The 576,716-nt window shown below is 40.5% G+C and overlaps 7 protein-coding genes and 7 long non-coding RNA genes across 37 annotated transcripts; 7 read left to right on the forward strand and 7 right to left on the reverse strand.

Moving 5' to 3' along the window:
- The first annotated feature begins 206 nt into the window (after positions 1-206).
- On the forward strand, positions 207-162,657 carry MAPRE2 (microtubule associated protein RP/EB family member 2). 5 transcript variants are annotated; one of them, XM_003914295.5, is made up of 8 exons: positions 207-510; positions 28,006-28,067; positions 88,509-88,636; positions 115,834-115,979; positions 120,374-120,587; positions 145,782-145,921; positions 150,944-151,102; positions 159,485-162,657. In XM_003914295.5, the coding sequence occupies exons 3-8, from the start codon at positions 88,516-88,518 to the stop codon at positions 159,557-159,559; spliced, it is 855 nt and encodes a 284-aa protein (XP_003914344.1). In that variant the 5' UTR covers positions 207-510; positions 28,006-28,067; positions 88,509-88,515; the 3' UTR covers positions 159,560-162,657. The 5 variants fall into 5 exon arrangements, with proteins under 5 accessions (XP_003914344.1, XP_003914345.1, XP_003914343.1 ...); XM_003914296.4 differs by lacking the exon at positions 207-510 and adding an exon at positions 1,687-1,977; XM_003914294.4 differs by lacking the exons at positions 207-510; positions 28,006-28,067 and adding an exon at positions 59,536-59,832.
- LOC103879667 lies at positions 161,142-247,295 on the reverse strand. Of its 6 annotated transcripts, none has more exons than XR_001897329.3 (6): positions 247,243-247,295; positions 246,647-246,732; positions 225,667-225,776; positions 222,189-222,259; positions 205,156-205,302; positions 173,864-175,481 (listed from the first exon to the last, which is right to left on the reverse strand). It is a non-coding gene; the product is annotated as an uncharacterized LOC103879667 (long non-coding RNA). The 6 variants fall into 6 exon arrangements; XR_001897327.3 differs by having other exon boundaries at positions 205,156-205,305; XR_002518674.2 differs by lacking the exons at positions 173,864-175,481; positions 225,667-225,776 and adding an exon at positions 161,142-163,403 and having other exon boundaries at positions 205,156-205,305.
- Positions 247,296-247,316: 21 nt separating this feature from the next.
- Positions 247,317-255,619, reverse strand: LOC116271463. 2 transcript variants are annotated; one of them, XR_004180050.1, is made up of 3 exons: positions 255,552-255,619; positions 249,463-249,554; positions 247,317-247,357 (listed from the first exon to the last, which is right to left on the reverse strand). It is a non-coding gene; the product is annotated as an uncharacterized LOC116271463 (long non-coding RNA). The 2 variants fall into 2 exon arrangements; XR_004180051.1 differs by lacking the exon at positions 255,552-255,619 and adding an exon at positions 255,151-255,190.
- ZNF397 (zinc finger protein 397) lies at positions 254,034-264,719 on the forward strand. 3 transcript variants are annotated; one of them, XM_031658781.1, is made up of 4 exons: positions 254,034-254,093; positions 257,046-257,540; positions 257,800-257,941; positions 260,178-264,719. In XM_031658781.1, the coding sequence occupies exons 2-4, from the start codon at positions 257,127-257,129 to the stop codon at positions 261,221-261,223; spliced, it is 1,602 nt and encodes a 533-aa protein (XP_031514641.1). In that variant the 5' UTR covers positions 254,034-254,093; positions 257,046-257,126; the 3' UTR covers positions 261,224-264,719. The 3 variants fall into 3 exon arrangements, with proteins under 3 accessions (XP_031514641.1, XP_031514642.1, XP_031514643.1); XM_031658782.1 differs by lacking the exon at positions 254,034-254,093 and adding an exon at positions 255,675-255,772; XM_031658783.1 differs by lacking the exon at positions 254,034-254,093 and adding an exon at positions 255,718-256,349.
- A 6,980-nt stretch (positions 264,720-271,699) lies between these two features.
- On the reverse strand, positions 271,700-306,978 carry ZSCAN30 (zinc finger and SCAN domain containing 30). 4 transcript variants are annotated; one of them, XM_021930084.2, is made up of 4 exons: positions 306,812-306,978; positions 284,539-285,049; positions 284,111-284,216; positions 271,700-275,031 (listed from the first exon to the last, which is right to left on the reverse strand). In XM_021930084.2, the coding sequence occupies exons 2-4, from the start codon at positions 284,944-284,946 to the stop codon at positions 274,100-274,102; spliced, it is 1,446 nt and encodes a 481-aa protein (XP_021785776.1). In that variant the 5' UTR covers positions 284,947-285,049; positions 306,812-306,978; the 3' UTR covers positions 271,700-274,099. The 4 variants fall into 4 exon arrangements, with proteins under 4 accessions (XP_021785776.1, XP_017807153.1, XP_003914348.1 ...); XM_017951664.3 differs by having other exon boundaries at positions 284,111-284,249; positions 306,859-306,977; XM_003914299.5 differs by having other exon boundaries at positions 284,111-284,249; positions 306,812-306,975.
- Positions 289,307-328,058, forward strand: LOC101008249 (zinc finger protein 271). 3 transcript variants are annotated; one of them, XM_031658780.1, is made up of 4 exons: positions 289,307-289,418; positions 289,528-290,380; positions 301,711-301,801; positions 323,775-328,055. In XM_031658780.1, exons 3-4 carry the CDS (start codon positions 301,780-301,782, stop codon positions 325,583-325,585), a joined length of 1,833 nt encoding a protein of 610 aa, XP_031514640.1. In that variant the 5' UTR covers positions 289,307-289,418; positions 289,528-290,380; positions 301,711-301,779; the 3' UTR covers positions 325,586-328,055. The 3 variants fall into 3 exon arrangements, with proteins under 3 accessions (XP_031514640.1, XP_003914350.2, XP_031514639.1); XM_003914301.5 differs by lacking the exons at positions 289,307-289,418; positions 289,528-290,380; positions 301,711-301,801 and adding exons at positions 307,008-307,119; positions 307,753-307,975; XM_031658779.1 differs by lacking the exons at positions 289,307-289,418; positions 289,528-290,380; positions 301,711-301,801 and adding exons at positions 307,126-307,431; positions 307,753-307,975 and having other exon boundaries at positions 323,775-328,058.
- LOC116271464 lies at positions 301,811-302,961 on the forward strand. The gene is made up of 2 exons (XR_004180052.1): positions 301,811-301,899; positions 302,599-302,961. It is a non-coding gene; the product is annotated as an uncharacterized LOC116271464 (long non-coding RNA).
- A 21,941-nt stretch (positions 328,059-349,999) lies between the features above and the next one.
- Positions 350,000-362,243, reverse strand: ZNF24 (zinc finger protein 24). 4 transcript variants are annotated; one of them, XM_017951667.3, is made up of 5 exons: positions 362,052-362,243; positions 361,449-361,501; positions 358,031-358,533; positions 357,630-357,777; positions 350,000-355,568 (listed from the first exon to the last, which is right to left on the reverse strand). In XM_017951667.3, exons 3-5 carry the CDS (start codon positions 358,448-358,450, stop codon positions 355,030-355,032), a joined length of 1,107 nt encoding a protein of 368 aa, XP_017807156.1. In that variant the 5' UTR covers positions 358,451-358,533; positions 361,449-361,501; positions 362,052-362,243; the 3' UTR covers positions 350,000-355,029. The 4 variants fall into 4 exon arrangements, with proteins under 4 accessions (XP_017807156.1, XP_003914351.1, XP_009190867.1 ...); XM_021930085.2 differs by lacking the exons at positions 361,449-361,501; positions 362,052-362,243 and adding exons at positions 356,299-356,352; positions 361,152-361,406 and having other exon boundaries at positions 355,457-355,568; XM_003914302.3 differs by lacking the exons at positions 361,449-361,501; positions 362,052-362,243 and adding an exon at positions 361,152-361,406.
- An 8-nt stretch (positions 362,244-362,251) lies between these two features.
- Positions 362,252-363,416, forward strand: LOC103879670. 2 transcript variants are annotated; one of them, XR_002518677.2, is made up of 2 exons: positions 362,252-362,544; positions 363,189-363,416. It is a non-coding gene; the product is annotated as an uncharacterized LOC103879670 (long non-coding RNA). The 2 variants fall into 2 exon arrangements; XR_640402.3 differs by lacking the exon at positions 363,189-363,416 and adding an exon at positions 362,617-362,731.
- Positions 363,417-369,498: 6,082 nt separating this feature from the next.
- Positions 369,499-379,635, reverse strand: ZNF396 (zinc finger protein 396). Its single transcript, XM_031658785.1, is given in 6 exon segments — positions 369,499-373,853; positions 374,750-374,858; positions 374,860-375,095; positions 378,533-378,695; positions 378,971-379,086; positions 379,089-379,635. Coding segments are annotated over 6 exon segments (1,041 nt in total). The 5' UTR covers positions 379,387-379,635; the 3' UTR covers positions 369,499-373,734.
- A 2,046-nt stretch (positions 379,636-381,681) lies between these two features.
- On the forward strand, positions 381,682-476,818 carry LOC116271465. Its single transcript, XR_004180053.1, has 2 exons — positions 381,682-381,791; positions 474,521-476,818. It is a non-coding gene; the product is annotated as an uncharacterized LOC116271465 (long non-coding RNA).
- On the forward strand, positions 382,258-441,075 carry LOC110741794. Its single transcript, XR_002518680.2, has 3 exons — positions 382,258-382,669; positions 418,294-418,381; positions 440,684-441,075. It is a non-coding gene; the product is annotated as an uncharacterized LOC110741794 (long non-coding RNA).
- Positions 440,425-448,523, reverse strand: LOC108583072. 2 transcript variants are annotated; one of them, XR_001897336.2, is made up of 4 exons: positions 448,289-448,523; positions 445,025-445,154; positions 442,282-442,373; positions 440,425-440,831 (listed from the first exon to the last, which is right to left on the reverse strand). It is a non-coding gene; the product is annotated as an uncharacterized LOC108583072 (long non-coding RNA). The 2 variants fall into 2 exon arrangements; XR_002518679.2 differs by lacking the exon at positions 448,289-448,523 and having other exon boundaries at positions 445,025-446,628.
- On the reverse strand, positions 466,230-495,340 carry INO80C (INO80 complex subunit C). 2 transcript variants are annotated; one of them, XM_003914304.5, is made up of 7 exons: positions 494,875-495,340; positions 486,462-486,515; positions 484,519-484,572; positions 477,266-477,376; positions 476,113-476,224; positions 475,092-475,159; positions 466,232-466,632 (listed from the first exon to the last, which is right to left on the reverse strand). In XM_003914304.5, the coding sequence occupies exons 1-7, from the start codon at positions 495,028-495,030 to the stop codon at positions 466,501-466,503; spliced, it is 687 nt and encodes a 228-aa protein (XP_003914353.1). In that variant the 5' UTR covers positions 495,031-495,340; the 3' UTR covers positions 466,232-466,500. The 2 variants fall into 2 exon arrangements, with proteins under 2 accessions (XP_009190868.1, XP_003914353.1); XM_009192604.3 differs by lacking the exons at positions 484,519-484,572; positions 486,462-486,515 and having other exon boundaries at positions 466,230-466,632.
- Positions 495,341-576,716: the final 81,376 nt, after the last annotated feature.

The following is a 576,716-nucleotide window of genomic DNA, read 5'->3' on the forward strand; positions in this document are numbered from 1 at the left end:
AATCTTGCTCCAGGTAGAAGTACAAACACTTGGTGTAAAAAGCAGATGCTCCCCGGTTGGTGTGCAAGCCCCCGTTTGCAGGTACTTAATTCAGGGTGTGGCAGCGCCTTTTCAAGCCCCCTCTGCAAGCCGCGCCTCCTCCCTCTCGAGGCCTCCTCCCTCTCGAGTGGGGTCAAACTACTTAGTTTGTTTCACCCGCTGGCACTTTCTTCCCTGTCACGAATTCATCCTGTCTTCCTTTGGCCTGAGACAGCGTCTTCAGGCGGGTCGGCTCGGACCTGCCCAGCGGGGCGCCCACCTGCACCAGCACCCGCACCCGCACCCGCACCCGCACCCGCGGGAAGGGGCGGCGCTGGCCGGGCTCTCTCGGGTGGACTCGCGGAGCGGCGGCGGCGGTGGCACACTGCGAGTCACGTGCGACAGAGGGGGCGGAGCGCTGCCGGCCGGGTGGGTGGAGAAAACAAAGCCCCCAGCTGTCAGCAGAGGAAGGAGGCGACAGCGCCGGAGCAGGTGAGTCAAGTGCATTTAAAGCTGTACCGCCCTGGCTCACCCCGACACCCCCTGCCCTGGAGCAGTCCCTCCCAGGCCAGGGGCTGGCCGCCCCTCCTCCTGCCGCTGAGTTCTGCAGCCCACGGGGCTCCGAGCAAGCGGAACAGGGGGTCCAGAGTCCAGCAAGAAGTTGTGCAGGGGTCGGCTAGGCGGTCTCGGTGTGCACCCCGCCGCGCTGCCGCGTGTAGCATCTCTGGTTCGGGGCCCCAGCTCTGTGCACCCCAGAAAAGGGGAGGGAGGGAGTTGGGGCTGCCACGCTGGCAGAAGCGAAGTGGACTGGTTCTAAGGGGTGAGGCTGGGGCTGTCCAGGGTAGGAAGACGGCGTTGGTGAAGGAGGGGGGCTCGTGATTGCGCGACCGCGGCGCAAGATCCTCCAGGCTCTAGCTGGGGAGCCGGGACTGAGAGAGCTGGGGGCGCTGGCAGAGGCTGCGCGCTTGGGGGCAGATCAGGAAGTGTAGCGCGCTAGCGTTCGCCCGCCTGGGAGCATCCCCCGGACCCCAGGCACTTCCCCTTCGGCAGCCACTACTCTCCCACTCCGACACCGGCCACCATCCGCGCTCCCGGGACTCAGGAGCCGGGTGGGCGCAAAAGGAAGCGGGTTGTTATTCTGCGCTCAAGCGGCTCTTCTGCAGGGAGCACGGGAGCGCAGGGCGAGGGCTACTCAGCGACTTCGCACTCCGCTCAGTGGGAAATTCTTCGGTCTACACTTAGAAGGGCTATGCCGAAGCCAGAAATCCCACAAAGAGCCGGGAGAGGGGTGGACGCGGAAAGCCGTCCCCTCTGAACCTGGGGTGCTCGATAAAGCTGACTTTCAGACCCCAAAAGGGCTAGTGGGTTTGGTCACTCCTCCAGTGACTTCGTCAATCCAGTGCCGAGGGCAGAGCCGTCACCTCGGAGAAGGGGCGCTGCAGCCATTTGATCAGGAGAAGCCTTTGTCTTAACCCCCAGGCCCCTCCTGCTAGTCCTCGCAGGGTCAGTAGCGCGGGGAGTAATTAATATTCCGAACGTTAGCCGTTCCTTCACCTCCGCACCAGCCAACACTGCTGTCCCCTCCCTGAGTGTCTTCTCTATCACTTGCTCACATCTCCTTTTCCAAAAAAAAAAAAAAAGAAGAACAAAAGGAAAATAGTGCAGACCGGCTAGGCAGGAAGAGGTCACTAAAAACACTATCGTGCTGTCAATGTAGAATCAAGGGTTAAGCGCTCAAACCCGCGCCAGCGCGCACCGAAACGGAAGAACTTCCTTGATTAGCATAGTATCGACCTTGGGGCCGCGCTGCGAGGCGGAGGTTCGGTCCCAGCTGGGGTGAAGTGTGCAGACCGGTCGCGATTGTGGTCAGACGCAGCACCTACTTCTAATCTGAGGACCCGCAATTTACACCTTTGCTGAACAGGACACTGTGGAATGAAACAGAACAGAGATCAAAAGGTAATCTGAAGAATGGCAACATTTCCCCTGCTTCTCTTGAACGCTAAATTTGGCCAAATTTTTATCAAGCAAAAGGGGTATGGTTCTTGGTTAGCCTGTGTCCCCTCTGGAAATGAAATGCTTCCTTACTTTGCTTTCGTTCTTTTCTGCCAAACTGATTAAAGACATCAGTTAGGGGTAAGATAAGAGGTCTGGGAGCTCACCAAGTGATTGGTAGATAAGCTTAACTGGTAAATTTTTCTTGTGTGGGTCTCTATCAAAGCACTGGTTCTAAAATTTTGCTGCATATGGAATCACCTGGGGAGCTTTGAGAACTCCTGATGTCCTGATCACATCCCAAACTATTTAAATCAGGTTGTTTGGGAGTGAGAAATAGGCATAGTATTTAAAAGCAAAAACAAACAACTCCAGGTGACTTCATTGTGCAGCCGAGTTGGGAAAACTCTATAGCAAAGGAAGAGTTCAGTGGCCAGCAGCAAGCAGCAGGCATTGCAAGACAAGATGCCACTTTAACTACTTGGGTGGGTGAGAGAAAAGACGCTGAAACTGGAGTGCCGATGACTAACACCCTGGGGTGGGGAGCTGTGATCTAGCAGCCTAGCTGGTGGTGACACCTACCACATCATTTTTCCCTTGCCTGGCTAGGGTCTGATTGGAAAGATCGAAGCTTACTTCAATGCCTGGTTTCTGCACTGTTGTTAAGGGAGACGGATAGAAACTTCCATTCCTGTGATGACTCATGTGTAGCAGGCAGTAGGGAAACCCAGCAGAAACATACTCCAGCAGCCTGGTGAGTCAGCAGGCTGCACAGTGATCCCAGTGAATAGGAAGTAATTACAGCGAGTAGTTTGTTGACAGGCACAAACTCCACTCCTTTGAAAGCACATTTTAATATCTGATCAGGATCTACTAGCTTGCAGGAGCCACTCCCTTTAAGTACCCCATTCTGCCTGTTTCATATAATGCCCTCTTCTGTTAGAAGGGGAAACACAAAGCTAACTAGACATCCTGTAACTTCCTTGGTGGGAAGCATATTAAAAAAAACTGTTGGGAAAGTGTAAACTGGTTTGGGTTATTTCAGTTATGTGAAGTAGGATGAATATGTAACACATAACTTTTGCATACAAAAAAGTCAAATATTACTTAATTATACATCCAGGAGTGGATTAAAGGATCTATTTAAATAGAAATGGTTAGACTTAACATTTTACATAAAACCTCCTATTGGCTATTAACCAAAGGTTTCTTGCCTTTAAAAAAAAGTCATCCCAAAAGAACGACTCCAGGATAACCTGTTATTTCTGGTTCTTTGCATCTTTAAACAGGTTATCTTAGAGTCGTCAAAAAACAAACTTTCTTTTTCTTCTTTCAGTTTTAATACCAATAAATAAAAATAGTGAAGACATTATTTTTAATGTCACTGTCACCCTCTGTACTGTTGTCTAAATGCTTTCTTCCCCATCCTGAATTTCCTTTTCTTTTTTTTTTTTTTTTTTTGAGACGGAGTCTCACTCTGTTGCCCAGGCCGGCACAATTTTGGCTCACTGCAACCTCTGCCTCTGGGTTCAAGTGATTCTCCTGCCTCAGCCTCCTGAGTAGCTGGGATTACAGGCACACACCGTCATGCCCAGCTAATTTTTATATTTTTACAGAGATGGGGGTTTGCCATGTTGGCCAGGCTGGTCTTGAACTCCTGACCTGAGGTGATCCACCTGCCTTGGCCTTCCAACGTTCTGGGATTACAGGCGTGAGCCACGGCACCGGCCCTCAATTTCTTTAAGGAGGAACAACGGTGTCTTGCACACAGCAAGCACTCAATATTGTTGGCCATTGAAGTTCATCTGAACCTCTCTTATAGCATCTATTGTAGCTTGCTTGGTATTCTATTTTCTTGTGGGGGCCTTAATGTCTGTAGCCCCCAAAGCAGGCGCACAGACTTTGTGAGTTACTGATACTGCTTGTTCGTACTGAAGAGTATCAAAAGATGGGGAGAACACTGAAAACCAAAGCGTCCTGAGTACATTCAGTTTGTTGTTTTCCAAGACAGACATTCCGGATATATAAAAGCCGAAGTCCTGTTACAATTCTTTCTTGTTATGATAGCTCATTGGTTCACTTACATTTTATACCCAACAATTTAGCATTTTGAGCATAACTAATAATTATTATCACATTTAACCACACTCTGATGGGCCAAAGAATCACTTCACAAAATTTCACTCTACTTATTATTGTGAAAAACCACATATGAATTTAATGAGCTAGGAGAGACATTATAGAATAGATTGACAGTTAAATAGCTTTTATTTTCACCTGTGTATTGCCCATTGAACTAGCATAAGTACATTTAAATCACCAGCATATTAAAAGTAAGAAGTTGGATGTATTTTGTGATAAGTACAACCAAAACTATATGTTAATAAGAATTTCCAAAGGCCAAAATGATATAAATGCATTCATTCTCACTTCTGTGTAGCTTAGAAAAAGAACTGGAGAGGCACTTCTGAAATGTCAACACCTTTTTGGGAGGCATAAGAGATAAAGTAATTTAGAAAAACAGAACTAACTTTGAGAGGCCAAGGCGGGTGGATCACCTGAGGTCAGGAGTTCAAGACCAGCCTGGCCAAACATGGTGAAATCCCGTCTCTACTAAAAAATATGAAAATTAGCTAGGCATGGTGGCACACTCCTGTAGTCCCAGCTACTCGGGAGGCTGAGATGAGAGGATCACTTGAACCTGGGGAGGCAGCAGAAGTTGCAGTGATCCAAGACTGTACCACCGCACTCCAGCCTGAGGGACAGAGGGAGAGGCCATCTAGAAAAAAAAAGAAAAAAAAAAAAAGACTAATCAGGTTACTTCATATTAGTGAGAAATTGTTTCTCAGAGTATGATATATACCTACCTCTGTAATATTTACAAGTAGGCTAAAAGGGGTAGAGTAGGAGAAAGTGTGTCATCTCAATTTTATAAGCTCTAAAGTGTTTGAGAACAGACGAGAACCACCCAGTCTTATTACCTTAAATTTATACAGCCCTCTGGTCTTATTAACATATCAGAGCTTAAACATAATTGGGTAAATGGTATTCCCAGGTGCCAAATTGCGCAAGTGAATCCAACAAGTTAGGTGATCCCGGCAATGCCAAGGCATTGACTCCTGGATTATTGACTCCTTTTCCAGTGTTTATTGCATCATATAGGTTTTGATGCCGTCTTGCCTTGAGGCTTTGGCTACACAAGACTGGTTTGAATTAACTCCTTCCTCAAAAAGTAGAAACTACTCTACTCACATACATCATTCTCTCAGCGACTTTATTCTTTCTTTTTTTTTTTTTTTTTTTTTTTTTTTGAGCCGGAGTCTTGCTCTGTCACCCAGCCTGGAGTGCAGTGGCGCCATCTCAGCTCACTGCAAGCTCCACCTCCCGGGTTCACTCCATTCTCCTGCCTCAGCTTCCCGAGTAGCTGGGACTACAAGCACCTGCCACCACACCTGGCTAATTTTTTGTATTTTTAGTGAAACGGGGTTTTACTATGTTAGCCAGGATGGTCTCAATCTCCTGACCTCGTGATCCACCTGTCTCAGCCTCCCAAAGTGCTGGGATTACAGGTGTGAGCCACCACGCCCAGCCAACTTTATTCTTAAGTAATTAACCTTTGGAATTAACCAACCCCAAACATTTTGAGCCATCTTTAGCTTTTTATCTAGGTAACCATAATAATAAGTTCTTCAAATCTTTTTCCAAGTCATAGAAGTGTAAACTTTACTAGAGACCCTTACAGATTAGTTCCACCACCCATAGAAATCTTAAATGCCTGGTGCCTCTTCACTAAGGAGTCCTCCAATTTATGCTTGACTGTCTCCCTCAAAGCACATTCCCATCTCTCCTTGCAGCATTCACCTATTGGAGGCCACAAAGAATACATCCAACCCTATATAATTCAACTGCAACCATCTTAAACATTGAAAGAGAATTTATACTCTTTAATCTGAGATAATAAAAAGTCTGGCTTTGGTATTTCAAACCTCTTCATTTCACAAAATTTTTGTTCCAAATTTGCAAGATTTGAGAAGTATCCAAAATTATGTTTCTTACACCAGAGCTTTATCGAATATAATTAATTGGTAAATTTGCTTCCAATAAACCTAATCTAGTAATCTATCACTTCTAAAATCACTGACAAACTTCATACAATTACATTAAGCTGTGTTGAGATGAAACTCACAACTCCATCTGTTTCTAGGATCAGCAAACTGTGACCCATTGTTTGTTTTGTATGACCTTGAAGCCAAGATGGGTTTTTATATTTTTTCAGTCATGGAAAAATATTCAAAGAAGAAAATACTTGAGGACACTTGAAAATTATATAAAATTCAAATCTCTGTGTCCAAAATAAAGTTTCATTGGACTGCAGCCACACTTATTTGTTGACATCTTGTCTATGGCTGTGGCAGCATGGAATTGTTGAACCAGACTGTATGCCCACAAAACCTAGAATATTGACAGCAAAACTGCAGACCTCTGATTTACCCCAGTTTAACATACTTCAAATTTTAAATAAAAATTTCTTCACTTAAAGCCTTAGTTTTTTTTGTTTTTGTTTTTGTTTCCCTTAGAGAAGGTTAAGAAAAAAGGAGTTATCCACTATAGGTCAACTAATCACTAAAAATAAAAGACAGTTTATTTTCATATTCTTCTTGTGTACGTACTTTGCAAAAAGCAGTATATTTCTAAATATATGAATTTTAGTGATATGGTCAACCGTATAACTTCTGAATCCAAAAAGCCCAAATAGTGCAATACTAACTAGTAATCATTTCCAGAGCTCTAGAAGATGTGAAAGCATGTCCTTAAGAGCCATCCCAGTGTGAACACTTCCCTTAACTCTTTAGCCAATGTTTTTCCAACCTATGAGGGCCTTCATATGCTTGTTTTAGTATATTAAGACATAATTTGGAAATTTATTCAGATTTAGAAATTTTTATTGACTGTCACTTCAAACACTTAACATGATGTGGAAACTTGCTGTTTTTGGAAATAGCACTACTATTTTCCTTTTCATTTAATTACATTTATTTTATTTTGAGACAGAGTCTCATTCTGTGGCCCAGGCTAGAGTGCAATGGTGCGATCTCAGCTCACTGCAACCTCCACCTCCCAGGTTCAAGTGATTCTCATGCCTCAGCCTCCCAAGTAGTTGGGATTAGAGGCACACGCCACCATATCTAGCTAATTTTTATACTTTTAGTAGAGATGAGGTTTCACCATGTTGGCCAGGTTGGTCTCGAACTCCTGACCTCAAGTGATCCACCTGCTTCAGCCCCCTTAAGTGCTGGGATTACAGGCATGAGCCACAGTGCCTGGCCTGGAAATAGCACTACTTTTCTAAAACATACATTTAATGTAAATTGCTTGCTACTTGTAATGGCAAGGATCACTAAATCCTAAAAAGATATACACATGGTTACTAACACTGCTAAAGTTGACATTATGCTGTGGACAATTTTGTTTAAAATTTCCAAATTAAAAAGTAGACCAGATTATAATCCAGAAATTCCAAATTCATCTTAAATTATTTCCAGTCTGCTCAAAGCTGGAAAGATTACTATTAAGATTCTAGAAAGGATATTAACTACATTGATGGGAAGGAGTCTCAATTTTTTATTTTAAGTGTTGCTTGTCATAAAACTTCCTTCAGCTAAAAGAACTTCCTCCTTTTGATGAATTGTTAATGTCACAGAATGGGAGTTTGCGATGAGTTTCACTTAGATAATAGAGCAACTTGAAGGGTTGTATATAACGGGTGTTCTCTTCACCCCTTCCAGAATCAGCTGCAATTTGTAGACTGAAAAGACAAAGGGATTCCTTTTTCACCAAATCAAACAACACATTATACTTAATGTAAGTTTTGAGGTACCTAACATCAGCTAAATTATTTCTAAAAACAAAAAATTGTGTGTATTTAATCCCATCCTAAGACTATTGATAGTAATGGCATGTTAGGTCACTGACTTCCACGTTAACCCCTAGTGCTTCTGATGGGGGAAAGGAGGAAAGGGATGGCTGGAGATTGATGTGTAACTCCCATGCTGACGGGGTAAGGAACCAATCCAAGTGAAATTAACTGCCCTTCCTTATCATAATCTAGATTCACATTTTAATAATATATTATTTAATATATACATTATATATTGTATATTTTAATATATAATATGATATATTTAATATATGAGATATAATATATATTAAATATATAACATAATATATTTTTATATATAATATATTATATATTATATATAAATTATTATATATTTGTTTACTACCTTGTTGAAATCCTTAATAAGCTGTCTCTTTTAACCCCCTAGAAGAGAGGTAAAATATCTTCCAGGTATGAAATATATAGCCTGTTCTATACACATAGCATTAATAGTTCTCTCCAAATTAATTTCTAAATTTAGAAAAGAATTAGACTTACTATATTTTTACTACAGCAGGGACTTCATAATTATCAATTGCTTAAACAGAGGCAAAACATCCAACAGTGTTCTGCTAACAGGCAAACCTTGGCCCCAACTTACTATAAACATCATGGCAGGAATGACTATCGGTATTTGAAGTAGGTAGGAGGTGGGTAAATACACAAGAAAAGGCACCTAGAAATGAGTAGATGCCTTTGTTTTGCTGAAGTACCCGAAACTATTTACTGCACATCATACATAAAAATGAAATCAGAGGATTAGCTTGCCCCTTTAAAAGCTGGTAAAGGCTTTCAAAAACTGTTAAGAGATGACAGGGCCTGAAACCACCTTGTACATTCCTTCCTTCTTTCAAAGATCGTCTTAAATCTGATCAACTTAACAGCATTTGATATTAAGAAGGAAAACCTTTCATGATTCTTACCAAGAAACTACTGTCTTAGCTTTCCCACTGAGCTGCTTCAGCTCTCCATAAAGTGGAAAAAAAGAGAGACCTGAGAAGGAAGACCTTGCTGGTTTTGCTCCACCTGGTTCTTCCCGGGAAAGAAGCTATTGATATAAGTAAGACTCTTCGGTAGTTTCACTTCCAGCTTGCCCTCTGTTGTGATTTTTTTAAAAGTGTGGTCTCCTGGGCACAGATCGCCTAAAAGGAGCGTCCACAAATTATCAGCCGTAATAACCACGTGTGTGATGTAGTATTGGCAAATCCAGAAGCAATTCCCTCTACAGTTGAAATGTTTAGGGAACATGGTCAGTGGGTCTGTTAATTCTCCATCCCAGCACCTGGCCTTCAGCACGTCAAGATAAATTAGAATTTGGAGGTATGCTTTTCTCTAGGGTTGCAAGGTAAAATACAGGATAACCAGTTAAATTTGATTTTAGATAAGATTTGTTTTAATGTATCTGAATTTGAATTAACTGAGCATTTCATTTTTTTGTTATTTGGTTTTTAATTTTTATTTTTGCTAAATTCAGCAATCCTACTTTTATGATACAATAGATTTCAAAATGACTAGCTTTCCTGGTCTGTAAAAGAGCTGAGGTTATATTTATGAGTTAATGAATTAAAAATGTCTTAGCTGCCTTCACCTGCTAAAGGAAAAAAGCCATTAACTGAAGTTTTTTTGCGCAATGCACTAAATTGAGAGGAAATAAAAAGTAAAACAAGAATTAGAAAATTAGCAATCTTTTTTATTTTGTAAGATATTTTAAAGTACTTTCTATTCTTTCACCAATTTTTTAATAGAATAAAAACTTCAGTAGGTATATTGTTAGTTCAAGTAGGGCTAACGTGAGCAATCCATCAACGATGTCAACAGTATGTTCCTAATCAAAATGAGATTCCAAGTGATTGCAATGATGCCTTGCTACCCAGATGAGGCATCAGCATCACCTGGGAGTGTCTTAAATGCAGCATTTGAGGCTCCATTCCAGACTTCCTCAATCAGAATCTTAACATTAACAAACAAACACAGGTGAATCATATGCGTGTTGAAGTTTGAGAAGCCCTGAACTAGAGGATTCACTTTTCCCACACATTAAATTGGTATTTTTGTTTGATACCTTGTTGAATAATCCTTAATAAGCTGTCTTTTTTCACTCCCTAGAAGATAGATAAAGTATCTTCCAGGTATGAAACCATTGTATTTCTATTTTGTTCATATAAAATTCCTTAATGGCCATTTACAGTATTATGAATCAACTTGAAAAAATAATTTTTTCTTGAGACAGAGTCTCTCTCTGTTGCCCAGGCTGGAGTGCAGTGGTACAATCATCATTCATTGCAGCCTCCACCTCTTGGGCTCAAGTGATCCTCCCACCTCAGCCTCTTGAGTAGCTGGGACTATAGCCACATGCTGCCATGCCCAGCTAATTTTTGTATTTTTTGTAGAGACGGGGTTTTACCATGTTGCCCAGGCTGGTCTTGAACTCCTGAGGACAAACAATCCACCCACCTCGGCCTCCCAAAGTGTTGGGGTTACAGGCATGAGCCACCGCACCTGGCCTATAAGTCAACTTTTTCAAAGACTCTCATGGAATAAATGAACAGCCTAATATGTAATTCTGGATTGTCCTTGATTATTAACCTGTAAATTAGGTGGATCACAATTCCTGGCACTCAGATCACCAGCAAATCTCTTTTGTTTTTCATTTTATTATTGTAACTTACAGAACAGTATTTATATACCAATACCACATATTCATATACTTGTATCCCCAGATTCCTCTAAAACTGGACAAAAGGAGATTCAGTTGGGTCTATGGGAGATTCCAAACTATTCTTGTGAAATTTAAAGTTTTTTAAAGTAACAAAAAGAGTCCATAGATAATTCTTTTTGAGTTCTAAAACCTAACTTCTTTATGCCTGCTTTCCTGTCTTTTAGAAGTTGTAGTATTATATCATGGAATGAATTCTGAAATTGGAACAAGAATGCCAAGTAGCTTGAGTTTTAAAACTAGTTCTGCTGCTAACTGGGTGACTTTAGAGATGTTATTAATATCCTTCATCAACATCCTTCAAATTGAGTTTTTTCATCTGTCAGAGAAAGCGAAGTCTGACAAGAGTTACGAGATCAGATAATGTTTGTGTACAGCTTTATGACTGTAGGATGTACAGTGATGTCCTAAGACTTGTTTAATGATCTGCTTCATGTAGGGCTGGCAGTTGACTATTATAGGATGTGGTTTCCTTCAACATGCCTGATTTGGAAGAAGGGTGATGTTCATTTAACTGTTCCATCTACACACTGGGAACGAAGCCACAGAGCATGTATCTTACATGTAGCTGCTGGCTATATATGTCCACATCAGCCACACACTCCCTTCTGCTCTCCGAACCTTAAAGTTCTCATGGCTGGGGAACAGTGATGTGCTCCAGGGTACCAAGCAATGGATTCCTCAGTAGACATTGCTCTGTGAAATCAAAAGACAAGTTTTGTTTTGTTTTGTTTTTTTCTTCTAGAATTCTGTGTAATCTTGCCTGCACTCTTTCTCAGCAAATGATTATTACTACATTATTACATAATTGTGATTAGTTATTAAGTAGTTTTTTATCTTATCCAATCATACAACCCCAAATTGGAAGAGCCTGCATGGTCATTTTCTTAAAACATCCCAGGGTGGAATTTCCCCCACTAGCACACAAAGGAGAAATCTATTTATCCTTTTGTTGTTTTAATAAATAAATATACATTCATTAGTGAGAGTTCAAACCAAAAAGCACGGGTGTGGGAGGAAGTACTCCTAATGTTAACCACCCTTATGCAACTATTGCAAAAACTATTTTTATTATTGTGTAAAGTTCTTCTTGTCTGTATTTACATTCAACAATATCTTACATAAAACATTTCCTTAGCATTTTTAATGTTCCCTTTGTCCAACTTAATGTCTCTAGCTTTGGGGTCTTTGCCTGTGCCTTCTCTCACTCTTCTGTCTTGGATGTGTTAGTTGATTCAAGCTTGAACTTTGTCTTATCTCAGGTTCTTGGTATGCAAAATGTGTGGTTCACCTGTGTGTGGTGGCTCATGCCTATAATCCAGCACTTTGGAAGGCTGAGGCAGGAGGATTTATTGAGGTTAGAAGTTCAAGACCTGCCTGGGCAGCGTAGCAAGACTCTATGATTACCAAAAAATTTTCAAAAAATTGCCAGGCATGGTGCCATGCTTATAGTCCCAGATGCTTGGAAGGCTGAGGCAGGAGGATCACTTGAGCCCTTGAGTTCAAGGCTTCAGGGAGCTATGATCACACCACTGCACTACAGCTCGGGAAACAGAGCGAGACATTCTCTCTCTCTCTTTTTTTTTTAATTGTGGTCCACTGACCAGTGGCATCAGCATCACCTAGGAGCATCTCATAAATGCAGAACCTCAGGGTCTTCCCCAGACATCCTCATTCAGAATCTGCATTTTAGGAGGATCCCCAGGTAATCTATTGTTTGGCATTAATATTTGAGAAACATTGATATGGAAAGCCTTTCCTAACCTCCTAACCATGGCCTCCACCCATCTCAATGGAGTGAGTTAGGTGACCCATATTTGGTTTGCTTTTCATTCTCCCTGCATGTCAACCCATTGAAGATTGCAATTAACTTGTATTCATCTCCATATCCCCAGATTCTAGTACAGTGCTTGACACAAGATTTTAACTTTGGGAATTGTTTCATTTTCCAATACAATGATTTGTAGATGAAGAATTGCAATGAGAATCTTCTTGTGCACTCAGAGAGGGTGCTCTCCACCATGGGACTGCAGTTTGTTAGAGGGTGCCCTTTCGTTGCAGTCTTTTTTTTAAAAAACAGGCTTGGTGGGGAATGCTTCTCTCTGAATAACTTCTGGAAGTCCACTGCCAAAACTTTATTTCTTCTGCTTTGTTAAATACTAATACCTCTGGGAGGAATGACATTTGAGGCTTGGTGTGAGAGTTGACCAGTTGGCAGGTTTTGGTAAGGGTTTAGGAGGAAGAGAATGCTTATCTGACAGGAGAGGATAAGGAGCACTAGGAAAGATATATGGTGGACTGTTGGAGAATTGATTTCTAACTCTGACAGGTGTTGGGATATTTTTATCTGGAATCTTAATGTAGGTCATTTTTTTTTTTCATTTAGAAAAACCAACATTTCTTATCTAAAAATCTCAGATGTGACTTTTTTCTCCAATCCTGACTCTCATCTATGATAAATTTCATCTAGCACTACATTCAATGTAAACCACTGATGCCCTAGGGAATTTTTTTAGATGTTTGTTTTAAAATTTTAGACAGTCAAAAGCACGGTACTTCTACACTGCTGTTTCTAAGTTATATTAAGGTTTATCAGGCTGGGCATGGTTGCTCATGTCTGTAATCCCAACACTTTGGCAGGACAAGGCAGGAAGATTGCTTGAGGCCAGAAATTCAAGGCCAGCCTGGACGATATACTGAGACTTCATCTCTATAAAAAGAAACACAAAAAAACATTAAGCAATAACTGAACTCTAGGGAGCTTTCACTGTATCCATGGATCCCTTGGTCTTTTCATTGTGGAAGGAATGTTTTGTGAACTTGGGGACAGATAATGTGATGGAGGGAGAATCAGCTCCTGAGCCTCTGCTTTTTGTTTTTCAACTTCTATTTTAGATTCAGGAGGGCACATGCAGATTTGTTACAACGATACGTTGCAGGATGCTGAGGTTTGGGGTACAATTGAACACATCACCCTGGTAATGAGCGTAGTATCCAACAGGTAGTTTTTCAACCCTTGTCCACTTCCTCCTCCCTCTTTCCTCCCCTCTTCTTCCTCTTCTCTCTCTCTCTCCCAGTTACCTTTTATAATCCCCAGTGTCCATTGTTCCCATCTTTACATCTATGTATACCTAATGTTTAGCTCCCACTTCTAAGTGAGAGTATGCATTATTTGGTTTTCTGTTTCTGTGTTCGTTCACTGAGCCTGTTTTGAGTAACAGGAGAGACTGATTAGAGCTTTGGAACCAAGTTGTGCTCAGAAACAAGAAACGTCTGTCCTACAGAACTATTATTTGCTTTATTTGAAAGGAACAAGAGGCTCCTGGTACTGCTTACCAACAGCTCTCACAATTAGCCACACAGACTGCAAGACTAAAAGGAGTATAATTCCAGAATGTGTGGCCTTTTTTCTCCTCTTGGGAGTCTACTTCTATATTATACTTACCCATCACCATGGACACAGCTCCAGGCGAGTTGTGAATTGGGGTTAGGTTCATCTCTTTTGTGGAAGAGTATATCAGGCTTTCTGGAATCTCTTATCTGAGTGTCTGTGATGATACTATTCATGGTAATTTGCCCAGACCTGGGACCTTGGGTGGGGTTTGTTAAGAGTCATCTGGCACCTTTAGAGTATAACTTGTTGAGCAATCTGACGCAGGTAAGCCACGTGGGATAGGTAAAACAATCGTTGTGTACTGTGCTCTATAACATCAAGTCATATTTTGAGTCATATTTTCCCTTGGGGTTTGTGGCCCATCCCAGTGGGAAGAGATTTTTAACACTATATTATTGTGAGGCCTAGTGGTGTTTTAAGTGTTGCTATTGGAATCTGAAAGCTGTGTGAATTTTTTTTTGCTTTTTATATTTCGGGTTTTCTTTTAATGTTAAAGAATGATTTTTAGCCCTAAGCTTTGTTACCACCCTGTTAATAATTTTGTGTGACTTTGGTTGAGCAACTTTTGAACGCTGATTTCTCTAGCTGAAAAATTATGTAAATGTTGTTACTCATCATGAGTAGAAGCTCTAGAGATTAAAAAATTAAAACAGCAAAAGTATTACAGACAAGTAAAATTCGAGAAATGATAAAGTGGAGGCAGCAATAGCTACCAAAATATTCAAAAGAAAACGTGAAGTAAGACAAAGAATGGTTGTTTCTAACTACCCCTCTTAGTTCAAAGTCTGTGCAATGATCTTCACTCAAAACTTTTGCAAGTTGGACACGATATCATTCTTATTGTACTTTATTATATGAACAATAAGTCAATTTGAACTGATTGTCAAGGGACCTAGTTCTTGCCTCAGCTGTGTTTAAAGTACAATCTAAGCCAACTCAATTCACTTTTGTGACCTCCGGTATCACAATAAAATGAAAACATCCTACATAACTTTACCCATCCTCTCTCCACAAAATATCCCAGTGCTTTGAAAGGTGCTTGTTAATTCATTTTCTTATAATAAAATATAATAGAAAATAGAGTGGGAACTATATATTTTTTCCTTTGGGGAATCCATAAATTACATTTTAAACATGAGGAAAATATGCAGTTTTGATAGTCCATTAGCACACTGAATTCTTTAAATTGGAATAGGCAGATGCAGTGATAAGTTTAAACATCCATTTAACATATGGAGAATGCCATTATAGCTGTTCAAAATACGAAAGCAGTGTGATTTCCGGCAGATCAGACACATTTTAAAAAGCACCCACTCAGAAAACTTCCTGAGCTCACGTTTCCCTGTGCATGTGGTTTTTAGTGTTGGGTTGCCTCTCCCTCGGTTGGCCTAGGCTGACAAATAAAGAATCCATATATCACATCTCATTAGAGATAAGGGAAGACATGGAAAAAGCAGAACCACTGATGGAGTACAGGAGTGAGTTGAATTGTGCTGCCTCAAAATACAGGTCAAGACACTAAGGCCTGAATCTTGTGAGTTTGTGCTACTGCACAATTACTAACACTGATTTATTTATAAATGAATGAATGAGTGAGACAGGATCTCACTCTGTTGCTCAGATTGGAGTGCAGTGATACAGACATAGCGCACTGCAGCTTCAAACTCCTGGGCTCAGGTGACCCAAATAACTGTCAATATAGGTGTACACCACCATTCCCAGCTATTATTATTATTATTATTATTTTACTTTTAACAGAGACAAGGTCATGTTTTGTTGCCCGGGATGGTCTAGATCTCCTTGGCTCAAGGGATTTTCCTGCCTCTGCCTTCCAAAGTGTTGGGATTACAGGCGAGAGCCATTGTGCCTGGCCTGGGCACCGATACAGCACCTGCCTGAGGCACCAAAGCATGCAAGAACAAGAAGAAAATAGACTTAAAACACCAGGAGTGAACCAACTATAACAACCTTTTATTTGAGCCTAATCAAAGGGACTTCCCCTTTTTAAGAGTGTAGTTGAGTCATGCTAGTGAGTATAGAAAGACTATACATCAACAGTTGTGAACAGAAGTGGGAATCATTTCTTCTCTTATGGCCCTGGCACCTAAAAATTAATGCCAAATGATGCCCAAAGGGGGGTCTGTGATGAGCAAAGCCTTTTCCTGATTGGGCCGTGGTGTTACTGTACTCTGGACCAGAGGTACAGCTCCATGACACTTTCTCACTCCTGAGGGGAACAAATGAAGCTAGTTGTGTTCCACCCATCTTGAATGTCTGGCATAATTAGAGGGTTGACAGAGAGGGTCTCACAAAATCAGTACATAACTCTTGAAATATATGCCCTTCATTATTTATGCCAAATAGCAAATTAAATAAATCATAGTGTTTTAGAGCTGAGAGCAACCTTGGAGATCATCTCATTTAATCCATTTTATAGATGAAAAACTGAGGCATGGATTTTTTTTTTACTAAAACCACTCGTAATTGCAAAGTTTTAAAAGTTTATAGCACATCATTTAGTTTTGACAGTGTTTTGCGGATCATCTGAGCTGCTTCCTGGCTCTCCAGCACATTGTACTAACTGGGAGGATGGGGAGACATTTGCTATCCCCATGGGGAATGAAAAAGGAAACCATGTGGGATGGGGAGGAGCAAGAAAGAAGAAAAACCAGCTTCTCTAGGCTCCAAAAAATTTGAGGGAGATAAAGATATTAAGCACTGTGTTAGATGAAGTGATAGCTACAAAACATGTAATCCGTACAACAATCTTATGAGCACTATTCAACCTTAAGCTAACAGAAGAAGTCTCAGCTGTGGTCAAAAGATAGTTTTGTTTTTTTGGTTTCTGTTTTTTGCTTTTTTTTTTTTTTTTTTCTTCTTTTCCTAGGCTGCCAACCTTAGAGAGATGGTGGTCAAACTGGGGCTTGCCAACGTCATGTATCACAGAAGAGGCAGCAGAAAAGGCCTTGGCAGGGCCAGAAAGGCTAGAGAAGGTCCTGTTCCAAGGATTCCTTGGGGCCCTTTTCATCGAGGCCACATCCACACCATCCCTCAAGATAGGTATTCCCTCCTATTCTGTTTAAGCTGTTAGTTTTCCCTAGATTTCATTCTATTTTAGTATTTTATATCCCTATAATCAGGCCCAAGGAGAAATGTTCAAATTCAATAATAATAATGATAAATTTAATAAGTATTTTCCATGTACATAGAAATTTATAGTTGCTAAAGAATTTTTATATGTAGCAGCAGCTCTTTAAGGAGCTGTACTTTACAGAAAACTGTAAAAACTGGGTCCCAGAGTGTAAGTGGCATGCCCAAAGTCACATAAATGGGAAAACCTCAAACCCAGGGAATGATATCCCAAGTCCCAATGCTCTTTATACCAGGCAGCTTTACAAATGATAGTTGGATTCTCAGGGTAGCCCTCAAAGATTCCTTTAACCCATAAAGGTATTAAATTATACCAGTATCTTAACCTCTAACCAACTCATATTTCCGTGGAAACATGCATAGGGTTTTAAAAACTTAGTTAAATACATTTTCTGGACACATCTCCCTGTAGATGAGGACTCCTGATATTCTAGCATCGGTGGCCACTTATTTTCCCTCAGTTTGAAAATGCAAGTGCACCAAGAGAGGAATGTTACTATAAAGTGTAGGCAATCTCAAAAGTCATTTTGAGCCTGATACTTTTAGGCAAAATAATGGTCCCAGTACAGTATACAGTTGTGGAAACAAGTAATGCAAAGTTTTTAAGTTTTTTAGCTTATTGTTTGCTATTCACGGAATTTGGAAGGACATCCAAGCATCTTGCTATCTCTCAAGCACGCTGGATATATGTGTGGCAGCTTCAGCTGATCCAATTGTCTACACAAAAAAATAACAGTGCCCTCATTGAGGGTGCCCATTTAACAAGATCCAGAGACAGCCATCTCGGTCCGCAGAGAAAAAAAACAACAAATTTTTGTTAAAACATTCTCTAATGCATTTGCACAAACTAGTTAATCAATTAAATACATATTATCTTCAAAAGGGGAGAACTTCCCTAAGAACCTGGAATTCTGGGTGAATATGTCACCACTGGGGGCTAGGAATAAATATGGGAAGGAGGAGAAAGAAAAAAGTGGTGTGCACCAAGGATGGACTTCACATCCTTAGTTTTGTTTGTTTGGTGGTTAAGGTCTAAGCTATATGTTTGTGTCCATTGTTTGGTAGTAAGGTCTAAGCTATACATTAGTTTGTCTCAGTTGGGATCATGTGAGTGAGTGGCTCCTTTACCAAGTGCATGTTAATCTGCCACCATAGCAGATTTTGGAAGGAGCCTGAAGCACAGAGAGTGTGTGTGCCTTGCAACTCAAGGTGTGGTCTCTAGACCAGCAGCACCACCTAGAAGATTTTAGAAAGGCAGATTCTCACACCCCTCAACCCCTAGACGTACTGAATCATAACCTGCATTGTAACAAAATTCCCAGGTGATTCATAAGTCAGGAAAGCACTGTCACAGATGAACCTGATAGTTAAAATGCTTGTTTTCCTCTAATTTTCAGAATGAGAAAAACAAATGATCTTCAAACTCTATATGCTCCTGAAGAAAACAGCAGTCAGAAATTTTTCCACTCCTGCTGTCAATATCATTGCATTCACAGCCCTGTGATATGATTATTTTATGTCTATTACCTCGGTGGTCCCCAACCTTTTTGGCACCAGGGACCAGTTTTGTGGAAGACAGTTTTTCCATAGACTAGGGGTGGGGTGGAGGATGGAGGATGGCTTCGGGATGAAACTGTTCCACCTCAGATCATCAAGCATTAGATTCTCATAAGGAGCACGCAACCTAGATCCCTTACGTGCACAGTTCACAGTAGGGTTTGCGCTCCTATGAAAATCTAATGCTGCAGCTGATCTGACAGGAGGCAGAGCTTAGGTGGTTACCCAGCTACACTTTAAGTCCTGGGTGGCTGTTCTGTGTCTTGTTCACCCTTAGAATCCCAGCACCCAACATGGTACTTGGAATCTAATAGGTGTGTATGGTGGTACTCAAGAGTCCCAGCTTCAAAGTACGACAAACATGGGTTGGAAGCCTCAGTTCATGCATCTGTGAGATGGGATAAAGAATAACACCTCTTATAGGCTTATTGGGAGGAGTAAATGAACTGATGCATGTGGCATAGCAGAGCACCTGGTGTGTGGTAGCTACTCATAAGTGGCTAATATGTTGAACAAATGAAAGAATAGAAACCTTGTATACAAAGTCTTCAGCGGTCTAAAATGTGGTGCTCTGTTGCTTCAAATATATGAAACTGGATTTAAAAATAGTATGCAAAGGAAGCCTGATAAGCATAGGAAAGAAGTAGAATAGATCCATGAGAAAAGCCTGTGATTTGGAATCACAAGACCCGTGTTTGGGTTTCAACTCTCTCCTTTACTAGCTGTGTGATCTCATGCAAGAAACAAGCTTCCTGAGCCTCAGTTTCTTCACCTAAAGGATGGGGTTAATAATCCTCTTCGTTTCATGGCATTATGCTTTAAAAAAGGGGGTGGGAGGTTTACAACTTGCAACATTCATTCATTATTCATTTTTGTATCTCTTATTTATTTTTGTATCCTCCTTATTCATTTTTGTATCCCTACCTCTCCTGACAAATAGCAATGGTCAATAATGCCTGTTTGCTCGAATGGATTACAGCATGAACTCTGAAGGGGAATGAAAACTGGATATTGCAATGGCTTGTGGCCTCCAAAGGTTAACTTTTATGGACAAAATCTCATTCCATAGCATTAGGGGATCCTAAAGGATTTCTTAGCATCCTTAGGGGATGGAAAGGCTCCTTGTGAGTGGGGAGGAGGAGTGAGGAAGACGATTTTTAAAAACTTTGAGAAGCACAATTAGAGCTTTGACTCTTCAACTTGGTACCACACAAGAGCTCTTCAGGAAAAAGCATAAGGAGGGAAAAGCAGCTAACTAAAAGGCAAGCAGAGTGAACCTCTAGAAGAAGTAATAAAAGAATTACCATTTCAGCTGGGCGTGGTGGCTCACACCTGTAATCCCAGCACTTTGGGAGGTTGAGTCGGGTGGATACCCTGAGGTCAAGAGTTCGAGACTAGCCTGGCCAACATGGTGAAATATGGGCATAGTGGTGGGCACCTGTAATCCCAGCTATTTGGGAGGCTGAGGCAGAATAATCTCTTGAACCCAGAAGGCTGAGGTTGCAGTGAGCTGAGATCACACCACTGCACTCCAGGCTGGGCTGCAAGAATGAGACTCCGTCTCAAACAAATAAACAACCAAAACGAATTACACTTTCAAGATCTGGGTGATGTGATATATATAAAATAATTTTGCAAAACTAAGAGCTATAAACAAGTACAATTACTAAAGGAAAAGCCTTTAAGAAATATTTTCAAGTTCTATATGTTACCTGGATTTATTTCCATTAATACATTGATTTCCCCAGTAGTTATTTTATCCCTGACGGTGTAACTGGGGTATCTGCTCCACAACTTCACTGGGATATTTCCCAGTTGAGTGGAATTTAGCATGATTTTTTTTCTATCAAGGAATTCAGTTATTGATGTGGCCCCCAAACCTTTTGAAAGTAGATTCCTTTGTAAGGCAGACCCCATAGCAGGGACCCCAAGAGCAGGGCTGTTTGTTGTTATATCAGCATCTTGGAGTCTTCACATTGGCTCAAACAGGAAACTGATGCACAGAGGCTATGCAAACATTCCTACAGGTCTCTACAAATCCCATTCACTCACTTTTACCAGCTTTTTTTTTTTTTTTTTTTTTTTTTTTTTTTTTTTTTTTTTTTGAGGCAGGAGTCTCACTCTGTGTGAGCCTGAGTGCAATGGCACAATCTTGGCTCACTGCAAGCTCCACCTCAGGTTCATGCCATTCTCCTGCCTCAGCCTCCCGAGTAGCTGGGACTACAGGTGCCCGCCACCACACCTGGCTTCAATTTTTTTGTATTTTGGTAGAGGCGAGGGGTTTCACTGTGTTGGCAGCCTGGATGAGGTGCCAGATCTCCTGACCTCGTGATCCGCCCACCTCACGGCCTCCCAAAGTGCTTAACTGGGATTACAGAGTGAGAGCCTCACGCCCTGGCCTAATTTTTGTGACCCCATTAGAGATGGGTTTCATCATGTGTTGGTGAGCTAGTCTCGAACTCTTGACCTCAGGGGATCCGCCCAACTTGGCCTCCCTAAGTGCTGGGATTACAGGCGTGAGCCACTAAGACTGGCCGAAGTTGCAATTCTTTTTTTTTTTTTTTTTTTTTAAGACAGAGTCTCACTCTGGACTTGGCCAAAAATGTTAAAATATAATTTGAAAAGATTTCCACAGAGCACAATACAGCACAAAAGGTCACAGCAGCCCTTGATACCCAATGTCTTTTCAGCCCTTTTGCTATTGTCAAAGTCTTACTTAGATTTCACATGTAACCCTTAGTATGTTACTGTGTTCCTTCTTTGCATGGTCAAAGGAGTTACAGACTATAAAGACAGCAAGCATGGAAAGCAGGGCTTTAGTTTCCACTGTGACCCAGACACTAAACTTGAACCCTGGGCTCTGAAATTGAACCTGAAATCGAACCTCTCTCTGTGCTAATTTGCCATGTAACATGCATTCTGCCACGTAACATGCATTCTGCCACATTTCATCATCAATTGCACACATGAGGAGAGGAGCTATTCTATGCTTATGACTTTATTTTCAAAAATATCTGATTAAAAATGGATAAAAGGATAAGTGAAAATAATGTAATTATAAAAGCACTTTACAGAACTATAATATATGTGTTGTTTCTCATATATGTAGTTTTGTCTCATGTAATTTTTTTGAAAGAATTTTACTTTTGTACATTGAGCACTATAAATATTCTATTCTAAAATAGAAAGGGCAATCTTAAAAAATATTTTAATTCTGATTCACATAGAAAGTAGCAGATGGATAAATGATGATTCCAAGAAGAAAGGGCTAGGCTACATTTATATGAAAAGAAGTGAATTTTTATTTTATTGTAGCTATCATTTTAGGTATTTTCTGGGGATTATCTTTTATTTTTATAGAAACCTAAATCATATTGACCATCAGTTTATGACATCATTACTATTCTTAATATATACCACCAAAATCCATTTAGCAGTGAGCTATAATTTTTTTGAAGTCCTTAAATATACAATATGGGTCATTTGGTAGTTTGTCTTTCTTAAGGAGAAGAATGAATTGTACCAGACTTAACCCAAGATTCAGTGTAATCTGACCTCCTTTACTTGCCAGACACGCTCGTTTGGTTTTTGGTTTCCCTGATGTGTGCTCAGCTCTGTGCTTCCTGGCAGTCTTGCCCTGGGGGATTTGCACAGGAGAGGGGAGGGAGTCTAGGCCTCCCCTCTGCTGCCGCTAGAGAAGGCCCTGAGCCCAACCCAAGACCACTAATTGAGGCAGTGCATGGAGGCAGGGCTTTCTGAAAGATTAATATCTAGTAAGCTCCACCTCAGGATTAATGGCCTGTGACCTTCTGCTAATGCTGCAAGCTGCTTTATTCCTAGAAAGCTATGGACCTCCCACACTAAAGAATGTGATCTACAACTGAAGGCATTCAATATGTCAAAGTGGCCATGGGGAGTTTGGAATTCAGAATGCAGCTTATTCTGGAGATCCAAAGACAGCTTACTAAACTCCCTAGAGGAAAATTTGGGCTCAGGCCCCAGTACTGTTCTCTTCTTGGAAAAGCTGTGAACAGTTGGGGAGGTGGTAATGCTGTTTCTTTGTGAGGAGGATGCTTTAGCCTTGTGTTGACCAGAAGCCTCATTGGTTAAGCACATAGCAATGAAGAAAGAATGAAATCTTCTTTCAATGGCATGGCATTACTTGAAATATTTTTACAAACATGTTTTTCATTCTGATGTATCTTTCATGTTCCTGTAGTTTTTGTGGCCAGACATGAAAGTAGCAGTCTTTGCCAGAGGATGGGGGGACTCCCCAGCTAGGATAGAGGTTCCGCTGCTGTGCCTTGGACATGGGATGCTGGAATTCTGGATTTGTTTGTCAAAGAAAGAGGATTTGACATTTCTAGAGGATGGGGAAAATGGACCTTTGTAGAAACAGAGAATGTGCTTTGTTAAAGAGTCATGACTCTTATCCTAACAAAGATATTTGGTCTTTTCAATGAAAACAAAACCAACAAACAAGCAGAGCCATAAGCCAGAGAAAGCAGCTGGCTTATGGCTGCTCAGGGCCCAGAATGGCGAAAGGATAAAGGTCAATGTGATCTTTCCAAACATGAAGGGGGACTTGGCAAGTTCCTCTGTGTGTTGGCGATTAAAGTTCTGTCGTTATTTAGTGTATGGTCCAGTTTAGAATACAGAACACCTGCCTTGTCATCCATAAAATAGTACCACAAAGGATAAAATTCTACTCCATACAGGTACCTGTAGTCTCAGTGACTTGAGATCGATCCGGAGGCAGGTGGATCGCTTGAGCCCAGGAGGTCAAGGGTGCAGTACATGGGGATTGTGCCTGTGAATAGCCTCTTGTACTCTAGCTTGGGCATCACTGCAAGACCCCATTTGTAAAAATAAATGTTAAATATTCCATTTCTACGCAAATAAGATGTGGACATTTTGTAAGATTTTGAAAATTCCTAGATAGTGTGAACTTAAGGGTATGAAAGATCCGTTAAAAAATACAGGATGTATTGGCTGGATGCCATGGCTCACACTTGTAATCTCAGCACTTTAGGATACCAAGGCAGGCAGCCTCACTTGAGGCCAAGAGTTCAAGATCAACCTGGCCAACGTGGCAAAACCACATCACTACTAAAAAATACAAAAATTAGTCTGGTGTGGTGGCACATGCCTGTAATCCCAGCTTCTCGGGAGGTTAAGGCACGAGAATCGCTTGAACCCAGGAGACGGAAGTGGCAGTCAGCAGAGATGGAGCCACTGCACTACAGCCTGGGTGACAGAGCAAGACTCTGTCTCAAAAAAAAAAAAGATACATGATGTATCAAGCTGCTATTTCAAACTCACTTCTGGTTTTGAATATGTGTATTATGAATTTTAGTGGATTGAGAAAGTACATGAGGGAGAAAGGGGAATAACAGCAAAGAAAATTCCAACATAGGCAAGATTGGATAGCAAAACACTGGCAGTGGTTTCTGAATGCTAAGTTAGTGGGTGAGTTATTTTTTTTCTTGGATCTGTGCAAAATGGAGCAAACTCCTGATCCAGCTTGCCCACTGCTTTGGGGCTTTTGCTTTTCTTTGAAAAGGTAAGAAAATAAAACTGAGGTATCTTGCTCAATTCTAGTTCCTGTCCAAATACCTGATTTTAAAAATATATATATTTTGAGATAACTGTACCTTAAGATGTAGTTGTAAGAAATAATATAGAGAGATCCCATATATTCTTTATCCAATCTGCCGTGGTAGCATCTTGCAAACTTATAGCACAATGTCACAACCAGAATATGATGTCCATGCAATCAAGGTTCAGAACATTTCCATCACCACAAAAACATTTGTGTTGCCTTTTATAATCATACTCATTTCCCTCCAGCCCTCACCCTCTCCTCTTAGATTAGGCAACCACTAATCTGTGCTCCATTTCTTTCCCATTTTAAAAATGTTAGATAAATGGACTTATGCCGTATATAGCTTTTGGGGACTTTCTTTTTTCACGCAACCTAATTCTCTGGAGATTCATTCCGGTTGTTACTTTCTGTCAATAGTTGGTTCCTTCTTATTGCTGGGTAGTGTTCTGAAGTTTGGATGTAGCACAGTTTGTTTAACCATTAACCTGTTGAAAGATATCTGGGTGGTTTCCAGTTTGGGGCTACTAAGTATAAAGCTGCTATACACAAGTTTTCATTTCTCTGGGGTATATGCCAAAGTGAGCAATTGCTGGGTGATATGGTAGTTGCATGTTTAACTTTTAAAACTACAAAACTGTTTTCCACAGTAGCTCTACCATTTTACATTCTCACAAGCAATATATGAGTGATCTAGTTTCTTCAAACCCTCGCCAACATTTGGTGTTGTCGCTATTTTTTATTTTAGCCATTCTGATAGGTATGTTGTGATGTCTCATGTAGTTTTAATTTTCTTTTATCTATAGGCTCATAATGTTGCATATCATTTAATATTATTTGCTCTCTATATATCTATATCCTCTTCAGTTAAATGTCTGTTCATATCTTTTTCCCATTTTCCAACTAAGTTGGTTATTTGGTTGCATTTTGAGAGTTCTTTATTTTAGACACTAGTTCTTTGTCAGATATTGGGCTTGCAAATATTTTCTCCTAGTTTATATCTTGTATTTATATCCTCTTCACATGGGCAAAAGTTTTTAACTTTGATGAAGTCCAATTTACCAATGTTTCCTCTTACAGCTTGTGTTTTTGGTGTCAAGGTTGAGAACACTTTGCCAGCCCCAGTCCTAAAGATTTTCTCCTGCTTTTTGTTTTTTCTACGAGTTTTGTAGTCTTACATTTTACATTTATGCCATGATCCATTTTGAGTTTGTTTTTATGTAAAATGTGAGACTTGCAGACACTAAGAGCTCTACTCCTGCCAAACACAACAGGAGCAAGCTTTGCCTCACTCCTATCCCCACTAGCAAAGGCTGCATGGGAAGGCTAGACCTCTATCCTTGCAAGACTGGGCCTTCTTGAGCACCTACCATATGCTAGGTCCTGGACTTATGATGGTGGAGTGAAAGCTCTCCAGGTATTTCTAATCTACGTCAAATGACTGCTATTAAGGTATTTTAGTGTGGACACACAGATGAAAGAGAAAGGAGATAGTTACTGGTCTGCCAGACTCAATTAAAAATCTATCCCTTTCTAGCTGCATGATACTGGGCAAATTGCCCCACTACTCTGAGCCTCAGTTTCTTCATTTACAATAAGACGGTTTTGAGGATTAAATTAGATAAAATATGTGAAATGACTGGTGCATAAGGTTTTCAATAAATAATGTCATTCTTCTCCAAACTGATCCATTGTGGATGCTGAAAAATTAGCAACCGACCATTGTCAGAAAATAGAAACAGACCAGTTGTATACAGACAATTCTGAATTTTCTAAGGGCTAATTATCTGCTTTATAGATAAACTAGAAACCTTACGTTCCTGCTCCGTAGCTTGGTGGCCAGTGGCTTGCACAGCTACTAGGTACAATTAAATAAAGTAGATAAATGAAAACTTCATTCTGATTCAGTTCAAATTTCTGGAAAATTGAAGGACTTAAGAATAGAAACTGACATGGATGGGAACCCATATTGTTAAAATCTGAATTTTAGGTTTATCAACTATCATTAAATTATAGAAAGATATAAAGTAATCATAAAATTAAATTCTGCTGCAAAATATGTAAGGAAATTCAACTTATTGTATCTGAAGGAAAAAACTTAGATTGTAGTCAATATACCTAAATTTAGTTATTGACACTATTTAGGTACACTATTCATGTTAAGTTTTCTGATTTTTAAACAAGCCCAAGTTTATTAATTATTTTTGAAATCCTTCACTGAGTAGTATAACAATTCAGCTGTCACCTTTACTTTTATTCTCTTGACACTTGCCATTTTGTTCTTTGCCTTTTTTTAACCATCTCCTTTTTCCCTTAGAGAAAAACTATAAAATACCTACCTTCTCCCTTTTAATAAAAAAAAAAAAAAATTCTAACAGCAGCATCTCCAGAACTATGTCTGGGGATAATCACATCGTGTTGGATCTATCACAAATATTTTATTTTTACACAATTGATTTTAAGCTAAATAAACACCTAAGTCATTTCTGAAATGGTCATAGAAAACACAGAAGAGCAATGTAGGGCTTAGGTGGAAAGTGGGGAAGAGAGTTAAGGCTTACACGTATATGCATGTCAGGTGATTTATAGCAGCATTCCACTGAACCATAGCAACCTTCTCCGTAACCATTCATTCCCCAAACACTGGACTCTCAAAGCAAACTCAAAGCTCATGCATTTCTCAGCCTCCAGAATTGGATTTGTCCCTCATCAGTTTCCTGTCTTACTGCCTCATTTAGTCAAAGCATGTTTTGAAAATAAATAGCTAATTCATATAAAGAAAGTAAATTGGCCGGGCACGGTGGTTTATGCCTGTAATCCCAGCACTTTGGAAGGCCAAGGCGGGCAGATCACGAGGTCAGGAGATCCAGACCATCCTGGCTAACACACGGTGAAAATCCGTCTCTACTAAAAATACAAAAAAATTAGCCGGGCGTGGTGTCAGGCGCCTGTAGTCCCAGCTACTCGGGAGGCGGAGGCAGGAGAATGGCATAAACCCGGGAGGCGCAGCTTGCAGCGAGCCGAGATCGCGCCACTGCACTCCAGCCTGGGCGATGGAGCGAGACTGAGTCTCAAAAAGGAAAGTAAATTACTAAATTACTGCTTATTGATACGTACACTTTTAAAGTCGTTTATAATGCTTATCCTGTCGAAATTAAAAATCTTTTTGACTAGAAAAAGCCTGTGTTGATACTAGATATAAAACCTGGATAAACCTAAGTTTGGGGAATTCAGTACTTTAATTGATGTTGGTATTTGATACCCCACTAGAGGCACTGCTTCTTGGGGTTATCTGCCAACATGATTCCCATCACATCAGACTATCAGGCAAGGGGAAAAACAAAAGAAAAATTATTTTCATAGGAGTGACATTATACTAAGTTTTTATCAACTATTAATCAATGTGAGAATTGATCTAATAATAGAGATTGAGAGTATAATTCTATTATGTGGCTGACTTAATCTCTTTCATATGGTAAGATCGATTGACTTTTGGATATTTGGCGTGTATTTTTTCTTTAATTTTTTTCTATTGCTGGCCACACCCACTGAACTAAATTATAACTCTTTGCTTCCGTATTTTCATGATATTAAATGCTTGCACTCTCTTTTTCCTTCCATTTTTACTATCCCAGTGTCCTGTTTCCCAGAGGAACAGTTCATTTCCACAGACAGGGAGAAAGCCTGGATGCTCAAGGTAAGGTTTATATAAATTATGTTGCATGACTCCTTACTCAAAAATCAATTTAAAGTGAGTAGTAATATTGTCCTTGTAACAAATTTATTTTCAAAATTCCAGTATACAATTAAAACCAATATTTGAGTAAATACACTCTTTTAAAATACTATTTTTTCAAGCCAAATTCCATTTCCCAAGGGTACGAAGGGCTAATTAATTGCTATTAGCAATTCCTCTAAAAATGGTCTAGCCAATTAATTAAAGTTTGATTTTGAAAAATCTTATGATAGGTGGGGACGGTAGAATATCAAGATATGGTCAAAATGAACTCATGACATCGCTATTTATGAATAAATGATTTTTATTTGGTATGTTAAGAATCAAGGAAGCCACTCTGTTGGCTTTGAGAGGCAGAAAGAGAGAGAGAATGAGAGCATGCGAGCATGCTTGTGACAGAGATGAGGAACCTAGAAAGCCTCATTTTTTTCAGTTTGGGATTTGTTTTTGAGATGCAATCATTTTGACCTTCAGTTATTTCCAACTAGTACTCCAAGTCTCTCTAAGTAATGCCTTCAAGAGTCATCTCCAGGAGCCCTTGGAACAAAGGAACAATTAACGGAAATTCCACCAGATGGCAATATTTGGAAAGCCATTCAGAGAGGTCTCAAAGCTACAAGCTGTTATTGTTCACACAGAATAGTCTCACAAAGTGTGGTGTGACATCCTATATTTCATCAAAGGTGCTCAAACATCTTTTATTTTACTCCTATTTCTCTACAGCATCAAACATTTTTACTTAAAAAAAAACAGTGTGGGGGGCGTATTAGTTTTCTTCTTTTTACAAGAATTCTGGAATGATAAAATTAGAAACCTCATTCTTAAACAGTGATTCTCCAAACAGTAATGGTGAATATTAAAAGCTCAAATCAATGAATAATATACCACATTTGTTTTGGGGCCTCATTGTAATAAATGCTATGACTGGTGGTCATTTTTTAAATATTTGCAAAGAGAAACTGAAATTCTTCTACTTAAAGGACAATAGCATTTTAAGAAGTTGTCTTGATATTAAAATTTGCAGGTATAAAATTCACTGTATTGACTTGGAATAATTAGTTTTTTTAGTGTGGATGAATAGATGTTTTCCCCTTTTACTCTAGTGAAGGTGGAAATATGGAGCACTTTTGTAGGCTGAGGTGGGCGGATCATCTGAGGTCAGGAGTTCAAGACCACTCTGGTCAATATGGCAAAACCTTGTCTCTACTGAAAATATAAAAATTAGCTGGGCGTTGTGGCACATGCCTGTAGTCCCAGCTACTCGGGTGGCTGAGGCGCGAGCATCACTTGAACCCAGGAGGCAGAGGTTACAGTGAGCCAAGATCGCACCACTGCACTCCAGCTTGGGTGACAGAGCGTGACTCCGTCTCAAACAAACAAAGTGGAGATATGGTACCCTGCATGGTGCCCCAACAGCTGGAATATTCGGGGGCCAGAACAGGCTCTAGAGCAGAGTTGGGACAGGGGTCAGTGGAAAGGTACCTGAGGGCATTAGAAATAGGAAGAACCAGGAAGAGAAACCGTAGAAGCTTTCTGTGTCTGCAGCCACAGATCATGAGTGCCCTTTGAAAACTGATCTTGTACTGCTAGCCCTTACAGCAGATGGTCCATATGTGGGGTCTGTCTGGGACAGTCCTGATTCAATTCTGTATTCCTGGAAAATAGCCTAGGTAGCACCCCCTTTCACCCTCCAAACATTTCATTTTGGATGATAAATTATATGATCATCCTATCTTGCAGGGTGGTGAAGAGAAAGTAATAAGAAAAGGTGGCCCATTACCTAAATAGGGTGTCGCTTTATAAATCTCCTTATATATGGGGGTATGGGACAAACGTGTATTTAAAGAGCCAAATTGTAAATATTTTTGCCTTGCTGGTCATATAAGTGTTAGTCACAACTGTTCAACTCATTGTAGTGTGAAAATAGCCAAAGATAATACATAAAGAAATGGCCTTGTCCAGGCGCCGTGGCTCACGCCTGTAATCCCAGCACTTTGGAAGGCCGATGTGGGCGGATCACAAGGTCAGGAGATTGAGACCATCCTGGCTAACATGGTGAAACCCCGTCTCTACTAAAAATACAAAAAAAATTAGCTGGGCGTGGTGGCAGGAGCCTGTAGTCCAGCTACTCGGAAGGCTGAGGCAGGGAGGTGGCGTGGGAGAGCTGAGTCAAGATTGCACCACTGCACTGTCTCGGTGGGCAGGCAGACTCGGTCTCAAAAAAAAAAAGCCCTGGCTGTGTTCGGTAAAGCTATTTACAAAAAAAAAAAAAAAAAAAAATGGACTACACTTGGCCTGTAGACCATTATTTACACATCCCTGATAGATAACAGAAATGGGTTAAGGTGGTCGGAAATGGCAAAGAACCAAAGGAGACGTATCAGTGATCTCCTCACTCCTCTATATCCCTTCTGGGTTGCACCCTCCTTTATTTATCCCTTTCAGGGCAGTACAGTTGTTATGGTGTATAGGTTTGAGCTGGGTTTGCACCACCGTTTTTCGTGTCCGTCAAACCTCCATATCCATGGATTCCAAATATGCAACCAAAAGTGAACTGAAAATACAGTATTCATAATATGTGAAACCCATGGACAGCCAGCTTTTCATATCGCTTGATTCAGTGGGCCAATTGGGGGACTTGAGCATGAATGGATTCTTGTGGGGGAAGGAAGGTTCTGAAACCAATCCCCTAGGGAAAGCTGTATTGATCATTTCCTCGAGTGAGTGATCCTATCTGCTATTAAGTGGTTCCTGAGATTCCTTTACTGGGTGTCACTTCTTGTTTCTCATCCAAATCTGTTCCTGCACCACCCACAACATGCTTGTACTTTATACCTCATGATGTATAAGACTCAGGTATCTTATCTGAGTCTTATAATAAGAAAATGAGATGTACCATAGGAGAAATACAGTTATAATATAACGGGAGTTTGGGGAGGGGGAGGTAGAGATGACATCTGAGCTGAGCCATGAGGGTCAGTTGGTTTGGAATACTCAGGGATCGTGAGGTTAGCTATCAATTCCATAAACATGTATTGATCACCAACTCTATGCCAAGTATTATGGTAAAAGCTAGGTATATAGAGGTGACCAAGGCAGAGCTCTTAAAGCATACTATCTAATGGAGTAAAGAATCTTTTTTTAAAAAATCAGTATAAGGGTGGTAAGCAGGCTAGTTTGCCTGGCAGAGGATTCACAGGGTTAGGGATGAATGCTGGTTTCCTCTGGAATGAAACTTTTCCATGGCTTCTTTTTTGAAAGGCATAGCCTTCATCATCAGTTATTGTGTCAGAATCTGTGGGACACCTGCTTCTGGAGGTTTGAAGGTTTTGAAGTTTCTTGTAATTGCACTTGTACTGACCAACATTCTAATTAAAGTTGGCCTGCACTGACAGGCCCCCCAGTGAGTACATTTACTGGGAATGCACAGAGGATAGGCCTGGGATCAGTAAGACCTACAACTTGGCCCTCACCAGATGGTGATGGAAGTAAATCACTAAGAATTGTAGGTTTCATTTGTGTTTTGTCTTTAAAACAGCTGGAAGGAACCTCATTGATAATCTAATCCAAAATCTCGTTTTACAGATGAACGTTCTTAAGTGAGGAGAGGTTGAGTGACTTTTCTAGGGTTAGACAGTGGCATTACCACAGCACCAGAACCTTCGCTTCTGATTCTTCTTGTTCTATGGTCACTTCTTTAATTAGCCCTGCCTCATCTATACCATAGAGGTAGTAAGAATTAGGACTAGATTAACCTAAGCATCCCTTGTATACATAAAAGCAATCAGATAATTTTTACCTATCTCATACCACAGTAAAAAAATTTTTAATTTATAATGTTTAACTAAAATTTTATTTAGGCCAGATATGGTGGATCATGACTGTAATCCCAACACTTTTGGAGTCTGACGCTGGAGGATCACTTGAGGCCAGGGGTTCAAGACCAGCCTGGGCAATATAGCGAGACCTCATGTCTCTACAAAGAAAAAAAGTAAAAAGTAAAAACAATTAGCCAGTGTGGTGGCACATGTCTGTAGTTGCAGCTATTCAGAAGGCTGAAGCAGGCAGATCCTTTGAATCCAAGAGTTCAAGGCTAAAGTGAGCCATGATCTTACCACTTGTGAGCTGGACAAATAGCTTGACCTCACTAAGCTCCATTTTCGTCTTCAAAGTAGAGATATAATACATGTTGTTTGTTGTAGGAATAATTAGAGGTAACATAATTGTTGGGTGCATAATGGACACTGAGAAAATATTGAAATATTGATTTTCTTTCCCCTTCCCTCCTAGAGCTACAGGTTCTTCATGGGGTTCCTCTTGTTTATTAATCAAGTTGCCTTATAAGACTTCTGAGAATTAAATGATGGAATGAGGGTACATTTATAAACTGTGATGCAGAGATTAACAGTCTCATTTCTGAATTTTACTTAACTAGGCTTAATTAGAGGTTTAGAGGATTTTCTTTATGGTTCCTTTTCCTCCATTTCTTCAGTAGCTTATCTTACATGTTCTACGGATGTGTTGGTAAGACTTAAACATTCACTCATTTTCTCTGTGTTTTATCTTAAATATTGTGTCAAATAAATATACAGAGGTAGACGATTAGATAAAGAAAATATGGCTAAATATTAACAATTGCTAAATATAGCTGGTGGGTATGAAGGTCTGTTATACTATTATAAGATGTTTTTTACTTTTCTGGATGTTTGAAATGTCTCAAGCAAATTTTTTTAAAAGCATTATGTATCAAGTATTAATTAAGCTTCTAGGCTTCTGCCACGGCTCCATCACTGTTCGGAGGCAGAGGGTAGATTTTACGTGAGACAGTCAGGGTTCTCAGCCCTGATGGAGATATGGCCCACTGGAATGTTAATGAAATAGGCAGTTCCATTCCAGAGTGCTGAGTGCTGTGATGGGTGAAGTACAGGTTGCCTTGGGAGTCCTCAGCAGCAACAGCTAAGCCAGAACTGGTGTGCAGAGGTCAGACAAGGCTTCCAAGTTCAGTGGCATCTCATCTGAGACCCGAAGGAAAAGGAAGAACTAGCCCAGTGTTGGGGAGAGGGGACTTCAGAGAAAGGGAAATTGTTTGGGAAGAAAGAGGAGCAGCTTCAAAGATCTGGAGGGAAAATAAGAGAAGCATTTGGCGTATTAATGAAATTGAAAGAAGTTCAGTAATGAGCTGGAGCATTGAGGGAATAGCGACAGGTAAGACTGGACAGATAGACAGATCAGGAAGGGCCTTGCCAGGCTAAAGAAGAACCCTGGGTTGTATTGTAAGAGATGTTGAAGTCCTTTAAGCGTAGAAGTAAAACTACCTGTTTTATGTCTTAGAATGGTCACTCTGATGGCTGTGTAAAGGAAAGATCAGGAAGGGACCTGATTAGAGAGACCAGGTGGAAGATGATTAGCATCTGGCTATAGTGGTGACAGCTGGGGTAGAGGTTAATGGGTGGATTTAAGTACAATTTAGGTGGCAAAAAAAAAGTGGAAAAAAACCACTGTTACTTTTGCACCAACCTATAGAAAGGATTGGGGAAGGAAGACGTCAAGGAGTTATTCATTCATCCAGCAAATGCATATTGAGTGCTTACTATGTGTTAAATGCTGTTTCAGTACTGTGAAGAAAAGTAAAGAAAGGGCGACAGGAATAGCGCCTGAGGAGGTGCTATTTTATGTAGGGGGAAGTAATGGAGAGGGATTTTCTAGAGGAGAACACATTGATCTTTAAGGACCCTCTTAAGGGATGGCAAAGTGAGAAGTAGTCACCTAAAGATCTTGGGGTACAGTGAGATCCCTGGGAGCTCCATAAGTGGCAGTGCTGTGGTTGGCAGAAGATAGTGCCCAGTGTCTGGCATGAGTAAGTGGGGACTTTGGTGAGTGTTATTTACTGAGACAGGACACACTGTAAATGTGAGGACAAGAAACAGAAGCTCAGTATTGCTCATGTTGAGCTTAGGGTGTCTGTGACATTAAAAAAAATATGGATATAGATATCTTTATATATATATGGATTTGAGACCTGAACCTTAGAAGAAAAAGAAATGAATTACAGCTTTGAGAGTCACCAGCATGTAAGCAGTAAGCCACAAGTATAGATAAAATTGCCCGAGAGAGTATAGAATGAGAAAGAGAGGCCAGAGTAGAACCTTGAAAATCACCAATAATTAAAAAGTAGATTAAGAGAAAGAGAGAGAACACCTGTGTTCACAGCAGCAGCATTCACAGTCGCCAAAGGTGGAAACAACCCAAGTGTCCATTGAGAGATGAATGGATAAACAAAATGGGGTATATACATACAATGGAATATTGCTCAGCCATAGATAGGAAATTCTGACTCATGCTACAACATGGGTGAATCTTGAGGCCAATGCATTAAGTGAAAGACACCAGTCACAAAAAGACAAATATTGTATGATTCCACTTATGTGAGCTATCTAGAGTAGTCAAATTCATGGAGACAGAAAGTGGAATGGTGGTTGCCAGGGGCTGAGAGGAGGGGGAAATAGAGAGTTAGTGTTTAATAGCAATAGAGTTTCAGTTTAGCGGAATGAAAACATTCTGGAGAATGATAGTGGTGATGGTTGAACAAGAATGTTAATATATGTAATGCCACCAAACTGTACATTTAAAAATTGTTAAACTGGTAAAATTTTGTTGTATGCATTTTACCACAATTTGAAAGTGAGAGAGATGAAGATTAGCCAGAATCACAGGAGAAAGACCAGTTGAGTATGCTATCATGGAAGCCAAGGGAAAATACTATTTCAAGAATGAGCAGGGTCGGGACACCCAAATGCCCATAAAACTTATATAAAATAATAAAAACTAAAAATGCCTATTGCTTTAGCAACAAAGAGGTTGTTAGTGATCTTGGCGAGAATAATTTCAATGGCATGATCAGAATGGGAGCTAGATGCAAGAAGTTGAGGAGTGAGGGAGAAATTGAGAAAGTGGAAAGGGCAGGTTTAGATAACCCTTAAGATACTGACTATAAAGATGGAGATAGAAATCAGGATCTGTGGGGAAGAACTGTTGATTTAAGGTAGAAGAGACCTGAGTGATTTAAACGCTGCCTGGAGGGAGCCAGTGGGCAGGGCCTAGGAGAAGCTGGTAGAAAATTATAAACCAGAGCTTTTTAATTTTATTAATTGACAAATAGTACTTGTACATATTCATGGGGTACATAGCAATGTTTTGATCTGTGTAATGTAAATAATTATATCAGGGTACTCAACATATCCATCATGTCAAACGTTTATCATTTCTTTCTGTTAGGAACATTTAATGTTTTCATTCTAGCTATTTGAAACTACATGTTATTGTCAACAATAGTCAACCTACAGTGGTAGAGGACACTAGAATCTATTCCTCCTATCTAGCTGTAATTTTGTATCCTTTAACAAATCTCTCTATCCTCTCCTTCCCCCTACCCTTGCCAGCCTCTAGTATCCTCTCTTCTACTTTTTACTTCTATGAAATCCCGTGTATTAGTGAGAATATGCAGTGTTGAACTTTCTGTTCCTGGTTTATGTCACTTAATATAATGACCATCCATGCGGCTGTGAAAGACAGGATTTTTTTTTCTTTTTCATGGCATTGTGTGCATATACTACATTTTCTTTATTCATTCATCTGTTATTGGACATCTAGGTTGATTTAATATCTTGACTATTGTAAACAATGCCTCAATAAACATGGGGGTGCAGAGGTCTCTTTGACGTAATGATTTACTTTCTGATTTAAATATACCAGGGCTTTGAGAAGGCGGGAGGCAAGGGGGGAGGACATAGCCCTTTATTGCAACAAGCAAGAATCCAAATAAGATGGCTGTCCTTTGGGTAAATATGTAGGTTTGGGAACAGAAAAGTTAAATTCTGGTCTAATGGTTTCAATACCTTCTGTAAAGTCAGATGCAAGGCCATCTGCTGAGGGAGGTGAAGATGGTAGGGTCAGAGATATAAGGACACTGAAAAAGTATTGAAACATCTGGTTTATGAATAATGACGGAATCCAAACTAGGGAAACAGCAGGGTGATTTAGAAGCCTTGAGACCCACTGGGTTTGGAGGCCATCAGTTGATTGTTGTGCTGGTCTTCTAGGCAGGGTGATATTTTTTTCTTTTTAGTCCCAGCAGGTCTCGGCAGTCTATATGAGGCATATATACCTGGCAGATAAAAATTAAAAATTGTATAAAAGCTTTTCTTTGGGGAAACATGAAAATTGATCATGAGAGTAATAAATCTATTTTTAAATGGACTAATGCTTTACTTCTTTCTCTTTAAAATTTGTAAGAGCCAAATGACTGGGTTAAGAGTTCCAAATTGTTTGGTTTATAATGAGTTTGTTATTGGTACAGAGATTGTAATTAACTCTCCAGAGACCTCTGTTGACTACAGAGATTATTGGGAACCAACCTTAGTTATCAATTGATCATTGATCTGAGTGAAACTTTGAACAACTTACTGAGTAGTTTGATGGTGTTACAGTCCACCCTCACAAACTTGTATTCCCTTTAAGGGTACTGTGGTCCCAGGGACAAGCACTGTGTTGCATATAGAAATACAACTGCCCTCTGCTTAGTGCATCTTTATCATGTTGTACATTGCCATAGATTTTTGCCTTTTGCATAGAGTACCAGGATCTAGTTAAGTAATAGTCATTTTTGCTAGCAAAAATGTCACTAAAATTGCTCTGAGGTTGACATGTCTTATCAAAATGTTCTGTACAAGTAGGCTGTGGTATGTGGAAAGAATGCTACTGCTGTCTCACAGGTCAGTGCCTGGAATGTTTGTATATATTGAGACCCCTAATCAAGAAATGTGTTTCCTCTACCCCACTTCACTTTCTGACTTTACTTTCCTGGCCAGAGAGTCACTAAAAAGAACAAGTCCTGCCATTAACAAGTTGGTGATAGCCTAGGGATTCTGGATCTGGTGAAGGTGAGTACAGGGGAAGGAGCAAGGCCTGTAAACAATCCACCAAGCCAAGGTGGATTCACCTTCATTTCTACCTAAACTGTGTAATACCTGAACACCAGACCCCTGTATACAGAGGGAAAATATGTGGGAGCATAAACTTTATTTGATGCCTACTGTGTACCAGATACTCTGCTAGCAACTTATCCTCATATGTTCTACATGAAACTTTGTTGATGCTTTTTACAAATGAGGACATTTTTTCAGAGAGGTTACTGACTTGTTCAACACATATAGCTAGTAAGTGGTAGAGCCAAGATTAGGACCCAAGTGGGTGTGAATGCAAATTTGTTATCTACCCTAATAAATCACGTTTTATTTTCCTTATAGTCCTCATTCACATAATTTTACACAGTTGGTGGGTGTGTGTAGGGGTGGCAGTGGGGGGTGTGCGTATGTGCGTGTGTGCGTGCGTGTGTGTGTGTGTGTGTGTGTGTATTTTTGCCTTTAAGCCCTGGTTGGGAAGAATTTTTTCCTTTCTACAGTTGTCAGACCATGAACAAAAATTCAGAACAAACCCCAATAAATTGCGGAAACACTAAAATCAAATGCCATTTTTTACATTTCTACTTTTATTTTAGATTCATGGGGTACACGTGCAGGTTTATTACCTGGGTATATTGCATGATGCTGACATTTGGGGTATAACTGATCGGGCCACTTGGGTACTAAGCAAAGTACCCATTAGCTTTTCAACCCTTGCCCCCTTCCTTCTGCACTCTAGTAGTCCCCGGTTTCTATTGTTACCATCTTTATGTCCATAAGTACCCAATGTTCACTTCCCACTTATGAGAATATGTGGTATTGGTTTTCTATATCTGTGTTAATTTGCCCAGGATAATCGCCTCCAGCTGCATCTCTGTTGCTGTAAGGGACATGATTTCATTCATTTTTATGGCTGCACAGTATTTTATGGTATATATGTACCACATTTTCTTTACCCAATCCACTGTGGATAGACTCGTAGGTAGATTCCATGTCTTTGCTGTTGTAAATAGTGCTGCAATGAAGGTACAAGTGTATGTGTCTTTTTGGTAGAATGATTTATTTTCCTTTGATATGTATACATATCTCCAGTGATGGGATAGCTGGGTTGAATGGTAGTTCTGTTTAAATTCTTTGAGAAATCTACAGACTGCTTTCACAGTGGCTGAACTAATTTACATTCCCACCAACTATGTATAAGCATTCCCTTTTCTCGATGTCCTTGTCAGCATCTGCTGTTCGTTAACATTTTAATAATATCTATTTTGATTGGTGTGAGAGGGCATCTGTGGTTTTGATTTGCATTTCTCTAATTAGTGATGTGGAGTATTTTTCATAAGTTTGTTTGCCACTTGTATGTCTTCTTTTAAGCAGTGTCTATTCATGTTTTTGCCCATTTTTTGATGAGGTTATTTGTTTTTTGCTTGTTCCGTTGTTTAAGTTCCTCATAGACTCTGGATATTAGACCTTGTTGGATGCATAGTTTGTCAATATTTTCTCCCATGCTGTAGCTTATCTGTTTACTTGTTGATAGTTTCAATTTCTTCCAGATTCAATCTTGGGAGACTGTGTATTTCCAGGAATTTATCCATTTCCTCTAGATTTTCTAGGTTGTGTGCATAGAGATGTTCATAATGGCCTCTGAGGATCTTTTGTATTTCTCTGGGATCAGTTGTAATGTCACGTTTGTCACTTCCAATTGTACTTATTTTGATCTTCTCTCTTTTTTTCTGTGTTAATATAGCTAACAGCTATTGATCTTGTTTATCTTTTCAAAGAACCACCTTTGGGTTTCACTGATTCTTTATATAGATTTTTTGGTCTCAATTTTATTCAGTTCTGCTAGATTTTAATTATTTATTTTCTTCTGCTAGCTTTGGGGTTTGTTCTTGCTTCTCTGCTTCCCTTTGGTATGATGAAGGTCTTTCTTTTTGAGGTAGGCATTTAGCACTATAAACTTTCCTCCTAACACTGCATGTGCTGGATCCCAGAGATTTTGGTATGTTGCATGTCTGTTTTCATTTATTTCAAAGAAATTTTTAGAATTTTTTTTATTTCTGCCTTAATTTTGTTGTTTACCCAAAAGTTATTATGGAGCAAGTTGTTTAACTTCCATGTTATGTACCTTTGAAGAGTCTTCTTGGTATTGATTTCTATTTTTATTCCACTGTGGTCCAACAGTATGTTTGGTATGATTTTGATTTTCTTTTAATTTATTGAGACACTTTATGGCTGAGCATGTGGTTGATATTGGAGTATGTTCCATGCGCAGAGGAGCAGAATGTATATTCTGTGGTTGATGAGTGGAGTATTCTGTAGATGTCTATTAGGTCCAATTGTTGAATTTGAGTCCAGAATTTCTTTGTCAATTGTGTATTCCGTGGTTGATGGAGTATTCTGTAGATGTCTATTAGGTCAAAGTGTTGAATTTGAGTCCGGAATTTGTCAGTTTTCTGCCTCAATGATCTATCTAATGCTGTCGGTGAGATGTTAAAGTCCCCCACTATTATCATGTGGCTGGTTTTATACAGTTGTAACCAGGCCTTGTCATATTTTATTTTCTTCTTTTTTACTTTATGTCATAAGCAGTTTTCCATGATACAGTACATATTCATGACTGTAGATATGTTTTAATGTCTGTCAAATAGTCTGTAGAGCTGACCATTATTTATCCAACTTGCCATTGTTTGCCGTGTGGAGTCTGTTTCAAAATTAACTTTGGTGTGCCTGAAACTTATAGATCATAACTGGTTAAATAATACTCTGAGTGGCAATTTCATACCTATGTGTCCACATATCCCTGTGAATATAACATGTTTTCTATTATAGCATGGAATTCCTGATTGGATATTACCTCAGATTTTTTTTTTTTTTTTTTTTTTTTTTGAGACGGAGTCTCGCTCTATAGCCCAGGCTGGAGTGCAGTGGCCGGATCTCAGCTCACTGCAAGCTCCGCCTCCCAGGTTTACGCCATTCTCCTGTCTCAGCCTCCCGAGTAGCTGGGACTACAGGCGCCCACCACCTCGCCCGGCTAGTTTTTTGTATTTTTTAGTAGAGACGGGGTTTCACTGTGTTAGCCAGGATGGTCTTGATCTCCTGACCTCGTGATCCGCCCGTCTCGGCCTCCCAAAGTGCTGGGATTACAGGCTTGAGCCACCGCGCCCGGCCTACCTCAGATTTTTAAAATGTTTTTCACATGTATAATTTTTGCTTTCCAAATAATAATATCCTTAAGAACAGTGGATGAGGAATTCTAGTTTACTTATCTCCCCAGACATTAGATACTTAATACATGCTTCTGAGTTCTGTGTAGTCTATCAAATCAGCTCAGCCTCAGGTTGCCTGGCTACTTGTACTGTGGATGACACAGATTTTCAGCACCCCTTACCTCAAATATCATTCTGCTTAAAATGTGTGCATGACGTGTTTGTCTCTGTTCTAAAATTAGCCGTGCTTCAGTCTTCAAGAAAGCAATTCAGATGAATCATAGATTATCAGGATAATATCAAACTACAGAAGGAAAAATGAATAATACAGGTCAAGATAAGCCCCAGAGTGCCTCCCTAAAGAACTCAATTCCAGGCCAGGAGGATATTTTATTCTCCAGCTGGACTCTAAATCCTACTTTGGATGCTGATTTGTTATTCTGTTCTGATTTTTCAAGGCAATCACTATGCTTTATATTTGCTTGGTAGTTTCTCTCATGGAATTCTCTAACTTTGTTTTTGCCCTTGGTGAGTGCAATGTTCAAACTATGTGAGGTAATGCCATTCATGCAACATTACTTCGGTTTATAATCTGGCCTGAACCATTTGCACCCTCTTTTAGTGAGTACTTAGCTTACAGAAAAGCTTTCCTTGGCTTGTCAAAAAAAAACAAAAACAAAAACAAAAACGGAGTGAGTGCTTAGAACATTTGTGTACTGACATTATTGCCTCTGACCAGAAGCGATCTATTTCTGTAAAGGTGTCTTTGAATGAGACTGTCTAACCACTCTTGCCTCCTACTCAAGAAAACATATCCCCTCAATTATAAAATAAAAATTTCCTAGCTCAAGAACACTACTTTATTTAAAAGGCTGTGTCCATAAATTTGATATTTTCATTGTATAGTGAGACATAAAAGCATGAAGCATTTGCTTTTAAAATTTCATTTAGGTAAAATGATTTTAGATTATATAGTAAAAATGGCAGAGAAGAAAATTCTGGTTGGAAAAATTGTCATTGCTGGCACAAGAAACAGAATTATTATCTGGATGGAACTCAATACGTATTTTTAACTGATACAGAATTAGGGGTATCCTGGAATGTTCAAAAAGACTTCAGAAGATGTGGTCTTTGAGCCGAGCCTACCTGTGTAAAATGGTAGATGAAAGGAAAAGGGACATTCCGGGCAAGAAATGAAATGTAGGCCATCTCAAGGGGGCAGAGAGAACCTGATACTTTAGTGTGAATAACAGAGGATTAAGGAAGAAAGATAAACTAGGGTCAAACTGTGCAGAGTCCCAAATACCAGACCATTATTTAAGCTTTATATTTTAGACAATGAGGAAAATATTGAACATGATGCAAGTATATTCTAGAAAAATTAGTGAGTTTTAACATAGCAGTCTAAATACAGTTTTGCTCCCATCTTTCTAGCTCTTCAACTGAAATAACAAAATTTAAAAAGGAGAGCAAATCTATGACACTTATGGAAACATGAATGGGGACCAGAAATGGACAAAGTACTGGAAGACGGAAAGGGCACAGGATTAGATTGCCAGCTAAATAAGAGCAAAAATTGAAAAAAAATAAAGTAGCTTAAATTTAGATGACGTAATTCAGAGAATAGAAGAAAAAAATTAACAAATATCCTTAAACAGACAAAATGTATTGCATCCGTTAAACATCACTGTCCCACTCCTCCCAGAAAAAAACAGTTGCTATGAGTAAAAGGTGGTCAGAAAGTACAAGAACTTTGACAAATTAAAAATATAATTATATCAAAACTCAATTGAACTTAGTGTGGCTAAGAATATCACAGGGTATAAAGCAAAAGATGAAAAGACAGAAAATACTAGAAAAATATTAGAGAAATAGAAGAGTGATCTAAATGGTCCAGCATTCTTTATGAAGAGTGTTAAGAAGACATTGAAGACAAAGAAGGGGAATGAGGATTCATATTAAAAGAGGCTACTGAATGTTGACCACAATGAATTAAAAAACCCAAACCTAGGTCCACCCTCATGAAATTTAAGAATAAAAGAGATCTTAGAGCTTGAGGGTCAGAGAGAAGAGTGATTACGTACAGAAGAGTGATCACCTGCATGTTACAGACATCAATATGCAATTCTGGAGGCTCAGAAACAGTGGAACCATGCTTTCAAAGTTGTCAGGGAAGTGATTTTGGACATTCCAACTATCAATAAAACATAAAAACAAATAGATAACTTCTAACATGAAAAGATTTGAAAACTTTACCTCTCTGTATCTCTCAAAAAATAATTTCTAGACGGACTCCAGCAAAGTAAAAGAGAAAAAATAAAGAATAACATAACATCTAAAAAACTATGGAACTAATGAAAGAATCTAATTACAAGATGTATAAGAAATACCAGGATGCTAGCAGGGATATCAAAGTAATTTGTTCAAATTAGTAAGTTTCATGAAGAATGTTTTGAAGAAAAACCCAGATTCTATGGCTTATACTTAGACGTAGAATCTGAGTATTTTTTATCATAAGATAATGGCATATGCTTCTTCTGTCAATAAAAAAGTAGTTAAAAGCTCTAGGAAAAAAATGTATGTTAAGATTCAAGTTTGATCTTAAACTGAATCATGCTTTTGAACAATAAATGGCATGTGAAAAAGAATCCATTTGACTTTGATGTTTTTATTGGAATATTCTTTGGGTTGCAAGATTTAATGAGAGGATTATATTGCCTTCTCTATGGAGGTAATACCACTTGATTCTGGAGAGGATAAGAAATTATATAATCTTAAATCCTCTTTACTAGATTTCAAGCTTAGAAGCAATCTGTAGTCAAAACAGGGAAGATAACCATAGTCACAGAACATAATAATGTAGATGCTAGTCATTTTTATAAAGAAAACACAATCAGAAAACCATACTAATTAAAAGTAGGAAAGGCTGCAAGAAAACATAATAGAGAGTCAGTAGGTACTGTGCCTTGAAATCAGCCAAGAAATATAATTTTAAGAATTTTACTTAAAGGTTGTAAAAGTAACCACTAGAATAATTAAAACTATTACCAATAAAATTCAGAGGGGAGGTGAGCAGTAATTAAAATGTTGTGTAATAGAAACACTCTAAATTTCTTTTATAATGCAAAATAGATACTATGTTGATAAGAATAGAATATACCTGAATTTTCAGAGTGACAATCACAAGCTCAGAAAAACTAAAAACAGAAATAACTTTAAAAACATTTACTCTTTAAAATGGGATTGGGTAAAGGCAAAGGATAATAGTTAAGAAAGATGTTTACTTTTCATATTATACATTCTGTTCCTCAATTTTTAACATGTGTCTGTCTTATTAAAAATATAAATTGTTGGCCGGGCACGGTGGCTCACGCCTGTAATCCCAGCACTTTGGGAGGCCGAGGTGGGCGGATCACGAGGTCAGGAGATGGAGACCATCCTGGCGAACACTGTGAAACCCCGTCTCTACTAAAAATACAAAAAAAATTAGCCGGGTGTGGTGGCGGATACCTACAGTCCCAGCTACTTGGGAGGCTGAGGCAGGAGAATGGCGTGAACCTGTGGGGCGGAGCTTGCAGTGAGTGGAGATTGCGCCACTGCACTCCAGCCTGGGCGACAAAGTGAGACTCCGTATCAAAAAAAAAAAAAATATATATATATATAAATTGTTTACATATAGTAATGGATTGGAAGGAAGGGGAATAGAAGTAGATTCTTGGAAGTTATTGCGCTTATCTACATTTCAAGTAATATGAACATGTTGGAAATGAAAGATTGAGAGAGGCAGTTGGAGAAGAATTGGTAAGATTCGGTGGTTGAGTAGATACTCTGAAGAGGACAGGTTAAAAAAAGAAGATGAAGCAAAGATGAATAATATTTTTAGATTCATTAAAGAGGTCATTGAAACTGAAGCCACTGACTAAATGATGCCCAGGATGATATTTTAATTTTTTTTATTTACTGATGCCTTGCTGTTTTTCACTGCGTACTATGTCTCCAGGATAGCTGACAAATCAAAATATAACCATTTTACTATATTGTCAAATATGTACCATAATAAGAATATGATAACCTAAATTTGTTTTTTATTTAATCACAAATGTCAAATATACTACAATAAAGAACCACTGTAGGGCACAGTAAAAAATAATTTTTTGGTCATAATGTTCCTATAAACACTGTTGATGCTTCAGGCTAACAGTGTCTGCTGGCTCTATCAGATACCTTTCAATGATTTGGTTTGTAGCAGGGGGAAAGTACCCAAGTGTTGTTGCATTAGAAGCACTCAGAGTTCTGGGGCTATCTTGTTCTGGTACCATAAACTGGGATTTTTAGCAACATTCAGGTCTTCATCCTCATTCCTAAAGGTTTTTAAACTCCTAACTTGAAACTAGGAGGAATAGACATTTTCTCCAGTCCCTCTGTAAATGATGAACTCTGTGTCCCTCTCCCTTTTATTCTCACCCTGACAGCATCCTTTACTCGTGAAATATCTTTTGCAATATTTGCTGAAAGCCTTTTGACTATAAATGCTGTTTTCTTCAGACTGAAGTAGAACAAAGCATTTTGTACAAATGAACCTATTTCGGTTCTGTTGATAACAATATAACTTGCTTTTCTTCAGTGAATGGAGAAGAGAATCTGAAGATGAATAAAATTTACTAAGAGTATCTGCAGATCAGGATCTGAAAGTTCATTTAACCTTCATTTCTCATTTTGGAGAAAATTATAATCATGCAAAAAATTTGGTCTTACATTTGCCTGGCTGATATTCAAGAGGAATTTAGAAATAGACCTTTTCAGTAAATTTAGTATCGTCCTTTATATCACAGACAATGTTAAGGATGGCAACATCTCTCATTGTTATGGGACATTCTCTTTTGTCAGATAAACTAGTGTTAACCTCTGAGGGGACTGATTCTTTAATTCATTGCTGCTTGTTTTTTTTTTTCCCCATGTGGTGAATAGCTATTAATACTATGATGAATTTGCTTGGAGGGTGAGTGGGGAAAATATAAAAAATACAGATGAACTATACATTTTAGAATTACATAATTGGGAAATGCTAGAGGGTTATTCCGAAGTCTTTTTAGTGAAATCCTGCTTCTCACCTTGATTAGTACTAGCAAAGCCATATTTCTACTCTTGATCCAATGTGTCCTTCATAGAGTATTTGTACAAAGCATGACATAAGCATGGATTTGCAGCTGTTTCATAACCACTGTGAAGTTTCTTGGCTGTGCTCCACGGCACTGTGTCCAAGTTTCAGGAACTCTTCTCGAGTACTGTGAATGTGGAAGGAGGCCACTTGTGGAATGATTTACTTTACCCAGAGTTGAGTGTTTTGCGTGCAGAATGTGAAGCTGCTGTTCAGCTGGTTGTGTCCAAATGGAAGTGACTGGCCAAAGAAACTTTTGTTGGAGCTTGTCATCCAGCCTCAAAACTTACCCTCTGTGGAACTTGGCATGTTCTAACCATCAATAGGAAATAGCAATGCTATAAGTCTTCATTTCTTCCAGCCAATAATCCCCTCTGAATTTTTTAGCTGATATTTTAATGAGCTTAAGACATTGTGATTCTGACTTTAATGATGTACTCGGATTATAATTAAAGCGGTTATAAAGATGAGACAGTTGTGGCTGAATGTTCCCAGCTTTATGTCCTCTTCACCCTGAGAGGACAGGGACTCAGAGGTAGCAGCTCAGATACTGTTAACATTTACATTTACATCATCAGAATTCATTTCACTAAATGGCTATCTTCTCCGTAGCTTTTTAATAAAGCAAGCTGAAGTTATTTTCAAACAGCTTAGAAGTCTAGCAGTTCCACTGAACACAGTTCAATGGAGTAATCAGACATAGTAATAGATTCTTCCAAGAGCATTTATGAAGGATTCCAAATAGGAATGTTTACAGGTTCTTCTCTTTGTTTACCAAGTACAGAGGAAGCTTTGCTTATGCTGATACCAGGTGGCAACACCAACATTCCAGGTTAGGCCGAAACCAAATGCAATCTTACTCTTTCTATACCCGGTGAGGGGATACGTTTCTAAAGGTAGTTAGGTTTTATAGTGCCAAAAGAAAAACTTAGAATTTTTGTCTTGAAATGATAGGGAACCACTGAAGACTTCCAAAAATGAAAAGAGGGAAGATAGAGCTGGTGGTGAGATGTGAACTGATTGTGAAGCAAGGAAACCTCTCCAGAGAGACTCATGAGGTAGGTGTGAGGAAGGAGTGTGTCTGAAGCAGGGTGTGAGCAGCAGGAGAGGAATGGGCGGGACATACGTGTTCCCCTGTGAAATGAACAGGTATGATGTCTCAATCAGACAGATGGATAGACAGGGAAAAACATTCTGAGGATGCAAAACCAAGTGCTGGCTATGAGTTCAGCTCAAGCAGGAGATCTGGAGAGGGAGCCAAGTAGGAGAGAAGCTTCCTCATTAAAGGTACTGTGTGTTGTCTAAACAAATAGCCACAACCTAATTTCTGTGCATGCCTCTGACCTGCTTATTCAGGAAGTGAGAGAATACAGTGATGAATATAGACACCACACCACAGTCTCACATTTTTACAAGGTGCTTCTGGAAACCTGAATGGAGATTTGACTTTTTTTTTTTTTTTTAGTTGCTTCCATGGCAACCCTCCCCATGGAAAATAGGCACAGTCTGCAGAGGCCTGTTCTTTTCTGTTGATGTTTGTCACTACCACATGGGGTCAGGTTTGTTCTTTCTCCCTCCCCAAAAATCTTTACTAGCTCTGCGGAAAAATTGCTGTTGCCCTAAACACTTTACCTGCATCTGCACCCAGCTGTTCCTGTGCCAATGTGACTAGGGACCTTCTGTGTGGCTTTGGCATCCCTCAGGGTTCCACATATAAAGCAGAGGACAGGTTCCCTCTACTCTCAAATTCCCATGCCAACTTGGGGCATGGCTGGGGATAGGAGAGCAGGCAGAGTCCCTCTTCAAGGACACTCACCAACTCCTAACCCAACATCTCTAACCAGTCATGTAGTCTTGTGGCTTATAGTATGAACTTTAGGTTCTGAGTCTTTGAAAGATCTTAAGCTTTTGATAGTTGAAAATCAGACTCTGAGTCTCATAAATTTTCTTTGGGTTTTTTTTCTCTGCCATGGGCTTACAAGTTGATTTTGAAACTTGGAACTTGAACACTGATTCTTTTCTTTCTCTCTTGCATTCCTGCCCCATGCTGAGAACTCACGGAGTAAAGAAGATTCAGCAGGTGTGTGGGGCAGGTTTTCTAAAGTGGGTTACTACAATCTCTCCCATCCCACCAGTTTTTCTTGCAGTGTGAGATTGACGTTCCTCCTAGTTAGGTTACCAGTGGTGTTGATAGCCCTTCCTCTTGAATCTGGGTGGAACTTTGTGGCAGCCCTGACTGGCAAAATACAATGGAAGTGATGCTCTGTGACTTCCAAGACTAGGTTTTAAAACTGCCATGCCCTTCTGCCTGCTCATTAGGGATGATTGTGCTAGAAACCCAGCCACCATGCTGTGAGGAGCCCAGGCCTCATGGGGAAGCCTTGCATAGGTGTTCCAGCCAGAGTCCCAGCTGAGGCCCCAACTAAAAGGCAACATCAGCCACCAGTCATGAGACTGAGGAAACCTTTGTGATGACTTCAGTAGTCAGTTATCTTCCAACCACAGCTACATGAGAGATCATGGGTGACAACCACCTAGCCAAGCCCAGTCAACCTCCAGAATTACAAGAGATAATAATAAAATGATTGTTGGTATTTTAATCCACCAAGTTTGGAGTCACAATAGAGAACCAACAGGGTTTTCCTGTTATCTGTTAATGCATAACAGCCTGCCCCAAAACTTATTAACTTAAAATAACCATTTGTCATACATTATGGTTTTGTGGACCAGGAATTCAGGAAGGTCTTCGCTAGGTGGTTCCTTTCTAATCCATATATCCATATAGAGTCAGCTGTGGTGGGTGAAGATGCAGGAGCCTTGGTACTCTTGGTGGTCTCTCCTCTCTTCCCCTCCCTCTCCATGGGTCCCATCCTCTGGGCCTCTCTACCTGGTTGGTACTTCCTCCAGTGTAGCTGGACTTCTCACAGGGCAGCTGACCTGCCTTCTCACAGGGCAGCATGGTAGTTCCAGGGTAGCTGAACTTCTCACAGGGCAGCTGACCTTTAAGAGACTAAGGCAAAAGCTGCCTGTCATTGTAAGGTCTAGGTCAAGAACTGGTTGGCATCATTTCTACCAAAATCTATTGATCAAAGCTGCCATAGTGATTCAAAGGGAGGAGAAATAAATCCAACCTCTAGAATGGAAGAGTAAGAAAAAATTATGACCACAGGGGACAAGGCAGGAAGCTAGGTTTATATTTCAAAATGTTACCTAGCAAATCTTATTATACCTGTTTTATGGGTGAAGAAGCTGAAGCTAGAGGAGTTAAGTAATTTGGCCAAGGTACACAACTTGTAAGCACCTGGATTCAAATCCAAAGCGTATTCATCGAAACCATGAACTCGGAATTTTGCTATTCTTCTGTGTAAAATATAGTAAATATATAGTGTATACTATATTTTCTTAATTCCTAAGTACTACCTTTTATAAGGAAGATACCATCCCTCAACCCCCCAAAAACATACACATTACAGTTCTAATTTTAGAAAAATCTAGAGAACTATTCTAAATGACCTGATTTGGGTCAGAGGCCTTTCTCTGAATCAATCCTCAGGGTCTAGAGGATGGAATAATTATATTTGGCAAGCTCTGCTACAACCACAGGGTTTGAAGAAATAATTTCCCAAAAGAGGGAGGAGCAAACAAAATAATATTCATTGTACATACTCTTTATACTACATGCCATTATTTCTCATTCATGATTTCATTGCATCATTGAAGGCAGATAGGATCTGCCCCAACGAGACTGGAATTGTGGGCTGGTGGGAATGGTGTGAAGACAGGCTGTGTAGAGAAGTTCATTCCAAGCATTGATTCTAGATCTATCAGCTAACTATTAACTCATTATGTCTCACATATTAAGACTAAGACCTCTGGTTTTCCTAGGGGTCTGATTCCTTTATGTAGAAGTTAAATGGAGTCTTCTTAAAGAAGGCCCATTATGTTTTCATGTGCTACACTATGCAATTGGACCCTTCGTTTCCACTTTCTGTACATGTTGAGTCAATGTCAATTGAGAACAGGAAGATGCTTGGTGTCTAAGCACTTGAGGAAACAAAACATAAGCTCTAATTAAAACATTTCTGATGGAAACTTAGTCTTACTTCATGATTTCCAGTTGCATTTTTTTCCTAATGAAATAAGCTGCTTTAATTTTCTTTTAAAAAATTTTATTTGGATGAGGTCAGAAAATGAAGAATTTCTCTTCCATTACTCACACTGCTTTCCAGCTGCCGGCCTCATGTTCCCTTGACACGCTCTGGAGGAGCCATCCACAAGCCATAGCACTGCCGTGGTACACATCAGACTTGACAGAAAAGTTCCAGGCTCAGGAAGACACTTCCTTCCAATGTCCTTGGTTGCCACTTGATGGCCTGGGTTCTGAGTAGCTCTGGAGGTCCCTGGCACCTGATGGAATGACCATTTCCCCACTTTCTCCTGACTTCCTTTGTATTTATATAAAGGAGTTGCCACTCAGCTTGCACTCTTTAATATCAAAGTCAGAAATAAAGCCCAGTGAGTTAGTTGATTTTTAAGAATCTAAGGAAATCTTCTCTGGGAAGCTTCTGAATTGTCTGCAAGATTATTTATTTGTTAGCAGTACTTGGAGTCTCTTCATTTCTCTTGATACCCAACTGAGCCCAAGATGCCTTTTAATCCCTTTTAGCTGTCCTACCCAGTCACTTCAAAAGGATACATTTTATTTTAAGATGGAAATAAAATAGAGAAAGGAAATAGAGGAATTTCATGAAATTGGACATAGACACATTTTAACGAGAGCACTCAAATAGACATGTCTGTAGCTGGATGGTTGAATTATAACAGTCTTGGCATAGTGAAAATGAAAGCAGATTGTAGCTTTGAATACAAATACCAAAAAAATGCCTGCGGTTTCCTTTCCCTCCAGAAGGTATCAAAGAAATGGACATTGCTAGCTGAGGCTTACTGAGAAATAAAATAGCTAATCACTATAAATAAGGATAAGAAAATTATTTTTTTCTCTATCAATCGCATATACTGCTAACCCCAAATTCTAGCATTTCTTCCTCCCTCCCCTCCTTTTTTTTTCTTAACCATAATTTACAGCTCCTCTCCCTCCATTTCTTCCGATCTCTCACTCTTATGGATACTGCTATCCTGTACAGCCTCCCATCCCTGGGTCCTTTTTATTCTCTCTGTCTCTCAGCCCTGGTATGGTTTTATTTCCTTGCTCCCTACATGGAAGTGCTGTTTTATGGCAGCAGTCTCTTACCTCTGCAACCATCTACTATCTCATCCCTGCCACTCCCCACCCTGGATTCTGCATTCTTCCTTCCAGGTTAATCAGACCTTAGTGGAAGGTAGACTGAGCTAGGGAAGAAGAATGACATGTTTGACATCTGGCAAGTGTGTTTGTGCTCAGCTCTGCCATTTCCTGTCTGGTTATCTGGCTAAGTTATTGAACTAGTTACCTCCTGTGACAAATGGGACTTAGAATAGCCCCTTTCTTGTGAGAATAAAATACCTCCTCATTGTTAAGCATAGCACTTGGCCCATAAAAAGTATTCAAATATTAGGTGTTGCTTTTAATGTGACTAGAGAATATCCCCACATCGCTGTTGCCACTGCTAACACTCCTGCAAATGCCTGGTTTCCAACTTTGGTTTTAAGCCAAGTTCTTTACAACAGACTTTCAAAGCCCTGCACATTCTGGTTTCTCTGTGATCTTTCTGACTTTATCTTCTACAGCTCTCTCTCCCATCCCCAGAATACACACACATTCACAGTCACTGTGCTGCATACATGTGACCTGACTTTCTTCATGTTTCTTGAACAAATCATGCTCCTACCTCAGGCCCTTTGCACTTTCTGTTGGCTTTCCCTGAAATATTCTTCTGATATCACAGGTCTGTGTCCCTTACCTCTCTCAGGTCATCGATTAAAGATTACCTTCTCAGGAATGTCTACCCTGGTCACCCCATTTAAAATTATGACACCCTTCCTCTGTAGTCCATGTCCTCCTTCCTTGCTTTAATTGTCTCTATAGCATTTGCCACCATCTGACACACTATATATTTTACTTTTGTATTGTCTGTCTCCTGACCCTACCACATACACTTGCTCATACACTCAAGTGTAAGTTCAGGGAATTTTGTCTACAAATTTCTGCATCTCTGATGCCTAGAATTATTCCTAGCACATAGTAAGTGCTCAATAAAATTTGCAGAATGGATGATTGAGGCCTAATTCAAATATTACTATCTTAGTGAAGCTTTTCTAGTATCCCCAGGCCTGGTTACTTTCTTTTCTATATTCCTAATACTTAATACACTTTTCTATTATAACTTGTATCAGATTGTATTTTTGTGGGAAACATATTTAAAGCTCTTAAATCTAGCCAGATGGTATAATTCAAAAGCACATTTTTATTTAATAGGCTGAAGCTTCACATTGTACAGATTTGATTGAATGATTACAGAAATCATAATGATCTGAGTGTTTTTAAATTGCATTCACATTATATTCTATGAGTTATTCTACAAAATTAAATCCAAGCTTGCGAAAATCTAAGAAAAAGCAAATTAGAAATAAATTCCAACACAGAGAAATCTTATCTCATGCAATGGCGTGTTCTGTGTTTTAACATCATAGATACCTTGCTATTTTGCCAGCAAGTAGGAGACTTTAAAATTCTGCCTTTTGAGCATGAATAATCTGCAAAGACAAGTAATCTCAAAAGTCAATTCTAGAGGAGCATACCTGTGCCTGTTGGTTTTGAAGACGGCTTTCTTCATCTGGAGGAAAATATTATTCACCAATTTTTCTTAAATAAAATGCTATTACTTAAGGCCAGGAGGTATTTGCATGTCATGGAAATCTCACCAGATCCAGAAGAACTAATAAAATCTTCCTATGCCTCTGGGTTAAAGGTAGTGAGGAAGAACCAGTCTCAAATACATTTCTGTGCCACCAGTGCAATTTCAGTGCCAGTACCATTGGCCGGCCAATCATATACTTTTTCACTGCTGTCGTTTTGGGTGTGAAGCATATATTTCAGCCATTGATAACTACTGTACCTGCCATTCCCTACTGGAAAATATCTTAAAATATACACATGGGGGAAATGGCTTGTCTCGAACCAGCAGAGGTGACTGCTAAGTGGAATCTTCTGTCTGTATTTGAGGTGATAATGATCTAAGGAAGCCCCGATCTAAGGTGATGTGACAGCTGTGAATGCCTTTGACAGCAGTGATTATCAACTTCAGCGAACACATTTTTAACCTGAAAAAAGGCATTCGTGATGAGTAGGTGTTTCTGGGATTGAATCAAGATTAACATTCATTCCTGTCTAGTGAATTCATATCTTCTCTGCTATCATGGTTTAGAATTTTTCAAATCCAAGGCAATGCAAAAATCCCTGTTCTAGATGAACCATATGTGTTGGAGAAGTGGAGGGATGATGATTTCTGTCAATACAGAATTATTCGTGCTCTCTGGCCTAAGTTCTAAGAGAAACATGATTGTGCTATAAGCTAGGGACTCAAAATAAAAATTCGAGTTAATGCCGGGGTTCAGTCTTCCTCGATTGCACCTGTGTGCTGGGACCTCTTGCTGATTTTTCTTTTTCTTTCTTTTTTTTTTTTTTTTTTTTGGCTCCCTGTTCTCATGCTTCTGGCTCTGTATCCTCCGGGTCCATTTTAGAAATCTAGTTCTACAAACAGGCACTTTAAACATTTGTTTGTTTGTTTGTTTGCTTGCTTTTTATTTTTGGTGGATCTAGACCTCAAGAGGGGCCCAAAAGTAGGATCAATTCATTTGATGCTTAACAGTTGGTCATTAATTAACACATCCTTCCTGTATTGCTGGGAGCTTTTTAGTACAAATACTTGCTGATTCCCATTAGTTGCAGATACGTTAGATACACCCCTGATTTAGTATATCTCTTCCTGGAATATCTTGCTTCAGTCATAAAATTCATGTTTTTATGAAAAATTGCAGTGCCTCCTACCTGTTAAAAGATTTCATTATTTTATTCAGTAGTTATTGATGTGTCTGACCTGAAACCCAGCCTTTTAAAAACATCTTTAGGCCGGGCGCGGTGGCTCAAGCCTGTAATCCCAGCACTTTGGGAGGCCGAGGTGGGTGGATCACGAGGTCAGGAGATCGAGACCATCCTGGCTAACACGGTGAAACCCCGTCTCTACTAAAAATACAAAAAAAACTAGCTGGGCGAGGTGGCAGGCGCCTGTAGTCCCAGCTACTCCGGAGGCTGAGGCAGGAGAATGGCACAAAACCCGGGAGGCGGAGCTTGCAGTGAGCTGAGATCCGGCCACTGCACTCCAGCCCGGGCTACAGAGCAAGACTCCGTCTCAAAAAAAAAAAAAAAAAAAAATCTTTAAAAACATCTTATCAAATCTAGTAAACATATCTTTTTCCTTATCTGATTCATACTCTCTGTGAATGACCTTAGGGACCTCTCCCTCCTTTGTGAGACCTGCTTCTCCTTTGGGCCCACTGAAATCACTCTTTCCTGTGATTTGCCCTACTAGGTAAAACCCTTCACGGTCTCTTTCTGCAGGTTTCTCTTTTATCATCAGCCTTTAAAGAGTTTCATCTCAGGTCTTCTCTTTCTCCCTGAATGAGAGAACTCACAGCTGTAATGACCTCCTGTTATATAACTTCCTCCAAATAATATGTATCTCCAAGTCAAACACATCTCATCACATTAAGACCTATATATTCCCTTATTCAACAAATACTTAGTGAACACCCACACTACATGCTAGTATTGACCACTAGCATGTTCTAGAGGTACTTCTCTGTGTCCAAAACACATTATGAGAACCTTTCTTCCAAAAGAACAATTTAACCTGTATTCCTTAGCTTGATAAATGGTACCATTATCTACTTGGCCACCCAAGTCATACACTTGGGATTCATTTGAGATGTCTCTTCCTCCTTCATTATCCACTCTTAACTCCTACCAACGATTGCATCCACATCCAATTAGTCACCAAATCCTGAGTTATATCCTATGAATTTTATAACCCCTTGCCTCTGTCTTAGTTTAGGTCTTCAAAATGAGTCAAAGAGTGATGAAGACCTAAACTGCTTCTTCAGTATATCCACGATACTACTGTCAGCATCAGACTTTTTTGTTATGATGCAAGTGTCACCATAAATTTCCCTTCTTACAGCACTTTGTGGTTCCAGGTCACCTTCAGAATTAAGATCAAGCTCCTTCGCTTGGCCATAAGACCTTTCTGCACCTTCATCCTTGCCCCATCTCCTGCCACTGTGTTCTCTGTCCATACTAAACAGCCTGCTGTTTCCCAGAGATGTTATAACCTTTCCTACCTCTGCATGTAGGAATAGTTGCTTGAAAAGCCCTTTATCTTCCCTCTACACTGCCATTCCTCTTTTAAATGACAATATAGCCTAATGGATAAGCCTGTGAACTTTTGCTTCAAACAAAATAAGCTAAGAAAACCTAATATCCAATCCTGAATGAGTTGCTTCTCACTGAACTTAATGTTTTCTCATTAGGGTTGTTGTGAGAATCAAATCAGATTACATTTGTTGAATAAATGAATTCATTATATATTCATTGAGTGCCTACTATCTGCCAGGTCCTGTTCCAGGAACTGCAGATAGAGCAGTGAACAAAACTCCTGAAGCCTTTGCTCTAAGGGATCTCACATTCTGTCTGGTGCATAGAAAATGAACTGTAAAGAAAAAGGTTCCTATTATTACTCATCCAATATTTTAGGTGTACTTTTCAGACTTACTTCCAAGTTTCCATTCTGACTTAGGTGCTCACCTTCAATGGTCCCATCCTACCCTATGCGGTACCATTGCTATAGCACTTGTGTTGAAATCATAATTGACAGTTATTTTTACCCTTGCTCACCTACAACACTGGTAGTTCCTTGAAGTGAAAGCCTGAGACTTTTCTTTTTCACCAGCTCCTAGTATACAAGGAGGTCCGTTTTAAGTTTCAAATAGATGAATGAATGTTTTAGGATATGCCTAACATATTACTTAAAAATTACATTTGCCACTAAAGAGCATTTGTTATATAGCCACTGGGGTAAGTGCTTTAAATAAGTTATATAATTTAATCTCCATACAGCAGCACTATGGAGAAACCAGCATTATTACCCTACTTTATCAATGAGGAAACTAAATGTTAGAGATACAAAGTAACTTGCCAAGGTCATAGAACCTGGATCTGGTGAAGTCAAGCCCAGGACCCAGGACCCCTCTTTAATGCTGATGATTGGTGACAGGAGTTATTTTCCAATAGGCAGTTGGTGGTGAAGGGCAATGGTCAGCACATGCTTTATTTTAGATATACCTGTGCACATAAGACAAAACCTGAATCCACAGTCATATGTACAAACACATTTTAGCTTAGTCTTTTTTTCCCCCTCTTAGGATGACCTGACTAATTCTCCCTACCCTGCTGGGTAGTGGGGAACCAGAAATAGTGTTAAACTTACTAGTTCACAGTATTACAGCCTCTTCCATTGTAGACCATCTTTGGATGGATGGTCTAAATCATCTCTTGGGTGACTATTCAGTCTCTATATATCTTTCCTTTCCCTGGCCCCTCTGCAAGATGGTGTCTGTAGGAATAGGTGAGTGGGGCTTATAGGAACACAAGAGGGTGGGAGAGTAGGGGCCTCCTGGTCTCACGCTGGTTCTTGGGCTTGTAATATCTGAGTCTGCTGAGGAGTCACTGGTCTGATCTCATCTATGGGCATTCTGCTGGTGGTCTATGCTGACCGCTACAGCTGTAGTATCTCTCTCTCTACAGGTGTGGGCCTGACCCTGTGTAGATTCCTCAGAGCTGGCTATTTCTCCTATTTGGGCTCTGCCTTCAATGTTCCATTCTGTGGACCCACTTAAATGTCACTTTACCTCTGCCGTAAAGGCACTCCCTCCTGACACCCTCTACCCCCACCACCATCACAAACTCAGCCCTCTGATAGCAACATCTGCTCCACTTCCTGATTATCCCCTTATAGGACAGACAGAAACTTCTAGATACCTTCTACATTGCATGCTAGCAAAAGAAGAGTCTGAGAGTGAAATTTAAGCCTACCCTCTCCTTAGTCATACTAAGCCACAGATTTTAGTCTTTACTGTGATGAGGCTACACCTTGCTTGGTGTTGGGGAGACCCTCTTTATGGTAGTGGTTTCCTAGAGTATCAAAAGGGAAATGATGCAAAAGGAAGTTCCTTAGGTTTAGGCTTTGCCTTCAGCCTATCCAATGTCTCCCTTCTAGGATTTGAGCCCAGAGACCTGGAGCTGGGAGGCCCTGCCTTGTCCTCCCTTCACCCATTCTTTCTACCCTTAGTTGGGGCTGGAAAGGGTGAGTTCTTCCCTCAACCTTCCTGCATTTTCTGTACTTTCCCTATATCATACCATTCTGCTTCCCAAAGTGGAATTTGCTCTCCCTTTTCCCTAGGGCTCAGCTGGAAAATGGCTGCCAGGTAACCTGATTTATGAGGAGAGGAACGAAAACACATCTGTTTAATATTTTCAAATTATTACCCCTGTTACCCCTGCATCTCAGAGGGTAATCACTGGTCTCTGGAGTTCTGTGGGTCCCTTTATAGTAGTGTGGCTCAGAGCAGTCTTAGAGGAAGATTTACAGGGCCCTTGGGGCCCTTCACCTGACTCACAGCCCCTCCCTTTTTAGACCATCAGCCCAAATTCTTGGCCATCATCCCATCCCTTCCTTCATGAGCAGACTAGAAACAAAGTGGGTGTGTTCTCTCCACAGAATTAGTTAGTATGATCAATGAACTATGCATTCAAATTCTGACAAATTTAGTCCCCACAATGACACAAATTATGTTTTACATATTACTTAAATATGGGATCATGGAAAAGTGATCTGTACTAAAGAACCCAGATTGAGAGCATACTCTGAGGACATTAAATATTTGATTTGTAGACTGTGCCTTTCAATTTCAGACTGCCCCCCCCAAAAGGGGAAGTTTTGTGAAAGGGAGCAAATTAGTAAGGAAATTGACAGCAGCAGGTCAAGTAACAGAAACAGTAAGAGGAAGCATGGGTCTTTGCAAGAATGACTACACTGTCATGCCCCTTTAGCTCATAGTGCAATGTGAAGCTTGGTGTGTATCTTTGGTACTTAGATATTCATCTGTGTACCTTGTAAGTCTTAGCTCAGAATTGGATCTGATTGTATAAGAAAAAAAATCTTATGTAAAGTGAGATGTGGATGAAGGAATCAACTTGTGCACTGTGGACTAACTGGAGAAGCAAAAGATAAAATTATTAAAATAATAGCCCAAGAGGAAAGTATAAAATAGAAAGGAAAAAAGTAGGGCCCCTTGTTTGAGATTATCGTTACCATCTGGGTTGTAAAACATTTGATTCTAATTCCAGAAACTTGATACCAGAAATAACTTATTATCAGGGACATATGCTGAAGAATTGTCAGGAATGACAAAGTATTTACTTGTTTTTAATATCTGTATCACAAAATGATAAAGCTGATAAACCATACAATGATATGGAGTGAGTCATAGCTTAATACTTTCTGACACATATATTTATGCTGTATCTTTTACACCCCAATTCTTCTTCCCTTTTCACCCTATAAAAGGTCAGAGACCACTGCTGATAAGCAGAGAATCCTTCAAAGTCTCTCCTGGCTGGGCGTGGTGGCTCATACCTGTAATCCTAGCACTTTGGGAGGCCAAGGTGGGTGGACTGCCTAAGCTCAGGAGTTCGAGACCAGCTTGGGCAACACAGTGAAACCTTGTCTCCACTAAAATACAAAAATTAGCTGTGTGTGGTGGTGTGCACCTGTAATCCCAGCTACTTGGGAGGCTGAGGAGGGAGAACTGCTAGAACCCAAGAGGCAGAGGTTGCAGTGAGCTGAGATTGCGCCACTGCACTCCAGCCTGGGCGACAGAGCGAGACTCCGCCTCTAAAAAATAATAATAATAAAAAATCTCCTCTCCTCTGTGGAGGACAGCATTGAACATATGCAGGGTCTTTTGAGTTTATAATCTAACCCGTAGACTGCACAGTGCTAGCAATTCTGTTCACAGTTATCTTTTCACAACAGTCATCTTGGAAGTACTTGATTCTTACCTTGATTTATAATATTTATTGAGCTCATATTACAGATCATTAGTGTCCAGTCACATGTCACTTGGACGCTTCAGTTCACCTCCTAGCTGTGTGACCTTAAGCAATTTACTTAATCTTACTAGTTTACTCATCTTTAAAATGGGAATAATAATAGTATTTGTCACATAGCCAATATATTTGAAAACTGCATTGCAAGGATATAGAACAGCTTGAATGTTAAGCACTTTCAAATACTAAATGAGGTGATCACTTGTGTAATTCAAATGGAAATAGAATAAATGGCAACGAATTAATGATCTGTATCAGGAGGCAGCATAAAGAATTTGAATTGGAGGGTTTTGGGTAACTGTGATGTTCTAAAATGGTGGTTATCTTTTTTTAACAGAAAACCCCTCTTTGGGATTCCTTTGTACAGATGATCTCTTAATTTGCCATCTTTAATCCTCACATTATTAAAGGCTACATTGATTAGAAGGAAATACAGCTTCCTTGTAGGTTTTTGCTTTTTGGCTTGTTTTTGGGGAGATGGTTGCTGCTATTTGGAGAAAGGGAGAAAGGCAGAAATGTTAACCTCTTAGTCTGATACCTTTTCTACAAGCTGGCCACCACGTCCTTTTTAGGTTTTTCTGAAACCTGACCAAGTTTAATTGTCATGGCATAAAAACTTGGTATTGAAGGAGTTAAAGGGTCTCCTACACCCCTTCGCATGAATCGTTCTTTTGTGTACACAGCTGCAGTTGGAGCACGGGTCGGAAAGGAAATGGTTAGAGGAAGAGCTGGTTTTCAGACAAGGCGAGTCTGCGAGGGGGGCTGCAGGGTGGCCTGGGGTTTTACATGCCAGATGTAGGCCTACCCCGGTGCCTGCCTGGAGCTGCTGGCGTGGTCACGCCGCGGCCCTGTGCGAATTGAGGCGAGGTGATGAGTTAGCGGGTTGCCATGGCGACAGGCCGGCCACGTGACCAGGGTGCTGCTGCCGGCGCTCTGACGTCAGCTGCCAGAGGGCGGGGCCGCAGGAGGGCGGGGCGCGAGCGGGAGCTGGGAGAAGGCAGTGAGCGAGCAGGCGGCAGGCACGGTCCGTGCGGAGCAGGCAAGCGAGCGGGAAGACGCAGCTACCTTCCTCACCAGCCAGCCCACAGCGGTTTGTTCCCTTTCTCGGGAGTGCGCCAATGCCTGGGCCGACCCAAACCCTGTCCCCAAATGGCGAGAACAATAACGACATCATCCAGGATAATAACGGGACCATCATTCCTTTCCGGAAGCACACAGTGCGCGGGGAGCGTTCCTACAGGTAATGGGGCTGGCACGAGAGCAGCGCCGGGGACCGCGGTGAGGGCGCGCGGAAATCCAGCCCGTTATATAATGGAGCAGACACTGCCTGCGACCCCTGCTGCAGGCATACATTTGTGAAGGCGGTTGTGATTATTTGGTATCTGTTTCCATGTGTCATGTTGGGTTTGCATTGAGGCTCCGCGACTGCAGATGGAAAGCATTTTGTGAATAGGTTTGCTGCCTGCAAGGGGTCTCCCTCCATCTCTTTCCTTCCACACTGATAAAAATGCATGCTGTTTTCCCCCCGCTGTCCAAAGGGAGACAGGCAGTAGCACTTCCTTTCCTCCTTCCCTTTTAGATTTTAAAGGAGCCATTAGGTAGCTGTGCCAAAAGGCAGAAAACGGGAGGATGGGGAGAAAAACGTTTGCGCTTAACCTGGAGAGTGTGCAGGAAAGATGGAATCCTCTAGATTAAGCTGCAGTCTGTGATGTTAAACCGCCAGATTGATGGAGCTTTGTAAGAATTCTGCTCGCTGATTGGTGCAGGGATTGACAGCAGAGGTCACAGTGTCAGACATTCACCAAAATTTTCTCCATAGAATCCTAGGTTTGTTAGAAAGAGACTAGACTGTAAAGGACTTGCAAAAAACTGGGCGCTGTTTTGCATTTTCTAAGGAGTTTATGGCCACCGCTTGGGTGGGGAGCCTTTCCTTCTTATTTACAGTAGGAAGGTAATTCCTCGTATTTTACTGAGGTCTGTTTTGAGGATGGGACTGATCTTGGTCATTGTATTGTGAGCCTTTTGATTAATGAGTTGGCCTGTACAGTTGGCATCATTTTTACATTAACATATCTGGCAATATGTTCTAGTAGATAAGCTCATTAAAATTGTTTGCATTGTTTGATAAGGATAACAATGTAATGGAGAATGCAGCTAGAGTCTTATGCAGCTCAAGGCCAGACTTGAAGGGAGACTGATAGCTTCAGTCATATTTCCTCTGAAGTTCTTTTGTACTGGGGTAGTTATTTTTAAATGTTACCTTGATAAACGCTAACAATGCTTTTGCTTTGAGGCAGAGCACACATACCTCTAAAGCGCATCCTCTCAGCTAATGAGCAACAGGAAATAACTCTTTTTTTCCTTTTTAGAGCCGTCATCTAAACATTTAGATGGCATTATGGGTAGAATATTGTGTGTATAAATGTTGCATATCACAAAATAGGACCAGAAAGTACCCTACTTCCTTTCTCTTTGGCCAAAGAAATGCACTATTTGTTGACTCAAAAAAAAAAAAAAAAAATTATAAGCAACCTTTGCCCTGTCATCTCTGGCAGTTATATAAATACTTGAAGTTAATTTTGGCTGTGCCCATGAGGTCACCAAAATCTCATGCCTTATGGTTCCAGCTAATGTGTTGACATGGCATTCTTACAGATTTCAAGTGCTTGTTATTCTCTTAATGTAAATCAAAATTGGTCCACAACTTCTGGGGCTCTCCTTTCGAAGACCCTGTGATTGGAAATTTGGGCCTCTGCTCTTCTTACTCCTCCACCTTTTTCCTCCGTGACCATCCCAAAGCCTAAAAATAGAATTTAAAAACAAAAAACTTGAAGCGATTTTAAATCTCACTTGTTTGAACTGTTTTTTTTTATAGAAAATAAATTTGAAGCCTTTATTTTCTAGATGATTTAATCCCTGCTGTGTAGGTAGCAGTTGCTTTTAAGACAGAGTTCGAATTTTACCCCATGGGCCAAAGGAAGTTGCCTGGTTGGGTTTTATTACTCATGTAAACTAACTTGAAATGGCAATGGAAAATCATTTGACAGAAAGGTTAAATGTTACGTTTTGTTGACAGATTATTGCTTTAAAATGAAATTTTATTTACCTCTTTAATTCAACCCAAGCTATTATTTGCATTTCCTAAATTATTTCCAGTTTGCTTTCTGAGTCCCTATAATGGTGTTCAAAATTATGTAAAAACAAAACTGAATTTTAATAAAGATCTTACTGAACAAATTCTTAAGTCACTAAGAGCATCACTGCATTTGTATTTGATATAATAGGATTACTGGATGATATAGTGAGAGGTGTCATAGACTAAATGAAAAAGGAAGCCTCTCAAATTGCATTTGTCTTGTGTTATACAAAGGGTGCACATGGAGTCAGACACATACGATGTTTTCCTTCGTCTGTTTTTCTTTCAAAGTGGATGTCCAGTGTAATAATTACCACTTATTTTTTTGGAGGGGCATAGGAAAAGGAAAAATGTGATACATTTTTCTATCCAGGAAACATTCCATCATTATTTTGGCATCCCAAGACTGGAATAATATAGCCATTTAATTGCTGAGGAAACTTGGAAGGCAATTTGAAAGTGTGAGTAGAGAGTTAACCAAATAAAAGTTTTGCCTTGGCTATAGGTTTGGTATAGCCGTCAACAATGAAGGTATGCCTGGAAGTTCTGGGTGGAGTCCCTTATGGTGGGGTGGGGTTGAGTGAGCCCAGTTCCCTGGCAAGATCAGAGGGAATCTCTCCCTGGATCCTTTACTGACTCCTAGGTAGGTCCCCCACAGGTCCTTTCTCTTAGGCTTTTCTTTTCTTTCTTTTTTTTTTTTTTTGAGAGAATTTTGCTCTTGTTGCCCAGGTTGGCGTGCAATGGCTCAATCTCTGCCCACTTGCAACCTTGACCTCCCAGGTTCAAGAGATTCTCCTGCCTCAGCCTCATGAGTAGCTGGGATTACAGGCATGTGCCACCACGCCCGGCTAATTTTGTATTTTTGGTAGAGACGGGGTTTCACCATGTTGGTCAGGCTGGTCTCCAACTCCTGGCCTCAAGCGATCCACCCGCCTTGGCCTCCGAAAGTGCTGGGATTACGGGTGTGAGCCACCGTGCCCAGCCTTAGGCTTTATTTTCTACCTTTGCCTGTTACATATAAAAATATCTAGCCCCCGTTCTTAGAGGATATTATGAGGCTAAACTCAATATTTAAAACAAATAATTTCCTTCAAAAGCTATGTAAACATAAGAATACTGTTGTTACTGAAAAAGGGCTCTTGGACAAGAACGTCTCACCTTGCTGGCAGCACAGGTGAGAGGAGGAGCGAACACCTAGAGGATAGGGTGGCTTCCCTGAGAATTGTTAATGGGCAAGCAGTCATTCTTTGGAGGAGGAGACATTACTGTTATAGCATTTGCACCATATTGTTCGTAAGTAAGTCAAATTTGGTTCCTGACCCACGTCTCTTAATCCAGGTATCCGACAGTGTAAACAAAACCTATTTTCACAGCATGGAACAGAATGGGCAGCAACTCATTAGTGAAACTAGTGTGCACCTTGATTAGAAAAGCAAGTTTCCTTTAGAAAATTACCCCTGGATTAGTCATTCCAATTGAAAAAAGTACAAAAATGGCTTTGCAGAGTTGTAGAGACATGTTTTCACTCCTGTGTGATCTTCTCAGCCTCAGCTCCCTCACTGTGTTTATGAATGCTAGAAATCTATATGTTTGAAGAGCTGCTTAAAAAATAAATGTGGTGTGGGCCATCCGAGGTGACACTGTTTAATTCACAGAGTGAATGAGTCGTGCTCTGGATCTCCCTGGAGAGGATACTCCCTATAGCTCTGTTTCATGCAGATGCTAGTCGGAAATGAGATTTATTAACTGGCTCTCTGCCCACTGCATCTTTGTTTGTATACTCCAGGCTTTTAAGAATGAATGTATAAGTCTAGAGGACTGTTTCCACATGGGGGTTTTGAGCATGCGACTACAGTAGCACATGTTTCTGAATACTTAAAAAAAAAAATTACTTGGCCCCAGGAAATGGATTGTAAAGTAAAGCAAAACCAAAATGTAAGCCTAAAGCATTGGCTGTAACATCCAGCTTTGCCAGTTTTAAAAAACATACTGTTGTTAAGGAAAACAGAGAAATATCGTAATATTGTGCCGGTGTGTGTGGTTTTTTGTGCACATGTGTGTATAAAAGAGTTGTGAAAGTGTGTTCCATTCAGTAGAGGCTATTGTAATATGGCTCGCTTTTATCAGAACATAGGCTTCACATCGCATTCCCCAAAACAGTAGTTATAGATGGCAAAAGTCTTGGTTCATGTCTTTATTATGTATTTGTTAGTATCATCTAGGTTTAATACTGTCAAAGGAGGTTTTCAAAAATAAAGATTTTTGTCCTTATTATGTTTCTTAGTGTTTGTAAAAATCAGAAGATTACTTGATGCTTTAGTACGTGCCCAACTCTGGAACTTCTTTTACAGATTTTCAGAGCTTCTGTTAATGGGATGGTCTTCTGGGTGCTCTTGCTTTGGGGAGAGGCTCTTAGAGCAGAGCTGTGAGATTGTCTTCTGAAATTCGGAAGGTTGATTTCCTTATGCAGCATCTTTTCTTTATAGGGACATCTTGAAGCTGCAGTGAATAATTCTATTAATTGGAACGGGAAATTTGGGACTAATTTAAATATTCTGTTTGGTTTAGAGAATTAATTAATTGGACGAATATTTGAAAGTCTGCTCTGGCCAAGGTCTGTGCTAGATGCCCCTTGAAGGATCTTGAGTCCTAGTAAAGTCAGATGGAAAACAGCTCATTTTGTAACAGACTTACAGTGTTGTTGGTATTTTGCTTAGTCTGATAGCGAAAGTGGTTTGCATTTCCTGAACCCCCAGTGACCCAAAGGGGGAAGAAAGTTTCTCTGAAGGCCAGTATGCTGTAGGAAGCTAAAAGACACTGTGAGAAACCAAAAAATTTGCTGAAAAGAATGTAGGCTTTAGGATCAGGCAGAATTTTCATTGGCCTGGCCAGGTGTGTTGGGCAGTGGTAGAGAATAAAAGCATTGAAAAGCAGGCAGGGTAGTTGAAACTTGGAAATAAGAAGCTACTGAAAGTTTATTGACTGAAGATAGTGTAATGAAAACAGATGCCTACTGCAGTGGATCTTCAGTTTTGAAATGAGAGCTGAAGAGACAACGGGGTCCACCAATGCCCCACTGTGTGGGTCTAGAATCGCTAGAAAATACTTAATGCCATGTGAGAGCTTGAGCCCCCTAATGTGCAAAGATCAGGACAAGGTAGATGTTCTCTGGCTTGCGATGTCTTTCCTTGAGTAGAAGCAATGAATGCAGCTTTGTTCCATAATGAGACTGGTACTTAGCTCAGACAGTGGCTTTTATATTTGCGGATGCCCACTTCATAGCTATCAGTCTAACTTTTAGGAGTGGCAAGTGTGGAGAGTTTCCACTATTCTGATCTTCCTAAACAATGAACCAGGTTTCTGGTTCATTATGAAGCATCTTCCCTTGGCATTTAATGCCGTAAAAAGTACAGATATGGCTGAAGAAACTGCTCAGAACACTCCCTATGACTTTGGGGCCAATTCCTCTGACAGTTAGAAGGTTATCACCTTGGTGGCAGACTCCGGAGTGGATGAAATTTACCCTAAATAGTGTGTGTGTGTTTACTACTTCTTTTAGTCTATTTCACTTTAAAGGACAAATTGATTTTCTTCTCTCCTGTGAGAAGTGTCTTTTTTCTACGGTGAATTAAGTTAGAATATATATCTAAGAATAGTTTTGTTCTTCCTGACTTCAGGCCATCTTTCAGGCATCTGCCTCTGTAATGGTACACTGAGTATGTCAAACTTAGCCAATATCTGAAGCACTATTCCAACAGCCCTTTTTCTTTCTGATACTCCACACACGTCCCATTGGTATCATACAAACCTTGTTTCTTAGCTCGTTTTAAAATTTTGATTGTTTATCTTAGTGTTTCTGGCCCTTGGTCTTTATTATTAGATTGAGAGAATTCTCTCAAAGTGGAAACCTACAATTCACAGAGGCAAAAAATTATGCAACATTTGCCTTATAGCATAAATCAAAGAAATTTCTCCTAAATATGTTTTTATAAAATGCCTCCCCAAAGATGGTCATTTACTTTAATGAGAATAAATCATTAGCAAGGTAAAGACTGAACAGAGTTTTATAGGCCACCAATAAATAATTTCTTAGTAGGTTACCAAAAAAAAAAAAAAAAACCACTGTGTTTTCAGTGTCAGGTCTCCCCAGGTGAATTAAGATTTTACTCACTTGAACCAGGACAGAGTTTCTTAAAGAATTATTGTCTTTTCTAAAGGAGCAGAAGTTTGTGATAAATACATGAAATGATCAAGTTGACAGCAGCTTTGAGTGATGGTGTCGTCTAATGCTAATCTAGTTAAGAAAATATGGCAAAAACTCAAGCTTTCTGTGATTTCTAGGCCTCTCTTGGTTCCAGCAGGTAAAATGACCATGCCGGAAGAGTCTGATTTTAGCAATGACTTTGGAACAGAAAGAGGACATGGCAAGAGGTTTAACTGGCTCACAGTTCTGCAGGCTGTATAGGAAGCATGGCACCAGCATCTGCTCAGCTTCCGGGGCGGCCTCAGGGAGCTTTCTCTCATGGCAGAAGGCGGAGCTGGAGCAGGCATGTCGTATGGCCAGAGCAGAAGCAAGAGAGAGGGAGTGGAGGGGGAGGTGCCACACACTTTTAAACAACCAGCTCATGTGAGAAGTCACTCAGTGTCATGAGGACAGCATCAAGCTATGAGGTACCTGACCCCATGACCCAGACACCTCCTACCAGGCCCCATCTCCAACACTGGGGATTACAGTTCAACACAAGATGTAGAGGGGACAACATCCAAACTATATCATATATTTATATAATATTAACACATATACTATATATATGTGTGTCTGTGTGTATTTATACATACATACACTATAGAAAGTATATATACACATACACTTTTAGAAAGTATAATTATATGTGTAATATATAGTATTAACACATATATTACATATACATATACTATATTCACACATATATAGTAGTAGCAAATATGTATTATGTGTGTGTGTATACTACATACATATAATATATATGCTATTAACATATTTGTGTGTATATGTTTATAGTATATGTATTAATACTATACATACACTATACACTATACTATATGTATATACTATTATATATAGTGTATGTATAGTATATGTGTTAATACTGTGTCTAACACAGCAATGGTGAGAACTGGGCATTTATAGTATGTGTTTATATATATCTAATGTGTATGTAACACATAGATATGTATATATAATTATACTTTCTAAAATTATACTTCCTAAAGGCATTTTGGCTATCCATAAAAATTTATACAGCAGAAAATACACATTTTTATAGAAATTCAAATTTTAATTGCGCACAGAATCGATCATGAAATTTAGGGCCAGTGTTTGTTGTTGCATACAACTAAAAAGACAGTGCTATTGATAGGAGACACCCTTTGGATTTCTGCGATCCTATTTCATTTTTCATAGAAGTAACACTTGTTTTTGTTTTGTTTTGCTTTAAAGACATTAATTTTTTGTTCTTTATTTAGTGTCAGCCTACCCTGGCAAAGCCCTAGGAGGTAATTTGTCAAAAACGCCAGAGGTACTGACATCTCTGGGAGGCTTTCCTATGTTCACAGCTATTCTGTGATTATGAACAGTGGTATCCCTCATTGAAAGGCCCTCTGTGATTCCCTGTGAGGTCTTCATTGGTGCTGTGCAAATCAGGAGAAGGTGAGGCTAAGTGGGCTCCTTCCCGCACTCCCTCACACCATCTATTTCCTTTTTATCATTTTGGAATGCCAGAAAGTGTTTTCAGGTTCTAATAATGTCATTTTTAAAATCCTCACTCTTGGGTTTTACACAATTATTGTTACATTAAAGTTAAGCCAAAATCCTTCTTTTAGCAGACTTACCAAATTCCTTTAATGTGCCAACCTTCCTCTATGCTGGGCCCTTGGAATACAGAGATAAATACTGCACAGCCCTCCCTTGATAAGAGCCTCCAGGGGCCTGGACAGCGGGCAAAAGTGCCTGGTGGGAGGGATGTGAGATGGAGAGGTTTCCACACCTGACCCCAGAGTATACACAGGGTGCGTGTTTTGTTTTTTGCTGAGGTGTGGCTGTCATTGGTTCAGAAGTCTTCCTGATAACTTGTCTGAATAAAAGGTAATGTTGTGATTATTGTGTTGATACTTGGGAAGGGCAAAATTATCACTCCTATAATTTTCAAAAGCTTTCAGAAATGGAGCGTGTAAGTAAAAATGAGTGTGTACCCTACTATGACCTCTATATTTGTCTTACGAACATAGCCTTGAGGCACAAGCTTGGGCACTGTTGAGTGTTTTTTGTGGCAGGAAGTTCATTTCTCTTTTTCAAAAAGTCACTTGAAAAGTAAGAGGCTTATTTATCTGTTTTGCTCCTCCAATTTTTATATTTGTATTGGTTATCATTAGATTAAAAATACTTCAGTATACTATTACATAAAAAGTGAAAATGAGATCATATATTCATACTTCATTCGTGGAAAAACTGAAAGGAAATAAACTAATAATGTTAAGAACTGGGAAGATTAATCACTGTGTACTTTTCTATGTTTTTTTTTCCCTAAACTGAAACTAAATGCATTACCTCATCAATCAGTGATGTTTCAGTTAACCCTTTAATAGCATAGATTTTTAAAATTAAATAAGTTTCAGTTTGAACTTAATGAGGTTTACATGTTGAAATATGTTAGGAAACATCTCACAGATATTCATGGACTTGCTGAAGTCACATGGATGACAGTAAAGATTTGTCTAATGCAAGTACCATTCTTACATTAAACATCAGTAGTCACAAATGAAATGTGCACCTATAGCATCTGCCTCATTTAGCCCTTTCAGGTTTCACACATAGCAATCCATAGTGCAGATTTTGTTTCATTTTCTCCAGAGTACATTGAAGCTGCCTGTGTGTTTTGTGATGCATCCAGCCTGTTTAGTATGCTCTGTGAATCTTACACTAACTGCAAAATAATACTCTCTGAGGATTATTTTAAAATACCCTCTTTCATTTTTGTTTTCTTCTCATTTATCAGGCTCCTGCCATTTATCAAGTACGGCAAGGGGCCCTGAAACTGAGATTGCAGGTAATTGCCAATTTTTTGGCCACTCTGAGTGCAGTCCTCTGTCCTCCTCCAACTCAGCCTAACCTCCCACCTTAGGGAACTTAATTGGGCAATATCTGGCCTTCTTGTGACCCCTGCGTGTGATGACGGCCAGGAAACAAGCCATCTGCATTCACCATGCATTTCTGTTTCAGCCCCCTCATCCAGGAGTCTGGGTGAAGACTGAGAGAACCCCCAGGGAGACTGACCAATTAAGAAAAAACAAGGAAGAACAAAGCTTTGAATATATTATCCTCCGTATAGGGACCTGCTCACTGTCAGCAACTCTGAAATAAAAAAACTTGTGGAACTTACGAGCTGAATGTCTCTGCTAGAAAAGGAGGAAGCAGAAGGCAGGGTCATTGGGAGATGGAGTGTGATGGGAAGTGAGTGCAGCATGGAGGAGGGTGAGGGTTTCTTGGGGTGAACATGCCAGCCCCTAGAGAGAGTTTAGTTCTCTGCCTCCCTACCCCCACCCCATCTCTCTGCCTCTCTTTTCAAGGGCAGAATAAACCTTCCCTTCAACACTTGTCCAAGGACAGAAGAAAATGAAGAGCTCTGTGTTAGCCTAGGCAGGGGCCTGGCAGCAGAAGGGAAAGGGGACCAATAAGTCTCTCCCAAGTCCCTTAATGGGGCCTGGAATACACAGTAAATTTTTAAGTTTGGCTTTGGGAAGCCAATTTGGGAAGCCAAATTGATAAGTTTGGGTTTGGGAAGCCAATTTCTTTCCCCCTGAAATTTTTGACAGGCAGATAGCATTGTCATAGCAATGACTTTAAGATGTCAGCATGTACCTATTTCCAGCCTGTACGGTAAGTGTGTCACTGCTACCTCAACTCCAGTTCAAAATTTGGTCTGTACCGAAAAGGGAGCCTGGATCGTCCCCTACCTCCTTTCCTAACCCCCAGGAGGACAGTTGGGGTCCTCAAAGTACACAGCCAGGAAGTTGCTTGAAGAAGCAGTTAAGTATAGTGGGCAAAGCTTGGCTCTGGTGTGAGACTTTTATTTTCTGTCCCAACTCCATCCCTTTCTAGGGCAAAATTTTTTTAGCCTCTCTAAGCCTCATTTTCTTACTGTGCATATGGAAATAATAGTAGCACCAACTTCCCAGGGTTCTTATGCAGATTAAATGAGTTACAGAACGTAAGGTGTGCCAAACGGTGCCTGGTGCAAAGTAAATGCCTCAAAGAATGTTAGCTAGTAGTATTGCTTGCAGCTTAAATCTACTCTTTTACCCTGTATTGATAAAAATCTATAATCTTTTTGTTCTAAGGACCCTGTACAATACCTTGCACATAGCAGATGTTCATTAAAAGTTCAAACTGAACCTGGAAAGAAGTCAAACAAATTATACTATAGTCTTTTATTCCCCCTCATCAACTTTATTAAGAATGTATGTACAATAAACTGCAGCCATTTAAAGTGTCTGAGTCAGAGTTTTGGCAGTGTGTCCACCCTGAAGCCATCACCACAGTCAAGATGCGGAACATTTCTATCACCCCCAAAAGACTCCTTGTACCCTTTGCAGTCCAAATCTTCTCTGCCCACAGCCCCAGGAGCCAGTGATCTGCTTTCTGTCACCACAGATGAGATGACCTTTTATATAAATGGGATCACAGAGAATGCACTCATTAGTGTCTGACTACTTTGACTCAGCACAGTGATTTTAAGATTCATCCATATGGGGTGTCTCAGCAGTTCATCACTCTTGATTGCTGAGTAGTATTTCATGGTATAGCTATACCATGTTTTGTTTACTCACCGATTGATGAACATTTATGTTGTTTCCACTTTTTAGAAATTATGAAGAAAGCTTCTACGAATGTTGTTATACAAGTCTTTGTGGAGGCGTTTTCATTTCTCTGGGGAAAATACCTAGGAGTGGAGTGATTGGGTCACATGGCTGGTGTTTAACTTTTTGAGAAACCGTTTGGTAAACAGTTGTCCAAAACGGTTGTACCATTTTACATTCCTAGCATCCCAGTATGAGAGTTCCGATTGTTTCACATCTTTGGCAACACTTACTATCAGTCTCTGAAATGTTGGCCATCCTTATGGATGTATAGTGGTATCTCGTTGAGATTGTAATTTCTGTTTTCATGATGACTAATAATGAGTATCTTTTCATGTGCTTATTGGCCATTTGTGTGTCTTCTGTAGTAAAGTGTTCAAATCTTTTTCCATTTAAAAAAATAGTTTATCTTTTTAAATAGAATTATAAACATATTCTGGATAATAATACAGTCTTAAACTGTATTTTAATATGTACAGGTCTTATATTCTTAAATTGAATATAAAGCCCCCCCCCCCCCCCCCCCCACACAAAAGACCTAGTCTTTGTTCACAATGACTTTTATAGCAATTAGGTAGATGGTCCGTCTCTCAGTAAGTATATATTAAATGAGTCTATTTAGGCCAGGCACTGTGGCTCACGCCTGTAATCCCAGCACTTTGGGAGGCCGAGATGGGCAGATCACTTGAGGTCAGGAGTTTGAGACCAGCCTGGCAAATATGGTGAAACCCCATCTCTACTAAAAATACAAAAAATAGCTGGGCGTGGTGGCGCTTGCCTTTAATCCCAGCTACTTTTGAGGTTGAGGCAGGAGAATCACTTGAACCCAGGAGGTGGAGGTTGCAGTGAGCTGAGGTCATGCCATTGCACTCCAGGCTAGGCAACGGAGCGAGACTCCATCTCATAAAAAATGAATAAATAAATAAATAAGAGTATTTAATGTGTAAAGAGAGGGTAAAATAGTAACAGAATAATTATTTTAGCTGAGAAAAAAAAAAACAACCACTGAATCTACCTTAGAAGTTTTATATGAGCGTGTTAGGTTTGGTAGGTAGTCTTGGTAGATAGGAGATGCTCTTCTAGTTCTGTGGAGAAGAGCCCTATAATTAAGATATTCTTTTGTTTGTATTGTGTATCCCCTTCTTGCTAGATTCTGCAATTAAATTTAAGAGGAAAATGTTCATAGAAAAACTTTTTTCTTTAATTGTAACAAGGATACCTACTGTATGTTCTCACTTACAAGTGGCAGCTAAATGATGAGAACTAATGAACACAAGAGAACAACAGGCATTGGGGTCTACTTGAGAGGGGAAGGTGGGAGGAGAGAGAGGAGCAGAAAAAAACAGCTCATGGGTACTGGGCTTAATACCCGGGTGATGAAATAATCTGCACAGCAAACCCCCATGACGTGAGTTTACCTATGTAACAAACCTTCACATGTACCCCCAAACCTAAAATAAACGTTTAAAAAGCTAAATAAAAAGAAGGAGGAGAGATAAATGTAACAAGGAGCCATTTGCATGCTTCCAAAATTTTGCCAAGAATAGCCAAAGCACTGGATGCGCCCCTTTTAAAGAATTTTGTGGTGAAGATCCCCAACCTTGACCTCGTTCCATTCCCATTCCATCTAATTTGGCAGTTTTGTTGTTTGGTTCCTGACTTCTCTAACTCCCTAAGAAGAAATTGTCTCAAGTAAAATTTAGAGCCTGGGAAACAAAAGCTTAGTAAGGTCATAGGTTTGCCTAAAAGGATCGACTGAGGCACCTTGTTTTGGAGAAGATGAGGATCCTTGGCTCCCAGAATCTGTTCAGAAATCTTTCCAGCTAAAAGCCAGTTTCTTAACTACATATGTTTCAAAATCCAAAAATACAAAATAGAAGTTTACTAATGATTTCACAAATGTCCTAGGCCTACTACTAGGTTTCGTGGGTGCCGCTTATTTCATTGGACATGTATTCATTTTATTGCCAAAAGCTTCAGACCGAATTTCAGGTGAGTCGCTGCCTCCATGGTGGCGGTAGTCAGATGATTTCTCTGTGTTCTGGTTGGAACTGAGCAGACCACAGCCACTCAAGGATCCCTTGAGAGCTGCGAGTGTTCTTTTTGCTTTGAGGATGTGCCGTGAATGGAAGCCAAATACTAATAGACAGGACATCCTGTGATTCCCTTAGTTTACGATGGCCGAGGATGTTTGGGATTTTTTTTTTTCTTTTTTTTTAATAAGATGATTACTTGCTTTTTTTCCTGTTAACAAGGGAGCCCAGATGATGATGTCCATTTGGCTTTTAGGACTCTAACTAGCAAACAACTAAGCCCCTGCAAAATCACATGAAGACATTGGAAAATCTTTTTATGTAAGACAGAGATGATTTGGTCATAGTTCGCAATGAAGTGACCGTCAGTTCTGTTGGCTTGAAATAATAATGAACCAAAGAGGGGAAATGACCAAAGTAGAGGTGGAAATTAAGCATGTTAAAATAAAATTCTGAAATCTAGTATACTGTGGTACACCTGTACACTTAAGTATTATGCAAATATTACATGTGAAGAAAATATGAAAAAAGTTCACAAATATAAAAATGTTAACAGAAGCAAGATGATTATTACAAATGTGTATATGGATTATATTAGTTTTCCAGGGCTCCCATAACAAATTACCACAAACCAGGTGGTTTAAAATTGGTCCTCTCACAGTTGTGATGTGGGAGGCTAGAAGTGTAAAATCAAGGTGTTAGTAAGGTCGTGCTCCCTCCAAGAGCTTTGGGAGACCCTTCCTTGTCTCTTCCGGCTTCTGTTGGCCCCTGTGTGCTCCTTGGCTCGCAGCTTCGTCACGCCCATCTCTGCCTTTCATTATCACGTGGCCTTCTTCATCTGTGCTTTTTACATGGTCGTCTTTTAAGGAACCAGTCATTGGATTGAGGGCCCATCCTAATCCAATATATCCTCACCTTAACTAATTATATCTGCAAAGACCTTTCTCCAAAAAAGTCATAATCTGAGGTTCCAGGTGGATATGAATCTTATGGGGGACACTATTCAGTTCTGTGTGTGTGTGTGTATACATATGAACCCATTTTTATAAATGACTGTATGTGTGAAACACATACACATGTGTACCCTCCACCAGACACACATAAAAGATGTTTAGGGCCAGACGTGGTGTCTCACACCTGTAATCCCAGCACTTTGGGAGGCTGAGGTGGGCGGATCACAAGGTCAGGAGTTCGAGACCAGCCAGCCTGGCCAACATGGTGAAACCTCGTTTCTACTAAGAATACAAAAATTAGCTGAGTGTGGTGGCATGAGCCTGTAATCCTAGCTACTGGGGAGCCTGGGGCAGGAGAATTGCTTAAACCCAGGAGGCAGAAGTGGCAGTGAGCTGAGATCATGCAACTGCACTCCAGCCTGGGTGACAGAGCAAGACTCTGTAAAAAAATGGTGTTTAGGAAGATATGAATATGAGTGTTATAACTGGGTGATGGAACAGTAGAAATTTTAAATTTTATTTTTTATCTGTATTTTCTGCATTAGTGAAAATGGACAGATTTTTTAATAGAAAAATCTGGCCTTTTGAATAAACAGTAGCACTTTGACATCTTAAAAAATTGTAGATTTTTATTTTTACTAGTATCCTACTTTAAGTTTGTTGTTCCTTTGCCCCATCAAACTTTAAGGAAATATTTTAACTTTAACTTTAAATAATTAATCCTTTGTAGCATATATACATATATAAATATATATAATGAATCCATTAATGTATTTGTGATATTAAATGTTTATTATGCTTATTATTATAACAATAACTAAAGCTGAAATAATGCAAAGTAAAATAGGTCTTTGAGACATTGAATCAACCAGTGTGATTGTCAGGTTTTTGGTTTAGGTTTGGAAAGCCAAAAAAAGAAAATAAAATTTATAATTCTCAGTTGCTGAACTCAAACCTTTTTTTCTTTAAAAATGTTTTCAAAGTCTAAATTAACCCTAGGAACCTAGAAACTCGGTATGGAATCAGGATGGGGAGGCATTTTACCAAATTTTAAAATTTCATCTGTTCAAATTGGCTGAAACACTGGGTAACTTTTAACACATGTATCTACTCTAGAACTGACTTCATCCACTGACCCTTCTTAGTTAGACATTTTTGCCTATAGTAACATCTCTAGTTATTTAGTCAAAAGGTTTACTAGGTCTTGTGGTCATTTCCTTTTTCTTAATTATCTTTGAATGCTTGTTAACTAATTGTTACTGTTCTGTCTTTATCCCAAGTTTAACAAAACATTCTCAATTCAATAGTGACCTCATCCCTAACATTTGTTGAACTACTGCAGTATACTGTATTAAAAATTTTGTCCTTTGCTCCCGTAAGTCCTCATAGCATAGCACTGCAGAATCTAAAGAGGAGACTGCAGTTCAAAAAGCTTCCCTGCTTCCACTGTCCTTCCCAAACCCATGGTCTTACCATGTATCTGCCCCTCCGATTTTTTTTTTTTTTTTTGGAGACAGAGTTTCACTCTTGTTGCCCATGCTGCTGTGCAATGACACGATATCGGCTCGCTGCAGCCTCCACCCCTTCCCCCACTCTGGTTCAGGTGATTCTCCTGCCTTAGTCTCCTGAGTAACTGGGGTTACAGGCGCATGCCAACACGTCTGGCTAATTTTTGTATTTTTAGTAGAGATGGGGTTTCTCCGCGATGGCCAGGCTGGTCTCAAACTCCTGACCTCAGGTGATCCATCTGCCTCAGCCTCCTAAAGCGCTAGGATTACAGGCATGAGCCACCACGCCCTCTGTTATTTCTATACCTGATTTGGTTTGAACATGGCACAATTTTTATCTACTTTTTACTGGCATGCTCAGTTTCTATACTTCCCTTTGAAAATTGTAGTGATATTACACTGATGCTAGAAATGTAACTTTACTTTTGACCTGTGACAAGGTAGTAGAGAAGGAAAGCAGAGATACTGCAAGGAGTGTGTGTGTGTGTGTGTGTGTGTGTGTGTCTAAACTGATTTTTGTCAGGGGCTGCTAGGTACTTCTAATGCAAAAGTCTGTCAGTTCATTCTTCATTCCAGTAAATAAATAGAGATGTTTAATGATTAAAAAAATTCTTCTGTTCCATATACAATATATACAATAATGGTATCTGGTTGCCCAAATGAGAGTACCAGAAGAACAGGGAAGGGAAAAGAAGGATGAACTCTGATCCTGGGGTGGAATTTTAAGAAGATATGAGGAAATCCATTCTCTGGCTGAAATGAGAGAATCATTTCACATGGGAAAAGAAGTTTTGGGGACAATGCACTAGGGAGCTGGTAGTGAAATAATGCTGCTAGTTTTGGTAGTATTTCCCCACTGCTCCACCAACTTACCGTTTATCTTAGCTCAGCTGTAGCAATGACCAAAATTTCCATTTGCTACTTCCTCATAAAGTGCAGGAGGGAGCCTGTCTTGTATGTAATTCGCAGTTTCTTCTCTGGGGTTGGAGCATGGGTTTGATGTAGAAGCAGATGAGTACCTTGCCAACTGAACCCAAAGAGGTAAGTTTAATGTTGTGCTATTTCCCAATTTGAAGTTTTCAATTTTGATTCTGTGCCAGAGTCTACTGTGGAAATAATTAAGAGGAGTAGATAAGCACAAATATGGCTGAGGGCATAAGGATGTCTTTTGGAGTCAGATTCACTGGAATATTTTTTGCCACTGGCCTGTACTTCCCTCAACCTGTTAATAGGCTTAATTTTATTGTTACTTCATTTTCCATTTTCATTTCAAAATGTTCTCATGAGTTTAAAACTCAATTTTACCATAATGTATATACAGACCTTTGGACAGGCACCAATCTCTAAGAGTAGAACAGTGAGAGGTTTGCTTATTTTTTTTTTTAGAAATAGATTTTTCTAAACACATAGTCAAGATACCAATCTGAAGTCTTTCATTAGCTTTGAAAAAATTATAAGCAGTATAATGTACATGGTCTCTGTCCATTTTGACTAATTTACCACAAAAAGCCAATTGAGAGACTTGAACTCCAAATCTGTAGTGACTAGAAATGTGCGATGTGATGATTCCTACGATATTAACATAGCGTATATGTTATAGCTGGCAGCTTTGCCAGCCAAAAAATCATTCCCAGCGATAAACTGAGGAACTAGCCACCCAAATCTCTACATTTTGAGCTTTTCTTCACAGAACTTAAAATCATCTTGGTTAAAGTGAAAATGTAAAATGAGGTCTTGGTAGAATTTAAAAAGACAAAATGGCTTTCTTAAAGACAAATTGTGTCCTCGCTTGGAATTCTTTTTTCTTCCTGCTTAATCTCATGACATAAACATGAGAGCAAGGAGAGTCTTAATTAAAAGCAAGAATCCTAGAATTCGTCCTAGGTCCAAATCCCTGCTCTGCCACTTAATAATTGTGACAAGTCACTAAACCTCTGAGTCTGTATCTTTTCCTACATAACATAAAAGCAGCAGCGATCCCATGGCATTGTTGCAAAGATTAAATGAGAAAATTCCTGTGTTACTCTTTCATTAGGCATGTGGAAAGTTTTCAATAAATATTAGTTATTGTAACTTGTAATCTAGTTCCCCTGCTTTACTAGTGAAGAAAAGGAGAGCCCAAAGTGTTGAGACACATGTGCCCATTTATCCAACTGGTTGATAGTTTTGGAACTAGAAGCTGGTGACCTTGATGCCTAGAACAGAGCTCTCATTAAGCTGCAGTGCAGCTAGGGAGCTTTTGGTATGTGTGTTCTAGACATTTCTCTACTCACCTTAAAAAAAAAAATACATAGAAGACAGGGTCCTTTAGTTCACTCAGCCCCAGTCTGTTCCTAGCCATCTCACATAGCACTAGGGGCATGTATTGATAATTGCCTTTTGTATGATTTGGGGCACCTTTGTTTGCATTCATTCAGCATTTATTTATTGTGTACTTACTGTGTGCCACACACAGTTCCAGACACAGGAGATACAGCTGTAAACAAAACATATTCTGTGAAGTTTCTGCCTTCATACAGCTTCTATCCTGGGGGCAAGAGGAGTGGACAGATGGTAAACAAACAAGATAATTACCAATGGTGTTAGTATCACCCAGGGCAGAGTAGAAAGATGTGGGAGTAACTGGAAGCGGCCACTTCAGAGGTGGGCATGGAGGGCTCACTGGGGAGTTGACATTTGAGCCGAACCTGAAGCATGAGATGCAGCCTACCCTGCCAAGTGCCGGAACGAGCTGCTCTTCCGTTGCATAAGGTCTTGAGCCCCAGTTATCCCTAAGGATGAAACTTGAGGCTGTGGTCTGTCATTTGTTTCTTATTATGAGAAGGTTTAGAAAAAACAGACACCGAAGTACCTGAGAAGGAACTAGCACCACCAAGAGTACAAGAGAGCTCAGAACCAGGAGGTGGGGACCACTCCTACAAAATGTGTGCACCACAGGACTTTGCCTAGTGGCAGCATGATGGCCGCATACACTTCTGCTATATCACATGCACCTCATTTTATGCAGTGGACTAACAATGGAGCATGACCGCCCACTATGGTACCAGCAGCACCCATGTCCTGAAAGGTTGACCCAGGGCCCTGCTGGTTGGGGGCAGTGTGGGCATGACTGGAAATGACTTGGGATCATGGGAGAGAGCTAAGGTCAGGGTAAGAGGGAAGGAGGCCAAGTAGGGCTGGGAAAGTAAACAGAAGGCATATGGTCAAGAAGGAGTGGATATGCTGGGAGCTGAGTTGGCGGGGGAGGGGGTGCTGAGAAAATTTGGTGCCCTGAGGAGACCAGCCAAGCCCTGTGGCATGGGAATGAGCTCTGGGTCATTGAAATTATTTTCAGAGCATGGACAAAGCCACCCACTGCTAGAAACAGATGGACATTTAGGCAAATGTAATCAGCTGCATTTCTAACCATATGAAGAAGCGTATGTCTATGTGGGGCAGGGAGGGCTTAGCCTTTTACTCTCTCATTGTACATGTCAAGTTTCATTCATATCCATGGACATTATGAATGCCACAAAGAACTTTTTTAGAATTCCTAAATTTCATCATACCCTGGGTAAGAGCCAAATTTCCAAGTCATTTCAGGGCTGTAGCTATTGACTTGTTAAGTCTGAGTTTAGAAAACAAAACAAAAATCCACCCGTATATGCTGTTTTAAAAGTTTGTCTTTTGTTGTTTAGTTACCTTAGGGTGGCTAGCCAAACTGAGCTTTGTATGCAAGGAGCTGCCTAATGAATAGTAGTGGATGAGGTTAATGCAGATAAATAACAATGAGGCTGTTAAAAATGGAGTTGATTTTCAAGGTGACTCATGGAATGTCCTATTGTAGGCAGTTGGAGATACCTGCCTTTTAATGATATTGTTTTTTTTTTAACTGTATGTAGAATGCTTGGTGATATGGCAAGAAAGAGCTTAATCTCCGTGTTTTGAAAAGTAATCTTCATGGTAAAAGGGATGGGCACCCTGAAACAGAGTATTATTTTTCTGTTCATTCTCTCTCAGAGGTGGCAGTTATTAGCTGGCATAGGAGTTCTGATTGTCAGACTAAATGGAACTTTGTACGCACATTTAAAGCATTATCATTAAACAGTGACTGATAATGAAGAGCACATTCATATTGGAATGATAGGCCTCCTGGAAAAGCCTGCAGTAGAGAGCAGGCACCTCAACCCTGATAAAACTCACATTTATCTCATCTTCCTCTAAACAGCATAGTTTTCAACATTCTTACACTGGTTTTCTTCACTAGTTCAAGACCATCAATGTCTAATTTTGAGGAAAAAAAATAGTATATTTCAGTGTCTATATTTTAATGAAGTATGTGTATGTTGTCATTATGGACAGTGTCCTGATGTTTCTCCATCATCCTTGTGTGAAGTCAGTTCCGCACTCACACCCCTGCCACATGGAGAGGCCTGGCCGCAGGGAGGGTCTGTGCCTGGAGGAGTTGGTCTTGCATTGTCTGTCTAATCCCATCACAGTCATAGAGAAAAAATAAAATATGTGCAGGTCTGCCCACAGCAGCTGTGTATGCTATTACCTGGAGACAATAAATGACTTCTTAAATTCCCATTGCAGCCCTAGGATCCATGCATATGGCAGTTAGTCCACAAGTTAAACAGAAGCTTTACTACCCAGTTTTAGGCAAAACTCCACAGTTCCTGTAATCTCTCTCCAGGAGATTTTATCCTGTCAAGGTTTTTCTTTCAAAGACACCCTCTTTGACTCCCTCTTTGCTCCATCCTGATCTCCCTCCTCAAACAAATACTTTCTCTCTGCCCCACATTGCAGGTCACAAATAAAGAGAAAGTGATGAATCTAGAATGATCTGGTGATATTCTTTCCCTGGGTGAAATGTTTAAATCCTGCCTCTCGAGGTATTGAGCCTAGAGAATGAATTATGCGCAGATGAAAAGCAGGATGTTTCTGGTTCAGGAGACACATTTACACCGTCCCTCCCTGTGGAAGCCAGTTCATTATTAGGGGAGGCTGTGGGAGATTTAATGTCAGCCTTTTGTGGTGAGGACGCTGGGAAGGAGGCACACAGGCAGGATCTGTGTCATGACAAGGCTTTTCAGAGGAAAAGACGTTTGAGGGGATGTCTGTGATGAGACTGAATTTCTTCATTCCCTTCCGGAGGATAACATATATTCTAATGCAGAAGTAGTCTTTGAGAAAAACTTTTGAGGTTTCTTCCTTTGGCTAAGTATTTAATCTGTTGGCATGAATGTACAGTTTGCAGGTTATTTTAGAAAGATGCCACTTCTAAGAGAAGAAAATATTGATGATTGATCAATCTCTTTTAAAATTCTTATAATATTTGCAGATACTTAGAAATGTTTACAAAACGGCTATTTCTGTTAGAATAACACAAAATTCTTCTAAGTAAAAAGCCTTCTTTACAAGTGCATTTGAAATAATGCACCTCACTTTACCTGGTATGTTGGAACAGGCCAACTTTGACAATCTTAAAACCTTTAACCAGGGAACAACTTTGTGAAATGAGAATTGACAGTGTGGCCTTGACCTGGACCAAGCAAAAGTCCAATGACTGGCAAAGAAAGGCATTCTTTTGGATCACAGGTCCTTCTCCCCTGTTGGCATGTGTAGAAACATTTTGAAAGGATCTCAGACACCTGGTTAGTTGGACTTAATTTCCAAAGAAGCATCGATATTTCTAACCATTACCTTAATAAACCACTTTGGTTATAAGAAATTCAGAAATCATTATATGCTCAAGCCCAAAGAAATGCGTTTCTTAGGTGAAAGAAAAATACACTTTTTCTTTGTATCTCTCTTGTAGTCTGCTCATTGTTTCGTTTGCATGAAACTGGGTGAAGAGTGCACTGCATGTATTTACCCTAAACTGTTGGTAGTGGCTTACTTTCCCCAGTGATGGGAGAACATGTTGAAAATAGAGATTGTTATGAGAGAAAAGAAAGACAGTTACACATATCACACATATGAGTATGGTTGTCACTGTCACACGTGTGAACAGAGTACATTGGTATGCGGTGGGTTGAACTTTCAGAACATTTTATATTGAACATGAAGTTTCCAGTTGAATGTGGACTCCTTCAAGGAGTGACATAAAGAAGGTAACTTTAAAAAAAAGAAGAAGAAGGTAGCTTAAATCCAAAAGGCCCTTTAAAGGCTCAGCCTCCAAGTGGGTTTGGTGTAAGAAAATCCAGGCCAAATAGGGTCTCCTTACGGAGCAGCAGATAGCAGTCAACCACTTATGAAAGGTGTTCTTCTGCAGATGAGCATGCCTAAATTTGGGAAGTTTGATGAACGCAGACTTTAGATGATATAAAAATGAAAAAATCAGGCTGGGTACTGTGGCTAACACCTGTAATCCCAGCACTTTAAGAGCCCAAGTCAGAAGGATTGCTTTTTGAGCCCAGGAGTTCAAGATTAGCCTGTGCAACATTGTAAGACCCCTGTCTCTACAAAAAAATGAAAAGTAAGCCGGGAGTGGTGGCACATGCCTGTAGTCCCAGCTACTTGAGAGGCTAAGAGGATCGCTTTAGCCCAGGAGATTGAGCCTGCTGTGAGCTGTGATGGCACCACTGCACTCCAGCCTAGACAGCAGAGTGAGACCCTGTCTCTTTAAAAAATTTTAAAAAATAATACTAAATAAATACATAAATAAATAAATAAATAAATAAATCTGTCCAGTGTGGTGGTTCACACCTGTGGTCCTGGCTACTCAGGGATGCTGATACAGTAGGATTGCGTGAGCCCAGGAGGCAGAGGTTGTTGTGAGCCAAGATCTCACCACTGCATTCCAGCCTGGACTGCACTCCAGCCTGAACAACAGAGCAAAACCTCGTCTCAAAAAAAAAAAATCAGAATAAGTTCCACGTTAAACCCTTTTCCTTATAGCCACACATGCCAAATGGGACCAGAACCAGATCCTGGGACAACAATTGGCCTATCACTAACCCCGCTGGAAAAAATATACATATATGTGTATATACTGTTTTGTCCTCCAAAATAAGGGATCGATGAAAGTGCGAAAAGAGAAGATGAGGACAGGCAGCCCCCTCCCCTGAAGTATATGGCTGATAGTGTGTTTGCAAGGGGTGGGGCAGGACAGAGAGACAAAATGAATTACCTAAGAAGAAATTATTTCAGTTAACACTCGTAATGCTAGCTAGGACAATTTATATATTTGCTTAATTTGGAAGAGCCACTTCTCTGGAATAATTCACAAATCTTGCCAAATTTGTTCTTGGACAAAATTGTTGAATATTTTGTAGTTAAATTTTAGGTGCTGAACTGGTAAAGGTGGTAGAATTCATAGTTTCCTCAGTAGGCTAACTCAGGTCTCATTGACTCACGTAAAACTCCATTTGTTTTAGTAAGCAGAAATGCAGTGTCTAATGTGTCTGATTCAATCACTACTGCAGAGCATAACATTGCTGTACCTCTCCACCCAACACCACCGCCAAATACTGAATAAAGGATGAAACTGAGCAAAATCTACACATTGGCCCTTAGCTGGAGGCTGTCCTTTTTCTAAAGTCGTGTGTATCAGTGTTCACTATCCACAGACAAGCTAGAATCGTGACTTTGCCTGATAGAGGTCTGAAGGAATTTGTGTGTGTGTGTGTGTGTGTTTTTCTCTCTCTTTTTGCAAAACAAAACAAAAAACCAGCTGGGTGCAGTAGCTCACACCTGTAATCCCAGCACTTTGGGAGGCCGAGGCGGGCAGATTGCCTGAGGTCAGGAGTTCCAGACCAGTCTGGAGAACATGGTGAAACCCCGTCTCTACTAAAACATACCAAAAAAATTAGCTGGGCATGGTGGCACGTGCCTGCAATCCCAGCTATTTGAGAGGCTGAGGCAGGGGAATTGCTTGAACCAGGGAGGTGGAGGTTGCAGTGAGCTGAGATCGTGCCACTGCACTCCAGCCTGGGCGACAGAGCGAGACTGTCTCAAAAAAAAAAAAAAAACCACTTATTCCCACCTTCCCAGAAAGACATTCTAACATTCATGTAACAAGTGTATAAATATATTGTGATTATTAGTTTATTTTCAAGTAGGGGCAATAAATGCAAATTTGTTTTAAAATAAAATTTAAATACAATATTAAAGTATGGTGACCCAAGGACTGCAGTGCTAGGAAAGTGTTCCTCCCTTATCTCCTACTTGCTGTGGTGTTGCACTGACCAGATGTTTTTTTTTGTTTTTGTTTTTGTTTTGTTTTGAGATGGAGTCTCACTCTATCACCCAGGCTGGAGTGCAGTAACCCAATCTCAACTCACTGCAACCTCTGCCTCCTGGGTTCAAGCGATTCTGCTGCCTCAGCCTCCCTAGTAGCTGAGACTACAGGCGCACGCCACCACACCCAGCTAATTTTTATATTTTTAGTAGAGACGGGGTTTTGCCATGTTGGCCAGGCTGGTCTCGAACTCCTGACCTCAGGTGATCCACCCACCTTGGCCTCCAAAAGTGCTGGATACCAGGCATGAGCCACCGTGCCCGGCTTGCACTGACCAGATCTTAAACAACAGTGATCTGGCTGAGATTCCAATTGAAGGCCACAGAGTGGGAGACAGTGCTTTGACTTTCTCCTTTGCAAGGACGGGACAGAGAGATGCTCGTGTCCCAGAGGCCATATGGCAAGTCACCTAAGAATAAAATGTTGTTTCCATGTAACAGATATGCTGAAGATCCAAACATGAGAATAAACCCTGCACAGTGAGTTGTTCCTTGTTCTGTAATAATTAGTATAACCTTACCATTCATAACCATTTATCTTTCTTGACTGAGTCTTTGGGAAGTACTCCATGAATTAAAAATTAGCCTTTTGAATTGTATAATTCCTACCTTCCTTAGGATGTTGATGTAATTGGTAATATCCTTAAGGACTAGCAGTCCTGGATTGAAGTTTGTGTCCACGTTTGTGGCTAAGGGAAGAGTATGATTCCTGCCCTGCTTTCCTCCCAGGATTCTTCCAAGGGTCAATAGAACCGCTTTATCTGTAAAAAGATATAAAATTTCCTTGTGTTATCCACGCAGCATTTCTGCAGACTAGGTAGGGACAAGTACTTTTACCTTTATATTGTCATATAGATTGAGACCCCAGAAATCATAATGAAATCTTAGGATTTTAGAATGTATCCACCTAGGGACTAGAACAATTTAGTACTCTCTCACCTGAGTTTAACATTTGGAAAAAATATATAAATGTTCTTATGTGAATGTTTTAGCCACTTGTATCATTTAGGTTTGACTATATGGAAAGCACACCTGTAGAAAAAGCAGGAGCTGAAAGAATTGGGAAGACAAAAGGGTGAATGGTAGTGCAGGAGTACAATCCTTTTTCCACTTTGGCTGACACTTGACTTGTGGGAGGTTCAGGACGGTTTCCCTTCCAGGGAAAGTGAGTCCAGACTAAGAACTCTCAGGCCTGAAATCAGAAGAGCTGGCTTGTTTAGACTGGGGGCAAACAATGGGAGCAAAGACAGCCACAGAGTGAAGTGGGTTTAGAAGTACCTTGCTGTAATTTGGAAAGGGGAAGATCGATTATAAGAATATTCTCATCAGCAGGGATGTTAAATAGAAATTAACTATATTGATTTCATTGCCATTAATTTGAAATAGGTATTTAAGTCTACTCACTTAATGTGTTGTTATTTTTATTTCTCACCTTCACTGGTTCATTTAATCTGTCTTCTAAACCAGTTATCCCACAAGTCCCTTAACACATGGTGGCCCCTGCCGCAGGGCTTGTGGGGACTACAGCTGTGCTGGCTAGCGAGCGGGTATGGTGGAGATTTGAGTGATGTGCCTGGTACCTAAGTACCCAGAATTGGTGCTGTTTTCATTGTTTACCTGATCATCTTAATGAACTACTTGAAGACAGATAGTGCCTTGACTTGCCTTTGTGAGCTGAATGTCTGTTTACATTATGAAAGGACAATTGTTGTCCTTAAGTGAATGTTATCAACAAAGACTTGGAGGAAAGTGTGATTTATTGACAAACTGCAGCAAATGACTTGCTTCCTTGTTCATATGGATTTTTAAAAAGATGTCATTACTCTTCTACCTGTACTTCTGTTGTATATTACTTTCTCTTATGTAGCCACAGAACGTTTTTACTCACTTGCGTATGGGTTATTTTTCTAAAACAGGTCTGTTTGTGTCTTCTCTGCTTTGCATTTAGATTTTTTTTTAATCATCTGGATTAAAAATTTCATCTCAATTTGGTTTGGTGCCATCTAGCATAACCCTGGGCCTCGACACCATATCCTCCCTCAGTACATTGCCTGGTAATGCAGAAGCTTTCCATTACTGCCTGAAGAAGAAACCGCTAGAAAAGCCCATCAGCTGCCAAAAGTTATGCCAGTATATTGTAATTTCATCAGTCCAAAATATTTTAAATTTTGAATTATTTACCCTTACTAAGATTATACATAATTTGCATAGGTGATTTTAAAAATTGACTAGATTTAAAAAGCAAATGGTTTTGTTTAATAAATGATAGACTAAAGAAAACAGTGGAAAGTTATTAACCAAAAGGTAAAAAACCTTTAATAATGGTGTAGAAAGCAGTAATTATGGTCACACTATCTGAGATTCCAATGCTGTGAGATTTTTCAGATCTTTACAAGAAAACAATTTAGAGATAAGGGTGCTCCTGGGAATGGAGAGATAGATATTTATTTTTACTTATTTCTAGATAAAACCTTCGTTTAGCACTTTAAGGTAGAAAGCAGATTTTTATTGCTTTCGTGAGCATAAATAGGAACTCCAAGCACAACTATTTCATAAAATATAGATTTTTGTCTAAAACCTATATACTATAGATTTTGCTATTATATCTAGTCATGTTTAAAAATATTACTTCTGTATCTCTAAATACCATTTTTCACTAAAAGGAATCAGGAATGCTTGAAGAAATTACTGGTTTTAGATCTGAGGCAAGAAATATATAAGTTGGGCTTGGAACATATTGTCATATTGGAAAAGAAGAAGGTTATCAAAGACCACTAAGACTGTGTCAAAAGAACTGAGAAGCCAGCTTGAATAAGCTCTTGCAAGCTTTTATCAATAAAGGTATAATTGCAATGGATTGAAACATGTCAAATATGTTTAAGTCCGTGGATTCATAATTATACTTCAAAATATAAGAACAAAAACTTGGTTGGTCATGTTTGGGGAATATTAGGGAACTACTCATCACTTTGAAAACTGGCAAATAGAGAAAAAGAGTTAGGCACCTCTCCTGCCTTTCCTCGATGACCTGTATCTCAGGGTACCTCAGAGGGAATTTCTCTTTGTAGAATTATTCCAGCTAATAAATCAAGAATGAATAATAGAATATCACTTTGAAGTTTTAGTGAATTATTGGATCTAGGCAAATATCAGAGCTAACAATATCATGGAAGCGGGCAGTCAGAAATTATAGTTATATGCCTTCTGATGGAAGTTCAAAAATGCCATGAAATAGTCTGTGTGATGTAATTGTCATATACTGGCATAACCTTTGGCAGCTGATGGGCTTTTCTATTGGTTTCTTCTTCAGGCAGTAATGGAAAGCTTTTGCATTACCAGGCAGTGTATTGATGGCAGATTAGGTGTCAAAGCTCAGAGTTGTGCTAGATGGCATCAAATCCCCATCCCATTAGAACTTGAACAAGATCAAGGCTCTAGATGGAATTATCAGTCTATAGGGATGCAGAGGACAGAGGAACATTTTAAACCACAGCAGTGTGATACAATGAGAAAAATCCAGAATGTGGAAACTCCAGACAACCCAGTTCCTTCAACAACTTTTTTTTTTAATTGCAAGGAAAGATTAGAAATAGAGAAGAAACTTAATAAAGAAATTTAAAGAACATATCAAAGAATCATAATGTATGAACCTTGTATGAATCCAGATTCAAGCAATTTGAAGTTAAATTGGAATTATTATATATTGAAATGCATATTTGATGGAAGTAATTTCATTTTTAGGTGTGATAATATTGTGCTTTTTAAAAAAATTATTTTTCAGAGACACACTGAAACACTTATAGGTGAAATTATGTGATGATTGGCACTTACTCCAAAATAATCTGGCTTGTAGGCTAGGATGGGGTTGACATAAGGGGAGTTGATAGGAGTATAAATCAAACAAGATGGTCAAGTATTGATAATTCTTGAATCCAAGGGGTAAACCTAACTGGTTTTTTATTCTCTTTTCTCCCCTTTTGCATGTATTTGAAAGTTTCCAAAATAGAAATTAATACATAGCTATAATATATGCATATACATATATATAATATATCAATATGTATATATTCCACAAACTAGGTAAAATTGCAAATTTTCATCCAGGTTTAAATATTTTTTTTAAATTATACTTTAAGTTCTAGGTTACATGTGCACAACGTGCAGGTTTGTTACATATGTATACATGTGCCATGTTGGCATGCTGCACCCATCAACTCATCAGCACCCATCAACTCGTCATTTATATCAGGTATAACTCCCAGTGCCATCCCTCCCCACTCCCCACAATAGGCCCCGGTGTGTGATGTTCCCCTTCCCATGTCCAAGTGATCTCATTGTTCAGTTCCCACCTATGAGTGAGAACATGCGGTGTTTGGTTTTCTGTTCTTGCGATAGTTTGCTGAGAATGATGGTTTCCAGCTGCATCCATGTCCCTACAAAGGACACTAACTCATCCTTTTTTATGGCTGCATAGTATTCCATGGTGTATATGTGCCACATTTTCTTAATCCAGTCTGTCACTGATGGACATTTGGGTTGATTCCAAGTCTTTGCTATTGTGAATAGTGCCACAATAAACATACGTGTGCATGTGTCTTTATAGCAGCATGATTTATAATCCTTTGGGTATATACCCACTAATGGGATGGCTGGGTCATATGGTATTTCTAGTTCTAGATCCTTGAGGAAAATTTTCATCCAGGTTTAAATATTTTAAAAATAATCCTTTGTCACTACATACCTACTAGAATGGCCAAACCGCAAAACACTGACGTTTCCAAGTCTTTGTAGTGAGTGCTATGAAATAATGTATGAAGCTAACAGATTACTCTGGTGTATACTGCCACAAACGAGGTAACTTTTTAATATCACGCCTAGACCTACAGTCAAAAGGGAGACTCTAAATTGTGTTATAAATTAGGAATCTCAGAACCTGAAAAACATTTTATTTAATTGGAGAGATATAAAATGGTACTGCATGAAAAATATGTGAAATTTAATAATTTTAATGCAAATATGTAAAATAGAAAAAGAAGCTAAAGGGCTTAGCCAGAGCAGGACTTTTACGTCCCTGGAGTCCTGCCAGGATCTTGACCTTGAATAGGTATCTTTTGTGTTTCTGAGTTAATTTCCTTGTTGGTAAATAAACTTCTTTGGTTTTTTTCTAGTTGGGGAATGGCAGTCAATGTGTATTCTACCTCGATAACCCAAGAGACTATGAGCAGACATGACATCATTGCATGGGTTAATGACATAGTATCTTTAAACTACACAAAAGTGGAACAGCTTTGTTCAGGTAAGACATATTCTTTTAAGTGTTTACCTAAATGTTTACAGTCTGTCATGTGGAATGTGATTTTCTGAACCACAGCTGCTGTATTTTGGGTAGGAAAAGGTATATATTCTATTGGCAAGTAATCAAAGGGGGAAAAACTCAGATATAACTAAAGGACATATTGGGAAAAGTGTTTATGAGCATCCGGGAGCACAAGCAGAGCCACACGGACACGTATTGGAAAGATCTCTTGTTTGAGCTTTGTAATGCCTCTCACTGGCTCCTAGCCTCTTCTCTGTCATCCCGTCTGCCATCACACTTGCCTCCTGAAAACACCAGTTGGTTCTTACAACACTCCTCCTTTAAAACCTCCAGGGCTCCACATTGTCCTCATACAGGGTAAACTTCAAACTCTCTTCGTAGACTAATGAAGTCCTTATTAGTCTCCATTCCACCCTCCACATCTCTCTCCCTTATACCTCAGACCCACAAAATAATCTTTGTTCCCTAAAGACTCTTTCCCTTGTGTATCCCATAGCTTTTTTCATGGTTCCTTTGCTGAGGTCTTTCCCATTCTTTTCATTGGTGGGAAAATCTTGCTAACACTTTAAAATCTGGCTCACCTGCCACCTGCTCTGGGAAGCATTTCCCAGCCTCCCAGGCTCCGTGGTGTTCCCGAAACACTGTGCTCATCCTACAGAATGACACTTGCCACGCCGTGTTAGGATGTCTAACTCCTCCTAGCCCTGAAGGTGCTGAGAATCCCTGAGGACAGGACTGCATTTTGTTCTTTGGTGAATGCCTGTAGTTGCTTCTACTCGGTATGAGGTAGGTCTGCAAGGAATATATATTGAGTTAAACTTGTTTAAAAAATAATAATATTTGACTTCATTGAGAAAATAGGAGGATGTTTTAAAAAGCGTGCTGCTAGGCCGGGTGTTGGTGACTTACGCCTGTAATCCTAGCACTTTGGGAGGCCAAAATGGAAGGATCACTTGAGCCCAGAGTTCGAGGCTGTGGTGAGCTGTGACTGTGCCACTGCACAACAGCCTAGGTGACACAGTGAGACCCTGTCTCCAAAACAAAACAAAAAATATGCTGTTAGTAAATTAATCCATTCTTAGGTCTGAGTATTTATGAAAGAAATAAGCAGTCCTTCTTTGGAAACAGGGAATATTTCCTTCCAGTAAACAAATAGATAAGAGATTTCTTCTTTCCCTTTGGCTTCAACGTGAAAATGGTATTAGAAAATAGAAAATACCACTGAAATGTATTTGTGTGAAATTTCATGAGTCAGAATAGATATGAAGAAGTCAACATTGCTGTTTTTCCCAGAGGGTCAAGTAAAAAGATTTTATACAGTGCAGTTAGAATTTCAAAAGCCCCCAGTAGTCACTTTCAGATGTTGTCTGAGTCCAACGCCCACCAGTGTAAATATTCTCACTTCACCAGGTCTGGATTTAATCAGAATACTCCTAGAGAACTAACTTTGACTATGATTGACATCTCTTTCCCTGTGATCATTTTTCCCACGAGGAAGACGGTAAGGTTGGCCAGAACTTAGGCGTTGCCTCACCCACAAATCTATGCGTAGGTCTCAGACATGAAGTCTTGTGATTTATGAGGTCAGTAGTGGGTGCTAGCTAACCACTCCTTTGCCCTTCAATACAAGATGGAGAAAAGCTGACTTAGACTATGATGGTTATGTACCAGGCATATATATTGTTGATCTACTGAAGTGTCTCTAAAAGTTACTTTCGGAAACAACTTGTATTGCAGCTTATGCAACTTCAGATCTCTACATACCCAAATATTACTGTGCTGTACTTGCTGTGCATTCTTGAGCTCTCTAACATTTTATTTTTAACTTGCTGCCGAAAAAGAAACCAAAAACAGTTTCTGTTATTAGCAATCACTTTGTTGATAACGCATACCCCTTTGTATTGTAATTGTGAAATTGTCTATTTCTTCATGATGCCTAACGCATGGCTTTCCCTCAGAAATACTCATTTTGGAGATGAGTGAACTGCGATTTGCAACTGCTAAGGGGCAAAGACAAAAATGTGTATCTTACCCACAAAGTGGGTATGTGTGCATTTGGATAAGGGAAACAAGGTTGGTTATCAAGAAAAAGAGACATAGGAAGGAAGGGGATAAGGAAAAGGCTCCCAGAGAAAATCCCCAGGCATGAGTCTTAAATATTAAAGGAAACCATGAGGAACTTCCTATGCTGAAATACACTTGGAGAGTTTTTGGTAGCAAATGAAATAAGAGTAAATTGTAATTTTTAGATTCTGTAGTAAATGTATTTATAAGCAATATGCATAATCTTTGCAGATCTTTAAAATTTCTCATAAAGCAAATTCAACAAAATTTTAAGGGACGTTTGTAAAGGATTCATATATGGTTATCTTAAAGCATTTACAGCTTTTGTAGCTGCACTGCCATCAAGTGTGGCTTGATTTACAAACACAAAAAACCTGTAGAAGCAATTTTGATCACTATTTAACAGATACACATAATTACCATTAGAATAACTTACTGGTTGCCTAAAATTACAAGATTGATGGTTCAGAAGAATGAAGTAGATTTAAAGTTTCCTTTCTGCTCTGAAATATGTTTCTTGCTAGAAGAAAAAAAAAAAAAAGGAAGTTAATCTCCGTAATGGAGAGACAGGTCTTTTATTTTAGGTAGCAGTTTTCTCAAGGTATAAACTATAGACTCTGTGCTTTTATAATTTCCTGGGGAACCGCTGAAAGAAAGCAGATGACCTTCTAAATCAGTACCTCTGAGTGTAGCCTAGAAATCTGAGTTTAACAAGTACAAGTTTAAGTACTTCTGTGCCGCAGCCTAGAGCTTGCAGTACATTTTACCCTAAACCAATAAAAATGAGGTTAAATTATCCAAAACGTCCTTGGAAGTTTCCTTGTTTATAATTTAATCTGAGACTTTTGTCTTTAGCATTTAGCAGGAGGAAGCTATCTTTCTGTTTATTTATTTATGAAATTATTTATTTATACCCTTCGTTGTTCTAGAAAATATTTAAGGCAGCTAAGACAGTGCTATTAGGATAGGAACAAAGCCAAGTATTGTTGACTTAAGTGACTTATATTCCTCATACTTATGAGTAGTCAGATTTCTTAGGTAATATTTTTCTTCAATGTTTATTTTAATTTTTTTAGTTTACTGTGTGGGATTTTATTTTTGCAGTATGCCCAGGAAAAACATACACGAAATACTTTCTCATATTTAAAATGATTTAAAATTTCAACATCATTTCTTACTCTCTTTCCTGAAGACTTATGCTCCAATCCTGGTGGTTCCCAGTTTGAATTTCTTTCCTATTGCATTATTTCCTATTTCTGTTTTTAAAATTTTCCAGCTAAGAGATCTCCCTCCAGCTCGATATTAAAACTAACACCAGCTTTTCCTTAATTCATGAAGAGCTAAAAGATTGCCTCACATTGGTGTTGTGTTTTACTGAGTATTTTCTGCCTTTATGTAACATCTAATTTGTTTCCATGTAGGCATTTTTAAAAGCTTTTTAAAGGAAAGATGGTGTGAGAAAGTAGGACCCTTGGAAATATGTTTGTAGTAAGTTACAAAACAATGAAAGTGACTCACTGTTATCTCCTGTTTTTTTATCCTAAGAATATAACCTCATGAAAATTTTCTTTGAACCTCAAATCTGGGTCATATAATTATATGCATATCTGGTTTTCATTTATTTCTTGTGACAAACAACTTTTAAGTTTCAAGTACAAATGTGAGCTGTGTAAATGGAGAGTGGGCTATTAATGAATGTGAATACTACCCATAATAATTCAGCAATCTGTTGCTCACCTAAATCTATTTTGAAATGAATAATTGCAGATTTTCCATGGTGGAGTGAGAAGGTTGAACCACATGTAATATCAGATTGGTTCAGCTTATAAATATTTTATATTTTAATTCAATTGCTTTATAAAAGTTATAGGGCTTTGTGGGGGGTAATAGGGAATTTTTTTTATGTGTGTTAGTACTAGCTTAAACTAATTTACTAAATCTTTTATAAGGTAGTGATGAGGGTGAATGGACAGCATGGTGCTAAAAATCTCTAAAAGCTTTAGCAACTTTAGATACCTTAGTGGAGGTGATAGAAAAGAGGCGACTTAGAGGGGAAGAAAAGGAAATGGGGAGGGAGAAGTAGCATGGAGTGGGGGAAAGTGCGTCTTTTACTTCTTTTCCTCTCCCTCACTCCTCACCTCAAACCTCCTTTGAGACTTCTTTGTGACATTAATTTTCTGTGCCCTGATCTTCTGCCTTAGGCTAGAGCTAAGCAGCAAAGTCACTGGGTCTATTGCTGGGTCATCCTTGCTGCTTGGCAGACTGAGTACCTCCCTTGACTCCCATCCTCACAAGGCTGGTGCAGCCTGCCCTTTTCTCCCTGTGCACCTTCCCTCCCTCATCCCCACCCCTCCACTAGCTGAGCAGACACTTGCGTTGCGGCAAATGCTAGATACAGTCTTCATGTAGGGCTGGCACTGCCTGGACTGTCACTATATCCTGGACTGTCACTGTCTGTCACTGAGAGCTGTTATTTTCCTGAACATTTTAGTATTTTAATAAAATGTCATTTGAATTAAACCATTTTTAGATGGAAAATTGAGATATTTTCTTGACTTGCTTTAAAAACATGAAAGAGAAAATGATCAGGATTTGATTCAGTTTCAATTTGTGCTTCACTAGATTGGTGCAAGCTTTGTCTTGGATCAAGTCACTGGTATTTTGTTCTTCCAGGAGAGCTTCTGAATTTGGCAAATGATATTGCAGTCACATTTGCAGTTCTGGTTACGGGATGGCTGTGTGGAAGGAGCTGGTATTTAGAGTACACTCCGGGATTCACACAGGTGTAGCCATCAGATGGCCCTGGTGTAGGTCCCAGGACCTACCCTGATGGCCATCATTCCTGAGCCCAGCAGAGTGTTCTTTGTGACCATTTTTGGCCGCAGATTTGTGCCTGTTAAACAGGTTGATCCCAGCCTCATGTGTTGTCCCTGTGCCTCCTCTCCTCCATCCACAGAGACCTCTGTCAGGACAGGTTACTGATGAAATCAGCTCCGAGTCTAAATTTAGTAGGGCTTCTCTTACTGGCTGTCTGGTATTGAAACCAAGTAAGGATATTCTGTCAGTGTCTGTAAGCGTAAGAGTTTACTTAGCTTTATAAAATCATTGTTATTTGCTGTAAGAAAGTTAGATTATATTACTATCGTTAGGGAGATAATTGTAATATAATGAAATATTATTCATATTTGTGATACATTACATAGAGTCTTTTTGGGTTTTTTGATGAAGTTTTTTTCTCGAATTATTTGACTTGTGCTAATTTTAAAAGTTTATATGGTCTCAGCATATCAACTAATTGGAGAAGAAGGGGACAAAAAAAGTTGGATAATGGTGGGGAGGGGTCGAGCCTCATGTTCAGTTGCTCCAGGCGTAATATATGGTAATATACTCTATTGTCTCCACTAGTGCACTGGTTGAAAGGGAGTTTATTTTTGGAGCAGGATAGATAATACAGTAGGTTTTTTCCCCCTCAGAATTTGTTGATTTGTGTCTTGACACTTTGCTACTGAAGATAAACAGAAATTGATGTTTCTATTTTTCTTGGGGCTTTTTGTTTACTGTCTTTTGTAATGCTAAATACCATGATGGTGAAAAGTGTGTATGCATTCACCTTCATTTACTAGATTGCTCTATAATTTTTTTTTTTACACCTATGGATGATATATCTTTGAAAGCAACCAGCCACATCTTCGTTTATGTCCTTACTGCATTCAATTCTGATAATCAATTTAGTTTTATTTAACAGGCATATTTTGAGCCTTTCTTTGGGGTAGGCCCTGGAGACCCAGTGATAAATGAGACATAGTCATTGCCCTCAAAGAGCTCAGTACAGCAGAGTACTGTCTTACAAAAGACCAGAGACCACACTGTGGTAAGTGCTGGTTTGCAAGTGCTTTGAGCATACAAAGAAGGAAGTAAATGAAGGTAGGTAGGGACATAGGGAGTCAGTAGAGAGATTTACTCAGATCCTTTGGGAGTGGCTGGGTGCTTCTGGATGACTTAGAATGGTCATCGTTTGGGGAACACCTCAGAAATGCCCTCCTCCCTCTTGAGTCACATGGGGTGACAAGTGTGTATGTGGGATAATGTGTGGGGTACTTAGTTTCATCTACCCTGACAGACTTCCCAGGCTAGGGTGGCCTTTGTCTTATGACACAGGGACTCTAGTCAGTAAAATGCATGTGCTTTAGTAGGTACAGCCCTTAAGTACATGAAGCATATTGTCATCTCTAAAGAAATATAAAGGATTTTCTTGATGATCTCATCACATGAGTATGTGAGAATTGTTTTTATTCTACTTGTTTGAAGGAACTAGGCATGCATGTGGGATATTCTCAGGAAACCATAGAATCAGCCACTTATTTGGGAGGAATGCACCAGATCCTTTTTAAATATAAAGCCAAACCTCAGTGATAACTGCTTGGGTCTGTAATGGATAGATGTCATGTGACTGCATTAGTATTTATCACAGGAACAGACCTACAGATACATCCCTACATCCTATTGCCCATTTCTGCTGGAGCCTCTCCTGGTTAGTGACAAACACCATAAATGAGGGGAAATTAGAAAAACAGGCCTAGGGAACAATAGATCACCTGGAATGCCATTATTTTATTGAAGACTAACAATATATATACTGAAAAAAAAATGAAGGAACATGTGATCACAATTTATATAGTGCCTTAACAGGAATAAGCAAATCAGTGACATATTAGAAACAGGATTAATAATTGCCTCTGAGAAGTCTCAATAAATTCTCTCTCTCTGTCTCTCTCTCTGTCTCACACACACACATACTCTCTCTCTCACACTCCCACACACACACACACACACACACACACACACACACAGAGAGAGAGAGAGAATTTGTACAAAGCAATACCCTTTGTGGAAATCTCATATTTTTTTTCCCATATGTGGGAAAATTCCCAGATGTCTAGTTGAGTGCAGTCTTCGAGGTTCTTACTGAGTGTATCAATAATTCACAAACACTATTGTATCTACCCTACTATAGTAAGACCCTGCTGAGGTCTTACTGCCCCAAAACCATGAATAGGTAGGTGGTTATGAGGCTAGAGATGAAAACTGTTGTACCAAGGGATGGGTCATCCAAAGAAATCTAAGTTGGATACAGTTGATGAGAGTGATACTGACCGTAGTACTAAGGAGTCTCTAAAGCCTCATCATTGATTTCATTAACTTCGGTGGCTGGAGCCCTAACTCCATAGCCCCAGGGATCTTGGCAAAGGTTGTGAGAAACCTTGCTGGAGTCCAAGGACATGACAGGTTTTAAGACTCATTTATAATTCATAATTCTAATTACAGAAACCTTTAGAGCCCTTTCTCTTCTGATTTTGTCTCTGTTATATGATAAGTTGCTTTCTTTTAAAGTACATAATGATGTGCTTATTTTGAAATCTTTCACCAAGATCAGTAAAAACCAGTATCTTAACAAGAAAAAGATTTATCTTTCAACATATTGAAAGTAATTTTAATTTTTTAAAAATCCTGTCAATCACTTTATATGATGGATATGTTCCTTATAAAATATTATTTTGTATTTACTGTGCTACTTTTTCTTTTTCTTTTCTCCCTTTCAGTTTAAATTATCTAAAGACTTTAACAGGAAGAGTGTAAATTTGGGGAAAAATAGTCATTTCCTTTTATAAATGAATTTATGATTACTTAAGCACCTCATATGTTTATCTGAGGAAAGACTTAAGAATTAGAGAAACCCTCAAATGTTTTTCCACAGATAAACTGGAGGATCTTAGGAATGTGTTCATACCCTTTCTTGCCTGGTAGGAAGCCAAGGACCTCATTTTATTCTTTGGTTCCTTGTCCTTTGAATCTAAAACATGCATTTTGGAGATTCATGTTTTGTATCTGAAACAGTCCAATTCAAACCCATTCGTTTTTATAACTCTAATTATTTTAACTAGTTACATACTATATAGTTTTATACATTAGAGGTATAATGATGTCATAATGCCTCGGCTTTTGTTTCTCTCTCTCTGCCATTTTCAGTGTGTTTTTATATGTATTATTTCTTTGAATTCATATAACAACCCCATGAGGAAGAATAGGAATATTTTATTCCTATTTTATGAGGCTAAAAGCTCCAAGAAGCCATGTTCACAGCTGATAATGAGAATTGAGGTGTCCTTGGATCATAGCCCAGCACTCTCATGCTATATGTGTGGCAGCTGTGGATGCAACGAAGGGTTCACTGTGTGTTTGCCCATGTGGATGTGTTTCTGATTGTTTCCATATCCATTTAGCAGAAGTCCTTTAAGCATCTCCTCTAGGAAAAGAAGAAACATCTTTATCTCCATCCTTTACATTCTACTTGAAGAAATTAGACATATCTGGTAATTCTACTAATGATAAGGCTGTGTCCCAATGGTATCATCAAGAACTTTCTTACCAAAAGTAACGAGACAGAGACATTTGCTCCTAGTCTTATGAAATTCTTCCTTCTCCACCTACTCCAAGTAGAGTGGGGAAAGAGCCGCCTGTCCTCTCTGAATGTTTTCCTTGTTCCTTTTCTTCCTTAAACTTATTTCCCTCCAAGCAAGATAAGGTGGCTCTGAAATTTTGCCACCTGCCATGGAGGAACTTTACATCTCTCTCAGAATAATTCTTGGCCAGTGAAACAGCAACCAGGATGATGCCTCCTTAGACATTTGCACGTGCACATCTCTGCACTGTCTACATTTGAATCCCAAGAATATGGTCCTTTCCTTATTTTTATCCGAGGCTAGCTTTTGAGCAAGCTTGTACCTGAGAGGACTGCACATCCTTATTTCCTCCTTTCTATGCTATCGAGGAAATTACAACATCTCCTAGGATAATTTTCTTACAAGCTTCGTCCCCACAAAGGATTTACTTACCAAGTTATCACTGTTTTCCATGTATTTAATCCAGTTCAATAAACCTGTATTACAGTAGCCATGCTAAGAGGCTCCCTCAGTACTTCTTCAACCCCTTCTTTGATATGAAAAGTTGATGGTTTCTTAGTCTTATGTAAAAGGACTTACTAATGCAACATTCAAGAGTAGACACCGATTTCCCAGCCAGCTGTATCCCCTCCTTCCCATGTCTTGTTTCCCAACGCCAGCCGGATTGCAGCTCCTGAACTTGTTCCATAGAGACTTTCTAGATCTGCCAGTGGGTATGGTGGCAGACACTGTGCTAGTAAAGTAAAAAGATGAATTGAACACCATCCGCAGTCTTAAAGATTTACTCACCAGTCAGCCAGGAGAGATAACTCATTAAAATGCAAGTAAAATCCCTATTCGATTTCTGTATCCAGTATAGTGAAACAATTCTGTGTTGGAAACAGGAAAGCTTCATAGAGGAAGTGATGTTTTGACTAAGCTTTTAAGAATGAGAAGTTATTCAAGTATAAAAGAAGACAAAAGGACATTTTAGACAAAAAGTTTGATCAAGGCAGAAAGAAGTTGCAGTGTTTTGTGCATGTACATTGCATGTGTAAGACGTCTGTAACATATATTAAAATTCAAGGCAGCAAAAGAGGGACAGTAATGCTTTAAGTAATAAGTGCTGTATTCAAAGAAAGGAAAGATTATTTCCATCTAGAAAAGCTTTTTGTCTTACCCTTGTTTGGGTCTTTGGCCAAACAGTCATTCAAATTTAATGGATGGTCAATAAATATTTATGAAGTTGAATTGAATTGAAATGCTATTCAAACTAGGATTTTAATATGGATAGGATTCAGACAGAGAAGAAGATGGTGATTTTGAGGAAAGTTACCATTTAGATATCATTTGGATGTTCTGCACATTGCTTTATTTATTCCTGCATTCAGCAGACATTTATTGAGTACCTACAGTGTGTCAGGTGGTGAATTAGGATTGGAGGATACACCCCTATACAAAAAACAACACAGATCATATCCAGTTAGGACCTATCCCTTCATTACCAAAGTTCTCCTTGACAGCTCTATTCAGAGAGAGCAAGTTCCTTTTTCTCAACTTACCTGAGTATGAAGCAAAGGCAGAGAAAGTCCCCCAGAGAAAGGTAGACGTCTAGCCTGTCCCGCCATCATTCAGTGTAGGACACTAATGGGCAGTCTGTACATGGCAACATCTGAAATATTAGCAGGCATCTGGTTTCTACACAGTTAAGATAATCAAGCCAAACATCTCCAAATTCTCCTGCTCTTCAAAAGAAAACTTTTTTTCTAACCAGTTTTTTTCTGAATTGTGTTTTTAAATTTCTAGTTTCTCCGACATGTAGACAGTATTAAAAAGGAGTGTCAGAAATCACTGTCAAATGTTTGGGCATGTCAGAATTGCATACCTGGAAACAGAATAATGAAATTGCTTGGCAACTCGTAAAGTCACCATCGTTTTTCAGATTGGGTTCTTTTTCCACCCTGAAACCATTACGTAATTCTGACAAATAGCAAATTACCTCTTTGTCCCCTCCCTCCCAAGGGTGTGTTCTTACCCAAATATTTAATACTCACAAGCTTTTTATGACCAAATTATTTGACATGAGAAGCATATAAATGTGAAACTAATGCCAGTCCTGTTTCCTGCAGTTTCTCTTCGCATTCTGTGTGAGGAGGATCGTTCTCCATTTTCATTTCTTCTAGATTACATTTCTGTGACAGCTCATGGAAGAACTCTAGAAAACTGTGGAAGGAGCTAAATTTTAATGAAAACATGTACATCAACTTTAAAATTGCACAGAATGGTGTTAAAATCCACTATTTAAAAAACGCACAGAAATCCTTTCTTGCCTCTTTTCTTTCCAAAACTTATTCCGTTCTTTTATTTCTACTGTGGTCATATGATTGAATCCCTGAAGTAAATACTGTATATTCTTCATACTGATTTGGGATCCTTCTAATACTAGAGTGTACCTAGAAAGCAAAGTATATTTTGGGATTAACCTGGGAAATATAAAGAAAGCAACTCACAAAGAACAATGTTCTGTTAGGTATCACAGTCTGCATGAATGTTATGTGGTGCCTGAATGTGAGTTCCTCTGTAATTGCTGGAGGCTTCCTTTGGTGCCACACCTGGCCTTCTGGGCTTTCTCTGGACAGGACTTTTCTCAGGGAGCTGCGGGGGAAGGAGCACCCTCCTCTGGAAAGTGGTAATAGGGGATATTATTGGTGTAGGTGAAAGCTAGTGGACTGGATTGGGGAGAGTGGCCATACGTATGGAGTTCTCACCTGCAAGTCTTGGGGAGAGGGTGAAATGGCTGAGATCTGGGGAAGAATCCAGGGATAGTGACCTCAGCCACAAAATGAGCAGCTTGAGAAAGTGGCACGTTGTGTAGACGTGGACTGTGGGTTTGCGCTGGTCCACTCATACCAGTGTATTTTACCTTATACTAAAAGCCTCTCTGGGGGCTACCATACATAGAGTTCATGTAGTGGCCTGGCCTGTATAACTGTTGATAGTATGATATGGGTAATGGTTCTGTAGAAATTCTCTGAGAAAGTGGGGAAAGTGATCAGCTTTAGGTTTCTTACTTGTAATTTAATTTGACCTAAAAGTACAAATGGTCTGAAAATTAGAACTTAAAAGTGGCATTCTCTGAAGACGTTTGTGTCCAGAAATCAGCATTGGTTTGCCTACCAAATTAGTTAAGCTGCTTCTTTTCCTGGCGTTTAAAGCCTTGAGCAGTCTAGCTGCATTCCACCTTTCCAACATTTATCCCCACAGCCTCCCTACCCATAACCTACATTTCCTCAAACACACCTTTCACTTATATGCCCTGATTCCCCTGTCTTTGCTTAGAGTATCTCCTTTGAAATTCATATCAAATGCCACTTTCCCCTATTCTTCCTGGTCACCTTCAACAAAATGTGAGCTCTCTCTCTTTTCAATGTTCAAACCTTTACAAAGCCTTAGGCTCATTGAGTACTTGTTTTAAGTCTTCAGCATTAGGAGTTAAGCTCCCTGAGGACTGAAGTGATCATGCAAGTTTGGCTTGACTTTTTCTGTTTGATAATGCTGATTACTCTTTGTTGGTTTTTTATTGGGCAGACTTTGAACTAACTGTATGGCCTAGATACTAATATTTATGTCGGCCATACAGTTTAGCACTTATAGTTGTTTTGTATTTTTGCTGTTTTTCCATGTGTGTTTCTCCAGACTCTCAAGACTAAGTCACTTGGTTCTTATTAAGACTAAGGTCATATTCCTCAATAAGTATTTGCTGGTTTGTTTTACATTGTTAAATAAACAAAGTGACATCTCTCCATGCCACCTACAGATGGGCATTTCTTTAGAGGTGACCCGTAACTACAAAAATTAGATAAGATCTCATATCTTTTCAGAGTCTTACCTTCTACTCAAGCTCTTCTTAAGTCTTACTTAAATTTAACTCTTACCTTAAATTTGACCGTACATACTTAATCAATACTTTAAAAAAAACACACCTTTTTGTCCATTAAAATAGAAAGGTAATACAAGTGTGTGAGAATACGTGAGTGCACATGTGAAGAAGCTGTATCGCATGATATTACAGCTTTATGAAAGTTTCTGTTTTCATGACCCTAATGAGAAAACTGACTTCTTCAGAATGGGTTTCATATATAACTTTCGAACTTGTTTTTCATTTGTAATAAAGGCTTTTTATGTCCCCTTTGCTCCTCTATCTGGAATGCCAAATTCTAACTTTAGCTCCACTCTCAGACGCTAGCCTTTGAAACATCTCACTGCCAGTTTCAGTATCAGCCTCTGTGGAAGCCAGTGACATTTTGTTCTGCACACCATTCCTGCCCTGTGCTCCCAGTGCCTCTCCTACTTCTTCCTTCTTGACTTGTCTGGAGAAGCCAAATCATATTTTACCAAGCCAGACACCTTTTTTTGGTAGAATTTGATGAGCACATTATCCTACAAGAAATCACTGGTGTTAGAATCTAGCTATGAAACCGAGCACTGGCCCCTGGACCATTAATCAGCAGATGAAAAGCAATCTTTGAAACCAATGAGATACTTTACTTGCCAGTTTAAACATTCTTTCAGTTGTCTGAATCTTTTTCTGTATCATTAAGACACGTTTGAAGTTTTGTATTTTTTTCTTAAAGCTTTAAACTACCAGTTTATCTTTACAAGTTATAGGGTCATTATGATTTCGTTGAATAAAACAGCTGTAAATAGTCCAGTTCCACTTCAGTTTTCTTTTCAATGTTCTAGTTTTCAAAACAGATTTATAAGAGTTAATTTCTTTGTAAGTTGTTTTTGCAAATACCATTATCAGCTCCCTTGTGTGTATTGTATATTTCAATCTGTTATAATCTCTATTTTTCTAAAATTTACTTCTTAATAAAAATATTGATACCTAAATCTTAAGGGCTATTTGGTATATAGGTTTTTACTCCACTGACATTTCCTTTTGAAAGATAGAAGAAAATATTCTCTATTCTTTCATGATGTTTCTATGAAGAAGCACTTTTAAAATCAATTTGTTACAGTAATATTAATACCTAATCAATTTACTCTACAGCAGGCCTAACATTTAATGTAGTTCTGCAGGCTTCTTAATAAAATTCAGATTTAAACATAACATTACTTTTTGGTGAAACCCTGTCTCTACTAAAAATACAAAAAGTATTATTGGTTCTTGTTGAAAGCAGGTTATAAACAGAGGATACTGGCACCTTTAACTGCAGTTTGGTGCAGCCTTATAAGATTCTTAAGAAGGTTTTAAGATGATGTCAATTAATGAAAAACTGAGGGCATTTATCAGATAAAAGACCACATGGTTTGACAAGGCCTTTTAATTTATCTGCTGATACTCTTAAAAATCTACCTCTCTGCCTGAATAATCATTGCTAGCTTATTTCTTTTCCTGTACAAGAAAAGAGATGAAAATGTCATTTGACAGTTTATTCTGTGTGTTCAAGGGAAAAGATGGGGTGCTTTTCAGCACTCTCTTCAGTTCACCTAAGCCACCGCTGTGTCTGCAGGAGTCGAAATCTTCCTGCTGGCTATTACTCCTTTTCCTCTACATGGGATCAGTTTGAAAGCTGCTTGTCTTTGGACTTATTTGCAATAGGAATAAAAAGTTTCTGGCAATGCCAGGTAGTGGAGAGAAGCAGGAAGCTCATCTGAGGACCATGGGAATTCAAAGGAGCAATCTCGGTTGAAACCAGATTTCTGAACTCTTGATCTTTATTTTTGCATTTGTGGCTCAGGGCAGGTGAGGTAAACAGTGTCCAAAGTTCCCCTTAACAGAGTGAAATAATACTGTGGTAGCTGGAGCTATCAAGCTACTCCTCCTCATGCCAGGAATGTGAAGGATGGCTATGAAAACAACAAAAAGCCACTACTAATTTAATCAGATTTTTGTTAGATTAGAACCATACACTTGAACTTTGGGATTTTAAATTCCTTTAAAATGTTAATCTTTCAAAGCATTATTTCACAATTGCCGTTAAACTCCTTACACCATGTATTTCTGTAGGTAGAGAGATTTCTACGACGTGCTGGAAATATGTAACCTTGTATTTTGCAGCCTCACTTTCTTCTTTAGTAAAGCCCTGATTTCCCAAAAGGGAGTGCTTCCTTCAGCACGAGGTTTGGGCTTAGGTAATAGTTGCAGTTCTGCAGGAACATCATTTCAAGGAATGATGAGCTGAATGCCAAAATAAAGCTGGGATGATTTTATGATTATTGTGTATGAAGGAGATTTTTCATTGCTAATATTCAACTGTTGGACAGAAAATATGGCTATGTTACTGAGTTTGTAAATGTCAGGATCCCAAAGAAAAGTACATGGAAGATAGAGTCACCAGAACAGAATCTGGAAAGAGTGTGTGTGCCCCCAGGAATATTCCACCAGAGGCGGCAGTGTTATTAGTAAGTCTCCTCTTACGTTAACTATGACAAGCGCCAGTGATGGCTAGAAGCAAGAGCGCTGGCAAACATTTTAGTCATATGAAGATGAGCATCATTGTCTCCTAATTAGCAGAAATATCAAGTATCCCTTAAAAGAGAACTTGGTGACAGACTGAGAATTAGAAAATCATCTAATTTTAGAACTCAGAGATCAGGCCAACACTGACGTTTTGCAGATAAGAATACTGTAGGCTTAGCAGGGTGTGATGAAATGTCACAGTTCATTCAAGATGGGAAGGTTCAGATCCAAAGGCCAACATAGTTTTCTCTTCCCGCCTCCCATTCTTTGTTGATATTAGCTTGAGATAGTACGCTTTTTTACAAATCATTTACCTGTAATGATTCAGATCATGAAGAGTGTGATCACATGGATGTGTCCAGTTAATTGAGGTTGTTGTGCTTTTCTTCTATCCCTTCATTAGTACCAAATAAGATTATGGAAAGTGAAAAGTTGTAACTAAATCCCTCAGTGATATAGGCATCTCTGTAGATAGTTCCTTGGCCTGTGAGGAAGTCAGATGGGCAATTTGAGTGGCTGTTTGTGGCGGAACCCCGTCTGGCTTGATGTGTTTTCCACAGATTGTGTTGCATTTCTGGAAAAATGCTGTGAGACTTTTTTTGACAGCAGTAAGATATATACATACATGTACATATGAGATTCATATATAGATATGTGTCTCAAATATATGGGCGATCAATAAGATTATATATAGAGATGATGTTTATTTTTATATACACATTGTATATATGTAAAATGAAATTCTTATGAGTATATATACTGAAATGGAAAGTCGTGACATTGGAGCAGATTAATGATCTATCAAGCCCAAGATTCTACTGTAAGTAGGAAAGATATAGCTGATACTCCTAACACCAGTCCAAAAAATTTATGTTCTCTTGCATTTTCCTTTTAGAATCTATCTATAAAAATTTCTAAAACTTGATCTATAAAAATTTCCAAACGCTCTTTGAACCTTTTAATTTTTACATATAATTTCCTAAAAGCAGCATAGAAAAAAGGAATGTTTTTCTTAAAAAAAAAAAAAAAAAAATTGAAGTTCAGATCAGAATTTAAATTCCACTCTGCAGTTTCTTAGCTGGGTGACTTTCCGAGCCTTGTTCCCATACCTGTAAAACATGGGAATGAGAATAAAAATCCTTACCTCTTAAGGATACTATGGGATTCAGAATGTTTAACATACATATGAAAGCACTAACAGATTTTACACAAATGTGGGTGTTTTTATGTCTTACATTTCTTGCATAATATATTCCATAAATTTATTATTAGGGTAATATTTCCTCTTATCTTAAAATTTCCACTTTAAAAATGTTCCTTTTTTCTGATATTACCCTATGGTTGAAGTCCTAGGATCTGGTGAAAGTGAGATTGTCTTATGCTTTTCATGATTTTATAGAGTTAAATCATACACTCCTGAATCCTTTGAGTATGAATGTTCATTTTTGAGCTCTGCCATCTTCGTACAGCCTCCCAGCTGTTCATTTTTTATTCCTGTCCCCACACTTGTCAGCTTCATTATGTCACTTTTGATGTATAACAACTGAAACCAATCTTAGGGCTGTAGGGGTACAGACAGTGTAGAAAGAATCGTTTTTTTATTCCCCCCTACTTATTTCCAGATCATTTCAGAATCTTGTAGACCTTCATAACTGCAGCAGCACCTTGAGCTTATGGGCTCAATATCCCATCATAATTAACCTCTTGGTAAGCACAACATCCTACAATTTGGGTTGTGTTACTTGAACGTGTTACCCTATGCTTAGCCTTTTAAAGCTTATCTTTTACTTTTCTGCAGACTTGGTCTCTCAGGTGATTCTTATTTTATTTGAGTGGCTTTAAATTTTTTTATTTATACCTCATCAATTCTTAAAAGAATTTTTAGCAACTCTTCTCATAATATCTCTTTGGGGAGTTTGGCAACATAAGAATTTTACTGTTTACCAGCCCTTGTTGTGGTTCAACTACTATGCAGATCTTCATTCATTAGCCAGATACTTATTGAAACCCACTTATGCCAGGTACTGTATTAAGTGTTTAGATACATAAGGGACCAAGACAAATAAGGCACAAGTATTCTTGAAACCTATATTGCAGTGAGGGAAAAAATAAGACACAAACTCTCTTAGTGTGTTTTAGGCTGCTATAACAGAATACTTCAAACTGGGTAATTTATAATGAACAGATATTTATTGTCTTCTGCTTCTGGAGGCTAAGAAGTCCAAGCTCAGGGGACCAGCATCTGGCAAGGGTCCTCATGCTGCATCATTCCACGGCAGAAATGCAAGAGAGAATAGGGGAGAGAACAGGAGCCAAATTTTCCCTTTTATAATGAATCGGCTTTCCCAAGAATGGCATTCATCCATTCAGGAGGGCCGAGCCCTCATGGACTGCTTACCTCTTAGTGGTCCCACCACCTCTTAATACCATCACAATGGCAAATAAACTTCAACATGCATTTTGGAGGGGATGTTAATGAGTTAATACAATGCCAACATAAGAGTTAATAAAATAAAACAGGATGAGGTGAAAAAGAGTGACTAGAAGGCTACTTCATATGGCATGGTAAGGGAGGACCTCTCTGAGGAGATGACATATAAGCCTTCATCTGAATGTCACAAAGGTCACCATGTGAAGTTCTAGATGAAACTGTGTGTAAAGGTCCTAATTCAGGAGCAAATCTAAAGTGTTCTAGGAACAGCAAGGAAGCCAGCATGAAGGGAGCTTCCTAAAAGGAAGTTAGACAAGGGAGAAATAGACAGAGGCCTGATAACAGGGTATTTTAAGCCAGGGAAAGAATTTGGATTTTATGATGGTTTCATAGAAAACCACTGTGATATTCTTAGCAGGAGAGGGATGTGATCTGAATAATGGTAACCTTGACATAATGAGATAAAAGTGGGTTTATTCAAAATGTACATCACATTATTGCAAGGGTAGTTAAATGGCACAAAAGTCTGTATATCTGTTGATGAGGAACATTCTGATTTGTGGCTGAGTAAGACTTCCAGGACACTGGCAATGATTCCTGAATTTTCCAGTTTGTTGACTGGAAACATTAATTTTATCTGATTAAAGAAGAAAAGAAGAAAATACAGAATTTCAAGAGCAAGAGAGGTGGTCAACAAGACCAGATACTATTAAGAGGTTGAGTAAGATACAGAAAGAAAAACAGTTGTTTGATTTGATAGCAGAGAAGCTTTTGATAACCTTGACCAGAACATGGTGAGATTGGAAGACAATTGAATTTGTACTAAATTGAATTGGATGTCAGATGAAACAATGAAAACAGGGACAATTTGAAGTTTTACTGTGAAGAGGAGGAGATAAATGGTACAATAGCTCAAGGATGATGTGGGATCAAGAAGCTTTGGTTTTATTTTGTCAAAGTTGAATGATACTGGAGGGATTTAGGAATAACACATATGCAGGAAGAATTTTGCATTGCAGGAGAGAATGAGGATAGCAGCAGGAATGACTCAATGAGTAAGAGGAGAGTTGACCTTTAATAGTAACTATGCAGCTTCTGAAAGAAAGTGTAGGTGTAAATCGTCATGACCTTGGATTATGCAGTGGTTTTTGGTTTTAACAACAAAAGCACAAGTAACAAAAGAATAGCTAAATTGGATTTTATTAAAATATAAAACATTTGTGCTTCAAATGATACCATCAAGAAAGTGAAAAAACAGTCCACAGAATGGGAGAAAATATTTACGAATCATAGATCTGATGAGGAAATTATATCTAGAATATAGATTCTTACAACTCAACAAAAAAGCAACCCAATTAATAAATAAGCAAAGCATGTGCTTAGACATTCCTCCAAAGAAGATATACAAATGACTAAAAAGCACAAAGGAAAGATGCTCTATGTCATTAGTCATTAGGGAAATCAAAGCAAAACCACAGTGACATACCACTTCACATCCATTAGAGTGGTTAGAATCAAAATGACTGACAAGTGATGACGAAGATGTGGAGCTCTCGTCTGTTGCTGGTAGAAATATAAAATAGTACACCTGCTTTGGAAAACAGTTTGATAGTTTTCCAAATTGTTAAACAGAGGTACCACATGACCCAGCAATTCCACTCCTAGGTATATTGCCAAGAGAATTGAAGACATTTCCATGCAAAAATTTGTACACAACTGTTCATAGCATCATTATTCAAAATAGTCCAAAAGTAAAAACAATCTAGATGTTCATTAATGAATGGATCAGTAAAATGTGGTAATTCATAAAATGGAATATTATTTGCTGTAAAGAAAGAAAGAAAGTTCTGATACATGGAACAACATGGATAAACCTTGAGATTTTGCTGAATGAAAGAAACCAGACACAAAGGCTGCATGTTACATGATTCCATTTATATGAACTGTCCAGAATAGTCAGATCCATATAGATTAGTGGTTGCCAGGGCCTGGAGGGAGGAGAGATCATAGAGAGCGACTGCTAATGAGTAAGAAGGGTTTTTTGGGGCAGTAATAAATATCTTCTGGAATTAAATAGTGGTGATAGATGTACAATTCTGCAAGTATGTTAAAAACCACTGAATTTCACATTTCAAAAGGTTGAACTTTAGGGTATATGAATTGTATTCTGGCTTTACTAGGATAAGATCTGAAACACGACAAGGATGTCCTTTTTAACCACTTCTATTCAACATTGTTCTGAAAGTTCTAGCCAGAGTGATTAGACAGGGGAAAGAAATGAAAGGCATCCAAATTAGAAAGGAAGAACTCAGGGCCGGGCAGGGTGTCTCACACCTGTAATCCCAGCAGTTGGGGAGTCCAGGGCAGGCAGATCACCTGAGGTCAGGAGTTTGAGACCAGCCTGGCCAACATGGTGAAACCCTGTCTCTACTAAAAATACAAAAATTAGCCAGGCATGGTGGTGGTTGCCTGTAGTCCCAGCTGCTCGGGAGGCTGAGGCAGGAGAATCGCTTTAGCCTGGGAGGCAGAGGTTGCAGTGAGCCAAGATCCTACCACTGCACTCCAGCCTGGGGGAGACAGTCTCAAAAAAAAAAAAAAAAAGGAAGTCAAATTGTTTGCAGACAGCATGATTACATATTTATATCCCTAAAAACTCAATTTAAAAAAACTGTTAGAACTAATCAACAAATTTTAGCGTTTCTATATGCTGATAGCAAACTATCTGAAAAAGAAATTAAGAAAAACAGTCCCACTTACAATCACTACCAAAAAAGTGAGACACCTGGGAATAAACTTAGCCAAGGAGGTGAAAGATTTATACAATGGGAACATATAAAATATTGATGAAAGAAATTGAAGAGGACATAAATAAATGGAAAGCCATGCCATGTTTATGGATTGGAAAAATCAATATTGTTAAAAAGTCCATACGGGTTGAGCATCTCTAATCCAAAAATCACAATGCTTCAAAATCTGAAATTGTTTTAGTTCTGACATACCACAAGTGAAAAATTCACACCTAATCTCATGTGACAGGTCACAGGCAAAATGCATTCAAACTTATTTTATGTACAAAATTATTAAAAATACTGTATAGGCCGGGCGCGGTGGCTCAAGCCTCTAATCCCAGCACTTTGGGAGGCCGAGACGGGCGGATCACGAGGTCAGGAGATCGAGACCATCCTGGCTGACACGGTGAAACCCCGTCTCTACTAAAAAAAATACAAAAAACTAGCCGGGCGAGGTGGCAGGCGCCTGTAGTCCCAGCTACTCGGGAGGCTGAGGCAGGAGAATGGCGTGAACCCGGGAGGCGGAGCTTGCAGTGAGCTGAGATCTGGCCACTGCACTCCAGCCTGGGCGGCAGAGCGAGACTCCGTCTCAAAAAAAAAAAAAAAAAAATACTGTATAAAATTACCTTCAGGGTATGTGTATAAGGTGTATATGAAGCATAAACGAATTTCATGTTTAGACTTGGGTCCTGTCTCCTAGATATCTCATTATGTGTTTGCAGATATTCCCAAATCTTAAAATATCTGAAATCTGAAAACACTTCTAGTCCAAAGCATTTTGGATAAGGTGTACTTAACCTATACTACCCAAAGCCATCTATAGATCCAATGCAAATTCCTACAAAAATACCAATGGCATTCTTCACAGAAATAGAAAAAGGTAATTTTAAAGTTCACATGGAACCACAAAAGACCCCGAATAGCCAAAACAATACTGAACAAAAGAACAATGCTGGAGGCGACTGCAGCAGACGGGTGGGCTCCTTTGACTCCACTTTGCCTCCTTGTCAATGAGTGGGCTATCCTGCTCTCCCATGGCATCTGTATTAAAAAAAAAAAAAAAAAAAAAAATACTGCAGGTATCACATCGCCTGACTTCAAAATACACTACAAAGCTATAGTAGCCAAAATAGCATCATACTGGCCTGTTGTATTAGCCTATTCTTGCATTGCTGTAAAGAAATGTCTGAAACTGGGTAATGTATTAATGTTAAGAAAAGAGGCTTAATTGGCTCACAATTCTGCAGGCTATACAGGAAGCATATTGGCTTCTGCTTCTGGGGAGGCCTCAGCAAGCTTCCAGTCATGGCAGAAGGCAAAGGGAAAGCAGGCACATCTTATGTGGCTGGAGCAGGAGCAAGAGAGGGATGGGGGAGTTGCTTCACACTTGCTACACACATTTTAAACAACCAGATTACAGGAGAACTCACTACTTACTCACTATCATAAGAACAGCACTGAGGGAATGGTGCTAAACCATTCGTGAGAAACTGTCCCCGTGACCCAGTCACCTCCCACCAGGCCCCACCTCCAAAATTGGGGATTGCAATTGAACATGAGATGTGGGTGGGGACACGGATCCAAACCATATCACCTGAAAATAGATATGTAGAACAATCCAACAGAATAGAGCACACAGAACGGTGCCAGGAACATAGGGAAAGGATAGTCTCTTCATAAATGATGCCAAGAAACCTGGCTATCCATGTGCAGAAGCATTAAACTAGATCCCTATCTCTTACCACATACAAAAATCAACTCAAAATGGGCTAAAGACTTAAGTGAAATACCTAAAATGATAAAACTACTGGAAGAAAACATAGGGGAAATACTTCATGACATTTCTGGGCAAAGATTTTTTGGGTAAGACCTTAAAAGCACAGCTGACAAAAGCAAAAATAGACAAATAGGAGTATATCGAACAAGAAAACTCCTTCACAGCAAAGGAAACAATCAGCAGAGTGAAAAGACAAACTACAGAATGGGAGAAAATACGTGCAAACTATTCATCTGACAAGGGGCTAATACAAGGAACTCAAACAACTCAGTAGAAAAAAGAACGAAATAAAAAATGGGTGAAAGACTTGGTTAGACATTTCTCAAAAGAAAACATACAAATGGCCACAGGGATAGGAGAAGATGTTCAACATCACTAATCATCAAGGAAATACAATGGGAACTGCAGTGAGACATCACCTCATCCCGATGATTAGAATGGCTATTATCAAAAAGAGGCCAGGCGCAATGGCTCATGCCTGTAATCCCAGCACTTTGGGAGGCTGAGGTGGGCAGATCACTTGAGGTCAGTAGTTCAAGACTAGCCTGGCTAACATGGTGAAACCCCATCTCTTCTACAAATACAATAATTACCTGGGCATGGTGTCAGGTGCTAGTCCCAGCTATTTGGGAGGTTAAGGCATGAGAATCACCTGAACCTGGGAGGTGGACGTTGCAGTGAGCTGAGATCATACCACTGCACTGCAGCCTGGGAGACAGAGGAAGACCCTGTCTCAAAAAAAAAAAAAAGGAATGACTATTATCAAAAAGACCAAAAAAAAAAAAAAAATGTTGGCATGGATATGGAGAAAGGAGGACTCTGATACACTGTTGGTAGAAATGTGAATTAGTACAGCCATTATAAAAAACAATATGGAAGGTCCCCAAAACATTAAAAACAGAACTACCATATGATCCAGCAATCCCACAACTGGATATGTAGCCAAAGGAAATTAAATCAGTATGCCCAAGAGATATCTGCACTCATGTTTATTGTAGCACTGTTAACAATAACCAAGAAATGGAATCAACCTTAATGTCCATCAGTGTGATGAATGGATTTTTAAAAAGTGATATAAATACACAATGAAATATTGTTTAGTCACATAAAAAAATGAAATCTTGTCATTTGTGGCCACGTGGATGAACGTGGAAGATGTTGTGTTCTGTGAAATAAGCCAGGCACAAGAAGACAAATACTGCATGATCTTCCCCATGTGGAATCTAAAAGAGTTGATCTCATAGAAATAGAGAGTAGAATAATGATTTCCAGAGACTGGAAAGGGGAAAGGGGAGGGAGGAATGGAGAGAGATTGGTCAGTGGGTACAAAGTTACAGTTAGGTAGGAGGAATAAGCTCTGGCATTCTATTAGACAGTATGGTGACTATGGGTAACAATACTGTGTTGTGTATTTCGTATCCCCCTTGCCCTCAAATCCCAGGAGTGTACCCTATTTAGAGCCAGCATCTCCCTGACTTGTGTTGACCTTTCTCAAGACAAGAGTTTTTCAAATCATAGCATTATTTGTAATTGAGAAAAATTGGAAAACAAGCACAAGGTTAAATAAGCAATGGTGAAATACCAAATAAAATATTTTGCAGCCACTTGGGAAAAAAAATAGCGATTTTGAATGTTCTCACCACAAAGAAATGATAAATGTATGAGGTGATGGATATGCCAAATACCCTGATTTGATCATTGCACAATGTATATATGCATTAAAACATCACACGTGTACCCCATAATATGTATAATTATTTATCAAAAACAAAATACAGATTAATAAGCTACCTATTTTTTTGAAAGCTATTATTTTTATATGCCGTGAATAACAAATTCAAAAATATAATGAAAAGAATAAATGGCATGATAAAATTTAGGAAAATTTTGAGAGTAAGAGGAGGGGAAATTATTCTATAGATAGTAATACATGTTATAGAATTTTAAATAAGAATGTGGAACTGCCATGGAAACAGAAAAGGCAATTTAAAGTCTAGAAAGGGCCGGGCGCAGTGGCTCACACTTGTAATCCCAGCACTTTGGGAGGCTGAAGAGGGCTGATCACGAGGTCAGGAGATTGAGACCATGGTGAAACCCCGTCTCTACTAAAAATTCAAAAAATTCGCCAGGCACAGTGGTGGGCACCTGTAGTCCCAGCTACTCGGGAGGCTAAGGCAGGAGAATGGCCTGAACCCGGGAGGCGGAGCTTGCAGTGAGCTGAGATCACGCCACTGCACTCCAGCCTGGGTGACAGCGAGACTCCGTCTCAAAAAAAAAAAAAAAAGTCTAGAAAGAGATCTAGGTACATGTATTAGGAAGGCAATATATAGTACAAATAGTGCTTCTCATTGGTGGGGAAAGAATAGATTACCTATTAAGTTGTGATGTTCAACACCTACTAACTTTATCAGTTAGTGGTTTAGGTTGAAAATAACAGAAGTTAATCCTGGCAGGCTTAGGTAGAAAAAAATGTTGGGTAGCTCAGAGTCAATGGAAAGCCGAGCTCAGAAGATGGACAGGAACCAAAGGATGCTAAGGAGCTGGGAACACAGCCTTTCTTGTGTCACAAGAATTGGATGGCACTGTGCTGCTTTTGCTGCTCAGGACTCTGGACCCCACCACTCTGCCACCACAACTAAACTCTAATGGTCCCTGTGTGTTTATATCATTCCCTCAACTCAGAGACTGAGGCAGGATTCAAACACAGAGCCTAGGTCATGGGCCTGCATCCTTATCGCTCTGAGGGAAAGGGTAGCCTGCCCACTTTCAGCTTCTATGGTGGGGGGCAGGGCACGATAGCATCTCCCCAGGTAGTAGGTGTCCAAATCCTGGGGAGCCAAAAATGACAGATTTCCACCATTTGGAATGACTAAAATTAGAACCATACTTTATATCATAGACAAAAATAAATTCCACATGGATTCAGAATTTAAATGTAAAACTTGAGACCATAAAAGTACTTGACGGAAATATGCATGAATATTTATGTATTCTTGGTTCAAGAAAGTTGATAAGCAAGATAGAAAAATAAGAAAGCCATTAAAAATATTGATAGAGCATATTAAATGATGCAGAAAGAGAATTACGGTCTGTTGAGTTTCAGAAAGTTTACGTTAAAAAATGGGTATAATGTGATTACATTTTTAAAATAGGATCACATTTTTAAGAAAACACACACACACGCATGCATGCACACGCACACACACACACACACACACACACACACACACACACTCCCGAGAGGATTAGAATGGCATATACCAGAATATTTTGAGTGGTTATTTCTGGATGAAGACGCTAGAGATGATTTTTCCTTCCTTCCCTCACTATATGGAAGAGTTTCTTTTGTTTTTTGTTTTTTGTTTTCCAAAAGCTGTTATTTCTTTTTAAATCTGAAATGTGAGGGATTTGATTGGTTGGTTTGTAAGAGTATATAGTATCTAGGTCTCCATAGATACATTTTATGCTAAACTCTACAAAAGTGAAAATAACTTCAAAGACCAGGTAATGAGGCAGTTGTGTTTCAACAATCCCATCCGTTTAAAAATAATGTTAAAGTGGCAATTGGAATTTGCTCCATCTGGTGGCCCTTCAAAAGAAAGAACTGGATAGTGGGTGATGACTCAGAGAATACCTCCAGATCATGATGTTTCTCTTACCTCCCCCAGTGTCTTTTTTTTTCCTTTGGTTTGTTTTATTTTGTCTTCTTTTTAAGAGAACCCATCTGCTTGACTAGGAACTTACTAGTTAGTATTCAGGGTATGTTATCTAAAGGGAAGCCAGATGCAGAGACTCTGGAGATATTTGTTATGGCCTATGTTTCACCACTTTATGCTCTTACCTACAAAATAGGAGTTGTCCCAACATTTCCTGTTTTAACAACCCTTCGATTCCTGATGTCTTGTTCTCTCTTATCTCAGATTCCTGTCTCAGTAAAGGATGCCTAACCTTTATTTCTCATAAGAGACAGAGCAGGTCTTCCTTCCTAAAGTGAGTCACCCAAGTAAAGGACTGGCTCTTCATGGAAGCCTTGATGGTGTAAAGGATGAGGAGAGACACTTCATGTTGCAGGAAGACTGATCATGGGCACATCATAGAAATAGACCAAGAGGTCTGGAGATAGCAAAGAAAGAATGAACCTAAAAATGGTGGCTTGTTCCTATTCTTGCCTCTTGGTTTTCTTTCTTATGAAAGAAAAAGAATCATTCTGACTTCCAATTTGTTTTCCTAAATGCCATTAGCCTGTACTAGTAAGAAGATATGCATCAGTAAACACAGCTTGCCAGAATTTCCCAGTCGTAGTGGTCATGTTGAAGAGCTCTTCATATATTTTTTTAAAAGTCCCCTTTTTCTACGATCATTTCCTCAGGGGGCTCATTGGACATTTCTGTCGTGTTTCTTAGTCATAAAGAGCATGACTCTGAACTTCATAACTTTCAGTATCCATGTCTTCATACTTCATGTTAATATGGAAACCCCACTGCTCTAAACTGGAATTAAATTGGTATTAATTTGGCTTGTAACAAAATTTACCGATTAAATGTACCAATTTAATACTTAATAAGTATAAGTAATAATAGTTAATAAGTATAATAATAAGTATAAGTAGTAATAAGTAATGTTTAATACTTAATAAGTATAAGTAATACTTAATACTTACATTGATATTAATTGGCTTGTAGTTTTCACCTGTGGAAACAGTTTGAGCATATGTGTATTTTTTGAGCTACACATTTCATGAGAACTTTCGTAGTTCTCTCATGTTTACATTTTCCTCTCTTTTTCCTCTTTAGTTTATTTTGACGACTTGGAGCAGGTGATAGCCAGGTGGAAGAAAATGTATATTTCTTTTCTCTGGTAGAAGCTAGGAAGAACTCCTCTTACACTGGTTTCCTTGGCTTTATAGTGTGAGGTTCTGTTTGTTGGTTGTGGAAGCTGGTGATATTCTGATGCATGCAGTACAATACACGGAGTTCAGGGTTGGGAAGTGGCAGGTGCTGCGTTGTTGAGGAAGTCCCTTCCCTCTGGCACTCAGCTCCTGTGGACAAGGAAATATAAGCGCATTGGTAGGAAGGACACACACAGCCAGGAGGACTCTGCTCTGAGTGATGATGGCACCTGTAAGCACAATCCCCTTCCAGCCTAGCAGTCCTCTACCACATCTGGGTACAGTGAGACTCACTCCGGTACTGTTCTTGTTTCTTTCCAGGAGCGGCCTATTGCCAATTCATGGACATGCTCTTCCCTGGCTGCATTAGTTTGAAGAAAGTAAAATTTCAAGCAAAGCTGGAACATGAGTATATTCACAATTTTAAACTTCTGCAAGCATCATTTAAGCGAATGAACGTTGATAAGGTAGGAGACTTGTACCTCCATAAAATGTGTTGTTGTTTCTTAACATTGTTTTTGTGCATAGATGCAAAAGTCCAGGAGCGTACCGATGGGATATATCTTGATATCTCAACCGTAGGCGGGGGTCTGTACCTAGCATAAAGCATCACCCTAAGTTCTTGTATTTTTATGAGGTTTTCATTTCAGATTTTCTAAACTTGTAGCCAGGAAACTAAAAACTAACAGGGCTCACAAATGTTAAAGTGTTATTAGTTATATTTAGCATTGCAGATGAGAAACTTTTATGTTCGCCAGATGCCACTGTGGTTCTTTGTATTTTGTTCCTTCAGAGAAACATCGTGTCATGGCAGAAACAGCATGGGTTTGAATCCCGGCTTCATGACTTGAGCAAGCTATTTAAATTCTGAGTCTCAGTTTACCCATCTGTACAATGGGACTAAAAACCCCTTATTCATGGTTATGAAGTTGACATGAGAGACAGTGTCCAGTATAGTGTGTGCGCTCAGATTCTCAGTGTCCATAATTTGCCCTTTTTTCTCCCATGAATTATTATACTTTTGTCCTGGAGTGGTACAAATGGCCTGGAGTACTTTTTCTCTCAGTAAGGGATTATTGCTAAAACTCAGTCTCTTTCTGCATGTTTACTGCTATTTAAATACATACTCAAACGATGTTCCTTATTTAGGAGATATCTCTGAGCATGAATGAGCTTGGAAAGAAATGAATTTTGAATAAGGGGAAAGAGATAAACCAGCAGGGGAGAAATGGAAAACTGTTCTTTGCATAAACAGGGGTAATGAATAGGCTACGGAAATGAAAAATAAAATACCAGATTATAAAAGATAGAGATTAAAGGGAAGTTTGATAAACTATGTATTTTGTAAGCTAAGGCAATTAATATCTTCTTAATGACATTCTTATCAATATAGTAAGAAAATCCTGACTTCTCATTTTCTTGGAATTTTTATTTCAAAACATACATTCTCTTTAACATTGTAGCCCTTTGGATTATTTCCAACTTTATGTCCTTTGTCATGGTTAATTTCCAATTAGCTCTTTCCATACCTATTTAAAACTAGGGATGTGTAGGTTCTCCTTACTTTTATAATACCTCTTGTGTCTTTTTTATTCATTTCTCTATACATGCTTCTAGATTAGAAAGAAAAGAAACACCTTTTCATATGTTTATTGATGGAACTTGTTATACATCAAATTAGTGGGTTCCATATCGCTCTAGAAGTATGTACACACAGAATGGATGAGCAGTTGTTAAGAATGTTGAAGAAAAAAATTATTGCAGTGGAAGGAGACTGGCCATGACGGCCTTTGTTAGCCTCTCTAGCTTTAGTATGCAGTGATTTGATCCAAAAGTCCTGTGAGAAACAGCATTAAGTACCCTCATTCATGTGTGTCATAGCCTGATGGCATGATGGAAAGTTCTGTGCTTTTGCCTGCCACCTCGGATTTTGAACTTTTGCCCCTGAAGCTTACTTGTTGATAGGGAATGCAAAATTAGGTCAACAGAAGTAAATGCCTTCTTTTCACAGCTAATATACCACCAGTGTCTAAAACTATTTTTAAATTTTCTTGTCTGGCAATAGACAAAATATAGTATTTGTTAGTTAAAAGCTTTTTATGCTCTAAAAAGTTGATTTCTAACAATCAATATCAGCATAAACAAAAATTTTAAACTCAGAAGACATAAAAGTGATTAAATAATACAATTAAAAGCCAGTTAAGGCTGAGAGCAGTGGCTCACACCTATAATCCCAACACTCTGGGAGGCCAAGGTGGGAGGATCACTTGAGGCCAGGAGTTCCAGACCAGCCTGGTCAACATTGCGAGACCCCATCTCTACGAATTTTTTTTTTAATTGCCAGGTGCAGTGGCACATACCTGTAGACTCAGCTACTCAGGAGGCTGAGGCAGGAGGATCTCTTGAACCTACGAGTTAGAGGCTGCAGTGAGGTATGATCGCACCACTGCACTCTAGCCTGGGCAGCAGAGTGAGACTCTGTCTCTGAAATAAAAAAATAAAAATTTTAAAGCAATTGAGTGCACATGTGGCAGGAATTCCTCCTTGTAAGCAGACTTCACTGAAGTTTGGGGGAAGTGAGAGAAGAGCAACATACCACCACCAAAGTCTAATTACCGGAAGAATGTTCATGAAAAATATGGTCTCTTCCAAAAGATTGCTTCTCTTTCTTTTGCTCTGTACTTGGTTTAGTTTCTATTTTAGCTACATAAAAAACATTTTTGCAAAATTTATTGCTAATTATTTAGTTTAATGCATGCTTCAGTTGCTTTTTTCTTCCCACTTTTCATTGATATGTAAGGTCTTTCTACATTTTCTAAAGCTAATTATTTAGTTTAATGCATGCTTCAGTTGCTTTTTTCTTCCAAGTTTTCGTTGATATGTAAGGTCTTTCTACGTTTTCTAATGTGGTCCTATTGATACATTTTAAGATGTCAATGATACATAGCTCCCATAGTGGCAAAGTCTTATTCAGAGTTTAATTTCTATAGCTTCCATTCATATTATCACACAGCAAAGCTGTGAGCTGTGTGCTTGTCTGAATCACATGCTCACACACTCACACACTCACACACACAATCTCACACTCTAGCTTTGTAACTGTCTCGTGATTCACATTCAGCTAGTATTCCCACCCGAAGATGTAAAAGGTAAGAATTCAGTGATAATATAATTCACTTAGCTAGATACCTTTCCATTTTCTTTAAAAAAAAAATAGCGAATTACACCAGTCAGAATGGCCATTACTAAAAAGTCAAAAAACAGATGCTGATGAGGTTGTAGAGAAAAGGAAATGCTTATACACCATTGGTAGGAGTGTAAATTAGTTCATTGTGGAAAGCAATGTGGCGATTCCTCAAAGAGCTAAAAACAACTACCATTTGACCCAGCAATCCCATTATTGGGTATATACCCAAAGGAATAGAAATTGTTCTACCATAAAGGCGTATGCATGTGAGTGTTCACTGCAGCACTATTCACAATAACAAAGACGCGGAATCAACCTAAATGCCCATCACTGACAGATTGGATAAATAAAATGTGACACATATACACCATGGAATACTATGAAGACATAAAAAGTATCTGTTTTTATTGATTTAAATCTTATTCATCTGCACTCTCTAGTAACTATAATCTTTATATGAGTTTATCTCAACACAACTGGGCTACATATTACAAAGAAATTTAAAAAGTTTATCGGCCAGGCACGGTGGCTCACGCCTGTAATCCCAGCACTTTGGGAGGCCGAGGCGGGTGGATCACCTGAGGTCAGGAGTTCAAGTCCAGCCTGGCCAACATGTGACACCCCGTCTCTACTAATAAACAAAAATTAATCCCAGCTACTTGGGAGGCTGAAGCAGGAGAATTGCTTGAAACCAGGAGGTGGAGATTGCAGTGAGCCGAGATCGCACCATTGCAGTCCATCCTAGGCGACAAGAGTGAAACTCCATCTCAAAAATAAATAAAATAAAATAAAAAGATAAAAAGCTTATCAGTCTTGAAATAGCACAACATCCCAGGCTTCTGTTTTTCCGGAGAGATGCTTTGATGATAAATGTATTATGAGTGGGACCAGCCCCTCTTGACAACTGAGAATATTCCTTTTGTCTGGCTTGTTCAGAATTATTAAATATTCCAAGAAAACCGACAGTGATGTTTTGGTTTAGTTCTTTTTTTTTTAGTTTTCAATTTTTGTGTGTACATAGTAGGTGTATAGATTTATTATGGGGTACCTGAGGCATTTTGCATGCAATGTGAAAGAAGCACATCATGGAGAATCGGTTATCCATTCCCTCAAGCATTTATCCTTTGAGTTACAAACAATCCAAGTACACTCTTTAAGTTATTTTAAAATGTACAATTAAGTTGTTATTGCCTATAGTCACCCTGCTGTGCTATCAAATAGGTTTTATTCATTCTTTCTAACTTTTTTGTACCCAATCACCATCCCCAACTCCCCCTTTCCAGCCACTGGTAACCATCCTACTCTCCATGCCTATGAATTCACTTGTTTTGATTTTTAGATCCCACAAATTAGCGAAAACATGTGATGTTTGTATTTCTGTGCCTGGCTTATTTCATTTAGCATAATGATCTCCAGTTCCATCCATGTTGTTGCAAATTACTGAGTCTCATTCTTTTTATGGCTGAATAGTACGCCATTGTGTATATGTACCACATTTTCTTTATCCATTCATCTGTTGATGGACACTTAGGTTGCTTCCAAATCTCAGCTATTATAAACAGTGCTGCCATAAACTTACAAGCGCACGTATCTTTTTGAGATACTGTTTTCCTTTCTTTTGGGTATGTACCCGAACATGAGATTTGTAACTCACATAGTGATTTTTTATTGCAGGTAATTCCAGTGGAGAAGCTAGTGAAAGGACGTTTCCAGGACAACCTGGATTTTATTCAATGGTTTAAGAAATTCTATGATGCTAACTACGATGGGAAGGAGTATGATCCTGTAGAGGCACGACAAGGGCAAGATGCAATTCCTCCGCCTGACCCTGGCGAACAGATCTTCAACCTGCCAAAAAAATCTCACCATGCAAACTCCCCCACAGCAGGTATTGTCACCATGAGATTGCAGGAGTTGCTTTTATCTTAGAGAATGGCTCAGACCCTTCTGTGCTTTACCATGTGTTTCTGATTGATTCTTCCCAGCCGTCAATATTTTAATGCCTTTGGATGGTTTCTACTGTTGTCTGTTTCACCACATTTATCTTCCTGTGACCCATTTGTCATTAGTCTAACCATCTTCATTTAAACTATTAAAAAGGCAGAGCTATTTGCATTATATCACTGAAGGTGGTAGTGAAAATAATACTCCCAGGATAGATTTCTTTTTCCTTTTAGTTTTTCAAGAAATTTCAAGTAGCCTGTTTAGATTTTGACTGAAGTATTTTTACTGCTTAATTGCTGACAGTACAGAGCAGAATATGAACTGAACTATGTTGTTAAATACGGATCATCATCTCTAACCCTTCATGAACTGTACATCCTATCTCCTCTGTAGGCAGTGGCAATTTTTAGGTAGTAACATTCAGCAATACCCTATTTATCCAGCTTTGTCCAAAAGTGAAGTCGTTGAGGAAAAATACCTGGAACACTAAAACTTTAAAAACTTCTGTGGACAAAAAAAAAAAAAAACTTTCTAAAATATATTATAAACATCCTTGCCATAAATAGCAGGCTTTACCAAGCAGAATGTGTTCTTATAAAATTGGGTCATTATTATAAACACGAGTTGGGTACTGCACAATTAAACATTAAATCATCTAAAATCATGTTTCCATCTCAGTTGTGGAACCCAGTGTTCCAACTTGTTAAATCAGTAACCTTAATTTTGTAAATAAAACAGATTTCTTATTTATGCCCAAACTGCAATCAGAATGGAGTACAAATGGTTAACAGGACCACATAGGTGATAATAGCTTTGAAATCACAGTTTTGCTCACTGTTAAGCAGCATTTTTATCATCTTATTTCTGGATTTATGGCTGTATTCCAGCTGGACTGAAACCATTGGAAAACTGACATGACTTTTTGAAATGTTTTTAATATTTAAAAATAAATATTTTAAAAATATTTTTAAGGATAACAGATGAATACTTATACTCACTAGTATGAATTAGATGAATTCTTCATCTGCATTAAAATAGTACTCATGTAGATGAAGAGAAATGAACAACTCTGGAAGAGTTGTTAGGAGGCAAAATAGACTGGATGTTGGTAATGGCTGAATACTGGGATAAAAGAGAAGGAGATGTTAAACATGGCGTCTTACACAACTGGAAGGATTTGGGATTTTGTTCAAGAAGTGCTGAAAGAGAACCAGATTTGGGAAGAAATCTTGAGTTTGTTTTGAACACACTACGTTTGAGATTCATTTGTGACATCTAAGAGAAGATCAACATAGGCAATTTTTGTGTTGGGGGTGGTGCACATGTGTGTCTGGAGCTCAAAGGAGTTATAAGCTAAAGAGAAACATTTGCGATTCTTCCATATATTGATGTAATGGATGCTGGAAGCGAATACTGAGTGATAAAGAGTGCCTTGAGAAACTTGGGCATTTACTGATTGAATAGAAGAGGAAGGGCTTGCATAGGAAGCAGGGAAGGTGCCAGAAAGAATGAAGGAAACTAGGAAGTGATGTGTCAGGGAAGCAGAAGGTAGGGAGCATAATGGTCAACAATGTCAACATCTGTTGAGAAGTCAAGTTAAATGAGGCCTGAAAGAGTTTATTAGATTTCTCAATTTGAATGATTTCTCCATTCAGTAGAATGGTAGAGCCAGGAATGGCTTGAAGACAAAGTTGGAGGAAGGAAATTGAGACAGTGGAAAGATCTGACTTTGGAGCCATAATGGGTGAGCCTATATAGAATAAAGAAAACTAAGCACAGATCTTTGGAAATACATACATTTAAGGGGGAGGAGGAAGAAGAGGAAGCTGCAAAAAAGATGAACATCAGGAAGAAAACCAGGAGAGCTCAGCATCAGAGAACAAAAACAGTAGGAAATTTGTAGACAGAGGGGTCAACAACAGTGCCAAATATTAATTGTGGCGATATCAAATAGGATGAAGCCTGAAAAATAGGCCAAAGTCTGACTCCTAGGAGGTGATTAATAGTCCTTCAGAGAATTGGTCCATTAAAATACTGAGGGCATAGGCCTAGATTGCAGCAATTTAACAAGGGCTTGTGGAATTGGAGACAGTAAGAGTATATTCAACCTTTAACAAATGTGTCAGGAAAAAAAATGGGGGAAAATAAACACATTTGGTTTGTGTAGGGAAAAGAGTGATAGCAGCTTCAGGAAATAAGATTGGAAGGAAAATGGTATTCTTTTTCAACTGTTCTTGTTTGCTTTTAGGATAAGGCAATATAAACAGGTTTGTAAGATGGGAGACATGTCTGTGGAGAAGGAATCATTGAAAATAGGAAAAAGAGGGGAAACTGGAGTATGACGCTAAAGCCGAAGGGAAAAGATGAGATGTCAAGGGCATAGATAGAGGGTTAGAAAAGAAAAGAGAGGATATTTATTTTCTTAGAGCCAAAGTGATAGGAGAGGCTGTAAAAATTAAGCCACAAAGATTTTGGGAAGCAAACCTTGATGGCAGTTCAGATTGGCCTTCAAGTTTTGTCAGCAGTTTTCATCAGTCTAGGAGCTGGAGTGGACGAAAGGGGGATGCTGTGCCCTCTCCAGAGTCTGGGATTCAGGAAGCATGTGGGGTGGGAGGAAATAAAGGTAAGAAAATCAAGGGTGTCTGATATTTCTCATCTTAATGTCATTCTCTACAGTTGTGAGTGATGAATAGCTTGGACTCAAAACTCAACTGCCATTTTTTCAAGTTTTCTGTGGTGAGATTGGACAGACCTCAGAATATTTTCTTCCACAATCATAACCTGTCCTTAATTTTTTACCCATTGGCACCAATACTCCTCCACACCCAGACAGCCTGTTACTGTGCTGCCTTGGCCTCGTTTTCTAGAAATTCCCTCATCTGTCTTTCACAAAAGCCACAGAGAAACGTGCGCCATTTTGATAGAATGTCCATGAACCTGAAAGAGAAATATATATTTTCTAGAGCTTAACCTCTTGGGTGATAATGCTCAGGAAACCCATTAAAGTCAACAGATAATAAATTTTATTTTTAATGTTCTCGAAGGCAGTAATTTCCTGAGACCATGTTCCTGATACCTTGACCATGTTTACATTATTGGCATTAATCAGGGAGAAATGATATTAGAAGTCAAACAGCCATTCCCTTTTTAATAAAATATGCTCTCGTTTTTGGGCATCGTGGGGTAGTAAGACTATACTGGGGATATATCACATATAGAGTGTTGTTATTAAAAGCCATGATAGGAGAAAGGCTCCTATAAATGCATTAAGACCTCATTTTTTCTAGAAGTCATATATCCAGTTATTGGGAATACAGCCGAGATAATGTAAGCCAAAATGTCTTCTAAGAGTCAGAATAAGTGTTGTAAAATCGTGCTGTAAAATGTGTGCACTTCAATCTTCATTCATGAGAGTTTCTGAGGTACTTACTCAGGGTGTGTTTGCTCTTTCTTAATTTAGACATAATTGTAATGAAGATGGGGATGTGGTTTCTTAGCACATAGCTCATTAGGGCAAGGAATATACAGGTATCAATAGAAAGTACAAACCTCAGTTAAAAAAAAAAAAAACTTAGCAAAACCTTACTAAAGAGCCTAGTAGTATCCTGGGATCTGTATTACAAGATCAAATCGTTCCATTGCCTCTCAGTAGTCTTTAGTATATGTATGACACCAGCAGGCAGTGATCAATACTCTCATAGGTCCCTTACACTTCTTAGAATTGTCATAATTCTCTGAATATTGACCCTGATTTATTTCCCTCATGAACTCTATTTTTACATTATCCAAACTGGCGCCCCCGCTTCTGGTAGTCACTCAAAGCCATTCTCTTTATACACAGTCTGCTTTTGTTCATCTGAAATTTAGAGCAAATGAACGGTGACGGTCAGCAGTCTGGAAAATTCACGTATCTGTATCACATTTATCTCACAGTGTTGCCAGGTCACTAACATATAGCAGTAATTTTGTTCCCACCTCTAAGCCTTGGTCATTTCTTAATTATCTGCATTAGTGTACATAAGCAGTGGCTGGTATAATTGAAAACAGGTGATGGTCCTTAATTTTTTTTTATTTTGAGTTTGGAATACTTGATTTATTTTTTTAGTGGATTTATCTCTCCCCCAAAATTTCCTCAGGCCAATATTAAAATTAGCTTGCGTGTCCTAACTATTATATAGTAAGAGCAGTAAGTGGCAGCTCCCAAACATTTTGTATGACAGAGGGACCAGATTAGAGTGGAAAAAGTGATCCTGGAGTAGATTGTCACCATTATGATAATTAAGAAAGGACTTAGTCTACATTAGCAAGAAAAAAAAAATGTGCTTTTACATCGTACAGACTACTTACATAAGCATGCAGCAGAGATTGCTATGTATAAAATAGATATATTCTAAATACTTAGTGCATCTTGTTTTTGTAGGAACATGCTAGATTTTTCAACCATTTTGATACAGAGAAAAGCTTTTCTTTATGATTCAGAGAAGCCTTAGAATAGTTTGGCTGTGGCTTCTCTGTGCGTCGTTGGGGACTTTACTGTAACAAGCTTACTGCATAAGCAGAGGCTGTCACCTAAGGGCAAATGGCTGCTTGGTAAGTTTTATTGTCTACATTCTGAGGAGTTGCATCTTGAATTGGTTTTAATATACCAACCAGGGACATGTATTAAAATACACATTTTCATAATGATAGATATGTAAGTACATGCATCATTGTGACTCATGATGTTTGTAAATTTATTGCTATGAGCCATATCTGCAACTCAAGATAACTGTTGGTGCGGATTGGTTTTTATGTGTGAACACTTACTAAACATAAAAGGAAATTCAAAGTTATGTAGTTACTATAGCAACGACAGCTTAGACACATTGCAGATTCACATACATTCATGTATTTAAATCAAACGCCCATATATAAATATAGTGTGATAGATTTAGAGTTGCTATGGAAATTGAGTTTGAGCTTTCTGCTTTCCTTAGGGACTTCAGTGTTTCAGCCTTAAAATCAGATTAATAGGAATGCTAGAAAAGTGGTTCCAAAAGGAAGCAACCTAAGTAGAATAGAATAAAGTATCTGAACAATCGTAATTAAATCCCTAAATGTAGATTTGAATAAATCCTAAAGTGTTTTTCAAGAACATTGTTGACTATTTGAATATTCTCACAATTACCCTTAATGTTGAGTTTTCTAAGGCTGTTTGTATGACTGTAAAATGTAATCATGTTTATTCATTTATTTATTTAGCAATGTATGAGCATTTGTTGAGCACCTGTCATCTAAGTACTCATCACCTCTCACCTTCTTTTGGGAAATAAGAATTGCTTTACTTTGTTGGGGTTTTTGTTTGTTTGTTTTGCTTTTTAAGAGAGGCAGTAAAAATAGCGGTAAGAGGTGGTTTTTATCCTTGTCCTGATCTTGGCTTTATGGCCCAGAATATAGTCTTTTTTGGTCAATGACCACATGCACTTGAAAAGAATGTGTATTCTGCAGTAGTTGGTTTGATAGTGTTTTAGAAATATTAATTAGATCAAGGTGTTTGATAGTATTAGTCAGATCTCCTATGTGTGTTTTTTCCTTACCTAATAAGTTACACTGTCAGAGTAAACAGATCTGTGTTTTATGGATTTTTTTGTTGTCCTGTTCTAACATTTGCTGCAGTCTGTTGAATTTTCATGCATTGATCATGGAATTGTCTATTTTTCCCTTTAATTCTCTCCATTTTTGTTTCTTGTATTTTAGTACTCTATTACTAGATGTATACATATTTGTGAGTGTTAAGTCATCCTGTTAAATTGACCTTTTTTGTCTTTTTTTCTTCTAAAAAAATGGGATACATGTGCAGAATGTACAGGTTTGTTACATAGGTATATGTGTGCCATGATGGTTTGCTGCACCTATTGACCAGTCCTCTAAGTTCCCTTCCCTCACCCACAACACCCAAACAGGCTCCAGTGTGTGATATTCCCCTCCCTCTGTCCATGTGTTCTCATTGTTCAACTTCCACTTATGAGTGAGAACATGCAGTGGTTGGTTTTCTGTTCCTGTGTTAGTTTGCTGAGGAAGATGGCTTCCAGCTTCATCCACATCCCTGCAAAGGACATGATCTCATTCCTTTTTATGGCTGCGTAGTGTACCATGGTATATATGTACCACCTTTTCTTTATCTAGTCTGTCATTGATGGACATTTGGGTTAGTTCCATGTCTTTGCTATTGTAAATAGTGCTGCAATAAACACACGTATGCATGTGTTTTTATAGTAGAATGATTTATATTCCTTTAGGTATATACTCAGTAATGGGATTGCTGGGTCCAATGGTATTTCTGGTTCTAGATCCTTCAGGAATCACCATAGTGTCCTCCACAATGGTTGAACTAATTTTCATTTCCACAAACAGTGTAAAAACATTCCTGTTTCTCCACAGCCTCGCCAGCATCTATTGTTTCCTGATTTTTTAATAATCACCATTCTGACTGGTGTGAGATGGCATCTCATTGTGGTTTTGATTTGCATTTCTCTAATGATCAGTGATGTTGAGCTTTTTTTTTTTTTCATATGTTTGTTGGCTGCATAAATGTCTTATTTTGAGAAGTGTCTGTTCATATTCTTTGCCCACTTTTTGATGGTTTTTTTTTTCTTGTAAATATGTTTAAGTTCCTTGTAAATTCTGAATATGAGACCTTTGTCAGATGGGTAGATTGCAAAAATGTTCTCCCATTCTGTAGGTTGCCTGTTCACTCTGATGATAGATTCTTTTGCTCTGAAGAAGCTCTTTAGTTTAATTAGATCCCATTTGTCAATTTTGGCTTTTGTTGCAATTGCTTTTGGCATTTTTGTCATGTAGTCTTTGCCCATGCCTGTGTCCTGAATGGTATTGCCTAGGTTTTCTTTTAGGGTTTTTATGGTTTTGGGTTTTACATTTAAGTCTTTAATCCATCTTGAGTTAATTTTTGTATAAGGTGTAAGGAAGGGGTTCAGTTTCAGTTTTCTGCATATGGCTAGCCAGTTTTCCCAGTACCATTTACTGAATAGGAGATCCTTTCCCCATTGCCTGTTTTTGTCAGGTTTGTCAAAGATCAGATGATTGTAGTTGTGTGGTGTTATTTCTGAGGTCTGCTCCATTGGTCTATATGTCTGTTTTGTTACCAGTACCATGTTGTTTTGGTTACTGTAACCTTGTAGTATAGTTTGAAGTCAGGTAGTGTGATGCCTCCAGCATTGTTCTTTTTGCTTAGAACTGTCTTGGCTATACAGGGTCTTCTTTGATTCCATATGAAATTTAAAATAGTTTTTTTTCTAATTCTGTGAAGAATGGCAGTGGTAGTTTGATGGAAATAGCTTTGAATCTATAAATTACTTTGAGCAGTATGGCCTTTTTATTGTGTGAAGTGTTCCTCTTTATCTTTGATAATATTCTGTGTCTTGAAATCTATTTTATCTGACATTAATCTAGCTACTCTAGCTTTTTTATGCTTACTATTGCATGGCATAATCTTTCTCCATGATAATTTAAATTTCTACCTGTCTTTGTCTTTATATTTAAAGTGCAACAGCATGTAATCAGGTCTGCTTTTTTATTCATTCTGATAATCTCTACTGTTTAATTGGAGTGTCCAGTCCATTTACATTTCATATAATCATGTAATTATTGATTTGGTTGGATTTAGATCTACCACATTGTTTTCTGTTTGTCCCCTCTGTTTCTTGTTTTGTTGTTTCTCCCTTCCTGTCATCTTCCGGATTTTTAAAATATTTTTTAGGATTCTATTTTAATTTACTTACCATCTTTCAGACTACACCTCTTTGCACTTATTTTTTAGGTGTTGCTCTAAGGATTACATATATATTCTTGTTTTTTCACACTATCCTTAAAATTAATACTGTATACCTTTATGTAAAATGTGGAAACCTTGCAACCACCCCCCCATTGTTCTTTGTTATAGTTGTCATATGTATTACATTTATATACATTATGAACCTCACAAGATAATGTTACAACTTTTGCTTTAAACCTACACTATCTAATACACGTTGGCTTTTGAACACTTGAAATGTGCTTGTTCATCATTAAAATGTGCTGTGTGTATAAAATGCATGCTGAATTTAGAAGACTCAGTGTGAGAAACAGAATGTAAAACATCTAATAATTTTTGTATTGATTACATATAGAAATTATATTTCATATATGTTGTATATATTTTGCATATGTTAAAATCATTGGAGTTTTTTTACCTTTTTGATGTGGCTACTAGAAAATTTATGTGGTTCACATATTTCTATTAGACAGTTATGCTTTAAACAGTCATATCTGTTGTAAAGAAATTACGGGAAAAGTTGTTTGTTTCATATTTTTACTATTTTCAATGTTCTTCATTTCTGAACACCCAAGTTCCCTACCCGCTTCGTTTCTCTTTAGCGTGAAGGCCTTTTGTTGGGATTTCTTATATTGCAGGTCCAGTGGCAAAAATTATTTTAGATTTTTCTTTTTCTGTAAATGTCTTTTTTTTAACCTTCATTCTTAAAGAATATTTTCACTTGATAAAGGATTCAAGCTGGGTTTTGTTTTTCCTTTTGTTTTATTTTTTGCCTGTAAGCACTTTAAAGATGTTATTCCACTGCATGTGGCCTCCAAAGATAAGAAGTGCATACTCATTCTACCCTGTATGCAATACATAGTTTTTCTCTAAGTGCAGTCAAAATTTTCTCCTTATCTTTGGTTTTCAGTAGTGTGACTATGATGTGCCTAATTATGGTTCTCTTTGAATTTATCTTGTTTTGGAGTTCATTATGCTTCCTGAATCTGTGAGTTTATGTCTTTGGGAAGATTCCAAGCATTATTTTTTCAAATTTTTTTTCAGTTCCATTCTTTCTCCTATCCTTCTGGGACTTCATTTATCCATATGTTAGAGCTTTTGAAATTATACCACAAGTCCCTGAGGCACAGTTGATTTTCTTCCCAGTACTTATTTTCTCTCTTCTTTAGATTAGATGGTTTATGTTGATGTAAATTCAAGTTTACCCTCTCTTTCCTCTGTCATCTTCATTCTACTGTTGTAGAAGTCTTCATTTTTAAATTTCAGCTATTGTATTTTTCTGTTTACTTTTTTTTCTTTCTCTGCTGAGTTAGCCTATCTTTTCATTCATTAGGAGCCTATTTCCTTTACTTGACTAAGCAGGCTTATGGTAGGTGCTTTGAAAGTTTTTGTCTGCTAATTCCATTATTCTGGCCATCTCACAATTGACATCTGTTGATTTTATTTTTCTTTGAGAATATATCACATTTTCCTGGCCCTTTATATGTCAAATAATTTTGGGTTATGTCTTAGTTATTGTGAATTTTAATGCTCTGAAGACTGGATTTTGTTATATTGCTGCAAAGAAGGTTGATGTTTGTGAGTTAACAGGCACTTAACTCAATTAGAGTCCAAGGGAAAAATACTCAGAAAGTTAACTCCCATTCAAGGGGATCTAACCTTAGCCTCAAGCCTGTGCCTTTATGTAAGACTTCCTTTTCCTTGTTACTGCAAAGATGCACTAAATCTTCATTTACCTTTTTGAGAAACTCCTTAATTTAACCACAAATGTTGGTCTTTCCCTAAAACCATTATTTACTCTAAGAAATTAACTCTAGGACAGTCTATGATGCCTTTTGACTTCCCAGAGCCCTGTAGGGTGGGTACAGTTACCTTTCTTGTCCCTTGATGGTCTCGCCGTCAAGATGAGTCATGCCTGTTTATTCTTACAGTTTGCCAGTAGATGCCTGCTTGATACTGCTATTTTACAGTCCCCAGTCACTTACCCACATACTCTCCTACCCAAGTCCCTTACATATGTCTTTAAGGATCAAATATTAATTTTAGAAATCATGTAATAATACAAGGAAGAGATGCATTTTTCTTACTAGCCCCATAATTAGCAAGACTTCTCTTCAAATAGATGTTAGTACTTCTCATTATTATGCAGAACACTGTTTCTTTCTTTTCTTCTTTTCTTTTTCTTTTTTCCTTTTTTTTTTTTTTAAATTGAGTCTCACTCTTGTTGCCCAGACTGGAATGCAATAATGCAACCTCCGCCTCCCGCATTCAATCAGCGATTCTCCTGTCTCAGCCTCCTGAGTAGCTGGGATTATAGGCATGCACCACCACACTCGGCTAATTTTGTATTTTTAGTAAAGACAGGATTTCTCCATGTTGGTCAGGCTGGTTTCAAACTCTCAACCTCAGGTGATCCACCCGCCTCGGCCTCCCAAAGTGCTGGGATTACAGGCGTGAGCCACCACGCCCGGCGGAACACTGTTTCTTTTACCCAACCCCTACCCCATATTAGCATTGCATCCTTTTGACCTGTTCATATTAAGAAACTATTCCACTGCTAAGCTGCATACCATTTAATGGCTACTCCCTTAGCTACATTAAGACTTGGAAAAAATAGAAATATTCTAATGGCTCAACTAATTAAATTCTTATAGAAGATCCCCTACTCCTTGGAAGAAGAGAGGTAGCAGTGGTTTTGTTCTTCTGGTTACATATGTAAGATGTGTAAAAGACACTGCTAGACATTGAGATACTTTCCTCCTCAAAGAAGAACTGAAACTGCATTTCCCTACATTTTAGTCTGTTCAGGCTGCTGTAACAAAATGTCATAAACTAGGTAGCCTTGTATAAACAACCGAAATGTATTTCTCACAGTTCTGGGGACTGGGAAGTCCAAGACCAGGGCACCAGCAGATTCAGGGTCTGGTGAGAGCCCTGTCCACATACATGGTGCCTTCTGTTTCCTCAGATGGTTAAAGAGGCAAAGCCCCTTAGGCCTGTTTTATAAGGGCATCGATCTCATAGAGATCATGATCCATTAGACCTCCCAAAGACCCCACCTTCTTAGTACTACTGTGTTGGGGATTAGGTTTCAATGTATAGATCTGAGGGGGACACAGACATTCAGACCATAGCACCTACCTCTTATGATGATAAAAACCACAGCATAAAATATGAGCAGTGCCCTGCCTTGCCAGTACACTGAATATTTCCAAGTTTAAAATATTGAGCAGAGAGAAGAGCAGAAAATTATGAAGAATTTTGGAGTTTCAAATGGGAATCTGCTGGCAGTGTCTGTAGAAAAGCCCAAGGGCTTCTTCCTAGGAAGAGCCGTACATTTTTCATTGCCATCCTAATTTCTTTGCTTACTGAGATAGAATTTTTGACAGATGATTTACTAATTCAATTTGCAATTTTTAATTATTTTGGCTTTCTGGGTCAAAGTATGTACATTTAAAAAAAACTAGAGTGTTTTAAAGTTTAGAGATCAAAACCTACAGAATGTGATGGTACTATTACTATGCAACTCAAATCTGAATCTTAATATGAATAGAATTTTTCATGAAAGTTAAGGAAAATGAAAACATTTAAAATGTAGGAGAAGGCCAGGCATGGTGGCTCATGCCTGCAGTCACAGCTTTTTGGGAGGCCAAGGTGGGAGGATTGCTTGAGCTCAGGAGTTTGAGACCAGCCTGGGCAACATGGCAAAACCCCGTCTCTACAAAAATTACAAAAATTAGCCAGGCATGGTGGCACACACCTGTAGTCCCAGCTACTCAGGAGGCTAAGGTGGGAGGATCACTTGAGCCTGGGGCTCAAGGCTGCAGTGAGCCATGTTCATGCCACTACACTCCAACCTGGGCAACAAAGTGGAACTCTGTCTCAAAAAAATAAAATATAGAAGGAGTCATCAGTAATATTAGCAAATATTTATTGAGCACATATTAAGTGTCAGCTATTATCCTAAGAACTTAATATGTATTCAGCAATTCTAAAAGACAGATCATATTATTACCCTCCACTTTAAAGTTGAGGAAACTGAGGCATGGAGAGGTTTAGTAACTTGCCAGGGTCACACACTAGAAGGAGAGGACTTAAGATTTAAGGCCTGACTCTGTGATTCCAGAACCCATGCGCATTCATCATTATATTATATTGTGTCTCTCATATGTCATGGATGTGGTCTTGTTTTCTCCTCTTACCTCCTCCCCACACTATACTGAACCACAGTAAATTTCACAACCAAATTCAAATTACATGGTATATGGAGGATATAAAAAGCTCTGCAATGTTACTTAGGCTTGAGACGACAGAACACATGCTGTTCTATTGAGATGACATTTATTTTTTTATCGTGATTTTTCAAAAGTTCAAAAACATTTCCTTTCATCCTTCCAGTAAGTTCTAGGGTGAGAGAGAGTTACTATACTGTAGAGTTACTGTCTACATTTATAGATGCAGGAAATGTTAAAACCATTTGTTCCAGGCCTCCTATTAGCTCAAAAGCAGAAGTGTATATAAAGCCAAGAATATTGAGCCCTAGATTAGTAGAATTAGTAGAATTACTAATCTCTGTTTTCTTAATCCTTCAAGTCCATTAGCTCTCCATGTGAATGCTCTGGGTGATTTGAAAGTGAAGACACCATTGGCATGTATTTGGGCACGTAGAGTCTGTTCCTTCGCACAGGGCTCTGCAGAGGAGGGCGAGGGTCTCCATTGTTGTCCTCCCTGCACTGGCAGACCATCCTAGCCCTTTTCAAAACAGCACTGGGTCATTAATCTTATATAGCTGTTCCTGATATGTGTTGAAATATTAATTCTGTAACTAAACCCCATGTCCTCATCTGATGGATCATTCTTTTACTCTCCATAGGTATAATATCAGATTTTACTTCCAGCCTAACTGTAAACCTCGCCAGACCACACAAGACAGTGACTTAGCATTCATTCTTAGTTTCCACAAGCAGAATGTCATAGATTGTCTGTGAACCTATTTTTTTTTTTTGAGACGGAGTCTCACTCTGTCGCCCAGGCTGGAGTGCAGTGGCCAGATCTCAGCTCACTGCAAGCTCCGCCTCCCAGGTTTACGCTATTCTTCTGCCTCAGCCTCCCAACTGGGACTACAGGCACCCGCCACCTCGCCCGGCTAGTTTTTGTATTTTTTAGTGGAGACGGGGTTTCACCGTGTTAGCCAGGATGGTCTCGATCTCCTGACCTCGTGATCCGCCCATCTCGGCCTCCCAAAGTGCTGGGATTACAGGCTTGAGCCACCGGGCCCGGCCCCCTATTTTTCTTTATTATTGATACCTTTTTTGTTACTTAGTATATTGGGCAGGAATCGAAAACAGCTTTGACTTGTAGAATTTTCTAGAATCCCTTTGAATTGGGTGAACTACACTATAACTCAACTCTGTCTTGTTCAATCATTGTTCCCCCATTGCCTGGCCCGTAGAAGGTCCTCATGTAATTATTGAGTTGATGAGTTTAAGCCGAATCTTTGCAGCGTTCGTCTGGATCAAGGAAGATGTAGTACTCAGTCAACACATGGCTGTTTTTGAAGTGCTCTCGAGTCATAGCCATTACCTGAGAAGCCTCTTACACTGTAACTTAGAAAGTATGCTAGTACACTATGCAGTAGCTCAGAAAATGTTTCCTTTTGAAATTTTATTTCAATAGTTTTTGGGGTACAGGTGGTTTTTGGTTATATGGATAAGTCCTTGTATGGAGATTTGGGTGCACCCATCACCTGAGCAGTATACACTGTACCCAATATGTAGTCTTTTCTCCCACACTCTTCACCAACCTTCCCCACCCCCGAGTCCCCAAAGTCTATCGTATCACTCTTATGCCTTTGCATCCTCATAGCTTAGCTCCCACTTAGAAGTGAGAACATGCACTATTTGATTTTTCATTCCTGAGTTATTTCACTTAGAATAATGGCCTCCAGCTCCATCCAAGTTGCTGCAAAAGATATTATTTCATTCCTTTTTATGGCTGAGTAGCATTCTATGATGTATGTTACCACATTCTCTTTATCCACTCGTTGGTTGATGGGCACTTAGGTTGGTTCCATATCTTTGCTATTGTGAATTGTGCTGCTGTAAACATGTGTGTGCATGTGTCTTTTTCATATAATTACTTCTAGAAAATGTTTCTTAACAGTTCCTACTTCTTGGATTCCTTACCCTTTTTGTGAAAGCTTTACCTGAATTCTCATTCTTTTTTACTAATTGATCTAGTCTGTCAACAGATGTTTGATGATGCACTGTAAGAGATTCTGGAGATACACAGTGATTCTAACAAGACCCCTGTTTTCAAGGAGATTACATCCTAGTGGGAAAAGTTGACAATAAATAGGCAATAATAATAAAGGGAGGCGAGTTCCCTCAGCATGTGTAGGAAGAACACCTGGGCTAGTCTTAAACATCTTCTATAAAGGTTTCTGAAATAAGTGAAGTTCAAGCAAAACTTAATGAATAAGTAGATGTTAGCCAAATGGAGGTGTGTTGAAGAGCATTCCAGGCAGAAAGACAAGGATGCTGAAGTCAAAAGAATGTGCTCCATTCAGTAAAGTGCATGTTGTTCGGTGTGGATGTTGAGCTATGAGACTGCAGAGGGAAGCGGGGCTCTTCTTATTGCTAAAAAAATAAAATCACAAACTTAGCAGCTTAAAATAACACTTATGCATTATTTTATAGATTCTAAAGTCCAGGCATATCTTAGCTGGGGTCTCTGTTTTAGGATCTCACCAGACTATAATCCAGGTATCCACTGGGGTGGTGGTCTCATCAAAGGCTCAACTGGGGAAAGATTTGTTTCCAAGCCCCCTCAAGTTGTTGACAGTTTTCTTGAGGCTGCAGGACCAAGGCTTCAGTTTCTTGCTGAAAGCACCCTCAGTTCCTAGAGGCCACTTGCACCTCCTTACCTTATGGGCTTTTCCAACAAAGATGCTTACTTCATGGCAACTACTTCTTCAGGGGAATAGGGGAGGTCTCTCTGGCGTGTTTGCCAGCAAGATGGTCATGTAGTAACATAATGGTGAGAGTAACTCCCATTACCTTTGCCATGTTCTGTGGGTTAGAGTCAGGTCACGGGTCTTACATACACTCAAGGGGAGGCTGTTATACAAAAACATGAATACCAGGAGGTGGAGATTATTAGGGTAAGGAGATTACTGTAGGATTTGTTTGTCACACCGAGATTACACTTTATAGTAGGGAGTCATGGAAAAGTTTAAGCAGAAGCGTGCTTTGTATTATAGAAAACACATTAGAGAGGGCACAGTTAGAATCTCGTACACCAGCTAAGAGGCTTTGCCGCAAACCACATGGGAGAAGACAGTGGCCTTAATGAAGGCAGTAGCCATGTGGGTGATGGAGACCCTAAGATGATACAGTCAGCAAAATTGGATGATTAATGGGATATGGGAAGTAAAGAAGAGGAGGAAATCAGGGATAAATGTTACACACATTTCTGACTTAGTAGTCGGTTGGTAGAAGCAGAGATACCTGGACCAGGAGCCTGGTGAGCATGGGGCTCACCTCGGAATTCTCCCTTCCCTGAGCTCCAGCCTGCCCTGTGGCCTCAGATCATGTCTGTCTTAGCAGGAGAGTCTGGATAAGATGGTGTTAATGGAGCACAGCAGACTGGCCACCATCAGATAAACAACTACAAGCACTGGTCTTGCTAGTTGTCAGTCAGTAGGGGCTCTGGCTGGAGTCTAAAGGACATATTATAAACTTAGTACTTACGTTCTTCCAAAATAACCATCCTAGTGTATAAACTTTTTGGTAAATGAGTACTGCATACCAGGAGTGCAGTAGCACCCTCGATGTCATTGTTGTGGTAATGTCTGTGTGTCATCTGCCCAGTGGGCTGGCTCAGTGTGCTGGGCTCCGTCACCATCTTCCCCTGTTACTGCAGTGAACAGGCTGCATTATTATATGTATATCTAATATATATATTAGATATATTATTATATAATATATCTAAATTATTGTTGGGATGGGGTGAGTGAGCCTTACCATTTCTATTGCTCTGAGAATGATCGAAGAATAATATTTTAAATGAAGATAGTGATTGGATTTGATACCTAATGTGTTTCAAAGGACACTTAATTTTTTTTACCAAGATGTGAGGTGTGAAAGGCCCTCCCCTTGGAATCAGTAGTTTATCGAAAGAAATAGATAGCATGTTGAAATAACTATTTAAAAGATAGAATTTTTAATACTTGAGCCATTGTAAGATGCAGAACACTTTCCTGCATTTTTCCCCCTATGAAAAATTCTCTGAAACCAGAGTGACTCAAGCAGAGCCTGGAAAATACTGGAGAATCACATGATGGCTAAAAATAAGCACATCATCTCTAGCAGGGACAGTAAGCAGGGCAGAAGTAACTCGGTATGTGAAGGCTCACACTCACTGGACATGCTCAGGAAAGTCAGGCCCTCTGTCCTTGGCAGGGGCAGGCTTTGAGACCACCGGTCAGCGAAGAGAGGTCCTCAGGAGCTGGTCATTCCGTGCTGCAGTACCCATGCCCTCGGCAGGCCCCCGACCTGCAGTGCGCCTCACTCGTACGCTCTCCCAGGGGCAGAGCCATTTATTTTACACTGTAATGACCCCTAAACAGTGGATTGGGAGGGAAACAGGCTGACTCATAGCTCTTGTTACTGCCCATTTTCTCTTAAGCCCTCCCCTTGGAATCAATAGCACATGCCATTGATCACAGAATGTCTTTTTGTTGCTGTTAACATTGCAAAACGTGTATTTTGTGAAATTGCTGGACATTTGGTGACTGTTCTGTAGGATATAGAATAGGGTTTCCTAAACTATACCATTGCAGGTACTTTACCAAAAGCACAACGAATCTTGTCTTAGGCACTCGCTGCTCATACCCAGGGAAATTACTGCAGTAGCCCCCTAGCTGGCCTTTCTGCATCTCCCCTCAGCCTCCCTGGTCTGTTCTCAACACAGCAGGCAGAGTGAGCCATTTGAAAGCAAAGCTAGATCATGTCACTCTGTTCAGCATCCTGCACTGGCTTCCCTTTTCCCCTGCGAGGTCCTTTTTGACCTGCCCTTCCAGTACATGTCTGACCTTCTGTCTACCTGCAGTATCCCATTCTCACCCTGCCCTACCCACCTGACCTGGCTCCTGAGTGGGGAAGGCAGGGCCTTTGCACCCCCATTCGGCATTTCCTCTGCCTGGCCTGCTCTGCTCCTGGCTGTCCAGACGGCCACCTTCCTCTCCTGCCTCAGGTCTTGGCTCAGGTCTCACACTCACTGTGAGAGACCTTGAAGAAGGAAGGGTTACTCCTGCAGCTAGCATGTTCCCTGCAGGGATCCTGGAAGTTGTGACTATGGAGTTTGCTACAAGAGCTATTGGCTTCTGTGAAGAATGAGTTTGAGCCACAGTGACCCCACACAGGAGGTTCTCGCCTCCTGTGTCTGTGCCAGACTGCTGCGGGACTCCCAGCAAGAGGGGCACCTGGCACTGCCCTGCTAGTGCTTGCTGTTCTGACCTCTGTTCTTCTGGGTGGCCTTGGTGTGAGTGTGGCCCGTGAAAGTACCATGGGTCTGAGTTGAAAAACTGAAACTGGAGGAAGAACCGTAGTGGATGCTTAGGCCTTCCATGAAATTCCTATTGCTACTCGCCCACCCCCAACCCAGCTCTCTCTACCCAACCCTGCTCTGATTTTCTCTTGTTCATAGCACTTATTTTCTAGTTTATTCTGTCACTTACTAATTTATGTTATTGTTTATTGTCTAGTTCCCCTGTTAGAATGTTAATTTCACAAGGACAAGCATCTTTTGTGTTTCATTCATTGTTTGATCTCAACTGCCTGTTAGCTTTCTCAGGTGCGTAATAGGGTTATGGCTCAATAACAGTTTGCACAAATGAACGAATTAGGATAATTTAGAAGAAGCACAGACGAAGATAGATAGGGAGTGCATGGAATGGACGGAATCTATGCCTTGGAGCCCATCGGTGGGTTATGGGTTAATCACATTTTTTGGTTCTAAAAGTGAATTTGTTGAAGCTGAGCATATTTACATGATGCAGTTGTGCATCTTTATACAATAGTTGTTCACTGTGTAAAAACTGGGTTAATCAATTTTTGTAAAACTGTTCTTTAAATAAACATGAGCCTTATTTTCTTAGTATTTCAGCTGTTTTATTTTAGTAGTATCTAGAAATGGGAAACAAGTGTACTTTTGCATCATTAGTTGAATCAGGTCTCATTTGCTGAGTAATAATAGTAATGTAAGCTACCATTTATTGAGCACATACTATGTGCCAGACCCTTGTGTAATCATTTTCCATGTGTTAAGTCATGTACCCCTCCCAACTCTGGGAAGTTGGCACTGCTCTTCCTTTCTTAAATGTAAAGCAAGCAAGGTGGCCACAAAGCTACACCAGTCAGGAAGTAGTGGAGCTGAGACCCCTAGGAAGGCTCTCTGGCTGCTGAGCCCCTACTCTTGACCACTGCACTCACTCCCTCCCTAGAGGCAGGTGAAGGATGTCCAATTCCTTACCAGGTCTTCATTCCCACGAGATTGGCGTGGCTCGTGCCTGCTGTGTGGAGCTGCCCCTAGCTGCTCAAGGAGGACTGCCCACTCTTAAGAGCCTCCACTGAAAAGGAAGAGCTGCAAACCTGACCACTGGCTGCATTGGTCAGAACAGAAGCTGTAAACTGCCAATTTCAGAATTAAAAAACCAACCTCCTAATGATCTCATGAATCAGGGCATCCCAGAACCCTGTTAAAGTTTCATTTGGCCTGAACTCTGTCCACTGAGATGTTTTTTTGCCCTAAACTCACAGCAAATTACAGAATCTACAAAGTGAAAGTATGGAGGCAGTTTTGAAGGAAAGACCAGGTCAATGTAACTTGAATTTGCAGTAATCAGAATTCTGTAGGGACTGGCAATCCTTTTGCAGTATGAGGGCTCTGATGTCAGTTCAGTTTCCGAGGAAGTCCTCTTCCTGTGGAATTCACCCTCCTCATCAGTCTAGCCCACACCCTTTCTCCAGCAATGACATTACTTTTTTTTTAACCAAGCTCATTATCTGTTAAAAAATATAATCTCCTTGTCAAAGTGCGGGGGATAATAAAGTAATATCAGATCCATCCACAATGAATCAGTACAGATGCAGTGTATCTTCTGCCATAGTTATTCAGCTCTGGGTTTTCTTCATTTGAGTGAGAAGGGCTGGGGGATGGTTTGGGAGGGGAAAGGGCTCTCAAAGTAGAGAAAAATTGGGAATGACCATAACCAGAAGAGTGGTGGCCGCCTGCATGTGTGTGTGCACACGCTCATGTTTTTAATGTCTCTGTGGTTCTTGTCAACAGTATTAATGTCATATTTTTAGCTCCTCTGTTTATGATTTTGGCAAAAGGAATAATATGGCAGATTATGTGAAAAGAATTTCTAAATTCCAGCAGAGTCTTGGCCATGAAGGATAAAGCCAAGTCCAGTGCTTTGATTTGCTTCATCCTTCTGAATCCATTGGGCCTCATATGCCCAACATGTTGCAGCATTTTCCATAAACATTAAGCAAGCTACTAGTTATTGACATTAGACACGGCAACGCCCAGGCTTCACTGAGGCAGTGAATCCGACCACTCCGAATTGTTTTACAACTATGGTTAAAATGTCTTAGAATCATATTTATACCCCCAAATCCTAAAGGCATTAATTAAGACACAACTGCTCAAAGACTAGCATTGTAAATCATGTCCAGTGAGCAAATTCAGAGAATTACAGGGACTTGGACAGAATTGATGCTTATTTTCCTCTGCTTCTAAGATTCCTTTTTATTTTGAAAGGTAAAATTAGGGAGGTAGAAAAGCTTGAGGGCAAAATGGTTACTTGCAAACAGGGCCACCACTCATTATGTTCTCAGGACATCATCAAATGCAGCTTGAAAAAAAATTGAAATATTTGAATCAGCTGCAAGAAAAAAAAAATCTATATCTGTATTACAGCCAAAGTAGGTGCACTCTCTAAAAGCTATTATGTAAATGTTTTCCACATAAGCATCCTTGAGCCAAGAGGCCTGGGAAAGGTACAGAAGTCAAATCACTGATGGAGTGGGGCATTCTGGGAAGCAAGAAGATAGCTTTTGAGGACTTCAGTATCTAAAACCAAGATTGGATGCTATCAGAGACATGTTGGGAGCGGTTTACGAGATTGGAATGCAGATGGTAGCTCACATAAAAGTCTTGTATCAGTGTTAACTTTATGACATTGATAACTGTGCAGTTTTGTGAGAACATTCTTGTTATATTGCTCAGGTAAGGGGGAAGGAGTATCTGGCAGCCCCAGAAACTTTAGAGTGTGGTTGTTAGAAGACAGCGAGACCTAGACAGCAAATAAACAAAAACAACTTCTTAACTCTAAAGAGTTGTGCTATATGTTAGGATATTGTCTATTATTTATTCTGAAAAGGAAAACATGAAATCATTGAATATAATGAGGACAAAAGGTTTCATTTTTATTTTTATACATTTAGTATTTCTTAATCATGTGACAGCTGCGAGGGGTAAATTACTTCCATTTCAAATTGCAGCTTGTGATGATTTAATGAGCCCACTTTACATTTATTTGAAAACGAGCTTTTAGTTTAACTGTTAATTATGGGGTTTTTGTTGTTGTTGTTGTTGTTGTTTACCCAAACCTCGGAAGATAACTAAACTCTTTCCCATGCCTTTCCCGTTCTTTAATTTCTTCACATTTATTCATCTGAAGGTAAAAATGTAGTTAAGTAGGCCTGATTTCACATATCCTCATGCATCATTTATTTTCCTCTGTTATCAGTTTTTCTCCAAACAGTAGAATTTCAAGATCCCTCTCATTTTAAATATCAAATACTAATTACTTAAGTGATTGATTATTAAATGTTTAGAATTTTTTCCATTTCTTCCTTCACTCAGCCTGCACTGTGTCCCCGTTAGCAGGCTTAAGGGTGGGGCAGAAGCGGTTCTTCCTTCCCACGTGTGTGTAGGTGGTGGAGCAGCAGAGGTTGCCAAGCCTGATTTTCATCACCTGCACCTCTCTCATCTCAAAGGGATCCAGGAGGTGCACATGCTGTGTGCCAGTGGGAGAGCCCTGGGGCCCTAGGCCACCACCTGACCTTTGCCTGATTTGTGAACACAGATGCCATTTTAGGGCTGAACCACAGCTTGGCGAGTCCAAGCCACACAGGCAGGTTGAAGTTGGGCTCTGTTAACAGCAAGGGATAGTTCCTCAAGGGAAGAAAACAAAACAAAGCAAAACCTGTTTCCCCAAGTGACTGTGTGTGGCTAGAATGGGGAGAGCATCAGTAACTGCAGCAGCTGCACCCTCCCTCCCTGCCATGAGCCGTGCTGAGCGCCTCCCGCAGTCGGGGATTCTCCCTGCGTGTCTCCTCACTGCGCTCCTGGCCAGTGTCCTCTGCTTCTTCATAGTTGCTCTTCCCTGATCATGTGGCTTTGCCCTGGGGTTTGGCTTGCCACAGCCCCTTCTACATCTTATCAAACATTTCAGTTTTTTTTTTTTTTCAAGCTCTATTTGATGATATCCTGAGAATATAATTAGTGGTAGCCCTGTATTATAAGCAGTCAGCTTCGGTTTCTTCCATCACTTTTTTCTTTTTAAATTGACATCAGACTGGATAAGGCCAGATACCAGAACATGAGTGTGTCTGATGATCCTAGCTCAGTTATTGCAACCACTTTGTTGTTGCTGACCTGCCTATGAAAGACTGCCAGGGTAGGTGGGTCATCACATGCTATCTAGGGAAGCCCCCTCTGCAAGGTTGTGTCCCTCAGGAAGGGCCAGTGAGCATGACACAGGCTTGGACAGCCCAGCACAGACCACTCAGAATTAAGCATATACTGACTGACTGAGTTTACTCCACCTCTCCTGATTCTGTGTAGGTAAGGAGCCTAAGTAATTTACAGAAGGTAATCTTGAGAGGAAACCAAGGAGGAGCTCTCTTTCTGGGAGGCTGATGGTTTTTATTTGGTTTCCTTCTTGTCTTGCTGGTTCTTTGTGTCTGTGAGTTTGACATTGGCATCAGCTCCTCAAGCTTCCCCCAGTGTCCTTACCCTGAAGAGATGCCTCTGCTAGGTCTTATAGAATGAATTATAAAAACTATTATTGAATGTCTCTGGGTTAGGCACTGTGATTGGTGGTGAGAGCATAAGGTGACTAAAACAGATAAAACTCCTATGTCCTGGCGTTTCCGCTTGTGGGAGAAGTAGGCATTAAAGAAATAGCTGTACCACAACAGTGGAAAGTGTTCAGGGCACTTTGGCCTTCCAGACAAAGTGACATCTGAGCTGAGACTGGAAGGGTGGTAGACCTGCTTGCTCAGAGGAGGTAGGGGACAGGAAGGAGGCAGAGGGAATACAGCCTGAATTGCATGGTGTATTAGTTCTTACAGTGCCATAAAGAACTGCCCAAGACGGGATAATTTATAAAGAAAAGAGGTTTAATTGACTCACAGTTTCTCAGGGCTGGGGAGGCCTCAGAAAACTTAAAATCATGGCTGAAGGAGAAGCAAACATGTCCCTCTTCACACGGCAGCAGGAAGGAGGAAGTGCCAAGCAAAGAGGGAACAAGCACCTTATAAAACCATCAGATCTCGTGAGAACTCACTCACTATCATGAGAACAACATGGAGGTAACTGCCCCTCACGCTTCAATTACCTGCCACAGGCTCCCTCCCACAACATGTGGGGATTATGGGAACACTACAATTCAAGATGAGATTTGGATGCAGACACAGCCAACCCATATCACATGGGATGGTCATGGAGTCGTAGAACCCTGGCTTATTCCTGAGAACACTGAAGGTGCCACACCGGGAATTCTTAGATAGCTGTTGCTCATGTGAAAACTCAGCTGGAGAACAAAGACTGCATCTTAGGCATTTTTAGGGGCCTCCAGTGCATGGCCCATGGCAGGCACTTACTAAGTGTAATAAGTGTGTGTAAGGGGTGTTGATCATAGGCAGTCTTCGCACTGCTTTCTGTTAGACTTCCTTTATATTAAAATATGAGGTATTGCTTATAAAAAGATCTGAACGAACTTGATATTTCCGAGCTCTCTCCCCACCTGTTAGGCTGGTGGCTGCCTCAGAGAAGGCTCTTTGCCAGATCAGGTGTCCTCACCCTGCCTCCCCTACCTGCTCGTCTACATTGTTTTCTTCACCCAGTTGGTTTGCCTTTGGGTTAAAGAACTTGGTCAGCAGGACATGGAAGGTAGTGTTCCAGGAGTGTTTTATATGGGCTTCAACAGAGATGAAGAAGGTTCCTCACGGCCATATACCAGGCACAAATAAAGCAAAACGTCAGCCCTCTAGAATCCTTGGGAAGCTCTTCTGCACAGGTGAGGTTTCCAGGGATCTGCAGATTTACCCTGAGAAATTCAAACTATTTTAAGTGTTTCCCAATTTAACCATTCTCATTTTAAAGTATATTAGGCACCTCCCTGTGTTTTTAAAGAAGTTTATTTAAAAAAAATTTTTTTTAACAGAAAGGCCTGTATTTTAAAGGCTGTCATGCTGTCAGTGTTTCTAGAGGGTGTGACTTGCATCCGGAGCTAATGACCCCAGGCACCTGAAGACACAAATACAAGTTTTATGGTCTTCCTGTTTTCTACTTTGTAATTAGGATGTTGGTTGAAACTTGTAACTGCTGTCACATACCTGTCTTTATAACCCTTCGGCTCTTGCTAATCTGTTGATACTAATAAACTGTGAAGTTGGAAATAAACTGTAAAATTGGAAACCATATCACTAAAAGTTTTATTTGCTTGTTTATATAGTTAAACTTTTGCTCTTTAACCAAATACATGTTCGGTTGAGCATTGTGCTATGCACTGGGGTTACAAAGATGAATAAGATGTGTTTCTTGCTGTAAACAAGAGCAGGGGTTGGGGTATTAGGCCAGTGGGAGCACAGAGAAGGAGCACCTATACCAGACTGAAGGGATGGTGAAAAACAGAGATGCCACTTCACAGGGACTGTGTTCAGAGGAAAAGGGAATGGGCAGGCCCCCAGTAGTGGCTTGGAATTTCATAATCCATGAAGTACATTGCGTATACATTGGGACTTCTATTTTGGCCGCAGAGGCCATTCTTGTGTCTGTGCGTTGTTCTAGGTAGTGAGAGTCTGCTGTGAGCTGAGCTCCAAATAGGTGAGGTCTTACCTGAAACCAATGGTTTTTCATTTTTCCACTTTATAACATTGTTAGTGATGCTAAATGAATCACTTGCTTAAGGTGCTGACCCTCAGATCTCCCCATGGTAAGGGTGTATTTTTCCCTTTAGAGTAACACATGTAAATATCTTGTTCCCCAAAACCCTCTCACCTAAAGTTTACATGTCCAATGATGAGCCCTTTCTGAATCGCTTATTAGTTACGGATGTCACAAAATTGTGATTTATTTTCTAGTTCCAGCATTTCTTGTACATTTACTGACTGCCAGTGTTCCTTAAAAAGGATTGAAAAGATCTTTATATTCTTTTCTCTTCCCTCTCCCTCTCCCTTTCTTCCAGCCCATCTCTCTTTCAGTCATTGTAGATTAATAGATTTTATTATCCAGTGCATTACAATAAATGAAGCTATTGTTCTTCCTAATATTCAAACTGTCCCAAGTGTGACTGGTGGGGAGCCCCTTCGAGCTCTTGATATTAATCCTGGAGCACCTCCTTGTTTTTTGACACAAGATATCCTCAGCTTACCCTGAACATTCCCTGCCCCATCCCTAGAATCAGCCATTTCTCAAGAAGCCCTTTTATTGCAGAATAACCTGTAGAAACCAAGGTTTGGGCATCAGGAGTGCCCGCTGCTATGGAAATGTCATTGCTCTTAGGCATTTTAGTGGCTAAAGCTGGGAAATGTTTTAAAAGAGAAAAAAATACATTTGTATTGATATTTCTTCTGAAGTATTAATCGGTTTTAAGATCTTTTCTCTTGTTTGTTAGAAATTCAATTAGGGTGATACTTTTAAGCTTATCTAAAAACCTTTCCTCTTAAAAATCTTAAAATTTGTTCTCTTACTCTTACATCTCCAGAGGCAGAAGGGACAATGGCATTAACCTCATGTTACTTTAGGAAAAAAAACAGCACTCACAAAGGTGAGATAAATTGCCCAAAACAACCATACTTTTAACTGTGTACACTCCTGCTGAAATATTTGTACTCCTTCTGTATGGGAAGGGATCACTGGAGGTGTCTCTTATATGTTATAGTAAGCTTCTTTTATATCATTCATTTTCTATATATCTAAAACACATTTTTAATATTACCAGTATTTATCATTTATTCTGATTGCTTTCAGGTGCAGCTAAATCAAGTCCAGCAGCTAAACCAGGATCCACACCTTCTCGACCCTCATCAGCCAAAAGGGCTTCTTCCAGCGGCTCAGCATCCAGATCTGATAAAGATTTAGAAACGCAGGTCATACAGCTTAATGAACAGGTAATGCATCAGCTCTGGCCACACCTCTAGGAGCAGTGACATATGTAAGAGGTAGGGGGCCTAGGATCCCCTAGGACTGGGGTAAGGGAGGGAAGGTAAGGAGGAATCCTTGGTTTCAAGTAAGAAAGAATATAAAGATTGTTCGGGAAGACAAAATCAGTAGCCCATGATGAATAAAAAGTGTTAGTCACAAATCTCAAAGTTGTACATTAAGATGGGGCAGATGGCTTAGCCTTGCTGCAGACTTCAGGTCACCTTCCCCTCCCCTGTCCCTCAGGGCTGTCATGAGCTCCGGCTAGACCATAGTCCATCCTGCCCACCTCTGACCATTCTAGATAGTGCTGCATTGCATTAGGGTGAGTCTGTCTCCCTCCCTCTCTTTTTAAAGGCTGAGTCAGTGTTAGTCTGTCTCCCTCCCCTTCTCTTTTTTCCCTCCTTCCTTCCTTTCTTCAGCTATTAGTAGTTGAGCTCATTCTATATGAAAGATATTACGCTTAATGCTGGTAGAATGATAGTGGTAAAATAGATACCTTTCCTTCCGTCATAGAACTTGTAGATAGCAATTGCACACAGTAGGTTATTACACGAGCTAAACAAAAAACCTGATTACTTCCCACAATGGCAGAAGTTGGATGCTGCAGGAGCACCGAACCCAATATTTGGGGGATCTGAAAGGCCACAATTGTGTTTTAAGTAGAAGAGCTTTCCTTTTAATTTAGCATTCCTCACAGTTATGGTAAAATCTAGCTAGCTCCACTGTCTTTGAAATTTTCATTATAAAATCTTAGGTACTTCTCATCTTTCCTAAGATTATATGTAGCTTAAAAGTAATAAAAGCAACGGGTAGTGGAGGGCCCATACAGGAGAGCCTTTTATCCTGGCTACCCTGCCGCTATGAGAGGAGCCTTTACTCCAGGGCCCCAGGCTGTTCCCAGCCACTCACTGGGCCAGTCGTGGTGATTAATCTTATTCTTGATGAGCCAGCAAGAGTTTAGAAACAGCTTTTGTGATAATTGTATATTTGTAATCAAGAATCTAGTTTAATGAAGGCAGTTTCTTAGCTAGGGTGTTTCTTTACAATTCTGATCACTTTATGGAAAAAGGTGTAAAAACTTAAGCCATCCAGCAGGTAGGACTTGGATTTGGAAACTGGAATGTTCTAATTACCTGCTGATTCTCAGTTTGAGTCCTGTTTCCAATAATGACTTCTTCTCAATTAAAAGGCAGTAAGGACAGTCATAAAGAGCCTTGGGCCACATGTCTCAGGCTCCAAGAAAATCAGAGTAGACCTAAAGGCTGTAATGCCTTGGACCTAAATCTCTGTGATGCCTTGGACCTAAAGTTGGTCCTCCCATATCCATGGGTTACCACATCTACAGATTCAAGCAACCAAGTATTGCAAATATTCAAAATAAAAAATAGCGATACAAACATAAAAACTAATACAAATTAAAAACAATACAACATAACTATTTACATAGTATTAGGTATTATAAGTAATGTAGAGATAATTTAAAGTATACGGGAGTATGTGCGTAGGTTATATGCAAATATGATATCATCTTACATTGTCGTATATCAGGGACTTTAGTATCCATGGGTTTTTGTATCTGAGGGACAATCTGGAATCAATTCCTCTCAGATACCAAGGCACAACTGTAGAACTCTTTTTCCTTAAGGAACCCAAATTCTTTTGGTATCTTTCTTATCTTGTGTTTCTTCATGACTCCTCCCTCTCTTCCCCGTCTACCACACCCAGTGTCCCACCTCTTCAGCCCAAAGTATGACCATGTGGAAACCTTGAGGTTCTCTCCCCCTTACAGCCTGACCCAGCCAGCCCCACTTCCTCTCCTTGGGGCTGGCTCTAGGCTCCCGTTAGCTCTCCAGATCACACACACAGCCCATCCCCAGGGAACTCAGACCTCTAAAATGCCTCCACTAAACCATCCTACCATCCACAATGCCACTCAGAGAACCGAGTGAGAAGAGAGAGGAATGGTCCAGTGCCACCTTCCTGTTATAATCCCTTCATTGCTTCCAAAAGGCCTCACTCCCCATTTCTGCCCCCTGACACCTTCACACCGAGGAGTGTGCCTCCCCCTGTCTGTCCCTCAGAAGGAAGACACACCCTGCGAGTCCTTCAACCAATATTACTGAGCACTTACTCCAAATTTCTATCCATGGTTAACTGTTGCCGTTCCCTCCTTTTTCTGTCTTGGAGCCAACAGGATGCCCCCCGAGTCTGGGAGGGGGCCCCACAGGCATCATGGTGTTGGAACAAAGAACACTCAGGTGAGGAGAGGCTGAGGGGAGACCCTGATGCTGAAGGGTGAAGCACAGTCTTCCTTGAGAAAGGGACGAGTGCCATAAACTTGGAGGATTCTCATTTGCTTGGCCTCTTGCATTTTCTCAGGCAATTTCCCATGATGCACTAAAGCAGTAATACTATGCTAGCCCAGTCCCATGAGAGAAATGAATCAAAAGACATACAGTAGGAAAAGCCATAAACAATATAATTAGGGACTTGTTCTGGATAGTGGGTTAGCCAACCAGAAGTGGGTTGGAGTCAATGGATTAGCCAACTGGAAGTAGGTTGGTCATTGCTCAGGGAGCGCAGGTGAGGCCGGAGATGGGTGTCGGTTAGCCCAGGCAGAGACTATAGCCATCACTGATACAGCAAGGCCTGCAGGAACCTGCAGTCTGTGGCCACACTGGGAGGAGTTGGAAGAATCATAAGAAGAGAGCTGCTTCTCCTTTTGTAAGATCCATCTCCAGCATCTCCTTCATCGCTTAAGCATCTGCCACAACACAAGAGGGATGAGGCTGGCATTGGTCTTTGTGAGTGGGACTATGACAGCGGAGTTTTGCTTGCCAATTGATTTTCATCATATAGGTTAGCTAGCGTTGGTTTTTACGAGGGAATGTTGGTAGTGGCAGCTGTTACCTAATGCATGTGGAATATCACTGAAGCCTGATTTGCACTAAAGGTTTGTCTGGAAAAGCCTCAGCTATTTGTTCAGTGTGCAGAACAAAGCCCTAGAGGGCCAGACAGACCTAGTTTTCGTGGGTGGGATGTGTCCTTGCCTGGTACAGGGGGCTGAGGGGTGGTGACACACCTAAGCTGCCACAGATCATCTGCTGGCACTAGCACAGGATTGAGATGGATTTTGTGTCCAAACCTGGGGAGAGGTTGGTTTGTTTTAAAGCAGGAAAGGATTTCTAGAATAAGAGTTTTCTTTTTTCTGGAATTTAAGCTGGTCACCTTCACTTTTTTTTTTTTTTTTTTTTTTTTTTACATCTTACAAATGTGCAAGCTATAGTATTAATAGAAATGAGTTAAAAGCAAACTGGTTCTCCACTGCTTTGCAAGCAGCCACCTGGGGGCGCCAGTGAGGGTAACCCTGAATCTACAGGATGGATATGGTTTGCCAGGTGCGCAGGAAGAGGATGGACGCTGCATGATCTGTGTGTGTTTGAATGAATCAGTAATTCCACATGGATAAAGCATACACAAAGGCCCAGAATTATTAGAAGGAGAGAGTAGGACATTTTGCATTCCAAATGTAATTTTTTGAAATTCTATTAGGGGCGATTTTTAAGATAATGACAGAGAGATTTTACCTAAGGAGGGCCATGAAAGATTTAATTTACCACCTGAAGCATATACCCTACATAAAAATAAACAAAGGGTTTAAGCAAATGGAGATCCTCAGAGACCAGGAACAGGGTAATAGTTTGGGCCTGAGTGTAGCTGCTGTGCCTGGTAGACCGAGATTTGAAGCCAGATCTAGTCACAACCCCATCAGGGTTTCTTTAGCTCTGGGTGTCCGAGTTCTTGGACCCTCTTTTGACCACTGCCTCCTCCCTTCACTTGGACTGTTCTGTAGCCACCCTGAGAAGCTGCACATCCCTGGAAACTCTGTGAACCAAGATTGAGAGGAAGAAAGAAGGAATGAGGGTTACTGTGGTGAGGGAACAGGCCTTCCTTGCCCTCCTGCCTTCCCAGTGACGTACCCAAAGCCCGAACTAGAGAAATTGAGACAGATCCACTCAGCCAGGCTTTCGGTCTCACCCAGTTTTCCTTGTGTCGCGAAGCCCCGCTTTCTCCCTGGAGAGCGTTTGTCTCATGTGGCTCAGTATCATTTGTGAAAGGGTCTACAGCGAAGGGCGGCTTCCATGCAAGTGATCTAAGGGAGGGAGAGTCCTCAACATAAATCTAAATAGCCGTGCTTACAGCCTCTCTCTTCTGCTGCTCTTTCCTCCTCCCATTCTCCATTTCCTGCAGAAGATGAGCAAGTATTTCAGTCTGTTCAGGCTGCTAGAGCAGAGTACTGTACACAGGGTGGCTTACAAACAACAGACATTTACTTATCACAATTCTGGAGACTGGGATGTCCAAGATCAAGGCGCCAGCAGATTCAGCATCTGCTTGAGGCCCCATTCTTCATAGATGGCACCTTCTCGTTGTCTTCACATGCTGAAAGGATGAATGAGCTCACTTGGGCCTCTTATCAGGACATTCATCCTATTCATAAGGGCTCTACCCCCATGACAGCCACCTCCCAAAGGCCCCACCTCCTGACATCATCACCTTGGGTGTTAGGATTTCAACATACACATTTTGAGGAGATACAAACTTTCAGGCCACAGTAACAAGTTAGAGGAAAGAGGTGTTCCAGCCTATGTTAGCAGCAGACGAAAGCTCACTCCCAGCCTGCGTGGAACCGCACAGGCAGAAGGGCCCACTCTGTCCCTGGTTAATAAACGCCATTTGCCTGAAGGGAATGATCAGAGTGCTGTGGAGAATTGGACGTTTTGGCCCAGGGTCAAGCTCCAGACAGCAGTCCTGTTGTTTCTCCCTCAGACTTACACATCGGTTATTTCTGTCGCTCTCTGTCTCTCTCTGTCTCTCTCCTTCTCTCCCCCTCTCTCTCTGTTTTGAGTTTTATTTACAGGAATTGCTGGTCACTTCTTATACTATATTTTGGGTGGTTTTTTTTCTTCACTCTCACTCCATTGCAGGTACATTCATTAAAACTTGCCCTCGAAGGCGTGGAAAAGGAAAGGGATTTCTACTTTGGGAAGTTGAGAGAGATCGAGCTGCTCTGCCAAGAACACGGGCAGGAAAATGATGACCTCGTGCAGCGACTAATGGACGTCCTGTATGCTTCAGAAGAACACGTGAGTGTGAGGAGCACGTGACTCCTGTGTTCTAAAATGACTCTCTTGGTCAAAGCACAGTAGATCGACACGCCTTAGAACACGTCCTCAGGACCTCAGTGAGAATTACCACTCAGCTGAGTGCGTTTGATAGTCCCAAAGGAATAAACCTCATTATCATCATGATCCATTGACCCATGCCTATGGGACAGGCAGTCATACATTAATCTGGGAAGAGATGGGTGGGGTGGGGAAGGCTTGGACAGAAAAATATGCTTATGCAGCCAAACTCCAAGTGGTCTGCAGTTCTCTGAGCAAATGAGCATTAAGAATTTGTATATGGATTCCTCCTCCTTCATGCAAATTCGGAGTGTAGTTAAAGGAGAAAATAATCTAGATGCTTTTCCCATCCCCAGAAGGCCCATAACTGACTGTTTTTACTTCGTGGCTAGTTGTCTTGGTTACTCATTGCCAGGACGGACCAGAGCTGTGGGACAGCCACATGCACACCTCCTTTTTGGGGAGGACCTGCCACCAGAGTTGCTGTTCACAAGTGCTGATGGAGACCCAGGATGTGGCTGTGTCAGGGTGATGAAAAGCAGATGTGAGAAACGGGGGAGGAATAAGAATCTAAGAAGCAAGGAGAGGAAGGGGGCAGGATGCATGGCAGAGACTGAGGCAAGGCACCCCGGGTCTGCCAGGGGCAGGAGAGAGAGGCCCAGCAGCCAGAGGCGGGGGTGGGAGCCCGATGTGGCTTCACCTTCCACTGAGCCAAGTTGAGGGGTTGGGGTGTCCAGCTTCTTTCATGTCAGGCTGATGCTAGTGGAAGCGTCCCAGTCTCTGGGCTGGAGGCCTGTGATGTTCTGAGGGCCTCCCGTGGAATTGTATGTGTTAATATCTCTATAGGACGTAGCAAGCCATCAGCATGTTTGCTTTCTTATTCCAGCTGAATCCCAGGCAAATGTTTACTCCATTTATGCCTCAAAATACTAGCACTGAAATTCTCCTAAACTATAAGACGCACTGTATCTGTGGTTTGGAAGCTCTCTACCACTTTTTTTTTTCGTTTCTTCCAAATATTTTGGTTTAAATTATTTCTTGGTTATCAATAGCTCAGAATTTGAAGCCCCGAGAATCCACCTGGTTTCCATGATGGCGTCATAAAATACGGTTCTCAGTATTTTCAGATCTGATGGAAGAAACCAGAGACTGATTTGTAGTGTGTCTGCAGCTGCCACAGCGTCACATATATGATGTCCTGTGTGTACAGAGTGCTTGCCCTCTGTAAGCACTAGATGGACTATGGTTATTCTCTTCACAAGCTTGTTTGAGGCTAAATCAGCTGAGGTCTCCACAGCACCGTGAGGCTGAGCGAATGGCGCTGCTGTCTGCAGTAATGCCTGCTAGTGGGAATAAGGCCAGCATGCAGGATCGAATCTTCTTCCCAACCCTGCACTTCAAACGAGGGAAACCCTGAGTCTAACCTCATGCCAGATTTTGTCCCAAGAGGGAGTCCATGTGCAGGAGCACTGTCTGACAGTGAGCTCCAAATGAAGTGTTGGAGAGGTCCACTGAATTCCCGGCTAAGGATAGGTGGACAGCCTCAGGCAAGAGCTCTTGCCTCCTGGGTGTGATTTCCAGGGGGTCTACCTAGATGACCATACTCAGTTTCTGTTCCGCCATACCCGTCACCACCCGACCCCCACACACACACATCCCAGCACCACCTTGCCACCATCTGGATTGAGAGAGCAATTCCTGCAATGTAAGTGCAACTAAAATGCAGGCATCCCAAGAAGAAATAACACTTTAGGCCAGGTGCGGTGGCTCACACCTGTAATCCCAGCACTTTGGGAGGCCGAGGTGGGCAGATCATGAGGTCAGGAGATCGAGACCACGGTGAAACCCCATCTCTACTAAAAATACAAAAAATTAGCCAGGCACGGTAGCGGGCGCCTGTAGTCCCAGCTACTCGGAAGGCTGAGGCAGGAGAATGGCATGAACCCGGGAGGCGTAGCTTGCAGTGAGCTGAGATCGCGCCACTGCACTCCAGCCTGGGTGACAGAGCCAGACTCTGTCCGCCCCCCCCCCCCCCCCAAAAAAAGAAGAAATAACACTGTAAGGCCTCACCATTCATTAAGACTGAATAATAAGTTTAGCATACACCTCTTCTTCTGAGGCACCTGGGTTGGGGTTTGAGGTAGAAGGGCCTAGGGCTTGATGTGTATTAGCTTATTAGCTCCTGTAATTCTCTAGAGAGCCCTGTTAGGATTGTTAGCTATTGTTGTCATCCCATTGTACAGATGAGGGAAACTAAGGCAGCAGAGAGGTTGAATAATTTTCCCAAGTCTATTCCGTTATTCCAGAATAATTCTATTCCAGAATAATTTCCATTTGAACCCTGAAATCTGAATCCTGAGTTTATGTTCTCCCTTCTCCAAGTCTGAGCCACCTTTTAAATGGTATTATGACAGTAGTAATGGCTAATACCGATTGAGCATTTAGTATGTGCTAGGGATTGTATTCATGTCCTACATAGATTTCTGATCTTAACCACATCCCTGTGAGGTGAGTAGTTACTTATCTACATTTTATAGTTGAAATTACTTACCCAATGGCCCATGGTTAATAAGCTCCAGCACTAGGATTTGAACCCAGACTTATCTAACTCAGAGGCTAAAATCATAAGGACTATGTTACCTCCCTCGCCGAGTATTGGTTGCCATGGAGCAGGGAGGAAATGAACATAGTACCAATTGGGGAAAGCCTCAACATTGACTGTCTACTTGACAGTCTTCAGTTGAACACACGGAAAGTTTCCAAATTTTTACCTGGGTTTTCTCTAAATAACTCCCCTTATCTCGTTTTATTGATTTGCACTTTCAAAAGCCTAGTTGTGGCCTCTTTTTCTGGGCATTCATCTGATTTTAAATCAGCATCCATGAAGAACTTCAGTTTTCTTCTAGCCAGTTTGTAACTTTTTTAAACCCACTTTGTTGTATCTCTGGCACTGCGCTGACATCATCAAATAGATTTAAGGGAAGGAAGAGAGAGGGAAAGAGACAGAGGCATTGCCCTGTAAGTATATGCTGGGGAGTACCCAAAATTCAAGAGGAGAATTACTCAGAGTAACCAGGCAGTTGAATCTGGCAGAGAAAACAGCCTGAACATAAATTGCATGTGTGGGTTACCAGAGCAAGATGTTCCAGTGCAGTTGCTGGCTTAATTTTTCTAGTTCCAGGATATTTCTATCGCAACTTTGTGTCTGTAAAACCCCAAAAGAGACACATCAGGCTCTACTGAGTTTGTTTTCTACAGAGAGTAAGCCGTTTGATCTGGAATATGCCAGGTGTCCTTGTCTGGAACGTGACAAGACCCATTTTTTTAAACCTTGGTTTTTATGCAGAAAGAAAAGGAAGACTGCAGTGGGCCTGGACGCCGTGCTAGGTGCTTTCCATATCCTGTGCATGCCTGACTCTGCCAAGAGGTTCAGGAGCAGCTAGATACTCTCCTTTCTGCCCCCCAGCACTCCACCTCCCGTAGGTCCAAGAAATCATCTGAGATATCTTAAAGCCTCCAAGCATTTTCGTTTCTCCCTGAGAATGTGGAATCTGGTTTCTCTGGAACCACGCAGAAGCACAGAGCCAGTCCTACTCTGGGGGAGTGTGCCTTCCTAAAGCTGTGCCCTCGCCTACCTTCCCCTATGTCTATGGTCTGTAAAAGCATCAGTTTTGAAAAGAATGTGCTTAGTGGTTATGATGCCACCATACAGCACTGCCCCCGTCTCTGGGAATCCTGCTTTTGCCCCACTGTGCTTTCCCCTGACATTGTGTCCTGTTTTCTGGCCAGCCCCACACTTGGGTGATGGATAGATTTGCACCCATGTGCAGGGATGATGTGCATGGATGATGTGCATGGCATCTGGGAGGAAGTGCCAGCACTTTGTTCATGATGCTGTTGGTACAGCTGTGTGTACAGAACTGAGATGGCACAGATGCCTGGTTGTCTGCCTTTCCCAGAGCCCTCCTACAGATAGAAGGCCAGGTTGTAGCACGTGCTGTTCAGCTGAACATAGATGGACATGCTTTGCTTTGACATTTGAGGTAGGAGGATTTGCTGGGGAGATCTCTTCCCCTGAGTGATTACTTAACACTTTTATTTGGTGATGATTGGCCTCTGATTCTTATATTTAAGCCATCCCAGAATATGATGTGTGGAAGATGTGAAAATCCAGGTGGGAGTTTTGAGTAGAAAATAACAGAGGTGGTTCAATTCCCAGTTGTAGAAACCTAATGGAAGTTTCCAGAGCAGATACTTATTCTCATTATGTTTTCCCCTGATACTTAGCTTGGAGCCACAGGAGTCTGGGCTGAGGCATTGGCTACCTGCTCCCTGTGGATTCTGTCAGCTGAAGGGCACCAGCTTATGAACAGTGACTTGTTTCCTGCGGGGACAGGCTATGCTTCTGTCACTGGAGGTCCTCTTGTCACTGGGCTAAGTGTTGGCTATAGAAAAGACCCAACCCCACCTCAGAGGAGCTCCCAGTCCCAGTAAGGGTGACAGACAGGGACATGACTAACTGGAATATGTGTCAGATGATGACAAATGTGATCATGGAGACATAAATAAACTTGCGTGGGGAGCAGATAAAAGCTGCCTGGAGGACCACACAGAGACTTCACAGCAAAGTTGGCATTTGTGTTGGATGTTACAGGGCGACTGGGAACATCAACAGCTATAGAGCTAAGGTAGGGAGAAACTGCATGAGCAAAGCAGAGAAGACAGCCCGGCAGCCACAGCTGGCATGGTGGCAGGAGACGGCTGCAGGGTGCTGCCTCCCACAGCTAGGAAGCCAGGAGCCGTTGGAGCTTCCTGATGGGCCTTCCTCTCTCCTTTGCCCCCGTTTTCCTCCCACAGTGGCCAAGAGCCTTCTTCAATACTGTCTTCCAGTTTGCCTCTCTATCTAATGATTATAAGGAAACTAAAGAATGATAGTCTTCTTACAGTCACTCACAGCTAAACGGAAAGATGTGAATAGATCGATGTGCACATAGTAGAATTATTAAGTGATGCTCTGGTGCATTAGTCTCATATTTGGTATAGGTTTTGCCTGGCCTCCTACTTAGACATGGGTTTAAGTTCTTCATTCTTGTGTGAGGCATAGAAAAAGATTGTTTTTTCCCGTGAGCCTGCAGTAGCATTGTGTGGGCTGTGAGCGCTCAGCTGTGATTTGTAACACCTCAGAATTACAGATGTGTTCTGCCAGACTCTCAGACTGCCTTAACTTGCACGCCAAGCATGAGCAATCCATTGATAAATTGGGAGCTTTGCTGGTATTTCCCAGTGAGAGCTGTCTGGGGTCCACAGTTCCTGCAGATGCATGACATCACAGAGGGGTCCTGTGACTGAGACTTAAGCTGGGTTTGCATGAGGAGCAGCTGCCCTGGGCATCTGGAAGCCTCAGAGCCATAGACAAGGCCAGCAAAACTGCCGTCTTGTTAGATGTGTTTGGAAAGGAGGCCTAGCCTAGTGGCTTCCTGGCCCTCTAGTTTGTTACAGGCTCAATGATTACTTGAATCTAGGTCTTTCAACTTTAACTCCATTAGCCCACAATAAACTCCTGGTTGTGACGTGAGCAAACGACAATTTCTGCAAAATGTAAAACAGATCCTCATTTCTGAAATCTTTTCAGCAGTCTAACATGCACAGAAACAATTATATAAAGAAAAGCATACTTGAGACCAACTGAAGTTTGAGCAATACAATATGGAAGACACCACACTCACGCTCAAGAGTTAGGATGCCGAATAAAACAGCATACCTCACCGCGGGGGGCTCAGAGCCTGGCTGGAGAGACAGATGTGTAACCAGCCACCCAGCAGGAACACGCAGGACTGTGGTGCGCCCTCCCACCGAAGCAGAAACCGAGGATAGGAAGCTTGGGGAGGGAAGCCATTAACTCGGAGGTGCAGGCAGCGAGAGAGGCTTCAGGGAGGAGTGACTTTTTCGTAATTTAGAGGAGTATGTGGCAGGACAGACAGCTGGGAGTTCCCAGCCCACCATTCCTGTCAAACTCCCGTGAATGTTAGTTTCATTCTTCTCCCCTGGATGAGAGGAGAGCGCTGGCTTAGGAAGGCCAGTCACGGTCTCTTGTCCTGCGCTGGTCCAGGAAGAAGTTCTCTCCTGCTCCCCTGAGCGTGTACGGCCACGCTGTCGGTGAGGCAATGACTCTGAGCTGAGAGGACCCGCCTCACATGTGCCAGGCAGAGGGCAAAGCATTGTGCAGAGGAAGTGCCAACAGCATAGCTGCTGTGATGCCTAGCGGTCTGGGGTCGATCCGGCAGAAGGGGAGTAAAGAGGGGATCAGGGCTCTGAGATCTCCCCGAGGTCAAAGAGCACCTGCAATTAAAGAATTCAGGAGTGCAAGGGTCAGGAAGACACATGATGTGATCAGAGAGAGCAAGAGGTTGGGCCTAACATTGCAGAGGTGGAGGCAGTTCTAGGTGGTGAACACAGGGTGGCCATGGGGTAGGGAGAGCTCACATTTGCTGAGTAAGGGGCCTGTCGGCACAGTAAGAGACAATGCCAGATTTTATCCCAAGTTTTCAGCACAATGTCACTGTCTACTGTTGGTTGTCACAGAAACGGTTACTTTTTTAAAAAATTACTTGCACTTCTAGAATATATTCCAGAGTTTTCCCACTAAGAAATAATAACCACAGCTCACACATTTCTGTTTACCATGTGCCAAACACTCTTCTAGGCACTTTACCTATTTTAACTCATTAACTCCTCTATTGGATTCGAGGAGTCCTTTGATTCATTGATTAATGAAATGCATTGAAAATGCTCCTACATGGATACTCTTATCCCCAACTTTACAGATGAGGAAACTGGGCCCAGAGCAGTTAAGTTCTAGGCCCAAACCCACACAGCCTGTAAATAACAGAGCTGGGATGTGAACTTGAGTCCATGTTGTAACCTTAACATTCTACTTACTGGCTCTCAGAAAGCAAGTGGCTTATGACCTTGGCTGATAGTCTGATAGTCTCAGTCATTCATTCTTGAATCCACTGCGATTTGTTCCTCTCAACACAACATGGACTGAGTCTTACATAAGAAAGATGTGGCACCAAGAATCCTATCCCTGACTTCAGTAACCTCAGCATCCAGTGGATGGGGCCAAAAGGGTCAAGACAAGATTCCAAATCAGTGTCATAGCAGAGGAAGAAAAGAAATGCTGCAGGAGAAGAGAGAAGCGCTGATCTGGAGAGATGATCATGCCGTATTTGAATTGGCTAAAGATGGGTCTGTCCTAAGCTCCAGGGAAGAGGGGCCCGACAGACAGGGAAGGGCTTGGGCAGTTCAGTGCTCAGGAGTCAGCATGCCAGGTGTGGGAGGCATGTGCACTTCTGTATGTCCCAGCACATGCTCCAGACTGCGTCACAGAAGCTGTGTGCCCTTGCTGAGGGAACAGGGAACTCCTCTGATTAGCCATGCTCCGTCAGCTTGGGTGAAAAACAGCAAATATTTTGTGTGAGTTCAGAAAATGAATGAATGCACAGATATGGCTGACTGAGGCCAGCGCTCCCTGGAGTTGGTGTTCATGACGTGCTTTACTGGGTTAGGCAAAGGAATAAATAGGGCTGTTTATTTCTAAACAGTGGGAAGAGCAACTCACCTATCTGATTCTCAGTTAAGTCAAAAGGGCCCCAAGCAGTCTTAGTAGACGTCCCAAAGTCCTTGAGCTAAAGCTCCTGAGCTCCCTCGTTGGGGGGGGCCTCCTTGCCTGGGGCAACCCATGAAATGTGCCTGCTGTCCTTTCCTTAGCCTGGGAGCCTCTAACACTGCTACTCTAGTGTCTAAGCCTACATCAGGTTAGTAACACAACAAAGGGTCTCCTTCAGGCAGACACTACGAAGCGAGGGAGGGACTAGGAAATGGAGCAAAAGCCCACATCCCTATCCATTAGTGAGGAGCGACACCCCACCCCCAACATACCACAGAGGCCAGGGGTGCTGCTTTTGTATTACAGCAGCTTAACTCATGGTTGTCATGATGCTCTAGGGTCACTGTTTGGTTTACTCTTTTACAAAGGTTAGGAAAGTATGCCATGTATTCGATGAAGATTTCCTTCGGAAACAAAATAGTTGGGTGCCTAAAGCCTGATGACTCTGCTTTCTAGAATGATCTGTTTTTTGATCGCATGGAGAAGCTAAGGCGTCCCTGCACGTGTATTGGCCACCAGAAGCTGGGAGACATTTGCATGGCGAGTTGTGTCTGACTAAGCCTGGTGCCCTCCACAGCCTTGAGACACCATGCTGGCAGTGGCAGTGGGCTGGGACGCTGCAGGGCCCCATTCCCAGTCAATTATCTCAGCTGACACTTCTCCCTTGCCCACAGGAGGGCCACACAGAAGAGCCGGAAGCAGAGGAGCAAGCCCACGAACAGCAGCCCCCACAGCAGGAAGAGTACTGACCCGCCCCAGCTGCTCTTGACACTTCCATTGTGCGTGGGAACGTTTCTTCTGGAGAATTGGAACATGTGTGGCCCCAAGCTCAACAGAAACCAGTTGTTCCCAATCTGCCATTACCATCAACGCACTGTTGCATATGCCAGCCACTGCGCTTGGTTCCCATTTTCTTTGCCAAGGTGTATTAGCAGACGGCCCTCTGGCCGCCTACCCGAGAGATCATAGGGTCACATACATCCAACTTCACCACTTGGCTGCTTGAGATTGGTTCTGCTCTTTTCTTCATTTCTTTCCAGAACAACTCTTTCCCACCCCAACACCACTGCCACCACCCCTCTTTTTATCCTGGTGTGAAACAATGGTAATTTGATATATGGTATTTATATTGGCATTTTTCAACCCAGTGTCACTAGATGTCACACACATTTGTGGTGCTTTGATGTTTGCAAGTCTAACCTCTGAACATAAATTTGGTCAAATGATTGGAACAAAGGGAAACAGATACTTGATATGAAAGCCATAATGACGGTGACTTGTGTCATGGGGGAAAACATAAGGTCAGTTTCTCCCTCTACTCACAATACTAAAGGGAAAAAATGGATTCAAAGCTAGGATTTCAGGGCCCAGCAGTGTTCCTCCATCAGCATGTTAGACAACTACACAGTATGTTGTTAGTTTTGAAAGACATTCACTCAAGGAAAACACCATCTCAACTTTGCCCTGTCACCATGTCCTTTGCCCCCCATGTAGCCCATTTCCCAGGTTATGCTGTTTTGTTTCTCAGGGTCCTCTTTGGTGGGCAGCCACTCTCCCCGAGATGTTGCCATCAGATTTCTGCAGTCCAAAGAGGGTCTGGTTAGGTACAGGTCTTCCTGCCTCATTCCTCTTCCTCTTTGTGTAGGTTTCAGCCACAAAACTGTCATTCACTCTAGGGGATCCCTACTAAAGGGTAACTTCAGGTGTGCAGCCCTGAGCTCCAAGGCCCTGCACCATGCCACACACGTGCTGTAAGGCTAGAAGTGAAGACCTTATTAATAGCATAATTGCAAGGGAGAATCATGGTTCTCCAGTCTGGAGTAGACACTGGAATAACAGCACAGAAAAATCTATGACTCCAGTATCTTCTAGAATAAAGAATTTTCCCTCTTTAACACAAGGGCCCTTCTTGTCATTGACCTTAGCTAAACCATGGCAATTCATAAATAGAGGAAACATTAATGAATTAAAAGCATTCCTTATTTTTTTAACTAATATTTGCACATTTTCTTAGTCTCTTTCCAAGTCTTTGCCTCTTTTATTTCTTTATTTTTATTTTTTCCTTTGACAGATGGTATCCCTTCCTGGATCATTCATTTCACCTTGGTTTCTAACTTTAGGTTTACTTTCACTTGTTATTTGACTTAGCAGGTGCAACAAAAACAAGAAACAAATGTGCCCACCCCACTTTCCGCTTAACTGAAAAGCTTAAAATAAATTTCTGAATTATGTATCCTGAAGCTTTGAAATTTCTTTATTAATTGATGAAATATGAATTCTAAATTCTAGCATTGAAGCTTTTCACCAAAAGAAGTCTCTCCAAAATAAATCTTTTACAGCAAAGTGATATTTATTGAGTTATATGGAAAAGATGGCTTGTATTTTTGAGATTATTACAACACACTGTGCAGACTTGGACAGATGTTCTGTGGTGTTTGGTTTCCCTTTCTTCTCTCTCCTGCTCACTCTGCATTATAGCGGCAGCTTATTTCTCTAAGGCTGGACAGCCTGGCTCTCGGCAGTGACGTCCTCCCACACCTGGTCACAAGTAGTAGTGGCATGTGCTATACACAGCATCATGCTTAACAGCGTGTTGCCCTTCTGAGCCTGTTGTACTCACTGATCTCTTTAAAAAAAAAAAAAAAAAGCTCTTGTAAAAGGTCACAATAACTCTATGCAGCTGATACTGCAGTGGTTCCTAGGCCATTCTTCATCTGCTCTGGACATCTCAGTCATACCCAGTGCTCGGTGGATCATGACCAAACCCCTGTCATGTGGATGCGCATGAATGGGTAGCAGGGAGTCGGGATCCTGCTTTCTCCAGCAACCCCTTACTGCTGTATAGCTTGCATAAGCCTCCCTGGTGACTCTTGCAGGAACCACTCCATTGTCCTCCAGCTCCCCAGCCTTCTCAGTTATCAACATGCTGGCCAGATCTCTTAGCCTGCAAAGAGAACTTTCCCCAGTCACTATAGTCCATTCTCCTTCCCGAAGGCTTGGGGCAGACCATTCGTTTATTTACAGAAGAGCTATACAGTCTTCTTTCTGGCCCCATCTTAAACGTCTTCTGCCGTGCTGCATCCCAGATGATGTCTCAGATGCTTTGGGGAATCTTTAACAGCTGAATTTGAGTCGGTCTTCTTAGGCTGCACCTCCAGCCTCTGCGCAGACCCCCACTCATTTCCCATGGATGGTGGGACCCCATCATTCTCTCATCTCGGCGTTCAGGGCACGCTTTCCTTGGCGGCCCCTGGTCACATGTCATCAGGCTGGGCGGGAAGTGTCCCTGGGTGCGTGCTCCACTTCTCCCTCTCAGGAAGCCCAGTTTCATCCTTAGTCCCCTCTCATGCCCACTGTCGGCTGGTTATAGCACTTCCACTGCTGCTGTCAGATAGGAAGTGATCGAAGCAGGGGGCAAAGAGAAAGTCCATGTTTGTTCTAAGCAGAAAAGCAGGAAAAAAAAAAAAAAGAAAAACACCTGTTGACCTGAGAGAAGTAAATTCCAGAAGGGAACCAAGAACTCTTCCCTTCCCTGGTGAGTATTTCCATTATTCCGTTAAGGTTTAATATGCATTCAGATTACTTTTACTAAATAGTACACCATAAAGCTTTTGTTATATATTAAATGTAAACTGAAAGGAATGTAAACATATGTATTGTTAATTATAAATATAGATAAGTAATGACATAATAGATGAAAAAGTCTTATTCAGATGTATCACATTCATTTTACATTACCCACCTATTGTCGCATGGTAGAATAGTTTTTTGTCTCTGAATATGTGAATAACTTGACTTGCATTGATCTTTTTACATATTTAATAAAAAAAAAGTATATGTTAAAATCTGCCTGGAGTTACAGATTCTTACATTTTTATGCTGAAGATTCCCTTTTCAGTCAGCATGCGAATAGCAATAGATTTGTGTGGATTTACACATCTACCCACATTTTATTATGATTTACACGGGGAGGTGTCTTTGTTCTTATTGATGGCAAATGTTGTTAACAGGAGTTACAGACTCATATTTGATCTCAAATGTAGCAGCTATAATACCTTTAAAAAACTTTGCCAAAAAAAAAAAAAAAAGAGAAAACATTCCCTTGGGAAACATCCCCCATGCAAGCAAACATAATCGTAGGTCCTGCAGGTCCGGCCTACTCCATCTGGACGAGACAGTGCTGGGCAAATAGGAAACAGAGAGAAGCAGGCAGGTGTGCCTAAGTACAGCTTTGTGGCAGAATGACCTGCTTGACAAAAGCCCTTTGAGTAAGTGTTTGTTGACGTTAAACGGCAATGATTTATCGACATGAGCTATAACCATAATAACAATTTCACAGATACAGGAAGAGGTGAAAAGAGAAATGTATTTCAACTGGCCTAGTAATCACCTGTGGAGACTGCAGAGCAGGTCACAGTGGGATGCAGACGTTACCCTGGAGCCTGCAGGTTACTGGACTTCAGCTAATACCCTTTTCACCCTGAAGGGTGCCAGCCTTCCCTACGCTGCTTCCAAGCACCACCTAGAGGCCAGTTTGGTTTCTCTAATGTCCTTTGGCCGCTATTTTCCAGTCGCTTGCCTTTAGGCACATTTCTATTAAAATAAGTGGGAAAATAACAGAAGGCAAAGATGTTACCCCTCTTCTCCATCTACATTCATTTCCTCCCAAGGTACACTTGTGACAGAAGTTTGTGAGCCATGACCTGGGTTTGAAATCTCATGCTCAAAGTACACGTGTGTTTCCCATTTAATCCACCAACTCTGGGGTTTTAAACACTTGATCTTATACTTAGACATTTGTGCACAGACAAAAATACATGTGATTCAGCTTAAAAAATATACACTGGTGGACTCTAGTAAATCTGTCACTGATGGTTCAAAGGTGGTGAAATAATATGCTTGTTCTACGTTATTAAATCTGACATCATCTCTCAAAATTTGTTGCTTCTGGTACTATGAGTAGGCTCAAGTTCAGAGACACCCCTTCCCAAGAAAAGTTAATGGAATTCCACTGGATTTGAGTTATAAAATGCCAGTTCTCTAAAACACAGACAGACAACTTAGTTTCTGACTTTATTCCTTTTAACTGCTAGAACACAACTATGATCATTAATTAAGGCTACTATCACTCGTAATAACTTTTACTGACCCAGTTTCTCAGCACTGAGGCAATGTTGCCAAACAGCACAAATGATGGATAAAAACATATCTCTGGATGTCTAATAGCTCCTGTCTTGCTGAACTAGGAACTCATAAAAGATGTTTTCCACTCATTAGAGGAGTCCTGGCTTTACTTGCCTAAAGAAAAGCAAAGCTAAGGAGAAAATCCATTGATTCCTGGAGGACCCTCACGTGGCACCGGGACTTTGGATCACAAGACTGCCCCATGGGCAGACCCCCCAACTCTGAGCCGGACCCCATGTTTTGTATAGATTAGGGGTACACAGAAGGTGCATTTACTGAGGCTGTGCTTCTGTTTTGGGTTTACAAATGTAATCAAAATGGAAAGCCCAGCTGAAGTTAATTTGTTGGATGCCTTTTTCTCTCAATTCACTGGGAAAAAAATGTTAAACTTTTTAGCTTCCAAGTTTTAATTTCTAAAACAGGTTTCTTGTGGTATTTTGCAACTATTTTATCATCAAACCTGGGAATAAATTGTTTTTAAAGGGTAATGATATATTAATGTACCTTTGAATTTATGATTCTCAGTAGGAAACTAGCCCAAGACCTAAATGTTTTCTTTTCTAGAGAATAAAAAAGTTAAGTACATGTTTCCTTCTGTGTAGCTAACATCCTCATATTTTCACACTACGGTATTTCTTTAGGTCTTGAAGGTTATCCACATAAAATAAAAAAATTTTAAGATATGTTTAGTAAAACGTTTTTGTCAAATCTGAGAGCTTAAATGAAACTTTGGAAATTAAAAAGTAATGAAAAGGTTTCATAAATGTGTTCGGAACTTACTACTATGATGCTGTCTTCTAATCTGATATATTTATTATGCAGATGAAACATGAGCTTCTAATGGAACAGTTTGTCTTCCAGCTTGAACTTTTAGAAAAAGACCACAGAAAACCAGGCCAAATGTTAGTCTCCCATACACTAAGTTATGTCAAGATAGGCTCAGAGGCCATCCTGTCCTGCAAACTAAGACATTGTCCAGTCACCTGAGCTTAAAAGAAAATACAGAGAAGGAAAATGTGAATTTTACCCCAGAACTTTTTTTTTTAATATTTTACTTTAAGTTCTGGGATACATGTGCAGAACGTGCAGGTTTGTTACATAAGTATGCATGTGTCATGGTGGTTTACTGCACCCATCAACTCTTCATCTAGATTTTAAGCCCCACATGCATTAGGTATTTGTTCTAATGCTCTCCCTCCCCTTGACCCCCACCCTCCAACAGGCCCCGGTGTGTGTTCCCCTCCCTGTGTCCATGTGTTCTCATTGTTCAGCTCCCACTTTTGAGTGAGAACATGTGTTTGGTTTTTTGTTCCTGCGTTAGTTTGCTGAGGTTGATGGCTTCCAGCTTCATCCATGTCCCCGCAAAGGACATGATCTCATTCTCTTTTATGGCTGCTTAATATTCCATGGTGTGTATGTACCACATTTTCTTTATTCATTTTCATTGATGGGCACGGTTTGATTCCATGTCTTTGCTATTGTAAATAGTGCTGCAATAAACATACGTGTGCACGTGTCTTTATAATAGAATGATTATATTCCAATGGGTATATACCAAGTAATGGGATTGTTTGGTCAAATGCTCTTTTTGGTTCTAGATCTCTAAGGAATCACCACACTATCCTGCACAATGGTTGAACTAATTTACACTCCCACCAGCAGTGAAAAAGCATTCCTACTTCACAGCCTCGCCAGCATCTGTTGTTTCCTTGACTTTTTAATAATCACCATTCTGACTGGCATGAGATGGTATCTCCTTGTGGTTTTGATTTGCATTTCTCTAAGGATCAGTGATGATGAGTTTTTTTTCCATGTTTGTTGGCCACATAAATGTCTTCTTTTGAGAATTGTCTGTTCATATCCTTTGCCCACTTTTTTTTTTTTTTTTTCCTGAGATGGAGTTTCGCTCTTGTTGCCCAGGCTGGAGTGCCATGGCGCAATCTCAGCTCACTGCAGCCTCCACCTCCTGGGTTCAGGCGATTCTCCTGCCTCAGCCTCCTAAGTAGCTGGGATTATGGGCACGTGCCACCACACCCAGATAATTTTTGTATTTTTAGTAGACACAGGATTTGTCATGTTGGCCAGGCTGTTCTCAAAACTCCTGACCTTAGGTGATCCTCCTGCCTCAGCCTCCCAAAGTGCTGGGATTACTTTTTGATGGTTTTTTGTTTTGTTTTGTTTTTGTAAATTTAAGTTCCTTGTAGATTCAGATATTAGACCTTTGTCAGATGGGTAGATTGCAAAATTTTTCTCCCATTCTGTAGGTTGCCTGTTCACTCTGATGCTAGTTTCTTTTGCTGTACAGAAACTCTTTAGTTTAATTAGATCCCATTTGTCAATTTTGGCTTTTGTTGCAATTGCTTTTGGTGTTTTTGTCATGAAGTCTTTGCCCATGCCTATGTCCTGAATGGTATTGCTTAGGTTTTCTTCTAGGGTTTTTATGGTTTTGGGTTTTACATTTAAGTCTTTAATCCATCTTGAGTTAATTTTTGTATAAGGTGTAAGGAAGGTGTCCAGTTTCAGTTTTCTGCATATGGCTAGCCAGTTTTCCCAGCACCGTTTATTAAATAGGGAATCCTTTCCCCATTGCTTGTTTTTGTCTGGTTTGTCAAAGATCAGATGGTTGTAGGTATGTGGTGTTTCTGAGGTCTCTGTTCTGTTCCATTGGTTTATATGTCTGTTTTTTACCCATACCATGCTGTTTTGATTACTGTAACCTTGTAGTATAGTTTGAAGTCAGGTAGTGTGATGCCTCCAGCTTTGTTCTTTTTGGTTAGGATCATGTTGGCTATACAAGTCTTTTTTGGTTCCATATGAAATTTAAAGTAGTTTTTTCTAATTTTGTGAAGAATGTCAATGGTAGTTTGATGGGAATAGCATTGAATCTATAAATTACTTTAGCAGTATGGCCATTTTCACGATATTGATTCTTCCTATCCATGAGGATGGAATGTTTTTCCATTTGTTTGTGTCCTCTCTTATTTCCTTGAGCAGTGGTTTGTAGTTCTCCTTGAAGATGTCCTTCATGTCCCTTGTAAGCTGTATTCCTAGGTATGCTGTTGTCTTTGTAGCAATTGTGAATGGGAGTTCATTCATGATTTGACTCTCTGTTCATCCATTGTTGGTGTAAAGGAATGCTTGTGATTTTTGCACATTGATTTTGTATCCTGAGACTGCTGAAGTTGCTTATTAGCTTAAGTTTTGGGGCTGAGACGATGGGATTTTCTAAATATGGAATCATGTCTTCTGCAAACAGAGACAATTTACAATTTGACTTTCTCTCTTCCTATTTGAATACCCTTTATTTCTTTCTCTTGCCTGATTGCCTTGGCCAGAATATTGTGTTGAATAGGAGTGGTGAGAGAGGGCATCCTTATCTTGTGCCAGTTTTCAAAGGGAATGCTTCCAGCTTTTGCCCATTCAGTATGATATTGGTTATGGGTTTGTCATAAAGAGCTTTTATTATTTTTAGATATGTTCCATCAATACATAGATTATTGAGAGTTTTTTAACATGAAGAGATGTTGAATTTTATCGAAGGCCTTTTCTGCACCCATTGAGATAATCATGTGGTTTTTGTCATTGGTTCTGTTTATGTGATGGGTTACATTTATTGATTTGCATTACGTTGAACCAGCCTTGCATCCCAGGATTGAAGCCAACTTGATCGTGAGGGATAAGCTTTTTGATGTGCTGCTGGATTCCATTTGCCAGTATTTTATTGAGGATTTTTGCATCCATGTTCATCAGGGATATTGGCCTGAAGTTTACTTTTTTTGTTGTGTCTCTGCCAGGTTTTGGTATCAGGATGATGCTGGCCTCATAAAATGAGTTAGGGAGGAGTCCTGTCTTTTCAATTGTTTGGAATAATTTTAGAAAGAATGGTACCAGCTCCTCTTTGTCCCTCTGGTGGAATTTGGTTGTGAATCCGTCTAGTCCTGGGCATTTTTTGGTTGGTTGGTAGGCTATTACTGCCTCAGTTTCAGAACTTGTTATTGGTCTATTCAGCAATTCGACTTCTTCCTGGTTTAGTCTTGGGAGGGCACGTGTGTCCAGGAATTTATCCATTTCTTCTAGATTTTCTAGTTTATTCCCATAGAGGTGTTTGTAGTATATGCTGATGGTAGTTTGTATTTCTGTAGGATCAGTGGTGATATCCCCTTTATCTTTTTTTATTGTATCTATTTGATTCTTTTTTCTTTCTTATTAGTCTGGCTAGTGGTCTATTTTGTTAATTTTTTCAAAAAATCAGCTCCTGGCTTCACTGATTTTTTTGGAGGGTTTGTTTTTGTTTTGTCTGTATCTGCTTCAGTTCTGCTCTGATCTTAGTTATTTTTTTGTCTTCTGTTTTGGATTTGTTTGCTCTTGCTTCCCTAGTTCTTTTAATTGTGATGTTAGGGTGTCGATGTGAGATCTTTCCAGCTTTCTGATGTGGGCATTTAATGCTATAAATTTCCCTCTTAACACTGCTTTGGCTGTGTCCCAGATATTCTGGTATATGGTCTCTTTGTTCTCAAAAGTTTCAAGAGCTACTTGATTTCTGCCAGAATTTTGTTATTTACCCAGGAATCATTCAGGAGCAGGTTGTTCAATTTCCATGTAGTTGTGTGGTTTTGAGTGAATTTCTTAATCCTGAGTTCTAATTTTATTGCACTGTGGTCCGAGGTACTGTTTGTTAGGATTTTAGTTATTTTGCATTTGCTAAGAAGTGTTTTACTTCCAATTATGTGGTCGACTTTAGAATAAGGGCCACATGGCACTGGGAAGAACGTATATTCTGTTGATTTGGGGTAGAGAGTTCTATAGATGTCTATTAGGTCCACTTGATTCAGAACTGGGTTCATCTCCTGAATATCCTTGTTAATTTTCTGTTTTGTTGATCTGTCTGATATTAACAGTGGGGTGTTAAAGTCTCCCACTATTATTGTGAGGGAGTCTAAGTCTCTTTGTAGATCTCTAAGAACTTGTTTTATGAATCTGGGTGCTCCTGCAATGGGTGTGTATATATTTAAAATAGCTCTTCTTGTTGCATCGATCCCTTTAAATGCCCTTCTTTGTCTTTTTTGATTTTTGTTTAAAGTCTGTTTTATCAGAGACTAGGATTGAAACTCCTGCTTTGTTTTTTTGTTGTTTTTTTTTTTCCTCCATCCCTTTATTTTGAGCCTATGTATGTCTTTTTACGTGAGATGTGTTTCCTGAATACAGCACACCAAAGGTGCTTGACTCTATCCAATTTGCCAGCCTGTGTCTTTTAACTGGGGCATTTAGCCCATTTACATTTAAGGTTAATATTGTTATGTGTGAATTTGATCCTGTCATCATAATGCTAGCTGGTTATTTTGCACACTAGTTGATGCAGTTTCTTCATAGTGTCATTGGTCTTTATATTTCAGTGTGTTTTTGCAGTGGCTGGTACCAGTTTTTCCTTTCCATATTTAGTACTTCCTTCGGGAGTTCTTGCAAAGCAGGCCTGGTGGTGATGAAATCCCTTAGCATTTGCTTGTCTAGAAAGGATTTTATTTCTCCTTTGCTTATGAAGCTTAGTTTGGCTGGATATGAAATTCTGGGTTGAAAATTCTTTTCTTTAACAATGTTGAATATTGGCCCCCACTCTCTTCTGGCTTGTAGGGTTTCTGCCAAGAGATCCACTGTTAGTCTGATGGGCTTCCCTTTGTAGGTGACCTGACCTTTCTCTCTGGCTGCCTTTAACATTTTTTCCTTCATTTCCACCTTGGAGGATCTGATGATTATGTGTCTTGGGGTTGATCTTCTTGTGGAGTATCTTAGTGATGTTCTTTGTCTTTCCTGAATTTGAATGTTGGCCTGTCTTGCTAGGTTAAGGAAGTTCTCCTGGATAATATCCTGAAGTGTGTTTTCCAACTTGGTTCCATTCTCCTTGTCTCTTTCAGGTACTCCAATCAATTGTAGATTTGGTCTTTTAACGTATTCCCGTATTTCTTGGAGGCTTTGTTTGTTCCTTTTCATTCTTTTTTTTCTAATCTTGTCTGCACGCCTTATTTCAGCAAGGTGGTCTTTAAACTCTGGTATCCTTTCTTCTGCTTGATCGATTCAGCTATTGATACTTGTGTATGCTTCATGAAGTTCTTGTGCTGTGTTTTGGAGCTCCATCAGGTCATTTATGTTTCTCTCTAAACTAGTTATTCTAATTAGCAGCTCCTGTAATCTTTTATCAAGGTTCTCACCTTCTTTACATTGGGTTAGAACCTGCTGCTTTAACTCAGCAGTTTGTTATTATCCACCTTCTGAAGCCTACTTCTGTCAATGGGTCCATCTCATCCTCTGTCCAGTTCTGCACCCTTGCTGGAGAGGTGTTGCGATCATTTGGAGGAGAAGAGGCATTCTGGCTTTTGGAATTTTCAGCATTTTTGCACTGGTTTTTCCTCATCTTCATGGATTTATCTACCTTTGATCTTTGAGGCCTATGACCTTTGGATGGAGTTTTTGCTTAACATCCTTTTTGTTGATGTTGATGTTTTTTTCTGTTTGTTTGTTTTTCTTCTAACAGTCAGACCCCTCTTCTACAGGTCTGCTGCAGTTTGCTGAAGGTCTATTCCAGACCCTGTTCTCCTGGGTATCACCAGCGGAGACTGCAGAACAGCAAAGATTGCTGCCTGCTCCTTCCTTTGGAAGCTTCATCCCAGAGGGGCATGGGCCTGATGCCAGCCAGAGCTCTCCTGTATGAGATGTCTGCCGACCCCTGTTGGGAGGTCTCTCCCAGTCAGGAGTCACAGGGGTCAGGAACCCACTTGAGGAGGCAGTCTGTCTCTTAGCAGAGCTGGTGTACTATGCTGAGAGAATCTCCATTGTCAGGATCAGCTGCTCTCTTCAGAGCCAGCAGGCAGGAAAGGCTAAGTCCACTGAACCTGCAACCACAGCCCCCTCGCCCCAGGTGCTTTCCGCAGAGAGATGAGAGTTTTGTCTGTAAGCCTCTGACTGGAGCTGCTGTATTTCCTGCAGAGATGCCCTGCCCAGTGGGGAGGAATCTAGAGAAGCAGTCTGGCCACAGCCGCTTTGCTCCACTGTGGGGAATTCCATCCAGTCCAAACTTCCTAGTCTCCTTAGCACTGTCAGGGGAAAACCACCTACTAAAGCCACAGTAATGGCCATCACCCCACTTCCCACCAAACTCAATCGTCCCAGTCCGACTCTAGACTGCTGTGCCCGCAGTGAGAATTTCAAGCCAGTGGTTCTTAGCTTGATGGGCTCCATGAGGAGGGACCCACTGAGCGAGACCACTTGGCTCCCTGACTTCAGCCACCTTTCTAGGGGAGTGGACGGTTGTCCTGTCTCACTAGAGTTCTAGGTGCTGCTGGAGAATGAAACAATCCTGCAGCTCAGTGCCTGCCCAAACAGCTGCCCAGTTTTATGCTTGAAAACCAGAGCCCTGGTGGTGTAGACTCAGGAGGGAATCTCGTGATCCGTAGATCGCAAAATTCCGTGAAGAAAGCGTAGTACCCTGGGCAGGTCGCACAGTCCCTCACTGCTTCCCTTGGCTGGGGGAGGGAGGTCTCGGACTCTGTGCACTTCCCAGGTGAAGCAACGCCCCACCCTGCTTCTGCAGCTCTCAGTGGGTCACGCCCACTACCTAACCAGTCCCAGTGAGAGGAACTGGGTACCTAGTTTGGAAATACAGAATCACCCCCACCTTCTGCATCGGTCTCGCTGGGAGCTGCAGACCGGATCTATCCATTTTCAGTTGTTCTTGGGAGAACGGTTTTGAAATATCACAAGATGTTTCCCAGTCATACCTAAGACATCATCACCACAGCACCCAAGGTTTTGTTCAGTTTTACTTTCTCAAAAGTTTGGATGTCATTTACTTCTGGATGAGAACCATTCCTTTTAAGCCAAAGATTTAATAGGCACAGAGTGAATGGTTGTGTTTGTCATATCCACAGTAGATCTAAAAAGGCTCAAATGTAAGAATTATCTCTGCTGAGAAGACAGTGGTAGAAATTGACAGGCATATTGTAATCTCCACCATTTTTTACCAAGCAAAGACTCTACAGTGTAGGTAACTCCTAGTTGGAACACACGATTTTGTTACATAATAGCCAGTTTACATACAACCTAAAAGCAATACCTTGGACCACACAGCTATGCACTCAACATATAACATTGTGAAATAACTTCATTTAAGTGCTAAAAAGAGAATGATTATCAAAATCCAGCATGCTTCCTTGTGATGTTCTGTGACCCAAACTGGTTTCCAGGCTGCTGTGAATGTTTCTCTCATTTTCTTGTGTGACTGTCCTGCATTCCACAAAGCCAAAAAAGAAAACAGTGGATTTATGTATAGAAGTGCCCCAAAACCAATATGTATGTGCTTATAGGCCTAAACTTATTATAAGCTTTGGAAAACCTAGAATGAGGGCTCCTGAACGGTTTGCCGGTATAGGCTTCTGCTCCCTGGTTGACTCCCGTTTTCCATGGGAGTCCTTTTACGTAGTTTTCCTTCTTAAGGAAAGAGAGAGAATGGAAAAGGTGACAATGATATGAGATATGGTCCCTCTTGACTTCAAGATATTTTAAGAATATTCATGTGTCCGGGCACAGGCGCTGTGGCTTACACCTGTAATCCCACCACTTAAGGAGGCCGAGGCGGGCAGATCACCTGAGGTCAGGAGTTTGAGACCAGCCTGGCCAACATGGTGAAGCCCCATCTCTACTAAGAATACAAAAATTAGCTGGGCGGCCGGGCACGGTGGCTCACGTCTGTCATCCCAGCACTTTGGGAGGCCGAGGCGGGTGGATCACCTGAGGTCAGGAGTTCGAGATCAGCCTGGCCAACATGGTGAAACCCTGTCTCTACTAAAAACACACAAAAAAATTAGCTGGGTGTGGTGGCGGGTTCCTGTAATCCCAGCTACTCGGGAGGCTGAGGCAAGAGAATCATTTGAACCCAGGAGGCAGAGGTTGCAGTGAGCCGAGATCGCACCATCGCACTCTAGCCTAGGGGACAAGAGTGAGACTTCGTCTCAAGAAAAAAAAAACAACCATGTGACCTTCAAGTCACTTGTTCCTGTTTTTGAAATAGCATGCTGAGGGATTTGGTCATATCATTAGCCCAGACATAGCCTGACAAGACCAGCCCTTGTGTAATGAGATTGGTTTGAGGTAGGAACTGTACTTGCTTTGTAGGATGGGCAAGAGGAGACTCCAGGCTCTGGATGGGAAGCTGAAGGCTGACCAAGGGTGGATGAGAAAGAGGGCCTGCAAAGGGGACTCCACAGAGGCCACACGCGGGACAAGAGCAGCACCCGACTCCAGGCTGCATCCATCATATGGAGGTCTGTGGTCATTTCGCCCATTCACCTTTCTCCTCTGGAGAACCCAAACCCCAGAAACCAGAGGGAATCGACTGCTGCTTCTCAGGTAGGGTTTCATTCATGGTCACGTTTCTGTACTGAAAAAGATGGGTATATTGAAGCGTTGACTGCCTCCTCAAGAAGAAACAGGAAGTGATCATTACCAAACAGAGGCTCCCTTTAAATTTAAAATGTATAGCCAAGATAAGCAGCTAACACTACCTAAGAAAGACCCCAAATAAATGTTTAAGCTAAAAAAAGCACAGGGTTGGGGATAGGGCATGTTTTTGTTTTGTGTTGCAATTTCGTTGTTTTTAAAGGCTGAGGACCAACTATGGGCAAAGCACAGGACTCAAAAGTAACTTTACTCCTAAAATATATCATTATCCTTTTTTTATTATTATTTTTCTTGCTCTGTCGCCCAGGCTGGAGTGCAGTGGCATAATTTGGGCCCACTGCAACCTCCACCTCCTAGGTTCAAGTGATTCTCCTGCCTCAGCCTCCTGAGTAGCTGGGACTACAGGCGTGTGCCAACATACCCAGCTAATTTTTTGTATTTTTTAGTAGAGGCAGGGTTTCACCATATTGGCCAGGCTGGCCGAAGTGCTGGGATTAAGGCGTGAGCCATCACACCCGGCCTCATGTCACGATCTTTTAAGTTATTCTAAAGGAGCGCTATAGAGTGGGGTATTCTGAATCCATTAAGTTAGGTCTTGCCTTAATCCAAAAAAATAAACTAAAGCTGTCTGCATGTTTTTAAGGCAGTATATTACATATAAATGAGGGAATCGGCATGAAGGGAAAGTAAGGCGAGGGGAAAGGATGAAGCCAGAGGTAAAGTTAGGAGCCTTACACATGCCCTGAGGTCTTCTAGACTTTACTGGGACTAAAGGAGAAAAAATGACCTCTATCATTCCTAGCAGCCAACAGAGAGGAAAGTACAACCAGCCGTCTGTATCTGCAGGGTCCACATTCACAGATCAACCATGTATCAAAAATATTTTAAAATAAATAGAAAATAATACAAATTTTTAAAAAATACAATATTAGAACTACATAGAGTCCCTGATATACAGTGGTTAAACTTTCCATTTTTGGACTTTATAATGAATTTATCAGGATATTGAATGCATTTTCAACTTATGAAATTTTTGACTTAAAAGTGTGTTTATTGAGAAGTAACCCCATTGTAGGTGAGAGCATCTGTACTTTACTTTTACATTGCATTAGGTATTATAAGTAATCTAGATATGATTTAAAGTATATGGGAGAATGTGTGAGGGTTGTATGCAAATACCATACCAGTTTCTGTCAGGGACTTGAGCATCTGTGGATTTTGGTATCTACAGAAGCAGTGTTTGGGGGGCTGGGGGGCAGATGGGGGGTCCTGTTTAAACAAATCAGTTACTTGGGAGTACAGATACTTAGCCTAAGAGAAATTTCTCGGTGTTACCTCCTAGAAAGAAATTGAATGATGTAGGGAGGCTGACTTTAACAACGTCTCACAGCAAATACAGTAACACTGTAATAGGACTGCTTCCAACTATCCCTGATGACATAATGCCAAGATGCGGTTCAGTAGAAAGCAATCTACCAGGGACTGGAGCTGTCTGTGCATGTAAACTGCTCCTGGGAGGTCGGGCTTCATCCCAGCATAAACTATAGAATCACGGGGCAATGATGGGGGCGAGGGGAAGGGCACTCCAAGCTACTCCCTGCAGCCTAAGTTTAGTAAATACTGAATGGCAGTGTGACCTTGGCAACTACTAGAGGACAGACGCGGAATGCTGCTGGTCAACACCCGGTTCCTTTCCCAACAGTCAGCACATGGAGGGGAGGGGCTGCTCTCAGGCTACAGGCTGAGGAGCCTGGCCAGGCCACAAGCCACAGGCCACCCCACCCCTGGTGGGTGGGAGGAGGGGGGCCACGGGCCGGGTCACACTTTTCCCCAGAAGCATCATAAGGGTTTGACTTTTGTGAGTCTGTTTTGCGTTTGGTTTTGGTTTTTCAATTATCCTTGGCAATTTACTGATAGGGAAATTTTCAGTGTAGATTACAGATATGAAGCTATTAGCTGTTCCACACTCCTGTAAGCCTTAAAATTGTCCTGGAGAAAGCCCACTGACAGACGGTATGCTTCCTGAATCAAAACACAAGTCTGTAGGGGAAAAGAGAATAATATTTTAATAAAAATCTTTTTATATCTATGAACCTTTTACAGGTTACAAAATGGCTTCAAAGATGACAATTATTAGAGGAGAAAGAGAATAGGCTTTGAAAATTACCTAACTGGATTCCAATTCCAGCTACACCAATTCTACCTGTGTACTTTTAAATAAATTGCACATAATTTCTGAGCCTCAGTTTCTTCATCCGAATATATAGATGATACCTACCTTGCACAGTTTTGAAAAATATGTGAAGATGGTGTGTATAAAGTACCTTGAACGTAGTTGATAATAAACGGTGGCCAGGCGTGGTGGCTCACACCTTAATCCCAGCACTTTGGGAGGCCAAGGTGGGCAGATCATTTGAGGTCAGGAGTTTTGAGACCACCCTGGATGACATGGAGAAACCCCATTTCTACTAAAAAAAAAAGATACAAAAATTGGCCGGGTGTGGTGGCATGCACCTGTAATCCCAGCTACTCGGGAAGCTAAGGCATGAGAATTGAACCCAGGAGGCGGAGGTTGCCATGAGTCGATATTGCGCCACTGCACTCCAGCCTGGGTGAGAGTGTGAGACTCTGTCTCCACAAAAAAAGGCCGGGCACGGTGGCTCACGCCTGTAATCTCAGCACTTTGGGAGGCTGAGGTGGGCAAATCACAAGGTCAGGAGATCGAGACCAGCCTGGTCAATATGGTGAAACCCTGTCTCTACTAAAAATACAAAAAATTAACTGGGCAGGATGGCGGGCGCCTGTAATCTCAGCTACTCGGTAGTCTGAGGCAGGAGGATTGCTTAAACTTGGGAGGCAGAGGTTGCAGTGTGCCGAGATTGCAGCACTGCACTCCAGCCCATGTGACAGTGTGAGACTCTGTCAGAAAGAGAAAGAAAAAGAAAGACAGACAGACAGAAAGAAAGAAAGAAAGAAAGAAAGAAAGAAAGAAAGAAAGAAAGAAAGAAAGAAAGAAAGAAAGAGAGAGAGAGAGAGAGAAAAAGAAAGAAAGAGAGAGAGAGAGAGAGAGAAAGAGAGAAAGAAAAAGAAAAAGAAAGAAAGAAAGAGAAAAAGAGAAAGAGAGAAAGAGAAAGAAAGAAAGAAGGAGAAAAAGGAGAAAGAAAGGAGAAAAAGAAAAAGAAAGAGAGAGAAAGAAAGAAAGAAAAGCAAGCAAGGAAGAAAAGTGAGCTATTTTACTAATTTTGGCTTCAATAGCAATCCTGTGAGGGAGGTAGTACAGATATTATGGATATTATAATAATAATCTTATTAGCCTGATGCTAAACATTTCCACACTTCCCACTGCTTTCACTGCCCTGCAGCAAGAGCAGTCCTAGGCAGCCATATGTTACGTGGTTCAGAGTGGGCGTCTAACCCAGGGCCAGTTAGTATTTAGGGTTTTCAAGTGACCACATAGTCTGCCTCTCTGATGGCAATTAGATCCTCCCTCTGCTCTCCCCTCCCCTCTCATTTGCACTAAGGATTGAGGACCTTAGCAGTGAGTACCAGAGCTTGAAAGGATGCATAGGGAATGAAGCCACGAGGAAGGATCACAGCATGCTGATGTTATATACGAGCAGTTGCTCTGAAATAGAAAAAAGATGAAAGTGGCCAAAAGAAAAGAAAGGCCTGGGCGCGGGGACTCCCACCTGTAATCCCAGCACTTTGGGAGGCTGAGAGAGGAGGATTGCTTGAGGCTAGGAATCTGAAACCAGCCATGTCAACATAGCAAGACCCTGTCTCTACAAATAATGTAAAAATTAGCTTGGTGTGGTGACACACACCTGTAGTCCTAGCTACTTGGGAGGCTGAGGCAGGAGGACGGCTTGAGCGCAGGAGGCTGAGGCTGCAGTGAGCTAGGATTGTGCCACTGCACTTCAGCCTGGGAAGCAGAGCAAGACTCTCTCTCTAGAAGGAAGGAAGGAAGGGAGGGAGGGAGGGAGGGAGGGAGGAAGGAAGGAAGGAAACGCAGACAGGAAAGAACCAAGGAAGGTTTTAAATAAGATTTTCTGGAATCTGGTTGACCAGATTTATAGAGCTCACATTTATGTGTAATTAACATAAGTCGAGGTAACTTAAATGAGTCGCTTCCTTGCAACCTAAGACATTCTCATGAAGTGAGGCTCTTGAAAGGGAATAACTTTCCCAAGTTTATAGAACAGAAGGGACCTTCAAGATAATCCAATGCCAAGCCCAGCTGAGCGCCCAGATGACAGCCAGCATCACCTGCCAGCCCAGTGCGGGAAGAAGCCAACCTGGATATCCAGCCCCCTCGGGCCTTCAGATGACTCCGAGCATCTGTCCATCTGACAGCAACCACAGGAGAGACCTCGAGCAAGAACTGCCCCACTATCCCATGGCACCATAAGAGATAATCATAAATTGGTTCACGTCACTAAGTTTAGGGTGGCTTCTTGTGACATAGCAATAGATAACTAGAACAATGTAGTTGACAGTGAAGGATAGATTTCATTTTGTTATTTGTACAGGCATTAGGCAAAAAGAATGTGAATTGTGTCACATTTATGCTGTAACAGCTGTGAAATAATTTGAGCATATCACTTTGGTAAGCTTCACAAAATTAAGTGTAAAATGAGAGAATGAGACGAGGTGATCTTTGACATCCCTTCTGGCACTTAAAAATTCTGATTCCCAATAAACTACACAGGGAAAAACCACATGGCCCCCAGGGGATAGTTCCCTGAGCTAGGCAGAGCTTTCCTACCCTGGAAGCGGAGGATAGGAGGGGTGGGGAGAAGGAGAATAGGAATCAAATACAAGTGGTTTTTATAGGCTGCTTCCCAGCACACTGTAGATGCCCCAAAAAGTTGTTTGAATGAAATGTCCCTTTCCTGGGTGCTTTGATTTAATTTGTTTTTCTCACTCAGTTATTTGATCTGAGGTCACTTCCCACGCAAATGAAATAAGAAAGAGGAATCAGAAACACAGACAGGTCCAAAGTGAATTTTCGACACGAATTAGTTTTTAAATGATCTCCATTTTGTTCCTTCACTCTCCTCTATAGACTTGTACCGAAGTTCCCAAAGTGTTCCAGGCAATGGGCATGTCTAAGCAACCTGCTGCCTCTTGAGTTATCCCACTCAGGGGGCTGAGCAGGTGGAAGTCGCAGAGAAGTCACACATTATATACAACACTCATTCTTCATACAACTCCCTCTCCGCAATAAAGAAGTGGCCACATCTGCCTCCACCTCATTTGTGGCACTTTTTTTCCACTTCCTGAAAAGAAACAAAGCATCATATATTTACCACGCACACTGTGTCGTGGCCATTACTCAGTTTTTGATGCAGTGAACGGGACAAGTGTCATCTCCTCCAGCCTTTCCAGAGGCCCTGTAACTGCACAGAGGATCACAGGTCCAGGAGAAACAGGGCCAGTGAGAGACTCTGATGTCACTCCTCAGACCAACATCACTCTGCACTGTTGAACAGCAAACAAGCACACATTATGGTGACCAGGGAGGTAGCTGGGCTAAAAGAAGCTCATTAAAAATCACCTTTATCTATAAACATTTCCCCTTCTTCCTGCCCTGCTCTCTCCCCCAAACTTCCTTTTCCTGAAAATACCTTCCTTGAACTAAGAACTAGAAAACCTGAGTTATTTCCAAAGGGAAGGTCATGGGAAACGCTTCCTTTGGACAGATTTCTTCATTGGTTATGATTTAAAAAACAGCTCAGGGGTAATTTAAAACACATATTTTACTGTACATGCTGTTCACTTTCAACACAGAAATCACGCTGTATACCTTTCTCCATATTCCCAACTTCTGAATATCCAAGGAGGAAATCCAGTCATTGCCTCATTCATCAGGATAATGGCTCCCAATTGCCCAATGAGAACCCACAGAGCACTCTGCTTTAGCCACCTCTAATGATAACAAAGGCAGTGACCCACAGATGGTCTGTTCTCTGATCCTTCCCACATGCACTGAGTCATTCTTCTACCAGCACAGTGAATAAGGACTCATCTTTTAAGTGTGGCAAGTTATTGGATTATTTACTGAAACTTACTCAGCTTCCTTCTCTGGACCTAGAGACAACAGCAATAGTCTTGTTGCATGCTCACAGCCTGGTATATAATAGGTGCTCAATGAATAATAGTTACATACATGTGCAGGGCATAGTGTCTCATGCCTGTAATCACAGCGCTTTGGGAGGCTGAGGCATGAGTATTGCTTGAGGCCAGGAGCTGGCCAACTAGCCTGGGCAATGTAGTGAGACCCCATCTCTAAAAATACAACAATAATAATAATAATAATCAACTAGTCAGTCATGGTGGCAAGCACCTGTAGTCCTAGCTACTCTGAAGGCTGAGCCAGAGGTTCAAGGCTGTAGTGAGCCTTGATCAAGCCATTGCACTCCAGCCTGAGTGATCTCTTAAAAAAAAAAAAGTTACATGTATGTGCACAGTGTATAATTAACTACCTATATATAATTACTAGTGAGATTATTTAGCTAATTTCTTTTCTTTTTTATTTTATATAGAGACAGGGGTCTCACTATTGCTCAGGCTGGTCTTAAACTCCTGGCCTCAAACAATCCTTTCACCTCAGCCTTCCAAAGTGCAGAGATTACAGGTGTGAGCCATGGCGCCTGGCCCGTTTGGCTAATTTCTAACCTTTTACTACTAAACTCCATGCACCATCACCATGTAGACTATGTCTGCCTGGCTCACCATCCTATCCTTCGCACCTAGCACACTTAACTGATACAAAGAAGGTGCACAATATACTTATGAATGAATGGAATGAAAAGTGCCTAGATGTAAGGTTGCTAAGAGGATGTAATCAAATAATACATGCGAAGAGCTTATTATTGTGCCTGGCACATAGTTATACATTGTTACCTGCTGCGATTAGTGGTGGTGATGGTGGTATTGATGTAATTTATCTCAGTCCATACCCAAACTCAAGTGTGATGTGCAAGAGAGAGACTCTCTCTGTTCTCCAGAGACAGCCACCCAGTGATGGCCCCTATGCTGCTGCTCCTTGACAGGCCCCCAGCACAACCATTAGCATTTCTAGCGCTAAATTCCTGCCTCCCCTTCCCACAGTTCATCTGCCTGCCATACGTTCAACTTTCTAATGTATGTTGAGTCCCCAGAAGAATAAAGACTTTCATGGTTAACTGCTGGGTGGTAAGCTTTCTGCTCAACACTAGGCACTGGATCTACAGTGCTTTTGGGATCCACACATTCTAAATGGTCTCTTTTGACAGAAGGGGATTAGAGGTCATCAGTCACCTACCATTGTCTTAGAAGTGAGAAGTACCTTGCCTCAGGTCACCACAGGTTTCTCCTGAAGAGGTTAGATCTTCTCTCTTAACACATTAGGTTGTGATTCTGGTGCTGAAGACTGTGTTCACCCTAGGGTGTGATTTTAGGGGTGGAACCATTTTGTCTACAAATTTAATGTCCCCACCACCTAGCAGTTTTGAGCACATAACAGAACTCAGTTTACCAACCAAAAATAAACGAGAGAAGGGAAAAGGTGAAGTTTAACATCAGTTATTTCCTGTATATTCATTTTTCTCTCCATTAACACAGAGAACAAAAATTTAATTTTACATTAGAGAAAATTTACAATCCAGGTGGTCAGAACAAGAGAGATGAAAATGCAGAATTGCAGAGAGCCATGAAGTGTAACTTGACTCTCACGAGCATGGAAGTTTAACATCATGACTTTTAAAAATCTGTCATTTATCGTATGATGTGTTTTCAAGCCTCAGAGACTGAATTCCGTCAATGAATATTAGATTCTGACTGCGTGATTGTATTTGATTTTTGAACCTTCCTTATATAAACCTCAAAACCAACATTGAAAGGCCATGTACAAGAAAAATAAAATGTCAAGTTAGAAAAAGATTTAGCAGTCTTTTTTGGTGGTACACCAATGATTTCAAATGTGATTCTGAGACTCTTGGGGAGTCCCCAAGAGCTTCTTAGGAAATCTTCCAAGTCAAAATTATTTTCCCAATGAGCCTGAGATGTTATTTGCCTTTTTCATTCTTATTCTTTCACCAGTGTACAGCAGATCTTTTCCAAGGTTATGTGAGGTGTGATATCGCAGCAAATAGCATGCAGAAGCAGATATCACAGTCCAACTGTCTAACAGTCCAACTGGCAGAAAAGTAATGCTTCTAGCAGTTGAGAGCAGCCACGTCGAGATTGGAGAAGTCAATGAACCTAGTGCTGGATGGCAGCTACTAAAGGTGGAGATGTCCTGCCAATATCAAGATACAGGACCGCAGTGGAGGTGAGTGGTCAGAACCAGTGATGTGGATTTGAAGGTTAGTCCTCTCTAATGACAAGTAGCACCCCAGCACTGAATAAGCCTAGGGAGTAATGAATGCAGAACATGGAACTGTCCAAGGCAGAACCTGTGGGGACGGGCACATTTTGGAGCAGGAGATAAATAAGAACCTAGGAGATGTAGGGAAAGACTCACTCAGTGACCAGCTATGCAGGGCCCTGAAAAAAAGTACCTTGGCATGACATAGCTGATAGATGGAAGGAAGGATGAAAGAGAGAAAGAAGAAAACCAGAGGGGACAGCTTCAAGGAAGATTGGTCAACAATATCAAAGTCACATGAAAGACGCGAATGATAAACTCAGATAAGCTAATGGATTTAACAAGAACTGGGTCATTGTCAGCTTCAAAAGAGAATTTTTAGTATAGTAATGAGGTCAAAACAGCACATGAAAACTGCATGGGGAAAAGTTTAAAAGCAGAGCCCAGCACGGTGGCTCAACTCTGTAATCCTAGCACTTTGGGAGGCCGAGGCAGGAGGATTGCTTGACCCCAGGAGATCCAGGCCACAGTAAGCTCTGATGGCACCACTGCACTCCAGCCTGGGCAACAGAGTGAGATCTTGTCTGTAAATTTTAAAACTTTTTTGAAATAAAAATATCTAAAAGCAAAAGGAAAAAAATAAAAAGGATACAAAACCAAGCAAAGAAAGATTTTTGGTTTAAACCAAGAGCATATACGGACATGAAGGCAATCCCCAAGGGCCTCAGAGCCATCGAAGGTGCTGAAGGCAAAGGGAGAGTACCAGGGTATCTTGTGGGTACCAGGACACAGACTCTTCTCTTAAAACCATCCTGCTCATAAAACTACTTCCTGGTCCATCAAAACAGAATCCTAAGGAATCCTATTATTCACAGGTCAGCAAATATTAGGATGATGATGTAATGGTTCAAAGATCTACTCTAGTCAGATATCATTTAAAAGGCAACATTCAGATTTGATCAGGTCTTTTCTTGACATGAAGTACAACTAATAAAAATCCAAGTATCAGAATTTCATGTAGGAAAAGAAGTTGCTATGACAACCACAACTCAGTCTCCACAGAAAATATAAATAGGAACCAGAATGAGAAAATTATAGAGAATTTTTTCTGATTTGGAAACAATTTCAACTACGATTCTTTAATGTTTTGCTCATTTGGCTCTAATATGAGAACAAGAAAATATCCTTCCACTTCAATAGCTTCTTTGTATTACAAATTAAAATGACCAGACCACCATGTATTCGAATGAAACTAGAAACCAACACCATCTAGTGACTTACTCCACCAAGATACCCCTGTTCCCTTCACTGCTAACTTCTAATATTTAAAGGACCACACGTAAAATTGAAGAATAACTTGCATCAAATGCGTTGTATTTATATTACAGGGCAAATAGTAAAAGCAGATAACAGGGGATGTGAAATCACTGCGTCTTCAACCGCCAGGTTGTAAAGCTTTGAGTCATTTGTAAAGGACCAAAGTTTCCTACCTTTTCTCCAGCATTTTCCTTTAACCATGACTATCCTGGACTCCTGCTACGAAGTTTGCTATTATTTGGATGACGAGAGAAGGCAGAGTAGGGCAGAGTCCAATATTCCCACTACTCTCAGGATAACCGAGGCATTCCCTGGAGCCCACTCTCCCGAAGCCAGAACAATGAGACCTGCAAGCCCAGTTGGGGTCTCCAGGGATTCGATCTTTTGCACGGTGCTTTTGACTTAAGACATTTTCATTGCAAAGTGAGTAAGCGGGCTGTACATAGCTCTGTAATTAGCCAGGTTGTCCAATGCTGCCCAGGGCCCTTTAGAGTTCTGCCTCCGACCTTCCCTTGTATATGCACTCACTCAGTCCAGTGTCCTCAGATACAGTGCCCTCGCTTCATGCCTAGTTTTTCTCTCCCTCCACTGGCGTGATTCTCATCTGGTCTGGCACCTTACTCAAGCTTTGGCTTCGATTCTGTCATTTAATCGTCCATGACTCTGTGCTGTGCAGCTCACAGGCCAAGCCAGCCCTGTTCTTCTCCTAAACGCATCTCCAGCTCCAGGAATCTGTTTGGAACTTCAAGCCACTTCCTTGTTGGGTGGAGTGGTTTGGACATGGACCAATTCTAACTATGGGCATTCTCCAACAGTACCGAGCTTCCTCCCATCGCGCCCAAGTTCAACACCTTCCCAAACAGAAGGAAAATGATTCACTGATTCAGTGTGCCTGACAAAAACAATCAGTACATAAGAGAACTTTTGATACTGCTACTGAACCGTAAGGAGAATCGTCCCCTGTATTAGCCAAACTAATTAAAATCTGTCAGCTATGCCATAATAAATAAATTATAAATTAAAACATTAATGTCACTGTATTCAGAGTATATTTTGATAGATCTTCCATCAGTAAACTTCCATAACTTGTAATCATTAGCAGGTACAAATGTCAGAACATACAAGTCACCTGAATTAAGTTCAAGTTCTATGAATCCAAGATCTTTAGTTCTGAGAATCTTCTATACACCCACCCATATAAACTCCAAGTCTTAATATAGGGTCATCAAAGCTCAGGGCATCCTGAGATAACTTCAGCCATCCCTAGCACCTGAAGGCCTAGGCAACATAGTAAGACCACCATCTTTAGTAAAAATTGAAAAAAAAAAAAAAAAAACACCTAAATAGCTAGTCGTGGTGGCATGCGCCTGTGGCCACAGCTACTCAGGAGGCAGAAGTGGAAGGACTGCTTGAGCCTGGAGTTCAAGGCTGCCGTGTACCATGGTAGTGCCACTGCACTCCAGCCTGGGAAGCAGAGTGAGACCCTGTCTCAAAAAAGAAAAAAGATAGATAGCTAATAAAAGCAAGCTTGGTTCAAGGACTCACATCAAACTTTGGAAGAGCCTTTGCCAGGGAAATGACAGTAACGAGGCAACACCGGATAGGAATATAAACATGGGATAAAGCCAGACATAAAGTAAGGACAAAGAACAAGAAGGCGGGAGACACCAAAGGGAGCAAAGCTTCCTGCAACCTATCTCTCTTCAGGTTTTTCTACAGATATGCCCTGCAAAGAAAAACACATACACTAGCATTTGAAGACTTTCTAGTGATCATGCTAACTCTCAGAAGTCTAACATGCTTTCACTTTTGCCACACAGAAGTATTTGAGCTAAACACTATCTTTTAAAAACATTAGGATCAGGCCAGGCACAGTGGCTCACGCCTGTAATCCCAACACTCTGGGAGGCAGAGGTGGGTGGATCACCTGAGGTCAGGAGTTCGAGACCAGCCTGGCCAACATGGCAAAACCACATCTCTACTAAAAATACAAAAAAAAAAAAAAAAAAAAATTACCCAGGTGTAGTTGCAGGCACTTGTAGTCCCAGCTACTTGGGAGGCTGAGGCAGGAGAATTGCTTGAACCCGGGAGGCAGAGGTTGCAGTGAGCCAAGATCACGCCATTGCACTCCAACCTAGGTGACAGAGCGAGACTCCGGCTCGGGGGAAAAGAAAAAAAATCAGGATCCCCATTGTTGAACATACTCTGGTTTTCCTGCCTCAGGGCTCTTTTCCCTTCCACCTCTGATCTCCTAGCAACCAGTGAACAAGGTGCAAGCCAACAATGGAAAAGAAAAGGGAGAATGGGAGAAGTTCAGACATTGCCCTTAATCTGCTTCACTGCTCTTTGTTCCCACTAAGGCAGCAGACCCGGGTGGGAACTACAGTTTATCTTATGAAAGATCCCTCTTACTGAACACAGAACCTATGTCAAGCAGAATATCATGAGACTCAGTGTCTTTCTTTTTTTTTTTTAAACACACCATTGCTGGCTTGAAGACTATGTCTTTTTCCAGAGGATCTAAGACAGAAACTGTGCCACACAGCTAGTGAGTTTCACAGCTGAGCTTCAAATTCAGCCCGATCAGAACCAACAGCCCCTTACTTTTTCCTCTAGTACTTTCTATTTTACTTTTTAGGTTTAAATTTACCCGTAAATGCTGTGCAAAGTCTGCATAAAGGCAAGAAAGCCGACAGAAAAAAACCAGACATTTATAAATGAAGACTTGTTTTAATTCCACAATAAGTTGTACCATAGTAAAAACAACAGAAATATTTTACTGTCTTATTATAAAATAACATAGTTCTTGATCAGACACACTAAATTGCTCCCTGTAGCAGTAATGGCATCACTAACATAATAATTGGTGTTGTTATATATATGTTATTTTAGAAGTACCAGCTAATACAGGTTGTTAAGGTTTTTTAAAACCAGATGCCCAGAATTCCTAATGAGAACATGATAGAAAGCTTAAATTTCAAAGAAAATGTCAATGCCAAAACAACAAATAATTTTAAATGTTCCTCCCACAGAATGCTGATTCTACATACCATGGCCAAGTATACACATGTAATCATTAGCAGGTTCACTGGCGCACAATGGACCAGATGCAAACACGACTCTAAATCGCTAATTTAAGAATTCTGCACATGTACCCCAGAACTTAAAGTATAACAAATAAATAAATAATTTTTAAAAATAAAAATAAATAAAATAAATAAAATTTTTTTTAAAAAAATCAAGCTCTCCAGATGCTGTTGGTCCTGAAAGACTGAATCAAATGAACCAATAGAGCACATACAGTGGGAAGGGGGATGTGGACGTCATCCAGACCAATTGCCCATTCGGCACATGAGTCTCCTTATAAGATCCCCAACATTCAGTCACCTGGATGCATGCCAGAGTGAGGCCAGTCACCCAATGACACTGACGGGGAGCTCAATACATCCCCCTTTGAACAGCTCTATTTCATGATTCGTTGTAACCATCAGAGTAAACAAATCTGTGATTGATCTGAGGGCATAGCATTGAGTTTATTTTCCTCACTAACACAAATAAACAAGAATGTCTCCAATCAAGTAAATCTAAAGGTAATTGTGACACGTATGTTTAGCCTAGTTGAAACAGATCAGGTAACTGGGCCAGCGAAGAAAGGATACCTAAACCATATGAACAAGCTCACATGAGGCATCCACATTATGCAGAGTTTTTGTCCTCTTAAATAAATTTGCCACCAACATAAAAAAACAAAACAACAACAACAAAAAAACACGCAGATTTCTGATTCAGTACTGATCAGTAAATGCAGCATTTCAGCCAAAGGAGCTGGGTTTCATCGTTTGTATTAGAGTCGTTGGGTATAGTTGATCTTTCTCCAACCAGCTGACCTAGGGAGCGTGGATGCGGCATGGAGCTGACACTGGCAACGTGAAAGTTGCTGAACTACTCAAATGGTTTGTGCAATTCGCTGAAATAGTAGAAGAACTAGCTTTCTAGATAGAAAATATAGGCATTGTGAACTTGGAATATAGAATGTTAAAGAGTAATATCTTACCCATATTACAGGCTGCCCAGGTAATGAACTGACACTCATACCAGTTAAAAAAAAAAAAAAATTAGTGAACCACTTTTTCAGTTCTTAAGCACTTTTTTCATCTTTAATATTTTTATTTGTTTTTCAGTGTCTTTTTCTCAGAGGGAAGGTTTCTCCCTGAAATAGTGGAACAGTTTAAGGGTTTGTAATCTAAGTAAATAACCTAAATATATCTTCTCCACATGTACATGCTCAAGATTACAACTTGTATTCTCTGAGTTTAATAAGCACTAGAGTTTGACTGTTTCTCATTAAAAAGAGAATGGGAGTAAGGCAGAAATTCAATAAATGTTCAAGTAAAATACAGCCATCCTAACATCTGTATTATATTAGAGGAGACACAAGACAAAACATTGACTCTTGAGGTTAAATCTAAATTTCCTGCTGCAGTCCTCAAAGAGTTTGAGAGTCTAGATCAAAAAAGCAACAAAGAAAATGGGACCAAAAATGTCTTCAAGCATATTTTAAAAGCTATTAAATGCCTACACTTAGTTATTTCTTAGAAGCACCAACTTAATCAGCAATTACCCAATAGCCACAAACAAAAATCAATAAAAATTCTGTGCCATGCTCAAATCCTTTTCCAAGTCAGAGAATATGCACCTGGACTCTGTGTATCATAGGAGGTGTCAAAGCACCTCCTCTGATTCTCATCTCTCTTACGAGATGTTGTTGAATTTCCACATCTTCTTCTGTAGTATATTTTTACATCACCCTTGAATTTCAAAAGATATTATTTCAGCCTCCTTTTGGAATTGACTGATCTTTAATTTTATAACTCATACGGCAAGAAGAAAATCCGAGCTCTCAACGGGTCAGAGGGCAATAAGCAAGACAGATTATCATGGCAAAAACTAAAGAGCATGAAACCATGACCAAGATTCGGGATATTCTGTCCTTAAGCCTGGCTTGCAAGTCTACAACCTCTTCCTTGTCAAACTGGGGAGGGAAACTGAGTTTTAAGGAAGTAGTGTTGACCTCCTATTTGGCTATGTGGAAGCTTCTCTAAAATGTTGCAATTGATCAAAAGTATACAGAGAGAGAGAGAGAGAGAGAGAGGAAGAGTTTGTTATTCTGAACTCAGAATGAAATAGCCTGTCATACCAAATTCCATGGTAGAGTGAGGTGCATATTTCTAAACCTTGCACATTAGAAAAATTTTCTCAACCATGAAGATTCTGATTTAATCAAGAAGGAGAGATTTACCATGAAGTCATTTTTAGACAAGTCTTACATCAATTTTTTTTTTTTTTTTTTTAGATGGAGTCTCACTCAGTTGCCCAGGATGGAGGACAGTGGTGTGACTTTGGCTCACTGCAACCTCTGCCTCCCAGGTTCAAGCAATTCTCCTGTCTCAGCCTCCCAAGTAGCTGTGACTACAGGCACATGCCACCATACCCGGGTAATTTTTGTATTTTTAGTAGAGACAGGGTTTCACCATATTGGTCAAACTAGTTTCAAACTCCTGACCTCAGGTGATCCACCTGCCTTGGCCTCCCAAAGTGCTGGGATTATAGACGTGAGCCACCACAGCCAGTCCTAAATCAATTTACATTTCAGTTTCAGCATCTAAGAAATCTAGATTCTATGCTTGATCTTCAAGACCTTTTACTAATTTATTTATTGTCCTATCTCGACAGATTATTAGCTCTCCACTGGAGCCAAACACATCCTATCACTATTCCTTCTACCTCACTGGTTACTCCTTCTCAGTCTGTTGGAAGGTCCCAGGGCTCAGCTCTTGGTTTTTTGCTCTGTCATTACTCACACCCTTGAGAGCTCATCCAATCTATAATGCCCAGACTCTCAAATTTATATTTTCAGCTCAGACCTCTCTCCTGAACTCCAGACTTCCATCAACTGCCTATTTAAAACTCCAACTGGATGTGTAATAGACATCTCAAGCTTAACATGTCCCAAATTGAACTCCTGATTTCTCCCTAACCCATCCTGCAAACATACTGCCCCTACAGGCCTCCTGTTCTCAGTGGATGACAGCTCCATCCTTATAGTCCTCAAGACAAAAACCTTAGTGTCGCACTTGACTCTCCCACTCCATATTTGATCCAGCAGAAAACCTGTTCTGGAGGCCAGAAATCTGAAGTCAAGGTGCTGGTTGTTGCTTTAAGCCATCCAGTTTGTTCTGTTGTTACAGCAGTCCTAGGAAACTAATACAGCCATTATTTGGGTGCCATAGATTGAGCTGAGACCTGGTTAGATCTGCACATTTTGAAATTATGCAGATTGTAACACATTCCCTGAAACTGAAGTTATTCAACTAATTGTCTTATTTCTGAAGTGATTTGTAATTATTACTTTAGAATCATTTCATTGATAAAATACATCATTGGGAATAAAGGAATTGTCTTTCTACTGTAGTTATCATAAAGATCCTCTCATTGCAAAGAAACGGGAACACTAATACACTGTTGATGGGAGTGTAAATTAGTTCAACCATTGTAGAAAGCAGTGTGGTGATTCCTCAAAGAGCTAAAAGCAGAATTACCACAGCAATCCCATTACTGGGTATATACCCAAAGGAATATAAATCATTTTACTATAAAGACACATGTACAACAATGTTCATTGCAGCACTATTCACAATAGCAAAGACACGGAAACTTACATGCCCATCAGTGACAGACTGGAAAAAGAAAATGTGGCACATATACACCATGGAATACTATGCAGCCATAAAAAAGAATGAGATCATGCCTTTTGCAGGAACACAGGTGGAGCTGAAGGCTGTTATCTTTAGCAAACTAACGCAGGAACAGAAAAGCAAATACTGCATGTTCTGACTTATAACTGGGAGCTAAATTATAAGAACTTATGAACACAAAGAAGGAAACAACAGACATTGGGGTCTACTTGAGTGGGGAGTGTGAGAGGAGGGAGAGGAATAGGAAAGATAACTATTGGGTACTAGGCTTAATACCTGGGTGATGAAATAATCTGTACAACAAATGCCCATAACACATGTTTACCTATACAACAAACCTTCATATGTACCCTCAAACCAAACAAACAAACAAAAAACGTTAAAAAATAAAAACCAAAAACAAAAAGATCTTCTCTTGTGAGTCCAAGAGAGGATGACTAAATGGCCTTATAATTTCTACAGGCAAGCTGGCCTACAAAACTGAAGGTTAGAAAACATTCCTCACTATTAATTGGCAAGTACATGCTTGAATTGGATTCACAAAGGGAGAGAAACTTTGGAAAATCCTTCAAATTTTCCAAATATGACTAAATTCAACCTAATTGGATCAAATTTTAGAAAAATGTCTGGCTTGAGTTACCTGGACCAACAGTCCTTACTTTCTAGAATAACATGCAACTAAGCTTTTGGCTTTGACAGCATGGTACAAACCATATTCTAAAAAGTAACAAACAAGAGCTACTGTTTTAAAGTTTGTACTTCAGGAAAAAACTCAGTTCCTTTGCAAGCTGAGCAACTCAGCTTATTAGACCTTTCATAGATAGGAGGATAAGAACGGAGTCACATTTGGGCATGAAGGACTTTGAATTGTTTTCTTCCTGCTGTGCCTTCAGATCAGATGACATCTGCCCAGCCTCATTTGTTCCTAGAGCTAAATGTCAATAACTAAGTTTTTCCACGACTGCACAGTGCACAGGTCTAAAAAGAGAATAGTTAAAGTTTAAACACGCCTGTCAGTTACTGGATATTTTCCAGCAAATGAAGAATCACAATTAGCAAATCAGATAAATAAACATCTTACTAATACTGCAAATTACAATAATAAGTCTATCATCTATTGAGCAGTTTTACTAAAGCTCCAGATGTTTTTTAGACATTATCTCTAATCATCACAAAAACTATGCAAGAAAGATGTTATTCTCCATTTTACTAGAGAGAAAACGAAGTTCAAAAGGTTGACTGGCAGAATTAGGGTTTAAACCGAGAGCAGCCTGGCTGCAGTCTAAGCCACTGAACAACCGCCATTACAAACAGCCAGTTCCCACTACTTTCCAGAGCTTTACCTGTATTACCTGGGTCTTTAGTTTTCAGAATAACCCTCACAGATGGGTATTGCTATGATCCTATGTCACTTATGACAGGACAGGAGCTCAGGAAGGTTAAGAGACTTGCTCAAGGTCTCACAGCTAGTGGGCTATGGAACTCAAGTTGAATTCCAAAGCGTTTCTTTCATTAATATAAATACTTCCCTGTATTGAGCATTGGCCTAAGCTACTTAGAACCATTATAATCCACCCTACAAGGTAGTCTGTCTTCTCCCCATTTGCCATATGAGGAAGGTGAGGTCCAGAGAGAGGACTTGACCTTTCGTGTCACAAAGCCATCAAGTGGCAGAGCTGGGTTGAGCAGCCAGGTCTGAGGATTCCAAGCCCACGCTCCCACCACTGCCCCAGGGTGCCTTGCACAGGACATTTAATAATTAAGCCAGTATCTCATAGAACACCAGGCTAACTGTCAAGGGCCTATTAAGGCAAAGGAGAGCACTTGAGGTAGCATGAAGAATTCAAGTGAAACAATTTGATGATACAGTAACGGGAAAAAAAAGTAAGATCCAAGGCAGCAGAAGGCACTGCCATTCACACTGCCAATGCACAGAGCAGCAAACATTCTCTATTTTCCAAGTAATCACGCTCTTAATTTGATTTGCATACATTGAAATAAATAAATAAATAAGTAAACATACATAAGTAGAGGAGGAAGGTATACCTTGCAAGAAATGAGCTAGGTATCAAGTGAGAGAGGCCAATATCAAGAATTTCTATTTGTTTTATTGATTTTACTTCAGTTTCAGAGGCTCATCCCTGCCCGTATTCCAGCCCTTGCTTTCAGTAACAGAATTCTCCTGCCTCTAACCCAAACGTTGGTTTGGCAGGAAATGAGGAGAAGGATCCTTTTGAATTCAGACTATTGCTCTATGATAAACTCTTCTTCCTTGGGTGAGAATCTGAGCTCCCTTTGCCAAAAAGGCAAAGGAAAGAGTAAGTTTACAAGACAATACTATTCTTTCTGTGCCATATTACAGTGTTACAAAATACTTCCACATACATTCTCTCACTGGATACATGCTCTTCCTTTAGCCTTAGGAGGCAGACAAAGCCTACATCATAATCCTCATTTTACTGAGAATAAAACTGAAATCCAATTAAGTGACTTGTTCAAGATCATACTGCCAGTAAAACCCAGATTGGGACCCAGATATTCTGTTACTAAATCTCATGTCCTTCCCATCCCACAAGGGCACTAGGTTTTGTTTTGTTTCGTTTTGAGGCAGAGTCTCATTCTGCTGCCCAAGTGGGAGTACAGTGGAGCAATCACCACTCACTGCAGCCTTGAGCTCCTGGGCTCAAGCAGTCCTCCTACCTCAGCCTACTGAGTAGCTGGGACTACAGACGCACACTACCATGCCTGGCTAATTTTTTTTATTTTTATTTTTTGTAGAGATGGGGTCTCACTATGTTGTTACCCAGGGTGGTCTCAAACTCCTGACCTCAAGTGATCCTCCCACCTTAGCCTCCCAAAGTGCTGGAATTACAAGCATGAACCACAACATCTGGCCCAGCATCAGGCTTTAAATTACCTGTGATGTATCTGTCATCATTATTACTTTGGGAACTAATGTTACCTAGGTCTCTGTCCTCCACCACCACATTCACCAGCCTCTTCACGCCACCGCTCACTGAGCATGGGGTTCCCAGTCCTCTTACTTCTGTCTAAACCTTCACTAACTCAGAATGCATAGTTCAACTAGGCCAGACTGATTAGAGAAACTGAGGCACATTTCTTTAGCTTTTACAGCCTCACAGTAACTACTGTTGCAACATTATACTAATAATAGTGCTGATGCTATTAATAATAATGATAATAATAACTTATTAAGTTCTGATTATATGTCAGGTACTTTACATATTTAATCCTCTCCAAAACCTTATAATAAAAGCTCCACAATCCTTATCCACAATTCTGAAATACAAAAAGCTCTGAAAACCCAAATGTTTTCCCTTAGTATATGGCAAACTCTTCTTGTAGTAAAACTTGACCTGAACCAACATGAATTTTTTAAAAATAATCTTCATTTATCCACTTAGAGTGAACAGTAATACATTTTGCTGTCACAGAGGTCACATGTTTGAATTAGGGAGTGCTGCCCTAGGCCCTCCTGGCATGTCACATCTTACGTTCTTTGGAGTATATACACTTTTTTTCTTTCTAAAATCAAAATTATCTAAATACCAAAATACAACTGGCCACAAGAATTTCAAAGATCCCCACTTTTCAGATAAATAAACTGAGATTCAGAAAGAATGCATTTTTAGTACACATTTCCTCTAAGTCGTCAGAGCCCTTTAACTAATGTAATAGTCGATACTTGTTATAGGCTGAACTGTGTCGTCCCAAAAGTTGTATGTTGAGACCCTAATCCCCAGCATGACTGTATTTAGATATGGGGCCTTTGAAGAGGTAATTAAGGTTAAATGATGTCATAAGAGTTGGGCCTTAATCCAATAGGGCAGGTGTCCTTATAAGAAGAGGAAGAGACACCGTAGCGCTCTCTCTCTCTCTCTCTCTCTCTCTCTCTCTCGCTCCCCCCCACCCTTTCTACCTCTCCCCCTCCCTCCCTCCTTCTCTCCCTCTCTTCCTCCCTCTCTCCCTCTCCCCCCACCCCTCCCCCACCAACTCCACCCCTCTCCCCACCGCCTCCTTGCACAAACACAGAGGAAATGTCATGTGAGGATGCAGTGAGAAGGCAGCCATCTACAAACCAGAAAGAGAGGCTTCACCAGAAACAAATCCTGATTTTGGGACCTTGGTCTTTGTCTCCTAGCTTCCAGAACTGTGAGAAAATAAATGTCTATTGTTTAAACCACTCAGTCTGTGGCAGCTTTCTTTTCTTTCTTTTTTTTTTTTTTAATGGCAGCTCAAGCAAACTAATACAAAATTTATTTTTTTAATTGGGAAAAGGGGAGCTATTATGTCTGCATGTAAGCTAATAGTTGTAGTTAAGTGGATCACTTCAATGTACACCCCCTTCAAACTATTTTAAAGGCCACTGGCTCATGGCTGATCTGAGAGAGCTGGGCTTGCATTTATCATCTGTTGTCACCCTATCCAGTCTTTTGTGAGGAAAATTCAGCAAACAGCAATTATTTACTATGTGCCAGGCACTGTTCTAAGTGTTTCATGTATATTAACACATTCAGCCTTCACAACAACCCCTTGAGATGGACATTATTATATCCACTTTACAAATGATGAACTTGAGGCACAGAGAGGTTACATATATTGTCTCGCTAGTAAAACTGGCAGAGCAAGCATCTGAATCTCAGCAGAAACCAAACAGGAAAAAATCCTTTTCCTCATAGTGCTTGTAGGGAGAGGTAGGGCAGAAGGCAAATAAATAAAATAAATAAGCAAATTATATAGTAAACTAAAAGGTTAAAGCTCCAATGGAGAGGAATTGTCTAAGCGTTTAACAACTAGACTGGGCACTGTGGCTAGCTGGGCATGGTGGCTCACACCTGTAATCCCAGCACTTTGGGAGGCCAAGACTGGTGAATCACTTGAGGTTAGGAGTTCCAGAACAACCTGGCCAATATGGTGAAACTCCGTCTCTACTAAAAATACAAAAATTAGCTGGGTGTAGTGGTGGGCATCTGTAATCCCAGGTACTCAGGAGGCTGAGGCAGGAGAATTGCTTGAATCTGGGAGGCAGAGTTTGCAGTGAGCCAAGATTGCACCACTGCACTCCAGCCTGGGCAACAAAGTGAGACCCTGTCTCAAAAAAAAAAACAAACCTGTCTCACAGTGAATGGAATACCAGGTCTGGTGTCTGAAGGGTAAAAGAGAAATGTCAGCACAAATATACTAAATAATAAACTCAAAGTAATCAAAACAATGCCTAAAAATAAATGTATTTGTTCAAAAAATACATAAGAATGTTATATAAAACTACAGAAGAACTATGATGGAGTCACAGGGACCAGATTATCCCCTCCTACCTGAAAGAATAAAAATTTTTAAAAACCAGACTATATATATGAAACGATGATTCTCAAGACACTGGATATCAGGTGCTGAAGGACGGTGATTCCTGAGAGATAAGAAACAAATAAAGTGAGCCCTGTGATTTATCCCGCCTACTGACTTGAGAGAAATTGCAGGCCATGGTGCAGGGATGAGAAACCACAGTAGAACCCATTATGAGATGCCACTAAAGCAGTACTTGAAGTCAAATGTGTAGCTCTAACTACCTATAAGAGAAAGAGAAATGAAGAAAGGTTTTCTTTGAAAACCTTTGAATCAATGACCTCAGCTTCTACCCTAAACTGGAAAAGGAAGAACAAATTCAACCCTAGGTAAGATGAATAAAGAAGATGATAAAGAATAGAGTTGAAATGATAAAGTAGAGAATGGAACAACAATAAAGAAAAATAGATAGAAATCAAAACGTGGTTCTTTGAGAAGATCAATAAAATTGATAAATCTCTAGTCAGGCTGATCGGGGAAATAAGAGAGAAGAATCAAATTATCCATAATCAGGAATGAAAGCAGGGCTATCACTACAGAGTCTACACATATTTAAAAGATTATAAGGGAATATTATGAACAACTTTATGCCAATAAATTCAACAACTTAGATGAAATTAACATACTCCTTGAAAGACATAAACTACCAAAGCTCACTCAAGAAGAAACAGATAACCTGAATACCCCTATAAATACTAAAGAAATTTAATTTATAGATTAAAATGTTCTGACAAAAAAACAAAACAAAGAAACAAAACTTTTCAAGCCCAGCTGGCTTCACTGGTGCACAGGTGGATTCAACATTTTCTCAGCTACTAGGGAGGCTAAGAAAGATCACTGGAGCCCAGGAACTCGGAGCTGCAGTTAGCAGTGATTGTGCCACTGCACTCCAGCCTGGACGACAGGGCGAGAAAGTATCTCAAAAAGAAAGAAGTATGATAGACCAAAATATAAAACTAAAAACTATAAAACTTCTAGAATAAAACATAGATGAAAATCTTTATGACCTTGAGTAAGACAAAGATTTCCTAGATACAATACTAAAAGTATTATCCAGAAAACAACAAGTTGATAAATTAGACTTCACAAAAACTAAAACCTGTTGAGATTTTTTAAAAAGCCACAGACTTGGAGAAAATATCTGCAAAACATATATCTTATAAAAGACTTGTATGCAGAATATACAAAGAATTCTCAAAATTCTAAAATGAGAACACACACAACCAAATATAGATATGGGCAAAAGACATGAACAGACACTTTATCAAAGAAGATATACAAGTAGCAAATAAGTACATGAAAGGATGCTCACCCTCATTAGTAATTAGGGAAATACAATTAGAACAACAAGAGATAGCACTACAGACCAAACAGAATGGCTAGAATTACAAAGACCCACAATAGTGAGCGTTAGGGGTGGTAATGAGTACCTCTCATATACTGCTGGTGTGAATGTAAAATAGTATATTCAATTTGGAAAACAGTTTGTTAGTTTCTTCAAAAGTAAAATATATACCTACCACGTGATCTAGTCATTCCACTCACAAGTATTACTATTTACCCTAGAGAAAAGGCAGTGTACATACATACAAAGATGTGTACACAAATGTTCATAGCAGCTTTGTTTGTAATAACCAAAAACTGGAAATAATTTAGATGCCAATTAATAGGTGAATGATTAAACCAATTGTGATATATGCTTACAATGAAGTACTCCTGAACAATGAGAAGGAATTTACTTATGATACACATAACAATGAGGGTAAATCTTAAAACAATTATGCTAAATAAAAAGAAGACAAAAAAGCTTTCATATATATGAAACTCGAGAAAACGCAAACTAATCTGCAATGACAGAAAGCAGATCAGTGTTGCTGCCTGTGCTGAGGAAGGGGAAGATGAGGGTGGGAATCAGGAAGGAGCAATTATAAAAGGGCACCAAGGAAACTTTGAGGGATGATGGATATGCTCATTATGTTGATTGTGTTGATGGTTTTATCAGTGTGTACACAACACCAAAACTTACCAGCACTATCTGTACATACTGTAAACATGTGAAGTTTATTATATGTCAATTGTAACTCAATAGATCTTTTTTTTGTTTGTTTTGTTTTGTTTTGTTTGAGACGGAGTCTCGCTCTGTCACCCAGGCTGGAGTGCGTGGGCGTGATCTCCACTCACTGCAAGCACCGCCTCCTGGGTTCATGCCATTCTCCTGCCTCAGCCTCCCAAGTAGCTGGGACTACACACGCGGCTAATTTTTGTATTTTTAGTAGAGACAGAGTTTCACCACATTGGCCAGGCTGGTCTCGAACTCCTGACCTCGTGATCCACCCGATTCTGTAATCCCAAAGTGCTGGGATTACAGGCGTGAGCCACCGCACCTGGCCAATAGATCATTTCTTAAAAACTTAAAACACAAAAAGCTAGACTGAATTTTTCTGTCAAATTTAGTGATATTATATTCCTTTTACAGATAGGCATGACTGACTGCAAATAAACAAGTGGGCCCTGTACAAAAGCTGGGAAGGATTTAAAGTTCTTCAAAAGATTGTTATTAATGGGTCAGATTCAGAGACAATCGACTAATTCTGGTTCAAGTAGGAAGAGATTTGCTATCTTTCTTTGCCTTCCTTATAAAAAAAAATCAAGATTTCAAATATTTTATAAACAACTTTTAGCATATTCAATAAATTTGTTTATTATGTATTCTGATTATCTACTGCTACATCAAAGCCCACTCTAAAACTTGGTGTCTTAAATGCAGTTTGGGCAGAACTCGGCAGGAACAGCTCATCTCTGCTTTACTCAGAGCAATTCAGACTGGAAGCTGGGACTATCTGAAGGTTCACTGATTCAGCTTGGATGGATGAAATTGGCTGTCAGCTGAGACCTCAGCTGGGGCTAGATCCACAACACCAAGCCTCTCCATGTTGCCTGGGCTTCCTTACAACACGGTGGCTCATCCCAAGAGAGTCGATCAGAAGCTGTGTCACCTCTTTTAACCTAGTCTTTTAAGTCAAAGAATTTGCAGACAGGTTTTTAAACCACTATACTGTGCTTATCAAAAATGCAGATTCCTCACCATTCCTTTCAAATACATGGCCATATCAGGAGCTTTAATAAAAGGAGCACTGCACCGAGACTCTGGGAAACTAGATTCAAATTCTGATACAGATTCAAGACTTTCAACATTCATGGATGTTAATTTTCCATGTTCAGAATGACCTCAGCTTCCACCCTAAACTGGAAAAGGAAGAGCAAATTCAACCCTAAGTAAGATGAATAAAGAAGATGATAAAGAATAGAGTTGAAATGATAAAGTAGAGAATGGAACAACAATAAAGAAAAATAGATAGAAATCAAAACGTGGTTCTTTGAGAAGATGAATAAAATTGATAAATCTCTAGCCAGGCTAATTGGGGAAAAAAGAGAGAAGAATCAAATTATCCATAATCAGGAATGAAAGCAGGGCTATCACTACAGAGTCTACTAGACTAGAAAACTGGTATGTTACAGATGAAGTTGAAGTGGGACAGAAGAACAGAGAGATGCAAGGAGGCAGATGACACAGTTCAAGTATTTAGCAGAGAAAAGCAGTGAAGGCAACTGGCAAAACACAGTATCTAAACTCCAATAAGACACTTAAAGCCACTGATGGGCCAATCCCATGAAAGTAGAGTGGAGAAGAGTGGTAGGCACGTCAGCAGCCACCAGCAGTGACATCTTGCAGCAGGTAGCAGATGACTTTGAGGCCACAATTGGGTTTCGGTACCCCTGTCCCTGGGCAGAACTGTGCTTCCTCTGGACATTGAACTTTCTGCTATTATTGAATCAAATCATACAGAACTATCATTGCAGGCTTATATGACCAACTCTCCTACTAAACACATATGTTCCATATAGGCAGGGAATATATTTTGTTCATTTTTGAATCTCAGCACCTGGCATGTTACCTTCGTTGCCTGGGACTCAGCAGGTGCTCATAAACAAATGGAACCGAACTATCAAGGTCAGAATGGAAAACCAGTCTCAAAGGAGTAAGAGTTTGGGGCAGGTTGTCAAGCTAGGATTTAGAACTCAAGATAATAAAGGCCCAGTTATTAGACGTTGTGTTGGTCTAAATTCTATAACCAAGACAGACCATCGGTTACCTGATTCAGTGCTGAGGTACTGAGTATGAGTGGCAACAAGGCCAATCTGCCTGAACTCTTAAATAAGGGCTCCTTAATTTCCCCCAAAATGAATCCTAAAGCCTGGAGTGTAAGCCATCAGGAAGGGAACAAGTAGCAGGGATAGGAAGATCTGTAGCTATCCCATGTGAAAGAGAGCCGCAGGCAGCCTGTGAGACTCTTTCTGTTATTTGCTTCTAAGATCATTCTGCTTGGAAATGGGGCTGCCTAAGACCCAGTACACTCTGGATAATATGACTGGGCATCTCCCACTGTGCCATGAGGCTTCTCCAGGCCAGACCTCTCTGCCGTAAGCCCATCTATCTGACTGCTTCTAGACACCCACAGGCATCCAATAGAGCTGATTGCCATCCCCCAAACCACTGTGCTCCTCTGCATTCCCTGACTCTGACTCCGAGCAACAGAATCGCCCCCAACCAGCTGGCCAAGCAGAAGCCAGGCCTTGAGCATGACTCCTTGCCTCACTCATTCCCAACTTGCAATCCTGTTCCTTATCATCACTCAACATGATCTCCTCTTCCAAGACATCCTTCCCTGACCCTGAAAGAGTTTCTGTGCCCTCTCTCCTGTCTTCCCATGGCATACCTTGATCATGCCCTGCCATACTTCCGACTTCCTCACCGGACCGGAAGTATCTTCAGATCCTGGACCGTGTGTTACTATACTGACCAAATGAAATGTTTGCTCCACAAATGTTTCTTGGCCAATGAATGGCCAATTAACAAACAAGTTAATCCACAGTTCTTGTAAACCATGCCACCACCTAGCACTTCCTAACCCCTGCCCCTTCTTCGTTTTTCTCCATAGCACTTACTGCCTTCTAACGTATCATAATTAACTTCTTTCTTTTATTTGTGGTCTCTTTGTCCTCAACACCACTCCTTGAATGTAAGCTCCATGACAAAAGGGTTTTTTTGTTGTTGTTGTTTTACTTCTGTATCCCAAGGGCATGAATCGTGCCTGGCACTTAGTAGGCACTTAATAAATATGAATGAATGCTGAGCCTGTGCTGCTCAGCGAGGTTCAGATGGCCATGGCATTGTCTCGGCAGCTGTTACCCTAGGTTTTCTAGCAGTCATGCCTCCCAGTGTGCTACCCTTTCCCCATCTGGGACATACTTTCCTCATTGGCCTGAACAGCTTATTTTAGGGCAGCTGCTACTGCTGCAGAATCAGCTACTAAAGAAAACACTTCTCATCTTAACATCTGGAAAACTCACTCTGGGTTTCAACTCTTATGCACTCATGTGCCAGGAAAAGTACCTTTTTCATTTTTTACAGTCAAATACTCAAGTGACTAGAAAATATTATTTTCAAAATGCATTTATGAGGAACTTGTTTGTTCCTGAAAATTCAAATGTTTGTCAAATTTTAAGATTTTTTTAAAACTTGGTTTCAGGGAATATTAAATTTTGATGTATGTTCCAAAGTCAGTGCTAGGAAAATCACCTCTATTTTTGTAATTACAAAGTCAAGGTTAGGGACTGCCTATAGTCAGGATTTAAAAAATTCATAAGAGGTCTAAAATGCCACTAAAATGATGTTTTCATGATTCCTTACATAAGAAAGGAAGAAACTGTTTTTCAGCACTTTAGATTTGGCATACTGTTTAATTCTCATGACTCTGGAATATAAGTATGACTACACCCATTTCAGAATTGAAGAAACTCTAAATCAGAGCAGTTTAGTAATTAATGTGATATGTTAATCCTCAACAAAAGAAAGAGATCTGAAATTAATATGGTAAAATAAGATTTGACACAGAGAAAGGGTGGGTACGTAGTTGTTCTCATATATATTTTTCTGTGAGCTTTGAGATGCTTCCTAACAAAAAAATAAATCAATATATCATGGCAATACTTCACCGTCATTACAGTGCCAATTAGGAGCAGAGCCTAGATACAAATTCACACCTGTTTAATTCAGAAGTCTATGTTTTTTCCACAATATTGTGCTGCCTCCCCTGAGTAGAAACTATTATATATGCTTGAAATAATACATAACCAAGTTGGAAGACCTGCAAGGTCGGTGTAACTCATCATTAAATAGAATTCTTATTAGCAGTACTAATAATACAAATGTGACAAGTATTTTGGATTCATATACTACCTTTTATCCAAATCATTGAAGTGATTCTGTAACCCTAGACAAGGAGATTTGGAAAAGTATCCCCTGTTCCTAATAGCATCTTAGGTTATTGCCTATAAGCTTAAAACCAGACTCTCTTTCTTACAATTCAAGATAGAATTAAAAATAAGGAGCATTAAATTTAGGAAATGTTATAGTCAAAGAAGAAAATGTGAATAAACCAAAGAAAGTAAGTAGGTAGGAGGTAGCTGAGAGTGAGTTCTGGAAGAGGAATGAGAGAGAATGTTGAGACTCAAAGAATAAGAATAGGAAAGAGTGGGAGGGAAATGATTATATAAAGAAAAAAAAGCATTAAAATAAGCAGAAAGTGAGGTGAAGTCTGAAGGTGGAGAGAGACAAGAGTTAGAGAAAAGAAAAGAAGTATAGAAGAAGAAAAATTAAAAATTAAAGGAAAGAGAGGGGTAAAGAAATTGTGAGGGAAAATGAATAACATAAAGGAAAAGGCAGACACAGTCTGCCAATCATTTCAGAAATGAGTCCCATGTCCTGCCATGTGGGTTTTTCCCTCCCTTTACTGATAGTAACAAGATAACAACTTTGAGTGATACATTTTGCAATAGCAAGGTAATAAATTAAAAGCATCAGTGAGCAAACAGACCTGTCACAATGAAAATTAAGCACTGAGGAATGCTAATTCAATTCCTACACGACATAATGCTTAGAAATGTGGCGTGTGGCACCAAAATATGATGTTGTTCTGAAACCGTTTTCAATTCTGCAGCGAGCCTCCAGACCACAGGCTGCTGCTACGGACTTGATTTCTTCCATCCCTAGTCCAGTCCACCAAGCTGTGGATTGGAATCTGACTCCATCTTTACTACCAAACAAGCAGGAGGAATCCTCATAGCATACCCCTAAACCCACACAGGCTCCTACCAGCATTCTTAACCAGCATGATGATGCGTGGAGCACCGTGTTACATCAGCAGGAACACACATCAGTGTAAAGGTGCACTGTTATGAATGAGTTTTTCTTTCTCTTTTTCAGGGGACTTTTCCCCCCCCCCAAGAGATTTGCTCTGTCATACATACAATTATAAATTTATCAGTTTAGAAAATTTTTCAAAAAAATATCAACCATATGCCAGATGATCTGTTAAAGATGATCTTTATGTATAAGCAGTTTTTTTTTTTTTTTTTTTTGAGACAGAGTCTCGCTCGGTTCCCCAGGCTGGAGTGCAGTGGTGCCATCTCGGCTCACTGCAAGCTCCGCCTCCTGGGTTCACGCCATTCTCCTGCCTCAGCCTCCAGAGTAGCTGGACTACAGGCACCGCCACCACGCCCAGCTAATTTTTTGGTATTTTTAGTAGAGACGGGGTTTCACCCTGTTAGCCAGGATGGTCTCGATCTCCTGACCTCGTGATCCGCCCGCCTCTGCCTCCCAAAGTGCTGGGATTAGAGGCATGAGCCACCGCGCCCAGCCCTGAATAGGAAGTTTCTAAGGAAAAGTGACATAAACATATGTACAACATATATACACAAATGTGACCATATAAGCAATATGCACATCTCACCCACTTTGCCATTATTTCAAGCTCCTACCACTCACTTAACTTGTTAAGTTAGTTAACAAGTGGGAGAACCACTAACTCCCAACCTCCCATTGTGATGTTGAAAACTACCCTAAGCGGTACAACCACCAGAGCCCTGGATCTTCACTCCCAGGCCCTTTCCTTGTACCTTCAGCCCCATCAACACTGCAGCCCCCCTTGGCAGATCCCACCCATCTCCATGACTGACCCAGCCTCCCACCTGCCCAGCCAGGCTGTTCCCTGCATGGACACCCTGTGTGAAGCCCTGAGGGCTGCACTGCTGCCGCAGGTCAGGAGCGGAGTGGACACTGTCCTCAGGCTCAGAAGAGCTGGGTTGGAGCCCTACTTACTAATTGTGTGGCTGTGGGCAATTGATTTAACCTCCTGAAGCTTCAGTGTCTTTACCTTTAAAAATGGGAACAGGATCTCCTCTACTGTCTTCATAGGATTATAGTGAAGACTCTGTGAGCCTAATATATGGGAAAGTATTTTCTAAGTGCTAAAGTGATATATACCTACTCACAAGCAACCTTTTTACCAATATAAGGTGGTAAACAGTGGCCCAGTTCTACAAATTACAGTATAGTGGAAAGGTCACTGACTTGAAAGTCAGGATATGTGGATCTGGTCTTGCCTTTGCTGGATAACCCTAAGCAACAGCCTTAACCTCTCTGATCCTTTGTACAGTTTAATAGTGTTACTAAATTTGAAGATCTCTGACAACCTCTCAAGTACCAATAATCTGTGAGTTTAGAGCAGCATTGTTCAACTGCGCATGTGTTAAGTAAGCTTTTAGGAGCCAGCCTGGGAAAGGAACTAACCCTATAACATTGCTTATATGGAAAAATGAGTTCTGAGTGCTGACAACTAGCTTTCACGTGAATTTCTGGAACAAAATCAATTCACAGTTTGGAGATTGCTTTTGTCACTATGATAGATTTCCATTACAAACAAACAAAAGACTTTAGTGAACTTGGGAAATATCTCCATGCTGTTCTGGAGTTGATTTTCCACAACATTGGTGCTCTGACAGTGGATGAGACTCAATTTTTAGTTAACCAAACCACCACCATTTCTAAGGACAAAGTGGATTTCCCCTTTGGCAGATGATTGTGTGTGTGTGTGTGTGTGTGTGTGTGTGAGTGTGTGTGTGCGTGCACGCATTGCAGGGGCAGGGGAGGGGACTGACATAGGATTTTATTTAAAATGTGACATTATACGAAATTATGTTATAAAAAGTGCCCTGAATTTTTAGAAAAAGAATTCTGCAATAGCCAAACACACTTTTATTGCTAATCTTTATATTTTTCCTTATATTATTCTGACATTACTGTTTAAAGTGAAAAAAGAAAGTGGGTAATGTATCCCTTAAAAATTCTAATAAAGGCAATGTATTACTACTCTCTGAAATTAAAAATTAATATAAAATTAAAATACTTCCTTCTTCAATTGCCCTCCTCCTAGCAGGGAAGATGTGGACTTACATTAATCCAAGGGTGCTGAGAGCAGCAGAGAATCTCTGGGCTGACTGCCCTTATTACGGTGATGAACAGATAACAATGTGCTAATGGATGGAATCCCAAAACATAGAAAAGTAAGTCTCTGATTTGGCTGGCCAGATTGATCAAAATTTCAGTGGGATTATTTTCTTACTATAAGAGAGATTCAAACAGTTGTAGTAACAGTCTGAAGGTACGAAGGAGGGTGGAGATATCCTAGGATATTGTTGTCACAGAAGCTTAGGGATACAGAACAAAATCTTACCCTTGCCAAGCTCTGAATGGGGGACAACCCAGATGGAGGAAGAACCAACAGACCCAGAAACCTGATTTTAAAACCCACGTAGAGTGGCTCCCATCCAATTTCAGAACCCAGTTCAAGTGCAGCCTCCATTCTGCCAATGGGCCATGTCTAACTCAAGGAGATCTGGCACAAACAAAACAAAACAAAACCCTTTTGTTCCTCCTCCAGAATCAAGAATCCAAGGAGCAATGAAAATGTCACAAAGCAATATAAAGAAACCTCACTATTATGACACTGGAAAATAATTCACTTACCCGACTATCGATCCATTCCCTTCGAGGTCCTAAAGATCCCAGGCTCTTCCTGCTCCCCCCATCCATCATAAACCTCCATGGCACAGGCGAAGTCTCCCTGAATATTCATGGCAGAAAGTCATTCCATCATGGCCCAGTTGATCACAGCTGCTGAGTGGCAGAGGCACCAAATATATCATCAAAAAAGAAAAGCTGATGGATGTACAGGGGGAAATAATAGACACTGGGGACTCCAAAGTGGGGGGTGGGGTAGGAAGGGGGAAAGGGTTAAAAAGTTACCAATTGGGTACAATGTTCACTATTTGGGTGACAGGTACACTAGGAGCCCACACCTCACCATCATATCATATATCCATGTAACAAACCGCACATGTAACCCTTGAATCTACAAAAATTTTTAAATTTTAAAAAATTAAGGAAAGGTTGTAAACACTGCTTCCAATGAAGATCTCATAGCTGTTTCGTTACCTAAATCGATGTGAAGATGGCAAAATTTCAGTGGTAATTTTTAATTATTCTGGAAACAGAAAAACATTCTCCACAGAACACTATTGGAAATAATTAAATCAATGCCCCACAGACACAAAGAAATTCTAACATTCTTTTTCTAGTGTATTAGTTTATTTCTCTATGCTGGATTTCATTCCAGAAAGGACCTGCGGTAATCAGAATGCCTTACAATCACGTGTTAAAGGCTCTATTCCTGAAATGCATTGAGTTTGTTCTTCAGGGTAAAACTACTTTGTTCTTGGCATTTCTTATGGGAACTGATGACAGGCCAAAGTGTTGCCAAATGAGAGAGAGCTGAGAATCTCTGGGCTGAATGCTCCTCCTACAGTGATGAACAGGTAAGAAGGTACCGATAAATGGAATCCCAAAACACAGAAAAGTGAGTCCCTAATTTGGCTGGCCACATTGACCAAATTTCAGTGGAGACACTTTCATATTATAAGAAGAGAGAATCAAACTGAAAGAAACACAGAAAGGGCCTGTTGTTTATAATGGAAAAATTGAGTGTATGTAATAAGTAGCTAAAATGCAGTGTTCATGGGCTCATCTTACATGTTCCAAAATTAATGTTTTGGTGGATGGTTTTTAGGATAAAAATAACCACCACAACCTAAGAAATCACAATTTTATGAAGACATGTTACTGTAAGACATTTTTCTCACGTATTTTCTTTCTATTGCAGATTAAGCTGTATACACTGTTGAGAAGTTAATGCTTTCCCATTCAACAAAATTTTATGTTCTACTCATTTTGTGGCTTATGATGAGATGCACAGATGTTTTTTCCAAAGTCATGTTTAAAACATCATATTTCTAAACAAAAATAAAATGAACTATCCATGGTTAGGTTCCAGAAATAGTCCACCACACAGTTTTTCAGAAACGGTGTCAAGAATCCTGGCAGCTAATGTATAAAAGTCACTGTGCTTTTGCCTACCATGGTGGTATTCTGTGTCTCATGTGCTTTCCAGAAATTATTACCATCAAGTAGATATTAACATTGTCACCCTCTGACAATATAATGTATTCATGGAAATGAAAAATCAAAAACAAAAAAGGTGAGTAATATCATTTTGTCAATTGTCAGGCCTCTAATAGGAATCAAATTAGGGCTTCCAAGATTTAGCTGACTGGGCACAATGCTAGGCAAAGCGACAGCACTAGCTGCTACTTCCCCTCTGCAAGAGATCAAAACAGCCCCTCAGGGGAATCTTTGTCTTAGTCAATAGATCCTTCTGAGACTAAGATCAAAGCAGGCATGTGTTAAAAATATGATCGTTGGAGGATTTGATGAGCTGATTACAACAAAGATGACACTGAAGTGGCCAGCATGTATTGATCATTGCTATGAGTGAAGCCTCATACCAAAGGCTTTATATAAATTAGTTCTTTTAATCCTTACAACAACCCCTTGGGATAGGATTATCAACACCATTTTACATATGAGGAAATAAGTGTGTAATGACTGACTACCTTGCCCAAAGGTACATGGCTAAGAATTAGTAAAGCTGTGATTCAAATTCAGATGGGTCAGTGTGCCGACCTCTTCATTTGCCAGGTTCACTCTGCACCTAACTGCAGTGCCAGGTGGTCGACCTCTATAAACTGCATCCGTGGGTGTCAGTGTCCTTCCTTCTGGATTCCAGTTGATTCATCCAATGGGAGCCAATCAGGAGATCAGAGGCTGAGGTTCTTATTCCCTGGGCTTCCCTGCTGTGGAGTCACCTCAAGCTGTCTATGTCCCTCAACTGAAGACCAATATGCTTCCCAAGATGGCACTCTCTACAAGACTCTCTCCCTCAAATTCCAGGAACCAGTCTCTCCACTCCTTCACCACTTCAAGTCAGAGGCAGTAACAGCTATTTGCTAGCTCTGAGGTTCTGCACCATCCAATGTGATTTCACTCCATCCTTATATATAGTCTGTGAATTAAATCTCTCATAAATTAAAATAATTTGAATGCATCTGTTGATTCCAGCTAGGACCCTAATATAGTCTGATTCTACAAGTCATGCTCTCAACCACAAGGTGAAACTCCCCACTAAGTTATTTCAGAGTCTTAGGTGGTCATGCTCTAGGATAAAATTAACTGGACTCTAGTATTACCAGTATAAGGTGAGGTCCCTGGAATTAGGGTCTCTGTTAAATCATTTCCTTACACCTTCTTTGTATTACTTTATTCCTTTCTAAGTCATATTATATTTTATATTATGGATGGAATTATCAGTTTAAATATTAATAAATACTTATAAAATCAATAATTTCCACTGAAATTTGATCTTTCAGAAAAAAATGGCATGTTTTTCCTTTCTAGGTCTCAATTGTCTAGGACTTGGTTTTCTTTCTTTTGTGAGAATCTAAGCAGTAAAATAAAGACTGCTGTGAATATTCATGTTCAAATTTTTTAGAATATTGAATGGCAAAGTAGCTTCTGCTGTCTCTTCCTCTTTCTTTTAAGGATAGTGGCCATATTGGATTAAAGCCTCATCCTTATGACCTCACTTAAGCCTAAATGCCTCTTAAAAGGCCTTACCTCCAAATACAGTCACATTCTAAAGTACACATAATTTAATCCACAACAGATACATTATAGACTTTGTTGTTATAACAGGTTTTTATTGTTATAACAATGCTGCAATGAACAGTCTTGTAAATATATCTTTGTACATGTGTGAGTATATCCATATAACAAACTCCTAGAAATAGAACTGCTGAGTCAAAGAAATACATGTATGTATATACTGCCAAATTGCCCCAAATTTGAACCTCCATCAACGGTGTCTGCGAGCAGTCACTTCCCCTCACACCCAACACATGGCATATTATTGAGCTCTTTTTTATCTTTTCCAATCTGTAAGTGAAAAAAATACCTTATTTTGATCTGCTGCATTTAATTATAAGTGAGGTTTTCTACAATATAATTTCTTAAAAGATGATACCATCCTTTTTTTATACGTTATCATATTTATAGTGATTAAGTGCTTACATTCTGTATATTATTTTAGGGAACTAAAACTGATAAAATATATTTACTTGAGTCTTACAGGCCGCTATTGGCACTTTGGTTCCAATATATCTAATCCAATATAAAAAAGCAAGGCCAAACATGCTTTGCATAGAGTCTGTTCTACATAAGTCCTTGCTGAATGAAACTGGTAACTGATCCCATTTACTATCAGTTCTCAAGGCTAACAAAACAAGTCCCTAATTATCAGTTCATTGTTGAGTGGTTATGCGTCTCTCAATATCTTTATGTTAAGTCAAGTCTTTTTTCCTCTAGTGATTATTTTCCAGTTGGCATGTACGTAGGACCTAACCTAGTGTTTTCAAATTGGTTGAAAGAAAAAAAAAGACTGTTTTTAACTTTAAACTTACCTAGAAAAGTTGGGCAAATACATCAAATTTAATGTTTAGCCCAGGACTAGCACATACTAAACTGTTTTTGTGCACCACTATGCTTTTAGAGCCTCTGTAAGACATGATGCAAGAGCAGCCTCAAGATAGGAGTCCCTATTGGAAATGGGCATTCAGTAGGAACCAGGACAAGTTCAAATGAATAGGCAAGTTGTCGGGAGAAAGATAAGTATGTTTATTATGGAACATAAAATTTTAAAAAGAAAAAGACTTTTTAAAGACTTCGGCGTGGGTGTATTTATTGGAATGGGGGCCCCATAGTGAAGGAGGAGATCGTTTTTATATTTAATAGAACTGTCCATGTTTCCCAAGTGCCTCTTAATAGCAGCAGTAATATTTACGAACAGATACACTAGTCAATTCTGTTTGCCACATGTAAATCTAAAAGTGCATGTTCAGTTTCCCATGTTCCAGGATTTCATCATGTTTTTGGCAAGCACACATACACATAAGGAGACCTTTTGTTAAACCACATAACTCTGATCTTGTTTATGAGCTCTAAAATTAAATTATCTTGCATAAATGCTCAGAAGGTAATTTTCATATTAGTCTCAATGGTCCACAGTACCACCACAAAAGATTCAGTCACAATTCATTCTGTGACACTGGGCAGCCTGTCAGCTTCATTGGTGGTACAATGTGCTGCTTCATGGGAGTTTCATGACCTACAGACTCTCAGGCATTTGCAGAGGGAAAGAGTAGCTGGAAATACTTTTGCCAGATCTGTGGCAAACACATTTACTATTGAATAAAGAAAATATACTACATACCAATGCAACAGAAGGAAGACTATAGTTCAGAGCCTGCAAACTTTTTCTGTAAAGGGCCAAATAGTAGCTATTTTAAGTTTTACAGGCCATACAGTCTCTGTCACAGCTACTAAACTCTGCTTTTGTATCACAAAAAACAACCATAGACAATACATAAATGAACAGGCATAGGAGTGTTCCAATAAAACTTTATTTACATAAAATGCATGGCAGGCCAGCTTTGGCCTGTGTGCCACAGTTTAACAACTCCTGCTTGAGACTATATTGATCCCTCTCTTCTCTGGGATCGTCCCTCGTAAACATACACAGTTACTATGTGTCAAGCTCAACTGAGCTTTTTAAAAATAATTCCATCCTCAAAACAGCTCTGCTATTATTATCTCCCCAATTTCATAGATGAGAAAACTTAGGCACAGAAAGGTTGAGTAACTTTCCCAAGGTTGTGCAACTAGTAAGTGGCAGAGCTAGAATGCAAACCCTGGCAATCAGATCTCAGAGACCACAGCTTGCCACCCTCTCCTGTGAGGTTTTAAACTGTGCTAGAGTTTGCAAAAATTCATCTGCCCTTCCAGGTTCTTCAACTCTGGCTGGTACCCAGAGCAGATTGTTCTTGAGGTCCCAGGTTGACTCTAATCCCTTGTTAGACTTCTAGAAAAGAAATACAAGGAGATTCTGAGGTTTCCAAGTCTACCCTGGTATTTGGAGGTTCTCAGATGCCTTGTAATGGGCTCTGGAGCTTTATCCAGCACCTTTTCTCAATTTGCTATAAGTCAAGATGTTACTGTGTTGCCTAAGAAATAATTTAGGATAATATTATGCTACCAAAACATGTTATTTAAAAAACAAGAGAAGACACTAGAAACTTGCCATATTTCAGGTAAAATTAATGACTATAGAAATAAAAATGCAGGCCCGTTCATCATGTGAGGACATAGCTAGAAGGTGCCATCTATGAACTAGGAAGTAGCCTTCACCAGACCCAGATCTGCAGGCATCTTGATCTCAGACTTCCCAGCATCCAGGACTGTGAGAAAAAATATCTGTTGTTTATAAACTAGGAGGGAGAAAGAGATTTACCCAAAGTTCTCCTATAACCCAAAAGTATGGTTCATCTGAATGAAAACAGATGAACTTTGTCATCTTAAGTAAGGGGATACCATGGTGAGGTTTGGAATTTATCTCTTGTAAATCTGAAAAAAGTAAACAAATCCTAACTATTGATATTCTGATAGCACTGAGGACAGGAGTTGAATTGTAAAGTGCTGCTTACCTAGCATTCTGCATGACTTGGTCTTCCCTCACCACCCTATCTTACCATCGGAATTTGTCTTTTGATTGACACTTACCTCTTTCAGTAGGATTAAAACCACCATCCTAGATAATTAAAGATGAAAGTAAACTGAACATTCCCTTTTGGAACTTGGAAACTCCCTGCGGTTGCCAGAAAGAACTTGAAATGCTTTAAGATTGAGATTATACATTCAGTCAAATCAGCAATTATAAATTACTAGCTTTGTGCAAGGCTTTAGAACATAAGTAGAATGAGAAAAGAGGTTATTCTCTGAAACAGCCTCTGAGAAGGGGAAGTGGGTGTTTTCACATCCCATTCATAAAACCTAAGGACAAGTCCATAAACTTTTCTCTGGCCTTTACTGCAGAGCAAAGAAAATCCACTGTTTCTATTTGTTAAAAAGCTTCAGCTTTTATGTCTTGTGAGAACAGAGAATGCTTGACCCTAAGGGGCCCACAAATCTTATGCAGGACCTTTTTTGTAAGTTAAAAAACAAAACGAGGATATTTTATCATGCAAATGTGTCTTGTCATTCATTAGAAAACACCACTGTGGTATTGTGACCTGGGTTCCTAATAAGCTCTGAAGTTTTCATCGAATAGGAAAGATATGAAAGAGTGGAGGAGGAGAAAACATATGAGGCCTACTATGTGCCAGACGCTGTGCTAGGAAATGTAATATGCATTGTTATACTAAGAAAATAGCTAGCTGTGGCCTGGCTCAGTGGCTCATGCTTGTAATCCCAACACTCTGGAGGCAGAGATAGGCAGATCGCTTTAGGCCAGGAGTTGGAAACCAGTCTGGACAACATAATGAAATTAAATTAAATTTCTTTAAAAGAAGAAAAAAAAATAGATAGTTGAAAATATCTTCTGTCTTCACTTTTTTTTGTTTCGTTTTCATTTTCGATTCATTTGAGGTGCCCAGGCACCATAAAGAGAACTCTTGGTCTCGAACTCCTGGTTCAAGGGATCCTCCAGCTTTAGCCTCCAAAGTAGCTGGGACTATAGGCACACACCACCACGCCTGGCTGTGTCTTCAGTTGTTGAAGATTGCCGATGATCATTTAAAATACTTTGTCATTTCAACTGCTCTCTGGAAAATATTAATTTTATAGGGAAAGCATTTCTTTCTTTTACACGAACACCTTCATTTAAAGCAGGCCGAGGAAGACTTCATTTCGAAGTCTTTGTCTTGCTCGAGGTCAAGGATTGTACCTGCCCATTTTGTAACTGCTGTGAAAGCAATGGAAGCTCCGCAGCACTTTCAGTTATCAAGCCCTTCCTTTCCATCTCCCAACTCCCATTATAGACTAATACATTTTTCAATATGAAGGCTCTTGTGTGTTCATGACTGTGATAAATGAAGCATGGCTGAAGTGGCTTTGCAAGCAGCTGGAATATCCCCTGGAGAAGTCATTTACATAATTAAACCTTGGAGCATCCGAACATGGTTCAGACTGTGACCTACTCTTGCATCTGAGGTGCCTCAGAAGCAGTGTTGTATCAAACACATCCTGCAGCTGCTTGATCAGCTTTGCTTCTCTATCAAGCCTTCTCATTGTGACTTGGAGAGCTTCTTCAAATACCACCTACGAGCCGCCTTTTCTTCCCATTTCCCACTTTGATTTTGCTGAAAACTCACTTTCCTTAACTTAAACTAATTTAATCTTTTTGCTGTTTTCTGTGTGCCCTGGATATCGGAGGGATTATTTAAGCTGTTTTAATTTTTAAAATAAAGAATATGGGGCTCTGATTATAATCATTTACTGAGTACCTAGGAATGAATGTCATACTCTTTGCTTTGTTTGGACAATTTATGTTTTCTTTATACAGATAATTCAGCTCCCTCATATAATCCCCACAGCAACCCAGAGAGGTACATATTATTATCCCTATTGTACAGAAGAGGAATCTGACCCTTACAAGTTAAGATAGAAATGGGTGGGACAGGCCGGGCGCGGTGGCTCAAGCCTGTAATCCCAGCACTTTGGGAGGCCGAGACGGGCGGATCACAAGATCAGGAGATCGAGACCATCCTGGCTAACACGGTGAAACCCCGTCTCTACTAAAAAATACAAAAAATTAGCCGGGCGAGGTGGCGGGCGCCTGTAGTCCCAGCTACTTGGGAGGCTGAGGCAGGAGAACGGCATGAACCCGGGAGGCGGAGCTTGCAGTGAACTGAGATCCGGCCACTGCACTCCAGCCTGGGCGACAGAGCGAGACTCCGTCTCAAAAAAAAAAAAGAAAGAAAGAAATGGGTGGGACAGTGATAATGATTGAAACCTAAGTTTTGACTCCTGAACCCCACTGCTCTTAACCTTTAGGCAATATTGCCCATCAACTTCTCTTTATTCAAAGTGCCGAACACAAAACCACACATAAATGCATCCTCATAAATTATCTTCAGTTATGTATTTAAACTATATCTTTTAAAATTACTGTTGTAAGTCTACATGTAGATAAGCTAGTTCTCAACATTATTTTGTTTGTGGATGCCATAATTTGACAAACACTACGGACCCTCCACCCAGACAAAAGCACACATGCCACACATGCAACAGGTCTAGACGGCTGCCAACTTTAAGGGTTTCTTTCTGGCAGATTAGAATCCTTCTCAGTCGCAGGCTAACGTTGCCAGGCCATCTCTCTGCAGAGGTGACCAGCAGGCACTCCCATTGTTCGCTTTTATTTCTACTGAAGTGAAATGTACCCTTTCCATGACTACACCCTGGCCATGACACAGGGAGATGGCTCACAATAGACTTTCACACTGCTAAGTCCCCATGTCTTTAACAATGACATTAAAAACAGTGTGACTTTCTGCTCCATCAACCTCAAGAATGTGGTGTTGTTTTGCTATGCCAGTACATTTTTCCCTCCTGTTGAAATAGTCTTGACTTGTATATTACAACACATATAATAATAAGGCACAATTCGTTTTCCTAACATAGAAACTTTCAGAGAGAAAGGGTTTGACCACAGGGCATAAAAAAACAAACAAACAAACAAACAAAAAAAAAAAAACCTAGATATGAAAGGCAGTCTAGAATTGCATGGTAGTTAAGAGACCAAGTTTTGGCTTAAGGTGGCTACGAATTCAAGTCTAGGTTCTGCCACCTACTTCCTATGTGACCTCGAGCAATTTACTTAACCTCTCCGAGTTTCTTAATCTGTGAAACAGGGACAATACTACATTCTGCATGGTGTGAGTTAATGTTAAATGAGATTTGATGAGAAATACATGGAGCATGGCATAGAGTAAGCACTGAATGATGGGTGCTATTTTTATGTTATTCATAACAACAATTTTCAATGTGCTGGCTATCTGGCATGATTACAAAAAAAGGTATTCTAGTCAATAGACATTTTCCATATATATATTTATCATTGTTAAACATAATATGTGGATTTAAACTGTGGACTTTTTGCCTGTAACCAAAAGGAAATTCAATTAATTGAATTACTTCTTTTTATGGAATTAGAACATAACAAAAGTGCTTAAAGATGAAATTATATGATTACCCTATATTTTAATCATTTGGAAAGATCCTCTGGGCCTAGGGGTATAGTAAGAAATATTAATCATCATTATGATATAACAGATAGGAAGAAGTACAGAGTGAGAGAGGCTACCTGATGACAAAATATCAATTATTATTTTACTGTAGTAAAATATTCTATGATGTATCCTTTCATTAAGAAGTCATCTGGAAGATTTACTTATATTGAATTAAAGGTCAAATTGAAAATTGCAGATACCAGGCACTGCCTGAGCAACTTTATGTATTCCCTGTTATCATGACTCACAGCTCCATAGCAGGATAAAGATTATTATGACTCCTTTATGTTTAAAGCAATCGTGTAGTACACTACACAATTGTGTAGTATAAAGTAACTAGTACACTTGGCCCTCTATGTCAAAGTAACTAGCACAGTTCTTCCTGGATATTCATGGGGAATATCCTCTGTAAATACTAAAATCCAAGGATGCTCAAGTCCCTTATAAAAAATGATGCACTTTTTTTTTTTTTTTTTTTTTTGAGATGTAGTTTCACTTGTCACCCAGGCTGGAGTGCAATAATGCCATCTCGGCTCACTGCAGCCTCACCTCCTGGGTTGAAGCGATTCTCCAGCCTCAGCTTCCCAAGTAGCTGGAATTACAGGTGGCCACCACCACGCCCAGCTAATTTTTGTATTTGTAATAGAGACGGGGTTTCACCATGTTGGCCAGGCTGGTCTCAAACTCCTGACCTCAGGTGATCCGCCTGCCTCAGCCTCCCAAAGTGCTGGGATTACAGGCATGATCCACCATGCCTGGCCTAGTATTTGTATATAACGTACACATATCCTACCATACACTTTGTTAAAATATAATAAAATATAAAGAAGAATCTCTAAGTGAAAGGTTTTATTTGGGAATATATATAAAAACAGAATTGCAATTCGGGGCATACTCACAGACCAGGGTGGTCTTCAGTATGTCCAAAGAACAAAAGAAAAGATTGAGGTTTCACTGGGAAAGAGAAATGTAAAACATTTCGAAAGAAAGTTCATTGGCACTAATGAGGTCTTTCTGAGTGGACAAGCTGTGATTGGTGAGTGATGGCCCTAGGTAAAGCTCTTAGAGTCACGGCAGGTCCATTCCGCAGCTACTAAAGCTGGTCTTAAGATTACAGCTGGTCATTTCAGCGTCTGGGCTTGCAAGACAGTTCCTGCAGCAGGTACTTTGTGCCCTGGGTGCTTTTTTCCCCTGTTCCTTCGACTTCGGTTTAGTTGGTTATGAAAAGCATAACTCCAATTTGTATAATCAATTTTCACAACTTTATATATTCACTTTATTACTTACAATAGCTAATACAATGTAAGCGCTATGTAAATAGTTGTCATAATGTATAGTTTTTTAATTTGTATTCTTTTTTATTGTTGTATTTTTTTCCCAAATATTTTCCATCAGCAGTTAATTGAATCCATTATGAGAAATCCACAGATATAGGAGGGCCGAGTGTAATTAGTACATCAAGATTCCAATCTTGGCCTAACTTCCAAAACCATGTTGTTGCTACCATTCTCTGCTGCCTGCCAAATTGTACAAGGAAAAATAAATAATTTTCAAACCCATCAGGAACTCTGCTAACAAAATGTCTTACTGGTTCCATCATCAATCTGATAACCTCCTGAGGAGGGAAATGGCAAAGTTTAAAGAATATGTATACAGAATCTGCTCTCTCTAGAATAAAGAGGGAGATTTCAAATTTGGAAAATAGAAGGTAGGAAGTTCAATAGAGGCTGAAGTGGTGGCTCACACCTGTAATCCTAGACCTCTAGGAGGCAGACAGTGGAGGACTGCTTGAGGCCAGGAGTTCAAGAGCAGCCTGGGCAACAAAGTGAGACCTCCTTCCCTACAAAAAGTACAAAATTAGCTCAGCATGATTATGCGCAGCTGTACTTCCAGCTACTCAGGAAACTGAGATGGGAGGATTGTTTGAGCCAGGAGTTCTAGGTTACAGTGAGATGTGATTGTGCCACTGCACTCCAGCCTGGGTGACAGAGTAAGAACTTGTTTCAAAAAAAGAAAAAGAAAAAGTTCAATAGAACTCTGATCTGAGACAACAATTCAATTCAAAAATACAACACTCTTTTTCTGGTTTATAAAGTGGCTTCATATGAATAAGCTGCCATACCAAACTAATTAAAACATCAGTTGTAAACCAAACTTGGCAATTTGATTACTTACTAATTTGAATAAAGCATCGCAAAGGGCCCATGATAACTGTATGCACAAATCATGAGAATTTCTCCAATTTTAATGAATCATATTTTTAGGAGATAAGCCACAGTTAAAAGTTAGTTTACGTGCCAATTAAGGAAGCTTTAATCATAAATAATTTGCCTATACCTGGAATAAAATTTAATCAATTTAGAAACATTTCCTTTTCATCTGTGCAAAGAAAAGAGTAGCAACTTATTTATGTAATTATCACCAAGAATTTGAAAAAATAAAAAGCATTAGAATTCAAGGACTAGAGTAGGACCCAGCATCAACTGGCAATCTAACATGAACTAATAATTCAGGCACTTCTACAGGTGCTGCTTAGCCCTTGAAGTGTCTCCTGTATAGCCATATAGCCAAGAAGGCTAATGAAAGATAAAGATCTGTTATGAGTTTTGCTAAGTCTCACAGAATACAGAGAATAAAGAAATTCTGTAGATTTAATTGATTTTATCCCCTTGATACCCCTGGCTTCTCAAAATAGTACCAGGCCCCTTTGTTGTTGATGTTATCTGACTTAATTTTTCCGTTAGGATCAAATTGTTATCAAGAGCCAGAAGTGTAGGTACAAAATGAGGTAAAATGTCTAAAGGTAAAATAATGCAAGTTAAGGCTCAGTTGGAAAAGCCAAGAAAAGTACTTAGATGCTTTGTTTTATTCAGGAGACTGTGCCAGCAATCCCTGACAGAAATGAACCAGTCAGGAAATCTCAGCCAAAGCCAAATATTTCTCTAGAATTCAGTCTTCTCACTTGAGCGTAGCTGTGTCATGCAACCTAATAATAAAGTCCAGAAACCATATTTTTCATAACTTTATGATAATACACAGACATGTTCAATGCTATAATGACTGCATTAATAGAAACCAAAGCATAGCACTGTGTCTCTGAATATAACAGAGGCAATGAAAACTTGCAGCCTGGACAACTGTTCTTAACTTTAAGTAGCAACAGAATTCAATAGCGGAGGAAGAGGTGATCAGAGCTTAGGAAACCTCCTCTCATGGTTGCTTAGGCATTCATTTTTCCAGCTCTTCATTTTTCCTTAATTTCCCTTTTTAAGCCACAGAAACACTAAAGAAAGTTTGGGAAATAATTAAAGATCATCACCCATATCCCTGCCACCTTAAAGCAATTACCACTTGCAATATTCTCATGTAGTCTTATTTTTTCATATATATAAAACCCCACTTTTCATATCAATAGGAATGTATTACATGCACCTTGCTTTTTTTCACCTAAAATGTTTCTTAGAGAGAATTTAATATTGGCATGTAGAGCTGTCTCATTCTTTCTAACAGCTACATATTTGTTTGGTGTATGGATGTAGCATAATTTATTTACCCAATTCCTACAGAATAAAAGGAATTGGGTACATTTTGCTATGACAAATAACACTGCAACAAGCATTCTAGTACCTAAATCTTTATGCAGATATGCAAGATACTGGTGGGATAAAATCCTAGGAGTGGATCTTTCGCTTGAAGTTTTACGTAATTAAAGTCACATAGTGTCTGTTATTCAGTTTTGCATCCTGGATATCTCATAATGGATATTACACACAGTGAACATTTTCCATGTTGTTGTATAGCCTCCAAGATTAAAGTTTTAATGGTTTGTTATTTCTTATTAAGTGGATACCCTCAACCTTCCCTCTATTGTTAGACAGTTCAACTGTTTCTAATTATGTGCCTCATAAAGAATGCAACGACTCTCCATATCCCCTGTGTCTTACCCTTGGCCCACTTGCACTCTCTTCTCACTGTATTTGTCTTCACAGGGAGAGGAACCTCCATTCTAGAACATGGGTGAGGCACCCCCATTCTAGAACATGCTCCAGGTCCCCATGACTCTGGAATTCCCAAATTGATCCCAAGTCCAGTTTCTAGGCCCATGTATCCCTCTTCCCTGTGTGCCAGGGGTGGCTGTTTGGGGAGATGCAGAGGATGTGGAGCTAGGGCTGCCAGCTGGGTCTCCACTTGCATGAACACAAGGCCTATGTCCAGTAGGACATAAACTAGGAGTGTCAGGAGAAGCAGGGAGCAGTCCCTGGACCTCCATTTATACTAGTTTACCCAGGCCCCCTAAATGTTGGAAAGGTTCTGCTGTAACACCCTTACCTTCTTTTCCCAGATTCAATAGAGTTCTCTAAAGCAGACTACTGAATTAAAAGTAAAATGGACCAACTAACCAACAACAACAACAACAACAAAACCCAAAACTTCATTTTCCAAAGTTATTTGTAAACTTACCTCTTTTGCACACCTGTCATATATTGCCAAAAATTATCACTTGCCAAATTTAAAGTCCTGTGCCATGAGAGATGATTTGAAATTGCATAAGGGACAGTGGCAAGAGGAGCAGTTGACTTCACTTCTGATCTGTACTATCAAAATCCTGCTATAGGGACAGGCAGAGTCGCTCACACCTGTAATCTCAGCCCTTTGGGATGCCAAGGTGGGCGGATCACCTGAGGTCAGGAGTTCAAGACCAGCCTGGACAACATGGTGAAACCCCATCTCTACTAAAAATATAAAACTTCACTGAGCGTGGTGGTGCACACCTGTTGTCCCAACTACTAGGGAGGCTGAGGCACAAGAATGGCTTCAATCCGGGAGGCAGAGGTTGCAGTGCCAAGATCACAACACTGTACTCCAGCCTGGGCTATAGAGCAAGACCCTATCTCAAAAACAAACAAACAAACCACCTTGCTCTATGAATTAGAGATCACTTTTCATGCCTGCATTTTGTTTGTTTCTTTTTTTTTTTTTTTTTGGAGGTTTTATTAGATGAATTCCAATGTCCTTTTTAATTTTTAATTTCTATGATTCTACATAACCAATTCAAACTTAAATTTTAAAATGCATTACTTTTTGTTCAAGCTCCTGGAGACTTTTACTGATCTCCTATTTTGTATACAAATGTTTGGGTGTTTGTTCTTCGCTTTTCATAGTTCATTTGAACTTGAGTTCCTCTTAAGTGAAGAACATTAAGGGGAAGAGAACAAAGAAATAATGAATGGCTTCTCTCTCAAAATACTTACAATGAGGCTCACCTTAAAAATGAGGCTCACAACCTGACACTTAGCTTTTCTACACCTAGGCAAACAGGGGGCAATGTACATCTAGTGCTAATTAAATTAAATATCCAAATACTGGGTTTTCAACAAACACAAACAAATTCAGAAGCATGAACTATACTACTTTACTTGGAATATCAATGACAGCCTGAGTAACAAAAGAATAAACCTGGATAAGAAAAATGCTCTGCTTACGGACTTTCCCTGGTAATATGCTGATTACTATCGCAGTTGATGCTGATCGGTGGGGTTTTCATCCCTAGGAAAGGAATATGTATTTCCATCCCAGGATTCAGACTTTTACTAATGACTACAATTAAAGCCACTGTTCAATAAGGGCTTGAACAGTAGACGGTAACTACATAGTATAACTATTGGCCAATTTGGAGAATTTGGAACATAATCAATGAAACAATATCAATATTTACCATCCTAATTATAAGTGACCTCCAAAAAACAACATGATGTTACATAATCTTTACACAATCCCTTTTTACTCTTGAAAAATTAAGAGAAATTCTTAGATTATGATTTCTGTAAATTGTTAGCAGAAACATGATTTTCTCTGAATCTTGCTGCTTGGTACAGATCATAACCCTAAGGAAAAAAGGAGCCTCCAGTGTTGTCTTTCTCTGGTGGAAAGTTAAATAAGACAGTGCTCAGGAAGGGACCATCGTAGGCATAGACATTTGTTCTCCAAACACAGAACTAGACTGAGATCTCCTCACATGCTTCTATCTATGGAATCTAGAATGAAAACGAATTTTAAAAACAAGTCGAACTCGAGAATGTTTTTAAAAATTCTACTTCGTGGATTTTTACAGTCAATACAAAATAGTCTTATGGTTCTTTCAGCATATATACTTAAATTCAGCCTATTAAAATAGAACTATATGAATTAGACTTATTAACCAAAATTAAGAGTACATGGTGCTAAAACAATTGGTTGATTCAGTGGCAGTATTTATAAGTATACTATAAATAATTCCCAAACTGGCGATCATCTTTAGAAACTTTAAATTTTTAATGTTGCTCAAGTCTGACTCTAAGCTTTTGAGTTTTCCATCTTAAGAAGCTCCCCTCCCTTACTCCTACATTGCAGCCCACTACATTATAGAAATATTCTCATACAGCTTTATTTGTTACATTTATATCTTTATTGCATCCCACTTATCTGTATTTGAACAAGCATTGCAAAAAGATACACAGCAAACTGTTAGCTTTGGTTATCTAGACTTTGCCTTTACACTGTATAACTGGATCCATTATTATATATATATTGCTTAATAAAGAAAGAAAACAGGCAAGGTGCAGTGGCTCACGCCTGTAATCCCAGCACTTTGGGAGGCAGAAGCGAGAAGATCGCTTGAGCGCAGGAGTTCTAGACCAGCCTGGACAACATGGCGAAACCCCATCTCTACAAAAAATACAAAAAATAGCCGGGTGTGGTGGCATACACCTGTAGTCCCAGCTACTAAGGAGGCTGAGGTGGGAGATTCACTTGAGCCCAAGAGGCGGAGATTGCAGTGAACTGTGATTGTGCCACTGCACTCTAGCCTGGGCAACAAAGAGAGACCCTGTCTAAAAAAAAAAAAAAAAAAAAAACAAAAACAAAGAATACTGTCTAGCTTTAAAAAACCATAAATGTAAACATTACCATGTTCCCTGCCAAAATGAGAAAAAGAATAGCATAAAACAATTCATTGGGGAATATTCAAATGTAAAAGCCAAATATTAATCCAGGTTCTAAATAACCAGTCCTTGTAAACTATAGAATAGTAACGTTTTTTTCTTTTCCCTCAAATGATTTGACCAAATGGAACAATAAATAAACCCATGCCAGATAAAATTAAACTGTGGTTCACCTAAAGATCAAGCTTAGGCTAATTAGTAAAAGGGGCCAGACCAGACGGTGATAACCAGCCCAACAGAAAGAGAAGCACATGATTAAGCAGGCAGATGGCCACTTGCAATTTAATGAGCAGACACTTTTTGATTTGGTTTGATGGCCCAACTAGGGAAGGTCTTTATCTTAAGCTTTTCCCTTGAGAGCCCTGTATGGCTGGACTCCAGTGATTTGTTCAGGTTTGAGCCCTTTTCCTCCCAGAAACGGCTTCCACAATTCATAAAAAGCTTAATGTCTATATCAAACAAGCACAGATCAGGGCGCCACACTCCTTTAGATGGCATGCTAACTTACTCTTTACTTCCGGCTTCTGGAAAAAGCAGAGTGGAAGGAAAAATAAAATGCTTTTTCATCTTCCAGCGATCCTGTTTAAAAAAAAAAAAAAAAGATTAAACAAAACTATATCTTACTTAAATCATTTCAAGACCCACCTTAAGTCAATGTTAGCAAAAATTTGTCGAGAGCCATATGAAGGTAGAATCAGCCCGCAGGACAAGGCCCAAGGATAGAAATGGATGAACTCAGGAGAGAGAAACAAGGTACAGATTTAAGAAGGGGCCAAAAACATGTCTTCATATTTCTCAATTTTGTTTAAAATGAGCACATCCTGTACCATTTATGATCAGCTCCAAAAGCTCTTCCCCGGAGCGAACTGTCCATACAAATAAAAAAGTGCCTGTTTATTAAATTGCAAGTGGCTATCATATATATTAGAAAGAAATACCAAACAAAATCATAGATATTTCTGACAAGATATAAGCAGAATATATACACCTTTTAAGTATTTTCTCTTTCACGTAAACATTTATAAAAACCAGGTGAAGAAACGAATGTGCAGAAAAGGGATTATGGCTCAGTCCAGCTATGAGTTTTTCAAGGGGTTGCAGCTCAAAAAGTATTTAAATAAATAAAAACTGGTGGTTTTTAAAGTCAGTCTGAAGTTACTGTCATAGTATCTTGGGTTTTGTTTTTGTTTTTGTTTTATTTTTCTAGATTTACATATATACAAAGCTAGGGAATGTAAAGAATATAATATATATTATAATATATAATAAAGTATACGTTATATTCTTTTTCTAGCTTTATATGTGTACATATATGTGTTACATATTTATATATGAATGTATATAAAGCTAGGAAAAGAATATAATATATATTTAAGTGTATATATAAACATATATGAAATAATATAATGAAATAATATACATACATAATAATAAATATATATATTTATTCATACATATATATGTGGTTGTCTGCATTAATTCCCCTTAAAAACCAAAATTTTCCAAACTATTTCTGCCAGAGTCAATATCCTTTTCATTCACAGCAAGTTCTAAATTGAAGACTTACAAATTAAAACTCAAACATTTTTTTACCAAATAACTTCACAAACATGTTAAACAGGAAAAGGAAGTTAGAGTTAGGAATTGCGAGGCTATAAGAATATTTCTTTCCTAAAGGATTGGATACGACTGCCAACAATTCCGTGGTTTTAGCTGCTTTCAAAAAAAGGAATGTGATAATAGCTCCTGGGTGGAATAATTTTGGCTGGACTTGATTAAATCTAAGCTTAAAACTTACAGAGAACAGCTTGGACTGCATTTTTTTTTTTTTTTAAAGAAACAGCATTGCATTTCATTTGACTGTGTCTTTGTCAGATTTGGGGCCTTTGGGGAGTCTGGCACCAGATTAGACACTAACAAAGCGAGCTGGAGTACCCTGGGTAATATGAGTTACATAACTCCAATCAACACTGATGAGTGTGTGTCTATCTAAAACCCTGCACGTGTAATTTTGGAAAGGAGTTCTAAATGATTTTAAGGCCCCTTCCTTTCACAAAGGGCTATCTTATTCAGCTCCCAGAAAGTAATCATTCCAAAAAGCACTGGGCACACCCAGCTGGTATTTTTGTTTGTATTCTATTGTCTTTTTCTTTTGGTAAATAAATCATCTTACAAAATGTAGAAAAGCATCTACATTTTGCATCCAATATCTTAAACTTTGTTCTTGACATTTTTCTGGTGACTTCAGGACACATGATTTTAACACCACTGGTGAGAATTTTAGAATACTTGAAAAAAATCAACTATATATTAAAGAACTCCTCAACTCTTTGTTTTCCAAATTCTAATACAAATAATATTCAATATGGAATACTGTTCTATGAGTTTCTGGGTCCAGGACAAGACGGATTTCTCCCCACTCCTTCTGCTAAGTACGGCTAGAATCTCTGGATATTATATATTAAATACACATTAAAAGACTCTGAAAGGTAGAACAAAAAAAGCAGCCTGTCTATGCACCTCATGATTCAAGAAAGATGCAGTGATAAGTTTCTTGGGTTTTCTTTTTCTTCACATATTCCAGACTTGGAGCTGGAAAAGCCAGCAGCTTAGAAACACTGAACAGCCCAGAAACAAACAAACAAAATCTCTCAAGAAAAGCAAGCACTCTCTAGCCAAAAGACCTAGAAGAAGCAGCCTGAAAGGAGAGAAAAGAGAAAACTTTTTTAGACAATAACTACTCTACTCCAACCAAACATCGTGAAAAAAAAAAAATGTGAACCCCGCCAAGCCCAATTAGCAAAGGCCAAAGGGCAAATAGGAACCTTACACTTCCATCTGCATCCAGCTGTAATAAAGTATCACTCCCTCTGCCAAGCCTGTGTCAGACAAGAATAAGTAGGGAGCTGGGACTTTCAACCCTGCTTGACAGTAACAAAGCACTCTTCTCTCTACGTGGGTAGTTTCAGAGAAGGCTGAATGAAAAGCCTGGACTTTCACCAACAATACAGCATCTGTGGAGGCCACCTGGAGAACAGTAACAAGATGCCCTTCCCTGTCCCAGCCAGTGTGGTGTCAGCAGAGGTCTAGCAAGAAGACTGAACTCCCATCTCTATCCAACAGTAACAAGGCAGCCTCTCCATCCTGGATGTCAACAAATGCCAAATGAGGAACCTGGACTCCAACTCCAATATGGCAGTAACAAGGTGGCACTACTCTTGCCCCACCAGTGTGGTTTCATAGGAAGCCTACTGTAGTCTCATAACAAAATACCTAATATGTGCTGGATATAATTAATCATCATACCTGGATCATCATACCAAGAACCAGGAAAATCTCAACTTGAATGGGAAAAGATAATCAATAGTCACTGACACTGAGATGTTACAAATGTTGGAATTATCTGACAAGAATTTTACAACAGCCATCACAAAAATGGCTAAGAATCCACTTGAAACAAATGAAAAATACAAATGAAATAAAGCAAGTCTCAGCAAAGAAATAGAAGATATAAAGGAGAACAAAATGGGAATTTTAGATCTGAAAAATACAATAACAAAAATGTTTAAACTCACCAGATGGACTGAACAGCAGAATGGAGAAGACAGATAAAAGAATGAGTGAATTTGAAGATAGAGCAATAGAAATTACCAATTTACCAATCCAAACAACAGAGAGAAAATAGGCTGAGAAAAAGATGAAGAGAATTTAAGAATTTGTGGGACTATAACAAAACGATCTAACATTCATGCAACTGTGGTCTGAGGAGAAGGAAAAAAGGGCAGAACTGAAAAGGCAGTTTTTAAATGTATGCCTAAAAATTTCCCACAGTTGGCAAAAGACATAAACTTACAGATTCAAGAATGTAAATAAACTGTAAACAGAATAAACACAAAGAAATTTATACTGTGACACAGAATGGTCACACTGAAAACTAAAGATAAAGAAGAAAGTCTTGAAAGCAATGAGAAGAACAAACATCTTACCTATTTTGGGTGGTGAGTGGAAAGTGGTGGAAGAAACAATTTCATTGACAGCAGATTTATCATGAGAAACCATGGAGGCCAGAAGGAAATGGCACAATATTTGTCAAATGCTGAAAGAAAAAAACCCTTATCTAGTAAAAATATCCTTCAAGAATGAACAAGAAATCAAGGTAGTCTCAGATGAAAGAAAAGTAAGAGAATTTATTGTTAGCAAACCTTCTCTAAAAGAATAGCTAAAAGAAGTTTTTGAAACAGAACAGAAATGATAAAAGTTATCTTGAATATCAAAAAGTAAGAACAAAAAAAGTAAAAATTGGAGTAAATACAATAGATGTTCCTTTACCTCTTGAGTTTTCCAAATTGTGTTTGATGGTTGAAGCAAAAGAAATGTTAACATCATTTGATTTGTTTCTTAATACCGGTAGGGGAGATATTTAAGATTATTACATGATAAATGGGGGTAAAAGGGCCTTTAGAAAGTAAGGTTTGTGTACTTTATTTGAACAGTTAAATGTCAATACCAGTAGACTACAATAGGGTGTGTGTGTGTGTGTGTGTGTGTGTGTATGTATATATAAATATTTAAATATAAAAAATATATACATATGTGTGTGTGTGTGTATGTGTGATATAACACCCAGAGCAACCATAACAAAAGAAAACATACAATTAAAACACCACAGGTAAATTAAAATTGGATTATTTGTAAAAGTGTTTTAATAACTCACAAGAAGGCAAAAGAGAAAAACAGAGGAAACAAAAAATAAAATGAAATAATTAACTGCTAACATAGCAATAATTGCATTAAATAAAAATAGTCTAAATTTACCAATTAAAGAGGTTGTCAGAGTAGATTTTTTTTTTAAATTTAAAAGCAAAAATATGACCCAACTATATGCTGCCTACAACAAACTGCACACAACTTGGATGATACTCAAGAGCATTATGGTAAGTGAGAAAATCCCTTCTTGAAAGATCACATGATATATGATTCCATTTATATAACATTCTAAAAATGGAAAAATTATAAATACAGAGAACAGATTAGTGGTTGCCAGGGGTTAGGGATAATAGGGTTGGAAGGTGGAGTAACTATAAAGGGGTAGAATGAAAGAGATCTTTGTGGTGACAATTAGTTCTTTATTCTATTTTATTTTATTTATTTTATTTATTATTTTTTAAGTCCTCTCTCCATCTGAGCTGAGGGAGGCAGGAGGTGAAGGGCTAATTCCTTAATTGCAGTGATGGTTACACAAATCTACAAATTATAAAATGGTATAGGTCTATACACACACATTGTACCAGTATCAATTTTCTAGTTTTAATACATTTTTCCAATTTTTTATTGTGGTAAAATACACAGAATACATAAAATAAAATACATGTAAGAATAAAAATCTTAACCATTTTTAAATATACATTTCAATGGCATTAAGTACCATTCACAATGTTATGCAACCATCATCTCCAATAACTTTTCATCTTATAAAACTGAATCTCTATACCCATTAAGCAATAACTCCCCATTTAGTAACCCTTTCCTCCCCCTATGCCTTGGCAACCACCATTCTACTTTCTGTCTCTATAAATTTGACTACTCTAAGTACCTCATATAAATGGAATCATGTAGTATTTGTCTTTTTATGACTGGCTTCTTTCACTTAGTGTGATGTCCTGATGGTTCATCCACGTAGTAGCATATGTCAGAATAGCCCTTCTTTTTAAGACTGAATAATGTTCTAATGCATGGATATATCACATTTGTCTATCCATTCATCCATGATGGACAATTGGGCTGCTTCCATGTTTTAGCTACTGTGACTATTGCTGCTATGAACATGGGTTTAGAAATATCACTTCAAGTCTGTGTTTTCAGTTCCTTTGAGTATATACCCAAAAGTGGAATTGCTGGGTCACATAGTAATTCTATTTTAAATTTTTGGAGGAAGCCACAATATTGTTTTCCACAGCAACTAGACCATTTTACATTACCACCAACAGTCCACAAAGATTCTAATTTTTCCACATCCTCGCAACACTTGTTATTTGTTGTTTTTTTTTTTAAATTAGTAGTAACTATCTTAATGGGTATGAGATGGTATCTCATTATATTTTTGATTTGGATTTCCCTAATAATTAGCTTTTCATGTGCATATTGGCTATTTGTACATCTTCTGTGGAGAAATGTCTATTCAAGTCCCTTGCCCATGTCTGAATTGGATTGTTGTTGTTGTTATTGAGCTTTAGGAATCAGAATCTACTTATTCTGAATATTAATCTCTTATCATATATGTAATTTGCAAATATTTTCTCTCATTCTGTAGGTTACCTTAGTTTTTTGTTTTTTGTGTTTGTTTTTGTTTTTGTTTTGAGATGGGATCTTGCTTTTTTTGCCCAGGCTGGTCTCAAATTTCTAGGCTCAAGGGATTCTCCTGTCTCAGCCTCCTGAGTAGTTGGGACTGCAGGTGTACACTACTGTGCCCTGCTGTAGGTTGCTTTTTCACTCTTTTGATATTATCTTTTGATGCACAAAAATCTTTAATTAAAAAAAATTTTTTTTTTTGAGATGGGGTCCTGCTCTGTCACCCAGGCTGGAATGCAGTGGCATGATCAAGTTCACTACAGCCTCGATCTCCCAGGCCCAAGCAATCCTCCCACCTTAGCCTCCTAAGTAGCTGGGACTATAGTCCCATGGCCCCATACCCAGCTAATTTTATTTCTTAAGTTGAGATGAGGTCTCACTATGTTGCCCAAGCTGGTCTGAACTCCTAAGCTCAAGCAGTTCTCCTGCCTTGGCCTCTTGAAGTGCTGGGGTTATGGGCATGAGCCATCATGCCTGGCCAATTTTTAAATTTTCATGTAGTCTAATTTGTCTATTTTTTCTTTTGTTACCTGTGTGTATTTTACATATCAGCCTACAGAGTTTTTAGCTCTTCTGCTAACCCCCAAAGTTTCTAATGAGAAATCAGCTGATAATCTTATTGAGGATCCCTTGAATGTGATGAATCTCTTCTTTCTTACTGCTTTCAAGGTTCTCTCTTTATCTTTGTCTTTTAATGGTTTGATTAAAATGTGTGTTTCAGTATAAGTCTCTTTGAGCTCATCTTACTTGGAGTTTTCTAAGCTTCTTGGATGTTTATATTGATGCCTTTCATCAAATTTGGGGGACTTTGAGCTTTTTTTTTTTTTTTTTTGAGATGGAGTCTCACTCTGTCACCCAGGTTGGAGTGGAATGGCACCATCTGGGCTCACTTCAGCCTCCACCTCCTGGGTTAGAGCAATTCTCCCGCCTCAGCCTGTCTAGTAGCTGGGATTACAGGGCCCACCACCACGCTCAGCTAATTTTTGTATTTTAGTAGAGATAGGGTTTCACCATGTTGTCCAGGCTGGTCTTGAATTCCTGACCTCAAGCAATCCACCTGCCTCAGCCTCCCAAAGTGCTGGGATTACAGGCGTGAGCCGCCGCACCTGGCCACGCCATTATTTTTTCAAATATTCTCTCTGTCTCTTTCTCTCTTCTTCTTCTAGAACTCCCAAAATGTGTATAGTCATCTGCTTGATGGTGTCCTACAGGTCCCTTAGGCTCTATTCACTTTTCTTCAATCCTTTTTCTTTCTGTTTCTCAAACTCAATAATTCCTATGCTCTACCTTCAAATTTGCTTATTCTTTCTTCTGCTTGCTCAAACCTGCCTGTGAATCCCTTCAGTGAATTTTAAATTTGTTATTGTATTTTTCAGCTCTAGAATTTATTTATTTATTTTAGCCTATTTCCTTACTGATACTCGATTTTGCTCATGCATCATTTTCTTGACTTTCTCCACATCTTTTTTTTGTTGTGTGAGAATCTTTAAGACAGTGGTTTTTAAATCTTTGTCTAATAGATCTGCCATCAGGTCTTTTTTCAGGGACAGTTTCTGCTTATTTTTTAAGTGAGCCAAACTTTCCTGCTTTTTTGTTTTCCTTGTGATTTTGTTGTTGTCAAAAACTGGATGTTCAAATCAAATAATGTGGTAACTCTGAAAATCATATTCTCCCTTTGCTGTTTGTCTGCCATTGCTTCTGTTTTTCTTTTTGTTTTTCTGATTGTTGTAGGCTGTTCCAGTGCGTTTTTCTAAGCAAGTGTGGTCACTTTCTAATTGCGCTCATATATCCAGTTACTTTTGAATGTTCCAGTCTTTAATGTCTGGCTCCCAAAAGGGAAAAATGAAAAGAAAAAAAAAAAAAACTCAAGAGTAGGGGAAATATAGAACTGGCTCTTTAAATCCCCTGGATGTCACTTCAGCCAGAAGGAGAAAGGCTTACAACAATGGGGGAGGTGTAGCAGAAGCAGCAACAATGGAGGGAGGTGATCAGAAGCAGCACTCAGCAATCAGAGCACAGATCCCCCGTATTTGTAGAACACAGTCCTTTTTGCCCTCGCTGCTTCCACAAGCTATGTGCAAGCTGCTCCAGGAATACATAAAAAACTATCACAGGACTGGAGGTGGGGGATATGAACTGTTACTGTCCTAAGAGCTGAAATTGATTTAACTTAACCGCAGTTTACTTGTACAAGCCATTCTATAGAAATTGTAAGCTTTCAATTCAATAGATGCCAGAGTTCCAAAAATATTTACATCGGATAGATTCTGCCAGTGCAGTTGCTGTCTAGGTGAGGAGACAGATTCCTGAGACTGTTTACTCTGCCATCTTCCCAGAATCCTCCTAGTTTTAATATTGTACTCACTAATGAGATGTAACCCAGTTTCCCCAATTGCTACAACTTATGGTTAAATAAGATGGTTATATAAATTATATAAATGTTGACATCTTATGTGCATCTTCTCCAATGACAAAACCACTGGGGAAAACTTGGTAAAGTGTACCTAGGACCTCTCTACCATTTTTGCAGTTAACTGTGATATCTAGTTATCTCAAAAACAAAACAAAAAAAAAACCAGAAAAAGAAAAAAACAAAACAAACAAACAAAAAAATCTTGCTGAACTTGAAATTCAGGCTCTATCACTGTCTGTGTGAACTTGGGCTCATTTAACCAATCTGTGACTTGGTTTTGTCATCCATAAAATAACCATATCTACCAAGTTATGGTAAGAAATAACTGAAATAACGTATCAAAAGCAAAACAGTTTAGTTAGATCCCAGTTGTCACTGTTTGCTTTTGTTGCAATTGCTTTTGGTGACTTCATCATGAAATCTTTGCCTGTGCCTATGTCTTGAATGGTGTTGTCTAGGTTGTCTTCCAGTATTTTTTATAGTTTTGGGTTTTACATTTAAGTCTTTCATTCATTTCGAGTTAATTTTTGTATATGGTGTAAGGAAGCAGTCCAGTTTCGGTCTTCTGCACATGGCTAGCCAGTTCTCCCAGCACCATTTATTGAATAAGGAATCCTTTCCCCATTGCTTGTTTTTGTCAGATTTGTCAGAGATCAGATAGTTGCAGGTATGTGGTCTTATTTCTGGGATCTCTATTCTGTTCCATCGGTCTATGTGTCTGTTTTTGTACCAGTACCATGCTGGTTTTGGTTACTGTAGCCTTGTAGTATAGGTTCAAGTTGAATAGCGTGATGCCTCCAGGCTTTTTCTTTTTGCTTAGGTTTACATTGGCTATCCAGGCTCTGTTTTTGTTCCATATGAATTGTAAAATAATTTTCTCTAGATCTGTGAAAAATGTCAATAGTGGTTTAATAGTAATAGCATTGAATCTATAAATTGCTTTTGAGCAGGACGAGCCGCAGACAGAACCCCTCAAACACCAAGATAGTGAAGGGAGTGGCTTTAATCAGCTGGGAGCATCGGCAGGCTAGCATCTTAAAATCCGAGCTCTTTAGGTGTTCACAACTCTAAGGGGGTCCGCGTGAGAGGGTCGTGATCGATTGAGCAAGCCAGGGGTATGTGACAGGGGCTGCGATCACTGGTGGTCAGAGTGAAACAGAACAGAACGGGAAGTTTCACAATGTCCTTCCATACAATGTCTGGAATCTATAGATAACAACAGTTGCTAGGTAGTGGGTCAAATTTTAACTACCAGGCTTAGGTCAGGCAGGCACAGGCCTGGTTTTGGGTCTGTTTCCTTAGTTTAGGGTCTGGTTCCTAGGCGCCGGGCTACCTGCCTTTAGTTTCGCTTCTCTTTCCTTTTCTCAATATAAAACAATATAAAACAATACGAGAGGGTCTCTCTCTTCCCTCATTTCCCCCCTTTGAGATTCTCACTTTTTATTAGTGGGAGTTCTCACTCTTATTTTTGCTACTTATGTCTTCTTGTGCAATAGATTGATAATGATTCATATAGTACACTTGTGCTGAAGCATTTTGGTGAACTAAGGTAGTGATGAAGCTTTTTATCATTTGAAGTACAGGTAGCAAACAAGGGAGCAGTAAGCAGATTTCTATTACTATTATAACTCCTATTATAAGAGTTTTAAATCTTCCTAGTGCTGGGAACCACCTTCTAAACATGGCTTCAGGGTCAAATCTGTGCTACACTTGTATGGGCACATGTGCCAGTTTTGTCATATTTCTAACTATGTCTTTATTTGCCTTCGATTATCTATGTGTAGTCAGTAATTAGGTTAAATTTCTTATAGATTTCTCTTTCAGCATTCTTGACTACTAGCAAGTAATCGAGAGCCAATCTATTTTGATAGATAGCATTTCTTATCTGAGTTTCTTGCCGGGCCAGAATAGTCATGGCTTGACCGGTTTTATTAGTGATGACTTCTAAAGAACAGCTTGCAACCGTATGATTCAGGTGAGCATGTAAATGGGGGTCCAGTATCCCCATGAGCCATCTTGTGTCTAAGCGGCAGGCCTATAGTATTGTATAATTTTTTAGGAGGCCATTCATCATCTTTTTAATTACCTGTGGCTACATTTCACTTTTCGCGGGAAGCATAGACAGGGAAGCCCAAGAGTTCACCTGTTTTTATGGGCAGTAAGAAGAAAGATGGTTTAATAGTGCTAATGACATAACCACCTGTCCACTGGTCAGGCAGCTTAGCATAGGTTCTATGTCTATATATCCAGTATAGCCCAGTGAGGGCCGTCCAGTTCTGGTGGGATTCTGGGTGGGCCCAAATGGTCTGCAACTTTGGAAATTTACTGAATGGATTTTTATCTGTATGGTTTGAACTCCACCATGCAACTGTTTTTGTGGTACCATTATACAGTTTTTGTCCTAGGGAACTAAATCATCCTACAGAATGAGTGAATTCTTTCCTTCTTTTAGCTATGCAATATTGTCTAATAATTGCGACTTCTAGAACCTATAAATGATCAGGGTGATTCTTTTGGGCCAGGAATTTATCAGGAACTGGGTCTGTAGGCACTAATTCTCGGACTTCTTATGGCCATTGATCTCCTACTACAGTTTCTCCACAAACATAACATGAAGTGACATTTAGAGACTGGGCTACATGCTCGGCCAATTGCAAAAACAAATTTCTGGTTTTTCCCGGAGTCTGGTTCTGGCACATTTAGTTCATCATAGAAAGTCTGAAATACTGGTTCCAGAGAGAGTTTATGAACCTCCTCCTAAGATATTTTTACTAAATATCTTAGTAAAAATACTAAGATATTTACTCTAGGATCTAGTCCTTTTTCGATTGATGCCCAGAGATATGTGTTCTCCTTTTTTCTACCTTGGGTTTAAGGGATTTTTAATTACTAATTTCAAGGGGTTGCAGCTTCCACTCATACAGGAGGAGCTGCCTTCCCCTTTTTGGAGCTAAACAGGATCTTTTTCATCCTTTTTCTAAGTAGTCCAGATGACACAAGACCAGTAATTACACACATTTGCACATGAGCTTAATTCATGGCAGATATACTTATTTCCTGCCATGTAACTTTTTTTTTCAATTTAAAGAACCACATCTTATTCTATGCTGATTGCTATTGATAGTGGCACAAGCATTAAATTTTAGGGTTATATGCTTGGGGACCCCTCTTTCTTCTGTCCTAGCTGTTACTTTACTTGTGTCACCTAGAGAAGGACCAGTCCTTAATTTTATTTTAAAAACTGTGACCATAAGAGGCTTAAAATGCATCATAACACGCATCAGGTTGGTTGTTTCCTGGGCTACATACCTTGGATAGAATAGCATTATACAAACAAGTTTCTTTTAGAGTCCCGGTACACTTATAATAACCATAAAATAATAGGACTGTAGCAATCTTTTGTCCTACCTCAGTGACTTGATGCATATACTGTAAACAGTCCTCAGTCTGAGGAAGGTCAGTTAAAGTCCTTACTGTACAAGTCCAAATTTTAAGGAAAATGAGTCCCGCAATGAGTTTTCTCATTCTTTAGCTGTGTGTGGACCAGTCAGCTTCCAGGTGTGACTGGAGCAGTGCTTGTTGTCTTTTTCAGAGTCACTTTGCAGGGGTTGGCAAAGCTGTTCCCATCCACATACAGCTCCTAGTTTACTGATGTTTAAGGATGGTCTCAGAGGTTAGGCCCACTAGAATAAACTGAGTCCAATACCTCTACACAGTTATGGTTAACTGGGCTCTCTGATACCAGGAGCAAGATGGCAGGGTTTAGGGTGTTGCAAACTTCAATGGTAATGCAGAGATTTTCACAGAGCAAGCTTTGGTATCTAGTTAGTCTAGCATTCATTAGCTAATGATGTCCTTTGGTATTTATTAAAGTCACCACAGCAAGCGGGGACTTTATGTTTAGGTTTTGCCTAAGAGTTAGCTTATCTGCTTCTTGTGCTAACAGGGCCATTGCTGCCAGAGCCCTTAGACAGGGGACCAGCCTTTGTAAACCCCAACTAGTTGTTTTGAGAGATAGACCATTGGCCTTGGCCAGGGCCCTATAGTCTGGTTTAAAACTCCAACTGCCATTTTTTTTTTTGACACATAGGTGTAAAAGGTTTTGTCAGGTCAGGTAGCCCCAGAGCTGGGGCCAACCTGAGTTTTTCTTTTAACTCATGAAAAGCTTGTTGCTGTTGGTTGTAATAGATATAGTTTATCTAATTTATATTTTTATTGACTGTCATCTACCAAAATACTGACTTAAATTCTGTAACTATTTGATTTCAAGCTTCAAATTGATCTGGTGTTCCTTGCGGGGCTCCAATTGCATCTAAATAGATGTGAGAGTTGAAAGACCTATAAGGGGCTTCTCTCGCTTTACGATGTCTTATTTTTTTCCTTCCTCTGGTTGATGAAATGCCAGGGTGAAAGGGATAGCCAAACGGACTAAAGCACAAGTGCCACTCTAGTTATTTGGCAGAGTGCCCAGTAAAGGTCCACCACAATACCACCACACATCCACTTGGGGGTGAACAAGGGCTGACTGACTGATGAGCTCTTGAAAATTCTTAAGCTCACTGCATCCTTTCAGGTCTCCAAGGAATGCTAAGTTTCCTCCCTGTCATGAGAGACACAAAGTGAACTTAGTGTTGGGAGACAGAAGCTGGATGACCCTCGGGGGCTGACCCACAGGGTGCTGGACTTTAGGATATAGCAGAGAGAGCTTGGCACGACTTATTACTCAAGGCTGTAGAATCCTGGAAAAGAGTTACCATGGAGCCCATGCTTGGTCGACTGGAGGACCACCTAAGTGGAAAGGGGAAAATCAGGGCCTCTGGCCTGCCCTGTGGACAAGCATAACAATTGCTTTTGTTAATGTGCAGATGGAATATTTGATCCATTTCAACCAGGCATTTGCATGGTATGCTGTCTTAATTGCCACAGTTTGTTTAAAATTTTTAACTTTTATGATCTTCTAGTAAAATGAATGTTTTCTTTAGCACCTATTTTTATCAGTGTTTAGACCAAAGAAAGCTAAATACCATTTTATATTTAATAATGCTTTTTGTATGATTTTTATACCAGATAAGCTAAATTTTACCTTTATATTAGTGTGCTATTAAGGTTAATCTTAGTTTTAATAAAACTTTGTATACATATTTATTCAATTTTTAATGTTGGACCATAAGGTAAGATTTTCAGACTCTTTTTAACCTTTTATAATCTTTGTTACAGAGCAGGTTAGTGCTTTAAGAAAAACCTGTTGCATTTTTACTTTAATGTCCAGTTCACGGAAAAACTGGATGATACCTTTTTAACTTAGCTAGTATGTTTACACACAGAATTTTCTTTACAATTAACGTTTTAAAACTTGCTTAAACTTTCAAAACAATAATTTTTTAAATCTTTTAATATAGGTAAAAATCCACATTTTTATGCCTCCTTATAATCTTTTTACCAAAGGTATATTTTACTTTCCTTATACACCTTGCGCATAAACTCTTTCTACAATAGTACTCAGGAGGCCTTATTACTTTTAAACTATACAACATTTTTTGCATAAAATTTTTTTTATAACATCTTTTTCTTTCACGACTTTTGCAGACAATTCTTCAACATGTCTCAACTTTCTGACTTATTACAAACGTTTCTTTCTTTAAACAACCAGTTAATTTATTTCAGGACAAGAATTTACCATATAACACTCTTTTTACATAAATTCTGCCTTCCCCTCCTTTTTTTTTCCTTTTTTTTTTTTTTTTTTTTTTCCTGTTAGCAAAGCAGCTGCCACTAGATTGAATGCATCTGGGCCATCCGCTGGTTACTGGGTTAAGGATTTTTGATAGTAAGGCCTCATTGCTTTCGGGATAGGCCCTTGTTTACGCTGACAACAAAGTGGTATTAGAGTGCCACAGGGTTACTGAGAATACCTTTAATTATCAATTATAGGTTTTAAATTTACCTTGGCTTTTAAAGGAATAGGGTATACTGTTTATTTCTCTTGCATATTTCTTGCATATTTCTCTTTCTCTGTTTCTTTCTCTCTTTGACTTTCTCTCTCTCTCTGTGACTTTCCTTTTGCCTCTATCTCTTCCTCTGTTTCTGCCTCTCTCTCTTTCTCTGTCTCTTTCTTTCTCTCTGCTGGTCTTTCCTTGCCTCTGCCAGCCGCTTATGCTGCTGTTCTCTTAACTACTGTCAGCGGGGAAGGGGTCTGGGAGGCAGTCTAAAACCAGCTGTAACTGTCTATGTACGGAAACTGGTCTGAGTTCCTTGGCTTACAGGTTACCTTGTGCCATACCTTTGAAACAAGGGACCTGTCCAGGCTTCCTTCTGATGGCCAACCCACCTCTAATGCTGGCCAGTCTATTTCACACAAAGTTCTAAGTTTTCATGGTGTCATAGTAACACCGTAATCTCCCTTAAATCCTTTCTTGAAATTTTTCAACATAGTTCCTAGTGGGTGGGCTTATTTGTGCTTGACCCATGCTTCTTCGAGACAAAACACCACGCTCACGCCACATGCACACCACCAACCAAAGAACAGGTAAAAAGGGCACACACACACTTTTGCAGTTTACACCAAATCAAAATCAAAGCCAAAATCGGAGTATCCAGAAATCCAAGCCAGGTCAAAACCAAAACCAAAGTATCAAGCAATCTAAGTCAAGTCAAGAACAAAAACCAAAGTGCCAGTACAGGCACACGGTGGGTGATCAGGCCACTCTTCCACTCAAATGGAGTCTTGTCAAGCAATTCAAACCAAGTCAAAACCAAAACCAACACCAAGGTGCCGATAAAGGTGCGCCCTGGGTGATCAAGCCACTCTTCCCACTCAAACGGAGTGGGCAAGTTCCAAAGACTAGTCTCACCAAGTTTCAGATGTCCGGACTTCAAGTGCCAGTTCCTTCCCGGTGTTCAGCCACTGCGTTGATCCTCCACCGGGGCCTGCCACACACTGCTCTGGCGAGGCTTCCCACTGGGGCAAATGTCTACCCGGGAGCGCTCTCAGGATCTGCGCTGCTCTGACTGGTTGGAGTCCCCGGCAGGGATGTTCCACAGGGCAGGCTAAAGCCGCCTAAGGAGCTGCCTCGACCGTCTGTTAATCACCTCACTTCCCAGTCAGGTTACTAAGAAATGTAGCAGGATGAGACACGGACAAAACCCCTCAGACACCAAGATAGTAAAGGGAGTGACTTTAATCAACTGGGAGCATCGGCAGGCTAGCGTCTTAAAATCTGGGCTCTTCAGGTGCTCAACTTCTGTCCCTTTTAAGGGCTCTCAACTCTAAGGGGGTCCGCGTGAGAGGGTTGTGATCGATTGAGCAAGCCAGGGGGTACGTGACAGGAGCTGCGATCACCGGTGGTCAAGGTGAAACAGAACAGAACGGGAAGTTTCACAATGTCCTTCCATACAATGTCTGGAATCTATGGATAACAACAGTTGCTAGGTCAGGGGTCAAATTTTAACTACCAGGCTTAAGTCAGGCAGGCACAGGCCTGGTTTCGGGTCTGTTTCCTTGGTTTAGGCTCTGGTTCCTAGGCGCCAGGCTACCTGCCATTAGTTTCACTTCTCTTTCCTTTTCTGAGTATAAAACAATATAAAACAATATGAGAGGGTCTCTCTCTTCCTTCACTTTGGGCAATATGGCCATTTTAATAAAATTGATTCTTCCTATCCATGATCATGGGATGTTTTTCCATTTGTTTGTGTCTTCTGTGTTTTTTTGAGCAGTGTTTTGTAGTTCTCCTTGTAGAGGTCTTTCACCTCCCTAGTTAGCCGTATTGCTATGTATTTTATTTCTTTTGTGGCAATTGTGAATGGGAGTTCATTCCTGATTTGGCCCTTGGCTTAACTGTTGTTAGTGTATAGGAATGCTAGTGACTTTTGCACATTAATTTTGTATCCTGAGACTTTGCTGACGTTATTATTTTTTAAAAAATCAAAAGATAACAGATGCTGACGAGGTTGTGGAGAAAAGCGATAACTTATGCACTGTTGGTGGGACTGTAAATTAGTTCAGCCATTGTGGAAGACAGTGTGATGAATCCTCAAAGACCCAAAGACAGAAATATCATTCAACCAGCAATCCCATTACTGGGATCCCATTATATCCAAAGGAATATAGATCATTCTACCATAAAGACACATGCATGCGTATGTTTATTGCAGCACTATTCACAATAGCAAAGACATGAAACCAACCCAAATGCCCATCAATGACAGAATGGATAAAGAAAATTTGGTACATATACACCACGGAATACTATGCAACCATAAAAAAGAACAAGATCATGTCCTTTGCAGGGACATGGATGGAGCTGGAGGCCATTATCCTTAGCAAACTAACACAGGAACAAAAAGCCAAATACCACATGTTCTCAGTTATAAGTGGAAGCTAAATAATGAGAACACATGGACACATACAGAAGAACAACACAAACTGGGGCCTTTTGGAAGTTGAAGGGTAGGAGAGGGGAGAAGGTTTTTAAAAATAACTAATGGGTACTAGGCTTAATACCTGGGTAATAAAATAATCTGTACAACAAACCCCCATGACACAAGTTTACCTATGTAACAAATCTCCACTTGTACCCCTGAACTTAAAATAAAAGTTAAAATAATAAAAGAAAAAACAAAAAGAAAAAATAGAAGAAAAACCATTCTGTGAGTACTTAAGTACTAAGTGATTACTCTCACATTTCTGTTTTCCTGTGTTGTAGAGCTTCTTTCAATCTTTGATTATTTGCAAGACCTAGTGCATGTCCAAATTATGTAACTATTATCCAAAGCCTACATGACCAATAAAATGTTTTCAGCATTTCTCCAACACGTCTTAGAAAACATTGTCCTTCAGGATAAACACAAAAGGACTAGACACAGAGTATACCAAGGTGCAGGCACAGGCAGGCTTGTCATCTGACTTTATTCACCCCTTACCTTAATGATCAAAATATGCCTTCCAAAACACAGGATGCTTACAACCCGTGTTATTCATCAAACAAAAATAAACAAAAACTGTATTAATGTTTAATAGATCAAAAGACAATTAGGAAAACTGGCACATGTATAGCCAGACAAATCCAGAGAAAAAGAATAAAATATGAAGCCAAGAAATCAATCAAGCATATATGGGGAGTTAGTACATGAAAAGGGTGTCATCTGAAATTAATGGGGGGAAACATGAACTATTTAATAAATGGCATTGTAATAATTAGCCACCTAGAAAATTATATATGTTACACCCACCTTCTACATCAGGACAAATTCTAAATGGATCAAAGATTTAGATGTGAAAATATAGCAATAAAAGTGCTAGAAGAAAATAGAATATTTTTTATAATCTTGAAGTAAGAAAGACTTTTCTAACCATGACACAAAATGAAGAACCCAAAGAAGAAACAAATGATAAAATTCACTATATGAAAATCAAAAAGTTCTGCATGGTAAAAACAAAACAACAAAAACAAATCCAAAAACAAAAAAAAAAAAAAAAAGAGGAAAAAATACTCATATAACACAATAACAGAAGGTCAATAATCTTCTTTTAATATGCATATGGTTATTTCTTATAACATTGCTTATACTAGTAAAATATTAGAAACAACCTAAATTTTCATCACTAGGAGGCTGATTGAATGAATAAATTATGGTTTAATAAATTATATGTTATAGAATATTAGGCAATTGTAAAAAAACTGAGAAAGCTCTTTAAGTAAATAATATGGAAAGATCTTTAGGTATATTATTAACTTTCTAAAAAGCAAAGTGAAAACCGGATGTATAGTATGCTACTTTTTGAGTAAAAGGGGTAAAATAAGGAAACGTACTTTTTCATTGCTTCTGTAGACATAAAGAAACTCTGGAATGATTTATAATAAACCAATTATGCTGGCTATCCAGAGGGTAGGCAGGTAAGTGGGAAATGAATAGGTAATCACAATTTTTTATCTTATGCCTTTTGCAATTTTTTGACCCATTAAAAAATATATCTGTTCAAAAACTGGATTACAACAACATTTAAGCAGATGAGGAAAATATTATTTTATTCATTTTAACCTCCACTAAAAAATATCCCAAGAGATTCTTTTTTAGACTGAAAATACTCTGGAAAACACCATCTAATCAGAGACCAGGAGACTTAAGATACTACAAAAAGCCCCTGGATTAAAATGCTGAAAGATGACTTCCCATTCAGTTGTCTAAGAAATTAGTTAAAATTTACTTTAAAATATGAACAATGGGCTGGGCGCAGTGGCTCACGCCATAATCCTAGCACTTTGGGAAGTTGAGGTGGAAAGATTGCTTGAGTCCCGGAGTTCAAGACCAGTCTGGGCAACATGTTACGACTCCGACTCTACAAAAAATACAAAAATTAGCCAGGTGTGGTGGCACATACCTCCAATTTCAGATACTTGGGAGGCTGAGGCAGGAGGATCCTTGAGCCCAGAAGGCGAAAGCTGCAGTGAGCCATGATTGTGCCACCACACTCTGGCCTGGGTGACAGAGCCAGGCCTTGTCTAAAAAACTATTAACGGTAAAGTAAAATAAAATAAAACATGAGCATCATATAATTTTTTGCAAATCTTAAAGGCATTAACAACTGAACCATATAAAATTCTGAGACCTAGCAATGCCATACTATATTAAAGGGACATAAAATATAAGAAAAAGATAACAATGAAGGTAAGCAATTGTGGGAGGGGAGAAAAAGGCTTTGCAGTAGACAGGTGAATAGTAGAAAAATATCAAAGATTTGCAGTTCATTACAGGAGTAACTAAAGTTTGAGAAAAATATTCCAGCAGGTCATTATATGTGCGTATTCTGTGCGTGTGTGTGCGTGCTCTTATTTGTTCATTTATTTATTTATTTTATTCATTTATTCATTCCAAACTGGCACCTTTTCTTTTCATTTTAAATACACCATTTAAAAGCAGAAAGGAACTGTATTCCCAAAACTTATAGACCTACAGAAATAAAAATTGACTTAGAGGCCAGGAGCCCTGGCTCATGCCTGTAATCCCAGTGTTACTGGTGGAGGGTGTCCAGGTTCTTGGCGTTTTGAACAAAGAATTGGACAAAATGCACAAAGCAAGGAAAGAATGAATCAAGAAAAGCAGAGATTTATTGAAAACAAAAGTACACTCCACAGAGAAGGAATGGGCCCGAGCATAAGGGCTTAAGAGCCCCAGTTAAAGAATTTTCTGGGGTTTAAATATCCTCTAGAAATTTCTTATTGGTGAGTTGGTGTACACCCTATGTAAATGAATCAGTCCTAGTGGTTGTAGAAAGCTGCCAATCAGAGGCTGAAGTGAAGTTACAAAGTTACATCTTATGCAAACATCTGATTGGTTGTGGAAAGCAACCAATCAGAGGCTTAAATGAAGTTACAAAGTTATACTCCTATGCAAATGAAGACTTGGCCCACTAACAGCTTGATTGGTTGCATGAGGGGACCAATCAGAGGTATTTTCAATTTTTCATCTGCCAGGCAGAAAAGCAGGGGCAATAGAAAGGGAATAACCTCTGGTCCTTTTGTTACTTGGACATGAAAAGTTTGCGTTTTCCTTTTGCTTTAGTTCTAGGAAGTCAGTGTGAATTGGCCTTAGGTTCTCTGCCTCCAGACCCTATTCTTCTGCCTCGCCAGCACTTTGGGAAGTCAAGGCAGGCAGATCCCTTGAGGCCAAGAGTTCAAGACCAACTTGGCCAACATGGCGGAACCATGTCTCTAAAAAAAATACAAAAATTAGCCAAATGTGGTGGCACATGCCTGTAATCCCAGCTGCTCAGGAAGCTGAGGCATGAGAATCACTTGAACCCAGGAGGGAGGTGGAGGTTGCAGTGAGCCAAGATCACACCACTGTACTCCAGCCTGGGTGACAGAGTGAGACTCTGTCTCAAAACAAACAAACAAACAAAATCTATTTAGAGAAGCAGTCTTTACAAAACATTAACCTAAATTGTAAGATGGGGGGCAGCATAATTATAATATTGGTAAGTGACCACAAAAAGCAAACATGATCATTCCTAAAACACTGACTATTAAGTCCAGAGAGATTATAAACATACACACTTTTATAACTGCTAGTCATTTCTGTCTAAGCTTTAGTTATTAAGTTAAATTATTTACATCTAAACCATAGAAAGAATTCATAATTTTTCTGAAGTTTTTTCTTCAAGAGAAGAAAGAGAAGGAAATTTTACAATGAGTAACATACACTTTGGATGGAAATCTAACAATATAAAATTGGAGTTTAAATTTTTTGTGGGGCCGGGCATGGTGGCTCATGCCTGTAATCTCAGCACTTTGGGGGGCCAAGGTGGGTGGATGACGAGGCCCAGAGATTGAGACCCGTCTGCCCAACATGGTGAAACCCCATCTCTACTAAAAATACAAAAATTAGCCAGGCGTGGTAGTGCGCGCTTGTAGTCCCAGCTACTTAGGAGGCTGAGACAGGAGAATCACTTGAACCCGGGAAGCAGAGCTTGCAGTGAGCCAAGATCCTGCCACTGCACTCCAGCCTGGGTGACAGAGCAAGACTCCGTCTCAAGAAAAAAAAAAAATTGTGGAAGATGTAAATTTAAGTCTGTAATTTTCAGCTGTAAAGTAGCCTACCAATTAAAAAATATTTACATTAATCTGGTGATACGGCTTGGCTATATCCCCACCCAAATCTCATCTTGAATTGTAGCTCCAATAATCTCCACATGTCATGGGAGGGCCCCAGTGGGAGGTAACTGAAACATGGGGGCAGTTACCCCATGCAGTTCTCATAAGAGTGAGTGATTCTCATGAGATCTGATGGTTTTAAAGGGGGCTTTTCCCTCTTTGCTTGGCACCTCTGCTTCCTTTCATCATGTGAAAAAGGATGTGTTTGCTTCCCTTTCCTCCATGATTTTAAGTTTCCTGGAGGCCTCCCCAGCCATGCAGAACTGGGAGTCAATTAGACCTCTTTCCTTTATCAATTATCCAGTCTTGGGAGGTTCTTTATAGCAGCATGAAAATGGACTAATACATCTGATTTGTCTTTTATTTTCCATAATCCAAGTTGGAGTTCAGAGTTCTTCCTCAATTCACCCTAAGCACTCTATATGTATTGTACCTTCTTTTGTCGTTCTAGAATACTCTTGATGTTTCTGTCTTACCCTAGATGGATTCTAGAGGCCCAGACCCTGCGTCTTTTATTTACGGTTGACCCTTAAACAAAAAAATTTGTGAACTGTGTGGGTCTGCTTATATGTGGATTTCTTCAACCTTTGCCACCCCTGAGACAGCAAGACCAACCCCTCCACTTCCTCCTACTCCTCAGCTTACTCAACATGAAGACGAGAAGGTTGAAGACCTTTATGATGATTCACTTCCACTTAATGGATAGTAAATATATTTCTCTTCCTTATGATTTTCTTAGTAACATTTTCTTTTCTCTAGCTTACTTTAAGAATACAGTATATAATCATATAACATACAAAATATATTTTAATCAACTGTTTATGTTATGGGCAAGGCTTGCAGCCAACAGTAGGCTATCAGTAGTTAAGTTTGGGGGGAGTCAAAAGTTATATGTGGGCTGGGGCACAGTGGTTCATGCCTGTAATCCCAGCACTTTGGGAGGCTGACGCCAAGGCATGAGGAGCACTTGAGGCCAGGCATCAAGACCAGTCTGAGAAACTTAGCAAGACTCCCCCATCACTCTCCCCACAAAAAATATATATGTATATATGTTAGTCTGGCCTGGTAGTGCACACCTATAACCCCAATTACTCAGAAGCTGAGGCAGGGGGGTCATTTGAGCCCAGGAGTTCAAGGTTGCAGGGAGCTATGGTTATGCCACCGCACTCCAGCCTGGATAACAGAGTGAGATTCTGTCTCAAAAAGAAAGAAAGAAAGAAAGAAAAAAAAACTGCATATGTTTTTTGTTTTTTGTTTTTTGGGTTTTTTTTTGAGACAGATTCTCTCTCTGACACCCAGGCTGAAGTGTGGTGGCATGATCTCGGCTCACTGCAGTCTCGACCTCCCAGGCTCAGGTGATTCTCCTCAGCCTCCCAAGTAGCTGGGACTCAGGTGTGTGCCACCACGCCCGGCTAATTTTTTGTATTTTTAGTAGAGATAGGGTTTTGCTATGTTGCCCAGGCTGGTCCTGAGCTCCTGGACTCAAGCAGTACTCCCACTTTGGCATCTCAGAGTGCTGGGATTACAGGTGTGAGCCACCGTGCCTGGCCGATATGCAGATTTTTTACCTATATGTAGGTGCATGAGTTCCCCTAACCCCCAAGTTGTTCAAGGGTCAACTGGGACTGTGGTATTCACAGAACCTAGTACACTGCCTGGCTCACTGATGCTTAATAAACTTTTTTGTATATTTAATTAAGTGTTTAAAAATTAAGACATAGTAATATTTTGTATATTAATGACATTTTAAATACCCAACATTTTCATTTAGGCCAAAGTTATTTAGTTTTCACATACACCATCACTCAATAAGTGATACTGAATTTATAAGACTAAATAAGTATAAGAGAAATTCAGCCTTAGGAGATTCACTGTAAAATTCTAGTAAACAAATTCTTCAGGGCTAATTTTCTTTCTCTGTTCATGTAACTCAAAAGTAGCTATGATAAAATTTGTTTGTTTGTTTTTTGTTTTTGTTTGGACGGAGTTTTGCTCTTGTTGCCCAAGCTAGAGTGCAATGGCGCAATCTCAGTTCACTGCAACCTCCGTCTCCCAGGTTCAAGTGATCCTCCTGTCTCAGCCTCTCGAGTAGCTGGGATTACAGGCGCTTGCCACCATGCCCAGCTAATTTTTTGTATTTTTGGTAAAAATGGGGTATCACTATGTTAGCCAGGCTGGTCTCGAACTCCTGATCTCAGGTGATCTGCTGGCCTCAGCCTACCAAAGTGCTGGGATGACAGGAGTGAGCCACCACACCCGGCCATAAAATTTATTCTTTTACAGCATCTTTGTATTCAAGTGTTCTGTAGAAAGTATTCAAGATTATTTGGTTCCTTGGGATGTTATATAATTTTTATTTACAATTAAAATATTTGATAAAGCCTTTAGACATTTAAAATCCAAATTTCTATGTTCAGAAATTATGTGTTACTGGGAATGAGAAATTACACTGCAGGCTTCACCAGGATCCTTCTGAACGTGCCCTGCTTTAAATGGCCAACAGGGGGCAGCATGTTCTAGGGAAATGTCGAATCCTGCAACAGTCTGACGAAAAACAGTCGCAGAACTGCCACCAGAACTCTTGGACTGTGGAATGCAGGGTAAACAAAAATCTATTTACTCTACTGTCTCCAGTCAAACTACTTCTAAAGCAGTAGAGGTTATCTTATGGTTTCAATCATTTTACAATTAGTTTCAGTATCACCACTAATTATCACCTGCTTGTTAATGCATAATAGGTGAATGTAACACAAAATAGCAAGTTTCCTGTCAAGCCAGAGAGGAGAGAAGAAAGAGCTAAAAGAATCTTGGGAACATGAAATATTGAAAAATGCTTAAGTAACCTGGAACAATTATTATTTGCACACTTAATGACCTTTCAGTCTAATAAATATGATGAATATGTGATTTCTTACTGTTTATAATACTAACCCCTTATATATATTATTAACATAAATACTACTAATAGTAATGCACTCAAATAACTAAGAACTAGTGAGGATTTTTAGGCTAATTAATGTATTCATTCCTTGTACAAGTAAATTCTATAAAAACAGAAAAATTTATCCTATGAAATAGATTGACATTCAATATCATATATTTTACTATAACGGTAGGATGTTACTAGTATGGGGTCCCTTTATGGACTAATATACAGTAGTAAAAATTGTGGTAAAATTGTAGGCAAGTTAGATTAGAAAGATAATTACTTTTTTATTTTGTTCAGTTTGGTTAGATTTGTTCTTTAGTAAAAGGCATTCATTTGTGTATATTCTTAATTTTACTCTGCTATGTTGTCATGCTTACCTACACAAACTGTTAATTAATAGTACCCTTGATTGTGAAGCTTGAAGAGATCCTGACATTCCCTCTATTTAAAGAGTCTTTGAGTCCCTACTTTTGATGCAGTTTCCTAGGATACTGAGAAATCAGTTGCTATTTAAACATTGGCTAGACTTGTCTAACTTCATGTAATTTCCTTGAGACTTGTTTAAAATTATATTAGCCACTAAGCTTAGAAATGTGTCAAGTAGGAGTCAGGTTATGACCTCGTACCTCAAATGAAACTTGAAGACCTGAAGATGTGGTTGGCTCCCATAATCTCAGCTAGTCCTCACTGATGGCTTCATGGCAGCGTAGCACTGGAGAAGTACAATCAGGAAACATCACTCTAGTTCTATTATACAGTTCACTCAGTTGATGAGTGTTGAACCAATTATTAAATTTTTCTGTACCTCAATTGTATATAAACAGTGTAGACATTTGTTAAATGTTTGTCAAAGTGATTATGACAATGATGATACTACTTTGGTTTTCTAAGAAATCCAAAAAGGAAATTTACAAATAAAGAACTAAATGGTAATGAAAAGTTCCTTTTAAGGATAATTTCTAAATATGAGTAATTTAAAAAAGAAATTAACATTATGCTCAAAGTGCTTTGCCAGGTCCTGAGAAGACTAACATAAATAAGTCAAGAGGAGAAGTGGCTCACACTTGTAATCCCAGCACTCTGGGAGGCGGACATGGGTGGATCCCTTGAGCCCAGGAGTTCACCACCAGCCTGGGCAACACAGCAAACCCCATTTCTTTTATATATATATATACATACACATATATATATATGGTTATTAGCTGGGTGTGGTGTCTCGTACCTGTAGTCCCAGCTACTCTGGAGGCTGAGGTGGGAGGATTGCTTGAGTTGGTGAGGTGGAGATTGTAGTAAGCAGAGATCATGCCACTGCACACAGCCTGGGTAACAGTGAGACCCTGTCTCAAATAAATGAATAAATAAGTCAAGAGGAGCACATCATAACAGAGCCCTTCCTAGGGAGCTTAGGAAGATTTCACAGGAAAATAATGTAATCTGGCCTGAAGGATGCTGAAAATTTCAACCAAAAGCAAAAAGATTATTAAAAATAATAGGCCCAGCGCGGTGGCTCACGGCTGTAATCCCAGCACTTTGGGAGGCCGAGGTGGGCAGATCACGAGGTCAGGAGATCGAGAGCATCCTGGCTAACAGGGTGAAACCCCGTCTCCACTAAAAAATACAAAAAACTTAGCCAGGCATGGTGGTGGGCGCCTGTAGTCCCAGCTACTCGGGAGGCTGAGGCAGGAGAATGGCGTGAACCTGGGAGGCGAATCTTGCAGTCAGCCAAGATCGTGCCACTGCACTCCAGCCTGGGTGACAGAGCGAGACTCTGTCTCAAAATAAATAAATAAACAAATAAATAAATAAATAAATAAATAATATTTGGAGCAAATTCCAGGAAGTTGGACAGAATAGGATAAGAGAAATGGCACATCACCTTTGGTGCCTGAGTATGTGGGGTGAACATGGGTTTGGGTCAGAAGAAGGAATATGTTGGATGGTATGGCAAGGGTATGTACCTTATATTTGGTGGACATGGCAAAGCAGCAAATATTTATAAAATAGCATGATTACATAATCAAATTCATATTAAGACTCTGGCAGCAATCTGAAAGATGCATTGGAATAAGAGGAGAGATAGGAGACAAGGACTAAAAAGCTATTACAAGAAAGACAGCAAAGACCGGAATTGAAACAGCAATAAGAAAAAGAAGATAAATTTGAGCTATTTCAAATGATGCTTCAATAGGACCACAGTTCAAGAATGGCCAATTTTTCTGGTCCCTTACACTGCCCTAAAATTTCTACTTAGTCTTGACAGTGTGAGGCAAAAAGGAAAGTTAAGAAAGTAAGATAATTATTCTATTTTAATAATTCATAATAATAACAATTTATGACTAATAATAAAATTTAAGATGGGGGAAGGTAGTAGAATTGGATTTGGCTATGTGAATGTTGAGACATTGGTGAATTGTCCAGAACAGATGCTCACACAAGTTGGATATTAAGATTTAGAGCTTGGTAGACAAGTCAGGGTTGGAAGTACAAATTTGGGGATAGTTTATGCATAAGTGGAAGAATGAAATCACTGCCAGAGAAGGAATATATATGGAGAAGAGAGGAGTGTTGAAGATGACCTCAGAAGGAAGTAAGCAGAAAAGAGGAGGCAGCAACAGCAGGGCAAAGGTGTGGATGGAGAGGGAGAGGAAAAATAGTGCCCCAGAATCAAAAAAAATGGACAAGCTATCAACAGTGATAAATTCTAAAATGCAGGAAGGCTAAGGATTGAGAAGTCATTATGTTCAAGGATTCAACTTTAGTGGAATGGTAACAGGAAAGTGGATTGCCTCAGGTTGAACAGTAAATGAGAAGTGAGTTTGTATCCTTCTTCCAATACTTCCATAATTTCCAAAAATCATACTTTGTGTGAGAGTAAATTATAGCCCTAAGAGTGTTCAATATACTCTGTAAAGAGATGGAAATGTACAATATAACTAGAAGGTGCAAAATGTGATAACTCTGGCTCTTGAAGAGGTAAGCTTCAGCTGTCTAAAATGCCACTAGAATGAACATCTCATTTCCTTGACAGCAATGTCCAAAATGCATTTTTGTTTTTAATGTTTTTAAATACTGTACTTAATGCATGAGCACCAACAGTAGAAAGAAGAGAAAACCACCATAGCCAGTGGGAGATATATCCAGAATCTGCAAATCAAAGGATAAAAACTGCAATATTCAAAAGATTACAAGAAAATCGTATTTTATCTTTAATGTTTATTTTTCACAGTATTAAATTAAATAGCACTCTTACATTGATCTTAATACTAGTGTTCTTTAATTCATTTACTAAAAAACAAACAAAGCAGGGTTTCTGTTCCCGTTTTGATCTTAGAAGTAGATAAGGACAGCAATTATATTAAACTGAACTCCAATTCAAATCACTGTCAAATACTTTTTGGTATTCCAAATCTGGTAAATATGGGCTGGGCATGGTGGCTCATACCTGTAATCCCAACACTTTGGGAGGCCGAGGCAGACAGACTGCTGAGCCCAGAAACTTGATACCAGCCAGGGCAACATGGTGAGACCCCATCTCTACAAAAAAAAAAAAAAAAGAAAGAAAGAAAATTACAAAAATTAGCCAGGCTTGGAGATGTGCACCTGTCATTAAAGTCCATTAAAGTCACTCAATGAGGCCCTGGTTGGTGCCTTAGAGTGGAAATCCCCATATATACTATAAGGTCTATAAGGATAAATGTAGAAATATTTTTATCAGATTTAGTATCTGGTGTAGCCAAAAAATGGTACCTGTAGACATTTACACATAATTGTTTAATGGATGGATCAGCATCCACATCTGTCTGACCCTAAAGCCTGTACTCTGTCTACCGTATCACAGTTTCCCAAACTAACTGATACTAAGAATCATCTGGGGTATTTGCTAAAAAATAGATAGAACCCTCCCCCCAGGTGTTCTGATTGAAGATATAGAAATGTTTATTTTTAATAATGACCCTAAATTGTTCTTATCATTGGGCATATCCAAATCTGCAGAAATATTCCTTCTTCTAGCCTCCACATTCTCCCCACTGACTCAATACCTCCTCCCACAAATAACAATACACATTTATTGACCACTGTTCTAAATGTATTGATTCACCTGATGCTTACAACAATGTTATGAGGTAGACACAATAATCATTCTTATTTTTCAGAAGAAGAAACTGAGGTGTACAGAGTTTAAGAAACTTGTACAAGGTCACAGAGCTAAGAATTAAGAGAGCAGAGATTTGAACCAGGCTTTCTCCAGAACCTGAACTTTTAAACACTATATTACTTTGTCCATACTCACTTGCCCCTTCCTCCCCAAGGTGCTAGCCCCAAAAGTTCCCTTTGGATAATCATTTCCAAAACCAGTAATGAAAGTCAATTTATTGTCTGTATACTCGATTACAATTTCAAACTGGTAAACTATAAATAAAGGAAGTTTCACAAGAAGGTATTCAACTGGATATTTTAAATATAAGAAGTAGCCATTTACAAGAAAAGTATGACATGCAGCAGTATAATCCCAGTCATAAAAACATACTATATAAAATAATATATATAAAATAATTTTTAAAAGCTACACATATCCAGAAAGATAACCAAATTATATTGTACCACCTGAAAGACATTTAAAAATAAAAATATATTTGGCATTTAGGAGGCTTTAAGGTAATTTGGGGGAATATATAAATTAGTTATTCATTTACCACTATGTTGCCAAGCAAGATTAAAAGAAATAAATTTCTTATTAGACAATGTCAAACAGAAACCCAATGAGTATTCAATAAATTCATTGTCTATCAAGAATTCAATTAAAATCTAAATCTCCTTTTAATAATGATAGCTACAACAAAAGAATTTAGGCAAATAATACAAGCTCAAGGCAACCAGATTGGATTTTTAAACATATCCACAGATTAGATTTTTAAACATATCCATCTTATCACATATAATAGGTATAATGAAATGAGGTGAGTGTCTTTTATCACTTAATTCCTACAGCTTTTTTTTTAATGCTTTCTCTCCAAATGCTCAAGTTTTCTACCCACAAAACTACGAGAACATGTGTTTTTCTTTTTATTACTCATACTCCACGCATTTAGGCATTGCCTTTTTTTTTTAAGTTCTTAGAATGTATCTATGTATCATTGTTGAATTATCCCTAAGACAGAACAGAATCCCAGTGGAAGATCTTTCTGAAGTGACTGACAGAATTAAGAGCTGCGGTGGGACCCTGTCAAATGATTTATCACTGTGGTTAACCTGCAAAAAGTAAAACAATAATAATAGCCTACCTGAAGCTTTAACTCTGTTCTATACTTGATAAACACAAGAATAAATGTCAGGAGAAACCTCAAAGGCTTTCTTTGACATTAGCAGCCAACAGAAACAACTTAGTAACTAAGGCCTTTGTTTACTGTTTTGGATACTACAAATAAGCACTGTCATGCTCTGTTAATACATCCTATTATCTGTCTCTGAAAAATACAACTGCTAAATTAGTGACATCATGGAAGAGCCATAGAATACAATAGTACAGTGACTATTCTTGATATCCTGTAATTGATGATGTGGTAGCTTATAGTCACTGGCCAGTGCTGGAGGCTCAAGGTTGTTTATACCTCTACCATCCCTGTGTTTTCTCAGGACCTCAGAAATCTCACTACAAACCCTCCAACCACTAGCCCCAATATGTGTGTTTTGCTTCTTGCCCGCACATCTCCACTTTGCAACTTACCGCCACTATAGTAATAAAGGCTTAGCATCAGTTCGTTTCTAACTCATTCTCACTCTCCCTGCTTCTCCCTGCAAGTGGTCCCATGGCATACCATGCGTCTTATCCTCTAGAATTGTAATAAACAACTCTTCTTGTAAAGGCAATGGCCTCTGTGTCTGTCATCTTACCATAACTGATAAAAACAAATCCTGGGTTCATATTAAAATAGTCTAAGCATATTATTAAAAATGTTCCTACATGTATACTCCATTTCTTTGAATGCTTCAAATACTCTCACTAGTTTTTGCATCAATACTTCGTCTTGCATATATGTATTATATATTCATTCATTTATTCATCAACAAATCTACACAATGCTAGGCCGTACAGGAGAGACAACAACGGAAGACAAAAGCCTTCCCCTCATGGAATTGATACTCTAGGAATTACAGTGATGAGTGAGGGGAAAGGGCATATATTTTACTTCATTTGAATCCCTACTTTTCTTCTGTGTTTCACATATACCAATATTTCATAATATTTGCTGAATGAGAAAATGATTTGGCCAGGTGTAGTGTCTCATGCCTGTAATCCCAGCACTTTGGGAGGCTGAGACGGGAGGATCACTTGAGCCCAGGAGTTTAAGACCATCCTGGGCAATATATTGAGACCTCGTCTCTGTGGAAAAAAAATTTTTTTCTATAAAAAATAAAAATAACAGAAAATGATTCCTTTCCTTTGTGCATCAGAAGCCATTTTCTCTATCCTTTATTATTGAATAGTTGTTTACAGTTAAGAGACTTTCAATGGGCTTATCTCACTTGATAAATACCATAAAGTAGACCGATGTTGCATGCTACAGTAATTCAAGCAGTTGGACTTCACTGAATGAGCAACCTTACTCACTGATCACTGGTAATGCCTGGAGCTGACATTATTTCACACCTGTCATACGTATCATTAAAAAAACAGAAACAAAAATTAAGAACATCTGAAGGAGAAAAACAAAAATTATACTTCTCTAACCTTGATTCAATAATTTAGCAAATATTTTCATATTAAAGCAGACTGGATATGTGTGATTGGGGATGGCGGAAGATGGAGGGAATGATTTCAAGGGCACTGATATAATCAATAGCATTGAAAGTTAAATAAGTCATGGAAATTGTTGGCTAAGGCCGTTAAGGGGCTCTAAGGAGGCCCTAACGCCCTACAGCCCTACGGGGTAATCAGTTGCTATCTCAGTGGGAACTTAAACTGTGTCCCAGAAATTAGCTCTAAATCTCTAGTCTACATCTCTTGCAAGTAAGTAATTATTAATATTTTATATTTTAAACATATGTAACATCTTATAAGGAAGGACAGGAGTCTGGATTTTTTCTCAGTGTCTCACTTTCTTACCTATACAAGGGAATCAGATTACCTATCAAAGCAGATATTACTGTTGCAAACTCAACATTCAACTATTTATCTCCCTTTTCTACCTTTTTAACACAGCCCTAATTTCATGCATTCTCCCCTGAGTGTCTGTGTCCTTTAGGAGAGGCTGGCCTTCTCCTTAGCCCTAAGATATAAATTGCAATTGTCCTCATCCCACCATGGAGGCCTTACCTCCCTTATCAGTGATAGACATAAGCACTCAAAGCAATTTCAGTTAATAAGACATGACAGAGAAATCTGCCGGGGAAAAAGAGTTTCCTTAATTTTTTAAAGGGGCAGAAGATAAAGGTGTTCCCCTTTTTGGTCTCTGAACATTATCTGTAATCTGGAACTGAGGGAATCATTTTAGGACCATAAAGCAAGCCAGACGGGAGAACAACACACTTAAAGATGGCAGAGCCAAAAGAAGAAAGAAACCTGTGACCTTGACAATATTGTCCAGATGCAGAAGTAACCAACCCTGGGAATGATTTTATCTCCATGCATCTAGCTATTAGGATTTGTTTTAAAAAGGCTTAAACAATAAGGACATCTAGTAAGGTTCCTGTTACTGCAGCCAAAAGCATTTCAACTGATATGCCTTCTCTCTTTCAATAGTTTCACTCTTACGTAGTAGGTTTCTCAATATAACAAGGTGTGTTAGGTTAGATGCAAAGATAACTGCCAAAATTTCCTCCTATGATCAAGCCGCGTAATGTCTATTTCCCTTTTCCACCATTCTAGTCCTTCTGTCATGGAATACTGCAGAAGAATATAATGCCAGTTCCAGACTCAGGCTTTAAGAGAATTAGCATCTTTCCTCCTCCTTCACTCTTTTGGAAGCCAGTCATCATGTAAGAAAGCTTAGGCTAAACTCCTGAATGGAGAGAGGCCTTGTGGAGAAGAATCAAGTAACTTCAGCCAAGAGGCAGCACCAAGACTTCAGTAATGTGAGTTAAGCCATCTTGGACCTTCCACCCCAGTTAAGTGAAGATAGCTGACACCTCATAAAGCAGAGACTAGACATCTCCGCTAAGCCCTGCCTGAATTCCTGGCAACAGACCTGTGAGCAATAAAACATCTGCTGTTTTTAGTCACTAAGTCTCAAAGTGGTTCATTATGAAGCAATTGATAATTTATAAGCAAATTAATATTTTTTTGCTTTGTAAAATTGCTGTAGTCATTTCACAATGATAAAGAATTATTTAGTGAGTCACTAATAGCTTTGAATGCTAACGAACATTTTTTCTCAAATATGTGTGTTTTAACAGTCTTGGCTGACAAAGGAGAATTTGTTTCTATGTATATATGTATCGCTTTGTTATTATCCTATGTACTTTTTAAAATATAACATTTTAAATATGTAACTTTTAAACATGTAAAATGTAATATTTTAAAAATAAATACAAATAAATGGGAAACAATTTGCAACAAATGAGTTGCTATCCTTAATAAGCAAAAAATTCCCACAAAGAAAAAAGAAAAATCTTACCCCCCTAATTTTTTAAATGGGAAAAGCCATCTCTGAAGAACCACAAATGGTCAATAAACATGAAGGGGGACCATCTTAAGCTCACAAAGTTGAAACATGAGGCATCATTTTTCGCCGACTAAATAACCACAGAAAAATTTAAACAGTAAGACTTAATACCAACTTCCACTGAAGAACGGGAAGACCCTGAAATAGGCTCCTGGAGTCTATGATACCAGTCTCCTTGAACTATGGGGACGTGGGCGTCCCTGGTCACAAGTTGCCTGACTTTGGACAATGTCTATGGCTGTAAATTGGGGATTATATAGCCACAGCACAAAGCTGTTGTAAGGCTCCAGTGATACTCATAGGCAAGAGCAATATAAGTGACTGTTAGTTTTTGTTCAGCCTATTTGCGTTTACTTTTGTCAGAGATCTCGGAAAATCACTGGAATCACAGGAAAATCTTAATTTTTTGTTTTGAGACAGGAGTCTCCCTCTGTCACCCAGGCTGGAGTGCAGTGGCGCGATCTCACCTCACTGCAAGCTCCGCCTCCCACGCCTCCCGGGTTCACTCCATTCTCCTGCCTCAGCCTCCCGAGTAGCTGGGACTACAGGCGCCCAGCAGCACGCGCGGCTAATTTTTTGTATCTTTTAGTAGAGATGGGGTTTCACCGTGTTAGCCAGGATGGTCTCGATCTCCTGACCTCGTGATCCGCCCGCCTTGGCCTCCCGAAGTGCTGGGATTACAGGCGTGAGCCACAGCGCCCGGCCGAAAATCTGAATATTTTAATGGAAAATTGGGAGTGGGATTCGGGAATTACTCGACACCAACAATCGTGGGTGGCGCCGGGAGAAAGCCAGGCTGGCGACGGCCCAGGCGGCTTGGGGGGCCCCTGGGTGCCGCCGCTCACAATGACCCCGACTCCTAGCTCACCCTCGCCTGGGCTTGGAGGTTCCGCCGGGCTAGCGGCAGCCGGGAGAAGGCGGTGGGACCAGTTGATCCCGCGGCTCTGATTGGCTACCTGAGAGCAAGGGGCGGAGCGGCGGGGAACCCGGAGCGCACGAGAGCGGAACACTGCGTACGCGCACTTCCGGTCTTTGTGGCTTGCCGCTCTGGGTCGGCGGCTCATTCCCTGGCCGCTCCTGGGCTTCGCGGTGAGGGATTTGGGCCCCTAGGAAGGGGGAGGTGGGGTTAGGAGCGCGGGCCGGACAGTGGAGGAGCCCCGCTGCTCGGCCTGCCCATCCCCAGGTCCCGGCCCCTTGGCCCGCGCGGCGTCTCCTAGCGACTGGGGAACTTAGAGGAGGCCAGCACTCAAAACCCTGCTTTCCAAAGGAAAACGCAGTTCCCCTGACCCCGTGACTTGGCAAATGCTGCGGGTTTAACCAAGGATATAAAAATAGAAGTGCTAGTTAGTGCAGCCTAACTGGTTAATAAACCTTAAATTTGTAGGCTAAATATGCTAATTAATCTCTAACGTTAATCGTAGTGTGAGGAATGAATTTTACTCATCTGTCCTGACAAACTAAGGGCATACACTCCTATCGATATCTCGCCATCCTAAAATCAGGTCAAGTTTGGTCTGTTTCACAACATTTAATACAATAACTATTTGTTACCATACTTTGCTTTTGAACATTTTTACTCCTGGGATATTCTAGGCTTTTTCAGAACTGATACTGATCTTTTTGCTGCTTTTGTGTATGTGGTACCTATCATGTTTTTGAACACGTGGTAAGCATTTCACAGATACGTCTTTGTTCTTGGTCAATTCCTCAGTAGACTCATTTATTCATAAGCAAAAACCTTAACCTAATGCTCAGTAAGTGCCTCAGTGTTTGTTGAAGTAATTTGGTAAACACCAAATGTGATCAAATGACAAACACCCAATATTTACATCAACTCATGTTTAATGTGAACTTAAAAAAAAAAATTATTACCTTAAATGAAAATCAACATTACTTACTTTAGATAGAAAGTAACTAAAAATAAACGTTTAAAATCAGTATTACTAAATTCTGCCTAAATATTTTTACCCTTGGAAGTCTGATTCTGAAGCCTATATTTCATTTAAAAGAGAGTTCTACAAGTTTTATTAATATATACATGTTAGAGATAGATTTTTCTCCTTGATACAATCAGAATTAAAAGAGAATTGGAAATTTTCTCACTATGTGATTGATGTTAATGTTGCATACACATTCTTTGGCTTCTAAAATAGTTTTTTCTAACATTAGTGGTAGGAGTTCTTCATAATGGGAGACACTGATTGAGGTTAATGATTTTTAGTTTATCATCTCATTGTTTTATTTAGTGATAGCCCCAAATCTGCTCCCTTTCAATGTATTACTAAAGTTACTCATCTTTATTATTACAAGTTTTTAGAGATTTTATTGATTGCTGTAAGTTAACTGCTTTTATATCCTTCAGGAAAGAAGAGATTACTCACACTCCTTCTCAAGCACTGAACCCAGTTGTACTGAGCTTTTTGCTAAGCTGTTTCAGCCAAGAATGGCTGTGGAAGCTGTAGCGATTTCAACCCTGATACCGCAGGATCCTCCAGAACAAGAACTAATACTAGTGAAAGTAGAAGATAACTTTTCCTGGGATGAGAAATTTAAGCAGAATGGGAGTACTCAATCCTGCCAAGAATTGTTTCGTCAGCAGTTCAGAAAGTTTTGCTACCAGGAGACACCTGGGCCCCGGGAGGCTCTGAGCCAACTCCAAGAACTTTGCTATCAGTGGCTAATGCCAGAGTTGCACACAAAGGAGCAGATCTTAGAACTGCTGGTACTGGAGCAGTTCCTGAGCATTCTGCCTGAGGAGCTGCAGATCTGGGTTCAGCAACATAATCCAAAAAGCGGCGAGGAAGCTGTGACCCTGTTGGAGGATTTGGAGAGGGAGTTTGATGACCCAGGGCAGCAGGTGGGAACAGAGAAAAGTGATGTGTTGTGGGAAAAGGAATTTACAGCCTGGAGCATGTAATGGTATCATAACAGTAGGATAAAAATTTTTATGTCTCTACTGAAGCCTAACCTGAAGTGACTAGTAGAGCCATACTTGTCTATACCCTTGAATGCTCTTTTCTCCCTGGAGATGTCATCATTGACTTCTTTGAGATTTTTACTAAGCAAGTTTTCCTAGGGATTTTCTCACAAAGCTAACCATATTTTCCTGATTTCAGGTCCCAGCTAGTCCACAGGAACCAGCAGTGCCATGGAAGGATTTAACATGTCTCAGAGCATCCCAAGAGTCACCAAACATCCACCTCCAGCCCTTAAAGGCACAGCTGAAATCCTGGAAACCGTGCCTTTCCCCTAAAAGTGGTGAGGAATAGGAAATCATCTGGAAACTCTTGACACTTAGGTTTCTGTTTTTGAGAATGCAGAATTAATTGCACTTGATAAACTTGCCACATGTGAGCATCACCTTTATTATTCTAAACCAGAGGTGCTCACTTTAGCGGCTTTGTATTCACCCCTCATGAATTGCTGTGAGCCCTCCTGTGTCAGTTTCCCTGTTACTCATTCACTCATTTCATTATGTTGTAATTTTATAAAGCGTCAGTACATGTCTGGTACTGTGGTAGGCCCTGGGTTTAAAGAGGTTTCAGGTCTAGGTGGGTGATGGACAAGTAAAAAGGCAGTTGCAATGTAGTAAATTATAGAATAAAAGTAGGCACTGGGTACTGTTGGAGCACATCTAAAGGCACCTAACCCAATCTTAGAGGATCAAGGAATACTTCCTGAAGGAAGAAAATCTAAGCTAAGACTTGAACTATGAGTAAGAGAAAGCCAGGTAAATGGGTGGGAGGAGGAGGTAGCCCAAGTAAAGGCCATACCATCCCGAAGGTGTGAGAATACAACCCATTCTGAAAATTGCAGGTAGTTGAATTTGACTTGAATGGAGAATCTCAGGTGTAAGAGAAGAAACCAGAGGAAAATAGATCGGTTGGTGTGGAGAATACAACCCATTCTGAAAATTGCAGGTAGTCGAATTTGACTTGAATGGAGAATTGACAGGTGGTAAGAGAAGAACCAGAGAGGAAAATAGGATCGAAGGTGTGAGAATACAACCCATTCTGAAAATTGCAGGTAGTTGAATTTGACTTGAATGGAGAATTGACAGGTAAGAGAAGAACCAGAGAGGAAAATAGGATCCAGGTCGTAAAGACCTGTATGTCGTGCTAATGGTATAGTTTCTTAAGTGGAGTGGTGTGCCGTTGAAGGATTTTGGACAGGGAGTGACATAGTTTGATTTGTAGTTTAGAAGTTAGCTGCAAATGGAGAATCATGCGAGGAAAGCAAGAGTATGGTCCTATTAGAGACTGCTATAATCCAAGTGGCCACAGTGTATTCAATCAATATGTCTTATGGTGAGCGGTGGAGAACATAAAAGCTGACTTCTGTTCATCAGCATTTAAATTGCTTTGCAACATCTGGTAATTATTAAAACTAGAGTGTGAGGGAGAGGAGTTGAGGATGATACTGAGGTTTCAGTCTTGAACAATCTGGTTAATGGTAGTACTGTTCATGTAAATGAGAAAACATAAGGAAAAACAAATACATCTGATGATTTGTTTAGGTTGGTACATTTGGTGGTTGTGAAATATTCAAAAGTAAAATGCCCAATTAGCATAAGACTTTAGAGCTTAATAAAATACGAATATAATTGGGGATCTGGGCAGGCATTAGTCAGACAATAGCTTACAATATAAGTTGTAATGGAAGCCAAGGGTAGAGGCTTTGTAGAGTAAGGATACATGAGAGTCCAAAACAGAATCTGGAGGAATGCTCGTGTTTCCGAGTGATTTACCCTAGAATCTAAGAAGGAACAGCCACAGAAATCAGGCTAATATCACTGGAAGAGAATGTCTCTAGAAGGAAGGTGTGATCCTCAGTGTCAGTGCTACAGAGAGGCTAAGTAATAATCTAGAAAGTACCCATTGGATTAAAGAGCTATGAAGTGACCCTGATGAGAGTAGAATAATAATCTAGAAAGTACCCATTGGATTAAAGAGCTATGAAGTGACCTTGATGAGAGTAGAATCAGTGGAAGTAGGGGATGGGGCAGTGGGGGGCAGGGGAGGATGGTAAGGCAAAAACCAGATTGTGGAATGAGGATACTTTCACTTGAAAGGCTGCAGACAACTCTTTCAGGAAACCACTATGAGAGTGAGGTTGTGAAACCACTATGAGAGAGAGTAAGGTTGCTTGAGGGAGATATGTAGGCAAGAAGGTTAATTTTAAAAGGTGGGAGACACTTAAGCTTATTTAAAAGCTGATGAACAGGAATCAGTTGAGAAAGAGATTGTAAATAGTAGAAAAAAATTGTAGGTAATTTTTCAGTTGATGTCTCAAAAGAGGCAGAAAAGGATGAAATTCAAAGTGTAGATGTAGACATTATTAGATATGAGAGACCCTCTTTTGGCCAGTTGGAATAAAAAGATACTGGAGGACATGACATCTTTGTAGGTAGAAGCTTCTGTTTTCTCTCATGTAGAAAGTATTGACAGTGACTAGAGAAATGTAATATCTGTTTGTTTGCTACTTATTGTTTCAGATTGTGAGAACAATGAAACAGCAACAAAGGGCATCTCAGAAGAAAAATCACAGGGACTCCCTCAGGAACCTTCATTTCGAGGAATTAGTGAGCATGAAAGCAATTTAGTGTGGAAGCAAGGAAGTGCTACAGGGGAGAAACTAAGATCTCCTTCCCAAGGGGGCAGTTTTAATCAAGTGATCTTCACAAACAAATCTCTAGGAAAGAGAGACCTTTATGATGAGACTGACAGATGCTTGATTCTAACTACAGACTCTATAATGTGTCAGAATGTTCCTCCAGAAGAGAGACCTTATAGATGTGATGTATGTGGGCACAGCTTCAAGCAGCATTCCTCTCTAACACAACATCAGAGAATCCATACTGGAGAGAAGCCCTATAAATGTAACCAGTGTGGGAAAGCCTTTAGTTTGAGGTCCTATCTTATTATTCATCAGAGAATTCATAGTGGTGAGAAAGCATATGAATGTAGTGAATGTGGGAAAGCTTTCAATCAGAGCTCAGCCCTCATTAGACATCGGAAAATCCATACTGGTGAGAAGGCTTGTAAATGTAATGAGTGTGGCAAAGCATTCAGTCAAAGTTCATATCTCATTATACATCAAAGAATTCACACTGGTGAGAAACCTTATGAGTGTAATGAGTGTGGGAAAACCTTTAGCCAGAGCTCAAAACTCATTAGACATCAGCGAATTCACACAGGAGAGAGACCCTATGAATGCAATGAATGTGGAAAAGCTTTCAGGCAAAGCTCAGAGCTGATTACTCATCAGAGAATACATAGTGGAGAGAAACCCTATGAATGTAATGAATGTGGAAAAGCTTTCAGTTTGAGCTCAAACCTTATCAGACATCAGAGAATTCATAGTGGAGAGGAACCTTATCAGTGTAATGAATGTGGGAAAACCTTCAAAAGGAGTTCAGCCCTTGTTCAGCATCAGAGAATTCATTCTGGGGACGAAGCTTATATATGTAATGAATGTGGGAAGGCATTCAGGCACAGATCAGTCCTTATGCGCCATCAGAGAGTCCACACTATAAAGTAATTTGTGAATACTGTGAATAGTGTAAATACTTAAGTCAAATTTTTATGTTTGTTAGTCAAAAGAGTTTACTTTGGAGCAAAACTCCATAAAGGTTATAAAATACTAGGTCTTGAGTCTAGCTTGCTTTGTGCAGTATTTCCCAGTGCTAAAGTGTCCTTTGAAAGCTTTTCCTGTGACTAATCAGAACAGAATACAGAAGAATCATTACTTCCAGCTCTTATTAGGAATACTCAGGAAATATGAAAAATGGGAATGTAACATTGAAATCTTATTTTGTATGAAAGTGTCATGAAAAGAATATAGCAACCTAGGCTCTGTCACTGCATCTGATTGTTAGTGTACCAGGTTATGGGGCTGGTGTGGACTGTGTGAGGCACTTTGTCTCAGGAACTAAAAAAAAAAATTTACTGACCCAATAAAGAACAGTCACAGAGCAGCAAGAAAGATGGGGAAATGCCTTCATCAATGATTTGTTGAGCCCAGGGCAGGCCAGGAATTAGATAGGCGTGAGAAGAAAGAATATAATTTACCCAAAGGTTATTTTTTGAGTACCTACTTTATCCCAGGGACTAGGAATACAGTGGAAACCAAGACTGTAATCTCTATAGTCTAATGGGCAAGGCAGCCAAACAGGCAGTGAAAGTGGAATGCTCCTATGTGACCTTAAGGAGCCTCTGACTCAGCCTTGGATAAGGAAATGGGGGAAATGGCCTGAAGGATGAGGAGGAGTTAGCCAAGGTGGTACTCCAGGGAAGAAGAGTCCCAGTAAAGAACGGTAGCCAAAGGCCAGAAACAAAGTGTGGAGCATTCCTTGAGTTCCTGATGTAGTGAGGTCTTGTCAGAGAAGTCTGGGTCTGGCCAGACTCTTAAGCAGTGCCAGTGGAGAAGTTCCTGTTAATGGACAAAACCTGGAGCCCTTGGACCACAGGGGAGTCAAGAGCTTTGTCTTGGTTTATGTGACCCCCGGGAAAGGGCAAATACGTGGTTTCCTTGCCAAACCTGTAGGCTATCCTAGAACTTCCATGAGGGTAGTGGTGGGAATGAGGGTGAGAAAGAGCCCATACTTATACCTCAAGAGTCTGAGTGTTAAGACTATGTCTCCCATCCTTAAGATTCTCCTTTGATTCTAAAGTCAATATCAGAGTTGCTGTCAGGTTTCCTATAATTCCCAAGACTCTAGATCAGAAGCTGCCATATCATTTGTTTCTGGGGCTGTATGCCCACGATTCCTATACATTCCCTTGGGCTTTGGTGCTCAAAAAGTATTTGTCAGTTGCTGGGTCTGTGACGTTCTTTGGGCACCTCGCACATGTTCAGTTTTGTTTAATGTCACCAGTATTTCACAATATCTTTTGCAATTTTTTTTTTTTTGAAATGGAGTTTCACTCTTGGTGTCCATGCTGGAGTGTAATGGCGTGATCTTGGTTCACCGCAAACTCCACCTCCTGGGTTCAAGCGATTCTCCTGCCTCAGCCTCCTGAGTAGCTGGGATTACAGGCATGTGCCACCAGGGCCAGCTAATTTTGTATTTTTAGGAAAGGCAGGGTTTGTCCATGTTGGTCAGGCTGGTTTCGAACTCCCAACCTCAGGTGATCCACCCACCTCGGCCTCCCAAAGTGCTGGGATTACAGGCATGAGCCACCACGCCCAGCCATCTTTTGCAAATTTTATTAAAGACTGCTAAAAGAAAGTGACAACTGAAACTAATGGTCACAATCAGTCGAGACTTCCCTTTTCTAAGGGGCCTAGCAGGAAGAGAATATTTAGACTGATGCTTAGTGTAAGATGGAATGTTGTGCAGGTTAACCAGCAACACAAAGACATATTCAAAAGACCTAATAGGTAGGAAGAATAACACACCACACCAAAAACAAATCTGTGTGGAAATGTAGAATCCTGTGCATAAAAAAAGAATTTTCATGAGGATAAAAAGAAGCAAAGAGAAGTAATGCTCTTATTGGGGCATACATCAGTGGACATGTGCTAACCAGTAAGAATGGCAGGAGGCCTAAATGCCCATGTTTGGGGAGAGAATATGGAAAAAATAGATGGGATTATTTGGAAAAGATGTAAGATATTAAAATACATGGTAAGAGCTACTCAACTCTTATTTTCCTCCTCTTCCACAGATAAAGACCTGAACAAACTGGAAAGGTAGGACATTAAGTAGGAATTGTATATTGTAAAACGGAAATACTCTTTATGTAAGAAAGCTCTACTGTATGTTAGTAAGCAGTGTAATAGATAGGCCAAGCACAGTGACTCACACCTATAATCCCAGCACTTTGGGAGGCCAAGGCTGGAGGATTGTTTGAGTCTAGGAGTTCAAGCCCAGCCTGGGCAGCATAGTGAGACCCCATCTCTACAAAAAAATAAGCAGAATTTGCCAGACATACTGTATGCCTGTAGACCCAAGTATTTAGGAGGCTGAGGTAAGAGGTTTGCTCAGGCCCTGGAGGTTGAGGCTTCAGGGAGGCAAGATCACACCACTGCACTCCAGCCTGGGAGAGCAAGACCCTGTCTCCAAACCAAAAAAAAAAAAGGAAAAAAAATAAATGTCATAGATACTTGCTAAGGGCTTTGTATATAATTATTAATGTTATTTCTCATCACAGCGTGTATGTAGCAGAAGAGGAAATGAAGGCTAAAGGTCATATATCTAAAAAATGGGGAGGTCAGACTTTGAACCCACAACCTGACTGTGGAGCCACTTCAGTATATTCTCTCCCCATAAGAAAGTTCCAATAGAAGAAAAATGCTACTTAAGTAGGGAAATCACAAAATAAGTGCCAGTGAACAATAAATGTTCAACCTCACTACAGTTAAAATGTATATTAAAGCAAGAGTTGAGATGACACTTCCTTATAAAACAGACAGGGATTCAGGGACATTGGGACTCTAATGCTGCTGGTAAGACATGAATAAATACATACTGTCTCTGGCAACCAATACCAGAAGCCTTAAGCATTGCCTTTTGACTTTGAAATTGTACCTGGAAATGTATGTTTCAGAAATCATCATGAATGACACAAAATCCTAAAACTTAAAACTGATGTCACAGGCCGGGCGCAGTGGCTCATGCCTGTAATCCCAGCACTTTGGGAGGCTGAGGCAGGTGGATCACCTGAGATTAGGAGTTCAAGACCAGCCTGACCAACATGGTGATCCCGTCTCTACTAAAAATACAGAAAAATTAGCCAGGTATGGTGGCATTTACTTGTAGTCCCAGCTACTCGGGAGGCTAAGACAGGAGAATTGCTTGAACCCGGGAGGTGGAGGTTGCAGTGAGCCGAGATTATACCACTGTATTCCAGCCTAGGTGACAGAGTGAGACTGTGTCTCAAAAAAACAAAACAAAACAAAAAAAACTGATGTCAATTAATATTAAATGAAGTATTCGTGATATATTGTTAAGTAAAAGTATTACAAAACAATATGTACAGTATGATCCCATGTAAAATATATATTTATGTATTAAAACCACTAAAAACATAAATTCAGAGTGCTATATTGGTTATCTCTGGGTGCTGAAGTTGTAGGTGATGTAATTTTTTTCTTGTGCTTTTCTGTGTTTTTCAAATTTTTCTATAGTAAACCTCTAATACTCTTAAAATTAGGGGGGAAGAGTGAATGGAAGCCCAGGATACTTGAGAAAATATTTTAAAGGCACTTGCTTTTCATAGCATCTCTGTCTCAGGAAGACAAGTCTCAGGAAATTAGCTAACTTGTTAACTCTGATCCCTTCATCACTGGTAAAATGACAATGGTAAACATATCCATTTCACAGGTAGTATATTAAAAAGTCTACAAATTATAAATCCGGGTACAAAAGGAATTACTTCCCTGAAAGATTTACAGTTGAGAAAAGCAATAGCTTTGAAATGGAGATCAATAAGCAAGTCACCTTCCAACTCTAGACCCTCACTTTAAAGGAGCTGATGTAGATGATCTCTTATGGGCAAAGCTTCAACATTCTACTTTTTATGAAATGGAAGGGGCACCAATATAAGGTGGATGTCAAAGGAAATTTTTTCTTCTTCACCACTTTTGCTTGGAAGAAAAGTAATTCATGCCTTTCCCTTCTGCTCAGGGCTGTCCTTTTTCTCTTGGTATAGAAGCAGTCCAGGGAGTAACGATGTCTACCTTAAATGAGTCTTACATAGATTTTAAAAGATAACGTGCAATTTAGGCAGTGTACTTAACTTTGGTTTCCTGCCTTTCCCCTTCTTCCTCATTTCTATAGCCTGCAACTAATACATCCAGCTGAAAGGATTGGAAATTTAAAGCAAATCTGACCCTCATCTCTCCAAGTTCATTGAGGACCTGCTGAGGGAGGAGGAGGTCATGGCAGGTCCACAGGTCTAAGCTTGGTCCTTCTCAGCAGTTAGTGTTGAAGATTCCAGTCTGGTGCATGTGGCCACCTCCACTAAAGGGAAGAGAGAGTCCTAATTCTGGTGGACACCAGATGTGTTTGTGTTTAAAGAGGCTCCTTCTTGCCCTCATTCCCATTGTCTTTCAACAACTAAATCTCAGATGCCCCCTCACTTTTGTTAACCGCAGCCCCAGAGACTGGCTATTTTAATTTCCTGATATTTTTTGGCCCAGGAAATAGAAACTGAGAACACCAATGTCAGGCCTCTGAGCCCAAGCCAAGCTATCGCATCCCCTGTGACTTGCACGTATATGCCCAGATGGCCCGAAGTAACTGAAGAATCACAAAAGAAGTGCAAATGCCCTGCCTTGCCTTAACTGATGACATTCCACCACAAAAGAAGTGAAAATGGCTGGTCCTTGCCTTAAGCGATGACATTATCTTGTGAAATTCCTTTTCCTGGCTCATCCTGGCTCAAAAAGCTCCCCCACTGAGCACCTTGTGACCCCCACTCCTGCCCGTCAGAGAACAACCCCCCTTTGACCGTAATTTTCCTTTACCTACCCAAATCCTATAAAATGGCCCCACCCTTATCTCCCTTCACTGACTCTTTTCGGACTCAGCCCGCCTGCACCCAGGTGAAATAAAACAGCCATGTTGCTCACACAAAGTCTGTTTGGTGGTCTCTTCGCACGGACATGCATTGATATTTTGGTGCCGTGACTCGCATCGGGGACCTCCCTTGGGAGATCAATCCCATCCTCCTGCTCTTTGCTTCATGAGAAAGATCTACCTACGACCTCGGGTCCTCAGACCCAACAGCCCAAGGAACATCTCACCAATTTTAAATCAGGTAAGTGGCTCCCTTTTTACTGTCTTCTCCAACCTCTCTCCCTATCTCTCAGCCTCTTTCTCCTTTCAATCTTGGCACCACCCTTCAATCTCTCCCTTCTCTTCATTTCAATTCCTTTCATTTTCTGGTAGAGACAAAGGAGACACGTTTTATCCGTGGACGCAAAACGCCGGCGCCGGTCATGGACTGGGGAAGGCAGCCTTCCCTTGGTGTTTAATCATTGCAGGGACGCCTCTCTGATTACTCACGCACGTTTTAGAGGTGTCTGACCATGCTGCAGGGATGCCTGCCTTGGTCCTTCACCCTAAGCGGCAAGTCTCACTTTTCTGGGGGAGGCGCAAGCACCCTGACCCCTTCTCTCCCTGTTTCTACCCCTTCTCTGCTTTTCTGGGGGAGAGGCAAGCACCCCAACCCCTTCTCTCCCTGTCTCTACCCCTTCTCTGCTTTTCTGGGGGAGGGGAAAGAACCCCAACCTCTTACTTTTGCACCCCCCTCTTATTTTTGCACCCTGACTTCTTATTTTTGTGCCCTCATCTCTTATTTTTGCACCCCAATACCTTATTTCTGCTCCCCGACCCCTTTCCTGCTTTTCTGGAGGGCAAGAACCCCCAAACTGCTTCTCTCTGTGTCTCTCTCTTTTCTCTGGGCTTGCCTCCTTCACCATGGGCAACCTTCCACCCTCCATTCTTCCTTCTTCTCAGTAGCCTGTGTTCTCAAGAATTTAAAACCTCTTCAACTCACACCTGATCTAAAACCTAAATGCCTTATTTTCTTCTACAATGTCGCTTGACCCCAATACAAACTCAACAGTAGTTCCAAATAGCCAGAAAACGGCACTTTCGATTTTTCCATCCTACAAGATCTAAATAATTCTTGTCGTAAAATGGGCAAATGGTCTGAGGTGCCTGACGTCCAGGCATTCTTTTACACATCAGTCCCTCCCTAGTCTCTGTTCCCAGTGCAACTCATCCCAAATCTTCCTTCTTTCCCTCCCACCTGTCTCCTCAGTCCCAACCCCAAGCGTCGCTGAGTCTTTCTAATCTTCCTTTCTACCTCTTCCTCTTCCCTCCTTGCCAGGCCGAGCTAGGTCCCAATTTTTCCTCAGACTCCGCTCCCCCACCCTATAACCCTTTTATCACCTCCCCTCCTCACACCCGGTCTGGCTTACAATTTCGTTCCGTGACTAGCCCTTCCCAACCTGCCCAGCAATTTCCTCTTAAAAAAAGTGGCTAGAGCTAAAGGCATAGTAAAGGTTAATGTTCCTTTTTCTTTATTCGACCTCTCCCAAATCAGTTAGCATTTGGGCTCTTTTTCATCAAATATGAAAAACTTAGTCCAGTTCATGGCCTGTTTAGCAGCAACCCTGAGATGCTTCTCAGCCCTAGACCCTGAAAGGTCAGAAGGCTGACTTATTCTCAATATGCATTTTATTTTATTACCCAGTCTGCTCCTGTCATTAAATAAAGCTCCAAAAATTAAATTCCAGCCCTCAAACCCCACAACAAGACTTAATGAACCTCGCCTTCAAGGTGTACAATAATAGAGGCAGCCAAGTAGCAACTTATTTCTGAGTTGCAATTCCTTGCCTCTACTGTGAGACAAACCCCAGCCACATCTCCAGCACACAACTCCAAACGCCTGAACCGCAGCTGCCAGGGGTTCCTCCAGAACCTCCTCCCCAAGGAGCTTGCTACAAATGCCGGAAATCTGGCCACTGGGCCAAGGAATGACCGCAGCCCGGGATTCCTCCTAAGCCGTGTCCCATCTGTGCGGGACCCCACTGGAAATCGGACTGTTCAACTTGCCCAGTGGCCACTCCCAGAGCCCCTGGAGCTCTGGCCCAAGGCTTTCTGACTGACTCCTTTCCAGACCTTCTCGGCTTAGCGGCTGAAGATTGACGCTGCCCCATCGCCTCGGAAGCCTCCTGGACCATCACAGACACTTTGGGCAACTCTTACAGTGGAGGGTAAGTCTGTCCCCTTCTTAATCAATACGGAGGCTACCCACTCCACATTACCTTCTTTTCAAGGGCCTGTTTCTCTTGCCTCCATAACTGTTGTAGGTATTGACGGCCAGGCTTCTAAACCTCTAAATTATCTGCTTCCCTGACTATTCCTAGGCTACAGCCACACCTCATTGCTGCCTTTTCCCCCAGTTCAAAGCCTCCTTTGCGTCTTCCTCTTGTATCCCCCCACCTTAACCCACAAGTATAGGACATCTCTACTCCTTCCCTGGCAACCGAACACATGCCCATTACTATCCCATTAAAACCCAATCACCCTTACCCTGCTCAACGCCAATATCCCATCCCACAGCACACTTTAAAAGGATTAAATCCTGGGCTGGGTGCGGTGGCTCCAGCCTGTAATAGCAGCACTTTGGGAGGCCGAGACGGGCAGATCACGAGGTCAGGAGATCAAGACCATCCTGGCCAACACGGTAAAACCCCATCTCTACTAAAAAATACAAAAAACTAGCCGGGCGAGGTGGCGGGCGCCTGTAGTCCCAGCTACTCAGGAGGCTGAGGCAGGAGAATGGCGTGAACCCGGGAGGCGGAGCTTGCAGTGAGCTGAGATCCGGCCACTGCACTCCAGCCTGGGCGACAGAAGGACACCCCCCAATAAAAAAAAAAAAAAAAAAAAAAAAAAGGATTAAAGCCTGTTATCACTCGCCTGCTACAGCATGGCCTTTTAAAGTCTGTAAACTCCTCTTACAATTCCCCCATTTTACCTGTCCTAAAACCAGACAAGCCTTACAGGTTAATTCAAGATCTCTGCGCCTTATCAACCAAATTGTCTTGCCTATCCACCCCATGGTGCCAAACCCATATACTCTCCTATCCTCAATACCTCCCTCCACAACGCATTATTCTGTTGTGGATCTCAAACATACTTTCTTTACTATTCCTTTACACCCTTCATCCCAGCGTCTCTTCGCTTTCACTTGGACTGACCCTGACACCCATCAGGCTCAGCAAATTACCTAGGCTGTACTGCTGCAAGGCCTCACGGACAGCCCCCATTACTTCAGTCAAGCCCAAATTTCTTCCTCATCTGTTACCTATCTCGGCGTAATTCTCATAAATACACACTTACTCTCCCTGCTGATTGTGTCCGGCTAATCTCCCAAACCCCAATCCCTTCTACAAAACAACAACTCCTTTCCTTCCTAGGCATGGTTAGTGCAGACAGAATTCTTACACAAGAGCCGAGACCGTGTCCTGTAGCCTTTCTGTCCGAACGACCTTACTGTTTTAGCCTAGCCTTCATGTCTGTGTGCAGCGGCTGCCGCTGCTTTAATACTGTTAGAGGCCCTAAAAATCACAAACTATGCTCAACTCTCTACAGTGATCATAACTTCCAAAATCTATTTTCTTCCCCCAACCATCGCTCAGGACAATGTTTATGCTGATAAGTCAGCTAAAAAAGCAGCTAGCGTTCCAACTTCTATCCCTCATGGCAGTTTTCCTCCTTCACATCGGCCACTCGCACCTACTGCCCTGCTGAAACTTCCACCTATCAATCTCTTCACACACAAGGCAAATGGTTCATAGACCATTTGATTCTCCTTCCAGCCTCACAGGCGCATTCTATTCTGTCATCATTTCATAACCTCTTCCATGTAGGTTACAAGCCGCTAGCCTGCCTCTTAGAACCTCTCATTTCCTTTCCATCCTAGAAATCTATCCTCAAGGAGATCACTTCTCAGTGTTCCATCTGCTATTCTACTATCCCTCAGGGATTGTTCAGGCCCGCTCCCTTTCCTACACATCAAGCTTGGGGATTTGCCCCTGCCCAGGACTGGTAAATTGACTTTACTCACATGTCCCGAGTCGGAAAACTAAAATATCTCTTAGGCTGGGTAGACACTTTCACTGGATGGGTAGAGGCCTTTCCCACAGGGTCTGAGAAGGCCACCGTGGTCATATCAGACATAATTCCTCAGTTTGGCCTTCTTACCTCTATACAGTCTGATAACGGACCAGCCTTTAATAGTCAAATCACCCAAGCAGTTTCTCAGGCTCTTGGTATTCAGTGAAACCTTTATATCTTTTACTGTCCTCAATCTTCAGGAAAGGTAGAATGGACTAATGGTCTTTTAAAAACACACCTCACCAAGCTCAGTCACCAACTTAAAAAGGACTAGACAATACTTTTGCCACTTTCCTTTCTCAGAATTCAGGCCTGTCCTCGGAATGCTACAGGTTACAGCCCATTTGAGCTCCTGTGTGGACATTCCTTTTTATTAAGCCCCAGTCTCATTCCAGACACCAGAACAACTTGAACTGCACCCCAAAAACTTAGAGCCTAAAAACTCACTAACCAAGCAAGTAATTATGCTGAACCCCCTTAGGCTCTCTCTAATTAGATGTCCTAGGTCCTCTCAATTCTTAGTCCTTTAATACCTGTTTTCTCTCCTTCTCTTACCTTGTGTCTTCCGTTTAGTTTTTTAATTCATACAAAACCGCATCCAGGCCATCACCAATCATTCTATACAAGTGTTTCTTCTAACGACCCCACAATATCACCCCTTACCACAAAATCTTCCTTCAGCTTAATCTCTCTCTCTAGGTTCCCACGCTGCCCCTAATCCCGCTTGAAGCAGCCCTGAGAAACATTGCCCATTCTCTCTCCATACCACCCCCCAAAAATTTTTGCCGCCCCATGACTTCAACACTATTTTGTTTTATTTTTCTTATTAATATAAGAAGGCAGGAATGTCAGGCCTCTGAGCCCAAGCCAAGCCATCACATCCCCTGTGACTTGCACGTATATGCCCAGGTGGCCTGAAGTAACTGAAGAATCACAAAAGAAGTGCAAATGCCCTGCCTCCTCTTAACTGATGACATTCTGCCACAAAAGAAGTGAAAATGGCTGGTCCTTGCCTTAAGCAATGACATTATCTTGTGAAATTCCTTTTCCTGGCTCATCCTGGCTCAAAAAGCTCCCCCACTGAGCACCTTGTGACCCCACTCCTGCCCGCCAGAGAACAACGCCCCTTTCACTGTAATTTTCCTTTACCTACCCAAATCCTGTAAGACGGCCCCACCCTTATCTCCCTTTGCTGACTCTCTTTTGGGACTCAGCCCGCCTGCGCCCACGTGAAATAAACAGCCATGTTGCTCACACAAAGCCTGTTTGGTGGTCTCTTCACACGGACGCGCATGACAACCTCTTCCCCATTGTCCCAGCATTATCTCCGTTCATGTTATTGTGTTCCCTATTCCTGAATGAATAATTTCAAAGCAAACTTTTAAAACTCAACTTTTATTACAATACATCTTGCATTACATTCTAATAATAAACCGCTGAAGTATATACTCAAAGTATAATTTTTGAAATTAGTTACCAAAAATCATTTACTAAACAATAGTTTTACTAAAAATACTAGGATTGGGAAAAATAAACACTAATAGAAAGTACTCCAAAATGTTAACAACGTTTCTATGGGCAATGGGATTGGGGGTGATTTACACTTTCTCATTTTCTGTATTACCAACACTTAATTCGCAATCAGGAGAAAAACCTATTAAATGATATTTAAAACATTAAATATCTGATTGTCACCTATAGAAAAAGGCAACGCACTATCCATTTGAAGGATCCCTTTAGACTTCTGATCCACCTCATTCAATAACTGCACAACCTCTAGACACAAAAAGGCTGAATTGTCCCCCCAATTTCACCTCCCCTATTACGCACAACAGCAGTGATATAGTTTGGCTCTGTGTCCCCACCCAAATCTCCAATTGTAATCCCCAGGTGTTGAGGGAAGGTCCTGGAGGGAGGTGATTGGATCATGGGGGCAGATTTCCCCCTTGCTGTTCTCATGATAGTGAGTGAATTCTTATGAGATCTGGTTGTTTGATAAGTGCCTGGCATTTCCCCTGCACTCTCTCTCTCGCCACCTTGTGAAGAAGGTGCCTGCTTCCCCTTCGCCTTCCACCATGATTTAAGTGTCCTGAGGCCTCCCCAGCCCTACAGAACTGTGAGTCAATTAAACCTCTTTTGCTTATAAATTACCCAGTCTCAGGTAGTATCTTTATAGCCCTGTGAAAATGGACTAATACAAGCAGTGATCACCAATTCTTCTTTAGAAATGACATTATCTAGAAGGATATCTTAGAAGAGGAATCAAACTTTCTCTTAGGTATTAATTGCCCTCAGCAACTGTGGGTTAATTTAAACTGCCAAAATAAAAATTAACAGAGAGAGTTACAGGCAGAGGTTATAGCCCATACAATGGCATGAAGATAAGATAGGATCTGGAGACACCCCTTCATCAGGACTCTTCTCTCCAGCAGGAATTAGTTGTCATAAAGCCTGGCTCAGAATCCTCATGTGTTGGTTTCGCTCTTCCTACTTAATAATCACTGAGTTAGGGAGCCTATCCTAGACCCAGAATGACCCATGAGACCCTGAAATGCTCAGAATTAGTGTGGTAAAAGACTCTGGTGCATCTTATGGGAAAAGGTATATATACACACAGGGAAAGAATGCATATCAGACACTAGAGAGACAGTGGGGACTGGAGTGTTTGTGTCCCATGACTCTGGGACTCGGGAAGTGGGGAGCATAAAGGAACGCAGTGATCTGCCTTCCCAGGCTCCACTATTCCCCATTCCCTGCCCCCTCCCCTCCTTACCAGGCTTGCAGACCCTGAGCTATTACACTTGAGGGCAATAAATATTTGTTGAATTACTCCCTCAGATTCCTTTTTTAAAAAATTAGGTCTATGACAATTTCTGCAGTAGAGAAGAGTCTTGATGGAGTGTCTCCAGATCCTGTTCTTCTCTTCTCCCCTGCCCTTGCTACCTTCTACCCACCTTTACATCTAACTGAGATACCATCATATCCAGGAAGTCTTTAGTGACTGATTCTCAAGACCAGGTGTAGGTATCCCTGCCATGTACTTTGATGGAAACCCACATTTTTCCTACCAAAGCACTTACCACACTTTACTGTAATTACTGTTTAGTATATATGCATGTCCTATTAGCCCTTAACTCTGGGAGGGCAATGACCATGTCTACCTCAATGCCTAGCACATAGCAGGTGCTCAGTAAACAAGTAGACCTGAATTAACCTCAGCAGGAAGCTCAAGATTGAGAACTGGCAAGGGGACAGAATGAGGCACCATTCCTCGGGTACTATTTAACTGCCTTAGACACTATTTAATCGCATAATTCAGTATTTTCACAACCTCTCAATTCAACATTTCAGATAGCTGAGTAACTCTCAGCACATGCCACCACCTGCCAAAATACAAATGCTCTTGCCAGGCACATTTGCCATCTTATAAGAAGCTCTTTCAGGATCTCTGCCCCAATCCTGGCATTACTGTTAAGGTGCCCAACGGGAATTATATCTGAGGTGGCAGAGAGTGAAGGGGATATTGATGAATCTCATCCAGAAATGGGTTAGGCATTTCAAGGAAATAACTACCATTCTTTTTGGAGAAGACTTGGGTAAAACTTTTCTTCCATTTACACTTCAATAATCATAACAAACATCTTTGTGTGGATGTCTTCTTATAGTACCAAACTGGGCTGAAAGGACAGAAGTCCTGCTCTCAGGAAACTTTTCTGTGGAGTCTCACCCCTACAGTGAACTCCTTGCATTTCACAATTGTACAACTCTTACCCACAGAGTTAAACTCTGGTGTGTGTTCTCTGATGCTGCATAAGGCCTGACCTATGCCTAAATGTTTTTCTACATTCACTACATTCATAAGGCTTCTCTCCAGTGTGAATTCTATGGTGCTGGGTGAGGGCTGAGCTCTGATTGAAGGATTTTCCACATTCATTACACTCATAAGGTTTCTCTCCAGTGTGAATTCTTTGATGTTCAATAAGGATAGAGCTCCTACCAAAAGCCTTACCACACTCAATACATTCATAGCCTTTATCTCCAGTGTGAATTTTCTTATGCTGAATAAGGGCTGAGCTCCGGCTGAAGGCTTTCCCACATTCTCCACATTCATAAGGCTTCTCTCCAGTGTGGATTCTCCGATGCCTGATGAGCTCTGAACTGCCCCTGAAGGCTTTTCCACATTCACAACATTCATAGGGTTTTTCACCACTATGAATTCTCTGATGTCTAACAAGGTCTGAGCTCAAACTGAAGGCTTTGCCACATTCTTTACATGCATAAGGTCTCTCTCCAGTATGAATTCTCTGATGTCTAATCAGCTTTGAGCTCTGGCAAAAGGCCTTCCCACAGTCAAAGCACTCATAGAGCTTTTCCCCAGTGTGAACTCTCTGTTGTGTAATATCATTTGGATTCATACTGAAACTTCCTTCACTCTCATGAGATTCAAGGACACTGTGTTCTGTGGGGATTCTTCTGTTGAAGGTTGCCAGACTGATATGTCTGTCCTGGGAAGGAAGCTCACTCATTTTGTTCCCTGCAGCATTTCCCTTTTGCTTCTTAGAGTTGTCCAGACCTCCCAAAGCTTCTTCAGCTATCTGTTCGGAAGGTGTTTCTCCAGGAAGTTTTCCTGGAGATATCATGGCAGCTGAGGCTACACATTCAACAATTTCTTGCTTTGCCATCAACACTTTGCCAGCCACCATCTTGCTGTCTAAAAATGTGAATAGAAAGTGCAAGTATCATTTACTTCCCATGACAGAAGAAAGGAAACTGTCGTAGCAGGAACACAAAATAAACCCAATGAAACAGGTATTTACCTACTAGAAAATAGTTCTCAAAACTAGATTCCCAATCTAGAATTCAGAGAAGGGACCTAGGGTAGCAAAATATGACACCCTCAGAGAGTAAGGTAGACAAATAAATGAATTAGTATTGGAGAAGAGGGATGGTGAACAAGGAAATACATCAGTTAGAGGGAATGGTGACAAACAGGAATATGGGTGATAAACCAGGAAGCTGGGAGACAGTCTTGGGTTAGAGAAGATACGTTTTTAGGTAATGAGATAATCGGAAAAAAAAATTAAAAGGAATGATCAGGATAAAGAAAGATACCTAAGAGTCTTAAATCTGTGGTCTTCTAGCAACATAGGAGAGCAGAAGATATGATTAGGAAATGCTTTGGGAGTTAGCACTGAACAGAGGTAGGTGAGCAGGAACTAGAAAGCATTAAGGTGATTTCAGATTCTGATAGGTTCCAAATGAATCAAATAATTATAAGCAAACGGAGTAAGACACAGACCCAGAGAAAAGAAATACAGGTTCCTGACTCATTCTCAGGTCAGGTGGGAATTTTTTTTACCATTAAAAAAAATTTTCACCTAAATCATCCATGGAATACAAAAGAATCTTATAGTTTTACTTTTTAAAATGTGTAAGTGTCAAAGAAGGGGATGGAGACAACTCCTTCCTTGAGCATTTATACATAAAAACATGACTGCCCAGAGCCAAACCTTCTGGCTCTCACAAAACATGCCCCATCTCTAGTAGTCTCCTGTTATGAGTTACTGGAATTCTTTCTAGATAACTACAGTAACTCATAATAGAAGGCTACTAGAGATGGGGCATATTCTATCAGCCATCTACTAGTTATATCTAGAGATTTCTAGTAACTAGAAATGGCTGATATAACTTGAATTATTTTATTCTGAAAAATACATCTTCCCAAAAGTCCTCTAAATGTATATGCATTTTACAGATCAGGAAACTGAGGCTCAGAGAAGTTAAGTGAGGCCATAGAATTAATAATTGTTAAGAGTTTGGATTCAAATAAACATTCTCAACATCAAAGCTTGCAATCTTTATGCTACCTGCCTTCCCTATTGGAAGGATGCAGGGCTATAGTTGCACTGAAACAAAATATTACTTAAAAATCATTTAAATTTGGCTTTGGAAAAGCATTATGCTTTTATATAAAAATGAATACCTATTTCTGATATTGTGTTCACACTTCAAACACAACAATAAAGCACCACAGTTGATACCTGATCAAAGCAGAGGGCTGTCTGGCTTCCCGTTTCCCCATTCCTTACCAGAAATTAAACACAGACAACATCACCTCTAAAATTCGTACTGTCCTTGGATTTTAGATAGAAATTTAAATTATTCACGGTTTCATTTATTTAAAAAGAAAACATTTATCAAAAATATACTTGCATACAATAGAAAAATAAAAATTAAAAGTACCAAATAGGTTAAAGTCAGAGACCAGACAACCTAATGAGAAATTTTCTGAAAGTAATAACTAGGTCAAATTATTAAGAGTATCAATTATAGGGTATAAAGTGGCAATATAATTGTGTAGGGACAAAATTAAGGGCAATGAAAATTAGAAAAGCAATGTAACTTATGGTGTTTAAATATATCTTCAAATTCTATAACTACATGAAGTCAAATTATGAGACCAGAGAAAAACTTTGCCCTCAGATGTATACATCAGGAAGACATCAAGATTTTTATTTGTTCAACTATACATTTATTATTATATTTAAAAAATTGGAATAAATAACTAACTAGAGTAATTCTTAGAAAACACAAATAGAGATTACAAGTAGAGGCTGGGCACGGTGGCTCACACCTGTAATCCCAGTACTTTTGGAGGCTGAGACAGGCAGATCACTTGAGGCCAGGGGAGTTCAAAACCAACCTGGCCAACATGGCAAAACCCCGTCTCTACTAAAAATATAAAAAATTAGCCAGGCATGGTGGTGCACGCCTGTAACCCAGCTACTTGGGAGGCTGAGGCACGAAAATCACTTGAACCAGGGACGTGGAGGTTGCAGTGAACCAAGATCACACCACTTCACGACACAACAAGACTGTCTCAAAAAGAAAACAAAAAAAAAGATTACAATAAGAAATGGTCACTTGATTATTTAGAAATCCTTGCATAGAGATAACCCAATTAATATTACCCAAGAATGAAAACTAATTCGTAATCAGGTCCAAGTCTGGAGGCTGGAGGGTGGAGTACAGATTTACAGGAGGCTGTTTGGAGGAGAAATAAGGCATAGGTATCTCTGTTAGAAGAGCTATTCTGTTTTTGTTGTTGTTGTTGTTTGTTTGTTTGTTTTTGAAACTGAGTCTTGCTCTGTCACTCAGGCTGGAGTTCAGTGGTACAATTATCAGTCACTGCAGCCTTGAAATCCTGGACTCAAGGGGTCCTCCCACCTCAGTCTCCCCAGTAACTAAGAGTACAGGTGCGCATCATTGCATCCAGTTAATTTTTAAATTTTTTTTGTAGACACGGGGTCTTGCCATGTTGCCTAGACTGGTCTTGAACTCCTGGGCTCAAGCAATCCTCCTGCCTCAGCCTCCCAAATTGCTGGGACTACAGGCACGAGCCACTACACCCAGCTAGCTTTTCTGTTTAACACACCTCCTGTTTTTCCTACTTGTTCTCTGGGGTGGCTCCTCAGTGAGTTCTGCCAGCTCAGCAGTTCAGTGAGCAATTCCATCCTGTTTAGTTTACAATCCTTTTAACTAGGGATGTGGCCTTCAGTTGCATATTGACGAGTATGCTTTTAGCCTTAATGCTATGTCAGTGATGCTCCACTGCCCACCCAGTTCCCCTTTACCAATATGATGCCTCCTTCCCTCAGCCACTGTGAATGTTGGCTCCTCCAATGATGTGAATGTCTGTGTCTCCCCAAAATTCATATGTTGAAGTCCTAACCCCCAAGGTGATGGTATTAGGAAGTGCGGCCATTTGGAAGGTGACTAGGTCATGAGAGCTTAGTGACCTTATAAAATAGCCCATAGGGTGCTCATTTGCCCCTTCCACCGCGTGAGGACACAGTGAAAAGGTGCCATCTATGAGAAAGTGGGACCTCACCGAATACCAAAGCTGCTAAGATCTTGAACTTCTCAGCCTCCAGAACTGTGAGAAGTAAATCCGTGTTGTTTACAAGCCACTCAGTTGATAGTATTTTGTTATAGCAGTCCTAACTGATTAAGACAGTTCCTAACTATACAGAGGTGCTTCCTTCTGTGGAGAATTACCCTGGCTGATGAGAGCCACTTGGCCCAGGAAGTAACTTCCACCCTCATTGCCCCATCTCTGCCTCAAGAAGAGACAACTCTGCAGTGCAATTATGCTTCAGTGGCCCATGAAATGCTCCAAGAATTAGACCAAGGCTAGATTGTAACTGAGACCACATCATTGCTTGCTCTTTTCCCTTCCTAATCCTGCTTTTCTCCCTCTATTACAGATTTTTCCTGAAGAACACATCCTCAATAAATCACCGGCATCCAAATCTGCATCTCAGGCTCTACTTCTGGCAAGGCATACTATAAGGCTCGTGAAGCACCTACAAGAAACTTATAACTCAAGGTTGTAAAAATGGCATGGTGACTCTCACAATCATATCACAGTGGGACCCTCCAGCAATTTAACCCTCATGACCTAGGTGAAAGCTGTAAAAGGATCCACATTAATTCTTCAGAGGCAGGGCTAAGACTTTCAAGACTGAAAAGAGACTAGCATAAGCAGACTTAACAGGAACCCAGTCAAGGCCATTCATGGCCATGGGACCATGCATAAATGGAGAATGAGTAAATTTCGCTAAGTCCAAGGACATCGGAAAGATAGAACCACTATTACTGACAGGGTGACTGAATCAACAACATACTGCCACTATGAAGTAATAAGCAAATAAAAAGTTAAAAAATGTAACAGATAACAGTTGGAGGGTGAATATATTTTAAATCAATCAGATCCTCATTAGAGTATTTTATTTTGTCTTGATCCCAAAACTTCAGATGAATGTGGAGAAACTGAAGCATGTACAGAGAAAAATGGCAAGATATCCAGACAGACAAAACAAGATGGGATCAGAGGGAGTGAGAGGCTTAGTTAAAACAAGGTCAGGGGGCTGCGCACGGTGGCTCATGCCTGTAATCCCAGGACTTTGGGAGGCCAAGGCAGGTGGATAACAAGGTCAGGAGTTCGAGAACAGTCTTACCAATATGGTGAAACCCCGTCTCTACTAAAAATACAAAAATTAGCCAGGCATGGTGGCAGGCACCTGCAGTCCCAGCTACTAGGGAGGCTGAGGCCAGAGAATCGCCTGAACCCAGGAGGTGGAGGTTGCAGTGAGCTGAGATTGCACCACTGCACTCTAGCCTGGATGACAGAGCAAGACTCCGTCTCAAAAAAAAAAAAGGTCAAAGTGCACTGCATTCAAGTACAGATTGTGTTTTATGAGGACTCTAAACTAAAGAAAGTGGATTATGAATAAATTAAAGCTGGGAGTATTTCATATGGACATAAGAACTTCAATATGTTTGCTAGGGCTTCCATAACAAAATACCACAGAATGGGTGGTAAACAATAGAAATCTCTTTTTTCACAATTCTAGAGGCTAGAAGTCCAAGATCAATGTGTCAGCAGGTTTGGTTTCTTCTCTCTCCTTGGCTTGCAGATGATGACCACCTTCTTCTTTTTTTGTTGTTGTTGAGACAGTCTCACTCTGTCACCCAGGTTGGAGTGCAGTGGCGCAATCTCAGCTCACTGCAACCTCCACCTTCCAGGCTCAGGTGATCCTCCTGTCTCAGCCTCCCAAGTAGCTGGGACTACAGGCATGCACCACCATGCCCGGCTAATTTTTGTGTTTTTAATAAAGACAGGGTTTCACAGTGGTCTCGAACTCCTGACCTCAAGTAATCTGCCTGCCTCAAACTCCTGAAGTGCTGGGATTACAGGCATAAGCCACCGCACCTGGCCACAGATGGCCACTTTCTTGCTAGGTCCTCACAAGGTCATCCCTTGATCTGTGTTGTGTCCTAATCTCCTCTTCTTTTAAGGACATCAATAATTTTGGATTAAGGCCAACCCTAATGACTCCATTTTAACCTTTATAAAGACTCTCTCTCTTAAAAAATGCAGTCATACTCTAAGGTTCTGGCTGGGGGTTAGAGCTTCAACATATGAATTTTGGAGGGACACAACTCATCCCATAACAAATACCAATATGAAAAAGCCCAAGAAGCACTTACCACAGTCTCTGTTCCTTAAGATCTTAAAAAAAGAAGGTAAAAATAATCTACCTAAATGATTTCGACATTTACCTGATTTAAGGCAGGGGACTTGATGAGATGAATTTTCTTTTTTAAAAATTTAAGTTCCGGGATACATGTGCAGGATGTGCAGGTTTGTTACATAGGTAAACATGTGCCATGGTGGTTTGCTGCACCTATCAACCCATCACCTAGGTATTAAGCCCCACATGCATTAGATATTTATCCTGATGCTTTCTCTCCCACCCCCCAGGCCCCAGTGTGTGTTGTTCCCCTCCCTGTTTCCATGTGTCCTCATTGTTCAGCTCCCACTTATAAGTGAGAACATGTGGTGTTTGGTTTTCTGTTCCTGTGTTAGTTTGCTGAGGATAATGGCTTCAGGCTCCATCTATGTCCCTGCAAAGGACATGATCTCATTCCTGTTTATGGCTGCACAGTATTCAATGGCGTATACATACCACATTTTCTTTATCCAGTCTATCACTAGTGGCATTTGAGTTGACTCCATGTCTTTGCTATTGTGAGTAGTGCTGCAATGAACATATGTATGCATGTATCTTTATAATAGGATAATTTATATTCCTTTGAGTATATACCCAGTAATGGGATTGCTGGGTCAAATGGTATTTCTGGTTCTAGGTCTTTGAGGAATTGCCACACTGTCTTCCACAATGGTTGAACTAATTTACATTCCCACCAACACTGTAAAAGTGTTCCTACTTCTCCACAGCATTGCCAGCATCTGTTGTTTCTTGACTTTTTAATAATCGCCATTCTGACTGATGTGAGATTGTTTCTCATTGTGGTCTTGATCTGCATTTCTCTAATGATCAGTGATGTTGAGCTATTTTTTATATTTTTTGGTGTATAAATGTCTTCTTTTGAGGTCTCTGTTCATGACCTTTGCCCACTTTTTAATGGGGTTTTTTCTTGTAAATTTGTTTAAGTTTCTTATAGATTCTGGATATTAGACCTTTGTCAGATGGACAGATTGCAAAAATTTTCTCCCATTCATAGGTTGTCTCTTCACTTTGATAATAGTTTCTTTTGCTGTGCAGAAGCTCTTTAGTATAATTACATCCCATTTGTCAATTTTTGCTTCTGTTGCAATTGCTTTTGACACTTTCATCATGAAATCTTTGCCCATGCCTATGTCCTGAATAGTATTGCCTAGATTTTTTTCTAGGGATTTTATAGTTTTGGGTTTTACGTTTAAGTCTTTAGTCCATGTTAATTTTTCTATAAGGTGTAAAGGATGCAGTTTCAATTTTCTGCATATGGCTAGCCAGTTTTCCCAGCACCATTTATCAAATAGGTAATCCTTTCCCCATTGCTTGTTTTTGTCAGGTTTGTCAAATATCAAATGGTTGTAGATGTGCTGTCTTATTTCTCAGACCTCTATTCTGTTCCATTGGTCTATGTGTCTGTTTTTGTACCAGTACCATGCTGTTTGGGTTATAGTAGCCTTGTAGTACAGATTGAAGGCAGGTGGCATGATGCCTCCAGTTTTGTTCTTTTTGCTTAGGATTGTCTTGGCTATAAGGGCTCTTTTTTTTTCTTTGTTCCATATGAATTTTAAAGTATTTTTTTTTCTAATTCTGTGAAGAATGTCAATGGTAGTTTAATGGGAATAGCACTGAATCTATAAATAACTTTGGGCAGTATGGCCATTTTCATGATATTGATTCTTCCCATCCATGAGCATGGAATGTTTCTCCATTTGTGTCCTCTCTGATTTCCTTGAGCAGCAGTCTGTAGTTCTTCTTGAAAAGGCCCTTCACTTCCCTTGTTAGCTGTATTCCTAGGTATTTTATTCTCTTTGTAGCAATTGTGAATGGCAGTTAATCATGATTTGGCTCTCTGGTTGTCTACTGTTGTACAGGTGTGCAGTACAGACATAGAGATATAGGAATATCTGTATATAAGAATGCTTGTGATTTTTGCACATTAATTTTGTATCCTGAGACTTTGCTGCAATTGCTCCTTGGTTTAAGAAGCTTTGGGGCTGAGATGATAGGGTTTTCTAGACATAGGATCATGTCATCTGCAAACAGAGACAGCTTGATTTCCTTGCGATGAATTTTCAAAACCCATTTTAATGTAGCACCTGCTTGGTGCAGAAGATACTTAAGAGGGCCTGCTTGGCTAATGGTAGTATCAGGGTATGATGCCTGGGGAAGGTTGGGAGAGAGTTTCCCAGAAGAATTCAATGGATGGATGGTATGGATTCCTTTGGTGAACTGCTGAGGTCCAGTGTCTGGCCCTTGGGCTTATGTCCTCATATACCTAATTATATCATCATACAAAAAATAGATTTATCTCTTGGGGTAGACTCTCATTAACTAAGCCCGTGAAACTCAGTAATAAAAACAGAATGAGAATTAATGAGTAATGTAACCATCACATGGACCAGACTGAACAAATGCATTTTCTTATTACAGCTAAGCTTCATGGGATTAATAAGATTGCTTGGTGAAGACGAAATCAGAAGGGTAGTCAGATGTAACAAAAGATTAATGAGAACAAGCTGGTATGCCTGATATATCTGCTGCCCATAAGGATGATTTTGCCAATAACATAATCAAAGTCCTTTCAGTTCTAATTCCTGGCATCTGTGACAGCTATCAATTTATTGCCTCAGTTTCAAATCTACCCTTCATTGCCCTGTCTGTGATACTGGAATATTTGCCAGCTGGCATGATATGAGCTTTATCAATAGAGGGGGTTGCAGAGGAACTGGAAGAAAGGGCTTTTCTTCCTGGTTCTGGCATGTTCTTTGTGTTTGTTTCTGTAGCACATGGGACACCCAGCAATGCACACCCCAGTGAGTTCCAAAGGCCCCATCCCTATGGGTAGCTTCCTAGCAAGTTCTGTACTAGGTCAGCTCCCCATGGGGAGCTTCTACCACTGCAGAGTGTGGCTCCTCAGTGAGTTCCGCTAGCTCAGCACTGCAGTAGCATCTCCATTCAGTGGGCTGTGGCTGTGCCCTCTCCAGCCTGGATCTCAGACCCAGCAGGAAGGGGGAAGTTGTGGCACCCACCTGCAGATTTGTTCTTACCTTGGATGTTCTGCCTCAGCCCTAGAGACACTCTATATCTGTTATTCCTGTATTCTTTTGAGTTTGACTTTTTGTTATAACACTTAGTAGTTAACAATTCTTAATATTAAACTTTCCCTGTTCAAGTAATTATGTGGTTTCTATTACTGATAAAGTATTCATCTCCATCTTAGGGACTGTCTTGCCAATGAAACCAAAATTAAATAACAGAATACTGAGCTTTGAATATTATGGATATTTAGCCAGGCATGGTGGTGTACGACTGTAGTCCTAGCTACACTGGAGGCTGAGGCAGGAGGATCACTTGAACCCAGGGGTTCAAGGCTGCTGCAGTGAGCTGTGGTTGCACCACTGCACTCTAGCCTGGGTGACAGAGTGAGATCCCATCTTAAAAAAAAAAAAAGAAAAAGAAAAAGAAAAAAAATAATTCTGGGTATTAGAGAATTTTACTAAAGACTTTAATTCTTAACCCAAAGTTATAAATGATACTGGAATTTCAGATTCTAGGCAGCGCCTAAGAAAGAATATTTCTAGGCAAAGAAGGCTTTCCACAATACTTAGTGATAGCCACAAGTGGCTGTCATTAAGAAAATGAACCGTGCCACAGATGATAGCTCTCACCTCCATCATCAACCCCAAATGGACTGGGGCTTCTCACCTCTCTCCTGGAAAGCCTGGGACTCCTGAGTCTCACTCTTGCACTGGTTCTCTAAGGGCTGCACCGGGCTATTCAGAGACTTCACTGCTCCTGTGGATGTCATTTCCTGCCAGAACATTTCTTGGTCATGAGTTGTGTCCTAGGAGTAATCAAGTACCAGCACTATCATTCCGAGCATACACAAGCAGAAAACTCCTAGATCAACAGTGCAGGACAGGAAGAATCAAAAACGCATTCAAATGATTCGAGAGAAAAAAACAGGACTTAAGAGCCCTAGTGACTGGAACCCAATGAGCGAATAATTAATAACCCAAAAGAAAGAAACTGTATAATTCTCTGAGAGCCGAGTCAATGCCCCAGTCATAATTAGGGCTTCCCCATTAACTTACAATAGATCAAACAAACAAACAAAAATGTCTACTTCTTACCTGTTGCCTTGGCTCCTCCAGTTCTTTTTCCAGCTCCTCCAGCATGATTACAGCTTCCTCTCCATTCTCTGGCCGATGCTCCCGCACCCAAGCTTGCAGCTCCTCAGGAAGGATGGCCAGGAACTGCTCCAACACCAGCAGCTCCAGGATCTGCTCCTTGGAGTGCACCTCCGGCCTCAACCACTGCCAGCAAAGCTCTCGCAGCCGGCTCAGAGCCTCCCGAGGGCCAGTGGAGTCAGAGTAACTAAACTGCCTGAACTTCTGCCGGAATACCTCTTGGCTCCAGGGGTTTCCCTCAAGGCCAAAGTCCTGGCCCAAAACATAATTTTCTTCTTCAACCTTGACAATTAGAAGTCCTTCCTGTTCTTCTGGAGCATGGTTGGCCAAGACTGTGGCCTCTCCTGACATTCTGGGCAGAGATAGTCTGAAAAGGCTGCCCAGGTGAGGCAGGGAGGAGATGGAGATTTGCGTCCGAGAGATTCCTTCTGAATTCCAACTCCTCAGGATGCTCCTGAGGGTAGACAATGGTCACGTTACACAGGGAAAATAGGTACTTGGAATATAAACACAGGTTTTTGAAGCCCAGTTGCCAGGGAGCATAGTGCTGTAAAGAAAACTGATTAACAGGGCACTTCCACATAAATGATACATTTAGAGATGACTCAGGATTTTTTCAGGATATGAAAGAAAAATGTTAGTATGGCCAAAATCAATTTGGCCTTTACTAATACTATTAGGAACAACATTAGGGATAATAAAATAGTGCTTGTAGATTATAGAAAGCAAGAAAAACACTACAGTATATGGTTACATCTCAGAAATAACCACCATTTTATTAAGCACTAGCTGGATACTTAACATAAATTTTATATGCTTTCCCTAACAACTCTATAAGGACAATCAAAATTATGCCCATTTTCCTAACGAGGCTACTGAGTCATAAGCTGACCAAAGACAGCCAGCCAGTGAGCAGCAGAAGTGGGCTCTGCAACCAAAGTTTTTAGCTCTTTCTATTATGCTATGGGGCATCCCAAAAGAAGGGAACTCACACTCAATAAACACCTACTATGGGCCAAGCACTTTACAAATACTATTTTACTGGAGCTTGACAATAACACCATGAGGTATTATCACCTCAATTTTACAAATGAGGAAACCAAGGTTCTTAAAAGCCAAGTTTTGTCCAAGACTACAAACTGGTAAATAGCAAAATCAAGACATGAACCCAGGTTGCTCAACTCTACAGTACTTGCTCTTTTTACTTCTTTTTATTACAGAATGGGTTGATGCCCAGGACAATCTTGGTTGACACTAAATTAGAAATGATGGCAAAAATGTTAGGAAGGGATCATGGAGAATGGGCAAGGCGAATGTAGAAACAAGGAAAAATTACTCTTGACTTTTAAGTCACAAGGTTCTGAAACAGTACAAAGAAAAATGTATTATTTCAACAAATACTTCAGCATTTACTGTGTGCTAGATAGTGTACTAAAGAGCAGTCTCAGAATTAAAAGATCTGTACCAAAGGACTCTTAGTTTATTATGGGAAAACAACAGGTAAACACAATGATAAATCCAAGGACGGAGCAAAGTAGGCAAGGTAGCAAAAGGGAAAGATGACTGACCAAGACCAAGGAGAGAGGGATGGGAAGACCTAGAAAGAACTGCCTGGAGGAGACATCTCCCAGAGTTTGAGTGAGCTGAGTGAGATGGAGAGGAAGGTCACTCAGGCAAAGAGAAAACAGGTATGAGAGAATGTGGCTCACTGAGGAAACTGAAGGTAGTTTGGGGAGACCAGACTAATGGTTGTCACTTCTGACTGCTGCTCAAAATCAGCCATGAATCATGAACCCCAAAGCAGACTTCCTGAGTCAGAATCTCCATGGGTCAGGGCCCTGCGCCAGACCCTGGGGTATAGTTAATGAATGGTGAAAGAGGAGGTCTGAGAGGTTGTACTACAGAATTTGCATTTGATCCGCATGGCCACAGTGATGGCTGGAAGGTCTGTGTGCTCACCTAGAGAGTGGTGTGGAGAAGACATGGGAAGGTGTTTGTTGCAACCATTCAGGAGACAGACAGTGAGAGACTGAGCCACGGGAGGCAAAAGACAAAAAGATGGGAGATTTGACAGGACTTGACACACTGTATAAGGGTTTGGAAGAGAGAGGGGTCAAAGACTCAAGTTTGTGGCTGGCCCTTGTGACTAAAGGATGATGGTGCTATTTGCTGAGCTATTCATTAAGAAAGTCAGGTCTGAGATGCCTACAAAGCAGCATCTCCTAAGCTGTGCTTTGCCAGATATTAATAGATTTTTCATACACATCTAAACACAAGAAACCTGGGGATATTTCTCCTCTTAATTTTTTAGTGTAAAATACTAGAGACCAAGCACAGTGGCTTATGCCTGTAATCCCAGCATTTTGGGAAGCCAAAGGCAGGAGAATCACTTGAGTTCAGAAGTTTGAGACCAGCCTGGGCAACATAGTAAGATCCCATCCCCACAAAACATTTAAAAATTAGCCAGGTGTAGTGGCATTCACCTGTGGTCCCAGCTACTCAGGAGGCTGAGTTGGGAGGACTACTTGAGACTGGGAGGTCGAGGCTACAGTAAGCATGATCGCTTTACTGAACTCCAGCCTGACAGAGTGAGACCCCATCCCTATTAAAAAAAAAAAAAAATACTACACACATTTAGTTCTTATTATGTGACAATAGACATTTTAAAAATTTCATATCTTACTCTGAGCAGGGTAATAGGAAAATAAAAGTTTTTAATGAAATTTTGTGACAACCAATGCATTGTCAGATCTGTGCATGGATGTGGACATAGCATTTCTCAAGAGCTACGTCACATTAATGTATGTTCTTCAGTTAGTGACCATTAGTCTATGTTATGTACTTTGCCTTTTAAATTCCATATGTTATATTATTCAATTTTATTGTAAATATTATGCCTCACCAACTAGTCCTCCATGGGTATGTGGCTGAGGGAGATCTTGGTCATAAAGACTTGACCTCTGCTCCTTCCCCATCTCCTTCACAGGTCCAGCCTCCACTACATCAGTCCATCAGGCGAGCCCTAAGTCCTCTATTGTCACTCTCTACTTTCCTCCTAGGCCACCTCATTCTAACCTTCGGTTACCATCCAGTCTAGACCTCCTATCTGAACTCCTGACCTATTACCCACGGTTCTTCACTCCCACCATAACTACTCTTGAATTTCTCAAAAGGACCTCAAACTCAGCACATGCATAACCAACTCGTGATTCTTCCCACCCTAAACCTACTCCTCTGCCAGGGGTCCCTCTCAAGAAACAGGAACATCCATTTGGCTGCATAGCCAGAAACGTGGAAGCATTCCTAACATGGTCCTTTCCCCCACCTCCTTCCTTCCTTTAAATCCTGTTGATTTTACTTTCTCTTCAAGAATCTGCTCTTCCCCATCTTGCAACCATCTTCATCCCAGCAACTATCCTGTCACATTGCACAAGAACTCATCAACTGGCTCCCCACATTCACTCAGTCCCCATCAGTCTGTATGCTACATTGTAACCACAGTGATCTTTACAGATTGTAAATCTGATCACATTCTTCTGACCAGTTTTTTTAAAAGTAAAAACAAAAACCTTCTAGCCAACGTGAGCTTAGGTACAGCCCTTCCCTTTGGGAGAAAGTCAGTCCCCAATGCTAGCCCAAGCAACCCAGATGGAAACTCCAGGGTACTTTTGGACAATCCTGACTGTAGCAGCATCACTGCTATTATAATGTATCTGCATTATAATGTAACAGATACTATAATGTATCTGTTTGCTTAATTGTAATAGAAAACGCTGAGGCTTCATTACAGAGTCAGGCCCTGTCTACCAGCTTTACGTGTCTTATTTCATCTTCAGAGCACTCTATGGTGTAAGTTCAACCGTTCAATTGAAGACGAGAGAAGTTACATAATTTGTTCCAGGTCATGTAGCTTGTAAGTGATGTAGTCTGGACTGTTTAGAAACCAAATAATCTGACTCCAGAGTCCTTACTTAGACGCCTACTCTGCCAAAATGCCTTTTCACATCTGGACTCCCCATCAAATCAAAGAGCCCTTCAGAAGAGGGCCTTTGTTTTTCTCACATTTCATATTTGAGTGCCTATTTGTGCAGGTATTTGTGCCAGGTGCTGACCAAAGAGTTACGAACAAGACAGCGTCTTTGCCATTACAGAACTTAAAAATAGTAGAGAGAGGCAGACGTTAAACAGAAAGCATTACCTAATTTAATTGTGACAAAAATTACAAAGGGGAAGGCAGAAGGTGTTCCGAGAGTGACCGAGAAAGGATCTAACCCAGACTCGGGGAGTCAAGAGGCAGGCCGAGGCCCGTCTCAAAAGCGCTGCGTGAGAAGTGGCAGGAAGGAGCCCACTGGAGCGTGTCAGTCTCCTGAGCTTGCAACCCGACACAGGACACGCTGGGTAAGCGCCTGAGGCGTCAGCTGACCGAAAAGGCGGGTGGCTGAGCGGGCAAGTGGAAACGGATGGCGGGATTGACCTACGGAGCGGCGGGCAGGACCCCAGACACAGCCGGGGCGTCGAAGACAGGCGGAGCGGAGGCCTGATGCGGGATACGGGCGGTTTTGGGAAGCAGCCAGGACCGCCCTGCTAAACCGCCCCACTCACCCTTCGCTCTACCGGCGGCGGGAGGCACCCACCCCGCGGAGGGAGAGCAACGCCCCGCCGCACGCGCGCCGGAAGTAGGGGCGGGGGACGCCCCTCTAGGAGCCCGGAGGACCGCAGCTCTGTGGCGGGCGCGGATCGGGTCTCGCGGGTAGGGGCGCGGGTCCGGCTCAGACCTGGCGGGGGCATCGCAGAATCCGAACGGTTGACGCGCTGCTGAAAGGGTGGGGAGCATAAGATACATATTAAATATAATTATATATTCGATATATTTTTTAAATATATAAAAATATACGTATATATCCAAACATATTTTTCCTCGTTCTGTCGCAGGCTGGGATACCATAGAGAAAATACCATCGAGAAAATAAACACCGAGAACCCATGATCTCTACATTCTGAGAGGAAGAGGAGCTGACCACGCTCACCGCAGACGTGCTGACTGCGAAGACGACAGTCCTAGGAGCTGCGGGAGGGCTGGGGCGGGGACGGGTCCTGCCCAGGAATGCCGAGGACGCCAGGTGCTGCGGAGGGGTCCCGGTGGGATGCGGGGCAGGAGAAGCTCGTAGGAATTTCGTCGTGGACTCTGCCCTCGAGCTGCGCATGGCCGCGTGCTGGATGCTGACACAGGAGGAGGAGCGCCACGGGTTTCCCGCGTAGGAAGCGGCAGGAGCCAAGGCACAGCGGGGCGGGGTTCAGGGCAAGCTCGGAATTGGCCCAACATCTTGGCTGGCCAGAAACTAGGCCAAGGGGCTGGTTAGAGTGAGTTACGCTGTGGAGAGTGTCAAATACCAGGCTCACGTGTTAGCAATGCATTGAATCATCAGTGCAGGCTATTCACATATAACATGGCTAGAACGGTGTTCAGGGCGGTGTCTGTACCGTATAGAGTGGATTAAAGGGCAAAAGAGATGAAAGAATACAGGTAACACATGAATTTAGCAAAATGTAATAATCTGTGAAAATATGATTGAAAATAGGGCAAGGCATGACATCGCCTCCAAGGGAGGTCTTTTGGAAAATAAACGGGATTGTGAAATAGTAACGTTTTGGAATGGGGGAGGAAAAGGAGTTCGAGAAGAGGAGCTACTTACGGAGCGCCCAGATGGTTCAAACATCATAAAAGCAGCAGTGTTTCAGGAGAGGGAACAGGTGACTAGCAGATGCTGCAGAGAGCCGAAAGAAGGTGAGAACTAAGCTGATGGTGGAATTAGGGGGAATGACAGAGGAGGGCAAGAGAGAGAGATGTTACCTGTGGACTCTCCTTTCCAGTGGTTCAGAAGAGTTGGTAAGACTGAAAATAGACAATAATCTCTTTTGAGAATTGTGATACTGCAAGAAAGGAAAAAGGATATTGGTTGAACTAAGCAACCGAATTTAAAGTATTCTTTTTTTCAAGGGTAGTGGAGAGCTAATTTCTAGAAAAGAAAAGGTAAAGTTTAGTAGGCACTAGAAATTGAAGATGGAAGAAAAGGGATACCGCTGATGGGGAGGGAATGAGACCAGATAGGCTGGTGAAGTTGTTTGTTTCAGAAAAGAAGGAAGTGATTTGTTCCTGAATAGGAGGAAAGTGGAGGGTGAGTGAGGACAGAAATACTGCAAGAGAGAGAGGAGAAGTTGAAGATGTTTGTGTCAGATGATTCAGACCACAAAGGTGGTACAGTTGAGCCAGATTTTGAAGAATGTTACGACAGCCAATGACTGGAAGAGACGACTTCAAGTTATGTTCTGTATCTACCATCCAATATGAAAGCCATTAGCCATACATGGCTATGTGTAGGAAAGCAGCCTGTTGCATGACAAGAGTAATGCCATCTTGAAGTGAAACATCATAATAACCAGTGTTTGACTCTTGCATACCAAGGCATTCCCCCAGCAAGGTCAAGAAACAATGCCTATAACATAGATAACCCCTCATCAAGAAACAATATCTGTAGCATAGAAACCCCCTCGTAAAGATCCTGATCTAATTTTCCCACTGGTCAGAGTTTTGCAAGAGGGTCTCAGACATGACCAGCTGCACATGTTTTACCAAAAAAAAAAAAAGCTTGCTATAGAAAGAATAATTCCCGCAGGGCAGGTATGGGGATCCACCATCTTAGGTCCCTTTGTGCCTACCAAATGTTTCCTTCTGAGAAACTGCATTTGTCAGCTCAGCTCTCTCAACCTCTGGGAGTAGGTTTACATATACTTGCTCACTTGATATATGGCTGATAGGAACTGAGGAAGTAAAATTTTCATTTCATTGAATTTTAATTAATTTACATTTAAATTGCCACATGGGATTAGTGGTTCCATACTGGACAGTGAAGCTAGCCTATACTGGTTAAAAAGAACCCAATGAGTGAAATGAACAAAGTAAACATTAGCAGTTTCTAATGAAGCAGATAAAATGAGTGCCCCCCCCCAAAAAAGACTGTAAAATTGTCTTCTATGTAAAAAGCCCATAAGATTTATATACAGAACATACTCAATTTGTTCATTCCCTAAAAAGATCTAGCAACACACTTTTTAATGTAAGTACTCAATTTCCCCATTTTTAATGAACAGATGAATACCAATATTTGCTAACACTGTGGGGTGGGGAGGGGAGAGTGATATATACCTAAGAAAATTAGCGACTTCATCAATAATAAACATTTCTCTATCATTTATTTATTTTCTTTTAAAAAATGTATTAACATCTGAATAATGCATGGGCTTTAGATAATGAAGCATCAATTTTGGTCAACTAATTTTGACAAATATGTCATATCAATGAAAGATGTTAATAAAGAGAAATGAGTGTGAAGGTATATGGGATGTCTCTGTACTATCTATCTTTGCAATAATAGATAAATTGACTTTTAAAATATCTTAATAAAAAGAAGGCAGGAATAGGGGAACAAGGGAACAGATACCTTGTCTGCCCTTCTTTGCTGTGGGGCTTCAGTAACCTGTTACACTTACACACCATATCCTCTGTATCTCTTATCTGCTCTTTTTCATTTTTGTTTCTCATTTGCATATTTTACTACCTATTTTTCAGATCACTAATTCTTTCTTCAGTGATAATGAACTTTTAAACATATCCCTTGAGTTCTCAATTTCTGTAATTGAATTTTTTAATTCAGAATTTCTTTTTGGTTCAAGTTCATATCCATTATTTTGTTTTATTTTATTTATTTTTTGAGATAGGGTCTCACTCTCTTGCCTAGACTGGAGTGGAGTGGCGTGATCTCAGCTCACTGCAACCTCTGCCTCCTAGGGTCAAGCAATTCTCCAGTCTCAGTCTCGCTGGGATTACAGGCGCAGGCCACTACCACCTGAATGATTGTTTATATTTTTAGTAGAGATGGGCTTTCACCATGTTAGTCATGCTGGTCTCGAACTCCTGACCTCAAATGATCCACCTGCCTCGGCCTCCCAAAGTGCTGGGATTACAGGCGTGAGTCACCACGCCCCGCCCATTTTAGAAAGATTTTTATGGTAACACACACATGCCATTAAATTTACCATTTTAACCATTTTTAAGTGTACACTTCTGTATTCGTCCATTTTCACGCTGCTGATAAAGATATACCCGAGACTGGGCAATTTACAAAAGAAAGAGATTTAACTGGACTTACAGTTCCATGTAGCTGGGGAGGTCTCACAAACATGGTGGAAGGTGAAAGGCATGTCTCACATGACAACAGCAAGAGGGAGAATGACAGCCAAGCAAAATGTGTTTCCCCTTATCAAACCATCAGATCTCATGAGACTTATTCACTTCCACCAGAACAGTATGGGGGAAACTACCCCCATGATTTAATTCTCTCTCACCGGTTCCCTCCCACAATACATGGGAATTATGGGAGTACAATTCAAGATGAGATCTGGGTGGAGACACGGAGCCAAACCATATCAACTTCAGTGGCATTAAGTGCATTCACAATGTTGTACAACCTTCACAAACATCCATCTCCAGAACTTTTTCATCTTCCCAAACTGAAACTCCATACCAATTAAACAGTGATTCCCCATTTCTGCCTCTCCCGAGCCCCTGGAAACCACCATTCTACTTTCTGTCTCTATAAATCTGATTACTCTTAAGTACCTCAAATAAGTGGGATCATACAATATTTGCCTTTTTGTGACTGGCTTATTTTACTTAATGTCTCCAGGTTTATCCATGTTGTAGTATATGTCAGATTTGTCTTTCTTTTTAGGGCTGAATAATATACCATTGCATGTATATACCACGTTTTATTTATCCATTCATCTGTTAATGGACACTTGGGTGGCTTTGACCTTTTGGCTATTTTGAATAATGCTACTATAAGAGTACCTTTAATCCATTTTTAATTTCTGTATATGGTGTAAGGCAAGAACCCAACTTCATTCCATTGTATGTATCCAGTTTTCCCAGTATCATTTCATGAAAAGGCCACCATTTCCACCATTGAATGGTCTTAGCACCCTTGTTAAAAATCAATTGACCATATGTGTGAGGGTTTACTTCTGAGTGCTCTATTTCATTTGTCTGTATGTCTATTCTTATGCCAGTATCACACTGTTTTTATAATTGTAGCTTAATGAAATCAGGAATTAAAGTCTAATAAGTCATTCTAAAAATAGCTTCTGGTTTTCTGTCAAATTCTTCTCAATCTTGTCTTTTATGTACCCAAACAGTATTTTAGCCAAATCTAACTATCCTAACATAAGAAACTCCAGTGATTCTACTTCTATCATCAATTGTTTCTGCTGGTTGTTCTTATCTCGTTTGCCAGGTTATCTTTTATCAGGAATTTCCATGAAAAACTGACGTGGAAATAATTTGAAGTTACTCCTCTTCTTTATTTTATTTTATTTTTTGAGATGGAGTCCCGCTTTGTTGCTCAGGCTGGAGTGCAGTGGCGCGATCTCGGCTCACTGCAAGGTCTGCCTCCCACCATTCTCCTGCTTCAGCCTCCTGAGTAGCTGGGACTACAAGCACCTGCCACCATTCCTGGCTATTTTTTTTTTTTTTTTTTTTGTAGAGACGGGGTTTCACCATGTTAGCCAGGATGGTCTCGATATCTGTCCGCCTCAGCCTCCCAAAGTGCTGGGATTACAGGGGTGAGCCACTGTGCCCGGCCGAAGGTACTCCTAGAAAGAATCATTGTTTGCCTCTGCCATATATCTGGGAGCTCCAGTAATTGTAGGTCATCACAAACCAGTTTTAGGGACTGAGATTTTTCTGAGTCAACCAGATGACTTGCGGTTGGGCTACAGTCTGTGGAAGGGCTGGTTTACTAGAAGTTCACCTTTATTCCTAGAATATAGTTGCTTTTTGGTATAATTCCAAGTACCAAGGTCCCAACCCTTAGTCTCGGATTCCAACTTTCTTCTCTCTAGTCCTGTGAGGTATCAAAAATGCCATTCAGTACCCTCAGCTGCCTCTTCCAGATAAGCAAATAATCTGAAAGTGAAAGCCCACTAGATGCTTTGGTTCACCTCACTGGACTTAGATCATTTCTTAGATCTTGTTCTAGTATTCTGTACTACCTTGACAGTTCTAATGCCTTTCAGCTGATTTTCATATTTTTTATGGATTTACTGGTTGTCCTTAAGGGAAGTGTGATCCACATTACTCACTCTACCAATATTGGAAGCTGAGTTCTGTGACTTTAATTTTCCCCTAAAAGATAGTATCTTTTGAAAAATAATAAGTTTTTTATTTTAATGTAGTCCGACTGAACTTTCCTTTTTACATATATTGGGCTTTATTATCTTTTTTAAAGATTTATTTCCCTACTCTGAAGTCATAAATATACTTTCACATATTTTCTTCTACAAATTTTACAAAAGGTTTGCTTTTCTTCCATGTATTTAATATACTTGCTATTTGCTTTGTATGCAGTTATGAGGCAGAGATCTATAATAACTATTTCTAGATGAATAATTATCCATTAATCACTTACTGAATTGTCCTTCTTATCCACACTGGTTTTCATGCCAGCTCATTCACCTACATTATTCATCTTTGATCCCACATATAGTGTTATGATGGAGATGGCTATAGGCTATTCCATTCATCTATAAAGTTAGCATCATAAGAATGATTAAGAATGCATGAACACTACAAGTCACTTAGTATTGCTTACCAATCTTAGGTTTTTCTAATAAGCTCACCTTTGCACAAAGTTTATTTCAAGCCATCTTCTCAAGCATTATTCTCCTCACCTCTCATTCTTAAATGATGATATAACCTCCTTCTTCCCAATGAATTGGAACATCCTCAGTTTCCCACTAACCTACCTGAGCTTGCACTCATTCTCTCCTATCATCTTAATCAGCATAGGAGAAGGGCCACTCATATCTAAACACTTATTCTTCCACTTGTACCTTGGATCCCATCTCCTTCCCCATCAATCATATGCCATCAACAGTTCATTCTCTTCCTGTGTTATCTACTCTCTCTCCTGGATTCTTCCTGCTATCTTTTACACATTTACACATTACATATCTTTCCTATCTTAAAAATAATCAAGCCACCAACCAAGCAAATAAACCATCCCTAAACTCCACTATTATCCTATTTCTTACTTTCTTTTATTCATAACTGACTTGTTGAAGTTGGTCTATACTGACATTCTCCATTTCCAGATATCCCATTTTCTTCTCATGCTGGTTCTCTTCAAAGTTTGTTTTTTATGAAGAGGTGTTGGATTTTGTCAAATGCTTTTTCTGCATATTTTGTCCTTTATTCTGTTGATATGGATTTGGTTGATTTTTAAACTGATGCTCAGATGGATCCCTGGGATAAATTCCACTTGATTATGGTAGAAAACCTTTTTTTATATGTTACCAAATTCAGTTTACTAGTATTTTGTCGAGAATAAGAGATAATGGTCTGTAGTTTATGTTTCTTGTGATGTATTTGACTGATTTGGGTATCAAAGTAATACTGGCCTCATGAAATGAGAGGAAGATGTTCCTTCCTCTTGTTTTGGGGCAGGGGAGAGTTTGTAAAGAACTGGTATTAATTCTTCTTTAAATGTTTGGTAGAATTCACCAGTAAAGCCCTTGCACCCATTCTCTCCTATCATCTTAATTAGCATAGGGCTTTTCCTTGTGTGTCTTTTTTTTTTTTTTAATTACTAACTCAATCTCTTTATTATACATCTAGTCACATTTTCTACTTCTTCTTTAGTCAGTTTTCTGTCTCCAGGGCATGTCAGAGACCTTCACAGCAGCTCCTCCCATCACAGGCCTTGGGGCCTAGTAGGAAAAAATGATTTTGTGGGTGGGGCCCAGGGCTCCCCTGCTGTGTGCAGCCTAGGGGCTTGTTGCCCTGCGTCCTAGCTGCTCCAGCCAAGGCTGAAAGGGGCCAATGTACAGCTCGGGCTGTGGGTTCAGAGAGTGCAAGCCCCAAGTCTTGGCAGCTTCCACGTGGTGTTGAGCCTGTGGACACACAGAAGTTAAGAATTGAGGTTTGGGAACCTCTGCCTAGATTTCAGAGGATGTATGAAATGCCTGGGTGTTGAAGCAAAAGTTTGCTGCAGGGTCAGAGCCCTCATGGAGAATCTCTGCTAGAGCAGTGTGGAAGGGAAATGTGGGGTTGGAGTCCCCACACAGGGTCTCCAACGAGGAACTGCCTAGTGGAGCTGTGAGAGGAGGGCCCCTGTCCTCCAGACCCCAGAATGTTAGATCCACTGAAGGCTTGCACCATGCACCTGGAAAAGCTGCGGACACTCAATGCCAGCCTGTGAAAGCAGCCAGGAGGAGTACTGTACCCTGCAAAGCCATAGAGGCAGAGCTGCCCAAGGCCATGCGAGCCTACCTCTTGCATCAGTGTGCCTTGGATATGAGACATGAAGTCAAAGGAGATCATTTCAGAGCTTTAAGATTTGACTGCCCTGATGGATTTCAGACTTGCACAGGGCCTGTACCCACTTTGTTTTGGCCAATTTTTCCCATTTGGAATAGGTATATTTACCCAGTGCCTGTATCCCCATCATATCCAGGAAGTAAGTAACTTGCTTTTGATTTTACAGGCTCACAGGCAGAAGGGATTTGCTTTGTTTCAGACTTTGGATTTGGACTTTTGGGTTAATGCTGGAATGAGCTAAGACTTTGGGGGACTGTTGGAAAGGCATGATCATGTTTTGAAATGTGAGGACATGAGATTTGGGAAGGGCCAGGGGCAAAATGATATGATTTGGCTGCGTCCCCAGCCAAATCTCATCTTGAATTTTAGGTCCCACAATCCCCATGTGTCATGGGAGGGACCCAGTGGGAGGTAATTGAATCATGGAGGCAGCTACCTCCATGTTGTTCTTATGACAGTGAGTTCTCACGAGATTTGATGGTTTTTATAAGGGGCTTTTCCCCTTTTGCTTGGCACTTCTCCTTCTTACCACCATGTGAAGAAGGACATGTTTGCTTCCCCTTCTGCCATGATTGTAAGTTTCTCGAAGCCTCCCCAGCCATGCTGAACTGTGAGCCAATTAAACCTCTTTCCTTTATAAATTACCCAGTCTTGGGTATATCTTTATTAGCAGCATGAGAACAAACTAATACAGTAGGCTTGTGTATCTAGGTTTGTGTATGTATACTCTATGATGTTCACACAAAGATGAAAGCACCTAATGATGCATTTATCAGAATGTATCCCTAGCATCAAGCAAAAGATGACTGTACTTCCTTCCTTCTGCTGTTTTGTTGCTGTTTTTAAATTTGCTCTCATTTTTAAAGTTTCTTAAGGTGGAAGCTTAGGTTTAGATCATTTTTTTTCTTTTCTAATATAGACATATTAAAGCTACAAAATTTCCTCTAACCATTACTTTTGCAGCATCCCATAAAATATTTTATGTTGTACTTCACTTTTATTCAGTTTAAAGAACTTTCTAATTTATCTTATGATTTCTTCTTTGGATCATGGGTTATTTATATTATGTTATTTAATTTCCAAATATTTGTGGAGTTCTCAAATTGTGCTGACTCAATATGCCCTCTGGGTCAGTGGAATCCTCACTGTCCCCAACCTCTTGGTCTATAGAGACCCAACTGGTCCTAGCTTCTGGACTCTTAAGAGGCCTCACTGGTCCCTGAGCCACCCTCAGCTGAGGTGGCCCTGCCATCTCTGCCCTTGGTAGTGTCCCCATCCTCTGGGTACCCCATTTCCTGCTTTTAGAATACCAGAAGTTGGACAGCTTTTCTTCTTTTCATCCTGTCTCTGTCATCTTCAAAATTAGCAGTGTTTCTGGGGATAGCATTGTCACAATTCTTGTTAGTTTTCCATAGATTTTAAGAGAATCCATACGATTAGGCACAAGGATTCTCTATAGATCCTTCTTGGATAACCCAATTTCTATCCTGGAGTCTGCTGAAATAGTTAATTGGATCCACAAATCACACCTAATCGCTTCATCAAAACATTCGTCCCAGTGCTGTCTCCAGAGCATGCTATCTGAGATAGGCTGAGAAATTTCCAAATCATCAAATGATTTTTGCTTAACAGTTTCCTCCTCAGTGTATCTCTTTCCTCTCATATTTTACCATAAGAAGGAAGGAAAAGACAAGCTACACCTTCTACCCGTTGCTTGGAAATATCCTCAGCTAAATACTCAAGTTCATTAGTTACAAGTTCTACTTTCCACCCAATAGCACAGCATGATTCAGCCACATTTCCGCCACTTCTAACAAGGATTGCTTGTTCTCTAGTTTCTAATACATGTTCCTTCTTTCATCTGAGATCTCCCCAGAAGTATCTTTAATGTTCATTATTTCTAGCAGCATTCTCTTCATGGCAATATATGTGTTCTCTAAAATGTAACTTTCTCTACTGTCCTCTTTACTTCTTTCTGAGCCCTTACCAGAATCACCTTTAATCCTCCTATTTCTACAATCTCTTCAAGGCTTTTTCTATTAAGAATTTCAAAACTCTTCCAGCTCAATCACTTACTCAATTCCAAAGCCACATCTATATTTTTAGATATTTGTACATAGCACCCCACTTCTTGTACCACAAACAAGATGGCATAATACAATAGAAATGTATTCTCTCATAGTCTGGAGGTTAGAAGTGCAAGATCAAGGTGCCAGCAGGGCCATACTCTCTCTGAAGGCTCTAGGGAAGTGTCTGTTCCATCCCATTGTCTGAGCTTCAGGTTGCTGGCAACCATTGGCATTCTTTGCCTTTTGGATGCATTACTCCAATCTCTGCCTCCATCATCACATGCATTCTCCTCTCTGTCTCCTCTGTGTCTGAATTTGCCTATCTTATAAGAACACCAGTCACTGGATTAGGGCCCACTCTAATCCTTTATGACCTTAACTTGATTATATCTGCAAAGGCCCTGTCTTAGGTCATTCAGGTTGCTGTAACAAAAATATCATAGCCTGAGAAGCTTAAAAACAACATAAATTTATTTCTCATAGTACTGGGGGCTGAAAAGTCCAAGATCAAGGCACTGACAGGTTTGGTGTCTGGAGAGGGTCTGCTTCCTGGTTCATAGACAGCCATCTTCTCACTGTGTCCTCATATGGCAGAAAGCCTTGGAGTGCTCCAAGTCCTATTTCATAAAGACAATTAATTCCACTCATAAAGGCTCTGCCCTTATAACCTAATTACCTCCCATAGGCCCACATCCAAATACTATCACACAAGGAGTTACAATTTAATATATGAATTTTGGGGGGACATAACATTCAGCCTACAGCAGACCCTATTTTCAAGTAAAGTTACATTCACAGGTAATGGAGGTTAGGGCTTGAACCTATCTTTTAGGGGGATACAATTCAATCCACAACAATGTGATAAGTATAAACCAAGATTTATTTAAACCACTGTGGGCCAGAAGCAGTGGCTCATGCCTGTAATCCCAGCACTTTGGGAGGCTGAGGTGGGTAGACTGATTGAGCCCAGGAGTTCAAGACCACCCTGGGCAACATAGTAAGACTCCGTCTCTACAAAAAAGAGAGTCATGGTGGCATGCACCTATATTCCCAGACACTTAGGGGGCTGAGGTAGGAGGATCACTTAAGCCTAGGAGGTTGAGGCTGCAGTGAGCTGTGATCACACCACTGCACTCCAGCCTGGGTAACACAGTGATACCTTGTCTCAAAAAAAAAAAAAAAAAAAAAAAAAAGAGAGGGACAGAGAAGGTAACCACCATTTATAAAAAGAGAGAGAGAGAGAGACAGGTGGAGAGACAGACATAGAAGGCAAGCAACACTTATTGAAAAAAAAGAAAGAAAACACACACACACACAAAACACCATGACATGCCTTTCAGTTACTTAACAGATAAAGATTTTTCAAGGTGAGGCCAATGACCTCACTGATTAAAAACAAAGGGAATTATCTGACCTGAACTGAACTTTAAAGATCTTGGGGAATTATAGTATTTCTTGACACAAGGCCAGTCACTTCTGTCAAAGTGAACCTTGGGAACTGTGATTATACTGGCCATTATTTTCTTTTCTGAATCAGAGTTTTCAGCACTGGTTCTGATTTTTAGGAAGTCAGTGTGAACCAGACATGCACACTGACATGTCAAAGATGTCTTATTACCCATAATTTAAAGATCTTATTCACAACAAACATGTTAATACTTGTTAATATTTATTTCAGCAGCAGTCTACTTGTTAATATGAGCAAAAGGCAAGTTAATTTTTAATGTGGCTTCACAATTTTGACTTCCTTTTTTTTTTTTCCAGAACTGGAAATTGATTTTTAAACTGAAATCCCTTCCTTGTGAAAATTGTTGCATAGTCTAACTATCAAAGAAAATTAATTTCCAATACAATACATGATAAACAAAAGTCCACATGTAGGTCTTTATGTTCATTTCTCTGAGGAAGAAGTTTGCAGTTTTCATCCTTTTAAAAATAAATTTACTGTCTCAAAAAGATTGAGAACCCCTGCTCTAGAACATATACCTAAGTTAGACATATGTTAATACATATGTTTGTTTGACCTAGTTTCCCCCAAGTGAAATGAGAAATAGAATTCAGGTAGAATATTGGTGGTGGCCTATCAGTTTCATTCTTGAAAATTTATATCACTCCCCATGCCTGTATTATCACTCCTAATCTCTCTGGAAACCCTTCATTTCCATTTACTTACGGACCATAGTTGGCTCTAGATTTGTTTTGGCCAGTCCAGCAAACAAACTCCAAGTTAGCTCATCAAACTCACACACAGAAAGCAACATCTCTGGCAAGACTCCACAAAGCTACAAATCTAACATAATCAGAAAGAATGGTTTGGCTTCCTTGGTCAAACACCCAGAAAATCTACGTCCATATCATCACTTTTGGGTAAAAGGTTAACAAAACACTTTACCTTTGTATATGAGAATTAACCTTTGGTTAATTTTCTCATTCTGTTTTATTGAAAACTTATTCATATGTCAATTATGTTACCCAACAATACTGTTTATGGTAAAAATGATTCCTGGTTACCAAAAGAATTATAAATGAACTATAAATACTGACTATAATGGATACTATAACTTTGGGCCTCCCTGAGTATACTGACTCGTGTAATTGGCATGTCTCTTGTAGAAATTCTAGAAGCTATGTCCATGGAGTTGTTATAAGACATATTAGCTCCTGTGGAAGTTTCTAATCCAGATGCATCCCACAGCTGCCCAGTGTAAGTCTCATCTCCTTGCATCTGAGCTGTCATCAACTCGGAATGGGAAGGCCAAAAAAAAAAAAAAAAAAAAAGCCTGGATGCTTATGTAAAACACTGTGAGTACCACTTCCACAGAAGAGCAGTAGGTGCTGCCTGCTGGTCAGTTGTGGTTTCTGTCCTATCCTTCTAAGTGAATCTGATGCCAAGGGTGATCTGCAGTAGTCTTGAAGGTCTAAAAGTCTAGTTGAATTCAAGAAGAACATTCTGGGGGGCAATGATATACACCCAGCTTCTTTTGGAAACTACTCGAAAATTTATGTTTCTTCCTTCTCTCATCTTCTTATCATCTAACACAATATGTGGTAATAGTTAACTATATATGTCAGTATTTAAGTTATAGGACATGAAAGAAGGAGTGTTATCAGCTAGGAGCAGAATGAATGTCATTCATGGGCCAAAAAAAGACTATTTTCCTCTTTTGGGAAATGGTTAACATGTTAATAGTTATGTGATAGTAGTGTTATGTAAGGTGGAAGCACAACTTCATTATCATCATAATTTGGAGAATTAAAGCATGGCTCAAAGAAACATGTATGGTACTAAGTTGACAAGGGGCAGACCATGATGCTTTTATAATGTGTCATCTTGCCTAGAGTGCACTAGTTTTCCTAGGATTATTTTATGTTTACAGTTTGGGTGGGCCAAAAAGGCAATTTTTGGGAGATGTGTAATGTGGAAAGGAAATAGTAGCCATTTGTAATTCATATATGTTGTTGCTGACTGGGGACACACTTAACTGACTCATTTTGTTGCAGCTTGGCCTGCAACTACTCTACCATCCTCTAGATCCTCCTTCAGCTTCTCCAACTCCTGGCCTATGTATGTGTTTTCATGACAAACAGTCCCAGCTTCTGAAGGATACCCTCACCATCAAGCTCAAAGGCAACAAGAACTAACATGGATTTCAGTCCATTTTCATGAGGTTCAAGTTTGTACTTGTGACTTCCAGCCTGACCCTGACTTCTTCCATTTTACTTCCATCTTCCTTTCTAACTACTCTGCCAACATCAAATTCCAGCATCAGACACAACAGCATTATAAGACTGCCTAACCAGCTCTCATAATTGTGCAAGCCAATTCTCTTTAACGAATCCATATATACATGTACATATATTTAATTACTTGTTGTGTGTTTCTGGTTGAACGCTGACTGATATATCAGGGATAAAGAAGGTCATTTCATCATGAAAAAGGAGTCAGTCAAGAGGCATAACAGGCTGGGCATGGTTGGTCACACCTGTAATCCCAGCACTTTGGAAGGCCAAGGCAGGCAGATCACCTGAAGTCAGGAGTTTGAGACCAGCCTGGCCAACATGGTGAGACCCCGTCTCTACTAAAAAAACAAATACAAAAATTAGCTAGATGTGGTGGCACGCACCTGTAGCCCCAGCTACACCGGAAGCTGAGGCACAAGAATAGCTTGAACCCATGAGGTGGAGGTTGCAGTGAGATCATGCCACTGTGTCACAGGATACTTTGGGTGTTGCTTTTCTGGTCAGAAACCTCTGTGGCCAGTGGTACCTTTGCCTGAGTTTTGCTTGGGCCCACTGGGATTGTTCTGCCCACTCAGGCTGCGCTTGGCTAATGCTACCAGCCTGGATCTCACCCCTGCCAAAGGCGAGCCAGCTGTGGAGCAGCAAGGGGTGTGTGAGCAAGAGAGTGTGGGGTCTGGCCACTGCACACAGTCAGGCACGCTGGCTGCAGCAGGGTGGGCAGCTCCAGGTGCTACTATGGGCCCTGGCTCACTGTGAGGCTGTGACTGGACTAAGTACACCGCGGTGGTGCCCAGAAGCTTGGAGACTCCAGGAAGTGCAGGGCCCCAAAGGGAGTCACAGTTCTGGCTCAGGAGCTTCCTGGTCTGGGCTCCCCGAAGGGCCACAGCTCTTCTCTCCTTTGCCTGCAATGTGGTGAGCAAGGGGCATGTTTCAGCCCTGTTTGTGTTATAGCTCTTTCAGCTCCACTATTCAGCAGGTCTCAAGTTTTTGTCCAGCATCCAGAAAGAATGAGGTAGGCAGACAAGTGGAGGCTGAGCAAAGTGAAGAGGAGCTTTACTGAGAAGGAGGACCTTTACTGAGCAACAGGATAGCTCAGAGGAGACCCTGGAGTGGGCAGCTCCTTTCTGCAGGCAAGACATCCTGTTGTCTCTGCAGCTTTCAGCAGAAAGAAGGCCCTGGAGTGGGTAGCTCCACTCTGCTGGCAGCTTGTCCCATCATCTCTGCAGCTCTCAGCAAAGAGGAGGCCCTGAAGTAGGTAGCTCCTCTCTGCAGGTTGGTCCTCCTGTTGTCTCTGCAGCTCTCAGCAGAAAAGAGGCCCTGGAGTAGGTAGCTCCCCTCTGCTGGCAGGTCTTCTCCCCAAGTCTGGCTGAGTCCAGGGACTTTTACGGGCCTCAGAGAGGAAGAAGTGCATGCTGATTGGTCCATGGGCAGATCCAAGAAAAAGCACCACCAGTTCCCTCTCCAGTCAGGGGGACTGGTGGCCTGGTCATTAGGCTTCAGGCCTTCCCTGGGGACTTGCCCCTTTCTGCCCCAGAGCATGTCGCCTCCTACTGCTTTCTATGGTGCCCAGGCTGTTTGTGGGGAGAAGCACCTGCAGGCCAATGCCAAACTGCCCTCGGCCTTCCCTTGGCCTCCCTCCTATGTTTGTCAGCACCCAAAGTCTGGAGGGGGCTGAGGCAGCAGAGGAATGGCCTGTCAGTACTGCCTCAAGTATGCGCACAACTGGCTGGGCTGCAACAGCACCCTGGCTCAGCCCCAACCTTGCTCCTAGATGGGAGCAGTCACCATGAGCAGGGTGAGGCCAGGCAGCAGAAGCAGATACCTCTAAGCCTGCTGAGGTGGGGGTGCCTTCCCAGGCCCATAGAGTGCAGAGATATTCAGGTTGGTCCACAGCCACAAGTTGGGTGGCTACAGCTGCACAAAGGAGGTGGGGGGATGCAGGCGGGGCTCCGGCCTGCTCCCAGCCTCCAAGAACATGGTCTGTAGCAAGGACTCGGGTGGCTGCAGTTGGACCTGGGAGGGTGGGGCTCCTGCCTGCTCCTGGTCTCCAAGAACACAGGGAGGCTCAGCCAGCATCCATCACTTGGGCAGTTGCAGCTATGCCCGGGGAGCTCCCACCCACCAACTTGGAAGGAGCTGGGCTCCTGCTTGACCCCATTCCCTCTGGCTCTGTGAAGCTCACAGCACGGGCAGAGCCTCCCGGCTGCAGCCAGCATCTTGGCAGTGGCCACTCCAGATGGTCCAGATGGCCCACCATTGCCATCAACAACACTCCAGCCTGGGCAACAGAGTGAGAGACTCCATCTCAAAGAGAAAAAGGAAAAGGAATAATAATTCTAAACATTTATGCAAATTGTGAGCTTCAAAATACATAAAATTAAAACTGATAGAATCACAAGGAGAATAGACAAAACCACAATTATTGACAGAGAATTCAATACTCATCTTTCAATAATTACTTTTAAAATTAGTAGAAAATCAGCAAAGCATATAGCAAACTTCAGTAATACCATTAATCAACTAACAATAATCAAATAGTCGACCCAACGGCAGCAGAATATATTAATATATCCTTCTCAAATGTGCATGGAACATTTATGAAGACAGACCATGTTTGGGGCCATTAACGAGTCTCAATAGATTTTAAAGAATTCAAGTCATACACAGTATGTTCTTTGACCACAATAAAATTAAATTAGAAAGAAATATCAGAAAAATTTCTAGAAACCCCCCAAATATTTAGAAACTGAAAAAATCCAAGTTCAAAGTATTCTGAACTGAATGAAGACAAAAACACAACACATCAGAATTTGTGAGATGCTGCTAAGGCTGTACTTAGGGGAAAATTTATAGCACCGAAGTTCTATAACACAAAATAAGAAATATCACAAATCAGAGACCTCAACTTCCACTTAAAGTAATCAGAAAAAAAGAAAAAGGCAAATTAAACCCAAAGCAAGGAGAAAAAAGGAAATAAAAGGGGCAGAGTGGAAATTAATAGACCAGAAAATGAAAGACAATTTTTAAATAAATGGAAAGCTGGTTCTCTGTAAAGATAAAAATGACAAACCTCTGGCCTATCTGACAAGGGCAAATGGGAGAAGACACAAATTACTAAGAGCAAGAATGAAAGAGGTAACATCACTGTAGATTCAACAGATACAAAAAGGACAAAGTAATATTATAAACAACTTTATGCCAACTTATACAAAATTGGCTGATTCTTTAAATGATACAAAATACTAAAGCTTACCCTAGAAGAAATATATAACCTGAATAGCACCATATCTATTAAAGAAACTGAATTTGTTAAAGTCTGGAGGGGGCTGAGGCAGCAGCTACCACTTAGCCACCCACTATTTTCTGAAATCTCTTCTTTCCCCACCGGATAGGTTAATCCAAGTCACACGTCTCATTGGTCTCAAACCAGAAATGAGATCCTAACTTCTCATTTCCTAAGATATTTATATGGACACAGCAATATCCTTTCCTACCCTGATTACCCCGCACCCTCCATTTCGGGTCCTTCTCACCCTGATCAATGAGAATTGTTCTAGGAAGCAAACCTTAAATAGACCTTGAACCCTTTCTAGATTGCAAAGTAGATAAAAATCCAACTTTCCGTTAATTCAGGGATTAATTACTGAGCATCACTTATTTGTTGCGCATTGGTTCTCAAAATGTGGTCCCAGGACCAACAGCTTCAGGATCACCTGAGAATCTGAGCTGCCACCGCCCCCTCCCCCACGACTAAATCAGCAAGTCCAGAGTTGTGGGGCAGAAGTCAGTATTTTAACAAGGCCTCCAGGTGATTCTGATGCGCACCACTCTTCTGGGGGTGTAAAAAACCAGAGAGGACAGGAAGAAAGTTAGAATTAAAGCATACCTACGAATCAGACAAGCTTCAGGGGGAGGGGCGGTTATTTAAAAAACGATAACTAATTAAGAACTTGTATGTAGTAAGAAAACCTACCCTGCCCCAGAGAGCTTTCCCGAAAGATAACGGATTCCGACATTCACCTCAAGAACCGGCAGACAGAGCAGCAAGGGATCTGTCGCTGGCCAAGCAGGTCCCTGGCTAAGGCACTGCTAGGTACAGCTCGCGGGTTTTCGGGGGTTAATTCTCGGCAACCCTCCCTCACCCGATGCCCCTTCGCCGCCCTGCGCCTGCGCAGTGACGCGCCATAGAGCTGAGCACTCCTCCCAGATTCCTAGAGCTGACAGAGCGATGGCGGGTTCGCCGGGTGTGAGGCTTCACAGCGGTCCGGTGACCAAGTCGAGGTACGGGTGATGTCGGCTCGTGGGTAGCAGAGGAATTCCGGATGATCTTGCCTAACAAGCGGCCTCACAGCGCCGCCAGGAAACTGTGCGTGGTTTCTCGAGTCCTTGGAGAGTGAAGGCCCCCGGGGTCGCTCCTGGGCACGGAGAGCCGATTGGTTCACGGCCTAGTGTTGGGTTTGTCCCCAGTCAGCCCTTGCTGGCCTTGGGTTCAACCGAATGAACGCCAGAAACTCTGTGGGGCGGGTGGAGTCACCAAGCGTGGTGCATCCACACAAATCAGCCTACCGTACTGGGAAAGAGCCACCTGAATTTGTGAGTGTTGGAAAAAGCAAAAGGGGAAGAAAAATGATCAGTAGTGTCATTTTTGGATAGGAAGGGCAGCGAATAACATAGTGTTAACCGCTAGAATTCATTGTAAAATTCCCCCCTCTGCGTTATCTTTACAGTTACACCTTTTTTGGGTAGCATTAACCCCTAATTTTGTTTGAACATCTCTAGACTTGGAATGGGGAATGTGTGTCTTAAGTGGGTTAATCCCTGGTTCATCGATGATGAGGAGGAAGCCTAATACATTCTGAGAGAAAAGCAACTGGAAGTCAAATGAGATTTTTTGTTTTCTCCTTCTATCTTGAGGATTTTTCTGGTGGTCTAGTCTCAGAGATTACATCTGTAGTCAGCACAATGATTCCCTTCCAAGCCCAGTGGTGCCCAGTTGCCTCCAGGTCCCAGACCTTTATGTGGACAAGAAAAGCTTACAGAGGAAATGGTAATTCTCCACTTGCACCCTGAGGTGTCCAGTTGCAGCCCATGGAGATCCAGTTCAATTATGAATCTCAGGAACACCACCTTCTGTCAGGTGAGAGGCAGGGTATTATGTCTTTCTTAGTGGCTTTGGCGGGGTGGGGAGGATGAGGGGGTGTCACCCTATGCTAGTGTCTTCAAATGATCCCCCTTAACTCTGTTAGGCACTATTACCTCTTTAGTGTACCAAGCATAGTCACGTGACTTTATTTCAAAATCAGGCAATCAAATTCTCATGCAGCTCTCTCCACTTTTTAAAGACCCCAAAGTCATTCATTTTTCCCTGTATAATGACCTCATTGCTAATCTGTCAGTTTTGATCATTTCTCTTATCTACTGTAGGGGCATAGTTAAAAGTTCTGGAGTCTGACAAACTGGATTCAAACAGTAGTTTTGTCACTTAGCTAGCTCCAGTAAGTTACTCATATATTTTACGATTCTGTTTCCTCACTTTTCAAGTGTATAGTAATTCATACCTTGAAGTTATTTTGAGATTTATATCTATGTATTACTCCAGAATAAAGAACCCCAAAATTTAGTGACCTGAAACATCAGACTTTTTAAATCACATTACTTCTTATGGTTCTGTAGGTCATCAACTTGAGCTGGGTTCACCTGGTCAATTTTTTTTTCTCTTGATCTTTTCTGGGGTCATTTATGCAGGCATCTCAGGGCTGACTCTTCTGGGGCCAGAGTCTAAGATGGTTTCAATCACATTGTCTCAATGTCAGACTGTTGGTGCTGGCTATGGCTTGAGTCCACATATCTTCAGCAGGTGACCCTGGACTTTTTTGCAGGACAGCTTGTTTCCAGTCAAAGAGAAGGCAAGCTCTCCAATACCTAGCACTTTTCATACCTATGTTTGTGTTTCATCTGTTAATGTCTCATTGATGAAAGCAGGTCATATGACCAGTTCTGAAGTCATTGTAGAAGGAAACTACACAGGGATATAGGTACTGGGAGATAGGATTCACTGGGGTACATTAATACTGTAACAGGCCAGGTGCAGTGGCTCACACCTGTAATCCCAACACTTTGGGAGGCCAAGGCAGGAGGAATGCTTGAAGCCAGGAGTTCAGGACCAGCCTGAGCAACAAAGTGAGACCCCATTTCTACAAAAATTTAAAAAATTAGCCAAGCATAGTGGTGTATGTGTGCCTGTAGTCCCAGCTATTTGGGAGGCTGAGGTGGGAGGATTGCTCGAGCCCAGGAGTTCAGAGGCAGCAGTGACGTATGATTGCACCGCTGCACTCCAGCCTGGGCAACAGACTAAAATCCCGTCTCCAAAGAAACACCAAAAAAAAAAAACTAAACAAGATCCTTAATGTAAAACTCTGAGCACAGACTTTGCTTACAGTAATTCTTTATAATTGGTAGCCACTATTATTTTAAGTAAGATAATTTTGATCTCAACTTTTTTCAGGTGTCCTGTAGGGTCTCATTTCCACATCACGTTACTTCTTTTTGGTTTGTCCTCTTATTGCGCTGTTTTTCCTATGAGTCACCTTCCATTGTCCCTTTTTTCACTCTAGATCTTCTGCTTCTTTTCAGTCTTGGAGCGTCTTTATTTTATTTTACTTAGTTTTTCTCTCCTATATCTAGAGCTTGTCCTTCCTTAATAATCTATTCCAAGACATCTAGCTCTTATCTTTCCTGAGAATCACTGGAGAATTGGACCTCTTCCTTGCAGTTTTACATAAATTGATATACTTAGTCCTTGTGTTTATGTCTCTTAGAATATGTATAAAATAACATTTTATTATAGAGAAATACAGTTATACTAAAGTCAATTTGTAAAGAATAGGAGAACACAAAACAAAATTTAAATAACCTTCAGCTCCACCCTCTAGAGATAGTCACTGCTAACATTAATATATCCTGAAAATCATTCATTTAATTCACCAAATATTTATTATTGATAAATGTTTACTAATAAGATCATACCTTATTAATTACTAGCCATATAATATCAATTATTAAGGGTTTCCTCTGTGCCAATAACTGTTCTAAGTGCTGGCGATATAGCAGTGAGCTGAACACACAAAGCCTTTGCTGTCAAAGTGCTTACATGCTAGTGGAGGAAAGGAGAAAATAAATGAAGGCTCATTATATTATTAGATAATGATAATGGTTATGGAGAAATTAAACCAGGATATATCAGTCAGGATTCTAGCAGGAAGCAGATGGCTCATTCCAGTGCAGTAATTCGGAGTTTCATGAAGAGGATGGGGATGATTACAGAAGTCAGCAAGGGATGGAGAACAGCCATAGATCAGACAACACTGGGGAGCAGTTACTACCTGTAGGTCTTCAGGGACCAGGGGAGAGATTGATTACCAGACCCTGGAAAGTACAGCTGTAGGATTTAGCCATCTGATAGGAGCTCTGGCCTTTGCTAAAAGGCTCAGCTACTGGCCCAGCAAGGAGAGAGCCAGGATGTAGAGTGACCAGTTCATCCCAGTTTGCCTGGAATTTAGCACTGAAAACCGCAATAGCCCCTTCAGTTTTAGGCAAACCAGTACAGTCAGTCACTCTACTATTTTCCCACTTGTGCCCAAACCTACTTGCATACCAGAGGGCATGGAACCCCAGGTGGTACAATCTGTCAACATCAATCTCCTGGTACAGAGCAGGGTAGGGCACAGAGCAGGGTGGAGAGTAGATCTGGAGAGGTAAAAGGAAAATATTCATTATAATCCACCACTTTTATCCTGCAATATCTACCCCAACATAGCAGAATAACAAAGTCCCTTAAGCTGCCATTTAATTTCAAGTTGACATAATTAAATCATATTCCCACCGGAAACCTGGAATTTAACTCCCACTAGTGCCCTTCATATAAAATGGTGAGGGAAAGGGGGAAAAGGCATAATTAACATAAAGCATGATGGCTACTGTTTTTGCTATTCACAAAGCCTAAATTGATAATCCTAATTATCTTCTTCCATTACTCATTTTATATCTCCCTTACTCTCTACCAGCACCTCGGTGGCATAAATTTCTTTACCTAGTTAAGTAATATAAAGCTGCTTTCCTGGATGATCTGAGTCCTCAGTAATCCTGCTTCTTTCAGGCTGCTTCAGTGTACCATTGACTAGGCCTACTAGACATGAGAGGACTAAGACGCATCCCATTGAATCCTCTTGAGTTCCAGACATACTCTTTCTATAAATGCCCTTCCTGTGTCGCAGCAACCAGTTCCCCTTTGGTGATTGAGATCAGTCATCCTGGACAGTAAAGTGATCCCTTCTATGTTGGTTCAGCAGCATGAGGATCCCAGAATGACCAGGAGACAGTTTCATCTTTGAAATTAACAAAATCATGACTTTGTTCCATGGTGGAAACATTTCTCCTTTGAGCATGAGCATGAGAACTTCAAACTCACCATGCCCACAATTTGGGGGATAGAAAGCAAAAATAATACAAGCAAATTATTAGGTCTCTAATAAGAGGAACCATTCTCACTCTTCCTCCACCCTTGGTTCCTGTACCTGTGTATGTATTCTGGCCATGGTGAAAAAAACAATATTTATTGTCCTTTGATTTAAGGCATATATTGCATCTATATGACAGCACCCCAGACTTACAGGGTGTTGTGTTGTTGACATAACTCAGCCTTTAGCAGATAATTCCACATACTTTTTGATTAATGGGCATATGGCAAGACCTATGAATTACATGTATGTGAACTCACTGCTATACTTTTTTTCCTGAAAAATGAGTTACTTGGAGGCAACAGTATCGAATATTGTGGTAATAAACATAACCTTAAGTCAATGCAAATTTATATCTGGACTATGTATTTAATACTTTGTAAACAAATCGCTGCCCTCTTTTTGATAGAAGAGGTTCAGTGTAGTGAATCTGCCCCATTTCTAGGGAATGGTACCTTTTTAGGGGCTTGGTTTTGGTCTTGGCTGTTAGCTGCTTGGGCACATAGAAGTTGTGATAGGCATATCAGCCTTAATGAGGGGAGGTCCATATTGTTGAGCCCATATATAGTTCTCATTCCCACCGCCATGACTACTTTATACATGAGCCTATTGGATAAGCATTGGAAAAGAGACTGGTTGACAGTCATAAAGTAGATCATCATATCTGTCTGACGGAAAGGCTTCTCCACAGTGGATGCCCTTTGGTGAGGATTCACATGCGACACAAATATATTCACATTCATTGCCCATTCTAGGAATTCCATCCTCACTCATACTTTTCCCCTAGAATCTTTCCTTCCAGTCCTCCTATCTTGTTCTTTCTAGGTACCTCCATAATCAAATAACCCATTAGTCACTACCCATTAATCAATATAAACATATCTTAGGCTATGTTACCTTTCGTGAAAACTGGACAACTAGATACATACGTGAAATTCTGCCCACTGGGAGGATTTGCCTGCACCAGCGTGTTTGAGGCCACTTCTGAGTAGAGGTGTAAGTGAAAGCTGTTTACTTTTGGCTGGTGCCACTCCCCACCATCTGTAAACCAGTTCTATAATTTTTCCTCAGCTGTTAACTGGTAATAAGGAATTCCCATGAGACCATAAACACAAATTGAGGGGGAGAGGTAGTGAAGCAATAAGACCAGGTACTGTGGAATTCTAGTCACTTGCATATGGAATTTACTTTTCTTCTAGACTTCCTTTTGCAATGGAACGTTACTTTGTGTGTGATTTGGTGGAATAACAACCAGTACACAATGAGCAGTCTGTAATGTGTAGTCACTTGGTGCTCTGTGTTCAAATGTGAAATCTCTGTCAGTACCCAATAGTAAGCCAGGATCTGCTTTTCATATAGAAAATTGTTGCTGAGGCCGGGCGCGGTGGCTCAAGCCTGTAATCCCAGCACTTTGGGAGGCCGAGATGGGCGGATCACGAGGTCAGGAGATGGAGACCATCCTGGCTAACACAGTGAAACCCCGTCTCTACTAAAAAAAAAATACAAAAAACTAGCCGGGCGAGGTGGCGGGCGCCTGTAGTCCCAGCTACTCGGGAGGCTGAGGCAGGAGAATGGCGTAAACCCGGGAGGCGGAGCTTGCAGTGAGCTGAGATCCGGCCACTGCACTCCAGCCTGGGCGACAGAGCGAGACTCCATCTCAACAAAAAAAAAAAAAAAGAAAATTGTTGCTGACAGAAGATGTGGCCCTACTCCAGGGTATTCTCTATGGTGAGAGGCTCTATGCAGCATCCATGACTGCCACCAGCACTTCCAATACCATTAGTTATCCTGGTAATAAGAGTCTCACTCAAAATTAGCAACCTTACAAGTTAATTAAATTGGTCATTTCAGCTCATTGAGCTGTGGTATCTGTTACCTCAGAAATGCAGAGGCGCTCCAAGTCTTGCACCTCCCTGCAGTGGTAACATTTGGGTAGAGCTATAAATGAAGTGAGAAAATAAGCCATATGACTATCTGAGAGTGTTCCAGGAATAGGGAGTAGCAAATGCCAGTGGCTCCTAAATGTATCGGGAACAGAGGGAGCCTGGGGTAGACAGGTATTAGGGGTGGTAGTGGAATGAAATGAGGGCAGAGAGAAAAAAAGGGACCAGATCATGTGGAACCATATAAACCATAGTAAAGACTTGGAATTTTATTCCCAATGTAATAGGAAGCCATTGGGGTTCTTTATACAGGATAATGAGAAAGGTAAGTTAGGGAGAAGAAATCAAATGTTTCAAGAAGAGAGTAATCAATTATTCAAATCAATCCAGAATAAGATTGAGAAGTGACCATTGGATTTGTCAAGATAGAGCCTATTAGGGACTTTGATAAATCCAGTTTTGATGGAGTTTCAGAGACAAAAGCCTAATGACAATGGACTAAAAAGGAAATAGACCAAATGTTGGTTACAGCATAGAACAATGTGAACTCCTCATACATAATCCTGATGGAAGTCTAAATTGGTCCAACTACTTTGGAAATACCTAGTTGAGACCCAAACGAGTCAACATTATATAAACTTGATATATAACTTATAGCTTATATAACCTACAGAAACATTTGCATATGTGTACCAAGATAGATATACAAGCATATTCATAACAGCATTGTTTATAATAGCAAAATGTTATTGTTTATTGAAGGAGAATAGGTAAATAAATTGTATGTTATGCTTTAGTAGCAAACATGAATGGACTACAGCTACACACATCAACATGGGTGGATCTTCCAGGCATAACGTTGAGCAAACAAAGCAAGCCACAGAATACAAGTATAATTCTATAAATATATAAAGTTCAAAAACATCCTATATTAGTCTGCTAGTGCTACCATAACAAAATGCCATCTACTGGGTGGCTTAAACAACAGAAATTTATTTTCTCACAGTCCTGGAGGCTGAAAGTCCAAAATCAAAGGACCAGCAAAGTTGGTTTCTCCTGAGGCCTCTCTCCGTGGCTTGCACATCACTTTTCTCTGCACATGGAGATTGGCTTTTTTCTGCATGTATGCCTCCTGGTGCCTCTTCACTCTTCGTCTTCTCCTGAGAACACCAGTCTTATTGGATTAGAGCCCTCCCTGTGACCTCATTTAACCTTAATTACCTTCCTAAGGACCCTCTCTCCAATTATAATCGCATTGGGAGTTAGGGGTTCAGCGTATGAATTGGGGATGGTGGCAGGGAGGGAGGGGGCAGTACACAAGCACAAGTCAGTCTGTAACACATGCACAACCAAACAACACTTTCTTAAAAATACAAATATTTGGTAAAGCTTTGAAGAAAGCCAGAGAAGGATAAACACAAAATTTAGCACAGTGATTACAAGAGTAGGTGGCGGAAAGAGATTGGAGGAGGAAGACAGGAACAGGGAAGCATGCAGAGGGGAATTCTAGTGTACTGGAAACTTTCTGATAACTTTTTTAAGTTGAATGGAAGGTTCAATTTTGTTTGTTGTATTATTCATTTTTTAATTGTACGTATACGCATAAAGATGTATCCATATTTTTGTATATAAAATAATAAAAAAGAGAAATGAGAAAGTTTTTCAAGGAGAATTGCTATAAAGGGAAACAAATGAAGCAATAGAAGGATGGAATATAAGGTCAGGGTTTTTTGTGTTGTTGCTGTCTAATATATTTTTACTGACTTTTATTAAATCTACTTTAGTCAGGCATAATTTATGGACAATAAAACGTACCTCTTTTAATTGTGCATTTAGATGAGAATAGAGTCTCCCTCTGTCACCCCAGCTGGTGTGCAGTGGCGCAGTCACAGCTCACTGCAGCCTGAGCCTCCCAGGCTCAGCTTAATTGATCTCCCACCTCAGCCTCCCAAATAGCTGGGATTACAGGTGCACATCACCATGCCAAACTAATTTATTTTGTAGAGACAAGATGTTGCTGTGTTGCCAGGGCTAGTCTCAAACTCCTGGGCTCAAGCAGTCCTCCTACCTCAGCCTTCCTCAGTGCTGGGATTACAGGTGTGAGCCACCATACCCAGCTTGCTTTCGATGAGTTTTGACATATGTATCCACTACCCTCACAAGCAAAACATAGAATCTTTGTATCAACACCCTTCTCCCAAATTTCCTTCCAGTCCATCCCCATCCCTAGAAACCATTAATATGCTCTCTGTCACTATATATTTGCTTTGGCTTCTCTAACATTTCATGTAAATGGAATCATACTTGCCTGCCTTCTTTAGTTCAGCATAATGTTTTTGAGATTCAGCCATATCGTTGCTTTATCAGTAATTCTTTTTTATTGCTAAGTAATATTCCATTGTATGGCTATATTATAATTTGTTCATTGATTCACTTGATGGTGAACATTTGGATTGTTTTCATTTCTGGCTGTTAATAAAGCTGCTCTAAACATTTTTGTACAAGTCCTTGTGTAGACATTTGTTTTCATTTCTCTTGGATAAATATTAATATCTAGAAGTAGAATTGCTGGGTTGTATGGTAAGAAAATGTTTAACCTTATGAAAAGCTGCTAGAATTTTCTAAAGTAGGTATACTATTTTGTATTTCCATCAGCAGTGTTTGAGAGTACCAGTTGGTCCACAGATTAGTCAGTATTTAGTCATTAACTATGTTAGTAGTATTGTCAGTAATGGGTATTTACCAGTACCCTTCAGCTCCTTGAGGCTGAATTTGTGTTTCCCTGATGACTAGTGATACTGAGCATTTTGTCGTGTGCTGACTATTCATATTACTTATTTTGTGAACTGTGTATTCTAATCTTTTGTTCACATTGTATTATTTTTGAGGTGTAAAAGTTATTTGTATATTGTAGATACATAGTCATCAAATGTATGCTTAGTGAATATTTTCTCGTAATCTGTAGCTTGACTTTTTTTCTCAGTAATATCTTTTGAAGAACAGAAGTTTATAGTTTTGATAAAGTATAACTTATATTTTTTATTTTATGATTAATGCTTTTGGTGTCATATCTAATATCCTTGCCTGCCCCCAAATCATGAAGATGATCCTCTGTGCTTTCTTTCAGAAGTCATATACTTTTAGCTTTAATGCTTGGATTTATATTACATTTCCAGTTAATTTTTGTGTATAGTGTGAGGAAAAAGTTAGGGTTCATTTTTGTCATTATGATATCTACTTCTGACTGTTTTGTTTTGTTTGTGTGTTCATTTGTTTTGGAGACAGGGTCTTGCTCTGTTGCCCAGGCTGGAGTGCCGTGGTACAATCACAGCTCGCTGCAGCCTCAACCTCCCAGGCTCAAGCGATTCTCCCACTTCAGCTTCCCAAGTAGCTGGGACTACAGGTGTGTGCCACCACACCTGGCTAACTTTTATATTTTTTAAAAAGTTAGGGTTTATAAAGACACAGTTTCACCATGTTGCCCAGGCTGGTCTTGAACTCTTGTACTTAAGCGATCTACTCAGCCTCCCAAAGTGCTGGGATTACAGGCATGGCACACCATGGCTGGCTTAGTTTCAACACTTTTTGTTGAAAAGAGTTTGTCTTTTCAATACTGAATTACCTTGCCGCCTTTGTTGAAGATCAGTGGTACATACGTTTTTGGATCTGTTTCTGAAATCTGTTCTGTTCCATTAATAGGTATGCCTGCCCTTATGCCAGTGCCACCCTACCTTGGTTACCATAGCTTTAGAGTAAAGCTTGAAATTTGGTAGTGTAACTACTCCAGTTTTGTTCTTCTTTCTCAAAATTGTTTAGCCTCTTCTGTGCCTTTCTACATAGAGTTTAAAATTAATTTGTGTTCCCCAGTGGGCAAGTGGATGCATACCTGCCCCCAAAGTCCAAAGGAGCTGAGAGGCCACATAAAGAGGCTAACAAATCCAGTTTCCTAAAAAGAATCACTTACTAGAGATGAGGAGAAGTCATGTCTGAGGCGGCCTCAAGATTGTAGATCCCCACCCTCATCCTCCAGAAAGCACTCTTTATGTAACAAGCTTTTATTTTTATTTTTATTTTTTTAGTAAACATGTGCGGGTCATCATGTCTCAGACCCCCTTAAAAACTCTGACCTCTTGGGAAGTTAGATAAGCATCTTTATGAGGGGTTATCCCTGCTGCAGGCAACATTTCTTTATGAGAGGTTATCTATGCTACAGGAATACCTTGGTATACAGGAGTCAAACATAGGTCATTATGGTGGTTTCATCTCAAGATGGCATTACTACTATCATCAACAGGCTGTTTTCCTCGAGTTTGTCAGTTCATCCAAAAAAAGACCTGCTGGGATTTTGATTGGCGTTGCTTTGAATCTGTAGATCAGTTTGGGGAGAATTACCATCTTAACAATATTAAATCTTCTTATTTGTAAGTAATTGTATATTTCTGTTCTTTTTTAGTTTCTCTGAGCAGTTTTGTTTTCATTATGCAAATGTTGCACATATTTTGTTAAATTTCTAAGTATTTCATTCTGGGGTACAATTAAAAAAACATTTTAGACTGTGATTGTTAATTGCTTGTATATATAAATACAGTTGGGTTTTGTATTCTGTTTCAGTAAACTGATTTAAAAGTTGCAATAGCTTTTTTGAGATAGGGATTTTTCGGTGTATGTGGTTGTGTAGTCTCTGAAGACAGTATGACTGTTCTTCCCTATTTGTATGTGTTGGTTATTTTTCATGTCTTATTTCATTGGCTAGGAATGTTGAGTAGAAGTGGTACAATATTGAAGAGAAGTGATAAGAGTAGGCATCTTTGCCTTACCCCATTGTTCCTAGGAGAAAGGCATTCAGTATTTAACCATTAACTATGTTAGTTGTAGGTTTTTCTTTGCTTTTTAATGGAGTAGTCAATTTGCATAGAATATAATTTATATGTTTAGATTTAAATGTACCAACATATTTTGTTTTCTTTGTTTTTTATTCCATCTATTTCTTTTTTTTTCCTTTTTGTCCAATTTTAGATTATCAAGTTTTTGCACTTTTTCTTCTGTTAGCTTATTATTTATACAGTCTTCTATTATTTTAACAGTTACCTCATCCTAGGCTTTCTCACATGTGATTCTGTGAAAAAATTAAGCCCCAATGCTATCAGGCTCTCTTATACATCTACTATGGTATTAAATGTGTACCATCATTGGAGAATTAAGAAAATAGTCACTCAATTCATTTTCTATTTCGTTGTCTTTTGGAACTCTGGTTGAAAAAGGCTGCCTTAGAAATTAGAACATGTACACTGGATTTATTACAGTTTAATTTACTACTTCTAAGACAATGCTGAGACCCTATAATACTGTAGTTTTTCCTACCCCGCCTTGTGCTATTTTTGCCATATATTTTAATTCTATGTATTTTATAAACTCCTCAAAACATTCATATTGCTTTAATCAGTAAGTACACATTTAGATTTACCCAGACACTTTACTTTTCCAGTGCCCTTCATTCCTGCATTACCTTGCTTGCATCTGGGATATTTTTTCTTCTTGAAGAATTCCCTTTAGTATTTATTTTAGTGCAGGTATATTTTTAAAAACCTTTCTTGGTTTTTGTTTAACTGAAAATAATTTTATTTTAACTTTTCTTTCAGGCATTTTATCTTATTATGCAAGTCTAGGTTGGCACTTCTTTTCCTTAAGCCCTTGGCAGATGACATTCCATTATCTTCTGGTTTTCATCTGTTAAAGTTATGGTTGAGAGAGAATTCTCTGTGGACTCTTGTGTGTCTGCACATCTTTTAAGCAAAGGAATTGCCTGCATTTGTTCTGGACTGTTTTTTAAGAATGTTGTGGCCGGGCGCAGTGGCCCACACCTGTAATCCCAGCACTTTGGGAGGCCATCACGAAGTCAGGAGATTAAGACCATCCTGGCTAACAGGGTGAAATGCCGTCTCTACTAAAAATACAAAAACAAAATTAGCCGGGTGTGGTGGTGGGCGCCTGTAGTCCCAGCTACTCAGGAGGCTGAGGCGGGAGAATTATTTGAACCCAGGAGGCAGAGGTTACAGTGAGCTGAGATTGCACCACTGCACTCCAGCCTGGGCGACAGAGCAAGACTCTGTCTCAAAAAAAAAGAAAAGAAAAGAATGTTGTATAGCAAGCAACCTTTGAATATAGTAATAGTGTCTCCCTCTAAAGCAGAGGACAGGTGTCCTTATGTCCCTGCCTCAGGGTTCCTGTCCTGCAATACAACTTACTTACATGTGTCACCTTATAAGAATTAGGGTTCAGGAAGACAAATACTGCTATTCTGTCTAATGCTGTTGCTGTGAGTAATAAACTGTCCTTTGTTTCTTATCTAGGATTCTCATGTCTTCTGCCAGGGGCTGTGAAACTGCAGTAGATTGACTCGTTAGCTTGCAAATAGGGTCAAATCCCAGATTTTTCAGTTTTTGATAGTGTTGGTAATAATGATGGGATGCTGACAGAGACATGACTTTCTGGAAGAGGAAGTATAAAGGCCTCACGGGCTCTTTAACAGATTTTGAGGGAAGTCCGTGAGAATTGGTAGTGAACATGTTGACCAAAATGTATGGTCAACAGAGCAATAAATGTTTCTTCATTTTATTGCCTGTTAATGAGTAGGAATTCAGGAGGTGGTTGCAAGCCAAATCCAGTAAGCATGTTCAAAGACAGCTATCTAAACAGTGCCCTGATTGTTGCTAACTTTCCTCCAGGGGAACTTCAATTTAGTGGTCAGCCTCAGGTGTGTGCCGTTGTAACAAATAGCAGTTAAGATTCCTATTGGGTGGACAAAAGTTTCCACCCACTTTCAGACAGTTACAGAGACTTAGCAGTAGTCAGCCTCAGGTGTGTGCCATTGTAACAAATAGCAGTTAAGATTCCTATTGGGTGGACAAAAGTTTCCACCCACTTTCAGACAGTTACAGAGACATGTAGCTACACTGAGCATAAAAGGAGGAAAATTGATGAACACTATGGACAGAAACCAGGTGAATTGTTAGAACTTTGGTTTGCTTGGGTTGGTTGCTTAAAGATTAAGGAAGAATGGAAATAGCTGAGCCGTCTTACTATTTAGCCCCTCCTGTAGTCTGTCATGCCAACCTCAGATCCCTTGGGAGATGACAGTAAAAGTCATTTCAGAGTCCTTTTGCAGTGGATCTAAGATGTGATAGAGGAACTTTGGCACCCTAGGAGAGAGGGGGCTTTCCCTCAGACAGACAAAACTCCTGCGAGATACCATGGACAAGATACTAACTCGTATCCAGGCTCTTACATCTCCACACTGGAATTACAGTGCTGATGAAAATGACCAACTTGGTATGAAGAATTAGATAAATTCTCAAGAGTCATTTAGAAAACTCCGTTAACCCTTATGTTGAAGCCAAGCAAGAATTTAAGAGGTGTTATCTTGACAGTAGGGTAGCAAATGCTACCTTTAAAAGAGTCACCACTGTCCAAGTCAACCTTGAGTCAATCAAGAGTCATAAACTCTGCAGCTTCAACCAGAAACAGTATGGCTGTGACTTTTTAATCAAGAGGCCCTAAAGCAGAAACAAGTGGTGTCAGTAATGGTACCTTGCCACCTACTACAGACTTTGGTTAACCAATAACATTAGATAAGTTCATTTGGTTGACCTGCAAGCAACCATCACCTCACTTGAAACCAAAAGTAAAATATGCCTTATATACTGACTCAGAATCTTTTTTCCATTTGTGCTCTCTGATTCTGTCTAATTCCTTATCCTGACCTCAGATGCTTTAAGGAGAAATATGATTGGGATAGCACTGAAGTCTTCCTGTCTCTAAGGGACACTGGAAGCCATAACCTACCCATTCAAATATTGTGGGAAGCTTCAGGAAGAGGAAGGAATGAAACTTAGTCTCTATTAAATACAGGACCCCAAGTTGCCATTCTAGTCAGTCCACTGTGGGGAGGAAGCACCTGAATTCACCTAATGGGATTTGGGCAGGGTTCAGCAGAAGGGAGGCTAACATGGTTTGTCAGTGGGGCTCTTTAGGCCAATTCAGTATACTGTTGTTACTGCTTCTACATCTGAATGTTTAGTAGGTATTCTGTATTTCAGTATCACTTAAGTGCCAGAGGGGATCCTCCCTATTGGGAAGAACTGAATATAGAGAAGTGCCACAAGTCCTTTGGGACCCCTCACAAACCTAATGACTCCTTTGAGGTAGTCTTTATTTATAACTAATGATTCTGCTAATTGGAGCCTTTGGCAAGACGGAAGAAGCCTCCACTTGGAAGTACCCCTTTAGGTTTTAGACTTTCACCCAAATTGTGTTTTCAGCTCTCCAGACCATTTGTAGTCTGACAGATATGCCTTTTGTAATAAACACCACTCAACAATGGGCTGATAGTCAAGAAATTCAGTGGGAACCGGTAATGTGGCATAAGCCTGTAATACTAGCTACTTAGAGGGCTAAGGTAGGATTGTTTGAGCTCAGGAGTTTAAGATCATTCTGGGCAACCTAATGAGACTGCATCTCAAAAAAAGAAATTCAGTGAAGCTTTCATGTGCCCTACAATCATAGGTATCTGGTATTGTTGAGTATAGGAATGGCTCCTCAGAAGTCAACTCAGAAAAGATATAGACTCTACCTTCCTAACCTTTTTCTGGTTCACACTCCTTAGTAAGGAAGTTTGTTCACTGAATGTGGCTGTTGCCAGAAAGGGATTATGTCTTCTTGGTCACTTCCTTAGAAATAACCAGGACAAAAGAGGTAGAAATTTATTATAGAACTGATTTTGAAAATTTAAGATTCTGTTCTGACCATTCCTGGGCATGATGTTTCTTTCTTTCTCCTAATGGCAGTTGCTGGCCAGCCTGGTTGGTGGTAGATATACCTTCCCGGTTACAGCCTAGCCAAAATGGAGCTTATGGGGTTCAAATTTAATTCTGGTCCAGCTATCTGGATTCTTTTGTTGGATAGCATGTCCTAAATCATAAAGATAACGATCACTCAGTTGAGTGCACTGCTTGTGAAGTACACTTACAGTGGCTCATATAGACCATAACACAATACATTTTCTTGCAACCAATTTTCAGAGTGATTTATATTATCACTTTGTGGTCTGTGTTTACTACTACAAATTGTCATATACAAATATAGATCTCTTTTTTTCCCATAATTCAACAGTTTTATTTACTTTGGTATGTGAAAGGAAAATAAATATCCAGACCCAAAAATCACTAAGCTAAAAGGAAAAGTCAAGCTGGGAACTCCTTAGGACAAATCTGCCTCCCATTCTATTTAAAGTCATACCTCTGCTCAATGAGAGAAATGCATATCTGATTGCTTCGTTTGGAAAGGCTAATCAGAATCTCAAAAGAATGCAGCCCTTTATCTCTTATCTACCTATGATCTGGAAGCCCCTCTCCCTGCTTCGGTTGTCCCACCTTTCAGATCGAACCAGTGTACATCTTACATATATTGATTGATGTCTCATGTGTCCCTAAAATGTGCCCTGACCACCTTGGGCATATGTCATCAGGACCTCCTGAGGCTGTGTCATGGGCGTGTCCTTAACCTTGGCAAAATAAAATTCTAAATTTACTGAGACCCATCTCAGATATTTGTGGTTCACAGGTATATTCATTTTTAAAAATAGCTAATGCATGCAAGTGATGAAAGAGTCAAACATTATCAAAGTGTTTGCAATAAAAAGTTTCTCAGGATTCCTCATACTCCTCACCATGTGACTCCCAGTTTTCTTCAGGTGTAACCATTATTATTTTCCTGGGTATTCTTCCTAAAGACATTCCTATGGCAGAACTAGGATGGCCTTCCATTTGAGTGAAAATAAAAACCATAATTTTCATACTAAGATGGAAGGTATGCAGCATTAACCATTTGGAATCCTATTGATGTTTTCACATAATAAATTCAAACAGTTGTATGAAAACTCAATATTTAAGTGATTGCTGTACTTAAGGACTGGGATCATTCTCGTTTGTGGCTTTATTATATAAGGTATTGAGAACATAGTACATGTTCCACTGGTGTATTAACAATCAATTGTGTACCATTTCTAAAAATTGATAGAGAAGATACAAAGTAATTGAAGCATTTTCTTTTCCTTGTTTTTCTTTTTCTCTTTTTTGTTAATACCATACTTTTAGCCCAAATCGCTGGGTAGTACTAGATGAAGCCCAACCAACTTTTTTATCTTTTTTGAGATTCACCCTGCTTGCCTTATATATGTTAATAAAATACTTATGTATTCATTCTAGGATTTAGTCACAATTTACTAATCACTAATTAGGCTTCAGAATTCCTAGATCTCCTGTGACAAACATACGGAGCATATCTGGTACATCACTTCTATAAATGATTAATGTGATCCCTTACTTATTGAATCTTTCTAGGTTTCCTCAGAGGGTAATGTTCATTTTTTGGAATACTCACACTGTGATCACATTTTATGGGCAAATACTAATCTGTGTCACCTGAAACTTTCTTACAATATACAGAATGCATTCCATTTGGATTTTGTTTATTGTTCCAGATGGTGAGAACAAGACCAAGATTGGAAAGCCAGCTTCAGAGGAGGGAATTACAGCAAAAACTGAACCATTGACAGAAGAGTCTAGCAGTCTCAGAGAGAATGTTCTCCAGGATTCTGAAGGCAGAGAATTCTGTGAATTTGGGGATAAATTAAATGAAAAAGATCAGAACGTCTTTAAAAGGAGACCTCATAACTGTGACAAATATGGGCAAAGCTTTGTTTGGAGTACAAGCCTTTTTAGGCATCAAAGAACCCATTGTGAGAAACCTTATGAATGTGATAAGTGTGAAAAGGCCTTTAGTGTGAGCTCAGCCCTGGTTCTGCATCAGAGAATTCATACTGGGGAGAAACCCTATTCTTGTAATTGGTGTATTAAAAGTTTCAGTCGGAGCTCAGACCTTATTAAACACCAAAGAGTCCACACTGGTGAAAAACCTTATAAATGTGATGAGTGTGGGAAAGCCTTCAGTCAGAGCTCAGATCTTATTATACATCAGAGAATCCATACAGGAGAAAAACCCTATCAGTGCAGTCACTGTAGTAAAAGTTTTAGCCAGCGCTCAGATCTGGTTAAACATCAGAGAATCCATACTGGAGAGAAGCCTTATACTTGTAACCAGTGTAACAAACATTTTAGTCAGAGTTCTGATGTGATAAAACATCAAAGAATTCACACTGGGGAAAAACCATATAAATGTGATGTGTGTGGGAAAGCCTTCAGTCAGAGCTCAGATCTTATTCTGCATCAGAGAATCCACACTGGGGAGAAACCATATCCGTGTAATCAGTGTAGCAAAAGTTTCAGTCAGAATTCAGACCTTATTAAACATCGAAGGATCCACACTGGAGAGAAACCCTATAAATGTAATGAATGTGGGAAAGCTTTTAATCAGAGCTCAGTCCTTATTTTACATCAGAGGATTCATACTGGAGAGAAACCCTATCCTTGTGATCAATGTAGCAAAACCTTCAGTAGGCTTTCAGATCTTATTAATCATCAACGAATTCACACTGGAGAGAAGCCTTACCCATGTAATCAGTGCAATAAAATGTTTAGTCGAAGATCGGATCTTGTTAAACATCACAGAATTCATACAGGTGAGAAACCCTATGAATGTGATGAATGTGGGAAAACCTTTAGTCAGAGCTCCAACCTTATTCTTCATCAGAGAATCCACACTGGAGAGAAACCTTATCCATGTAGTGATTGTACTAAAAGCTTTAGTCGCCGTTCAGATCTTGTTAAGCATCAAAGAATACACACTGGAGAGAAACCATATGCATGTAATCAGTGTGATAAAACTTTTAGTCAAAGCTCAGACCTCACTAAACATCAGAGAGTACACTCTGGTGAAAAGCCTTATCATTGCAATAGTTGTAAGAAAGCCTTCAGTCAGAGTTCTGACCTTATTCTTCATCAGAGAATTCACACTGGAGAAAAATCATATCCATGCACACAGTGCAGCAAAAGTTTCATTCAGAACTCAGACCTCATTAAACACCAGAGAATCCACACTGGGGAAAAACCATATAAATGCAGTGAGTGCAGGAAGGCTTTCAGTCAGTGCTCAGCTCTTACTGTACACCAGAGAATCCACACTGGGGAGAAACCAAATCCATGTGATGAGTGTGGCAAAAGCTTTAGTCGGCGTTATGATCTCATTAACCATCAAAAAATACACACTGGTGAAAAGCCGTATAAGTGTGAGGCACGTGGGAAAGCCTTTAGCACATGCACAGATCTTATTGAACACCAGAAAATCCATGCTGGGGAGAAACCTTACCAGTGTGCAGTGCAGCAGAAGTTTTAGCCAACTCTCTGAACTTACTATTCATGAGGAAGTCCATTGTGGGGAAGACAATTAAAATGTGATGAATGTGAGAAAACCTTTAGTATATACTTCAACTCTATTCAGTACCAGAGACACCATACCAGGAAAAAATCTAATGAATGCTGTTCATTATTGATGAGTATGAAAAAGTTTTTTAATCAGTGGTAAGCTCTTATGCTACATTAAAACCACACTGGAGCCAGGCGTGGTGGCTCACGGCTGTAATCCCAACACTTTGGGAGGCAGTGGTGGAAGCATCACTTGAGCCCAGGAGTTTGAGGCTACAGTGAGCTATGATCCCACCATTGCACTCCAGCCTGGGCAACAGAGCAAGACCCTGTCTATTAAAAAACAACAACAACATCAAACAAACAAACCAAAAACACCAGTACCACACAGGAGATTAATTCAGTTTTTATAATGAAAGTTTAACTCAGAGCTCAGACATTACTAAAATTAAGAAAAATTCTCCAGCCTGGCCAACATGGTGAAAGCCTGTCTCTACCAAAAAATAAAAAATAATTAGCTGAGTATGGTGGCAGGCACCTGTAGTCCCAGCTATTCGGGAGGCTGAGGCATGAGAATCACTGGAACCTGGGAGGTGGGGGTTGCGGTGAGCCGAGATCCGCCACTGCACTCCAGTCTGGGCAACAGAGTGAGACTCTGTCTCAAGAAAAAAAAAAAAAAAGAAGAAAAAGAAAAACTCTGAGGAAGAGTCCTGTGAGTTGTGGGAAAACCTTCAATGTGAAAAATTTTTTTACTGAATGTGAGTATACAACAATAGAAACAAATTTCTATCTTTTCTATAACGTTGGAAAAGCTCTAGTCTTATTCAGACATAACCTACAGGAAGAGAGTTGTATTATTGTGAGAGATCTAATGCAGAACTTATCAAGTATTGTAAAAATCAGTGTGGGAGGTATTCAGTCAAAAGTCAGAAGGAAATGTATTATTGTTATAATCTCAAACCTTTAGAGAGCTTAAATTACCAATTGCATATCAGAAATTATTTTAGATAATGTAGGGAAAACTTAAATCCCCTCCATATCTTAATTGGCATTTATAATAATATGACACTTAACCCTGATAGCTAGTCTTACTTTATGCTAATGCTAGATATCTATTTTTAAATTCCACGTGTGTAAACATGCTATACTATTCTGATATTAAACTTACTAAGTACATAATTCCAGTGCCCCCTTTTCTCAGAATTTTTTTTTTGTTTTTAGTTTTGGAGGGTATAGTTTTGGTTTTCCTAGTGCACATTAGTTTGTGCAAGTTCTCGTAATGTTCACAGGAAATATAGATTTATTTTGCTTTGAATAATACAGCCCATAAATTCTATTGGTTTGAAAGTTCTTCACTACCATTTAATAACAGCTGCCAAACCTGTGAAACAGGATCTTTAAAAAAATTTTCATTATGTCAAAGTGTAGAGATGTTTCTAGCAGCATTTATCTTCTCATCTATAGATTGAACAAAAAGTAGTAGCTGTGAAATTGTGATTTGTAATAAATATATATCTGGTCTTCATCCCCTAGTACAGAGCTCCTAAAACCCTTGCAATTTCCTGAGTGGTAAGAGTAATTAGGATAACAAGCCCCTTTAACCACACCTGAGTTCATGTTAATGAGATTACTTTTGGAAAGACAGAACCACAGGATGGGGACTAGTTGCCAGGAGAATCAACCATGTGATTAGAGGGTTGGAACTTTCAGATCAACTCCACCCTACCTTGACCTCTAGGAGGAGAGAGGCTGGAGATGGAATTCAGTCACCAGTGGCCAGTGATTTAATCATTCATGCCTATGTGATGTGGCCTTCATAAAAACCTAAAGGACAGGATTCAGAGAGCTTCCAGTTGAACTTGTTGAGGTACTAGGAGGGTGTTGTACCTAGGGAGGGCATGGAAGCTCAGTGTTCCTCCCACACACCTTGCCTTATGCATCTCTTTCATCTGGCTGACCCTTAGTTGTATTCTTTTACAAGAATCTAGTAAATAAACTTTTCCTACATTCTATGAGCCATTCTAGCTAATGCTGAAACTCAAAGAGGGGATTGTAGTAACCTTGGATTTATAACCAGTTGGTCAGAAGCATCAGTGAAAACATGGACATGAGATTGGTGTCTGAAGTGCAGATTAGTGTCCGAAACTGACACAACTGGTTTCACTTGTAGAACTGAGCCCTTAACCTGAAGCATCTATGCTGATCTGATTCCAGGTAGATAGCATCAAAATTTAATTACAGGGCACTTAGTGGGTGTCCACGGAAAATTGGAGAATTGCTTGATATGGGAAAACCTCATATACATCTGGTGTCAGAAATATTGTGAGTATAGAGAAGACAATAAGTTTTTCCTATACAGTAGCTAAAGTACCTACATGATTAATTTGTATAGTCTATTCTGTGTAAAAATAAAAAGACTTTCTGATATTTTTTTCAAGTGGCAACATTCATCAGACTTTTTTGATTTCTGACATACATCCTGAAAACAGGCAACACACATGCAAAGTTTTCCACTGAAAAATAGAAATAGTTTGAAAAAATAAAAAATTCAAATTGTCTTTCTGGTATTAACAATTTGATAAGTTCTGCTACTAAATAATAGTACTACAAAGTTGTTTACTCTGTCCTCCATAATTGTCCAATTAATATTTTAATTTAGCATTGTTATATTACTTCCTTAGTGTGATGCTAAGGCAAGACCTTTTGGGAGGTTTTGTAGTACATAAAAAGAATATACTGTCTCTTCCAATGAAGTGTATATTGTATAGTGATAGAGACTAATATGTACAGAAAACATATGGCTCAATGTAATCATAAAAGTAGGACATGCTTGTAAGAACTCAGAGGAGTCAGGGTTCAATTCTGATTAGAAGGAAAAGGGAGAGCTTTGTGGAAGTCCTGAAGTCCTTGAGCTTTGAAGTCCTTGAGCTTTGAAGGATGGGAATAGAGGCATAAATGCAGGGAGGGAATAATCACAATGGCACAAAAGGAAGTGCAAGAAATGTGGAGCATGGTGGTTATCACTTATTTGGTAAATATTCAGTGTCGGGCACTCTACTGGTTCCTATTGAAGGGGGCAGGGGAAGGGCGCCTGCCCTCAAGAAGGTCACAAACAGTTACGATGCATTATGAAAATGCTTATTGAAACATACATCTCGAAGGGTAAGAATAATGTGGAAATGAAAATCAAGTGGGAAAAAAAAAGGATTGTGATGCTAAACAAGCAGGCACTTTAATGGGCTGTAGCTTATCTCTAAAACAAATGTACCTGGTGGGTTAGACTAGATTTTATGTTTCTGCATTTTATTCTCAAAGTAATGAAAAGCCATTAAGGTCGTTGAATGATCTTTCTGCTTTAAAAGAAGTTTCAGATTAAAAGGGGGAGAGAAACTAACAGGAAATCCATTTTTAAAGTCTGGAAATAAAATCATGAGGTCCAGAAGTAGAGGAGCTAAAAGGCATTGACATGATGATAGGTTGAGAAGTGGGTAAGAGAAAGGTAAATTTTATTATCTGTTCTTTGGAGAATTTAAAAAGCAAAGAAGAAAAAACAGGGTGGTCTCCAAATCTATTTCTGAAGTTTAGCTATCTCTCCTGAGAATACATTTTGAGAGCTTACTACACATTTCTGTATTCAATGTCCTACGGGTAAACTCAAATTCATGAACTTAACACACACACACACACACACACACACACACACCTATGATTTCTTCCTCCTGAATTGCCTATCTTTATGAATTACACTACTAAACACCTTGTCATCCACATAAAATAACGTAATCAACCTACACTCCTGACCTCCAGTTTTCCAAACCTGGTTGCTTACTAGGTCTTAGAAATGAGTGACAAAACTACAAAATTCGAACAACTGTCAAGAATATAGAGTGGAAGGGAAATGCAGAGAATTGGGCCTGACACTTTATGCCAGTTGATTCTTCCAGGCATTTGCTGATTCTTGAACTGACAGGGAAAAGCGCCAAGAAATCTATTCAAACCATGCTGGAAGGTTAAATGAAACTCAGCTGACTCGTGCTAGGGAATAAAAATTAGAGTATAAATTGTGCGAAGTAGGTGGTGTCCTTGTAAACACCCCACATTCTCAATGTAAACACTATATGGCTACACCCCAAGAGAGGATAAAACCTGACCAAGTCTTAAAAAGACTGAATGCAATGTCAAGTAAGGTCAACCTTTTAGTGAAGTAAGTTATCTTCCCCTAATCTAGCTGCCAGCTAGAAAAGACGAAAGGGTGAATCGTGTCTGGAGGATGGCTATCCAGATTCTGCAATTTTTCATGCACAGTATGTTCAATCAAAACTTGCCAAAACCATTAGAGTCAGAAACATCAATATGAACTCATATATACATTTTATGCACACACAGATGGATTATGAAGAAACAATTATAGAACATACATCTATACATATGTTAGTATGCATACATACACTACCTAGCTCTTTGAGAGGATCTAGAAGCAATGACACCCCAGCATCAATGAGCATAACCAGACCTTGGTTCTAAATACCATTCTCCAAATGAAAGGAACCAGGGCTTCTTTGAGAAATGACTGGTTGTAGGGCTAGGGCAGGGAAAACGCAAGATGAACCTAGAGCATCTTGTACAGAAAGTAGGTAAGAGTTCAAAAACAAAAGGATAGGGGCATGTCAAAGGAGCATAGGAGACAAACTGAAGGAGTTCCCAAGGCCAAATAAGCATACATGCATCCATACTGATAAATAGGTATGGGAGAAGAGACAACTCTTCCTTATGGAAACATTCCAAATTATATATTTAGATTCTCTCCTCCTCCAGAGGAAGCTGGACCTGTTGACCTACTTCCAAAGGATAGAGTATGGAAAAGGAAAAACTAACTACAGTGGAGAAATCTGACAAAAACTACCTTAAGGCAGGGCTTGTCAACCTTAGCACTATTGACATTTTGGGGCACATAATTTTTTGCTGTGAAGAGCCGTCCTGTGGATTTATTAGACATTTGATAATATCCCTAGCCTCTATCCACTAGATACCAGTGGCAACCCACCCCAAGTTATGACAGTCAGTCAAAAATGTTTCCAGCCACTGCCAAATGTCCCCTGATGGGCTTCTCACCTGCCTAAGATGCACCAGCTAAAGGGTAACATCACCAGTGAGTGATGTTATGTGAATATTATGTACTACTTGGTATGATGTTACAAGAAAGTCACTTCAAATTGTAGTATTCTTTTTAAAAACCTGTAATCCCCAAATCAACTAAAATCAGAAATAAAAGAGGGCATGTTACTGCTATAATTTCAGAAATAAAAAGGATTAGAAGAAACTTCTAGGAATAATTGTACACCACAAATTGAAAAACCTAGATGAAACAGACAAGATCCTAGAAACACACAGCCTACCAATGAATTGTGAAAAAGTAGAAAATCTGAATAGAACTATGGCTAGTAAGATTAAATTAGTGGACCAGGTGGCTTCACTGGTGAATTCTATCAAAGAAGTAACCCCAACTCTTATTAAACTCCTATAAAATATTACAAAGGAAGGAACAATTCCAAATTCATTTTATGAAACCAGCATTAACCTGATACCACGCCAGACAAAGACACTACAAGAAAACTACAGACCAATGTCCCCTATAAATAATCCTCAACAAAATTCTAGAAAACACAATACAACAATGCTTTAAAATAATTATACACCATGTCCAAGTTAGATTTATTTTTGAAATTCAGAATGATTCAACATACAAAAATCAATCAGTGTAATACACCACAGTAACAGAATGAAGGAAAAAAGTATGATTAACTCGACTGATGCAGAAAAAGGTGACAAAATTCAACACTTTTATGATACACTCAACAAACAAGGAATATAAGGAAACTACCTCAGTATAATAAAGGCCATATTTACAACAACAACAAAAAAAACCCTACAGTGCGCATCATAATGGTAAAAGACTGAAAGCTTTTTCTCTAAGAGAAACAATATGCCTGCTTTCACGACTTCAACATAATACTGGAAGTCCTAGGCAGATCAGTTTGGCAAATAAAAGAAATAAAAGGCATTCAAATTGGACAGGAGGAAGTAAAATTATCTCTATTTGCAGATCACATAATCTTATACACAGAAAACCCTTAAGATCTCACACACACACACACACACGAACTAATAAGTGAATTCAGCCAAGTTGCAGGATACACAATCAACACCCAAAAATCAGTTACATTTCTATATACTGACAATCTACAATCTAAAAAGGAAATGAAAACAATTTCATTTACAATACCATCAAAAAGACTAAAATACTTAGCAATAAACTTAACCAAGTAAGTGAACGACTTGTGCCCTGAAAAACTACAAAACATTGCTGGAAAACGCAAAAGAAGGCACATATAATTGGGAAGATATCCTATGTTCAATACTACCCAAAGAAATCTACAGATTCAATGCAATCCGTATCAAAATTCCAATGACAAGTTTTGCATTAATAGAAAAACTAATTCTAAAACTCATATGGAACGTAAAGGGATCTCAATTAGCCAAAACAATCTTGAGAAGCAATAAAGTCGGAGGTCTCACACTCCTGATTTCAAAACTTACTATAGCCAGCCATGGTGATGCATACCTATAGTCCAAGCTACTCAGGAAGCTGAGGTAGGAGGACCCCTTGAGCCTGGGAGTTTGAGAACAGCCTGGTCAACAGAGTGAGACCCAGTCTTTGAAAAAAAAAAACTTAATACAAAGCCACAGTAATCAAAATAGTGTGGTATTGGCATAAAGACAGACACTTGAGGAAGACAAGAAACTTTTAATCTGAGGAATGTGAACCTCCTTTAAATTATCAGGCCCAAATAGACATTGAAATGTGACAGTAGTCACCTTTTACTTCAGGCTTGAGCTAACTATTTCTAATCTGCCTGCTATAGGGACTCTAGACTGTCACCACCAAGTAACCATAAACCTAACAATGCCTTATGCTGGAAACCATAGCTCATACCCATTAGTTCAACAATGTATAGCTAATCCCTAATCAGTGTTATTTCTGTAAACCAATGAGAATTCCTCAAACGTTTGTAAATTGCTTTCTGTTTTGATTCATCCCTTTTCTTTTTTTCTTTTAAAGACTCAAGACTCTCCTTTGCTCTCTGCAGCACTTCCCAGTGGTTCCCAAATTCCAGTCCTCAACCTTGGCCAAAATACTCTCTACGTTAATTTTGCCTCATTTTCTTCCTTCAGGTCAATACACATAGACTAATGAAATATAATAGAGAGCCTAGAAATAAACCCTCTCATATATGATGAAATGATTTTTGACAAGGGTGTTAAGACCATCCAATGAGGAAAGGACTATCTTCTCAACAAATAGAATTGGGAAAACTGCATATTCACATGCAAAAGAATGAAGTTGGACCCTTACACTGTACCATATACAAAATTTAACAACAACAAAAAAAAGATCAAAGACCTAAACATGGGAGCTAAAAATATAAAGCTCTTACAAGAAGACAGGGGAAACCCTTCATGACATTGGATTTGTCAATGATTTTAATGGATATAACAGTAAAAGCACAGGCAACAACAAAACCCGAATTTAAAGTGGGCAAATTGCTTGAATAGATACTCCTCCAAAGAAGATATATAAATGGTCAATATTCACATGACGAGATGCTCAACATCATTAACCATTAGGAAAATGCAAATCAAAACCATGATGAAGGCCAGGCGCAGTGGCTTACACCTATAATTCCAGCACTTTGGGAGGCCGAGGCGGGCGGATCACGAGGTCAGGAGATTGAGACCATCTTAACACAGTGAAACCTCATCTCTACTAAAAATACAAAAAATTAGCCGGGCATGGTGGCACGTGCCTATAGACCCAGCTACTCAGGAGGCTGAGGCAGGAAAATCGCTTGAACCTGGGAGGTGGAGGCTGCAGTGAGCCGAGATTGCGCCACTGCACTCCAGCTTGGATGACACAGCCAGACTGCGTCTCAAAAATAAAAAAATAAATAAAAAATAAAAAACCATGATGAGATACTGCTTCAGATCCATTAGACTGGGTATTTTCCAAAGAAACAAAACAAAATCAGAACTTGTTAGCAAGTATGTGGAGACATTGGAACCCTTGGGCATTGCTGATGGGAATGTTGGTGGCTCCTGAAAAACTTAAAAATAGAATTGCCGTATGATCCAGCAATTCTACTTCTTGATATATACCCAAAAGAAGTAAAATCAGGGACTCAAGCAGATATTGTACATCAATGTGCATGATGATTACTACTCGTAATAGCCAAAAATTAAGGAAAAATATCCTATTCTGAAAAACAATTTTAGGAAGAAATGAAGAGGCATGGAAAGAGTAAATCTGAAGGTAAATCTAACTGAATATTGACTGCAAGATAATAATTCCTAAAATCAGGACATTCTCAAGAAAGTAGTAAAAGTACCAATTTATAATGGATTCTAATAAAAACCAAGGAGGCATGTTATAATCTCTAGGGTAAAACAGGAGTATATCTAGCAACTTAATAGAAGGTAAAACGCATTAATTAAAAGTATTGATTAAAAGAACGCAACAAAAATAGAAAACATAGAACAGGGAAGACAAATAGATAACAAATAGAAACACATTAGATACAAACCCAAATACATCCGTAATTACATGTAAGTGAACTAAACGACAAATATTCTTCACTAGAAACTTTTTTAAAAAGTTAATTATATGCCACTTACCCAGGACACACAGTAACTATAAGGACTCAGGAAATTTAACATTAAGAGTATGGAAAAAGATACAATATTCAAACACTGAAGAGAGCTGTTAAATAGCTTTACTAATATCAGACAAGAAGTAGACCTTAAGGCAAAAATGTAAATAAAGTAGAACATTCTATTGATTAAAGAGTCAATTTGGCAAAAATATAAATATTCTTAAAAGTATATACACCCAATAATGAGACAGAGTAGGGATGGGACTCAGCCTACCCCCACCAATGTATTTTTCCATAACATACTTGCTGACCAGAGGTTAGCAAGTGCTCTGAAAAAAACTAAGATAAGCAGCATCCCACCATAAATCTCATTCAAAGGAGTTAACCCTGTTGCCCTGATGTGCATAAGACCAGAAGAATGATCTTCAACAACATGCTTCATTATAATACTAAAATTCCCACATATCTGCCATTTTGTTTCATTGAGGTGTTGTTTTTAGGAGGGGTGTTGGTTGGTGTTTGTTTTGAGACAGGATGTCACTCAGTCACCCAGGCTAGAGGACAGTGACATGATCACAGCTCTTTGCAGCCTTGACCTTCTGGGCTAGAGTGATCCTTCCACCTCACCCTCCCAAGTAGCTGGGACTACAGGCGCACACAACCATGCCCTGCCTAATTTTTTTATTTTTGTAGAGATGGGGTCTCACCACGTTGCCCAGGCTGGTCTCAAACTCCTGGGCTTAAGTGATCCATCTCAGCCTCCTAAAGTGCTGGGATTACAGGTGTGAGCCACCCCACTCGGCTTATCTGCCATTTTGATCATGTGACATGTATGTTACCATGATTCCGTACTGTATCTGCCCACTCTGCATTCCATCCTGCACATGTAGTGATGCTCACCTACCTCATGAATTATGCATGTCATCCTCCTTAAGACATTGTGATGCAGTCTCAGAGAGTAACCCAGAGAACTCTTTTTCCCTGTGCTGTTTCCCTTATGCCCAACCTTTCTGGGCATAAGTCTTAATAAAACTTAATCTCAGAAAAGTTTGACTGGCCTCATATTAATTGCCATTACATTGAGAGCTGACAATGTCATACCAATAACATATCTCTTGGCAACCATGAAGGGATTGTGAGGATTTTTGTCCTTATGCTGGGTGGTTGAGAGCTTGCAGGACTAGTTGATGTGACCCTTTTTGCAGCTAATGAGCAGGTACCTGAACCTTTGATTCAGTGTCACCACAAATGGTGAGCCTTCATCTGGCCTCCTGGGGCTCCTTGCTCCACCCATAAACAATGTTCTCCTTTCCTTTCTATCTTCATTTGCTCCTTTCAGCACTCCTTTTTATTTTTCTTCACTTTCCCCATAGTTTCACTATTTTGGATTGCCTTAATAGACATCTGTGAGAGACGAATTAAAACAGTTTCCCCCAGGGTCTGATTAACCTGGCAGGAAGCAGGACATGTTGCATCCCTCCCCTGGCCTACATGGTCTGGTTTGGATTTCAGTCCCGAAGAATCAGGCAGTCTGGTTTGGGCTGGAGTCCTAAAGAATCTGGTTTCTGGAACTCTGGCTATTGATTCTGTAACTTTGTTTAAAAACCCTGTCTACTTCATTTCCCTGTGCCACACTTAGTGGGGAAGAGAGATCTTTGACTTTTCCTGTTATTTGTCTGTCCAGTGTGTAGTCCTGTCAGTTTGGGGAGACTGCCTGAGATGGTGCCAGGGACACCTGGCTAGACTTAAGGAAAGCATCATGGATGCCTGGATGTGGGAGTCAGTGTTGGTTTTCTGCACAGTAAGGAAAGTTGAGAGCTCAAATGATCAACCTGCAACTATGGAGTTAAGTAGAGTCTTCTAATACTGTCTTCCTCTGCCTGCTTTGAATCTGTTGTTACTAAGCTGTTGGTGCTGAGATAAGACTCATTATTTATGGTCTAACTGAAATATAAACATTGGAAACTCATTTGAAACTGAAGGAAACAAAGGGTAAAAGAGGCTTTTTAAAACAAACTGTCATAGAGACTGCTTTACCCAAATTTTCGTCCACAGCTTTCCTTGGATTATCTATTGGGGTAAACAAAATTTAGCCATATGAACAGTTTCCAATTTTGTTAAAAAAAAATCATTTGGATCCATCTATCTTTTATGAAGTATTGACTTTGTATTGCTATCATATTTGGCTAGAATATGAGGTAAGAGCTATTGGATCTTTATGTGTATATATACATGTTTAGATGTGTTTATGTGTGTGTACATGCATTATGTTAAGTGTTGTGTCTAGCATGCTACTAAATTGGCTTATAAGTAAATGAATACTCATAAATTAAGTCCAATGCTGTTTTAGTTTATATGACTTTAGCAATCTTTGACAAATTTAAGATTGTTTTAAAGATTATTGGCAAAATAAAAACATCTTCAAAATTCATACATTTGGCCTAAATTAGGCAGGTTAAAAGACTGTGTTTGAAAAAAAAAAAAAAAAAAACACTGTATTTGCTAGATGCTTTAAGATCATAAACTGCTTCTGTAATTTTTGATAACTGTTCAACTTGCCTGCCTCGAAGCCATTAGATTCTAGGCCCGGGGACGGGACATGTAGAGTTAGCCATGCCCCTCACTATGATGGAAAAAGAGTCAGATATTATCTTCAGTTCCGTGTCTTAGGCTCTGCACCTGGTACATAATTAAAATTGCTTACACTAAAAATAAAAGCTATGTGTTTTTTTATAAAAAGCCATGGGGATGTGGTTTTTTAAAGAGAAAGTAATTTTTTCCAGTTTAGAGGGTTTAAAAATTATTTCAAATTAAAGAAAGATATGATAAAACTAAAGGTTTAAACGAATTGTAAAAGATTTATAAAAGACTATTCTTGTAAAAAAAAAAAAATTACATGTGGGAGCAAGTTGAGTTACAATTAAAAGGGTATTATTTACTTTTTCCACAAATTAAACATTAAAATAAAAGCACATGATGCAAAGCCAAAATGTGGGCCCATGTGTCAAAATAACAAGGGTTTCTTCGAATATTAAGTTGCTCTAACCAAAAATTGTAAAGGGTTATTTATGGACATCTTACCTTGTGGTCAAACTAAGTAAAATTAGATAGATTTGTTTATAAGATTTTATTTAAAATTAACCTTAATGCTAATAATGCATTAATACAAAGGTAGAATTTGGTTTTCTCTTTTAAACAAGATTTTTCTGTAATAATTAAAAAGATAATAAAAGATTTTAAAAGGAGACAGATTCAGTTGGCCTTATGATGTCTTCACCAGATCTTATTGTCTGGAAAACCAAGTCTTACCAAAGAATAAAAGTTTTGCTTTTTAAAAAAATCTTTAAATTATTATTATTTTGGCTAAATAAATGGCTTATAGTGACCTGGGATTCTATTTTATGATATCAAGTGTTTTAAACATTTGCTATTGACAAACTTTCCAAGATCAATTTCTAAATTAAATCTGGTTTTTTTTTTGGTCCTAATTAACTTTTTAACTATTAGGTCCCCTGAAGTCCAAAAAAGACATATTGAGCTTAGTTGGTATATTAAGATCATATAGAAAACACTGTCAAATATAAAATGTGTTTAACTTCCTTTGGGTCATATTCATATAAATATGTTATTAATTTGTGTTCCATAATTGTATTTTTGGAAGAAAAGACAATTTTTGTTCCTAATTCTGATGTAATTCTGATTTGTCTCAGTATTTGTTATCAGTAATAATTATGGTTATGTGGAATTATTGTGTGCCACAGAGATGGCCAGATTTCCTTGTTAGTTGTGTCTTTAACTGTGACTGTCCTAAGACTTTTGTCGTCTACAGATAATTGTTGTCTTGATCCTTTTCAAAAGGTGGTTTATAATCAGCTGTAAAACTCTCATGGGTGCTCTTGAATGAAGGTTCCTGATAACTTTAGAGATTGTGCCATTGAAATAGAAAAAAAAAAAAAACCTCCAGGACTTGCATAGAGAGCTGATGTGTTCATGAGGACTGTTGGCCCAATATTGGGCAGAACAAGAGTTAATTGCATGGACTTAAATAGAAGACTGAAATAGGCCAGGCACAGTGGCTCATGCCTGTAATCCCAGCACTTTGGGAGTCTAAGGCCAGAGGATCACTTGAGCCTAGGGGTTTGAGATCAGCCTGGGCAATATAGGGAGACCCTGTCTCTACAATCAATCAGTCAATCAATAAGCTGGGCATAGTGGCGTATGCCTGTGGTCCCAGCTACTCAAGAGGCTAAAGTAAGAGGATTGCTTTAGCCCAGGAGGATGAGGCTGCAGTGAGCTGTGATCACACCACTGCACTCTAGTCTGAGTGACGGAGCCAGACCCTGTTTCAAAACAACAAAAAAGACTGAAATAATCTTTCTTAGACCTTTTTATTTAAAACATTGCTGATCCTTTTTGCTATGTTTTTCAGAATCAAGAAAACTTTTTTCTCTTTTAAGCTATTTACACCTTTTAACAACTGAGTAAAGTATACTTCTGTAAGCAAAATTGGGGGCATATTTCTCTCTCTCTGGTTAACTTCTCCAGAATTTGAAAATTATTCGTGAGTATTCCTAACTTGTGGCAATATAGTTGTTTGCCTAAGTGCAATAAGAATCTGTCTTCTTTTGTAACAGGCACAATTAGAGACACTTTTTGTTTTATTAAGGTTTTGACTGGAATAGTATGCTTTCAGAATGCTTTTAAAAATTGGGGATTACTTAGAGATCCCATAAAAGCTCCTTGGAGGAAATGGTTTCATACTTTGTCTATGCAGTCCCTGCGCAGGGTTCCTGACCTGTGGAAAAGATTGTCACTTTCTGACAGGCCCAGGAGCCCCCAGACTATTATAAGACTTCTAGAGGAAAGGCGTTCACCCAATTCATACAAGTATTTATAGGCACAAATGCATCCACAGTGGGGCTCAAGGCTTTGAAAAGTCTAACCAGAGATTCCTACGGAATAAAGTTTCAACAAAACCAATTTATTTTAAAAAAGGATACTATATGGCAAATGATTATTCTTGCTGTACTTTATGCAAATAATCACACCAAGTATAATAAGACTAAAACGGCCAGACATGGTGGCTCACACCTATAATTCCAGAACTTTGGGAGGCCAAGGCAGGTGGATCACACAAGGCCAGGATTTCGAGACCAGCCGGGCCAACGTGACAAACAAAACCTTTTCTCTACTGAAAATACAAAAATTATCTGGGCATGGTGATGCACATCTGCAGTCCCAGCTACTTGGGAGGCTGAGGCATGAGAATCACTTGAACCCAGGAGGCAGTGGTTGCAGTGAGCTGAGATTGCACCACTGCACTCCAGCCTGGGTGACAGAGCAAGCTTCTGTCTCAAAAAAAAAAAAAAAAAAAAAATGGCTAAAGCTTACCTCAAAATAAGTTTTAGTCTTGTTATACCATGTCCTACCATGGTTTATCTTTGGTAAAACTAGGAGACTGGACAGGAAAATTACGTTTTGTTTAAAAAGAAAATGTATAGTGCACTAGTTATTGGATTCCAGTTCTTGTCTGTTGTTTTTAAGTTTTTGTTATTTTCTACAATTTGGATTGGCTCTTTAATTCTTTCTGGACTCCAAACCAACATTTTCAAAATTTTCTTTTATTTTTCAGACTAGGACTCAATGAAATTGCTGCTCCCATGTTCCTGAGGCCCTGCAAGCTGAAGCTTATTTCTCATGATATAGGCAAGAAAAATGTGTCAGATTGCAACCACCTTCCTCCCTGGTAACTAAAGATATTTTGAGTCTAACGTCTGGATATATTGTGTCCAACATTAATCTTTGTTTTTCTTCTCTTTCCATAGAAATGCCTCTTATTAAAAACTTGGTTGCCTTCATTAATATAGAGGCTCAGCCTATTTGCAATGCCACCTCCTGGAATGAGACACAGCTGCTTAACTAAACTAATATATTCTCAGGACTAGGAAGCTGACTCAACAAAGGTGTGGATGGTTGAAGCTTGTATCTTCCAGGCTTCAACAGTCTCCACTCAAGCTGATGATGGAACAACATATACTATACTAGGAGAATCTAAGTCCCTATAAATCATTAGATCAGTCAGCAAGAGATTTTTACAACCTCCAATGTTAGACAAGGACAACAGTCCAGTTCAGGAAGAAGCAGCTCCAGAAGACAAGACCTCCAGCCCCTTCTCCTTAAAAATAAGGAAGGTAAAATCTCTCAGGGAGAAAGAAACAGAGTAGGGGTGGGACTCAGCCAGCCCCTGCCAATGTATTTTTTCATACATACTTACTGACCAGACCTTGCAAGCTCTCTGAGGAAACTAAGATAAGCAGCATCCCACCGTAAATCTTACTCAAGGCACCATATCTGCTGATTGTGAGACCTTGAAAAACCAAAATAAGCAACATCCCAACATAAATTACACTCCAAGGAGTTAACCCTATCACCTATATGTGTACAAAACCAGAAGAATGACCAATCTTTGACCCATGCTTCATTGTAATACTAAAATTCCTGCCCAAGGAGGGGCTTATCTGCCCTTTTATGATCATATATGTTACCAAGATTCCTCACTGTATCTGCACACTCTGCATTCTACCCTGCACATATAGTGACACTCACCTACCTGATGAATTCTGCGTGCCACCCTCCTTAAGACATCACAATGCACTCCCCTTGGGGAGTCAGCCCAAGAACTTTTTCCTGTTCTGTCTCCCTTATGCCCAAACTTTCTGGGGGTAAGTCTTAATAACCCTTGTCTAGGAAAAGTTTGCCTGGCCTCATCTTCATTTCTATTACTAATTTCTATTGAGAGCCAAGAACCCCATGTACATAACAATAATTTCACTCCAAAATATATAAAGCTTAAATTGACAAAACTAAAAGAAGTGATAATTCTGTAATCCTAGTAGGAGACTTTCACAATTCTCACATTTGTTTCTTTTATGTATTTATTACCGTGACCTCTACACACTGAAACAACTCTCACATTTGTAAAAGATAGAACAAACATAAAAAAAATTCTAAGGAATTACAGTGTAGGTTGACAATTTGATTAACGAAATGGCCTTATTGATGTATAGATAACAGTGCAACCAATGGCAGAAAACTTACTCTTTTTAGGTGCACAGAGAAAATTTACCAAAACTTAGCATGTACTGGTTCATAAAGCAACTTGACAACAAATCTCATCAGATGGAAATCATTTAGAGTAGTGCTGTCCAATAGGACTCTTTTTGTCCTATTTATAGTGTTGAATACAGTAGTTACTATAGTCAACACAGTAGTTACTAGCCAGATGTGGTTATTGAACACTAATACATGACTTGTGTGGCTGATGAACTAAGTTTCATTTCTAATTAGTTCAAATAGCCACATGTGGTTAGTGGCTATCATATTGGACAGCACAGACTCACCATATATTCAGACAATCACACACACACTCACACACATGCAGTGTAAATAACCCATGGATCAAAGAAGTAAGCACAATAGAAATTAGAATATATTTTTATCTGAATGATAGTAAAAATTGTGGCATACAGCTAAAGTCCTGATTAAAGATAAATGTATTCAGTGTATGTATTAGGGAAAAAAGGCTAAAATGCAATGATCTAACTATCTATCCCAAGAAGTTATAAAAAGAAAGCAAATAAATCTAATGAAAGTAGAAAGAGTTAAATGGTAAGGAGTATGAATTAATGAAATAGAAAATAAACATTCACAAAAGGAAAATAAAGCCAAAATGGATTTTTTTGAAAATAATAAAATTGATAGTCTCCCAGTAAGACTGATCAAGGAAAAAAGGACTATTTGTCAAACAAAGAATGCAAAAATGTGCAACAGTCCAGATCCTGTGGTCATTACAGATTTAATATAAGGGATGATACAAAATCAGCCAGCTGTGGTGGTACATGTCTGTAATCCCAGCTACTCGGGAGACTGAGACACAAGAATTGCTTGAATCCGGGAGGCAGAGGTTGTGGTGAGCTGAGATTGCACCATTGCACTCCAGCCTGGGCAACAAGAGCAAAACTCCATCTCTAAATAAATATATTAAATAATCTTTAAAAATTGAAAATCTGTCCAAAATATACACAAGAAGAAATCTAAAATCTGAATAGCTCTGAGTCTCTTAAGGAAATTAATTATAGTTTAATATTTGCTCATAAAATGAATTCTAGGCTAGATATCTAAATGAAGAATACTTTCAGCATTAAAGGAAAAAATAATTAATTGTACGCAATCTCTTCAAGGTAATGGGAGAAGATGGTATACTATCCAACTAATTTTATGGAATCTGTGGATTATGCTCTTTAGAAAGGAAGATTTCCTCCCTCAAACAAGACCACGAGGAGCCTGGTTAAGTAATTTGCTCTTTTGAGACATTCAGTTTTGTTAACTTTGAATTTTGAAAATTTCAAAATTATATAAAAATTGAAAGAATAATACAGAGAATTCCTGTATATCCTTTACCCAGAGTCCTCAAATGTTAACATTTTACCATATTTACTTTATAATTCTCTATCTACCAACTCTATCTAATCTACTTACCTATCTAGATATATATCTATATATAATACATCTAGACATACTACTATACCTATTACTCTTAGATATACCTATCTAGGATTATTTTATATCTATATAATATATACATATATACACATTATATGTATATATGTCTATAATTTTGGAGGGGAGAAAATGTATACAAATTTATTTAACATGTATACACAGGGAGAATCACAGAGTGATTGCCCCACATATGTAGAATCTTTGTCTGAATTATTTAAGAGTAAGTTGCAGACACTATGCCCCTTTGACATTTAAGTAGAGTAAGATGGGAGAGCATTTTGAGCAGAGGAGTGACATGGTCTGACTTATATGATCTAGGGGCTGTGTTGAGAACTGAGTGATGTAGGGCAAGCAGGGAAGCAGGGAGGCTATTAGCCTGAGCAACTGGAAGGACAAAATTACCGTTTTCTAAGATGAGGAAGACTAAAGGAGGGCATGTTTGGGGAAGAAATTTGCTTCTGGATATACTAAGTTTAATATGCCTAATCAGTCATGGTACCAAAGCCAGTTTATAAGGCTTCTTATGTTTTCAGGGCCAGAGTTTTCTGCTCCTATGATACTGATGATTCTCGAAGATTGCACCATCCACCTTTGAGGTTGCTGACTCCCACTTGATTGCTGGCCTGCCACTCATCCTGTGCTGTTTTCTTGGAGCCTGACCTCCTCAGTGATTGCTGCTGGAGAGGCTGAATGGTGCAACCTGGAAGTGCAGAGTAGTTGATGCTCTGTGGTGGAAACCAACCAGATGGAGAGAGGAGTCTGCAGAGAAGTCTTCTCTTTCTTCCTCACCCCAGGTAAGATGCAGTACTTTAGTTCACATGGCTTGTGCCTTGAAAATGATCAGTGAGACTTAAGCAAACAGCTGTGCCTTTAGAAGCTACAGACAGCTCAGTAACACCTACTCATATTTGCTTTCTCTCCTCTGCTTCACTTCCCACTTACCTTCAGTCATGCTTTTCTTGAATTGCATCACCCTAATATTGTCTTAGTAATAAGGTTTTGTCTTAGGCCCTATTTTCTCAGGAATCCAGACTAAGGCAGGTATCATAGTGGAGATGTTTATTAGGTAAAGGGATACATGAGTCTGAAGTTCAGAGAAGAGGTCTGTAGGCTGGGGATATAGATTTTGCATTTGTAGATAATATTTAACAACATAAGACTATGAGATCAACTAGGAAGTAGATATAGGTAGAAAAGAAAAGAGAGCTGAACACTGAGCCCTCAGGCTCTCCAGTATGTAAAAAGAAGTCCAGAGAGATGAGGAAATACCAGCATTGAGACAGAAGAAACAGCTCATGAGGTAGAGGGAAATCAAGAGTGTTGTTCTGGAAGCCAAACTAAAATATGTCAATTATGCAAAATACTATTGATTGGTAAGCAATGTAAGTCTGAGAAATGAAAATTGGAATCATCAACACTGAGGTTATCAAACTTGGCTAGAACTCTATGTTGAGAAAAAATCGCATAATATATAGTAATGTCACACCTCTCATTCCTGATATAATTTGTATCTTCTTTTTCTCCTGATCAGTTTGGCTAGAAGTTTATCAATTTTACTATTATTTTTACAAGATACTTTTGATTTAAACAGAGTATAGAAATTCATTTTTTGCTCTTGTTTTTCTGTTTCCTATTTTATTGATTTCAAATCTAATCTTTATTTCTTTTCCTCTCTTTATGTTGGGTTTACTTTATTCTTATTCTATCTTATTAAGTTGGAAGCTGAGGTAATTGAGAACTTTTTTCTACTATAATTGCTTTATTGCTATGAATTTCCCTCTAAGTAATACTTTGGCTGTATCTCATAGATGATGATGAGGTTAATGATGATGATAATGAGTTTTATATATATATTTTTAAAGAACTGTTTTAGGTTCACAGTAAAATGGAGCAGAAAGTACAGAGATTTCCCATATACGCCCTACCCCCACACATGCATAGCCTCCCCCATTGTCAACATCCCCCACCAGAGTGGTATATTTGTTACAACTGATGAACCTACATTAACACTACATTATTGCCCCAAATCCATAATTTACATTAGGGTTCACTTTTGGTATTGTACACTACAAGGGTTTGGACAAATTTATAATGACATATATCTGTCATTATAATATATACAGTAGTTTTACTGTCCTAAAAATTCTCTGTGCTTTGTTTATTCATTTGTATTCATCCTCTCTCCCCTCTACCAACCCTTGCAACCGCTGATCTTTTAGATGTCTCCAGAGTTTTGATTTTCCAGAATGTTATATAATTGGAATCATACAGCATGTAGCCCTTTCATACTGGCTTTTTTCACTTAATAATATGCATTTACGTTTCCTCTGTTTTTTCATGGCTTGATAGCCCATTTATTTTTAGCACTGAATAATATCCCATTGTCTAGCTATTCCATAGTTTATTTATCCATTCACCTACCAAAGTACATTTTGACTGCTTCCAAGTTTTGATAATTGTGAATAAAACTGCTGTAACATCCATGTGTAGGTTTTTGTGTAAACATGGTTTTCAACTCCTTTGGGTAAATACCAAGGATCACAGTTGCTTCATTGTATGCTAAGAGTTTATTGGGAGTTATTTTTTTAACCATGAATGGCTGCTGGATTTTGTAAAATGTGTTTTCTGCATCTGTTGATAGGAACATGTGATTTATCTTATTTAGCCTGACAGAGTGCATTACATTAATCTGTTTTTGAATACTGAACCTGTTTTGCATACCGGGGATAAATCCCAGTTCGTTGTGTATAATTCTTGTTATACATTGTTGAAGATTTTTTTGCTGCTATGTTCATGAGAGATTATTGGTTTGTAGTTTTCTTGTAATGTCTTTGGTTTTGCTATTAGGGTGATGCTGGCCTCATGGAATGAGTTAGGAAGTATTCCCTCTTCTTCTATCTATGATAGAGAATTGTTATAATTTCTTTCCTAAATGTTTGACAGAATTTTCCAGTGAACTCATGTGGGCCTAATGCTTTCTGTTTTGGAAGGTTATTAGGTATTGATTCAATATCTTTAGTAGATATAGGCCTGTTCAAGTTGTTTATTTCTTCTTGTGTGAGTTTTGGCAGATTGTGTCTTTCAAAGAATTGGTCCATTTCAGTTAGGTTATCAAATGTTGGGGCACAGAGTTCTTCATAGTATTCCTTTATTATCCTTTTAATGTCTGTGAGATCTGTAGTGATGACCCCTCTTTTATTTCTGACAGTAGTAATTTATGCCCTCTCTTTTTTCCCTAGCTAGCCTGGCTAGAGTGGCTTATTGATTTTATTGACCTTTTCAAGAAAACTTTCAGTTTCGTTGACTTTCTCTGTTGATTTATTGCTTTCAATTTCATTGATTTCTGCTCTAATTTTTATTATTTCTTTTCTTCTGCTTACTTGGGATTTAAATTGCTCTAGTTTCCTAAGGCAGAAGCTTAGATGATCGATTTTAGATCTTTCTCCTGTTTTAATATTCACTCAATGCTATAAATTCCCCTCTAAGCCCTGGTTTTACTGCATCCCACACATTTTGATAAGTTCTATGTTCATTTTTATTTAGTTCAAAATATATTTTGAGATTTCTTCTTTGACTCATGTGTGATTTAGAAGTGTGCTGTTTAATCTCTAAATATTTTGAGATTTTTCTAGCTATATTTATTATTGATTTCTAGTTTAATTCCATTGTGGTTTGAGAGCAGACATTGTTTGATTTCTACTCTTGTAAACTTGTTAACATGTGTTTTGTGGTGCAGAATGTGGTCTATCTTGGTGAATATTCTATGTGAACTTGAGAAGAATGTGTATTCTGCCATGTTGGATGAAATGGTATATAGATGTTCATTATATCCAGTTGTTGGTGTTGTTGAGTTCAACTATGTCCTTACCTGCTGGATCTGTTCATGTCTGATATAGGGGTATTGAAGTCTCCAAGTATCATGGTGGATTCATCTATTTCTCCTTGCAGTGTCATCAGTTTTTGCTTCATGTATTTTGACAATGTTGTCAGGCACATACATGTTAAGAATTGTTATGCCTTCTAGGAGAATTAATCCCTCTATCATTTTGTAATACTCCTGCTTGTCCCTGATGCCTTTCCTTGTTTTGAAGTCTGCATTGTCTGAAATTGATATAGATGCTTCCACTTTCTTTTGATTAACATTAGTATGGTATATCTCTCTCCATCCATTTACTTTTAATCTATTTTTGTTTTTATATTTAAGGTGGGTTGCATTACTTGTAGATAATATATACTTGGGTATTGTTTTTTGATCGACTCTGACAATCTCTTCCAATTGATGCAGTTAGACCATTGATATTTCAAAGTGATTCTTCACATACCTGAATTACCATCATATTGGTTTCTGTTTTCTATTTGTTGCCCTTATTTTCTGTTACTATTTTTGTCTTCTACTCTTTCTATGCCCCTTGTGATTTTTCTTTTTTTTAAAAGATGTGGTCTCACTATGTTGCCTGGCTGGTCTCAAACTCCTTTGTTTAAGTGATCCTCCTGCCTCAATCGCCCAAGTAGCTGGGCCTATAGCCATGGGCCACTGCACCTGGTTCATGGGTCTTGTGATTTTAATTGAGCATTTTATATGATCCGCCCGCCTTGGCCTCCCAAAGTGCTGGGATTACAGGCATGAGCCACTGTGCCCGGCCAGGTGTTGGGTATTTAAAAAATACACACACTCACATGTTCGTGCTCGTGTCTGCTACAGGGACATTGTATTCTTGAGCTTTCTTCTGGGATGTGTTTATCTTCTCAGGTCTTGCTTTTAAGTTTTTACACAGTGTTTAGGGTTTTTCTCCACAAAGTAGGCAAGATGCTTCCCTAGTACTCTAACTCGGAGTTTTTTCAAACCTCAGCACTACTGCCATTTGGGGCTAATTCATTGTTATAAATTGTAGGATACTTAATAGCATTTCTGATCTCTACCCACTAAATGCCAGTAGTGTCCATCTCCTCTGGTTGTGACAACCAAAAATGTCTCCTGGGGGACAGAATTGCCCTTGAGAATTACTGCCCTGATGCTCTATGAATTATGAGGTTTTCTACTCTGGCTGATACCATTCCTGTCTCTTTGTGAGTTCTGGTGATTTTTCCCTCCAATCCTTTTGGATAGTTCTTTCCCCAAACTCAGGTAGTCTCCTTACATATATACGCTCATAAGTACTCAACTGAATACTTGAGAGGGACTCTGCAGATCTCCACTGTTGTCTTTCTGTGCACTTATCTCCTCTCTGGTACTCTGTCCTGCAAAAGCTAGCCACCTTGGCCTCCCAGGACTTCTTGCTCCATCTTCTCAAGAAAACTGCCAGTCTCTGCCTGAGCCCCATTCCTTGTGCTGTGGCCTGGAAACTCTCCCCAAGCAAGGAAATGGGCAATCCAAGTTTGCCTCATTTGTTTTTTGTCTCTCGTGAATCCCATCTTCCCATTCTTTGCCTCTGTCTGCTACATTGATGTGAGCTCACATCAATTTATTTGATATTTAATAAAATATCAAAATAAATAATTGATATTTTATTTATTCAGGCAGGTTAGATCTGATCCCTGTACTCTATCTTGGCCTGAAGGTTTTTGTGTGATAAAAACAGCGTATTTTTATGTTAATTAGAAAAGTTCAGAAGACAGGAAAAATTGATAATGTAGGAAAGGTGAGGATTATTGGAGTATGTCTTTCCATAGGTGTGAGAAGACAGCTTGGATCCAGTGGAGAGGTTAGCCTTAGGCAGAAGCAGACAGTTGATCTAAAGTTCAGAGGAAAGAAGGAAGCCGTATATAGACATATAGACACAGGTTTCTAAATATGTATTTGTTTTCTAAATATGTATTTGTTGTAAATAATGGTGTGATATAGATGGGGAGAGGTATAGAGAAATAACATTTATATAGGTGTATAGAGAACAAAAAAATGTTACCGGGATGTTATTAGGATTATGGATTCCGGTGACTTTTTGGGTGATTTTTACTTCTAAACTTCTTCTATTACCTTTGTAATATGTAAAGAAACATTTTAAGAATTTAGATAAACTAGATGGAGACTTAGTTTTGTTCAGCTGTTCTCAGCACCTTGTCACATTACTCGTTTGCTCAAAACCTCTAATGATCTCTCATTACATTCAAAGAAAGTTATAGTTCCAACAATGGCTAACCAGGTCCTCCATGATCCAGCTTCTCCCTGCCACAATCACCATTTGTCTTTGGCCTCAGCTAGTTTCCCCCATGTTCATTCTGCTCTAGCCGTACTGGCCTCTTTGCTTTCTTGAACAAATGAGGCATTGCTCCTACATCAAGTTGCTTTGCAGTTGCTGTCTGCATGCCTGGAACATTCTCCAGTCTCATGGCTTGCTTCCTTATACTATCTTTTCTCCAATGTCACATTCTCAGTGAAAACCTTTCCCGGCCAACCTATCTAAATTGCACTCTTTCCTTCTTGACATTTTGTATCACTTTCCTATCTTCTCCCTAACCACTTGTCATCATATGACATACAATATGCGTTTTTAAGAAACTGTTTCTCATTTACTTTGGGTTTTCCACTGCCATGTATAGTTTTTCACACACACAAGCAACAGACGTAAATCTCAGAACAGTGCCTGACCCAGAGTGGGTATATGTTGAATAAAAGCTTGCAAAATGTTTTGCTCAATTTTGAAAGACATCTCTGAAAACTCCATCTTGGGAGATGGGATTAATCAGAGGTGCCAGATGACATAGAGCACTGCTACATTTCCGGCCATAGAAAAGAGCCCACAGGGTGAGGCTGCTCAGGTCTGTGTGTATTCATTCAGGTCTTGAGTCTACAGACCTGAGAATGAAACAAAGAGCCAGAGAACCACGGAGTTGGGATGGAGGTCATTGGAAGGGCTCCAAGGGTTGCATACAGGGGATGTCTGAGGGGAATCCCCCAAGAACAATGGTAGGAGATGGGTCCAGCTCTCAGCAGTGTAACCCTTAAAGTCCCAGGTGAATGAGTCTAGACGAAGAGTAAGAAGAGACCTGCCAAAGAGGCAATTGTGTAAAAAGCTGTTCATCCACATTTCCAACATCAGTGTTCAGTTACCATTGGAATGTAAAGTATATGTGTGTGGTGTGTGTTACAGGGAGAGTGGAGTAACAAATGGCAAAAGTTGACAGAGGCCAAATCATGGAAGGCCATGCTAATTTTATTAACTTATATAGTGCATAAAGTCTAGAATTTAAAATTACAAAGGTTTTCTACAAATCAATAAGAAAATACAAATAACCTATATTAATCAGAACAGAAACCCAATTCAATTATCTTAAACAAGAAAGGGACTTTATTGGCTCACAAAACTTTAAAGTCCGGAGGTAGGGCAGGCTTTAGGCACAGCTGGATCTAGGGCCTCCAGAAAAATGACATCAGAACTTAGTTCTCTTTCCATTTCTGCTAGCGTCCAAGTTTCTCCTCAGACAGACTCTCTCCACATGGCACAAATTCAGGTTTACATGGTCCTTGATTCCTGGGATCTCCATAAAGCCTTCTTTCCAGTAGTCCCAGCAGAAGTTCTGTTGAGGGCTCTCCTTAGCCTGGCTTAAGTTATATACCCATTCTTTAATCACTGTGGCTAGGAAGCTGTGGGACTCAGGAGGCCAGGCCTGGTCATGTACTCACCTAAGCCACAGGGAATGGGTTCCCCACAAATAAATAAGGGTTGTATTACCAGAAGGTGGGGAAGGAGATGCTGAACAAACAAAAACAAGATGCCCACACATAACCCAATAGAAAGCAGGTAAAGGATACAAACAATCCACAGTAAACTATAAATGGCCAATAAACATGAAAATAACCCCAATCTCACCATTTTTTTTTTTATAGTCAGGGAAATGCAAAATAAGAATAGATTCTTTTTCGCCCAACAGATAAAAACTATCAAGTGTAGGTATGGTTATATGGGAAAATGAACATTTTCCATACAGTTGGTGAAAATACAGTTATGAAGGCCTTTGGGAAGACTAAAGGTGGACAGAGAACAAACCCTTTGACCCAACAATCCACCTTACTGGACTCCAGACTAAAGAAATATTCACACACATGCACAAAGACATCTCGATAGGATGTTTACTTTGGCAATGTAATAGCGACAGGAAAAAAAATTAAGGGAATAGTTAAATAATGGCATTTTCATACTATTTAATAATATTCAACCATTAAAGAAATTTAAAGACCTGTTATCTTTTTTTGAGACCAAAGCTACAGAATATGAGATCCTATTTATGTAAAAAGTGTTTTTATGTGTATGTATATTTGCATGGAAAGGTGACTAGAGGATGTATGTTAAACTGTGGTGAAATGTGATTGGTAGCATTGGAGAAAAGGGTCTCTCTATTCAAAGAACTGCGTTATTATTTTTTATACAATGAGAAGGTAGTCATTAGACTTTCGTAATTAAAAAAAGAAAAATGGGCAAAAGCAATTCATAATAGGAAATGCAAATGGCCAACAAACATGAAAAGATGTTCCTCCTCATTAACATTCAGAGAAAAGAAAGAAATTCTGCCTATCAGATTGGCAAACATTTTTAAGGATTCAGGGTTGGCAGACTGTAGGCAAACAGGCATTCTTACTAATGATGGACTTGTAAATTGGTAAAATCTTTTTGGTACTAGTTCTCAAAACTGAAAACGTGAAATCTGATCCAATAAATTTCTAGTTATTCATCCTACAGAAATACCCACACAATTAGCAAAATACATCTACAGGAATGTTACCTATGCCTTTATCTATAGTGAACCTAATTATCAATCCATAGGGGATTAAATAAATTACAAAATATTCATGCAATGGAATAGTATATAGTTATGAAAAAAGAGCATCTTTAATGTGGGCGGAGAGGAGGCAAGTCTCAGTGTAGTGCGTGTGAAATGGGGTTATGTCCTACTTTATATGGTAGCTGAGGATTAAGAGTTAATCCATGATAAAGCACTTCAAATAGTGCCTGTCACAGCAACCACAGTTGTCAGCTATTAACACACTGTTGATTAAATAAGTATATGCCTAAATCTGGAAGAACAACAAACCAAATTATCAAGACTTCTGGGTAACACTGTGAAAGGAAATACCCTTTTTCATTTTACATTTCTGCACTGTAAAAAATTCAAACCAGCAATGTATAATAGCTTTCACATTTGTTAACCATAAACACAAATTTATCAAGGTTTAATAGCCACCACCCATGGCATGGTGAATATGTCCCTGGAGTCTACAGAACCAGATGTGAGTTTTATCTCTAGGCCACATGCAAGTCACATGATCTCTGAATCTTGCTTTCCTAGTCTACAAATGTGAGATAGGTACAGTGTCTTAAGCCAATGCCTAGCATGCAGATTATTTCAGTACATGTAACCCTCCCTTCAATTTACATGAATATGAGACATACTGCTAAAGATCAACAAGTACCAACTGGGTATGACTACAGAGAGCTTAACCTCCAAGAAAGCCAGAAGAAAAAACCAGCAAATGCTCAGTGGCTACTGGGCAGGTATCAGCAGTCTGCATGACCTAAAATGACTGCTCATTTGCTAACCAAACAGATGTTCTGGCGATGCCACTGCTTGGCAACTGCCATATCACCACTTCATCAGAAGCTAGGCACTCCCCCAAATTTCTAAGATTATCTGTGTGGGTAATAAATGAATGTGGATGGAATTTTAAAAATCACTACAGAGTATTCAAAATCAATTTGTCTAGTGGGGACTAAGTCTAACCAGAGAAAGAAAGTACACATCTCATCATTTCCTCTTCTTGTGTGCTACCATCCAGTTTGTTTTGGTCCAGTCCCTTTTCCCCACAGAGCTTCGCCTTAGCCTCAGAATCCTTTCTGAACAATGCAGATATTAGAGCTGCCAAGACAAAGACAGTATTTGCCAACCCTAATACTACTTTTTCTACACTCACATTACCAAATATCTTTGGCATTTATGACAAATCTACCACAGGGAAGCTTCCTTGTATATAGGAACCATATACGATATTAAAAAGCATGACATAACAGCCATTGAGAGGTTGCTCCCTTCTTACCTACTCTGATACAAGAATTCTGTCATCCCAGCTGTCTTCCAAATATGCCACCTCAAAACCTACTTGGAAAGAAGCCAGTTATAAATAAATAAATCACATCATTTATCTTAAAGCAGAGGAGTTTATAGCTTTATTGGACATTGACTTGTTTTCCCTCAGCCACAGAGAAAAAGACCCAAACAAAAGTCCCTACATTTTCTTGTATAACTTAAAATACATTATATCATTACTACATATTTATACTTCAATAAATCTTAATCTATAAAGCACATTTTTTATAATTGTTATCAGAAAACCTATAAACAAGCTCCATTCTGCCTCACTTCTCCACCAGCTGGCCTTGCATTTATTACTATGCTTTTTAATAGGCTCACGCAAAATGTCACCTTCCATTTTTAAACTTGTTCCAAGCACCAGATATAACCAAAATCTCTGAACTAGGAAATATTTGTATTCACATGGGTCATTTTCCACACAATGATGCCCATTATAAAAAAGCCTCCTCTCATATTCTATATTTTAACTTCCAGAGTTTTCCACTCAACAGTAGAACCACAGTACTTGGAATTCTCAGCCAAGGAGTATATAATCCTACTACTACAATGTATTACTTTAATACATTTTTAAAAATGTGTTAAGACTGAAAATTAAAAAAAAAAATTCAATTCTGATAGGATAGTTAATAAACTAGTTGTTAATAGTCTAGTTGTTTACTTTTTAAATAGAACAGTCCATTCAACTTAATATGTAGGTACAACCTCAATGCTATTAAGAGATTGATTAGTTCTTTAAAAAGATTCACAAACTTCCAAATTGTGGTAAGAGTATCGTGGACTCACCTCTGAAGAACACTGGAGAGCGAGCTAGCTCTTTGAGCCAAGTCCTCCTCCCCCTCCAAATACAACACCCTGGTAAAAGAACTATAGTTCTGGGAACCTCACAGGTGACCTCCCCTGAGGAATGCTCAGACAAGGGGAAGAGGCTAACTCACATAAAACAGCAAACCCCTATGATTTACAGTGGAAGAATACCTACCTACTTATGGTAGGATTACAGTACCTAGCACAGTGCCTTGTCGGTAGAAAATGTTTAATAAACGCATGGCTGCTTTTTTAGCCTGATGTTCAACCCTTTTGTACCAAAGGAATAAAAAATAGGTAACCTGATACTTGTCCTCCTGTCAGGGAATTTTCTATCCTTAGCAAAGATGAAGGCAAAATAATGATGAATTTGATCATCTTTTTCTAAAAGCCATGACAGACCATTACCCTTATGTTTACATTTGCCCTTCAACACTGCCATCCACTACAAATATTTCCCTAGTGTTATAATTTCTACCTTCATTATTTTACAAGTGTTTATTGTTTAGACTGTATGCTTTTTAATAATATATGGGAAAACATTATTTTCATTAGTAAGATGACTCCAAATTATAGAGAGGATGAGTAGCTTTTGAATTTTCCTGCAGGCAGAATATAAATTCTTGATACACTTCAATTCTGAGATCAAAGTATTTGTATATCTTCCCCAATCAAGGTGTTCCATTCACTTTTTGATGTTTTATCACCATCACTTCTTATCTGAGATCTTATGGCTCATTTTGAGGCTCTTAGCCATCCATTATCCTCTATTTTCTCAAATGCATATTCAAATTAGGTAAAAGGAAACAAGCGTAAATTTTTAAAAGATGGTTTAAAATGGTTTTCAGACTTTGTAATTCCTGTTGCCTTTTAATATATAAGGGAATGTATCCTTATAAAGAACATTTCAATGATCAATGCAGAAATAACATTATTTGTCTTTAAAAAAAAAAAAAGGAAACTTTCAAGAAAGGGACAATGAATCAGGTAGTTCATTATTTGGAGAATAGAGACATAAACATCACATGGAAAATTTAGGCATTCAGACCTGAATTAAGTTTAAAATTTCAGTTTCTAGGCAGGTACGACACCATTTCTTTCAAGATAAAATCATAATGGTGAGTGAATATTTTTACATTTCCCAGTGGATTTTCTGACAGTCAATAGGGAAAAAACTATTCTGCATCATTTCATATTTTAAATTTTGTCTTCATTTCTGAAGAAAAAGACCTGAGTGCTGATTTTTTTTTTCAATTTCTTAAACTTTCACAACATTCAGAAGTTTTTCTGCATTGTGTCTTCTCTGATGTCTAAAAAGATTTGAGCTTTGACTATACGATTTCCCACACTGAACGCATTCATAAGGTTTCTCCCCAGTATGGATTCTCTGATGATTAATAAGCCCCGAATTCTGGCTAAAGGCTTTCCCACATTCAAGACATTTGTAAGGTTTTTCTCCAGTGTGGACTCTCTGGTGTTGCACAAGAATGGAACTTCGGCTGAATGCTTTCCCACACTCAACACATCCATAAGGTTTCTCCCCACTGTGAATTCTTTGATGAAGAATAAGGGCTGAGCCCTGACTGAAGTGTTTTCCACATTCATCGCATATATGTTGTTTCTTTCGAGAGGGATTTCTCTTTCTTTCAAACCTGCCCTTGGGGAAACACGTTTCTCCATATTTAAAAATCTGAGGAACACTCATATTGAGAGTACCAGGAACTTCATGGGATTCTACTGCTGAAGGAAGCTCCTGCTTTGGAGCTAGTGCTCCATTTTCAGTCCTACCATCATCATCTGAAAAAAACAGAAAATGTAAATATCATTCATTATCTATTAAGGGAAAAAGAAACCGAAAAAAAATTTTTTTAATGAATTAAATAGCTTGCACACATCTATAAACCACTCTGAAACGGTGTTAAGGCCTGTTCTCAAAAAAGAAAAAATGAAATTACTCTGAAATAACAGTATAACATCATGATATAAGAGATCTCTGAATAAAACATAGGCAAGTGGTTTATAAACGGTAGTCAGAAAACAAAGGGCAGAAAGATGGTAGATTCTAAGATGGTTAGGGAGATAGTCAAAGTTATGTGGCTAGGTATGGATGAAACGTTGTAAGAATAAAAATAAAATAAAATTGGCCACTAGGAAATCATTATAATGTTCTTTTGCTTTGAGAAAGGGAGACATCAAAATACAAAGACATAAATTTTAAAAACCTGTCAGAAAGTGGCTATTTCTGAAATGAACAAGACAAGTCAGGTCACAGCCAATGTTAGGCTAAAAGCAGAACACAGGAGTCTTGACAAGAAGGGGCTGAAGATAAGCTGGGGGCATCCTGTGTTAACCAAACACATGACATAAAAATTCAGTATGCCCCTAATAAATGAAAGTTTTCCAATAAAAGAAGCTTGCCCCATGTGATATTTGTCACGGTACTTAGAAAAATGGTTATTTCTAAGCCAGTGAAACGTGTCCAATGAAAGAAAAGCCTGAATTACCAACAGGTAGTAGCATCACTCACATGCAGGCAGAGATAACGGCAAGTGTCATTTAAGACTCTTCTGAAACTTCATGCCTTAAGGAGTAAAGGTACAGTTAATCTAGGGTTAGCAACTGCCTTCAGTGAAGAGGGAAATAGTAAATAATTAACAAAAAGATAAAGTCAGGAGATAAGGCTAAGAGAGAGAGACTGAAAGGTTAGAGGACAGTGAGGTTTGGAGACTTGAAAAACAGAGGAGTGAGTTTGAAGATTAAGTGGAGACAAACGGCACACAGGAAACAGAAATTCCCAAGTGTGGAAGAGACTAGACAGCTGAAATAAGGCTATTTAAACATAGGTGAAAAGTCACTCTAAAATTCAGATGATGAGAAGTTGAAAATATCAACCCCATATATCAAGAATGATGCTTCTCAAACTTTACTGCACAGAAGAATGTCCCATGAAACATGTAAAACTGCAGATTTTCAGCAGACTTCAGCCCCACCCCAAAACTTCTGATTGGCTGGCACTGTCCCCTCAGATGTGAAGAAAACCTGCTCAGACCTCATTCAGTGACATATAAGCACCATCTCCAACTACCTCAAGGAATGGTTACTAAAGCAGAGTCAAACAAAATTTCATTTTAGTTCACATAAACATGAGAAAGCAATCTAGCAGTTTTAGGAATATACTGGGCCATATCAAAGGATACACATAAGTATATGGTGTTAATGACCAATATACTGGGAAAGACCAGTCTCGTGAATTAATACAACTTTGAGCTTTTAGAAAAGCTTTTCTGCATTTAAAGCATGTTATAGCTAAGAAGGCTTTTTTTGCGTAAATACTTAGAAAAAGGAAAAAAATCACTCCAAATATAATTTCTACAAAAGAAGCTTCTTAGAAGAAAATGACTCTAGGTAGATGTTGAAGAAAATCAGAAATAAATATTTGGAAAGACTTCAGTGATATACAACAGAGAGATGAGAAGAGGTTTTCAGGTAAGCTTACTGTACCAATGGAATTAGGCAGGAGATTGAAAGTAAAAGGATGGAAAATGGATGACAAGTAATACTGAATGTAAAATAGAGGGACTTGGTCCACGGGTGGGTGCTGGCTCAAAGTAAGGCAAATGCTAGCCTGACATGGGCAACTCTTTTTAGGAAGGAAACTCAAAGGGAAGAAAAGGCTGAAGATGTTAATGTGTAGGAATAAAAGATCTGAGGCCAGCAAAATCAACTTAATCAGAAAAAAACTGAGATCTTAGATTAAGAGTGATATGATCCCCCCAACCAGTGATTACAAGCAAAGTTCGGAACAAACGGCCTACGCTCTCTTTCACCCTCTAGTCCACACAGAGTTCTGGTCCTCACCACAGTGCCTTAGGGAATGGAGCTCCCAGGATGCCCACTTGAGCTGGTTCTCCACAGCATCAAGCTCAGAACTTGGTAATCCCTGAGCTTCTTCTTGAGATACCATGTCTTCTACTAGTACTTCCCGTTTTCGTCGACGGAGAGAAACCTGGAAACAGAAAGATGTGATTCAGAGAAGGAACTGTAATGAGAATCAGAACTAAAAACATGTAAGAGAAACCCCATGAAACAAATATTGCAGAAGCCTAGATGGCAAAGCAGCACAGATAACAGGGAGTGGTAGGGGCATGGGGGAAAAGGTATAAACCTAATTCTAATTTAGTTGAGTGGAATTAATTCAGCAGCTTTGCCTACTACTATGCCAGTGCTTCTGACCCAGGAAATGACACAAGCAGGCTCACCGGTTGTCCAGGGTCATCAAGTTCACTCTCCAAATCCTCCAGCACTGTCACTGCCTCCTCTCCATTCTCTGGATGATGATCTCGAACCCAAGTCTGTAGCTCTTTGGGTAGGATGGCAACAAACTGCTCCAGCACTACCAGCTCCAAGATTTGCTCTTTTGTGTGCGTCTCTGGCCTGAGCCACAAACGGCAAAGTTCTCGGAGCTGGCTCACAGCCTCACGGGGTCCAGGTGAATCCTGGTATCCAAACTGCCTGAATCGCTGTCGGAAAATCTCTGGGTCTGGGAGATGGTTCCAGGGGATACTTGATCCCTCTTCGCCATCAGGATCCTCCTCCAACTTCACTCTCAGAATTTTTTCCTCTTCATCTGGAGTTGGGATGATAAGTATTGAATCTTCTTCCACTGACTGTGCAGACATTCTGATTTATAATATTTCAAGAAAATACAACTGAGGCAGAATATAAGCCTCAGGGCAATACCCCGTTTTCTTCACAGGCACTCCTGAGGCACAAGAAATAAAAGATATGTAAATAAGCAAAAATATCCTAAGAATTTGGACTTACACTGGTAAAAGTAAAAGATACTTGTTCTTTGATGGAGTTAAAAATTCCAGTCAATAACCTACACCAGGAACTGGCAAACTACAGCTTCGCGGCCAAATCTAGCCTGTCACCCATTGCTATACAACTCTTGCACCAATAATAATTTTCACATTTTTAAATGGCTGTGGTCTTCAGCACAGTGCCTTAGGGAATGGAGCTCTCTAAAATCAAATGAATACCTAATGATATTTAGGGAATGGAGCTCCCCAAAGTCAAATGAATACCTCATGACAAGTGAAAATGATACGAAATTAACATGAATGTGTCCATAAAAAATTGTACTTACTCATACTTCACGCTACAATAGCAGAGTTGAGTAGTTTCAACAGACTAGATGGCCTAAAAAAACCCAACACAGTCATGCACTACAAAATGATGTTTGGGTCAATGAAGGACCACATAGATGACAGTGCTCTCATAAGATTATAATGGAGCTGAAAAATTCAAGATTCACCTAGTGACACTGTAGCTGTTGTAAGGTTAATGCATTATTCACATGTTTGTGGTGATGGTGGTGTAAACAAACCTGTTGTGTTGCCAGTTTAACACATACGGTTATGTATGGTACATAAAACTTGATAACAACAATAAACGACTATGTTACTTGTTTATGTATTTACTATACTTTTCATACTATACTATTTTAGAGTGTGCTCCTTCTACTTATTAAAAAAAAAGTTAACTGCAAAATGGCCTCAGGCAGGTCCTTCAGGAGCTATTATAGAAGGCACTGTTATCACAGAGATGACAGCTCCATGCACGTTACTGCTACTGAAAACCTTCCAGTGGGACAAGATAGGGAGGCAGAAGGCAATGATATTGATAATCCAGACCCTGTGTAAGCCTAAGCTAATGCATGTGTTTGTCTTAGTTTTTAACAAAAAAAGTTCCAAAAGGAAAAAAAAATAAAAACTGGCTAGGTGCAGTGGTTCACAGCTGTAATCCCAGCACTATAGGAGGCTGAGGCAGGAGGATCACTAAAGACCAGGAGTTCAAGGCTCCACTGAGCTATGATCGCACCACTGCATTCCAGCCTGGGCAACAGAGTGAGACCCTGTCTCTAAAAAATGAATTTAAAAATAGCAAAAAGCTGGGCCTGGCGCGGTGGCTCACACCTGTAATCCCAGCACTTTGGGAGGCTGAGGCGGACGGATCACGAGGTCAAGAGATCGAGACTATCCTGGCCAACATAGTGAAACCCTGTTTCAACCAAAACGAAGGTTTGCTTTATTATTATGTGCTTAAAAAAATTTTACCACTTAAAAAATAAGGTATTTAAGAACTCCTTGGACTTAAAATATATGTGGAAAAAATGTTCACTTGCTGAGTAACAGATCACATAATATTGAAAAGATCATATGTGAAAAACAGATCACATAATTTTGAAAAATTATCTTGCACATAATACGTAAATATTCAGTCTTCCACCACACCATACGTACATTTATATTTATAATGATAGGCATTAATCACAGAAAATTCTATTAAGAAAAGGCACTCGCATTAGCACCTTAACTTCTTGCAGTGGTCCAGTGTCTTGTCCTTACACTGGATGACTCACAGTTTCCCCAGTTCTACCTTCAGGGAAACTGTATGCTGTTTCTGGACCTTTATTATTTGCACTATCATGCCCGTGCTGTTGTTTACGACACATACTAGCAATGAGCCATGCAGCCTATGAACAACAACTTAAAAAAACTTATCGTAACCCAAGCGAGATGAAGACTGGAATCAGAAAGGGCCTTATCAGACAAGTAATACATACTGGTTTAATTAAATACCCTGGAGTGTGGTGGCCTTATAAATAAGGTCTAGCCAACATTGATTTGTTCCTATTCCAAGACCCTGCTTATCAACGGTGCAACTATTTCTACATACATTTCTCTTCCTTTTATGCTGTAGAGCATACTGCTTGTGGGAAATGGAGGGAAGGCCAACGGTCCCGACAATGTTTGGTCAGGGCACCTCGTTCCAGGTGATCGCCCACCTTACTGCTGCATAGACCTGCTGTGTACCCCGATCCCAGCCAGTCCTCTAGCCCCTCTTCCCAGCACTCAGGACGGCGGATTTCAGATGACCAAAGACCACCCTGTGACAACAGCGTCGGAACCACGGCACTTCCGCCTGCGGCCGGTGGGACTACAAATCCCAACAGCCCCGCGCAAGTCTCGTCCCATACCACCTCCTCCCAACACGACTCCCAGAACCCTCCGCGAGACGCCAGGGCCTCGAAATAGAACAAAACCGGCCGGTGGGGGAGGGGGAAGGTGAGGGTCTCGGAGGACACCGGGGGTTAGAGAGCTCTCTGCAGACGCCGAAGACCCAAGCAAGCCTGCCGCCTACCTCTCCCCGCCCCACACCTGCTAGGCGCGGAGAGCGCGGCCTGTTCCCCGCGCCTCCCGGGAAGCTGAGGAAGGTCCCGGGAAGGCTTCCCCGCCGGCTCCTGCTAAGAGGTCCGCAGACCCTAGCCCGGTGTCCCCCTCCCTCCCATAACGTTCCCCGCACACCGGCGCAAACCTCTGGCTCAGGAACCGCAGCAGCTTCGCTGTCCACGGCAGACGCAGAAACGCCGTTCACAAGCCTTTTCCCAGAAGCCCCCGGCACGGGCTGCTTCCGGTCTGCGGGCCTGAGGAGGCGGGGAGAGGTAAAGCCCACGTTGCCATGGAGAAGCGCCCCGGGCGGGGGAGGGGCGGCCCCACGACAATGACCGCATTGAGGCTGCGCTTGGCCTCGCGCCTCGAACAGCCTAGCGTCCTCTGGACCGTTTAAAAGAAAAGAAAAAGTAGAGGACTCTACCATTAAGATAGTCCTTACAGTTTCGCAAGCCCTTTCACGTGCATTATCTTGTGGATCCTCTCAGTAATTCCCTGCAAGAAGGAATAAAAGCGAGTATTTGTGAAAGCTTACTACATTGTGCCAGGCGCTCTCGTCGTGCTTTACATGTCATTTATTTTTTCACAAATAAATGATGTAGGAACTTTCATTATCCCCATTTCACAGCTGAGATAGTTGAGGCACAAATACAGTAAGTAACTTGACAAGAGCTCACAACTCATTTGTGGGTAGCAAGATTTGAAACCAAGACGTGATTCAAATCTTTGGCTCCCACTAGTTATGTCACGGAGCTTTATTCTGACCCATTTGTCAGGAAAACTAGATGAGACAGGTTAAGGGTTTTGGCAGCGATGTCACGGTGAATTTGTAGAATGCATGGTCATCTTCAAGCTGGGCATTTTATACCATAAAACAGCTGCTGACGCAATCATTTATTACAAATCAGACCACTTCACTCCCCTATTTAAAGCCCTCCAATTTATGCCATAATAATTTATGACATAAAAACTCCTTATAATGTCTTGTAAGTCCCCCATGGTCTGTTGCCTGCCCGCACCCCCAGACCCTGGCGCCCCCAGTCACCTCAGCTCTTCAGCTCCGTGTGGCCCAAGATCCTCAGCCTCACCGCCAGCCTTTCATGACACATGACCCTTCATGGCACTATTATTAATGGAAGTGATCTCATTTATTTACTTGTTTTTTGTTTTGTTTTGCCTTTAAGTCCCTTAAGGGCAGGGACCTTGACTGTCTTGTTCACCACAGCATCCCAGCCTAGACCCCGGAAGCTGACTGCCTGGTAAATAGAGAGCACAATAAATGTTTGTTGAATAAATAAATGAATTGTGGGATGGTTACATCGCTGCCTTTAGTTAGGTCACATGATTGGCATCAGACACCACACAAAGGAGCCGTGTTGTTTAAGGACTGGTCAAAAGTGTAGATCCAACCTAACATAAGCATTTCAAGTTCCTCAGGCTTTGACTTTTTGCCTCATTCGGGAAAATGCCCTCTGCAAAGTGCCGTCAGGCTCTGCTGGGTTCGTGCATGAAGACAGCAAGTGAGCCAGCAGCTGATGGTATACCATTGCTTTTCACTCCGACCAGAGCCTTGCTCACAACTCGTGCTAACACTTCTCTCTTCATTGCAGGAAGCTTCAGAAATCCAGCCTTTTCACTCTGCTACTTGGATACAGCCCCCAAGCAGCTTGGCTGCTCTTCCCAACTTTTCCCTCTTTTCTGATTCATAAAGGCTAGCTGAAGTCATTTTTGTTTTATGAGTTTTTATATCTAATTAGTGTTGGAAAACAAAAATCTCAAACAAAACCTTGGGGAAGTTAAAAATGTTGCAAAGTTTTACAAAACCCTTTTCCTGTGATTATATTCTGTTTGTTTTTGAGACAGGGTCTTGCTCTGTCACCCAGGATGTAGGGCAATGGTGCAATTTTGGCTTACTGTGGCTTCGACCTCCCGGACTCGGTGATCCTCCCACCTCAGCCTCCTGAGTAACTGGGCATTTTATACCATAAAACTGGTGCTGATGCGATTATTTAAAATTACAAATCAAACCACTTCACTCTCCTAATTAAAGGCCTCCATTTTATGTTGTAATAATTTATCTTGAAATGCTTGTGGAAGGCTGGACTTACACTTTTGACAAGTCCTTAAACAACGGGTGTGCTCCACCATGCCCAGCTAATTTGTTTGTTTGTTTGTTTTTCAGAGATGAGGTCTTCCTATGTTTCCTGGACTGCTCTCCAACTCCTGGGCACAAGTGGCCCTCCTGCCTTGGCCTCCTAAATTGCTAGGATTGCAGGTGTGAGCCACTGTACCTGGCCTCCATTCTATTCCTAATTCCTTCTAAAATACTACATGGAAACCACAGTGAGGTTTTCCTCACTAAGTTACTCTTTTGAAGGCAGACGCTAATAACACCTGCTTTGAAACACCATCCTTCTGAGGTCCTCTGGGATGTTTTCTGAATGGTGGCCCTTGTTGCCATCTTAAAGGTCTAGTCAAGATAAAACATCATGTTCCTCTGGACAACCTGAATGGAGGGGGCAGCTTCATACCAGGGCCTGACAATCTTGCACATATCCACATAGACCACATAGGCAATGCCTGAACCACAGCTGATCTGAATCTTGGCAGAACACCTTGGTATCCTCCCAGAAGATGAGCGCAATGAGAGACTTGTAAGCAGCTACTGCAAGGCCATTTCCCACTCAGCTCTCTGTCTTCCAAAGAGACTGTCATGAGGCAGTTTCTCATTGCTTCCCGGGTTCCAGTGAGCCATTCTGCCTTAGCCACTTAGAGTACAGCCACAGGTTATAACAAGGCTTAGCTGCAGCATGGCATTGACCCCTCAGCAACCAGGTGTCCACAACGTATGCTGTAGTCATCCAGCCCCTTCTGTTTTGGTGTCGTCATTTTGGTATCTGAGATGACAGCTCATGGAGAGCTGGCACTTGCTTTTGCTTTCAATGTCTGTGTAAATAATAATATGTCTAAATTCAAAAAGGGCTCATTTCTTTACCAGCCAAATCTTTCAACCTTGTCTTGATACCAAACATCTGATTCATCAATTAATGGTAAAACAAACAAAACTACCAGACAGATACTACCTGGGTACCAGAAATATAGAGATTAATAAAATGAAGTCATGATTCCTTCTTTGTTTTTCCCTTTAAAAGAGATGGGGTCTCACTCTGTTGCCCAGGCTGGAGTGCAGTGGCGTAATCACAGCTTGCTGCAGCCTCAAACTCCTGGTAGGGATCCTCCCGCCTCAGCCTCCTAAAACGCTGGGATTACAGGTGTGAGCCACCATGTCCAGCTTGATTCCTTCTTTTAACATTACCATCTCTTATTAAGGAAATAAACAGCAACAACAGAAAAAAAACAAGTATTCACAAGGCAGTGTAGAGCGCTACTAGAGAAGAGCAGAATGCCTGTAAGGGCTCCTAAATGAGATGGTGTGCTGAGAGGGAAGGGAGGCACCCTGAAATGGAGGAAGCCAGCAAGAAGTTTTCAGGCTGGGCATGGTGGCCTGCACCTTTGGTCCCAGCTACTCAGGAGACTGAGTTGGGAGGATTGCTTGAACCTGAGGGGTTGAGGATGCAGTGAGCTATGATCGCATCACTGTACTTAAGCCTTGTGGACAGAGCAAGATCCTGATCAAAAAGAAAAAAAAAAAAGTGTTCACATTGGAAGGAAAGCATAGACCTTCAGATTTGGTGTTATCAGATTCCATCCAAGACTGATTTTTTTCTAGGCTTTGGAGCTCTCAATCCCCTTCAGCTCAAAAGTGTCTCCCTCTGGGCGCTTTCAGTACATTGCTTAAAGATTCCATTTTAGCTAGTAAGTATACAGTATGAGGAGTCTTTTGATTGCAAAACCTAACAGGCAAGCATTGTTAGCTTCCTACACAAAGTGCTTCCCCTTACTTCTAATACACTCCTGATTTTTTGGATGGAGAGCTGGGAGTGTGCCCAGCTGTAAGAATAAATTGTAATTGAGCTAAGCTATCCATGACCATTCTGCTTCCCTGTGCCAGATACTGCTTTGCCTTGCTGGCAGCGAGGAATGAGTATGTGATTCATTTCTGGTCCATGAGATATAAGGGGAAATAGTTTGTATCTTTGAAGAAATTTATCTAATTCATTTAAGTTGTCAGATTTATTGGCATAAAGTTCACAATTATTTCCTTAATATCTTTTAATGTCTAATACTACTAAATAGTTCCTTAATATCTTTTTAATATTTGTAGAGATGTCCCCTCTTTCATTCCTGACATTGCTAATTTCTGGTTTCTTTTTTCTTAATCAAGACTTCAAGTTTTGCGCGAGGCTTATCAATTTTATTAATTTTTCAAAGAATCAACTTTTGGCTTTGTTTATTTGTTTCATTATTCTCTATTTATGGAGTTCTTCTCTCTTAATAAAATTAACTGACAGCAAAATATGGCACTTTTGGCGGGGGGCAGATATTTCTGAGTTTTAGATTTGTGAAACGACCACCAAAATCATGATACAGAATAGTTCCATCATTCTGTAAAACTCCATCAAGTTGTACTCACGCCTTTGCCACATCCCTAATTCATGGCAACCATAGATTTGTCATCTGTCACAACAGTATTGACTTGTCCAGAATGTAATAAAAATGGAATCATAAGGTATGTAATCCCTTAAGGCTGGTTTCTTTCATTCATCATAATGCCTTTGAGATTCATCTATGTTGCCATACATATCAATAGTTGATTCCAGTGTATTTTTCACTTCAAAAATTTCTATTCGTTTCCTCTTTATATCTTCCATTTCTTTCCTGATATATATCCTTCCATTCATTCACCCTTACTTTCAAAGCATGGTTATAAAACTTGCCTTAAAGTTTTTTCTGTGAATCCTAATGTCTGTATCATCTAAGTGTTGGCATCACTTGATTTTTTTTTCTCTTGCAACTTGAGATATTCCTGGTTCTTTCTGTGCCTAGTAATTTTGCATTGTATCCTGCACATTTTCAATATTATGCTGTCAGATCCTGGGTATTATTTAAGTCGTAAGGAGAATGTTGATGTTTTTGTTTAACAGGCAAATGCCCTAATTAGGGTCAGATTGCGAGTTCTGATCTGCATTGTGTGGGCTGCAGTTTCAATGTCAGTTCAGGTTTCAAACATTTCCAGTTCAATTTGGGTCTTTGTGTGTGCCACCCAGTGGCCAATCTGGGGCCTAAGCGATAGTCTATCTTGTAGCTCAGTTCTCAATGCTTGTGATGTGCCAGTTAGGGTCAGCTCCACACATGTGCAGTTTAGAGGTGAGCAGACGGGCTCTTACAAAACTTTAGGGGATCTCACTTGATCTCCATCCTCTTTGCAATAACTTTATCACTTTTCTGGCTCCCTGGGGCCTCTCTTACCAGTTTTTCAGCTAGAAAGCTGAGGTTTTAGTTTCCTGGTTTAGTTCTGCTGTTTACTTCTCCCAACTGCATTCTGAATCCTGGTCCAAGCAGCCAGAGGACACAGAGAAAATAAAAGCAATGGGGATTTGCTCCATGCTTCTGGGACTAAAGCAGCTCTGTTCAGAACAAAGTATTCCTCTCCCTCTGAGTTTAAAGTGCCTTCCCACAACCTGGGTGACACAGTGAGGCCCTGTCTCTAAAATAAATAGATAATTAAATAAATTAATTTAATTAAATGCCTTCTCAAAGACTACTGCCATTGCAGTGCTGCTGATGCCAATGCTACTGTCATAGTATTCCTTGAAGACCGGGGTAGAAGAGAAAGGAAATAAAGCAAAAAATACTGTATGTGGGATTTCCCCATTCTCTCTGACGCTTAGAACCCCCCTTTCCTACTCCAAACTTTATTAGGGCAGGGATTTTTTTTTTTTAAAGCAGCTTCATTTTTGTTTCTTCCAATACTTTTGTTTTTCATTGTGATAAAATATATGTAACATAAAAATTGATCATTTTAACCATTTTAAGTGTACAATTCCTTAGGCCAGAAACAGAACTCTTATCTTGGAACTTTCTCTTCATTCTCGGTGTGCACTTCTGGGTTTCAAGCTGCCTTTGAGTCTAGGCAAAGAGATGCCAAGTGGAGAAGATAGTAAATTCAGTGCTAGTTTAGTAGATTTCAAATTCTGTCCTCCTTCCCCAATCTGCTTGCTGTCATTTACTTTGAAGAGTCCTCAGATTTTGTCCAAACTTTCCAATTAGTGTGAGAGATGGGGTCAGGAGGAGTGTGCTTACTCTATCTTCCCTGGAGTCAGAGCCTCTGTTCTTGTTTTTATCATTCTACGCCCCCTCCTACTTACTTGGCTTAAGTTGCTTTTTTGTTTTTTTTCCCCCTCGTTTATTAATGTGGATGATTAGATAATTGATTTTAAATATTTATTCTCTTCTAAAAAAGCTATTTGAAGGAATGGTACATCAGGGCTTCAGTCTTGCTTTCCTGTAGTTTTCTATTTTTTCCCTTCATATTTATCTGCTTAAAATCCTGCAGTTTTCATAGCTCTTTCCTCCACATGTATCAGCTTCATCTTCCAGCTGATGCAGCATTTCCTAGCATCGTAACCAGTCACAGTAACATGTGGGAATAGGACGATATCATCTTTTTTTTTTAGAAGAAAGCAAGCTTTTCCCAGAAGTCATGGGGCAGGCTTCTCCTGATGTCTCATTGGCCTGGATTGGGTGAAATACTCATTCCTAAACCAAAAGCAGGCAGGTGGAATTGTTTTTGTTTTGTTTTATTTTTATTTTTTCTTTTTAAAAAGATGGGGTCTTGCCTTGTTACCCAGCTGGTCTTGAACTCCTGAGCATAAGCAATCTTCTGGCCTCAGCCTCCCAAAGTGCTAGGATTACAGGTGTGAGCCACCATGCCTGGCCCACAGGTGGAATTGGATGATCATGATTGGCTTGGACTAATCATTTGGGGTAGAAAAAATATTAAGAAGTCAAACCGTAAAACCACCTAGGTAACAAGACTGGTAATAGCCAAAAAATAAAAAACAAAGTTTAATAGGCTGATCCAGTTCTGATGCAGCACATTAACATGTCCAACTGGAGATATTCTACCTAGAATCCTGACAACTACTTCTAAGATGGATAGAATTGAGCCTCCTAAGCTATATAGGAAAAGATACCAAATGTCTATGTGGTTGATCATTAACTATGACACTGGAGTTCCACACCTTATGCAAGCTGTCTCCCAATGTCATTGTCACCTTTGAATAAAAATGACACTTCAGTTGAAGACAAACCATTTAGACTCAAAGACAACTAAGATTAATACACCCAGACAATAATGTACATACATTGAGCAAAATCTCGAGAATCAGCAAAGTAATTAAACATATAGCTTTATACAAGAAAATAATTTTGAATCTAAGAAATTACAACCAATCTTTATGTTATTTCCTAGCCATTCAGGATCTGTGGCCTATATGATCCATTTGAACATTCTTCCAGGGCTCCTTAGATAATCTCATCATCCCCTGTCCTCAATGTTTAGTGGCAAAGGGAACATTATTTGGGCTTACAGTCAGTCCTTTCACCAAGGACATCTGGATTTTATCTTTCAGATTCTTTGCTTTTGAAAAACATTCATTCCACAAGATTTTTTTTTCTTTGCTAGAATATAAGCTTTATTATGGCAGGGATTATAAAAAAGTAGCTTCATTTTTGTTTCTTCCAATGCTTTTGTTTTTCATTGTGATAATACATACATAACAAAAATTTATCATTTTAACCATTTTTAAGTGTACAATTCAGTGGTATTAAGAACATTCATAATGTTATTCAACTATCACCACTCTACATTTCCAGAACTTTTTCATCATCTTAAACAGAAACCATGTATCCACAATTAACTTCCATTCCCCCTACCCTCTAGCCCCTGGTAATCATTATTTGACTTTATGTCTTTACAAATTTGCCTATTCTAGGTACCTCAAATAAGCAGAATCATATTTGTCTTTTCTTGTCTGGCTTATTTCACTTAGCATAGTGTTTTTAAGATTCATCCTTGTAGTATGTATCAGAATTTCATTTGTTTTTAGGGCTGAATAATACTCTCTTGTATGTCTATACCAAATTTTGTTTATTCATTCATATGTAGATGGTCATTTGCGTAGTTTCCACCTTTTGGTTATTTCAAATAATGCTGCTATGAACATTGGTATACAGATACCTGTTTGAGTCTCTGCTTTCAGATATTTTGAGTATATACATAGAAGTGGAATTACTGGATCATATGGGAATTTTGTTTAACTTTTTGAGGAAACACCAAACTGTTTTCCATAGCAGCTACACCATTTTACATTCCCAATGGCAATGCACAAAGGTTCCAATTTCTCCTCATCTTTTCCAATACCTGTTTCTTTTTAAAATAAATTACCATCCTAACGTTGTGAAGTGGTATCTCGTTGTGCTTTTGATTTGCATTTCCCTAATGATTAGTGACGTTGGACATCTTTTCGTGTGCTTATTGGCCATCTGTGTATCCTCTTTGGAGAAGTGTCTATTCATGACCTTTGCCCATTTTTGAAATTTCTGTTGTTGAGTTGGAGGGGTTCTTTATATATTCTAGATAGTAATCCCTTATCAGATACATAATTTTCAAGTATTTTTGTTCCACAAGTATTTGAGTGCCTATTATGGGCCACGTACTGTGCCAGATGCTTAGGAAACAATGGTAAATGAATGAGGCAGCTCATGCTCTCAAGCAACATGAAATAGTGAAGTCAATACAGAAATAGATATAATCTCTATTTAACAGGGCAAAAAGTTATCACATTGCTTCTCAAATGAGCAAAGGAAAATGTAGTTTATTTTTTATAACTGATAATCTTTTTTTCTTGAATCCCTGCCCCACTGGGTGGGTGGATGGGTGGGTGGTGAAAGAGCTGAATTAAATTGTTATATTTAGTTATTAATTATTAAATTGAATTATTCAGTCCATTTTAAGTTCAACTCCCTCTCATGGCTATTTCTCACTCTGCCCTTTTCTGCCATCTGCTTGAGAAGGTGAGGGGGGCGTACGTTCCCTGTGACGAGGTGGTGCTATGGATTGGGTGTTAGGTAGGCTTGCTGTTCTGATCTTCTCTGGTTTTATTCTGGGCAGCTGGTCTTCTGTGGTGCTTGCTCACCAAACCTGCGGCAACAAATCATCTGTTTGTTTTGGTTGGGCTGGGGATCAGTGTCTCTTCCTTGATGATTTGCCTCCACTTTGTTTCTAGGAAGAGCTATAGGTCCCCATTAAGCTCTGGTGGGCCCTGCAGCTCTTTGCTACAGGATCCACAAGGTTACTTGCTCAACTATTCCAACTTTCCAGCTCTATAGTCAGCTATTTTCCAAGGTTCCCACCAGGTACAGAAAACTGCCATATCTCTTTCAAGCCACATACTAGCTGACAGAGGCCATTTACCTAACATGGAATTGCCGTTTTTATGAGAGTTCAGTGTTGGAGCACCAGCAGTCTGTTCAACAATTTTCCTCCCAATGCACTCAATGGCAACGGGGCACAGCCCTCTCCCCTTGATTCTCCCCTAACCCCCTCCACAGTTCTGCAGGGGTTGGGCAACAGAGGTGAAAGGACACCCTGTGCCTGACCCTCTCATCCTCTCACTCACTCTTTCCAGGACTAGGAGAGCCTTAAAAATATTTCTTTTTGCTACTCTGTAACTTTTTCCACCCCAAGGTGTCATTTATTCTCTTCCTTGAAGCCATATTTGCAATTTAATACTTTAAAAATATTTTATTTCATGGGATAAATGTAATGGTAAGGATAAGAACAGACTGATACGCAATTAACATAAGAGTGTGGTGGTCCTCCCCAACCTACTCTTTGGGTGTTAGGGAAGTGGTACCTAAACTAAAACATGCAAAATACACAGGAATTAGGTAACATGCGAAAGCTAGATAGGCGTTCAAAAAGAGTACATGGAAAGGTCCAAAGGCTGGAGGACTTCTGACAATTCATAATGGCTGAAGCACAGAGGCAATGGCAAGAGCTGAAGCTGAAGTGGTAAGCTGTGGTCAGATCACAAAGAGCCTTAAAAATCTTGTTTAGCAGTTTTGACTTTATCCTAAAACAAGGGAAAGCCTATGTCTTAGACAGGAAAAGGGCATGATAAAATGTATGCCTTAGCAAGATTACTCTGGTTGAGAGATGAATGCATATGAAGAGGGCAAAGTTAAGGGTCACATAATTCCCCTCACTCAGAGACTGGCCACCATCTTGAATTTTGCCAGTGTGAGCTGGAAAAATATAGGGTAGGAGGGAGGGTCACAACAGCATATTTAAGTGTTAAAGGGATGGATGCAGAAGGAAGGCAGAGAGTGAAGAAATAGAAGAGAGGAAGAATGACTGGAAGCCAAGGCCTTTCAGAGGTGAGAATGCTGTGAGGCTCAGAGGGGAAAGACCCCTCTCTCATTCTCAGAAGAGGGAAAGGAAATGATGGATAAAGTGTAAATAATTTGGCAAATTTAGTCACAGGAACTTGTAAGAGTTCTTATCTTTTTTTCCTTTAATGCAGGAAGCAAAACATACTTGTCTGCTCATAAGGAGTAAGGTGACAAAGGATTAGTATGGCACACACGGTTGGCTAACCCAATGTCGTCCTCAACCCCCATCTGCCCTGCTTTCCCTCTAGAGGTTGAAAATGCTTTCCCTACCAGACACACTTGTAACAATGAAACATAAGCAAGATTTTGATAGGGTTTTTGGAAAGCTTTTTGCTTAGCTTGGCTGTCTTTGTCCTTTCTTCCTGACTTAATCCCAGTTCCTAGAGCTGTGACAGCTCTCTCGAAAATGGGACAAAATAGCATGAGGTAAAGCTAGACCTTCCAGCTGCTGACTAAGAGCCAGCAACCCACCTTCCAGATTTCGGGTTGAAAATTCCCATTTGTTTAAACCACCAAAGATGGATTTTGCAACCAGAAGCATTCCTAACACAGAAAGGCTTGCTGTGTTAAGCCACTGTTGTACGGACAGTGATGAACATTTGACTTGGTCCCTGAAGAGAATGGGAGTGGTAAACAAAAACAAAACCAAAAACAAACAAACCACAAAGGATTATTGGTAACCTTGAAGGCCCAGATAAAGTGAAAGCCATAAAACAATACCAATTTCATTTTGGAGTATTTACTATCCCTGAAAATTAATCAATATAATGGTTAATAATAAATGCTAATAAAATGCTAATTTTTAAAACCAAGGTTAGCTTAACTAATTCTCCTTTTATATAAACTAGTACCATTCACTCATTAGGATACCTACATAACTACGAAATTCAAAGTACACAGAAACACCCTTTAAAGATTCATCACAGACGATATGATTCACGCCACTTTCTGGTGAAGACATTCATATTATTCACAATAAAGAGAATGCAACCTTACAAAGTTGACAGCAGCACCAAGTGAAGATAGGTGCTTCCTTCAAAATACTTGATTTAGATTCTGCCATCTTATTCACACAGAACCTAAGAAACTCTTTCCGTATTTAAGCAGTAATTCACAATATACACATCTCTGAGGCATTTGTTGTTTCAACAGATGGTTAGTTCCTCTCTGTAATTACAAAGAGAATGAGCCCCAAATAAAAAGCATCCTACATTTTTAGTGACTCAAAATACACACAACTCAATATAAAATTCATATTCACTAGAGCTACAAATCATAATCACTATCAGAAAATTCTATAATAAAATGTACACTCACTTCTTCTACTAATCTTATATTTATCAGCATGGTAACTAAGTAGACTGTGGTAATTCCACATATTTGGAGCTCCTCTAAGCCAATTTCTGGAGATACTCCAGAAGATATGGTTGGATTTTCCAAGAATGAAATGTTTTACACTTTATGAGGAACCCAACCAGACAAAGAAGTTGACTATGAGTCTTTTCCCTTATTCCAAGGACTTTGATTTCTGATGCTTGCCTCCATATTGGGTAACTGTAACACCATGGAAAACACAACACATGTATTATTGTAGTAACATTACAGAGTTTTATCAAAAATCTCTGGAAAAGAGATAATTATGTTGTTTTTATACTGTCAGAATAATTTTAATAATGTATGATTCAGTAATTTTATTTTTCAACAGGGAATCTGGCTGAATTAAATACAGGTAAAACTTATAGCTACTCATATCCCATATATAAGCCAAATAAGATATCCCATAAATGTCTTAAAACTTATAAACTATAATGGTTAGGTTCAACAATTGTTTATAAGGGACTGCAGTGTACCCTTTACATTGAACTTCAGTGATTTGTCCATATGTACAAGAGCATCAAAACCAGGGTCTCATTTCATGACAGCATGTCTAGAAACTCATCTTACTAAGAATGCAGACGACTCTGAAAAGGTTGTCTTGTGATGCCTGAAACATATTCATAGCTGATTTGTGTCAGAAAAAGGGACATTGAAGCATTGTCATCAGCAGTTAAGGGCTTCCTCTAGTTAAGCTGTGGTACATTTCTCCATCACACACTGTACTTGCCAACACTTGTGGTACATCACTCGTTTGACAATTTCGTTCATTTCCCTTTTTTCTTTATATTAAGATGATCATCATCTTAATTACAGAAGCACCCACAGAATAATATTGTTATGAAAACATTCCTTGTTTAGCTGACTCCTTGTAGACATGCAGTCATTTTCATGTTTCCATTGACTTATTTCCAAGTTACATTGCAAAGGAGATTATTTTTTTCCAACATAGGAAATTCACTTGATATCAGTAGTATGGAGGCTCTTGTGTGCTTTCATAAGAGATTAAGGCCCTTTACTTCTCTGCCTCCTGAAAGTGACCTGGGACACTTCAGCCTAGTCTTGAAGTACATATTATTTTGGGCCTCTGCAATCCTATGTTCATATTTTGAATCTGGTAACAGAAGACAAAATAGGAATTTTATTATTTTATTTTATTTTATTTTAGAGACGGAGTCTCACTCCATCTCTGAGGCTGGAGTACAGTGGCGTGATCTCAGCTCACTGCAACCTCCGCCTCCCAGGTTCAAGCAATTTTCCTGCCTCAGCCTCCCAAGTAGCTGGGATTACAGGCGCATGCCGCCACGCCTGGCTAATTTTTTGAATTTTAGTAGAGACGGTGTTCACCATGTTGTCCAGGCTGGTCTTGAACTCCTGAGTTCAGGCAATCTCCCCGCCTTGGCCTCCCAAAGTGCTAGGATTACAGGCACGAGCCACCGCACCCAGCCAGGAATTTTTTTTGAGTGCTTTAATTTTTGGTCTTTAGAATTCTAGTGCTTAAGTTATGAAATGGAGGAGAATATCTATTTTTACACTGAGTAACTCAAACATTCCTTCTCAATGAGGGAAAAAACAACTTGTCTAAAAAGATATATACTAGTTCATTATATGTGTTAATAATGAAAATAGTAGAACATGTCTGAGAATGCCTTTTCAAGAGCTGTGTAGGGATGGAAATCTGAATTAAGCTTTGGAGTGGCAAACATCAGAACTGACACTGCATTAATAAGCAGGAAAGTAAATTATGCTGACATGAGATCTTCAACCTTCTCTCCTGTGGCTTTCATGGCTCTTGAAAGGAGTCTGGTGCTTACTAAGACCACTGATTTGTACTAAGGAGCGTTTGCACCTTGCGTCTTCCCTTGTGCTGAAATAGCTCTGAGTAAATGCTTTGATTCCCTCATGATACTTATGGGACTTCTTTTCTAATGTGTCTTTTCCTATGTCTAAAAAGATTCGAGTCCTGACGAAAGGCTTTGCCACAGTCATGACACTTGTAGGGCTTCTCACCAGTATGGGTTCATCGATGCTGAATCAGAATCGTGCTTTGGCTGAATGCCTTTGCACACTTGTCACATGCATAAGGTTTCTCTCCACTATGGATTCTCTGATGTAAAAAAAAGGGCTGAGCTCTGACTAAAGATTTTGCCACATTCATCACATTTGTGTTGTTTTTTCCGAGAAGGGTTTCCTTGTCTCCTTTCAAGCCTACCGTCTTGTTCATAGGTTGCTCTATATGTGGAACTCTGGGAGGCATTGATAAAAAGGATGTTAGAGACATCGCAGTGCAGTTCTATGCCTAAAGAAGTCTTCTGCCTTGCTGCGGATTTCACATTTGTAGTTTTGATGTCTTCATCTGAAATAGAAAAATGAATGTCATCAGGAAAGAGAAAGAATGATCCAAATGAAATATACATGATTATTGCTAGCATGTTTATAAAACAACACACAATGTGAAGGATGGAGAGTGTAAGACAAAATATTGAGAAGATTATATAAGACAAAGAGAAAGGTTTACATACTGAGGAGGCAGTCAACTACACTATAAAGATGAAAAGTTCTACGGAAAAGACAGAATAGGGAATAAGGATAAAAAGACATCAGAAACTAAGGAAAGTCTGGAAGGAAAGAAAGGGCTTAAAAAGAAGAAATGATTGGAGATCCAGAGAGATAGCTTGAAGGAGAGGAATCCAATGCGCCAGTGGGAGTAAGAAACAAGATTTAGTACTGGGGTATCAATAAACAAATAAAAGCTAAATAATCATAAAGGAATCAATAACTATACAAAGAAATGAGCTGAAGAAAGCCAAAGGGCCAAAAGGGAATGTGGAAAATAAAGTAAGAAAATATAAGTTAGGCAAATAAAGGGAAGAATATAGACTAGGATAACTAGTACCTCAAAAGATCAAGGGTAGCACAGTACCCATCGATGAAAAACCTCTATCCTGTATGGATGTTATATTACTGGTTGAATGGCTCTTTGTTGTATTATTTTGTATTACTTTTAACATCTATGAAAAATGTACATGGCTGCTTATGGGCTGCAGTCACTCAGGCGGCACACAAATCTGGCTTGATGCAGAGGGCCTTATGACTCAGGGTGCCTAAAGCTCCAGCAGAACTGCTAACTCAGATGTGAAAATGCCAGTGTAATGTGGATGCATTACCTGAAGAAATCACTTTAGTTATCCTCATGGTGGCATTCTAACTGAAGCTGCTGAAAGACAGGAGCTTAAAATGAGTTTATAAAAGCAAAGTACAACAGTTTTGGACATATCTGGGGACATGACTTGGCTGGAGCTGAAGTAATTATATAAATAAGATTAAAAGCAACCCAGAGAGGCACTGATGGTAAGTGATCCCCTGGGCCCTCTCAAGGCCTAATCAAAAGGATGGGGTGAGAAAGGTGGTCTGGGGAGAACAGTTAGTGATGGAGTGTGATACTGAATAAGAAAACTGAGTTGTTTTACTCTTTAGAATTTATTTCAAATGGATCTACCTGCTGTCTCTACAATCTCCTTAGAATCACCCAACATAAGCTCAAATCTTAACATAAGCCCTTCCCAATTCCTTCTTAATAACACACCCCATAGTTTCTGTGCCGTGTTCTCTTTCTTGCTGCAGCAAACTAAATAAACCTAACTTAAAAAAAAAAAAAAAACCTACATAAAAATCAAATCAAATCAAATCAAATGGGTCTAAATAGTTATTACAAAAGGAATTTAAAATTATTTATTGTATTTATTCACGAATGTGGTGTCTCAGTCCATTTTCTGTTGCTTAGAATACCTGAATTTGAGTAATTTATTTATAAAAAGAATTTCTTATAGTTATGGAGATTCAGAAGTCCAGAGTGGAGAGGTGCACCTGGTGAGAGCCTTCTTGCTGGTGGAGACCCTCTGAAGAGTTCTGAGGCAGTGAAGGGCATTTCACAGTGACGGGTCTGAGCATATTAACATGCCAACTCAGCCCTTTCTTCCTGTTCTTAAAAAGTTACCAGTTCTACTCCTATGATAACCCATGAACTCATTAATCCATGAATGAGTTAATCCATTCATGAGGGCAGGGGTGATAATCCAATTGCCTCTCAAAGGAATCACTTCTCAATACTGCCACACTTGGGATTAAGTTTCAACATCAGTTTTGGAGGACACAAATATTTAAACCATAGCATATGGCATACTCATTTATTGTTACTAGTTTAAGTGGAAATCATTTTATAAATGGTAAGGATTCTGTCTCAAATTCATTTTTGCTAGTTTATATTCCAAAGTGACCTCAATGATTAGTCGTTACTATCAAAATCCTGGCATCAATTAATACTTTACAGCACTGAGACCAAGATCATCTCCCAGAAGCTTTGATAAGACATGACTCAGTACCACAGAAATCATGTTGTGGCCTTAAGAAATGGTTCTATTATTCTATCACATGATGCTGGTTCTCTCTGCCACGTACTGCAAGATCCTGGACCTTTTGCATTCTGTTTCAAATTTCTATGAATCTTTAAAACAATGTAGGAAAGGCCTCCATGAGGACACTCACAGGTAGGATGTGGTTCTTGCCACACCTGGCTTTGAGGTTGATACTTCGGGAGTCACCGCCACACCAAGCTGCTGAGTCTGGGATGGTCTCCCTCTCTTTCCTGATGGAAAATACTTTTTCCTGAAAAGACTTTCACTTTTCTAAGTAAACTAAGACAATTTCTAGACTGGAGGTATTATGTGTCCCAGTATAAGCCTTCTGAGAGTCAGTACTTGCCAAGTTAGGGTAAGCAATGTTCTCTAAATCTTTCTAAATTACTGTATTTTCTTTGTGTAGTTTCTTATAAAAATTCCCTTGGAAAAACTCTAACCTTGCTTAGCTATCAGCCACTCCTGAACTATGGAAGCAGTGCTGGAGGGAGGGAAGGTGATGCTCCCAAGTAGGATTTCCCTCTTAATCTCTGGCTCCTATTTTATCCAGGATGATCATCTAGAAGGAAGGTCTCTGCTCAGACGTTGCTTCATCAGAGAGGCCTTCCTACCACTCTATATAATAAAATTCTATCCCCGCTATTCTGTTTACAGTAGCGTGGCCCTTTTATCAAATGAAATTTTACATTGAGTTCCAATATATAAAACAGATGAAAACACAGCTACTCTGGCTGAAGCAGGAGCAAGCAGTCACAACCCATAAGGCCTCTAACTCAGCCTTATTTCCACTTCTTACCTTCATCTAACCCCTTTACTCTTTGTTTTGTTTTTATTTTTTCTCCATAGCACTTATTTGTTTAGTATTTGCAATGGAAGAACAGATTGCTACACAGCTATTCTGGAGCACTTATAGAAAGCAGTGCAAAGATCAGTTGAGGCCAGTTGAGGATGTGAGGGAGTAGAGAAATGTATTCAAAGAATGTATGAGAACAAAGTCACCTTAGCAGCAATATGGGCAATTTTGCTACTAGATCCCACCAGTAACTGAGCAGTCATATAGGAAATGATGATGAGGATCAGTGGTCTCTGGGCTGTGTACCTTGGGGTCCCACAGACAAGCCTCGGGGGCTGCCTGAAGATAAAAGGGCTACTTTAAAAAGGCATGAAAACCCTGATGAGATGTCAGGGATTTAATATCTAAAGATTTTATAAGAATCTCTGAAAAAGAAGAACAGAATACTGAAGATCTTCATTTAGTAGGACAAATAACAGAAGTTTCCACAGTAAGAAGATGACAGCGGGAGATTTGAGGCCTCTTGCATAAATCAGCCGAAATGTGTGTGGTGAGCAGAGGGGCCCTACACCTTCCATCATGAACTGAATCCTGCCCCCTCATCATGCGGTCTTAAGGACTGAAGCTCCCATGATGCTCCCTGGAGCTACTTCTTCACGGGCATGAGCTGGCTACTTGGCAATTCCTCAGTGATTTCTGAAGGTGCTAGCTTCTCTGCAATCATGTCCTTCCTTTGTCCAAAAAAGACCTAAAAACAGGAATAACTGAGGCTGAAGAACACCATGAGATTGGGACTTGAGGATAAAATGACAGAGAATAAACTATGCAAAAACTATCATGGACACAGGAAAAGGGAGGTAAAAAGTAGAGCCACCTTCTATTTGCTGGGACACCCATTAGTACTTTCACCCCTACACATCAAGTTGTGCTGACTGGGAATACAGTTTGAGAGCTCTACGCCCAATGATGTGCCAGCACTCTTGACTCAGCCTGGGGCTTCATCTCCACAGGAATCCTTCTTACCTGCTCTGGTCCATCAAGCTCTCTCTCCACATCCTCCAGCATAGTCACAGCTTCCTCTCCATTCTCTGGATGATGCTTCTGCACCCAGGCCTGTAGCTCTTTTGGGAGGATGGCCAGAACTGCTCCAGCACCAGCAGCTCCAGGATCTGCTCCTTGGTGTGCACCTCCGGCCTCAGCCAGAGATGACAAAGTTCCCGGAGTCGGCTCAGAGTCTCCCGGGGCCAAGGTGAATCCTGGTAGCCAAACTGCCTGAACTGCTGGTGGAAGGTCTCTGGGCTGTAGCTGCTGCTCCAATGGAGGTTAGAGTCCAGATCACAGGTCTGTTCTTCCTCTTCCATCTTCACTGTCAGAATCCCATTACACTCCTCTGAAATTTGTGTTAGGAGTGATGATGACTTTCCCAATTTTGCAGACATTTTGACAGACAGATAGCTCAGTACTGTTGGGCTTTAATCCTCAAGGAAGTAAAGCTCTCCTTATGGACACTCCTTAAATATGATTAAAGAAACAAGTGGAAAGAAGACAAAAGACAAATGCTTCTTACAACAAAACAACTAAGATTAGAAACATAAGACTGTATAGGAAATACTGACCTTAGTCTTAACAGAAATCATGCTTTTATTTATTTATTTATTTTTTGAGATGGAGTCTTGCTCTGTTACCCAGGCTGGAGTGCAGTGGTGTGATCTCAGCTCACTGCAACCTCTGCCTCCTGGATTCAAGTGATTCTCGTGCTTCAGTGTCCTAAGTAGCTGGGACTACAGGTACCCGCCACCACGCCTGGCTAATTTTTGTATTTTCAGTAGAGACGGGTTTCACCATGTTGGCCAGGCTACTCTCGAACTCCTGACCTCAGGTGATCCACCTGCCTCCTGAAGTGCTGGGAGTACAGGCATGAGCCACCACACCTGGCCCAGAAAACATGCTTTTGAAGAATACTTCTTTAAGAGAACCAAATAGCTAAGACTCATTAATTCGTATGCATAAGCGATTCACAACTCATTCTGAAAACCATGCCCACAAGGCTACTGAGTATTACAATAAGAGATCACCCAGGATTGCATAGAAGTTCTCAGATAATGGAAATAAGGGAAGCCTGAGAAATGCTATGACTCTGGAGCCAGTTCAAAGAGCCAATCAGTTTTCAGTTTGCTGCAAAGAGCTCAAAGAAATAGTCTCATGAGGGAAATACTTTCAGCTTTTACTGTTAAAACATTACTTCCACATTAAAGGAACCATTCCAACAAAACAAAACAAAACAAAACCCAATCAGCTGGGCACTGTGCTTGTGCCTGAAATCCCAGCACTTTGGGAAGCCGAGGTGGGAGATGGGAGGATCACCTGAACCTAGGAGCTTGGGACCAGCCTGTGCAACACAGTAGGATCCCATCTCTATTAAAAAATAAATAAATAATAAGAAAAAAGAAAAACAACAACAACAAAGGCAACCGCACATTCCTTTATCTGAATGTATTTCCATTTTTTTCCATATCCATATTATTTACTTAACTATGTATTTTAAAATACTTAGGTTGTTTCTAATTTCACTATTATAATTAATGCTGGGAGGCACATCTTTATGAATATACGATTTTTCTCCTTTCAAAGTATTTCTTTCAAGCATGTCCCAAGCCTCTGCTTGCTGAGGATCAAAGGAGAATAGCAAATTCTGTCTTGCTATGTATTATCAAAATATTGCAAAAAAGACTGTATCAATTCACAATACCATCACAATCATAGTGACTCGTGAGGGCAACGATTTCTTCAAGTATTATTAGCTCGTTAGCAACAAAGGGGTGGGGATGGCACTTCTCTTTGTATCATTTTACTCTTAAGTATCATCAGTAACTAATCGCATTTTTTTGTTGTTGTTGTTTTGGGTTTTTTTTTGAGACAGTCTGGCTCTGTTGCCCAGACTGGAGTACAGTGCCGGGATCTTGGCTCACTGCAGCCTCTGCCTTCCGGGTTCAAGTGATTCTCCTGCCTCAGCCTCCCAAGTAGCTGGGATTATAGACGTGTACCATCACGCCTGGCTAATTTTTATAATTTTAGTAGAGACGGGCTTTCACATGTTGGCCAGGCTGGTCTCAAACTCCTGACCTCAGGTGATCCATCTGCCTGGGCCTCCCAAAGTGCTGGGAGTATAGGCGTGAGCCACCGCACCCGGGCTAATCACATTTTTTAAATTGGGCAGGAGGTATATAACAGTGTTTGTACAACTTCAGCAAATGATGACTACTTTAAAAATCTTACGTGCCCCTCCATCTTCCCTTGTTATGTATCCTGCCATTTGATTTTTTTTCTCACTTCAAGTACTGTTCTAGGTACTGAAGAAACACCAGTGTCCTGTATAAAGCCTGTGAGTTCATAAAGCTTGTTACCAAATAAACGATACAACTTTACACAATGATGTGCTATGAAACAAACAATAGCAGACACACATATTAATATAATTTACTATGTGCCAAGCACTGTTTTAAACACCTTAGTAAAAATATACAAAGGTTAAATCCTCATAAAAGTTCTAGATTATTTTTACCCCCATGTTGTAGATGGGGAGGCAGTCACAGCAAAGCCAGATACTCTGACCAAAGGCAAAGCTGGGGTCTGAATCCAGGCCGTCCACACTTATCCATGGTGCTGTGTGGTTAAGAGGCCATAGGCAGCAGGGGCCCCTGGGGCGACCACTGCGCGTTTTCTCTGCGCAGAGGAGGAAGCGGCGGCAGGCAGCCGCACTCCCAGATGAAGAGGGGCCGGAAGAGTCTGAGGAACGAGACCCGAGAGGTGGGAAAGGTTGAGGTCACCGCTTTGGAGCCGTCAGGTACCCTAAGGGATATATGAGGGACCCCGGGGGTAAAGCAGCCTCTGGAAGAGAGGGGCCGCCCTGTCACTTCAGCGCCAGGCGCAGAATCTGGGCTAAACCTGAGAGGGGGGAAGGAACCCCCGACACCGCACGACGGCCAGAAAGAACTGGGTCCGCGGCGGGGAGGCTTCGGTCAAAGCCTGGGACGCAGGGGTCTTTCCGCCGGGGACGCCGCTCTTGGCGCCACCCTGCTGTGGCGGGAGGGCTACGGGAGGGCTGACTTCCGACAGTCTCCGGACCTCCCGGCCTCCCAGGCTGGGAACCGCCGGGGCGAAGCGGCAGGTGGCACGTGGGGCCGACGGGCGGCGCGTGGGGCCGGCAGGGGGCGTGGGTTCAGCTGGGAGGGCAGGCGCCGGGGTCCGCCGGGGAAGGACGAGGGGAAGGGGTGCGCGGACTCCCGGGCAGACAGCGATGTGGGGGCAGCGGCGGGGAGGGGCTTGGGGATCTGGGACTGTGTAGAGGGTGCTGTACTGGCGCGCGGAGGAAGGGGTGGCGCCGAGTCCGCCGTCGCCTCTCCGCGTCCCCCTTCCACCGCCCGGGGACCGCCGCTTCTGACCGCGGCCTGGGGGCCCTAAAGAGGCCTCGGGTCTCACCTCCCGGCAGAGAAGCGCCCACCCACACACCGTCGGGGAGAAACCGGGGAACTGCAAGGTGCGCAACAGCTTCCGGTTCTGGCGGCGGGTGGGGGCGGGGCCCGGAACGCTGGGACGTTGCCACGGAGACGAGCCGCCGCAGCCGCGCACTTAGGGGAGAGAGAACTGGGAGGCTCGACGGGTGAGAATCCAGCTGCTCTGCTCAGCGTTCGGTTCAGTAAACTAGCATTGTTGCTTCGGAAGGTACTTTTGCTTACATTATTCATTTACTCCGATAACTCAGTAAGGTTATTCCCATTTTACAGAAAATAAACTCAAATGTCCTGTGAGTTGCCAAGGATTACAGAGAGGGGCAAATGCTGTGCTGTCTACCACTGAGTACAATCCCCAATACCATTCCCACTCCTGAAGTGGTTACACTCCAAGTACTGACGGTTTAAGGGACGGGTTTGACATACGCAACCCCCACGCTTTCACAGGAGAACACAATGGCCCTTGAAAAAGTGAGAACTGACCCACGTAAAATTTGTCACAATACATACACATTTATTTCCTCAGATAATCTTAACCGCAATTGAAAAATAAGTTTGAGGCCGGGCGCGGTGGCTCATGCTTGTAATCCCAGCACTTTGGGAGGTCGATATCAGCGGATCACATGAGCCAGGGAGTTCGAGACCAGCCTCGGCAACATGGCTAAACCCCATCTCTACAAAAAATACAAAAATTAGCCGAATGTAGAGACGCATGCCTGTAGTCCCCGCTACTTGGGAGGCTGAGGGGTGAGGATCACCTGAATCTGGGGAGATGGAGACTTCTGTGAGTCATGATTGTGCCACTGCACTCCAGCCTGGGCTGCAAAGTGAGACCGTCTCAAAAAAATAAAAATAAAAATAAATTTGAGCCTAAATGCACCACAGCCCCACCCTGTGACTTCCTCCTCTAGCCCCTTTCCCGAGGGACTCCTGGAAAATGTACTTTACTCGTAACTGAGGAATTAGGGAGAGGACAGAGATGCTTGAAAAGCACTTGTTAATTAATAAACAACAATAACAAAAAATCTCTTTTCGTATGACGCCCCCCCAATAGTATGTTAGTACTGGAATCTGAAGTGAAGAAAGAAGAGGCTGGTTTACTCAGTCTATGACGCCAGGGGACTAGGGAGAGGTTTGGATCCCAATTAACGTACAATAAAACTAAATTTGAAGAAATTCTTGCTTCAAACAAGGGGCTTTTACAGGATAAGACTTTTCGCTGAGGCAGCTGCCAACACAAATAGCAAACAGCCCAAAAGTGCCAGTGGGAATGTGTTTCTGGCGCTGGTGGGTAGGGTAGGTTAAATGACTCACGTCAGTGGATAATTTGAAACAAGGGCAAGGCTTGGCAGTGGCGTGAAGTAACAGGAGATAATTTAAGGAGAATATGAACGACATTCAAAAGCTTCAAGGAGAAGGAGGAACTGTGGGATGTGGCAAGAGGTCAGGGATGATGAATTCATGGATATGGTCCACCAAACAGTCAGATATCAGAGGCCAAAGTTAACAACAACAACAACAAAAAGGGAGCAGACATAAAAGATTGATTAGAAAAGTTTCACAGTCAGGTAGCTAGAGCAAGAACAGGTTTTTGTTTGCTGTTTTAATTTTTTTTTTAATGTTTGGGGGTAAAGTGAAAAGAAATTAGCAGCAATAAAGTCCCAGTAGAGTGAGCACCTACTATATACCAGTAGTATGGTAAACACGGGGAATTCAATGGTAAAATGTAGATTCTTGCCCTTTAGGGGCTAATACACTAATTAAAGAGAAAGATGTATAAATGGACATTTCTAAACAATGTGGCAACATTCTGATGGAGATAACTGCAGGATACTATAAAAGCACAAAGAGAGGGCGGTCCTGGGAGAAACTGGGATTGGAGTTGATGGAGAAGGCTGGGATTGGAGTTGATGGAGAAGGCTGGTGTTGACACATTTGAGACTGAGGTACCAGTGTGGGATGTTGTTTAGATTTGCTGGATTAAAGGACAGTGGGATAAGTGGCTGAGGATGAGGCTGAAGAGGCAAACAGCAGCCTATTTTGAAAGCATTTGACAGGCGGAGTAAAGGGCTATGAACTAAGGTTTTAAGCAGAAACTTGAGTTAGTGGCATGTGCACATCTGCAATTCAGGTAGGGCTCTCTGATAGTAACATGAAGGATAGATTTGAAGGGAGGCAAAACTCAAGACAGGGTGACCAGCCCTGAAGCTGTTGCAAAGATCCAGGCTGCAGCTGGTGAAGGTCTGAACTAGCACAGAGGGGACGAGAATGGGGGCAGATTCTGGAAACACTTGGGAGGCTGGTGCTTGCTTAGATGGAAGACTGACAGATGATTGGGTACATAATGTGTCATTCAGGAAAGTTAGACAACGGAGTATGTTTGACAATGGCTTATGTGGACATTTGAGGGGAGTTTTGGGTAGACTGGATCAGAAGCTGAATGGGATGCTATCATCAATAACTCTGCACATAATTGGACATTTTGTGTGATCATGTGAAAATAAATATCAAATCTGAATGCTTCCCTTATATAGGTATATAAAGATCTCTATGACTTTTATGAACCATTTCTAAGGCAATGACTCTACAATGACATTATAGAGACATTTATTTCTCAACTTTGTACTCTTCTTCACCACTCCCTTCATCCCAACATATTTGCTGTCCACCTGGGTAGAAGCTTTTAGGGGCATGGATCTGTGTCTGTCTAAACACATAACCCTTGTTTTCTTTGATCAGAGGTGCATGAAGCAGATATATTATATACAGCTGCCATGTTTCTATAGGATAAGGAATTAGAAAGTTAAAAAAATTAGGTTGGCTCAAGCATGGTGGCTCATGCCTGTAATCCCAGCACTTTGGGAGGTCAAGGTGGGAGGATTGCCTGAGCCCAGGAGTTCAAGATAGCCTGGACAACATGGCAAAAACCCATGTCCACAGAAAAAAAAATACAAAAATTAGCTGGGCATAATGGCATGCACCTTTAGTCTCAGTTTCTTGGGAGGCTGAGATGGGAGAATCACTTGAGCCCAGGAAGTCAAGGCTGCAGTGAGCCACGATCACTCCATTACACTCCAACGTGGGCAACAGAATGAGACACTGTCTCAAAAAAAAAAAAAAAAAAAAAAAAAGAAAGAAACTTAGGTTTATAAACACTGCATGTTCTCACTTATAAGTGAGAGCTAAACATTGAGTACACATGGACACAAAGAGGGGAATAATAGACACTAGGGTCTACATGAGTGGGAGGAGGGGGGGATTCAAAAACTACCCACTATGCCTATTACCTGGGTGATGAAATAATATGTACACCAAACCCCCATGTAATTTATCTGTATAACAAGCCTCCACATGTACTCCTGAAACTGAAATAAAAAATTAACAAAAATAAAAACTTTAAAATTAAAAAAAAAAAAAGAAATTTAGATTTAGCAATAAAAAGCAATTTGCCTACAATGGAACTATGGTTTCCAAGCAAGTGGTGGATGGGGTTTATGTGTAGGAGTCCAAGTGTGGGTACACACTTGTCAACGTGAAATAATAAAAGGGTCAGAATCCAATTTTAAAGAGTTTATTCAAGCAAAAAGCTGGGAATAACCATTCTGGGACACACAGACTCCAGAGAAATGGGATCAGTGCTCCAAAGTTAAAAGTTAAATCTTGCTAATATAGGAAGAAGACAAAGAAATTTATCAGGATTACAACATTTTCTATACAAGGCTGGCTTAATAGTTTCAACAAATTAATTAGTCACAGTTTGTTTTCTTTTCCATACAGCTTGTTTTCTTTATAGTTGGTTTTCATTTCCTTTCCAATTTAAAAGAGTGTATTTAACATTCTATCTTAAGGCAATGTGATAGTCAAGAAGTCTGTGTGTGAGAAAGGTAAGAGAAAGGTGAATCTATAATAAAGGCCAACAGTGGAGAGGGAAGGGGTCTTCCCTTTGGCCATATATAACATTTTACAAAACAATGCAGGTAAGGGAAAAGGCTTCATCTGTAATCAGAGAAACAGAAGGTTATAGCTCCCTAGTTTATAGGTGCCTATCATGTGACTCAGGATCAGTAATAACATTCCTCCAAGTCCTAAAATAATTTAGAGTTCCAGCAGCTTAGATTTCAAATGACTTTTTTTCCACAGAGTGAACAGATATGAGAGTTTGTATGAGGGAACTAGGGGAGCTATCGCTCCCTTGGTGGAAGACGTGAATAAAGTATCAAGCTGGGAAAACAGTTAAGGAAGTGTATTAGTCTGTTTTCACACTGTTGATAAAGACATACCTGAGACTGGCAATTTACAAAAGGAAGAGGTTTAGTTGGACTTGTGGTTCCACATGACTGGGGAGGCCTCACAATCATGGCAGAAGGCAAAGAGGAGCCAGTTGTATCTTACGTGGATGGCGGCAGGTAAGAAAAAAGAGAGCTTGTGCAGAGAAACTCCTGTTTTTAAAACCATCAGATCTAACGAGACCCATTCCCTACCATGAGAACAGCACGGGAAAGACCCGCCCCCATGCTTCAGTCATCTCCCAGCGGGGCCCTCCCACAACATGTGGGGATTATGGGAGCTACAAAATGAGATTTGGGTGGGGACACAAAGCCAAACTATATCAGGAAGTATCCCAAACTGAGTTCATCTTCTCTCCCCTTCACCCTCAATAAGCCAAATTCCTTGCTTTGATAGTGAAACTGCTGTTAGCTCTATGTTCCAGGCAGTAAGTCTTAGGAGTCATCTTAGACGTTTTTCTTCCCCTTGTTTATGAAATCCAATGTGGTCCTAAAGTCAACAGACAAACCTGGGTTCACTCCCCAACTCTGCCACAAGCTACTGTGGGTTAAGTCCTAAAATTCTCTAATCCTCATTTCCTGATTATAAAATTGGGATCATAATAATCTGAAGATTAAATGAAATATTGTAGATAAAGCTCCCCAGGTGATCCCGATGGGCACCTGTATTAGTTTCCTGTGGCCGCTGCAACAAATTATCACAAATCTGGTGACTTAAAACAACAAATATATTTCCTCACAGTTCTAAAAGACAGAAGTCAGAAACCCATTTCACTGGGCTTAAAGTGTCAGCATGCAGGGCAGTCCTCCTTCTGGAGGCTCTAGAGGAGAATTCATTCCTTTCTTCCTCCAGCATTTTTTGGCTGCCAGCATTCCTTGGCTTCTGGCTGCATCACTCCAATCTTCAAGGCCAACATCTTTAAATCTCCCTCTACCTCCTTTTCATAAGGATGCACGTGGTTGCATTTAGGGCCCACCCAGATAATCCAGAATAATCTATCCATCACAAGACCCTTAATTTAAATACATCTGCAAAGTCTCTTTTTCCAAATGAGGTAACATTGGTAAATGTGATGTAAACATTTGTAAATGTTCCAGGAATTAAGACGTGATACCGTTTGGGGCCATTTTTTTAACCTACCACAGCAGTCAAGGGGGAGAGTCTCCATATTTACTAAAGAATTGTCTCAAAAAAAAAAAAAATCTTTGAGAAGACAAGCATTTGAGAGGAATTTTAACCCATGATCTGTGGCTCTTTGTGTACCCAATGTGGTAACCACTAGACACCTGTGGCTAATTACATTTTAATTTTAATTAATTAAAATTAGAAATTCAGTTCCTCAGTCACACTTGTCACAGTTCAAATGCTCACTAGCCTCATGTGGCTAGTGGTTCCCATAATGGACAGCACACGTATAGAACATTTTCATCAGCACAGAAAGCTCTAACGGACATTGCTGGGTACCTCTCAAAATATGTATTTCTAGGTGCATATGTGCATTTTTCTTGGGGCAGGGTCTAACAGAAGACACAAGCTATAAATCTTGACAATGACCAGTCTGACAATGACCAGCTCATTGTTTTAAAATTGAATTGGTTGTTAACTTTTAAGTTTTGATTTAGGACATTAAAAAGAAAAACAAACTACAAGGCCAGAGAATCGCTTGGGCCCAGAAGGTTGAGACCAGCTTGGGGAACATAGGGGGACCCCCCTCATCTCTACAAAAAATTAAAAAATTAACCAAGGGTGGTGGCACGTGCCTGTAGTACCAGCTACTCAGGAGGCTGAGATGGGAAAATCTCTTGATGTAATTAGTCCTGCTAGCTTCTGCTAGCTTAGTCAAAGCTTTGTCATCTGAGTTAGACTGTGTGAAGGTGGCAGTGGTGCAGGTCTCCTTGTGGACTAGATACCCCAATCTTGCCTCCCCCTTGACAATGCAGTAAGGACCCCCTATCTTATGACACAGGGCAGGAGGGAAGACGGACAGCTCTACAGGATCCACATCATGTGCAGTCCCCACCAACTGAGGCTTTTCATTCTCCACCAAGGTGGTGACAGTGTTAACCCTGCTGGAAGGACAGGTGGCCTCTTAGTGGAGACATCCCCTTTGCTGGCAACTGTCTTATCAGCCCACGACAACAGCCTCTGCTTCTCTTGCTTTGTCTCTGGTCTGTACTTGTGGGCCAGCCCAAGCAGTTAAGGAGCTCACTGGCAGTCTGAAGTCTGGGTAAACTAGTTAATCACAGGAGGCATCTTCTGCTGCTCATAGGGTATATAGCCCTTTGCCGCTGCAATCAGATATAGCTGGGCCATTTGACAAAGCAAGTGAGGTCCCTTTGGGGCTGAATGTCCTCTCCAGTGCCAAAATTCTTAGGCCTTTTCCCAAACAAGGGATTTACTACCTTCTTAGCCTCCTGCTTCTTTAAGACAGCAGAGGCTGGGGCCATTCTTCTTCCCCTTGGCCTTTTCCTTTGACATCTTGGGCAGCTGGAGAAAGAAAGGAAAGGGAATTCTCTTCTCCATCTTCTGAACACCGCTGACTGTTCCTCTTGTTCTGCAACCTCACATATTATTAGCGTTCTCCACTGTTCTGCCTTTAGTTCCTGCACTTTTCATGCCATAGGCTCTCTGTGGCTACCTTATCTATAGCCACCTATGAGGTTTCAACTACCATATCTAAAGTAATTAGTTCCAACCTATATCTTGAGCCTCACCTGTTTTTTGAATCTCTTCTCCATAGAGTTGACTGCTACTAAACGTAATTGCTTGTTTCCCGACACCCTACACTGATCATGAATTATTCCTCCCTTTCCCTCTACCTACCCCTTTTCTCCTGTATCTTCTATCTTCTGGACTAGCACTGCCATTCACCCATTCTCTCTAACAGAAATTTGGGATCTTCTATGATGCGTCTATTTCACTCATGTACATGTTAGGCAGGGTCTGCATCTCATTTATCCTTGTGTTGTCTATGTCTATGCTCCATAAAAACATAATAAAAAAAGGAGAGGAACAAATTGATAAAAGAATCAGTTTGCTTATAGCAATGGGCTTATGAGAGTGGACTCGAAACAAGAAGATGTGAAGTTTGATTCATATTCATAATGGGAGCCCGGGGTAACATAGGAAGGAAATGAAGGATGAGGTCAAAATGTTAAATCTGAAATTTAACAAAGATGATTCAGACAGATTTAAAGGCATAGTTACCAAAGAAGACAGATAATCCATGAGGAAGATGTACTTTGGAATAAAAAGCACAATGGGGCCAGGTGCAGTGGCTCATGCCTATAATCCTAGAACTCTGGGAGGCTGAGGAGGGAGGATCACCTGAGGTCAAGAGTTCAAGACCAGCCTGGCCAACATAGTGAAACCCTATCACTACTAAAAATAAATAAATAAATAAAAACTAGCTGGGCGTGGTGGTGAATGCCTGTGATCCCAGTTACTCAGGAGGCTGAGGCAGGAGAATTGGTTGAACCCAGGAGGCAGAGGTTGCAGTGAGCGGAGATCACGCCACTACACTTCAGCCTGGGTGACAGAGCAAGACTCCATCTCCATAAAAGAAAGAAGAAAAAAAAAAAGCATAATGGCTTCATGACAAATTTGAATGTGAAGAGATGAAGAGAATGCATCTCATGCAATACTGAAAATACATGTCAGGGAAGACAGTAAAACATGCTGAGAAAGAGATGTGTTGGAGCTTCAGGGTCTGCTATAACACTGGATGCTCAGCACACTGCCCCGTATGAAGTCTTGCTCCCCACCTCTCTTCCAAGGCGTGGGGCTCCATGTTTTCATCTTCAAGTTGGTTCTCCACAGACTGGAACTAAATATTTAGCGATATGTGAGATGATTCCTCTATGAGTTTCCTCCCTAGGAAATTCATACTGTAACTATCACAAACTTGGTGGCTTGAAACAACAGGGATTTATTATCACATGGTTCTGGAGGTTAGAAATCTGAAATGAAGGTGTTGATAAGGCCATACCCTTTTCCTTGTCTCTATGATTCCTGCTGGTTACCAGCAGTCTTTGACATTCCCCGTCACATGGCCTTCTTCCCTCTGTGTCTGAGTGTGGTTCCATGTATCATCTTTTTAAAAGACATCAGTTGTTGGCTTTAGGACCCACCTAACAATCAAGTATGACCTCATCTTAATTAATTACATCTGCAAAAAATGTACATTTCCAATAAGGTCACATTCTGAGGTTCTAGGTGGACATAAATTTTGGGGGTATTCAACCCAGCACACTGCCTTCGCCAGCTAGTAATTTGTTGAAATTCACCCTTCTGTGACTGCTATGTAACATGAAATGGGTCTTTTAAATCTATTTCCTTAAGGCAGGGAATGAAGGAAAGGGGCCTAAGAAAGGCAGCAAGTCCTGGATGGAAGGTGGATTATGACACCTGGGAAAGTAATATCCGTGATGGCTGGAGAGACTCAAACCACAAATTTGAATACAAGTAATTCTATCCAACTGCCTGATGCCTTTGGAATCTACCCCTTGGCCAAGGCCACGACAAAATATGGTAAACAGAATATAAGGCTATGATGGGATGTATTTATAGCCACAGGAAAATATAGGGCTCTGCCTTGTGGAGGAGATGAAATGGAAATGAATGTCATCTATAAATAATCATCACTGACTTAGTACATTCATAAAATTTCCCAGAAGCAGGAAACTGGAATGAGAATAGGCCAACCGGAAGCAATGCACTGAGCAGTTATTCTGCCTCCTTTCTTTTCTAGATGATAAAACTAAAGACCCCCACAGTGAAAATGCTTATCCCAATTTAGCCAGCTATTAAGTGGCAGAACCCAAACTGGATCTAATATCTCCTGACTCTGTTCTTCCTATTTTATCTTGATACTCCTCAGGAAAATGATTAGAATAAAATAAAAACGTATTTCTTGCAAGTTCTGACAATTATTACCTAGCAAGAGGATTTGAGGAAATGGCATTTTTGAGGAAATGGTGAGAAATTTGCCTTTAATTCATTTGTGTGGAGGGAGAGTTCATTTAATTTCTTAGTTTAATATTAAGTTGTAGAAACAGTGTTTGATAAACCGAATCACAGGAGGAAAAATAAGAAAAAGCTCCTTAGCGGTAGGCGTGATGTTACAATTTGTCAGCAGGAGGCGCTAGAGAGACATTGCAGGAGGAAGGGCTTGCCTTCTGGGACTGGTGCGCACAGCTTCTCTACCTCTTGGGCAGTTTGGTAGCCGAGTGCCTCCAGTGAGACGCCTCCCAGTGAATGGCTGTCTCTTGCACCCTAGAGGGAAGACTTTTGGTAAGTTCTGAAGGGCAGATTTCAGGAAAGTTTCACTACCAGGGCAAAACAGTGACTTTCCTGCTATCCAGTGAGCCAAGGCCATGCACCATAGAGGAGGTGCCTAACAATCAAGTGCACAAAATGACACTCTAGGTGAATACAAGTCAGTCTCTTTCCCTAGTGCTTGCTCAACGGACTGTAAACAAAGTAACCACGGTGGCAGGGATGGAGGCTATGTATGGGCTCAAAAACAGGGACCGCCCCCACTCACCAAAACTGACCTAGCGAACACCACCATGTGTACCTACTTTGTCAACAGCAGAGGTCAATACTAAGCCCTTCAAGTGGTCTGTGGGAACCAGCCAGCCACCTGGTGGCAGATTGATTACATTGGACCATTTTATTCACAGAAGAAACAGATTAATCCTCAGTGGAATAGACATATATTCTGAATATGGATTCGCCTTCCCTGCCTGTTATGCTTCAGCTAGTCCTACTATCTATGTACTTACAAAATACCTTAGTCATCTTCTTGGTATTCTGCACAGCATTGTTTCTCATCAAGGAGCTCATTTCACAGCAAATGAAGGATAGCAATGAGTTCATGTCTGGAAGGAATCAATTGGTCTTACCACCCACATACTCCAACATCCAGAAGCAGCTGGCCTAACTGAAAGTTGGAATGACTTACTGAAGACTCAGTTATGGTGTCAGTTGGGAGATAGCGCCCCAAAACAACAGCATTCTGTCTTACAGGGTATCATACATGCTTGGAATCTGAGATCATTATGATGCTGTTTCTTCATAGCCAGATTACATGGATCTGGGCATCAAGGGGTAAAAGCGAGCATGACTCCTTTCACTTTTATACCCAATAACCCATTTGCAGAATTTTTCTTCCTCTTTCAGAGACTTTGAACTATGCTGATTTGGAAGTCATAGTCCCCAAGGGAGGGATTCTTCCACCAGCAGACACAATGTTTCAATTGAATTGGACCATTCAGGAAGGTGAAACTGCTTCCCAGACATATTAGACTTCTTATACCATTGGACCAACTGGAAAATAAAAAGGAGTTATTATAGGTGAGGTACTTGATCATGGTTACCAAGAGGAACTTGTGTTGCTACTACACTATAGGGGCAAGGACTGTGTCTGAAACTCAGGGAGTTATCCAGGTGTGCCTCTTATACTTCTGTGGCCACTAGTAAATGTTAATGGAAAACTACAGAAACCAAAAAAGTCAAGGTTAACAACTTAGATTCTCCAGGAATAAAGGTTTGGGTCACTATACTGGGTAGAGAACCCCAACAAGCTGTGTTTCTGGCTGAGGATGGAGGATAGGTGAACTAGTTAATGGAAGAAGGAAGAGGCAGATATTCAGTTTCACAACAAATTACACAACCAAGGACAGTAATAGCTTTGTGTATTTTCTGTTTGCTTATTATATACAATTTTGTATTTCATATTCTAACCATTTTCATCTTCTCTCTCTACATTGTCGTTTTATATACACATAGTTGAAACTTAACTTTACAATGTATTGTTTCGGTTACAGAATATTTAGTGGGACTATGAATGAATTCGAGGAATAATTAATATAACCAGTGATGAATACGATGACTGCCAGGACTGTGCATCTTTACATTTTGAGGAAATAGTGAGAAATTTGCCTTTAAAATAGATTGTTGTATTTTATTACAGAAGAAAGAGTTGCTTTGTTGATGTACAGATGTACTCAAAGATGTTAAGAAGGTTGCACGTGTAAGTTGAGTAGTCAGAGTCCTATTCTCATTTGAATCTTTGCTTTTGCTCAAGCTATTCCATGAGGGAACCTTCAAAAAGTTCATGGAAAATGTGTATTATGAAAAACTATGCATGAATTTCAAATTTTTTGCAAATAAATTCATACTAACTTGATATGACATGTCTGAATAGAACCTAGTTTGAGGCACTAAGAAGGATAAGATATCGATTTGAAAAGATCCCCTGTTGGAGCAACATGAATTCTGCTAAAATTGAAGCAAGAACAAACATCAAATTTATGGTGATGCTTGCATGAAAGAATGGTGAAATCATTGACGCTTTACAAAAAGGTTATGAGGACAATGTCCCCAAATAAATCAGAAGTTTGCAAATGGATCAATCACTTTAAGAAGGACAAGATGATATTGAAGATGAAGCCTGCAGTGGCAGACCATCCACATCAATTTGCAAGGGAAAAATAATCTTGTTTATGCCCTAGTTGAAAAGGACTGACAATTAACAGTACAAACAATAGCCAACACCATAGATGTCTCAAATGGCTCAGCTTACACAATTCTGACGAAAAAAATAAAGTTGAGCAAACTTTCCACTCTATGAGTGCCAAAACCATTGCGCCCAGATCCACTGCAGACAAGAGCAGAGCTTTCAGTGGAAATTTTAAACAAATAAGATATAGATCCAGTAGCATTTCCTTGAAGAATTGTAACAGGAGATGAAACATGGCTTTACTAGTATGATTCTGAAGACAAAGTACCATCAAAGCAATGGCTACCAAGACGTGGAAGTGGTCCAGTTAAAGCAAAAGTGGACTGGTTAAGAGCAAAGGTTGTGACGACAGTTTTCTGGAATGCTCAAGGAATTTTGCTTGATGACTTTCTGAAGGATCAAAGAATGATAACACTGCTTATTATGAGGGTGTTTTGAGACAGCCAAAACTTTAGAAGAAAAACACCCAGAAATCTTCACCAGAGTTCTTCACAACGACAATGTTGTTACTCATTCCTCTCATTAAACAAGGACAGTTTTGCAAAGATTTCAGTGGGAAATCATTAGACTTCATCCATCTTCCAGTTCTGATTGGGCTCATTCTGACTTTTTATTTTCTAATCTAAAAAAAATCTGTGAAGGGCACCCATTTTTTTTTCTTCAGTTAATAATGTAAAAAAGACTGCATTGACATGGTTAAATATCCAGGATCCTCAGTTCTTTAGGGATGATCTCATCACTTACAAAAGTGTCTTGATCTTGGTGGAGCTTACGTTGAGAAATAAAGTTTTAATTTTTAAATTTTTATCTCTTAATTTTATTTTCCCACAAACTTGAAGTTCCCCATGTATGTACCTTAAATGACTCCTCCTATCCTCTCAAATTTGAGACACTGTTTATTTCATCATGAAGTTTCTTTCAGTTACCCTACCCTGCAGTGATTTCTTTCTCTGTGTCCCTGAAGGATTTGATAGTATCATAGATTTAGTACCTAATTATACATTCTGAACTTAATTATCCTTTAATTATTGGATGTATTATACTGCTCTCCATCCCCCGCCCCACCTGCCCAAGTCCACTAGACCCTAAGCTCTTTTAGGATGATATCTCATTCCTTTTTTGCACTGTCCATCAAAAACACACATACAGTGAGTCACTACTCAATGAAATACTTCTTAATTAAATAACTGTCCTTACCCACGTGCTGCACTGATCAATCTCCATCTTGCTCCAAATTCAGTGTTTCAGCTAATACAGTGTTTTTCAACCTAATTTAACTAAAGAGCATCTTTGACATCAATATTTAATTCCTCAAAACCACTTGGGACTAAAAAGATAATTTGTTAATTTTTGCTTGATATGTAAAAATGATTTACATAAAATATTTTATTTTGAATTAACATCATAAAATTCTTTAAAAGTATATTCTACATTTGTGATATGACTTTTTTCCATTATTTGGAAATAATTAAGAAAGCAGAGATAAAATACTATACTGTGGTTATTCAAAAAATTAAAATAGAATTACCATATGATCCAGCAATTCCACTTCCGGGTATATACCCAAATTAATTGAAAGCAGGGACTCAAAAAGATATTTGTACACCCATATTCATAACAGCATTATTCACAGTGGCCAAAAGGTGAAAGCAACACAAGTGTCCATCAGTAGATACATGGATAAACAAAATGTGGTATGCACTTAATGGCATATTATTCAGTCTTAAAAAGGAAGGAAATTTTGACACATGCTACGACATGAATGAATCTTGACATTATGTGAAGAGAAATAAGATAGTTACAAAAAATACTATATGATTTCACTTATATGAGTTACCAGGATTAGTTAAATTTATAGAGCCAAAAAGTAGAATGGAGGCTACCAGGGGCTGGGGAAGGGGGAATAGGGAAATGGGTAGTAGCTGCAGTCAGATGATCCTGAAGCTGAAATCATCTGAAGACCTATCAACTCACAGGTCTGGTGGTGCATGTGATTGTATATTGGACATGATGTGTCATAGCTGGAGGCTATCCAGATGTCTCTCCATGCTGCCTTTCCATGTGGCTAGGTCGGGCTTCCTCAAAGTATGACAATGTGAGGGTCGTCAGACTTCTTACATGGCAGCTGGCTTCCCCTAGAGTCTGCATTCCAAGAGACCTGGGGAGAAGTTTCAAGGCTTCCCATGACCTAGCCTTAGGCAACCCAAAATATCACACTTTTGCTGTATTCTATTCGTCAAAGAAGTAACTAAAGTCAGCCCAGATTCAAGGAGAGAAGAATTAGACTTCACCCCCTAAAGAGAGAAATGGCAAAAAAATTTCAGCCACTTGTAATCTGTTATAAGTGAGCTCATCCGATTGCAAAGTGCAATTATTACTTTCATTCCCATTTTATGTAATACCAGACTGCATAAGTCATACTATGTATTCACTAACATACTGTATTACTGGAAAATGGACACCTTACATGTGACAAGACTTTTTGCCTAGGGAAAAAAAAAAATCAACTAACTTTTTGTGTTACTATAGAATTTCCATTTTTACCCATTTCTAGTTTTTTTTTTTTTTGAGATGGAGTCTCGCTCTGTCGCCTAGGCTGGCATGCAGTGGCTCTCTGCTCACTGCAACCTCCGCCTCCCGGGTTCAAGGATTCTCCTGCCTCAGCCTCCTGAGTATCTGGGATTACAGCCCTGCGCCACCACACCCAGCTAATTTTTGTATTTTTTAGTAGAGATGGGGTTTCACCATGTTGGTCATGCTGGTCTCGAACTCCTGACCTCAGGTGATCTGCTAACCTCGGCCTCCCAAAGTGCTTGGATTATAGGCGTGAGCCACCACACTCTGCCTACACCCATTTCTAGTTTTTAGTATAATTTCCTATTACTTAACTTGAAGATTGCTTTACTTTTTTTCTCATACAAATGTTTTTGTTGAGATATAATTTACATACTGTAGTAAGCAGAAAAATGGTACTCCAAAGAAACACATCCCAATCCCTGGAAGCTGTGAACGTGTTGTACTACATGGCAAAAGCAAATTAAGGTTACGGGTGAAATTAAGGTTGCCAAGTAGGTGACCTTGAAATAGATTATTCTGGGTTGTCTGGTTGGGTCCAATGTAATCAAAAGGGTCCACGTAAGTGAAAGAGAGGCAGAAGAATGGTCAGATTGATGTGAGAAGGACTCAATCTACTATTGCTTCCTTGGAAGATGGAGGAAGGGGCCATGAGCCAGGAATGCAGGCAGCTTCTAGAAGCTGGAAAAGCCAAGGAAACATTTCCCTAGTAAGCTCCAGAAAGGAATGCAACACTGCTGACACTTTGCTTTTAGCAAAATGAGACCGTAACAGACTTCTGACCTCTAGAACTGGAATGCAATATATTTGTCTTGTTTTAAACCAGCCAGGTTGTGATATTTTGTTACAGCAGCAATAGGAAACATATACGTGCCACAAAAATTCACCCTTTTGAAGTATATGATTCAACCGTTTTTAGTATAGTCACAAAGTTGTATAACTTCACCACTATCTAATTACAGCATATTTTAATCACACCCCAAATAAGTTCCATTATCAGTCACTTCCAGTGCCTCCTCCTCCTAGCTCTTGACTACCACTAAACCATTTTATATCTCTGTGGATTTGCCTGTGCCAGATATTTCACATAAAAGGAATCATACATGTGTCCTGTTGGGTTTGGCTTCTTTCCCTTACCATAATGTTTTTAAAGTTCATCATGTAGCATGGATCAGTACTTCATTTCTTTTTATCGTCAAATAATATTCCATCATATGGCTATATCACATTTTGTCTATTCATCAGTTAATGGACATTTGAGTTGTTTCCACTTTGGGGGCATTCTAAATCATGCTGCTATGGACGTTGGTATATAAGTTTTGTGTGAACAAATGTTTCCAATACTTTTGCATATATACTTAGGAGTGGAATTGTTGAATCATATGGAAACTTTCTGTTTAACCTGTTGAGGAACTGCTAAGCTATGCTCCATAGTGGCTGCGCAATTTCATATTTCCACCACCAATGTATGAGGGCTCCAACTTGTCCACATGCTTGCCAACATTTATTTTCTATTTTAAAATTATTATTCTAGCCATCCTAGTGGTTTTAAGGTGGTATTTCATTGTGGTTTTGACTTGCATTTCCCTAACGATTAATGATGTTGGGTGTATCTTAAAGTGCTTATCATCCATTTATATTATTTCTTTAGGGAATGTCTGTTCAAATTCTTTGTCCATTTTAAAATTGAGCTATTTGTCTTTACATTGTTCAGTTGTGAGAGTGCTTTGTGTACTCTGGATAATAGTCTGTTATCAGATATATAATTTATAAATATTTTCTTCTTAGTGGGTTGTCTTTTCACTTTTTTGATAGTTACTTTGAAACACAGAAGTTTTTAATTTTGATGAAGTTCAATTTTTTTTCTTTAGTTGTTTGTGTTTTGGTGTCCTATTTAAGAAACCACTGCCCAATCCAAGGTCATAAAGATTTATTGCTATTTTTTTCTGAGAACTATATACCCTTAGCTCTTGCATTTAGGTCTTAGATCCATTTTGAGTTAATTTTCGTATGTGGTGTGTGTAGTAAGGATGCAACTTCATCCTTTTTCATGTGGAAATCCAGTTGTCCCAGAACCATTTGTTGAAAAACCCAATCTGTCCCACTGTGTTGTTTTGGCACCTTTGTCAAAAATCAGTTGACCATAAACATATGAGTTTTTCCTGGACTTTCAATGTCATTCTGTTGATCAATGTATCTGTCCTTATGCCAGTACCACATAGTTTTGATTACTGCAGATTTGTGGTAAGTTTTGAAATCAAGAAGTGTAAATTCTCCAACTTCATTCTTTTCCAAGATTGTTTGTTTTGGTTATTCTGGGTCCCTTGCATTTCCACATGAATTTTAGAATCAGCTTGTCAGGTTTTCTAAAACAGGCAGCAGTGATTTTAATAGGCATTGTGCTGAATCTGTAGATCAGTTGGGGGAGTATTGCCACCTTAATATCACTGTTTTCCAATCCGTGAATATAGAATGCCTTTCCATTTTTTAAAGTCTCTTTAATTTCTGTCAACAGTGTTTTGTAGTTTTCAGTATACAAGCTTCAGACTTATTTTGTTAAATTTATTCCTAAGTATTTCATTACTTTTGAGGCTATTGTAAATGGAATGCCTAATGTTGTTTTTGGATTACTCATTGCTGCTGTATAGAAATACAGTTGATTTTTGTATATTGATCTTGTATCAATTACAAGGGTTCAGCAACGTTGCTGAAATTGTTTATTATTTATTAGTTCTAATAGTTCTTTTGGTGGTTTCTTTCTTTTTTTTTTTTTTTTTTTGAGACGGAGTTTCACTCTTGTCTCCCAGGCTAGAGTACAATGGCGCAATCTCGGCTCACTGCAACCTCCACCTCCCGGGTTCAAGTGATTCTCCTGCTTCAGCCTCCTGAGTAGCTAGGATTTCAGGCATGTCCAGCTAATTTTTTGTATTTTTAGTAGAGACAGGGTTTCACACTGTTGGCCAGGCTGGTCTCAAACTCCTGACCTCAGGTCATCCACCTGCCTCGCGGTGTCTCACACCTGTAATCCCAGCACTTTGGGAGGCCGAGGTGGGTGATGGCTTCTTTAGAATTTTTCTTTTCTTATTTTTAGGAACAGGATCTTGCTCTGTTGCCCAGGCTGAAGTGCAGTGACATAGTCACAGCTCACTGCAGCCTTGACTTCCCAGCCTCAAACAGTCCTCCCACCTCAGTCTCCTCAGTAGGGGGTACTATAGGCATGTGCCATGATGCCTGGCTAATTTTTTAATTTTTGTGTAGCGACGAGTTTTGCTTTGTTGCCTAGGCTGGTAGAATGTTCTTTGTACTATTCATATTATCTGAAAATAAAGATAGCTTTACTTCTTCCTTTCCAATCAGGGTACTTTTAATTTCATGTTCTTGCCCAATTTCCCTGGCTAGAACCTGCAGTACAATATTGAATAGGAGTGGTAGAAATGAACATCTTTGTCTTATTCCTGATTTTAAGGGAAAACTTTCCATTTTTTACCATTTAGTGTGATGTTAGCTATGAGGGTTTTGTTGTTGTTGCTTTGAGTCAGGTTCTCACTCGGTTGCCCAGGCTGGAGTGCAGTAGCCCAATCATGGCTCACTGCAGCCTTGCCCTCCTCAGGCTCAGGTGATCCTCCCACCTCAGCTTCCTGAGTAGCTGAGCCTAAAGGTGAACACCACCATGGCTGGCTAGCTTTTGTGTTGTTTGTAGAGATGGGGTTTCACCATGTTGCCCAGGCTGGTCTCAAACTCCTGATTTCAAGCCATCCACCCGTCTTGGCCTCCCAAAGTGCTGGGATGAAAAGTGTGAGCCACCGCGCCTGGCCAGCTATGGGTTTTCATAAATGCTCTGTATTAGGTTAAGGAAGTTCCCTTCAATTTCTACGTTTGTTTTTCTCATGAAAGGATATTGAATTTTTGGTCAATTTTTTTGTGTGTCTATTGAGATGGTCATGTGGGTTTTGCTTTTTATTCTATAGATATGATGTAATTATATTTATTAATTTTCTTTTGTTGAACTGTCATTCTTAAAAATCATAATATATATAATTGTTTTGTAGTCTGTATCTGATATTTTTAGCATCTGAAATTGTTGCATTTGCTGTTTCTTTCTCAAGGATTCTAGTTTTCTTACATGTTTTGTAACTTTTGACTATAACTAAAGTTACTTGTAGAAATAATTTGAGATTAGGATGATGGTACTTTCCTCCAGAGAAGATATTTATTTGCCACTTACAAAACAGCAGGAAGTCTACCTATCCAGGACCATCTCAAATCATACGAAAGCACTGAGATTTCCTGAACAACCTAGGTGATTCAAAAATGGCCTATAATTTTGCACAAAAGCATTATAATTCACCCCCACTTCAAGGAAGGTTTCCTCTGACTCCTGTGTGTAGTATCTGTCCCCCTTACCCTGTTAGTTCTCTAAAAGGAAAGTTGGAATGTTCTGTAATAGGAAAATATACTAAAAAATGACGTAGACCCTTACCTTATATCATATATAAAATTATCTTGAAATGGATAACTAGCCTAAAAATATAAGAGCTAAAATTTAAACCCCTAGGAGAAAATCTAGAAAAAGAATCTTTGTGATGTTGGGTTAGTTAGCAGTTTCTTAGATAGGGCACACCAAGTAAGAACCAAAGGAAAAAAATAGATCAAAACTACATCAAAAATTAAAACGTTTTGCTCTTTAAAAGACACCATTAAGGAAGACACAGAAAATATTTGCAAAACATATATCTGATGAGGGATTTGTCTTCAGAATATGTAAAACTCTTACAAATCAGTAAGACAATCTATTTTTTAAAAATGGTAAATAAACACATGAAATTTGGTCAACATTATTAGTCATTAGATAAATTGCATTTTAAAGCCACCATGAGGTGCTGGGCACAGTGGCTCATGCCTGTAATCCTAGCACTTTGGGAGGCTGAGGTGGTTGGATCACTTGAGGCCAGGAGTTTGAGACCAGCCTGGCCAACATGGTGAAACCCCGTCTCTACCAAAATTACAAAAACTAGCCGGGGCTGACCACGGTGGCTCCTGCTTGTAATCCCAGCACTTTGGGGGCAGGGGACAAGACGCGTGGATCACCTGAGATCAGGAGTTCGAGACCAGCCTGGCCAACATGGCAAAACCCCGTCTCTACTAAAAATCCAAAAATTAACTGGGTATGGTGGCGTGTGCCTGTAATCTCAGCTACGTGGGAGGCTGAGGCAGGAGAATCGCTTGAACCCGGGAGGCAGAGTTGCAGTGAGCCAAAATTGTGCCACTGTACTCCAGCCTGGGCAACAGAGCAAGACTCGATCTCAAAATAAAATAAAATAAAATAAAATAAAATAATAAAGGCACGATGAGCTGTTACTGGAGTGCCCTGATGATTCTGGAACCACTCTTGGAAAAACAGATCTCCAGCAGACTTTCAGCTTCTTCAATCTGTGGTCTCTGTTCCTGGAGGCGGGCTGAAGCTCCCTAGACAGAAAGGCCAGGAACTGTTACAGTTCTACTAGAAGCTGCCCTTTCAGGTACATTTCTGGTTTCAGTCACTGTTGGCAGGGTCCTTGAAGGGTCCAGAAAGAGACTTACGAGGTCCAGATGAATATGAATAGCAAAATTTCCTGGCATGTTTTGGAAAGACACGTGGTTCATGGCAGTTACTTCACTCCAGGCTGGAATTCCTACTCTCTATGGATAGTACTCTCTTCCTCCTTTATATATACTTGTTTCTCTTTCATTTGCAACCCAGTACAGTACCTTTTTAAAATTCAACAGTCATCATGGCTGTGGAGTGAAACAGCAAAACAGTTATTACTGGGAGTTTCCCTCCTCAGAAATCATCCAGGAATGGCAAATTGCAAACCTTCCTTTGGTCATAGATGTCTCCTAAAGGAGGGCAATACTTAATAAGATAATTTTATAAATGGAAACATAATGAAATTTCCTAAGTAATTTGCAAGGCTGCTGTAACATTGTCATGCACATAGTCACATTTATTTTAAAATAATGCTTTGTTTTGTAGAGCACTAAGAGGAACTCAGAATAAGGAGACTGAACGTCTAACAGTATTAAAATGTGGCTCCAATTACAGTTAACAAAAGATATTTTCCCTGCTGAGGGAACTGCCTTATAGTGACAGTGATCACCTTTCTATAGTGATGTAGAAAGAGAGACACTTTTTCCTCTGAGATAATGAAGGCTGGAGAGGAATACAGATTTTATAAATTTCCAAATTTTTTCCCACACAAGACAGTCAAGGAGCATAAGTACTAGATTCTCCTTTTCCTATTTCAGAAATCAGTTTACTAATCCTAGCAACAAAATAGCTGACATTTCATAGGCACTTGATGCTACTATGACAAGTGCCTCATACACACCATCCCACTGAATCCTCTCTGCAGACAGGAAGTGCCTGTTAACCATTGAGCTAGGGCTGAGCTCCTCTTTAGGATTCATTCCTTTTGTGCTTCAGAGCATCTTGGAGGCTGGAGGCTCGCTCCTCAGTGGCTTCAGGAGCAGAGGCCACTCCTGCATGAGTTTCGTCCTAGGAGTCTACCACGGGGGCTTCTTCCAGTGCCTCCCTGCCCAGGGCCATGAAAATCATCATGGAATCAGACAGTACGAAGATCCTTGGTCCCCTTTCCTAGAACTGTTTACAGGGAAGGCTTTGAGTGAACATGAAGACTGCAATCAGTTGAGGACTAAATCAGAGGAGCCGAAAGGAGGCATTAAGTATAGACTTTTGTGATAGGATAAGACTCTGAAACAGGAACTTCTGATGATGCTGTTCTCAGTAAATTTCCTTCTCACCTCATAGCCTTTCTATCACTCAAGTCATGAGCCTGAAGTGGATATTGTTTCAAGGGACAGAAAAACCTAAGTTTTTCCAAATAGTTTTTTGTGACCACATAGTGGGAACAATAGTCTTTAAAACCAATATTTTAAAATTCCAGTAGAACATTTATTTTTTTAAATAGTGGGCTTTTTGAGAAATTTCCTCATTTCTTTCCTTTCTTTTTTGAGTTATAAAAATTCATCTTTGAAAATCCAAAGCTGACATCTGAAGGATCCTCAAATACAAAGTTCATAGCATAAACAATAGTTAGTGGGGAAAATGCACGCTAGCATGAGTTAAAGTGTGATCAGCTAGTAGAATGAGAAAACTAGAAAATGGGAAGGCAGGTGACTAAAGCTTAGGAGCTGGTGGCTTTCTGAGCAGGCACCATTAGTTGCCTGCCCAACAGCAGTTCTCTCTTTTTGAAACCAGTCATGGTAATGCAACGCCTTCTCTTTTCATTACCTACTTACATTTCCAGCCTCATTTGTTGCTAGGATGAATGGCTAAGAGATCCAGTTGTTAGCAATGAGAATAAAGGAAAAATGACCTGGAAAGCATTTGGGAAAGACTTTGCTATTGATAAAAGGAAAGCCCTTTCCCCTTTGCCATTTTCTTCCTGACTTCAATGCAGTTGTGTAAGAAAGTGATGCTTGAAGCTGCACAGTTTGGAAATCGTAAGATAATAAAGCAAAAAATGAAATGCAAGTACATTGAGAATGCAGGTGTGGCAGGCAGACTAATGTTCCCCAAAGATAGCCATGTTATAATCCCTGAAACCTGTGACTATGTTATGTTGCCTGGCATGGGGGAATTAAGATTGCAGATGGAATTAAGGTTGCTAATCAACTAACTTTGAAATAAGGAATTATCTTGGATAATCCTGGTGGGTCCAGTGTAATCACAAGGGTCTTTAAATGGAAAAGAGAGGCAGAAGAGGATGTTGGAGTCACAGAAACTTGAATGTGCTACATTGCTGGACTTGAAGGTGGAAGAAGGGGCCATGAGCCATGGAATGTAGGCCATCTCTAGAAGCTGGAAAAGACAAGGAAACAGATTCTCTCATGCAGCCTCTAGAAGGCTCCAAGGCTGTTGGCACAGCCCTGACAACACCTTTGTTTTAGCCAAGTTAGACCATTTTACACTTCTAACTTCCAGAACTGTAAAACAATAAATTCATGTTGTTTTAAGTCACTACGTTTGTGGTAACTTGTAACAGCAGCAGTAGGAAATGAATATAACCATTCAAGGGCAAAACAGCTCCCAGCCCCCCAGGCAGCAAGGTGTGACCATGTGTGTAAGTTACTTCCCACTCTTGTCCTGAAAAGAAAGCTCCTTGCTCTCAGCTTACGTTTTATTTCTATAAAGTAGAACATGGTCATGCAAATGATTGGCCTATTTCTATCTGGTAGATGTGAACAACGCTGTATGGGTTCGCTGAAGCCACAGACAGAATAACCTGGATCCCTGAGTAACAGTAAGATGCAGAGACACATACACTCCTGGTTCACCCACCTACTGAGACTTTCACACCAAGGGGAAATAAACTCTCTGTCTTGTTTAAGTCACTGTTATTTAGCGTGTACAGAAGTCTTGCAACCAATATCCTATATTTCTCTTGGAAACAGAATTGATCAGAAAAAAATCAGCAAAAATTTAGAAGATGTGAACAATTCAATTAACAAAGTGGATTTCTATACAGAATATAGAATATATATTTAATATATACAGAATATACAGAAGACTGCACCCAACAACTGCTGAATACATTTTCTTTTCAAGGACGCATGGAATCTTCACCAAAATTGACCATATGCTGGACTCTAAAGTAAGTCTCAACAAATCTCACAGGGTTGAAAATCATACGGAATTTTCACAGGATTAAAATTATACAGAATAGGCCAGGCGCGGTGGCTCACGCCTATAATCCCAGCACTTTGGGAGGCCGAGATGGGCGGATCACGAGGTCAGGAGATCGAGACCATCCTGACTAACACGGTGAAACCCCGTCTCTACTAAAAATACAAAAATTAGCCGGGCGCGGTGGCAGGCGCCTGTAGTCCCAGCCACACGGGAGGCTGAGGCAGGAGAATGGCGTGAACCCGGGAGGCGAAGCTTGCAGTGAGTGGAGATCACGCCACTGCACTCCAGCCTGGGAGACAGAACAAGACTCCGTCTCAAAAAAAAAAAAAAAAATTATACAGAATATATTTGCTTACCACAATGCAATTAAGCTAGAAATTAATTACAAAAAGATAACCTTAAAAATATTCTTATGTTTGGAGATTATAAAATATATTTCTAAATAATCCTTGTGTCCAAAAAGAATTTACAATGAATATTATAAAACATTTTAAATTAGATGGTGATATCTTGAATCACCAACAGTAGCTTTTAAATGTTCTCACCACAATGATAAGTATGTAAGGTAATGAGTATGTTAATTAGCTTGATTTAGCCATTCTACAATGTACACATGTTTCAAAACATCATGTGGTACATGACGAATATACCCACTTTTTGTCAATTTAAAATAATTTAAATGTAAATTAACCAAAAATACTAAAATTAATAACAATTAAATCCCAATTAAAATAAGTTGATTAAATGGTAGTAAAATACTACACATTAAAATGTAAGATGTAGCTAAGGCAGTACTGAAAAGAAAATTTGTAATCTTTAGTGCTTAAAAGGTGAAAATCAACAAAGAAAGCATTCATTTCAAAAGCTTAGAAAAAGAACAATAAAATATAGCAAAATACAGTAGAAGAAAGAACATATTAGAAATAAAATAAAAACAATAAAAAAATAAAAAACTGTCATACAATAAAAACAATCAACAAAGCCATAGTTCTTTCAAAGACATCCAGTCAATAAACCACTGCTGAGATCCTTCAAGAAAAAAAGAGAAGACACAATTAATAAGAGTGACTATAATTTATGTCTACACCAGGGCATGTTTACACTGAGAAAGGCTACTGAATGTAATTAAATTATATACTTTTTTGAAACATTTATTTATTAATTAACAAATTAATTTTATTATACCAGTGAACCTATAAAATACTTTTGTTCAAAAACTACTCTCAAAAATTGTTTCTAAAAAAATTAAAAGAGCATGTATAGCAAAGCAGTCACTGAATTTTTTTGACAAGTGTATTTTTCTCAATATGATCACATTTAACACCTCTATAAAATTGCCTGCAATCCTTTTTTCAAGCTGGAAGAAGCTTTGAAGCTTCTTCAAAGCTTCTTCAGCTATGATTAATTTATAGTTGAGTTGAATTGGGTTGGGTTCTTTTGGAAACAGATTCTGAGATGAAGCTGACCGAGCAGTCTGTTTGAGGAATGTCTTTGGGATCAATGTGTACGGGAGGAAAAGGAAGGAAAAGTGAGAGAGCAAAGGGCCAATTGGGCTATGATACAACCCAATGATAGCCTTAATCAACCCCACGGGGAACTCTGCTATTAAAATGACTTGTCAGAGTTGTCCTGTTTGTGCCACAATGTCCAGATCTTTACCCCCCACCAGTTGTTGAATATGGACCACTGGAGGAAGAACAGGGCCTTAAGCAAGGCAGCCCTCCAGCTGAGAGAGGCCCTGAATGCATTGTATCTGTCACTAGCTTTGCGGCCAAAAGTCATGATGGAAGCTGCTCAGTGCATATGTGTCTTATACACAACTGGGCCACATCATGGCTGAAGCCTGAATGAATTCCAAAGTGAAGATCGACCAAAACCATTATGGCTTATTTAAATTCAACTATTGATGATAGTTAAATTGTGTTTCTCTAGGGAAAAATGCTAAACTGAGTAAGATGCCAGGAAAATAGATATAAACTGGGACTGTCCCATACACATCAGGTCCATTTCAGGCAAATAAAGATGTATGATAGCCCTACAAATAACTGACATTAGAAATGAGAATGGAGACATTGTTACAGATTGGCAGAGATTAAAAGAATAACAATTTGAAATTTAGAAATATTCATTTGAAATTCCTTGAAAACACAATTTTCCAGTTTACTGATAGAACTAGAAATAGGAAACATTAATAGCCCAATACTGCTAAGGAAATTCAATCTATAATTTTAAATCATCCCCCCAACCCGCAAAAACTACAAGCCTAGTTTCACTAATGAAATCTTCCCGAACATTTAAAGAGGAAATAGTGCCAATCTTAAAAATTCTTACAGAGGTTAGAAAAATAGAAAATATTTTCATTCTTATTTTATAAGGCCAGGATAACCCTGAAATGCCAAAAGCTAATAAAAACATTACAAAAAAAAAAAAAGAAGAAGAAGAAAGAAAAAATGGCAAGGTAATTTCACTAATGAATACAGTTACAAAAATCTAAATAAAATATTAGCAAAATCCCTCAGCAATACATACAACATGATGAAATAGGTTCATTCCCAGAATGCAAGGTTTACTTAATACTATTGGAAAATTATTAAATGCAATCCACTATATTAACAAAACAAAGAAGAAAAATTGTATGATTTAAGATACAGAAAAGTTGTTTAATAAAATCAAATCTCTATGTTGAAAAGAAAAAACCAACCTCTTAGCAAACTAGAAATACAAGGAAAAATCCTTAATACAATAAAGAATATTCACTAAAGACCCACAGCAGACATTACCTTTAATAATGAGATGATCAAGCTTTCTTCTAGACACAGGAAACAAGACAAGGATCTGAGAAACAAGACAGGATTCCACTGTTACTACCTCTACTCAACATTGTCCTAGAGATCCTGGCAGAGAAAAAAGCAAGGAAAAAAGTTAAAAGCTAAGGATTAGAAAGGAGGATTTTTGGCTGGGTGTGGAGGCTCATGCCTGTAATCCCAGCACTTTGGGAGGCAGGCGGATCACCCGAGATCAGGAGTTCGAGACCAGCCTGGCCAACATAGTGAAACCCAGTCTCTACTAAAAATACAAAAAATTAGCCAGGTGTGGGGCGGGTGCCTGTAGTCCCAGCTACTCAAGAGGCTGAGGTATGAGAATTGCTTGAATCTAGGAGGCAAAGGTTGCAGTGAGCTGAGATCACGCCACTGAACTCCAGCCTGGGCAACTAGAGCAAAACTCCATCTCAAAAAAAAAAAAAAAAAAGAAAAAAGAAAAGAAAGGAGGATTTTTTAATAAGACATGGTAATATTTGTAGATAACCTATAGATAAATTAAGAGCATTAACAAGTTCAATATACAACAAGCAACTGCATTTTTATATTTCAGCAAAAAGTTGGAAAGTAAAAAAAAAAAAAATCCTTTAAAGTCATTAGAAATTAAACACCTAAAGCATATGACAAAAGATAGGCATGACTTTTAAGCAAAAAGTTATGAAATATAATTGAGGGAATCTGAAGAGCTCCCAAATAACCAGAACAATCTTGAAACAGAACAAATTTGGAGGTCTCATACTTCCTAAAATTCAAAACTTATTCCAAAAACACAGTAATCAAAACATTATGGTACTGGTGTAAAGACAGACCTACAGACTAAAGGAATAGAATAGAGAGCTCAGAAATATCTGAGCCCACACATAGTCAAATGCTTTTTAACAAGGATGCTGAGACCATCCAGTGGGGAAACAGTCTTTTCAACAAATAGTGCTGGGAAGGTTGGATATCCATATGCAAAAGAATAAAGTCAGACCCTTACACATCATACGAAAATTAACTCAAAATGAATTAAAGACCTAAATGCAATAGCTAAAGCTGTAAAACTCTCAGAAGAAAACATAAGGGGAAATCTTCATAACATTGGATTTGGCAATGATTTATTTAATATGAAACCAAAAGCACAGGCAACAAAGCCAAAATAGATAAACTGGACTACATCAAACTTTAAAACTCCTGTGCATCAAAGGACACAATCAACAGAGTGAGAAGGCAACCTATAGAATGTGAGAAAATATTTGCAAATCATTTCAGACAGGGTTTAATATCCAGAATATATAAAGAACTACAATGCAACAACAAAAAACAACCAATTAAAATATGGGCAAAGGCCTTGAGTAGATATTTCTCCAAGGAAGATATACAAATGGCCTAACAAACACCTGAAAAAATGCTAAACACCATTAATTAGGGAAATATAAATTGAAACCACAAGATATCACCTCACATGCATTAGGATAGCTACTCGCAAAAAAACAAACCAAACAACCGGAAAATAACAAGTGTTGGCAAAGATGTGGAGAAACTGGAACTCTTGTGCATTATTGATAGAAAAGTAAAATTGTGCAACTGCTATGGAAAACAGTGGTTCCTCAAAAAACTAAAAATAAAATTACCATGTGATCCAGCAATTCCACTTCTGGGTATATACCCAAAAGAATTGAAAGCAGGATCTTGAAGAAATATCTGGACACCCATGTTAGTAGCAGCATTATTCACAATAGCCAAAAGGAGGAAGCAACCCACATGTCCATCAATGGGTGAGTGGATAAACAACATGTGGTATTTAGTATAATGGACTATTATTCAGCCTTCAAAAGGAAGGAAATTCTGACACATGGTACACCATGGGTGATCCTGAGGACATGATGCCAAGTGAAAAAAAGCCAATCACAAAAAATACAAACACTGAATTATTCTTCTTATATGAGGTACTTAGAGTAGTCAAATTCATAGAGACAGAAAGTAGAATGGTGATTGCCAGGGACTGGGCGGAGGGGGAGGTGGCAATAGGCAGTTGTTTAATGGGTATAAGGTTTCAGTTTTGCAGAATTGCAAGAGTACTGGAGATTGTTTGCACAATGTGAATGTAGTTGATACTACTAAATTGTGCACTTAAAAATGGTTAAGGTGGTAAATTTTATGTCATGTATATTTTAACACAATTTAAAAAACACAACAGAGCGTATAAAACAATATTTACGGAGAAAATTATTGAGAAACCAGTAAAAAAAATTTTACTGAAACACATTAAAGAAGACCTAAATAAATGGAATGAATTCCGTATTCATGGACTGATTATAACTTAATTGTAACCTATTGTAACCTAATATCGTAAAAATGGCAATTTTTCCCAAATTAACTTGTAGACTTAATATAATCCCAATAAAAATTGAAACACTTTTTATGGAAATTGAAAAATGAATACTAACATTTACATTGAAATACAGAGTTAAGAAGAGCAAAGACACTCTTGAAGGAGAATGTAGGTGATAAGACTTGCTCTACTGGTTATCAAGATTCATTAAAAGAGCCAGGTGTGCTGACTCACACCTGCAATCCTAGTACTTTGGGAGGCTGAGGCAGGAGGATTGCTTGGGCCCAGGAGTTTTAAACAGGCCTGGGCAACAAAAGGAGACCCTGTCTCTACAAAAAGTTTTTAAAAATTAGCCAGACACAGTGGCGTGCACCTGTGGTCCCAGTTACATGGGAGGTTGAGGCTGGAGGATTGCTTGAGCCCAGGAGGTTGAGCCATGTCTGTGCCATTGCACTCCAGTTTGGGCAACAGAGTGAGACCCTGTTATCTTTAAAAAAAAAAAAAAAAAAAAAGATTCATTGATTCGTTAAAAGGTTGTAATAACTAAAACAGTGTGGTGTTAGTGTAAGATAAATAAACATACCAATGGAAGAAATTAGAGGTACCAGGAAAGGATTCATACATACGTGGGTGGCTTGACATGTGACACAAAGATCTTTGCAGAACAGTGGGAGAAAGTTTTTTTTTTTTCAATAAATGATGCTGAATCAATTATCTAAATGGAAAATGTAAAATAAAATTGACGCCTACTTCTTACCATACAAAAAATCTTTTCAAGTTAATTATAAACCTAATTGTAAAAAGCAAAACATTAAAGATGAGGGAATATAATATAGGAAAACATTTTCAAGATATTGAGATAGGGAGAGATTTTAGAAATATGACACTAAAACTCTAATCTCAAAGGGAAAGAAAAAATGATAAATTCAACTTATTAAAAATTAGGATTTTTATTTATCAAAAGACATGCAAATGTGGAATTCCAGGATATTCGCTGTGCAACAAATGAAAAAGTAGTCTCAATTTGAGCAGTAGCACTGAGAATAACTCCAGTAATTTTTTAGAAGAATTATTGGAAAATTCAGACTTGTTTAACATATTAAGAGGACCATACAACTTCCATAGAGATTTAAGCATTAATTTTGATAAGTACCTAGAAAACTAAGCAAAAAAAAATAAAGCAATATAATGATTTTTTCAGTGGCAAGAACACAGAAGGATGTTTCCAGACTAGGAAAAATAATTATACAATACAATACTACCTGGTTCATTTGTGAAAAATATTTGCAAAATCATACTATGATGAAGACGTACCATTATATTGTATTGCAACTGTATTTAGAGGAAGAGAATGAACTGAATTTCCATTTTCTAAGGTAGTATGATAGTATTCTTTGCCTTCTTCTCCACAAGAGGGCGCAAGGTGAATGAGCTTTTCCTTTTGTGGCCTGGTCTTCATACTCTGCCCTTGGCATTTCAATCTAATACCACAAGTATTTTCAAAACGATGGCTCTTCTCAACTGGAAAAGTGGAAAAGTGGTCTGTAATGGTCTGTAACCACCTTTCAGACCCTAAGCCTGGGTCTAGGAGAGCATTTCCGACTGAGCTTGTCTGCTATGCAATGCACTGGCGTAATGGAAATCATGCCAGACCAGGGGTCATCCAGCATGGACTGTCCTGCGGAGGCTGTCCCCTCCTGGCCAGGGCACCTGAGGCAAGTGAGTTGGCCTCTTGGAGTCTCAGTTTCCTCATCTGTAACACAAAGGCAATTAGAGTAATCACCTCATAGGATTGCCCTGGGAAATAAATGAGGTAGTTTCCTGAGTGTCTAAGAAGTATTTTACATGTACTAAAAAAGTAACTATTATTATTTTTGCTATTAATTCCTTATCTGTGAAACTCCACAGGAATTGCCAAGGGGGGACTGAGTGACCTCCAAGAGTCTCCTCCAAGCTCTTTTTTCTGAGTTTGTCAATGACTTACCATGCATGCTGGTCATTTTCTGTAATCTATCTGTAAAGCTTCAGAAAGGAAGAGGAAACCTCTGAAGAGGAGGGACATGCTGTTCCCAGGAATCTGCTCCAGCAGCTTTTCTGTCCTGCTGGGTCCTGTACCCGCCCTCCATGCCTGCTTTGTGCTGTGGGGCTCGAAGTGTGTGGCCAACACATCCCACACTTTTGGTCCTGGTCTGAGCTTGGCCCTGACAGCGGTGGAGAACAGAGGCAGCTTTGGTTTAGTGCTGTCCATGCTGGCCACAGCAGCAGCCTCTGGCCCCTGGGGCAACGAGGTAGCTGGTGTAGGCTCGGGGGCCGGGTCAGTAATGACTTCTTCATCTCTAGTTAACCCTCCTCTATATTCCTTCTTTGGCACCCCTCCAGCCACACCCACCAGCCATTGCAATACCTTGGTAAATAATTCTTTGCCCTAGATCCTTCTCTGCTTGAAAGAACAAGTGGTTTCTGTTCTCAGACTGCGCTTTGATTGATGGGTGCAGGGGCTTCACCATCTGGAAAGCTCTCCCCAGGCAAGTGGGGTGCACGGGCCAGCCAAACCACAGTCATCATCATCACCTCTTCTCACATGCAGGTTTCTAGACATTAATAGGAGCCAGAGGGCACCATATGGGTGTTATTTGTATACACCTGGTGTATACAAATATATTCATTTATATTGTGGTGCAAAATCCCATACAGCCTGCAATGGGGCAGCCTTTCTGAGCCTGAGGGGTGGGTCGAACCTTTGCTAACATGTTAAATTATCTGGTTGTGCATTTCCCTTTAGGATGTGTGCTTCCTGGCTTTCTGCTGCCTTTCTGCTTTAGAAGCACAGCGGCCATGAAGCACTAAACTTCACTGTGTATGCAACCAGGCACTGCAGGATTTTAAAAGGGTGCTGAAGGATGGATAGGGGCTGATTCCCAAGTCATGCTCAAGACTCCCTTACGAAGATGGTTGCCAAAGACTGGTTTTGTGACCCTAGCTGGCCTCCTATCTTTGGCCTAGAAAGAGGTTTAAAAGACTGAGAAAAGGCTGGTGATGAGAGGGGTTTTTGAAAGGGTTGCTGGGAGGGACCTGCATGACACCTTGAGGGGCAAAGGGAATGTGGGAGTGTTTCCCAAGGACCAAGTTTGGGCCGCTCCACTGAGAAAGCTGGCTGGGGTCATTTTATATCTCACCCAAGAGGGCTGCCTGAAGAGCAAAACCCCACAGCAGAGTAAGTTCTGAGGCTCTTTCATCACCTAAAGGCTCAGGAAGTTGTCTTGAGTGACCAGCTGGAAAGAGAGCCCCAGAGACTAAGGAGTCTCGGAAAAAAACCTACAAAGTTCCTTCCAGGGAGGAAAGAACTTGCCTCAGAGAGAGTTGATTCCAGATCATCACAAAGTTCCAAGTTGTGTGAGAATCCTGCTGCCTCACCCTCCTTAGCTCCACCCTGGGTGCGGCCAAAACCCACAGCAAAGGGTGGGGCTGAAGAAACAAAAGGGCTTGGAGGGGAAAGGAGAGAAACACATCAGGATATGTCTCCCTGCAGGTGGCTGCTCTGCAGTGGGTCCCTGCCATGCAGAGGAGTGAAAAGGGAAGAACTAACCCCACTGTAGGGGAAACGAGTAATGCTTTCTCATCACTTCCCATGAAGCACCTTTCCTCCACATAAAGGCCAGGCTGGCAACCCACGCTGAGGTTTAGAGTTCATGGGGTGGCTAGGAGGGGTGTCAATGGCTTTGGGCTTTATTGTGGTGCAAGATCCTGAGCCCAAAAGGGTTCAAGCACCACCCCTGGGAGTGAGGGACTTTACTTCTACCTTTCCCCAGGAGTAGTGGGTCTCTGCAGAGGTTGAGGTGGGTAGGAGAGAGGATTTGAGAAAGGGGAGGGTGCAAGTAGACTGTTTAGGGGAGGAGTGTGAACTTGTCCAAGGATTGTGGTGAGCCTGCTGGGCAGGGCTGCTGCTCATCTGACATTTCAGAAGAGTCTTCCTGGCTGTGACATTGCTGTCCCTCAGCGCCTGCTCTTCAGATCTGATGGGGTTGATGATTCTGGTTAACCAGGGCTGACATTTCGCCCCAGTCTAGAGACAAAGGGTGCAAGGTAGGTAAGGGCATCAGAAAGCAAGTGGGGCTAGCCCAATGAGGAATAAAGTGAGACTCTGGCCCTACAGACCAGGCTCGGTGGATGGAGGAGTTGGAGCCAGGATTCTATAGTGAGCAAGAACCATGGGGGATTATAATGACCGAACTTCAGGCTCCCAAGCAAGCTGTTGAAGGTGGTGCATTTACTTGTGCAGTTAGGCTGTTGAGGAGGGAGAGGATGGTTGTCAACACGACAGAGGACTGGGAGCATGAGTGTGTGGTGCATCTATGGTGCTGAAGTGACAGGAGAAGTTGGACAGGAGTAGGTTGGTCAGGTGCAAGTCACCATGGAATGAGGAGGGGGAGACGGAAGGGAGTAGAGTCACCAACCAGAGGGTCATGGGTCGTGAGGTCTTCAGGGAGCTCAACTGGGAGGGAGGAGAAATGGATCAGAAAGGGATTTGGATGGTTGGAATGACTGGAATTATCTGATTACTAAGCTCTGTCTCTCTCTGTGTCTCTCTTTCTCTCTCGCGCTCTGTCTCTCTCTCTCTCTCTCTCTCTCTCTCTCTCTCTCTCTCTCACACACACACACACACACACACACACATGCACAGCCTGAGCTGACCAGGGCCTGGACCATTACTCAGCCTGGACAGACTAACCCCCCTAATGCTCCATGTCACAAATGCCCTTCAAGGGCTCTTGGGCTAGGAAGTGCTGCAGAAGGAGACAGGGAGGGCCTGACGTATTCTCCCTCAGCCATCCTTCCTTCATTTGAAGTACAGAATTATTTGCTTGGTGCAGGGGCTAGGAAGGTGCCATACCAGGAATCTCTAGTGGCATTTCGTGGCTAATGGGTGGCTTAGGCTGGGGTGAGCCTTGGCAATGGCACCCCTCTGCAATAATCGTCATCCTCCTGCAGGAACTTCAGACAAACTTCAGTTCACAAATACTCATCTAGTGCTCATGGTTGGGGAGGTGCTTTGCTGGATGCCTTGAGGGATCAGCCCTACTTCCGAGAAGCTTCCAGACCTACAGAAGACAGAAGGCTTGTCTAGGAGTCACCTGAATCACACAGTGTGAAGTGTGAATGGTCACACATAAGGGGCACGCAGGAGGTGGTGGAAGACTTCCTGGGAAAGGCAGCTTCACGCTGAGATGGGAAGGAGGGTAAAGTCTTGGCAGGAAGGGAGAAGATTTCTAGGCTGAGACTGGCAATTGGACAAAATTGTAGTTAATAGTTTCTGGTGATTAAACCTGCCATAGGAGGGCAGTGTCTTCTGCTGCTTGTCTGTACCACACACATATGTGTAAGCAAATTGGAACCAACACATCTGCATGGTTCTTTTCCCACAGTGGAGGAGAGTTTCAATATGTTAATGTCATATTCCTCTTAGCAATGTTGAGACAGTGAAATCTTATTCAGCATTCTGGTTTGACATATTGCTCTGTGCTTGCATGGAATATCAGATGTGATCATAATTTGTAGACAAGAATCTTGCCTATTTTACATTTTCTGTATTCTGTGCCACACCTAGAAGCAGTAGGCACGTCCTTAGCGTCCCTATTCTCTTCCAGCTGACTTCATTCTCTTCCCTCCTGTTTTGTTGATGGTCCTGGGGGCTCTGTCCCCACTCCTTTTTCTTCTTTCAGGAGAACCTGTGGCTCCCATGGCTTTGATGACTCCTCTCCTGATGGAGGATTGGGAGTGAAGAAGGAGAAGACTTTGTAAATTAGGGGAGTGTGTTGGGCCTTGAGTTAGACACTGAAAGGTTTGTTGAGGATGGAGAGAGTGAAAGAGTGGCAGAGAAATAAGCAAAAAACAAAGGTGGGGTCTGCTGCATCAGATGCAGCTGGTGCAAGCAGGAGGTGGCCTGAAGGTGATTGCAGGAGCCAGGGAGAGATGCTGTGAAAGGCTAGGGGTAGGGAGTAAAAGCCAGCTTGCAATTGGGCCAGGTGTGAGGACATGGAGGAAGCAAGTTTTTTTTCAAGAAATCTGGCCGAGAAAGGGCAGGAAGAGATGTGGCAATAACTGCAGGGAGTGTTCCTATGATGAATGAGGCTTGAGTGTGACAGGAAGCCTGCTTTTCGTTTAAATGTTCCTTGGTTGTAGTGTAGTGTAGATAATAATCTAGTCAACCTGCATGGAGGGACTTGCTCAGGTTTCTGCCTCTGACACAATGGTAGAAGGCACCTGAGCACATGCATACCACAGTGCTAATGGTTCTTCGACAAACCTCTGCCCTAAGAGAGTCTAGGCTGAGCTGCAAAGAGCGCCTGGATTATTTAGAAGCACTACAGGCTGATGACAGAGAGAGAGAGGAAAGAGAGAGAGAGAGAAAGAGAGAGAGAGAGAAGAAAATAACTCAACTTAGAAATATCTTTATGTAAATGAAGATTGTTTTTAGAAATCTACAAACACCTAAAAGTTAATTATGCTGGATTTAAAAACAAATAACAAAAACTCCCTGAGCTCTAACTGGCTTGCGTAGAGCCCAAGGGTTCTATGGACACCTGGAGTGGGGGGCAGTGGATGTGATGATCTCAGTTTAGGAGAGAGTCCAGCTACAGTCAGAGTGCATCTGATCTGATGACTAGGGACACCTTCAGCAGTTCATAAACACGTACTGTTCTCACCAGCTGCTGGGGAAAAGAGGGTCTGGAAGCTGCCATTTGTTAGTTACAAGCAAAGGAGGTTAACTTGAAAGAAATGGGCATATTTTATATAATACAAGCTACCAGGGAGGATTTCAGAATGGTCTATCTATGTCTTGGTTAAAACGTGATCAAACGCCACCATACCTTAAAAAAAGCTACAATGAAAATTGAATTAATTAATTAAAATTAAATTTGAACAGAAAATTTAACTACTAAACTGAAGCACATAAATTATGTTTTTAAAGGTCAGCAGATTTCTGCTCCTATTCAAGGTAAACTAACAGATATGTATTTAACCTCCCACCTGAAACAACAACAAAAAAGGGAAAACACACAAAACATATGAAGTAATTGTTTGAAGACACTGGAAATCAGGCAACAAAAGACAGTGATCCTTGAGAAAAGGAATACAAATGATTGCCCCAGCTTATTGGTTTGAGATTTTCAGGTAACAGTACAGGGAAGGAGACCCAAGCAAAGCAAGACCCAACTACCTGTTGCCTATAAGAAACCCACTTTAAATATAAAGACAGAAACAAAGACAGAATGCAAATTTGTAGAGGACTACGTGCTCGCAAACGAGATGTTCCCAATAAGTCCTGCTCTTGCAAACAAAGCAGGACGTTTCTTCTCTGCAAACAGGCAGAACAAAAGAGTCAGCTGCAAACAGCAGACTCTGGGAACTGGTTAATGTTTAAGCATCTTGAGAAATCAGAAAGTTAGGGAAAGGTCAGAAAAATAACTTATGACATAAAAACAACTTGTGTCATAAAAACAACTCGTGTCTTGTGACATAGTAAAATTCCACAAGCGTGTATAAAATAAAGCAGAGCATGCTGCTCGGGGCGGCCGCCATGTTTGTCTTGTCCTGTGTTGTCTTGTGTGTTCATTCTTTTGTTTAGGAAACACGCGGACCCCAACATCTGGCGCAGTGAGCAGGGTCTGTGGCTCCAAGAGAGCAAGGAACTGGAGGGGGAGCACCCCGGACATGTAAGTAAATAAAGAAGGGGGAGATGTAGAGGACTAAGTGCTCGCAAACGAGATGCTCTCGATAAGTCCTGCTTTTGCAAACAAAGCAGGATGTTTCTTCTCTGCCAACAGGCAGAACAAAAGAGTCAGCCGCAAACAGCAGACTCTGGGAACTGGTTAATGTTTAAGCATCTTGAGAAATCAGAAAGTTAGCGAAAGGTCAGAAAAACAACTCATGACATAAAAACAACTTGTGTCATAAAAACAACTCGTGTCTTGTGACGTAGTAAAATTCCACAAGCATGTATAAAATAAAGCAGAGTGTGCTGCTCGGGGCGGCCGCCATGTTTGTCTTGTCCTGTGTTGTCTTGTGTGTTCATTCCTTTGTTTAGGAAACACGCGGACCCCAACACAAATTGGTATTTGCCAAGGGCTATAAGGAGGAGGAAATGAGTAGTGACTGTTTAATGGATTTTCTTTTAGGGCGATGAAAATATTTTGAAACTAAATAGAGCTAGTGGTTGTACAACATTGTAAATATACTAAATGCCACTGAATTGTGCACTTTAAAATAATTACTTTTATGTTATGTGGACTTCATTTAAAAAAAAAAAAAAAAGAAAGAAAACTAGGCCAGGTACAGTGACTCACACGTATAATCCCAGCATTTTGTGAGGCCAAGGCAGGTGGATCACTTGAGGTCAGGAGTTCAAGACCAGCCTGGCCAACATGGTGAAATCCAGTCTCTACTAAAAAAATACAAAAATTTACTGGGCACAGTGGTGGGTACCTGTAATCCCAGCTACTCAGGAGGCTGAGGCAGGAGGATTGAACCTGGGAGGTGGAGGTTGCAGTGAGCCAGGATCGTGTCACTGCATTCCAGACTGGGTGACAGAGTGAGACTCCATCTCAAAAAAAACAAAACAAGACAAAACATCAAAACCCAACAAATTTAAAAAAAGAAAGAAAGAAAACTAATGAGACACACAAGGGTACAAAATCATATAAATAACCAGCTAACCACAGGAGAGCTAGAAAATAAAGTTAAAAGACTCAATATTTACAATAATTATGCTTGTTGTGTTCATTGAGAGATGAAAGATTAAGGGTTTTGACAGAGAAATATAAAGCATATAAAAAAGAAAATTCTAGAACTGTAAATATAACTGTCAAAATTAGTAACTCAGTGGATGGAGTTAGGAGGAGAATAGATAGCTGAAGAGAGAATTCATGAATTTTCAATGGATCAGAAGAGAATATCCAGAGCACAATATTGGGAGATGAAAGATAGAAAAAGCAGAAGCTGGGGTAAGAGACAAAGAAGTTATATAAAGGAGTTGCAGAAGGAGAAGAGTGGGAAAGTGGAATAGAAACAGTATTTGAAGAGTTAATAATTGAGAATTTTAAAAGTTGATTAAAGATATTAAGCCATAAATTAAGCTGACTTCAAAGCAGAAACAATGGAATCTGGACGCAATGGAATGATATAAATGCTAAAAGAAAATAACTATTAGCCAATGAATAGTTTAAGCAACAAGTGCTCCACAGTTCATAAGTGGGAACATTCACTTAGGACAAGAGAGATGTGAAAGGGTCACAGGAGAAGGGTAAGGTCACTAAAAAGGCATTAACAAGTGATGTTTTCCAGCCAAATGGTCAGGAAATCTCAGGGTCTATTGGTGGAACACTGATTCAGTCTGTTTGGGTAAAACTGAGCTCCTATTACTAGGGGTAGAATGGAAATTGAGGCTAGACATGGTCAGTAAGAGCAAGATGATGAATGATCTCATTTTACAGGTGATAGGAAGTATTGGAGGTGTATCTGTGGCATCTCTACCTTGTTTCTTGGGAGGACACCACTAGTAAAACCTTTCTCACATTTTCCTGGTGTAGGTATAAATCACACTGTCTCTTGCCACTTTACTATGAGTGAAATGAAATTTAGATAAGTGCCAGGTTCAGCCTGCTCTGTACTTTAGAACATATTATTGAATTACCATTTTTAAAGAATCCAGTTGCAGTGAATCTTACTTCCTCTTTCATTTGTTCCTCTGGAGCCAGATAAAGACAGTAGATTAGGAAGGGAAGAGAAAATATAGAAGTTCCCTTTCAAAGTTGCTTTCACATGGCTGACCTTTCGATTTATTTTCTCTCTAAGCACCACACTTATTTTAGTCATAACCTTTCCCTTTTTGTCTCTGTAAGGGCAGACGCTCCTTATAAACCCACATGGTCTTCATCAGCCCACATGAATTCCGTCTTGCTTAACTGTGTTTTTCTCATCTCTGAGTGTCACTCCTATTTGGCTCCCTCCTCCAGAGTCCTACTCTGACATCCCTGGTGTACATCCTTGCATAATTCATAAATCTTAAAAAAAAATCTGTGGTGCTCTTTATTATGTGTTTTAAATCACATTAATGGCAGTGTGCTTTTAGAATCCTGTAATATGACCTACTGAACTAAAAGTCTAACTTTCCAATCTTTTCTCTTTTATTTGCATTTCTTGGGGGTTTTGGTTTTGGTATTATTCACTTCCTTTAAGATTTCTCAACTTTAATTTTTGCTGATTTAAAATTTATGCCATAAATTTGAGACAGTACTCCACTTCTAATTGTTGTATGCAATGTACAGCTTTCCAGACAGGGTATACATAAAGGGGTTTCAGTGTGCAGATATATGTACACATTTAATTGCACTAGATAGTGTCAGGTTGCTGTCCAAAATGGCTGCATCAGTGTTCACTTCCACCATCAAAGCACAGAGTTTTTTATTTGTTTTGTTTGTTTGCTTTTGAGATACAGTCTCCATCTGTCACCCAGGCTGGACTGCAGTGGCATAATCACAGCTCACTGTAGCCTTGACTTCCCAGGCTCAAATGATCTTCCATTTGCTTACTCCTGTGCCAGTATTCACTGTTTTAATATTGTGTCTACAGTATGTCTTCACAATTAATTAGTAAGACAATTTGTCCTTCTTTGCTTTTTATTATCAAATTGACTTATCAGGCCGGGCACAGTGCCTCATGCCTGTAATCCCAGCACTTTGGGAGGCCGTGGTGGGAGGATTTGCTTGAGCCAGGATTGTCTAGAACTCCTGGCCTCCAGTGATCTTTCCATCTCAGCCTCCCAAAGTGTGGGGATTACAAGCATGCACCCCCACACCCAGCTGGTTCTATTTTATATAAGCTCACCAACATTTGATATTATCCAACTATCAAATTTTAGTCAGTCACATGAGTACAAGGTGAGGCGTTATTCTCTCATAACAAATGAGGTTGAGCTTCTCTTCATATACTTATTTGCCATTTGGGTTTGCCTTTGTTATATCCTTTGTCCATTTTTCTAACAAGTTCCCTATCTTTTGCTTTGTTTTGCAAAATTTTGATGTATATTTTAGAGCAGTGCTCTTCAGTAGAACTTTATGAGATATAAAAAATTCTATATTTGTTCTGTCCAATGTGGTAGCCACTAGCTATATGTGGTTAGTGAACACTTGAAATGTGGCTAGTGGAACTAAGTAACTAAATTTTAAATTTTATTTAATTTTAATTTAAACGTAGCTAGGAATACGTGGCTAGTGGCTGCCATGTTGGACAGTATGGCATCTAGGTATTAATCCCTCGTCAGCTTTTGGCATTATAAATATCTTCTCCCAATCTGTCAACTGCCTGATAAGTTCATCTACCGAGTCCTTTATTAAATAGAACTCTTTAACTTTGATAAGCTCAAATATATACATCCTTTTTTGCTTTATGGGTGGCTTTTGGGGAAGGAGGTCTTCCTCAGAAAAAAATTCCCTATCAACTGTTTTTTTTTTTTTTTTCCGAGTTAGGTTTGCTTTGTCGTTCAGGCTAAAGTTCAGTGGCACCATCATGGCTCATTACAGCCTTGACCTCCGCGCTCAAGACATCCTCCTGCCTCAGTCTTCTGCATAGCTGAGAATACAGGCATGCACCACCACGCCAGCGAAGAGACTCGCTGTTTTGCCCAAGTTGGCCTCGAACTCCTGGGTTTATGTGGATCCTCTCACCCTGGCCTTCCAAAGTGCTGGGATTATAGATGTGAGCCACTGTGCCTAGTCTGGGAGCATTTTTTAAAGATCCTATACCAGGTTCCGAAAATACCCACATACATCTTTTAGCTCTATATTCTATACTATTGGTCCATTTGCCTGCTTCTGTGCCAGTATCCACTGTTTTAATATTGTGTCTAAGTATGTCTTCACAATTAATTAGTAAGACAATTTGTCCTTCTTTGCTTTTTATTATCAAATTGACTTATCAGGCTGGGCAAAGTGGCTCATGCCTGTAATCCCAGCACTTTGGGAGGCCATGGTGGGAGGATTTGCTTGAGCCCAGGAGTTTGAGACCAGCCTGGGCAACATAGTGAGACCTCATTTCTACAAAAGACAAAAATAAAAATTTAACCTGGCATGGTGGCATGTGCCTGTGCTACTCAGGAGGCTGAGGTGGGAGTACTGCTTTAGCTTGGGAGCTCAAGGCTGCAGTGAGCCATGATCATGCCACTGCACACCAGCCTGGGGGATAGAGTGAGACCATGTCTCAAAGAAAAATTGACTAATCTATTTGAGAATCTTTAGTATTCTACTAAATTTTAAAATAAGTTTGCCACATCTTTAAAAAATCTTGTTGCAATTCTAGTAAGGATTACATTTAATTTACAGATTAGTTTGGAAGAAACAACTTTGTAAAGTTTTCTCATTACATCCATGTACATTTATGTAAAGATTCTTTTATTTCATAATTAAGAGCTTTATAGAAATAAAATTGTCATATGAATAGTGCGTATGTTTAAAGTACACAAATTGGTAAGTTTTGACATATGGGTGAACCCATGAAACCATCATGAATATCAAGATAGTGAACAAATCCATAATTCCCTCAGACTTCCTTGTGTCCTTTTGTAATTCCTTTCTCCCATCTCTCTCCACATCCCTGTCCTTATGTAACCTGTGATGCCCTCTCATCACTATAGATTAGTTTGCATTTTCTAAAGTTTTTAGTAAATTAAATCATACAGTGGGTACTTTTTTGTCTGGCTTCTTTCATTTGGCATGATAATTTTGAGATTCATTCATCTTGTAGCATGAATCAACAGTTCCTTCCTGTTTATTGCTGAGTAGTATTCCACTGTATGGATATACCACAATTTATTTACCCATTCACTTGTCAGTAGACATTTGAGTTGTCTTCAGTTGTTGGCTATTACAAATAAAGCTGCTATGAACATTTGCATAAAATTGTTTGCAGGTACATATGCTTTCTTTTCTTTTGGGTAAATACATGGGAAGGAAATGGTTGGGTTAGAGGGTAGGTTTATGTTTAACTTCTTAAGAAATTGCCAAACTGTTTTTCAAAGTGTTGGTATAATTTTACACAAGCAATGTAAAAGTTCTAGTTCCTTCAAATCCTTGCCAGCAGGTTGTATGATTAGTCTTTTTAATTTTAGCCATTCTAGCAGGTGTGCAGAGGTATCTTACTGTGGTTTTAATTTTCATTTTTCCTAATTACAAAGATGTTGGGCATATTTTGCTTATTTGCCATCCATATATCCTCTTCAGTGAAATGAGTGTTCAAGTCTTTTGCCTACTTTTAAAATTGGTTTGTCTGGTTTTCTTTTATTGTGCTTTGAGAAGTCTACATATATTCCAGATAGCAGTTCTTTATTATATATGTAATTTACAAATATTTACTCCCAGTCTCTGGCTTGTCTGTTCATTTTCATAACAGTCTCTTGAAGAGCAACTGTTTTATGGATGAGGTCTACTTTATCAAATTGTTCTTTTATGAAACACGTCTGCATGTAAAGGAATTGTGTATATAAGAAGTGTGGTGTGTAAGTGTTGTATATAAGAAGTCTTTGCTTAACTCAAGTTTATGATGAACATTTCATGTTTTCTTATAGAGGTTTTGCAGTATTAGGTTTTAAATTAAGGCCTACTTACTACTTTTCTACTGCAGCATAACAAATTACCAGAAATATAGCAGCTTAAAACAATGCAAATTGATTATCTTACTGTTTCTGTAGGTTAGATATCCAGCATGGCATGACTGTATTCTTTGGGCTAAAATCAAGATAATGGCTAAAGTTGCAGTTCTAGGTCTTTAGGTCCTCTTCGAAGCAAACTAAGGTCTTTGGCCAATTTCAATTACTTATTGAAGTAATTACACAAGTAATTGAAATTGACCAAAGACCTTATTGAAGTAATTCAGTTACTTATGGTCATAGGACTGAGATCCCTGTTCCTGGCTGGCTATTAGCCAAGGGCCTTTCTCTCAGCAATTTAAGGCTGTCCATATTTCTTCTCACATGGCCCAGCTCCATCTTCAAACAAGCAATGGCACACCGACTCTTCATGCTTTGACTCCCTCTAACTTCCATTTCTGTCTTTTTCTTCTGCTTTTAAGGACACATGTGGATTACATTGGACCCACATGGAAATCTAGGGTAGCCTCCCTATTCTAAAGCAGTGGATTAGTAACCTTAATTACCTCTGCAAAGTCACTTTTGCTATGTAACATGTTCAGTCTTGGGGATCAGGGTATAGAAACTTTTTGGTGGACTTAATTCTTCTTACCAAGTCAATGACCCTGATATGGTTTGGCTGTGTGTCCTCACCCAAATCTCATCTGGAATTAGAATCTCCATGTGTTGAGAGAGGGAAGTGACTGGATTTTGAGGGCCATTTCCCCCATGCTGTTCTTGTAATAGTGAGTGAATTCTCATGACATCTGATGGTTTTATAAATGGCTATAAGTGGTAGTTTTTCCTGCATTCTCACACACACTCTCTTTCTCGCCTGCCACCATGTAAGACACGCCTGCTTCTTTTTCCACCATGATTGTAAGTTTCCTGAGGCCTCCCGAGCCATATGGAACTGTGAGTCAATTAAATCCCTTTTCTTTATAAATTACCCAGTCTTGGGCAGTTCTTTATAGCAGTGTAAGAATGGAATAATATAGATCCATTTTGAGTTAATATTTGTATATAGTGTGAAGTATGGATAGTTCATTTGTTTTCATGTGGATGTGCAATTGTTCCAGCATCGTTTGTTAAAAAGTCTATCTGCAGTGATCTGGATGTGTCCTCCCAAAATTCAGATGTTGAAATTTAATCACAAATGTGATAGCATTGAGAGGTGGGACCTTTAGGAAGTGATTAAGTCATGGGGCAGAGATGCCATGAATGGAATTAGTGCCCTGATAAAAAAGGTTGACAGGAACTGCCTTGACCTGCCATGTGAAGAGGCAACAACAAGGTACCACCTTGGAAAAAGAGATCATTCCCTCACCAGACACTGAATCTGATAATGCATTGATCTTGGACTTCCTAGCCTCCAGAACTGTGAGCAATACATTTCTATTATTTATGAATTACCCAGTCTAAGGTATTTTTGTTATAGCAGCCTGAATGAACTAAGATATTTTTTCTCTACTGGATTTCCCTGTACCTTTGTCAAAAATCCTGTCAGTATATGTTTGAGTCTATATCTGGACTCTGTATTCTGTTCCATTTATCTGATTGTTTATTGCTATGCCAATACAATACTGTTTTGACTATCACAGCATTACAATGTCTTGAAGTCTGGTAGAGTTAACTGCAATTTTTCTCTTATTTTTCAGAGTCGTTTGAATATTTCAGGTTTTTGCATTTTTATGTGAATTTTAGAATCAAAATATCAATTTCTATATGAATAATACTGAGATTTTGAGATTGCATTGAATATATAGATTAATTTAGGGAGAATTGACATCACAACTATATGTTGTGTTTTCTTACCACTGAACAAAATACAATCTCCCTTTTTTTTTTTTTTTTGAGACAGAGTCTCGCTCTGTTGCCCAGGCTGGAGTGCAGTGGCATGATCTTGGCTCACTGCAAGCTCCACCTCCCAGGTTCACACTGTTCTCCTGCCTCAGCCTCCTGAGTAGCTGGGACTACAGGCACCCACCACCATGCCCTGCTAATTTTTTGTATTTTTAGTAGAGATGGGGTTTCACCATGTTAGCCAGGATGGTCTCAATCTCCTGACCTCGTGATCCACCCGCCTCAGCCTCCCGAAGTGCTGGGATTACAGGTGTGAGCCTCCGCGCCCGGCCACAGTCTCCTTTTATTTAGATTTTCTTTTATTTATCTCAGCATTGTTTTATATTTTTCAGTGTAGAGCTCTTTCACATCTTTTGTCAGATGTATCCCAAGTATTTCATTTTTTGGAAGTGTCATTGTATTTTAGTATCAATGTATGGTTGTTCATTCCTAGTATATAAAAAATGAATTTATTTTTGTTTCTGTTACTTCTTTTTCTTTCTTATTGCACTGGCCATAATCTCCTGTGCAATGTTAAATGTTGTCCTTCTCCTGTTCCTAATATTAGGGGAAAGCCTTCAGTCTTTCACCATTAAGTATAATGTTAGCTATTAGTCTTTCATAGATGGCCTTTATCGGGTTGGAGAATTTCCCTCATATTCCTAGTTTGGTGAGGTTTGGATTTTTTTTAAAAACAAAAAAACAAAAACACTCACAAGAATTGGCTGGGCAGAGTAGCTCACACCTGCAATCTCAGCACTTTGGGAGGCTCAGGTGGGCAGATCGCTTGAGTTCAGAAGTTTGAGACCAGCCTGAGCAACATGACAAAACCCTGTTTTTACCAAAAATACAAAAATTAACCAGGCAAGGTGGCATGTATCTGTGGTCCCAGCTACCTAGAAGACTGAGGTGGGAGGCCCACCTGAGCCTGGGAAGTGGAGATTGTGCCAAGACCCAAGATCGCACCACTGCACTACAGCCTGAACAATGAAGTGTAAACCCATCTCAGAAAAAACAAACACACACAAGAAAACCCACAAAAATTGATGTTGGATTTTGTCTAATGCTTTTTCTGTGCTACTGAGATGATTATATGGTTTTTGTTCTTCATTCTGCTGATATGATGTGTCACATTTATTGATTTGAACCATCTTTGTATCCCTGGGATAAATCCCCCTTGATCATGGTGAATAATCTTTTTAATGTGCTGCTGGATTCAGTTTGCTAGTATTTCACCTGAGATTTTTGCATCCTAGTCCATCAGAGACATTGGTGTATAGTTTTCTTTTTTTGTTGTATCTTTGGTTTTGGTATCAGCGGAATGTTGACCTCATAGAATGAGTTTGGAAGTAGTTCCTCCTCTTTACTTTTAATTTTTCTTTTTACCAAAAAGAATGAGCTTGAATCTTCTTTACTTTTTGGGAATAGCTTGAGAAATATTGTTATTGGCTCTTTAAATGTTTGGTTGAATGCCTCAGTGAAGCCACTGGGGCCTGGGCTTTTCTTTGATGGGAGGCTTTTAATTACAGATTTAAGCTTACAACTCATAAGGGATCTGTTCAGGTTTTCTATCTCTTATTATTTCAATCTTGATAGGTTGTATATGTCCAGGAACTTATCTATTTCCATTCAGTTTTCTAATTTGGTGCCATATAGTTGTTTGTAATGTAATAGACTCAAATAATTCTTTGTATTTCTGTGATATTAGTTGCAATACCTCCTTTTCATTTCTGTTTTATTTATTTAGATCTTCTTTTTTCTTGGTCAGTCTAGCTAATGGTTTGCTGATTTTGTTTATCTTTTTTAAAAGTCAACTTTTTGTTTCATTGATATTTTATATCTTTTTATGTATCAATTTTATTTATTTATGCTCTGATTTTTATTATTTCTTACCTTCCACAAATTTTGAGTTTGGTTTGCTTTTGCTTTTCTAGTTCCTTGAGATGCATTGTGATATGGTTTCAATTTGTGTCCCTGTCCAAATCTCATGTTGAATTGTAATCCCCAATATTGGAGAAGGAGCCTGGTGGGAGGTGATTGGATCATGAGAGTGGACTTCATCCTTGCTGTTTTCATGATAGTGAGTGACTTCTCATGAGATCTGGTTGTTTAAAAGAGTGTAGCACCTCCCCCTTTTCTTTATTCCTCCTCTAGCCATTTAAGACATGCCAGCTTCGCCTTCCCCTTCAGCCATTATTGTAAGTTTCCTGAGGCCCCCCCAACCATGTTGCCTGTACAGCCTACGGAGCTATTAGTCAATTAAACTTCTTTTTAAAATAAATCACCCAGTCTCAGGTAGTTCTTTATAGCAATGCGAGAATGGACTGATACAGAAAATTGGTACCAGAAGTGGGGTATTGCTATAAAGATACCTGAAAATGTGGAAGCAGCTTTGGAACTGGATGACAAAATAACCTGTATACCAAACCCCTGTGACACACAATTTATGTATATAACAAAATGCACATGTACCCCTGAACCTAAAATAAAAGTTAAAAAAATAAAAATAAATAAAAAATTTTAGCTCAATTCTTTTTCTGAAACACTTTCAAAATCATTACTCCATGATCCTCCTACACTAACAGTTGCTGTTGACAAGTCAGATGTCTGTCTTGTTTGGAGGTGTCTGTAGGTTCTCTGGAGTGGTATCTTTTTCTCTTTTTCAAATATCCCTAATGAAGCCATGATACCAGATCTCTTTTTAGAGAAGGGTTTGATAATGCCATGTAACTAAACCCTGCCTACAGCCAGGGTTGTAATTCCCACCACAAGATTTGTGAGGCCAGTCACTGAGCACCCTGCATACTAGATTCTGCAGCTGAAGGAAACATCCAACCACAGAATCATCAAAATTTTTAATCAGTTTGCTCTTAGAGAGCTTATTATGAGGTATTAAATTTTAAGAGTCAAAGACAATGGGAGATTGGCATGCATCCCTGCCCACAAAGGATTCCAGGTCACCTGCGTTCCATCTAGTTGGAACGGAGATGCCTGCCTTTGTGTCCCTCCCCAGGGCTTCCACTCAAACCCGTTCACAGGAATGTTGGGCTTGGTAAAGGAGGAGCCCAGGCACATCTGGGTCTCAGAAGTGGCATAATGTGCTTGCAATGTCTATGAAACACAGTGATGCTGCAGGAGATGGCGTTCTTTGGGAAAGAAGTGATGGAAGAACACCATGCTGGACAGTCTACAAGTGTGAGTGTGTCAACACAAGCTTGCTGCTTAGATGAAAACATATGGGTTAATCCAAAGTTTCTCTCTTTCCCTGAAGTAAACTTGAGGATTTTTACTCACTCTCACCAATCTCAGACAAGTACAGTGAGACCTACAGAACTTCCATTTTCCACGAGGTCTCTCAGGAAATTCATCATTCCCTAACATGCACCATACACCTAGGTGCTCATGTGTCCACCTAGACAAAGTCTGTTCAGAAGATGGAGCAGACATATGGCTTTAGTTCAGCTTTCCCCATCTGTGGGGATGTATGTAGAGGACCGTGTGGGAGGCAGAATAGTGGCCACCTCAAAGATGCCTATTGCCGAATCCCTGGAACCTGTGGATATGTCACGTTACATGTCAAAAGGGACTTTGCAGTTGTGATTAATGTAAGGAGCTTGAGAAGCTGAAGTTATTCTGGATAATCTGGGTGGGCCAATTTAATTCCATAATTCTTTTAAAGCAGAAATCCTTTTCTAGTTAGGTCAGAGAGATGAGATGAAAGAAAAAGGAGATAGAGGAAGATGGCCTCAAGCCACAAAATTTGACAGCCTATAGAAGCTGGCAACAGTCCTCAGTTTACAACCAGCAAGAAAACAGGGACCTCAGTCCTACCACCCAAGGGACTCAATTCTGCCATCAATGCAAATGAGCAGGAAATTAATTCTCTCCTAGAACCTCCAAAAAGGAATGCAGCCTGCTGACACCTTGATTTTAACTCAGTAAGACCCATACAGGACTTCTGACTTCCAGAACTATAAGATAATATATTTGTGTTGTTTTAAGCCATCGGGTTTATAGTAACTTATTATTGCAGCAATATAAACTACCATGGAGCCTTCTATAAATATTAAAAAACAGTCAACAAATGAGATGACTATAAATTGAGGTGCTCCTGATGTATACAATCCTGGGCACTATCATGCTCCCAGATACAGATCACAAGAAGCAGGAACATATGCCACCTATCATCCAGTCACAGACACCACAGATTGTAAGATGCATCCCTACTTTATAGATATTAAAATATGAATTTTAAAATTAATGAACTTCTGGCTAGGCACGGTGGTTCACACTTGTAATCCCAGCATTTTGGGAGGCTGAGGCAGGGGGATCACTTGAAACCAGTTTAAGACCAGCCTGAGCAACATAGCAAGACCCCATCTCTATAAAAATAATAATAATAATTTTTAAAAAATTAGCCAGGCATGGTGGCACGCACCTGTAGTCCTAACTACTCAGGAGGCTGAGGTGAGAGGATTGCTTGAGCCCAGGAGTTTGAGGTTGCATTGAGCTATGATTGTGCCACTGCACTCCAGCATGGGTAACAGAGTGAAGCCCCATGCCTAAAACCTTTTCTCAAAAGATGAATTTCTGTTTAAGCTTTGGGACCAAGTCAAGTTCTAAAGAAGGGAGGTTGGAGGGCACTAAGAAGATTGGTTGGTGCTAGGCCCTGAGGATGTCCTGCTCACCTGCCTCCAGCATGACCTTGCTCCTATTCTACCTCCTCCAACTGTCAGAACCCCCAGCATGCTTTCAGCCAACAGAGGAAGACAGTAGCACTGCACCTATTGTGTGCTTTAGGTTTAATATCTTCCTTTCTCCCAACATCTCAGGAAGATGGTAAAAATCAAGAGCCAGGGTCATGGCATAATTGAGGTTAATAATAAAAGAGTCTCATGAACTAAGCTGTATGTAAAAACAATTGAAAAACCTCTTCGCTTACATAAAATAAAATAGCTGTCTATAAAGGTGGTGTATTAGTTCATTTTCACACTGCTATAAAGACATACCCGAGACTGGGTAATTTATAAAGGAAAGAGGTTTAATTGAATCACATTCCACATGCTGGGGAGACCACAGGAAACTTATAATCATGGCAGAAGGGGAAGCAGGCACCTTCTTCACAAGGTGGCAGGAGAGAGAAGAGCAGGGGGAACTGCCACTTATAAAACCATCAGATCTCGTGAGAACTCACTATCATGAGAAGAGCATGGGGGAAACCATCCCCATGATCCAGTCACCCCCTACCAGATTCCTCCCTTGACACCCTGGGGGTTACAATTTAAGATGAGATTTGGGTAGGGACACAGAGCCAAACCATGTCAGGTGGACATTTTAAATTTTGTTCCATCTACAATTTTTTCAAATTTGTTTTATGGAAATATTCAAACACATACAAGAAGTAGAGAGAATAACATAACAAACTCTCACGTGCCCATCATCTAGCTTCAACCATTATCAACAATAATCTGGTTTCATTTCTCCCCACAACTTGGTTTTACCATGGGTATATTTTAAAGCAAATTCCAGACACCATGTCATTTCTCCTATAAACACTTGAGTGTGGATTTCCATCAGATAAGGATATTATTTTAAAAATATTTTTCCTATGACATTATCAAACCTAAGAAAGTTAATGATTTGAGATGGACCATTAGGCATGGTGGTATCAAAGGAGAGAGGCTAGCAGTGAAGTGTTCAATCTTGTATTCATATTCTATTGCTGCTGTAACAAATTACAGCAAATTTAGTGGTTTAAAATAATACACACTTATTATCTTACAGTTCTGGAGGTTAGAAGTCCAAATCATTCCTTTTTTTTTTTTTTCTTTTTTTTTGAGATGGAGTCTCACTCTGTCATCCAGGCTGGAGTGCAGTGGTGCCATCTCAGCTCACTGCAACCTCCACCCACCAGGTTCAAGCAATTCTTCTGCCTCACAGCCTCCCAAGTAGCTGGGACTACAGGCATGTGCTACCACATCAGCTAATTTTTGTATTTTTAATAGAGATGGGGTTTCACTATGTTGGCTAGGCTGGTCTCAAACTCCTGACCTAAGATGACCCACCTGCCTCCCAGAGTGCTGGGATTAGAGGCGTGAGCCACCGCACCTGGTCCAAATCAGTCTTAGTGGGCTAAAATTAAAGTGACAACAGGCCTGCTTCCTTTCTGGAGGCTCTAGGGGAGAATGTGTTTCCTTGCTTTTTCCAGTTGGTAGAAGCCACCACATTCCTTGGCTCATGGCCCCTTCCTTCATCTTCAAAGCCAGCAATGGTACATGTCTCTGGCCATTTGTTTTGGGATTTACATTTTCCTTTCTGACTCTCTCTTGCACTTTTAAGTACCCTTAACATTACATTGGGCCCACTTGAATAATCTAGATTAGTCTCTATATTTTAAGGTCAGCTCACTAGCAACCATAATTTCAACTGCAGCTTTAATTCTGCTTTGCCATGTAACCTAGCACAGTCACAGGTACCAGGGATTAGGATATGAACATTTTTGAGGTTGTGTCTACCACAGTCCCCTCCTCAATTACTTATCCATGGGTTTAGGCATATGGTTGGGGGTAGGAGTCAGGAGATGCAAAATAATAACAGGACCGGAAAAACCATGAGAGGAGGGATTCAAGTTCTGCATAAGAAAATTCAAAGAAAGTTTTCCAGTGTCCCTATCGTAAAGAAACGAGATATGAAATCTCCACAAAAAGGTGCAAGGCAAACTGAAAAACTCCTTTGCATGACATGCCAGTCTTGGCTGCATTCAGAATTTGTTTGGAGAAGGAAAAGGCCCTTCCTTTTTCTCTCTAAACAGAGATTCAGTAATGCCAAATGGGCCCTCATTGATGGGAAAAATCACTATGTAACTTTTAAAAAATTATAGAAATATAAATCAGTGATGACAACAAGTCTTTGGCCCATCTGATAAGGTTGCTGGTGCCCACTGCTGGTGGCCTTTGCTGGGGCTCAAATAGAGAAGAGCCATCAGGATGAGGGTAGAGTCCCCAGCATTCCCTCTCTGTGAGTCAGCTTACAAAAGGCCATGTTGACTTGGATGTGAATCATGCCTATTGAAAACAAGATTAAAAACCCAAGAAAATTATTGTTGAGCAAGGTGTTTTATGACTTTAGCTTACTTCCTCTTTTGAAACATTAGGAAATGTCAAAGTTAGTTTGTTCAGATTTATTAGGGAATGTGTGGAAAAGGGAAAAACTAAAAAACAAAACAAGAACAAAAACACCTGTGGTTGGTTGACGCACAACTGTCTCTTGGGCATCATTTCTAGGCAAAGATTGTCTTTTTGTAAACAAGGGTTTATCTCCCAGACTTCCTTGTTTTTGGATAGCTGATTGCCAGACATTGCTGGCACATGCATACTCATACAGTTATCTATACTTACTCCTTGCTGCTTATTGCTCACGCTAAAACCTCTTGAGTGTAAAGTTTTCAAACACTAACATTTCCAAATACTAACACTTTGGCATTCTCACTTATATACTTCCTGTATTCTGAAGTTGTATTATTAATGTGGTACAAACCTTGTGTTTAGTTTAATTAAACAGCAATGCTTTGCTATGTTTATTTCTTGGAGGGTTTGTGTGTGTGTGTGTGTTCCATGCATGCTTCACACTTTTATTTGCATATGTGTATAAAGCAAGAAAGCAACCAAATAAACAAACGCAGTTCTACTTCCCTACTAAAGTGACTTTTAAAGACGTATTGAATTACATTTTAGTGAATCTGAGTAAGACATTTAGGTGCAGGGCAAATTAGAGCAAGCAAAACATTCGAGCATACATAACCATTTTATCTTGGCTCATGGCCCCTTCTTCATCTTCAAAGCCAATGGTGCATGTCTCTGGCCATTTGTTTTTGGGATTTAAATTTACATTACAATAAATTTAAATTTGTTTTGTGCCTCTATATTTATCTGTGCTTCTATATTTGTTTGCTCAGCTTCAAAAGTAAGACTAGTCCAGCCTTTATCCTGGGCAGGCTGTGGCCAACAAGCCACAGATCTCATCAGTGGGGCCAATATCAGAGGACTGGCATGGGGACCTCAGATACTCATCAGGTTCCTCTCTCGGGAACGTGGGAGCAGTGATCTTTTGGGGGCCACATGCATCCCACTTGCCTTGGGCACTGGATGGTATTATCTTGCTGGAATTCCCTTCCAAATCTGCCAAGAATGTCTTTGAGACAGAGAGACTGATGGGAAGAAAGTGAGCAGGATCAGCTCTAATGAGGTTCAACCGCAGAGGTTTTAGTGTTGGTTGTACTGTTTGACTTCACTGGGACCCCATCCTCCAATTTCAAACACTTCTCAGAACTCATGATTATTCCTCAATCTGAGACTTTAGAGAGGTTGGGGGACCACCCCAGACACCTAAGGGCAACAGAAAGGAAGTGCTGTCTGCCAGCGCTCTACTGTCATTCGTAGTGAAAAGCTTCCTTCTCTTTCCTATTTTTTGTGGTTGGCAAAATATAAAAGGTCTTTCTACTTATTTCAAAAGGAAAAATAGAATGAGGGAGGGAGGGGGAGGAAAAGGGAGAAAGAGAGAGAGATCAGTTCATCTTTGTTTGGGGGGAAACTTTTAGTCTGTAGCAGCAATAAACATCTATTGTGGTGGTGGCCTCAGCCCTGCTGAAGGAAATCCAGGCCACATTAAAATCTGGGGAATTTGAAACGGCAGTGTTTGTAGTGGCCTGCAGATTTCCACTGGCAATTTCTTTAAAGCCAAAGAGTTATAATTAAAATAGAAATGGATCCAATTATTTCTGCCTCCTGTCTGAAAGGATGTAGCTGGTAATGAGAATCACATGTCTAAATTTCAGCTCCTTCTATTTCCAAGCAAGTTGCCCCATGAGAGAAATTCTTTCTTTTCAGCAAATCTCAGTAAACCACATTTCTCCCTCCTCCTTAGCTACTGTGGTTTTGCACTGATTTTTACAAGTCCCAGCAATGGAACTCAGTCATAGTAAATGTTCTTATTTCTCTCTCCTTTCTACTCTTCATAAGACATGTCAGGGTGATAAGACTTATTTTTTTGTTTCAAAGAGACAGAGGTTAGAAGAGTGGGAGGGTTTAGTCTTAACCAGAAAATATTCACCTTATCAGGAACAACAGGCTAGGTAACTTGGCCATTGCCACTTGGGATATTCTTAGGCTAAGGGAGGGAGGTGAGGAGGTGACTAGGTGATGGGGGTGGGAGGGGTGTGTAAGGTGGTAACTAGGTGTACAGGGAGGCCAGTCTTGGGAAGAATTTTACCCACTGGGTGAGTGAGGCTCACATAACATGGTGGCCGACAATGTGCCTTAGAAATGGCAAAGCCTATACTGGAACAGAATGCCATGGTCACCATGAATAAATATATAATACTGTTGTTCTTATCATCATTACTGACTATTCATGATGGAGTTGGTCTGTGCAGTGCAGATCTATTCAAGCTCAGCAGGACATTCCAAGCCTCCATTCCTTCCACTTGCAGAGCCAGCCCCCAGTGCCAAGATGCTATGAACATTCACATGCAGGTCTTTGTGTAGACACGTATTTTTGTGCGCTTTTTAGTCATTGGAATATCTTTTTTTTGGTGAAATATCTACTCAAATCTTTCACCCATTTTAAAATTAAGTTGTTTGACTTTCTATGATTGGATCATAAAAGTTTGTTATGTATTCTAGATACAAACCCTTTATCAGACATGGATCTGCAAATATTTTCTCATCGTCTGTGATTCATCTTTTTTTTAACAGTCTCTTTTGTAGGGCAAATGTTTTTAATTTTTGATGAAGCCAATTAATTGTTTATTTTGGTAACATATTGTCCTTTTCATGCCATACTTAAGAGCTCTTTACCTAATCCAAGGCCACAAAGATTGTCTACAATGTTTTCTCCTAGAAATTTCATAGTTTTTACTCTTACTTTTAAGCCTGTGATTCATTTTGGGTTAATTTTTGTACATGTTGTGAGATAAGGGTCTAAATTGATTTTTCTGCATATGGATATCGAAATGTCCTGGCGATATTTGTTGAAGACCATTCTTTCTTAACTGAGCTACCTTAGCACCTTTGTGAAAAATCTATTGACCATAAATGTTAGGATGTATTTTGAACTCTTAATTCTGTCCCATTGCTTTATACATCTACCTTTATACCAATAGCACATTGTCTTGATTACTGTGGCTTTGTGGTAAGTTTTGAGGTCAAGTAGTTTGAGTCCTCCAGCATTGTTCATCTTTTCAAAAATTGTTTTGGCTAATCTAGGTCCTTTGCATTTCACATACATTTAGGATCGGATTGCCAATTTCTACAAGAAATCCTACTGAGATTTTCATAGGGATTCTGTTGAATCTATAGGTCAATTTGGGGAGCGCTGCCATATTAATAATAGTGTGTCTTTCAATTCATAAAAATGGAGTATGTCACCATTTATATAGATTTTTGATTTCTCTGTAATCCTTTGTACTTTTAACGTACGAGTCTTGTAGTTCTTAGTTAAGTTTATCCCTAGGTATTTTATTATTTTGTATACTATTGTGAATGAAACTTTTTGAATTTCATTTTTGGATTGTTCATTGTGCATATGTAAGAAATATGTCAGAAATATTTATATTTTATATATTGATCTTTTATCCTGAAACATTTGCAGACCTAGTACCAGTATGTATATGTATATATGCTATATATATGTAAAAAGGTTTTCTACATACTGGATCATACTGTCTGTGAATAAAAACAAAGTTTTACCTCTTCTTTTCCAATCTGTATACAATACATTGGATTGTTCTTTCCAATCTGTATACAATACATTGGATTGCTCTTTCTTGTTTTCTTTTATTGACCAGAACCTGCAGTACTACACTGAATAAGAGTGGTTAGAGCAGATCTCCTTTGGTTTTCAGCCTACACATGTCTTTGAATTGAAAATGTATGTTTTATAGACAAAATATAATTTGATTTGCTTTTTGAATTTAGTCTGAGAATCTGTGATTTTGACTGAAGTATTTATTCCATTCACCTTTAATGTAAGTATTAATATGGTTAGAATTAAATGTGTCATTATGCTATTTGTTTTTCATATGCTTTGTGTCTTTTCTGTCCCTCTGTTCCTCCTTTACTCCCTTCTTTGTGTTAAGCAAATAATTTTGTATGGTATTTTAACTCCTTGGTTGATTTTTAAACTATAATTTTGGGTTATCATCTTAGCATTTGCTCTAGGAATTACAATATGCATTTTAACGTACCACAACACACCTCAAGTGAAAACTAATTTAATCCAGTAAAATACAGCAACTTTCCTCCAATCCAGCTCAATTTCCTCCCTACTCTATTCTCACTTTTGTGCTATTAGTATCATACATTACGACGTCTATTTATATTTTAAACCCCAAAATACAGGGTTTTTTTTGCAAATTATACCATTTAAAGAAATAATAGAAGGAAAAGTGTATATTCATTAAGTCTTTTACAATTACCCATATGTTAATCATTTTCAGTCTTTTTCATTTCTTCTTGTGGATTCAAGTTATCAACTGGAGTAATTTTCATTCCCATCTTGAAGGATTTTGTTTAGTATTTTTTGTAAGGCAGGTCATTAGCGATACATTAATCTCAGTTTTTGTTTATCTGAAAATGTCTTTATTTCACTTTCCTTTTTGAAAGATAATCTTGCTGGATATAAAATTATTGGCTGACAAATGTTTCAGTGTTTTGAATATGTCATTCTACTGCTTTCTGGCCTCCACTGTTACTAATGAGGATTTAACCATGATTCGTACTAGTGTTCTCTTACAGATGATTAGTTTTCCTCTTGCTGCCTTCAGGATTTTCTCTTTGCTTTGTGATTTCAGCAGTTTGATGTGACTAAGTGAAGATTTCTGTGGTTTTCCTACTTGGGGTACAGTGGGGTTCCTAGATCTATAATGTTTTTCCTCAAATTTGGGAGGATTTGAGTCATTATTTGTTCAACTTTTATTTTCCTGCCCTTTTCCTCTCCTCTCATTTTGAAACTCCTCTTACACAGTTGTTATGCTTGATGCTGTCTCATAGGTCACTGAGACTGCCCACTTTTCTTCAATCTTTTTTTCTCTTTGTTCTTCAGATTGGATAACATTCTATCTATCTTTAGTACTGATTCCATACAATCTTTTTTTTATTTTGTTATTGCATTTTTCAGCTCTAGAATTTCCATTTGGTTCTTTTTTAAAAATTTCTTTCTTTATTGATATTCCTACTTGTTGAGTCACTTTCATAATATTTTCCTTAAATTATTTAAGCATGATTTCCTTCAATTTTTTAAACATATTTAAAATAGTAGCTTTGAAATCTGCCTGTTAAATCAACATCTAGAGTACTCAAAGACCATTTCCATTGACGTCTCTCCTGCCCTCCACCCCAATCCTTAGTATGGATAGTACTTTCTTCATTTTTTTTCTATGACTCATAAACTTTTATTGAAAATTTCATATTTTAGATAATATAAGAACTCTGGATTCATTTTTCCTTTCATCCTCAGAGGGTCTTGATTGTTGCTACCTTATATTAATTAGTTTATTACTTGCCCGGACTTGATCTGCAGAATCTGTTACCCTTCAGTGTGCATCTGCTGATATCTCTATCAGTTTTTTAAAAAATTCTTATCTGTTGGCTGGACGTGGTGGCTCACACCTGTCATCCTAGCACTTTGGGCAGCTGAGGCAGGTGGATCACCTGAGGTCAGGAGTTCGAGACCAGCCTGGCCAACATTACGAAACCTTGTCTCTACTAAAAAATATATATATATATATATATACAAAAATTAGCCGGGCATGGTGGTGGGCGCCTATAATCCCAGCTACTCAGGGAACTGAGGCAGTAGAATAGCTTAAACCCAGGGAGTGGGGGCTGGGAAGTGAGCGGAAATTGTAGTGAGCCAAGATCCTGCCACTTCACTCCAGCCTGAGCGAAAGAGCGAAACTCCATCTCAAAAAAAAAATAAATAAATAAATAAATTCTTAGTTTTTTTGCACAGGTGGAAGGGTTGGCTTCTTATGGGTCACCTTTGTGTCTGCACAGCTTAATGAGACTCAATAATTGGTCAGAAATTGTGTTCAAATACCATACTTTGCTGCTGGTGGATCTGTGATTGAAATGGGAAATGTATTCAAATTTGGGCCAGTTTTCATCTCTGCCCCAGGTGTTACATTAACACTGGGCCCTCTTGGGTCTCCACTGTGCATGCATACAGGTTCCTAGACAGGGATATGGAATGCTCGTCAAGCCCTCAATGCTAGCTCATTTCCATGACCATCCTGTTAAATTTCTGGTCATCCCAACCAGGATTGCAACTTCAGGTTAGGAAATCTGCAAGCTTTTCCCACTTGCTGCTGGCTGTAGGTTTCTACTCTTCACTTCAAATCAAGTGAAGGCCTGTGCTGTCCAGGTCAAACAACCATGTTGACTGGTGGAGGCAGTTTCAGCAAGAATGCCATATATTTCCACTGTGTTTACTTGAATCTCTGTAGTTTCTTGAGAATATAAATTTCTCAATTTTTTTGCCCCTTGCCAATTTCCAGAGCCCTGAAATAATTGTGTGTTTTGTTTTTTGAGACAGAGTCTCGCTCTGTTGCACAGGCTGGAGTGCAGTGGCGCTATCTCGGCTCACTGCAAGCTCCGCCTCCTGGGTTCATGCCATTCTCCTGCCTCAGCCTCCCGAGTAGCTGGGACTACAGGCATCTGCCACTATGCCCGGCTAATTTTTTGTATTTTTAGTAGAGACGGGGTTTCACCGCGTTAGCCAGGATGATCTCGATCTCCTGACCTTGTGATCCGCCCGCCTCGGCCTCCCAAATGAAATAACTGTTTTTGACAATTTTGTCCAGTTTTATAATTGTTTTGCAGGGAGAGGATTTGTTAACCACTTCACTCCTTCATAGCTGGTAGTCCCATCTATATACAGTATATTTCCAAAGAAATGGATTTTATTTTAAGCATGACATCTTATTAACTTAGACATGACTGCATACTAATAAGTAAAGCTAAATTTAGAGAAACAGTGGTTCATTATAGTGTGCCTTTGACATTTTATGATCCAAAACAGAAAAGATTTTTCAAAAAGCATTTTGAGATAATTCTTAAGCTTTCAAGCCTTTGATTTGAAAAGTCTATTTATCTGAATAGTAACAGTCTCATATTTTCATAGCAGGAAATTATTTCAAGCGTTTAATTTAGCAAGAAGCATATGAATGAACTGGAGCCTAAATTAAAGAATTCCAAATTTATTCCTGACCCTGGTTGTTATTGAGGGATAATACAAATATTTCCCTGGTGTCCAGTGAGAGATTGAAGGAATTTTGAGGTCATGATTTATATATTTGCCATCCTCTTTTAAATGGATTCAGCTGTGATGTCTGTGGCACCAGGAGAATTTAAGTGTCTGCCTGAGAGCCAGGACTCTGTCCATGTCAAGCTCTCAGCCAGACCACTTCCCTCAGATCCTTACTAGTTTTCTTCTTCTTTAGCCCATTCCAATGACCCCTGGTTTGGATGAGGACATAGGACGAGGGGCTGCAAGATCCGGAGCACATCTAGCTCTGGCCTCTGGGGCCACATGGTCACCTGGGGAGACTGAGACATCCAGGAGCCGGGAAGCAGAGCAAAGAGCCATCTCTGAAGAGGAGGAAGAACACATCGAAGAAGAAGGTTTTTCTTCAAGAACCACCACACACTTGCTTTCGGATGAAGTTTAAAGCCATTAAGCTTCCCCTCCTACTTAAAGCTCTTCTTCTCTATTTTTCCTGCATGCCCTGGTTTTTATCAGTGACAACACATTGTTCCCTAAGTCTCACTGTCTCCCAAAGAGGAGCTTGTCTCCCCAAGTCTGAAAATATCAGATAATATGCTTGCAACTTCATCTTGATGGCTTAATTTCCGCTCCTGTCATTTACACTTCACTTCCCTGTTTTGTCTCCTTCATCCTGCCTTGCCCAACCCTGGGAGACTCTGTGTCTCCCATATTACTCCCCTGCTCGGGACCTGAATGACTCCCTACTGCCTCCCTAAGCCAGTTCAAGTTCCCCTGGCTTCCTGGGCCTTCCATAATCTGTCCTGGCCTTATCTACCCCCACTTACTTCCCAACTGGGAGGTGTTGTGGCCATGGCAGAGGAAGGGGTAAAAGACCAGTCATTCAGCCTTGTGTGACTATAAAGCAGTATACCTATAACAAAAATTTCCTGGCTTTTAGGAGCATAAAAATAAGTTTTACACAAAATCAATAACAGAAGCACTCAGATTGAAGCGTATTTTTAAAGGTATTAGTGGGAGTGATTCAGAGTCAGCAGACACAGGGTGTGGACATGAGCTTAGAATGGCTTCTCTGGAGCAAAATCTGTGACTTGATCCTGCAAAGCAAAAGCTGCCAGTCCTTTCTCATCACTATCCCTTTCCTGGTGTGACATGATTATGGTCAGAACTATGTTCTCCAAAAGGATCCATTGAAGTCCTACCCCCAGTACGTCAGAGTGTGACCTTATTTGGATATAGGGTCATTGCAGATGTAATTTGTGAAAATGAGGTCATAGTGTAGGCCCTAATTTAATATGACTGGTGTCCTCATTAGAAGAGGGAAGAGGCCGAGTGTGGTGGCTCACACCTGTAATCCCAGCACTTTGGGAGGCCAAGGCGAGCAGATCACCTGAGGTCAGCAGTTCGAGAGCAGCCTGGCCAACATGTTGAAATACCATCTCTACTAAAAAAACAAAAAAATTAGCTGGGCATGGTGGCAGGTGCCTGTAATCCCAGCTACCCGGGAGGCTGGGGCAGGAGAATTGCTTGAACCCGGGAGGCAGAGGTTACAATGAGCCGAGATTGTGCCATTACACTCCAGCCTGGGCAACAAGAGTGAAACTCCATCTCAAAAAAAGAAAAAAAGAAAAGAAAAAAAAAAGAGGGAAGATGATGTGATGTGGAGACACAGAGAGAGGCCAGCGTGTGAAAATGGAGGCTGAGATTGGAGTTATTCTACCATAAGCCACGGAATACCTGGGGCTATCAGAATTTGGGAAAAGCAAGGAAGGATCCACCCCTAAGAAATTCAGGGAGGGCATGCCCTGATCGTACCTTGATTTTGGACATTTAGTTTTCAGAACTGTGAGAGAATAAGTTTCTGTCCTTTCAGCCCAGCCAGTTTGCGATGCTTTGTTACAGCGGCCCTAGAAAACAGATAAACATGACATGCATATTTTGTTAAAGTCTGTTCACTCTGACTTTGACTTCTACGTATCCAAGATAGCAGTCCCGTGTCTGCTCCCTGGGACAAAAGCCCACCTGCCCTGTCCTTCTCTCCTGGGCCACCAGGTCCTGCCATGTGTGGGTTTGAAGCTTTGGGAAGCAGGCACATTTAATAGATTGAATTTCATTTTTCCCACAACTTCTAACCCTCACAGAGGAGAGTATAACTCATGCTCACTGTGAAATCAGGGCTGTTCTTGGGCTCCTGGTGAAGTGCTATCCAGACCTGGCTCTGTGACTCTGTCTGAGGAAAACAGCAGGAGTGTGAGACCAGTGCCTTGGATGCAAAGTGCTGTCCTTGGGAGAGGCCAAGCAGCGATGGCTGACTGGTGATGATGGTGGCAAGCGACTCCATCTCTGGACTCTGTCTTGCCTCCTCCCCGAACCGTGCAGGGCCCTTGCACAGGCTGTTCCCTCTGCTGGGAGCTCTCTAACCTGGCTCCTTCTCCTACTTTGTGCCTTGCCTAAGTGTCACCTTCTTCCCTAAGGGAGCAATGTTGTCTCCCCTCCCCATACGCATCCTCTCCAGCCCATTCTTTGCTTGTCTCAAAACATTCATTATTATTCCTCAGTATTTTACTTGCTTGCCCATTTATGGTGAACTAACAGTGTTGCCAGCTTTATCCCCCATTGGCTGCTACAGTCTAGTTACTCAGCAGCCAGAGAAATCTGTTGAAACTGAAGTCAGCTCACATCACTCTGCTGTTCAGAACCCTCTGAGGCTCCCCAGACCACTAATAGTAAAAGCTCAGGATCTTACCATGCCTACTGGGGCCCTTGGGTCCAGTCCCAGCTATGTCCCTGATGTATCACCTTGCTCATCACACCAATTCCTCAGTGCCACTGAGAAGGCCAGGTGCTCACCTGAAGTGGGGCCTCTGCCAGGGATACTGTCTCCCCAGATGCCTGCACAGCCATCTCTTTCACCTTTTGCAAGTATTAGCGAAATGTCACCCTCTCAGTGAGCCCACCTTGGCCACCCTATTTTTTAAACTTAAAGTTTTCATTGTGAGATAACTGTAGATTCACATGCAGATGTAAGAATGCAGAAAGATGCCTGGTACCCTTTACCCAGCTTCCCCCAGTGGTAAATCTTGTAAACCTATGTACAATGGCGCAAACAGGATATTGACATTGATACAGTTAAGATACCAGGTGTTTCCACAACCACAAGGATCCCCATGTCTCCAATTTGTAGCCAAACACTTTGCTCCTGCGCCAATCCCTCCATAAACCCTGGTAACCCATCACCTCTTCTCTATTTCTATGATTTTGTCAATCTCAAAAATGCTATAGAAATGGAACCATGCAGTATGCAGACTTTGGGGATGGACTTTTTTCACTCAGAATAAATCCTGGAGATTCATCAGGTTGTTGTGTGTATCCATAGTCAGTTTTTTTTTATTGATGAGTCATATTTCATGGTATGGATGTACCACAGTTTGATTAACTATTCGCCAACTGGAAGACAGCTGGATTGTTTCTAGTTTGGGGCTACTATAGATATAGCTGCTGTGAAAATTCATGTGTATGCTTTAATCTGAACACAAGTTTCCATTTATGTGGGATAAATGCCTAAGACAACAATTGCTGGATCACCTATTAGTTGCATAGTTACTTTAAAAAAAAATTTTTTTTTTGTTTGGAGACAGGGTCTCACTGTCACCCAGGCTGGAGTGCAGTGGTGTCATCATAGCTCACTGGAGACCCGAACTCCTGAGCTCAAGTGATCCTTCCAACTGAGCCTCCTGAGTAGCTGGAACTACAGGCACATGCCACTGTACCTGGTTAATTTTAAAATTTTTATAGAGACTGAGTCTTGCTTTATTGCCCAGGTTGCTCGAACTCCTGGCTTCAAACAATCCTCCTGCCTCAGCCTCCCAAAGCATTGGAATTACAGGTGTGAACCACTGAACCCAGATCTACATATTTACTTTTTTTTTTTTTGAAACGAAATCTCGCTCTGTTGCCCACGCTGGAGTGCAGTGGCGCCATCTCGGCTCACTGCAAGCTCCACCTCCCGGGTTCACGCCATTCTCCTGCCTCAGCCTCCCCAGCAGCTAGGACTACAGGCGCCCACCACCACGCCCGGCTAATTTTTTGTATTTTTAGTAGAGACGGGGTTTCACCGTGTTAGCCAGGATGGTCTTGATCTCCTGACCTTGTGATCCACCCGCCTCAGCCTCCCAAAGTGCTGGGATTACAGGCGTGAGTCACTGCGCCCGGCCCGTATTTACTTTTTAAGGAAGCTGTGGCTATTTTATTTTCAACTGTACTCTCCCTGGTCCCCAGCCCCTTCTCCAAACATCTGATACCTTTTGCCCTGCTTGCTTTTTAGAAGCACTGATGCAGACACTAGATATGAAGTCAGACCTCTGACCAGTGTTCCTCTATCAGGGGAAAGCTTGCTGGAATCACCAGCACACACAAAAGCCAACATGTCCACAAACAGCGTAATGCGGTGATGATGACAAGACAGAACCTGTGTGAGAATTCCCCAGCTGAAGCACTTTGCAAGAAAATCACATTGAGTTCAAAAGTTAAGTTAGTGCTATCTTTCATGAAAACTTACCACTGCAGGAAAGTTCTAACTCCAGAAACACTCCTGATTTGTGAGCTGACCAAGCAGAGCTGTGGTCCAAGCAGAACCTCACCTCGCCAGCAGTGTTTCCAGGCACCCACCAGTCCCAGGGGAGCAAGACCTTTCGCAAATGAGCAGAAACATTCTAGTTAGAAACATTCCGAGACCCCTAGAGGCAGGGGAATCAAAAGAACTGTACTTCATGCCGAAAAGTGAAAACCAAATAAACAAAGTTCCCTGTCACAGGAACTGGTCAGCTCAGCTGTGTAAGTGAATGGCAAAAACATTCCTGGGCTCTGTGGAAGCCCCTGGAAGAAATCCAGAACCTTCTGTACTTAGCCTGACCGGGGGTGGTTGTTATTACCTAAATTTCTTTATGACTTAACATATCGGTTCCTTTCATTTCAAACATTTGCTTGACATTTGTAGTGATTAGGTGAATGCTGGAAGAAGTGATTAAATGATATTGTAAAATAATATTTTGGCCTGACTCAAAATAGAAATATTTATAGTGTTCCCACTAATGCCAGATGATGTCAGCCCGATTATCGTGCTGCTTTTTAAAAAACATGCTAGGCTGAAAACAGAATTCACAAACAATCTAAAGTGAGCTGAGGTTCTAAGAGGCTTTGTCTCTCTAAACCCTCTTTCTGTCTGCTATTTGGCCGTAGCAGCAAAGCCCATGCGCTTCGATCAGTGTGGTGGATGTCAAGCACGGTGGCTCTGGGTGTTGGGAACTCACATGTCTCATTATCTGAAGAGGAAACCAAAGACTGGAGAGATGGCTTGAGTATCACTGAGTGCAAAGGTCTGTGTCTCCTCCTAGCCTTGTGCTGTGGGATTTGAAGGCCACAGTGCTTTCACTCCTGCAACTCCTGTTCCCCACTTTTCTTCCCTGCCTTTTTCTCTCCCCGATTCTTATCCCTCCTTTTCTTTTCCCTTCTCCTCCCACACTAAGCTGAATTCATTAAACTAACTAACTAAACCAATGAGGTCTCGGCCTAGAAGCATCAGCCTCTGTAGTGGAGACAGAGGTACAAACTCAGTGCAATACACCGCCATGCCCTGCAGAGAGCCGCCACTCATTCCTGGGCAACTGGAGGAAGGAGACGATGCCTGGGCCCAGAGAGTGGCCTATGCCAAGGTGCAGACCTCAGTGTTACTCTCCAACCCGAGCCCAAGCCTGCCCTTGCCCAGACCCACACCATACCAAGTGCCATCTGGACCTGTCCTGGCAGCCCTGGGCTTCCTTCCAGAGTATCATGGGAACTACAAGGAGCAATCACTGTAAAAAATCACTCTTTACAGTGTCTTAGGGAGGAAGGTGAGGGTCTGAGGAAGTTTCATGGCAGGCTTCAACACAATCTCTGGGGAAGATGATCAATTTGTGAAAGAAAAGCCGAAGTCATTTCCAGGAAGTCTTCAAAGACTAAACTATAAATGCTTAGTGAGCAGTGCAGGACATGGATGGGAGGAAAGGCAGGTGCCTGCCCCGGCCTGCAGCCCTGGGTCAAGAACCACGGGGAACACCATTGTCTTCAGAGTCCATCAGAGGCCCCAGGGCCTGGATTCATGGGCCAGGCCATACTGGACCAGGCTCATGGTGGTTCCTATGTTAGTCTGCCTGGGCTGCCTTACCAAAATACCATGGACTGGGATGCTTAATCAACAGAAATTTCTTTTTTCACATCTCTGAAGGCTGGAAAGTCCAAGATGAAGGTTCTGGCTGATTTGGTTTCTAGAGAAGGCTCTTTCTGGCTTACAGACAGCTGCCCTTCTCCCTATGCCCTGGCATGGCCTTTCCTCCATGCCTGCACACATAAGCAAAGAGAGAGAGTGACAGAGAGAGGAGGGGAGAGAGAGAGAGAGAGGGACAGAGAGAGAGAGAGAAACAAACTCTTCTTACAATGACGTGACTCCTACCAGTGCCCCACCCTATGACTTCACTTAACCTTAATCACCTCCTTATAGGCCCAATCTCCAAATACAGTCACATTTGGGGTTAGGGCTTCAACATATGAATTTTGGGGTAACACGAGTCAGTCCACAGCAGCTCCCCAGGAAATGGTGTTCGACTTTCCTAAGTAAAGGCCAGGGATTCCTTGGGCATCAATTTGGTTAAGGTCTGCACATGCACCATGTCAGTCACTGCTCTGGGCCATAAAGAAGTCAGGGCACCTTGAGTACCCCCGCCCTGGCAAAGACTCAGCTAAGAATGCGGGATGTTATGCTATGCAAGTTCCTTCCAAATCAAGCTACAACCCCCACCAAGGTTGATGTGCAGACACAGGAACTGTGTGCCGGCGCTTAGTCTTGAGAGCTGGACAGAAAGAGAGGTGGACCATCAATGTATCGTGGAAGGCCTGCATTTGAAAAGGCCAGGCATCCTCTGTTTCCTTCCCTCCCTGGTGCAATGGGGATGATACAGCAAATGCCGTGCAGGGCTGCTGTGGCACTTGCATGAGATGACGTATGTGGAGTCTGAGAAGAAGTGGAGGGAGAAGGGAAGGCAGGCAAAGGCATAAGGGAGATTCGTCTCCTCACTTTTTCATGGCACCATGGGAAGCCCGCCCCTGGGTTGGCAACCCCAGCTGCCATCTCTGTCTCTGGCACTATGCATCCCTGGTGTCTGTCTCTAAACCTAGACTCTGAAAGATCCACCACGTGTCTAGCAACCAAAATTAGAGACCTGCTGCTCTTGCTGCTGCTGAATGGAGAGCAAGCCAGCATGTGGGCTGGAAGTGCAGGGCAGCTTGGCAAACTTAGAAGCTGTTGCAGACCAGAGGGAGAGCCACCTGCTTCAGGAAAAAGGACATGGGGTGTGTGTGTGTGTGTGTATGTGTGTGTGTATGTGGGTGTGTATGTGTGTGTGTATGTGTGTGTTGAAGCCATGAGTTCTTCCAGCAATTGGGCATGGCCTTGGGAAGCTGCAAACATATCCTAAATTGACAGCAAGATTCAGGGTCTTGGGTCTCAGTGTGTCCAAAGGCCTCTCGTCCTGGCCTAGGGCAATGCCCCTAAGTGTGGATGGGACAGGAGTTGCAGTGCCTGTCCTTTTACACCAGGGGAGCCCAGTGAGAGGGTGACACATATTGTGGCACATGTCTGAGCAGCATGTCCCCAGAGGCTCTCTGTAGGGGTGTGTGTGTGGTGGGGAGGGACAGAAGTGGGGGGCAGTTGGGGGAGTGGATGCTGTAACACTAAGCTCCTTGCTCTCCTGTCCCTCTGAGAGGGATAACCCAAGAAGAAGCTTACACAGAAACGTGTGACCCCTGCCCTGATTCCTGTGGGGTAGGGATGACAACGTAGTTCCTCTGCAGCACAGTCTCCCAGCCGTAGAGGGGATGTCTGCTTCCACACCTAGTAGGAGGGAGCAAAGAAGACTCAAGCCTTTGGTCAAGTCACGATATTCTTAACAAAATAAAAAATGGCTTAGGCCAGGTGCGGTGGCTCATGCTTGTAATCCCAGCACTTAGGGAGACTGAGGCAGGGGGATCATTTGCAGTCAGGAATTCGAGACCAGCCTGGCCAACATGGTGCAATCCTGTTTTTACTAATAACACAAAAATTAGCCGGGTGTGGTGGCGCACACCTATAATCCCAGCTACTGGGGAGGCGGAGGCAAGAGAATCACTTGACCCTGGGAGGCAGAGGTTTCAGTGAGCTGAGATTGCACTGCCTTGTCCAAAGAGTGAAACTGTGTCCCCCACCCTCCAACAACAACAACAAAAAATGTGCAGTGGCAAGGTGTATGGGGCAGGTACAGCTGTGGTCAGGGAAGTCTCATGTGGGAAGTGACAGGCGAGAAAAGAAGGAGGAGCTATTGTGAGCCAAGGGCGTATGGGGTAAGAGGTTTCCAACCAGAAAGAAGAGCAAGCACAAAGGCCCCAAGGCATGTAAATGGGGGTCTTCACTGGGCCAAGAAGGAAGAGGATGGATGCCCACCTGGGCCTGGATCGGACTCCTCCTCCATGTGATCTTCAAGTAGTCCTCTCACCTCCTGATTCTCCAAGTCCCAGGCCACCTGGAGACAGAACAGACTTTGTGACAATGGGCCCAACCCACAGTCATGCTAAGGCCTCCTCTTCTTCTCCCTAGGGCAATCCTTCCTTGTCTCTGCTTAATCTGTCTCTTCCCTTGAGGGCCCTGGTTCACACTGTTCCTCACTCGGCTTGTTGTCTTCATCCCCAACCCTAGGAAACCCCCAGTGCCGTGCAGTCCCTGGAATTATTCATCTCAGAACCTAGAAGACAACTCCCACCCCCAGGGTTTTCCTATGAGACCCTCTGGGCCTCACAGGGCATTAGAGTCAATGATTCATTAGATATTTTTGAGGATTTGTATCCTATGATTATGAGAGAAATCTCTAAAAATGTAATGCATTCCTCGCTACCTTAGGATCTAGTGCAATGAAGGTTTTATCCTTTTGCAAACTGCCAAGTCCTTATTACAATACTATAGAATCGTAATGTGGTCTTTGAGAACATTTACTGCTCTGTTCTACAGATAAGCAAAGGAAATGTAGGGTTATATGTACATTGGCCCCAGGACAAACCCTGAAGCATACCTGCTTGTAGAAGCCTGTGATTTCAGCCTGGTGTTTTGTTTTTGTCATTTGACTTGTTCTGAAATAAAGTAAAATGAAGACTGTAGCTCTCTGACCTGCTGAACAGCAACATTTGATAAAACTTATTACTGATTAAGAGAGGCTGTCTTCTGTCAACAAGTTTTTTTTTCCCCCATAGTAACTCTTCTTCACTGTTATCAGGGCCCTCTGAAGTGACTTAAATCCATACCACCTATTGTTACCTGGGCTTCATGCATCCACAGATTCTCCCTCCATTTAAACTACCCACTCCCTGAGAGAAGCAGCAGAACATCGTAAATCTCTGTATTTATCCCCTATGGAACTGAGGAGCCACAACACACAAAGTCCCCAACCAACTTGCTGAGCTAATTTGTGAAAGGAAAACAAACCTCAGGATCCCAAACTCACTAAGCCAGAGGGAACAGTCGGGCTGGAAACTGTGTCATGCAAACCTACCTCCCTCATAATTTGCCCACTAGGAAATTTCTCATGGGCCCCAAGATCTTTACGCTAGAACAGCTCTGTTGAATTTCACCCTGACGATGTGAATTGACAGCTTATCTTCACTGGTATGGGACAAAGGAGAGAACTCAAAGTCATTTCTCTGCTCACCTGAGACAAATGCATACCTGTTTGCTTCCTCTGCCCTATGTTTATTTCATCTTATGTAAAAATGCAGATTCTCTGAGCTAGATGAATGCATAAGTGACTATTCCTTTACCCTTCTCACATGTGAACAGCTGATCAAAGACTCAAAAGAACAATTGTTTGCCTCTTATCTACCTACAGTTTTTTAAAATTTCTTCCTCTTTCCCCAATATCTGCCCTTTCTCCTTTAAATATTGAAACCCTCATAATCATCTTTGAAGAAAGGCACAGACCTGTCTCCCAGGCGTGCATCCTCAACCTTGCAAAATAAATTTCTAAACTGATTGAGACTTGTCTCGAGTACTTTTTGGTTTATAAATTCTCAACCATTTGTAAGATTCCTGCAAAAATAATCCAATACTTCATCACTTCTAGGGCCTGAAAAAGGGTTCAGGGCCCATTGAAAAATAATTTTCAAGTCCCACAGCATAGTTAGATAGATTTAAATTCTTTACATGGTATTTGATGGTATTTGTACTGACATGTAGCTATGCTATAAAAGCAAACACCTGCAAAATCTCAGTTGCTTTAAAAAAAAAAAAGCCTTATTTTATATATATATATATATTTATTGAGACAGAGTCTCGCACTGTTGCCTAGGCTGGCATGCAGTGATGCAATCTTGGCTCGTTGCAACCTCCGCCTCCCAGGTTCAAGCAATTCTCCCGCTTCAGCCTCCCGAGTAGCTGGGATCACAAGCAAGCACCACCTTGCCCAGCTAATTTTTGTATTTGTAGTAGAGACGGTGTTTCACTATGTTGGCCAGGCTGGTCTTGAACTTTTGGCCTCAAGTGATCCGCCCACCTCAGTCTTCCAAAGTGCTGGGATTACAGACTTGAGCCACTGCGCCTAGCCCTCCAAAGCCTTATTTCTTGCTCATACTCCATCCATCATGGTCAGGTGGAGGCTCTGCTTTGCTGAGTGTCACCTGCCTTCAGGCGTACAGGTGACAGAGCCTTTCCCACCAGGAGCATTGCTGTTCTCATGATGGCATGTATGTGTTTCCTATTGCTGCTATAACAAATTAAAATCAAATTTAAGTGGCTTAAAACGTCACAAATGTATTACATATAGCTATAGAAGTCAAAGTCTGAATTGGGCCTCACTGAGCTAAAATCGAGATGCTGGGGCTGTGTGTGGTGGCTCATGTGTGTAATAGCAGCACTTTGGGAAGCCGAGCCAGGCAGATCACTTAAGGTCAGGAGTTCGAGACCAGCCTAGCCAACATGGCAAAATGCCGTCTCTACTAAAAATACCAAAATTAGCCAGGCATGGTGGTGCATGCCTGTAATTCAGCTACTAGGGAGGCTGAGGCAGAATTGCTTAAACCTAGGAGACAGAGGTTGCAGTGAGCAGAGATCATGCCACTGCACTCCAGCCTGGGAGACAGAGCAAGACTCTCTCAATAAAATAAAATAAAATAAAATAGAATAGAGTAGAACAGAACAGAACAGAACAGAACAGAGACATGTTGGCAGGGCTGTCTTCCTTCTGGAGGCCCTAAGAGAGAATCCTTTTTCTTGTATTTTCTATCTTCTACAGACCACCTGCATTCCTTGTTTCAGTACTCCTCCCTCCATATTCAGAACTGGCAATGTAGCATCTTCTCTTTCTTCAACTTCTCCTTCTCCAACTTCTGCTTCCAAGGTCATGTCTTCTCTTATTCTTTTACTCTTATTCTCTTACTCTTCTACTTTCTCTAAAAAGTCCTCTTGTAATGATGTTGAACCCATTTGGATAATCAAGGATAATCTGCCTATCTCAAGATTCTTAACTTACATCTGCATCATACTTATTGCCATGTAAAGTAACATATTCACAGGTTCTGGGGACTAACGTGGATTTCTCTGGGGGGCTGTTATTAGCTGATCACACAGAGAGAAGTGATGGTGCCCAATCACACGCAAGGCTTAAATATTCTGCCCAGAAGGAGGATACTTCATGCCCTTCACATTTCATTGGTTAATCAAGTCACATGGCCACACCTAACTTTTATAAGGTAAACGTACAATCCCTCCATGTATACAGAATGAGGATGAGAAGAAAATGCCATGAATTCTGCTTCAGCGTTTGGAGGAAGAATGCAAAAGGTTTTCACCATCATGGTCACAAGATAAAACTAGAGGAAACAAAAATCATACTTTTCCATTTGGTGAGTAAGTGGCAGATGCAAAGAAGCCCTGATTAACTGAATTTCAGGTGGTGATGAGCCCATCATGGTTGAGTCAAAAGGCCCAGTGGAGGCCAGCACCTCTTCTGCTGAAGAGCAGGCTCACCACAGAGGAAGACTATGTGAACGAGAGGCAGCCAAGCTTTTCATGATAGTTCATAAAGACAAACATAAGCCCACAGACCCAAGAAGCTGAGCAAGTCACAGCAGAATAGATACAAGGAAAATCACATCCAGGCACTTCATAGTCACAATGCTGAAAAGCCTAAGTTACATACAAAAATCTTTAAAGTAGCCAAAGAAAAGATACATTATATACATAAACAAAATTAGGGCTGACATCTCATCAGAAACAATGAATGCCAGAGGACAATGGAACAAAAGCTTTAAAGTGCTGAAAGAAAAATACTTGCAACTCAGAATCTATAAATTACCAAAATATCTTTTAAAGATCAAGGCAAAAATAAAAGCATTTTGGTTAAACAAAAAGAGTCATCTCTAACAAATTTGCACTCCAAGAAATGGTAAAGAAAATCCTTAATTAAGACTGATAGAAAATGACATCAGACTGAGCAAGTTAACAAGATAGAAAATAAATTCCAGACATCAGGAACAAAAGGAGGTTATTATTGGCAATGCTGCAGACATTGAAACATTAAATAAAGGATTTTGAACAACTTTATCCTCAAGAATATTGACAACTTAGACAAGATATGCAAATTACTTGTGCTGTATTTTTTTTGGTAGAGACAGGGTCTTGCTCTGTTGCCCAGGATGGTCTTGAACTTCTAACCACAAATGACCCACCTGCCTTTGCCTCTCAAAGTGCTGGGATTACAGGTGTAAGCTACTGTACCCTGCACCTGATCTAATTTGGTTTTGAGCGCTGTCTCTGGAAAGTTGTCCATAAGCCAAGATATCCACTCTCTAGGAGAGCCTTGACTAGGGTAAAGTTAGGTTTAAGTGTGTGTGTCAGGTGAGGCACAATGAAGAATTGTAACCAAAAATGTATGAGATAGAAGGAATTTATTACTTATAGTTCCCAGGGAGATTGGGGTGCTGATGGGAGGCTGATGGGAAGTGTAGAGGCAGTAGGGAGCTCAACTAGCAAGTGATGGGGAAGAGGGAGAGGGAAATGGGGAAGGAGATGGAAAGTGAAAAGGGTAGGAGGGAGGACCTATGAGGCTATGCCTATATTAAGGTCATAGGTGTTACCTTTTAGGCTTTCTCACAGGGATTGTGGATTACCTAATTTAAAGAAAATACGAGCAAAGAGGGGAACTTACTTTCATGACTCTGGTGTTGACCATTAGGTTTTATCACAGTTAGCAGCTCTGAGGTGTGTTGGATTTGGGGTCAGTGGGATGAAGAACAAGTGGGCTATATCAGAAATAAAGTTTTAACTAGGCTAAAGGAGGTGGGGTATGGCTGGGTTTCAAACAACTTATGTAAGGCCTAAAGATGGATGCCAAGCAAGTATATTAAACATATTTATAATACCTTTAAAAAACGACATACCAAAACTGACACAGGAAGACATAGAAAATCTGAAAATCTCCAAGTTGATTTTAAAAATTGAATGTGCAGTTACTTGCAAGGAAACTTCAGTCACAGATGGCTCTACTAAATTCTATCAAACTTGCAATGTAGAAATTATACCAATTGCACATAAACTGTTTCAGAAAATAGGGGAGGAGAAAATCATTTCCCAATTTTTAAATGTTTTGGCCAGCACAATCCTAATACCATAACCAGACAAAAAACATTACAAGAAAAGAAAACCACAGACCAATATTCCTCATGAATATAGACACAAAAATCCTTTAACAAAATATTAGCAAATTGAGCCCAGCATTTTTTAAAAAGAATAATACAACATGACCAAGGGAAGTTTTTCCAAAGAATGCAGTGTCGTTTTATTATTTTAATATTTATAAATCCATATAATCCATCACATTATCAGAAAAAAAGAGAAAACCCATACAGCCGCCTCAACAGATACAGGAACAGCATTTAACAAAATTCAATACCTCTTCATGATACAAACTCTCAGTACACTAGGAATAGAAGGGACCTTCCTCAACCTGATAAAAGACATTTCAAACAAAACTACAGCTAGGCCAAGTGCAGTGGCTCATGCCTGTAATCCCAGCACTTTGGGAGGCTGAGACAGGCTGATAATTTGAGCCCAGGAGTTCGAGGCATGCCTGGGCAACATGGAGAAACTCTGTCTCTATAAAAAAATACAAAAATTATCCAGGTGTGGTGGTGCATGCCTGTAGTCCAGCTATAGGGAGGCTGAGGTGAGAGGATTGCTTGAGTCTGGAAGAGGGAGGTTGCAGTGAGCCAAGATGGCACCACTGCACTCCAGCCTGGGTGACAGAGTGAGACTCTGTCTCAAAAAAAAAAAAAAAAAAAAAAAGAAAAGAAAAAGAGAAAGTATTTTATAACTTGAGTGGTATTATAATGTGTTATGTACCACAAATAGGCAAATCAAGACACCAATGTTATATTTTGAGATATTTGTACTGAGAACAAGAGAAGCTTCTTCCCAAATTTCCCTTTGAGAGCATCTCTCCCCTTCTCAAATCGTCCCTCTCCCCATAAAACAATGGCAGCCCAAGAAACATTTGATGGATGAAAATCAGACACATGTTGATAACCTCACCAACTACTGCAGGAAAGAATGGGCTAGACTTTGCATATGCACGATGAGGTATAGAATCTACTTGTTTGGGTTTATTGCACCTAGCTATCACTGGAAATTACTGCTTGTTTATCACAATTCCCACAGGGTAGAATGTGGTGGAGTAAGTGGGCATTCTGAGTCATTTCCAAAAACTCTTTCAAGGGGTGTACTGCAAATAATACTATTTCTTAAGGTAGGAGCAACTTTCACAATCTGTTCAAGTCCTAACAAGTAATACATTACATTTTGAATCAGAATAAGTCAAACCAGAATTTTAAAAGTACATATTAATAATAGTTCTTGTGGATTGTGTAATAGTTAAAACAGCAGTTAAAAAAAAAAAAAAAGAAAGAAAGTGGATTTCCCACTTAGTAACTAGCTGATACTTTATCATAACTAAAGTTTGAAAGGCAGCATTTGGGATTCATGAGTAAGATTTTCTTCCATGACATCTGACCAAGCAGTTGCTGCTCCATTCTTTCCTGCAGTAACCTTTATTATTATTTTAAAATAAGCTTTCAAATTTAAAACAGTTTCAGATTTACAGAAAAGTTACAAAGATACTACACAGAGCTCTATAGCCCCAACAGCAAGTTTCCCCTGTTATTCACATCATAACACTAGTGTGACACATTTGTTAGAATTAAGGAACCAATAGTGATGTGTCATTATTAACTGAAGTCTAGTTTATTCAGATTTCCTTATGTTTTGCTTCGTGTCCTTTTTCTGTTCCATGGTTCCTTCTAGGATACCAGATTTCACTTAGTTGTCATGTCTGCTTAAGCTTCTCTTGGTCATGACGGCTTTTCAGACTTCTTTATTTTTGATGACCTTGTCAGTTTCAAAGACCTTGTCAGTTTCAAAGACTATTGGTCAGGTAGTTTTTAGAATGTCCTTCAGTTGAGATTTGTCTGACGTTTTTCTCATAATTAGGCTATTGGGTGTTGGGAAGAAGACCACAGAGGTGAAATGCGATTCTCATCACATCCTATCAAGGGTACACCGTATCAACATGACATCACTATGGGCATTAATAGGATGATTTTTTACCTTACGAGGGAAGCATGGAGCTCCCTGAAGGATGAACCACACCTCAGTTTCCAGGCATATGTGGGACAGGCTGTGGGGAAAGGGGCTTGAGCTTCAGATTCAGTCACGGAAAAGGGAGAGAAACCTGGCCAGGCAGAGATCATATGCCTGCTGGGAAGCCACAGCGATTTACACTGCTGAGTGAAGGATTGCTGAGTAAATATTGCTCCCAAGGAGGGAGGATGTGCCCTGCCGCCTGCTCCCACCCAGTGCCTGGTAAGTGGATGCCCAAAAAGGCTTTTAGCTATGCTGCAAGGAAGCCCAGGAATCCTGTGGGTGGTGGCAGTGGTGGTGGTTCAGGTGGGAGTAATTTATGAATATGAGTATTTGCTTAGGAGGCAGAGGTTATGTTTAAAATGTGAGCCTGTTTAAGGGAGCAACCTAAGTAAATTAAGGCAAAAGCATTACATAGATATGGCCCAAACCAGGCTGGTAGGAGAAATATGCCTGAGGCTTGACCCCATGGGTTAGGAGCCAAAGGGGTGGATGCACCCCAGGCTAGCCTGGAAAGGGATTAATTCATGGGCTGCAGGGCCCCAGAAGGCAGGAGCCAGGTGGGGTGGTCATAAAACTGTCTGTGTAGCCCAGTGGATGTTGGCCATGCCTCCTCCCCAAACCCACTGTGGATCAGTGATGGACGGATGGCATTTCCCGTCTTTTCTTCTTGCTCACCCTCAAGGACTCTGTGCAGTATGCAGGCCAGGATTCTCTCAGGCTGTGGGTTTCCACATGTGCTCCTGCATGGAAGTCCCCTGGCTGCTGCAGGATGTCCTCTGCAGAGCCCCATCCTGTCCTCCTTATCGCAGCTGCAGGCAGCCTGAGCCACATTCCTCCTGCCTGAGTCACTGTCCCAGGCCACAGGCTGCCTTGGCCTATGGACCTCCAGCTTGACCTATGGACCAGGCCACTGTCCATTCCATCATTTGCCAGACACTGTGGAGTGTCCCTGCCCTTGAGATCTTACCCTGGTGACCATGCAAGGCAACAACTGTGGAGCTGGGGGACTGCCAAGGTTCCATGGAGGAAGGCAGAGGGCAGAGGAGCGGCAGGGGAGCCTCCTGGAGGAGGCGACTGCTGAGCTAAGTGCTGGGGGATAAGGGAGTGCTCTGGGTGAAAGGGGATAGGGGATGAGCTTGCCACATTGTGGGAAATGAAATGCTGTGTTGAATGAAACTCATTTAAGGAGACACTAAGCTAGAAATTTTAATGGGAATTAAAAAGGACTCTTCTATACCCAGGATGGAGTTCTGAGGATGGTGCAGCTAGGATGCAAAGTCTTGATCCCTTTGTTAGGAACTTCTCTTCAAAAAGCAGTGGGGTCCAGATGTAGTGGCTCACGCCTGTAATCCCAACACTTTGGGAGGCCAAGGCTGGAGGATCACCTGAGGTCAGGAGTTTGAGACTAGCCTGGCCAACATGGTGAAACCTTGTTTCTAATAAAACATACAAAAATTAGCCAGATGTGGTGGCACACACCTGTAATCTCAGCTACTTGGGAGGCTGAAACAGGAGAATCACTTGACCCAAGGAGGCAGAGGTTGTAGTGAGCCGAGATCGTACCCCTGCACTCCAGCCTGGGCAACAGAATGAGACTTGATCTCAAAAAAAGAAATTAAAAAAATAAAATAAAATAAAAGGCAGTGGGGTTGGGTGGATGGGGATCCCAGGGAAGGAAAGCCAGGCCATATCCTCCTAGACAACTCTCCTCTTCCCAGCAGCCTCAAGACAAGCTTCACTATGATCCTGTGGTGCTTGGGCAGAGGGTCCAAAATTGCTGAGCCTCAGTTTCCCCCAGGGTTAAATTGGAAGCAGTAGTGCCTGCCACAGAGGGTACTGAGGAAGTCCTGAGGGAGCAGTGCAGGGCCCTGCTTATGCAAATGGCCAGTAAGTGGTGTTTGTGACTAATGACAAAATGGGATCAGGCCTCTCCCTAAGGAGGGACCTGCACAGCAGGAGGCTCAAGGCAGCTAGGGTCCGGGAAGAGGCCAACATTACCTGTCCTAGAGCTCTCCCTCTGGTTTTCCCTGTCCCTGCTTACGCTGAGTAAAAACACAGTCCAGGCGTGCTAGCTTATGCCTGTAAGCCCAGCATTTTGAGAGGTCAAGGCAGGAAGATTGCTTGAGGCCAGGGGTTCCAGGTTGCAGTGAGCTATGTTTGCATCACTGCATTCCAGCCTGAACAAAGCAAGACCCTGTCCCTACAAAACAATAATAATAACTTTAAAATTAGCCAAGTGTATCTATAGTCCCAGCTGCTCGGGAGGCTGAGGCAGGAGGATCCCTTGAGTCTAGGAGTTCCAGGTTGCAGTGAGCTATGATGGAACCACTGCACTCCAGCCTGGGTGACAGAGCAAGACCCTGTCTACAGAAAAGAAAGAAAGAAAGAGAGAAAAAGAGAGAGAGAGAAAGAGAGAAAGAAAGGAAGGAAGGAAGAAGGAAAGAAAGAAAGAGAGAGAAGGAGAGAAAGACACAAAACACAAGCTAGAATTTCTGGAATAATGTGGGTCATAGAATCTTTAGAAATGGGGGACACCTCACCACCTATTGCTCCCAGCCCTCTCTACCCCCTCACAATTTCATCCAGACAATTTCGGTTCCTTCCCATTCAATGACTCATAAGAGAACAAAACAATAGTTTAAATAAATACTACATCTGGCAAAGCCATTCAGCATTTTACTGTTGGTTTCCACTCAAATATTTATGAAGCATATAAGATGTGCAATGCTCACTGCTAGGTGTGGTAATGCCAGTGGAAGGTAGTTTAAATTAAATGTGTCCACCCACCCTTCTGCTTTAAACAAAGTGTATTAGCCAGGTTTCTTCAGGAAAACAGAGCCAATAGGCTGTGTGTATACATATATATATATATATACACACAGAGAGAGAGAGAGAGAGGTTTACTTTAAAGAATTGGCTCATAAGATTGTCGGGGCTGGCAAGTCTGAAAACTGCAGGGCAGATGGACAGGCTGGAGACCCAGGGAAATGTGAGTCTGAGGAGGGCCTAGAGGCTTCTTTTCTCTCTTCGCGGACCTCACTTTTGTTTTCCTGGAAGGCCTTCAGCTAGCTGGATAAAGCTCACACATATTATGAAGCGTAATCTGCTTTACTCCAAGTCTATTGGTTTAAAATTTTAATCTTATCTAAAAAACACCCTCAAGGAAAAATCCAGACAACATATGACCAAGTATCTGAGTACTGTGGCCTAGCCCAGTTCACACATGAAATTAACCATCACAGAACGTGACACGGGGTGATGTGCTTCTCATGCATGTCCAGGCAGTGTTCCTCTGCTTCTCCTCGCCCTCCGCAGGTAGCTCTAAGCCAACCTTCTCCTGCCACAGGACACAGGGGCTGAGAAGGAGTCCTGGGCGTGGATGCAGGGACCCAGCTCACAGCCTTCCCTGCCTCTAGTTTCTCTCTTAAACCTCAGGTTTCTTAGGTGTAGAGTGAGCCCACGGCTACACTTGCCTCAATATTGTTGTAGGCATTAGATGGAAACAACGTGCGTGGGGTGCATGGTGTGCCATCAGGTGCAGTGGCTGTGCTATCAGGAGGGCTAGGGGCTCTGACATAGAGCAGGGCGGAGGGACCCTGGATCCTGATGGGTGGCGGTGGGCTTCCCTTATGGACAGAGGCAGCAGAGGACTGATGGTCTAACCTCAAGGAGTTTTTCCGAGCTCACAGGAAAGTGTTAGCAATCCTCCCAGTCCAGAGCTCCTAAATTGAGTCTCTCTCACTCTTTATAAATTATATTGTACTCTTTCCAAAAATTCTAAGATGTTTAAGTTCTCCTTCTTCATCTTCCCACCCCAAATCCACTCCTTTTTCCGAAGGAGACAATCATTAACTCCTTAGCATAAATCATTTTTCACATCCTCTCTTACCGATTTTTTTTTAAATTACAAAAAGGTGGTTGTCTATATTTGTGATTCTATTGTTGTTCACTTACCAACGTATTGTATGTATTTTTCAATATCTAAATCTGACTTCATAGTAGTAGGCTTTTTTAACTTTCTACTCAAAATAGAGAAGAAAGATAAAGAAGAAAAACAAACAAAAGACTTCTTACAAACAACATGTAAACCTTGTTGTAGGCCAATGAAATCAGTTTTCTGGGAAAGCATCCACATTGCTCAGTCCTCTTTTCTCTGAGAAGGGCCCTGGCCCAGGTGATGCTACTGGGAGGCCTTGCCTGTGCTCTCCAAGACCCCATGTGCACCCGGAAGTCCCCACTTATAGATCCCATTCCTAGAGTGTCCTCCTTTGCGTTTCTCTTTGGCTCCTGTAGCCATGTTTGCCTCTGAGGCAGAGCCAAATGCTGTGGGCTCTGTGCCACTCCGTAAGCAAACAAATGGCAGCATTAAATTTCAAAGAAAATGGTAACAAGTGCACACAAATCCTTGGATTACTGTTTTTCTTTCTTTCTTTTTTCTTTTTTTTTTTGAGACAGAGTTTCGCTCTTGTTCCCCAGGCCGTAGTGCAATGGCGGAATCTCGGCTCACTGCAACCTCCACCTCCCAGGTTCAAGTGATTCTGCTGCCTCAGCTTCCCGAGTAGCTAGGATTACAGGCATGCGCCATCATGCCCAGCTGATTTTTTGCATTTTTAGCAGATACAGGGTTTCTCCATATTGGCCAGGCTGGTCTTGAGCTCCTGACCTCAGGTAATCCATCCGCCTCGGCTTCCCAAAGTGCTGGGATTACAGGCGTGAGCCACTGCGCCTGGCCAGGTTACTGTTTTTCTACAAAACCTTCCAAAGAGCCAAGCAAGGAGTTTGGGGGGAATTGTACAAATGCATACTTTGAGGAACCTCCTTTTTGAGGTCTGATGTTGTCTGTAATAATTTTCCATTGCAAAGAGCAGAAATTCTCATCTTTATCTCTTGTGAGCAATTTCCTTTCCAGATGTTATTAGGGGAGATATCAGTCACCAAGGCCTTGGCTGGCTCCCTGATAAAAGCCCTTGCAGTATTCCACACTGCAGAACCCCAGACTATGCCCTCCAGGATTCACACTGGAAAGACCCAGGGCTCCAAGCCACTGGTGGATGTGACTCATCTTCCTGACCCCAGGGGAGGGCAGTGGTGTGTTTGGTGCACACTGTGCACCTGTCAGTAGTCAGCATCCTGTAGGCCAGGAAAACACTGACTCTTCTCAGGAAAGGCTTTGACGGCAGTTGGAACAGAAGTACAAGTAGACAGAGGCCACTGAGTTATGGAAGAAAACCAGGCTGGATACAGTTCTGTGTTTACAACAGGAAGAAGGATCCCTCATTTTCCTGCTCAAGCTGGTCATCAAAACAAGTAAACAACTAGTCCCCCCCTTTTTTGTTTTTAGGGTTTTAAGGTTTGCAATTACATAGGAAACACGGTAGTATACATGGTGAATACCAAAGAAGGCATAAAACATGAGTGATTTTTAAGAGGTCCAGTGGGTGATTTCTATTGGCTCTTTGTCTCCCTCATTATCCTAGAGGAGTTCCTTCACTAAAGTCCTCTGCTATTCACCCCACAAATCCCTCAACTCCTCTTTCTCCCCTGGACTCAATCACAGATCGTTGCTTCTTTAGCTATTTACTCCTTCCCTTGTCTCATAAAAAAGTTGAGCAAGCTTATTAGAATACACAGAATAAAGGATGAAAAAAATGGTCAAAATAAGCAATGAAGAAGGCAAGGAAAATAGTTGATAGAGCCAGCAATAAGATGAGCACATGGAAATATCTATCATATGATGTTATTCAGTTACTACAAGCAGGCATGAGCCAAGAGTCCTAGGAGCCAAGGAAATGAGAAATATAACCAAGCTGAAGGTACAAGTCAGGAAAGCTCTGCCTCTCTAATGCACAGACCAGAGGGGAGGTGGGTGATCACAGTCCTGGGTTAAGTGCTTCTCTGACATTTTCTTATTTGATCCTGACAATCTCGTGGGGTGGACATTATTATAACACTCATTTTACAGATAAGGAAACTAAGAATTCAAGAATAAGTCAGTAATGTGCCCAAGACGACAGAGTTACTCAGTTGTAGAAATGAGATTCAAACCCAGGCTATCAGGCTCCATGTCTGGGTCCTGAACCAAAAAGCTCACCCTGCAGGACCACAGTGGGGGAATGGGGTTCTGTGGGACATTTCTGAGACAAATGTAATAGGCATTTTTGTAGGACCATATCTCCTGACCTCTTTCAATGCAATTCCTTAATATGGGCACAAAAGCATAAACCCTGTTGAAGTTCAGCAAAAGCAATTCCTTGAAGCCAAACAATTTGTGCAGGTGCATCATTCTTTGATAACCTAATTTCCTTCTCTATGCACATAAATGAATACTGCAGATTCTATCAGGAATTAGAACAACAGGTATTTATTCAAACCATAGTCAGTCATTCTATGCATCCACAGCCCTCTCTATTAAGATGTATCCCCCACTAGAACCTCAAAGCTGAAGTCTTTGGTCTCCTCACTGTCAGGCTTCCTAACCTCTACAGAGAAAATACTCTTAAATACACAGCCCTCCGGGACAACGGAACACACAGTGAAGACCTCTATTAAGAACCTTTACAGGACAACTTGACCTGTCTTTGGTTCCTTTCTTCTATATTCTTTGTTAGATGTTTTAGGAATTGGGTATTTCCTCTATTCAAGACCTCATACCATTTGGGCAGCATTTCTCAAACTTTCAGCATCTGTAAGCCAGTGCAAGCTAACGCAAAGCACTCACTTTGGGTAAGAGTTCATCACTACTTTTAGTAATAAAAACATCACATTCTTTTTGAAAGCTTTTTTATTATGAAGAAATGCAAACGTACACCAAAAGTAGAATAATATAAAGAACCCCCACGGACTTATCACTCAACTTTAATTGACTCATGGCCAATCTTATTTCAACACGATTCTCATCCACTTCCTCTCTCTCATATCATCCTGAAGCAAATCCCAGATGTCATTATCATTCCATCCATAAATATTTCAGTAGGTGTCTCTAAAAATATGAATTCTTTATTTTAACATTACAATAGCATAATCACAACTATTTGTGAGAATTCCAAAATATTATCAGATATCAAAATATATCAGATTCCCAATTGTCTCAAAATTTTAAAGTTTTTTTTGTTTGTTTGAATGAGGATCCAAATAAGGCCCACATATGTCCATCAGATAGAACATTATTTTAAATGGCACTATTGTTTCACGCATTTGTGAGAGGCCATATTTTGTAATCTCTCCCCAGGATATCTGTCCTATTTGATAATGGGGTCAAGTTCCATAGTCCATTGATTTCTTTCATTACCCTTTATTTTTACTAAGTTAAACACTCCCAATTTACAGACACTGGAAACAGTAACAAATGTCTGATATCTTTTTCCAATGACTATGGATTCAGCAATTAGAAATTTCTTATTGCAAACATGTTTAGCCCTCTACCAGGTGCCAAATGAATTATGAAACACATTTAAAATCTGGACAGATCCATGCTTTAACTTGAGAGATGGGGGAAAATGGGTCCCCCTCACCTACAGGGACTTCCTTCTGCTTCTGAAGAGCCTATCTTCAACGTTACAGGTTGTTTTAAACCATGCCCAATACCAGATTAAGAGAGAGTCAAACTCCAGTCAGAGCAGACTGGACCTGAGTTTGGTCTTAAGAGGATTTCTCAAGTCCAGCTAATTGTTTTTCTCTTAAAGGGGCTGAGTTTTTCTTTTGGATCCTGCAGACCAATACAAGAATTGACTTCGTATCAGAGGCAAATGATCAGTAGATATGCTGTGATGGGCAAAGTCATTCAAAGTTGTTAGGAGGACAATGAAAGTGTCAGGCAGGGTATGAGGTGATTCTGAAGGAGGATTGGAGCAGGACCAAGTAGAAGACGAAGAGGGTGATATAGGAATGAAGAGGGAGGAATCTGCAATGGCATTCATATTTCTGACTCCAGTGTGGGATGCCATGTAAAAAGGAACCCTAAATTCACACATACATGCACACACACCCCAAAGAAACCCCTTGCAAGTTGCTCATGGCCCTAGGATGGAAAGAGCCAGCTGATCTGAGAATAAGAAAATGCACCTTACATGAAATATTCTCTTCATAGTTACAGCAAATGTTCTCAACACTGGCTGCATATGAGAAGCATCTTGGGAGTTTAAAATACTATGTCCGGGCCCCTGCGCAGGCTAGCGGAATCGGAATCTCCGGGTATTTTTAAACCTCCGTCACCGTCCCTCTCCTGGACACCCCCACCCACACAGGTGATTCTAACATGCAGCCTGGCCTGAGAACCACCGGGCTAAAGCATGGATAGCAAGGGCTATTTCAGTACAGGATCGATTAATGAGCAAGGGCTCATTATTCAAAATACTCACAACTTGAAGCTTGGTTTGGCTCAGCCTAGACTTCTGGAGCTTGGGGTGAGAAGCAACCTAATCTTCAGAATTCACAGCTCTCCTGCGAAACAATGTCAGCGGGGAGAGCCTGGCAGGGGAATGGGAAAGGCAGGGTGAGGTTCCCTTCTGCGGGGGAGAACACTGGTTCTCTCACTCCTCTGTGCGTGATGATCACACGGGAATATCTGTCAAAAGCAGCTTCCTGGGCCCCACTCCCTGGGTCGGTCAGGTTTAGGATGTGGCCCAAGAACCTGCCTTTTAGCAGGTCTCCAGGTGACTCTCTGAGGGTTTATGGAACAAATACACATCCAGAAACCCTGAGAGGCCTCCAGGAGCAGCAGTCTGTGGGCCCTTCCTGGTGAACACATGCAGGGCAGGGCTTCCCTCTTCAACCCTGGGCCCTGCCCCTGGTCTGAGCGGTAGGTCTGAGGTGGTGCCTAGCGTCAGTGTTAGAAGTGATTTCAGGGCACTGTCCAATTGGGGACCTTCATGGAAAAGAAGTGGACCTGCCCCAAGTTTTCTCTGTACAATAGAAGGTGGAAGCGAAGCAGGAAGGACCCTTGGCTCATTCACTCCTTGCTTCTACCAAAACGGAAGCTGGCGTTTTCCTAGGAGGACAGCTGGCAGGAAGTGCAGGCGGAAACCAAGCAGCAGCCTCTGGTCTTTCAGCAACCACTGATTTTATCAGAAAAGTGGACCTCAAAGCATCATCAAAGCAAACATGCAAATTCTTGGGCCCCACCCCAGACCACCTACTGATCAGGTACTTCGGGGAGACAGGCTCCCTAATCTGTGTCACAGCAGGCTCCCAGGTGATTCTGATGCTTGCTCGGTGATTATGGGCTTAGGAAAGGCCCCACCTCTTCTGGCCATCCCCTCAGGTCCCTTGTCATGGAGACAGGGGGAGGCCCCACAGCACCTCCCCCACTCTCACGGTTATTGGGAAGGTGCTGAAGGATACTGGGGCTGCCAGCCTGGAGGAAAAGGAGCCTGGTTCCAGGCAGCTGCCACCTGCACAGGCTGCTCTCCCAGCTGACTTGCTTTGTTTTATTTTCTCTAAGCCTGAAGAAGGGCTTTCCCCAGAGAGAAAGGACACCTGGTGCCTAATCCCCCAAAGCAGAGGCAGCTGTGGTCCAGAAGCCCCAGGGCCTGTTTCCACTGTCCTCCCTGGGGAAATGCAGGCATAGGGCCCAGAGAGGCCCAGGACTTGTCTCCACACTCTCCTTTCTCTGGCCAAGAAAATGCTTCCTCTCCTTGGAGGATGGAGATGCAAACACTCCCTTTCTGGAGCAGGCTGCAGCCAGAGGGGCGGCATCCTCTACCAAGACGAAAGCCCTTTTGGGACAGTGTGAATGCTGGTACCCCACACTCCCAAAGATGAGGGGAGGCTGATCTGAGGCAGAGGCACAGGTGAGAACCAGACCAGTGGGACAGAACAAGTTACTTGCCTCTTTCTTCTCTGGACCCAATTTTGGAATTCTTCCAAGCATTCTGATCAGAGACAAAGACTAACATGCTCTAAAAGGGGGTCGCCAGGATTGGAAGTAATCCAGACCTGTTGTGGATTCACTGCAGAGTCTTTCAATGTGTTATATGGGGTTCACTACTTTAAAACAAAAATTCAGGGACTTGGGATAAATGAAAAGTATAGTTTCATTGTATTTTCTTGTCAAACACCTTTACTTGAGGCAACAACTGAAGTATAATTTAATTCAGCAGGAAATATCACACTTGGAGGGAAAACACACACTCAAAAAAACCCTTAAATGAAAGCCAAACATTCTTTCCAAGGCACAGCACTGGCATTTTCAGATTGACAGCAGGACGAGTTTGTTTTCCGTGAAACAAAATCACGAGTCCAGAGTCTGTTTTTGAAACAGCTTTCCACTTCATCTCCCTTTCTCGGGCTCAGGGAACGATGCTTGTGGCCTTCCTCAGGGCCAGGTAGCCGGTGACGACGTCAGAGGGCAGCCTCCGAATATAGGAAAACTCTTCAATGGTGCTGAACCGCAGTTTGCTCTGGGGGTCTGTGTAGTTGGCCTGGAAGGAGGCACAGGGAAGGGCAGAAAGTTTTTGTGGGTAGGGATATAAGTTCAAGTATAAGTTTAAAAAATTTTTCTGTTTCACTGAAAGTGATATATATTTTCATTATGTCTTACTCTGCCACCAAGAACACTAAATCACTCACTGTGGCACAGGCTCATTAACCTTCCCAGACTCCAGAAACACTTCAGGGTGCGGACAGGAGGAAGGGGAATAACCGCATTAGACTCTGGGACCCTTCTTGTTGGTGCCTCAAGGGCTGCAACAGGTCCAAGAGTGAATTCATGATGGTCATCCCTCCCACTCCTGCCTCTTTCCAACAAATGTCCCAGGTCTGTGCTCAAGGCAGGAGCTGACGCCCTGCATGCTGGGCATGTGGCCCTCCCTGCTGTGCTCCATTTACCTCCAGCATGCTCCTTTCCAGCTCTTCCAACACCCCCTGCGCCACTTCCACACCTCCCGGAGCCACTCTGTAGTACATCACTGACCGTCCACAGCCACCCTTCCCCTAGAACTGCAGCCAGGATCTTCTTCGCAATGTGCAACTCTGATCATGTCATTCCTTAGCATAAAATCTCTCAAAATGGCTCCTCTGCTCTTGGGACAAAGGCCCAAGTCCTCAGTGCAGCTCCTCGGCTCTGGGCCTTCCTTTGTCCTCAGCCTCCTCCTCAGCCACACGTCCCCACTCTGATTCCAACTATCCCTGGCCTCTAACTAAGTTCCTCCATTTTACCATGCCCCATCTGTCCTTTCCTTGGCAGGGGACCCCAACTGTGGCCCATTTTGCTCAGTAATCACCAGTTCATTCTTCAGGACTCAGCCCCAAAGCTACACTTCGAGGGAAGCCTATTTGTACCCCCACAGGAGGTCAGAGCCTCACCCTCCACTCTCACAGCAGCAAAAATACTCCAGTGGAATGCACATCTCTGCTGCTTTAAAGTTTATTATCTACATGACTCTTTGATGATGGTCTAGGCTATGAGGGTCCATGAGACAGGAACTCTGTGGTTTGCTTATCATTGTAGCCTGGCTCCTAGTGCAATGCAGAGTGCACAGAGGGCCTCCAGTCAGGTTTGTATAATAAAACAAATGATTAATGAATGAATAAACAGACAGACAATTGGGACCATCGCGGAAAAGAGAACTTGTTTCCCAGACATATCAAAATTCTCACTTGGTCTCTGTTCCCCGTGTGCCAAGTGGAGAAAATAATTCACTAACTATACACCTCAAAGTACGTGGGCTTCTACGGATTTTGAAACAAAAGACATGAGGGTGAGTCATTTTGAGCTCCTTTAAAAAAAATCATAAAAGATGCCATTAAAGTCTAGATAGATAACATCCAATTATTCAAGTGTAGATGTCTACTTTAATGTGGATCATCTTTGTGTGGACCTAGACTCACAGTAATCGGTGATTTAGGAAGGGAGGGAACACTCAATAAAAAAGCAACGAGCTGTCGGGAACTTATTTATAGGCTTCTCGTGCCCTAAAAAGTCTTCCATTTTGCCACTGGGGACTCCCCTAAGTATTTAACTGCTGTGTGTTAGGAAATGGGATTATTCCTAAAAGGCTAAGATTAACTAATAGCTCTATATAAAATAAAACTTCAATCCCTTGGCTTGACCTAGATGTTACCTTTCTGTACCACATTTCCTTTAATGACAGTAATATAAGGAACGGCTTAATTAGAAAAACAGTGACAAGTCTCTTCTGAGGGATCCTGGCCATGAGGGAAGTTAGGTTAACTGTTAGGAGAGGCTGCCCTGCAGTTCCGAGCAGAGCACAGGCATGTGTGTCTGGCGTGGACCATCTGGCTTCCGTAGACGAACCAGCCTCGGCCGAGCTCCATGTCTGTGGCTGCCTCACTCCTACCAGCAAACTGTGCTGAGCCGGCCCGCCCAAGTTCAGACCTCACTGCCAAGAGCGCTGCTGAATAAACAGTGCAGAATACAGAGATCCTGTGGCACCAACAAAAAAGTTACCAACAAAAACCTGAACAGACTGGACTGGACCCAGGGGCCAGCATCTAGGATTCTGAATAGAAGGAAGGATGCCAAGTGACACCCCAGAGTTGAACAAGTCAAGAGCTTCACACCTACAGTCCACCCTCCTCTGGATGCCATCCCTTGAGCCTGAGTGAAATAAGCAAAGGCCAACTTCCCACAGGGAATCCAGCAAACAGCTTCAGGCCCCCCTTGCTGCAGGGTGACAGGCAGTATTCACAGCTTGCCCGTCTCACCCAGAATACACTTTTCATAGCTCTGTAATGAGCGCTGAACACAGGTGTGACCCTGCATGTCTGGCTGCTGTGCCTAGGCACAGGGGAAACAGTCATGTGGCTGGCTGGGAACAGGTGTGTGTCCATGTAAATGTGAACTAGGCTTTACTTTTTAATTATATAACTTTAAATTATGTAAGCAACAGACGAACATGTTCTCCCCTAAAAAAAAATGAACAGAAAACATTACAGATAAGACTAAAGTCCTCATTTACCACCATCTACCATCCAAAAGTCCTCTGCCTTCCCCTGGAGAAACCACTGCTAAGTGGGCACCTTTCCAGACTTTTTATGTCTACCCCTATACACATACGTAAACACACAAGAGAAATAACTCAATGTGTGTGTGTGTGTGTGTGTGTGTGTGTTGATTTTATATATGTAACACCATGCTATTTATATTGCTTTGCATCTTTCAATCAACATTACATCCTGGAAATTTGTCCATGTTGTTACTATGCACTGAGCTCAAGAACAGTATGAAAATATCCGCTGTGATAGACCTTGATGTTGCTTCCAGCATTTTGCGAATGTAGTCTCTCATAAGCATTTCTGCATGAAGTTCTTTGTGCACACTATTTCTCTAGGGAGCTGCCTATAAGGCATATTGCAAGGTCAGATGCTTTTGCTTTTTTTTTTAAATCTCAACAGACTGTTCCAATTGTCCTCCAAAAAAGCAGTACCAGTGTATGTTCCCACCTCAAAACAGCAATGTATGAAGACATCCATTTCTGTATGTTGGTGCCAAAATGTATAAGCAAATGTCTTAATTTCTTCCCTGTTTGATGAGTCTTTCTCCTAATTACCAGTGAAGCTGAATATCTACTTATTGGTCATCTATATTTCTTCTCTGGCAATTGCCTATTTATATCCTTTTTGCTGATTCTTCTGTGGGATTGTCCTTTAATGAACTGGGAGACTTCTTTGTCTATTCAGAATTTCTTATTTCCTACATACAGTGGGGCAAGAGGTTTTAGGTAATGTGTAACATGACAAGTCCACTGCCAATGACATAAAGGGGCCTGGAATAATGATTCTCCTTCCTCCTAATGTGTGAAAACCACTGTACTAGCAGATGAGCTGCCTGAAACGGTAAGGATAAAGCTGACATTCTAAGGAACCACCCTCAAGTCTGGCCATAACTGTGGCCTCCAGAAACTCAAAATGACACAGGGAGAGATTTCCACTTTGGGCCATAACAGAATAACTGGTGCCAGATGAGCTCTCTTGCCATAAACGACTATTACAACAGGTCAAATATATGAAGTAGCCATTTTCAGGCAACAGACAAGAGGTAGCACAAGACGGCAATCCCTGAGAAAAGAGAAGCTCACAAGGTAAGTTCCAGGATCATCCAAACTCTCTCTGCCTGTGCCAATTTCCTGACCGTGGGGCAGAGGTGGAGCTCATGCAGAGCTCAATGGACCCACTGAGCTGGGGAAGCAGAGATCAGATTCAGGGGCTACTGAAACACCTGATACTGGCAAAACCGAGTAACAGAAGAGGGAGCTGCCTTGGAAGGGAGGCAAAAGTCAGTTTGGGATTCCACATGAGTCCATAACCATGGGCTGGACTATGCATGTTCAAGGCAAGACTATATAGGTCTTACTGGAGAGTGGTTAAGAGGGAAACAGAAACTCCAGAGGCTAAGCAGTGCTGGGAGTTGCTGAAGTGCCAGCCCAGCCAGAATAGGGATTGCTGTAACACTCCTGGCACCTAGCTAAGATAACAGAAAGGCCACAGCTTAGGAATTAAAATCATGCCCTTGAGTACCATCTATTCTAGTCTCACTACAACAAAGCCTAACACCAAACTTCATTAAGACTGGTAGAGGATAAAGAACTTAGAAGTTAAGTGCAACTAAGTTAAAGAAGCTTGGGAAACATGGGCTTTCCGCAGACCTGTCCTAACGAAGTGCAAAACCAAACCTACACCCATTCAAGGTGATCAGTCAGGAACTAAGCTACCACAGGAAAAAAAAATACTCTTCAGGGAAAGATAACAGAATCTAGAGTTTTTACAATACATCATCCATAATGTCCAGTATACAACAAAAAAACTCATAGATGCAAAGAAACAGGAAAATGTGACCCACAGTTAAGAAAAAAAGCAGTCAATAGAAACTGGCCAAGATGAACCAAATGTTGGAAATAGCAGATAAATACTTTAAAACAGCTATTATGTGTTTGATGACTTAAAAAATATATATATATATAGACTTAATGACCAAGTAGTCTTAAAAGACAAGGAAATCACCAGAACCAGACCCAAATATGATGTAGGTTTTGAAACTATCAGACAGGAAATTAAAAATAACTACAATCAATATGTTGAAGGAGTTAAAGGAGAGACAACATGCAAGACAGAAAGTTATTTCAGGTCAGGCACAGTGGCTCACGTTGGTAATCCTAACACTTTGGAAGGCCAAGGCGGGTGGATGGCTTGAGGCTGGGAGTTTGGGACCAGCTTGGGCAACACAGTGAGACCCCTTCTCTATAAAAGACTTTTTTAAAGTTAGCCAGGTGTGGTGGCACACACCTGTAGTCCTAGCTGCCTGGGAGGCTGAAGCAGGTGGATCACTTGAGCCCAGGAGTTTGAGGCTGTAGTGAGCTGTGATCACACCACTGCACTCTAGCCTGGATTAGAGAGCAAGACTCTATCTCTAAATAAATAAATAAATAATTCAAAAGAAAGTTATTTCATCAGAGACATGAAAGCTATAATAATCAAACAGAAAAGCTAGAAATTAAAAACCCAGTTAAAGAGATAATGCTTCCCATGGGCTTATTCACTGGTATACTCTATACAGTGAGTAAAGAACTTGAAGACACATCAGTAGATACCATCCAAACTGAACCGCAATGAAATAAAAGAGTTTTAAAAAGCAAACAAACCAGAACAGAGCATCCAAGAATTTTGGGACACTATCAAATAGTTTAACATGTGTGTAACTGGAATCCTAGAAGAAGGGAAAAAGACAAGGCAAAAGAAATATTTGAAGAAATGAGGGCCAAGAATTTTCCAAAATTCTTGACAGATACCAAACCACAAATCCAAAACCTCAGAGAACATCAAGAATACATACCAGAAAAATAATACCCTGAGTCATATTCAATAATACCCAGTCATATTCAAACTGCTGAAAACAAAAGACAAAGAGAAAATCTTGAAGGCCGTCAAACAAGAAACATTACGTAGAGATGAACAAAGGTAAGAATTACATCAAACTTCTCCCCATGGAAGCAAAAAGACAACATTTAACCGCTGACATCTTAAAAGTGATGAAAGAAAAAACTGTCAGCTCAGACTTGAAAATGTCATTCAAAAATACTCACTGAAAATATCATTCAAAAAGGAAGAACAAGGCTGGGTGCAGTGGCTCCACGCCTGTAATCCCAGCACTTTCGGAGACCAAGGCGGGAAGGATCACTTGAGCCCAGGAATTTGAGACCAGGCCTAGGCAACAGCGTGAAATCCCATCTCTACAAAAAATACAAAAAATTAGCCAGGCATGGTGGCACACACCTGTAGCCCCAGTTACTTGGGAGGCTGAGGTGGGTGCATCACCTGAGCCTGGGAGGTCAAGACGGCTGCAGTGAGCCAAGATGGTTCGACTGCACTCCAGCCTAGGCAACAGAGTAAGACTCTGTCTTAAAAAAAAAAAAAAAAAAAGAAAGAAAAGAAAAAGAAGAAGAAATAAAGGCTCTTTGACAAAACAAAAAAAGAAAGGACTTCATTAGCAGCAAATCTACTTTATAAGAAAAGCACAGTAAACTGTTCCAGTAGAAAGAATATGACATCAGACTGCAACTTGGAAATAAACAACAAAATGAAAAAAGGTGGAAATAGAATGAAATGAAGATAAAAGAAAGTTCTTTTTTTTTTCTTATTTTTATTTCTCTAAAAGCTAACTGTCTAGAGCACAAATTAACAGCTAAGTATTTTGTTTGCAGCATATGTAAAAGTAAACTATATGACAACAAAGAATTAGAGACTGGGATTAGAAATTCACTACCAGAAGACCCTCACAATACACACAAAGTGGTATAGGATTTGAAAATAGACTCAGGTTATTTAAAATGTATATTTTAAACATGAAAGTAACCATTCATTATTTTTAAAAGAGGTATAAATAATAAGAAAACAGAATTTTAAAATGTTCAATTAACCCCAGTTTTATCATCATGAGAAAACAGAGGAATTCCAGTGGTGGAGGATTCTACTAAATACCTGACCAGTGCTCCTTAAAACTGTTAAGGTCATTAAAAACAAGGACAATCTGAGAAACTGGCATAGCCAAGAGGAGTCTAAAGAGACGTGATGACTAAATTTGATATAGTTTTAGGTAAAAACTAAGGAAATGTGAATAGACTATAGACTTGAGTTAATAATAGTATATCACTATTGGTTCATTAATTGTAACAAATATACCATAGATGTTAATAACAGCAGACACTGAGTTTGGGTTATATGGGTACTTTCTATACTATTGTCTCTATTTTTCATAAATCTAGAACTGTTCTGAAAAATACAGTCTATTAAAAAATGCTCAATAAATCCAGAGAAGGCAGAAAAAGAGGAATAAGCAAACACAAATGGAACAAATAACTAGTGAGATGGTAGATTTAAATACAACCATATCAACAATCACTTTAAATATGAATAGCCTGAGGACAACATTTCTTAGATTGATAGACTGGATAAAAAGCAAGATCCACTGGGTGCAGAGGCTCACGCCTTTAATCCCAGCACTTTGAGAGGCTGCTGTTGGGAGACCACTTGAGCCCAGGGGTTCAAGGCTTCAGTGAGTTATGATCACACCACTCCATTCTAGCTTGGGCAGAAGAGCAAGACCCTACCTCCAAAGGAAAAAGGAAAAGAAGGACCCAACAACTCAACAATATGCTTTCAACAAGAATCCACTTTAAATATACAGATAGTTTAAAAGTGAAAAGATAGGCTGGGTGTGGTGGCTCATACCTGTAATCCCAACACTTTGGGAGGCCAAGTCAGGAGGATCACTTGAGGTCAGGAGTTTGAGACCAGCCTGATCAACATGGCAAAACCTCATCTCTATTAAAAATATATAAATCAGCCAGGTGTGGTGGCGTGCGCCTGTAATCCCAGCTACTTGGGAGGCTGAGGCAGGATAATCGCTTGAACCCAGGAGGTAGAGGCTGCAGTGAGCCAAGAGTGTGCCAATGCACTCCAGCCTGGGTAACACAGCAAGAATCTGTCTCAAAAAAAAAAAAAAAAAAAGTGAAAAGATCAAGAAAGACATACCATCCACACATGAATGAAAGCAATATTAATTGCAGACAAAGTAGACTTCACAACAATGAATATTATCCGGGAGAAACAGGGATATTACATAATAATAACAAAGGAGACAATTCTCCTCTGTACATAATTAATTTGGCCAATTTGTTACATAAGTTGGAGTCATATTTTCATTAACATGTAAAGCACTTAAATTATTTTTCCAAATTTATGAGATGAAAAAGGATTGAGATGAATCTTAGGTTCTAACTTCTGCAAATAAGGAAATGGGGGTGCTCTGAGGTTCCTGAGCTTTAGTAACCTGCCTGCTTTCCACTCTTCCAGCTATGCTGGCAGTTCCTGAATTGTGTTCCCCAGAAGCACTTGAGCAGTCACTGTGGTGAGGAGTGGGGAAGAAGACAGGTGGCCAGATCCACATGGGACCGCAGCAGAAAGGTGGCTCCAGGCTGTTTATGTATTGGATTCTGTAAAAGATTTCACTTGGAAAAGGGGTTCTGATGCTTAAAAATAAGTTTGAATGTCACAACCTTTGCCAAAGCACCTATTTAGAGAAGTTTAAACATGGTTTTGTAAATACAATCATCATCTAAAATGCAGGTTTTTAAAACTTCAGCAGTAAAAAAAGAAATACATAGTTGTTTCTTTCATGTTATCGCATATAGTTAACTAGCAGAGGTAAAGAAGAGAAACTGGAGTCTCCTGCTTTCTGGTTCAATCCTCCCTGCAGGCTGCCCTACAGATGCCTGTTTGCAGCAATGAACACACTGCACAAACCTATCACCTATCACTGTAGACGGGCTCCAGGCAGGACCAGCCATGGTCAACATTCAACACTTGTCTAATTAGACGTTACTGTGAAATCTTTTCCATTTAATGTTATAAGAGAGATACTCACAAGCAGACCTGAAACATCAGAATACTTCTTAGCTGGCTTAAATGATGGAGGAGCATCAATACTGAAGTCTGGAAAAAAAAAAAGATAACTAAACGAAACTGAAAACATTCAAATCCCCTCTCTTTTTTTTCCTAAAATAGTATTTGATAATATTCCTGAAAATTTCCTTTGTGATTAAGTAGTCACAGAAGTCTCTGGAGATTAACTAGAGAAGTAGGGGAGGATTCCCAGAAATAATGCAGTGTGTCACAGGCCAAGTGCAGGCTCCAGATCTAGCCCCGCCCTGTCACCAGGGATGCTCTCTCTATGCCAGCAGAAGCACCGGAAAGCTCATCTGCCCACCAGCTATTTTCACAATCTCACACTACATGGGCTGATGGTGATGAAATGCCAAACAAGCCAGTAACTGGATCTGAGCATCCCCACACCCTCGTGTCCACACCCAGACGAATGACTGACTAGCTCACTTGTCACCCATGTGAGTCACCCCCACGAAAGAAGTGTAGTGGAGCAGGAGATGGTGAGAACTTTGAACTTGTACTTCCCAGTGAAGCTGAACAGAACATATAACAGTGTTTTACATAAATCTGGACACACTGCAGCATGAAGTATTTACTCTTGCTAAACACTGGCTCACAAAGTAAAAGAGCTGGACTTTAAGCTGGTTGTCAGGAACTCTCCTAAATCTGGCATTATACTTGGGCTACCTTGTTTTTGGAAACACATTTTAAGAGTAGACTTTTGAATGAGAAGTTTGTCTAGTAGAAACACCAATATTATCATATTGGGACCTATGACACTAAAACCCACACATCCATGACAACACAAACAAACAGGCTCAATACAGATACAGTTACGAGAAAATACACACATAATCTGCCCACACTGATGCCACTGTAAAATTCTCAAGCTAAAAATTATTTCCTACAATGATGCAAACACAATAAAATACTGTAGGTTTGTTATAGGATAGTTCCTACTCTGAACATTGTAAACACATGGAAGGCTCTAGCCAGCTCACAGTTAGGATCGTTCAGTTGCCACGGCAATGCCCTTTCGGAAGCGAGGATTTGTTTCAGGTTCTTCCAGGTTCTGTTCTTCTTGCCAGCTACTGCGCCACCGTGGCCAGAGTGCTCGAATTGAAGGCATGGATTAGAAGAAACAAAAACCAATGGAGACTACCATTTCAGAATCTGACATCTATGCTTAATCATACCTGTAATGTACCGCTCATCTGTCAACCATCATTGAGACCCCTGAGACTTTTTTTAAAAGGTATTTCACTGTACACGTTAACATGTTAATCTTATTTTTAAAAAGAGGTTTTCAGATTGTCAAAGCCCTTGAGTTAGTTTGTGTTGGGAGTAGAAATAAAAGGCTACTTCTTTATATGCATGTTAAAAAAAAGCCTTTATTGGGTCTAACTTTGTAGAATTCATTCATGAATTTCTTCATACTTTAAGATAAATTTACTACAAAGTCAGATTTAAATCCACGACTGTGTCTCTAAACTCCCTTCTTGGGGCAAGTCTCTGCCAAGCAAACTGGGGATCCTGGAAAAGGTGAGAAAGCTCCAGCTGCAGTATGGCAAACCTTCTGGATATCTGGTTTTTTTTTTAAAATCCTATAAAGATGACAAAATAAAATGGAAAAGAATACCAAAATCTGTTACAAACACTGGTAACATTGTATTTCCAAAACTAATTCATTAAAAAAATTTAACACTATAATCTGAACTGCTGCCATCTATTACCAGTCTCAAGCATGACAGGAAGAGGACCCCGTGTTCCACTCAACAGCACAACAGCTTTGATCTACCTTACGAAACTAATGAGGAAATACTTCTCATTTAGCTTAATATTTCAAGCTTTGTCTAAGATTGTAAGACTAATGAAAAGGTTAGGGGAACAATCATCACGGACATGACCCACCCTCCAAACAGTATCCTTTAATGAATCCACAAAGGACACCCAAATCCTTGGGATATGGCACATTGAGAGATCCACAGGAAGAACCCTTCTTCTTTTGTCTCCATCTCACCCATGGGGGAGAAGGAGGCGACTGGGACTGAGGGAGAAGAGAATGCCAGTGCCACCTTGCCTGCAGGCCCAGCAAGATCTGAGGCTGAGGTGTGGCATTTGGCTGTTTATTCAGCTGATACCTTCGATGCTTACCACAAAGTTGGGATCCTTAAATGGCAAAGGTTTGGCAGCTTTTTCCACAGGTCCTGTGCTAAACTCAGAGGGCACCACTTTATTCTCATTCATGGCTTCCATGCTGATACCCTTCAAACACAATAAAAATAGTTCGAAGAAGTCAGTTTCTTCCAGCTGAGTTCCCCACCTCTGCTCTCAACAGGGCATACGATGATGCCACAGAGCATGCAAGGGAAGACAGTGTGCCCAGAGCTCCAGCAGGTAGCCTGCCCCAGGGGAGGGCACACCACACAGGGAGTAGCACCTGCTGTGCAGAAGCCACAGGAGAAACAGGCCAGGACCCCCAGCTACTATGATTCCCAGGTACCCTAAATGCTAAGCACAGGGATGGCTGTCCTACCCAAGTAAGGTCATTTAATTCTGGCAACCACTCCACAGTGGGTGCTATTATCCCCAACATACAGAAACGAAAACTGAGGCCCAGGGGAACAGGTTCAAGGTCACATAGTGATTGACTTTTGGATTCAAACCTAGGTTGGGCCAGTTCTAAAGCCCTCACAATCTCCATGACGCCACACAGTTCTGACTTCCACTGATCTTATGAACTCTGTCTTAAAATATGAAGACAAAAAAGGTCCAGCCCCTTTAAGGGTCTAGTTGGCCAAAGAACCCAGACTGGAGCTGGTATGCTTAAGGGGCACAACAGGACATGGGCATTGCAAGGAAGGAAAATGAAAAAAAAGCTGGAGGGCCACAGGTCAGCTGGCAGCAGCCAGAGTGCCCTGACAAAGAGGCTAATATGGTTTAAAGCAAAAAACCTTTAAGCTAACAATACAAAGAAAAAACAAGCCAAAGTAAGAAGCCACTTCTGATCTGTAATACAATTTCCAATCTTCCCAGACTTCAATTAACTTTTTAAAAATTGAGATGTGATTTACATACAATGGAATGCACAGATCTTAAATGTAGTTGTCATGAGTTTTGCCAAAAGTTTACCCTAGCACAATTCCTATCCTCGCCAATACCTTCCAGTCCCAGCGGCAACTGCTGTTCTAATTTCTACCACATTACTTTTGCCTGTTCTAGAACTTCATATAAATAGAATCTAACAGCATGTACTCTAGTGTCTGGATTCTTTTGCTCAGCATAAAGTTTCTGAGATGTGGCCAGGCATGGTGGCTCACGCCTGTAATCCCAGCACTTTGGGAGGCCAAGGTGGTAGGATCACTCGAGGTCAGGAATTTGAGACCAGCTGGCCAACATGGTGAAACTCCATCTCTACTAAAAATACAAAAATTAGCCAGGCGTGGTGGCATGTGCCTGTAGTCCCAGCTACTCGGGAGGCTGAGGCAGGAGAATCACGTGAATCTAGGAGGCGGAGGTTGCAGTGAGCCAAGATCATGCCACTGCACTCCAGCCTGGGTGACAGTGAGACTCTGAGACTCTGCTGTCTCAAAAACAAAGAAAAGTTTCTGAGATGTATCCATATTGTTGCATGGATCAGTTTGTTTCATTGTATTTGCACACTACTCAACATAATAGTACTCCACTGTAAGAATGCACCCCAATTTGTTTATTCATTTTCCTGTTGGTGGACATTTGGTTCACTGTCAGTCTTCAGCTATTATAAATAAAGCCTCTGTGATGTTTTCATTTCTCTTGGGCAAATACCTAGGAGTGGAATGGTTGGGTTATAGGGTAAGTGTATATTTAACTTTACAAGTCACTGCCAAATCATTTTCCAAAGTGGTTGCATGCATCCTTCAAAAAAAGAGTTAAGGCCGGGCGCACTGGCTCAAGCCTGTAATCCCAGCACTTTGGGAGGCCGAGGCGGGCGGATCACAAGGTCAGGAGCTCGAGACCATTCTGGCTAACACGGTGAAACCCCATCTCTACTAAAAATACAAAAAATTAGCCGGGCGTGGTGGCGGGCACCTGTAGTCCCAGCTACTCGGGAGGCTGAGGCAGGAGAATGGCGTGAACCCAGGAGGCCGAGCTTGCAGTGAGCCGAGATCGCGCCACTGCACTCCAGCCTGGGTGACAGAGCGAGACTCCATCTCAAAAAAAAAAAAAAAAAAAAAAAAGAGTTAAGGCTAAAAGTCAACATGTTGTCACATGGAACATGGAAGACACTAAGACACTACATGAGTAACCAAAACACAACTTATCTACTCTCAGCTGGAATTTTAGCAACTTATTCTGGTTCCCTTATGCTGATAAGGTGCTCAACTTACTTAGTAAGTAAAACTCTTACTTAGTAACAGAGTATGGTGGAATATGAATATATACATTCATTCATGTTGGGGGAAGAGGAGTGGAGAAGACAAGAACCATTCTCACACTGCTGCAATAGTTCTTTGAGTGCTCTCTCCTCAAACACCTTCCCTGACGCCTCTCCAGGTCTCTCCACATGAGTCGGGGCTCCAGCCAAGGACTCCAAGCCCTGCACTCCCTCTCCTCTGTGGCTGCCACCTTCTGTGTGGATTCCCCTTCACCTCATCGTCTCCACTTCCCAGGTCTTTCTTAGCTTTTCTTCCCTCCAAGCTCAGTGCAAATGTCAACTCTAAGAACTGAGAGGCTGCCCATTCCTCATCCTTTTCCTACCATCTGTACCCACAGTGATCTCTCTCTTCCTTCCTCCCACCCTCCCTCCGCACCCACCTCTCCCTTCCTCCCACAGTCCTTTGCATTTATCTGGTAACTTCCTGAGCTACAAAATTCAGAGGTAGGACTGTGCAGTACTCATCTTGCCTACTCCAGCCCATTCTCTACAGCTCAGCCAGTGACACACTTTTCAATGCAAGCAAGATGATGCTCACTACTTAAAACTGGCCAGTGGTTTCTACCTTCCTTGGGATTAGGAACAAATTCAGGCCTCCTCTCCAGCCTTGCCTCTTGCTCCCCATCCTTCCTATATTCTGTCTTTTCTGGTGCGATATCCATTTAGCCATTTTCTATATAGCAAAAATAGTCTCCAATTTTTCCATTTTCATTTATGCTGTACTAAGATTATTTTCATTGGGATTCGTCCATGTCAGTTTTAATTTTACAACAAAGGTGAAATTTAGTATTTTTTTTACATAACTTTTATTGCTTGTACGATTTTTTTTTCCTTTATGGTAATCATATTTCTACCAGGTACCTGTACTCTGGGAGACCCAGTCTGATAAGGAAGATTTGATTCTCCCATCACATTTAATCAGTAACAAACGTTACCTTGTGCAGTTTTAGCCAGCTGTCAATGTTATTTTGCACTGACTATTTGTAAGAGTAACATCTAGTATATATTGTATATATGATTGATAGTTTAGACAAAACAGCAGCTTTATGATATAGGCAGGGAATAACAGATCAGAAGAAAGGGGGACAAGGAGAGACAGGGAGATTCAGAGAGGGAGGATACACAGAGGGCTCAAAACATGCTGCTTTACTTCATAGTTCAGCCTCTGTCCCTGCTTCTAACCCAGTGCCTAGCACAGAGTAGGTACCAAATAATGAGTGATTCATTGATGAACTGATCAATGTTAAGGAACAAGACAGAGTGGCATGACTGAATGCCAGCATCAGCACTGGAGATGTATATGCTGAGAAGCTCCTTACAAGGAAGCATCTCTGGTTGGGATGCAGTGGCCAAACACACAGGAAGGATAACTTGGAAGGAAACAACTGAGTGTGGTTACCTGCAGGGGCAGAGGGGAACACAGTGGAATGGAGAGGGAGATGGGAAGGAAATAGAAGAGAGAAAATCTTCTCTGAGTATAGCTTTTTATAGAGTTTTGACTTTTTGAACCATGTTAAGGTTTCATATACCTGAAAAAATAAATAATAAAATCAACAAGGACGGGGCAGGGGATAAAAAATATAATTTTAAAAACCTTATAAACACAAATTCATTTGTGTTTCAAATAACACAACCACACTGAAGGGGAGGCAAGGGAGAAATAACCTGAGTAACTATGAATATGGTATTTTGACTATGTAATCCAAGGTTAAAGGCCAAAAAGAACCATACATAGTTGGTAAGTTTGTTTCTCACAGGGGCACATGTTAATAATTATGAAACTACTTTATATGTATTCTAAGATACACAGCAAATGTAGAAAAGCAAATAAGAAAAGGGGGAAGGCCAGAATGAGCACTGTGGAACTGGATTGAAGCTAGAGGTCATCAGTATGAACTCACAGTTTTCAATACACAGGCAGATAATTATAGAAATAGATACAGAGGTGTCGGGATTGCAGGCATACACACACATAAATTTCCTAGCTCTGTCCACTGAGAAGACTGGAAACAATGAAATATAGGCAAAGCAACATTCAGATCATCCTTTCTAAATACAATCGGCCCTCCATATAGGGGGGTTCTGCATCCATGGATTCAACCAACCGCAGACGGAAGACATTTGGTGGGGGAAAAATGCATCTTGACTAAACATGTACAAACTTCTTTCCTTGTCATTATTCCGTAAACTGTACAGCATAACAACTGTTTACATGGCATTTACATTGCATTAGGTATTATAAGTAATCTAGACATGGTTGAAGTATACAGGAGGATGTGCACAAATTATATGCAAACACTATGCTACTTTATATCAGGGACTTGAGGTTCCATGGATTTTGGTATCCACAGGAGGTTCTGGAACCAATTCACCACATACCTATACTGAGTGGCAAGTGTATTATTCTCTAAGAACCAGTGATCCATGAATAAATGGCTGACTCTAGGGCTGGAGCAGGAAAGTATAAGACTAGAACATCTTGTGGTGTCAGAAAGAAAGCACTTGTGTCAGTTTATTTGGGGCACCATAACAGAATACCATAGATTGGGTGGCTTAAACGATAGAAATTTATTTTCTCCAGTTCTGGAGACTAGAAGTCCAAGAACAAGACGCTGACAAGTTTGGTTTCTCCTGAGGCTGTGTGCATCCCTGGAGTTTCTCCCTCTTCTTATAAGGGCACCAGTCATCCAGGATTAGGGCCCACCCAGACAACCTCATTTAATCTTAATTACCTCCCTGAAGTCCCTATCTCCAGAATGTAACTGAGGTGTACTAGGGGTCAGGACAAAATAATAAATACTGGGGGCATGGGGGTACCAAAACTCAGTCCATAACAGCATCCAAAAAATTATACGGGCATACTAAAGGACACAGGAGCCAGTTTGAAGAGGCTTCTACTGGACCAATCTCAAAAACTTAAGCAACAACCCAGTATATACATAAATCCAGAATATATGAAGAACTCTACAACTCAACAACAAAAAGACAATTCAATTTTTAAAAGGGCAAAGAATTTATTCAAAGAATATATACAAACAGCCAGTAAGTATGTGAAAAGATGCTCAACATCACTAGTCATTAGGGAAATGCAAATCAAAATCACAACGAAATTCCCATGCACACTCACTAGGATGGTTACAATTAAAGACAATAACACATACTGGCAAAGACGTGAAGAAACTGGAACTCTCATACATTGCTGGTAAGAACATAAAATGGTGCAAAAACACCATTTAGAAAAAAAAATTGGGTAGTTCCTCAAAATGTTAACCACAGAATTATCATATGACCCAATAATTTAACTTCTAGGTATACACTCAAAGAGAATGAAAAATGTATGTCCATGCAAAAACTTGTACACAAATATTCATAGCAGCATTATTCATAATTGCCAAAAGGTATAAACAACTTAAATGTCCATCAGCTGATGAAGAGATAAAATCTGGTAGGGCCAAGCACAGGAACTCATGCCTGTAATCCCAACACTTTGGGAGGCTGAGGCAGGAGGACTGCTTGAGGCCAAGAGTTCAAAAGTGGCCTAGGCAACGTGGCAAGACCTTGTCTCTACAAAAAATAAAAATAAAAAATTAACCAGTTTTGGTGGCATGTGCCTGTAGTCCCAGCTACTCTAGAGGCTGAGGCAAGTTTAGGAGTTCAAGATTACAGTGTGCTATGATTGTGCCACTGACTTCCAGCATGGGCAGCAGAGTGAGCTCCTGTCTCTAAAAGAAATAAAAAATAAAACACAACATGTAGTATGTCCATAAAATGTAATATTATTCTATCACAAAAATGGCATACTGATTCATGCTCTATCATGGATAAACCTTGAAAAAAATTACATTAACAAAAAGAAGCCAGACACAAAAGGCCACATATTGTATAATTCCATTTATATGAGATATGTAGTCACATTCAGAGACAGAAAGTAGATCAGTGGTTGCCAGGGGCTGGCAGAACAGAGGAATGGGAAGTGACTGCTTATGGGTAATGAGTTTCTCTTTGGGGTAATAGGAATATCCTAAAATTAGATAGGATATTGTGAGGATTACACAACTCAGTGAATATACCATAAGCCACTAAATTACATACTTTAAAAGGGTGAATTTTATAGTATGTGAATTATATCTCAGTAAAGCTACTACAGATAAATTTATAAAAGAAGGAATGAATAAAGCTAGTAGTGGATTATAACCCATAGAATAAAATAAAAATCCATGACATAAATACTGATTTTAAAAAATGAATAAATGGTCTGTTGTAGTTCTGGCTACTTGGGAGGCTGAGCTGGGAGGATCACTTGAACCCAGGAGGCTGCACTGCACTATGACTGTGTCTGGCAATAGCCACTGCACTCCAGCCTAGGCAACATAGCTATACCCCATTCCTAAAAAAAAAAAAAAAAAAAGAAGTAAAATAGAAAAAAAAATGAATGAATGGAAGAGAAGAGAAAGCTGTTGCTCACAATAGGATTCTAATTAATAAATCTAAAAGGAATAAAGATTCAAATTGGGAAATCACTACTTGTCAACCACCACAATAATAACTACTTCAAGCAAAAGTTATCAATGGATATTAAAAGTCACTGGCAAAGTATGAAATAAAATAGGATATTTATAGTCTCAAAGTATCTTCCCACAATATACTTCAATACAAACATGAAGAGAATAACTTCACATTGGTGAAACCTGGCAGATACCACCTTACTAAGTGCTCAAATCTAATATCATTAGTAATTTGACATCAAGTGCCACAACAGGATGCATTGAGAAGAAGACAGCATCACTTATCCATTTTTGTCAAAAATATATAACTCAAATCTAACCATGAGGAAATATCAGACAGGCCCAAACTGAGGAACATTCTAGAAAATAAGTGGCCAGTACTCTTCAAGTATCAAGGTCATTGTGTTAGTCCGTTTTCATGCTGCTGATACAGACATACCCAAGATTGGGTAAATTATAAAGAAAAAGAGGTTTAATGGACTCACATTTCCACGTGGCTGGGGAGGCCTCACAATCATGGCGGAAGGCAAAAGGCACGTCTTACATGGCAGCAGGCAAGAGAGAGAATGAAAGCCAAGTGAAAGGGGTTTCCCCTTATAAAACCATCAGATGTCCTGAGAATTATTCATTACCATGAGAACAGCATGGGGGAAACTGCCCCCATGATTCAATTATATCCCACCAGGCTCCTCCCACAACATGTGAGAATTTTGGGAGCTACAATTCAAGATGAGATTTGGGTGGCAGCACAGCCAAACTGTATCATTCCGCCCTGGCCCCTCCCAAATCTCATGTCCTCACATGTCAAAACCAATCATGCCTTCCCAGCAGTCCCTCAAACTCTTAACTCATTTCAGCATTAACTCAAAAGTCCACAGTCCAAAGTCTCATCTGAGACAAGGCAAGTCCCTTCCACCAATGAGCCTGTAAAATCAAAAGCAAGTTAGTTACTTCCTAGATACAATGAGGGTACAGGCATTGGATAAATACATTCATTCCAAACAGGAGAAATGGGCCAAAACAAAGGGGCTACAGGACCCATGCAAGTCCGAAATCTAGCAGGGCAGTCAAATCTTAAAGCTCCAAAATGATCTCCTTTGACTCCATGTCTCACATCCAAGTCACACTGATGCAAGAAATGGGTTCCCATGGTCTTGGGCAGCTCTGCCCCTGTGGCTTTGCAGTGTATAGCCTCCCTCCCTGCTGCTTTCACAGGCTGGCATTGAGTATCTGTGTCTTTTCCAGGCACACAGTGCAGGCTGTTGGTGGATCTACCATTCTGGGCTCTGAAGGATGGTGGCTGTCTTCTCACAGCTCCACTAGGCAGTGCCCCAGTGCGGACTCTGTGTGGGGGATTCAACCCCACATTTCCCTTCTGCAATGTACTAGCAGAGGTTCTCTGTGAGGGCCCTGCCCCTGCAGCAAACTTTGGCCTGGACATCCAGGCATTTCCATACATCCTCTGAAGTGTAGGTGGAGGTTCCCAAACCTCAATTCTTGACTTCTGTGCACCCACAGGCTCAACACTATGTGGAAACTGGCCAGGCTTGCGGCTTGCACTCTGAAGTCACGGCCCAAACTCTACCTTGGTCCCTTTTAGCCATGGCTGGAGTGGCTGGAACACAGGGCACCAAGTCCCTAGGCTGCACACAGCAGAGGGGGCCCTGGGTCAGGCACCTGAAACGTATTTTCCTACTAGGCCTCCAGGCCTGTGATGAGAGGGGCTGCCACAAAGGTCTCTGACATGCCCTAGAAATATTTTCCCATTGTCCTGGTGATTAACACTTGGTTCCTCATTACTTAGGCAAATTTCTGCAGCCAGCTTGAATTTCTCCTCAGAAAATGGATTTTTATTCTCTATCACATCTTCAGGCTGCAAATTTTCTGAACTTTTATGCTCTGTTTCCCTTTTAAAATGGAATGCTTTTTAACAGCACCCAAGTCACCTCTTGAATGCTTTGCTGCTTAGAAATTTCTTCCGCCAGATACCTTAAATCATCTCCCTCAAATGCAAAGTTTCACAAACCTCTAGAGTAGGGGCAAAATGCTGTCAGCCTCTGGGCTAAAACATAGCAACAGCCACCTTTACTCCAGTTCCCAACAAATTCCTCATCTCTATCTGAGACCACCTCAGCCTGTATTTCATTGTCCATATCATTATCAGTATTTTGGTCAAAGTCATTCATCAAGTCTCTAGGAGGTTCCAAACTTTCTCACATTTTCCTGTCTTCTTCTGAGCCCTCCAAACTGTTCCAACCTCTGCCTGTTACCCAGTTCCAAAGTTGCTTCCACATTTTGGGGTATCTTTATAAAGCAGCAACCCACTCTACCAGTACCAATTTATTGTGTTAGTCCATTTTCATGCTGCTGATAAAGACATACCCAAGACTGGGTAAATTATAAAGAAAAAGAGATTTAATGGACTCACAGTTCCACGTGGCTGGGGAGGCCTCACAATCATGGTGGAAGGCGAAAGGCACGGCTTACATGGCAGCAGGCAAGAGAGAGAATGAGAACCAAGTGAAAGGGGTTTCCCATTACAAAACCATCAGATGTGAGAATTATTCACTACCATGAGAACAGTATGGGAGAAACTGCCCCCAAGATTCAATTATATCCTACCGGGTTCCTCCCACAACACATGGAAATTATGGGAGCTACAATTCAAGATGAGATTTGGGCGGGGGCACAGCCAAACCATATCAGTCGTAAAAGATAAAAAGACTAAGGAAGTGTTCCGATTAAAGGAGACTAAAAAGATATACAGCTAAATACAACGTGTGATCCTGGATTGGATTCTGAACCAGATAAGGGACAAGAATAAAATCTGTATATTAAATATCAGTGTTGCATCAGTTAACTCCCGGAATTTGATAAAATTCGGAATGATCTCTCCTCACTACTTTCCCACACTCCTCTCCAGGGCCTCTGCACGTGGGCACCTGGGCCCTCCTCTGTTCACACCCCTCTTCTGTCTGGACTGCCCCTCACTTCATCCTTCCCCCATATGCAGTCTTTCCTAACTGTCCTTACATAAGAGAATGACTTTGGTTTTAAGAAATTCACACTGAAATATTTAGAGGATTAAAAAAAAAAAAAATACAGTGACCAAGTGAAGCCTCCCCAAGGGGCACACCCAGCTGCGAATGAGCCAGAGGTCGTGACTCCTGGTTCCTGAGAACGAAGGTGGAGCTGGCATGCAGGGCAGGAAGGGTGACAAATGATCTGCTCTTTCAGGAGGTGGTGGTGCAAAGGCAAAGGAGAAAGCCCAGGCCCACTGGAAGGTACATGGGGTGAGCTGTTCCTAGGAGACCCGCCAGCATTAGCAGAAGCAAAGCAACCACTCTCCCAACCATCTAACCATTCACAGAGTGGGCCACAGGACTACTCAATGCCCTGGACTGTCAGGAGACTGGGCCTACGAGTGGCCTAAATAAAATGAGCAAGAGAGATAACCCTGAGAGCTACCCAGTAAGCACCACGTCAAAAGTAAAAAAAAAAAAAAAAAAAAAGAAACTACCACTAGGGACAGCTTCAGGTCCAGTTCAGGGTAAACAGGCTATGAAAGAGATTTCCTGGGGCCATATATGCGTTAAGTTTTAACTTTATAGTTTTAGTTTCTCAAAGAATGTAACTACTGATACAATACTGTGGCCATCAGGGAGGAAAAAAACAATCTGAACTGTTAAAGAGCAAAAAGGACACACTAAAGGGCAGGGGAAAATGCAGTCCCCCAAGCTTCCAACCGTGATTACAGAACCATCCACAGACCTGCCAGCTCCCACGGTCCTATCCTCAGGCAGTGGAGTTAGCTTTTTCTTCCACTCCAGAGATGCTAAAAAACGGCATTTTAAAATTATTTTGTTGTTGTTGTTGTTGAGATAGGGTGTCGCTCTGTCACCTAGGCTGCAGTGCAGTGGCATGATCACAGATCACTGCAGCCTCAACCTCCTTGGGCTCAAGCCATCTTCTCACCTCAGCCACCACTCAGGAGTAGCTGGGACTACAGGTGCGCACTACTATGCCCAGCTAACTTTTGTATTTTTGTAGAGACAGGGTTTCACCATGTTGCCCACACTGATCTCGAACTCCTGGACTCAAGTGGTCTGCCCACCTGGGCCTCCCAAAGTGCTGGGATTCCAGGTGTGAGCCACTGCACCTGGCCAAATACTACATTTCTCCCTTTCTGTTTATTCCACTTCCCCAATCCCAGTGAGGAAGCTCAAAGGTGCTGTGTGCCCAGTGAAAGGAAGGCAATACAGGGGTTTCTTCTGACATAGGCATTTAGTTCCAAGGCCCCAGGGAGACGGGGGAGAAAAATGCCAGACAGGCACCCTCGTTAGATTCAGGCAGACAAGCACATCTGCTGAGAGTAAGGAAAGGGTGGTATGAAGAGAGGACCAGAGGTCTAAGTCAGCCATTCCAGGCAGCAAGCTAGAGAAGAGTCAAGAAGGGGATGAAAATGACACACGGAAGCACTGGTTTTTGAAAGGGACCCCTCCTGACGGCTTGCTCACTCCATCCTCTGCCAGACCCCTACTGGGACGTCAGGCTAAAGACAGGGCACTCTGACACGAACTGAGCCACATCATACCCATGCTGCCTCCTGCTTCTGAGATTGTGGCAGGCTCCCTTCCTTCTCTAACCAGAGATACCCCTGCCCCAGGCCAGAGCTGGTTTTATGCTTCACTTTCCTCTCCCCAACCCCCACAATACTATACCCTTACTCTTCACTTCTGCTCAGCTTAGCCAAGCTGAGACTCCTGTGTCTACTAACAACAGGATGAGAGGGAGAGAGACCTTTAGTCAAAGGGAAGATCAAGTCTGTGAGGCTTGGATGCAATAAGATAAAATGATGCATCATTTCCATGCTACTAAAGCACTATTATCACTAAGGACTTTACAAGATGAACTGTCCCGCCCCAAGATATGAACACCCTAAGAGGAGAGGAAGGAACGCCTAGCACTAAGGGGTGCCCCCTCTTTGCAGCACTAACAGAGCTGATGTAAGTCTCGGGGAAGAGAAACCCAGCCTGCTACTCAGGAAACACACGCCTATGGCTAACAGACTGGAGTTCACAAGGCCCGGGTCTCACCCTGCTCTGCTCTGCCCAACTGAAGAACCCAAATCAATGGCTTCATCTCTCCAGGCAGTAGTGTGCTTGACTCTGACTCAGACTAAAGGATAATTTGGGCATTCTGTCTGTGGTTATAAAGAAAGGAGAAAAGTATCCTTTGTCTTATTACTGAAAAGTCAAATGTCAAGTTATATCTATGTCATAGAATTATAGATGCAAATAGCTGACCCTGGTCTAAAACTGCAAGGTTACTATAGAGTTACTTAAAACAGCAAAAATTCAAAATGCAACCTAAATATCCAATAATAAAGTCAATTAAATATGAGCAGTTAATTCCTTGGAATATAATGCAGGCAACAGTCATAAAAGACTATTTGACCTTTAAAAGTCTAATTGAGAAGACTATCAACATACAGAAATGTTCACAAAATAATGCTAAGTGAAAAACGGGGCACGTAATGCTATATACCAAATACAATGATGAAAAACTATATCTACATGTAGAAAATACAAATTATAATAGTTGTTGGGGAAGGAGACTGGGTGACTTTTTAGGTCAACTTTAAAAATGAAAAAAAAAAAGGTAATTTTAAAAATAGAAAAGAATAACTTTTAAGACTTAAAATTATCAGGATTTGTTGGATTTTTGCTTTTGTGTTTTACAGAAGTTGAATAGTAGGATGAGTGTTTTTTCAATGAATAAACCAAATCAGTCCAGCATTCTCTGGCTGCCCCTCCAATGTTAGAAGATTCTCTCATCATCTGCACTATCCTTCTAAAGATGCAACTACTGCCTCTGCATTTTAGATGTTTTATTAGCTGCTTCACAAATGAAAAGGCTATTAAGTAACTCTCAGTCTATAGGTTAATTAGATTTCTCAGTATATTTTATCAACTTTAATATACATTTGAAAAGCCTAAATTGCCCTATATTGATCCAGTAAAACTGTTCCCAAAAGCATTTATCTGCACCATGAATTTGGTTATACCAGAGATCTAATTAATAATCTTCTAATACACAAAGTAACAAAGTGATATCAAGAGAGGCAGTTAAGAAAAAAGAATGTAGACTCTGGACAGCATGCGTGGGTTCGAATCCTGACTCTATCACTGTATGACCTTGGGCAATTTTCATAGCCTCTCTATGCCCTTGGCATTTTTATCTGTAAAATTAAGTGATCAATTCACAGAGGGTCATTTGGAGGATTAAATGGCATCGTACTTAGAAAGTACTTAGAACAGTGCCTGGCACGTAGTAAATGCTTGATAAATATTAATTACTATTATTTATCCTTATTCCTTTCACTTTAACACAGTTATCTATTCCCCAACCCACCAACATTAATCCCTTCAAAGTAACAACCAGAGTGAAAGGAAGACTGCACTTTCATAACATTATTAATCAACAACTGTTATGCTGAAAATATAAATCCACAGAATTGTGATTCTAAGATGATTTGTACCACCCCTTAGCAAGCATGAACATTAGTAGTAATTTCTGCTGAACTAAAGAGAGCCATCTTGATGAAATGATAAAACAAAGTTGTTTTTGTACTACTAAATTATTTAATAGTATTTCCTAACACTGATGTAAAGAAGGCTTCTATAAATGCTTTCCTCAGAATACCTTTAATGAAAAATATTCCCTTCAACTCCTCAGGACTTCTAAGCATCTAAATTTCTAAACTTCTTTAAATTTCAACTAAGCACTCAATTTTACTTTAGAAACAGCAAGCATATTTCAGGAAAGTTAAACCTACCTTGAGAATTCATGATAATTCAAGTTATCTTTAACAATCTCAAAAAGCACTCTAATGTCCTACATGTAAATGTGCTTTGTAAATTTTAAAATTCCATTAAAGTTTTACATACTTTGCTTTTACTTAAGAATCAAAATAGCTAAAATTATTGACATAGGGAAATGTAGGTGATCAAAGACCTATAAAATCTCTTTTAACTCAAGAAATACAATCATTTATAGAAAAACACTCACTTCCCCACTAATGAAACCTTGGGCAACCCGGGTTAGTCTTACAATGTGCACAGCTCTGAGCCTGGAATGCCTTCCCCAGCAAACCTCTCCAAGCCAACTTCAAGTCCCTCTGCCTCCCTACCTCTCCTTTGAGTACCATCACCAGCACTGATGAATCATCCTCCTGTGTCTCACCACAATAGGGCACCAACACCTATAATCACCTATAATTAGCTTTGGCTCAAGGTTAGACATTACTATATCTTCCTAATGGTTTCATTTGTGTGACAGGTAGAATTCCAGTACACCCCTGCCACCTTGCAAGTAACCTGCCCCTGGTGTGCACACAACTTCTACCAGTTATTCAAGCAAACACCAATCTTGGTTCAGCTACAAAGGGGTTTTGCAGATGCAATTAAGGTCTCAGATCAGCTGACTTTTTAAAAAGGCGATTATTCAAGTAGGCCTGCCTAATCACATAAATCTTTTAAATCTGAGTCTAGGGGTCAGCAATAAGAGAAGTCGGAAATATCTGAAGCATGAGAAGAACTGGACACAAGGGAGATTCTCCATAGCTGGCTCTGAAAATGGAAAAGGCCATGTGGCAGGGAACATGGGCAGCACCTGACAGCCAGCAAGAAGACAGGGGCCCCACAATCCTGCCGCCCCAAAAGAACAGAATTCCGCCAACAACCTGAATTCACCTGCATGCAAATTTCTCCCCAGAGCCTTCAGACACTCGGCCAGCACCTTGATTTCAGCTTTGTGATACCTGGAGCAGAGAGTCAACCCAGTCGCATTGTGTCAGGACTTCTCATCTACAGAACCATGAGCTACTAAATGGGTGTTATTTAAGCCACTAAATGTGTGGTAATTTGTAATGGCAGCAGTAGAAAACGAAATACAATGTATGTACGTCATTCTCTCCTGGGATGTTTTTGGTAGTGTGGGGACAAGCAAAAATCCTTTGAAATGTCTTAAGCATACTGCTGCGGATGGAACAGAAACACAGCACAATAAATTACTGCTACACAAACTGAACTGAAACAGAACAGAAACGTTGAGCAAGTGACACAGATGAGGGTGACCTCAAGAAGATTCCCGGCAGCCCTCAGGGGTACTGTGCTTATGCCTGCTTATTTCCTACACACTGTGGAAAGGGAACTAGAATGAAAGGATCACAGCAAGGCAAAAATCTAAGACAACTGGGCACGGTGGCTCACGCCTGTAATCCCAACACTTTGGGAGGCCAAGGTGGGCAGACTGCTTGAGCCCAGGAGTTTGAGACCAGCTTGGGTTACTGGTGGTGAAATTCCACCTCTACCAAAAATACAAAAAAATTAACCGAGCATGGTGGCATACACCTGTCATCCCAGCTACTTGGGAGGCTGAGTTGGGAGGATCCATTAAGCCGGGGAGGTCGAGACTGCAGTGAGCCATGATTGTGCCACTGTCCTCCAGCCTGGGTGACAGACAAAGACCCTGTCTCCTTTAGTTAAATATCAGTTGGGAAAAGGAGAGTCAGGACAAAAGAAGGCACTATTTCAGGAAATGCTCTGCCCTTTCCAACTTCTCCAGAGGCTGCTGCTTGGATACAAAAAAAGGCCCACAGGGAATAGAGAGTTAAGATTTCCACCATATTGGATTACTGGGAATTTTCAGTCTCCTGAAGGCATTTGATCACTCTCAGAAGCTTTTGGTAGTGGAAGTTAATCAATGCTCCCTTTGGGGTCGAAACAATTATTCCTCCCCATATGTCCTAGTGACATTCCTTGGTCCTGGCACAACTGGTTATCAAAACACGCCAGTCGCAGACTGGGAGCAATTACTCACAATGCATACATCTGGCAAAGGAGTCTAGTCAAGAAAGTGAATGTAATGAACTTCTACACATCAATATAATTTTTTTTTTTTAAAAAGCCAATTAGAAAAAATAATTAGGCACTCCACAAAAGATTTGGAATGCCAAATAAGCTTATGAAAAGTGATTGATATCATTAGCCATCAGAAAAAATTAAAACAAGGAGATACTACTACACACTCAACAAAATGGTTAAAAGTTAAAGACTGACAATGAAAGACTGACAATGCTCTGTATTGTTGAGGATTTCGAGCAACTGGCACTCTCATACTTTGCTGGTAAGAATGCAAAAACAGTGCAACTACTTTCAGAAATACTGTTTAACAGTTTCTGAGTTAAATGTGTGCCTACCTTCTGACTCAGCAATTCCACTACTTCTCAAGAGAAGTGAAAGCATCTATCTACACAAAGACTTGTACAAGAATGTTCAGAGCAGCTTCTGCACAAAGCCAAAAACTGTAAACATGCAAATATTCATCAGGTGTATGTTTATACAATGCAACAGATGTACTGAATCAATGAATGACTCTCAAAAACACTGTCTCAAAAAGGAACCTAGACAGACGCAAAAGAGTATGTTCCCTGTTGTCCTGTATTATTCCATTTACATTATGCTCCAACCCAAAGTCAGTCTATTGTGAAGGGCGGCCGAATAGTGGGTACCTCTGTTAGGGAGGGAAGACAGTACTCACAGGAAAAGGTCACCCGCTCTTAGAAATGCTATCTTGATCCAGGCAGTGGCCATAGGTGTATACAAATGTAAAAGGGCACTGGATCTGTACTTTTTTTTTGCGCGATAGGGTCTCACTCTGTTGCCCAGGCTGGACTGCAATGGCACAATCATAGCTTGCTGTAACCTTGAAATCTTGGGCTTAAGTGATCCCCTTGTAGTTGGGACTGAAGGCGTGCACCATCACGCCCAGCTAATTTGTAAATTTGGATGGGGGTTGGGGAGCGGGTCTGGAACTCCTGGCCTCAAGCAATCCTCTCGCCTTGGCCTCTCAAAGTGCTGGTATACAGGCCTGAGCCAGGATTCTTGAAGATCTGTGGTTGAGCCAGTATTCTTGAAGATTTGTGCATTCTACTGTGTGTAAATCTTACTACAGCAAAGTATTTAATATTAAAAGGTTAAAGAAGAAAAGCACTACCAATCACCTACAGAAGAAGGAACAAGAAGATTTCTAGAACAGCCACTGACTGGCTAGGTGAACGGTGTCACACCATATGCTGAGGAGCACAAAGTAACACACTCTATCTCTGCTTTTTCGCTCTGAATAAAATGAGGAGCCAGAGAAAACACTAATCAAGCCACTCCCTGCTGAAAATTCATTGTTGGAATTACGGAGCCTAGATTGCTCAGAGGCCCTGGAGTCTAAGCCTGGCGCTGATTTCAGGGCTTTACACTCATTACTTCATAATCTTAACAAGCCCATGAGTTAAGACCAAACCCGCTTTAGGATTGGGAAACCCAGGGTCCAAAAAGCACTTTTCTCAGGATGAGAGAAAGCATACTTATCAATACATATTGTATTCATCCATGCAGGACATTAGGGCGCTATGCACCTCAAAGATACTGGGTAGATGTCTGCAGAATGGACGAGGGGAAGACACGCACATTTCTGAACGACTGACACTCAGAAGTCCTGAACCTCAAGCTAAAGGCGACCTCGAGGGGAAGAGGCAGTCCTTCTATTACTACTAAGTCAGTAATAACCTCCCTACTTCCTCTTCTCTCCTTACAACACAAGGCGTTGTAAGCCCATGTGTACTAACGAAGGGGAAGAGTAGTCCTTCACTCCACTGGCTAGCATCTTTCAATCACACCAGAGACCACACGCGCAGCGCCCCACACTGCGCACGCGCCCTGGCTCGGCTCCGTCCCATCCCGTTCCGCAACGCGCACGCGCAGGCTGGGAGCACGACTGCGTACCTGCGCAAAGCTGGAGGCAGATACTTTTTTCTTCTTGCTGGCGCCATAGCCCCCGCCGCTGCTGCCATTGTGGGACGGGCTGGCCGGCCTCTTCTTGCTGTTCCGGACTATTCCCGGAGTGGAAGTGGTGGCCACAATTGGAATTTGCGCCGCCATCGCACCCTGAGTCTTCCCTAGGTCCCCCCACCTCTTTCCCAGCGCGGGCCCTGGAACTTCCTTTCCGCTGTTACTTCCGTCTTGATGCTTGAAAACCCGGCCTGGACTCAAAGCTGTCGCTGGTTTCTCTCGGTGCAATCTAAAAGGCGGAGCTCGGAGCAGCCTGTGGCGTCGGAACGGGAAGATGTCAGCGATTGTTGTCCGGCCACTCGAGCGCTCTGGGCGTGGGCCTTGGGTGGGGCACGTGCCAGGAAATCTCCATTGATAAGGAATAGAAAATCTCCCAATCTTTTTAAGTAACTACGTTTTTAAAAATTAATGAGTGTGTTGCCTTTTCTCACATAGAAGAGTGATTACTTTCGATGTTTGTAAGCGTAAAGCTGGGGTCATTCTCAGTAGACCGCCAAGCTACTGGCTTCCCCCTCTATCCCTCCCTGCCTTCCCCGCGGAAAAGGTTTGTATATAAATAATACCCAGATGGACTTGAAGGGTAAAGTGGTTCTTAATCTCGCTCTCTCTCTTTTTTTTTTCTTTTATTTGAGACGGAGTTTGCTCTTGTTGCCCAGGCTGGAGTGCAATGGCGAGATCTCAGCTCACCGCAACCTCCGCCTCCCGGGTTCAAGCGATTCTCCTGCCTCAGCCTCCCGAGTAGCTGGGATGACAGGCATGTGACACCACGCCCAGCTAATTTTGTATTTTTAGTAGAGACAGGGTTTCTCCATTTTGGTCAGGCTGATCTCGAACTCCCGACCTCAGGTGATCCGCCCGCCTCGGCCTCCCAGAGTGCTGGGATTACAGGCGTAAACCACCACGGCCGGCTGGTTCTTAATCTCTTAGGATTCACAGACTCCTGAGCATGGAATCTCTGCTTCCTCCCCCCGCCCCCCACCCCCACTTCCCCACCGGCCCGTTAAATGTGTACAGACACAGACAAAATTTTACAGATTTCAGGGAGGTCACAGATCTACTAAAACCTATTTAGGAACCTCGGTCCCCCTACCCGCCTTGTTCTTTGCCTCATTCTACCCTATATTTTTACAGAACCTTTGCGACATTATATAACTAAATGGTTTATAATCCGATGATTAATACAGTTTTTGGCTCCTGCTAGAATGTAATCTCTATGAGGGAAGGGTCAGTTATGTCTTGTTCACTTATCAGTTCCCCCAGTCACAGTACCTTGCAAGTCATTGGTGCATTATAAGTATTTTTAATGATGTAATTAACGAATGAACTAACTCCCTGCAGTGATTGGTGGAAGCTACTATGTTTGAATATAGGAAGCTGATCTATATTAGTCTTGATATTTGAAGTAAACAGGCTGCCCAGTGACTTAGAGGTGAGAGAGAAGGAGCAGTTAGGGGAACTAGCAATACTGTTACTGACATATTTTCTCCTTTGGAGAAAGGAATAAGCCTACCAGTGTTGAAATGTTCTTTCCCACACCCCATCTCCATCCTTATCCTTATCTAAAGCTAGTCTTTTCCTCATTCCTTAACTCAAGGGCTCACCTCCAACAAGCCAGTCACCTAAGCAAACTAATGTCCCCACCTCCTCCCATTCCTCACCGCCTCAGCGCGCTTCTCTCCTTCACTGCTCCTGCCCTGGTGAATCTGTGTCCCATGTCTGCATCTCAGCAACAGCCTCCAGGTGGAAGTTTCGGCCGCCATCTTCCCCTAATCCATTCCTGACCCCAGACCATCCTTCACACTGGCTGCCAGATGGGCTTTCTAAATTACAAATATAATCATACTACTTACTTTCTTAGATTCTTCAGGGCCCTTTTACCTTAAGGGTAAATTTTTTTTTTTTTTTTTTTTTAACCTTCAGGGTAAGAACGTGTTAGCTTGTCATACAAGGTCCTTAATAAGTGGGCTCTGGGCGGGGCGCGGTGGCTCACGCCTGTAATCCCAACACTTTGAGAGGCCGAGGTGGGCAGATCACAAGGTCAGGAGATCAAGGCCATCCTGTCCAACATGGTGAAACCCCGTCTCTACTAAAAATACAAAAATTAGCTGGGTATGGTGGCACGCGCCGGTAATCACAGCTACTCAGGAGGCTGAGGCAGGAGAATCCCTTGAACCCGGGAGATTTGCAGTGAGCAGAGATCGTGCCACTGCACTTCAGCCTCGCGACAGAGCAAGACTCCGCCTCAAAACAACAACAACAAAAACTGGGCTGTGCCCCATTCTGTTGCCTGGTTCCCAACACTTAATTCCTTGTGTTCCAGCCAAGGACTAACTCTATTTCCTAGAGTGTACATATTTTCTTAGCTTGTCATATTTTTGTTTCTGTATTTCCTCTCCTAGGAATGCTTAGCTCTTTGCCTGATTACTATCCATTTTGCCTCAGTTCGGATGCTACTTCCAATGAAAAGCTTTCTGCCATCTGACACCTTCCTTCCCCTTCCTTTTCCCTGTTCTCACGCTGTGCACATGAGCACAGGGGGACCTGCTGGGCTGCTTCCTGTCATCCCTTATTGAGTTCAAACACCAACTCCCTACTTTTAAAAAGTCAGACAAGTGGATGCACCGCCATCTGGTTTCCTGTTACTAAATTCAGTCCTGATCTTGTCTGATTCCTTTCTTTCTGAAATTCTTCCCTTGGTATCTGAAACATCACCATCTTTTTGTTTCCCTCTTTCCTAGCCAGTCTTCTGTTACCAAATGGTCTCTAATGCTACTACAGGTTTTTCAAAATATATAGTCCCATGCTCCTGTAGATTCACGTTTTAAAAGTTTCCCAAGTGATTCTAGCGATCAGCCAGGTTTGAAACCAGGCTTTTCTGCAGAATCTTTCCATACTGAGAGTTTCTTGGTGCTTGGTCAAAGGCCATCTGCCCTTCTCAGTCGATACTCTCCCCAGCCATTGCACCAATTCTTGGGGATTCAGTTACCATCTAAATGCAGACCACTTTCAGATTTGCATCCCTTATCTGGCTCTTTCTCCAAAGATGCATACCCAAGGCCAGGTACAGTGGCTCATGTCTGTAATCCCAACACTTTGGGAGGCCGAGGTGGGTGCATCACTTGAGGTCAGGAGTTCGGGACCAGTCTGGCCAACATGGGTGACACCCTGTCTCTACTAAAAAAAATACAAAAATTAGCTGAATGTGGTGGTGCCCACCTGTAGCCCCAGCTACTCGAGAGACTGAGGCACAAGAATCGCTTGAACCTGGGAGGTGGAGGTTGCAGTGAGCCAAGCTTGCACCACTGAACTCCAGCCTGGGCGACAAAGGGAGACTCTGTCAAAAAAAAAGCATACCCGGATGTAAAATTTCTTTCCCTAGTGTAAACTCAGATGCTAACACGCATCTTTCACTCCGCGTGGCAAAAACAGAATTCATCATCCTCTCTGCTCCTCTAAAACAGGTTCCTCCTTAAGTGTTTCCTGTCTCAGCAAATGCCACGAATAGCCACCAGTTCTTCAGACCAAAACTTGGGAGTCATCCTTGACTCCTCCCCTTCCTCCACTCCACACCATAACCGTATTCCAGCCACCATCTGTCTCTGGACTTGCAAAGTGGCCTTATGCGTTCTCTTTCTGCCTCCATCTTTGGTCCCTGCAACCCAGTTCCAACATGCGATTCCAGATGATTTCTTTGAAGATACAAATGTGCATTTTTCAGATCACACCCCGTCCTTGAAACCATCCAGTGGCTTCCCGTGGTCCCTAGAATGAAGCCCATTGTCCATAAGGTAGTTCCACAGGTCCTTAGAGACCTGCCATCTCTCCAGCTTGCCTCTGTCCCAGGTCCCTGCATTCCTGCTCAGTTTTCACCTTTGTTAGTTCCAACAACCAGCTGTGCCCCTCCTCCCTCAGGCCTTGACACACTGCTTCTCCTGCCTGGAAGCTGCTTTTCTCCCAACCTCACCCTCCTCCGGTCTCGCTAAATTCCACACACCCTTCCTATCTTGGTTGACATGCTGTATTTTCAGTGTTCCCTCTCCTCTGGTCTGGTTCCACGTTCCCATCAGTCTCTCTCAGTTATTTATTCCCTATTGATCACCTTTTTTTGGAAGATCTTTCTATGTAGCCCAGGCTTAACTAAAACTCCTGGGTTCACCTCAGCCTCCAAGTGGCTGGGACTAGAGGCACTTGCCATGCCCTGGTTTATTAAGTGTCTTTTATGTGCTAATTTAAGAGGATGGAGACAAGAGCAAACAAAATAGAATAATCCCTGTTTCATGGAGCCCTCCGTCTAATAGGGGAGGAAAGATTTTCTATTTGTCTTCTCAGCTGGACTTAAGCTTCCAGTGGGCAGTTGCCAAAGTCATCAGGGATTGAGTGACAGAGCATCAACAGATGACAGCAACAAGGAGAGTGGGAGAAATGCTGGAGGACATCGGCTTGAGAGACCTGCCCCACGCCCACCGTGGTAGTGCCAGTTACTGCCCAGTGTTGGCACATACCAGGATCCCGTACACTTGCTGCATGTGTAACTCATGGGTTTCCTTGTCCATTGGTAAAGATAAATTAATACTGATGACCCAACATTCTGCTAGCTTATGTGTTGAGACAGGGCCTAAGGCTCCCCTAAGTTCCCTCCCCAGTTGTTCCTGAAAACTTGCAGAGTGTGTCTCACCCCTGCTGTACTGTGAGCCCTCCCTTGCTCTTCCTCTTCAGCTTCCTTCTCAGTACTTGCAGCTTCTGTGTCCGTCACCAACGCCATACTTCCTTTGGCAAAGGCTGCTGGGGCTTTCTCTGGGATATTGATGCCTTGACTGGGGTGTACCAGTTAAGCAGCCGCAGCCGCAGCCGCAGCCAGAGTCTTGATCCTAGTTAAGACAATGATTAAGAATGAATAACATGCCTGCTAAGCTACTATATATGACTTGAGACACAGAGTGCCTAATTTACTGTCTCTCAAAAATCTCAGCAAACACGGTAGACATTTGGGATCATGATGCTACTGCATGGAAGACACACTGCTCATCTCTTGACACCTTGTGTGAAGTGTGCTAGTCATGCTCACTGTATGAAAAATGGCTGTTCCAGTTGATATGGGAATCCCTGATGAAGGGAAGAAACCTTGAAGCCATTGCAATCAAGATCCTCAAAATCCCCCAACTCCGAGATACTGAAAGAGGCAGCTCACTGTGCACTGCCTACGCTGAACTCTGGGGATGTGCAGTTGAAAACAAACCCATTGCAGTGAGAAGCTGATGGAATCCTCAGAGACCAGTGGCAGTCCTCTCAAGAGTGTGAGAGCAGCGCTCATTCCTGGAACACCATCTCTGAGGAACCTTCCCAAAGTAGCCTGTATTTTCTCCATCGCAGACCAAAGTATATCGTTTTGTAAGTGTTTGTGGGTTATAGGCTCACTTGAGCAGACACAGTTTCTTCTTTGTTGCTGTTTTCAGAGTATTGCAGTCCCTCGGTGGCAATCCGCTAAGTGCCTCATTGTAAACAATCAGTATTAATAGAGAGAGCAGAAGAGAGCTCGGGCCAGTGGATGCTGGGAAGAGGCCTTTGCTCACTTCATTGCCTGCTCTGTCTTGCCTGACAGCCGCATGGAAAGAGTGGTTGAAAATAGGCCTGACCATGACATTTCCAGGGTTCAGGGCAAGAATACAAATGGAGGCCTACCTACCATATGCCTTGATATTTAAGTGTACAAAGCAAGCTAATAACATGTAAAATAAAATATGTTCTACCCTTCTATCTTGGCAAATGTATCTTTATAACTCAGAAGGCCAGAGTTGAACTTAGAATGCTCAGATTTCTTGGAGTTCTGCTCAGAATATGGTAGGGTGGGAAGAGCTGTTCCAGCCCTGAGCCCTCCCTTTCCCCGCCTACTCCTCAGGGCATCTGGAGGAAATGTGTGTACACCTTTGGAAACCTCTTGACCACCCCTCAAGCCTTTGGGGATATACATCAAACCCAAGGACAAGGTCCACAGGGGCCTTCCCGGGGGCACAGGGCCGATTGAGTGTGAGGTTCCAGGGTCCCAAGCACCAGAGCATGTTCTAAAAGGAGGGAGCCATGGACTTTGGGTCGACACATTTCCCAGTGTCCCTATTCACTCTGCTCAGTGTGGAAAGGTAGAGCCAGAAGAGGGCCTTCTTGCCCACACTGTGAGTCACCTGCATCCTGTGCTCAGAGTGTTAAGTAGGAAGCCATCAGATGAGGAGCAGAAGCCAGTTGCATGGAGCTCCAGCCTCCTTTACAACTGGAGTAGGAGAGGGGAAGGCAGGTCCAGGAGGAGATCCAGTTGAGATGGCAGAAAGTTGATGTGATTTCCATCTCTAAGCCTGGGTTTTCTCAGTAACAGGTAGCAACCCCTGCAAGGTGGAGGGAGAGTGGTAGAGGCTTGGGAAGGGTCGTAGGAAGATTTGGAAAAGCCACCCTTTAAAGGTACCATTAGAGAGAGAGCTGAGAAGGGACCTGTGAGAAACCTCGTGGCAGTGCCGAGTGGCACATCTGCTTGGACAGGTTGGGCACAGCTGAAGTCCAGAAGCACCCTTTATTGTGGTTACTGTGTGTATGTATGGCAACCCTCGAGTTGGGCACTGCAGGTCTTATACAGTAGGGAGACATACTTGGTGCATCCACACTCATCCAATCTGCTCTCTGAAGTTTGACCTCAACAGATAATACTGCTGTGCAAAGTCTGAAGGAGAGAAAATAGCGTTAAGGGCCATTTTGCTTACTGGAATTACTTCTTAAATCCATGCCTGTTAAGTAAACACCAATTTAACATTACAAATGTGGCCCAGAAAGGCTGACACAGAACTTTCCAAATAGTGGGGTGCTTGCCTTCCATTGTGAAAGGCAGAATTCTGCTCCCAGGATGGTACTTTTCTCTCTCTTGTTGCCCACCTTTGTGAATCCCCTTCTAGGCACTGGTCATCCCCTCCTCTCTTACCAGAGTTCCCACCCCATTATTTAAAGTGAATTATTGTTTTAACACTTACTGTTTGTGCATGCCATAGAAAAAGAAAACAATTATAATTACTATAATTCTCCCATCTCTGATACCGTTTCTCCTGTTTTCTCTCTCAAAACCTCAAATTTGCTAATCCCCAGGCTGTGACAACACCTGCCTTCTTAAATTGTCAGTCTGCCTTGATTCTTTTCCCCAGCGTCACGGTTCCTAACCCCGCTGCTCTGTTGCTTGTTTTGTTTGTTTTTATTCACATGTGACACCTTGTTTCTGTCAGTTGTACATTAAGATAGTATCAGAGAAGATCAATCCACAAGCTTTGGGCACATTCACTGATGGAATAAAACAGAGACAACATGGAAGCTTAGAGATGTTCATTGTCTAAGTTCACCAAGAAATCCCCAAAGACTGAGAAATTGAGGGGTGCATATCCCACATGCACCCCGCTCTAGACATTGCTGCTGCTGCTGCCCCAAAGTAGGTGAGCTATCCAGTCCAGCTCCCAGGTGTGACCCAGCCCTGGGAACAGGGGCAGGGCCAGAAGAGGGTGTGGCCACGGGAGGGAGACCCATTCTGGCCAAAGGACCCATGAGAGGCAGGGCTGTCAGCGGTCTTCTTCCTTGGCATGGCACTGGAGAGAACCCAAAGGATAGTGGGACAGTCCCCATCTCTCACTTTGTCGAAAGAAGATGGCCATTGTTTGAAAGAACAAGACATGAAATGTGCTCACAGTTTTTTAGAAAATCATTCATTCTATAGAGAAAGACTCAAACTACTAGGATGCCCTATGACCTATCTGTTTATCTCTCCTTTCATCTCTCACATTGAGGCTCCTGAATGTTGACTGGGTTCTGACCCAGTCTAGCCACCCTACCCTCCATCCCAGTTCTCTCAGGGATCTGGGGGTCCCAGCCTGGCTCAGCACCTGCCTTGGCTCTTTCGATCTCAATCCCTGGACTTGTGTGTGAAGTGGCTTCTGGCCCCTTGCCTTACCCCATATTCACTTTTGCAATTCCCTGACGCTGTTGTGAAGCGCTTTCTGAAAAGTTCTAGTTCATTCTCCGTCTACTTGCACTGAGGATCTGAACTTTTTGTAAGGATTGGGGATCGTCAGTGTGAACTGAACATCAGTTTTTGTGCGCTGTTGTAATGCAAGAGACCTCTCGAGCAGGTGGACAAGGCATTTCTGCCTGTACTAAATGGCCCTGCACTAGTATGCAGTTTGAGCTTTTGCCTTCTGATTTCATTTCCGCCATTAAAGGGCTGACTTCAGACATCTCCCACATCACACCCATACATGTGACAGATTTTCTGTTTTTAATATGTTGTGGACTGAAGTGATCAACCACCACAGGTGTTAGAATTATGTCAATATGTCTAAAATAATCACAGAAACCCACGAGTGAGGTATTGGTGGGGACAGGGTGGGTATCCCAAGACCAGAGGCATGTACTTCAGTGTGTGGACTTTGGAGAATGTAGTTTAGCTGATCTGATTAATGGCCTTTCTGGTAATTTTTGTAACTTTTTTTTTACTTCAGTTTCCTTATCTCTAAAATGAGCTAACCAATTTTGTTTATCTGAGTTGTCAGATATTTTTTAAGTAAACATTTTATTAAAGCATAACACAAAAAAAGTGCACAAGTCATAAGTGGACAGCCACGTGAATTTTTACAAAGTAAACACACTTGGTAATCCAGCTTAGGAAACAGAGCATTATCAGCACCTAAAAGCCCCTGCTTCGTGCCCATTGCCAATCCCAAAAGACTACCATACCCCAAGGCTACCACTTTCCTGGCTTCTACCACCAGAGATTAGTTCTGAGATTTATAGACATGTAATCAGTCGTGTACTGTATGTATTCTTGTGTATCTGTCTTGGATGAGATTCCTCTTGCAGCATGTAGCAGTACTTCATTGTCTTGGCTGTATGGTTTTCCGTTGTGAGAACAAGCCACAGTGTAACCATTCTTCTGCTGGACATTTAGGTTGTTTCCAGGGTCTTCTGGCTCTTTTGAATGAAGCTGCTTTGAACGTTGTGCATACATATCTTTTAGCATGCATAGGTAACCTTCTGTTGGGTTATAACAGAAATCACACTCAGGTAAAACCTCAAGAGAAGGATGCAATTGTTCTGGACCAGGAAGTTATTACTTGTAAAGCAGTGATGATCTGTAAGACCACTTTCATCTATGAAAGTGTTGGCTCCTTTTGTGATTTTCACGGGAAGTGCTTCGTTTGTCACATACTTTCTAGTGTCTCCCTGTGATAGGCCCAGGACAGCTCTGGGTGGACACTAAACAACAGACATATACACATTTGCCATAGATGTACTGCTTCAAGTGCAGAGATCTCATTGGTGCAGGGACATTGACGACCTGAAGGGCTTTGGAAACAAGGGTGGGAAAGAACAAGAGAAATCTGCAAGAAGAGTTCTTGGTCTCAGAGTGGAGTCATTTTGTTCTGGGCAATAAGACTGAGCTGGCAGGATGGTCAGAGTGTGAAAGAGCTGGTGGCAGAGGCAGTGCTACAGCCACCGTGGATGACATGCACCTTCTCCTTCATGCCTGGGCAAGGCAGGTGGGATGCTGCTGCCTGTGCCTGCCTCCTTCTCACAGAGCTCTCCTGCATGAAATTTGAGGTGGGCCACTGGGTGGGTGGGTGGGTGGAGCCTGTAGCCTGTGCTCAGGCCCTCACAGCAAGAGAGACTTGGAAAATTTCTATGTTACATTTTTTGCTTTTTAGAACGTTGAAGTCTCCAAACCCAAAAATGGATTCAGATATTGGACTGCTAGGGCTATGGCTACTGATGATACCAAGAGCTAAAGTGATTGCCAGTTGTTCACCCTTCCTGGAGTTTTTAAAAAAGTACAACTAAAGAACATCAGAACACTATTTTTTTCTTTATTGTTTTCTATAGTTAAAGCTCCCAGGATCCACAACTTCAACCCACCCTGCCCCCAAAGTACACAATTGTCATGTGTCCAGAAGTGACACAACTTCTCAAAACCATGCAAGATATGCGGGAGGACTTGTCAAACCAAGAGGTGTCCAGAACAAGCCACTATAGTTTTCCATTATCCAAAGCAGCCATCTGCAGGGCAAGGGCTTGTTCCAAGTCCTGGAACATAATGGTTCATGATTCCTCAATTAAATATTTGAATGCTTTCACTCTATCCTTCAAGCAAAGACCTCACCAGGTACTCATTCTAAGAGCAAAGGAAATCTGCTTCCTCCCACCCGTCCAGATGCCCAGCCACACACTAACAAATGCACACACATCACAAACACCGGTGTCGTCCTCCTTAGCCCTTAGCCCTCCTGGCCATTCCCTGTGGGGCTGGCCAGAAGAGCTGGCTTTTGTATCACTGGGTGCTCTTCCTGAGGCCAGCTATGGGTGGATTATGAAACTACTCTATCTGCCCTTACTCTCCCCAGCCTCACCTCATGCTTATATGGTCCTTCCTCCTAAGCCTCCTTCTGTCACGAGGGCTTTTTTTCCACTTCCCCTACCCCCTGCTATAGGGCAATTAACTCAGTATGGGAGGAGGGGACTCCGTACAGAAGAATAAGACCAAAAATACCTTATATATAGGAGCCCCAGCACCTCTCCAAACTCCTGGAGAGCCACCATAGGCACGGCCTTGACCCTGAGGCCTCTTAAAAGGCAGATACTCCCGCAGAGAGGTTGAGTGTTTAATCGCCAATCCCTGGTGTCCCACTTTGGGTTATTTTGTCAGATCACTTTCCTCTGAGCCAGGAGAAGTCTTTAGGATGGAAACAGCTTGTAAAAGCCAACAGAGAGAGAACAAACAGAACGGTAAGGAGGGTACACCTGCTGTCAGATCTGATCCAGGATTCTCATGTCCCATGCCCCTTCCTTTTGCTAACCAGCATGCCTTTGCCCCACCTGAGGGAAGAAGAGACTCAACCCAAGCTGGCTGCCTGCACAGCATGCTCCAGGGTCCTGCTACAATTTAGCAGGTGTCAGTCCCCATCTCCAGCCTGACCCCCAGCCCCTCTTTGAGCACCTAGTCTAGACCTTGGTCTTCAAATCCCAAATCCTCACACCTCCCCTGTTACATACACAATGGATCCCATTGCTTCCCTGGTCACTCAGTATGACTGTAACAAATCCAAACACTGGAATAGTCCTTTCCAGTTTGAAAGCACTTTGACCCAATCTTACTCCATTTAAGCGTCACAACAAATCTGCCAGTGGGCTACTATTCTGCTCACTCCATCACTTAGGAAACAGATTCCAAGAGATTAAAGGATGTTTTAAAGTCACACAGCTCCATAGTGGCCCTGCTGGTTTGCATCAGCAATGTATCTGATGTCCCGTCGTGTGCTGGAGAACATCAGAGGCATTCCTGGAAGACCTCTCCCCTTTTCTCAGTGCCAGGCCTGAGCCAATCAAAGCCCTGCTCCTTCTTTCCTGCTCACTGCACTGGCCAGACTCTTCAGTACAATGCTGAATAGAAGCCATGAGCACAGACATCCCTATCTCCCTCCCAGTCTTAGAGGGAAAGCATTCATCTTTGACCTTTAAGTATGATGTTAGCTGCAGGTGTTCTGTAGGTGTTCTTTATGAAGTGAGGAAGTTCCTAGTTTGCTGAAAGTCTTAAATAAGGAGTGGAGGTTGGATTTCTTCAAATGCTTATTCTGCATCTAGTAAGGATATCATATACTTTTTCCTTTTCATTCTGTTAATATGGCAAATTAGATTGGTTTTTGAATGTTAAACCAACCCTGAATTCCTGGGTTAAATCTCACTTGATTATAATATATTACCCTTGTAGTAACATTTGATTTAATTTGCTACAATTTCGTCATGAGTTTTTGCATCCATGTTCATGAGAGATGTTGGTCTGTAGTTTCTTTCCTTGTCATGTCTTTGTGTCTGCTTTTGGTATTAGGGTAATGCTGCCCCCGTAGACTGACTTGAAAAGTATTCCCTCTTCTTTGATTTTCTGGAAGACTTACATATTATGTATTATTTCTTCCATAAGTGTTTGGTTGAATTTTCCAGTGCAGATATCTATGGCTGTTTTGAGGCTTTCTGGTTGTTATTTTAAAATAACCATAATAATCCAGGAAATGTCAACAACTGACAATTCCAATTGCTGTTGTCAGCATCAACATCCTTACCAACAGTATTTAGTGTCATTATTTTTAATCACCACTGTTAGCTCACAAAGAAAATGAAGCTGGCATCTGAATGATGTTCTAGTGGTGGGCTGAGTTCACATTTAACCCAAATCTCTCAGAAACCAGCAGCCCCTGAGGATGAGTACTACTGTAGATGACTTAGTGATGTTTTCAGCCCCCTCATTCAGGACCCTTGGGCAGGCAGGAGCCCTCAGCACAGCTGGTTCTCACCCCTTCCTCTGCCACTCATGGTCTCCACCCCTCAAACAGCATATTCCCTCTTTTGCACTTTTCAGTTTTGCTCCACCCTTCCAGGCCCAGCTGACATCCATCTAACTTCCCTGAGACTCTGTCAACACCTCACAGACCTTTCTCCAAATTCCTGTCACCCTGACAGCCAGAACTACACCACTGAGCCCCTTGTTAAGCACTACCTTATGCTATTTTCTCATTGGTTCTTGAATGTTTTTCTAACTAGATTATAAGCTGCTTTTCTCATATTGCCTGAGAGCACCTGATATGCGGTTGACTGCTATAAGAGCAGCCTTATAGCACGTTGTGTAGGAATTCCCGATGCAATTTCCTAATGCCTGCTTATTCTGCAGCAGCTCCACTGGAAAACAAATACCAGGGAGAATGTCTTTTCATATACGACTTTCTCTCCTAAGGTATTGCCCATGTTATATGTCAGGTCTGCGTATCTCTTAAACATTACATGGCTTTCTTAATGGCAAAATGACTGACCTGATTTTTCAATGAAAATTCTAAAAGCGTATATGACAAAAGTTAGTGTCTCCTAATATCCAAAGCATTTTTACTTCTATTTCATTATACTCTGCCATGAGGCAGAGAAAGCAAATACCATGTTCACACTTTATGAAGCTCATCTTTCCAGCCTTGGCACTGCCCATGCTTCCTCTGGGCCCAGGTTTGGACTCACTGCTGTCTTGGCTGAGCCCCCACTACCACATGCTAGTCCATGCTCCAGGCCTCATGCTGTTCCTTTGGCCTGGAAATTCACCAGGGTCCAATTCAGATATATTTCCAAGTGAATATTAACTGCCCCCAGGCAGAATTACTCCTACTTGAATAAATTTCAAAAAAAAAACCCCACACTTTGATTTGCTTTATCACATACTATTAAAAACATCTTTAGAACTCACTAACAAAATATGCCTTGATTTCAAGAATAAATATCGAGGTTGAAAGTCATTTTCTTTTCTTTTTAAAATTTTGTTGTAGACATGAGGTGTTGCTATGTTGCCCAGACTAGTCTCAAACTCCTGTTTTCAAGCAATCCTCCCACCTCAACCTCCCAAAGAAAAGTCATTTTTATTGTTGGAGAGTTGGTCAGTATTTCAAAAGGCAGTGAACATTTATTCTGATGGCCTAAACCCAAGCTATCAACTGTTACTAAAATATATGTTTATCATCAAAATCCATGAAGTCTCTTCATCTCATCTCCCTGTTTTCCAGTTCCTTATTTTTCTGATTCTTGTTGTTTCGTGTACATATCCTTGAATGTCTATTTGAGTGTACTTGTGGGACTGCCTTGGCTGAGGTGACTGGGGTATTTGGTTTCTCTTCCCTTTCTCTCCTTTTCCTATTGCCTTCTTGATCTTTTTTAGTGTTGTTGTGACCTGGGCTGGCTCAACATTGGGTCACACCAGGTCTTGGCAGTCAGGAGTCAAAAGGGACGGTGAGTATTTTGGGCACAGAGAATGGGCAAGATGGAAACTCTCTCAGTCACAGAGCCCAGCCCTAATGAGGGTGTTGGGGAAGACATCACAGTTTCACTTCTTGCCCCAGAGAAAGCCAGCTCAACCATGTGCCTGCATGGTTATCCCCTTCTTACTGAGTCCCTGGAGGCCAACTGTTAGCCTAAGTCTGAGTTAGGTTAGGTGTGCATAGATCTGTCCAGCATGAAACATGGGTTTTTTTTTTTTTTTTTGGTTTTTCTTTAGGAGTCATCCCTTATATTTTTCATACCCCAGCTCATTCAATTCTCTATCCCACATGTGCATATCTGAAATTGGTAAACACTCCTTCCCCTGTTTTCTGCCCAAGAACTATCCAGATGAACAGACCAAGGGCTCTCTTGCCCTCTGGTGCCCAGTGGGTTCAGCCAATGGGGAAACTCAGCAGGAAATAGGTGAGGGAGAGTGGATTCAAGATATTTAGTCCCCTCGCTCCCTTGTGATCTCCTGACACCCAGCCCAAACCTTTCTAAACTGTTACTTCATTGAACTCTCCACAGATTTTGACTGTGCCCTTGATTTCCTGCTGATGGACTTTGAGGTGTTTAGGTCATCCAGAAGCAATGCAGGTTGAAATTTTACACCACCTTGGGGTATAGACACTTGAAGTAATCTCATGACAAAGGAGAACAACCAACTCAAATGGGAGCCTTGGGGAGAAATCCTGTGATTTCACTCAAGGCAGCTGTATCTTATTAATAAATGTATCACTTATTTCATGCAAAACTCCCGTAAAGACCAAACTCAATGTCCTATAACTACAACTCCCATATTGGAATTGCTTAAAGTCTTAAGATTGTAAGATTATTAGGAAAGGAGTAAATAATGTCAAAATTATTCTAAAACACACCTGAAATTTAGGATCATGAGCATTCTCAAACTCTTCCTCCTTCTTCACAAAGGGTAGCAGGAAGTCATGTTTTCATGCCACTGATATAAGCAGTTCTACTATTATGATGGCTCAGCAGGCTGATTAAGTTTAGGTGAGGCCACGGTTCAGCTCGAGAAATAAGCCTGCAAAATTGCCCAGGTATTCTACATCCTGAGCATGTCCTATGTGCCAAGCCATTTGCCCAACATGTCACATGCACTGCCACATTCATCCTCAGGTCACTCTTGTAGAGGGGCCCATAGTCCCCATGTTATGGAGGGGTCTTTTCCCCTCACTACCTCACACACCCCAGCTATGCTATGGGCCCCCCAGTTCCATCACAGGCTACAAAGGCAAATAGCCCTTGACTTCGAAGAAAAAGCACAGGGGACACCACAAATAACTCACATAGACCTTCCCACCGTCACCTCACCTGACCAGGGTCACCAAGTGTGAACCCAGGACTGCTCCATAATACTGGGTGCTCATATCATGAGGTAACCCCAGAGACCAGAAGGTCCCATCTGGACAGTCTCACAGAGGGAAACTGGTCTCTGTCAAAATACATATTCCTTTTTCTTGTCTCTCACAGGCTGACATCTGAGCAAATAGGAAATTGAATGTTAGTGTCCGTCATACACAAAGGCTTTGGGGTGACTCTGGGACGCCTATGTCATGGATAATCATGGTAGTCTCATGGCAGCCTCTTGACAAGCTAAGCTTCCTGCCCCTCCCAGACCAGCCATCCCACGCACCTTCCAGGGTGTGGAAATGTTAACCTCTCCCCGCAGCAGGAATGCACCCTGCATAAATTTGAGCCAGGTTCAACTTGTCTGTTGGCTGCACAAGCCACCCTTGGCTACTCAGTTATTTCCTCATAACTTGACCCTGTATTTTATAACACTGAATTTTAGGTGCTTCTTCTCACTCCACCCAGCATTATGGCGTTGTTCTTGTGTTCGCTTTATTGACTAGGAGCCAGGCAGTTTCAGATAGTATCCCAAAGAAGGAGGAGCAAAGTTGGAGGTCCCAGCAGCCCCAGGGTTCCTTTGCCCCACTGGGTGAAAACCTTTTGAGGCCTGCAATGCTTTCGGAACCCTCCCTTCTTGCCCCGGGTTCATGGCCCCACGCATGGGAGTGACTTCGTCATGCCTTTGGAATGGGCGGCCTGTCTCAGCCAGGGTTTCCAGCCCAGGTTCCCTGCTGTGCCCTACAGAATGCAGACAGCTCAGGCTCAGCCATCCCCAGGCCCTCCAAGAGAGCCAAGAGCTGACCTCAGCTATCAGGGACACTGCACAGTGAGAAGGAATCCCATTTTCAGAGCCCCCCTGGGAAATGTTGGTCCTGTCAGTGTGGCTCCAGTCTTGACTATTGGCCACAATGCCCCCAGCCCCACTTCTGACTGCAATTTTGTGCTGTGGGACTAAGAAGCATTTAGCTCTCAGCTCCCCCTGCTTGTCCCAAGACTTGGCATCACATCTTACACAGGTATACACACACACACAATACACATACATACCTATACCGCACACACACAAAATACATGCACACTTTTATATACATAGCACACATACATGCATACACATGTACACAGTCACACGTAAAAAACCACACTCACTCTCATACATCTACACATGCATAACACAAATATATGCGTATATGTTTTCACACACATATTAATATACACACAGCCACCTTTTCAAGTGGCTCTCTCTGTCGCCCAGGCAGAGACACACCAGTTCTGATTCAAACCTCCCCATCCCCCATCTCCCTTTGATGGGGAGTTGGGGGTGCAGAGGACAGTGGCCACTGGACCAGTGCATCCACACGACATTGAGGTGCTATTAAATAAATAAGCTCCAGTTTAAGAAGCAGAAGGCCATGATTTAGGGCGTGTCTGCTTGTGGCCGTGGCAAGTGTGTTTCTGAAGATCACACCTTCTCCTTCCTCCAGCTATAGACTTGTCCAGGGCAGAGACACTGTCTGACTTTTTATTTTTGTATTTTGGTTTGTCTGTTTTTGTCCTAAGTTCCCATGACACACAGGCGGTGGCCACCTGGTTTTAGTGAATGACTGAAAGAATGAATGGACAAACACATCCAGTTATTTAGAGGCAGTGACTGTGCATAATGATGAAGATGACAGCAAAAATAGATGTTTGAAAAGACAGTTGAGAGATAATGTGAGAAATAAGATAACTTGACAAATTGTTAATTTTACCTTCTAAATTTTTTTCTCTCACTAACTGAAGACAAGTTTACTGCAAAGAAAAGTTGCTTGATTTTTTCAAGTGATAAATGAATAGCTGACTTCTAGCCCCAGATCTTCTGAGCTGCTGAATGACATGAGCTGTCCTTGCTGGAATGTTCTTCCCCTCCCCAGTTTACATAGTGCCAGGGTATGTGTATGTACTGAGGGATAACTAGCTGTTGTCCTTGCCCTCAAATGGCCCTTCAGGTCCCAGGTTCCTTGGCAGCCTCTGTGCCCCAGGTACCCCCAGGAGTGGGAATCTGGGCCAAGGCAGCCTCTGGTCCAAGTTCCCAAGCAGAAACCAGGATGTGAATGGACATTAGTGAAGCCCGCAGAGGCCCGGGATCTAAGAAGCACTGGTCAATGACAAACTGGAGTGACATTCAAATTGTTTATAACAACATGCTAAACAAGACATTAATCTCGACAACCAAATCTGGCTTATGGTCTCTGGTTGGCAGCCTCTCCTCTCTGGGGTCCATCCATCTCTCTGGAGACTGCCAAGCAGCTCAGTGCAGACCTCGCAGGTGTCAGGACTCCACAGAGCACTGTGAGGTGTGTGTGTGTGTGTGTGTGTGTGTATCTCTATTTATTCCTTCTTCCCTTCCACACCCTGACATCCTAAAAAGCATCCCCACATAACTGAGGCGACTAAACTGGTCCACTACCTTCAGCTCCGTGCTCAGGTTAAAGAGAAGGAAAGAAATTCAAGTGGGAGAGCTCTTTGAAGAGTTGTCAGTGACTGGAGAGAGATGTGGCCTCTCACTGCTGGGGCACACTGAGAGGTGGAGGAGGGAGAGCGAAGAGGACTGCCCACCCCCCTGCCTCCACGCTGCGACGAGTGCCCTGTGCAGGGAAGATGGAAAGAGTTAGGATTAGATTGGGGGTGACATTTTAAGTTAAATGCCACTGGAAGTTTATAAACTAAAAGTAAAAGTTAGCCTGACATGTTAAGGAGTCAGGAATGGAAATTCAACTAAAAATGTTTCAAGACAGACAAAGAAAGTAAAATGAAGCCATTTCCTGTTCGCACCCCCGCTGGTTCAGCCTACTCAACAGATCATCTTTCTCCAGCCCCGGGAGATTCTGTCTAGCCTGGGGAAAATTCTTCTCCCTTCGTGCTTCTTCTAGAACTACCTGGGAGTGACCTAAGAGCATAGATTTTGAAAAGAGAAAATTCAGTCAGATTGAGAAGTGACTCCACTCACCTGCCTGGAGGGAAAATGAAGACGGTGAACTCCAGCTCAGATGAAAAGGCAGGACAAAACATTTAGAGAGTCTTCTCATAAAACATGAGCCCAGACACACCAGTCAACAACAAAACATCAGAGACCAGAGCAGTAAAGAGGAGGGCAGCTCAAAGCAGGAGGCTCCCTGGCCTTGCTTCCTAAAATCCTCCCCTGCAATGGCTCCTTCAGCTCACACACACCCTCTGTGTTTAGATTGGTCAGGTAGTCTCTATCTGAGGCCCCGGGTTTCCTGACTGTCAAAATATATACCAAGAGCTGGTTCCAGACACCTCACAGAGTGGCACTGAGTCAAATGCGGTTTCATGGACTTAAACAAAAAAGAAACTCTGCAAACTCTGCAAATGTCCCCAGATGTCATCATTGCATATGACTGAGGCCCTTATGGAGACCAGTTCCCTCTGTAATTCTCCTTAATTCTCCTAAGGATATATATATAGTGCATTCATGCTGTGTCACTCTCTTTGGGACTTCGCAATCCAGTATTCTACTAATTTTAAACATGCATGGCCCTAGCTTACAAACAAGTTGTGTTGCAAAAGTGCATTTGCAGTTGGTTAGTTGGCACCCAGAATCCGGTTTCACATGAAAACCTTGCTAAAACTAATCCATAATGTATGTGCAGTAACACTGGTAGAAAACAATGTTGTTATACTGTGGTAATGAAGTCAAATGGAAAAATATGTATACCATATATTTAAACTAACCAAGTAATAGTACACTCACTAGCTTAAATCCAGGTACTTAACATTCTCTCCTAATGCTTGAATGTTGCTGTTTCCTGCATCTTGAGGTCTAATGTGGGGCACGAAGCCAGTCTATTATAATATGAAGGGATATGGAAAATTGTGATGGAATTCCTGACAAGTCAGAACCACCCACACATTTCTCCTGTAGGACTTCCCTGAGCCACCTCTGGCCTCCTCCACTGTCACTGTCTGCCCACTGACCACTTCCTGGCTCCACCCTACTCTTTACACATTTTCCCATCTTCGTCCTGCAACTCTGGCATGGATGAGAGCCACACACAAGGTGCTAAGGTTTAGAGGAAGGAAGAGTTGACATTTCTACTTTTAAATTTACTAAAAACAATTTAATTGCAAAGAAAAACAATTTCAGGGGCTCAGTTGTCATGGTCTAACCCAGCCTGACCTGAGGTAGCCAGGGGTGCCCTGGTGGCACCACACCTGGACTCGGGGGACTCATGAGTCCACTCTAGAATCAGTCTTTCTCTACATCTAGAATGGGTGTCACCATTTAGGGCTGCAGACCACATGTCCAGGACTGGCTACACAATTTTTGGGTTCCCGTACAAGATACAAATGCAGAGTCCCTTGTTCAAAGATATTAAAAATTTCAAGACAGTGACAACAAAGCCTGGGCCCCTGTACATAGACTCTGTGTGACTGCCCAGGTGGCACAGCCCTGAAACTGGCCCTGAAAATGACACCAACTTGATGGACAACCTCGACCCGTCTGGGTCATGTCCAAATTCTTAGAAAAGAATGGTCATTTCCTGTTCAGATTTCCCAAATGACTCCCTTTAGCTTCCTTTCATTCTGTGGACTGTGCTCAGGGCCCTCAAGAAATTAGACTCTGATTCCTGGCCACAGATACTCCCTTTGCCTCCAAGTCCCCAAGTCTATGTGGTAGAGCAGATAACGCTCCAAACCAGCACTTACATGCCACCTCTCGCTGTGGTCCTGTACAAAATTCCTTCTGTTTACAAACTTTCAAAAATAAGAACACAGTGTTCCAGGGCCAAGGCAACAGACATAGACTGCAGAGGTCATCTGGGTCCCTTTCATCTCAGCATCTGTTTGTTCACTGTCCATACCTTCAGCATGCTGGCTGCATCCAGGTCTTTCTTTAGGTCTTTGGCCAACATCAAACCACAGTGTGATGACTAATTTCATGTGTCAACTTGACTGGGCCCCAGGGTGCCCAGACATTTGGTCCAGCATTATTCCAGATGTGTCCATGAGAGTGTTTTTGGATCAGATTAACATCCACATTGATAGACTGAGTAAAGAGATTGTCCATCCTAATGTGAGCCTTATCCAATCAGCTGAAGCCTGAACAGAACAAAAGATTGACCCTCCTGTGAGTTAGGGGGAAAAAACTCCTCCTGCTGACTGCCTTGAGCTGGGATAAGAATCTTCTCCCACCTTTGGACTCATTGGGAAGCATTGGCTCTTCATGAGTCTCAAGTCTGCTGGCTTTTGAGCTAGAACTTATATCATTAGCTCTCCTGGTTCTCTGGCCTTTGGACCCAGACTGAAACCACACCATCAGCTCTCCTGGGTCTCCAGCTTGCTAACTATAGATCTTGGGACTTCTCAGCTTCAACAATGGTATGACCTGATTTGTTATTTTATTTATCTCATGTATATGAACATTTATAATATATTAGTATATTAGTTCATATAATAAATACGAATTTCATATATATATGTGTGTGTGTATATATATCCTATTGGTTCTGTTTCTCTGGAGAATCCCAATGAATACACTCAGTCTCAGGATTCAGAGTGCTCATAGCCAGGCATGGTTGGTGGCTTACGCCTGTAATCTCAGCACTTTGGCAGGCCAAGGCAGGAGGATTGCTAGAAGCCAAGAGTTCAAGACCAGCCTGGGCAACAAAGCAAGACCCAGTCTTTATAAAAATTAGCCTGGTGCAGTGGTGCATGTTTGTAGTCCCAGCTACTCAGGAGGCTGAGGCAGGAGGATCCCTTGAGCCCAGGAGTTCAAGGCTGCAGCGAGCTATGAGGGTGCCACTGTACACCAGCGTGGGTGACAGAGTGAGACCCTATCTCCAAAAGAAATTCAAAAAGAAAAAGGAAAAGAAAGTGCTCATGGTCTACAGGGTATAAATGCCCTCCACCCAAAGGCCTCCAAGAACACACCTGTAGTTGACGAGGTGTTGGGTGTACTTCTCATAGTGAGATAGAAATACGCAAGGGGAGCCATGGGGCATCTCAATAAGAGTGTGCTAGAAAAATTCCATTATGGGATTTGGGCTTTGGGAGTTATTAAAGAGGAACCAAGAAGGCAGAGGCTTTCCCTGGATTGCACAATATCAGAAAGTGAGGACAATTCTGTGATTGGTTATGTCAATAAAACTTATCTATGAGAGGGCTCGCTAGAGCAAGAATAAAGCTATAATTGGTAAAGAAGCAGCAGTCACTCATATTAGCCAAGGGATGAATGCTTATAATTTTGTGAATGACACAATGACTATTTTTGTCTGTGCCTAAGCAAAATTATGAAGTGGCCTTGTGTTGTCTAAGTGACCTTGTCTGATGTTGGTGTTCTGAAAGATTGTTTGTACTCTGCTTCATGTTCTCAGTCATTTCTACTCCCCTGGTTCCCTTTGTTCTACCCCACACCCTGACCAGCCCCTTTATCCTGGAAGAGAGCTAAAAGCTCAACTTGCGAGGCCAGATGGGCTGAGTCTCCCTTGTGCTAGCTGGAAGGGCTCTGGGACCTTCTGAGGGGGACATTGTAATACACATAGCTTTTCTCTTGCTTACTGTGACTCCCTTTCTTTCTTTCTTTTTTTTTTTTTAAGACAGAGTCTCACCCTGTCACCCAGGCTGGAGTGCAATGGCGTAATCTTGGCTCACTGCAACCTCAGCCTCCCGGGTTCAAGCGATTCTCCTGCCTCTGCCTCCCGAGTATCTGCCTCCCACCACCATACCCAGCTAATTTTTGTATTTTTAGTAGAGATGGGGTTTCACCATGTTGGCCAGGCTGGTCTCAAACTCCTGACCTCTTGGTCCACCCACCTTGGCCTCCCAAAGTGCTGGGATTACAGGCATGAGCCACCGCGCCCAGCCCAACTATGACTCCCTTTCTAAAATCCTTCTACTCTGAATTACCAAAAACCAAGTGCTGTGCTGAGGCCTTTAATATATATTCACCAATTCAATCCTTACGACAACCCTAGAAGGTAAGTAGTAGTCTATTTGTAACCAAGGTACACATAGACTTAAAAAACAAAAAACAAAACATAGCACCAATAGCAAAGACCCACCCTCCACCCATCACTGAAAGATCCTTCTTGTGCTTGATCTCTTATACTTTAGGCAAGCATGATGTTGTGTCTATATACTGTGGCAAAATCAGAGAACTTCCCTTTCCAGTCTGCACACTATTTGCAGAGTAATATTCTTATTGCTTGACCCTGGATCAAAAACCCACACTACAGCCAGGCACAGTGGCTCACGCCTATAATCCTAGTACTTTGGGAGGTTGAGGCAGCATTTCTCTTAAGCCCAGGCATTTGAGACGAGCCTGGGCAACGTGGCGAAATCCTGTCTCCATTAAAAATACAAATATTAGCCGGGCATGGTGGTGCATGACTGTAGTCCCAGCTACCCAGGAGGCTGAGGTGGGAGGATTACCTGAGCCCAGGAAGTCAAGGCTGCAGTGAGCTGACATCCCCCCACTGTGCTCCAGCACAGGAGACCCTGTTCTCCAAAAAGAAACAAAAACAAAAAAACAAACTGAAAAAAATCCTACACTGCTTCCTACTGCCTAGAGAATTAAGCTCAAATTCCTTCTATCAAGATTCTGCCTAATTTGGCTTTCAACTATTTTATTGTCCTCAGTTCCTCTTTTCTCCCTAAGTGAGCTCTCTACCATGGTCAAAGCCATACATTCGTTGGCCCCCTGAACACATCAAATGCATTTCCACATCTGCAGTACTCTTTCAAGTTGAAACATTCCCCTGCCTCCATCCAATCTCAGGCTATCTCTCCTGTTCAACTCAAGTCTGATTTCTGCTGTGAAGCTTTTCTGGCATGTATCTTGTGCTATTTCATATCATTATTTATGTTTTTATGCATTACCCATGTTGTCCCAAAGAGACCTAGGGTAGACAGTTTGCAAAACGGCCACAGTAATTTCTCCCGTGCCTGTATGTATGCCCCTTTGCCATTTCTATCCTCAAGAGGTCTTTGCTCTTTGAATCTGAGGTTGAATCTGAATATGACCTGTTTTGGCCATTGGTGTGTCAGAAACCCCTGAGACCACCAAACACCTGGCCAACTACCAAATGTGCGAGCGAAGCCAACCTAACTCATCCAGCCCCTGATAAGCTGGCCTGGATCGTTAAAGCCATTCCAACTAATCCATGGAATTCCAACCAAAATAAGAAATGTTTGTTTTTATATGTCAATACTTTGGGGGATGGCTTGTTATGCAGCCAAAGCTAACAGATACAAGATTCTAAGCCCCTTCGGGAGCTGAGCTACTTTACCTGAATCCTCAGAATCCAGCCTTGCACATGGGATCAAGTTCTCAATAAATGTTTGCTTTTGATGATAACAACTGAAATACAGAATACTGGAAGCTGAGGTTTGAAGGATGACAGGCCTAGCCTTCCCATGCTTAAAGCCTAGAGGTCAGGAGTTCAAGACCAGCCTGACCAACATGGTGAAACCCCATCTCAACTAAAAATGCAAAAACAAAAAAAAAACAAAAAAAAAAATTAGCCAGGCGTGGTGGCACGTGCCTGTAATCCCAGCTACTCAGGAGGCTTAGGCAGGAGAATTGCTTTAACTTGGGAGGCAGAGGTTACAGTGAGCTGAGATTGCACCACTGCACTCCAGCCTGGGTGACAGAGCAAGACTCCATCTCAAACAAACAAACAAACAAAAAATCCCTTATCTTACACAACAACTTACCTGTGCACTAACAGGTAAGTTGTGGATTCAGCTGCTGGAACGGCAGGAAGGGGTTGCCTTTGGGAAGAGATAGGCAGCATATAGCAGTGAGCTCTTACTGGTTTTATCGTTCTTTCATCCATTGATCAAATGTTTATTGAACACCTACCGTGTGCCTGGTGTTGTGCTGCAGACTAAGAATAAGGAAATGAACAGGCCATGATCCTGGTTCTCAGGGGCTCTAGGTCTAGAGGGAGACAAGCATCAGAATACATCTGACCATCCCTGCTTTAAATTCAACAAGAAAAGAGGTTAGCCAGAGGACTCCTTTGTGCCAACTACCATGTACCAGAGTTCATTTCCTGAACAAATTGATCATGTTGCTCTTCTTTTTTTTTTTTTTTTTTTTTTTGAGATGGAGTCTCGCTCTGTCACCCGGACTGGAGTGCAGTGGCCGGATCTCAGCTCACTGCAAGCTCTGCCTCCCGGGTTTACGCCATTCTCCTGCCTCAGCCTCCCGAGTAGCTGGGACTACAGGCGCCTGCCACCTTGCCCGGCTAGTTTTTTTTGTATTTTTAGTAGAGACGGGGTTTCACCGTGTTAGCCAGGATGGTCTCGATCTCCTGACCTCGTGATCCGCCCGTCTTGGCCTCCCAAAGTGCTGGGATTACAGGCTTGAGCCACCACGCCTGGCCCATGTTGCTCTTCGACCTCTTCCACTGGTGAAAATTCATACATATTTTTCCAAAGCTATAAGTTCATATTTTCTTAACCAGATTAAGCTGCTTATTAGGAAAACAAGTAAAAAAAAATAGTCCTTAATGATATAATCATCCAGTTCCTTCAGAGGAAACAGCACTGTGCAGCCGGGTCCTGAGAAACACATGCTCTGACAATGTCAATACTTTAAACCTGGAGGCTGAAGAACAAAAGACAGTGATAGCTGTTGCCCTCCACAGTTATGGTGACAATCTGCCTGATGGCCTAGGGCCTGAGTGTGGCTCCCCAGATGGATTACAGTAATAACAGTTACTGGGTATTGAGTGCTTACTGTGCGCTAAGCATTGTAAACACTTTATCTTTTTTAATCCTCCCAACAACCTCATGGGACAGGAACAATTATTATTTCTTCTTTACAGTTGAGGAAACTGGATCACCAAGAAGTTAAGTAACTTTCCCAGGGTCACATAACTGGTAATAGCAGACATGAGGCTTGAAGCCAAGTGTTTGGTTTTTGTTTTTCCTGAAGCTTGCACAGCTTTAGACCTTGTCTGCTAACAGCACTTGTCTGTTAGGAGATGATTCTGCTTCTTTTCTTTTCCTCCTACTCAGTCCAGAGCTTCAGGGTGCCCACAGCCAGGCAATCATTTGGGTGTTAAGTAGCCTTATGCTACTTTTAGCTCTTAGAGGATTGGAAGTGCTTTATACACATCTCTTTATTTCTTGTTTGCTTTATCTTTTCTTTTTTTTTGGTGGTGGTGGTGGTTTCCCTCCCTCCCTCCCTCCCTCCCTCCCTCCCTTCCTTCCTTCCTTCCTTCCTTCCTTCCTTCCTTCCTTCCTTCCTTCCTTCCTTCTCTCTCTCTTTCTCTCTTTCTGACAGAGTCTTGCTCTGTTGCCCAGACTGGAGTACAGTGGCGCAATCTCAGCTCGCTGAAACCTCCACCTCCCAGGTTCAAGCAATTCTTGTGCCTCAGCCGCCCAAGGAGCTGGGATTTCAGGTGCACACCACCATGCCTGGCTAATTTTTTTTTTCTTTTTGTATTTTTAGTAGAGACAAGGTTTCACCGTTCACCATGTCTGTTAGCCAAGCTGATCTTCAACTCTTGGCCTCAAGTGATTGCCCCCCCGCCTTGGCCTGCCAAAGTGCTGGGATTACAGGTGTGAGCCACTGCGCCTGGCCTGTTCGTTTTATCTTTTCTAAAGCTCAAAACGAATAGGAAAGAGCTTCACCTGCTCCCCCGCAGGCAGCTACTGAACGAGAGTCTCTGCAGAGCTGTCAGCCAGCACTTAGTTGACACCAGCCCAGCTCCAGGCTGCAAGTGACTTGGGGGAGGATCCAAGACATGCCTGGCACACTACATGCCTGGCACACTACATGCCTGGCACACTACATGCTTGGCACACTAAAGCAGTCCTCATTTATGAGATGGGGAACAACCTCACCTGCCAGTCCTGTTCCTGCCTTTTTTGCTTTTATTATAGAAATTTCTAAAAAAGAAGAGAAAACCCTAGACAGATCACTCCTTGCCTCACTATGGTCCCCGTCCTTGCTCTTCCTGTTCTGGAGACACCTTCCTCTTTCTCCTCTCCTTTCCAGCCCAGTACTTCCCTCCCTTCTCCTCCCTGCCATCTCCTTCACACAGAAGCTCTTTTTTCCCTCTGGTGTAGTTCGACCCTATAGTAATTTCCTTCTAATTCAGATCAGTGTGCCTGTGTTACCATGGCAACGTGCTGCTACCAAGGCTTCAACAAAGTCACTTCTCCCCTAAATTTTTAATAGAAAATCTGCACTCTACATCTTGTCCTATCCCACCTGCTACTGCCAGTTTGAACAAAACTCCAGCCCCAGATTCCCAAATGTCTTTAAGTATTTTTATACACCATCAATTGAGTTAATTCCAAATACATTCATGCAGTTTTCTCCATGGGGATATACCTGGCTTGCTCAGCGAGGGGTGGACAAGTTGACTTTGTACTTATGCAGTGCGATTGACAGGAGCTGAACAGCGAATACCGAAGAGGGAAGTGGTTCGGGTGGAACTGCTGCTGCCTCACAGGGAAGGCAGGAGCAAACCAGAAACCCAACCCAAGGAAATTCTCCAGGGCACATGGGTCAGGCATGAGCTTGTGAAACCTCCAGCCGTGGAAATACCCAGAACTCAGCATACTCTCCAGGCCCCTCTGAGCAGAAGGTCGCAAGTCTGGTGCAGAGGAAATGAAACAACACACCCGTTGGAGTCAAGCAGAATTGAATATTATTTTCAAGTCTGTCATTGAACCAGCTGTGCTGTATGAGCTTGGGCTAGTTCCTTAACCTCTCTGACCCTCAGCAGTTTGTCTTTCAGAGTTACTGGGTGAAACACATAGGCTAATGCATGTAAAATGGTCTAAAATAGTTCTCAGTCAGTACATACTTGGTAAAGAGTAACTGTCTCAAGCCTGTAATCCCAGCACTTTGGGAGGCCGAGACGGGTGGATCACGAGGTCAGGAGATCGAGACCATCCTGGCTAACACGGTGAAACCCCGTCTCCACTAAAAAAATACAAAAAACTAGCCGGGCGAAGTGGCGGCGCCTGTAGTCCCAGCTACTCGGGAGGCTGAGGCGGGAGAATGGCGTGAACCTGGGAGGCGGAGCTTGCAGTGAGCTGAGATCCGGCCACGGCACTCCAGCCTGGGCGACAGAGCAAGACTCCGTCTCAAAAAAAAAAAAAAGAGTAACTGTCACTATTACAGTTATTATGAGGAAAACCTTCTGAGGAAGCACGGAGATGCAAAGCCAGAGCTTGGGCACAAGAGGCATATACCAAGATTACCAAATAATCAGGCTAACTGCAGAGCTGATAACCCAGCCAGAAAAACACGGTCCAGATACACCAAGATTCAAGATGTAAGCAGTAACTGGGAACGACAGCACCAGTTCTCATTACAATTACATGCTGTCACAAGAGCAATAAGCTAGAGTTGACCCACAAATAAAGCACGTGTTAACTGCTTCCAGGTCCTCTCCTCTTCTCCTTGGCCTGTTTGCAGCTGATGTACGAGTTAGGCAGGCCAAGAACTGGAATGGAGCAGTGTAAGGGAGAGAACTTGCATTTATTCCATATGGGAGAGCCAAATGTGACCCAAAGCCAGGTCCCTGCTTGGGTCCAGAAAAGAAGGCTGGATACACACAGAAGCAGCCATTTGACCTGAGTTGGTTTCAAAGGACTCAGGAATATGGGACTGGTTCCAAGGCTTTGAAACTCCACCTCAAAAAATATGGCATGCAGATGACTATTATGTATGCTTACACCTGTAATTCCAGTGCTTTGGGGAGCCAAGACAGGAGGATCACTTGAGACCAGGAGTTCAAGACCAGTGTGGGCAACACAGCAAGACCCCATCTCTATAAAAAGTAATAATAAAATAAAAAATTAGTTGAGCATGGTGGTGCCCACCTGTGGTACCAGCTACTTGGGAGGCTGAGGTGGGAGGACCTCTTGAGCTTAGGAGTTGGAGGCTGCAGTGAGCTATGAGCATGTACCTGCACTCCAGGCTGGGTGACAGAGCAAAACTCTGTCTCAAAAAAAAAAAAAAAAAGTCTTAACTGAGTGCATAATAGAATGTTAAGACATTTCCTAATGTAAAGAGTAACAGAGACCAGACCAGCAGTGCCGTACATATGAAGAGTGTAAGGAAACAGCCACTAGCTCAGGAACTCCTTCTGGGATGTGTAAGAGGAGCTTGGAAAAGAACATGTCAAACTAGTGGTGGTTCCTTCTTTGGAGAGTTGTTTCCTAGGCAGCAATGGCAGGAAGTAGGACAGAAGACTTGGCACGTATATGTTGGAAGGTCATAGACTGAAGGTGAGACATTGTAGCTAACGCTGCCTCCCATGATGGAGGAAGAAGAGGCATGTCTCAGCTCCTCCTCCAAGTCACTTGCAGCCTGGAGCTGGACTGGTGTCAACTAAGTGCTGGCTGATAGCGCTGCAGAGACTCTCATTCAGTAGCTGCCTGGAGGAAGCAGGTGAAGCTCTTTCCTATTTGTTTGGAGCTTTAGAAAAGATAAAGCAAACAGGCTGGGTGAAGTGGCTCATGCCAGTAATCCCAGCACTTTGGGAGGCTGAGGCAGGCATATCGCTTGAGTCCAGGAGTTCAGGACCAGCCTGGCTAGCACGGCGAAACCCCGTCTCTACTAAAAATACAAAAAAAAAAAAAAAAAAAAAATTAGCCAAGCATGGTGGTATGCGCCTGTAATCACAGCTACCCGGGAGCACAAGAATTGCTTGAACCTGGGAGGAGGAGGCTGCAGTGAGTTGAGATAATGCCACTGCACTCCAGCCTGGGCAACAGAATGAGACTCTGTCTCAAAACAAAAACAAAAACAAAAAACAGCAACAACAAAAATGAAAAGATAAAGCAAACAAGAAGTAAAGAGATGTGTATAAAGCACTTCTAATTCTCTAAGAGCTAAAAATAGCATAAGGCTACTTAACAACCAAATAACTGCCTGGCTTGGGGGACCCTGAAGCTCTGGACTGAGTAGGAGGAAAAGAAAGGAGGCAGAATCGTCTCCTAACAGACAAGTGCTGTTAGCAGATGAGGTCTAAAGCTGTGCAAGCTTCAGGAAAAACAAAAACCAAATCCTTGGCTTCAAGCCCCACGAACCTGGGAGGCGGAGGTTGCAGTGAGCAGAGATTGCGCCACTGCACTCCAGCCTGGGCGACAGAGTGAGACTCTGCCTCAAAAAAAAAAAAAAAAAGAAGGTGAAGGGGAGCTAGCATGTGCAGGGAGTACATGGTAAGAGATCAGGGAAGGTGGGTGGGGAGATGCCACATTCTTTTTAACAACCAACTCATGCAGGAACTAATAAATGCCCAAGGGAAGCCATTAATATATTCATGAAGGAACCACTCCTATGACTCAAACACCTCCCATTAGGCCCACCTCCAGCATTGGGGATCAAATTTCAACATGAGATTTGGAGGGGACAAACACCCAAAGCGAAGCAAGCTCCTAGAGAAGCTGTCTCCTTCTGACCTGAGGAGGGGAAAGGGAGCCCATAAGACTCAGAGACAGTGGGAGAAAATCCCCTTTATTTTTAGTCATTTATTTTATCTTCCACCCAACCCTCCAGGAAACCCCCATGGTGGTGACAGTGATAGTAACAGCAGCAGCAACTGAATAGGCACCTCAAACTCTGAGGAAGTAGAACCCTTCTCTCTGACCAGAGGGACTATAGTCCCAAGAGCACAGAGAAAATTTGAATTGTTTTTTATCTGTATCTATCATCCCACTGCTTGGCTTTGGAGGAAAGCTGCAGTCAGAAATGCTACAGAGTTGGGAAGCTAAATTTTCAGTTTCTAGACAGAATACCAGGAGAAGCAATCCCTGGAGGCCAGAACATGTTGCAGAGATCATGGTAAAGAGAAAATTCAAGAATGCAATCCCCTAAAGTTATGTATGAGTATGTTGGTTTATTCCAGGAATATAAATGCATCGATCTGATCCTAGACAACATACCAAAAGTTTTAAGAACTGAACTATGAACTAGGCAACCACTTGGTTCCCAGGTTGGTCACTGGGAGGTAGACAGATGGGACATGTCTGAATATCACTGTAAAAACTTGAAAAACTGAACTTATATTAAAACCACAGCCCACTAAAGGCAGGTCAGACATGGGTCCTAACCAAGTTCATTGCTTGCTGACACAAACAAACAAATCAAATTTCTCCGTAAGAATCAATTAGGACCAGGGTATTCAAAATGTCCCAAATGAAGAACCAGAAGAATCTCAATAATTCATAAGGATAAACATAACCAAAAGACATCAATCTCAAGATGACACATATATTAAAATTACCAAAGATTTTAAAGCAGCTATTACAACAATGCGCCAATAAATAAGAAAGAAGAGTCTTGAAATGATTGGAAAGATACAAAGTCTAAGCAGAGAGAGACATGATATAAAAGAAGAACCAAATGCAAACTTTAGAACTGAAATATACAACCACCAAAATAAAAAACATATGGGTAGTCCTCAATAGGAGAACAAAAATGGGAGGAAAAAGTCAGTCAACTTGAAGGTAGATCAACAGAAATTATTCAATCTGAACAACAAAGAAAAAAATTATTTTAAAAAATGGCTGGGCGCAGTGGCTCACACCTATAAACCCAGCACTCTGGGAGGCCAAGGCGGGTGGATCACTTGAGGTCAGGAGTTTGAGAGCAGCCTGGCCAAGATGGTGGAGCCCCATCGCTACAAAAAATATAAAAATTAGCCAGGTGTGGTAGCACATACCTGTAGTCCCAGCTACTCAGGAGGCTGAGGCAGGAGAATAGCTGGAACCTGGGAGGCAGAGGTTGCAGTGAGCTGAGATCCCACCACTATACTCCAGCCGAGGTGACAGAGTGAGACTCAGACTCAAAATAACAAAAACAAAAACAAACAAACAAAAAAACAGTGTCACAGGGATCTGAGGGACAACAACAAGAACAACAAACTCTAAATTTGAGTCATCAGAGTCCTAAAAGGAAAGGAAAAAGAGTGTGGTTTAGAAAAGTATTGGAAGAAATAATGGCTGAAAGCTTTCAAAACTTAGTGAAATACTTAAACTTACAGATTCAAGAAACTTGGTTGTATTAGTTCATTCTCACACTGCTATAAAGACGTACCTGAGACTGGGTAATTTATAAAGAAAGAAAAGGTTTAATCTGCTCATAGTTCTGCAGGCTACCTTGGCTTCTGCTTCTGAGGAGGCCTCAGGAAACTTACAATTATGGTGGAAGGCAAAGGGGAAGTGGGTACATGGTCACATGGCTGGCAGGAGAGAGGGAGAACAAAGTTGGAGGTGCTACACACTTTCGATCAACCGGATCTTGTGAGAACTCTATCATGAGACAGCACTAAGGGGATGGTGCTAAGACATTAGAAACCACCCTCATGATCCAATTACCTCCCACCAACCTCCTCCTCCAATACAGGGAATTACAATTTGACATGAGATTGGGGTGGGGACACAGAGCCAAACCACAGCACTGAGCATACCATAAGGAGGATGAACCCAAAGCAATTCATATCCAGACACAAACAGATGAAAACTAAGAACAAAGGGGAAAAAACAGCCAGAGGAAAATAACACATTACACATAGGAAAAACATGGTTATAATGACTGGATTTCTCCCCAGAAATCCAGGTCAGAAGGCAGTGGAACATTTTAACTACTGAAATTTTGAAAAGCACTGTCAGTTCAGAATTCTGTAACCAGCAAAAATATATTTCAGGAATACAAGTGAAATAAAGACATTCCCAGACGAAGAAAAATGAAGAAAATTCATTGTCATTAGACCTGCCGTAAAAGAAATTCTTCAAATAGAAGGCAAATGACACCAGAGGAAAACTTGGAACTTCAAGAATGAAGGAAGAGTAACAGATGTGGTAAATACCTAATTCAGTATAAAAAATTAGGCTTTTTCCTTGTGAATTCTTGAAAATACGTGTGATAATTAAAAACAAAAATTAAAACATTGTTTAATGGGGTTTTCTATAGGAATTGGTGTAAAACATGGAGAAAACACAATATAAGGGGCAAGTAAAGGAAACTATATAAGCTTTCTATAATCCACTTCAAGTGGTTAGATAGTAATTCAAAACAGACTGTAAAAAGTTAAGTATGTATATTATAATCTGCAAAGAAACCACTGAAAAGAAAATATATACAAAGAGATAAGTAAAAAACTCAAAAATTAAAATATGAAAAAATGTTCAAAGAAATAAAAATAAGGCAAGAAAGGGGAATAGATGAAGAAATACGGAGGGAAAAAAGAGAAAACAATTAATAATGTAGTAGATCTAAATCAAAACATACCAATAATTACTTAAATATATGTTATCTCAACACATCAATTAAAAGAAAGTGATTCTGAAAATGGATAAAAAATGAAAGAACAACACACAGTTTTGTGCTGTCAACATAATTCTCAAATGTCAGTGTAAATATAATGATACAAGTAGATCAAGAGTAAAAGAATAAAAGAAATATGCCATGCAATCACTAATCAAAACAAAGCTGGAATTACTATACTAATTAATCTCAGACAAAGTAGACTTAAGAGCAAGGAAAAGGGATAAAAAGGGACATTATAATAATAAAATCATTGATTATTTGAAAACAAATTTTAATCCTAAATATGTATGCACCAAGCAACAGAGCTTCAAAATATATGAAACAACTTACGGATTCAAGAAACTCAGTTGTATTAACTGACAGAACTTAAAGAATAGTGAAATATAGAAATAAACTTGGAGACTTTAACACTCCTTTCTCAGTTATTGATAAAGCAAATAGAACATCAGCAAAAATATAGAACAACTTAACGTCATGAAACTACTAGGTTTAATTAACACTGTAACATCATTCCACCCTACAGATTATGCAGTTTTTCCAGGTGTGCATTAAAGGTTCGTAAAGATATATCATATCCAGAGTCATAAAACAAACATTAACAAATATAAAAGAATTAAAACCAGGGAACAATTTATCCCTATTCATAATGGAATTAAACTGGAAATAAACAACAGGGATATATTAACAGGGATATATTAACAAGTGGGAAATTTCCAAATACTAAAAAGTTAAACAAAATACTTCCAAATACTAAAAAGTTAAACAAAATACTTCTAAATACATCAAATAGAAAGTCTCAGAGGAAACTGGAAATTATTTTGAAATGGAGGAAAATGAAAATGTTATATATTAAAAATGTGTGCGATGCAGTTACAGCAGTGCTTAGAGGGAAAATTATAGCATTAAATGTTATAGATGCTTTTCTATTAGAAAAGAAGAAATTTTTGAATCAACAATCTAAGGTTTCACCTTAACAAAGTAAAACAAACAAGGTAATCATAAATCCAAAGCCAGGAGAAGTAAGGAAATACTAAGGATGAGAAGGAATCAATTCGATTAAGAACTGAAAGACAATAGAGAAAATCAATGAAAATAAAGCCAGTCCTTTGAAAATATAAATAAAATTGATTAGTCTTTAGCCAGTCTGACCAGGTAAAATGGAGAGAAAATATAATATACCAATATCAGGAATGAGAAAGGAGACATTAATACATACCTCATGAACATGAAGAGGAAAATAAAGGAATACTCCCAACAACTCTATACACATACATTCAATAACTTAGATGAAATGAACAAATTACTTGAAAGCTACAATCTACAAAACTTACCCAAGAAAAAAAATGCATAACATGCATAGTTCTTTATTAACAAAATTGAATTATAGTTTTTTTTAAGAACTTTTGGAAAAAAAATTCCAGGATTAAATGGTTTCACTGGTGAATTCTACCAAGTATTTAAAGAAAAATGGCATGGATTTTATACAATCACTTCCAGAAAATAGAAAATAAGGGAATATTTTATGAGGTCAGTCTTATTCTGATACTAAAAGCATAGGTATTACAAGAGAAGAAAACTAGAGACCAAATCCATCATTAACATAGATGTAGGAAATCTCAGCAAAATATTAGCAAATTGATTCCAGTAATACATAAAAAGAATAATACTCCACGATGGAGACCATCCTGGTTAACACGGTGAAACCCCGTCTCTACTAAAAATGCAAAAAAGAAAAAAAAAAAATTAGCTGGGCGTGGTGGCGGGCGCCTGTAGTCCCAGCTACTTGGGAGGCTGAGGCAGGAGAACGGCGTGAACCTGGGAGGCGGAGCTTGCAGTGCGCCGATATTGCGCCGGACAACAGCCTGGGGAACAGGATGGAGCTCCGGCTCCAAAAAAAAAAAAAAAAAAAGAATAATACTACTCCACAAGCATGTAGGGTTTATTTCAAGGATGCAAGCATGGTTTTAATGCTTGAAATCAATGTAGTCTACCATACTGAAAGACTAAAGAAGAAAAGCCACACAACTATATCCGTTAATGCAGAAAATAATTTGACATTCTTTTATGATAAAAACTCTTAGTAAAGTCGGGATAGAAGGAAAATTAACCTGGCAAAGGACATTTACTAAAATTTTTTTTAAAAGCCAATATCACGGCCAGGCATGATGGCTCACGCCTGCAATCCCAGCACTTTGGGAGGCCGAGGCAGAGGGATCACGAGGTCAGGAGATGGAGCCCATCCTGGCCAACATGGTGAAACCCCATCTCTACTAAAACACAGAAAATTAGCCAGGCGTGGTGGCTGGCACCTGTAGTTCCAGCTACTCGGGAGGCTGAGGCAGAGGAATCCCTTGAACCCGGGAGGCGGAGGTTACAGTGAGCCGAGATTGCGCCACTACGCCCCAGTCTGGTGAGGGAGCAAGATGCTGTCTAAAAACAAAAACAGCTGGTCATGGTGGCGGGTGCCTGTAATCCCAGTAAATTGGGAGATGAGGCAGGAGGATTGCTTGAACCCAGAAGGTGGAGATTGCAGTGAGCCGAGATCATGCCATTGCACTCCAGCCTGGGTGACAAGAGTGAGTCTCTGTCTTAAAAAAAAAAAAAAAAAAAAAAAAAAAAGCCAGTATCACACTTAATGACAAAAGACTGACTACTTTCCTGCTAAAATCTAGAACAAAACAAAAAGACACTCTCACAGCTCCTACTCAACAATAAAGGTATTTGGATTGGAAAGGAAGACGTAATACTAACCCTATCACAGATAAAGTGATTATCTGTCTATGTAGAAAATTCTGAAGAATCTACCAAAAGAACCTAGAGCTAATGAGTTTAGCAAGATTGCGATTATAATTCAACATTTTAAAAATCAGTGACATTTTTAGATACTCATAATGAATAATTGGAAACTGAAATTTAATAAAGCAATACCATTAACAATAATTCAAAAATGAAATACATATAAATCTAACAAAACATATGCAGGATCTATATGCTGAGGACCACAAACTACTGATGAAAAAATAAAGAAAACGTAAAGAAACAGAAAGGCATACTTCACAGTTTAAAAGATTCAAGAGTTAAGATGTCAACAAGATTTTCAAAATGGTCTATAGATTTAATGCAAATTCAATCAAAAGTTCAGAAATCCTTTTTTCAGTATTAACAAACAAGTTTTAAAAATTTTATGGAAATATCAAAGAACTGGAATGGCCAAAGTAATGTTGAAAAAGAACGAAGTTGAAAGACTCACAGTACTTAGTTTTAACACATATTATAAAGCTACAGTAATCAAGACAGTGTAATATTGGCAAATGGGAAAAACACATAAACTAATGGAATGGGATAGAGAGGCCAAGAATAGTCCCACACAAATAGGGCCAGTTGACTTTTTACAAAACTGCAAAAATAATTCAATTAAGAGAGGAGAGTCTATTTAACAAATTAGGCTTAATTGGATTAAATTGTTTAATTTGTCAATCATTGGATTGAATTAATTTTGTCAACCATATGAAAAAAGGGAACCTTCACCTAAACTCTGTATCTTATACCAGAACTAACTCATAAATCTAAAAGTAAAGTGTACAACTGTAAAACATTTAGAAAAGAGAAAACTTTTATCTTTGGTTAGGCAAATATGTTTTAGATACAACACCAGAAACATGATACATAAAAGAAAAAATTAATAGATTATACTTCATCAAGATTAAAACACTTTAGGATTGGGGAGTTTCTTTTGAGGGTGGTGAAAATGTCCTGAAATTGATTATGTGGTGATGGCACAACTCTGTGAATATAGTAAAATACATTAAGCTGTACACTTTAAATGGGCGAACTGTATGGTATGTGAATTATGTTATAATAATTCTCTCTTAAAAGTATAAAAAGACGGCCGGGCGCGGTGGCTCAAGCCTGTAATCCCAGCACTTTGGGAGGCCGAGACGGGCGGATCACGAGGTCAGGAGATCGAGACCATCCTGGCTAACACGGTGAAACCCCGCCTCTACTAAAAATACAAAAACTAGCCGGGCGCTGTGGCGTGGCTGCCTGTAGTCCCAACTACTCGGGAGGCTGCAGGAGAATGGCGAAACCCCGGGAGGCGGAGCTTGTAGTGAGCTGATCCGCCACTGCACTCCAGCCTGGGTGGCGACGACCCGGCCTCAAAAAAAAAAAAAAAAAAAAGAGTATAAAAAGACAAGATAGAGGCTTGAAGAAAATATTTTCAAATCATGCATCTGACAAAAGAATTATTTTCAGAATGTTTTCTTAAACTCTCAAAACTCAACAATAGGCCGGGCGCGGTGGCTCAAGCCTGTAATCCCAGCATCTTTTAGAGGCCGACGGGCTGGATCACGAGGTCAGGAGATCGAGACCATCCTGGCTAACACGGAACCCCGCTCCCTCTACTAAAAACTACAAAAAACTAGCCGGCGAGTGGCGGGTTTCGTAGTCCCAGCTACCGGGAGGCTGGAGGCAGGAGAATGGCGGAACGTGGGGAGGCGGAGCTTGCAGTGAGCTGAGATCCGGCCACTGCATCCCAGCCTGGGCGACAGAGCGAGACTCCCTCTCAAAAAAAAAAACAAAACAAAACAAAACAAAAAAAAAACTCAACAATAAGAAGAAACAAACCAATTAAAAAATAGACAAAAAGACTTGAACAGATACTTTACTGAAGAGGATGTAATGATGGCAAATAAGCACAGGAAAAGATGTTCAACATCATCGGCCATTAAAGAAATGCAAATTAAAGCCACATCAAGATATCACTACACACCTGTTGAATGGCTAACCAACAACAACAAAAAGGTAATGCCAAGTGCTGGTAATAAAAAGGATTAGCTGCTAACAATAAGGATTAGCAAAGAACTTTTATTCTTTGCTGGTAGGAATGCAAAATGGTACAGCTACTTTGGAAAACAGTGTGACAGTTTCTTGTAAAGTTAAACTCACACTTACTTTATGGACCAGCGATCATATTCCTAGGTATTTGTTCCAAAGAAATAAAAATCTATGTTTACACGAACACCTATACACAAATGTATATAGTAGTTCTAAACATAACTGCTGAAAACTAGAAATAACTCAAGTGTCCTTTAACAAGTAAATGGATAAACAAACTGTGGTGCCTGTATATAATAAAATTCCACATAGCAACAAAAAGATGTACTATTGATACACACAACACTATGGGTAAATCACAAAGGTATCATGTCGAGTGAAAAAAGCTAGCCTGGCAGGATGTGGTGGCTCATGTCTGTAATCCCAGCCCTTTGGGAGGCCAAGGTGGGAGGATCACTTGAACCCAGGAGTTTAAGACCAACCTGGGAAACAGTGAGACCCCATCTCTAAAAAGAAAAGAAAAGAAAAGAAGATAAAAGGAAAGGAGAGAAAAGAAAATAAAAGAGCAAAAAAAAAAAAAAAGAAAAGAAAAAAGCTAGTCTTGAATGTTTATATGCATATGATTCCATTTATATGACATCTGGAAAAGGCAGAGCTCTAGGGAAGTATATTCATTTTCTCTTGCTGCACAGCAAATTCCCACAAACTTAGTGGCCTAAAATAAAACATATTTGTTATCTCACAGTTTCTGTGGGTTAGGAGTCAGGATTTGGCTTAACTGGGTCTTGCTCAGGGTCTCACAAGGTTACAATCAACATGTCAACCAGGCTGCATTCTTATCTGAAGGCTCAACCAGGGAATAATTGGCTTTTGAGGTAATTCAGGCAATTGACAGAATTTATTTTCTTGTAGCTGTGTGACTGAGGGCACCAGCTTCTCAGGGGCTGTTGGCTGGAGAGTGCCTTCAGGTGCTACAAGCTGCCCACAGTTTCCTGCCACATGGCCCTCCTCAGTGGTAATCACACATGGCAGTTTCATGGCAGTTTGCTTCTTCACAGCCAACAGGGGAGAGTCTCTTCCTCCATTCTTCTAAGACAGAGTCTTATATAAGACAGTGTAATTATGAGAGTAGCATCTCATAAACTTTACCATGTAACAACCTAATCAGGAAAGTGACATCCCATAATCTTTGTCATATTCTATTGGCTAGAATTAAGAAATAGGTTTTGCTCACACTCCTGGTGTAAGGGATTAAATAGGGGATAACAGAACAGGACAAAGGGCATGGGGGCCATTTTATAATTGTGCTTACCTCGGTAGAAGAAGAGATGTTGCAAGAGGTTAGGGGCAGGGGAAGGGTTTCACTACAAAGGAGCAGCCGAGCAAGTCTTCAGAGGTCATGAAGCGGTTTGCATCCTGATTGTTTTCGTGGTTATGTGCGTCTATACACGTGTTAAAACTCATAGAACTGTACACACGCACACACATACACACATGCACATCAATTTGACTGAATAAAAATGTTAAAAAAAAGGAGAATACATTTTTAAAAGACATTTTCCCATTGATTACCATTTTAACATGCTATTGGTATCAATTTCACTCTTTTCTCATCATCAATATACAATTTGAACACCATTTCTCCTCTCCTTGTCTATGGAGGATCCCCAAACAAGTGCCTCACAACCAGGGTTTAATGGCATTCATCTACAGTCAGGGGATTTCACAGCACAGGGAAGGTTGCAGATACTGATGGTAGAAAAATCCATTTTCATAAAACATTTAAGAACCTCTTCTTGTTATTTCACTCAAGTGTCATGGTGAGTAGGATAGTGGGCAGTGGCTACAGCCAGGCACCAAAAACAACATTTTCCAAACTGCAGGTTTAAGTAAAATGTGGTGTCGTGCTTTTTCGGTTCTGTATTCTTAACAACATGCCATTCTGTTGTTTAAAATCTGGCAATAATCTTTCACCTTATTGCAATAAAATCCAAACTCATCCTGATTTCTAAAGCCCTGCATCTCCTGCTTCCTTCTCAAGTCTCCTATCATCTCTGCATTCATTAGGCTTCTGTAACACTGGCTCCCCTTCTCTGTCTCTTTCACCTTTTTCTTTGGTAAATTGTTTTAGTGAATTATAGCACATGTATAGAACAAGGATATATCATATGTGTATATGTTGATGAATTTTCACAGAGTGAACACAGACATAATCAGCACCCATATAAAAAGAAAAAAAACAGAACATGATTAAAGCTTCATAATTCTCCTTCTTCTTCCACTTACTGTCCCCAAAAGTGACCCTATCCTGAAGCTAGCCAATTTGTTTTTTTACTTATTCCTTGAACATCTCAAACTATTTAATTCAGGACTTTTGCATATGATGTTTTCCCCGCCTGGCTTATTAAGTCTACCTCCAGATACATTCATTCTTTACATGCCTGCTTCTCTTAATATCTCATCTTAAAAAGTCACTTCCTCCAATAGACTTTCCTTGTTCCTCTCCAGCTAAAGAAGCTCTCCCACACCCTCACTCTGTCACCTATTCATTCTCATTCCCCTCTTGGAAATTATGAGCTGAATTCATTCAATTATCTCTTATGTTTACCTGTTTATTTTCTCTCTCAAATGTTAACTTACTTTACTGTAAACATTAAGAGAAAAAAGACCAATAACCTCATAGAAAAAAATGGTCTGGAAGATATGAAGGCAGTTAACAAAAAGAAAAATGCAAGTGATTCTTAAACATTTGAAAAGATATTTGAATTTACAATAGGAGAATCACTAATTAAAACCAGGATAACTTTTCTCCCTGTCAGGTTGACAAAAAATCTGAAAGTTGGATAAAATATTCTGTTGCTTAGTCTGTGGAAGAACTGACACATTCATACATTACTAGTGGGAATGCAAAATAAAGGCATAATCTCCATAGAAGGGATTGGGAATTTGAAATATACAGCAAAACTACATATACATTTACCCCATGACATAGCAACTCCTCTTATAAGAATCTGTTATACAGATACACTAACGAAAATATCAAATATATGTATACATTTATTAATTAAGCACTGTTTGTAATAAATAGCAAGAGCCTGAAAACAGCCCAATTTTCTATCAAGGGAAGATTGGAATGAACACAATATTGTACATCCATGCAATGGAGTATTATGCAGCTATAAAAATGAACGGAGAAGATTTTTTAAACTGCTCATAATCACCAGGGTATATTGTTAAGTAAATCAAGGTGCAGAACAATATGCACTTATATGTATGTTTGCACGGTTCCAAAGTTAAAATCATAAGACACATTCAGTCAAGTCTGTTTCATCCTCATATTTCTTCACCTTGCTTCCTCCCTCCTCCATGAGGAATCAATTTCTATAGATTTTAATTAATTCTTTATTTTGGAAATTATGAGCATGTATATTTTTGCTACACACACACACACACACACACACACACCTTTAGTTTCCTAATGCTGCTGTAAAAATTTGTCACAAACTCAGTGGCTTAAAACAACAAATTTATTCCCTTTCAATTTTAGTGTCTAGAAGGCTGAAATGAGTTTTATGAGGCTAAAATTAAGGTATTGGCAAGGCTGGTTCCTTCTAGAGACTTTGAGGAGAACATTCATTTCTTTGTCTTTTTGAGCTTCTTGGTGGCCACCTGTATTCCTTGGCTTGTAACCTTTTTCTTCATCTTCAAAGCACATCATACCAATCTCTGCTTCCATCACCACATCACCTTCTCTTCTTTGATAGTCAAAGCTCCCACAGCCTCCCTCTCAGAAAGATACTTGTGATTACATTTAGGATAATCATCCAGGATACTCTCCCCATTTCAAAATCCCTGACTTAATCACACCTGCAAAATTACTTTTGCCATAAAGGTAACTTCCAGTTTCCAGCTGTTAGGACCTGGATATCTTTGGGGTCATTCAGCCTTAATATACATATTCTTTTTTGCTTATAATGTTTAAATAAAAGGTAAATTAAAATCTATTAGAAAATTGTTACTTAGGAGAAAGAAAACAGGATGAAGAGAGACAGGGATAGAAACTAGATATGACTGAATGTATCTTGTTTTATGGCTTTGGCATTGGAACCATGTAAATGTTCTGTGCAAGTATAAAACAAAATGCAAAAAAAAAAAGGAAATTAAAAATGAAATATAGAAAATAAATCTAACCATACATCCTATTGACAGTTTAACCACCTACCTCTCCCAGGTAATAATGTGACTTTAAAACATAGTAGTTTGACTGTATATCCCTGGTGAAGTTGATCCTAATGTCAAAGAATTGCAAAAACAAAACAAAACCCAGAGTATTCAATAAGCATACTTTTAATAAAAATATTGTGTTATTTGTAAACTATTATGTACATATATAGTAAAATAATCAAATAATTGGGTATTGTTAATATTGTCAAAAATTGAGATTTTTAGCATACAAAAAAGAGACAAATATAAAATTAAAGAAGTTGAGTAAAAGTTATACAATCTTAAATTTGGATATACCAATATGAAATCTTAATGTATTTTTACCCTTAAAAAAAATTTCCTAGTTCTGACCACCAAAAGGTATCGAAGCAATGAGCAACCCCATCTCAGTGAGCACCTCTAACACCCAGACTAGAGTCTTTAAAGACCATTTCTCACTACAGGGAACTAGGTCTCCATGGAGAAATGTTCGATTTCAGGTCTGAGACATGAAATGCACAAGACGAACCTGAAACATCTTTCATAACAGAAAACAAGGCTACTAGGGTCATATCAGAGGATTCAAAAGATAACTTAGTTTCATTGGTCAAAGATTGGGTTAATAATGCCTATAGTACATTGAAATATATAAAACATTAAAATCCATGTGCTTATTCTAATACTTTTTAAAAATCTCATTGATTGCCTTTGAAGGATGCTAGGGCACTAACACATTCTAAAATTGGTAAATGAATTGAGTGAATAATTCCTGCATTCCCTATATGAAATATATTTCAGAACAGCCACATAGTAAATGAGATAAATTTCTTTTTTATAAGAAATTCAAGCTACTAAATGCAAAATAAAAGATGCAATTAGAATATTACTATTTTGCAGCTCCTAATGAAATAATGAGTGTAGGCAATGATCACAAATAGCTTTAGAAATCACAAGGTACAAGCCAATAAACGATTGTTAGGCTCTCTGTTTTCAGCTTTATTGGGGTATAATTGACAAAAATTGTGTATAATTAAGGTGTACTACTTGATGTTTTGATATATGTATACATTGTGAAATGGTTACCACAGTCAAGCTAGTTCACATATCCATCAGATCACATAGTTGTGTGTGTGTGTGCATGCATGTTGAGAACACTTAAGATCTATCCTCTTAGCAAATTTCAAGTATACAATACAGTATTATTAACTATAGTCACTATGTTGTACATTACATCCCAGAATTTATTCATCTTGCATAACTGAAACTTTATATCCTCTGACCAACATCTCCCAGATTTCCCCAACTATCAGGCCCTGGCAACCACCATTCTACTCTGTACTTCTATGAATTCTACTATTTTAGATTTCAAACATAAATGAGATCATGCCCTATTTGTCTTTATTTGTCTGGCTTACTTTACTTAGCATAATGTCCTCTGTGTTCTTCAGTGTCGCAAATGGCAGGATTTCCTTCTTTTTTAAAGCTAAATAATATTCCATTGTGTGTGTTTGTGTACGTGCATCAAACACACAAGTATATACACCATATTTTCTTTATTCATTCACCTGTCGACAGACATTTAGGTTGAAACAACATTTAAGTTGTTTCCATATCTTCACTATTGTGAATAATGCTGCAATGAACATGGGAGGGCAGACATCTCTTCAACACACTGATTTCATTTCCTTTGGATATATACCCAGAAGTGGGATTGCTGGATCCATATGGTAGTTCTATTTTTAATTTTTTGAGGAAACTCCATATTGTTTTCCACAATGACTTGTGCCAATTTGTGGCTTATAACAGCTTACATAGTTCTCTTTCTTCTACAACTTTACCAACACATTGTCTTTTATCTTTTTGATGATAGCCATTCTAACAGGTGTGAGATGATATCTCTATGATTTTGATTTGTATTTCTCTGATGATTAGTGATGTTGAACACCTTTTCTATATACGTGTTGACCATTTGTATGTCTTCTTATAAGAAATTTCTGTTCAGGTCTTGTGCCCATTTTAAAATAGGTTTTTTTTTTTTTTTTTTGCTATTGAGTTATTTGCAGTTTCATATATATTTTGGATATTAACCTCTTATCAGATATATCATTTGCAAATATCTTCTCCAATTCCATATGTTGCCCTTTCAATCTGTTGATTATTTCCTTTGCAATTGTTAGGCTTTTCATATTCATTTTTATTAATATTTCTGATTATACACATCAGGTTTTTGGACCAGAGACAGATTTCTTTTTACACTCACAGAAATATCGACAACCAAAGTAACATGGCAGCATTGGTCCCCCTCGCCCAGCATGCCCACAGAGTGCCATGTGAGTTCCAGATGGAATAAATGCCCTGTACAAGGGGTAGGTTGACTTTATAAGTGAGATACAGAGAAATATGGCTTTTTTTTGTTTGTTTATAAAAAGCAAAGACATCACTCTTCCTCTCACCTTCTGAGAATCCTTAGAGATCAGATGGAAGGATCCTTACCCTAACCCTTTGGTGTGAAAGTAAACCTCTGAGGGAAAAGAAGAGCACAGTGTGTTCAGTTTGACAACTCAGAGATGTCTCCAAGACCCTGAGCCTCTTACTGCCAGAGTTAGGTCAATCTCTTTGGAATGTGTTCACTATCTGATCAGTCATAAATTGCCTTCCAAGCTTGCTCTCAGACCAGGAAACACACTTCAGTAAAATCTATTCAGAAATCCCTAACTGTGCAGAAACATATTCTCTACAATCTCATAACTTTATAATAAATGGGTGAAGATAATATTACTTGAACTCATGAATTAATCTTATATCATCAAAAAACAGATAATCAGATAGTATATGCATCATGATATGATATAATAGGAAGCTCACAATGCTGCCTTTGAAGTAGTCTTGTCAAATAATCAACTTGAATCTAATGAAACCTCTAGACCCAACTATTAGTTTAAAAGAAGTACAGAAAAGAAGAACGTATTGAATGATGCCACAGGAATGCAATCAGTCAAAGCCAGAATCCAGGAAATTCTACAAAATAAATGACTTGATTTCTACAACAAATAAGTTGCAAGAAGAAAGGAGGGAGGAGAAACTTAGAAATTAAAGAAGACTTAAAAGACTTACCAACAAATTAAAGTACATAGACTTGGTTTGGATCTTGATTCAAACATATCAATTGGAGCTGGGGGAAAGGCTATTTGTAGACAATAGGGAAATTTGAACATTGGCTGGATATTAGATGACAGCCAGTGAATTACTATTAATGAATTACTATTAATTTTTAAAAATATGATAATGATATTATGGTTCTGTTTTAAAAATAGAGTTCTTATCTCTATTTGGAAATATTTACAGATGGAAGTTATATGATAATTGGGATTTACTTTAAAATAATAGGTGGAGATCCAGCCAGAATGAGGGAGTATAGAAGGAACAAGAGTGGCCATATTTTGGTAATTGTTGAAGCTGGGTCATGTGTAACTTAGGGTTCATTGTTCTATTATTCTACATTTATATATATATTTTGTCCATAACAAAATGTTTTTGTTTTTAAAAAGTAAGGTCTTTAAAAAGTAAGGTAAAATAACCCTCCCCTCTCCTTAATGTCTTCTCCCTGCTATAGTTTTAAGTTGGGGGGAGGAGGGTCCTTCCCCTCTAGTCCTGAGCCTGAGTCTGTGGCAGTGGGGTTGGGGTGGGGGCGGTTAGCAGAAAAGCAATGCAGAATCAACCAGCAGAGGGTTGGGTATGGCTACCACAGGTCTGACTGGCTCTTTTATACGTGCTAATTACCTGGGAATGTGGTTCTAATAAGAAGCAAGATAATCAGACAAGACTGAATGTATTGCCTCAGGTAGGGTCCAACAGGGCCTGACAGGCTTCTGCTTTCCCCCAACCACAATGACCATTTAACCTCAAACTAATGAGTACTCAGAACCCATCCCCTGCAAGGTGAGGGGAGACAGGAGTGGTCATGCATAGGCAGAGCTCTGCTGAAATGTCTGAAAGTCAATAAGGAATGCTATTTTGTCAGGCTATTTTCTTTTCATTTCATTTCTGGCCTGCAAATCTTAACAAAGCACTTTAATTTTAAAAAATATTTGTTCTTAATTATGAAGGTAGTACATATTCATTGAAGAAAATCTTAAAGAAACAAAAAAGCATAAAGAAAACACTTAATCCCACTCTCAAAGAGATCAACTGATAAACCTTAGATTATTTTCTTCCTGTTATTCATTTGAATATTTACGGTGATGCTGTGCTCATTCTCCATACAGTATTTTGATTGTTTCCCATTTAGCATTACATGAAAATGTTCTGCATGCCATCATGGCTCACTGCAGCCTCAACCTCCCAGCTTATGTAACCCTCCGGCCTCAGCCTCCTGAGTAGCTGGGACTACAGGCACGCACCACCACGCCCAGCTAATTTTTTGTACTTTTTGTAGAGACAGGATTTCACCATGTTGCCCAGGCTGGTTTCAAACTTCTGGACTCAAGTGATCCACTCACCTCGGCACCCCAAAGTGCTGGGATTAGAGATGTGAACAATTGTACCCTGCCTAATTTTGCCTATTCTTGAGCTGGATTTAAATGGAGCCATATCACAAGTACTCTTTTATAGCTGACTTATTTAATTAAATACCAGCTCTGTGATATCTGTCTGTTCTTTAGTGTCCTAGTACTTTATTCTTTTTTACTGCCGTGCAGTATCTTATGGTATAAAAATATCAGCATTTATTTATTCTACTATGATGGACATCTGGGTTGTTTCCAATTTAGAGCTATTATGAGTAAAACTGTTATGAACATTCTTGCATCTGCCTCCTTTTAGATGTAAGCATATGTATCTCCTGGACATGTATCCAGGAGTAGAATTGCTACAGCATATGATAAATGTATGTTTAGCTTTGGTAATTATTGCCAAACCATTTTGCAAAGTAGTATACCAATTTACTCCCTACCAGCATCATATGAGAGTTCTAGCTATTCCCATTCTCACCAACACTTGATATTGCCAGTCTTTTTATTTTAGTCATTCTTCCGAGTATAATGGTTTCTCCTTGGGGTTTCAATTTGCATTTACCTGCTGACAAATGATGTTGAGCACGTTTTTACCTGGACATCCTTTTTGTAGAGTGCTTGTTTTGACTATTTTTTCATTAGGTTGTCTACCTTTTTAAATTTATTTGCAGGAGTTCTTTATATATTATATCCTGGATATGGGTGTCCCACTCTGTGGTTTGCCTTTTCACTCTCTTAATGGTGTCTATTGATGAATAAGAGTTTTTCGTTTTAATTAAGTTTATACATCTAACTTCTCTGGTTTAAGCTTTTTGTGTCTTAAAAATAATATCTTAATTACTTTTGTCTACAAGGTAATGAAGATGTTATCCTAACACATCATTTTAATGGCTGCATAATATTTTATTTCATAAATTCACCATTTTCCTATTTTTTAGATACTTAAGTTGTACCGAATTTTCCACTACTATAAATGAAAGTGCTAATATTATTGAGTGTCTTATATGAGTCCAGTTCTGTGCTACATTTTTACATTCCTAGAAGAACTATCTACCAGAACTATTTTCATCTCTACTTTTTAGAAAGATAGAGGAGGACTGAGAGAAGCTGAGAAATTTACTCAAAGCTATATCACTATTTAGTGACAAAGCTGGAATTTCTGTCTAGATTTCTCTGCCTACAGAACCAAGGGTATAGGCCACCTTGTTATCTGCTTTTCAAATGATTATTTTCTCAGCATAAATTCCTAGATGTGGACCTTATTGGACTGAAAGTATAAAAGTATAATACCCTTGGTAAACACTCTGAGTGTTTCTCCTATTTTAACTCACTATTCATTCACATTTGAGGATGCCAGTCTTTCTGGCATTGTCACATTGTAAGAGGTTGACATTTTCATAAACGCATGGTTATACTTAGAGTAATGGTTACTCTCTCTCTCTATATATATATATATATATAAAATATATGTATAATATGTGTGTGTATATATATATTTATATATATATATTTATATTTTTAAGGTCCCAGTTATTGAGAGCTAATTTTGAGCCAGGCACTTTACACACATAGTTTATCTCATTTAAAACCCACATCCTACAAGCAATGCTATGCTCCCAACATTTATGAACGCAAAAACAGGACCAGAGAGAGGAGTCAGTCTGAAGGCATAAGAAGCAGGCTCCAAACTCAAAATTTGATCTAATTCCTATGCTTTTCCGCCGTCCCTCACCCACCAGCATGGCAGGTGTGATAGATAACTTCTGCTGGCTCCTCTCCTCAGTGAGCCCCACCCTGTCCTCCGTGCTGTGTACCTCAGGAGGCAGCCTGGTTAGACCACACCACCCAGCTCCCTGGCTGTCTGGGTTCAGTCAAAGGGAGGGGTCTGCAGTGTAACCACAGGACCAGCCCAAACTAGGCCTACTCTTTTGATAACAGAACATCGAGTTACCTTGTAGGTATGACAGAGCCAAAATGGCAAGTCATGTAGCCTGGGCATTTGCAATAGAAAAACTTTGACCTCTAACAATAAGCCAATGAATCCTCCCTGTGGAACTAAAAGGACTGGGACATGAGCAGAACCTGAACACCAGGACTCTTTCAAAAGCGAGGGGTCCGCTGACCTAGAAGATCTGGGATTAAAATCTACCTCAACATACCTTACCTTAAATGCTCAAATGTGAAGCCCTCCAATCAGACCCTGCCAAAAAAAGTTTCCAAATTCCTTAACCTGTGACCCTTTAAAACTGGCCTCAGACCCCATATCAAGCCGATGGATTTGAGCTGAGTCTCCTCTTTCCTTGCCAACTGGCCTCACAATAAACCTTTCTTTTGTCAAAAGCTGGTGCAAGAGTATTGGCTTCTATGTGTTTTGGGCAGTGAGCCCATTTGCTCAATAACAGCAGAAGATTCTCAACAGGAATGAAGAGGGTGAATTCCAGGTATTTTTTTTCCAGGCTTCCTTCCTGTGGGGTGGTCTCAGCTGGCCATGTCTCCAGAGAAGTCTCCATTCCTGTCAGAGGCTGTCTCCTCCCACAGCCACACTGCTGTCCCATGTCGCATGTCCAAGTTCTGATGATGGTGCCTTCCTCTTGTCCCTTCAATGGGATAACTGCACCGATTGTTCTTAACCCCAGAGTTCTAGATTATTCTTGTGGTTTAACTTTTTTTTTTTCTGCCCCTGGGACTGAAAGAATCACCTGAATGCCAACAAATCTCAACACTATTCCACCAACTCACCCTTGTCCCTTCACCAATTCAATGATTCTGGCATAATTCTTCTTACAGGTGTCTACTAGTTACATCCAACCCGGGGAAGGCAGTGGTGGGTCCCCTTCTCTCCCTGCAAGTGCTTGTCTCTCCTCAGTTATTGGGTCATTTAGTTATTGTGCAACCTCAGCTCTTCAAAAGACTTCGAAAAAAATTTGGAATTTTATAATTCATTCAAATTATTATAATTTATTCAAATTATAAATTTGAAGTTAGTTTGCCTCCTTTTTGATGTTGTTTTAAGGATGGGAGTGATGCTTCTTCCAGCTCTCTAAATCCTGGGTGGAATAAATTGATTCTTCTAACACACTTCTTAGTTTAAAATAATTTAAAATTTTCAGAAAAGTTGCAGTTTTATGATACAGGAAACTCTTCTGGACTCTTTAAGTCAACCAGTTTCTAACATTCTGCCATGTTTGTTTTGTTATTTTCTCTCTCTTTATCTGTCTATCTGTGTGTGCCTTATCTATCCCAAATCATATGAGAAGAGGTTGCATGCATCATGCCATTAATACCTGTTAATACTTTAGTATCCATTTCCTAAGAAGAGTGATGTTTCTTCCATAACTCCACTATAGTTATCAACTTCAAGATACTTAATATTGACACAATACTTTTATCATCTATAGTGCATGTCACAATTCTGTCAATCAACCCAATAATGTTCTTCATAGAAGTACTTGTGGGAGAGGCAAGAATTGGCTTAGAATCAAGCTTGTCCTACCTGCCTTATTTTGTTGTTCTTCTGTTTTGTTTTGTTTTAGGCTTTTAGCAGCCTGAAGCCATGGTTTTTAGTTTCTGCCTCTAGTGATAAGCAGAAGAAAGGAATGAGGAAAGGGCTTTGCTGGACCAACCAGAAACAGAAACTAAGAACCCATGACATATTCTCTCCCTGGACAACCCTGGTTAGATCCTTTGCCCCTAGTCTTGCAAATAGAATGAAAGCCTTAATCTGTAGTGTTAATCAGATAAAGAGACAGAGAATAACAAAACAAATGTGGCAGAGTGTTAAAAACTGGTTGACTTAAAGAGTCTAGAAGAGGAGGTTGGGAGGACAAGCACTGCTTCCTTTAGGGCGATGGTGAAAATTCACTATAGCCAGGAACAGGAAAAAAAGTGACGCAATTCCCCCAGTGCTAAGGACTTGCCTAAATCCAAGCCTTCATCAAAACAACATAGAGTGCATTTCCTTTATGTTCCCCCATGCTAAGCTAACAAGTTTTAGTTAACAAGTAACAGCAGAATACAGGGCAGAGACAGGCAAGAAACAACACTATTCAACAGATCATCTTAAAGGCATAAAACAAGGGAAAACCTAAAGCTCAGAACTGAGCAGACATTGCTGTGATGAACCAACCTTCATCCTAAGCAAAAAGTAACACTACTGGAATTTGAAACATGCGGTGCACAGAAGGTGATCATAGTCACAGTTAACCTCACACCCCGCCCAATGTCTATCTATATTAATTCAACCCTGGTACAAAAGACCTCACAGGAAAGACATGTCAGTTGCCAGGCATAAAAACAATTCCCTCAGGACTTTTGTTCTATATAAGATGTCCAACTTCTAACAAAATATTATAAGGCTTACAAAAAGTGGGAAAAAACCTACTCCTAAGAGAGCAATGATCACAACCAGACTTAGATATGACACATAAGTTGTAACTGATGGGAAATTTAAAATAACTTTGATTAATATTTGACTAATGGAAAATGTTGACAACATGGCAAGATTGGATGAGTAATTTCAGCAAAGAGATGGAAACTATAAGAAAGTATAATGCCAGGCAGGTGGCTCATGCCTATAATCCCAGCACTTTGGGAGGCCAAGGCAGGAGGATTGCTTGAGCCCAGGAGTTCGAGACCAGCTTGGGACATGTGGTGAAACCAAATGAATGTGGTGTCTACCAAAAAATACAAAATTTAGCTGGGTGTGGCGGCACACACCTGTGGTCCCAGCTACTCGGGAGGCTGAGGTGGGGGAAGCAAAAGTTACAGTGAGCTGAGATGGCCCCATTGCACTCCAGCCTGGGTAACAGAGCCAGGCCCTGTCTAAAAATATATATATATATACACACACACACACACACGCATTTATATATATATAATGCCATATATATATAATGCCAGAAAGGAAAAGCATAGTAACAACTGGCTCAATGGTAGACTCAACACTGCTGTGGAAATAAATAACCAGTAAACCTGAAGATAAGAAACTACCCAAACTAAAATACAAAGAGAAAAAAGAGTGGGGAAAAAACAACCAGAACATTCCAGACTTGGACAACATCAGACTAACATGCATAATTGGAATTCCAGAATGAAAAGAGAAAAAGAATGGGGCAGAGGAAATACATGAAAAGATAAGGGCTGAGAATGTTTCACAATTAATGACTAACACCAAACCATAGATCCAAGAAGCTCAGAGAACACCAAACAGGATGAATACCAAAACAAGAAAAACACACACTTGGGCAGATCATATTCAAGTTACTGAAAAGAAAAACAAAGAGAAAATCTGGAAGGTGGACAGAAAGAAAAGAAACATTGCATGCAGAGGAACAAAAATAAGAATTACAGCGGACTTCTCACCAGAAAATGAGAAGACAATTGAGGAAGATCTTTAAAGCACTGAAAAAAAGAAAGGCTTTCAATGCATAATGCAATACCTAGTAAAAAAAATTTCCAAAATAAAAGAGAAGGGGAATTAAATGCTTTCTTACACAAACACTGAGGAACTTCATAGCCAGCAGACCTACCCTAGGAAATAGTAAAGAAGGTTGTTCAGGAAAAAAAAAAAAAAAGGTATCAGACTGAAACCTGGATTTACACAAACAACTGAGAAGAAGCAAAAATGGAATAATGTAAAACAGAATTATTTTTAAATTTTTTACTTACTCTAAGAGATAACTGACTGCCTAGCGCAATATATTAGCAATGTATTACATGTTTAAAGCATATGTTAGACCAGCCTGGTCAACATGGCAAAACCCCATCTCTACTAAAAAAATACAAAAATTGGCCAGGCGTGGTGGCACATGCCTGTAATCCCAGCTACTCGGGAGGCTGAGGCAGGAGAATCATTTGAACTCGGGAGGTGAAGGTTTCAATGAGCCAAGATCGCACCATTGCACTCCAGCCTGGGTGACAAGAGCAAAACTCCATCTCAAAAAAAAAGAAAAAGAAAAAGCATATGTTAAAGTAAAAGTTATGATGACAATAACACGAAGACAATGGGAGAAAGAAATTGAGAATATACTGTTATAAAGCCATTATACTATATGCAAACTGCTATATTTTCATTCCAAAGTAGTCTTTGATTAATTAAAAATGTATATTGTTGTGAAGGTTATAGATATCAGGATGAAATCACTTAAACATTTTTTTAAAGATGGGGTCTTGCTCTATTGCCCCAGCTGGAGTGCATTGGTGTGACCATAGCTCACTGCAGCCATGAACTCCTGGGCTCAAGCAATCTTCCCGCTTCAGCCTCCCAAGTAGTTGGGACTATAGACACATGCCACCACGCAAGGCTAATTTTTAAAAAATGTGTTTTAGAGACAGAGTCTCATTATATCACCCAGGCTGATCCCAAACTCCTAGGCTCAAGCCATTTTTCTGCCTTGGCCTCCTAAGTAGCTGGGACTACAGGCACACACTACCATAGCAGACAAAATTACTTTTGTCAGACCCAAGCAAATTAGAGCTGAGAAAGCACAAAGCAGGAGGGCTAATGCTTGCTGTTTGAGATTAAGGCTGTCTTAAGCACTTTCTAAAATAAACCCACGAGAAATGTCTTCTTTAGGACTTTCGCAATTCACATAAGATGCTCTCCAAAGACCGCTTTCCTAGTAATGGTATCTTCCACAAATGAACTGAGGACTCTGGCTTTGAGCCTGTAGAATCAATAAACTCTGTTTCCAAGCAGCTTATGCAAACTTCTCCTTTTTGCCAATAAAGGTTTTTCTTTACCCTCCCCTATTCTGATGCACTGTGGCTTGCCATAGCTATGCATCCTGGGTTATAGTTCTTTTTGCTTACTCCCATATAAATTCATCATTTTAGGCGATATTTTTTAGATTTTTAGGAGATCTTATTTTAGGTCAACATTATAAATCCTAGGGTAATCACTAAAAAGTATTTAAGGAAGTATACATAATAATTCTAGAGAAGATATAAAAAAACATAAAAATGTTCAAATAACCCAAAAAGAAGACAGAAAAAGAGGAAAAAGGAAACAAAAAAATAGGTGGAAAAGAGAACAAGTAGCAAGATGGTCTATTTTAGTTCAATCTTATCACTAATCACATTAAATATGCTTAAATGGAGAAAGACTGAACATGTAAACACTAAACAACAAAAAAAGCTAGGGTAGCTATATTAATCTTAGACAAAACAGACTTCAGAACAAGGAATATTATCAGGGATAAAGAGAGAGATTGCATAATGTTAAAGAAGTAAGTTTTCCAAGAAGACAATCTTAAATGGGTATGCACCTAACGATAGAAGCCCAAACTACATGAGCCAAAAACTGTTCCGACGGAAAAAAAAAATAGACAAATTCTCAATATAGTAGAGACTTCAACACTCCTTTCTCAGCTGATAGAACAGTAGATAGAAAATCAGTAAAGATAAAAAAAGACCCGAACAACATAAGCAAATCATTGCTCATGTTCTGAAATGCCATGGTAAGGTCCTTCAGTGTAGATATTTTTTCATTTGTTTGGCTGGGCCCATGTAATCTGGAGATTCTATGTTATTTCTTTGTTAATTCTTTACCTTCTGATTCTTCATTCTACTCTTCTGGAATTCCTGTTAGATGTTGGATTCTTACGCGAAGCCTCCAGTTTCCCTATCTTATCCCTCTTGCCTCCTTTATTTCCAATCTTTGTCTTACTCTACCTTCTTGGAGATGTTTTTCAACTTCACTTTCTAGGCATTCTACTAAATTTTCATACTACAGCTATAACATATTTTTAATTTCCAAATGCTCTTTCTTGTTCTCCAATTATTCCTTTTTTTCAAGAACTCCAGTTTTTAAAAAATCTTTTTGAATATGTTATTTCCAGATTTTCCTTGAATTGCCTACTGCTTCCTTCATTGTTTCTGTTTTCTCTGGGTCCCGTTTGAGAATTTTCTTAAATGTCTGGTCATCTTGCCAAGAAGGGACTGCTTATATTTAGGAGCTAACTCTAAACTTCAGAGTGCACGGAAGGATGAATTTTCCTATGAAGTGTTGGGGACCTTTCTGTAGGTTACTCTCAAAGACAGCTCCTAGAAGCATTTTGCCTGGGCCCTTCAGACTCTCCAGAAGAGATTCTATCAATAAACATGAGAGAAGAGCTGTGATCCTGAGCCCAGCCAAAGAGATGTATGAAAGGAATGTGGGGGAAATAGGCAGCAAAGAAATTATTGGAATCAAAGAAAATGGTGAAGACTATAGCATGAATGGAGGTTGGGAATTCCTTCAACCCAAATAAGGAATCAAAACTGGAAAAAGTTATGATAAAAATTGAGGTGCAGGGAGGTATTGAATATGTGGATACTTGTATTCTGGACACAGGGCAGGGGAAGAGAGTGAGGTCTCACGATTCAGCGTTTGATATTCACTTAATTTTCCCTGTTGCCAAGGCCTGCATGTCACCTCCAGCCGCCACTGCACCTGTATCCTTACATCTGAGCCTCAGCAGTTCACAAGACCATTAAACAATTTGAAGAGCCCAGTGCAAACTGAGTTCCCCACTCAGAAAAGTGGGACACTGTTCAAAAATTACTAAGAATTCAACATGGCTGTAACAGAGAATTAACCCATATGCCACCTACACATAGAGCAAGCCCTTCTGGTACAAGTTTGCAAAGGAATAATCTCCCTGAGTCCCATTTGAGGGGGATGGTGGCATGGTGGAGGATGGATATATTTAAGAGAAGAACTGACCCGGTAGTCCCTCTGCCCTGGAGGCAGCCTCACAATTCCTTTGCCTGTAGTAATTTTTTGTTTGTTTGTTTTGAGAGATGGGGTCTCACTATGTTGTCCAGGCTGGTCTCCCACTCTTGGACTCAAGAGGAACCTGGTGAGGTTCTAGGGAAACTGTCTTCCTTCTCATTAGAAAGCTACTCTGTAGTCTCTGACCTTTCGTAAATCAGTTCTCTTTTCATCATCTTTCTCTTTAACTTTTAAACAACTGTGTTCGCATTCCTCATTTATTGTTGTTTTTAATGTTCTTTGTCCTCGTGGGTGAATATAGTCCTGGTTTCTTTATCATAATTTAGTGGGGTTTTAGGAGGGGAGGCTATAAGTGCATAGGACTGATCTGCCAATTATGACCTTGAAGAGGCATCAGTGAAGGGGTAACAACTTCGTGAGAGACCCGTGACAACACTGAGCCCATGGTGGACCTTAGGTGAAGTTGTTAGATTTAAATCTGCTACTCTCTCAGCTCTTCCACTTCGCAGTTTCATGACCTGGCCATGCCTAAGTTTTCCTACCTATAACAACAGGGGCATACTAATACTGTACTACTTGCCTTGTAGCATTGTTATGTGATAAAGGGAATCAGTACTTGCAAATCCTGAAAAGGTTTATTGTTGAAGTAGAAAGGGGAAGGTGATTCTCGGATCATGGTTGGAACAAATGGCATCTCTGTGGAGAGCTTCCCCTTGAAATGGAGCCAATGGACTTTGAAAACAATGAAGGGGATCTGCAGGAAGCTTGGGAACTGTTCTTATATTGCATTCTATAGATGCTGATGAACTGGTTTGCCAAGGTGACTGTGGCACAGAGTCTGAAGGGACCAACCGCTACTTTTACCTCGGAACTGTTTGTGGAGCCCTCTCTCTCTTTTCTCTTACCTTTGGGTATACAAGTCCAGGACTGCAGGTCGAAAGAGTCCAGATCTCACCCTGCCTTCCCAAAGGTCCAGTTACTGATGAGTGCTGTCAGCAACTGGGATCCCACTGGTATGTGGGGCACATGGGCTGTTCAGGGTTTCTTTCGTTACTAGTGTTGGAAACCCAGTGACTCACGCCTATAGTCCCAGTCACTCAAGAGGCTGAGGAGGAAGATTACTCGAGCCCAGGAGTTCAAGGCTGCAGTGAGCTATGATTGTGCTTGTGAATAGCCACTGCAAATTCAGCCTGGGCAACACAGCAAGACCCTGTCTTGCTAAAAATATTTTAAGAAAAAAGAAATATAAAATAATAATGTTTTGGCTAAAGAGAATAATTTATGATGAGACAGAGCAGGCCTTGATGATGACAGCAATGGGTTCTCTCTCCACTCTCATCTTGGCACATGCCTATGGGTGGCTCTTATTCACTCATAGGCCATGGCCACGAGAAATTCAAAGCCAGGTTCAAGCTAGCAGCCACTCCACTGCCTTCTACTCTAGCATGTTTAGGGCTTTGTGAGGTTACCTAAGATATTATTCACAAACCTAGAGGTATATGCATGAAGGTTAGGGTTTCATTTTGAAAGATAAAGGCAGACTCTGTAACACATCAGAGTGTTCTTATCTGCGTGGACTTTGAGTGACTATAAGCAAAAAGTGAATGGAATCCAAGAGGGCAAATCAGAACATAGCAAAATACTGTCTGCCCAGACCTTTGATCCTAGTCCACCCAAGCTAACTTTGAAAGGAGCTGTGTAACTCAGCAGCATTGGAAATATTCTGGAGCAGAGGCAATTTACTGTACTGCACCTGAATAAACAAAGAGCCATGAGATTGCTTCCTCATAGCCCCTTAATCAAAGGCCTATTCCCTACTTAACGGCGATACTTATGTTTCTGAATTCGTGTTTTTCCTGTCAAAAGATTGATTTTATATTATTTTGATGCCACTTAAGAGAAGAGGTAAAATTCCTAGATATATTGGAAGAAATAATATACTCACCAGAAAGAAAAGAAACTGGGAATGTAAAATTCTGAGAAAGTGAATAGAAATAAAACCTGAATCAAATGTTGTTGACTAGAACCAAAAGATGTCAGAGAAAAAAGAAAAAAAAGCCAGCGAGTACTGGAGAAATATAACTGAATGAGAATCTACAAAATCTTCTAGAAAAGAAACACAGGATGGATGGACAGAGATAGATAGATAGATAGATAGATAGATAGATAGATAGATAGATAAAGATGCACATGCATTGATAGATACAGGCGTGACCAAGGGCCTGTGCCACCTTCTTAGTGGGACAGAATTGAGTAAGCTTTATCTCAGAACCACTTACAAATCTTCACATATGTTGATTTATAGAAAGACAAGTGGCACTGCTTAAAAGGAACCACAAAGAATTTTTAATATTTGTAAATTATTAGGCAGAAAACTGAAGGCGTGAGGAATATAAACCATATTTTTGCTCTTTATTCCAAGCTGTCTGTGGGAACTGTGTGGGTTTTTTTGCACAGCAACAATTACTTCTTCAGACACCAACTTGGTGTCCTACAATTCAATTCAATTTAATTCTGACACTATCTACCTGGAGGTAACATTTGATCCAACAGCTTAAGGGCTCAGTCCCACAAAACTTACCCCACTTTAAGTGCCAATCACAAGTCCCAAGTTGTCACCTGTACTTCTGACCAACCAACTATAAATAAATTCCGCATCCGCTTTTCAGGTTCAATCATTTGCTAAGGAAATATTTGTATTTGTATAAAATTTTGTAAGAAAAATAATTACTTGTGTTTATGGGCTTATTATAAAGGGCATTACAAGGGACACATGAACAGCCAGATGAAGATGTACATAGGGCAAGGTTGCAAGATTCCCAAGCACAGGAGCTTCTGTCCCCATGGAGTTGGGGGTTTGTCACCCTCCTTGCATGTGGATGTATTCAACTGGGAAGCTCTTCAAATCCTATTGTTTAGGGTTTTTATGGAGGTTGCATCATGTAGGCATGATTGGTTAAGTAATTGGCCATTGGTGAATAAACTCAATCTCCAGCCTCTCTCGTCTCCGTGGAGGTAAGGGGGTGGGGCTGAAAGTTCCAACCTTCTACTCACATGATTGGTTCCTCTGGCAATTAGACCCACCCTGAAGGCATCTAAAAGCTTTCTGCCACCAGCTATCGCATTAACATTCAAAGGGACACTCATCATTCAGGTTTCAAGTGTCCTAGAAACTCTTCTGCCAAGAACCGGAGACTAAGATCAAATTTGATACCAAAGATGCTCCCATCACTTGGGAAGTTACAAGAGTTTTACAAGCTCTGTCTCAGAAACTGGGGAATAGAGGCCCATACACATTTCTCATTATGCCACAGGGACTTTGAGAGAGAAATAGAGGAGGGAAATAGTTTTTTACCAGCAGGTATGAGGCCATTTGGCATTCTGGACCTTAGCATAAAGGACTGGAATTAGAAGTTCCTAACGAGAGACGAAGTGGATCCCACAAAGACAGGGAAGAAGACGCTTGGTCAGAGACTGGCTAAGCTGCTCAGGAGGATTTTTTAAATATATATTAGTTTGATGGGTTGTTTTTCATAAGAAATGTATGAAGATGAAAATAAAATGATTCAGAAGTCCACCGTGCAGAATAAATCTTAATGTTAAACAATAAATAAAGTAACCTACACAACTTGAAAAAAGTTGAAACAATACACAAGAATTTTTGACACAAAATGTGGAGAGGGATGGAGGGAAATAAACAAGTATGGCATGGAGAGAGGAATAAGAGGGTAGGAGATTCCCATGACTCTCATGAGGAAAGTGGTTGAGAAACCACATGCTTATGGCCTCAGTTTCTCCAGTGTGCAGGGACTGGCCACTCAGGTAAATTCATAGTTTTATTTTATTTATTTATTTATTCATTTATTTTTGAGATGGAGTTTCGCTCTTGTTGCCCTGGCTGTAGTGCAATGGTGTGATCTTGGCTCACTGCAACCTCCGCCTCCCAGGTTCAAGTGATTCTCCTGCCTCAGCCTCCCAAATGGCTGGGACCACAGGTGTGTGCCACCATGTCTGGCTAATTTTTGTATTTTTAAAAGAAACAGGGTTTCGCCATGTTGGCCAGGCTGGTCTCGAACTCCTGACCTCCGGTGATCCACCCACCATGGCCTTCCAAAGTGCTGGGATTACAGGCATGAGCCACTGCACCTGGCTAAATTCATAGCTTTAATTAACTAAGACTATATGATGAGATTGAAAAGTCGAATATGATGGGAGAGTGTATTTTATTCAAAAGAAGCACATATTAGGTAGCTTATTAAGAAGATATGCAGCAACCTTGATGAAGTGAACGGCTATTTATCAAGCATATAAGATGTGCCAGGAACCGTTATAGGTGTTGGCTTCCAACACCTGCTCTCAAGGAGCTTATAGTCTACAATCTCAAACTGCTTTTAGAATTCAATCCAGTATAATGGATATATATCATTAAATAGAATAAGTTGTTCTAGTGAGAAAATAAGGTCATAACTGCAAGAAAATTGTGTTGTTTCTTGAAAGTTCTGATATGCAGTCTTTTTTTAAAAAAAAAATGCATAGAGGATGGAAAAAAGGGGTTAAACCAAGGAAGACTTTACAGGCTTAGACAGATGTGTAAGAATGATACCAGGAAAAATAATACATAAAAGGAGATGGAGCTTGATTTTTTAAAGTAAACATTTTTATTGAACTATAGCATTCATTCCTAAAGGCACAGCAAGCACAATTGTACCACTCAATTTATTTTCACTAACTCAACACATCTATGTAACTAGCACCCAGATAAAAAACCAAAACATTGTTTACCAGAAACATCTTCCTGGCTCCTTAGGCACTCCAGTCACCCCCAACTCCTCCAAAGCTAACCGCTATAGGTTAGTTTTGCCAAAACCAGTTCACTTTCTTACAATTACTTTATTAAGATATAAACTATGCAGATTTAAAGTGTAAAATTAAGCATCACAAAATAAAAATACTGAACATTTTCTTCACCCCTGAAAGTTGCCTTGTAACTGGACAGCAGGTTAGTTGCTCGCTGCATGCGGAGTCTAGTTAACAAGGGCAAGGTCTGGTACAAAGAGAGTGGTTTACTCCGAAGCTAGTCTGGGGAGGTAGCACAAATGTCCATTCAACCTACAAACGTGCTGCTTCAGTTCTGGAGCATAAAGTGGACACTTTTATAAGGCAGGGGAGGGAGGGAGCGAGAGCAAAGGGTTCTCCTGCTAGCTTGGTGCCTTATCTACTGGGCAGTTGAGTCGGTGCCTTCCAGGACAGGGGTAAGTGGTAAAAAGTGGCCAAGTGGGCATGCTTTTGACAAGCCCTCCTGGTGGGTGTGAGTTCTGAGGTGACCCCCACTGCCCAGAAGGTGAAAGTTCTGAGGTAAGTATGCTTTGGTCTGCAAATCCACTGCCAACTTTCAAGGAGATCTGTCTTGGAGCAGAGAGTTGGATGAACTTGCCCCATAAGGACTGTCTGTGGAGGGGGAGGTGAAAGGTTATATTTGCATTTCTAAAGGGTTAAGTAGGAATCTGGGAATGGGGGAGCGAGGGGAAATAAGAAAAGAAGAAAAAATAATTAAAAATAATTAAACTATCTCTTAGAAAAATGGGGATACTTGGTTACAGCCCTACGTCCCTTTATAATACATCCCTCCCCAAAAGAACTTTTGGGTTGTTTTATTTTCTCTTCTTTCTTTCTTTTTAGAGACAAGTTCTTTCTCTGTTGCCCAGGTTGGAGTACAATGGTGCAATTATAGATCACTGCAGCCTTGAACTCCTGGGCTCCAGTGATGTCCCACCTCAGCTTCCTGAGTAGCCTGGACTACAGGCATGTGCCACCACACCCAGCCAAAATATACGTGTGTGTGTGTGTGTGTTTGTGTATGTGTATATATATATAAGCTTTTTTTTCTTTTTGTAGAGATGAGGTCTCACTAGGTTGCCTAGGCTGATTCCAAACTTCTGACCTCAAGTGATCTTCTTGCCTTGGCCTCCCAAAGCACTGGGAATATAGGCATGAGCCACCTCACCTGGCCTCCGATCTATTTTCTGTAACCATATATTCATTTGTATTTTCTAGAATTTTATGCAAATGGTATTATACGATAAGTACTCTTTATTTTGTGGTTTGACTTCTTTCACTCAGCATAATGATTCTGAGATTTGTCCATGCTTTTGATTGCATTGTTCCTTGGTATTGCTGAGTATCTTCCTATTGTGTTGGATATACCACAATTTATCCATTCATCTGTTGAAGAACATTTGGGTTGCTTATAGGTTTATGGTTGTTATAAATAAAGTTGCTATCAACATTTGTGACCAAGTCTTTGTATGAACTTAAGCTTTTATTTTTCTTGGACAAGTAACCTAGGACGGGAATGGCTGAGTATATGGTAGGTGTATGCTTGACTTTTTAGGATACCGCCAATCTGTCTTCAAAGATGGCGCAGCATTTTATAAACTCAACAGCAGTTTATGAAAATGCCAGTTGCACCACCTCTTCACCAATACTTGCTATTATTAGTCCTTATAAATTGTAGTCATTCTAATCAATGTGTAGTGGGATCTCATTGTGGGTTTTTTTTTTTTTTTAAGAAAGTCTTACTCTGTAGCCCAGGCTGGAGTGCAGTGGCAAGATCTCAGCTCTCTGAAACCTCTGCCTCCTGAGCTCAAGTGATTCTTGTGCCTCAGCCTCCTGATAAGCTGGGACTACAGGTGCTTGCCACCACACCCAGCTAAATTTTGTATTTTTAGTAGAGAAGGAGTTTCATTATGTTGGCCACGCTGGTCTTGAATTCTTCAAGTGATCTGCCCGCCTTGGCCTCCCAAAGTGCTGGGATTACAGGCATGAGCCACTGTGCCCGGCCACATTGTAGGTTTTTTAATATGCATTTTCCTCATTACTAGTCGGGTTAGGCATCTAATTATGTTCTTATTAGCCATTTTTATGTATTATTTTGTGAATTGTCTTTTTTTTTTTTTTAATTTCAAGATCATCAAAAGGACCTTAAATAAATGTTCACAGCCAAGAGAAACACGGATAATAGATGGGATGTTGGCAGATTATAAGAACAAGGAAGACTCTTTATCACCTTTTTTTTTTTTTTTTTTTTTTTTGAGACAGAGTCTAGCTCTGTCTCCCAGGCTGGAGTGCAGTGGTACGATCTCGGCTCAATGTCACCTCCACCTCCTGGGTTCAAGCTATTCTCTTGCCTCAGCCTCCCGAATAGCTGGGATTACAGGCGCCTGCCACCATGCCCAGCTAATTTTTATATTTTTAGTAAAGATGGGTTTTCACTGTGTTGGCCAGGCTGGTCTCAAACTCCTGATCTCAGGTGATCCACCCACCTTGGCCTCCCAAAATGCTGGGATTACAAGCATAAGCCACTGCGCCCAGCCTCTTCATCATCTTTTTTCCTTTAGTCCTCTATTTCAAGGAGAAGTACCTTCAGGGTGAGATGAAGGAAAGCAGTCCCTCAAGCAGAAAAAAATAGCAGCCTCACAAGACAAACTGCAGATTGAGGAAGGATCTAGTGGCCCATCAATATCCATTTCTCCCGTCTCTCTTTGAAACCTACAAATTTTAGCTAGACCTAGGGTGACCAACCATCCCCCTGTTTACCCAGAACTAAGGGGGTTCCCAGGATGCAGAACTCTGGTGCTAAAACCTGAAAAGAGTGTGCAAACTAAGATGAGTTAAATGGAGATGATCATTTCCCTGCCTCACTTTCAGTTGTATGTTCTGGCCAATGAAATAAGAGCAAAACATGATGTGTGAAATTGCTGGGTTATTCACATTGGAGGAAAGAACATGCCCTCGCCTTCCTTCCTTTCTGTCTTGGTTGTGTGCTAATATACTATATTAGTTAGGCAGCTGTAAAAAGGACACCTAAATACAGGCGCTTAAGCAAAATAGAAGTTTATTTCTCTAACACATAAACACTGGGTAGGCACCACTGGTTGTTATGGCAGCTCCGTAATAATCAAGGATGCAAGGAATTACTAGGTTCTAAAATGGATGCACCAAGGACAAGTTTTGTTAAACTTGCCTTGGTTTCACTCTTTTGAGATGGTTGCTGTGCTGGTAGGTCAGTAAAATGTGTACTTACCACAAAGCTATTGAGAAAAAGATCCATGACAACCATGCAGATTTGTCCTGGGTATAAGTACAACTAGGTGGAATAATAACCGGTTGAGCAATCATACCCAAAGGATATTGAGTAATGCATCAACATCAGCTTGGAAGGAAATTTCAAGAGGTGTGCCTTGATCTGGCTCAATATTTTTATCAGTGATTTAGATGTACAGACGGTGAAGTACTCATAAAATTGACAGATGACATGAAACCAAGAAACATAGTAAAAGCTAATGAAGACAGAATTGGGCCAAAAGCTCTTGCTGCCTAGAATGGCAGGCTGCATCTAACAAGGTGAAATGATAAATGTGTGTTCATGAGCTCAAATTTTTAAAGAACAAACAGACAAAACAAAAACAAAACCCCATTAGGTAAAAAATGGGAGAGAAATAAATTCATTTTAGGTATGGAAAGAACTGGGGTGTTTTAGGTGACAGCTCGAAATGAATCAACAGGGCAAAGCTAGAGCAGCTCTGGTTGACTGCATTAATGGAGTGACTATCTGTTGCAAGGAAGGTATGGCTCTGCTAGCAACATCTGAAGTGGCAGTTTCATGCCGCAATGTGAAAGATAGAAAGGCATGTCCTGGAGAAGGACCAGAGGTGACTTGAAACTGACCTCAAATATTGGAGGTCTGTTCTGTGGCACTCCTACCCTACATGGCTATGGCCATGACCCCTCCCTCTGGCTCTCACACTCCACTCCACTCTTTTGTCTGACTATCCACCTGCTCCTAAGCTTCAGCTTGGCATTTGGCTCCTGTTGTTTGTCCTCACACATTGGTTCCTCCTGCTGCTGTCTGCTTTGAGAACACTCTCTTCTTAGTGTCAAGGAGACTGGGTGATCTCAAGAGTAGAGGAGCTAAGTGTAAACAGTGAGAATGGTTAGGCCCAAGCATCTCCTCTTAAAGGGGGGCCTTTTCTGACTATCAATGCATAAAAGAAGGTAGTTAAAAGTGGTAACTTTTAATGTGCAAATTTCTCCAAGCTGTAGAACTTGCTGTGCTTTTCAGGACTAGTTTATAGTATAGGGCAATGTAGAGCAGTTATTTTAGATATGTTCTGTACTTGTATGTTCGATACATGTACAGAACATAGTGCTCCACATTGCCACATTATCGTACTACTGGCCATCATTCTATCTAGTCATATATATAAAATATGTCTAGAGACAGAGAGCTAAATAAAAATAGCCAGGCCAGGCCGGGCGCAGTGGCTCGTGCTTGTAATCTCAGCACTTTGGGAGGCTGACGCAGGCAGATCACCTGAGATCAGGAGTTTGAGACCAGCCTGACCAACATGGTGAAATCCCATTTCTACTAAAAATACAAAAATTAGCTGGATGTGGTAATGCACACCTGTAATCCCTGCTACTCAGGAGGCTGAGGCAGGAGAATCGCTTGAACCTGGGAGGCAGAGATTGCAGGGAGCCAAGATCATGCCATTGCACTCCAGCCTGGGCAACAAGAGCAAAACTCCTTCTAAAAAATAAATAAATAAATAAATAAATAAATAAATAGTCAGCAATCAATGGGCATAAAGTTTGGGTTATGCAAGATCAGTGAGTTCTAGAGATTTGTGGAACACTGTGCTTATAGTTAACAATACCATCTTGTATGCTCTAAATATTATTACAAGAGTGAATTTAATATCTTTACCACAATAAAACAAAATTAATTGGGGAAAAAAATCTAGGTCTTTCTTTCCTCCAAGGCAGGCATTTCTCCCACAGCACCAAAACAAAAAACAACCGGGCCAGGCATGGTGGCTCACATCTGTAATTCCAGCACTTGAGGAAGCCGAGGTGGAAGGATCACTTTAGTCCAGGACTTCATGGTCAGCATAGGAAACATAGAGAGATCTCATCTCTACAAAAAAAATTAAAAAATTAGCTGGGCATTGTGGCATGTGAGTATCTGTAGTGCCAACTACTTGGGAGGCTGAGGTAAGAGAATCACTTAAACCCAGGAGGTCAAGGCTGCAGTGACCCGTGATTAAACCACTGCACTCCAGCCTGAACAGTAGAGCAAGGCTCCATCCACCCCAAACAAAAGCCAAGAATAATTTTAAAGGCCAAAAAGAAGTCCTAGAAATGGAAAATATAATATTTCAAGAATTAGGCAGGCGATCTATTTAAAAAGATGACTTCAGCAACATTATAAACCAACTAGACTTAACAGACGTGTATAAAATATAAATAACTCTCCCCTGGAAAACAATTAAAACTGCTGAATAAAAAATTTAGAATATATGCACTTGGCTGGGCACAGTGGCTCATGCCTGTAATCCTAGCACTTTGGGAGCTGAGGCAGGAGGATAGCTTGAGGCCCAGAGGTCAAGATCACCAACCAAGGCAGCATAGTGAGACCCCCATCTCTACAAAAAAAGTTTTAAAATAAAATACATGCACTTATAAATGTAGCACTGAGCTTACAAGGCTGTAAGGAAGCTTCACAGGCCAAAAGGAAATAAATGTTGAAATCTAGATAGGAAAGATAGCACTGAGATTGGCTTTCATCTTGAGGCCATTTGCCCAGCACTGGTGACCTTGAGTTTTCATTAGATAGTCCTTCATGGTATGACAAATAGGAGCTAAAATCCAAGACCTGCCCAAAGTGCAGAATCTAAAAGGAGATTCCCACATAAAGTTAGAAACCCAAGGGGTGTAGTGGCAGCATAATGATAGGCTACAAATAAATTCACCCTAAAGAAAAAAATAGTAAGGAAACTTGCCTGTCTTAACTTTGACATTGAGTGAAGGAGGAAAAATGCAGCCCAGATAATGTGTAAACCTAAGCGGGACTCATATGGGTTTTGGCCTGAATTCAAACTACCCATGAGGTTTTAAAAATGTCAGTTTGAAAATTTAAAGTAATCTCAAACATCCACAGAAGGAAACCAAATCTTCCATGAAAGAAAATACCTTAAATTGAAGGCTCCAAGTTTCAAAGAATAGGAGCTCTCTGTCAAATATTATAGAATATATGCAAGACAAGGTAATGAGGCTGGGCACAGTGGCTCATGCCTGTAATCCCAGCACTTTGGGAGGCCGAGGCGAGTGGATCACGAGGTCAGGAGATCAAGACCTTCTTAGCTAACATGGTGAAACCCTGTCTCTACTAAAAAATACAAAAATTAGCTGGGCATGGTGGCATGCACCTGTAGTCCCAGCTACTCAGGAGGCTGAGGCAGGAGAATCTCTTGAACCTGGGAGGTGGAGGTTGCAGTGAGCCGAGATCGCGTCACTGCACTGCACTCCAGCCTGGGCGACAGAGGGAAACTCCATCTCAAAATAAACAAACAAACAACAACAAAAAACAAGGTAACGAGTGACAGCAGATAGCATACTCAATCTACAAAGATGCCAACTACTGGAATTAAATTGATACTAAATATAAAATAAGCTTGTTTAGTGGGTATATAGAAATTTTAAAAGGGGGAGTCAAAATTAAACTAGAGAGAAAGAGCTAAAAGTAACCAAGCATAATTTTAAAGGACCAAAAGATTTTCTAGAAATAAAAAATAATATTTCAAGAATGAGGAAGATCAATAAAAGAAAGATGACGTATAATATAAACCAACAAGACCTAATAGACACAAATAGAACATTCCATTCAATAACAGCAGAGTATACATTTTTCTTAAGTGCACATGGAACTTTCTCCAGAACAGACCATATGCTATGGCATATAACAAGCCTCAATAATTTTTTTTTTCTTTGAGATGAAGTCTCACTCTATCGCCCAGGCTGGAGTGCAGTGGCGTGACCTCGGCTCACTGCAACCTCAGCCTCCCGGGTTCAAGGGAATCTCCTGCCTCAGCCTCCCAGGTAACTGGGACTACAGGTGCAAGCCACCACGCCCAGCTAATTTTCATATTTTTAGTAGAGATGGAGTTTCACCATGTTGGCCAGGCTGCTCTCGAACTCCTGACCTCAGGTGATGCACCCACCTTGGCCTCCCAAAGTGCTGGGATTACAGGCATGAGCCTCTGTGCCCAGCCAAGCCCCAATAAATTTAAAAATCAATTTTGAAATTATATGAAATATATTCTCTGACCACAATGGAATGAAATTAAAAACTGATAACAGAAAAAAATTGGAGATGTTCACAAATATGTAGAAATTAAACAATACTCTTCTTAGTAACTAAAGAGTCAAAGAAGAAATCACAAGGGAAATTAGAAAACACTTTGCAATGAATGAAAATAAAAATGCAATATGCCAAAGTTTCTGGGATGCAGTGAAAGTAATGCTTAGAGGGAAATGTATACCGATAAATGTCTCTATTTTTTTTAAAAATCCACATTAAGAACCTGATATTCCACCTTAAGATATTAGAAAAAGAAGAGCAAACTAAACCCAAAGAAGCTGAAGGAAAAAAAAATCATAAACAGTAGAGAGAGAAATAAATAAATAAATAATAGAAAGATAATGGAGATAATCACCAAAAGTTTCTTTTTTAAAAAAATAAGTTCACTGGTATCTCTTTCCTATTTGTAGCCAAAGTAGACTTCTCTGTACCCAGAATCTCAGTAAATGCCAGTTAAAGATGATTTCCTTTCACTGATTCTCTCAGGTAAATGTTAGAAATTTCCCCAAAATAATATTACTGTTTTACATTTAATGTAAATATTCTTCTAACCAAGCTCTAAAGTTGTTACCTAAAGTTACATCATTATCCATTCATCCTTTTGTATTAAATATTGCCCCCAAAAGATTCGTTGATTTGAAAAGATTTTTTTTTTAATTGACAAAACTTTAGCTAGACTGACCAAGAGAAAAAGATAGAAGGCTCAAATTGCTAAAATCAGGAATGAAAGAGGAAATATCATTATTTATTTTCAATAAATAAAAAGGAATTTAAGGAAATACTATGAATAATTGCATGCCAACAAGTTAGGTTACCTAAAAGAACACATTTCTAGAATCATACAAACTATCAAAACTGTCTCAAAATGAAAGAGGAAGTCTGAACAGAGAGATGAGAAGTAAAGCGATTGAATTATCTATTAACAACAACAACAATGACAAACAAACAAACAAAAAAACCAAAAACTAACCACACAGAAAAGCCCAACCCACATGGCTAAACTACTGGACTCTACTAAGCTTTTACAGAAGAATTAACATCAGTTTTTCACAAACTCTTGTAAAAATTAGAATTGGTATATACTTCCCAACTTACTCTCTCAGACCACAGTTTCCCTGATACCAAAACTAGACAAAAACATCACAAGAAAGCTACAGACCAATTTTGAATACAGACTGAAATATCCCCATGAAAATACCAGCAAACTGAAGTCAGCAGCATATAGAAAGGATTATACATCATGACCAAGTGGGATTTATCACAGGTATGTGAGCTTGGCTTACCATATGAAAATCAGTCAATGTAACATGTCATATTAATAGAGCAAGAGGCAAAAACTACATGATCATCTCAATAGATGTAGAAAAGCGTTTCACAAAACCCATCCTTTCATGAAAAAAAACTCTAGGGATAAAGGAGAAATTTCTCAATCTGATAAAAGCCATCCATGAAAAACACATAGCTAACAATGTGTGAAAAACTGAATATTTTCCCCCTAAGATCAGGAACAAGACAAGGGTATCTGCTCTCACTGCTTCTATTCAACATTATGTTGGAAGTTCCAGCCACAGCAATTAAACAAGAAAGAAATATAAAACATTCAGATTGGAAGGGAAGAAGTAAAATTATATAAAATCAACAACATTGCAGGATACAGTATCAATATACAAAAAGCAATTATATTTCTATATGTAAGCAATGGGCAATCTGAACATAAAATTTGGAAATACTATGTTTATAATAGCATCAAAAAGAATAAAATACTTAGAAATAAACTTAAGAGGAGTAAAACTTGTATACTGAAAATTACAAAATATCACTGAAAGAAATTAAATTAGGGCCGAGTGTGGTGGCTCATGCCTGTAATTCCACCACTTTAGGAGGCTGAGGTGGGTGGATCACATGAGGCCAGGAGTTCAAGACCAGCCTGGCCAACAAAACGAAATCTTGTCTCTATTAAAAATACAAAAAATTTAGCCGGTCGTGGTGATGTGCACCTGTAACCCCAGCTACAACCTGGGAGGTTGAACCTGGGAGGCAGTGGTTGCAGTGAGCCAGACACAAAAGGCTATATATATTATAGTACTTCTTTTATATGAAATTTCCAGAATAGGCAAAGCTATAAAAATAAACAACAGATCGGTAGTTTCTAGGGGTTGGGAGAGGAGGAGAATGGGGAATGACTGCCAATAAATATGGAGTTTCTTTTGGGGTTGATGATAACGTTCTGCACGTTCATAGTGGTAGATACACAACTCTATGAATAAACTGAAAAACACTAAAATTCCGTACTTTAAAAATTCTTTTTGGTATGAGAATTATATCATCATAAAGTTGTTATAAAAATAATAATTGATATTAAAAACTCAAAGGATGAATTAAACTACTGGAAAGAATGAGTGAACTGGGATATAAATCTGAAGATATTACCCAGAATACAACAAAAAGATGTAGAGATGGAAAATATCCAAGAAGAGTTATTAAGGATAGAGTGAGAATATTTAACATAAGTCTAATCAGAGCTCCAGAAGGAAAGGAAAGAGAGTAGGAGAGAGGCCATATCAGAAGAGACAATGGCTAAGTATTTTTCAGAATTGATTAATGATATCAATTCTCAAATTCAGGAAGCACAACAAATTCCAAGAACAACTAAAAAAAAAAAAAAGAAAAGAAAAGAAATTAACATCTAGACATATACTAGTCTGCAGAACACCAAAGACAAATTGAAGCTCTTAAATACAGTCGGGTGAAATATAAGTCAGCAATAAAAAGGAACAAATTATTGAAACACCCAGAAACTTGATTAGATTTCAAGAATATTAGGCTGAGTGAAAAGCCAAGGTACAATACGACGCATGAGTCTGTGCTAGTTCCCATAACAAAATACCACAGACTGAGAGGCTTAAGCAAAATGTATTTTCTCACAGTCTGGAGGCTGGAAATCCCAGATCAAGGCCCAGCAGGGTAGATTTCTGGTGAAAGCTCTCTTCCTGGCTTGCAGAAAATCACTATTTCCCTGTCCTCATATGGCAGAGAGAACGAGAGAGAACGAGAGAGAGAGAGAGAGAGAGAGAGAGAGAGAGAGTTCCCTGGTGTCTCTTTGTTTAACCTCATAAAGGCTGTGTTTTTAAATACAGTCACACTGAGTGTTAATAATACAGTCACATTGAGGTTAAACATAATTCAGTTCATAGCATGCAGTATGATTCCAGTTATGTAATATTTTCAAAAATGCACATGTGTGTATATGTCTGAGTGTGATTATGTGTAAGCTAGGGTATGTATGTCACAAACACATACAGACACATGCGCGTGCATGCGTGCACACACATACACGCACAAACACACACACAAAGTCCATTATTAAGACTTCAACTTCCTCTGCTTTAAGATTTGCCTTCCAATCATTTCTCTGAGAAGATACATTAAGAAAACTCCTGAAGGGGCTGGGGCATGGTGGCTCATACCTGTAATCCCAGCACTTTTGGAGGCTGAGGCAGGTGGATCACCTGAGGCCAGGAGCTCAAGACCTGCCTGGCCAACATGGTGAAACTCCATCTCTACTAAAAATACAAAAATGAGCCAGGCATGGTGGCGTGTGCCTGTAATCCCAGCTACTCAGGAGGCTGAGGCAGGAAAATCGTTTGAACCTGGGAGGTGGAGGTTGCAGTGAGCTGAGATTGTGCCGTTGTACTCCAGCCTGGGCAACCAGAGCGAAATGCTGTCTTGGAAAGAAAAGAAAACTCTCAAAGGACAGTTTTTAATGTCCTATCTCACCTAACTTAGTCAACATCAGTTAGTTATCTAAGTTACTAACAGATATCCAAAGAAATATAAACATTGTAAGGCCTTCTGAACATGGCAACACCTTTTGAGGGTGGGGTGGGTGGCAACTGTTTGGCAAGTGCATGTAGTTATCCTTTTGCAATACAGATCTTTAGGTTTTTAATTTCTGGAACAAGATCTATCAAAAAACTGAGACTTTCTTGGAAAGTCTCCAGGAATGGGAGTGGATAGAGCCAGCTCTACCTGCCCCAAGATACTCCTAAGGGTGGAGCTCAGAGAACTATATTTTTAACAAGCATCTCTGGAGAATTCTGAACCACACTAAGGACTGGGAAATATGATGTTAAGGGATCTCAAGGCTTTAGTATAAAAGAAGTAAGCTCTTTTTCTATGCTTTAAAATATCAATTTCTCTAGAATATTCCTTTTTTTAAATTGGAGACACAGAAATTATAAAGACATTTGAAGATGGTATTCTCACTTTATTCATTTTTTGGGAAACTGTCCTGGGTCTATATTTCCAATCACGTCTCATTCATTCTCTGCTACTTTGAAAGCAGCTCATGTCATTATTTACTGTGATGACAGGAATCTGGCCTTAGACCACATCTAGGAGTATAGCCTCAAGAAACAGACAAAAATGGTCATGGTTACGGGATATAATTTCTATAATCCTAAAAAGAGTATAGCAACAGTCTCAAGGAGACAAAACCTAGCCAGCAAGAAGCTTATTATAAATGTGATCTAGTTACAAGTCAAAAAGCGGAAATAAAAATAATTATTTTTAACTTCTGTAGTCATTAATTAAATGAGTGTCCTATTGTAATATAATTTGAAATATTTATTTGGAGAAGAATTACTAGAAAAACTAACTTTAGGTTTTAGCAAAAAGAGGAAATAAACAAAGAAGTGGCTGACTTTGTTCCCTCTTCACAAAGTTCCAGAATTTAACATTTTCATCAGAAGATGCAAAAATAAGTAGCTTCTACACAATCTTATGAGACACAAAGTGAATAACTGAACTCAATTTGCCTTATTAAAATTTATTATATAACAGCCATTTAATCATTTTTTTAGCTGGACTGTAAATGTCCTCCTATAGACTGAAATTCTCTGAGAAATAATTGTGCTCTTCTTATATGTCACCCACGTCTTCAACACTGCTGACTATGTAATGAGACATTAAAAATGCCTGTGGGTTAAGTAACTGCTTTTTTAAAAGGACTCATTGTGAACTCACATATCCTTATGAAATTTTAGTATATCAAGTTAAAGAGAAAACTTTTAAAAGCTTTCTGAGAGCAAAAACAACTAATGTGCAGTGAGATGAGAATCATATCAACTTTCAGATTTTGCAGCTTTAGATGGACTACAATGAAACAATGGCTTCAAAGTGCTAACCGAAAGTGGCATAAGCCGTAGAATTCTATGCCCAGCCAGTTTACCAGTCTGCAAGTCAGACTGAAAGGAGTCAACATTTAATTCTTTTTCTGGAAAAAAAAAGTCACTTGAGCATATGCTCTAGGAAAATAAAAATGGAAATCAAAAAAGATGAATATATGGAATCCAAGAAATAATGGCCACAAATCAGAATAGCAATAAAAAGAACTCCTACACAGAGTCAGACTTGGAGATGAATGTGTTTGATAAGAAAATAAATTCACTTCAACAATTAAATATGATTTAAGAAGGTGTATGAATTTACTAATAGAATGAAGGTAATTGCTTTTCTGTTAACAACAAAATAAAATAAGACAAACAGCAATTCCTTGAAAAATAAAAAGGTCGGCTGGGCGCGGTGGCTCAAGCCGGTAATCCTAGCACTTTGGGAGGCCGAGACGGGCGGATCACGAGGTCAGGAGATCGAGACCATCCTGGCTAACCCGGTGAAACCCCGTCTCTACTAAAAAAAATACAAAAAACTAGCTGGGCGAGGTGGCGGGCGCCTGTAGTCCCAGCTACTCGGGAGGCTGAGGCAGGAGAATGGCGTGAACCCGAAAGGTGGAGCTTGCAGTGAGCTGAGATCGGCCACTGCACTCCAGTTTGGGCGACAGAGCGAGACTCCGTCTCAAAAAAAAAAAAAAAAAAAGAAAAGTAAAAAGGTCTGCAGCAAAATCAGTCTATATAAAACAAATTAAATGTAGCACGAATCTTAATAGCGTATGGGGTGTAATGAATGATAAACCATTTGATCTTGGTTTCTGAAGTATTCATCTTGTAGCTACATATATTTAGGAGAAGTGTTCCATTTCCTTTTCTACAAGTCCAACTAAATTTTTTGGTTCTATGGAAAATAATACATATGCAATTACAGTATTGTAAGTGCCCTTTATTGGAGTCTAGTTTTTAAAATCAAGTTATATACAAAGCATAGAAGATAATAATAGTTCTAAAACACAATGGAAATGTCATAAACCTTCATGGTATAAGAGTTGTGAGATAGAAAGGGAAAAGGAGCTATGAAAACGTAAAGGTGTATGCAGCCTCATTTTTTTTTATAATGAAGACTTGAGAGATACTGTCAAAAGTTGAATGATCAAGGAAACACTTTACCTGTCAATTTAAAGTTACAAAGTAAGCCAGTAGAAGAACTATGTATAACACTACTAAGAAACTTTGAGAAGAGGAGGGAGACAGGAGTGGTGTTAATGAGCTCTATTCCTGGTCTTTGATACGTGGGACTCAATAGATATTTGTGTATGATAGCTTGGCTCGTTGATCCCAACTCTGCTCCCTCCTATGAAGAGTTATACATCCACACTCTTCGTCGTGTGATTTTTCGCATGCTTCCTGGGAGAGCACATATAGTGCCATCCCTACTCTGTTGACTCTCGCTTTGGCCACGTGAATTATTTTCAACAATGGAATGTGGGTGGAAGTGACAGTGGCCAGTTGTAAACAGAGGCTTCCAAAAATATCATGTGTTTGTGTTGCTCCTCTTGAGCTGTGGCCGTCTGCCATGGGAAGAACATGCCCTAAATAATGGCCACTCCTTTAGCCTAAGTTCCAAAATGAGAAGATGCATAGAGCCAAGCCTGACAAAGTCCAGCATAGCTGCAGACAGTGACTCATGAGCTTGAAATAAGTGTTTGTTGTTGTAAGCCACAATTTGGGGATTGTTTGTGCAGCAGCAAAAATTGATAAACATACTATCTGAAGTTGATAAACCAAGAATGGGGACTATATTATTTAGAGTTAGAGGAAGAATCTATAAGGAGAGGGAGGAGTGGCAACCAATACTTCTAAAGACTGTGTTGGGAAAGAGTGTTTACGTTTTTTATTTCATAGAAACCTGTCCTATGTGAATGTTTATCATATACCCATTTCCCTTTAAAATATAAAAAGTAAAGTGCATACCATCCAGGAGGTGATATAAGCCTTTAACATGCAAAACATTATAGCAACGATGTGATGAGACGTCTAGTTTGTGTCAGGAAAAAAAGTGCTGCAAATGATTAAATTGTAGGAATTCCGATAAAAGAAAAGATCAACCTGACAAGAGGTTGTAGACAGTAGAGAAAACTGCACTGGGATGGAAACGTTAGAGTAGAGAAAAGGTGGACGAAAGTAGGCAAGGAAGAAACAGTGTAACACATAACATGGAGAGCATGGGGAAGGACACCGTGAGTGGTAGGGCTAGACAGAGAATTCTTATGCGTGAGCTGTGGCAAGAGGTCTCAGGTAGTTGGGAGGGGGATCGCTTGTGAAGGGCCTGGAATGCTTGACTGATGTGTGTGGACATGAACTAGATGTTTTGGAAGGTCAATATAGCAGGGTTGTGTGGGGTGGGGATATTGTATAGTGAAAACACGATCCTCAGAGGTGGTGGAAACTAACTTATGGGCCATTTAGGCAAGTGGTGTGGCAGATGTCAAGGTATTGCTATTAACTCATGTGGCTTTTGTTACTACATCCCCTAGGCCTAAACTGACAAAAAGCAGTGCCTCGTTTTTTTGTGTTTTTTTTTTTTGTTGTTGTTGTTGTTTAGTTTAGTTTTGTTTTTTGCTAGAAATATGTAGGCTGTTATTCAGATAGACTGGTTGGTTGCCCTGCAGGACTGCAAAGACATAACTTGAAGAAAGAAGAAGCCAGGAAATGTATTTTATAAACCTTTGAAAGCCACTCCTAACTAAAAAAGACCTGCAGTTATCTTGCCTACCCTGTGCTACTTGACATGGGAATTTTCATTGAGGCTTTCTAAACGCTATCTAACAACATCATAAATTTATATGCATTCATAGTTAAAATGTTGGCATTCTTACTCTGTAGTACCTCTTTTGAAGCGATTACCCATTGCCTCTTCCATTTCGCTTTATTTGAAGTTTATGTCATTTGATTTTCTTTTTAAGTGATGCCTACTCTACTTTCCGTAAATTTTATATTAATGACTTGGTGACTTTTTAAATTTTCAGCTTTATTTATTTATTTATTTATTTTTGAGACTGAGTCTTGCCCTATCACCCAGGCTGGAGTGCAGTAGCACAATCTCAGCTCATTGCAACCTCTGCCTCCCGGGTTCAAGCAATTCACCTGCCTTAGCCTCCCAAGTAGCTGGGACTACAGACAGGTGCCACCACGCCTGGCTAATTTTTATATTTTTAGTAGAAATGTGGTTTCACCATGTTGGCCAGGCTGACCTCGAACTCCTGACCTCAAGTGATCCACCTGCCTCAGCCTCCCAAAGTGCTGGGATTATAGGCATGAGCTGCAGCACCTGGCCTCAGTTTCTTAGGTTCATTTTTGCTTACTGTCTTCTTCACCCTTGTTGACCTTGTGCCCAGATGGTATGTCTTGGGCCTTATCAATGCAGGCCGTGTTCCACTTGCAGTGCCTCCAGCTTGTTTTCATTGATGTATCAACTTTTCCACTCCTCCATGTTTGCTGACTTCAGGCTCCAGCTGGGTCTCTGATCTAGCAGTTCATAGCATTTTTTCCACTGCAATAAACATGATAGCCCATTTAAATGTCCAAAGTATATATGTGGAATTCCCAATAGTCTAGCAGTAAATTTTCCCTTTCCTTTCTGACTCAAGAAAGTCTATTGGAATGCAAGAAATTGGGAGTGACTTTTTTTTTTTCATTTGAGACAGAGTCTCACTCTATGGTCCAGGCTGGAGTACAGTGACATGATGTCAGCTCACTGCAACTTCTGCCTCCTGGGTTCAAGCAATTCTCCTGTCTCAGCCTCCTGAGTAGCTGGGATTACAGGTGCCCGCCACCATGCCTGGCTAATTTTTGTATTTTTAGCAGAGATGGGGTTTCACCATATTGGTCAGGCTGGTCTGGAACTCCTGACCTCAGGTGATCCACCCGCCTCAGCCTCCCAAAGTGCTGGGATTACAGGCATGAGCCATTGCACCTGGCCCAGGGGTGATGTTTTTACCGGAATAATCTGCAATCTGACCTCATTTCTGTTTTAAAATTTTATTCTCAACTTCTGGTTCCAGTACAAGGTGGAATAGTGGATGGAGTACACTGCCTACTAAAAATAGCTAAAAGCCCTGAGCATCATTTATGAAACAAACAGAAGAGTCTAAGAAGAGTCTAAAAGGTGGAGAGAAGAAGACAATTGACTAGGGATCTATAGGGATTCATCCACCATTGATTTTGGGATCCAAGCAATGACAGGGTAACAAGTTCCCTGAGGATTTTCTTTTCTTTTCTTTTTTTTCTTTTTGAGATGGAATCTTGCTCTGTTGTCCAGGCTGAAGTGCAGTGGCATGATCTCGGCTCACTGAAACCTCCATCTCCCTGGTTCAAGCAATTCTCCTGCCTCAGGCTCTGGAGTAGCTGGAATTACAGGTGCCCACCATGCCCAGCTAATTTTTTTGTATTTTTTAGTAGAGATGGGGTTTCACCATGTTGGCCAGGCTGGTTTCGAACTTCTGACCTCAAGTGATCCACCCACCTCGACCTCTCAAAGTGCTAGGATTACAGGCATGAGCCACTGAACCCAGCCAAGTTCCCTCAGTTTCCTTCTTGCCTCATAGATCCTGGACCAAGTGCTGGAGAAGTGGGCATCCTGGGAACATCACAGGAGCATTTTTTAAAAAAAAAAACCCATAAATGCCTATTCTCTCTAGTCAAAGGATCAGGAAAGGGGCAACCTAGCAAGAGAGAAAACTTTTAGAAAATAATTGCCCTATTCCAACCAAACATTGAAGAAAAAATATTTGACCTCACCCTATCCCTGTCCATAGACGCTGAATAGAGAGCCTAGACTGCCACGTTCACTCTGTTGTAACAAGGCACCTGATCTCACACCCTGCTGGGAAGGAGTCAGAGAAGACCGAGTGGCCAAGTGGAGACCCAGGGCTTTCATCCCTGCCCAGTTAACAGAATGGACAGCACTAAAATAAACAAAAAACCATGACCCAACGATAGGTAAGGGCATTAAGCTGAGTAAAAAAGCCAATCTCAAAAGGCCACTGTATTAGTCCATTTTCATGCTGCTGATAAAGACATACCTGAGACTGGGAAGAAAAAGAGGTTTAATTGGACTTACAGTTCCATATGACTGGGGAGGCCTCAGAATCATGACAGGAGGCGAAAGGCACTTCTTACATGGTGGCGGCAAGAGAAAAAAAAATGAGGAAGATGCAAAAGTGGAAACCCCTGATAAAACCATCAGATCTAGTGAGACCACAAGAACAGTATGGGGAAACCGCCCCGTGATTCAAATTATCTCCCAATGGGTCCCTCCTATAACACATGGGAATTATGGGAGTACAATTCAAGATGAGATTTGGGTGGGGATATAAGGCCAAACCATATCAGCCACATACTGTATGATTCCATTTATACAACATCCATGAAATGACAAAATTATAGAGACAGGGAACAGATAAGTGGATGCCAGGGGTTAGAGATAGTGAGGGTGGGGAAGAGGGTGTGGCTATAAAGGAGATCTCTGTGGTGATGAAATATTTCTTGATATATTAGAATGATTTGGGATCCTAATGTCTCAACATGGAGTCACTTCTATCAAGTAGTATTGAGTCTATAGTGAAGTTGTTTACTCCTCAAAGTGCTAAATGTGTGTGTGTGTGATGGCTTGAGGTGATAACACCTGCTCTTGCCTGGTACTACCTGTGACCTGAAATGAACAGACAGAAATTGAAAAGGGGCTGAGTTAATGACAGTGGACATATCTGAGAGGATCCTGAAAGCAGCAAGCACCTGGCCTTACCCTAGATGCCTTCAGAGGCTCTGCCCATGAGAACTGTCAGGTCATCTCCCAACTTGGCAACTGTTACTGCAGGCTCTGCCTGAGAGAAGCAGAAGTGGTGACCCCCCCCAACCCCTTTCTGACATCTGAAAGACTTCTGTACCCGCTGGCCATGTCTGTCAGTGCGTTGGTCTCCCAAGCCCATCACTGTGGTTCATTACCCACCTTTGATGACTGCCTATGTGTTAAATATTAATTACATAATTGATGGTGTGTGAAGACCTCACAATAAACCATGAATTTGAACATATATAATTGGCTACTGAGTCATTGTGAAACCTCTCCACTTTGGTCAGAGTTAGCAAACCTAGGCCATAGGAAATTAACATAACAGTTCTGTATCTTGATTCGGGTGGTAGTTACAGGAATCAACTCGTGGTAAAATGGCATAGAGCTACACACACACATTGCACCAGTATCAATTTCCTGGTTTTGATATTATACTACAGTTATATAAGGTGTAATCATTTGGAGAAACTGCAACTATTAGTCACTGTTACCTGCCCCATCTCCCACAAATGCCTAAAATGTACTGCTCTGATCATCACAAGGCTTTGATGACATCCTGACTGGGATGCTACCTCATCTCCCCAGGGCTGCCTTCACCTCGCTGACATGACATGATCACCACCCAATGGATGAATGGACCAAGGTTCGTGCCTGCATCCAATTTGCCTTCTCTTGTTCCTGGGCCTCATGACAGTGAGTGGTCGTGACAGTGATGATGTCTATGGGCAGGGGAGCTATGAGAGGAAGAAGCACATGCATGTTTGTGAGGCTACAGCCACAAGACAGAGCTGCCAGGCCTCTGTTTGGCAAAAGCAAAAACAAGGAGTAAAAAAAAAATCATAAAATAATGGTGCTTATACATTCTTCATGATTCCAAGTACTTCATATCATTGGACATCTGTGTGGGCTAGTTTGTGTCTGTCCCTCTCTCATCCATTACTCTCTTCTATTCCTTCCCACAAGTGGGTGCTTGACACACAATTCTGTATAACCAACCTCTACTCTTCTCCCTTTCCTGCCTACCATGTGGGTGAGTTGTTCCTGGGCAGTTTACCCTGCTTCAGGCAACCTCCCACATCTCTCCATTAAACCAAATCCACCCTAGATGCCATTCATTTGGTTTCTAGATAGTTGGGAACAAACAACTTGGCCTTATTCATAAACTGAAAGAATATTAGCATCATTTAGATGACAACCATTTTAAAGGGGGCCTGATAGAAAAAATGCCCTGAATTAATAAGTCTACTCCAAGGAGTAGCTCCCCTGGTGTGCTTCCTGGAGTCGGGGGCCGTGGTGAGGGGATGCAAGGGCAGATAGGCTACTTCAGGTAGGATTGTTCAATTTCAATGGTCTCCACTAATTCCTCTTCTAGGGGTTAATTTCTTCTATGGTAAGATCAAGGAAATCATGAAAAATCCTTAAAAAATCCATAAAATCATGAAACAAATCTTGAATCCTACCATTATCCAGCCCAAAGGCAATGTCCCTTACCCCACAGGCATACCACGTGCATTACTGGAGGCAACCAATAAGTCCTGGGGCAGAGCCAAAGAAAAACAAGATTAACTGGGGAAGAAAAGAAAGAAAAGAAAACGTTCTTTTCTGGGAAAAGAAAACGGGAAAGAAAACGTTCTTACTCTGGATTCCCTGCTCTATGCCCTTTCAACTATTCCTTCTTGGCAAATCTTGACTTTGTTGTAAAGCATCTAGTTTTTTCCTGCTCTCAAGTATGCTTACCCTTTTCTTCCCCATTTTCTGTTCTGTTAGTACAGTGAAGACACATTTTGGAATGAATAGATGTAGACTTGGATTGTTGAAGGGTAAATGTGCTTGGTTATAAAAACAGTTGTGAAAAGTGCATTTTATTACATGGTAGAATTATGTGGAAACAGCACACAATTTTTCATTTGTCTTACAGGTAGTTTTCATTGCAAAGAACTTGTTATAAGCAGATTAAAAAGGTATTATTTTCCTGGGCTATTTAATGGTACACAGTTATCTTTTTTTAAAATTGCTTTATTGAGGTAATTGCACATACCATAAAGTTCACATTTCAAGTGCACAGTTCAGGTAGTTTTAGTAAATCTACAGTAGTACAACCATTACCACAATACAATTTTAGAACATTTATATCACTGCAAAGAGATCTCTTGTGCCCCTTTGCAGTCATTCCCCGTATCTACCCCCAGGTCTAGACCACTGATTATCTGTATCGATTTGCCTTTTCTAGATATTTTACATAGTCATGTGCCACTTAATGACAGGGGTATGTTTTGGGAAATGCATTGTTAGGCAATTCTGTCATTGTGGGAATATCATAGCGTATACTCACAAACCTAGATGGTATAGCCTATTGCTCCTAGGCTGTAGACCTGTACAGCATGGGACTGTATTGAATACTGCAGGCAATTGTAACACAATGGTATTTGTGTGTCTAAACACAGAAAAGGTAATGCATTGCACAACAACATTATGAAGGCTACCTCACTTGGCGATAGTAACTTTTCAGCTGCATATAATCTTATGGGACCACCATCCTACAGGTGACCCATCATTGACCAGGGCACAGCTATAAATGGATCCTACAATACAGGCTCTTTTGCATCTGGCTTCTTCCACTTAGGCATTCCTTTTATTGAATAGTAGTCCACCGTATGGCAGATACTGCATTTTATCTATCCACACAGCAGTTTCTGGACATGTGGACTGTTTCTACTTCTTGGCTATCATGAACAACACTGTTATTAATATTCATGTACAAGTTGCTGTAACAATTTATCTTCAATTCTCTCAGGCATACACCTGGGAGTGGAATTGTTGGGTGATAGAATACTTCATGTGTAACTTTTTTAAAAACCTGGAAAACTGTCTTCCAAAGTGGTTGCACCACTTTACATTTCCATAGGCAACGTATGAGGGTTCTGATTTCTCCATCTCTTCACCAACACTACTATTGTCTGTCTTTTGTACTACAGCCATCATAGTGGGTGTCAAGAACTTTTGTTGTGCCTCTAATTTGCATTTCTCTGTTAACTAATGATGTTGAACATCTTTTTATGTGATTGTTGATCATTTATATATCTTTGGTAAAATGTCTATTCAGTTGTTTTGCCCATTTAAAATTAGATTATGAGTCTTGTTCCTGAGTTGTAAGAGTTCTTCATAACACTCTGGCTACAAGTCCTTTATCAGACATATGATTTGCACATCTTTTCTCCCAAGATAGAGTATTTTTTAATGATGACAACTTTATTCCAAAGTGAAGTTTCCTTGTGGAACAGTAACAGGCTAGTCATGATTGACTTTGTTTCAAAATATTATATAAGTACTTTTAAAATAGTAACTTTTAACTTTTATTTTAGAATACTTGGAAGATGTAGATAAGCAAAAACAGGATAGTAAAATTCCAGAGATAATCTTCAGGGTTTTTTTTTTCCGGGCAGTCTTTGGTTATGTGAAGAGATGCAATATAAATTTAAAAGTTTAAAAGTGGGACCACTTAAATATTATAAATATTAAGTAATCTCTTATTGCTGCTCTTGGTTGGCAAGCAATACGACACAAACCTCTGAATTATTTAAGTAGAGAATTAATTTATTAAAATAATGGTTGGTTATGCCTCGCGTGACTGACAGAGCCAGGGTTTTGTCTTCTATCTTCAGGGCAGGGTACAGCTGGGTATTGGAATTGTACCAAACAGTGTTTCCCAAGGGGGCACAGTGGGAGGGCCCATCTCCAGGCACTGCGCGGGAGCCACTTCCC

The sequence above is a fragment of the Papio anubis genome, chromosome 19 (assembly GCF_008728515.1).
Source record: "Papio anubis isolate 15944 chromosome 19, Panubis1.0, whole genome shotgun sequence".
NCBI classification, from domain to species: domain Eukaryota; kingdom Metazoa; phylum Chordata; class Mammalia; order Primates; family Cercopithecidae; genus Papio; species Papio anubis.

Coding starts and splice junctions, on each gene's coding strand:
- MAPRE2 (XM_003914294.4), top strand. CDS start 59,711: ATGCCTGGGCCGACCCAAACCCTGTCCCCAAATGGCGAGAACAATAAC. Junction 59,833..88,508: donor CGCGGGGAGCGTTCCTACAG/GTAATGGGGCTG, acceptor GTTTTTTTCTAG/TTGGGGAATGGCAGTCAATG. Junction 145,922..150,943: donor TCATACAGCTTAATGAACAG/GTAATGCATCAG, acceptor ACTCCATTGCAG/GTACATTCATTAAAACTTGC.
- ZNF397 (XM_031658781.1), top strand. CDS start 257,127: ATGGCTGTGGAAGCTGTAGCGATTTCAACCCTGATACCGCAGGATCCT. Junction 257,541..257,799: donor TTGATGACCCAGGGCAGCAG/GTGGGAACAGAG, acceptor TCCTGATTTCAG/GTCCCAGCTAGTCCACAGGA. Junction 257,942..260,177: donor GTGCCTTTCCCCTAAAAGTG/GTGAGGAATAGG, acceptor TTATTGTTTCAG/ATTGTGAGAACAATGAAACA.
- ZSCAN30 (XM_017951664.3), bottom strand. CDS start 284,946: ATGTCAGGAGAGGCCACAGTCTTGGCCAACCATGCTCCAGAAGAACAG. Junction 284,250..284,538: donor TGGAGGAGCCAAGGCAACAG/GTAAGAAGTAGA, acceptor GATTACTCCTAG/GACACAACTCATGACCAAGA. Junction 275,032..284,110: donor CCAGGCTTTCCAGGAGAGAG/GTGAGAAGCCCC, acceptor TCACATTTTTAG/ACAGCAAGATGGTGGCTGGC.
- LOC101008249 (XM_003914301.5), top strand. CDS start 307,927: ATGGAGATCCAGTTCAATTATGAATCTCAGGAACACCACCTTCTGTCA. Junction 307,976..323,774: donor GGAACACCACCTTCTGTCAG/GTGAGAGGCAGG, acceptor TTATTGTTCCAG/ATGGTGAGAACAAGACCAAG.
- ZNF24 (XM_017951667.3), bottom strand. CDS start 358,450: ATGTCTGCACAGTCAGTGGAAGAAGATTCAATACTTATCATCCCAACT. Junction 357,778..358,030: donor TTGATGACCCTGGACAACCG/GTGAGCCTGCTT, acceptor TTCTGTTTCCAG/GTTTCTCTCCGTCGACGAAA. Junction 355,569..357,629: donor CCATTCCCTAAGGCACTGTG/GTGAGGACCAGA, acceptor TGTTTTTTTCAG/ATGATGATGGTAGGACTGAA.
- INO80C (XM_003914304.5), bottom strand. CDS start 495,030: ATGGCGGCGCAAATTCCAATTGTGGCCACCACTTCCACTCCGGGAATA. Junction 484,573..486,461: donor CTCCCCAGCCACGTGGAACT/GTGAGTCCATTA, acceptor CTGCCATGTAAG/ACGTGCCTTTTGCCTTCCGC. Junction 476,225..477,265: donor TTAAGGATCCCAACTTTGTG/GTAAGCATCGAA, acceptor CTTCAATTCGAG/CACTCTGGCCACGGTGGCGC.